The following is a 576,716-nucleotide window of genomic DNA, read 5'->3' as shown; positions in this document are numbered from 1 at the left end:
TGGAGTCTGTAAAACTAAAGGCAAAAGAAACTGTATATAGACACTACTCTAGCTGATAAAGCTGTTTCCCACAAAATTTGATTTAACAATTCTGCTACTGCTATACATGTATACTGAATTTAAACAATTAAATAAAAGGATGGCGGGTGGTGGCACCCTGATTTCTCACTGTTGCAGTGAGAGATTACAGATAAGCAAGGAGAGGTACCTAGAATGATGCACGTGTTAATGGATTAAAGTCGGAGACGGTATAAATTTATGTTTAACTTCATATAGATGTAGATGGTTACATATAGAAATATGTATAAATATGAGTATATACATGGGTTATTATACACATATATATGTCCTTGCACAATTCTCTCTACTTCTGCATATGCTTACAATTTTTCCATAGTATAAAGTTAAAATAAAAGTTTCACCTTACTAAAAATGACTGCACATTTTTAACACAGATGCCATATCTGTGAAATTGGATAAGTTTTGTTTGTTTATTTGTTTAATAAAATCCATTTGTGGAGGTGCTATTGTGGAATATTACACTGATACTCAGCAAATAAAAATATAAGTTTGTAAAACCTTCATGGAAAGCAGTTATGTGTAGATATCTATGTATAATGTATATTTTTATAAATATATATATATGCATATATATATATGCATACACACACAGACTTAGAAAGGTCTCGTGTACTTAAACTTTTAGGTTAAGATGGCAGACTGAGTGCATCTTTATCGTCATTTTATCCCATATCCCACTGAACTGTATAAAAGATACATGGAAAAGAATACATGAAAGAGTGCAACTAGCTGTCTAGAAAGTTTAAAGAACTGGCAGAGAGTATAAAATCAAATTGACAAAGAAACTAGAATTAAGGACATGTAACAAAATAGGAATTGGATTGGAGAAGTATGCTACTCTCTGAGAACCTACTGGAAGACTAATAGAACTCCAAGCTTAGAGTAAGAAAATGCAGTGAGCTAGAATAAATCATGGGGCAATCATCATGATAATTACTTAAAAACTTGGAATATCTAGGCCAGCTTTCTCTACATGTATCTCTCTTCCTCTCTTAATCCTCTTCCCTGGAATATTTGGCCCTAGAATAACGACTCTTTAAAATAAGTAAGATTTTGTGTCATGGGCCAAAGAGAAACATAGAATAAGCCTGCTTTGAACCCATATGACTCATATGGAAGACTTTCACACCCAGGAGAGAAATTCACTGAACACTTCCCACACTATCTTGGCCCCTAAATGAAATTTGCTTCATCTGACAGTTGATGTTGTTCTAAGTCCAACTGCCTGAGTCCCTCCAAAGGCTCTTATGATTCATGAAGAGAAGCTTAGCATTGGTATAACCTACAGAGCACCCTACAATCAGCCCTTCTATTGGGGGGACAGTCTGTTATGGAAAGAGATTCACAGTTGCTAGGCAAACACAAGCAGGCACCCTGAATGATCAACCATGTTCCTTATTACAAACAGAAACAGAAATCACCAGACATTTGAGGCATGTAAAGGTTAGGTCAAAATGAAAAAACAGCAAGCTTACCCCAGAAGAACCCAAGGTAATATAGGAAAAAGAAGATAAGTTTGAGGACACCTTTTTCAATGTAGATTTAAAAGATTGATGAAGATGATAGAAAAGCAACATAGATAATATATCTAGTTGAGTAAGAGGTGTTTCAGAAGTAACAAACATCAAGAGTAGAAAGAAACGTGTAAGAGATTAAATATAAAATGATTTCCCTGAACTGAAATATGGAAGCATCATGTCAAAAGGACCACTAAGTATCAAGCAGGGTAAATGAAAAAAGACACAGGGAGGTGGCCAGCTCCTGCATTCTTTCATCAGGAAAGAACTGACTGTTCATCTGCCTGGAGTGCAGTTAGCTGACAGTCTCCAGATGTTGGAGCCTTTAGGATCTATTTTTTAGCTTTCGAGCGAGCCTTTGCCCTTCCCAAGTAGTCCCCAGCCAATGAATGCACATGGCACAATTCTTTTTTCTTTTTGACCTCACCATGTGGCATGGGAGATCTTAGTTCCCCAACCAGAGATCAAACCTTAGCCCCCTGCAGTAGAAGTTCAGAGTCTTAGCCACTGGACCACCAGGGAAGTCCCTAACAGACACCTTGGTTTCAGAGCCCCTTGCTGGGTTGGCCAAGGCTTGGTTCAGCCTGTCAGAGGACAATCTCACTCCTTTAGTTTCATAAGGATCAGATCCGTATCGTGATCCAAATGTTCTCCCTGACCAATTCTTCTTCCTCCTCATTATATTTTTCCTAAGCATTACACCCTAATAAGTCTCTTATACTCAAAACACTTTCTCAGCTTCTGGGCATATATCTGGAGAAAACTCTAAATCAAAAAGATACATGCACCCCAATGTTCATAGCAGCACTATTTACAGTAGCCAAGACATGGAAGCAACCTAAATGTCCATTGACAGATGAAGGGATAAAGAAGATGTGGTACATATATACAATGGAATACTACTCAGCCATAGAAAAGAATGAAGTAATGCCATTTGCACAAACATGGATGGACCAAGAGGTGATCATAGTAAGTGAAGTAAGTCAGAAAGAGAAAGGCAAATATTTGATATCACTTATATGTAGAATCTAAAATATGACACAAATAAACTTATTTACAAAACAGAAACAGACTCACAAATTCACAGTTACCAAACATGGAAGAGGGGGGATAAATTAGGAGTTTGGGGTTAGCAGATACATACTACTATATATAAAAGAGATAAACAACAAAGTCCTACTTATAGCATAGGGAACTATATTCAATATCTTGTAATAAACTATAATGGAAAAGAATCTGAAAAGAATATATGTGTATATATATATATATATATATATATATATATATATATATATATATATATATATATAAAAACTGAATCACTTTTCTGTATACCAGAAAGTAACAAAACATTGTAAATCAACTATACTTCAATTTAAAAGAAAAATTTTAAACAAAAAACCAAAAATCACTTTCTCAGGTCTGTTTCTCAGAGGACACAACTGAAAAAGCTACACAACTGATCATGAAATTTCTTTATCTTTTTGTTAATTTTATTTTTTTCCCTAAATATAGTAAAGAGTGTTTATTAGAAAACAATAGCAAATATATTGAACAAATAAAAATATCAAAGGCATTTTCTCAAAAATCAAGACTCAGGGGGCTTCCCTGGTGGTGCAGTGGTTGAGAGTCTGCCTGCTGATGCAAGGGACACGGGTTCGTGCCCCGGTCCGGGAAGATCCCACATGCCGCAGAGTGGCTGGGCCCGTGAGCCATGGCCGCTGAGCCTGCGTGTCCGGAGCCTGTGCTCCGCAACGGGAGAGGCCGCAACAGTGAGAGGCCCGCGTACTGCAAAAATAAAAAATCAAGACTCAGAAAGGATGATCATCCTTGCTACTGTTACTTTGTTTTTGCAATAAGAAAAAATTATCAGTGATGTAATAATGTAAACGAAGAGATAAAACTATCATCATTTACATAATATGATCAAAAACTGGGCAAGTAAAAAGACTCACTTAAAAATAGAGACAATAAAATAGTTTAGTGAGGTGTCAATACAAAGTAAATATTAAATAATGAGTAATTTATCTTTTTAAATTTTAATTTTATTTATTTATTTTTTATACAGCAGGTTTTTATTAGCTATCTATTTTATACATATTAGGGTATATATGTCGATCCCAATCTCCCAATTCATCCCACTACCACCAACATCCCCCCACTTTCCCCCCCTTGGTGTCCATACATTTGTTCTCTACATCTGTGTCTCTATTTCCACCTCACAAACTGGTTCATCTGTACCACTTTTCTAGATTCCACATATATGCATTAATATACGATATTTGTTTTTCTCTTTCTGACTTCATTCTGTATGACAGTCTCTAGGTCCATCCACATCTCTATAAATGACCCAATTTTGTTCCTTTTTATGGCTGAGTAATATTCCATTGTATATATGTTCCAAATCTTCTTTATCCATTCGTCTGTTGATGGGCATTTAGGTTGCTTCCATGACCTGGCTCTTGTAAATAGTGCTGCAATGAACATTGGGGTGCGTGTGTCTTTTTGAATTATGGTTTTCTCTGGGTATATGCCCAGTAGTGGGATTGCCGGGTCATATGGTAATTCTATTTTCAGTTTTTTAAGGAACCTCCATACTGTTCTCCATTGTGGCTGTACCAATTTACCTTCCCACCAACAGTGCAAGAGGGTTCCCTTTTCTCCACACACTCTCCAGCATTGGTTGTTTGTAGATTTTCTGATGATGCCCATTCTAACCGGTGTGAGGTGATACCTCACACTGTAGTTTTGATTTGCATTTCTCTAATAATTAGTGATGTTGAGCAGCTTTTCATGTACTTCTTGGCCATCTGTATATCTTCTTTCAAGAGATGTCTATTTAGGTCTTCTGCCCATTTTTTGACTGGGTTGCTTGTTTTCTTAATATTGAGCTGTATGAATTGTTTATATATTTTGGAGATTAATCCTTTGTCCATGGATTCATTTGCAAATATTTGCTCCCATTCTGAGTGTTGTCTTTGCATATAGTTTATAGTTTCCTTTGCTGTCCAAAAGCTTTTAAGTTTCATTAGGTCCCATTTGTTTATTTTTATTTCCATTACTCTAGGAGGTGGGTCAAAAAAGATCTTGCTGTGATTTATGTCAAAGAGTGTTCTTCCTATGTTTTCCTCTAAGTGTTTTATAGTGGTCAGTCTTACATTTAGGTTTTTAATCCATTTTGAGTTCATTTTTGTGTATGGTGTTAGGGAGTGTTCTAATTTCATTCTCTTACATGTAGCTGTCCAGTTTTCCCAGCACCACTTACTGAAGTGACTGTCTTTTCTCCATTGTATGTCCTTGCCTTGTTTGTCATAGATTACTTGACCATAGGTGCATGGCTTTATCTCTGGGCTCTCTATCCTGTTTCATTGATCTATATTTCTGTTTTTATGCCAGAACCATATTGTCTTCATTACTGTAGCTTTGTGGTATAGTGTGAAATCAGGGAGTCTGATTCCTCCAGCTCCGTTTTTTTCCCTCAAGACTGCTTTGGCTATGCGGGGTCGTTTGTGTCTCCATACAAATTTTAAGATATTTTGTTCTAGTTCTGTAAAATATCCCATTGGTAATTTGATAGGGACTGCATTGAATCTGTAGATTGCTTTGGGTAGTATAGTCATTTTCACAATATTGATTATTCTAATCCAAGAACATGGTATATCTCTCCATCTGCTTGTGTCATCCTTGATTTCTTTCACCAGTGTCTTATAGTTTCCTGAGTACAGGTCTTTTACCTCCTTAGGTAGGTTTATTCCTAGGTATTTTATTCTTTTTGTTGCAATGGTGAATGGGATTGTTTCCTTAATTTCTCTTTCTGATCATTCATTGTTAGTGTATAGGAATGCAAGAGATTTCTGTGCATTAATTTTGTACCCTGCAACTTTACCAAATTCATTGATTAGCTCTAGTAGTTTTCTGGTGACATCTTTAGGATTCTCTATGTATAGTATCCTGTCATCTGCAAACAGTGACAGTTTTACTTCTTCTTTTCTGATTTGGATTCCTTTTATTTTTTTTTCTTCTCTGATTGCCGTGGCTAGGACTTCCAAAACTATGTTGAATAATAGTGGTGAGAGTGGACAACCTTGTCTTGTTCCTGATCTTAGTAGAAATGGATTCATTTTTTCACCATTGAGAATAATGTTTGCTGTGGGTTTGTCGTATATGGCCTTTATTATGTTGAGGTAGGTTTCCTCTATGCCCACTTTCTGGAGAGTTTTTGTCATAAATGGGTGTTGAATTTTGTCAAAAGCTTTTTCTGCATCTATTGAGATGATCATATGGTTTTTATTCTTCAATTTGTTAATATGGTACATCACATTGATTGATTTGTGTATATTGAAGAATCCTTGCATCCCTGGGATAAATCCCACTTGATCATGGTGTATGGTTCTTTTAATGTGTTGTTGGATTCTGTTTGCTAGTATTTTGTTGAGGATTTTTGCATCTATATACATCAGCGATATTGGTCTGTAATTTTCTTTTTTGTGTGGTATCTCTGTCCGCTTTTGGTATCAGGGTGATGGTGGCCTCATAGCATGAGTTTGGAAGTGTTCCTTCCTCTGCAGTTTTTTGGAAGAGTTTGAGAAGGATAGGTGTTAGCTCTTCTCCAAATGTTTGATAGAAATCACCTGTGAAGCCATCTGGTCCTGGATTTTTGTTTGTTGGAAGATTTTTAATCACAGTTTCATTACTTGTGATTGGTCTGTTCATGTTTTCTATCTCTTCCTGGTTCTGTCTTGGAAGCTTATACCTTTCTAAGAATCTTTCCATTTCTTCCAGGTTGTCCATTTTATTGGCATAGAGTTACTTGTAGTAGTCTCTTAGGATGCTTTGTATTTCTGTGGTGTGTGTTATAACTTCTCCTTTTTCATTTCTAATTTTATTGATTTGAGTCCCCTCCCTGATTTTCTTGATGAGTCTGGCTAAAGGTTTCTCAATTATGTTTATCTTCACAAAGAACCATCTTTTAGTTTTATTGATCTTTGCTATTGTTTTCTTTGTTTCTATTTCATTTATTTCTGCTCTGATTGTTATGAATTCTTTCCTTCTACTAACTTTGGGTTTTGTTTGTTCTTCTTTCTCTAGTTCCTTTCGGTGTAAGGTTAGGTTGTTTGTTTGAGATTTTTCTTGTTTCTTGAGGTAGGCTTGTATTGCTATAAACTTCTGTCTTAGAACTGCTTTTGCTGCATCCCAGAGGTTTTGGATTGTCGTGTTTTCGTTGTCATTTGTCTCTAGGTATTTTTTGATTTCCTCAGTGATCTCTTGGTTATTTAGTAATGTACTGTTTTTTTGTTTTTTTTTTTTTTTTTTTTGGCGGTACGCGGGCCTCTCACTGCTGCAGCCTCTCCCTTTGCGGAGCACAGGCTCCGGACGCGCAGGCTCAGCGGCCATGGCTCACGGGCCCAGCCGCTCCGCGGCATATGGGACCATCCCAGACCGGGGCACAAACCTGTGTCCCCTGCATCGGCAGGCGGACTCTCAACCACTGCGCCAGCAGGGAAGCCCTAGTAATGTACTGTTTAACCGCCATGTGTTTGTGTTCTTTACATTTTTTTTCCCTGTAATTCATTTCTAATCTCATAGCTCTGTTGTCAGAAAAGATGCTTGGTATGATTTCATTTTTCTTAAAAATATCAAAGCTTGATTTGTAACCCAAGATGTGATCTATCCTGGAGAATGTTTCATGTGCACTTGAGAAGAAAGTGTAATCTGCTGTTTTGGGATGGAATATCCTATAAATATCAATTAAATCTATCTGGTCTATTGTGTCATTTAAAGCCTGTGTTTCCTTATTAATTTTCTGTTTGGATGATCTGTCCATTGGTATAAGTGAAGTGTTAAACTCCCCCACTATTATTGTGTTACTGTCGATTTCCTCTTTTATAGCTGTTAGCAATTGCCTTATGTATTGAGGTGCTCCTATGTTGGGTGCATATATATTTATAATTGTTATAACTTCTTCTTGGATTGATCCCTTGATCATTATGCAGTGTCCTTCCTTATCTCTTGTAACATTCTCTATTTTAAAGTCTATTTTATTCTGATATGAGTATTGCTACTCCAGCTTTCTTCTGATTTCAATTTGCATGGAATATCTTTTTCCATCCCCTCACTTTCAGTCTGTATGTGTCCCTAGGTCTGAAGTGGGTCTCTTGTAGACAGCATATAGATGGGTCTTGTTTTTGTATCCATTCAGCGAGCCTGTGTCTTTTGGTTGGAGCATTTAATCCATTCACATTTGAGGTAATTATCGATATGTATTTTCCTATGACCATTTTCTTAATTGTTTTGGGTTTGTTTTTGTAGGTCCTTTTCTTCTCTTGTGTTTCCCACCTAGAGAAGTTCCTTCAGCATTTGTTGTAGAGCTGGTTTGGTGGTGCTGAATTCTCTTAGCTTTTGCTTGTCTGTAAAGCTTTTGATTTCTCCATCAAATCTGAATGAGATCCTTTCTGGATAGAGTAATCTTAGTTGTAGATTCTTCCCTTTCATCACTTTAAATATATCATGCCACTCCCTTCTGGCTTATAGAGCTGCTGCTGAGAAATCATCTGTTAACCTTATGGGAGTTCCCTTTTATGTTATTTGTCATTTTTCCCTGGTTGCTTTCAATAATTTTTCTTTGTCTTTAATTTTTGTCAATTTATTTACTATGTGTCTCGGTGTGTTTCTCCTTGCGTTTATCCTACCTCGGACTCTCTGCACTTCCTGGACTTGGGTGACTATTTCCTTCCCCATGTTAAGGAAGTTTTCGATTATAAGCTCTTCAAATATTTTCTTGGGTCCTTTCTCTCTCTCTTCTCCTTCTGGGACCCCTATAATGCGAACGTTTGTGCATTTACTGTTGTCCCAGAAGTCTCTTAGGCTGTCTTCATTTCTTTTCATTCTTTTTTCTTTATTCTGTTCCATGGCAGTGAATTCCACCATTCTGTCTTCCAGGTCACTTATCCGTTCTTCTGCCTCAGTTATTCTGCTATTGAGTCCTTCTAGTGTATTTTTCATTTCAGTTATTGCATTGTTCATCTCTGTTTGTTTGTCCTTTAATTTTTCTAGGTGTTTTATCTTTAATTCTTCTAGGTCTTTGTTAAACATTCCTTGCATCTTCTCCATCTTTGCCTCCATTCTTTTTCTGAGGTCCTGGATCATCTTGACTATCATGATTTTGAGTTCTTTTTCTGGAAGCTTGCCTATCTATCTTCACTTCATTTAGTTGTTTTTCTAGGGTTTTATCTTGTTCTTTCATCTGGTACATAGCCCTCTGCCTTTTCATTTTGTCTGTCTTTCTGTGAATGTGGTTTTTGTTCCACAAGCTGCAGGACTGTAGTTCTTCTTGCTTCTGCTGTCTGCCCTGTGGTGGATGAAGCTATCTAAGAGGCTTGTGCAAGCTTCCTGATGTGGGTGACTTGTGGTGGAGAGAGCTGGGTGTTGCTCTGGTGAGGAGAGCTCAGTAAAACTTTAATCCTCTTGTCTACTGATGGGTGGGGCTGGGTTCCCTCCCTGTTGGTCTGAGGCAAACCAGAGCCTACAGGCTCTCTGGTGGGGCTAATGGCCAACTCCAGGAGGGTTCATGCCAAGGAGTACTTCCCAGAACTTCTGCTGCCGGTGTCCTTGTCCCTGTCGTGAGCCACAGTCACCCCCTGCCTCTGCAGGAGACCCTCCAACACTAGCAGGTATGTCCAGTTCAGTCTCACTTCCAGGGTCACCACGCCCTCCCCTGTGTCCTGATGCACACACTACTTTGTGCATTCCCTCAAATGCAAAGTGGAGTGGAGTCTCCACTTCTCGCAGTCCGGTCGTAATCTCGTAATCAAATTCTGCCAGGCTTCAAAGTCTGATTCTCTAGGAATTCATCCTCCTGTTGCCAGACCTCAAGGTTGGGAAGCCTGACATGGGGCTCAGAGCCTTCACTCTAGTGGATAGACCTCTGTGGTATTAGTGTTCTCCAGTTTGTGAGTCACCAACCCAGCGACCATGGGATTTGATTTTATTGTGATTGCACCCCTCCTACCATCTCATTGTGGCTTCTCGCCTGTCCTTGGACATGGGGCATCTTTTCTGGTGAATTCCAGTGTCCTCCTTTCGATGACTGTTCAGCAGTTAGCTGTGATTCTGGTGCTCTTGCAAGAGGGAGTGAGTACATGTCCTTCTACTCTGCCATCTTGATCAATCATGAAATTTTTGATCTTAAATTTTTTTAGTTCCAAAAACATATTAGAAAACAGAAGAATGAGAATCATATTGGCATCAGACTTATCAGCTGCTAGACAGGGTGTTTAAATAATAAAACACTTTCCACAAACATTTAAGGATAACAGATTTTATGGCTATACCATAGCTCTATATTCAAACTATATGATTCAAAGGGGAAAAAGACACACATATATAAAATCAAAAAGCTTGCCTTCCACATACAATTTTTGAAAAAAATTCTTAAAGATTTTTCTCCAGAGAAAATTTTAAATAAATAATAATAGAAGGGTGTTATTATTTAAATCTATTTTGTTTACAAGTAACAGGAATCTATGTGAACTAGCTTAGACAAAAGGGCAAGTTATTATAAGAATGCAAAACTATTTTTCAAAATCTATCTTTGATTGAGTCCCCTAGAAACCAAAGCCTGATGCAAAAGCTTATGTGCTTCTATTTAATTAGAGCATGCAAGCCTGGGAGGATTGAGGGGAAAGGAAGCCATAAGGGAAGGAAAGAGAGCCAAACGAGGGTATGTTACTAAGCTGGTCGTCCCTTGGTGTCTAAAGAGTGATCTGGCAGGAGTATCTATTTTCCAGGAGGCTATGTAGATGACTGAATATCAGAACAGTCTATTCAACAGCTCCTGACTCCATTGGACAATGGTTTGCCCCACAAAGAGGAGACTTCTCTGCACTTCCGGGTGGTACCGTCATAAATGGGCACGACACAGATCCTGAAATTTCCCATGCTGCAGGTCCAAAAGGGAAGCCCCAGGAAGGAGCTAAGAGGAAGAAAGTGAGAGTCAAGCTGTGCAGACATGCAGCAGGCCCTGTCTGGTTGTGCCTAAGTGAAGTTAGAGCTCACCCAGAGCTACTTGCTTATTGGTATAAACAATTGTTCAAAGACTCCAGAGACAGGCGGGGCTGAAAGGATCTGAAGTGCACTTTAGAGGTTGTCTGATACAGAGTCCAGGAGTAGAGATGTAGTTAGACCTCTGCAACAGACTAGAAACAGTGACTGGGACCCAGGAGGAGCATTGCTGCCCCTGTTACCATTTCTCTTTTTCTTCTCTCTGTAGGTCAGCTTTATTCTCTTTGACCACAGATGGACTTTCTCAGAAATGAAGGGCAATTGAAAATACATGAGCGAATAGCCTTAAACAAACCAAAGATGATGAGAAGTATGTTTAAGTCAACTCTCTGAACCTAAGTTTCCAAAAAATCAAACAAGCAAATAAATGACTAAAAGGGACACATCGTATAACTAGGTAGGAAGGCACTTATTATAAAGTATCAATAATTCTAAATTAATGTATAAAATGTATTGCCATCCCAATCTCCATTGTAATGGAATTTGGAGTAGGATCTTAAAATGATTCTGATTTTTAGCTAGAGAAAGAGTTTAACTTTTAAAAATGAAAATCAATGGTAATATGAAGAAATTAGACTTTCCAGCTATTAAAATATATCTAATTATACTTGCTTCATCACAAGAATAAATAGACCATGAGAGATCAATGTACAAAATAATTTATCAAGAATGTCCCTGGTCATTATGCAGACATTAAAATTCAAGTTATTAAGCTGATACTGAATCTGACAATACCTCAGTCTGGGGCTGTCATAGTTTTTTACCTTGTGCTTTTACTAATCTAAGTCTTTGGCATTTAGGAATTTCTCATTCTTCCTTGTAAACACAAGAAAGCATTAAAAATCTTATTTATCTGAATCCATTCTACATGGTGAGAAGTGAATTTATAACCTCTTCACTCAAGAGAGAAGCCAACAGCCAAACTGAGCCTTGAACCTCCTAATTCAACTCTAACTTTCTCAGGGAATGGAGCTTATATCTCAGTTTTGGTCAGAGGTCCACCAGAGGTCCACAGTCAACCGTAGCTTGAGTGACAAAGTCATGTATAAGAATATGGCTGCTCCCACTGTGACCTTGTGGATTGAGCAAGTAAAGAGGAGATATTCCCAGAAAAGCAAGAAGTAGCAGAGAAACTTGTAAAACTTAGAGTTAAGTTGAAATGATTGTCAACAATGTGATTTCACAGTTCAAAGCAATTACTAAGAAAGAATTTCTAAGATAATAGAAGCATAATACTGATCATCAGGAAACAGAAGTGCAGGTGATTGCAATAAGAGATGGTTTATTTGTTTGTAAGGGAAGCTATGTATATTAATTACTTCTTAATAGAAAATTATGAGCTAAATCCCCTGTATTTCATACATACTTTATAGTAAGCAATCATTACATTTGCAATTTTTAAAAAATAATGAGGATAAAAATGTTCATATTCTATGATCCAGTTATTTTACTGGTAGGAATCTATCGTGAGAAATAATTTTGAAATGCAAACAGACATGCACAGGATGTTATTGTTTATAAGCATAAAAATTGAAAATAACTTAAATGTCCAAATTATGGAGAAATTATTTTAAATAACTATTGATATATTCATAGAACATATGCTACTAAATCATTACAATGATGTTCCCAAGGGTTGTTAATAATGAAAAAGGTTTTTAGACTAAGCTAAAAAAAAACTAAACATGAAATTGTATAAACTCAAATAAGTGGAAAGAAAATGAATTTTGTGATGCCAGAAAACACATCAAAATCCTAGTTCGAGAGTCAGGACAACAAATGATGTCAGCAGTTCTTGGGGTTTGGGAGAGTCTTTCTCTAGAGGAAGAAATGAGAGAGAAGTTATCCCTACAAAATGACAGATCCATGTACAAAACAGATAGCCAAAGATATCTTTGGCCTTATGTAGACTTTAAAATTCACATTCCTAAGCCAGTACTGAATCTGAGGTCAACCAACTGGATGCATGAAGATCACACCTACAGGACTAGAGCGCTCATTTTCCTAGTGGCTTGGAATATTGGCAGCTGGTGGCTCTCAGATGAGTGGCTCTCCAAGAGTTGCCATCAGCCAGACAGAGCCACCTGACCCAATGACTGAATAATGGGTCAAATGAAACAACTCTGAAGGGTTTTCTAGTTCCAGAGCTCCCCACAGAATCAGCTGCCTCCCTCTGCCCAAGCCTGCTTTCTTCACTCTCCTCACACGTGATACCAAGAGCACTCCCCAATAAACTTTCCGCATACAAATATTTATCTCCAATGTATGACACTAACACAGAGGAAAGCATATAGGATCCTAATATAGGATAATAGGATCCTGATTACCATGTTCAAGGCCATGGATCCAACCCTTAGACTTCTTGGTTATATGAGCTAATAAATTTCCTCTTTACTTAAGCTCTTTGGTGTGGGGTTCCTGTCACTTTCACCAAAAGAGACTTGACTAATGATAGCACCTTGGATACAAGTCTCAGAAATAATCTAGTGTGATCAGCAGAGGAATGCTTATACATTCATTCAGCAAATATTATGGAGCCTCTGCTCATCTATTTCTTGCCAGGTTCAGTTCTAGGCACTGGGAATACAGAAGTGTGTAATTCAATGTCCCTGTTCTCAGAAGGCTAACATTTAAGTGGGGAGAAGAGAAAATAAGCAAATAAGAAAATAAACATAGTGTAGAACTTTGAGAAAAGGTTACCCATCCACAGTTGGCCCTAAGGGATTAGAGTGCCACAGAGATTGGCTCTATTAAGTTGGCCATTCCCAGGTTCTGTACCTATGCCAAAATGTCTCCCTGGAGAGCTACTGTGGCCTATTGAGAATCATCTACAGGAACTAGTAGGGGCCTTGCAATCAACACGCTACCCTCCAGTGCTCCTCTGACCAAGGCTTAACCAGGCATCTCTGGAGACTGCTACATCAGATCTTGACATTCTGGAAAATCTGTCTCTACGGACTTCACCTCAGTCTGCCTTTCTTAGATCATTCCAAGTGCCTTATGTGAATTATTTCATTTAACACTCAAAACAACCCTGTGAGGTGGGTATGACCATCTTAATTGACATGTAAGAAATCTAAGTCATAGAGAGAATAAGCAATTCCTCCACATTCATACCACCACTGAGTGGTTCTGAGCCCAGTCAGTCTGACTCCAGAGACCTTAGGGCCCCTTTGGAAGCCTGCACAACTTGGCAAATCTTGGCCCAGGGGTCATAACTTTCAGGGTGACTGTCAGAACCGTATCTGGGTCTGTGTTTCTTGGCAAGGTCAAAATCATGAGAAAAGGGATTAACATTTACTGGGCACCTACCTTGTTCCAAATACTTTCCATGTGTAAGGTCATTTAATCTTATAAAACAAACCACCCTGCAAGGTTACCATCAGAGTCCCTATTTTTCTCATGAGGAATTAATGCCAGCACAGGTGAACAATATGTCCACAGCTCTAAATAGTGCTAGAGATGGATTTCAGACCTGGATCTGGCTGACTCCAAAATATACGCTCTTATTATGATTACAATTGCACCATGGTACTTTCCAAGTCGACAGTCATCTGGATCCACTGAAGTTTAGTTGTTTACTTTGACTCAGCTTCCTCTGAATGCAGCTGATGTTACTGAAACATCAGATGTTATTGAAACATCTGAACAGGATTCTTTATCTTGAGAATTGAGAACATACAGAGATTAATTGAGAGGAATCCAGGCTACACAATAGATGTGCCAAGTTTTTAACGTGGACATATATTTGTGTTCTGTTACCAATAAGGAGTAATACACAGGCATGGTTTCCATGTGATCAACACAAACTTTCTCATCGAAGGACTGGTGAGTGTGTCCAGACACAGATGGGTATGAACACAGCCTCAGTCCTAGTCAAGGTCCTCAGCCTTGCCCTCTCCTGTATTCTAGGCTTGACCTGGCCAGATTACTCTGTCTTTGGCAGTAGTCAGGACTTTGTAGGATTTTCCTCAAATATCCTTAGGCCTTTTGCCTTTTCTCAGGTGACCACTGTTACTTCAATGTTTTTATCTTGTACCTCCTATCACCGTGGAATTCATGTCCATTCACAACAATACCAACCCTATCCCTGAGAACCAGACTCTCGGTGAGGTCCCAAAGCTAGGACTCCTGATTTGATCTGTGATTCTTTATCCTTCGCTCTGCCTTCTCAAAAACTGTGATTTCTCTCTGCTCACCAGCCCCCAAAGACAATCTCCCAAGAGGACATGTCTTGGCTGCAAGACCTCAAGATCAGTAACCTCTGTCTGGCCCTCCTCACCCTCTGGTCCACTCGTCCCACCAGCCTCAGTAAGCCTTTGCTCTTTCCCTGGGTGCTGCTACGGCTCACTCGACTTCTCAGCTCCAAAGGCTCCTGTGTCTTCCAGAACCTTGGGTCCCCGCTCACACCTTCCTGGGAAGAGCGACTTCTACCATCCCTGTCATTTTTGGAGGGGAGGATTAAGTTCCTTCGGAATAGATGACTCCTTTCTCTAGAGTTGCTTCCTAGATCTCCTTTGAAAAAATCTCTCTTCTTCCACAGCTTCAGGGCAAGAAACAAAAAGATCTTTACTTAATATGCAGACCTTGCAACTAGCCCTCCAACCACCATCCCTGTGGAGAGCCCTTTTCCATGCTTAAAAAATTCTTTTACTTTTTCATGCTCTACCCCCTTGCATATGGTTATACATTTTTATCACAACATTATAAACTATTTAATGTATCTTTTAATATATTTAACATCATTACAGTGGACTAAAGGAGCTGCTGCTACTTCTTAAGAATTAAGGTTAACTGCCAAATGTAGACTTGAACTTCAGGGCTGATAGTAAACACCATTTTCTTGTTATTTTGCCATGAGATATCTATAAGTGCTCTGATAATAACGTATCAGTATATGCTTATTCTTAATGCTATTTCCTCCAAAAATGAACATTTAAAAAATTTAAACATAATTCCTGTCCATTACAATTTCACAATGTGGTTTGTAATTGTTCTCTGAGAATAAAAGAAATAGCTTCTACTTAATGAGAATTTACTATGTGCCATGTTCTGCACTAAGCATCTCATAGACGTTACCTCATTTAGTCCCTCAACAACACTAAGAGTCTGGTATGATCGTAATGATTCCCAATGAGTTAACTGAAGGTCAGACGAGTTAAATAGCTCTAGCAGAGTCCCAGAACTAGGCCACAGTGGAGCTTGACTACAAAGTCCAAACTTAGCTATCGAGTGGCATTGCCTCCCAAAACCAGGTAAAGATAAAAAACTGTGTTTCATGTGCCTGGATGTGAGAGAGAGACAGAGAGAGAAATAGAGAACCAGGGGGCAGGGGGGTGTGAAGGGAGGTGGTAGGGAGGAATAGAGAAATATGTAGAGGAAGAAGTCCTTCTTCATCTCAGACCCTCCTACCCCATCACATTCCCCTACATAGATCCTCCACTGTGAACAATAATGGGACTACCGCTAAGACTTAGAACATTCCATTTAGTTATCATGATAACAGAAGGGACACCTTCCTTTTTCTGACCACTGGAAGGAACTTGTCTTTTGTTCTCTCATGAAGTAATCTCCTCAAAACTTCCTTTACTCATAACCTGCATTTTCAAATCACAAATGTACTCAGATTCAAATCTACAGGTGGACCTCAGTATATGAAAAGTAAGCATGATTTGCGCAATTTTGTTTGCTGGGACATCACAGACTTAAAAACAGGCTGGCCTTTTTGTTATCTATAGCATATCATTTATGTAGTTTTATCAGGTTACAAGAAAAGTCCTTAAGATACAGTACTAATAATCAGATCTGTCTTGGTTATTTAAATGTGGTCCATGAGAAACAAAAGAGCAAATGAGCCAGATAATCCTTTTCTTTTTTTCAGATAATCCTTTAAATCCAAATCACATGTTCATGGTAAGGTACCCACAAAGTTGAATTCAGTTTTTCCATCTTGCAGCCTACAAAATTACCATTTGCTGTATTGCCACTTTAGAGTGACAAACAGTCAGCCACTTTGCCCAGATTTCATGGTAGAGAGGGTTGTAGTGTTAATAATAGAATCAGTAGTGAGTCATCCTAGTGGCGGCAGCAGCAATAGCAATCTTGATATTGTATTTATTGCATGAAGATGCTATAATTAAGGCTACGAAACCAGAACATGGCACATCTATCTTGTCATCCTGCCATTTATCTGGGAAGAAGCAAATGACTCCTGTTCCATGCCAGAGTAGGTCCAAGAAGCCCTAATTTGTCCTTAGTCCAATGGTAAAATGATGGGGCCTCTTTAACCCCTCTCCCATTTCATGGATCTGGGGCTGGCCCTTGAGAACTGTGTGGGCTCAGTCTGTATGGCCTGATCTTGCCAGAGGTCTTGGGAGCACCTTCCACTGCACGATGACATTCACAAAAATTCCTTTCCAGTGCATAAAAAGACTCTGGAATTTTCGAACATACCCCCCCCCCCACCAAGTTATAGGGCTTAAGGATTTCTAACTGTGCAATAAGATCTCCTAACTTAACATCAGTGAGAGTCATAGTGAACTTCCTAATCTAAGTAAATGCACTCTGTTATAACCCTTGTGATGGATACTGTGGGTTGGGTAACTCAACATGCAACCCATCTCATTCCGGATGGAACGATCAGAAATCTAAGAATGATCTTTCCAAAACTCCCTTGCAGCTGGGGTTCTGGATAGGAGTTGTATTCTGTCAAGTGCATACAATCTTGTGAGAAATAGGAGGCAGAAATGAGGCAGAGGCCATATTCCTGCAATGTTCTGGTCATTTTTTTATGCAGTAACGTTCAAGGGCCTGTTCTCAGCTTCCTAAGTGTCATGAACAGTTGGAGCAGCAAAGATGATGTCTTGATTCCAGTTTCCTGGCCACTGGAACACAGCGGAAAAGCTGTGGTCTTGAATTCATGACTCTAGTGGCAGTCTCAGGAAGAATACCTCCTCCAGGCATCTGATCCATATCATTCTTGGACCCTTAAAGCAACCCAGGCCTTCAATCCTGTACCCACAGATACAACTGTAAAAGCTGTCTGCCCCAGGGAAGGCACACTCCCCAGTGCCCCCCTCAGATGCAGTCAGAGGGCTTAATGGACCAAGAGAGGAAAGCCAGGGACCATGAGGGGTGATGGACGGGGGTGCTCCTCCCAAGGAGAAGATGCAGGGTCTAATCAAGGACCTTAGTTCATCACCCAAGTTTTCACAGCTCCTACCTAGCAAGAAGAATTTATAACTCCCATTGACCAATGACCTCACCATGTGCTTCCTGTCCTCTTTTCCAAATGATATTATTTATTGAAGTTACCTTGTTTCTACTTCTCCATTGTATTTTGAGCATAGGTGGAGGGAAGAACACTTTCTATTTATTTATGGGCCCACAAACCAAATGCTCCATTGCCAGCCCAACTAAAGTACACCGCACATCACCCAGAACTCTTGGACTTGGAGCTGGTTGTAATATCTGGAAGGGAGTTTGAATTGCCTCCTTTAGGGGAGTGAAAGTGTTCAGTGTATTGGAAGAAGAACATGCATATGTGGAAGGCAACAGAGGAGAACCATGGCACAGACCTAATGTCCACCAGATCCATTTTTCCCTTTAATGCTAGAACTCCCAAGTTCTAGGGGCCATATGACTGCCAAGGCATACAATATATCTCTCAGCAGCCCTTACAGTTTGGTGTCCTCATATTACTAAATTCTGGCCAATGGGAACTGGATAAAAGTGATTTATGCCTCTTCAGAGTGGTGTCCCCCAAAAGGAAGGCATGTGTGCTCTCGTGCTCTGTCCCCCTTTCTGCTGTGTGGTAAATGAGGAGCTTTGGGAAGGAGAAGACACTTATTGAGGATGACAGAGCCTCCCACTGACCTTGACCTGATTAATTCTGGACTGTTGTCTTATTCGAGCCACTGTTTTGTTATAAGAGCCCATCTTGTATCCTAATATTTGCAGTTTACTAGACTAATGCAGAAACAAATGCAAAAGTTAATGACTAGTTGAACATGGCAAAATCTAGCCAGACGAGAAATTAGAACCACATATAATAATTACCAGTTGTTGGGACTTCCCTGGTGGTCCAGTGGTTAAGACTCCGCACTTCTACTGCAGGGGGAACGGGTTTGATCCCTGGTCAGGGAACTAAGATCCCACATGCCCTGCAGCATGGCCAAAAAAAAAAAGAATTAGCAGTTGTTACCATTACTCCTGGGGCCTTGCTTTTCTGTGGAATCTGTGGTGATCCCTAAGGCATCTTTTTTGTTTTTTGTTTTTTAACATCTTTATTGGAGTATAATTGCTTTACAATTGTGTGTTAGTTTCTGCTTTATAACAAAGTGAATCAGTTATACATATACATATATCCCCATATCTCCTCCCTCATGCGTCTCCCTCCCACCCTCCCTATCCCACCCCTCTAGGTGGACACAAAGCACCTAGCTGATCTCCCTGTGCTGTGCCGCTGCTTCCCACTAGCTATCTATTTTACATTTGGTAGTGTATATATGTCCATGCCACTCTCTCACTTCGTCCCAGCTTACCCTTCCCCCTCCCTGTGTCCTCACGTCCATTCTCTACATCTGCATCTTTATTCCTGTCCTGCCCCTAGGTTCTTCAGAACCATTTTTTTTTTTTTAGATTCCATATATATATGTTAACATATGGTATTTGTTTTTCTCTTTCTGACTTATTTCACTCTGTATGAAAGACTCTAGGTCCGTCCACCTCACTACAAATAACTCAATTTCATTTCTTTTTATGGCTAATATTCCATTGTATATATGTGCCACATCTTCTTTATCCATTCATCTCTTGATGGACACTTAGGTTGCTTCCATGTCCTGGCTATTGTAAACAGAGCTGCAATGAACATGATTCCTTTTGAATTATGGTTTTCTCAGGGTATATTCCCAGTAGTGGGATTGCTGGGTAGTATGGTAGTTCTATTTCCTAAGGCATCTCCTCCTCTCCCTTTTCAGGTTCTGATGTCCTTGTGACCTCTCCACTGACCCTTTCTCTGAACCCATTAGTATGAAATAAGTAGGGAATAGACGACAACTCACATATATTGAGCACTTTCTCTTTGCTTGACACTATACATGGTGTGAGGTAGACTGTATTATCCTCCGTACTTCTCAGATGAGAAAAGTGCGGTTCAGAGATATTTATTAACTTCTCCTAAAGTCACTTATATTGACTGGTGAGATCTGGCTGAAAATCAGTCCCTCTCACTTTAAAACTTAAAGGTGTACAGTTATACCCAGATCTATTAGTGTAGTTTCAGGTGTCTTTGAGTTGGGCAGGAGAGTGGATTTCCTATTTGTGTTCTCTGTGGAGCCATTGAATGAATCATGGCACAGAAATATCCACACACTTCTGGAAGAACACTGAACTTTCAATTCCTTTGGGGACTTTTAATTAATGGAATAATGATACCATTATAATGCAAGTGACCATGGTGGCTTTCTTTCTTGCATTAATTATTAAACACTCCAGACATTTTCCAATATATCAAGCACTCTCCTTTAGGAGTATTTAGTTCAGTGCTTGTCATGCTGTAGATTTACTGAAAAAAGCATGGCATCCTAATGAAATCAACATAATCATAGCCAACAATTAAACAAAATATAATAAGAGTATACAAAAAAATATCAGAGTGCATTGCAAATAATATAGGTAAGCATTATTTTGTGAAAACATAGATGGATAGATCAATAGATAGTTAAATAGAGTTTCCTAGTATAACAAAACACCACAAACCGGGTGGTGTTGGCACAGCTACGTTCCCTCTAAAGCTTCCAGGGGAGAATTCCTCCTTGCCTCTTCCTAGCTTCTGCTGGTTGCTGGCAATCCTTGGTCTTCCTCGACTTGTAGCTGTATATCTTCCAATCTCTGTCCCCACCTTCACATGGCCTTCTTCCTGTGTATGTGTCTCTGTGTCTCTTCTCTTCCTACAAGGACACCAGTCATATCACATTAAGGGCCCAGCCTAATGCAGTATGACCTCATTTTAACTTATTACATCTGCGACAATCTTATTTCCAAATCAGGTCACATTCTGAAATTCCAGGTGAACATGAATTTAGGGGGACATTATTCAACCCAGTAGGATACATATGTATATATTTGTGTACTAATGTGTATGTGTGTGTGTACTGGCGTCAGTAAAAAATGTATTTCATATGGGTCATGACCACAAATACGAAATTCTCTGATTCTAGTTGAAGGGGGCATAACATTCCCTTGTGAAACCTGGCAAAATGTCACAACACATAGTGAACACACCAGTCCTAGGACGATGCAAAGTAGAGATGAGAACTGGGTTATATGTAGCTCAGAACAAACACTCAACATAACACCCACTCTCACTCTTAAGTTGACAATAAAAATACCATTGTCTGGATCGGCGAGTTGAGCTTATCATAAAATTTGGGAATCAGACAATATTTTAAATTATTTTGATGATGGTTTTTACAGTGTTAGTGAACATCATGAATAGTAATTGTTTTGCTGCCACTCTAGTGATCTGAAGCTGGATTTGAACTAGTAACCTAGAAAGGAGTTTCTTGAGCACACTCATAATACTTCAAGGACTTCAAGGATCACTTAGTTATAGTGAGAAAACAGAAGAGTTCAATTAGATATTATTATGAATCCCACACAATCAAGGGCTAGAAATTCACTGTAAAAAAAGTTTCAAGGATACAAGGATCAACCCACATATTTCTTTTTTAAAATCTATTTCACATCAAAGTATCAAGCTTTCCTAAGCTAAAAACCTCACACTATATTGCTGATAGAGTTAGAATTAATTGGGAAAAAGCTGAAGCAAATATAATAAAGTGGTAATATTTACTTTTGGTAAGTTGAATGTGGACTCTTCTCATAATATTCTTCATGTCTTCTTTTTTTTTCTTCATATCTTCTTGTACATTAAAAACATTCCTTTCTCGACAAAATACCATATGCTAACACTTATATGTGGAGTCTAAAATATGACACAAATGAACTTATCTACAAAACAGAAACAGACACAGACATAGAGAACAGATTTGTGGTTGCCAAGGAGGCGGGGTGGTAGGGATGGATTGGGAGTCCGGGATTAGCAGATGCAAACTATGTACGTAGAATGGATAAACAAGTTCCTACTGTATAGCACAGGGAACTATACTCAATAACCTGTGATAAACCATAATGGAAAAGAATATGAAAAGGAATGTATATACATGTATAACTAAATCACTTTGCTGTACAGCAGAAATTAACACAACATTGTAAATCAACTATACTTCAATAAAATAAATTTTAAAATAAATACCGAAAAACCCACTTCTTTCTCTTTTTAAGAAATCAGTTATGCCAGACAGTGTTATTGTGCTTATTCAGACCTCGAAGACTCGAGAGGTGGCTGCCAGGGTCCATTCTCAGAGCCCCTGACTTCCTTCTGTGGCCACCTGTACAAGCTCTTCCTTACCCATTCTCTTGCTCTTGAACGTAACAGAAATTGACTTCAAATTCACCAGAAGACTTAGACCTCTAGACCTCGTTTAGGTGTGGTGTCCAGGTCTATCCTGGCTTCTCTGCTTTGGCCACTCTTTAGCCCCAGAATTCCTCCCAGGATCAGCTTTCAAGGAGCCCCCAGAGAGCTCATCACAATAATATCTCATCCTAGAAAAACTGTGGCTCTGGAGGAGGGGCGGGGCCCAGAACACAGATGTGTGTTGTGCACGGCCAACCTACACGGGGCCTGGAACCCAGGAGAGTCTGAAGGACCAGCTTTCCATGAATGGCAATAGGATGTATTAGTGATCTTCAAATTACAGTTTGCTCCACAACCTAAAAAGCTTATGTGTTGCATAAAGACTTTGCAAAACTGTGTACCTCTTCACACATTTTAAAACCTGATTTCAGGAGTACTGGTTATCATAAGGTTTAATGGTTGCAAAGAATATCATTTCCAGTGTGCATTAAATATTGATGCATCATTACAACTGTTACCTCAGTCTTTTAAAAGTAGCCAATGGAATCTAAATATCCTAGCGATTTGATACCCACACATGTCTGTTTTTAAAAGAGCTGAACAAGAAATTCCATTTAGCAGTCAGAAATTTTACTTTGTTCCTTGCTAAGTCCATTCAACCTCTTCCACATAAATTTATCCAAATCTAATATCATTCTATGTTCGAGTCTTTTCTAGATCATCATATTACTGCAAGGCAAATGTGTGTATACATTGAAATTTTTTTGCTTTATGAGCCCATAATGCTTTAAATGTTACAATTTTCTATCATTACAATTACTAGTACACAGTTGATCAAAAAAATCAATACGCTGACACTTTAGGTAGATAATTATTAAACCTAAAAGAATTTTTTTGTTGGAAATGCATCTCTTAATGAGATGAATGAGGGTGCAGTTTTAAAGTTAGTTCATATATCCATCCATGAATATTATTATTACTAACATAATAAAGACTTGGCATTGTTTTATTCCTATTTTTGATTTGTATAAGTGTAGGGACTAAGAAATCTTGTTGAGATAAATAAATATACTGGGAATAAAAAATATTTTGCTGAAACATAGTCATTCAATTCTTTGAACTCGTTCTATGTCAAAAGCACCTAGTGATTTGTTATAAAATTCTTTTTCATGTTCTATCAAATGACAACTTGATTAGGTTTGCCTTCAATTTTTGTTAGAAGAAAAGAATTGGAAACCACCTGTCTTGTAACAGAATTTTTATCCAGTTATTAGGTCTTTCACCAGGAAAGCTTTGCCAAGACTTATCAAATGACTATTAATTATACATGCTACTTTTGACTTAGAGGTACTTTGTATCATAAGATATATTCAAAAGGGGTTGATAAAATAAAAATTCTTTAATATGACTTTGCACAGTCATAGTTTTAATAAAATTATTTTTATCTCATCACATGTTTAATTATATTTTTTTGTCAAAACTTTGATGAGCTAAAACAACAGATTTAGGTCACTGAATTTGTGGAAAAGGTTCACCATTTAACTGACTTGGTACAAGCTGTCATATCAGAATTACTCTCTTCAGAATAATTCTGTCTTCAATTTTCAATTCAATCTATTAATATATATTTTAAGAAATATTATGAAAACTATTGAGAAATAAATTATGAAGCACATCTTATAAAACAGATTGCTGAGAGCAGTAAAGTCAAGACTTAAATTATGCAGAGGTAATAGAATTAATTTTTTTCATTTTTAACAATAATCATGAAACAAGAAAATAATGGTATTTCTTATAATAAATCTGCAATTACGTGATGTAATATGAAATTCCAGCTGAATGGAAGCATGTTTTTCCCTTTCAAGGGGTAAGAGGACTTCTGGGAAAGCGGATATCAGAATGAAGAACCTTCATAAACATGGCAGCCAGTTCTCAGGCTGATCAATTTCAAGTAAGAGTATGTATGGGTATTGAGAACTTAGAAGTTGATTCCCTTAAAACCACGTATGCTCGGATGCCCCCTGGCAAGTCTTCTATGCCCAGGAGTACCCAGTTTGAAGACTACTGCTATTAGGAAACAAATAAACAATCTGCTTTGACACCTAAAGGAACCCGACATATAATTAGTAACTATTATTATTATGCTGAGAATGGTCAATTGCCATTTATAGGCTAAGGATTCCCAAAACTATCATCACCTGTGCTTTCTCATGATTTTCAGATGCCAGGTGAGTATCACAACTGATGACTCACAGTCCCTCAAACACAGCACATCCACAACCAAACTCATTGTCTTTCTCCTCTGGCCTGCTACTCATTCTATATTTCCTGCCTCAGAGTATGAAACCAACATCGACCTGATCACCTGTAGAAAATGCTTCTGTTGTTCGCCCAAAATCCATTCTTCACTACCAGAACAACCATTTAGTTCAGAGAGGCAATATACGCAGTTTAAAACCTTTCTTGCAACTAAGGGTGGCTATACAAACTAGGTCTGGCTAATGCATATTATAATGACAGGGATGGGACATCCAGGAAAACTCTTTTAAATGAGGCTGACTCAGCCTTTTCTCCTTGGCCAGTCTTCTTCATCCAGCCTGGACCACAGATGTGGTAGCATATGCTTCTCACAGTAGCAAGATGACAACACAAGGATAAAGGCCCACACTAAACAAAGCTGAGCAGAAAGCTAGGAGGAGCCTGTGATCCTGGCCACATCACAATCTGCAGACCAGCAGTAGACTGCATCGCCAGCTTTCCTAGCCAAGCACACTCCTGACATCTTAACCAACCCAGAAACTTGCATCATTCTCCAAGGTTCCTTTTCTCTCACTCCCCGTGTCCACATGGCGCCCAAGCCCTAATTACTTTATCTCCCTAACATCTCTGTCATTTCCATTTTCTTCATCCCTACAGTGACTGCCTTAGTTTGAGCCCTTGCCTTTTGGTTTGTCCATTTCTCTGGTAGCAATGTTTTCTTATTAGCGTCTCACCTTGCCACTGAAGCCTTAAATGGCCTTTGTTGGCTGTAGAATGAAGCACCAACATCTTCAAACGAAACATTAAGTCCTAGAATATGATCTGACACTTGCCTTGCTAGATTCATTTCTGACCATGCTTCTCCCATCCTGCACTCCAGACAAACTGAGCTACGCTAAGCTGTCTGTTGTTTTTAGACCTTTTCTCTCTCTCATCTTTCCCCTAAAAAAACCTCCATCCCTTATATCATCATAGCAGACATCTACTCTTCTTTTAACACGCAACTTGTATCCCTCTTGAAGGCTTTCCTGATTCCACCCCTCCCTTATTGAAATACATAAAGAAAGAGCATTAGGGGATTCATAAAACTTGATTTAACATTTATTTTATCCTTTTCTGAGAAATGGAAATTTAAAATGCTACAGTCTCTATGAGAATGTAGAAAATGCTTGCATATATATGTATTTTTGTACAAATATAGGTAAAAATCCAATCCTGTTATAGCTGACATAGCTTTAATGAAGTTAATATTTCCACAGAAACTAGTGGTAAAATGGAATGAGCCCAGCCATTTCTGAAAATGCCATGCCTATCAGACTAAGGTCACTATTTTATGTGTTGTCTTAGTATTATTGTTTACTTTGAATAGCCTGGGTGGTTACCTGTCTAACTAATTCATTTTATGTAGAGTCTAATCACGGCTCCATCAATATGTCAGCGTTTAATAAACATTTGGGGGTGCTAACTGAATACTAACAATGTGGATTGTCCATTTAATCACCATAATACAGGCGCCATCGTGCAGCATGTGTTGATTACTCACTCACAGTTGAGAAGAGATAACGGTGCCCAGATTTATTTTGACTATATTAAAATAAACCCTGTGTTTGAAACATCTGGCCAGTCTTTGTTTCCCTGTAATATGCAGCGATTAGTAACTATTTTTAAAGGCCCTTTCTACAATGCTGGAAACCCTGGCATGATATGCGCAGAAAGAAAGAAGATTGGACTTGAGAAACTATTTCCTTAGCTTTGTTGAGCGTTTATTTTTAATGATCATCTAATCTACTTAATTGAAACACACCTGCACAGGGTGACAGGGCACAATGCTCCAGGAATGTGGGGTAAATACATCAAGTAAAGGCCTCTCCCTTTACCCCTCAGTGCACAGTGGGAAACTGAGTCTGGCGAAGTTGCTTCAGAAAGAGCTCTCCCTTCCAGGGTTACACAGAATGTCCCTTTCCGCCCTCTTCCTTCCAGATATGCCACAGCTCAGTGTGTGCCCTGGGCCGCTATTCATTCTCCGCACCAAGCACAGCCCCCTGCTTTGAATCCGGACCAACTGTTTGGAGGGGGAAGTAGAAAGGAATGGCTAGATCAGAAGGACAGGTCAGGAAGGAGTCAAAAGAGAGAAACATCTCTGGCTAAAGCCTCCTTCCCAGTCACCGTTGAGAAGAGAAGTGACTCCCAAAAAGAAGGCCTGGAAAAGGAGGGGAAAATGGTCCTGACTCACCTCTTCCACCCATGGCCATCAGCCTGTGCCCCAGGGCCCCTGTTCTTATTTTATTTTTTTTGGCAGTATGCGGGCCTCTCCCTGTTGTGGCCTCTCCTGTTGCGGAGCACAGGCTCCGGACGTGCAGGCTCAGCGGCCATGGCTCACAGGCCAGCCGCTCCGCTGCATGTGGGATCTTCCCGAACCAGGGGCACAAACCCGTGTCCCCTGCATAAGCAGGCGGACTCTCAACCACTGCGCCACCAGGGAAGCCCAAGGGCCCCTGCTCTTAACTCGGGCCCACAGCCCTGACCACAGCCTTGCTCTACCTAAACAGTGGCAACCCCGTCCCCACCCCGGTCCCAAGCATGAGACCCTCCCCAGCAGATGGAGCCAGGGAGGACCTGCGCTCATGGAGCTGTTGGGGAGAAAACTTGCTGCTAGGATGACAGTGAGGAGAGAGAGAGAGAATGAGAGAAAGAGAGAAAGGAGGGAAGGAGGGAGGACAAAGCAAAGGCGGAGAAGAAAGGCAGAAGGAAGAAATGGAGACAAGAGAGAAAAGCAGGCAGATGGGTAAGGAAGGGAAGAAAGGCTAGAGAACCTCCCCCTCTCAACTCTACCCACCCACCCAGGCCCGCCGCCCCACCACCAGGGTTTAAGGATTTAAGCCTCTTCCTCCAGACGTAGAGAAGCATTTGGGCAGCAGGCGTCCCACGGGACAGGGCTCCTAGTGCTGTGTATCTACTTGGTAGACAGGAGGAGAGAAATAGAGGCCATAAAGCCCAACTGACAGATGCTGGATCTGTGACAGAGCCCCCAGCAAGGGGCCACAGAATGTCTCTAGGACAGAGGTCACAACTCAGATGCCTACAGGGCCGTGCTGGTTTCTTAGCAGTGAAGTCAGCCAGGGAGGACTCTGGTGACTGGTGAGCAGACATCAGGGGCTACTGTTACTTTGTTCCCACCAATGTTTGCTGTGTCATAATCTTGACCTAGTATTATCAGATCTCCTGTTCTGTTTTATTTTTCAAGAGAATCCAGGAATCTGTTTTTTTGAGAAATCTCCTGATTTTTAAATGTCAATAACTACTTCTAATTGTTTTTAAACATATGGATCAAAATGAAATACTTCTGTGGAGTAGACATAATCCCGAGGTCCATTTGTCAGTTACACATTTTTTTCTGTTTGTTGAACTTCTCTGTGGACCTTTCTGGCAGGAGCACCTGATCACTCATCTCTGACACTTTCAGGAGGTCTGAGAAAGGGGACTAGGTGAACTGGAAATTAATTGTGAAGCTAATTACCTAAAGGAATTGTTAAAATTACACAAATGGAGATACTATTTATCTAGGTTTTTCTGGGAGCCAGGGAACATAATAGCCACTATTTATAACATTATTTTGGGGAAAAACATGTTTCAACTTCCAACAACAACAACAAAAAAGCAATAAGCTTTTGGAACTCCACCCCTTCATTGGTTGAAGAATGCCATTATATCCAGTATTTTAGAGAGGGTTTTCTATGATATGATCTGAAAAGATTTTGGAGAATTCCTGAAGACTTAGCTAGCTATCTGATGTTCTTGCTGTGACATAGATATCTAATTTCCTATATAACTAAGATATCTCAGCCAAGATTAGCATCATTGCCTGTGGCCCATGCAACATTAAACAATAAGATCGTATATCACTTGGAATGGATATAAATAGCTACAAGAAGATTAATGTGCTCTGACTAAATACTTAGTCAGAGCCATTTAAGCAGAGTACATAACTGACTCTTAATTTTAAACAGGATTTATAGATGCTGTGATGGTTAATTTTATGTGTCAACTGGCTGGGCTATGGTACACACACACTAGTGTAGATGTTGCTGTGGAGGTAGTTTTTAGACGTGATAAACATTTCTAATCAGTTTCCTTTAAGTAAAGGAGATTACCATCCATGATGTGGGTGGGCCTCGTCCAATCAGTTGAAGGCCTTAAAAGCAAAGACTGATTATCCAGAGAAGGAATTCTGTTTCAAGACTGTAACATAGAAATCCTGCCTGAGTTTCCAGCCTGCTGGCCTGCCCTACAAATTTCAGACTTACCGGTCCCCACAATCACATAAGCCAATTCATTAAAATAAATCTGTATGTGCATGGATATATATCATATTGATTCTGGTTTTCTAGAGCACCCTGACTGATAAGATACCCATCTATGAGTCTGGAAAGTACACTTCTTCCAGTCAGTCCCTCTCACCTGTTCATCAGTTCTACCCTAAAGCTTTTTTTTTTTAGTAAAATGTAAATATGATAAAGTTAATACTTTGTAATGTGGATGCTTTCATGTTGCATCATAAATTCTAATTCTTCCTTTAGCTGCACCTCTTAGTCTATGGGGAAATAAGAGCAAAGGAATGAATATTTACTGAGCAGACACTTTTTATACATCATTCAACAAACTTCTGAAATAGGCATTATTTTTATTATTATCCTCATTTTTACAGAGAAGGAAAGCATCTCTAGAGTACATGTCATTTAGGTAGCCTGATGAATTTTCATAATCTGAGCACACCTGTGTAGCCAGCACCTAGATGAAGAAACAGAACTTGACCAGCACCCCAAAAGCACTCCAAGTATTATGTTGTATATGTATATATAAATGTGTTTGCATGTATATGAATGTATATGTGCGAGGGGGGAGGGGTTGTAACCACTATCCAGATCAAGATATAAAACTTTTCCAGCACCCCAGAAGGCTCCCTTTGAGCCCTCTTCCAATTATTACTTCCTTTCAAAGGTAACCGCTATCCTGACTTCCAACGGCAAAGATACATTTTGCTTATTTTTATACCCTATATAAATGGAATCATACAAGTGTATACTCTTTGGGCTCCAGATTCATTTCCTCAACATCTATCTCTGTAAGATTCATCCACGCCATTAATATAAAGTTACAGTTTATTAATATGAGACTCAGAGATTGTAAACTATCACTTAAATCATATAAATTATTTGGCCAAGAGCACACAGCCATAGAAAGCAGCAGAGCTGGGAGTCCAGCCCAGGAATGTCTCATTCCAAAGCCCACGGCTTTTTTTTTGTTTTATCAATGTTTTCCAAAATAACATATGTGAAATAATTTTAAGTGACACATGGGTAAACAGTAATAATTATGTTATTAATATTTTATTGTATTATTAATATTATTAATATGAATATTTACTGTGCATTTGGAAAAAATAACTAGCTCCTCAAGCCCATAATAGAAGTTCCTTTTTATAAATATAGTTCAAAAGCTAGATAGATGCCTATTCTACGATCCAGTACTTCTATGTATATACCCACCAAAAGGTAAGTACAAGTTTTATTCTTAATAGTCAAAATGTAAACAGCCTAAATTTCTATCAATATTAAAATGGATAAATAAGTTGTGGAATATTCATATAATGGAATGCTACACACTAATAAAAAAAGAACAAGCTACTACTACATGCAATAACATGGATGAATCTCTCAGACGCTGTGATGAGCAAAGATGGCAAACACACAAAAAACACGTGCTAAACACTTCCATGTGTATGAGTTCAAAAATAGGCAAAACTGATCTATGGGGATAGAAGTCAAAACAGTGGTTACCTGAGGGAGCAATATTCACTGGGAAGGGGCAAGAGGGACCCTTCTAGGGTTGGAAAAGTTTTATATCTTAATATGGGTGGTAGTTATCTGTGTGTCTGTGTGTGTGTGTAAAAATTCATGGAGCTATACACACAAGATTTGTGCACTTTATCATTTATTCTAGAAAAAAAGCAATAACATTTACAACATATTAATGTATTTCCATTTTTTAAAAGTAAATCTACTTAGTCAAAATTCCTGAATTAAGAGTAGTTCCAGCATTCCATGGATATTGTAAGAACCAGGAAGGCGGGATTCACTTCATAAAAGATACTTGAGAAATACTGCCCTGCACCACAAGGCCCTCTAGCAACAGCAGTGCCTGGGGAGGGGGAGGGGGAGGGGAGGGGGGAGGGTAGACAGACCCCCCCCCCCGCCCATTTCTCAAAGCATAGTCTGTGGCCAGCAGTATTGGTATCACCTGGGAGCTTATCAGATCTTCAGTCTCTCGTGCCTCACTCCAGACCTACTGAAACGCTGTCTGCATTTTACCAAGGTCTCCAGGTGATTCATATGCCCTGAATGGAACATAGAAGCACTAATAGAGACAATTATTAGACTAACTATTTCACGTGCATTTATTTTATCTTCCTAACTAGATTGTGAACTTCTTGAGGACAGTGTAGAACAGTGGACAGAGAGCTCCGACTTCCAGTTAGGTTACTTCCTGGCTGAGTAAACTTAGGAAGCTACTAGATTCCCTTAGCATCAGAATATAAAGTGAGAATAATAATAATGTTGTTATTAATACCTATTTCATAGGTGTTGTAAAGATTAAACAAAATAATGTGAGGTGCTTAGTACACTGTTAAATACAGAGTAAAACTGTAATAAATGGTAGCTATTCCTATCACCCTCATCATTTCACTTTGGGCTGAGGGCTGAAAGCCATGTAGGGTACACCTGAACATTTATCATTTGATTTGATGGTGAATAAAGAGAAACCCATTCACGGTTCTTTGCCTTTTGGTGTTCTTCAGTTTTTGTCTTATTGTACTTAAAATAAACCCATAATTTAACCCAAAATGGAGAGTCCTCTTGGACTTTGGCAGATCCTAAAAGAGAGAGGAGTAAATTGCTTTGAGGAGTCTTTTTCTATTCTTTCCCTTTCTCGCCCTCTTCTGTCCGCTTCATGAGTCACCGCCTGAAAAGCCACTGACGACACCTGAACCTGTTCAGAGAATCACTGTGGGCCTCAGACCTTCTTCATTCTCAGCCTACTTGTCCCTCCTTTCTCATGTCCCATTTAGATTTGGGTTAAGTTGAGCCTTGAAGACATTCTAACAGAACAGAGAGTAGGCAGGCCTGAAATGTAACTACAGTTGACCCTTGAACAGCAGGGGTTTGAACTGCACAGGTCCACTTACATTGCAGATATTTTTAAGAGAAACACTACAGTATTACACAGTCCACGATGGGTTGAGTTGGCCCATGTGGAAGCTCAGATACAGAGGAACAGTGGATATAGAGGGCGGACATGGATAAATTACATTTGGATTTTCGATTGCATGGAGTGTTGGCACCCCAATCCCCTCATTGTTAAAGGGTCAACAGTAGTTAAGAGGCATCTATGCTTTTGCCTAGTTGAAGATCTAGGATTCTGGACTAGAATCCTGGATTCGAGAACTCCCAGTATCAGCATCTCGCAGTTATAGAGATTGGTACCTTCAACCTAATTGGGTCAACGTGGAGTTTCGCACATACTCAGCTATGGGGACCATGTCTTAGAAATCCGGAGCTACCGAAGTATATGCTTCCTTAGCCTCAGGCTTACCAGCTTCCTGCTTGCTTCTTTTTCCTTCTACTTGACACTGGTCTATCAACATGCTTTGCAATCAATCTTGCTGAATCCTGACACGTAGACTTACAAGTATTTGATAATAAAGTGAGGTTAAGACTTCTGTTACAGAACTAGATTCGTTGGCCTGACATCCAACAAGCCAGATGTTGAGACGCTGAGGTTTGCAACAGAGAAGCAGTTTATTCACAAGGCAGCCAAACAAGGAGACAAGAGAACAAATCTCAGATCCACCTGCCTGAAGGTGAGGGTCTTGGGGTATTTATGGTGAAGAGTCTAATGTGCAGGGGAAGGTGATTAGAGGCTGGAAAAAGGTGAGGTAACCAATGCTCTGTGCAGGGGTATCTGAGTTACATGCTTCATCATGGGATGCATGTTCAGAAAATGGCAGCATTTGCATGATCTGAGGGTGGAGTTTTTGTCCCTTTGATGTCAAAAGGTCATCCATCGGACACTCACACAAGCCCAATTGAATGGTTGATGGCCTCAGCCAGTTTGAACTGGGCAAGATTAGCTCCATGTTTTGTTTTGTTTTTTTTGCGGTACGCGGGACCTCTCACTGCTGTGGCCTCTCCCGTTGCGGAGCACAGGCTCCGGACACGCAGGCTCAGCGGCCATGGCTCACGGGCCCAGCCGCTCCGCGGCATGTGGGATCTTCCCGGACCGGGGAACAAACCCGTGTTCCCTGCATCAGCAGGCGGACTCTCAACCACTGCGCCACCAGGGAAGCCCCCTAGAAGCTCCTCTTTTTTATTCGACCATATACTCTGAACTTTGTCATTCCCTCTCTCTCAACCCAGAGCTTGAGGCCTCTCCAAACCTTCAAACCTTTTGTCATTCGAAAGTAAAGGCTCGCCAAGCCTTTATCCAAATCTACCATTTCCTACTCCTGTTCTTTGATTATCTTTGGAATGTTACAGGCAACAGCAGCCTCATCAGCCAGGCCTGTTTATAGCGGAAGCTTCTATCGGGCACAGGTCTCTGGGAGAACAGCTGCCGTCCTCTCTGCCCCTGCATCACAAGCTCTTGTGTACATAAGGCTCTAGTTCCCAAATAGGCACAAACCTAAGACTGGATTGTTCTGGATTCATCCCCAAACTTTTCAATTTTGGCACAATCTGGTGAAGGCTCATTTCAATTTCTCTAATTATGAAACACAGTCTAAAAATCTGGCAATGAAATGAAGGGTTTGTTATTTCATAAAATACAGGAGCCATGTGTTACCTTTCTGTAAGAAAGTACTCATTTATCATCCAAACACTGTATAATAAAAGCTGCCAGAATACTGACTTATAAAAGCTATAGCACACCGCCAAGTTAAAGAACTGTAACTGCCAGCCCATATTCTTTCTTATTATTTTAAGCTGTAAGTGACCATGATACATGAGCACACTTCTGATGCTCAGAACAGCAACCGAGCTCTTCTGCTAAATTTATTCATCCATCCATCATTCTTTCACTCATTCATTCAACAACTATTTATTAAGCACCTATTATGAGCTAGCAATGCTCTAGTACTAGAGATTCACCAGTGAACAAAAAGACAAAGTCTCTATAGGATGAATGAAGGTATGGTGAGTGAGGAGAGGTGGAGATTTGGCCTTCAAACAAAAATCCACCAAAGAAAAACCATCATTTGTAAATTTGTCTCTGGATTTAGTCCTATGCCTTTCAGTAAGCCTTGTTTCCTCCCCTTGATTTCTGATGCAGTGGAACCTTGACCATGACCACTTCCTGTTTGCCAGAGTCACCCTTGATGCTCAGGTGATTTTCAACACTGCATAAAACAAATGATGATGACAATTACAGCGCTAACAACAAAGTCCCTGCCAAGACAATAATAGCAACAACTAACGTTTAATGAGCAATTACAAATGGTCCCTGACTTATGACGGCTTGATTTTCAATTATTTGACTTTACAATGGCGTGAAAGCGATACACATTCAGTGCAAACCATACTTTGAATTTTGATCTTTCCCAGGCTAGCGGTAAGTGGTATGACCCTGTCTCATGACTCTGGGCATCGGCAGTGAGCTGCAGCTCCCAGCCAGCCACACGATCATGAAGGTTAACAACCGAAACACTTACAACCATCTGTATCCACACAACCGTTCCATTTTTCATTTTCAGTAGTCAATAAGTTACATGAGATATTCAGTACTTTATTACAAAACAGGCTTTGTTTTAGATGATTTTGCCCGACTGTAGGCTAACGTAAATATTCTGAGCGCATAAGCTATGATGTCCAGTCAGTTAGGTGTATTAAATGCATTTTCAACTTAGGATATTTTCAATCTATGATGGGTTTATCAGATGTAACCCTAGAAGTGGAGGAAGATTTGTACTGTATAGTTAGATATTATTATTATTCCTCCCATTTTACAGAGGAGGAGAGACCAAGACTTGAAGGTTATTATGTTTTCCCCCTAGCCCAAGCCAAGGATCTGGTTCTTTGATTTGCTGAAGCCCTCTTGGTTGCAGTGGTAGAGTCCTGAACTCAGGGGTAGATCCCAGCTCCAAAAACACCTCACCATTATCACAGGCTCTAGGTGCTAATACCCTTTGCCTCTCCCTGCAGCCAGTTTGTCAGCAAGCTCCCTCTGCTGATTACAACATCAACACACAGTAAATACTGAGTATATGTATAGACTGTTTACTATTCGAATCAAACAGTGCACTGTACAAAGTTAATTTGGCACTTATTTAATCAGACACATAATTGTTATTGAATTGTACAGCAATTAAAGTTGTTCCAATAAATTTTGTAATCCGTCCCCAAATAATTATCTCATATTTTCTACTCCCATTTTGTAATTTTGCAGGATCTACCATTTCCTGATATGATGTGCTAGTTCTTCTCCCACTTCCTCTTCTTCTATTTCTTCAGAACACACTCACATGAAGTAACATATGATGAGTCTAGACTGTATTCCCCAATGGCCTAAATTCTACATTCCCCAGGGACAAGATCTTTCTGGGCTTCTCCTGGTACACCACACGGACTTTGCTGATCCTCTGTCTGGATGACTTGGAGGCTGAAGGAGTCAAAGAAAGCAAGAATCTGGCAAAGCTTGTTTTGACAGGGCTACAGATGTAGCATAGGCTGGGGAATCAACACAACAGTGACCTCCAACACAGATGATGCAAAGTAGAGCTAAAAATGAACTCTCAATGTCTTACATTTGCGATCTGGGAGTCTTAGAGCAAAATATTAGAGAAGAGTTTGGTAATAAAAGAAAGGGAGAGATTTACCACCTAAACGATGGTGAATCAATCACCTTTTTAATGTTCTTTTACTCCTGAATCTGTTCTTTACTGCAGCAAATACAGTCACAAATTCACAAGGATAAAGAGAATGTGAGAGGAGACAAAACTGATGGGCAGCATCAGTAATCTTCTGGAGTTTGGAAAGCAGATGGAGGAATGATAATAGACTTGAGAAAGGTGCTACCTAAGCATCTACGATAGGGACTGAGCCATCCCCCCCGCACAGGGCCCCAGAGAGGCTCAGAACATGGAACTTCCAGGGGACCCTTAAGGCAGGAATGAGATCCGTGACTGGAATTAGGGGGACTGGCTGACCATCCGTACACTGAGCTGGTAGACTTTCCCCAGGTCCCATCTCCCCTCCCATAAATCCAGACAACTCCCCCTACCCCCCACTACACAGAGACACATGGGAAAATGGAGAGGAAGTAGTTCCACACCAGAGAACCCCAGTTATGGTAGAGAGAAAGGGTGATGGGCAGAGCTGAAAACAGGAGTAAAGTTTGCTGATTAAAGGGTAGGACCTGCCAGTCTCTTCTACTGTGCTTCCAAGTGCCAGCAGCCATGAGATAACACCCAGGCAAAAAATAGCTGAATTCTTCTCAGGAGACTGAATGGTTTCAGAGGGAATTAAGCAACCTACAGTGTTGATGTATGGGATTTTCACAGTGAGAATCTTGCTTTCCATCTGATTACCACACAGCAAATCTCACCAGTACAAGTTGGCAAAATCTACCCCCAATCCAGAGCCTATCAATTTTTCAGTGACTCACTATTAAATGTTAATGGAAAGCCAAAGATATCTAGGTATTTGAGGAAATACTCCAGCAAAAACACACAAAAATAGAGATACAAACAAATTGAAAACAGGACCTCAGTTGAAAGAGACAGTGCAGGGAGTAGAAGAAAACGTCAGTGAAACCATAATTAGTATCCTCAGAGAGATGAGATACGAGATATTGTATCAACAAATGGAAACAGAATGCTACCTTTAATAAAAGTATTGGAAATTAAAATATGAAAATAGAATTTTAACTATTAATTTTAAACAATAAACCAAAGTAAATCCCTTAGAAAAATGAAAAGAGACAAAAGATGGAAGGGAAAACTTTTTAAATTAGAATATCAATTCAGAAGTACTAACATCTAACTAACAAGAGTTCACGGAGGCAGGGGAGACACACACACCCACGCACAAAATGGAAGTAAAGAAATTATCAAAGAAAAAATGCAAGGAAATTTCCCCAAATTAAAGAACATAAGTTTCCAGTTTGAAAGAATCAGTACAATGCCCAAATTAAAAGGTTAAAAAATTATCCATACTAAGGTGCAATATGGCAAAACTTAAAGATCCTAAAAGTTTTCACAATAAAAAAAGTCACATAAAAAAGGTAAGAAATTAGAATCTCATCTGACTTCTTCACAGCAGAACTAGAAGCTAGTTGACAACCTACTGATGCTACTTTTTCTACCTTGGAGCTCCTCTCTTTCTTACTCTCTCAGATACCTCTCTCTCTCTCTCTTTTTCCATCTCTGTCTCCCTCTATCTCTCTCTCTCTCCAAGGAGCCATGTCACCCCAGAAGTTGCTGGAAGCTATTTTTTGACCAGGAAGGAAGTCATACTTAGAATGAAACTGACATCACAGAAGGTGGAGTGGAAAAACAGAAAAAAAGCGGGATCTTGGTGACATCACTGAGTTACTTGATCAAGCTATCCCTGAAGCTCTGCCTCCCTCTCAACATTTCATTACTCTTGACAGGTAGCTGCTCTATGGCCATTTAGACCTAGCCTCGGAAACCACTAGCATCATTTCCACAGCATTCTATTTGCTGAAGCAGTCACAAGCCTGTCTAGATTCCAGGGGAGGAAAAGCAGAACTACCACTGGCTCTAAGAACTGAAGTTAGTGAGTAGTAAACCCTGAGGCTCAAATGCAGCCTTTCCTGCTATAGGACCTGTGCTTAGTGTACCACAAACTCATTCATAACCTGTGGACAGAACACCCCTTAGGAGTTATTTCAAGGAGTCCAGGAAACCATGTGCACCAAGCATTTTCTGTGGATAAATGATGTATCTTATATATGTAAATGACCATATTATCATCTTTAAAGTGTAAGTACTGTTCTTACAAGTAATAAAATGTAAACTTATTTAAAAATCTTTGCTGAAATTGTAGCTTTTTGTATTTTATATCTTTTGTATTATGCATTTTGTATTATGTATTTTCTTAATCATGAATACTAAAAGTACAACTAACCTGTAGAGGAAATATTTTTTATGCTTAAAAGGGGTGGTCATATCTTCCAAATTGAAAGCTACTGCTTTCATATTCTACTATAAATCACAGAGAATCTCCGAGGAAATGGTTAGAATGTAGACACACTGCCTACCTGATCCACAGGCACATCTAAGGCAGCTCAGCTCACAGACCCTATCGCAGCAGCTCCAGGCAATGTGCCTTCCCTGCCTGCATTTGCAGCACAGCTGATTGGACCAGGGGTGGGCAGCTGACCCAGTCAATCCTTAAACTGGCCAATGACCTATGGGGTGGTCTGGCACCATAAGGACAAACTGTGCTACTCTTTTATATTAAGCATTTTCATTTAGACATACAGACATTCAGCATATGAGACAGCCAGCAGCAAGAACGGACACTAGTAGATCAAGGTAAGGAGGAAGCAAACTAACCCTTAAGTAGAAGCTACCGATAGAGAAAAGATAGAGGATGAGGAAGCTAATTGCAAGCAGGAGGAGAATCGAATAGAACGAAGTGGATCCAGGAACACAGCTGAGTGGTGTTGACAGAGAAGCTCTTAGGCAGCCAGGATGGATTCTTTCCCACAGCTGTCCATTAGAATCGGACTGGGAGATGCTACTTCGTGGAAATGCTTGGGGCCCAACCCGGATTTATTCACTCAGAATCTCCGGAATATTTAGATGTTGAAAAAGCTACAAAAGCCATTCTGATGCCCTCTGTTTAGGAGTCCCTCACCCCCCAGGAGCCCTGCTGTGGTGCATTTTCCAGTCTCCTATTTCAGTGCGTTACTTTATCTTCCTAATTGCCCTGTATGCATGCTCACAGTTAAGCCCCGTTACCCAGCGAAGAGCCTCCATTCCCTCCCACCAAAAGTGTCTCACTACAACAGTCACTAAAAGGAGAGCTACAGGGGCAAAAAAATCTAAGAACCCTTTTGTTGAGGCTGCTAGAGATACACAAAAGCTACAAGAGAGAATTTTTCATATAAAATCATCTTCCGTAAAAAATGTGCTTTTTTCTGATTTCTTATCATAAAAGGCTCCTGAGGAGTGAGTTTTCTTTGAAGAGTTATTTATATCTTTTGTTAAGGAAAAGGAAACTCCAAGATTATCCAACGACAAATAAATTAAAGGTCCATGCCTTTCTCTTGACTTTTTCTAGATATACGAGGCTCTAAATTAATGAGGTCAACCCCGCGTGCCACACAGAAAAGCAGACTTGTTCCTTTGCCATCACATGTGTTTGTATTTTGTCTGTCAGTCCATAGGCCTTTTTTTCCCTCATTGTCTGGAACTGTAGGAAGCAACTCAGACACCAGGGAAATCTGGGATGTGAGTGTTCAATTAAGACAAATTCCTCAAATCAACATTTCTGTAACTTATTTTAAAATCGTGCCTCCAGCACACGAAGGAGTGCTTGGATTTTCTATGACGGGAACTTAAGGAAATTTGAGTTTGCACAAGTGGTAACATTAATCAATTTTTCAATTAACAGTCATTCACTCTGAAGACAATAGATTGAAGACAATAGATATAGATTGTTTTGTATAATCTCAGTATACAAAATAGCACTGTTATGGATCTTACAGATTAAAGTTACTTCATAATGAGTGGTACCTATCAAATTATTTCATATAAGTTTTTTTTTTTTACAGTTCTTTGTAATTCACTATTATTAAGACATACACTTAAAATTGTTTCTTCTGTCTTAAGGGTTCAAACTAATGTCCCAATCCTTTCCAGCCTCACTCCCAATACTCCTCTTTCCTTCCTTACCTTAAGTTACCTGCCTTTCTCTACTTTTGTAGGCAGAAACAACTCCACCAGTAAAGTCCTTCGGATCATCCTCCTGCTTTAAGGCAAACTTCACTTCATCCCAGTCTACCCTGTAACAAGTCATCATTTGCACCTGTATCCCTCTATCATTTACCCAAAGCTTCTTCTATATTTAATACATATTGTGCAAATTATTTGCTTCTCTTTGAGAATAATAATAACACCTAATGCATAGCACAGTGACTTGAACAAAGTAGTTACTGTACATTTTTGTTGCAAGAATGAAAAAATGTTTGTTTATAATTTCTAATTCCCATCCACCTATAGCCAATGACACTCATTACTGAGATGATTAACTGGAATGCAGTTTATGGCCAAGAAAAAGCATTTTCACTGTGATTCTGGATCAAAAGAAATCAAATTTATGATTTTGAATTTTAAGACCATGATCCAAATAAGAACTATCCATATATTAAATTGTTACAAAGGAATTGACATCTTGAATCTAAAGGAAAATACATAAAACTATAGTATGGATGTCAGTAGTAGATAGGAATGCTGTTCTATTAATTTTCTCAAAATAACTAAATAACCCCATGGATATATTTTTTCTGGAATATATTTCTCAAATTCTAAGTCATTATGGGTTTGAAACTTTGAAACTTCATTGGATACTCACCAAGAAGATACTTAACAAAGTGACAAACTAAGTAACTATTTCAACTTCTGAAGATTTTTTAAGGACGTCTTTGACTATGACGTCAACCTGCTCTCAAAAAAATGCCATCAGACATGTGAGTTTCCCAGATTGCTTTCCTTTAAAAATTGCTTCAGCAGCTGCATAGCACAGGGAGATCAGCTCGGTGCTTTGTGACCGCCTGGAGGGGTGGGATAGGGAGGGTGGGAGGGAGGGAGACGCAAGAGGGAAGAGATATGGGAACATATGTATATATATAACTGATTCATTTTGTTGTAAAGAAGAAACTAACACACCATTGTAAAGCAATTATAAAAAAAAAAAAAAATTGCTTCAGTTTCTCAGCCCAGCCCTTCACAAAGCCTGTAGATTGTATGTCTTTTGTGTTTTCTAAATGCCTAATAATTAAAATTTCAACTTAAAGATAATAATAGAGGCAGAATTATGATTATCTATACATATCAAAATTGAGATGAAAATCAATCCTGAACCATAATTCTCAGGTCGCTGTCGATATTCCTGACCTTCACCTGAGTTCCAGAACCAAATCCTCGCTTGCTTACTACACATTTGCAGTCCAGATACTCCAAGCTCACCATGTCCAAATGTAACTCTCCCTAAAACCAGCCCTCGCGCTCCACTCAATTTCCCTATCTCTGCTAACACGTTATTCTCTCAGTTACTAAGGCCACACAAGTAGTAGCTTTTGACCATTTCTTCTCATTTATCTTTTGTTTTCTGCCACATATATATTATATGGATTCATCCTCAAAAGATCTCTTGTATCTATATTCAACCTGTGTTGTTCCCATGTACTTAGCATCCTTCCCTTTGGGGAACTATCCCTCTCCTATTTGAGGTGAGGCTGTGAAGCACAGTCTCCTACCCAATCCTCACTCAGAAACAAGCATATGACCCAGGTCATTCAAGATATCTCATCCCTCTGGCAAATGTTATTGATCAGAGGGGTAGATTTATGCTGCAAGTGGAGCCAATCAGAGTTCCTTTCTTTGAATTCATAATTAATATATAATTCTCTCTCTGCTAGAGTTGCTAATCTAGGAGTAGATGAATTTGCAACTACCTGCAGGCATCTATATGCAGGAAACATATTTAGAGTAGAAAGAGAATGAGAATAAACCAAAGAAGTCATCAGAGCCGACATGGAAAGTCAGAGTGTTTAAACAGCAGTGTTTGAGCCCCTGGAGCCAGCCATGCCTGAATTCCATCCCATCCCTGGACTTGCCAGTTAGATGAATCAAATTTCAAAATCCTGACTTGCCCACTTTCTGGCTAGGTAAACTTGGAAAAGCTAACTCTTCTATGTCTCTCTTACCTCATCTATAATACCTTCCTCACAGGGTTATATGAGGATTAGAATAATAAATGCTTGATAAATGTTAGTAATGACCATGAAGTACCAGTGAATTCTGTTGTTCTTTAGTCTAGTTTGAATTGGGGTCCTGTCACGAAAGAAAAGGTACTGGTGACAAAGTTTCAATTTCCTTTAAAATGTGCTTGGACTCCATCCTTCCTCTGCCTTCCCATTATCACCACCCCCATGAGATTCTTGAGCAATGTTTTTGCTGGCTTCTCTGACTACCTCTGCAATCTCCACAGTCCACCCTAGTTACCAGTGGCAGAGCTACCTTCACTAAACATCACTTTCATCATGGAATTTCCCTGCTCCAATTTTTCCCCAGACTCCTCTCCCTGGCTTCCCAGGTCCCACCTTAATTAGCCAGACTGAATCACCTCTCTTCCTAACATTCCAGTCAACCTGACATCCTACCTTTCACAAGATCGTGCCTTGCTAATTCATGTCCCTCTGCCTTACCTTGAGTCATCACTCTCACCCATCCCATCTTTTTCCCTCTGGATATAATCAGCTCCAATCCTGCAAATTCCGCCTCCTCTATACCTCTACCAACCATCATGCCTTTCACTGATCTTATTATCCTCCTTGAGATTCTGTATCATTTTCAGCTCCGTACTACAAGCTGCAACGTGCAATCACGGATAATCCTGTATTATTTCAGGTGGGTCTAACTAATCCAATTAGAAAGTGAAGATTTTAGGTTACATTTTTGGGGGCACGTCCCCTATCCCAGTGGCAAGCACAATATAGGCATCAAAATTAATATTTTTTGTAGGGCCAAATCTTAACACTAACCATCCCTACTTTTTAAATTCTGTAGTTTTAAGAGAATTTTTCTTCAAATTAAGATAACTTTTACTGCAGTTACCTAATCTTGATGCAAAAACTCGATTCTGAGAGATACATAAATCTCAAATGACAAAATAAGGCAATAAGGCAATCTGAAGAGAGTTACATGTATTTATTACATAAACATTACATTCATTGTGGGAGCTGGTCTTCAAGTTTGCTTCTTGATTTCATAGAATGTCAAATATCTGTAGAAATTATCTAAGAATGATTTATGAAACAAACACTCTTGCATCCCCACCAAAAAAAGCCTCATTGCCTACATTTTCCAGCCAGATTCCTGAGAAAAAATAATAGGTTTTATTTATTTTACAGTGTAATACATAAATTTACTTTCAAGATATAAAAAAGGACAGGCTTCTAAAATGAGTCTCCTTTTGTTTATAAAGTTCTATAAAAATACATTAAGTTATGCTAATACGTTTGTCCTTTGATGTAATATTCCAGTTTACCAGAAACAAAAAAACCCACAATAAGCAAAGCTATGCAAGCCACATTAATCTTGCAGCAATATAATGTCCACATCATCATGAACACCTTGCAAAAGTAGCTCTCCTGGGTACGTAATCATCTTCCTTCTTTTTGCAGCTTTGAGAGTTCCTACCAGTGCTTCAAAGAGATTGGCACATTTGTCATCTCGGAAGAGGACCCCAAATTTCACACTTAATTTTCCATCAGCATCTAATTTGAGAAAACACAACGTTAGCCAATACAAAGTCTGTTTCTTGCCACCATGTGTGGCAGATACACATAACCTTTCATAAACATCTAACCGAAGGTTAACCAAGATTACAGTTTAGCAGTCAACAGTCAGAAATTCAGTGTAACCTCTTGCCAGATTCAAAATGTGATAGAATAAAAGCAATGTGTGGTACCTCTCCTAGCTTCAGTGTCATCGGGACAGACAGTGGAAGAGAACTAAGAAACAGTAACAAAAAGTGAACGTGTGGGACTTCCCTGGAGGTCCAGTGGTTAAGATTCTGTGCTTCTACTGCAGGGGACACAGGTTCGATCCTGGTCTCCCCAGCCGGGGAACTAAGATCCAGCATGCCACACGGTGTGGCAAAAAAAAAAAGTGAATGTGTTACAGCACTGCAGTGGACAATTCCTCTCTGTCTAAATTTCGATTTTTTAATTGTTAGTTGTTGAATTGATAAAAATAACAAGAAACCCCAGATCAGGAGCAGTGCTTCTCTAAGTGTGTTCTGAACATGCTCAGAATCCCCAGGGAAGGAGTGGTGACCTTAAAAATGAAGAAATCTTTATTTACCAGAACCCCTAGATTATCTAGTTTGAAGGCCAGTTTTTAGTATAGATGTTAAAAGTTAAGGTAAACACTAAAAAGAAGTGAGCTACCAAGTCATGAAAAACGTGGAGGAACCTTAAATATGTATTACTTAGTGAAAGAAAGCAACCTGAAAAAGCTACATGCTGTATGATTCCAACTATGGGATATTCTGGAAAAGGCAAAACTATGGAAAAAGAGAAAACTAAGTAAAAAGATCAATGGTTTTCAGTGGTTAGGATACGGGAGAGATGAACAGGCAGAGTACAGAGAATTTTTAAAGCAGTGAAGATACTCTATGATACTATAATGATGGAGACACGTCCTTACACATTAGTCAACCCACAGAATGTACAATACCAAGAGTGAAATGTGATGTAAACCATGGACTCTGGGTGATAATGATATGTCAATGTAGAGTCATCAACTGTAACAAAGGTACCCCTCTGGTGGGGGATATTAATAATGGGGGAGACTATGTGCGGGGGTCAGAGGGTATATGGAAAATCTCTATACCTTTCTCTCAATTTTATTGCAAATCTAAAACTGTTCTAAAAAAAAGGTTTTTTTAAATTAAGGTAAACAAAAGGTGGATCTTTGGCTAAAAGTCAATCAACTGAAGTCTCAAAGGGTAATCTAGGACACCTTCCAACTGTTGGCTGTATCCTTTGATCTACCAGGCTGAACCCTTGACCCAGTCCTATCCTACTTCACTGCTCCAAGTTCTTCCCTCCCAAAGCTGCGTCCCCTGTCAAGTAGATGGCCATCACAGTGAGAAGGGTTCTTGAGTTCCTGCACTCCCCTGCTAGAGCTTATAGCCTGCAGCTTAGTAAACTCCTACTGTGGGTGCAGCCCTGTGCTGGGCACTAGAGGCAGAGAGAAGGAAGTATAGAATCACTTTCTAGCTATCAAAGAAATGGCTTCCATTCCCACAAGGAAATAAACATACAGTAAAACAACAGCACAAAGCAGTATGTGATTGGATGTCAAGAACAAGATGACTGGGCTAGAATGGGAAGTGAAGACTTCATGAAGGGCAGTACCTGTTCTGGACTTTAAAGGGAGTATAACACAGAGCTTTTTAAAAAAAAAACTTGACAGTCCTCAGTTGAAATCCTGGCCATCTGCTAGTTGTTTGGCCTTGAGAACTTTTATGTAAGCTCCCTAAGCCTCAGTTTCCTCATCTGTATAATGGGGATCTTAATACCTCCCACACTGTGAGGTTGGGGACACAGTTCTAAAGCACAAAGCACAGTGCCCAGCACATGCTAAGCACTTGATCGATGATCATTATTGGTTCAATTATTTTTTTATGGATATAATACATTTTATTTATCCATTCATCAGTTAACTTTGGTTCAATTACGAATGAGAGAAATGGGGTATGTGCCATTAGGCACAGGTGAAACGATTAAGTGTCTAGGAGAACAGTAATTAGAGTGGCTAATTTACTCACCGCAAGTAAACCATCTAAGAGGAGAAGAAGGAAATAAGTTTGTAAAGGAAAACAGAGAATGCTTGGCCTGGAAAGCAAAGATGCACCTGTTTGATTTCCCTTTTTTTTTTTTTTTTGGCCGCGCCTCGTGGCTTGCGGGATCTTAGTTCTCCGACCAGGGATTGAACCTGCGCCCTCGGCAGGAAAGCTCAGCGTTCTAACCACTGGTCCACAGGGAATTCCTGCACCTGTTTGATTTCTTAACTTCTAGCTGCACAACCCTCTGTTTGCAATGAGAATCTTTCACTGATTACAGGAATCAGTGCAGCTGCTGGTAACCTGGCAGGTCCTTCAAGCAATCTGAGTTGCAGTTAGGAGGGTAAAAATACCCCTCACACAGCAAGAATACGGAAGAGCTGGGATTCATTCCCAGAGTCTGACCGCAGGGCACACACTCCTTTTTTTAAAAATAAATTTATTTATTTATTTATTTTTGGCTGCATTGGGTCTTCGTGGCTGCGTGCAGGCTTTCTCTAGTTGCGGCGAGCGAGGGCTACTCTCTGTTGTGGTGCGCAGGCTTCTCATTGTGGTGGCTTCTCTTGTTGCGGAGCACGGGCTCTAGGCACGTGGGCTCAGTAGTTGTGGCTCGCAGGCTCTAGAGTGCAGGCTCAGTAGTTGTGGCGCACGGGCTTAGTTGCTCCATGACATGTGGGATCTTCCCGCACCAGGGCTTGAACCCATGTCCCCTACATTGGCAGGTGGATTCTTAACCACTGCGCCACCAGGGAAGTCCCCCAGAACACACACTCTTAACCACTTCCCAATACACGTTTCCAGTTTATCTGTCTTTTCGATACCTAAAGAGGCCCACAAGGGCTGAGATGGAATTTTGTTTATTTTCCCATCTCCAGCACTTGAGCACAAAGGTAACACGCAAGAAATATTTGTTAAACAAAGGAGTTTAGAGACGCGCCCAGACCAGCCAGCATGACCGAGCGCCGAGTGCCCTTCTCGCTCCTGCGGGGCCCCAGCTGGGACCCTTTCCGCGATTGGTACCCGGCCCACAGCCGCCTCTTCGACCAGGCCTTCGGGATGCCCCGGCTGCCCGAGGAGTGGTCGCAGTGGCTGAGCCACAGCGGATGGCCGGGCTACGTGCGCCCTCTGTCCGCCGCCGCGATCGAGGGTCCCGCCTACAGCCGCGCGCTCAGCCGGCAGCTCAGCAGCGGCTTCTCGGAGATCCAGCAGACTGCCGACCGCTGGCGCGTGTCCTTGGACGTCAACCACTTCGCCCCCGAGGAGCTGACGGTCAAGACCAAGGACGGCGTGGTGGAGATCACTGGCAAGCACGAAGAGCGACAGGACGAGCACGGCTACATTTCCCGGTGCTTCACTCGAAAATACACGCTGCCCCCCGGTGTGGACCCCACCCAGGTCTCCTCCTCCCTGTCCCCCGAGGGCACGCTCACAGTGGAGGCCCCGTTGCCCAAGCCAGCCACCCAGTCGGCAGAGATCACCATCCCTGTCACCTTCGAGGCGCGTGCCCAGCTTGGGGGCCCAGAAGCTGGGAAGTCTGAACAGCCTGGAAACAAGTAAAGGCCCTAGCCTAGTTGCCCACCCCACAGTAGCCATCACTGACCGTCCCCACCCACCAAACCTCTGAACTCTTTTGATATCTTTACCTTCTGTTTTTCTCAAATAAAGTTTGAAACAACTGCCTGAAAAAAAAAAAAAAAACAAAAAAAAAACAAAGGAGTTTAAATCTCCAAATAATCTTTATCCACTTAATTTTTTTCTACAGAATGAAAAATGAGAGACTTTAAAGAACTTTATTTTAAAAGAAACAGGTAAAACTAAATTCATCAATCTCCAACTTCGGCTAATACATCATATTTAGATTAGTCTAAATATGATTAATCTAAATCATAATTTACTTTAGTCAAAATTATTCCAGATACAACATAAATAACCATAACCTGTCAGTAGATAACATAGCTCCATAGATGCTTTCCAACTTAAAAAGTCATCTATTACCAGGAACAGGTAAGTCAAGGAGGCCTAGTGAAGTTGCAATGTTCAAAATATTTTCATCTTTATAGAAGTTAGGATAATTACTTTGTAGTCATCTAGTTTGTAAAGCTGCTCATTTTGAAGTGCAGGTTCAGTGTGCCTTAGCAAATAATAACACTGTGCTAGGGATATAGAGGTTAGACTTTTAAATGCAATTGAATCTGACCAATAAACACTAAGCTGACATTGAGAAGGATCTAATAAGAAAACCTGACAAATCTCTGGAAATATATCTTTAATATCTTTAACAATCCAAACAATAGTACTACTCCCAAGAGTGACAGAGCTCAGGAGAAACTGAGAATGTAGAAATGAGGAACACAGGTAGGGGCATCACTCTCGAAAATAAGACTCACTGAGGGACTTCCCTGGTGGCGCAGTGGTTAGGAATCCGCCTGCCAATTCAGGGGACATGGGTTCGATCCCTGGTCCAGGAAGATCCCACATGCCATGGAGCAACTAAGCCCATGGGCCACAACTACTGAGCCTGTGCTCTAGAGCCCACAAGCCACAACTACTGAGCCCACGTGCTACAACTACTGAAGCCTGAGCACCTAGAGCGAAGGCAGACTGCCTCTGGAAGCTAGAAAAAAGGCTAGGAAACAGATTCTCTAGAGCTTCCAGAAAGGAATGCACCCTGCCAACGCCTTAATTTTAGCCCAGGTGACCTTTATCAGACCCTGCTGTGGTCTGAATGGCTGTGTTCTTCCAAAATTCATATGTGGAAATCCTAACCCCACAAGGTAATGATATTAGTAGATGGGGCCTTTGGGAGGTGCCAAAGTCATGGGGGGTGTAAGGGTGTAAAGTCATGAGTCATAAGGATTAATGTCTTATAAAAGAGGCTGCAAGATTTCATCAGCCTAAAAAAAAGATGAAACCTTGCCATTTGTGACAACATGGACGCACCTTGAGGGTATTATGCTAAGTGAAATAAGTCAGAGAAAGACAAATGCCATGTGATTTCACTCATATGTGGAATATAAAAAACAAACAAACAAAACCCCCAAATAAATGAACAAACCAAACCAAACAGAAGAGCATGCTGTGTTGTATCACATGAAACTTACACAATCTTATAAACCAATGTTACCACAATGATAGATACATAGATAGATAGATAAAAAGGCTACAAAGAGATCCCTGGTCTCTTTCACCATGAGAAGATACAAGAAGTCTGAGACCTGGAAGAGGACTCCAAGCTGACCATGCTGGCACCCTGATCTCGGACCTCCAGCCTTCAGAACTATGAGCAATTAATTTCTGCTGTTTATAAGCCACCCAGTCCAGGGTATTTTGTTATAGCAGCCCAAACAGACTGAGACAGACTCCCAACCTACCTGACCATTAAGATATTAAATGTGGACAAAACTATAACTCAAAAAGATACATGCACCTCTATGATCATAGCAGCACTATTCACAATAGCCAAGACATGGAAGCAACCAAAATGTCTATCGACAGATGAATGGATAAAGAAGATGTGGAACATATATACAATGGAATACTATTCGGCCATAAAAAAGAATGAGATAACACCATCTGCAGCAACATGGATGGACCTAGAGATTATCATACTGAGTGAAGTAAGTCAGAAAGAGAAAGACAAATACCATATGATAACACTCATATGTAGAAGCTAAAATATGACACAAATGAACTTATTTACAAAACAGAAACTGACTCACAGACATAGAGAACAGACTTGTGGTTGCCAAGTGGGAGGGTATATTGGGGGAGGAATGGATTGGGAGTTTGGGGTTAGATGCAAACTATTGTATATAGAATGGGTAAACAACAAGGTCCTACCGTATAACACAGGGAACTATTTCAATATCCTGTGATAAACCATAATGGAAAAGAATATGAAAAAGAATATATACATATATATATATATATAACTGAATCACTTTGCTGTACAGAAGAAATTAATACAATGTTGTAAATCAACTACACTTCAATAAAACATATTTTTTTAAAAAGATATTAAATGTGTTGCTTCATGCACAAAGTTTGTAGTACTGTTACATCAGCAACAGAAAACTACAGGGGACATTTGATACTAATGGCTTAATGGAATTTTCAAGGTACCTCTTGTTATTTCAAATGATTTGTGATTCATAAGTAGACAGAGCTAGAAGTAAGAAGAATCAAGCTATAATGACAAGCAACTCTTTCAAGGTACTTTTTAAAGTTGTTTTTCACTTATATGATGTAATTTTAAAACTTTGGATTCCATTATCCCAGTTGTTGCTGAATGTATCTACTGCTCTTACAATTTTCGAAATGCTCCCCAAACTCTCGTATGTCTGGTCTGAGATGCACGAAATACTTATAGCTACAAGCATAACAGTTGCTTTCATTACAACTTAGGAAAAGGACACTAATACTACCAATTTTACATGTCACAAATTTCACAATAGCTGCTTATATGCTGCTGGGGGAAAGCTAACTTTAAAAGGAAACTACCTAAAGGATGGCTTCTTTTAGTTATATACACATAAACACCTGATTACACAAAACTCAAAAACTTGGAGAAAATAAAGACAATTTATTAAAATTTCAATCCGAGTCCCTAGTCCTTTGGCAATTTGCAAAATGGTGGCAGGGTAATGCAGAAAAAAATGAATTTTAATAGCGTGCCAAATAAAAATGTGAACACGATTTAATTACAAGATTTCAATGCAGCTAGGTTACGGAAGCACAGCAATTATCTTTCCATTCAAAGGATAATGAAATATCTCAACCATTCTTTGTATAAGAAACACCATACCCCAGTGGCTCTGTGTCTCCAGAAATCACTTCAGGGCTAAGAGCAGTTATCACCTGAGGCTGACAGAAGAGCTGCCATTAACTGTGTCCCGAATCCCTAGGTGATCCCTTCATATGCCTCTAAAAGTTAGTCCTACCTGCTCTAACACAAACTCAGAAGAAATTCTGTATCCATGTTATGATACTTACTTCTTGAACCCAGACGATGAATTTCCTCCACTAAGAGGTTAACTTCGTGATCCACATTCATTGCTGCCTGAAGGAGAAAAAAATAAATGTGTATTACTACAGTTTCTACATTCCATTAAACACACCTTGCAAAATCCAAGGGCCCTTTCTTTTGTTCATGTAGCTTTTGTAACTATTAATTTACTGTGGCCCTCTTCCTAAAAATACTTGCATGATGTACCCGGCCTTAGAGTACCTCCATTTCCCCAATTTTATAACTGCCCCTCTGGGCTGACCCCACACAGTCTACCGGGCAGAATGAAGCCATCCTCCTTGCACCCACTATGAACTCTAAGCCCGTGCTCTGGGCACCAAAAATACAAAGGTGAGTGACACAGGACCTGCCCTCAGGGAACTCACCATCCAGACGCAGAGAGAGGCCTGGAATGAATAGCAATGTGACGAGAAAGCACTCTTTTAGTGGTGGGTCCAAGGCATTAAGGGAACACAAAGGAGGAAGCCACAGAAGTTTTTGTCACTGGGGAGGAGTGGCCAGTAGACAGTTGGGAAAGGATGTTCTAGGCACAGGGAAGAGTATATACAAAAGCACAGAAGCAAAAAAACAAAACCAAACCGCAGCACACTTGGAGCAGGCCCTAAGCTAGAAGCTGGTGGTACCAGGATAAACCAACACAGTCCCTCCCCTCCGGGAGCCTGCAGTCCAGTAAGGAAGGCGGATCCAGGTGGATCCAAGGCAATTTTAATACCATGGGGTCATCGCAGTGATGACCTCTGGCTCCCTTCCCCCAGCAGTGCCCAGTGCAACCTGACTGTAATGGAGAGCCTGTGATGAAAACCATTCATCTTTGGATAAGGAGTTCAGGACTAACAGCGGCTGTGAGAATCCCCTTGGCTCATGAGGTCCTCCACGGGCTGGGCCCACCATTCCACCATTCCAGCCACCTCAAATCTACCCCCTTGAAGCTGCAGCTCCACAGGGCTTCTTTTTATTCCTCAAATACCCCTCACTCTCACACCTCCAGCCTTCACATATCCTGTTTCTTCTGCAACCCGGACTCTGGCTATTCCTCTTTCTTGGGGCTAACTTCCATACGTCCAGTCCCAGCTGAGATATAACTTCCTGCAGGAAGCCCTCCCTGAATCCCTGGGGTAGGAGAGCTCTCCCGCGTGTGTTCCCACAGCATGTGCGCCCTCTTCATTTCACTTGATTGGAATGACACTTCTCAGTTTTTATCACTAGACAGTGAGCTCCTCTATGCGGGGATCTGACTGTCGTGCTCACTGCTGGACCACATCTGGCACCGAGAGCAGGAGTTCAATACATAACTGGTTTGCAGACTGGAAAATGAGCAAAGGCATGAGAAGGGATGGAACCAACCTGTGGGTGTTGTCACCATGGAGCTGCTGATTTATGTGAGGAACAGAGAGGAGCTCTAAGAGGGAGGAAGTGCACTCAGACAGAAAAGGTAAAGGGGCCTGGCAAACACCTACAGAAAGTGGGAGGAGACAAACACAGCAAGAAATAGGAAAGTGCAGGTAGAGCTGGAGGAGAGAAGCCCAACCTTGTTGGATCAAAGAAGTATAGAAGTAAAGGAAGAAGAATGAGTTTCTATAGGAAGGCAGTAATTTACAGTGAAAACAGCAACATGAGGGTTGGAAAGTATGAGCAGCTGGGCAAAAGGAATCAATTCAGTCTGTCTGCAAATCGTAAGTTTTCCAAATCAAATAAAAGAGTGGGATTGTGTGAATGGTTTACGTTGGGGTGATGATTTGGAAGAAACAACTTTATTCAGACAGATTGTAACTACTTCTCGGTAGCTTTGAAAAAACAAGAATGATATCTATGTTTAAATGATATTGATCAAGACCCCAGATTTGCTATCAGCTAATAATAAAAGCACCACTACACTGCTACACTGCTACACTTTTGTGTAAATCTTATAATTTAAGAAGCCTACATTGCAATAAAAGGCAACATCTTAGGTTAATGCATCTACATAAAACCGAATATCAAAAATTATAGTGTCCAAATGTGGGAACTTTGTGTTGGTGAAATTATAACATTATATTCAATTCAAGGTAGTTTAAGAGAGACACTAAAAAGCTAAAACATACCCAGAGGACACAACTGAAAGACATGCCATGAGAATAATGGTAGGAAAAAAACCTGTTAGTGTCAGTGTGGTGGACAGCTGTTATATCTCCCTGCTCAGCACCCATTCCACCTTCTGGCACCAGCAGTCTAATGTTTGTTTGGATACAGCCTTTCCTTCCTTACTCTAAACCCATGTATCTTGGGTAGAGCCTCACCCTGGACTCCAGGAGTGGTTCAAAGTCAGAATAATTGGTTTGGGACATAGGATAGGTGATCCCATCCTGAACAATGGGTTCAGCCCATGAATTTTGCCTGAACTACTAGTAAAAAGACACTTTCCTACTGGGTTTTAAGGTATAAGCTCACAGCCCCTGTATAAATGGCTACAATGTGAAAAGAGCCTGCCAGGAATAAAGCTGACACAAAGAAAACTCCAGCCACATAACAATGACTGAGTCTGTATGTGACCTTGGACTTTCCAGTTACATGAACCAATCTTTCCTGGTTTGGCTTGGGCTGGTTTGCTTAAGTTTCTGTCACTTGCACTCTAAAGAATCTTCACTTTTAAAGTTAACCTAGAGAAGACCTGCTGCTATTTTTTTAAAAATTAAAGCTCCTTTTATGTACTTGTGTGAATAGTCTTATTTCGTGTTGCTCTATTGGGTCGGATGGATAGATGGAACAGAAAGGCAGATTTGAAAGCCATATGAGACAAAATTTCTCTAACAATCAAAACGGTCTAACAGTGAGTAAAGTTTGCAGTAGTAGTATGGATCTGTGAGGGTTGATGAAGAAATCAGCCCACCTTGGACAAAATAGAAAGGGAAATGTCCAAGGGGATTATAGTCCTTTCCAATTCTCAGATGCTTTGATTTCCTCCCACCCTGAATATTTATCTCTTTAACATCTTTTTCCACTCCTTCCACCCCCCACCAGCCACACACTTCAGACCTAATTCTCCTTTAATAATGAGACTCAAAGAGGAAATCCCGCCTTTAAGGAGTGTGAATTCCTGGATCACATTAAGCAGATGTATGTTCATCCAATTTTAAGACAGGAAGACAACCAGAATTTCTTTGTAATTAATTACACCTGAGGCTCCTTATCTGCATTAATTCATGTAAACCTAAGAACCTTACAAAGTAATATTATTTATCCCCATTTTATGGATGATGAAACTGACTCCGAGGAGCTTCCCACAATTAAATGCCATTTCTACTGCATCATTCTGGCTCTTCTCCTTTTTTAAAAATTTTGTTTTATTTATTTTTTTGCTGGTTATTATGCCAACTGCACTAAATATAACAGTGGGTTGTATTTGTGTGAAATATTACATGCTGAGTGCTTACTAAGGCAGGCACTTACAAAGTAAGAAAGGCTCCCTGCACTGACCCTTCCGAGTGGGAACATAACAGGCTTAGAAACTATTGCTAGCATACATAATTTGGCATGGTTTACGTCTTTATTTGATTATTTATCGAGGACAAAGGAGTATAAAATATGCTGTTGCACAATCCTTGGAAGGCCCATGACATTTTATAAGGACAGAAGCCTGGGACTGGTGTTAAGCAGCGAGATCAAGAACAATGAGAAGCCATGGGCAGAGCAAGTCTAAGGGAAAGAAAGAGCCCCTCAGTGGGAGGCTCAGGAGAAGGCGATGGCAGATGCTAGTCGGGCCCTCTAATTGAGACAGAATCCAATTAGGCACTGTGCGTGGGAATCACAAAGAAAGCGGAATGTGGGAGCACTGGGCCATCTGGGCCATATGCTGAAATGCTCCACCATCAATATGCGCTTAAGAATATATTTAAGGACTCTCATAGCTTTTTTCTTTGAGTGGTTGGTTCCTTTTTTGTTTTGTTTTGTTGGTTTGTTTTTTGGTTTTTGGGTTTTTTTTAAGTTTGGAGGCAATACCTAAAAATTTTCTAATGTCAGGGAATAAGCCTACAGGAGTGGGGACATCTTGGAATCAGGAGCCACCTCTCCACCCTGGGGCTGGCCACTGTTTCCCTACCCTCCTTCACAATTCCTGACGAGCAGCTGGTGCGGGTCAAAGAATGACTGGGTTCCTTCCTGCCCCTCGCAGGCGCGCACATACTCCATATTTGGTCATACCTGCACCAAGTTTGGGAGCTGGCCCGGAAGGGGTCCCAAAACCCTGTCCCCAGCGGGCCATCACACGGTCACCACCGGTACCAGTGCAGAGCTGGGGAGCGCGGGGTTCGGCCCCCTGCTCCGGGGCGCACGGCTGGCTCCCGGGCGACCTCCCCAGGAAGAACCGCATTCCGGAAGGCTTTGTCTCCGAGAGTCTCGCGCCAGCGCCGCCTGCCCGCGCTCCCCGGCTGTCGGTGTGCCCCCGGCGCGCCCCGAGAGCGAGCGCCCAAACCGAGAGACGCAAACGGACCCAGCCCGGGGCTCCCCGAGTCGCTGGTGTCCCCTCACTACCACCCACGCCGCACACAGAATCGGGAGCGTACAGATCCGCACCCGCCGCCGGCGCCGCAGAGTCCACTGCCCTGAGGCCACCAGATTCCTCGGGGAAACCTGTTCCCTCACTCCCAGCCTGTCCCCGCTCAGCTCTGCGGAACTGGCTCCCCAAGCGCAAAGAGGACACGTTGCTCCGCGGTAAAAATCTTTAAACGCTGCGGATCTCCCTGCCCTGTCCGCCCCCGGGCGGCAAAACGTCACGTGAGCCGAGGGCGGAAGTCTGCTGCAGAGTTGGGGGGCGCAGGGGCGCGCCCACCCGGTCCCCCGCACCCGCTCAGCCCAAGGCCAGTTATACCCTCCAGGCGTCTTAGCCCCCTCCCGGTCCCGGCTCTCCACCCGCAGCCCACGATGCCCCCGGTTGCTTGGCCTCCACCGGCTACCCCCGTCCATCCTTCATACCTACCTGGCCACATCTTCCCAGGGCAATCACTCACCTCTCCGTCTCCTTTTCTTTTCCGAGAAAACTGGGGCTGCGTCGGTGCGGGCTGGTTATCTTCTTCAACGCACTGGGGAGGAAGAAGCTGAGGAAGGAAGTGACTGAGGCAGAAAAGAGAGGCTGGTGTGCAGGAGGAGGAAGGCTAGCGGGGGGAGGGGGGGAGAGTTTCGGTGCTCAGGAATGCGGCCGCCCACACTCCCAGGGACAAGCCTATGAGGAGGAAACTCAAGAGAGGAGATGCCCGAGACGGGGGCAGACTCCAGACAGGTGGCGGAGCGCTGGAGGCTTCTAGGAAAATGCGCCCAGAGCTTCGATTACCGCCGCCTTTCCCTCACGCCGCTCGGAGCCACGGATCCTCAACCCCAGCATCTGATCCTGGTCGTTGACTTCCTGCCAGGATCTCTCTCCTAACTTAGGAAACAAAGCGTCCCCAGCGTGCTGAATGCTGAGGTCTCCTAGGAGGAACGTAAGCCAGGAGCAGGGGCCTTCAGAAAGCTACAGACGTGACAACAGGATGGTCAGTTTTGCAAAAGAAAATTCATGTTTGAAAACCAATTTGTTCTACTGCGAAGAAACTTTACTTGGACAAAGCTAATTATTGGTCCCGGTCAATATAGATTTCTTCCCCTCTTTATTATTTCCTACACGTAACCGCATAATTCAATCATTTTATTCATGCATCCTTTATTTTAGTAACTTGTTTTAATCAGTGTGTGTTTGTGTATGTGTGTGACATGTTTGCTGTACCTGGTGTCCCTTCAAAAAGGAAACCGAGACCCTGCTGAGAGAACTGACCCAAACTATTCTTAGGACAAAGGTTGCACAGATAACTGCCCCCAAGTTTCTTCCCCCGCCCCGCCCCATCATAGCTGATTGGATTAAGAGTGGTCATGTGACCCAAGAGACACAGTCCATAAACTGGCCATCACCCTAAGAGGTGACCTGGAACAAACAATTCTCACCAAACCGTGAGGATCATTAGATAAGCCAATCGGATTCTCCCTTGGAAATGGAAAGGGGAGAATACAGAGAATGAGCTATCTGACAGGAAGGCTGAAGCTGAGAGGGCTTGAGGCAGAAGTAGAGAAAATGGGCCACCACAAAGCAAACACCGGAGTAAGCAAAAACCAAAGATGAAGTAGAAGGTGGATGGGGGTGGAAGTGGTAGAAGTGCCTCTATGGGAAGCTGAGACCCAGTGGTATATTAAGAACAACAAAGACCTGCTCCTCAGGAAGATATGAGTATCCAGGTCCCTAGGGCTGCACTGGATCCCGCCACTTCCCAAAGAGCGTTCTAGTTACCCTTTCACAATAAACACCTATGACTTTGGGTGTGACTTCGAATGAGTCTCTGTTCCCTACCACCAAAAGATTACTCTTCAACAAAGGTCTGATTGTCAAGGTTTCTCATGTTACATGAAGTTTAAGGTGATCCCACCATCCGTTTGAGGACTAATTTTTTCTCACTAAAAGAAAGCTGAGAGTATTTTATATCTTTCAAAGTCTACATAATGCAAAAATTATAATTCAAGAAACGATCATATTTAGCAATTCTCTAAGCAGGACCTGGCTACTTTGGTTTGTGGCAGTGACCACAATTCTTCATTCGGATAATATCCAGTGAAATGAATAATCAATTTGTAGTTGCGCCACTTCTTTATAACTAGGTAGCGTTTCATAGTACTTTGCCAATGGGGAGAAAACAAAAGAGAGAGAGAGAGAGGGAGAAATCGATTACTTTTAGCAAGTAAAAGTCCCTGTTACTATAAAAATGGATTCACTCTTTTAAAATACTTTGTTTATACATGTTGCACTAAGCATAACATAAACTTCATGTAATCTACAAAGAATTACAATTCAAGAAAGTTGTTTAGAGTAAAAGAAATATCAAATTCTCGCCAAGTAATATTTTTCATACCTAATTCCTACTCTTTCAGTTTCCATGCAGATTTTTGCCATTATCTTTTCTTGTTCTTTTACCAATATTATCATCATGTAGCTAAGCGATGTGGAATTTTAACCTAAAAAACAGAAAATAAAGTTTAACAGTTAAGAAGTACTTATTAACTATCAAGCATGCACTGGCAACAATGTGCCCAAACTGGAGGGTACAAAGTAGCCTAAAGCATGATCTTTGTCAAAAAGAACTTTCAGCGATGTACATATAAAATTTTAATTTGTCAAAAAGAACTTTCAGGGCTTCCCTGGTGGCACAGTCGTTGAGAGTCCGCCTGCCGATGCAGGGGACATGGGTTCGGGCCCCGGTCCAGGAAGATCCCACATGCCGCGGAGCGGCTGGGCCCGTGAGCCATGGCTGCTGAGCCTGTGCGTCTGGAGTCTGTGCTCCGCAACGGGAGAGGCCACAACAGTGAGAGGCCTGAGTACCGCAAAAAAAAAAAAAAAAAAAAGAAGTGAAATTAATTTTAATAATATGGTTTTATATAATGTTTTCTTTAACCCGGTATATCTAAAATACTATCATTACAACTTGTAGTGAATATTTTAAAATTATTAATTAGATATTATAAACTTTGTTTTGGACTAAATCTTCAAAGTTATTGTGTATTTTACTCTTAGAGTGCATGTCAGATGCTCAATAACTTTATATGGTTAATGACTACTGTATTGGCTAGTGTAGTTACAGATAATTCCAGAATAGAGCATGACATATAGGCTAATAAATTCACTTAAGAAATTACATGTTCCTAGAATGAGGAAAATAATAACACTATATTTAAAGGTTCATTTTTAAAAATGTAATTGTCTCTCTTGTAATGAATAGAAAAAAATCTTTGTAAAGGATCTTCAGGACAGCCATTCTATCCTGAGTATATACCAATAGAAAAGGTACCTAGATCCACCAAGAGACATGTACAAAATATTCACTGAGTATTCATGGCAGCACTATTTATAATATTTCTAAACTAGAGCCACCCAGATGCCCAGTAACATTAGAATGGATTAATAAATTGTAGCATATTCAAAAAATGGAAATTACCCACCAAGGAGAATGAACAACCAACAACTACATAGAAGGGTATAGTTGAATCTCACAAATACAGTGTGGAGTGAAATAGCCTATTATTCATTTTACATAAAGGTTTAAAAGCAGGCAAAACTAATCAGTGGTATTAGAAGTTAGGATAGTGGTTATCCTTGTTGGGTGGTGGGGGATAGTAATTGAGATGGGGCATGAGGGGGGCCCTATGGGGTGCTGACTATATGCTTCTTGATCTGTCTACTGGTTACGCACGTGTTTGACTCTTCAACAAGCTGGCCAATTAAGATAAATTTTTTCTTCCTGTGGCTATGTTCTTTTTATTAACATTTTCTTAAAAATAAAGAAGAGAGGATCTTGACCAAACAAGGCTTATTCCAGGAATATAAGGATTATTCAACAATATTAGGAAACTTTATAATTCCCTATGGCCAATAGTCTCTAATTTTTATCTTATTCTTTAAATGAGGTTTATCATTTGGATCTATCATTCTAGTTCAGACTGTCGTCACCTTGTGCTCGTGTTAATGTTGGTTATTATGGTAATAATAATGATTATTGCGTATCTTGGGCACTAATTTTGGATCCAAGTACAGTACTGCTTGAGTGCTTTGGGTGATATAAAGAAGTAAAAGTAAAATCTGTGCCCTTGAGAAATAATGGAAAAAGAATTATATACCATGAGTGAGTGAACTTTATTTGAGGAATGCAAAGTTGGTTCAACAAATGGAAAGTAATCGATGTAATACACTATATTAATAGAATAAAGGGAAAAGTCCATATCATCATCTCAACAGATGCAGAAAAAGCATTTGACAAAATCCAATACCATGTCATGATTAAAGACACTCAACAAACTAGGAATAGAAGGGATTTTCTCCAACCTAACAACAAGCACATACAAAAAACTCATAGCTAACACCACACTCAATGATGAAAGACTGAAAGCATTCCCCCTAAGATCAGGAACAAGACAAGGATGTCTGCTAAGGAATACACAAAAAAAGCTAGCAGAATCAATAACCCAGTTCAGCGAGGTTGCAGTAAATAATATCAGTATACAAAAATCAGTTATATTTCTATTTTTTCTATATACTAGGAATGAACAATCTGAAGTTGAAACTAAGAAAACAATTCTATTTACAACAAGATCAAAAGAATAAAATACTTAGGAATAAGTTTAACTAAAGAGGTGCATACACTTGTACAAAATAGTATTGAAAGAAAAAAAATTTTAAACCCAAATAAATGGAAAGACATCCTACATTCATAGACTGGAAGGCTTAATATTGTGTAGATGGCAATACTCCATCAAATCATCGACAGATTCAATGCAGTACCTATCAAATTTCTAACATCGTTTTTGCAGAAATTGACAAACCGATCCTAAAATTCATATGGAAATGAAAGGGATTCAGAATAGCCAAAATAATCTTGAAAAGGAGAATAAAGTTGGAGTATTCATATTCCCTGATTTCAAAGCTTACTACAAAGCTACAGTAAATGGTGCTAGCATAAGGATAGACATATAGAAAATGGAATAGAATTGACAGTCCAGTAATAAACCCACTCATCTATGGTCAATTGATTTTTGACAAGAGAGCCAAGGCTATTCAATGGGGAGAGGATGGTTTTTTGTCTGTTTGTTTTTTGGCCACGCCGTGCAGCATGTGGGATCTTAGTTCCTTGACCAGGGATAAAACCCATGCTCCCTATAGTGGAACCTTGGAGTCTCAAGCACTGGACCACCAGGGAAGTCCCAAGAATGATATTTTTAACAAATGGTGCTGGGACACTGGTTAACCACAGGAAAATAGCTAACTGGATCCCTATCTCACACCATACACAAAAACTTAAAATGGATCAAAGACCTAAATGTAAGAGCAGAAACTATAAAACTGTTAGAAGAAGACATAAGTGTAAATCTTTATCATCTTGGACTAAGTAACATTTTCTTAGATGTGACACCAAAAGCACAAGCAATCAAAGAAAAAATAAACTGTGTTTCACCAAAATTAAAATGTCAGTGCTTTAAAGGACACCATCCAGAAAGTGAAAAGTAACCCACAGAATGGAAGAAATTTTTTGCAAATCATGTCTGACAAAGATCTCATGTCCAGAAAATGTAAAGAACTCTTACAACTCAACTATGAAAAGACTAATAATCTAATTTAAAACTGGGCAAAGAATTTGAATAGATATTTCTCTAAAGGAGATATACAAATGACCAATAAGCACATGAAAAGATGCTCCACATCATTTGTCACCAGGGAAATGCAAATCAAAAACAGTAAAATACCACTTCACATCCAGTAGGATGGCTATAATTTTAAAAAAAGGAAAATAACAAGTGTTAGTGAGGATGCAGGGAAAACAACCCTCAGACAATGCTGGTGGGAGTGTAAAATGAATGGTGCATCCTTTGCGGAAAACAGTTTAGCAGTTCCTCAAAAAATTAAAAATATATTTTAAATTCCTTGACTCAGCATTCTACTCCTAGTCCTATAGACAGGAGTTGTATGTCCAGAGCAGACAAATCCACAGTAAAAAGCAAATGGATTATTCCTGGCTAGATACTAGGGAGAGGAAGGAAAGAGGGCTAATGAGCATGGCGTTCCTTTTTAGTGATGAAAAATACTCTGGAATTAGATAATGAAGAAGATCACACAATCATGTGAATACACTAAAAACCTCTGAATTGTGCAATTTAAAATGGCAAATTTAATGGTATGTGAATTATATTTCAATTAAAAAAATTTTTGAAAAAGAGACAATGGAAAGACAAGACTAATAAACAATTAATAATTTAAAAACAAACCAGGGAATTCCCTGGCGGTCCAATGGTTAGGACTCCACGCTTCCATTGCAGGGGGTACATGTTCAATCCCTGGTCGGGGAACTAAGATCCTGCAAGCCGCAAGGCACAGCCAAAAAACAAAACAAAAAAGAGAACAAATGAAGATGCTTTGGCTGAAAAAAAACTGTTGCACAAAAGGGTTGATAGACTGCCCTGGAAAGATGCTGCCTTTTCCCATTGCTCATTTATCCATTCATTCATTCATTCAACAAATATTTATTGAAAACCGTTATGGGCTAAGATTTACATGTCTCTTTCTCAACAAGCGGTCAAAGAGAACAAACTTCCCATGTGAAAGAGAACCATTCTTTGTCAACTGAAGGACAGGACTTTTCTAAACTGGTTTATTAGACAGTATATATCACCATTATTTCCAGGACTTACATTAAGATATTTTTCTTATTTTATTTTTTTCTCCCTTCCTCCATATCTTTCTTTCTTTTTTCTCTTCTCTTCTCTAGCATGCAAATTAGAAACAATGGAGTTCAACAAAGCTCAGGTAGTATGTCCATCACTCATCTGAAGTGATTTATTCCCTCTTTCCCTCCTCCGCCCCCCTTTTCCTCCCCTCCCCCACCTTCACTACAGAGTTTCTAGTCTCCACCCCAACATAACTTCGGGTTGCACAAGGCTTTGAGAGTCCAAGGCACAGGCTCCAGCGCCAACCCTTCTTGCTCAGCTCACCACTACCAAATGCATGCAGGCTTTCAGTATGTCAATTCCAGATTCTTGAAAGAGAAAATCCAGTTGGGCCAGTTTGGATCGATTATTATCCCAGAATTCAATCTGCTGTGTCCAATACATAGGATTGCCCTTTCTCTACAAAGGAGGTGTGGGAGATGAATCAGCCCATAATGTCTACCATAGACAATAGTAACTCTATAATACAATAAAAATAAAGCCTTGTACGGTAAGTAACTACTAAACCCCTATAGATAGTTTCATTTTTATTTAAATTAATTGAAATGAAATAGCATTAAAACTTCAGATCCTTAGTCAAGGTAGGCTCAATTCAAATCTCAATTGCTACAAGTGGTTAATGGCTACTGTATTGGACAACACAGAATATTTCTATTTCCTCAGAAAGTTGTTTTGGACAGAGCTGTTAGAGGTGGTTAAAAAAAATCAACAAAATCTGGAAAATTATTAAGAACCTTAATAAGATAACTACTATTTAGTTTTTGCATTTCTTCCCCCACTCCCAACCCACCAACCAAAAAAATTTACAGATCACCTCTGTTGTAGTCCCCCTACTTTTCTGACAAGCAATCTAAATTCTTACCCGAACAAGGGGCTGAATGCTACATGCAAAGAGTAGCCACGCAGGCAGCTGTGATGATCACAGGGGAGACAGGTATCAAAGTGGGCACCAAGAAATACAATTTCTAGTCCAAATATCCAAGCTGTTGTCTGGGGGTGACAGAAGGCCTGGAGTGGAAGGGGTTAATGCCACAGAGCATGACAGTTCGAGTTAATCAGGCTACACATTAGAATCACCTGCTAACCTCTAAGACCCAGTGCCCAGGACCCACCAAAACCAATTAAATCATAATCTCTGGGACATCTGCGTTTTAAGGTCCCAAAGTAATTCTAATGTGCAGTCGAGGTTAAGAACCACCGGTTTGGACAAGCTTTGAAGCCAGCTGCCCGGGAAAGCTTGGGGCAGCACTTGCTCTAAGGAATTCCAAGGGACTTCTGCTGCTTTTCAGCTACGATAGTTCATTGATGTCTTCTTATCCCGCAGCATATAAAGGGTCTGCTCTGGTCTCTGCCCAGGCTCCCTCAGTCATGGTGTCTCTGGTAGGGACACTTTCCCAGGATGAGCAGAGGACAGTCTGATCCCTAGGCAAGGTAGGGACCCAGCAACATTATCAGATTTGAGGAGTGCTTAGGAAAGTCTCTTTTCCCCCAAATAGCTCCTCTACTATCATAACTTATGCCTGAAATTTCAATCCGTATAGATTGCTTTAAAACAGACATTACAAATTCAAATGCTTTTAGAGACAGGCAAATAATAAATGACAGCTGCAGGAATGTTTACCCAATGTTGCTAACTCTTACCATTTTTCAAGAGATGACAGAAATCTGGATTTGTAAAAATATATATACATATATCTCCCATTTTTAAAAAAATGAGGCAATTCATTGAAATGCTTTTAACAGACTGTCCAGGCAAAATGAAACTTGTCTGCAGGATGGAAAAGTCCCTTTCCAAAATGCAAATGTCCCTAGAAGTGGCCAACAGACGATTTCCTCTTTCTCAGGTCTCTGTAGGAGCATTTGTCTCTTTCTACAATCCTGATAAATCCTCTGCTTTATTCACAATTCTTTCCCTCAATTCTGCTGCTTGCTGAGCTTCTGTTTTCTCTTTTTCTTGACACATTTCTTCAAAGAACACTTTAAATTTGCTGCTTCTAGCCCTCACCACCCGCTATGTATTTCACTACTTATAATATGGCTTTTGCCTTCACCTTTTTGCTAAAAGTATTCTCTCTAGTCTAAGGTCACTAATGACTCACGATTGGCAGACACATTTACCTGTCCCCAGCTCTCGTTGCCCTGCAGCTCTCCATAGCACTTGGCATTGTCACCCATCCCCTTAGTCATGATCATTACACAGTAAGGGAGAGTAAGTGGCTCTAGGCTGCTGGAGATCAGAAAGAAGTGGGATCCTCAGAGTGGATCTGAGGGTGCAAACAGGAGGCAGGGGAATGCAGGCAATAGGGTCCACTACAGTTTCCTGGGAGAAAAGTGATATGCTAAGGCTGAGTTCAAAAGAAGCACGTCTAAAGCAGTCCAGAGTTGGAGTTCTGATCTGGAAGTTTCAGGTCCAAGAGAGAAGATATAAGCCTGTATGCCTAGCACAGAAAACACTAAATAACCGTTTACAGAACAGAAGTGGTCTTCACCACATCCCCTCACTATACTCTGGACCCGATGCAGAAACAGAAGCAGATCTTGCCACTGGGTCCAAGACTGGGGATGGAGGGGAGGAATTACAGCCAGGAGCCAGGGCTCAGGCAGAGGAAATCAGGGGTCAGACCCCGCAGCATGCATACCCTAAAGCTCTCAGCAGAATGTTGGTGAATACTGCCACGCTGATGGGCACCCTCTCCTGCGGAGGGGACTCTGGGAGAAGCTGGAGTCAGACAGCCTCAAGTTCTTTTAATCAGCTGTGGGAGAGGAGTGGGACGACACAAAAACACTCGCATGTGTGCACAGAAAGGTTGGGAAGGGACAGAGCAGTTCACCAACGCAGACCCTTTCCTGTATCAAGGATGGATAAAGAGCTACCTCGAGGCTTCTCCCATTGCCATTTCTTCCTTCTCTAAAGTCTCCTGAGACTCTAAACAAAGGAAGAGTTCCCAGCTTGAAACTTGTCACTTTCCCTCTGGTCCATCCTGCCAATTCTTCTCTATACAGAGTTCTCAGATCCCTGAACCCACCCTAGCCTCCCTGGGTCAGAATCTTTAAGGCAGAGAGTTTGTTAGAAATGCAGAATCACAGACTCGCTGAAACAGAGTTGCCATTACATTCAAGTCTGAGATGCCCTGCTCTGGGCTATCCTTCACCTTACTGTCAGGTTAATTTTCTGAGTACAGCTTTAATCATGTCACACCTGTTAAAAAAGAAACAACAGGCCCCAAATGGAGTCACTTGTGCTAAGCCCCACATCAGCAAACCAAGGCTTAATACTTAACTTAATTGCAGTTATAACCTCTCCCAAGAATGTAGTCTTAACTGGTCAGTATAGAATTTTATGGTCAGCTCCAATGAGGTAATCTGCCTCCTTCCATCCCTCATAGGTAAGTTACCTAAGCCTGAAACAATCCACTCTTTTCCCCCTTCTGCCTATAAAAGCCTTCCATTTTGTACAACTCCGTGGAGCTCCTTTCTACTTGCTAGATGGGATGATACCTGATTCATGAATCATTCAATAAATCATTCAGTGAAACCAATTAGATCTTTAAAATTTACTCAGTTGAATTTTGTTATTTTTCACACACCCTTGCTCAAAATCTTCAGGGTTTCCTCATAGTCCATTAAATATATACTTTTTACCATGCCTTTTAAAACCTTCTACAACCCCTACTACCTTTCAGATTCCTGACCCCCCAAAACCATCTGTGAAAACGATGAGTCAGTCAAATTGAACTCCATCCTCTTCCTTCACCTGGTCCAGAGTATGGAGAAGAGGTGGAGATCAGTTTTGTTCTGTAAAAGTTTAGTTAGCACTTTCTGTGTGCTCGGCATACAACCTGTACCTTCTTTCTCCTGGGCCCGAAATCACAAAATCCTCACTTTCTTTTTTTTTTTTTTTAAATTTTATTTTATTTATTTTTTATACAGCAGGTTTTTATTATTTATCTATTTTATACATATTAATGTATATATGTCAATCCCTATCTCCCAATTCATCCCACCACCACCCACCCCCCTGCCACTTTCCCCCCTTAGTGTCCATACTTTTGTTCTCTACATCTGTGTCTCTATTTCTGCCCTGCAAACTGGTTCATCTCTACCAACCAAATCCCCACTTTCTTGCCTTTGCCTTATTTTCCTCTGCCTGATGAGTCCTTCTTTCCCGCCATGTCTTTGCCTACTGAAATCCAAGGCCAAAGCCGAATGCCGGCTCTTTCACCAAGCCCCACGTGTTACCTACAAGGCAGAGGTTACCCAGGCACCCAGTGTGGCTCCAGTCCTGTCTGTGTATGTCCTTAGGAAAGGTATTAACCTCTACAAGTCTAAGTTTTCTAATCTAAAAATTAGTGATCCTAAAACCTACTGGCAGGGTTGTTGTAATGAGTAAATAAAATCGGGTCTCTCTTTTTTTAAAAAATACATTTATTTTATTTATTTATTTTTGGCTGCATTGGGTCTTCATTGCTGAGTGTGAGCTCTCTCTAGTTGCGGCGAGTGGGGGCTACTCTTCCTTGCAGTGCGCGGGCTTCTCATTGGAGTGGCTTCTCTTGTTGTGGAGCACAGCCTCTAGGCATGGGGGCTTCAGTAGTTGTAGCACGTGGACTCAGTAGTTGTGGCTCAAGGGCTCTAGAGCGCAGGCTCAGTAGTTGTAGCGTATGGGCTTAGTTGCTCCGTGGCATGTGGGATCTTCCCGGACTCTGGCTCGAACCCGTGTTCCCTGCATTGGCAGGCAGATTCTTTTTTTTTTTTTTTTGCGGGACGCAGGCCTCTCACTGTTGTGGCCTCTCCCGTTGCGGAGCACAGGCTCTGGACGCGCAGGCTCAGCGGCCATGGCTCACAGGCCCAGCCACTCTGCGGCTTGTGGGATCTTCCCAGACCGGGGCACGAACCCGTGTCCCCTGCATCGGCAGGCGGACTCTCAACCATCTGCGCCACCAGGGAAGCCCGGCAGGCAGATTCTTAACCACTGCGCCACCAGGGAAGCCCCAAATTGGGTGTCTTTTTGAAGCAACCTTCCTCTTTGCAAAAAAACTTGGGAAATGAATTAATATAGCAACGTGCCCAGCCCTGCGTCTTCTCCTTCATTCCATTCCTCTCTGTCCCCAATGTGTCATATGCCTCTCTTGGGAGTCCTCCAGCACTTTGGACATCTTCTAGGACAGTTATATCATGTCACCTTATGAAATGCAAATATCACCATCATCTTTGAAATCTAACAAAATTAATTCAAGTTTCCTACTTTAATCCTCTAGGAAGTCCAATGCTCTTCTATTTTTGCAATTCTCAGGATGTATGTTCTGCTTTCCACTGGTTCTGAGTTCTCTAATCCTAATTACATCACACACTTCGTGAATGTTTAGCCATTCTACCCGAAGCAGACGTGGAAAAGCTTCGTTTCTTTATTCACCCTTCACACTAACTCCTTCCCCACTCCTCCCCAAAACTAACCTTTGGCATTTGTGATGAATGTCAGGCTTAACCAAAGGTTTAAGGGTGAAGGCAAGGTACATTACAGCGAAGCAAGCAGTTTATAATGGAATACGAAAGTCTCGTTTACAGGTTCCCTCACGGCCCTGCCTCTGGAATTGCTCGCTGGCCCCCCTCCCCATAGCTCCAGCCTCCCCATCTGCTGCCGGGGCTGTCCTCACATCTCCCAGCTGCTTCCTAAGGCCCTTCTCCGGCCCCAAAACCTCTAGTTCGCTTCCTATTGTGCAGAGCAGTTTAGCTTTCCGGTCCAAACTCCAAAGTCTCATTAATGTGCTCTGCTGAAAAAAACCCTTCCTCTCTGACCCTTGAACAGCTTGGAAGACCTGGCAGAAGCTTTAGAATTTGCCTTTTTCTTCTTTTTTCTTTTTCTTTTTTTTTCTCTCTCTACCACTTACTAATCCCTATGAGTGAAAGTAAGTCTACAGCCATTTGTTTTCTCAGTGATGTGAGTAACAACAACTCTCTCAGGGAGGCAAAAGTTGCTACGGTATATTGTTCTGAATAATACATTTATGTAAATCTGTATGGAACTTGTGCCATAGTCATTTCCTCTTAGTAGACTCTAAAGCTCTTGAGGGTGGACAGTGTCTTATTCATTTTGTATCCTTTGCAAAGCTTGGCACCGCGCCTGGCAGGGAGTGGGCACTCAACAATTGTTTAGTTGAATGGACTTAAAGGTTGACTTTCTAACCTCTTGACTCCTCTCAGGGCTATTAAAATGAGAGATTAGATGTGTACACCAAATACCTTAGTCGCTGTAGACTGAATATCTTTTTCGCCTTCACCAAAATTTAAACAAGTTTCTAGGGAAGAGGTAATATAAAAAAAAAATTAGTATGTAGTGAATACATATAATTACCAGCATTTATATTCTATTTCCATTGCCTTTTTAATGTGAGATTAATGCACCTCCACCCTCAGTATCAATGCCTCTGGACCATATTCAATTGAAATAAGCCACTAAAACATGCAAAAGTTAATTGAATGCATTTTTAATGGGATAGCATGGCAAGCAATCACGACAATGAAAGTTTCATTGATATCATTTCCAACGTGATGTGACTCTTTAAAATTATTTATTTATTTTTATTGAAGTATAGTTGATTTACAACATTATATTAGTTTCAGGTGTACAACATAGTGATTCAGTATTTTATAGATTACACTCCATTTAAAGTTATTACAAAATGATGGGCTACATTTCCCTGTGCTGCACAGTATATCCTTGTTGCTTATTTATACATATACATTTTATTTTATACATAGTAGTTTGTACCCTTTAATCCCTTACCCCTCTTGCCCCTCCCCCCTTCCCTCGCCCCACTGGTAACCACTAGTTTGTTCTCTATATCCGTCTGTTTCTGGTTTTTTTTGCATATATTAATTTGTTTTATTTTTTAGGTTCCACATACGAGTGATAACGTAGAGTATTTGTCTTTCTCTGTTTGACTTATTTCACTGAGCGTAATACCCTCTAGGTCCATCCGCATTGTTGCAGATGGCAGAATTTCACTCTTTTTTCTCTCTTTTTTTTTGGCTGCGTTGGGTCTTTGTTGCTGTGCACGGGCTTTCTCTAGTTGTGGCGAGCAAGGGCTACTCTTTGTTGTGGTGCGTGGGCTTCTCATTGCAGTGGCTTCTCTTGTTGTGGAGCACAGGCTCTAAGCATGCGGGCTTCAGTAGTTGCGGCACATGGGCCCTAGAGCACGTGGGCTTCAGTAGTTGTGGCACGTGGGCTCAGTAGTTGTGGCACGTGGGCTTAGTTGCTCCACAGCATGTGGGATCCTCCTGGACCAGGGCTCGAACCCGTGTGCCCTGCATTGGCAGATGGATCCTTAACCACTGCACCACCAGGGAGGTCCCTCATTCTTTTTTTTGATTGAGTAATATTCCATTGTATATCTATACTACATCTTCTTTACCCATTCATCTGTTGATGGACACTTAGGTTGCTCCCATATCTTGGCTAACATGATGTGAATTTTAAATATTATTAATTGCATGTAAAATTCTTTATTAAAGCTACCTGTTAACTATCAGTTATCAGTATGTATTCACAGTACATATTTTTAACTCCTCAGAGAAAGAGAGGAGAAACGTAGTTTGATGTTTTGTCAACATAAATTGAAAAGATCTATCTACAAGAGTAAATATTTAAGTCTTTTTGGTAGTTGTTCTATATGTTTAATTAAGGGATAAAAACAACAAAAATTTGCTGGGAAGGCACATATACCACATTTTCTTCTTTCTTGGTCTTAACAGCTGGGGGAATTCCCTGGGGTCCAGTGGTTAGGGCTCTGTGCTTCCATTACAGGGGGCACAGTTTTGATCCCTGGTCAGAGAACTAAGATCCCACAAGCAGTGCAGTGCAGCCAAAAGAAAAACTATTTGGAATGTTCTAAATAAACCATAAGAATTCTTTGATAAATGGAGATTTTTTCTTCTAGAATTAATTCCAATCTTCTCATTGATTTCTTAGGAACTAGAACATGGTTTTTATTGCCACAGATTTCCTTAAAATAGCTAATTAGTTCCATGGGCTTACAAAGTCTGATTGAGTTTGATAGGTTATGTCACTCAAACACTTAGATTTTAATTTAAAAATTCAAAATCCCGATGTGTCTACATGGGTTTCTCGTTTGAATAGTTAGGTGGCTTCAGGGTGCTCCTCCAGCTATGCCACATAGCAGGAAGAATGGCTAATAGTAACCAAGTATGTAGAAGATTGTCTTTGAAACATCAGTATTATTACACAGTTAAGGAGTGCCACTGTATAAAAAGTTAGCTTAGTTATCCACCTAGGGGCATCCACAGTTTACAAATGGATTGCTGTATTTGCAAAATCAGATTGGTTTTCACAAAGCAGCTTTAATAATCACAGAAATAAAGACAAAACAATGGGGATTATCCTAGAGGTTATCTAATTCCTGGCACATTGGTAGGAATTCAAAGCTTATGAGAGAAAAGAAAGATGAGTGGTAATGTTATAGTCATGCAAGACTTTAATACTAATATTTTGTCAGTTCAAACAGTTATTTTTGTCATTGGTAATTATAACCATTAAACAAACATTTATTAAATATTTATTTTTAAATATATATATATATTTAAAAAAAAGTATTTATCTGGTACCGACTATGAATTGATAGGTTGCTCTTTCCCCTAACAGGGTTTTTTGGTCTGATATCTAGAACCATTTCCTCTGTTGGGGAAATACCTACAAGACAATTCTTGAGCTGAGATTGTGTAAGTCCCTTATCAAATGCTCTCTTTCAGTACTTTGCAATGATCTTCAGAAGCTTCTGTTTGTAGCTGTTTTTCTGTCCCCCCATGAGTACAGAGGCTCTTATAGCTTGCTCAATGTAGCTTTTATTTTCAACTATTATTTTCAAACCAATTAAAAGTAGAGAGGCCTTACGTACACATGGGGTAGGCAGCCATCCCCGTGGTGAAATTTGAGATTAGAAAGCATAATGGTCGCCATACTATGTTTCAAAGCACCTACTTGTATTCCACAGGCAAAGCACTAGAATTTGGCCATATTAGGAAGGCCACTTTCTCAACAGCGAGGCATCAGCATTACCTTGTGATAATTCTTGTTTTCAGTTACTGTTAGTCTGCTTTTTAATTATCGTAAGTGTATTATTAAGTATGATTATGATTCATTATAAATGACTTTTAATTAAGTACATCATTGTTAATTTAGTGTGTATCATTATATCTTTGCATCAGTTTTATTTCAGGTTCATAATTTTCTAATAAGCCACTGCCAAACGACATGTACTTCTGAAAACACCCCAAATGTGCTATGTGGTAACATTTAATTCATTATATGCACCCAGTGAATCTACACTATTTAAATAACTTGCATAACACTAAGTTAAGTATAATAATTTACTCTGTTATTTTCTAATTTATATATTATTGTCTTAGGATATATGTTATATGCGTGTTTTTATGCCTCATAAAGTAAGCTAAATGTTTCAAGCTAGATGTTTACTGTAGCTTTTTTATTCTCTCCAATTTTTTATTATCAAACAGTTCTGGGACTTCCCTGATGGTCCAGTGGTATAAAATCCACCTTCTAAGGCAGGGGACGTGGGTTCAGTCCCTGGTTGGGGAACTAAGATCCCACATGCCGTGGGGCAACTAAGCCCCCGTGCCACAACTACTGAGCTCGCGCGCCTGAACAAGAGAGCCCTCATGCCACAAACTACAGAGTCCATGAGCCCTGGAGCCTGAGCACCACAACTGGAGAAGAGAAAACCCACACGCCACAACTAGAGAGAAGCCCACGCGCTGCAACTAAGACCCAACACAGCCAAAAAAGGAAATAAATAATAAAAAAAATTTTTAAATAAAAGTTCTTTTTTCACTGGGAAAAAATTGGTCCAGTGAAGCTGTGCACTCATACAACAGTGGGGAAAACATTAAAGCACAGACTTTGGGGCCCAACATGCCGTGGATGGAATCCCACCACTATCACTTCATGTGTGTGGACTCCATCTCTCTAAGACTTAGATCCTTCATACGTAAAATAGGAATAATAACACTTTCTTTGTAGAATAATTGTAAGGCTTACCTAGCCCAAAGCAATCATTCAATGAATAGCAATTATTATTATTATGTATGTGCAATGAGAGTAAATGATGGAGTTTGTCTTTCCAGGCCTTGGGAGGCAGATGTGGTCAGAGAATTAAAATCCCACGAGCAGCGCAGTGGGATAAAGCCAGGCAGACTCTTCTGGAATTGATGGGCAGGATCTGTGTGTTACAGCTTAGTTTCAAGATAAGAAAGTGGGCACCATGTCCCTTTTGCTGACTTGCATTTTGTAGGGACCCAGGAGGCTGAAAGAAATTGCCGTGATATCCCAGCAGGAACTTCTGATCTTGCACAGATATGGTAACGCAATTTTCTATTTAGCTTTAAACAAGTTAATCTGTAATTTAACCTTGTGTGGGTGATGGAAACCCCCTTCCCGTCGGTTGGATGAGACATTTCAGGATATGCAAAGGGTTCCTTTCAAACCATACCAGGTGCTCAAAGGGACAAGTAAAGGTGTGTCTTATGCCCACAGATCTGAGCTCTCATAGTTACCTGATGCAGCGGCTTACCCAGGGCCTGGTTTTAGAGCAGAATACAAGCTTTTTAGAGCAGAATACAAGTTCTTTCCACCTTTAGAACAGAATTGAAGGTCTTTTTCTGAAATTGCCAGAACGCTACTATGGTTCAGGAAACACATTTGTGTGATACCTCAAAGGAACCTAATAGGAGGACCTTACAGGTAAGCTTAACTGGAAACAGGGCCATGGTAACAGTAACCCGGACTTTGTCCTAAGGCTCAGAAACAGGGTCTGAATCTCTCCCTTCCATTTAGTGAGGGGAGAACATAGCCTGATTAGGGCACTGGTCAAGGGGCAGGAGTTGACCAGGGCTCCATGTAGGGCAGGAGACACAGAGGCTGTAGGAGCAGGAAAATTGAGCTCTCCTTGAAGGAAATTCAAAATCATGCACGATAGCCAAATTCCAAAGAACCAAAAGTATTAGGAGCACCAAATCTGGGGTCTAGTATGAAGGTCGAGTTCAGAAAAAAGGCAGAATATAAGCAAGGTGGAATCGAATGTAGTAGAGGGCTGGATAAAGGGAAAGAAAGAAATGTTTTTTCCTGAATTTTCTTCTAGAATTGACATTGATAGTTTTCACGGAATGGCTTGCCATAAGGACTGAAAAGGAGTCAGTGGCAAATGAGTGTGTGGGTGCTCACAGCTCAGAGATCAGTTATTATCTGAGCCCAGGCTGATTTTTAACTTCTTTGGTTCCACCCTTAACCAAGTATGGGGAACCTCTCCTTTCCCCCCATGCCAACTAAGAGTAGAGCTTTTGCCCTTCTCTCTCAGATGTATGGATATTCCGTGTCTTCACAAGAGCGGAGGGCGGTCTCCTTGGGTAAGCCTGAGTGGGCTCCACTCGCTGGGCAGTACACAGTGCAGACAGAGACAGTTTGCTCCCTGTTCCTAGACGAGGGGCTTTTCCAGTGAAGTCAGGGGTTCTGAGTTTTACGACTATTGGGTCTTCAGACAGCACCCCTCTTGGTAGTCCTTCCAGCTCACCCTGCTTCTCTTGAGCAGTGGCCTAAAGCCTTCTAGACTGCTTCTCCAGGATCAACCCGCAGGCTCCCAAGGGGCCCTCTGTAAGCCCCTTTCGTTGGAAAATCCCTCCTCTCCTACTTCCCTTTTCCCTCAGAAGCGTTATCTCCCTTCATGACGCCTTCTTCTCCTGTGGTGTTTTCACAATAGACCTTGACAAGTTAGAAAGTAATTTGTTAATTAAAAGCTGAAAATTTTGCTCTCCTTGAGAGCAGGGAGAGCTTAACTCCAAATCCTCCCTGGAAGTGGGGTGAAATGTTTGCATTCCATCTTTCCAGTGCAGACAAGCAGGGGAAAACAAAGCATTCATAGAAAACAGCCTGAAATGTCACAAGCTACTGCAAAACATTCACATGAAAGGGGATCAAAGGCCATTAAAGGAGAACCAGACATCCTCAAACTAGGAACAAAGCCAACTTGGGACTCAGAGGTGTTGGGTGAGGGTGGGGAGGTGCATAGATATAATGTACAATACAGGGGACAGAAAAGGAATTGTTAGGTAGTATACACCTGTCTCCTCCACTGGACTATTAAGTCCTCAATGGCAATGATCGTGTTATTCACCTTTCTGTTCTCAGCATCTAGTAGAATTATTAACACTTAGTAGGTGCTCAATAAATATTTGCTTGAAATGAACTAAACTTACCAAACTATTTACATGACAGATATTTGTAGGTATGAGCAAAGCCTCCAGGATGTCTTAAAAGTTCCACACATCTCAAACTACTCAAACCTTTAGAGGGTAGAGATATATTGGAACATTAAATGAATGCATATCAATGAAGGTCCGAGAAAAATGAAGAGAAAGACAAATATAAAGGAAATAGGCAGAAGAGTACCTGGATGTAAAATATAAACTAAGTGGTAGTTCTTCTTCCAAAACTCATCACATCAAATAATTTCTTTAAAATAACTCTAGTTAATCTAATTAGACCAGACTTAGAAACACTGAATATTAGTCTTATTTCGAAATAAACCACCTTTTTCTCAAAATGATGATGGCAACAGGGCAGATATTACAAAACAGAAAATGTCAAGTAAATGCTGGGGTCTGGCAGATTCTCTGTAGAGAATCAGGCATCACTCTCCACTAAGGTTCAGCCTGGTCAACACAAGGATTTGTATTGTGGGAATATTGTTGTTATTTTTTTAATCTATTGCCATTAAGACGCTTAACATTAGTTCTACCCACTTAACAAATTTTCAAGTGTATGATATATTATTGTTATGTGTGCAAACTTTGTTGCAGAGCAGAACACTGGAACTTATTCCTCTTGTGTAACTCTTTCATTTTTGTCTCCTTTTTCTCACTGTCTTTCACTTACCTTTGCCTTCAACATCACCTCTAGTTCCATTCTCCATTTTCCCAGCTCCAAAGACGTAACTGGACATGTCCTTGCTTTAATCTTGTTAACTTTCACGTGTTGTTTTCTATCTATCAAATTACTGATCATCCTCCTGCAGTTCTCTCCTAAAGAGAGCAACAGCAGGTCAACAGCAAAAAATTACATTGAACTTACTTCTCACCACTCCAGGTCTACGTAGGGAAAATTTCCATATATTCTAGGAGTATTCTGTTTCTCCCTCTTAGACCATGTACTACACTGTATTATAATTACTTGTTTACTCATAGTGAATGTCACCCTCACTGACTTCTTACCTCATTAAAGGCAAGGAATGTTTTCTTGAAATCCTCAAACTGAGCACAGTGCCTGAGATATAGTATGTATTTAATAATTGATGAATGAAGGTTGGGGGAGAGAGAGAAGAAGGAAGCAAAGGAAAAAAAGGAAGGAAGGACGAGGAAAACAGTTAATTTGTTAGTTGGAGAATTCTAGTCATAAAAGAGAAGAATATATATTAAATTTGTGGAAACCAATCATTCATATGCACTCTCACAACAAAATCCCTGTAACTACTCCTCAGCCTGGTCACTTGAAATGACCTGGCTGATTAGGGAGCATATCTTGAGTTGGGGGCAATGGGCCAGCTTAGGCAGCTGTTTGTTTTCTTAAAGTTTCCAAATTCTGCAAATACAACCATCAACAACAAACATGAGGCCAAACTTACCAAACAAAAGCAAATTTCATTTTGGTTACCAGGCAATTTCAGGGAAACTTTTGATTCCTCAGCTGAATTTCTCTATTTTTTAAATTTCTTTTTGTACATATAATGATTAGCTTAATGACTGCTTTCTAGTAAATAATCCTTTGAAAAGTATTCTCTTTGAGTGAATAAACTGGTTTATTGAGTTACTTTGGGAAAATAGTCTTCTGTTCTTAAATCAAAATATTGATCCAGGGAACATGAGCATTGTGAATCCTGGGATCACTGAGACTGAATCTCAGTGAGTTTATCGACTTCCTGTGGGATTGACCTTTATGGGTTTCTTTATTATATGCTACAGAAAGTAGCATACAGTTAATTTTATAGTTCTTAGCTCAAATAAACTTATTTTGGTAAAATTAGCTTTGCTACTATCCAAACAGTACATTTTCACAATGACACAAAAAATTTGTAAGACACTATAAATCTCTTTCAAAATAATCCAAGAAAGTAGTTAAACTTATCTTCTGTCTTGAAGCTTAATTGTGTCCTGTCTTTAAAATAGTTACAAAAGGCACATTAAAAAAGATTTATGTAAAAAAAAAAGATTTATGTCAATTTAAAAATCTTAATGCAATGGATACATTTTTGAGGAAAAAAAAAGAGTTATTCAACAAGAAAAAGAAAACCTGAAAAGGCCAATAAGCTAGGCAGAAACTAATAAAGTTGGCAAAGAAACACCACCCAAAAATATCAAGTGGTTTTATAGGTGAATTATTCCCATGGTAAATAGAAAAAAATTATCTAGTAAATTTGGAGACCTAAACATAATCTTGATAGGAAAGTGGCAACAGCACAATGCCAACAACAGAAAGATGTTAGATTGATTGAGTAACAGAGAAATCCAAACTAAAGTAAAGCCCCTGGGAATTCCCTGGCAGTCCAGTGGTTAGGACTCTGGGCTTCCACCACAGGGGGTTCAGGTTCGCTGCCTCGTTGGGGAACTAATATCCCACAAGCCGCAAGGTGCAGCCAAAAAAAAGAAAGATATAAAGTAAAGCCCCTGGTTAGTTGCTTTCATTTTTTGTCATTTATAATATGTATGGTTTAAAAAGGCAAATCATTTTACGTGGCTTATTGATCATAATGAAAAACAGTGGATCCTTCCATCAAAAGGTGGGATATAATTTTCATTTTATTAAATCTGCACTGGCCATCATGACTCACCTATAATCAATAGAATGCATTAAAAAACTGTTGCATAATTTCTGCCTTGATCGCTTGGAATACTTGTTCTTTAAATACTCCCTCCATAAACCCAGCCACTATGCTGTAAGAAGTCCAAGCAGATGGAGATGCCATGAGATGCTCCAGGAGATAGCCCTAAATGAGTTCCCAAATGAGTCAGCATTAATTGCTACCCACATGAGTGAGTCATCTTGGACATCCAGCCCAGTGAAGCCTTCAGATGACCGCACATAGAAGACACCACAAAAGATATCTGCTTAGCTGAGCCCTTCCCACATCCCTGACCCACAAAATCATGTTTTCTGCTGTTTAGTTTAGGGATAACATGTTACACAGCAATAGCTAACCAAATCACCTGCCAATTCTCAATTCTAAGAAGCACCCCTACCCCAAGTTCCTACACGGACCATTGGAACTACTACAGAAGTCACCAAATGCAGAGACTTAATGATTAGAGGTTAAAGGTTACAAGTGATTTCATGATACCAGCCTGATGGCCCAAAAGGCCAGACTAACTCTGAGGATACCTCAACATAGACTAAGTGACCAGGCCACAGCGGCCACTTTGCAGTAGAACCAGAGGACAGCACAAGGACTCCTGCCTGTAGATTTGAGGCCCCTTCTCTCTCACAGTTAAATCGTGTTAAGCTGATCTCCATCTTCTGTCCTCATATTCCCCCATGACATCTGGGAGGAAAACAGAGAAAAGAGGAAGAAATATGAAAGGCTGAGCATTTAAGTGAGCGAGACTGAATTACTCATGATTACATTTTAACAGGAAGATTCTGAGATACGATAACTGACAAAATTAAGTTCAACCCCATGCTGATACTAATGAAGATTATAAGTATTAGAGAAAATTAAAAAGCCACATATAGTGTTTAAAATGTTTGATCCCACTACACATATATAATCATTAAAGAAAAGAAAAAAGATATGTAGATTTTAAGCACTACATGCTTAGTGACTATAACACTTGTTGAATATACCCAAAGCACTAGACACATCAGTTTTTCTTTGTCCAAAGGGTTTACAGTATAGTAACAACTAGGAGGAAATGGATATTATAGCTGGTAATCATATGTTGTAAATAATTATTTATATCTTAATAAAGGTTATCAGCCCTGGCCATTTGAATTATTTGAACAAAGAACAAGAACAAATATAAACAAACAGATTTTTAATGATCATGTTTGTCCCTGATAATAGCTGCCAGTAGTTAAATACCAGTTAGATTACTACCTTTTATATTCATTCTTTCTTGTTCTTATACTGGCCAAATAAAGCATCCCATTTTACAGAAGAGAGATGTTAAACTTGCCTTAGATTACACAGCTAATTAATAGCCAGAATCAGGCCTCAAACCTATTTTACCTCAAACTAAGATTATCTGTTTTCATTACAACTTGATACCTTCCTATTGCTGTAGCCATTAAGACTTATATTCATTTTCACTTTATTCATTTTTAGTTTTTAAGATTGCACAGAGATAACCTCTAAGCATCCTTGGAAAATGAAATATTGACAACAGCAAAGTATGACACAGGATTAAAATGAAAATACTTCACAAAGCACAAAACCTCTAGCTCTTAAGCACCATGAAAGGTTATGGAACCCATAACACTGTAAAATGTTTTCATGGCAGGGCAATGGGAGTTAACAGACACTAATAAAGATTGTAGATGTAGAATTAAAGACAGGTTGCTTTATTTTTGTTAAATTACTGGTTTAAAAAGTTGCAGTTTTGGGCTTCCCTGGTGGAGCAGTTGTTGAGAGTCCGCCTGCCGATTCAGGGGACACGGGTTCGTGTCCCGGTCTGGGAGGATCCCACATGCCGCGGAGCGGCTGGGCCCGTGAGCCATGGCCGCTGAGCCTGCGCGTCCGGAGCCTGTGCTCCGCAACGGGAGAGGCCACAACAGTGAGAGGCCCGCGTACCGCAAAAAAAAAAAAAAGTTGCAGTTTTTGGAGGTGACCCTGCCCAAATGCAAAAGTTTTGCTTTAGAAAACACTACTAATTAAAAAAAAAAAAGAAAGAAAGAAAGAAAAGAAAACACTACTAATGACAAGCAACATGCATTTAGTATTTTTTACAACTACCTCTGCATGCTTCTGTTTTTAAAGAATAGGGAAACCATTTGGACTCTTCTCATTTTAAAAAGTTAAAATATTGAAACCACGCTAAATTGAGAAAATGTTTACAAAGGAAACTTACGGGGAAAACTTCCTTGCATAGAGTAAATAATAAATATTTGTTGGTTTGATTTTTATTTGGAGAAAAGTGCTTTTTCATTTTTGGTTAGTCTTCCCTGAGAACTTTATTTATACAAAGAGTTGATTTATTTTTGCTGTGCCAACAATTTTGTGTGGATTTCTATGCCTTTGCTTCTGATGAACTTCATGCTCATATGAGATCTTACATTTATCTGGCATTTTCTATCTCATTATTAAACCCCAACTGCAACATCTAAAAAAATATTCATTTTATGATTCTCTCCTAGTTAGGTAATGAAAATAGATCCCATTGGTAAGACAGTGTAAGATTGCCTCATGTGGTTTCTGGAGGATACAGTTGTGGTTTTTCAAGTTAACCTGATTATATATCATTTATATTGATGACTCCGAAAGAGGAAAATAAATAAGATTCATATTAAGTTTGAAAAAAAAGGACAACTCTTTTACAAGTACAATCTATAGTTGAGTGAAAAAGACCGGCTACAAAAGATATAACAAAAAAGTAGGCATATAATATCAAATACATGGATGGAATATATATATATGTGTGTACATATATATATAATGCAGGAATAATATATAGTAATATATAATGCATCTATTGATTTTTTAAATTATATGTTTGTAATGTATAATAACATATTATATATAAAATATAATGTGTGTATATATACATATATATACTATATATAAAATACATCCCTTTACTTGATATTGTATGCCTATCTTTTTGTGTGGCTTTTAAATAAATGATGTCAAGAAAAATATTCATCCAAATGTTAATAGAGGTTGCCTATGGATGGCAGAATTCAAGGTAATTTTTTTCTTTGTTCTTTTTTGAGTTATTTTGTTTTTACAGAGAGTGTGTATATTTTTATAAAAATAATAGATTTTTCAAAAATAAAAACCAGGAATTTTGATTACAGGTAAGAAACTATATTCCATTCCAAACTCTACGCCAATCAAACAAGAAGCACACATTGAATATCCCATGTGTCCAACCTATAGATACCGTGTTGTTTTTTGCAACTCCAAGTCTTTCTCCACGAGTTCCACAGCTAATTCAACAGCCACTTCTCTTAGCAATTCACCATCATCACATCTTCCCACAGTACCATTCTTGGTTTCCACAGAAACAAAAACCATCTTTCTGTTTTCTTAATTTGTTTATGTAATGTTTAATCCAATTATAACAATTACAGTATTAAGTGCAACAGGTTGGTAAGCACTCACTAAGTCACTTAATAGGAGCAGAAGTGCGTGAGTGGTTGAGATCGGGTTCCCCAGAAACACACTGAAATGAAGATTTGTATACAGGAAGTTCCTTGATAACTCTTGTCAGGAATAGCACCCGTACGAAGGGAAAAAAAGCCCATAACTGGGCAGAGGGACAACTGCAATGCAGTAACAACAGAGGCCCCCTCCAATCCCTGGAAGAGATCTGGAACTGAGATGGCTTTTCAGAGTTGCTCCTAGACAATTCAAGGACCTTTAGTCTCCTTTATCCACTGGCCAGTCACTGGATGTGGGCTGCGCTTGGGGCAGGGGCGTAACCTGGGTGAGGCAAGTTCCTTCTCCCAAGGACGATTCCTGGCAAGGGATTCCACTGTGGGCCCCTGACAGTTCAACGTTCTCAACAGCTGGAAAAATGGGTGAGGTGGGCAGTGATCTGGGTAGTTCACAGCAACAACATGGTCCACACTCACACCACTCAGATCCACTTGCTTCATATAATATAGTACCTGATATGGGAACCACTCCCCCAGGACTCTGATGGGTCTCATTTCCTGGGAAATTTCACAAAAAGAATGTGAGTGAACTATATCTGCCACAATAGCAGCTCATTTCAAGGCCGCCTCTGACACTTATTGTCCCTTCTCTACTTCAATAGAATGAGAAGCGGAGAAGAGTAATGAGAAGCAGAATGTCTCCTCACCCTCTGCTAACACCTCTGTTGCTCTAGGTGGCTTGCCTTTTGGGGTGACACAGCCCCTCATCCCCGAATGGTCTGAGTGCCTTTGTCACCATGCCCTTCTCAATCTGTGGCAGTTATACTTGTCCATTTACCATCAAAACTAAACAGGGGAGACCAATACACCCAGTGGATCTTCTGGGTGTGAAACATACTCCTTCTTGCCTCAATTGGGTAAAGTAAGTACTATTACCTCCTGATGAGTAGGTTCAATACCCTCCAGTATGTTGATTCTTTTATTCCCTACTGATCTATTGGCACAAGGAGCCCCAAGTGACAGAACATCATTCGTGGCGTAAAGTTTAATGGGACTAATAATAACTAACTAATAATAAGCCTCCTAGAGGAAGCAATCCCGTGTGAGAACCAGGACCTTCAGATGCTCAAAACCTAGGGTTGAAAACCATAATTCAAAAAGACACATGCACCCCGATGTTCATTGCAGCACTATTTACAATAGCCAGGTCATGGAAGCAACCTAAATGCCCATCGACAGACGAATGGATAAAGAAGATGTGGTACATATATACGATGGAATATTACTCAGCCATAAAAAAGGAACAAAACTGGGTCATTTGTAGAGACGTCGATGGACCTAGAGACTGTCATACAGAGTGAAGTAAGTCAGAAAGAGAAAAACAAATATCGTATGTTAACACATATACATGGAACCTAGAAAAATGGTACAGATGAACCGGTTTGCAGGGCAGAAGTAGAGACACAGATGTAGAGAACAGACGTATGGACACCAAGGGGGGAAAGCGGCAGGGGGTGGTGGTGGTGGTGTGATGAATTGGGCAATTGGGATTGACATGTATACACTAATATGTATATAATAGATAACTAATAAGAACCTGCTGTATAAAAAAATAAATAAAATAAAAAAATAAAAACAACCTAGGTTTGAGGGGATGGGAAACTCCCCCAAGTGGGTCACGGAGGGCAAAGATAAATGGGGCCAGTTTTACTTCCATCCCTTGGTTCTCTGTCCCATATTGTCTACCTATTGGAGACAGAGTAACATACAGGATCATTAATTTAGGGTGCTTCTGCATCCTGGAGTATGGGGTCCCATCTTCACAGAATATCATCTCCATGCTGACACATCAGCTGCACCTTCAAAAGGCCATTCTATACTCTCTGAAGTCAGCAGCTTCTGGATGATGCGGAATGTGAGCTTAGTGGGTTATGGTTATGTGTCCACTAATGCACTTCTATTGCTGTAAGGAGGGTCTCTTTGTCTGAAGTCATGTTATGCAGATTACAAGTTGGTGATAAAAACAGTCTTAAACACTTAGACGGCTAAAGCCCTGAGAACAGGAAAGCAAACTTATGCCCAGGATACCTTTGATTCCTATAAAGATAAGTCAACTTGTCACCAAATGCATGACTGGTCTCCTCGAGGGATGATGTTACATCAGGAATTGAACTTGGTGTTGAGCTGACACCAAGGTGAGCTGAGCTGAACTCAAGCGTTGTTGGCAGGTTGGACATTTGGCCTTGGTAAGTGGAAGCTGTGATGTGGGGCTCATATATACTTTCCATTGCTGCCACAATAGCTACTCAGTTCCTGAGCCAATGTGCCAACACTGGGGTGGCTGCTTGCAGAGGCTGCCTGACATCATCTGGCCAGGTTGTTTTGACTACTTATGCCTCCTCCATAGTGGATGCTTTCTGGTGGGTGTGAACACATGATGCAAAGATAGTCACACTCCATGCCCCTTCCCATAGGTTCAACCACATGATTTCCTCCCAGACTTCCTCTTCCTTAATTTTCCAAACTGCCTCCTACCAAGTCCCTGCCCTACCAGCCCAATCATTTGTCACTGTCCGTGGGTTTATTGTGTATTCTTACCTTGGGCCACCTCTCTGACATTAAGTGAATGACCAGGTGCACCAACAGAAACTCTCTCCAATGGATTTCCCCTCACTAACGTCTTTCAGGGCCACCCCTGAGTTGGACTTAAACCAAATTTTAACAATTATGTTCAGCAAAAGTGAATAAAAAGGCAAGCCACAGACTCTAGAAAATACTTGCAAATCATGTATCTGACAAAGAGCTTGCACCAAAAATGTATAAAGGATTTTCAAAACTCAATGATAAAAAAAGCAAATAATCCAATAAAAAATACGAAAAGTTTTGAATAGATATTTTACCAAAGAAGATATTCGAATGGCAAATATGCACATGAAAAGGTGCTCAACATCATCAGTCTCTGGGGGAATGGAAATTCAAATCACAGTGAGATACCACTGCACACCCATTAGAATGGTTTGTGAGGATGTAGAGAAACTAAAATTCTATACATTGGTGGTGGGAATGCAAAATGGTACAGCCATTTTAGAAATCAGTTTGGTAGTGTTTTTTGTTTTGTTGTTTTTTTGTAGTTTCTTTTAAAGTTGAACATTTAGTTACCATATGACCCAACAATCCCTCTCCTAGATATTTACCCAAGGGAAAAAAAATGAAGGCTTAAGTTTGCAGAAAAACTGTACACACATATTTATAGTATCTTTATTAATAGTCACCCAAAATTTAGAAGCAACCCAAATATCCTTCAGCTAGTGAATGGATGAACGAACTATAATCATCCATTTAACAATAAAAAAACCATTTACAACCATTTAACAATAAAAAAATGAACCACTATACAAGGAAGATCATGGAGGAATCTCGAATGCATTACGCTATGTGAAAAAAATTCAGAGTCAAAATGCTGATTATCGTGTAATTCCATTTACATGACATTCTGCAAGAGGCAAAAGTACAGAAACAGAAAATAAATCGGTGGTTGCCAGGGCCTGAGGGTAGAGGGCAGAGTAGTACAAAGGGGAAGCCCAGAGGAATTTTAGGGGAGAGTCACAGAATGTTTCCGCATCATGATTTTGGTGGTGGTTACATGACCGTCATGCATTTGTCAAAACTCACAGAACTGTATACCAGAAACGACGAATTTTACTGCACTTAATTTATTTTAAAAACTTCATTAAAGGTTTCCAGTTTAAAACAGTTGATATTTGCTAGCAGTAACCGACTATTTGATCTTACCTGAAGACCAGTATCTTTAAATTTGTAGCTATATAATATAGTCCAGCTGTTTTAAAATAGCTTTCTCATAATGTCACTTTTTAAAACTGATATATCTAGAAACATATAGGAAAGAAATTAGAATTGGTCTCAAAGGGCCTGTTAAATCATTTTTTCCCCTTTGTACGTGAAAGTATAAATTTAAGTAACGGATATAGAGAAAAATCCCTTTCATTTGTGAAACTGTCAAGCCCTCCAGCACCAAGGCAACCCAATACCTGGCTGGGGGGTGGAGAATGTCCCCCCTTCGTGCAAGACTTTCTGGTTTTTCAAGTGTGTGTATGTTTGGAGGGACTTTAAGCAGATACAGTGCTCCTTATAAGCACTGACGTTCAGGACTCCCCCACCCCCCATAAAAGATTGTATGTCAATTGTATCTCAGTGTTAAAAATGTAAACAAATATACATGTTAATGCCAGGTAGTGAAAAGTGTTATAAAGAAAAATAATTCAGATAAGGGGATAGAGCGTGGTAGTGGGGCTATTTTAGGTCAGGTGTTGAGAGAAGGTCCCTCTCTCGGTACGTGATATGTGTACAGGGACCTGAGGTGTGGGAGAACAAGCCATGCAAAGGTTTGTGGGAAGAGTATTTCAGGTGGCAGGAGCAAAGGCCCTGGGGCAGGAAAGAGCTTCAAGGCCTAGGAAAGGTGGTGGAGAAAAACATGCTGAAGACGATTGTAAGCCAGTGCCTACCTCATGTGCTCCTCCCTTTTACACGTTTGGAAAACAGGCCATCTGTGGGTCTCTGGTAGGTGTCCTGTAGGGACACGTGAGGAACTGCTATGGCAAATTTAAAGTTTTAGAGATAGAGAAACTTGAGATTAACGGCATGTTATATATGTAAGTGTACAAAGTGCTACTATTCAAATACAGCTCCACAAACCCTCTTCCTTTTTAAAAAAAGAAAAGTAATGCAATGCCTATAACTGTGTGCATATTAATATCCCATTGAAGCCTGGAGTAAAATGAATAAATATTGACATTAAACAGCATACATAAAGACTATAAATAGTCTCATGTGAGTTGAGTTGAGATTTTGCCTCCAAATGAAACAGGGCAGGTTTTGCTGACAAAGTGTTACAAAGAACCCTTTGGATTTTCAGTGCTCTTTGAATTTTGGAATTCCAGATGCAAGATTTCGAACCTATAATATTACTTTCCTTTTATGGGTCATTTGTAAGATCAGCACTCTGGGGAGTAACCTGTAGCAGACAAAATAAAAACCAAAACTGAAAAATCTGTCTAATTCTGCCCTAGCTGTTTTGGAAATATTTCCTATTTGCTAAGGATAAACTGTTGTTAAGATATTCTATTTGAGATATCTTGAGAATCACTTCTCAGATAGGTGCAGAATAGTGCAACCTCATGATTTTCATAAAGGAGGAAATTGGGGGTCCCAGGAGTGAGCCCCTGTGGTCTGTCCACAGCCTAAACACCTTTATAGAGCTGATGCTATATATTTATAGCACTAAGTTCCTATTGATCAGAACCACCTTGTACAAAGAGAAAAACTTTGCCAGCTTTTCCCCCTATTCAACAACTTTGTTTCTCAGGTAAACACGGCTTGGAGCAAGAGTGGAAGTTAGGTCTCAGTGGTTGGTGTCTGATGAGAGTTCTCAGATGGGTTGGATGTTCATAGCCCTTCAGAGCACAAAGAAATATTGAATTAATCTTCAGTAACATCTGACCTCAAAACGGTACGACGGATACAGTAATAACCTGAACAATGTTCCCCTTTCACGCAATGTTTATTAACCGTTTAGTGCCAGAAGCTTTGAAACAATCCAAACTACAGCCGGTTTCTAAGTTCTCCAGGTCTGAATGGGCGGCGTGCTGTTCCCCCCTGGTCTCCGCTCCCGGGGGTCCCAGCTCTTCCCGCAGGGCGCCAAGGGCGGCTCGGCCCTCCGCCGCGGGACCCAGGCCACCAGGGGGCGCTGCAGCCCCCTCTCCAGGGAGCGGCCGAGCCAGCCCGGTGGGTGTTTCTCTCTCCCTCTCGCGCTCTCTCCTCCTGGCCTCACATCCGGGTCTGGAGCGCGGCAGCCGCTGTCAGTGTTGGTGCGGTCGCGTCGGGGGCCGGGCCGGGGCGCAGTAAATGGCGGCGGAGGGAGGCGGAGCGGCGGCCGCGCTCAGCCCAGAGCCCCCGAAACTTTAGGAGCCCCACAACTTTTCCGGGAAGTGCTGCCTCTCCGGGGGCGTGGACGGAAGGGGCAGGCGAGGCGGGAAGTCTGGGGGGAAGCGGCGGGGAGCCGGGGAGACTCGAACCCGCGGCGGGGGTGGTGGCGGAGTCCGCCCGGGCCTCGCGCCGCCGCGGCCCCCGCCTCCTTCCCCGCGCCCTCCCCGCGGCCGCCGAGGCGGAGCCTCTTAGGCGGCGGCGCGCCGAGCCCAGCCGGGCCCCCTCCCCGCGACCTCCGGGCCCTGTGGCTCGGACGCCCCCGGCGCGCGCGCGAGGCCGGGGCTCCCCGCCGCTTCGGGGGGCAAGGAGGAGGCGGCCGGGCGGCGCGCAGTCCCCGCCGTCCCGGCGTCGCGGGGCCGGGCCCCGGGTGTTGCATGCGGGGCGGGGTGGCTGTGAGCGGAGGCGAAGATGGAAGGTTTAACGCTGAGCGATGCGGAGCAGAAATACTACTCGGATCTCTTCTCCTACTGCGACAGCGAGAGCACCAAGAAGGTGGCGGCCCACGGGCGGGTGCTGGAGCTGTTCCGGGCCGCACAGCTGCCCAACGACGTGGTCCACCAGGTAACGCCGCCGCCGTCCCCGTCCGCCGCGTCCGGGGGGTCGGCCGGCCGCCGAGGTGTCGCTTCCCGGCGGCTCGGGCCTCCAGCCGCCAGCCTCCTCGAGGTGGGAGTGGGCGCCGTTTCCAGAAGGGCCGGCTGTGGGCAGGTTTCCCCGGGTTTCTCCGCTGCGGACCGGAGCCGCAGGTGCCCGGAAGGCCCGGACTCGCGAGGGGAAGGGGGTCGCTCTTCGAGGACAAAAGTCATTCAAAGATACGATGGGGGTGGGGTTGGGGGGGGGGTCTGTGTATTACCTCTGGAGAGCGTAAGTCCTGTATCTCTCGGCTGCCCCTCAGAATCTGTGTTTTTCAACACTGGAAGAGCAACTTCAGATGAAAGATCTTGGATTGTTAACCATGTCTTTGAATCCTAGATCCTGGTACCTACTTTTATATATTTTAAGGAAGCTCAATTCTTAGGGAGATTAAAAAATTAGAACTTTTAGCTAGTAGTTTGCAAGTAGCTATGAAAAGAACTTTATAGGATGCGTGGCTGATGTAAACTGGGTAGTTTTTCGATTGGCATTCGATAGCACTTGATGGAATTTGTGGATTGGGTTGGGAGGTAAGTATTGAGCAACTGGAAGTCAAAGGTGCATATTTGCCTCAATCTGTAGCCCTAGAGGAGCAAGCAGAGTAAGTTTTAAGCTTTCTTCATCACGTCTGCTTTTAAAATAGAAGGCTTCCTGGAAGTTCTCTCTAACGTATGTGGTGAGCATTGATGTTACTCTGTGTTTAATGATGCAAAGCTGCTAGTGAGAGTCTGTCTAAACAACATATCAGAAACAGGTTTTAAGCTTCATCTTTATGGTGATCCAAGCCAGTTATCCAGATCTCCAGAACTTAGAGCCACGTGCATAGGTATGATGTAGTGCACTGCGGAGAGCCCTGAATGAGGACTTTTCACACCTGGGTCCTTGACCGCACTCTGTTAACCCCCAGTGTGGCTTTGGGCCAAGCGCTCTCAACTCTTCAAGCGTAAGTGTGCTTCTAACAAAAATTCTGGGAAATATAAAAATGTCCCCAAGGCCTCTGTTTTAGAAGTTACCTGTGCACTAGCTATGACTAAATTGAATGAGTTCTGTCTTTTCGCATAATCTTGTTTGTTTTACGTTGCTTTTTAAAAATTTTGGGAGGAAAAGTTCGGTGTCTTACATACCAACAGCTAGGAGTCTCATATTCATTCTGCTGAAAACAAAGTAAGTATTTTACGCTCTGCTGGCCACATACAGTCTCTTTATGTATATTCTTTGTTTTCATTCTTACAGCCCTTTAAAAATGTAAAAATCATTCTTAGCTCAAGGGCATACAAAACGGGGTCCGCGGCTGTGAGGGTACTCTACGCTCCCCAAATGGCTTTGGAGTTACACTTATAGGAGTAGGTCTGGTCAGAACATGCTCAGTAATGATTTTGCTCTTTTTGTAGAAATACTTTCAAGTCATTAAAAAACTAAAGGGGAAAACTCCCGTGTTCTATTCGGCTTATTATGTCTGGGGTGGGGGGAGCTGAAATAAACTGACTTTCATATTTTTAAGAGTGCATGTTGTTAAAAAAAAAGAGTGCATGAAGACTTTAAGACTTTATGTTATTCAGGATGCAAATTAGCATTAATTAACCTTTGCTTAAAATATGTTTAATCCAATCCAAGTTATTTTCATGTTGTGCTCAATTTTATTAACACTCAAAAATAAATTTCTGTTGCCTTTTTGTATAAAGAGAGAACTTAAATAGCGTAAATAGTCAGGATTCAGTTACACGTTGGAAACTGGGAACTCCCTGAAGCAGAAGCAGAATTCTTATAGCTTTCTGGGTATTTTGCAGGCAGTTAACTTAAAAATTGGCCTAACACATAAAATGTGGAACAAAAGAGGAATATGGACAATTCCCTTATGGAAGTTCAGCATTGTCTGAAAACACAGCCCTCCCTTGCTTCTTAAGCGGGAAACATTTGGGGCAACTCACGTGTAATGTTTAGTTTTTACTTAGCACTGGGCAAGGCATTGCAGGGCATCAAAACAGGAGTAAGAAGTTCGCAAGGACCTTGTAAACTACAGGAATACACATGTGTAACATAAAGCAATGTGAATGCCCTAAGAGAGGATAAAGGAAGGTATGACCAGGAAAGGCCTCTTGACTTAATTCAGGTGGACCTTATATTAGTGTGGAGGGATGAAGAGGACTTCCAGGCAGAGAAAAAACACGACCAAAGGTGGAAGGTGTGGGAAGGAGCCTTTGCAAGGACTAGCAGATAGACAGGTTTTGCTGAAGCTAGAGTATGTTTTGGCGATACTGGAACATAGAGTCAGAAAGAGACCACGGTAGGAAAGATTCTAAAGAACAGGCAGATTTCATATTTCAGTAGGCAATGGAGACTCAATGATAGTTTTCTTTGTTTGTTTTGTTTTTGTTTTCTTTTTTTTGCGGTACGCGGGCCTCTCACTGTTGTGGCCTCTCCCGTTGCGGAGCACAGGCTCCGAACGCACAGGCTCAGCGGCCATGGCTCACGGGCCCAGCCTCTCCGCGCCATGTGGGATCTTCCCGGACCGGGGCACGAACCCGTGAACCCGTGTCCCCTGCATCGGCAGGCGAACTTCCAACCACTGCACCACCAGGGAAGCCCCAATGATAGTTTTTGACTTTGAGTGAAGGAGAGAGTAGAGGGTGGGGAAGGAGGCTCGAGCAGTGATCCGGAATGGATGCTAGGTACTGGGCACCCAAACCAGGGTGACAGCAGTAGAACAGAAAGGAGGGGCTGGATGAACAGGTCTGTGTTATTGAAGGGCTGCTGGGTAGCCGCAATGTGAGGTGCTTTGTGGGATAATGTTTCATTGAGACCAGATTATCAAGGCTGGGTGGAGAGCTTTGAACTAATTGTGAAGGTGGCAGGGAGTTGTAGATTTAAGAGAACTGACTCGTAAAAGCAGTGCTTTAGGAGGCATTTAGAAGATCAGAGCATCTGGAAGTAGAGGAAAGAAACTGGAGACAAATTTGGGGACTGATTGTCTCGCACATACTGGGCTATGGGACTCAAATATGGGAGTGGGGGACACTGCGGGGAGCGTGATTCTGCCCCCCAGGAGGCATTTGGAGACAGTTTTGCTTGTTGTAACTCAGGGAGAGGAAGCAGTTCTGGCCTCTAGTAGGTAGAGGCAGGAGCGCTGCTAAAACAGCCTGCAATGCACAGAACAGCCCCTACAGCAGACAATCACCTGCCCCAAAACGTCAGCAGTGCCAAGATTCAGAAAACCTAATGTGGACTCTGGTGGTGACAGTGGGACAGAAAATGAGGCTGAAGATAAAGTAGAGATTATGAAGGTAGCCCTGATGGGCTTGGGTTGTCTGGTGATATTTTGATGAGAGACGAGTAGGGCAAGTGTTACTCTCTGTTGGACACCACTCACAATTAGAAAAGGGGCAGGAAGAGGGCCTGATTTTAAAAAGTTGATAATGAGTTTGATTTCAGGCATTTTGAGACGGCAGTGCAAATCTCCAGGGGACAGTTGGAAATGTGTGATTTGTCCACCCTGAGTGCCGGTTATTACAGTGAAATTCACATGTTTGGGGTCTCTCCTCTTTATCACCTGAGTATCTTGGAGGTAGAGGCCAGACAGCTTCTCACAGGGTAGGCATGCATTTACACATCAGGGCTTTGACTGATGTGGTAGTTTTCAGCATTTGTTAATAAAAGTCATGAGAAGGCTGAGTCATCTGGGGGAGTGAGTATAGAGGACAAAGAACAGAGGGCTCAGAACTGAAGGAGGAAGGAGCTGGCGTTTATTGAGTGCCTGTTATGTTCTTTTACTGGGCAGATCATTTTCATGCAGGAACTCACTTGATCTTGTAAGAACCCTGAGAAGTGAGGAGTATTCTTGTTTATTAACTAGGAACTTGATAGGCAGAGAAGTTAAATAACTGGTTAGTTGTATACACTGATGTTATAAAAATTGATGACTAATAAGAACCTACTGTATAAAAAAGTAAATAAAACAAAATTCAAAACAAAACAAACAAAAATGACTAGTTAGTGAATAGAGTACTTCTCCTTTACCATTATTTCTTGCCACCTCTCAGCTCTTTCCTGCTTTTCACTGTTCATGTGATTGGTTTGCCCATAGTTCTTATGAAGAGTAGAGACTTAAAATTATTTGATTTTGAGTTATATGTGGATTTCCTCCTTTGCAAAATAAATAATTTTATGTATGATGATGTCTGAAAACACAGCCACTTAAGAGAAATAGGAAGATTCTTGTAGTTGGTATCCTGAGTTTTACATTGCTACAACTGTCAAACATCTTGAGAAACGTTCAGTACACTTGTTTTGGAATACCAGAGTAAAACCTGTTCTGAGTTTAAGAGTTTGTTTTGGGGAGACAGTGTGTTAATAGCTAAAGCGAGTGAGCTAAAGCTTTATAGAATTATGCTCCACACCAGAGAGGAACAGGACGAGGGGGAGAAAAATCTGCTTCATAGGATTTAATCATGAGGAATTTTGCTGTCTGCTGAGCGAGAAGATATTCAGTGGCTTAAAAATAATCTTCTTCAGAATTATTTTGTTTTTGAAACATTAGGGAAGGTATGCTATTTACTACACTAATCAGGATGCTTTTCTAGCTTTTACTTAAAATTTCGTCTTTGGGAAAAGCTTTAAAACTTCATACAGACTTTGAATGAATAATAGCTTGATAAAAGGTTCTAGTACTAACTGTTCTTTTATTGAAGATTATAAGCAATGTATCCTATAAATGAGGCTGAGAAAATCTTTCAGTTCATTTGTGTTGAGCAATATCTTGGTAGAATATTTGAATAACACGTTAGTTTAATGGAGGAAAAGTGATGACAATGAAACAAACCATTTTGTCTCTCTTGAAATTTGTTCAATTATGTGATCTACTCATTAGAGATAGGATTAAAATAGAGAAGCAGAGCCTCATTTATGCATTGAAAGTTACAAACTTAATACTTAATGAAATAAATGTCAGGTTTGTTGTTCTGGAGTAGTGATTTTGTCTGTTTGTAATCACTAAAAAAATTATAACAAACTATAAAAATAATCTTACCTTGAACAGACACTTTACACAGTTGAAAAACATACTGTTTGTGAAAGAAGTCATACTTCATGGCTCTCTGTAGTGTCATATTTACTTAAAGTTTTTTTCTTTCCTATATCATAATGTACTTTTAGTCTTCTCTTTTTTAGCCAGTAGGCCAGAGTTAGAGTCTTAGTATCTTGAGAATTCGAGCTAGGCATTTTGACAGAGCTCTAAAAGAGTGTGAGAAGTTGATGTAAGGAGAACTAAACATGGAAGGCAAGTTCCAGCCCTGACCTTGAACAAGTCACTTTAATGCCTGGATTTTAGTTCTCACCATGGAAATGATTGAATTGGGGTTTTCAAAGGAGAGGTTACAGTGTAGGGATGGACACTCTGTCCAGCCACATCCTCAAGAAAGTAGCCACACAGACTTGAAATTAGTTGATACGCTATTTTGAAACTGGAATTGATTTCTTTTACACACTTTGGGAGATTTGAAGAGGAGACTCTTGCCTAGAATGCTGAAGTGAGTATATATATAAGAGGGAACTGATGAAAGTGTTTTAATGTCCATGGTACTTAGTTCTTCACAGTGTCTGGCCGGTGGAAATTTGAAATGGGTAAGACTTGGCATTTCTGATGTTTTCCCTGATACATGTTTCATTTTCTGTAGCCTTTCCTGTGATAGCTGCATCTTGATTTGTCATTTCCCTCTGCCTCTATGTAAGGAATTTATGGTTGATGGGTTGCATATATAGGCATGACATAAAAATCAGGTTGTAATAATTTTGCTTCAGAAATCTTTTCTTTAAGTTCATACCATATACCAAATTTTATTGCAGTTTGATAAATTATAGGACTTAAAAGTCTTAAAACCACATCTCTTCATTTCGTTTTAAGAGTTGACTCTATATGGAATTTAAGCCTCTTTTGTTAAATGATGAAGACCGAATTTATTAGACTGTATTTCCATCTAACCTCTTTTTTGGTTGTGGATTCCTTTGAGATTCCTGTTGCACACCTAAGTGTCCATCGACAGATGAATGGATAAAGAAGATGTGGCACATATATACAATGGAATATTACTCAGCCATAAAAAGAAACGAAATTGAGTTATTTGTAGTGAGGCGGGTGGACCTAGAGTCTGTCATACAGAGTGAAGTAAGTCAGAAAGAGAAAAACAAATAACATATGCTAACACATATATATGGAATCTAAAAAAAAAAAAAGGTTATGAAGAACCTAGGGGCAGGACAGGAATAAAGATGCAGACATAGAGAATGGACCTGAGGACACAGGGAGGGGGAAGGGTAAGCTGGGACGAAGTGAAAGAGTGGCATGGACATATATACACTACCAAACGTAAAATAGATAGCTAGTGGGAAGCAGCCGCATAGCACAGGGAGATCAGCTCGGTGTTTTGTGTCCACCTAGAGGGGTGGGATAGGGAGGATGGGAGGGAGACACAAGAGGGAGGAGATATGGGGATATATATATATATATGTATAGCTGATTCACTTTGTTATACAGCAGCAACTAACCACTGCAAAGCAATTATGCTCCAATAAAGATGTTAAAAAAAAGAGAGAGAGATTCCTGTTGCACATGCTGGACATCTGCTTAGAAAACATAGTTACGCAAAAATTTGCATATAATTTGAGATAGCCAGCCTTCCCCCAACCTAGTCAAGCTCATCCCATGGACCTCTACATTAAGACAGTTTTAAGGAAGAGCAGACAGACCTGGGAAAGCTGAACGTAGGTCTTAAGTCAGTTTTGTATATTTTCAGGAAATATTTCTTCATGGCTACTATTTATACTCAAGGGTGTGTATGCAGTGGTGAAAACTCAGAAATCTTCCCTGCCTTCATGGATTATAACTTGTGGTAATGTTAAAAAGGAAAAGAACTGTATTAATGGGGAATCATGGGAGGCTATGTGGACCTACTTAGGTATAAGGGAAGGCCTCTCTGAGGAGACGGGGACGTGGTAAGGGAGTGAGAATGAGATGTTTCACATAGAAGGAATGAGCACTCAAAGGGCCTGAAGAGCATGTGAAGAACTCTGTGTGTTTGAGGAGATGAAAAGCTGGAGCATTATGGGCAAGAGGGGAGAATGGCAGGGGCCACATGCTGCAGGGCCTTGTACACAGGGATAAAGAGTTTGGATTATAAAAGACTGAAAGTTTATATTCAGGGGAGTGGCAGCATCCAAAGTATATTTATCAAAGGTTACCGTGCTGTGTAGAGAAGAGAACATTGGGGCAAGCAGAAACAGGTTGGCCACTGGATATGCAGTAGTTCAGGTAGGAGACCATGATGGCTTATGTTAGTGATGCGGTAGGTGGAGAGGAGTGGACATATTTGAGATATTTGTAGGTAGAAATAGGAGGATGTGATAATGGATTGGATATAGAATATAACCGGGGGAAACATTCAGGGATGTTGCCGGAAGTCACCATTATTGGATGCCTGGAAGACGAATGGGTTTTTCAGGGTTTTTTGTTTTATTTGGGTGGAAGGTAATGGTGAATTTGGGAGTTTTCTTTTATCAATCGTAAGTTCTCAGAAGCCTGTGAGATCGTTAAGAAGGCCTCTATCAGAGAGGATCATCAAATCTTGAGGAACTCAGAGATATTTGGCTTGGAGATGTCAGTTTGAAGCTTACCAGTGTGTTAGTGATATTCAAAGCCATGCAAATAGGTGAAATCACTGAAGAAGAGACTATAGAGAGGAGAGAAGGATTGGTTAGAAATAGAAACCTGAGGAACACTGCACATTTCTAAGTTGGGTAAACTGGAAGCCCTCTAGGAAGGAAGCTAAGAAGGACAGCTCGAGTGGTTGTAGGGAAATTGGGAATATATATTGGATCATGTCATGGATACCAAGTAATGCAAGTATTTCAAGAAAGGGATACTTAACTATTGAGTTTGGCTGAGAGGTTGAGAAGATATGGGCACAAATATGGCTGTTGGATTTGGCAACCTAAAGGTCATCAGTGACCATAATGAGCCAGTGTCATAGACTGGTAGAGGTGGAAGCCAGATTTGAGTGACTTGAGGGATACACAGTGGCCCAGGAACTAGAAATTGGGTTTAAAGAAGTTAAAGGAAACAGACATGGGGCCAAAGCGGAAGTATGAGGATGTGAAGGAAGTCTTTGATTTTTTGAGTATATAAGAAATATTGCAGCATGGTTTTAGTTGTTAGGATTAATACGGGAAGGAAGGAAGATGAGGAGAGAAGTCCTTGAGAAAGCAAGAATGGTCTAGGATCCTGATGGCACAGGACAGCAGTTCTTTGATAGGAAACAGATAACTTCCACAATTTCAAAAGGAGGAGAGAAAGGGAAAAAATAATCTAGTCACAGTAACATCAAAAAGAATAAAATACTTAGGAATAAACTTAACAAAAAAAGAGCACCAAGATGTTTATATTACAAAACATTACTGAGAGAAAAATTAAGTACGTTTTTTTTTTTTTTTTTTTTTTTTGGCTGCACCGTGCAGCCTGTGGTATCCTAGTTCCCCGACCAGGGATTGAACTCAGACCCTCGGCGGTGAGAGCGTGGAGTCCCAACCACTGGACCACCAGGGAATTCCCCTAAGTAAAGATTTTTTTTTTTAAATAAATGGAGAGATAGTCTGTATTCATAGATTGGAAGATAGAATGTTAAGATGGCAGTTCCCCAAATTGATCTATAGATTCAGTAAAATACCTGTCAAAATTCCAGTAGACTCTTGTAGAAATTGTGAAGCTGATCCTAAAATTTGTAAGGAAATGCAGAGGATCTAGAATAGCCAAAGCATTTTTGAAAACAAAATAGGAGAGTTACCCTGTCTAATTTTAAAACTTATCTACAGTGATCAAGACAGTGTGATTGGCATAAGGATAAGCATTATAGGTCAGTGGAGCAGAATTGAAAGTCCAGAAATTAACCCTTATATTTATGATCACTTGGTTTTTGAAAAAGTGCCAGAAGAGTTCAATGGGGAAGGGATAGTCTTTTCAACAAATGGTGCTGGAACAATTGGATGTTTGTATGTTTTAAAAAATGGATTTAGATATACTGTTTTATATACTTCACACCGTACATGAAATTATCTCAAAATAAATCATAGACTTTGTCAATTTGTAATTGGAAAACCTAAAGCTATAAAAATTCTAAATATTACATAGGAGAAAATCTTTGTGACCCTGTGTTAGGCAGAGTTCTTAGATATGGCACCAAATGCATGGATCATTAAAGAAAAAACTGATAAATTGGACTTCTTTAATGAAGTTTTAGAACTTGTTACACTTCAGAAGATACTTAAGAAAATAAAAAGACAAGCCACAGACTCTCAGAAAATATTTGAATATTACAAACTTGGTAAAGGTCTTTAATCTAGAATATATAAAGAAATCTTACAACTCAGTTATGCAGGAAAAAACCCAATTAAAAAATGGGCAAAAGACTTTAGTAGGTATTTCACCAAAGAAGATATTATAAAGGGCCAATAAGCATATGAAATGATGTTCAACATCATTAGTCATTAAGGAAATGCAAGTTAAATCGCAATGATATATTGTAACACACCCACTTAAACAGCTATAATTTAAAACTGACATTACCTATTACTGGTATTGTGGAGAAACTGGAATCCTATACACTGCTCTTGGAAAGGTAAATGGTACAGCCATTTTGGAAAAGTTTGGCTTTTTCTTAAAAAGTTAAACATATGCTTACCATACAAACCAGCAGTTCCGCGCTTAGGAGTCTATCCAACAGAAATGAAGATGTGTGCACACAAAGAATTGTAAATGTCCATTTTAGCAGTATTATTCACAATAGTCAAAAATTGGAAAGCAATCCAAGTGTCCCTCAAATGGTGATAAACAAAATATGGTATATCCATACAATGGAATACTGTTCTATAATAAGGAGGAACAAATTACTGGTAAATGCTACAACAAAGATGAATATCAAAAACCTGATAAGTGACAGAAGCCAAACAGAAAAGAGTACGTATTGTGTGGTTGCATTTATATGAAATGTCTAGAAAAGGCAAATCTATACAGAAAACAGAACAGTGGATACCTGAGGCCAGGGCAGGAGTGGAAACACTCTGGAGGAAAATTTTGGGGGTGATGTGATGGAAAAGTTCCAAGATTGGATTGTAGTGATGATGCACAACTCTATAAATTTTCTTAAAGCTCAATGAATTGTACACTTACGGTTGAATTTTGTGATGTATAAATTATACCTCAAAGCTGTAAATTAAAACTTTAATAATTTGGAGAGTGAGGGGAATGCATGAAATAGTCATCTTGGAGAATGCGCAGGTGAGTGTGGTAGAGAATAAAGGACTCTGTGCTGTCTATATAATTTTAATTACAAAACCTCAGTGTAACTTAATGTAATCTGGCATTTGGTTACGCATTTGTGTTTTGAATATCATATGAAAGGTGATATATCGATAGATATTATGTATGGAAGAGATTGCCATATGAAGATTCATTACAACTGGGTATAAATAAGTACATTAATTAATAGATTAAGAAGGGGTTGAAAAAATTGTGATATGGAATAATGGAAATATATATATTTTTTTGAAGATTTAATATTTTTATTTATTTTGGCTGCGTTGGGTCTTTGTTGCTGTGTGTGGGCTCTCTCTAGTTGCGGCGAGCGGGGGCTACTCTTCGTTGCGGTGCGCGGGCTTCTCCTCGCAGTGGCTTCTCTTGTTGCGGAGCACGGGCTCTAGGCGCGTGGGTTTCAGTAGTTGTGGCGCACGGGCTCTAGAGCACAGGCTCAGTAGTTGTGGCTCATGGGCTTAGTTGCTCCACGGCATGGGGGATCTAAGCAAACCTGGGATTGAACCCATGTCCCCTGCACTGGCAGGCGATTCTTATCTACTGCGCCACCAGAGAAGTCCCTATATTAATGTGCTCCTTTGGATAAAAAATAGCTGCTAAGAGTGCTGATCTAAGAGTGATTATTGCTTCTTGTCTGTGGATTATATAAAACGTTGTATGTGGAAATAGGAATATCTGTGTCCTTACGAAAAGAAATTATTGTCTAGAAACTATTCAAGAGTATTTTTGATTTTTCTTGTCTCATTTGTGACTAGAAGGATCAGAGGTTTGACTGCTTAAACTACAGTGTTTATTGGTATTGTATGTTATTAATAGTTGATTTAGAAGAATTCATATTTTTTCTAAAGCACTTAATTATATTTCATAGAAAAGTATTTACTTACAACACCCTTGTAATTTTCTGCGTCAGCAAGTATTGAGTATGGTCAAAATTGCACAGACTTAGGAATGTGACAGTTCTAGATTTGAATCTCCACCTCAGTGCTTATTAACTTTCTTGCTCTGAGCGAGTAACTTAATTAACCCCCTTTGAAGACTCCCATTTCTTCATCTGTAGGCTGAGGATGATACCAAATCCAAAAGTTTCGTAATACCACAGTGAAGTAACATGTAAACCTAGTGTAGTGCCTGGCTCTTAGAGGGTGATCAGAGAAGCTTCGTTCACTCGAGCTCTGCTCTATTAAGGAAAATTCATAATTTGTAGGATCTTGGCTTTAATGGTAGTAAAAATCTCCCCATTGTTCTTCAAACCTAGCTTTATACGTTTTGTTGTTTTTGTTGCATTGAACTTACTACACTGCCCTCAATCCTTTGATCCTATCAATAATGCTTTGTGTTTCTCCCTTTCATGGTGTAATTAGAGGATTTTTACTCCTGAAGTGAAGTTTACCACCAAAATACTAAAATAAAGGATAATTCTGAGGTTTTGAGCCTACTTGGCTTGCAGAATGATGATAACCATTAATGGAAATAAAGAAGTGAGGAGGGGGGGCCTAGTTTAGTTGAAGGCAATGTGCTGAATTTGGATGTGCTGAGTGAGCACATCCATGTCATGTTCAGTCCATCTGGGCAGCAAGGTTTAGTGGGCATTTGAAAGCTTGAGAGCAGCAGCTGGGTGGCTTTAGAAGCTTGTGCAGACTTGGTGGTGGTTCCTGAATGAGGCTATTCAATAGAAATGAGGGATGCAAACTTAACTTAGTGTATTTGAAATGTCCTTTCAGAGTAGATGGTAAATTGCACTTTTGTGTAGAGATTTAGGTATTCTCACTTACGACTTAAGAAATTTTCTGAAACTCTCTTGAGACTGTTAGGAAGGCAGGGTGGATGAGGAAGTGTAACGTCTCTTTACCTGAACTTAGTCCAGCCTCCAGAGAATTGAACCATGGTTGTTAAACCCAAAAGGCATTTGCACATTTAAAGTAAGAGGTCTTAGCTGTTTGCAAGCAACCTCCAAGGCAAAGAAATTGCATTTAGCTGAGGAATGTGCCTCAGAGCTAGAACAGACTAGCCTACGCTTTCCCATCAGCATCTCGTTGCAGCTTTGTGCTTCTCATTTAACGCAAGATCTCTTTTAATCTTTATAATATAAGTCTGACAGATATTGTTATCCCCATTTAATTAATAAGAAATTGAATGCTCTCATGATCCTCAACAATTAGATGTGTGGAAAAATTCCTTGAGGGTGAGTTATCCTGGAGCATTGCTGTACCATTTCTTCAGGGATGGTTCTGTTGAATTCTGCTTTCCATATATTCAGAGTACTTTCTTCTATTTAATATCTTACAATTACATCATTAATTCAACAAATATTATTAAACATCTATTATGCATCAGGGTATGCACCAGCGGCATGGAGTATGCAGAGGTGAATGGAAGAGACATGGTTCCTGCTCTTCTGGAAAACTTAAATCTTTCTCCTAAGCTCCAAGAACCTAGCAGGGGGTCATTGTTCCTATCTGGTCACAACTATATCTCTGGCACATTGTTGGTAGTTAACATTTGTTGAGTGTTGAATGAGTGATCATGGATTTATCCTTTTTTTCCCCCCAAATATGTTTGCTTGTCACTAGCTTGAATATATATTGCACCCAATTCAAATAATAATAGTAATAATAAATGCCAGTGTACTGCCTACTGTATGTCAGGTACTGTTTGCACCCCTTTACAAATATTAATTTGTGAAGTGGGTACAGTTTACTATCCCTGCTTTTAAAATGAAGATAAAGAAAGGACAAGTAGCTTAATACAAGGTCACACAGCTCGAAAATGGTAGAGCTTAGATTTAAGTAGTCCTTTTCTTAACCACTTTGCTCTACTTCCTAAATATTATATGATTAAATACTTATTATCCCACTTCCATGCTCATATCTTTACCATCTACTATATCTCTCAATATTTTAAATTCCCCAATTTCTTCTTTAGAGTTACTTGACATTTACAGATCACGCTGAGGTCCCCACACCAGCTTGTGTAGTCCCTGTACTGCTGTGAGTCTTGTTAGGTTCTAAGAGTTATTATAACAAGTCCGGTTTATCCATGTCTTTCAGCAGCGTGTCTTGCGATAGTTTTGCAAATAAAACTTAAAAATAGGTCCTTCTGCTACATTTACTTAGATGCCATTGTTTATTTTCGGTAGTTTGCTGAGTAAATTAATAATTTTATTGAAATAAAGGGATAAAATTTTAAACTGTTTTTATATAGAATACAAATAACACTCTACAACACAAATAACATTCTAAAAGATGGCTAAACAGAATACTTTCATCCGCCAAGGCCGACTTAGTCAATGTCTCCTCTAGGAAATCTAGATAACATTAATTTGTTTGACTTTATGAGGACCTGCTTCTCCAGAGGACTGAAACTTAGGAGAGGGTCCTTGGTAACCTGGTTTTGCTCTCCTTAGCATAGGAGTGGCAGTTTACGCCATTGGTATAAATAAGATCAGCCAGGATGAACTTGTGGAGTTAAAGGAAGGAGAGAGCAAAAGGAAGCCTGAGGTAGTAGCTGCCTGAGGCATTGGAGGGAAAGCAGAGAAACAAAGAAAGGAAGGAGAGTTATGGAAAGAGTCATCTGTCACATGCTACCAAACTCAATATTGGGTTTCATGGAGGCATGAGTGGAAGTCGGATTGCTTCCTGACAAGTTGGTACATTACTCTTTCAAAAATGTGTTCTAATTTAGACTTTGAACTAATTCATACTTGGTTTTTCTTTTACATTCTCTACACTGTTACTGAGGTTTTATTTATTCAGTATTTTTCCTTAGGATCCAGAGCATATCCTTCTCTTGATGAGTTCTCTATATTGAGATATTTGAGATATTTGCAAACTAACTCATTTTTTATAGTCCTTTAGTTTCCTTCAAAAATTTTATCCCAGATGTGATTAAAAAAATCTGAATCATCAAGGAAAATCTTGATGTTCATAAAAGACAATGTTGTACTGTTTTCATGGAATTAGAAAGAAAACGGAAAACCCCAAATGAAGTTTCTGGCCAAACCGATGGTTTGACATCCTGCTTCTTTGAACTTTCCCCTAATCCTCTCTACCAGATAACCCCCTTTCTGTAATCTTCCCATACTGTTGTATATGTTTGCACTTGTATATACAACTTGTACTTCTAGCTTCCTGTTCGTGTGTGTATGTTATCCTTGATAGGTGACAGGCAATTTGAAGGCAAGCGTTAGCTTATTCTTGTTTTCCTCAGATCACTCTGCTTGTGCTAGGCACCCAGATCTTATTGGACTGGTTAATTGGTGCTGCAGGGCTTCACTCTTCATCAGTACCTTGATGGGTCCTAGCCTAACCTCTTCATTTTGTCATACCACTTAAAAAATTCCAAACGACAGGGAATGAGCCTTTTTGAACAATATGGAGCCTCTGAGACCTGATTATATAGATCTTCCAGTTAGACTGTGAATAAGCCAGTTAATATTAATACTTTTGAAGTTGTTCAGGTGGCTTTAGTCAGATATGGTGAGCATGCATATTAATAACTGTTCTTTAAGCCATTGTACCTCAAGGATGTTTTTAATTTTTTATTTTTAAAGATACCATAGTTTAGTAATAAACTCACATGAGATTCTCTGCCTTTCAGAAGTATAATTTCTAATTCTTGAACATGACAACTAGCAAATAGTGGTAGATAAGTAATCTAAATAAGGAAACAGGTCAGTAGTTTCTCATTTAATTTAGTTGACTCTTTTGGAGGAAAGCATAGCATTCTCGTAAAATGCTTGGCAGTAGGGAGAGCATATCAAATCTGAGTAGTCATGCTTACCCAGCCTTAAAAGTTATCTACCAACTCACTCCCACTTCTCACAATCTTGTTTCTGATTATTCTTCTAATGTGGACTTTGTGTTCTAGCAGATCTGTTTTCTGTTTCTCACAGTTACTTGTTAGGTTTTTTTTCCTCATCATGTTAACTTTCTTCATCTGCGGTACCCTCCCCCGGCTTCCGTGCTTCCATCCTCCCCCTTTTATTAAAAACGTGCCTTAGTTTTTATATGTTTGGAAATGTCATTTGAACAACCTTACCTTCTCTCTGACTCTCATTTGCCTCCTGCCTATCCTTCTGTATGTGTTTTGCACTGTTACTGCTTTTTGTTCGTTTATGTCATTGCTTGACTGCTTTTCCAGGATATTTACATCCCAACAATATTATAAGTAAATATTATAAGTAAACTGTAAATAACATTCAGGTTTCTTTTCTTTCATGACCTCATGATTATCTAGAGCAGCAAAAGCACATAGTAGATGTTTATAAAACAGAGCTAACTATTTAGGGAAGCCAGTTGCTTAGCTCTGCTATTGCTGTGCATATATGGATGTGATTGGGGTGACGAATTAAGGCACTTCTGGGGTCCTCACCCAGGAAAGTAAAAAGTACGGGTGGTGAAGCTTGCAGCCTTGGATGTTCCACTGCTAGTGCTATGGGTACTCTCTCCCCACCCCAGTCAGTATTCTGGGCATGAGAAGAGAAGGAGGCAGCAAGAACAGGAACAAATAGCACAGAATTCTCGGAGTTTTGACTTTGCAGCTTTGCTGACCAACATTGCCAGTTCCCTCTCCCTCCCTTTCAGAATGCTTTTTTCCCTATTCTTTTTTTTTTTAATAGCAGAATGTAAGAAGTTTAAAAGAAACAAAATAGGAATTTATTGGCAACTAAAATAAATCATGGTGGAATCTTGGCACTGTTGCTTATATTTTCTTTATAAAATATAATAAAGCACAGCTTCTGTCCAGTTCCAGTGTACCTGGCTGAAAGGAGAAGACCACAAATCCATTTAGAGGGAGGGTGCTGGGTACACTCACATGACAGCGATTGCACATTCCCTAGCACAGGCCATTGAGATTTGTGCCGTGTCACAGTTACAGATTATACTACTTGTCACGGTCAATGTAAATCTCACAGGAATAGTAGAAACTACTGATGTTAACCTTTGAAATCTAAGAACCTACTGTATTCTGTGCCTGCCTTCAGGAAGCTGAGGATTTAATAACCAGAGGAAAGGAATTTATAGTTAGGTTTTCTATTACTACCCACAATTTAAAACTCGTAGAGATAGAAATCTTTTACTTCCCTAATCACATTTCTGTAGATTACCCCTAAGACTTGTTTCTGGAGTGAATCCAAACTTGTGTTTCTCACACCTAACAAAGGGAAAAAACAGAATTGTCAAAATTACTAATTGTATTGTATAATGGTTATTTTCTAATAGTGTTCCTTTTTGCTTCCTGTGTTATTTATTTGACTGTACACCCATCTATCTGCCTTTCTATTTTTCTTTTACTGCCAAGTAACAAATGGCCCAGATTTCTTCTCTACTGTCTGTACTAGTAGCCTAACTTTTTTCTGTTCCTCCTACCCTACCCCTTAAAAAAAAAAAAAAAAAAAGAAAAAAAAAGATATTCTTAAGGTTCACCTTTATCCTAGCCACCAAGTCCCGTAATATTTTCTTAGGTTTCATTCTGTTTTATCATCTCCCTTGTAATTGATACTGAATTAATTCTTGGTGGATATTATCTCTTCTTTTTGTTCTCTGTGATGCTAAATTATTATGTTATTTTATATCTTTAAGCATCCTATCTTCCTACTGTGTCTTTCTCTTGTGTAGAGTCAGCTTTGACCCCTTTTCTTAACATTCAGCCTACAAAGTCCTTGAGATTTTCTTTCTCTGAAAAATCTCAATCATCCTTTTCTGTCCTTTGCATTAATTATTTTCTGAGCTCTGACTATGTTATTGCTACACTACTGCAGTAGCCTCCTAAGTCTTAACTAGGTTTTCTGTAATTGCTAAAGAACAAAAAAGCGAATTTCTGAAAACTTATATGATACTCTTCAGAAGTGCTCAGTAAAGATTAGTCTGGCATTTAGAACCCGCTCCATCTAGTTTGGTCCAGTTTACTACCTAACCACACTACAATTCCTACTTTGACCTGTTGGCACCCCCCCAGTTTGAATGCCCATCTTGACTTACCCAAAAACCTGTCCATTCTTTAACATCCAGGTTAGGCTTTTTTTTTTTTTTCCCTAACAAATATTTCCAACCCATAGTAACTTCTCTCTAATTCTTACAGATACAAGTATTAATTACATAGCACCTGCTATGGGTCAGGCATTGAACTATTTGGCATATGTTTAATTTTAAACTTAGAGAATATATATTATTTCCGTTTTATAACTGAGAAACCTGGGGCTCCAGAGGCTACATGCTTGACATAAGCTGGAATTCAGATCCAGCTCCATCAGATGGCAAAACTTGTGTTCAAAACACCAGCCATTTCAGTGTATAAGATTACAGCCTTACATAATAGCTTATCTTTGTCATTTGTATGTTATGTTTTCAGCTAGGTTAGAAGTTTCTTAAGAATAGGGGATGTGTGTTAAAACTTTACATGCCTCCTAGGGCCTACTGTGTACTTTGAACATTGTGCGTACTTAAGAGGGGAGCATTTTGCTGAGGCTGAGGCATTTCTGTGGCTACTAATTATAACAGTGTGCCTACGTTTCTTGTTAGAGCATTCTCTAAAATGTTACGAGTGCAAGAAAGACTGCAGGCATAGCTGCATACTGAATTAAAGGGAGGCAGTAGAGCAGCCTTATGATTTGTTTCCCAAAGTGTGGGCTATGTACCCAACAAATGCGAAAGCACATAGTGAGCTATTCCTTTTGAATTGTTTTTCAAATCTGATTAAGGAGGAAGTTTCGGTTTGTTACTTGTAAGTTTTTAACACCTTTCTAACACAGGTAACTCTCTTAATAAAGAACAGGTTTTTTTGCAGACAGTGGTATTTTGGCTGAAATTAAATGACAGTTTTGTTTTCATTGAACGTATTACTGTTTTTGTTATTTTCTATTTATCTCAGGTGATACTTAATTTCCATTTATATAGTGATACATTTTCCTTCTAAAATAAATTTATTAAGTTTTTAAAGTGTCTTGATTTAAAGAAGAAATATTAAGAACATAATAGCACAAGTGGCCTGTAGACATGGCAGAGCTTGTGATGGTGGTATGCAAGAATCTGAAGTTTGGGAAACGCATAATGGAAAAAGCCAGGCTTTGGAGTTTCTCAGAGTTGGGTTCATATCTTGGCCCTGCTGATTTCTAGTCTGTGACCTTGGACAAGGACTTTCTCTTCGCCTCACTGTTTTGATTTATAAAATGAATGTAACAATGCTTACTTCTTAAATTGTTTGAGGATTGTCTTAAATAAGTACTGGTATACCACTCAATAAATAGTAGCTTTTTCATCATCAATTTTGATAATTTGTTGTTTATTTCCTCATTTGGTCAACTAAAAATCTTTAATAGAATTTTAAAGATGCAGTTGAATTCTTAGTATTTTTGACCCTCAAGCAAGTATTTCACTGCCCTGGGCCTTAGTTTCTCTGGGCATTAGTTTTTTCATCTGCATATTGAGAATAACTTAGCACCTGTATAGGATTGTTTTGGGGACTAAATGAATTTGTAAGATAAGTAGAATACTACGGTGCCTGATATTTGGAGTAGTGCTATATAGCTATTAGTTATTACTATTATTATTTCCTTAGAAAGAATGTAGCTTTTTGGAAGATCCTGAGGCTATTTTTCCTTTGTTCTTACCATCCTGAGTTGGGGATGGAAGGTGTTTTGTGATATTTGATATGTTCATTAAGATTTACTGAGTGTAAAGCATCTTGGTACTAGCATCATTGTAAACCAGCAAGGGAGAATAAGGAGGTCTTCAGCAAAACTACTCTGAGCCACCACCCAATTATTACAGCGTGCAGTTAAAGAAACTGAAAGGAAGACAGATAAGCCCCAAAGGACTGAGGGGGTCTGATGTTGAATCATCATGAACTTCTGTATGTTATAGCATTTTCTAATTGAGTAAAATGCCATGGAACATTTGATATTGATATGTATACTTTATCAGCATTTTTTAAAGGCAGTACCATGGGTTCATATTAGTTGAATGGTTATATTTAGTACTACTTTTGTTCTTCAATTTTTATCTATTTTCTAAGATACACCTGGTTTCAGGACAAGTAGTGTTTGTTTTTTACTCTGTGCATTATGTTCCTAAATGTCGGTTATAAAACAAATGTGGTAAGCCAAGTCATTTTCCTATTTTTCTTGAGTAACAACACTGGTTCTCTTCCTATAAAAGGGAAAATTGACCTTAAGGCATAATAAAAAACTAGAGTCCAGAAAGTTTTTTGTTATCAAATATTTTATACAAAAATATGATAAAACACTCATTTACAAAGCAAAAGTACCGATGCTTGAATTTCACACCAGATATCTTTCCTTTGGAGGCAGATTTACAGGACAAAGTTTAGCAAGTGACTTAATTATTCCTACTTAAATCCCCAACACAGTGAAATTAATTCCTTATATTTTTTGCTCATCATAACAATTCATATTTAAATATGTATTTAAATATGTATCATTTTTAAAAGGGAGCACGTAACTAATAATCTTGTCTGGTACTTTGGCAGAAATAGATTTTTGAAAATCAGACGTTTTCAGAGGATAGTTTGTATTGTGGTTACAGACTTGATATAAAATTTTCATTCAGAGAAATAATATTTTCACTAGAAGGGATCTTAGAGGTAGAATCTAACATTTGCCTTTTATTTACGAGGAAACAAAACATATTATGTAACTTACCTATATTCACATAGCAAACAGTTATCAAAACTTGATTCTGTGACCTAGTCGTCAAAACTAACAACTCTTGTTTTATGATGTAACATAGTAGAACTCTGGTATAGCACAGCTTATTATATGAATTTACCACTGGGAAAATACAATTGCTATGAAATAATGTAGTGGTTAAGTGCATGGGTTTCAATCCAAGTTCTGTTGTTTGCTGTGTGTCCTTGAGCAAGCTCACCAGCATATCAGTTTTCTGTTTTGAAAGAAGTACCTACCTCATAAGGTTGTTAGGATGATTGTGTTAGTTAATATGTTACTGAGCTTGGAACAGTGCTTGACACATTGTATGTACACCATCAGTGTTAACTACCATCATAATCATTATTGTCATCCTCACCCTTTAATAACCTTCAATAGCCCATAGCACGGGTTAGAACACTATCCTAAGAGTGGGATAAATGGGTTTCTCTTTATCACAAGTAATAGAGGGACTTCCCTGGTGCCACAGTGGTTAAGAATCAGCCTGCCAGTGCAGGGGACACGGTTTCAAGACCTGGTCTGGGAAGATCCCACATGCCGCGGAGCAACTAAGCCCGTGTGCCACAACTACTGAGCTGGCGCTCTAGAGCCTGCGAGCCACAACTACTGAGCTGGCGTGCCACAATTACTGGAGCCCGTGCTCTGCAACAAGAGAAGCCACTGCAATGAGGAGCCTGCGCACTGCAACGAAGAGTAGCACCCCTCCCCCCCAGCTCGTTGCAACTAGAGAAAGCCCACGCGCAGCAACAAAGACCCAACGCAGCCAAATATAAATAAATAAATTTGTAAACAAACAAAACAAGTAATAGATATTTCCCAGGCCTGTGTTTTACTGACAACTTGCCAGTGATAGAGAAAAATGTACAAGAAATTACATCACAACTGCTTAACCCTGTTCACTCTAACTCTACTCACTGAGTGCAGACACTTTAGAGCTCCACTCTATTCTGTGTACTTAGGGAAAGTCATGGGCTTCCAGTCCTCCCAGTAAAGGAGCTGTAGTGGTAATATAGTGCAGTAGAGAAGAACATGCCCTGGAATCCTCCGCTTCCCCATTTCCTTGAACCATGGTGGGTTACTTTACCTCTATCCTTTAGTTCTCTTATCTGTAAAATAGCAGTAAAAGTCTCTGTCTTTCAGGGATGAAAGTTTCTGTTATGAAGACTAAATGAGCTAATTTATAAGGTGCTTAGAATGATGCCCAGCCCATGTTTAAATGTTTAACTTTTATTATTATTTTTAAAATTTTGGTAAACTAGAGTTGCTGTAGCTCTAGAATAGTCAGTTAAGTCTCCATGTAAGAAAACAGAGGGGCTTGATTACTAGTACTGGTTTCTGAAAAATGTTACTCTTTAATTAAGATTAATATTCAATATGACATATTGTAAGGGAACATGTTTTAAGTGTTGGCTTTTCCTGTAACCTTCTGCCTTCTGTTGGTTAAATGGAATCATTTATCTTTAAAGGTGTTTTGGAAAGGCAAGTTATAAGTCTGTCTTTGCTTGAAACAATCCTGGCTTATGCCTCTTGTCCAGGCATACTTATAAATAGTACTCCCTTTCACTCTTGCAAATGTCTCAGGTTGGATGTAAATTTTGTGGTCACCCTAAGTATAGTTTATTGGCCAGATTGATTTTACTAGATTATCTCCATGTCTCAATAATATTTTCTAAAGGCAAACACTACTACTTTAAGCCTAAGTTTTAGATGGTTTGTGGGATTTTTCAAATCACTTTTGTATTTTTATTGTTTTTATCCTTTCTTACCTTTAATCTATATTTCAGTTTTAAGTTTTTTTGGTTAAGTAGGTAATACAAAAAATTATTTTAATTGGACGTGGGGACTTGAACTACCAGTAAACTTTATAGGCAGTCATATAATTTTTCATATTAGAATCTTTACATTTGAGGCTGTCAGAAATGTTTTATTTCTTTAGACAACTAATGACTGTGATACTGATTATAAGCAATAAAATATTTATTGGTCTGTATGTACTACTCTTACCATAGTTGACTGTCAAAAGGAGTTTATATTGCCCAAAGCGAGTAAAATTATAGCATTAGGAATCAGATATATTGCTAAGAGGAATCTTTTTAATTACCTATACCATTCAGAAGTTCAAGTCAAGAACTTCATAAAATTTTAAAATCTACATCTGTCCTCTTTTTTTTAACCTCTGTCCTCTTTTATAGTAATTAACTCAATATTCTTTTTTTAAATTTTTAAATAAATTAAAAAAATTTTATTTATTTACTTTTATTTTTGGCTGCCTTGGGTCTTTGTTGCTGCACGCAGGCTTTTCTCTAGTTGCGGCGAGTGGGGGCTACTCTTCGTTGTGGTTCGCGGGCTTCTCATTGGGTGGCTTCTCGTTGCAGAGCACGGGCTCTAGGTGCATGAGCTTCAGTAGTTGTGGCACTCGGGCTCAGTAATTGTGGCGTGCAGGCTCAGTAGTTGTGACGTATGGGCTTAGTTGCTCCGCGGCATGTGGGATCTTCCCTGACCAGGGCTCGAACCCGTGTCCCCTGCATTGGCAGGCGGATTCTTAACCACTGCACCACCAGGGAAGTCCCTCAGTACATTCTTTATGGTTCCTTGTTTTAGCGGGCAGAATGAAATCTGCCTTCCAGTATTAAGCTTCTAAGTCCTGTAGCAGTTATCTGTATTGTTATAGTATGTTCTTTGATGAATTCCTGTGATAATATTAGTAAGGGAAAAAGAACTTGTATAATATATTTGAACTTTTTTCTGCTGAAAAGTTATAGGAGACATTTGTAGTTTTTCTTTACACTGAAAAATATACCTTTTGCAAATACTTGTAGTGTAGAAAGGGGATTATTACTTATTTAGTACTTATCTGATATTTCAGTCCCTGATATATAGTAAGGGCGCAAGAAAATTCTGATATTGCTATTTAGCTACAGTATTTGACAAATTTTATACGTATCTTATTTTTGAGGTGGTCTGCAGAATGATGTGTGCCATTTGTCAGCAATGTATAGATGGTTTTCTTTGTTCTTTCTGAGGACATACTGTTGAGGAAAGACTTGGAGAACTCATCCTTAACTGAGATAGGAAAGTGGTTGAAATGTAACATGGAAGTTATGCATGAGGGTATGAGTGAAAGGAAGAAAAGAATCAAGAGAATACCTGTTTATTTACCTAAGTGTTAGGATAAAATCATAGCAGGAGAAAGCAAAGAAGCCATGTGGTTTTGAACTGTAGGCTTGTAATCAGAAATCATTTGAGGGCTTCCCTGGTGGCGCAGTGGTTGAGAGTCCGCCTGCCGATGCAGGGGACATGGGTTCGTGCCCCGGTCCGGGAAGATCCCACATGCCGCGGAGACGCTGGGCCCGTGAGCCATGGCCGCTGAGCCTGCGCGTCCGGAGCCTGTGCTCCGCAATGGGAGAGGCCACAACAGTGAGAGGCCCGCGTACCGCAAAAAAAAAAAAAAAAAAAATGAGTTGCGTTGTATAAGCAAAGCAAAAAGCATTAAAGGTTTTGGATAAGAAAGTAATATAGTAAAAGTGAGATTAGATATTTGCCCCAGTGCAACTAAGTATCTCAAAGGGGTTGGTAAGATTGCATTTCACTTCAGACCTGAGTTTAGTAGGAAATTGGCTGTGGAGTTGGTCACAGAGTGATAGCTAGAGTCGTTTAGGAATGCAAACATGCTTCATGAATCCAGTAATGGATGAGTTGCCCACTTTGTTGGAGTATGCTAAGCATTTAAATTAAATTGTTTTCGTAACAGAGGAAAATACTAGAGATTAATATGTCCACATAGCTTGTAAACAGGTGAAACATGCTTTGTGTTGACAGCAGTATTTGAAAGGGAATTAAGTCATGTTGGAATGATTGGGCTTTGATGTATGCCCTTATCTTCTTTGCCACTGACTTTTTTTTTCTTGACCTTTTCTACTTGCCACAGTGTACTGCAGCAAAGATGCATGGATGGATCATGTGTAATCCAAACTACATTGGACAACGCAAACTATGTTTATTATTAGAAAATGTTTCATTTTTAAAGGAATGGTAAAAATGATCTTTCCTAGTAAGAAAGATTTAATTCAAATGAAGACTAACAGAATGAATTCGGTAAATCAGGAGGATGTGGGCACCATGGGAGAGCAATTCTCTTCAGCACTAAGTGGCAAAATACAGTGCCAGATCTTTCGGGGGGTTCCAGTATGACTAAGTCATGGTCTCTGCCCACAAGGAGTTTAATGGAGGGAGGAGGTGTCAGGAGTGTGCAGTGTGGTTAACCTAATTACACAGGTAACTCAAGTAACTCAAATGGTAGAAGCTGGAGTACTAGTACAAAGAAAGAAAAAGTCATCTGCATATGGATAGCAGATGTTACAGGAAGGCGGAGCCTGTTATGATGGTTTGTGAAGAAAGGGTATAATTTTAATAGGCAGACATAGGTTACAGAGTGATCTGGTGAGAGAGAAAAGCAAAAATATGGAGATAGGTGAGCCCAGTCTCTAGATTGACCGAAGTAAGACTAGAAAAGCAGTTTGGGACAATTTTACAGTCTTGAGTGCTAGACTTATAAGTTTGTTCTTTAAATATAATATACATTATTCAGAGCTATACTTTAGGTTTGTTAATCTGGTAGTCTGTATAGGAGTAGAAGGAGACTGCAGCAAAGTTGATTCAAAAATATTTCATTCATTCATGTATCCAACCAACAAATGTATATAGGTACTGTAAATCAGGAGTTGTTCTAAGTGGTGGGAATATAAGAGATCTTCTCTGTTCCTTGGAAGCTCATTCTTTTGGGAGATGTTGACAATAAATAACAGTAGGGTACTCAGAGGAAGGATTGCACTTTGAGCTGAGGTCTGAATGACCGAGGAAGTAGCCAAGCAAAGATCTGAGGGGCAAACTGCGGATACGGCAAGTGCAAAGTCCTTGAAGTGGGAGCAGTCTTGACTTATTGAAGGAAAGGAGGAAGCGGTGTTTTAGAGTTCTTGTATTAGTTATACTGTGGGTGTGTATAAGGACTGGACCTGACACTCCAGGGAAGGATGAAATAATGCATTTTCTTTTAATTAATTTCCCTTGGTTATTCTTCAGTTGTCTCAGTACTTTGAGTCACTTGCTAGATAACAAGATCTTATATAAAGCCATTGTATAATGATTCATTAATGACCTGAATTAATGACCTGAGAATAATTTGGGGGGGCTTCCAGAGTCTCAGCTGAAACACTCTAGGACCATTATATAAGTAGGATAGGTTAATATATAATAATACCTGTATATATGGTTATCTTTCATGAAACTTGGTCTCACTTTTTTCTACCCTGCTTGCTAGAGGACCTGAAGGAACATTATTGTAGTTTTTGCCATTTATTTTATGCCATTTTTCTAGTAACTATAGAATACTCTCTGAGACAGAATATGTAGATATGTGATCTAGGTGTTTTAGTTGATCTGCATATTTAAAAAAATTATCTGAATCCACATTAGCATTTAAAAATGAGAACAATATCATAGAATATTCCAGATTTCCAGCTTTACAAAAATCTGAAGATGGCATCATTTGACAGATGTTCTTCTATAGCAGCAGTTAGCTAGAGCTGAATAGCAGCTGCTCTTGTCACACCTGCTCACCTTACCTCACTACATCCCCCATCTGGCCAGTTTCACTGATTTATGGTATACTTGCTTGCGCCTGTAGACATTGTGTTTTCAGTGGCTGCTCTCGAGCAGGGAGTATGTAGCATTGACATCAAAGCAAGAGGTCCTTCTATCACTACCATATAGAGAGTGTGCTCTATAATAGCATTTCTCAGAGTTTGATCTGCAGAGCCCTGGTCTGATATTTTCATAATAATACTAATATGTTATTCCTCTCTGCTCCCCCGCTTTTTTTTTTTTAATCCTGTGTTGACCTTTGCATTGGTAATGCAAAAGAAGTGGTGGGTAAAACTGACTCCTTAGCACAAATCAATGCAGTGTCACCAAACTGTAATAGTATTGTATTCTTTACTGCCATACAAGAAAGAAACCAATTTCGCTGAAGAATGTTCTATGTAGGGAAAAAAACCCTGATTTTATTAAATCTTCACCCTTGGGCATATATTTTTTTCGTATTTTGTGTGATGGGAAGTATGCATAAAGCACATTTGCTGCATACTGAAGAATGATGGTTGTCTTGAGGAAAAGTACTTATTTTATTGTTTGAGTTGTGAGCTGTACTGACTTTTTTTTTTATGGAGCACCATTTTTCTTGAAGGAACAGCTTACTTGGGTATTGGGCAAAGATTTTCTTGAAAATGAAGCAAGTATGACTGTCACTTAAGGGAAAACAACTAATGCTATTTGTTACTAATGATATAAAATTTGAGCTTTCTGGCAAAAATCAGGATTTTGGAAAACTTAGCTGCAACCATGTGTTTGACTGCTTCCCAGTATTTAATGACTTTTCTGATGAGACCAGTGGTGATATTAACAAATGTAATTTTAAAAAATATTTTGTAAATAAAATGTGTCAACATTTGGAAGATCTGCATGACTATGAACCAGTAGTTTACATATGACCAAAGCAGGTTGCAGTGCACCAGATACACCAATGGATTTTTAATGTAAGAGTATGCAAAAGAGTTTATTAATATGGCTTTGGATTCTATATTGCAGCTAACCTTTAAGCAACTAGCACTTGTAGAGTTTTGGTATGGTATCAAAAAATGATAACAGATTTATCTGAAAAGGCTATTTAAATTGCCCTCTGTTGGGACTTCCCTGGTGGCACAGTGGTTGAGAGTCTGCCTGCCGATGCAGGGGACACAGGTTCGTACCCCAGTCCGGGAGGATCCCACATGCCGCGGAGTGGCTAGGCCCGTGAGCCATGGCTACTGAACCTGCGTGTCCAGAGCCTGTGCTCCACTCCACAACGGGAGAGGCCACAACAGTGAGAGGCCCGTGTACCGCAAAAAAAAAAAAAAAAAAAAAATCCACCTGCCAACGCAGGGGACACGGGTTCAGTCCCTGGTCCAGGAAGATTCCACATGCCGTGGAGCAACTAAGGCTGTGTGCCACAACTACTGCCTGAGCACCTAGAGCCCATGCTCCACAACGAGAAGCCACCGCCACAAGAAGCCTGCACAGCGCAACGAAGAGTAACCTGTTGCCACAACTAGAGAAAGCCTGCACATGGCAACGAAGACCCAAGGCAGCCAAAAATAAATAAATAAATAAATAAAAATAAAAAAAACTGTCCTTTGTCTTCCAACACATACCTGTGTGAAGTGAGTGTCTTTAAACAAAGCAACATATTGCAGTGAATCAAATACAGAAGCAGATATTAATCTTCTCATAAGCTGGACATTAAGGAAATTTGTATATATATAAAACAATGTACTCTCAATTTTTTATTTTGGAAAAAAGTTATTTTCGTAAAATTTTATGTTACGTGTGATAGGATTATTCTTGTGTTTAAATGAATTCATAGGTGCATTTTTTTTAATATCCCAATTTAAATTCTAATATGGTAAATATCAATAAATACAAGCCACAAAAACAAACGCTTTGAGGGAGTCCTCTTTAATTTTTTTAAGCATGTATAAGGAGGGATCCTGATACCAAAAAGTTTGAATATCACTACTCTGGGCTCTTAAACAGCATTGATTCCCAAAGTGTGTTATACAGAGCATCTGATCTATGGATCACTAGTTCTAAAGCATTTTAATAGATACTAAACCAAATAGAGGTTTGTTTCTAGGCTGTAGGATTTTTTAGTGCCTCTTATGAACTAAAAATGCATTGTAAAGTCGCCAAGGGGGCTATAATATATGTTTATTCAACTACAGAGCATTTAACTTGACTGGTGTTCTTTGGAATACATTTTGGAACTACTGCCCCATAAACATGCCATGTTGAGAGTTCTGTTTAGCTATGCCTTGGAGGCACCTGGGAAGAGAGGCCTCGGACTCAGACTAATCTGGCTTTGAACCCTGACTGCCACCTACTAACCTCAGTTTCCTTTCCTATGAACTCAGTTTCCTTTCCTATGATAATGGTAGCCAACATTAGAGGAGTGTTCTGAGCGTTAAGTGGGACAAGAAGTAAACAGTCTTCCTAATAATAGGTATTCAGTGTAATTGTTCCCTGTTTTCCTCTAATTTCTCTAGTAAACCTGAGTCTCCATTACAAGTTATTCCCATGTCGGTAAAGCTGATGAGTCACAGAGAGGTGTGGGGACAAGTCTAACAAGTTAATGAAACAATAAAAGTTAGACTGACTTGGGAGCCAGCGTTGTGCATGTAGGTAGACCAAACTGCCTGGGCTTTTAAGCCAGCAAAAACAGTCAGCTTGTCCATTGACCCAGTCCAACTTAAATTAAAGAATGTTTATAAAAATGAAAGCAATGGAGTCACCTTCTCAATTTTAACTTGATAGTGACTATAAAGGGAGGATCTTACTTTCTATTATATTTTATTAAACATTCATAAAATTTCATTTTGGAGAGAATTTTGACAGTATTCTCAGTGATGATGTATTGATTCTTAGTATTATGTATAGTTTCAATATATTCCTCATTCCACTTTTTTGCATTTTTCTACTTTATAATTCAGCTCGTAGATTCAAGCTGAAATTCTCAAATAACTTCCATATACCTTTCTTGTTGTTAGAATTCCCTGTACCTCATGTTCTGAGCATAGGATTAAAGAACCTTCCTAGTGCATTTAAACTACTCTTTCATTGTCACTTTGTACTAGGCACTCAACTTTTAGGACTTACTGAGGGTACTTGCTCTGAGGCAGCTGACATTATTCTAGGAAGAGGACAGTGGACAGCCTGTCTTGGTAGAAGATTAAAAGCATGACTTTGAATTATAGCTCTGCCCTTTTTTGAGCCCTCTGGCCTTAATTACTTGGCCAGTCTGATTCTCTTTCTTCTCCTGTAAAATGATAAAAATAGCAATTCTACTCCATTATTTTTAGGATTAGATGGGAACACCTTGAGTATTTAGCACTGTGCTTAGCATTGTGTGCACTCAGTAAATGTTAGCCCTTTCCCCAACATGTCCATATTTTGTGTATCAGAAGTAAAAAATGATGCTTGTGTACATTTTGCTCATTGGAGAGCTCTTCGAGTTATTATTAAAGAACTATTTATTCTTGTTTTCTACAGTATTAAAAGGTTGATTCCTTTTCTAAGCCATGGCGTACAAGGTATAAAGGCAATGACTAGAAAGACTGCTGATAGAGCAAAAATGCTACCTTGGCAAAAAGGAAAAAGTCACAAATCATTAAGAACAGAACAAAACAAAAACTCTTAATAGTGTTATTCCATTAGGTGAAAAAAAAAAAAAACCACTTTTTCTTAAGCACCCCGAATACATAAGTTATCTTCCAGCAGTTGTATAATTTTATGCTTTACATTTAGATCTGTGATCCATTTTGAGTTAATTTTTGTAAAGGGACTAGGTGTACTTTTTTGGGCATTCATTCTGCTTTGTGTTCTCTTAGCTTACTGGATCAGTGGTTCAGTTTCTGGCATTAATTTGGGGGAAACTTTTAGTTATTATTGTTTCAAGTAAATCTTCTGTTCTTTTTATTCTCCTTCTTGTCTTCTTATTACATGTATGTCATACCTTTTGTAGTTGTCCCACAGTTTTCAAATATTCTGTTCTGTTTTTTCCTCTTTTAGTTTTAGAGGTCTTACTGAGATCCTCAAGCTCGAAGATTATTTCCTCAGCCATGTCCAGTCTACTAAGCCCATCAAAGGCATTCTTTGTTTTATAGTGTTTTAGATATCTAGCTTTTTTGGGGAGGAGGGGGGGTTTCTTAGGATTTCCATTTCTTTGCTTATATTGCCTATTCTGTTCTTGTATGGTGTCTACTTTATCCATTAGAGCCCTTCACATATTAATCATAGTTCTAAATTCCTGGCCTGATAATTCCAACATCACTGCCCCTTAGTGGCAGAACAGCAACTTCCTCCTGTGCTGATTATTCATAGCAAAAATGACTGTATTTTTTCCTTGTGCAAGTAAACAAATGGTTATTGTTATTGTGATATGTTGCTGAACCAGTGACAGTTGCTTTTTTGCAATTCTAGTAAATACTTCTGATTTAGTACCACAGCGTCTCAGGTACCTTAATCTTCCTTTGAGTGTTTTGGGAAAAAGAAAATAGACAAAATATGTTCCCTTTGTACAAGAAGTTGAATTTTTTGAGACGCTGAGACAAGGATACTTAGTGCTTGTTTTAAGATTACTTTATGATGTCTGTATAGTAGATGTTACTCCAGCTTTGGGAATTATAATTTAATCTTGTAATTCAAAATTCTCTTTTCTAGTCTGAAACTTGCAGTAGCCAGTCGAGAAATACTTGTTGAGTGACTAGAATGATCTTTGAAAGCCTTCATGCTTTAAAAAAAAAAAAAAAAAGCAAACAAACAAAAATTGTTGTTTTAAAGAAAAGTAGTATAACCACATTAAATATAATCTGGAAAATAAGAGGGAAAAAAAACCATACTGTTAATCTCACCTAACAAATTTGTTGGTAGAATTTTTATATATCTGTTTGTTTTAAAAGTTCTGTTTATGTAGTTAAAATTTTGCCTCCTGCCTTTTCCCACTTAGTATGTCATTTTATGACTTACTTTAAATGGCTGCTTAATAATCTGTTAGTTGCAGAAACTTTTGGCCCTATTGTATGCACAGTGTTTATGAAGAAGAGTAGATGGTACATTTGTTTCTAAAAGATAAAATGTAGTTACTTATCACATGAATTTTAATACGTAGGAGAGTGATAACCCTCTTATTGTAAGGTCAGTGCCTTTTTATTTTCAAACATTTAAACCTGAAACTTGAGGAAGTTGGTTGTCAGTTGAGAGTAATATACCATATGTCAGCTATGTATTTTGGAGAAGTGATAAACAGAAGTTAGATAGCTGCTTATGTGGAGAATTATTGTCATAATTCTTAATGTTAACATTGTGTTCTTTTATAGATTATGGAGCTTTGTGGTGCAACTAGACTTGGTTATTTTGGAAGAAGTCAGTTCTATATTGCTTTGAAACTTGTAGCTGTTGCCCAGTCTGGCTTCCCTTTAAGAGTGGAAAGTATAAATACAGGTAAATACGGAATATATTAGTAACTGAAATGAAAATGAACTTCTAATCACAAATGAAGTAAAGTCAGAACTGTTGAGTCTTTCTGATGTTTCAGTGGTATTTGTGACGTTGAGTTAGTGTCATGTCTTTTACTACCATGCTCTTTTCATTTGTTAATATTAGAAAAATATGTCTGTCTTAACTCTGTTATGGCATATATGTACTTCATACATATTTGATGGTAATATAAAAACTGTTAAAATGGTGATTTTTAAAAATTAATTTACTAAAAATTGCTTAGAATTTAGATGAATAATTTTATCAAGGTAAATGATGAATTATAGCGCCCATCTTCATATATGCTTTCCTTATATTCTTTTCTACTAACTAAGTATAAAACAACATTATACTTTGTGTTTTCCTGTTTAGAAAAGCCATGAAAGCTCCATTTGAAATTAGAAAGTATTAGTTAACCAAAATTTTGATTGAAAGACACAGTATTAAAAATATTGGCAGACTAAAACCCAAATACAAGCATCTAACCACCTTACAAATGTCACCTAGGATAATTTGTTTTTCTGTTATTTGGAGGCTCATTGATGCCAAAGTAGGTGGAAATTCTATAAAGGTAGGCACTTAAATGCAGAGTTCTTTGGTTTTCATAGGAAAGGCAGGCAAGAGAAAACTTGAGGTTTTCTCTGATGTTAGAATTTTTATAACATAGTTTTCAGTACCAGCTCAGTTTATTAGTCATCCAGAGGTTTTCATTGTGGAGCTCTGGTTTGCCACATATCATTGTTCTGGAGTTGAGAGTTTACATTCTTTCCAGGTAATTTTGAATTCCTTTATATAAATGCTGAATAAACAATGTTTTCCCTTCTTAATGTGGAGATTCTAAAGAGAAATTCTGGTAATCATGGTGGAGGGAAGTACACTTTCCTCTAAAAATGGTTTTGGTGCTGTATTGTTCTAGTCTAAAAGTGTGCAGAGAAATTCTCAGTCTTTTATCCTCTTTTCTACTTAAAATTGAATGTAGAATATTTGCCTGTAGGAGTGTCATAAGCTAGACTGAAGTGGGTGGGTATAACTGACACCTTGTTCTGTGTCCTTGGTAGGTGAACAGTAAGTTGTTTTCAGGAATTTCTGCAATGAAAATGTCTAGATTAATCTAGTCTCAAACTTAGTGACATATTCTTATTTCGCTTAGAGCTCTAACATTTTCCTTTAGGGAACCAGTGTGAGTAGAAACAGCCTAGGCTTCGGGGTCCGATTCACCTGGGTGGAAATCCTAACTGTCAATAACCTTGGTATCTTGGAGTCTCAGTTTCTTTCTCTGTAAAATGGGGTTGATAATGGTTATGAGACGAGATAGATATAAAGTACAAGCATAGGGCCAGACATGCAATGAACATTTAATACAGCTTAACTCCTTAAGGACAGTTTGGTGTTACTTCTTTCTAGGTTAGAGTTTCCCTAAACAATCTAAGAGAGATGATCTGAATTTTGTAGAGGTAAACATTTTGTGCCTGTTGTTTCTGTATCAGTTTTTGCAAAAATTCTTTCTAATGTCAAATTCATCTCTTATTTTAGTTTTTCGTGTGTATACCTTTTTTTATTTTGAAGTAATACTTATTTTTGTGGTTAACAGTAAAAGACCTTCCTCTGCCAAGATTTGTTGCTTCAAAGAATGAACAGGAATCTCGTCATGCAGCCTCATATTCTTCAGATTCTGAAAATCAAGGGTCTTATTCTGGTGTAATTCCCCCACCACCGGGCAGGGGGCAAGTGAAAAAGGGATCCACAAGCCATGATACTGGCCAGCCTCGTACATCTGCAGATCAGCAGGTAAGCACGTGCATGTAAATGCTATCAGTTGATGTCCTGTGCTAATGCTTACACTGAAACATTTATTGAGTGCCTTGGTAATGAAAATGTTACCTTAAAATTTAAATTTTAAAGTAATGATGTTCTTTCTAGGAACCTGTATCCCCAGTAGTTTCGCCACAGCAGTCTCCACCAACTTCTCCACACACATGGAGGAAGCACAGCCGCCATCCCAGTGGAGGAAACAGTGAGAGGCCTCTTGCAGGACCTGGGCCATTTTGGTCTCCCTTTGGTGAAGCACAATCAGGTATTTAGAAATTTTTTTAAAGTAACATTTATTAAGGGTTGTAAATTGAAGAAAACTTGATAATGTTCCTTTAAGAGTTGCCTCCAAGTCAATTTTTAATTATATGTTAAGTGCCTTAAAAAGCAAAAGCCAGCTGTGAAAGTTTCTAAGTAGATATATCACTTTGAAGAGTGGTAATTGCATTTATTTATATCTATGATGCTTAGACAAAAGTTTACTGGGATCAGATTCTCTGAAGGGTAAAATGAATAAATAAATATTCCTAGGGATATATTCCTAAGTATAGATTATATTAGTGAAGGGAAGTACACTTTGTTGTAAAAATGATTCTGCTGCTATATTGCTTATTACAGCAATAAATTGGTTATACCAAATGAGGTATAATTTTAAATTGACAGAAAAGATTCCATTTTGGAAATTGTTAACATTTCTTCAAAGTTAGCATTTAAAAGAAAACTTTTATGTGTGTGTGGTGATTTGTTATCATTAAAAACCTTGTAACTTTATTTTTTTCCTCCAAAAATGAGTCAGCATGTTTACCCATTCTGCTTTTAGGTTCTTCTGCTGGTGATGCAGTATGGTCAGGGCATTCTCCACCTCCACCTCAAGAAAATTGGGTCAGTTTTGCAGATACTCCACCAACCAGTACTCTTTCAACCATGCATCCTGCTTCTGTCCAGGTGTGACATTTTATTGGTATTGCATTTTTATTTGCTTCATTCAGAGTATTGCTGCAGTCATTGTTTTCATATTTTGCTGTTGCAAATTTTATAAATGCAAGTTCACTCTTTTACAAAAAAACCAGAACTCTGTGCGTTTTCTTCAAGTCTGTTTTCATTGGAATGTTTCACTGAAAGTTTTGGCTGATTTTCTTGCTAATTCCATAGTGAAGCTTTGAAAGGTTTCTGCATCTAGGAATATATTTGCTTGGCTTTCTTAGCACATTTCACATAACTTTCTGTTGCTTACATATTGCTGTCGTTCTACACATTTATATAATCATTGTGCACAAACGTTTAATAACCTATATAACAAATATGTGGTTTGCTGATGAGTTTGTGAAGACTTCTTATTTTTTAAACATCCACAAAAAGTTTTACTTTCAAAGATAAGTAACCTAGCGATCTTGGTCCATGTAATCATATAGATAGATGCTGTACTGAGGAAAAAATGTTTCATTACAGGACCAGACAACAGTACGAACTGTAGCATCAGCTACAACTGCCAATGAAATTCGTAGGCAATCCAGTAGTTATGACGATCCCTGGAAAATAACAGATGAACAAAGACAGTATTATGTAAATCAATTTAAAACCATTCAGCCTGATCTAAACGGATTTATTCCAGGTGAGTTGTTAAAAACAGAAGTTCTTCTAGATGGGATAGGACAATCTCAATTTCATAATCTCAAAAACATGGTTTTATTGGTCAGAGATTATAAAGGATAAATTAATTCTCAAATTGCCTAAAAACTTTATAATCGCTGGAAACCAAAAACATGGCATGTACACATGTTACGGTTACCTTTTTCTCAGTGACAAAAGTCTTAAGACTCTTACCTCACATTTTATTCTTGGAGCTGTAAGTTCAGAATAACATTAAACAACACTGTTTTAATATTTCAGGATCTGCAGCTAAAGAGTTTTTTACAAAATCAAAACTTCCTATTCTTGAACTTTCTCATATTTGGTAAGTGTGGTATATCATTAGTTGGGTAATGTGGGTTGTTTCAGAGGAGTTTATAGCAGGTAGATTTTTGAACTTTAAAAAATAAACTATTAGAGTAACCTTTTCAAGAGTATTCTCAAAGTACTCAGTATTGCCTTATAATAGCCAGCTTCTCTCTCACTCTTTAGAAAAGAAATAAGTGATAACACTGTAGTAGTTCTTTAAAATGGGTTATAAAATTCTTTAAGCTGTATCACCTGTTTCTTGTTGAAAGCATAATGTGTGGAATAAAAGCTAGTTTGCTCATACATGGTTATGTTTATCACATTTGTTTTTTAACAGGTTTAGTAAGTCCTATACCAAGGCGTGATCTTAAGGACATGCTTAGCTGCCATTTAAATATAGACTGAGACTCAGGATAGCTGCTGTGTAGTTGAAATTAGCCATTAAAACACAAATTACAATCACAAATTATTTTTTAAAAACAATTATTGGATAAACAAATGTTATTTCTACTGTATATCAGTGTATTTCTTTACATTCTAAATTATTTTGTTATTAAGGTTTTTAGAAGCATAGGATGCTATGGTAGGAAGTAGGTAGATAATGCCTAAAACCGAAAAATCAAGAACTAGCAATATATGCATGCTATTTATGTAGTTTAAGGTAATGAATGAAAAATGGTTGCATCTGCAACCAGAAAATCGACATCAGGGTGGGGCTGCTCTTTCTTTGTATCAAGCCTTGTAATTCTGTTGGATGCCTTAAAGTGCATACATGTAGAAATTTGATAACAGTAAAAACAGTTTTTAAAAATTTCAGTGACTTACTAACTAAGCTTAGCTTTAACTAAATCCTGTTACTAAAAATGCATATGGGGTAAACGTCATTTTTTGGTGACTTTATTTGTTGGGACTGTTTCTTCAGCATTTTATTATGAGAATTTAAGACATACAGAAAAGTTTAAAGAATTGTTCCTTGAACACCCATATGCCCGCTACCTACAGTTAACAGTTTGCTATATTTGTTTTATTACATATCTTTCCATCTATGGAATTTTAAAAATTATAGATTGCAATTTTCTGGGAAAGGATTTCTCTCCTTTTTGAGACCTAAAGGGAGTCAAAGCAGAATATGATTATATTAATAAGAAGTTTTTCTTCTAGGGAACTCTCAGACTTTGATAAAGATGGAGCCTTGACACTGGATGAGTTTTGTGCTGCTTTTCATCTGGTAGTTGCTAGGAAGAATGGCTACGACTTACCGGAAAAACTCCCTGAAAGCTTAATGCCCAAACTGATTGATTTGGAAGATTCAGCAGGTAAGACCAGGAGCTGAAGAGACCTGACTGCATGCCTTAATAAACATAACACTTGATTCTTAAAGCAAAATAAAGATAGACGTTAAAACTTAGTTTAAGAGCATAAACATTTCATCAGAAGCACGTAGATTTGCCATCAGAATAGGATGTACAGGCTGAACCTGGATTAATGGCTTGGCTTATTTAGTAAACTTTAAATAAAGAGATAAAGAATACATGCCACTATTTCACCTTACACTAGTGACTTGCAGAGATCTGAAGAGCATTTCATAGTATCTTGTTACTTTGCTGCCTTTAATTGCATTATAAATTGTCTGAAGTGGGTAAAGTAGCCTGTCTTCATTATCAACATTTTTCCATTTAATGCATCTTAACTTGTTGAAGGGAATGCCTGGTTTATCCTTAGACCTCTACAGTCGCAAGCATTTTCCTTTAAAAAGCCCACTTCTTTTCTTCAGACTCTAAAGAAATCTGGGAAATTTGTATTTGATTGTAGATAGTGCTTTTTTTAAAATGTTTACAAGAATGCTTTTATAAGTGCTCATACTTACTGATAGCTTTCTTTAAAAGGAAATAAGACTACAAGGGGTAAAAAATGAGTACTTTTTCCTTACATTCTGAATGAATAAGAGGAAATTAATGCTAAATTATTAATGTACCTAATTAAAACTAAATTATTGTTTACAATTTTTCTATCTAAATTCTCTTGTATTTTATGTTGGAAGGAATTTTATGCTTTTAAAAAGAGAAGATAGAACGAAATTTGGCTCTTAAAAGGGCAACGTCTGTTTAACTCAGAAACGCAAGTCATCTGACTTCACTGTCTAAATTTTACGGAAAGAACCATATACATGTCATTACTGTCAGGAAGAGAACAGTCTCCTTGGAGTTAAGAATCTGAGTGTGCTTCTAGTTTTGCTACTTACTCTGTGACCTTCCTTGGGCAAGTTCTAACCATTTACTCTTATTTTTTCCTTCTGTTTCTCCACCTGAAATGCGGATTTGATGCCGTTCATATTTTAAGACCTGAATTGTATCCTGACCTTTTATCAACCAATAGGTTGATTAAATAATTTACTGTTGATTTCAGTTTTTTAGAAACATTATCCTGTGAGAATCCTAGGATTTGCCTAATCATTTCAGGTAGTTATTTGGCGTCGGTTACCCTCTAACTTGAGCTGAAAGCGAAGCGTTTTTGTCAGATAATTTTGCTTCAGAGTTCTTTGGTTTACCTAATTAGGAAATAAACAAAAATCACTTCTTTATTTAGCTTTTTGCTAGTAGCCAAAAGGGAAGCAATTTTGATAGCTGCAGACTTGCTGCATCATTGATTTATAAATTGGGCTCGTATGTAGAGTTTTTTTATGACTTTAATTTTTTAAAACCCGATAGCATACTAATACAAGAAATAAGTCAAGCTTATTCTGTTGTATGTCATTTTCTAGAGGTTTGTCTGATCTTGTTATCTATTGGATTCAGATAGGTGAATCTGACTTTTGCATGTAGTCAGTAGAGTCTTTGTTTTCTTTCTTTAATTTAAATAAAGTGTGATTCTTTGTCATGTTGATCTACTGACGGAATTTTAAGGCTGATGATGCAAGTTCTTTCCTGGGCATTTGTCTTTTTACACCTGTTAGATTTGTTTAGCAAAGAGACACTCTGGTTTTTTGCCTGCATGTCTCTATACACTATTCCTTTAACTATAATTTTAAAGGTGTCAAAGACTCAGTTTTTTCCAATTCTAACATAATATTATATGGTTTCCAGTCAAATTTATTGTGAACATTTTGACCACACAATATTAGATTAAAATCTGCTTTGCCTACTCATAAATGATGAATTTGGAGTTCTATTTTGAGGTGGGAAGAACCATTTAATCTTCTTTCTCCTACCTATCATAAGCCTGAGATTCATGACACAAAGTCCTTTGAATATAGAAATTGTCATGTGACACTGTGATTCAATCAGTATCCTTAAAAACCATTTTTAAATAGCTGTGTTTTTAGATGTTCCCAGTTAAAGGAGGCACACCCAAACACTTTCTTTTGGCTGACCTGAGAACTTACCATAAATATTCCTTCTGTGGAGACTTTGTGTCTTACAGGCAAAGGTGGTTTCTGTCTTCTCTGATCTTGCACAGCATATCCTATGTGCTGTTCATTATGGCACACATTATGCTGAATCCTGTTCTTTTTTTCCACTTTCTACCACTACACTCTGAGCGCCTTAAAAAAATAGGAGATGTATCGTATTCATTGTAGTATCCTCAGGACCTAGCACTTGCAGGCATGGACTAAGTAGCTTAGTAAATAATTATTGAGTAAATTACGCTAAATATGTGCCATTTTTAAAGTAGGGTTTTTTCCTTAACATTTCTGTCTTTGGAAAAACAGTCATTTGTTTTAACTTTATGATGTTGGGACATATTAAAATATTAGCTCCACAAGTATTCTATATTTACAATTTAAGTAACTCTCACAGAAAAATAGATGATGAATAATGATGACTTGAGTTACAGTTGCTTGAAGTAACAAGCTAAGCTTTCTGTAGGCATGCAAACATAGGTGGGATATATATGTATTTTTTCCAAAGTCATTTGATTAGATTTATAGGATTAAATATACCAGATAGAACAACCAAGGACCAGAGGTAGAAGTACTTGTGTAGACCTGAATTAAAATATTTAACATTGAACATCACTGAATTTGACAGCTGGAGTAAATAACTTTCATTGTCTTATAAAAGAAAACATACAAGAATTCATCTGTGGAAGCTTTCTGAAGCTGAATTCAAGAAAGAATGGTAATCTTCTAGGAATAGCTATCTTCTTTTTTTCTAAATTTTTAAAATTTTTATTGGAGTATAGTTGACTTACAATGTTGTGTTAGTTTCAGGTGTACAGCAAAGTGAATCAGTTATATATAGACATATATCCACTCTTTTTTTAGATTCTTTTTCCATATAGGTCATTACAGAGTATTGAGTGGAGTTCCCTGTGCTATTCAGTAGGCACTTATTGGTTATCTATTTTATACATAGTAGTGTGTATATGTCAATCCCAATCTCCCAATTTATCCCTCCCCCCCTTAGGAATGGTTATCTTCTATTAAAAAAAAAAAAGATTAAGGTGACCTGCTAGCCTACCACAATTGTATCTTAAAGAAAAAAAAAAACACGTTGAGTTATTATACATTTTAAACTCAATCTCCACCTCTTAAACTCAATTTCCAAAGAATCATCTTTGTAGCACAGTTTCAATTTTACATATATTTTTTTGCGATTATTTGGTCAGTCTCTCTTAAACTAGATTAGAGGTTCCTGGGCAGATAGTAACCAGATTGGTCTTGTTCATCATGTTTAAGCACCTAGCAGGGTGCAAACTGAGTACACATAAGTAGGCGTTCGCATTTTTGAAATGACTAAGTTGGCTGAACCACTTGTTTAAAACTGTTTCCTGTCTTCACACCACACTGCTCACATGAGCACCTCAGTAGTATCTGCTTGAGATGCTCAGAGAGGTAAAGGAATTTGTTCACTATTCTGTGTCCTCCTCCATAATCGTTGCTTTGTACAGTAAACTTGAGCATGTGTTTCATTGTTGTTGATACGGTGCATAGATAGCATAGGTCCCCAAGCTCCTAGTGGTACTTTTAACATGAATATTTTTAAAATCCAGACTTTTTATTTATGAGTCGTTTACCAAAAATACATACTTGAGACTAGCTTGATGTGCGTTAATCAATGTTAATAGTTTCTCTTGTGTTCACACAGAAAATTTTAACATATAAAAGCCTGTAGAAGTAACACATGCAGCTATCTGTTTTTACACAAGTGCATTCACACTGTACATCCTTGATTTTTTTCTAATAATGTTGTACATCTCTGCACTTTGTTACATATAGAGCTGTCACATTCTTTATCATAATTTGTGAATGTTCCTTAATTCAACCAGTTTCTTATTGATGGAATTTTCGAGTAGTTTCCTGGCTTTACTTTTAAATTGGTGTTGCAAAAAAAAAAGGTACATATATTTTTGTTTTGTACAGAGAACCTCGAATCTTTGTTTTGGAAAATTTACTCTCCAAGTGCCTTTAGTTGCAGAGGAAAATGAAAATAGGCACTAATATTCATCATTAACTTTACACCTAAGGAATTAATTCTCAAGCCCCCCATCCCATATATGTATACATTCTTAACACTCATGTCATTTCTTTTCAGATAGTGGGGTATTTATTGGAGGTGATGAATCAGTACAATTGTAAATATTGGCAAAGGTGCACCATTTAGTGAAAGTGGACAAAATAACTAAACTCCTCAAATTCCTGGCAAAAACAAATTCCTGACAAACAAGACTAGCTAATACTTGAAGGAGAAAACCTCTGCAAGAATGACACAATAGGGGCTTTAAAAGATTATGGTTTAAATATCAGTGGATTCAGTAAGAGTCCTTGGGTATGTTTAATGATACCGTTAATTATTTTTTGCAGAAATGAGCTTTTTTCTTTATGATTGTGTTGTGAAAGTCAAAATGAAGTGAAGGATGTCTGTCTTGCTCTGTTAGGACGAGAACTCCATGGAAATAAATGGGAGCCTTGTCTTCTTGCTCAATACTGTATCTTTGTTTACTATATTTACTTATAGGCCCTCAGTAAATGTTCACTGACTGAATTCATGCTTTTATTAATTTTGCCACCAAATTTCGCCCAAAATCTTTAACATCTTTTATGGTTTGTTCTTTATACTCATTTTCTGTGTAAGTCTTGAAGAAAACGCCCCAGTTTAGTTGTTTTTTCTCTTTATGAAATTTTAGTCCTTATTTTAAGTGGATTAACTTTAAATGGGCTTTTTCCATTTGTAGCTATACTTAGATAATGGAAACCTCCTGTATATCTGTGGGTAATATTCTTTGAAGTATAATAGCTGAGCCAAATGGTATTTGCTATAAAATGTTGATCAGTACTGCAAAAAAAGAAAAAAGGGCAACAGATGCAATTTAATTAGTATTTGGGGTAAGTGTTTTATTGTTTTCAAACCTTGTTAGACATGTTTTTACATTCATTTTTTAAAAATCTTTGGCTTTAATTCAAAACTAATAGACTTCTACATAGTCCTTAAAATCTGCTTACTGAGTAAGTTTCCATTTTGTGGAATATTGGGGAGAAGTGGAATTAATTTTGGAAATAGAACTTAGTTTTTCGATCCATGTAATATCATTCAAGGCAAACAAAGCATATCTTAAATTAAGTTTTTAATTTCTTTCTGCATATGCATTGCTTATCCCTGTCTTTTAAGCGTGAATGAAAAAGGTGCTGTTTATAGGGGGTTTTTTTAAACTTAAAATTTATCCACACCTGTTTTTTTTTAATTTTAAATGTTTTTTTCTTGTACAAATAATATTCACATCTCAAATAAATAAAAGATATAGTTACTTTTTGCTTAGATGAAGTTGATAAATGAAATTAAAACCTTGAACCTACATGATTGAAGAATTCTTCCTAGGTTTGTTTTGCTACTTGAAAAGAAAATAAGTTTTAAACCATAAGACTTCAGGGAGTATATATATTTCTATTAGATTGATAATAGCTGGCAGTCATTTTGAAGCAGTTTTTTCAGTGTATTGAGTATAATACTAGGAAAATGAGAGAAATTTGGGGTGGGTAGATTATAAACCTAGAATGAAACTGAAACAGGTTCTTTCTCTTTAAGAAAGAGGTTGTTCAGCAGGTACACTGAACTGAACTGAATCTAGGAACCTTTTAGGGTCTGTGGAGCCTAGAAGGATGAAAACTACTGACAGTGTTTTTATTTTCTAGTGCGATCCTGAAAATAAGGTTTGCACTTTTCGTATTATCATTACTAACTTTTTTTTTTTTTTTTTTGCGGTATGCGGGCCTCTCACTGTTGTGGCTTCTCCCGTTGCGGAGCACAGGCTCCGGACGCACAGGCTCAGCGGCCATGGCTCACGGGACCAGCCGCTCGGCGGCATGTGGGATCTTCCCAGACCGGGGCACGAACCCACGTCCCCTGCATTGGCAGGCGGACTCTCAACCACTGCGCCACCAGGGAAGCCCTATCATTACTAACTTTTAAATGTAGATTGACAGTACATCAGTATGATCACCCTGGGTTGTGCCTTCCAGGCACATTTCTATACATGCAAATACTTTTTGCATAAAAGCCCTTTTGGGGTTGATTTTAACAAATAATTTAGGCTCATGCTCTTCTTTTTCAGCCCTGATGCTCTGATGATGTCAGGGGCAGAGCAGAACCCTCAGGAGGGAGGCAGGGTTGACACAGTGTTCCAGCAGGAGGCTAGGTTGGAACACTGCATCAGGTAAGAGTAAAATTACACCCCTGCCTCCATAAGGATACAGTCTTAAAGACTAACTTTTGTGGGCAGCTATGAAACTCTTTGTTGGAGTATTTATAAGGAGCCAAGTTGAAGGAAGTGTAGTTTATTTACAAACCTAATGCCTCTTCCCAGGCTCATGACTGTTAGTTTCTAGAACATAGGTAATTTGCTCCTTTTCTACTGCCATTTGTTGTACTATATATGAAGTTAGGAAAGAAGCAATGTGTAATTTTGCTAATTTATTCCAGAGATAATTTTTGAATTTTCTATGACAGTGATTTTTTTTCAAACTTTCTCATCTTAGGGACCCCTTTACATTCTTAAATATTTTTGTGGACCCCCAAAAAGGCTTTCTTTTTGTAGATTACATCTGTCAATAGTAACCCTATTAGAAATTAAAACTGAAACATTTTTTTAAAATACTTACTGCTTTATTTTAAAATAACAAGAGTATACCCCTTATATATTAGCATAGGTATTTTTAGGAAAATAACCATATTCTCCAAAATAAAAAAATTGTGAAAAAGGTGGCATTGTTTTACACTTATGCTAATCTCTTTCATATTTGGTTTAATAGAAGACAGCTTAGAATCTCAACTAGCTGCATTCTGCATTCAATCTGATGAGTGTGTTACTTTGTTTGAGGTATATCAGGTGTTGGCACACCAAGCCCTGAGGCCAGATCCAGTCTGCTGACTGTTTTTGTATAACCTGCAAGCAAAGAGTGGTTTTTGTTTTCAAAAAAGAATAATATTTATTACACATGAGAATATATGAAATTTGAATTTCAGCATCCATAAATAAAAATTTATTGGAACACGGCCAAGCCCATTCCTTTGTGAATTACCTATAGCTGCTTTTGACAGCAGCACAGTTGAGTGGTTGCAGCAGAGACCTTACAGCCTGCAAAGCCTAAAATATTTACTGGCTAGCCCTTTGCAGAAAAAGGATGCCAATCCTTAGTACATGAAGAAAATTTGGCCTCACGTAGTAAAAGGGAGGACTATTTTCAGATAATTTTGGATATTCTTTGCTATTGCACCAAAACTCAACAAATGGTAATTTCTTAAAGGTTAATTGCAGTGTAAAAGCTGAAACCATATTAATGAATTGTTTGTACTGTTACATAGATCTGTCTTGAACTTTGAATGAATCTTTTACCCATGCACGGCTTTGTAACATAATGCGCTGATTATTTGTAAAATATCGGTTCATTGAGTTGTACAGCTCTTTCAAACGTTGGGACATTTTATTATAAAATATCAAAAAGTGTGTTTGTTAATATCACAACCTATCTTATCAAGGAAGTACTGGGAAGCTCTTGAGCTTATAGACATGGATATACATTTTCCAAAATTCTAATCTTCACTTAAAAGCTCAAACTTTGTCATTAGTAACAAATACTGAAAATTGTTATTTTCCTTGAAGGGACAGGGTCACTTAATCCATTTTCAAGAAAATCCCTGCCTAATAGCCATGTCTGAATAATTACAGTTTATCACCTGTTCTTTCAAGAATAATAGTGGCCTGTTCAGCTGACATCTGAATCACACTGAGACAACCGTTGCACTTTAATATGGAGAAGTGCTTCATATTTGTTTCCCATTTTGCCACAGAATATTTTAAAAATGTGTTTCCAGGGGTGAGATTTAATAAAATTAATAATTTTTACTGCTTAATTGTGAACATCCTTCAGTGAAATTGTAATGCATATTTATTGATTTATTTATTTTTACATATTTTAACTGGAATGCATGGTGGTAAAGAATACAATGACTGCTATATTGTAGCAGTAATCACTATATATTTAGGTGCCACTGCCTTGATTCTTGCTAATAAGCTAGCAGTTTTACCCACCATTGCTTTTGCACCGTCAGTGCATATGCCAACACAGAGAAAAAGCATTATTACTATTACAAAATAATTTTGATGTTTTAGACCCCCCTAGCAGTGTCATGGGGACTCCCAGGAGTCCACGGTTCACAGTTTAAGAACTGGTACTGTAGGAAAATAACTGTATCGGAATGACTATGAAGTATAATTATTTGGGTGAATAACACTTAAGTTCTTAGTTAGCCTCAAGGGGCTGGACCCACTGCAGCTTGGTACTAGTGAATCAAAGAGGTACCCAGAATCCATCCCAAACCTGAACTTCCCTGCAGTGGGGATGGTGTACATTCTGGCCCTAAATTTGTCAGTAGAAGACTAACAGGAGAACAGAGGTCCAGGCAAGTCAAATCAGGGCCCCAGTTTGCCTTAAGGTGACATTTGAAACTTAAATAATAATACAGTATGACTTTTAAATAGGTTCTTTCAAAAATTAATCATCCTATAGTTAATACTATTTTTATTCTATTTTTCCTTTCCTTAATATCTGCTTTGGGAGATCTTTTAAAGACGCTTCTTCATTCACCATCCTTCTGACAGAGTTTCACTTCCGGTAAACTATCAAATCTATAGCTATTATCCTTCTTTCTTTAATTCCCTTTCCTTTTGTTTTGTTTTAATTTAATAAATTTATTTTATATTTATTTTTGGCTGCGTTGGGTCTTCGTTGTTGCACACAGACTTTTCTCTAGTTGTGGCGAGCAGGGGTTACTCTTTGTTGCGGTGCACGGGCTTCTCATTGCGGTGGCTTCTCTTGTTGCGGAGCACAGGCTCTAGGCGCGCGGGCTTCAGTAGTTGTGGCACGTGGGCTCAGTAGTTGTGGCTCGCGGGCTCTAGAGCGCAGGCTCAGTAGTTGTGGCGCACGGGCTTAGCTGCTCTGCAGCATGTGGGATCTTCCCAGACCAGGGCTCGAACCCATGTCTCCTGATCTCTGCCCAGTGACATATGTGATCTCCCTGCATCCCTCGTCCATCCTCTCCCACATTTGCCAAAGTAGGCTGTCGTACTGCTCTGATGTAGAGCTCACTAGAAGCATCTTGCTGGTGAGGTCCAGCTCCAGTTTGCCGTCGAGCGCCTTGCCGTCCTTGCTACAGTCCAAGTTGAAGCTGCTGTGGGGCCGGGCAGCAATCACCCCCGGAGAGCTGGGCTCGGGGGCGAACATAGAGGCCGAGACCGGCGAGTTCATCCGGGAGCGACTCTGCTCCGCCACCATCTTTAATAACTTAGGCTAATTCATCTCCCTGTGTTACCATAGGAAAAAAAGTACATGATTTTTGTTCACACTGAAAACCACAAGCTATTTCCATGAGGAATTTGCTGCTACTATTTATTATAAATAATTTTTTCATTAGTTTTTCTCTAAGAGCATTGTGTTAAGAGGTCTTCATAGAACATTATATAAAGCGTTTCTGCCTCTTATTTGTTCTATATCACTTTGGCACTTTTACTGAGAAAGAGATAGAATTAAGAAAGAAATAGCAAGAATGCTTGATCTTAGAAAACAAAAATTTATCAAAATATGATGCTGGACTACAAATTAGAACTTGCAGTGTGATATGACTATAAAGAAATAATGTCAGGGTGAGTAAAAGGGAGGTATTTTGAGATAGTCATGTAACAGAATAGGTGAAGAAAAATTTTGAGACTTCTTCAGCGTATCAATAGTTAATTTTGGTTCTAGAAAAATAATGGTAATGGAGAATGAATTTAAATGAAGAACACACAAAAGTAACTCATTCAATAAATATTTGAGTGCCTAATATGTGGTAGGTCCTGTGTTAGGCACTAAAATGTGAAGGATTTACTTATGAATAGATTGGAAGGTTAAAACCTATACATTGCTAAGTTGTTATATGGCTGTCTATATAGGAATCTGAAGTATAGTACTAACATTTAATGGCAAATGTCTTTCTTTCTGATGGAGAAACTCAGGTGCTATTTATTTTATTCAACTTGCCCATGGTCAAACAATGAGATAGTGACAGATATTAGAGTCATATTTTTGATACAGGTTCTAAACAGATTAGGTACTCCCCATTAATTTGGCAATCAATGTGATTTTCAGACTGGGATTATATTCAAAGCCATGTAAAATTTGGGAAGATTGGAATGAGAATTTAGTTACCATTAAATTCCTTCTGTTTTTAAATTACAATTTGAGAGCTTGGAGAAGCCTTAACTAATTAAAAGTAGAACATGATGTCACATAATACTTTAAAAACCACTTTGAAATCCTGTCGTGGATTTGTAGCTCTCTCAGTTAAGTCTGTAAATGCTAGTGAGCCTAACGATAAAAGTTTGTTTCGTGTGGGCTCATTGACTTTGCTTTTTGCTCATGCCTGGGCTCTTTCTCTCCTTTTGCTGTCTGCCTTGAAAATATATGCTGCTTCTTGGTAACAAGGAAGACTTGTAGAGAAAATTCGAGAGAATTAGTGTAAATCAGCAGTTCCCAAAGTATATGCCAAGGGAATATTGAGGGATTTTTATCTGATAAAAAAAGGTTTATATTTGGGAAAAACTGATTTAGACATGACAAGTCTTTGATATACAAATGTGCGTGGGGACACTCCAACAGGGAATTTTAGTATTCCCAGATTTATTTGAATAGAAAACCTAATTTTTAAAAATATCTTACTGATTGATATTCCATGGAATACACTTTGGGAACTGGTACAAATCCATCCCTACTAGATTCAAAGTATGTGCCCTATTGCATTGCTATGTACAACACTCTTTTTCTACTTATTTCTAACTAGATTTTATTTTCATGGAAAACTCTGGTTTCAGGTAGACAGTAAGTTGCAGGAATAAGTATTGCCTGATTGTCTGATTGTTAAGATGTTTGTTTTGGGAACATGAGAAAAGGAAATTTAGATTATAAATTACTACTTGTGAAAACCTTCTGTTAGGTTTTTATGAGTAAATATTCCTAAACTAAAATATATTGTTTATAGAGAATTTCTCTTTTTTAAATTGCAGACGTTGGGGATCAGCCAGGTGAGGTAGGTTATTCAGGCTCTCCTGCAGAAGCACCTCCAAGCAAGTCTCCATCTATGCCGTCACTAAACCAGACTTGGCCTGAGCTGAATCAGAGCAGTGAGGTTAGCAAAGCTTCCCTTTTCTCTCACTAACATTCACTTTTTTAAGGTAAGAAGTTCCGAGCAGGGTAATTTCAGCATATAGCTCTTTCAGCATGCATGCATAGTTGAGGGACCATATCAAATGTGACTGTGATAGATATTTGTAATTATATGACTCTGAGGTTTTCAAAGTACTTTTTCATATGTATATACTATCATTTAGTTTCCACCATTCATTCCTACTAAATCTCTGTGGGTTAGATGGGGCAGATGCATGAACTTAACAGTCGAAAGGGTAAATGTCTTGGACAAGATATCTTACAGCCAGTAAGCGACAAGGGCTGAGGTTTGAACACAGGTCCTTTGGACGTTCAGTCAGCTAGCATACCTGCTGTGTCACACTGCCTTCTCATTCCTGTAAGCAAGGCCTGGGATAATAGATTTGGAATCTTGGCTTTGGAAGTGATATGAGAAGCCACTAAACCAGCTTTCCACATGAAAGAAGTATTTTCTACATTCCAGGCTATTCATAGTAATTTATTTTATTTAATACAAAATGGAATGATTTAACCCTATTAAATGCAGTGGTTAAAGACCATGTTATATAAGACCAAGCCCAGCGTGGAAAACAGAATTTGAGAACCACCCCCCATTACTTTGGAACTCCATTATACAAAACAATAGAAGTAGGGCCACTATGATTAGAATAAGGGAAGAGGACCTGAGGCCCTGCCTCCACAAAGCACCCTCTGAGGCCCCTCTGTTAAATCTTCATGCTCTGTAGAACTTCAATTGAAAACCACTGCTCAGCCTGTTAGAGCACTTTTCTTTGTGAACAAGTTATATTTTTTTTCCTTACAGTCTTTTGTATCACTTTTAGATAGTGCTTGAAGCTTCTGTGCTTTCTGTGTCTTTTAAAGCCAGAAAAATACTGGGTTTAAGAGACACTAGTTAATTTTGGACAACTGAAAAACAAGAGAAGTAACTGGCAGGTTTAAAGTACTTTGCTGCTGCTTTATGACAGATACCTGCTTCTGAGACATTATAATATACATCCGTCATGCTGTCAGATATAAAACCATTTATATAAGTGTTTTTCTGGAGGGAAGATTTAAGCCTTGAAAGAATTTGCTAGTAGAGAGGCTTTATGGAGAATAGGCTCAGTGTTCTTGAAACCACTGTTTTTTGCTGCCTTTATTCATTTCTGTCATTTTTTTAAAAAAGCAGTATCAGATTAAAAGATTATTTTTACTGATATCTGTTCATAAATAAAAGCAACTCTTTCTAAAGCATGTCAGTTCAAAAGCCCATCTTCATTCCAAGTAAAAATCACATGTGATCATTAAAGACTAGCAATGGAAATCCCTTTCAAATCTGATTTAAGCAGTTGCATTTTCCCTTCTTAAATCTTCTTACCAAGTTTCATTTTGTGGTGTTTGCTAATAAGGACATGAATGTCATAATTGGTTTTTTGCACTATGTGTGGAAAATCAAAATGTTACTAAAACTAACATTGATTTTTGACACATTTGAATAATATTTATTTTTTTTAATTTACTTAGGATATGGAAATTATATTTTAATTTTCTACCTCAAAGCACTAATATTCTTTCAACAAATATTTATTCAGCATTTGCAAATATGGATGAGGCACTGTAGGGGATAACACTAATAATCTGTAACACATATTGAGCACTTTTGATGTAACCGTTCTGTTCAAAAAGCTCTTTACATATATTAACTCTTTACATCCTTATAACAATCCTGTGACATAGGCATTATTAATCTCACGTTACAGATGGTACAACTGGAACACAGAGAGGTTAGATAACTTGCCTGAGTGTGTGCAGCGTAACTAGGATTCCAGTCGTCTGGTTCCAGAGCCTGTGCTCTTAACCATTATACTAAAGTTACAAAGATAAGAGTGTTTCTCTGCTCTCCAGCTAGCTTACATACAGTCTTGTAAAATCAAGTAAAATCTCATGCCACCAAATAGGTAGACAGATGTCTTCTTTTTGGAAAAAATATTCTGCATCTAAACTTTTCTCCATAGTTAGATAATCAGAATTTTAAAAATTCCTTCTGTACCTATGCAACAATAATTATTGAAGAAACTAATTACATTAACAAATATTGGTAAGTCACTTCCCTGAAGTGATGTCCCTTGATAAAAGTGAATCACTGTGGATTTTCTTTATTCAGGAAACACGCTGAATGCATCTCTTATTTCTTAGTATATCTTAATTTTATGATTTCAAAACTAATCTTTAGGGAAAGCTGTTGAATGATTGCATTAGCCATTTCTGTAGATAATTTTTATAAATGTGTTCATTTGCTAACATTTAGTTTCTACATGTCTTCTCAAATTGAATATTACTATTTTAAATAGTAAGTCGAACTTTGAAGCATAAAAATGTATACTTTTCTATACTGAATTATAAAAAGAGGATTTTGGTTAATGGAGTAGGTGTGTCTGTGTGTAAACATTCATGTGTATATATTGTATATGTGCAGATGTTTTTCCTTCAGCGTATAACTGGTAATTCTTAAGAATCAAATTTTAATGATAATTTTAATATGATTTTGATATAAAATCCTATACTGTTTATTACTAAGATCTTCAAATGGAATTTACTAAAATTAATAATCACTTATCACTCCACCTAATTTGAGGTATGATATTTGTGTACCTCTTTTAGAAGAGTAGTATTTCATATCAAAATACATCTTCTATATATAACACATACTCAGTTGCTTGATTTGCTCTCATTGTGGCCGCATTCTGATTTTTCTAGCATGGGGTTGGAGGTGGGTGCCTGATTGGCAGTTTTGTCTTGTGGTCTGGCATGGCCCTGTTCATAATGCTGATTACAGGGGTTGACTTGCTACAGATTGACATAAGCTCAAACTTACATTAATTCCAGAATTCTTTGCATTTTATCTCAATTATATTTTATTAAATATCTATACATATGTACAGAATATGTGCACATACATAATAGAATCATCTTTCAGGGGTCGCACTGGCAAGTCGCACTGACTTGCTTTGTTTTGACCAAAACTTTGGTACTCAGAATTCATTAGTACCACCAAATCAGTGCATTAACATTTGGATTTTAAAAGAAGGATTTGAAGTTATTCTTTCTCTAGTCAAGACAAACCCCTTTATATTTTTCTTTTGTCACCATTTATACCACTTAGACTCTGTTCCTTTATTGTGTTTTGAGTTGAATTCTGTAAGGCTTTGAATCTCTCCCATGGAGATTGCAATAAATTGTTACTGTACATTTGATCGTGAAGCTGCTCACTTTACATTACAAGATGACCCAGCATAGATAATGTAGAATGTTTATGGAAAAACAGAGCTTATGGAATTTTGTCAGGCCTACGAAACACAACTTGCAGTGCAACCTCTGAATTACTTTGCTAAATCTTCTCCGGTGATCTTTTACTCCATCTTTCTCATCATGCTGACTTGTCTCTCCTCTGTCTGTTCAGCAGTGGGAGACATTTAGTGAACGCTCTTCAAGCTCACAAACTCTGACCCAATTTGATTCTAACATTGCACCAGCTGATCCTGTAAGTCAATCACTTAGCTTGCTTGTTTGAAATTAATTTTATTAACCCAAATTTTCATTCATTATGGTTTTTAGCTGATATGCATGATTCAGTGGAGTGCTTAGAGGGAAATGGTGGCAGGCTTTTCAATTTTGTGTGTTTAATGGTGGAAAGAACTTTTTTTTTTTTACCATTCTTTGTATTTTCTAGTTATTTTAATGAGAGAAATCTATGTTTTTAAAATCTGATACATGTGTCTAAAGGAGCATTTTGTGACAGTTGATTTAGTTGACCTTGTTTTCATTTGCTAATTGAGTGTATGTTTTATTAAACATATACTGCTTATTGCAGTGTAATGACAGTAAATACTATTTTATTTGTATGCTTACACATCATGTAACATGTGCTATGTATGTAAACATGCAGTGTCATCTTTTATTTTAACAGTCCAGATGGTACAGCTTTGACTTAATTAGTATGTTGAGTCCTGTTACAAGAGAATCAAGTTCAGCAAAACAATAGCGCTGTTGGTCAAAGATTCCCATTGTGCAGAGGAGGCTCTGTCTTGTCTTCCTGTGGTTCACTGTGTTGCTTTGAAAATGCTACAAAGTTCACATCCTGATTTAAACAATAAATTCTGTCCCATAGATTGAACTTAATATATGCCCCACCCGTCCCTCAAGTTATTTGAAAACTTCTATACTGTAGCTATTACAGTCTTCTCACTGTTCACTCCTGCCTTTTCTTTTATTTTTCATTTTTTCCTATAAAGAGAAGGACATGCTAATAAGTACCTTTCAAAAAGAAAAGAGGAAGTAAGTAGGAAGGGAAGAAGAGTGTAAAGGTAGGATTTTTAAAAATGAGTTCAGTGAAAAGAATTGGAGAAAGTGACACAAGGCATTCTTTCTAGATGTTTCTGACCAAAGATAGCCAGCATTTATTAATTAAATGTTAAAATAGTCTTGTTATTTAATATGGATTTGGGAGAAGTGGCATTTAAAGATAATAATACATCTTCAACATTTTAAATTAATGGCTCTTTGGTGTGTTTTATAATTTTAAAGAATTTATATCTGTTTGAAATACAGAGAATGCTGTTATATTGAATTCAGACATAATGTATGGAAGTGTTTTAAGTGTCTATTTTATAATCTATTCATTATTCAGGGGCCAATTAATATGTAGATTATCTGAGCCTTTGGCCTTCTCTTTCCTTACTACTTTGAGGACATTAATCTTTGCTTTTAGTCTCTGAAAAATAGGAGAGAAATAAAAAGGCAGCACTTAACAATTTTTACTGCTTATTAGCAGCAGTAATTAAAGTTTCTTGGGAAGTGACACGTGCTATAAGCTGAAAGAAAGTTTTACTTTAGCTCTGAGTTTCATTTCTCCATATTATTCTTATCTCCTACTTACAGTCAAGTTAATTTTATTTAAAGTACTTAATAAAAGTATTTTACAGGGAAGGATGTAGCAGTAGAGACTCTTTTATTCTCTAACCCTTAAGAGATATTCAGAGTAATAATTCATTGTATTATGATCTTTGTCAGGCCAGAAAAGAACATTAAATATAAAAATCTAGAACTCGGAGGCAAACTAAATTGAGTCATGACTGGCAGGAAATGCAGGGAAATAGTTGACTTAATAACAGTGATATTCTTGTAACTTTTTGGAAATAATATCCAAATTTGTGAATTCCAGCTCTAGTGTTTAAATGATATGGCATAATACTTTCTTTTGCTATTTCTAGTATGGCAGGAGGCTCTAGGAAAGAAAGTTTTAAATGGTTAATTGACATTTTAAACTTGAGTTTAGGCCTCTAAATTTGATAAAGTTGGCAGTCTTAAATATTTATAATCTGGTACCTAGAAACATCTTTTTTCTTTTACGCTGGCAAACTATAATCTCACTGTAAACTTTCAATTAGTACAATGCCCTGCTTTCAGTGAGGGTCTGAGTTTCTTAACCTTCATTTAATTCTTACCTGACATATTACCAGTCTACAGAACACAGCCTGTGGCCACATTCCCAAATGATCCTTTGCAAGGTTTATATAAATAAGGATTATAAGTAAGTAAATAAGGTCCATTCAGATTAGAAGATACTCACATAGGAGAAAAAGAACACTACAGTTCTGATATGAATTTAACATACCTTACAGTGTCAGAAACACTTAATGGAATAATTTTTAAAAGCCAAATTTTGATAAGTAGATATTGCTCAATAAAGTTTGTCTGTGAAGGACTCCAAACTGCTCTGTAGCACTTAGAGACAGCCATCACCCAGGGCAGTGACCTCACATGCAAACTGAGATGGTTAATTATTAGGCTCCCAGAATTGTTATGAAACTGAGTTTCTGATATCTCATTTCCAGCAACCTGATTACTTTTGTTGAACTGCTTATTCTGGTAGAATGTGTTTCCACCAGGAAATTCTAGACTGACGAGAAGTGCAGTGCACTGGTCTCTGCCATGACTTATCTCTGATCTTGAGTGCTGTAGAATGTTTGACTCACTCAGGGTATGACAAGGGAGTTCATTTGATCACTGATTATGCCCAGCCAACTCAGTTGGTTTGGTGGAGCCCCCTTCCAGGTGCCTGTGTTATTCTCTAGGAATATCAAGATGTCAAAAAACAAGTCCAGTCTTAAGTAGACCACAGCTTAATCATTATAAACTGATGGTAATATGCTGACTTTGATAATTATCATATGTAGCCGTGAACAAAACTGTGGGCAGAGAACTGTGGGCTAACTCAACCCAGTGTGTTTGGGCAAGTTTTCACAAAAGAGGGTATGTTTGTATGATGAGTTTTGACTGAAACCGTGAATTGGCAGAAGTGGACAAGGACATTGCAAGCAGAAGGTCACGAGCAGCAGCAATTCAGTGCAGTGAGAGTGTAGGGTAGACACGTATGGGGGAGTGATGGGGAGCTGAAGAGTGTGGCTGAAACCTGACTGGGAAGATCTTTGTTTCCTAGACCAAGGATCTGAACTTAACTGGGAGCTAACAAGAAGTACCATGATAAGATGGGGGCGCCAAAGAGGTAGCTGGGGAAGATCGTTCAGGCAACAATGTGAAGGACTGCTGGGATCAAGAGAGAGTGAACAAACACATGAAAGAATACTCAACATCATTAATCATTAGAGAAATGCAAATCAAAACTACAATGAGATATCATCTCACACCAGTCAGAATGGCCATCATCAAAAAATCTAGAAACAATAAATGCTGGAGAGGATGTGGAGAAAAGGGAACACTCTTGCACTGCCAATGGGAATGTGAATTGGTACAGCCACTATGGAGAACAGTATGGAGGTTCCTTAAAAAACTACAAATAGAGCTACCATACGACCTAGCAATCCCACTACTGGGCATATACCCTGAGAAAACCATAATTCAAAAAGAGTCATGTACCAAAATGTTCACTGCAGCTCTATTTACAATAGCCCGGAGATGGAAACAACCTAAGTGTCCATCATCGGATGAATGGATAAGGAAGATGTGGCACATATATACAATGGAATATTACTCAGCCATAAAAAGAAATGAAATTGAGCTATTTGTAATGAGGTGGATAGACCTAGAGTCTGTTATACAGAGTGAAGTAAGTCAGAAAGAGAAAGACACATACCGTATGCTAACACATATATATGGAATTTAAGGGGAAAAAATGTCATGAAGAACCTAGGGGTAAGACAGGAATAAAAACACAGACCTACTAGAGAATGGACTTGAGGACACGGGGAGGGGGAAGGGTAAGCTGGGACGAAGTGAGAGAGTGGCATGGACATATACACACTACCAAACGTAAAATAGATAGCTAGTGGGAAGCAGCCGCATAGCACAGGGAGATCAGCTCAGTGCTTTGTGACCACCTAGAGGGGTGGGATAGGGAGTGTGGGAGGGAGGGAGACGCAAGAGGGAGGAGATCTGGGGATATGTGTATATGTATAGCTGGTTCACTTTGTTATAAAGGAGAAACTAACACACCATTGTAAAGCAATTATACTCCAATAAAGATGTAAAAAAAAAAAAAGAGAGTGAGATGATGAGCACCTGAACTAAGTGACACAGGAATAGCAAGTAGACAGGACTGGTTTCAGACAGACAGGATAGTAAGATTTAAGCCAAGTAGAAAATGTAGATATTTGAGCACAATAGAATATTCAATAAAGTACGAAGATGTATAAAATCAAGTACCTAAATATATAATACAAATGTGCCATGAGTGTTTAGGAATGGGTTTCCTAAAGGTTTTGGGTGATTTGAATAGTTAGAAGAAAGTGAGCAGAGCTTGTGAGTCAGTCTCTTTACTTTTTTCTCTGTTTTTAAATATGGGGATGCTAATTTGGAGCAGAGAAAGTGTTACTTTGGCATCTTGTGCTCAGGACCCAGAGACTTACAGGCATTTATGGTTCTTCATCTGGGTGTTGAAATGCTTAAAGTCAAAGCTTGCTCTTCTGCTGCACGTCACAGTCACAGACCGAGCTTCTGATCACTAGTCTGAGGTTGGGCCTGGTCATCTGTGTTAAAGCTCTTCCAGGAATTGCCTTGTCCTACTAGTAGCAGGATCCACTGGATTAAAGCTGTTGCAGGCTCATAGCAACAATTAGTTATATGACTGAAGTATGCAATAGGAAATTGATTTGCTGGTACAGAAACTTATGCAAATTATTTAGAGAATGAATAGAACATTCATGATTTTCTTTTTGGGGGGTCATTATTGTGACTTCCCTTTATTGTACTGGAAATATATGAAAAGGCTACTTAATATATCTGTTACAAATTTTATAAATATGACTCTATGTACATATACACAGAATATATATTAGATCAATATTATGAGTTAAAGCATGTAATAAGTTTTCCTTGCTTGTTTTTTCTTAGTGTGCTTTGGGTTTGGAATAAGCATGAATCTATCATGCTTTCTCCTTTAATCTTGCCTTAGAATGTTAAAATCTGATTCTCAGCAGTTATTTCTGCTATTAAAATTGTAAGTTAAGAAAATAGTAGTTATTCTTAAAGCCATGTTTTTCATAACCATAAACATAACAAACAACATCTTGAGTGTTTTGTTAATAATTTAGAATGTTAGAATGTTAAATGTTAGAATGTTAAAATCTGATTAGAATGTTAAAATCTGATTCTCAGCAGTTATTTCTGCTATTAAAATTGTAAGTTAAGAAAATAGTAGTTATTCTTAAAGCCATGTTTTTCATAACCATAAACATAACAAACAACATCTTGAGTGTATTGTTAATAATTTCCTGAGTATGACTCATTCTTATGTGAGAAATCTAAACTTTTATCCATCTATTATGTTTTATAACTGTAACTTTAGAGTTGTAGGGGAAGTGTTAGTTCAGGTTTATTAAATAGTACATAACCCTGTCCAGAATCTCACTGGCGTAGGGACAGGAAATTACTGTAAATGGATTTATCTGTATAATTGCAGTAAAGAATTCATTTGTTATAAATGGGTTGAATTTAGAGATTATGCGAATAAGCCAAGGCGACCTGTCAGACAGGAGATGGTATGCTAGAACTTGCAGAGGTGTGGTGTTAATACTGTCACCAAAACAGCGTCCAGCTTAAATTGAAAGGTCATTATCCTTCACATTAAATGATAAATTTAAACTCATTACTAGTTATTTGAAATTTAAGGATCTCAAGTTCAGTCTTTAGCAGCAGCACATACAAAATATGAGCTGACTCCTAGTAGAAGGGGCTGAACTCCTGTAGGCATGTTTTTTAGCTGGTCTGTTGCTGTTAAGCCAAATGCTTGATCCCGTTCTAGTTCCTCCCCTGCGCGTCTCAGCTCCCAGGGCCATGCCTCCCTGGCTACCCAGATGCACCTTTCTCTCTTCCTTCCCTTTTGGAGAGGCTGCCATACATTGCCTTATACTCTTTTCAGAAGTTTATTCTGTCAGTTCCTTTACTCCTCTAACTAGACTTGCCGCTCATGCCTTATGTTGAGAATTATCAGATGTAATATAGTCATGAAAAAGTTTAAGGAAAGTATTAATGTTACAGTAGGAGTGTTACTTATCATAACTCTTAAAAAAATGGGTTCCTTTTGTGGAAGTTTTATGCATGAATTTTAAACAGTTCTGTAGAACTAATCTATAGAATATATGTATCATGCCTACTGTTACAATATGACAGGCATCTCATTAACTTTGTTTTATATATGAAAAAGAAAAGTGTCAAATTTTTTGAGCAGTTTAGTGAAAATGAATTCAATCTTTTACTTAGTCTTTGGGTTCTCATAAAATAGTTCCTTTTAACCTCAAAGGTTCAGATTTGTATAACTTCATCAGATCATTTCACACTTTGCCTTTGAATATTGTCTTGAATTGTATTTTTATAAGATCAGTTTTCTTCTCAAATCTTTAATCACTCAAAGTTAAAATGTACTTTTTATAAAACAAATCAGAATATTAGGTGTATACAGAAAACTTGATTTTTTTAAAATATAATTCTGGAACTTTTATTTAAAAAATTAATTTTCATGCTTGCCTTAGTGTGAATGAGGAACCCTGTCCACCGGTTTTTGAAGTGTTTTTAATTTTGGTTATTTCAGGGTACCTGCTTGGCATTTTTAATACAAATTCTGTATTTCCTCCCATTTGTCTGTAGGATACTGCTATTGTTCATCCAGTTCCCATCCGTATGACTCCAAGCAAAATCCACATGCAGGAAATGGAACTTAAAAGGACTGGCAGTGGTAAGGAAGCTGTTGCTGGGTTGTGTCTTAGTTTAGGAGGTTATATTTTAGATTAGCATCAAACCAAAATACACAGGTAATCATTCTGAGTTCAGGTTTCTTTTGTTAATTGCTTATTTTTTTAACATAGTACTTTTTCTGCAATTATATTTGTACTGTGTGTGTGTGCTTGTATATTTTTTAAAATTTATATTACAGTTTTAAAAGCAAATTACTGAATTTAATTTATAAAGTTTTTAAATAAGGACGTTTGGAAAACGTGACTTTTCTGATACCCTGTGGGTTTTTATGATCATTCTTGTGAATTTACATTTAAAGTATGTTCAAATTTTAACCGAAGAGGTATATGTTAAAGTGAATCTTGACTTTGAAATAGTATATTTTGCTTTAACTCTTGAAGTTTCTCCTCATTTTAGATTAAATGTTTTAGTTAGGGTCTCTCACAGATAGATTTGTTTTCTATGTAAGTCAACAACATAAATTACTTATTTTACAGTCATTTGTGTGGTGTTTTATTTAACTAATTGCCCTACAGGGATAAAATTAACAAAGTATGAACATGCAGATTGACTTTTTCATTATAAAGTATCTTCTGTTGTGGCAGAAAACAAAATTGTGTATAAACAGGTTTATGTTTGTCCTATTAAATATTATTTTGTCTTACATTTCATGGATTTACTTGCTACTTCTTTGGAGTATTGAAACAAAGTCTTGTACTCTGAGGTTTATGAATTTATTAATTCAGATACCTATATCTTGTATTTTTACCTATTAATTCTCTCCTAGATCATACTAATCCCACTAGCCCATTACTTGTGAAAACATCTGACCTTTCAGAAGAAAATAAGATAAATTCATCAGTGAAATTTGCTTCTGGAAATACTGTAGGTAAGTGAAAGATAGAATTACATCTTCCATTTGAGGTTTATTAAGTCTGGACTTAGAGTCTGAATAATTCAAATATATAACCATTTAATATTATCTTCACTGGATAATGCAGGAGAATAGTCAGTCCTTTTAAACACCCTACCCTCTGTATGAATAAATGGTTGCCCATTGCCACTAAACCTTCTTCAAGGCAGGCCTCCTGTTTGCCATCCCTCTCAACTAGCCAGATTTTGTACATTGGCTCTTTCCCACTAGCTCCTTTCTTTCTGTCTCACAAGAAATTGTGCATATATTCATTCATTCAGCCAATGTTAATGGAATACTATGTGCCAGGCTCTGTTCTAGACACTGGGGATTCAGCAGTAAACAAAACGAAACAAAAAAATCTTTGCCCTTTTGGAGTTTACATTCTGTAGGGAAGGTAACAGAAAAAAAGGACTCATATCTTAGGAGATAATTAACACCCTGGATAAAAATTAAGTTGTGAAAGGGGAGAGGTAGTGACATTTTAAATAAGGTGATCAAAGAAGGCCTTACAAAAGATGACATTTGAGTTAAAACTTGAAGGAGACGAGGAATTGGGCTCTGTGACTATCTGAAGGAAGGATGTTTAAGGCACAAGGAACAGCCAATATGAAGCCCTGGTTTAGGGAAGATGCCTTATTTACTGGGAACAGCAAGCAAACGCCCGAAATAGAACTAGTTAGTAAATTTGGCAGGTAGAGGTAGCAAGTGGGAGAATAGTAACTGGGGAGCAGTGTAAGACTGACTTGTACTGAGTAAGATGAAAAGCCATTTAGAAGGGTTTTGAATGGAGAAGTGACATAATCTGACCTTCCTTTTTTAGCAGGATTATTCTGGCTGCTGTATTGGGAATAGGCCAGAAGAAGGCAAGAGTTCAAACAGGGAAAGACCATTTTAGGAAACAGTTATAACAATACAGGCAAGAGAAGATGATGGCTTGGCCTAGGGTGGTAGCAGTAGAAGTGCTGAGAAGTGGTCAAATTCTGGTTAGATTTTGGTAGGAAAAGACCACAGGATTTGCTTGAATGTCAAGGGGTGGGGGTGGGCGGTCATGGGTGGTTCAAGGGATCTTAGCAACTGGGAATTGACAGAGTCTGTGGTAGGAGAAGGTTTGTGTGGGGGGTGGGGGAGTCGGAGTTCAGGTTTGGACATGATAAGTTTGAGATGCCTATTAGAACATCCAAATGGAAATTCGTTAATTTTAGCATCCTTCTTGTACCAATTAAGTAAACTTCTCAGTGATTTGACAAGAAAAAGGAAAGGGATACATTTTGAAATGAAACTAAACCAAATAACCAGTCCCTTCAATGTATCACTCTTGAAAGGTATGAGTAGTATTTCTTCAAATTATCCCTAGAGTTTCTATTTTAAAACTTCTTTACTGCTTCACAACTCTTAGTCTCTTCTGGGATTCTCTTCTCCTTCATAAGACTTTGAGGAAATTGAAAATGATATGACCTCAGGTGAAAAATTGGTACCCTCTGGTTAATTTCATAAATTTTATTATTGTCTAAGCACATTTTATTCCCTTGTCAAATTTTTAAAAATTTTACATTAACAGTTTTTAAGTTAGCTTTTTTACTTAAGATATTTCTAATTTATTCTTTAAAAATGAATTTTTCATTACAAAAACTATTCACACTTGTAGAAATGTAATAAATAAAAATATGAAAATTACTTGTAATCTCACTATTCTACGAGTGACCGTGATTAGCATTCCTTGTCAACCTTAATCCTCATTCTGGGCATGTTATATTCTTATGTGAAATGAAACTGTAATACATGTACTGTTTCCTGTCCTCCTTCCATGTAACTTATTTTGAATATTTCTCTATTATTAAATAATAACTTTTTTAGATTGTAACTTGTTCACTGTGCATAGTATTGTGTTGTGTAAATAGTCCATGATTTATTTGATTTATATCTAATTTTTTACAGTTAGTAATACTATGATGAAATGTTAACGTGTTAGCCAATCTTTGAATATCTCTGACTTGAAACAATAATTCAGTTATATAAATGATTATTATTAAATAGCATATATCCCATTTATCAGCAGATGGTTACAGTAGTTCAGACTCTTTTACTTCGGATCCAGAACAGATTGGGAACAATGTAACTCGTCAAAGGTTAGTGTTTCTGTCAATAAAAAGCATAATTAAAATATCTTGTTAACGTTTTAATATTTAAAACCAAGTATAAGTTATTTTTCTCTATTCTTCAGTTCTGCACTTCTCTAAAGGCTGTTAGGTTACCTACTGATTTATGTAAAAGGGAAATGATTTTGATTCTTTCCAACTTTAATAGGAAAACAAAAGGAACCGTTATGTCTTCATGGTATTCTGTGGAAGGTTTAAAATGAGCTGATAATTTCTTGGCAGTAGTGGTTGAATACAGTCCTTTTTGTAGCTCATCACTGAGAGTCTATTTAAGTAAGAAATGTGCAGATTTCCTTTCATAGCCTTATGGGCAAGTACCAAAAGAATTCAGTGTTTTAAAATGTCATCTGGAAGCACAGCCCAGTGTTGGACTACCTACCCACCCTGAAGATCTGCATTATACATAACGTCTCAGGCACAAACAAAAAAAGGTGTGGGGTAGGGTGAGGGAAGCAAGGGCTCTGTCTACAAGGGCTTCACCGTCCACTCAGAACTGTGCACAGGACAGAAGCATCTTTCTCCCCCGCTTTTCACGCATTGTAAGAGCCTTTTGCCACACTCCCGGAGGATATATGGAGAGAGTGGTAATACAGAATCTCTGAAGAGCTCACACAGTCAAAAGGCTGCCTTTTCATATATCTTAGAGTTCTCAGCCAGTTTGGATTTTAGTCTACTTTTTATTCCTATTAGTGAGGATCAGATTGCTAAAGTCCATGAGACTCTTTTCTGAATACATAGACGACTTTGGTGGCCAGTAAGTGAATCTCGAGAGAGGGTTGAGCATGAGGATAAATAATCACGTCTAAAATGAGAGGGCCTGTGGTAACACAGAACGGGCATCTCACACAGTGGAGCTACATTCTACCTCAGCTTACCAAACTTGAAATAAGTTGAAAGCTAACCGTATCTGAAAGTAGAGTTTCTCTTTTTTGAAAATAGCTTTTCAGACTAATATTATCTTTAAATGAATGGAAAAACATTACACTAGGTTAGAAGTCTACCTTGAATTCATGTTAATAGCTAACTTTCTTTTTAAATTTTTTGAAATTTTGTTGAATGTATAATTATACTTTATAAAGAAGATTCTTTGCTATATTAAATAACTACTTGTGAGTGCGCATCATAAACAGCACTGTTTGTTTGTTGTAATACTCGTCTGTCCTCTGGAGAAAATGTCTCACCAGTAAGATCCTTTGCTGCTTAGCTGAGTTTGAATGCTTAAGAAGAAAAAAGAAAAGCTCCAATGTCAGTAGCATGACCAATTGTAACGGGGCGAATTTTGCAGGTCTCATTCAGGAATGTCGCCTGATAACACTGCACCACCACCTCCCCCTCCAAGGCCTCAGCCCTCTCATTCTAGATCGTCGTCTTTAGATATGAATCGGACCTTTTCAGTCACCACAGGTAGGGGTTAGAGAACCATAATATATATTAAATACATTAAATATATTAAGCTAAAGATACACAATATTTTCTCTTATTTTTTGATACTTATATAAAGAAAAACTTTGAATTGAAAAAGTATCAAATGAGAGGGAATTTTTTTTTCTTAATGACTACCTAAATTGAGTTCAAATGATAACGATGGGAACCTGAGAGATGCCACAAGAGATTTTAAAAGAATGATGTGGAGATATCAAGGAGGTAAAGCTAATAGGTCTTAAATTACATGACAAAAGAGAAAGAAGAGTCATAACTTACTCAAAGGTTTCAGTTTTTATATGACCGGTCGTGTTGTTGTCACGCTGGTGGAAATAGAAAAGTTAGGACGGAGGGTGATGATGTTCTGTTTTTGATATTATGCGTTTGGAATGATGAGAAAAAAGAGAAATAATCAACAGGCCAATTGGACTTGTGGATTAGGGAAGAGTGATGTATTATTTGAGAATCATTTACGTAGAATTAATAGACTGAAGTGTTAAATGAGAGAAAATTTGGAAGTCTTCATATTTGATAGCTAAAGAGCAATCAGAAATATGGGAAGAAAACCAAGAATGTATAGTGTTATGGAAACAGGGAGGAGCAAGACAAGAGTGCCTCATGCAGCAGAGCAAGAGAGATGAGGTCTGAGAAGAGGCCATGAGGCCTGACCACATCTAGACAGCTTTACAAGTTATATGTGGCTTCCAGTACCATATGTTGGTATTGGAAATCTTTTATCATTTGATCGCATTCATTCAGCCTGTCTGTTCTATTAGCAAAGTAATTATATATTTACAAAAAGAAGACTTGTGTGTTCATACAGGACAGCAACAGGCTGGAGTTGTTGCCCAACCTCCTGCAGTGCCTCCAAGACCACAGCCCTCACAGGTAATTCTCCTAGGTATTCACTACTAAGCATCAGTTATTATAGTCCCCTTAGTCAACTTGTCTGTTAGGTCTTTGATTCTATTCTAGAATTATTCTGAAGATCAGGAATTACATAATTGTCATTCTTAATGTGCATTTATTAATAATTCAGGGAAGGGGACTTCCCTGGTGACGCAGTGGTTAAGAATCCACCTGCCAATGCAGGGGACACAGGTTCAAGCCCCGGTCCAGGAAGATCCCACATGCCGCGGAGCAACTAAGCCCGTGCGCCACAACTACTGAAGCCCGTGCGCCTAGAGCCTGTGCTCCACAACACGAGAAGCCACCGCAATGAGGAGCCCGCGCACCACAATGAAGAGTAGCCCCTGCTCACTGCAACTAGAGAAAGCCCGAGCGTAGCAACAAAGACACAACGCAGCCAAAAATAAATAAATACATTTATTAAAAAAATAGTAATAATTCAGGGAAGCTAGGTCTTATTTTAGAAGATAAGGATTCCAATAATGATTTATTTTTTGAAAGAAGCTCAGAAGTGAACCAAATGATAATGTCTTGACAAAGGAGGGTTTGGAGGAAAGAGCAATGGACTGGGAGATATGAGGTGTCCATGTTATGTCCTGGATCTAACAGTGACTCAGAGTAACCTCCCTGCATCTCCCTGGATTTGTTACTGTGTCAGTGAAGGAAGTGTTAGATGACTTCTGCAACCCCCCTGCCAGGTCGAAGTTGTTTGCATCTGCATAAAACTGTTATGTTCCAAGATAGATTCTGGAATATAGCTTAGTTTCATGTGACTGACTGGCTACCTTTTACATGAATGAGTTCGGTTGATTTTTCTGAGTTAGATTCTTATAATGAAGTTGCTTATTTGCAGTAAAAAATATGGTTTCCTAATCATCAAATACACTGAAATTTGAATATTCCAGTATTTATTTTATCTAAAGTGCCAACAAAAATGCTTTTACTGTGTTAAGCTGTGAAACCCAGTGAGTTGGTCTCTTCACTCAAGAACCAGTCTAGTGCAAAAGACAGAACTGTAAACAACAATTATAATAAAAGTGCTGCAGTAGACATATTTATAAAATACTTTGGCACAGCTTTTCTAGCTGGTAAAGTCAGGAATCACATTGAAAAGGTCTAAGTAAAATGAAGTAAGTTAGACTTAAGCAGAGACTTGAAAGATAAAATGGTATTTCTTGGGGAGAGGGCATTACAACCAGAAGGAATGGCATAGAGAGGTGTAAGGTAAGCCTGGCATATTCTTCAAGGAAAAACCATTGAGTTCAGTACAACTAGAGTCATGGGAAAGGAAATTAAAGAGGTGGGAAAGGGGCAGAGCATCTCCTATATCATACTAAGAAGGTGGAATTTTTCTTATAGGATGTAGAGAATTTTTAAAGGGACTTTTTAAAGAGACTTCAGATTTATTCCTGTAGCATCCTGTACTTACTTCCCTTGTCATAAAACTCCTCACACGGTATTTTAAACCCTTGTTTATTTATCTCTTGTCCTGCACTAGGCTTTATTATGGGATGGGCCTTACTTGTTTATTCACTATTATATCTATCCATAGTGCTTGGCCAAAAGTAGATACTCAATAAATTTATTTTTCGATTGAAGACTTTAGAAGATTTGATCTGGCAAAGGAGTGGAGGACAAATTGAAGAAACGTGCACTGGAGTGTCAGAGAGTAGCTAGAGCACGGGTTTTCACACTTTAAAAATAACAATCTTTGGGCTTCCCTGGTGGTGCAGTGGTTGAGAGTCCTCCTGCCGATGCAGGGGAAGCGGGTTCGTGCCCCGGTCTGGGAAGATCCCACATGCCGTGGAGCGGCTGGGCCCGTGAGCCATGGCCGCTGAGCCTGCACGTCCGGAGCCTGTGCTCCGCAACGGGAGAGGCCACAAAAGTGAGAGGCCCGGGTACCGCAAAAAAAAAAAAATTTTTTTAGAAACAAATGAAACATTTAAAAAAAATAGCTATTTTAAAGAATGAACAATTATGCAGTAGCCCAATTAAGAAAAAAATAGATGCATGGGGAGAATCAGAGATTAGGGCCAGAACTTCCCCTCTCCTGTGATGCCCTTTCTTTGCAATAAGAATTTTGTAGAAGTATCTTTTTTATTGGAGGTTTGTCATCTTAATTTTTTTAGTGTCTTAGCATTTCACTTAAGGTTTTTTAGAGCTAAATGTTACTGTACCTCACCTCCCTGAATTTTCAGCTAGTAAAAAGAGCATCCTTATAAATAAATTTTCAGAGAAAAAGAAGGCTACTCTCTGACACTGATAACACCAATAAAATGTCTGTTCCTCTATATCCTAAACCCTCATATAGGCTGCTGGTCCCGTCGTGCATCGCCCGGTGGATGCCGATGGCCTAATAACTCACACTAGTACCTCACCTCAGCAGATACCAGAACAACCAAATTTTGCAGATTTCAGCCAATTTGAAGTATTTGCTGCATCAAATGTAAATGAAGAACAAGATGATGAAACCGAGAAACATCCAGAGGTCTTGCCGGTCAGTTTTCAAGGGCTTATCTAATTTTCTGCTGGGAATCTTCTCATATCATGCTCAGAGGAACCCCTAAAAGAGCAAATAATAGAAGGGACATCAGCGAGTAAAATATCTGCTGCTGCTTCTTTTAGAGGATTTATATTCCCTAGGTCAGTGCTTCTCAATTTCTTATTGGCCTCAGATACCTGCTGGTTGCATAAAATGCTTAATAAGAATCAAAATCTGGGTGAGGGGTAGCTGTCACATGAAAAAACACAAACACAACCATCTGGTCTTGGCTAAAACACTGTTCTGGGAGTTGTACCTTAATGCTAAACATCTCGTGTGATTTGGTGAACATTTCTGTATAATAAGAGGCTATGGTTACCATAGCTACACTCAGTTTGTATGAGACTAAGTCACTTTATGGGGGGTTGCATCTTACTGCTAAGCATTTGATTGTGTGATTTGGTGGAGATTGTATGAGAGGAAGTCACATTAGTTAGACTTAACAGACTACAGGATGTCGAAATTTAATCTTTGCAGACAGTGTTCTGGGAGACTCTTTCGTTCTAGCAGCAAGAACTTCTCTAGGGATCCCTGTCTTCACTAAGTGTAAATGTGGAGTTGGAGGGAACAGGGGAATTCTGAAGTCCATTCTGATTGTTTCAGTTTATACTGATCTTCTGTTAACACATCCAAAAATCTGATTGTTTGACTGGCGTAATTTAGACAAAGTGTTCTTATAGGTCTGATCCATGGAAAGTTTTCTACTAGCCACTTCTTCAATCCTGCAACTTTCTGCCTGGCCTGGGGCTACTAGGGAAATGGGCTGCACCTCCAGGAAGGCAGGGTGGGCCTAAGGGGAGTGCAGGTGTGTACAGGGTACTGGTACTGACTCGCCTGGAATGGACGCTTCCCCTCCCCCAACCAAAGAACTTCCCAGACAGTGCTGCACCCTCAGCTGCCCCCCACCCCCTCAGAGATTTATTACCTCCCCTCTCTGCCCTTTAGTAGTAGAGAATGATCATTTTATAAGGTATTCTCAAATTCCCCCTCATCTTCATCTCACGTTTCTTATTGTTAGAATGAATATTTTATAAACATTTAACTCTCTGATTTGTTACATGTATATTTATTCATATATGTATATTACTTATATATAATTTGTGATAATAATATATTCATCTCTAGGTTGAAAAAGCTTCTGATCCTGCAAGTTCTCTTCGAGTTGCCAAAACAGATAGTAAAATTGAAGAAAAGACAGCTGCTAGCGCTCCCGCCAATGTGGTATACAGAAGTCTTTTTAAATATTGATCATTTTTTGCATATGAAAAGTTATATGAGATAATTTGAAAATCTTAGAAATAAAGTTCGAGATGATCTAACTCATTCCATTGCCTTTAACTGTAATATGCCTAGTCCATCTCAGAACACAGTCCACCTAGAGATAGAGATGATAGCCTATCATTTGTATTAATGCATGCCACAGGTTCTCAAATCTTATGTGGTTATTACAGTCTTTCAAACATATAAAGTAGAACTTCCTTATTTGTCATATTCAGTTTCTCTTATTGCAGTTATGAGTATAATAGGGAAAAATTATCAACCCTTTAAGGTTAATGTTATACTCTGTGCTGTTTTTATTTAACTGTCTTAGGAATGATTTTTTTTCCCAAAAATTTATTATGAAAAGTTTTAAACATACAGAAAGGTTGAAAGAATTTTACATTGTACATTAGTAAACCCACACCTTGATTATACCATTAGTATTTACTATACTTTTTCTTTCAGTTTTATTGAGATGTAATTGACACACAACACTGTATAAGTTTAAGGAGTACAGCATAAAGATGTGACTTACTTACGTCATGAAATGACTGTCACAATATGTTTAGTGAATGTTCTTCATTTCATATAAATACAAAATTAAAGAAATAGAAAATATATGTTTTTCCTTGTGTTAATATACTTGCTTTATATCTCCATCCTTCTCTCTAACTATATCAATCCTTCTTATCTGTTGCTTGCATTTCAAAGTAAATTACAGATATCAGGACACTTCCCCTTGAGAAAAAAATTTTGGTAACTTTTTTTTGTCATCATTAAGACATTCCCAGTAGTCATGAAAACAGTGAGTGTTTCTGAAAGTGCTTAAATTCTACTTTCTGGACACTTTAATTTTTACTACATTTAGTAGTTCTGTGGTTTTCTTAATAGTGAATTTTATTTTTGTCAGTTAATGGCAATAAATTAAAAATAGCACTTAACCAAAGAGATGGCATTTGACTCTTGTTTTTATTTATTAACAGGTCAAATCAGGTTATGGTAAATATCAGAATACCATATTTGATTCTGCTGAGGACACATTCACAGTTACCAATAAAATGTCCACTCATTTTCAAAAATTATAATTATTGTGCATCTTAGTGATGGATTTTTAGCGAATTGCCTAGTTTTCCACTTCTTTATAAATTGTTTTATTCATTAAGATAATATATCTTAGGATTTTTGAGTAGGAAAGCCTATGGAGATAATGGATGCATATTTCTGGAGACTCACTTTTATAGTTATTGAACAGGTATATATCGAGTGTATCATATTTATGTTAAAACTGAATATGATAGCTTTGAGTCACAGAATTCGGGCCTCAAGGAGCTTATTATGTCACCCTATAAAAAAATTTGTCTAGTAAGTACATTTACAATTGTAGTGTCACTAGGAACGTTCTTTCCCATTGCAATTTAAGTCAGTTGTTGCCACAAATATATAAATTGTTTCAAAGTAGGACAGGTGACTCTTAATTTTTGGAGAATGAATGGCTTAACAAAACCATATGATGTTGGCAAAGTGCTAACTAACCGTGAATGTCTTCAAGAAATTATGAATGGAATTCATAATTATCATTATGATGATATAAGCATAATCATTATGAATGGAATTCTTGTCTCCTAGAGCAAAGGCACAACACCTCTTGCTCCACCACCTAAACCTGTTCGAAGGAGATTAAAATCAGAAGATGAATTAAGGCCAGAAGTTGATGAACATACACAAAAGACAGGTGTCCTAGCTGCTGTTCTTGCATCACAACCTTCTATTCCTAGGTAATCAAAGCCATTCCTAAACACATGTAACTACTAGAAACAAAAAGCACAGCAATTAAAAATATCAAACTGAAAGGAATTATGGTCAGACTAGTCCTGTAGGTGAGCATAGGCTTTCACTGCTCCTCTTTGAGAGTTTTCTCATTTTTGAGCGGGTAGAATATTCTTCCCACTTTTTTCCCTTCTATTATTAAGTTCAATTCCAATTCCACTTTTACACTCTATTGCAAATCCTGGAGCAGACTTTAAAAATTATAGTGCACAGGGACTTCTGTGCTGGCGCAGTGGTTAAGAATGCGCCTGCCAACGCGGGGGACACGAGTTCAATCCCTGGTCTGGGAAGATCCCACATGCCGCGGAGCAACTAACCCCGTGCGCCACAACTACTGAGCCTTTGCTCTAGAGCCCGCGAGCCACAACTACTGAAGCCTGCATACGTAGAGCCCGTGGTCCGCAGTAGGGGAAGCCACTGCACTGAGAAGCCCATGCACCACAACGAAGTGTAGCCCCCGCTCACTGCAAGCAGAGAAAGCCCAGGCACAGCAACAAAGACCCAACACAGCCAAAAATAAAATATAATAAAAAATTTTTTTTAAAATCTTAACCTTTAAAAAAAATTACAGTGCACAGTAACACTGATGTTTTAACTATGGTAGTTCTAGACCAGGAATTGGCAGACAAGGGCTCATGGGCCAAAGTCAGCCCATGGCCTGTTTTTGTAAGGCCCGTGAGCTAAGAATGGGCTTTTACATTTTTGTAAAAAAGAGGAGAAAAAGAAAAGATACAAAAAAAAGAAGAACATTCAGCACAAATGGTATGGCCTGCAAAGCTTAAAATACTTAACTGTCTGACCATTTACAGAAAAAGTTTGCTGATGCTTGCTCTAGACTGACTTAAACTCAGGTGATTGTACAGAATAATCATTAAAACAACAACTACAATAATTAAGTCTCTGAAGCTTAGATACTTTTGGTGGAGCATTAAAACTGAGCAAGTGAGGTTGAGCTATGCTAACAAGGCAAAGATGCTTCCTCTGTGTTCTGGGTTTAGAGATCAGGGAAGAATGGAGAGAATTTAAAGATAAAAAATGAAGGTAATTTTTTTTATCTTCTCAGGTCTGTTGGAAAAGATAAGAAAGCTATTCAGGCGTCAATTAGACGCAATAAGGAAACCAACACAGTTTTGGCCAGATTGAATAGTGAATTGCAGCAACAATTAAAGGTAATGTAGTTTCTGAATCTTTATTTGGGAAGTTCCATGGACTCAGAGCCTCTTAGTGTTGAACTGGAACTTGGAGGAGATCCAGCAATTCTTACGCTAGTATGAAACTTTACACGTAGCAAGAGAAGTGTAGATCTGAAGTGTTTTATATGCCTTTGAGTCCTTTAATAGTAAAAAGAATTTCCTGTACTCAATTCTGGTATGATTGCCTTATCCTACATGTACATAAGGCATCATATTCCTAAAATGTTTAACTTTCATAATGAGACCCAAGAGCAGAAATGTTGTGACCTCGGATACCTCCACTATCACATGTGTGACTCTCTACACACTAATTCTAAAATGATTTGAGTATTGTTAATTTACCCTTTTATCAAAGACAACTCAGATTCTATTAAAATGACTTAAACAGATCTAAAGATGAGGGATGGGGGCAATTTAGATCATCTCTAAAGTAGAAAAGACAAGCCTTAAATAGAAATGGTGCTTAGTGCCAGTGTGTACTCCTGTCATCTGTACTTGAGAGGAATGAGTTTGTTTTTCTTACTTACTACTAACCATGATTTCTTTGAATCCCTACAAAAAAAGCTAACAGCCAGAATCATTTATGACTCATCAACATTATTAAGCATTCATGCCTTATAAACCAGTGGTTCTCAAACCTTAATGTATATACGCTTAATTAGGGGTCATGTTAAAATGAAAATTTTGATTTATATCAGGTATGGAGTGGGACCTGAGAATTCTACGATTTCTAATAAGCTTCCAGGTGATGAAGATGCTGCTGGACTGTTGGCTCCACTTTGAGTAGCAAGGTTGTAAACCACAAAGATGAGGAAAGAGTCCATTGAAATGTAAAATGAATACAGAGTTATTGAGTCCCATAACATTCTTTTCATATTCCTTATCTAGCCTTTATCACATTGTCCATATCTATGGCACATTTGTCTCTCTGTCCTAGTAAAACTGAACTTGTTGAGGGTAAACCATAATCATTTCTGTTTAGGGTGACCATATAATGTTCAAACCAAGGTACATTTTTTTTTTTTTTTTCTGGCTGCGTCGGTCTTAGTTGCAGCACACGGAATCTTTTGTAGCAGCGTGCGGGTACTTCGCTTTTTTGTGGTGCACAGACTTCTCTAGTTGTAGCGTGTGAGCTCCAGAACACATGGGCTCTGTAGTTGTGGCACGTGGGCTCTCTAGTTGCGGCACACGGGCTTAATTGCCCCGCAGCATGTGGGATCTTAGTTTCCCAACCAGGGATCGAACCGGTGTCCCCTGCACTGCAAGACGGAGTCTTAACCACTGGACCACCAGGGAAGTCCCCAAACCAAGGTACTTTCGAGAGAAAAGAGAGAGATGTGTTAATAGGCCAGGACATCAGAGATAAACTGAGACTGTCCTAGATAGATTTGTAACTATCTTGTCTCTGTCCCCAAAACCTCGCACATGTTAGGCATTTGATAAATGTATGTTAAAGGAATAATATTCTTGTATAACTCTCTGATCAAAGAAGATATTCATAGCTGTTCTATGATTATGAATTTGGTCCATTGTAAAGGAAGAATGTAAAACTCATGACAAGCTTGCTAATACCATACCTCGAAGATGAAAGTTTTATTAATGCATGTTTTTCTGAAGAACTAAGGAAAATCATAGCAACATGTATATAGGAGCTATTTTAAAAATCACTTTTCTCATTATCTCTGAGGACAGAAAATAGGAAGTATGGTACCAAATAGAAAGAGGTCATCCTGGTTAAAACACTATACTATTAGTATGATAGAGAAAAAGGAAAAAGGAAAATGGATGAATTAGAAGTTGTGGGCTATCTGAAAAGTCTGCTCAAAATCAACAGTAATTAGAAATTCTGATTACAAAATACATTTATTCATTGTGAAACTGAAACTCAAAAGGTGGTTCAGGAGTTGTTATGACCAGATGTAATCACCAGGGGAAAGAATCTGTGTTAACTGATTCATCTACGGTTAACTACAGGGGGTAGGGGTTATGCAAAATTCATGCATCAGTAACTATCATTTGCAAATACTGGCTTTTCTGATAATGAAACAAAAAACATTTTATTACCCTGACTTAAGAAATGAAGATTTAATTAAGATCACATTTTAACATTACATACATATAAAGAAACTACATTTCTAAAGTAAAGTATCCTTTTAAAATATGACGTTGTCCTTCCTCTTCTTAACAAATTTAAATTGTTTTACTGAATGCAGAGCTGTTGTTAGATGTGCCTTCATTTTTATACATGTTGAAACGTAACTTGGCTTTGCATCTTTTTCAGGATGTTCTTGAGGAGAGAATTTCCCTGGAAGTTCAACTGGAACAGCTTCGACCATTCTCTCACCTATAAGCCAATTGCCGTTAACTGTGAACATACCCATTTTTAAGCGGTTTTGGGTTCAAAGCCAATTTGGAGACCCAAACGTTCAGCTCACTGCTTAATTCAACATTAAATTTTATGATTCTGTTTCGCCCTATGTGTTCACCACTGTATTTAAGTACCTTTTATTTTTTAATTGCAACAATAAAAGGGTCAGGATGACTTCGTGGAGGGTATGTTGTGTTTGTTGGCACAGCCCACCCTTGTTGCTCTGTAGCGTTAGGAGTACATCCATAACATTGGTCCATTATACTTATGTGGCCAGAACCGCTCACTGCTTGGATTTACAGAACGGGCTTCTCATTTACACCTCGAGCACAGACTCAGAAATATTTACAAAAGGAGACAAAATTAAATAAACTGTCAGTTTGTCTTTAGGTTTAGTACTTAACGTAAAGAATCCAAAAATCTTTAAAATGCATTTCCTATTTAATTTTTGATTTGAAAGAACTATATGGTATAAGGCATTCGTTAACCATAAGCTCTGCCATAATTAACAGTCTTCAAGAGTCACATGGTACTTTCAGACTTTTCCACATCAACTTGGGGGGCAGATTTTGTTTTCCTTATGAAAATTTGATCAGTTTCACCTGTGACCTAAACTTGCTTGTGTGTGAGATTTTAATTCCACAGCAGTCATGTAAACTTACAAATTAACTGTGAAGACAGGCCTTTTTAAATTGTCCCCTAGAAGCAAAGGGAAAGTGTTGACACCACAAACAACGTAAGTACTGTCCACTTGCAAACATCACCACTTTTTGCATGATTTATGTACTTAACTCTCAATTAGAAGCTTATGCTCATCAGCCTCTACAAGTTTTTTCAAGTAAAATGTTTTAAAATTTCTGAGGACCTTAATTATTCACAGAATAAATGGAAATTCCTTAAGATTTCTGGTTTATCTTGAGCTACCTTGTTACTCATTCTTTTGCCATAGAGAGAGGTTTTTCCTGTTAACAAAGGGTTTCTGAAGTTTGTCCTATTCAGGATAATGTAGCGTCTCAGGATTTGTTTTGTATTAGATGATATTTTCATTTTGATCACATTTGTAAGTTTGCATTTATTGCTGACTAACAGCAGATATTCCTTTAACGTTTTCTTCTGTGTGTGGCATCGTAGATGTTAAGCTGCATGGATATATCATAAAAGAATCAAAAGTGTGATTTTTACACTAATAAAAACAGTATTTTAACTTTTGTACATTTTTTAACAAGAATTTAAATTTTTAAGAATTAAAAATTCTGTATTTTGTTGAAAGAAGAAAATGTTTAAAATAGCCTAGTTCACAATCCTAGACTGTACTAGTAAATTTCATTTCCTTAAAGGAGAATTTGAAGCAAAAAGGAGACTGACAACCAAAAGCTTCCTATATTAATACAACTTTATCTACCATTATTAAGTAAAAATATTTTTACTACTGCATATATCAGCTAAAGTTTCAAAGTGGCTAACAGGTTATAGCTTCAGTTTATTAAATAATTAAATGAAGGCTTTAAACGCCCAGAAAACTACTCAATACCTATTTTTATTTTTCTCTGTTTTAAAATAGTTGTCTTAATTTCTTCATTTTTTTACTCAGCAAAATTCCATTACAGGCAAGTTTTGTTTTTTAAAAGGTACCTCCCCACACCCCCTGCCAAACAGCCTTCTAATTTAACAGTGTAACAAATTTTTTAATCTTTTTATTTGGAAGGTCTAAGAATTTAATTTTGCAACAAAAGACCACTTAAAAGTTACAGAAAAATTTTTAGTACTGTATAGTGGTATATTTTTAATGCTCTCTGGAGGAGTACATTCATATTAAGGATATATTTGACAAGTTTTTAAATAAAGTACCAGTTATATTTCTTTTTTTTTTTTTTTTTTTCCGGTATGCGGGCCTCTCACTGCTGTGGCCTCTCCCGCTGCGGAGCACAGGCTCCGGACGCGCTGGCTCAGCGGCCATGGCTCATGGGGCCAGCTGCTCCGCGGCATGTGGGATCTTCCCGGACTGGGGCACAAACCCGTGTCCCCTGCATCAGCAGGCGGACACTCAACCACTGTGCCACCAGGGAAGCCCCCAGTTATATTTCTTATACATATTTTTTAAATCCATAACTATTTCATGAAAATGTTAAAGATAATTGGTAAATCACCAACAGATAAAGACATTTCTCTGATCATTTAAGAAACACTTTTCATTATGACTTTATTTTTCATTAGATCAGAAAACAAAACTTTAAATACCCAATATCCTTATTCAGTCTTAGGTTCTGTCAGTCAGATTACTCTAAATAATACTGTTCATGAAAAATAACTACCAAAAGAAGTGGTTCAAAATATCGTACTCAAATTTTTCGTACTGTGCATTTCACATAATTGAGCATAGATGATGAAGTTTAAAAGTTAGGAAGAGCTTTATGGGTCATCCTAGTTCATCCTCCCATCATCCATGACAAATAATCATTCTGCTCCTTACTGGATCTTCTGGAACAGAAAATAACATGCTGTCTGTCTTTGCCAGGGCAGGTTGGAACTCCCAGTGTTTTAAGTCCAGTCTCACTTTTCCATACTACTTTCGATGGCATTTTGGAGTACTGACAACCACAGGAATTTATCATCCTCAACTTCTGTAGCACAAATCCATTCATGTTTTGGACCTTGAAGAATAAATGCATTCTTGATATCTATAAAAACAAAACATTTGAGGTACACTAATTAGTCTTTGCAGGTAAAAATCAAAAGGAGAAAATGTTTTAAAATTCAAGTCATCTTGAAGAATTTTTTGAAAATTAAAAAGAGATTCAAACAAATACAAATCCAGTTTAGAAAATAACTTCCTAAATTACTGAATTATTCAAATATAGTCTAAAATAGTCTTGTCTTTATCATTGTTTAATTATAATTAGCAATTATTTTTAAAGACTAAGTGATAGACGATGCAATGTTCTTTAATTCCAGAAGGTACTGGGACCAGTAAAGGTCTTTACTAAGAGTTAACTGTAGATAAGAAATGCTGAGAGCTAGACCTAGGCTGCCTTGGTATGAGGCCAGGACAGAATTAAGCCAGTGACTTAGCTGAATGCCCACTTTTAGCTAACATTATGATGTTCTGACATACAGCATAACTGATTAAGAGGAGGTGAAAGGAGACGTGTCATACATGTTATGGGTAACTAACCCTTCTTAGCTGAGTTTGTCTTCTAGGTGAAATGTTTATTCCCACATTTAATGTTCATTTTTTCTCATCCTCAGATTTTAAATGGAGCTGAAGCTAATGGGAAGCAGACCTTTTTAGATAAATTCCTTCTCTAAGATCTTGGTTCTGGCTTTAACCTTAAGTTCTACCTTCACATGCAGTGAAGAATATTGGAATGAGAGGTGTTACATTCAGATTGCCTGGCCTAACAGAAATATAGGAAAGAGATACGGATCCTTTTAAGATTGGGAAGTAGAATGTAAGATAAAAACTAAAAATAGGTACAGTAGGTTTAAGTAGGATTTCTTTTTGTAACAAATGATATTTCTGTTGAGATTATTATGAATGAAATGTTTGTTATTAAATACCCTTTACAAATCGATCCTTTATAGAAGAACTCTTAAATACGATCTTACGGAGGAAGAGGTACAGTCAGATCTGCAAAAATCACTTAGTCCTAGTAGAATGGAAAAATAATAGATAAAAACCTAAAATTGTAACATCCTCAAGCAAAATAGAGTAATGGTTAAGGACTCCAGCTCTCCTGTCAGACTACTTCAAAGAATCCTTCACAATGATGTAGGGTTGTGTTTCCCTTTGTGATTTTTTTTTTTTTTTAAGATGTTGGGGGTAGGAGTTTTATTAATTTATTTATTTTTGCTGTGTTGGGTCTTTGTTTCTGTGCGAGGGCTTTCTCTAGTTGTGGCAAGCGGGGACCACTCTTCATCACGGTGCGCAGGCCTGTCACTCTCGCGGCCTCTCTTGTTGCGGAGCGTGGGCTCCAGACACGCAGGCTCAGTAGTTGTGGCTCACGGGCCTAGTTGCTCCACGGCATGTGGGATCTTCCCGGACCGGGGCTCGAACCCGTGTCCCCTGCATCGGCAGGCAGATTCTCAACCACTGCGCCACCAGGGAAGCCCCCTTTGTGATTTTTGAAAGCTGTTTTCTTAATGTCTAGGGTGTGTGTCTGACAATGCCAGCATTCCTTTCTTTTGCTATTTTAGAGATAGATGAAAGTTTACATTAATGAGACCCTAGAAGTATTTGGGAAATTATTTGCAAGCTGTCAAATTCTAGTTCTTGTCCTGCTTCTCTATTTTAATAGTTAATATGTTTTATATAATGTAGCTTTCTAAAGGTATTTAACTCTTGGGAGGAAAAGAGTACATACATTTGGAATCTGGAATATCTTCTATGAGTAGTCTGTGAAGGGCCACTGATGCAATGAACTGGTAGGTTGATTTTGAAGTCCTTTCAAACGGAGTATGAGACGTGCCCCCACTAGAAACAAGCAGTGCATCGTTGAAGAGGAAAAGACTGAGATCACAGGTATGTTCATAGAGCCTGGGTTTAAAAAGAGAAGGAGCAGTTTTAGAAGTTTTACGTACGTGTTTTGTTACACGGTTCACCATCTTTACGCTCATAAGCTGATAGTCAAGGTTCTTCCCTACCTCAGACCTTTTGAATGGCTTATTGAAGTTCTCTGTATATTTTCCTCCTGGTGTGAATAGTCCCTCTGTCTCTCAGACCAGTCATGTGGGTGGGCCTCAAGGTTCCTGGTGAAATGGTTTGAGCTTATCCATTGGACAAGTATCCAATCAATGCAGGAAAAATGAACACTGCACTTTCCCAACTTGATGACATGAATCAGGTTAAAGCTCTGTTTTTAAACTTTTGTCAGAAGGTTGGTATTTCGTGTTGATGTATTTAGGCAATCTGGGGAAAATGCATTTTCATTTGGTTTGGTTTCATCTTTAAGGGTAACACGTTGGGTTAGAAAAAAGCACAAGAATCAGTAAGGTGCAAGGTGTCTTAAGTAGGAAGCAGGGGAAAGAAAAGCATTCACTAAGTAGGAAATAGGGATTTTTCTAATTTTGATTGGAGGAAAATTGCTAAGTATGAAAAGCTGGAATTAAGTAGCTCTTCATTTCCACAGGGGTTGCTACCATGGTCAACGGTAGGCATGTTTATCAGCAGGCAAAATATTGTGTCCCTAACCTCCATCTAGTATCTTCTGTTGGTGGACCCAGGTCACAGTGTTTAGTAGGTTTCACTGTACTCTAGTATGGGTTATCTCATGTCAGTACTCAATGGAGCATCAAGTGATGTGCTAGGGAGGAGCTTCAGGGAGCCCCACCGAGCCCCCCCCATCTCCACCCCCACCAGGAATGGCCAAGTACAGCAAGCTCATTATTTTGATGGAGGATGACTGAAAAAGAATATGTTTTGCTGAGAAGCATCAAGCAACCCACAGGAAGTTACTGTGAGGAAGTGAGTCAATTTACTGGCTTTTTCAGAGGAATTCTCTTATTTTTTATCTTCATCGTCTTTGTTTAATTTTTAAGTTGTTGATTTAGATCCACATAAAGTTTTACAGCAATGCTAAAGTAACATCAGAATATACTATCAGCTTTTTTCGTGCACTGTTCTTTTGTTTCACTTTTTCTTTTTGCTTGGCTCACTCCTCCCTCCACTCAGGTCACCCTAGTGCACATCTTTCCACTTTTCTTTAACCTGCCCAGGTAGTCACTCACAGATGTACCTGTATATGCATCTACTTACAGGTAGGGTGCCATTGTTTCAAGTATTATTCGAGAATTTTTTCTTGATTTTCTCGTCAATGGAAACCACTTCAAGTTCTTTTTAGTGACTAAGTGATACTTAATAGTGTGGATGAACCATGATTTATCCGACTCTTCCCCGTTTGATGGGCATTTGCTTTGTTGACAAGCTCAGGTCTCTTTCTTCCCTCCTTCCCTCCCTCTCTCTCTTCCTCCTTTCATTTGTTCTTTCTTAATTGCCACTGTGATCAATGTTGGGATAAATCGATTTCCTTACATATAAACAAATTCCTTACATGTGCTGTTATTTCTATCAGGATTCCCAAGGGTAGGATTGACTGGCCAAATGGCATATATATTTTTATCAAAGACTTCCAGATGGTTCTCAATAAAAGCTGCTATAATTCACATTTAGAATCCACTTTATATTATAATGGCTCTGACATATATAGTACAAACTTTAATGTGCATCTGAATTACCCAGAGATTTTATTAAGATGCAAATTCTGATTTGGTAGAGCTAGACTAGCCTGAGATTCTGCATTTCTAACAGCTCCTGGGTGATGCTGATATGCCGACCACACTTTGACTAGTGAGGCACTTAAGTTGTTTATTTATTACAGTCATGTGTGTGACATAGGCAGAGGACTAGATCGGGAGTTAAACATTTTTAAGGAGTGCTATACTTCAGGTTCAGCTCTTTGGAGCGTGTTAGGAAATGCAGGTCACATTAGGTGTGTGGATAGATAGAAGTGCAGTGGTCATCCAACCACTGGAGCTAACTTCCTTTTTCAAACATTTCCTTCCCACCTCTGTGATTATTTAGGCTGGAAGGAGTGGGATGCTTCATATTTACTCATAGTTTATAAGAAATAATGTTCTAGATCAATTTGATAGGTTATTCTGAGAATAATGGAGCACATAGAGCTAGGGATGAGGGAGAGGGGAAGCAAGAAAGATGGGGTGCGTTTAAATCGGTGTGTGGTGGGCTGTATATGGTGAATGGCCACTTTAAATAGGCAGAAGAACTTCACCCATATCCTTGACCCTTTTTTGGCAATATTTTTACTACTGATAAGAATCATCATATCATTTTAGAAAAATGTTCAAAGCTATAATAAAACTTTGCCATTCTATCTGAATGACCAGGGAATGTGCCTACAGGAGTGTTTTGAAGAAGTAGCTTTGAAAGGGGTGTTTGCTTGGTAAACAGATGTTTGGTTTTTTCCTTTGGAAGGGACAGCATTGAAAGTAGAGGTAAATGAAGGAGAATTCTAGTTTTGTGACCCACTTGGACTGAGTGCGTGGATGGCCCAGAGGAGGGAAGGAGCAGGCACATTAACTTGAGCTTGGAGTTGAGGCCACTTGTAATCTGAGGACATGAGAAGAGAAAGATAAACGCACAAAGAGGTTTTTATTATTTTAATCTGATTAGGAAAGTGCTATTTAAATTATATATAAATGAATTTTACCTACAATAAAGCTTTCTGAAAGCCATTTACACACCCCCCCCCCCAAGATCTCCAGTAATTTTCATCCAAAGACAAAAAACAACAGAATCTTTTTTAAAAAACTTAGTTCTTCTGCACATGTAAAAACAAGTGATTTTGCCCTTCGTACCGACATAATGGAGCAACTGAAATGGGAGCTCTGGATCCTACTAGGGTTTCATAAAGCTGCTTCTGCTCACATTCAAAAGAACCAACTCCAGGGTTAGAGTTCTTTCCTTGAACTTGGATAGGATTTCTTTGCTAATTCACAAATAGGCTCAGTGACTCAGCCAACCATAGTTTAAATTCTTAACACCATTCGAGAAGTGTTTTGTTGTTTAATTGCTACATTAGCCAGACCAAGAGACAAAGTACCCAACTTCCATAAATACATAAAACTTTGAAAGTAATTTTCAGAGCACAACCTTTCGCATGAACAGACAACAGTAGGTCATTGGTTCTGTGAGCTGACCTGAGCCAAAACTCTGAACGGTGGATCATTGTGGCTTTTTGGGTTGCCAGGATAAAAATCAATTCGGAGCCAGAGTCCAGCATCCCTGAGAAGTCTGGGTATTTCTCTCTCCCCAGTGCCTAGCTGCCCTGGAAAACGACTGTAGGTCCCTCTGGGTAAGCCAAAAGGAATGTTAACAGTGTGCATGCTCGGTAGTGTGGTAGTGTTTTTCCTCAAGAGGACTCGGGGGTCTGAGAAGTGGATGGCTCTGTTTGGTGGTTTAAAGCCGTGCCTGTATTCACCAGTCTTAGAGGGCTCCACTTTTGCATCTTTGGCGACACCCCCATTAGAAGGAGAACAAAAATAAACAAAAATGCTAAAAATCAGCAAGCTTAAAGTCACATAGATGAAAATTGGTGTTTCTGAAAAAAACAATAATATAAAAATTCCAAGGTACATAATGTATTATAAAAGCTTAACAAACCCAGAACTCTGAGGGCTGTATCCGGAGAGGGAAAAATGCCTCCAGATTCCCTAACTCTAAAATGACTGCGACTTTGTCTCTACCCCAGAGCAAATTTTTTCATTTATAGTACAAATATTTACTTGTTCTTTCTGTGTCACTGCTCTTGTTTATTAGTAATTTGTTTAGTACTTTTTGCTATGTTGGTGAGTTTATTATGAGGAAGTCTCAGTTCATCTTTCCACCTGCTGGTCTAATCAGTGGATAGAACACTGAGACCTGGTTTTGAATTCTAAACAAGCACTTGTTAGTAATGTGACCTCAGACAAGTTACTCAAGTCCAGATTCCCCACGCATAACATGGTTCCATTCCTACCTTCCTCACCAAATGATTGTAAAGAGTATATCAAATGAGAGAAGTTACAATACGTGGTAAACTATAAAGCTTTAGACTCATGTGAGTTGGCACCGTGTGCAAAATATAAGCAGACTTTCCCCTAGTAGAAATCCCTGATAGAAATCGTGGGAATGTCATTTCTTGGGTTTCATATGACTTCCTAAAATGACAGAAAACAAGGTTTCAGCCTAAATGTTCTGTGATAACTTTTGGAATATGAACCTTTTTTGCATTTACTTAACTTAAATATTAATGTAAAATTACATTTGTATTTACTGCTTGGCAAATCACTGAGATAGTGCCTACTTAAACATAAATGTACCTTGTAATTAGAGTGTAAAATAATGTAGTATTCCCCTGTTTTCCTGAAACTCTCAAATGTACTGTTGTCCAAACACTAAAGCAGAAGTCTAAATTCTAATATTTGAGACTTCTGGTTGGATGTGTAAAGAGCTTGGAAGTCATCACTTCCATCGCACGACAAAAAGGAAGCTGAAAACTCAGAATCAACAATTCTTCCTAGATCCATCGAAGAAGTGAGGTTATAAAGTAGATTACCACCCCAAAGCTGAAGAGATGAGCTGATACGTAGAATCACAGCTTACTGAAAGCAGAAACTGCTGTTGGAGCCAGCATCAGGTAAGAATATTAAAGCGTAGTTGACTAATTGCTAGAGCCTGAGTGTGAACTAGTTCAAGAGATTACGAATTCCTGGAGGCCTAGCACTGGCCCACACCACACCTCCGCACCCTTGCATGAGTTTAAAACTTGCAGGAGTTTTACCTCCAGGAGCCTCACCAGATTCTCACTGTGACACTCAGAAAAATACCCTCATTCTTCCCATGGGGAGGGAGAAAGTAACTATTTGAAACATGCCCAGAGTCCTATTCTATTCTCTTAACAAAGGCCTGCCTTCAAGGGAAACAGTTCTACCAGAATCTAACCAAGATGAGGAAAGGGAAATACCCAACCCCACAGCTACCTCTAACCTTCCTGTTTCGTCTTAGAGGTGACTAACAATAATAATAATAATAATAATAAAAGTAAAAAGCTGATAGACACTTGTAAAGATCATAGCCCAGGGGTGCAGTCTCACTGAAAACCTGAGACCTAATGATAGGACATACAACTCTTCCCTTCCCCTCACATCTTCCTACCACATCAACAGGACTCCTTATAATAACAAGGTATTATAGCTGAAAAGGACTGCAAGGTTCAAGTCCTATTTAAGGAATATCTAGGAAAACCCAAAGACAACAGGGGAGACAAAAATGAAAATTTCAGCCTCTGACACCACAGCTACAACAAATGGTAAATACAGGCTAACATTTAGCCAGGTAAATGTAAAACCTCATACTAAAGACCTATTGGCCTCATTTCCTTTTATCCAATACATGATGTCTAGCTTTCAACAAAAAAATTATAAGGCATGCTAAGAGGCAGGAAAACACAGTCTGATAAGACATGGCAAGCATCAGAACCAGACTCGGATATGGTAGAAATGTTGTTAGAATTATCAGACCAGGGAGTTTAAAATAACTAAGATAAGCTAAGTTAAGAACTCTACTGGAAAAAGTGGACAACATGTTAGTACAGATGGGTAATATAAACAGAGAGATGGAAATTCCAAGAAATAATTAAAAAGAAATTCTAGAAATCAAAAACACCATAATAGAAATGAATAATGCCTTTGCTGGGCTCATCAGCAGACTGGACATAGCCAAGGAGAGAATCAGTGAGCCTGAACTACATCAACAGAAAGAAAAGAGAAGAGTAAAAAAGAAGGGAACAATATCCAAAAGATGTGGGACAATTACAATGGGTGTATAAATGTCTAATGGAAATATCAGATGGAGAAGAAGAAGGATGAAACAGAAGAAATAGTTGAAGTAATAATGGCTGAGAATTATCCAAAATTATTGACAAGCACTAAACCATAGGCCCAGGAAGCTTAGAGAATACCAAGAAGGATAAATCCCCCCAAATCTATATGTATCACATACAAATTTGAGAAAATCAAAGAGAAAGATAAAATCTTGAAAGTATCCAGAGACAACAATGAAAAACAAAACAAAATGAAACATCTTTCTTATAGAGGAACAAAGGTAACGATTACACTGGATGTCTCTTTGGAAACCATGCAAGCAAGAAGAGGGGGGAGTGAAGTAAGTATTGAAAGAAAAAACCCCACCAAACTAGAATTCTGTAGCCAGAAAAAGTATCCTTCAAAAGTGAAGGAGAGGGGACTTCCCTGGTGGTGCTAATGGTTAAGAATCCGCCTGCCAATGCCGGAGACATGGGTTCGAGCCCTGGTTCAGGAAGATGCCACATGCTGCAGAGCAACTAAGCCTGTGTGCCACAACTACTGAGCCTGCACTCTAGAGCCCGTGAGCCACAGCTACTGAGCCCACGAACCGCAACTACTGAAGCCCATGTGCCTAGAGCCCGTGCTCCACAACAAGAAAAGCCACCGCAGTGAGAAACCTGTGCACTGCAACAAAGAGTAGCCTCCACTCACCGCAACTAGAGAGAGCCTGCACCCAGCAGCGAAGACCCAACGCAGCCAAAAATTAATTTTTTTTAAAAAAGTGAAGGAGGGGCTTCCCTGGTGGCGCAGTGGTTGGGAGTCCGCCTGCCGATGCAGGGGACACAGGTTCGTGCCCCGGTCCAGGAAGATCCCACGTGCCGTGGAGCAGCTGGGCCTGTGAGCCATGGCCGCTGAGCCTGTGGGTCCAGAGCCTGTGCTCTGCAACGGGAGAGGCCACGGCAGTGGGAGGCCTGCGTACCGCAAAAACAACAACAGCAACAAAAAAAAAAAAGTGAAGGAGAGGGACTTCCTCCTGGCGGTCCAGTGGTTAAGACTTCACCTTCCAATGCAGGGGGTGCAGGTTTGATCCCTGGTTGGGGAGCTAAGATCCCACATGCCTCACAGCAAAAACAAAAGAACAAAAAAAACATAAAACATAAGCAATATTGTAACAAATTCAATAAAGACTTTAAAAATGGTCCACATTAAAAAAAAATCTAAAAGAAGTGAAGGAGAAATAAAGACATTCTCAGACAAACATTGAGGGAATTCATTGCCAACAGATCTACCTACCTAGCAAGAAATGTTAAAAGAAGTTATTCAGAGAAAAGGTAAGTTATATAAGTCAGAAACTTGGACTTACATAAAGGAAGAGTGTTTGAAAATGAATATATGAAAGTAAAATAAATTCTAATAATAAAAACTGGAATAATCCCTAGCATGTCTCCTACTACACCAGTGCGTTTAGAATTGCTGGCTTGACAGCTAGTTTCCTTCTACCACTGTAGCTCATTTCTATTGCTACTGACCAAAAACAACAAAACAAAACAAAAACACCATGACAATGAGAAAAGTGATACGACTATGTGATTTGATTTTCATTTAATATCCACTCCAGGTGGGGATCGAGGTGAAGGGACTGGAAGGGACTGGTTTCTTCCAACCTCCCCCATCCCCCGCCACTGCCACCACCCTGCCCTGGGCCTTTGGGAAACATTCACTGAAATATTCATTGAAATAACAGGCAAACCAATTTTCATTTCTTTTATTGCAGTTAATTCCTCTCCATTTGGTTGCTCTTTGTTGAGTTATCATCTTTGCCATTACTACTGAAAACATAGATTGGCAAACAATTTTCTAAAGCAGGAATTGAAAACCTATGGCCTCACCCCTTGTCTTCTGTAAATAAAGTTTTATTGGAACACAGCTACACTCATTCACTTAGGTATTGTATTGTTTTTGAAGATTGTATTATTCATTATGTATTGTATTTATGTAGCTGCTTTTGTGCTATAACAGCAAAGTTAGGTAGTTGCCACAGAGATCATTCAGCAAGAAAGACCTAGAATACTTACCATCTGCCCCTCTACAGAAAAAGGTTGCCCATCCTTCTTCTAAAGGAGGAAAGGGAATGCTAGCACCCTCTCGTCACAATAGCTCTTATACTGTGAGCACTGTACAAACTAGATATGTGAGACCTCAATACCATGGTGGTCTTAGGGTGAGACCTTCTGAATACTGACCTCAGTAACTAACTGCGGACAATCAACTGGTCTTCTCTTTCTCAGAGTTGAGCAGATCATCCATGTGGTACCCCGCAACACCTGGCTCTCCTCTCAGTAGGAAAGTGACCAAACTTCAGAACTCCTCTTTCAGTGGAGTTAGTGGTCCCGGCAATGACAGTTCAGTTTCTCCCATTCTACCCAGTAGCTGCCTGGTATGCGAGTAAGGTGATAAAACACCTTACATCATCTCAGAGAGGGGTGTGTGTGTAACTTTTTAGTTCAACACAAAGATTTATCGTAAATTTACAATATGACAGACATTGTACTGGATTCTGGGTACAAGATAAATATGATACAGTCACAGCCATAGGATAGTTAAATATTTACCTTAAAGAGAAACTTAGTTCCTCATCACAGCAGTGAAGTTGGGCTACATCTTGGACCCTAATCAGATATCTGTTTACTTCTGATAGAGTCTATGAAATAAAAAACAAAATTAGAAATATATAAATTTTTAGAAAATAATTTCCACTACTGAAGAACCATTTTATATCCCAGAAGATGTAAGTGTTGAGTAGAACTCAGTTCAATTATGAAAAAGCATTGTTTGTCAAACAGTGAAAACTGTATTTTTAAACTATTGAAAACATTGTTTTATTATAAATGCCTTCCTAGCATCAAAAATAAGGTGGGGGTGGGGTGAGTCAGAAGGGATCTATGGAGAAAAGGAGGTGAATGAAATGTTACAAATTAAGAAGTCAGGCCCTTTTACTGATCTAGCCATGGAGATGATCACTTGATGTGTATAGTGATCCAAAGGTAAAGTTCTGTGGGCTCTGTGAGTTCCAAGATTTTGGATTTTCTGTAATCCAACCAACTCCACCTCTTTCCCTATCAAAATGTGCAGATCTAAATTAGGCCCAAACAACTCCACCTTGCTCCCCAGTTTGAGCAAATAACAATAACACTTCCAGTCAACTGATATTTTAATTCAATATAATTCATATATTGAACTCCTAGTATATGCTGAACACTAGAAGACACGAAAATCATAGTTCATACCTGATGGAGCTCCCAATCTTGTGAATAAAGGACTGAAGGAAAACGTGGCAGAGACCTTCAGGGTGCTGCAGAATACCTAGGAAGGGGCAGCTCACACTGGAGACGTTGTGGGATACTTCACAAGGCAGACGAAGATTGAAATAGATCTTAAAAGGCTGAATAGGAGTTTATCCAGTGGAGTAGAAAAAGAAGGCAATTTCTGAGAAGGAAGAGCATGGGCAAAGCACAAATGTGTGAAGAGAGGCTCACGTTATTAGAGAACCGTGAGTAGATTTATGTGGTTTGTCATAAGGTGCTAGGCGAGGCAGTGAGAAGGAGGGTAGAATGGGACCAGATGATATTCCGTAGGTAACAGATAGCCAGCAGAGGACTTCTAGGATTCCCGCTGATGTCCTCAGTGGGCAGAATCCTGCACCAGATACTATGTGCAGGGAGATATAAAACAGTAAAGACACGGCCCCATTCCTCAAAGGGGGTCATGATCACAGTAGTCCCAAGAAAGGTGCTAAGACTGCAGAGAAGTTATGGGATGGGGTCAAGACCACATGTGCCTCTTCTCATCTAGCATCCTTGCCAATAACAGGGATGTGGAATATGAGAGCTTGGCAGCCCCTGGCACACAGCAGGCACTCAATGGATGTTAGCTGAATCAAAATCTGTATGTCTCCTTTTTGCCAGTGACTTGAGGTTATAATTCATGAGCCTGAGACGGAGCAAGTGCATCAGAATACATACCAGGCACCCACAGATGATTCTCTCTATGTTTGACAGCTGATCTTTCATATTGATGTTCTGCTTCATCCAGAAAACAAAGTGATTTTAGGGAAACTGAAATTGTGATGTTTTTATACATAAAAAGTAGATTAAAATATTTTATGGCACTTGATAAGGGCACGGTATTTTCATAAACTATTATGAGAATCTCCATTTCCTGTACCCAATATGTTTTAAAACAATGAGGCTAGCGACAACACTGTATTCAAAAATTTCTTCTGGGCATGATGAGCTGTCATTTACATTAAGCCCAGACTCCCATGCACTGTGCACGTCACAGTGATGTTTTCAGAATGATAGCACCGTACTCCAAGACGCTGAATTCCTGCAGAATATAGTTGTGATTGCTCTACTTACTTAGGCAGGAAAGTTAATTAATACATGAAAAAGTACTTTCAGAAACAAGGGGTTTTACTCTTTTTCTTTCCTTTTAGTTATCTAGAAAAATCACCCAAATACTCCATTTTTTAAACTTTTATATTAATAAAGATTTTATTGTACTTCTACAGGTATCTGAAAACATTGTCTCATGTGATTTGGTTTAGAATAGGTGCCCTCCGTGCTCAAAATCACTGAATACAATGATTTCACATTAAAAGGATGAAAGACTTTGAAGTAAAGAATACCCCAGGAGGATAAGGTATTTCAGGATCTTTGAGTTAAGAGTACACAAAAGCACTGTAACATTTTTAAAGGACACAGGCTCTTAGCAGCAGCCAACCTGATCTATGTAACCTTTGTATTTCTTGATTACTTCAATTGCAGTGGTCGAGTCCCGTGGTCAACATGTTCTGCAGAAGTGTGAAGCCTCAGAGCGTAGAGAAGAGAATATATTCTTCAGACCTTCGGGATGGGTGCAAAAGCAGCTCTGGAAGGCTGTATGAGGCACAGACAAGGGAGCCCTGGTCTCTTTCTGACGGCCAGAGAACGCCCATACTTGGGGTGCCCCGGCTGTGCTCTCCCTCAGAGCTTACCTCAGCATCTTTGTAACAATGGTCTTATCATGCCTCTTCAGGAAAGCTCGGAGTGCTGGTATCATTTCTCTGCACTAAAGGTGAGCATTATATTGTCAAATCTCTATAAGACAGTTTGGAAGCATTCAGTTCCACCAGGCGAGCACCATCTGTGAAGCGCTCAAAAGCAAAAAGGCAGCATCTACATCTAATCACAGTGTTATTAACACTATAGGTGCTTACTGATATCCCAAGTATAGTGTTTTAATTGTACCATAAACCTAACCCTATTCATTGAACTTCATAAGTATAGAAAACTGAAAATGGGCTTTGTGTGCAGGTAGGCCTGGATTAGAATTAGAATTCTAATTTAATTCTATCTAATTCTATGTGACTTTGTCAAGTTACTTAACTTCTCTGAGCCTCAGTTTTCTCATGGATATCATATCTAACCTTGCAGTGAGTGGGGAGGGGGCAAATCCTATCCGTAAAGTGCCTGTCACACAATAAAGGTTATTTCCTAATAGTAAGAGACTATTAATGGGTTCACCTGTAATACTGCTGTTAAGCATGTTTTCCACAGCAACATTAAAAAGGTGCTCCACTATACTTAATATCTGTTTTAAAATGTATTATTCATCACCATTACAGCCCCCAGGAAGTTACCTCATTTTTCTCAGATGGAAGTGATGCTAATTTCTAGAAGTCAAATAGTCACTGATTTCAGAAATGTTAAGAGCTAACGTTTATTGCATGCTTACTTATATTCACCCCCATGCTAGTGAAATAGATACATTATTATCCATAACTATAAAAATGTTGGCACAAATTTGCCTGTAATAATATATGATGCTTTGTTCCAATTCTTGTCCTAAATGTCAGTTCTATGAAATTGCTTTATTCATGCAACTTTCACATAATCGAGTTGTCCTGCAGTGTTTAAACTCCCCAGGTGGGGCAGGAAGAGGACAGCAAAGGGCAATGTCTGAGGTCAGGAATCGTCCAGAGACTTCCCAGCCCCGGGCTTTCCCTTCAGGGCCTCAGTGCAGACAGGTGGACATGGCCACAGTGGACGTGGGGACGGTGGCAGAGTGCACCACCACGTCACAGGTTGCCTCTCCTGCTACCCTTTTGATGTAAACTGAGGAGGGAAGAGAGGTATCCTACTGCCATCAGAGGAGATCCCAACAAGAGCAGCAAGGGGCATAGACGGGAGCTGCATATTTCCGCTCAGACGGTGTACGGCAGGAGTCACAACAGGGACAACTGTTTATAATGCACTCGCTCGGGAATGTACGACAAAGGAACTCCTCATTTCATCGTGAGATTTCACACATTGAGTGTTTTTATTCCAATGTGTGGATTATGAATTCCTTTTCTCCATGAGAGAGCTGGACTCGCCCAGGACGCCCAGGCCTGTAGTGGCAGCATGGAATCAGGGTTAACAGTCTTGCTTCTGCCTCATTGTGAAGCATGTTCCTGTAACCGAGCCCCAGGGTAACTGGGACAGGTGGGAGTCTGGCTTTTTGCATGAGGATAAGTTCAGTCCCACAACCGGTTCCAGGGCGCTGCTGGATCAAGCACTGTGCCAGCCCGTAGCGACACAAAATTAGGTAAGTCAGGGTCCCTGTCCTCAAGGAGCTCACAGTAAACCAGAGAAGATCTGGAAGCCAAGAGTAGAGAAGAAGTCTTTCCTGGTAATTGTAGTCCTTCGGGTTACACATGAAACTTCCTCTCAAGCTCAGAAGGGCTAATAAGTGCCTGGATGGTCACTCAATCTTTTACCTTCTCCATAGTTTTCAGAATAACAGGGTAATTGTGGAAGAAATTGGTGTATATGTTCAATTGGCTTCCAAACTTTATGAATATTTCTCCCACGCAGTGAGCTGGGCCCCATTCCTGTAGTCTGTCTCTCAAGTCATCTAGAAACCACCTGCAATATGAGGAAAGCGTGGCCATGAAATATCGGCTAGTGACAACCTATAAACTTAAGAAATAAATTCGTGGTCAGTCGTTTAGGGCAGGGCTTTTGTCAGATCCTTTTGTCTTGACACTGAGCGGTTCAGATTTGACAGGAAAGGAGGAGATGGGAAGTGAGGACGCAGGTTGAGTCAGATGGTCATCCACCGAAGACCTTCCACCAGTTTCCACCGAAACTCAGGCTCTCCTTTCTGTGTTTAGGGAAAAGTACCTGTGAACCCGCCACTCCTGGGTAATTAGGTTGCCTGGTGGTCCGTATTTTCTATATATCAAAGTCCTGTTTTATTTTGTAATGCAGAGGGAGAAGCCATACACTGGTGTAAAGAAATCCCACATCCTGATATTAACTGTGCTATGTTTATGTATGGAGAAATTAATTTTCCTTACTGGGACTAGGTAATTCCTTTCCTTATATTTGTACTTTTGAAAAGTTGTAAAATTAGTATCTTTACAATAGAAAACAATTACAGTATTCAATTTTTAAAAATCTAATGGCCTTGTAATATTTGAGGCTAGAACGATTAAAACTCCTAGAACACAATTTCCTCTTTCCCCTCCAGCCCTAAGTCTGCCCCACACTGCCCCAAATAAAATATGGTAATACTAACGTGTAATGCCATGTGATCTTCACCTGAAACATCAACCATAATTTCATGAACTAAAATTAAAATGTAAAAGTAATTTAAGAGAAAAATCAGAAAACTCATTCTGTTTGAAATACTATAAGCACTGTTCTTGGTTAAGTTTTATCTTTCAAACACATGGTCTGTATATAATGCCTATTTAGACATATCTAATGAGTTAAAAAATACATCTATATCCCTCTTGGCAGTTGGCTTACAGCCCACATTATATTTTATGTGTATTTACATATTTTTAAAATACTGGCGTTATCTAATATTTATCATCATTTTGACTTAAGGTTTCAGTTGTCAAAACTTCTGTCGTTGTCTTAAAACCATTGTCAGGTATTATTACCAATAGTCGGATGAGATTCTATCATAATGACTGCACTATGTAAATGCCCTCCTCCTTGGTGGTTCCTGGGGTTGGGTTTGGGGATGAGTGAGCGCGGGGCCGGCGAGGTCCACGGCGGCACCATCCACTGTAGGTGGACTGGCCCTGGGTGTTGTGTGACTGGGAAAGAGCCTTGGGGCTGAGCTCCGCGCTGCAGGATTCAAGATTCTCTCTTTGCCTGTTGTCTAACCTTAGGGAAATCCTTTAAGTTTTCTGACTTTACTTCTTCCTCTACAAAATGTGGGTTCTAACACCTGACTTACAGGATTCTGTGGTTGAAACGTGATAATAAATGTGGATGTGTGTTGCAGAAATGCTAGACGGCACGCATGCACTGTGTGTTACTGTCGCACAGGACCAAGCCTCTGCCTGTCTGCACCTGCTTCACCCACTACTACCCTTTCTAAACGGAAAGACAGAGCCCTAAAAGTTATATTGATTATACTCAGCGTTTGAAGTCAGACCATAGCTGATGGGTCGGTTAAACCCTGTGAACCTTCACGTCCACGTACCACTTCTTTAAATGCCGTCCTAGTGTCCTATCAGAAAAACAAGGAGTAGCACAGAGATGGCTCTTGCTGCCGAGATGTTACACGTCCATCCTCTTGCCTCAACTTCTTTTTAGACCAGGATTTATTCAAAAGAAAAATCTACTGGCTGGATTTCCCCCAGTTATATTTGAAGGGTTCTTTTCCCCTAAGAGAAACTTTCAAGAAAAAAGGAAAAACAAACCAGAATAAAGGTTGAAGCTTTTTTTTTTTTTTTGGTCAGGAGCAAAACAAATAGAAAATTCTTATTATGTGATAATTGGCTTACCAACTCAAACAGCAACTCAAAATTTGGACCGTTTTTGCTGAGACTTGATTTTGTGTCCCGAGGATTATCTTCTATAACATTTCTTTCCTGAGGATTAAATGCAGACTTGGTTATTTGGGGCGGGCCCTGGGATGTCTAACTGCCCAGTCAGCGCCAAGCCCCCTGAGGGTTCAGAAGCTCTGCCCTTCAGCCATAACCATAGTGGCCCTGAGACACAATGAATTAAGCACTCGACAAATTTGATGCCTCTCTTAAATTAAATGTTACGTTAAAAAAAATAATAACCTTTTGCTTCCTAGGAACTGCACGATCCTTGAGAAACTAAATTCAGTGCAGCTCCCATTCCCCTGGAGTCAGGAGAGGGATTCTGCTCTTCAGCTGCTCCTCCCAGGTGCCTGGGACCAGGCCTCTGCCTCAGCGCTGCTCTGTCACCAGGCAGCAGAGTGCAAACAAGTTATCTTGCTTTTAAGCGCCAGAAGCAAAAGCTCACAGTACTTTGTAAAATTCACCCCTTTGTTCACCTCCTGAAAAAGCGTCAGAAGTAATTCACATGCCATTTCTAGATCTGTTTCCACATTAAATATGGCTTATTCTTTCTTTACTTTGCCTTGTTAATTGTTCTTGTGGCTTCCATATAATTTAGCACGTTAAAAAAAAAAGCCCCCCCCTTCAGCCTGCAGCATCCCAGGGTCCACCCCAGCAACGGAACAATGGTCCCATGTTTGTGCTGAGATGTATGATAATTAGTGGCCACTACTGCTGCCCTTCCTAGTCAAAGATAAACCTATCTATAGCAACCCATTGATATGTAGGAGGGAGACTGAAAAAAAACACCAATTCACAAGCAAGACTCCCTTTGCCTTACTCTACTCAGGCAAAAACAAGTTTTTATTCTGTACCTGCAGCCATCCCTTATGGCTGCCTGAAGCCTTTGTATGAGAGGTCCTGGAACTGCACGCAGCCAGCCAGCGCCTGAGCCTGAGCGCTTCACAGCTGCCCCACAGAGCCTTTCTGCCATGTCCTTTGTCTTCCCTGTTCGGGGCTGACCCATAGCGGCCTGGCACGTATTTATACTTAAATCTACTTTGAATTTTGACACAATAATTTCTATGCATAGAACACTCTCTTCTTTCAAAATAAATTATAGTGCTGATAATTTATATGGAGAAATGATAACTTCAACCAGTCAGGGTGACAGCCGTAGTTGTGTAGGTATACGTGGTTGCAGGCGTAAAAGGAAAATGAAACTCAACCTGCCTGGCCGAGGTTAAGAGAGCCCAAGCGGTACCGATCGGATTGTGGATCCCACAGACGAGGGAGGCCCCCTTACCTGGGATATCATCTTTTTGTACAGGCCCCCATGAGTGCTCAGACATTAAACTTAAGGAGTGGACGCCTAGACCCCTCTGGCTCTCCTAGAACCTGCTTGCTCATACTGGGGCTTTGTTTCATCTCTGGCTCAGCAACAGCTTTTTAAATTTTTTGTTTATTTACTTTTTGGCCATGCTGAGTGTCTTGCAGGATCTTAGCTCCCTGACCAGGGATCGAACCTGGGCCTCCTGCAGTGGCAGTGCAGAGTCCTAACCACTGGACCGCCAGGGAATTTCCAGCAACAGCTATTTTTTAAAGGTAAAATTTTCTCTGTGGCTAGGAAATCAATTTGATGCAGTAATTGTGTTTGAACCTAAAAACAGTGAGTTCTCCCATTTTATATTATCCGTCTAATTATTAGGATTTTTAGAGTCTATTTTTTGGATAAGATACCATCCCCTCTTCGTTTTTAGGGATGAATTGGGATGAAGTAACAGGGGCAGCAAACTTTGCACATTTTTAAGAAAACAATTATTCGGAGTTGCTGGGCCTTTGCCTTGGCTCTGTCCATGACCCGTAAGGGAGACCTTGGATCACACGTTAGGAATTTTCCTCTAGGATCTTACTTATTGCTAACATCCTAGTTATTGCTGGCGCTTCTCCCAGAAAACACTTGGCTGCCTGAATTAGGGACCAGAAATAGTTGTGAAAATGACAGGTACAACTATGTCATATGTCATTGTCAAGAACAACTATGATTCTGGCTGTGACTCATCACTGTGGTTGTATAGTATCAGTGTAAACACTATAGACGTATCAAGGCCAGGAGTTAACTACTCACTGGGCAGCAAGATGATAGATAGATAGATAGATAGATAGATAGATAGATAGATAGATAGATTGAGTGAGCTATATATGTATCTGTCTATATGTATATAGGGGTGTGTGTGTGTGTGTGTGTGTATTTGGTCCTGGATTTGGCAGACAAGCCCTCTTTTACACAAGCCCCTGTGGAAGGGTCTTTAAAACAATTATCTCAGAAGAAGGCATTACTTTCCACTCCTATGGCTGAGAGTTTGTGTGCTCTTCTGGACGAGTATCTACACCTTTAAAAATAAACCCCGAGGTGTGGAGATACTCAGCTTCTCTATTTTATCTGAATTCAGCACCTACGTTTAAGCTGTGGTTTTCCTTCCTAGGGTCCCCAAATTTGTTTCATGGGCATCACGCACAAGCTCTCAAGTGTATAACAGAGAACCAAATAAGGATCTAACACCTATTTTTTCTGATTTGATTTTGAAAAAGGAAGATATCAAAGACATTCCTAGGCACTAAGGTGTTTCACATTTCTGTAGTTTTATTACAGGCAGACGATGTAACAAGAGCAGGCCTGACTTCCAGCATGGAGGCAACTTTAAGCCCAAACTTTCTGCATCATTTTATTAAAGTGATTAGATGATTAGGTTGAAAAGACTTAATTCGGTGTGGATTTTATTTGGCAGTGGAAAGAATGAAAGTATCTTTGAGAGGAAATGTTCTAGGTGACCATTCTTTTAGGGGCCAGAGATTCCAGAAATTGTTCTCAACAATAGTAAGGTCTTTCAGATGTAAAATGAACACTTCACAAGAAGAGGCACTTACAGTTTTGTTCCTTTTGCTTTCTTCAAGCTATCCTGCTCCAAAGAAGGGCATTTCTGGGGCCTGTATGTCCATGGTTGAGGGTGACAGCTTCATTCTTAAGAATAAAGGTTGATGGAAGAACTTCAGTAAGGTTTCCAGGGGGTCAGGAATGACCCAGATGTTGTAAGGACTTTGGAATAATTTGGAACCTGTGTGATGTGGTTACATGTCGATTATTCCCTTTAGTGAACCAAGGGGAAATTAGTGGTACTGGAGCCCTGGGTGCTATATTTCAAAGGTTTTCACAGGCTGAAGGAGGGATGGAGAATACATCCACCTTTTTGGGAGAATAATCCTCAGAAATCTCAAAGAGATAGTGGCCACCATAACAAGGCAGAAGGACTCTGAGAAGCAGAAAGAGCATCTCGATTAAATGCCGCCCCTTGTGCCCCACTCCCTCCCGTGCATTCTGCTAACAGGCATTGATCATGCTGCGCCATCTGTGTATGTGTCAGTCTTATCCACCTCAACGGCAGGGGCTGTGTGTTATTTTATGTCTATCCCCAGGGCTAGCACAGTGCCTAGCACGTGATTGCTTCCTATAAGTATTTAGGGAACCGAACTGAGAAGCTGGGGACTTGACCTCTGCCTGAGAAGTGGTTTGTGATGGTTAATTTTATATGCCAACTTGACCAGCCCACAGAGTGCCCAAATGTTGGCCAAACATTATCCTGGGTATGTCTGCTAGGAGGTTTTTGGATGAGTTAACACTGAAATCAGGAGACTGACTAAAGCAGATTGTCCTCTCTAACGTGGATGGGCCTCATCCAATCAGTTGAAGGCCTGAGTGGAACAAAAAGGCTGATGCTCTTGCAAGTAAGAGAAAATTCCTCCTACCTGAAAGCCTTCAGACTGGGACACTGGCTTTTCCCTGCCTTTGTATTTTAACTGAAACATCAGCTCTTCCTGGGTCTCTAGCCTGCCCTGCCTTTGAACTGGAACTACTCCGTTAGCTCTCCTAGTCTCCAGCTCACTGACTCACGCTGCAGATCTTAGAACTTGGCAGCCTTCATAACTGCATGAGCCAATTCCTTACAACAAATCTCTTTCTCTATATATACACTCACATCCTATTGGTTCTGCTTCTCTGGAGAACCCTGATGAATACATGGTCCGTGAGCGTTTCCTGAAGAGAGAGATTTAGGGGTGGGGCATCAGGGAAGCAGGGCTCGGACCTCTGAAGGGTTTAGATGTCCCTGCGAATGTGTTTATTAAGACTCCTCTCGGGGAGGATGCTTGTGGTTGGGAAGAATAAGCCACTTCAGGGGGAGGAGGGGCCGCTAAGGTGCACAGTCTGCTAATGACGGAGGGCGGGGGCTGAATAACTGCAGGCCTTCCGTTCTGCTGAGCAAGTCTGGTGGAGGGGACGCTGCCTCCAGCCGTCCACCCTGTTTGCCCCTCCCTGCACTGTGCTGTCCTCTAAAGCCAGGTGGACAAAAACTTCCAGAACATCAGGTTAATGGGGCAACAAACGATTTGCCTGCTGGGGGAACCCACAAGTCTATTCCTCCTAACACTGTCCATGGTGACTTTGTGTTGGGGGTGGCATCCAAGCCTTCAGTCATCACAGATAGGTGCTTTTTCAATGGGCATGAAATGACATTTTCATAGAAATCAGCTCTCTGAATGACGATGCAATTTTCAGTGTTTCCTGAATCCAGATTATTTCACTTAACCAAGAATGTACGGATTCTGAATATAGTACTGGCAAAATTATTTTTTCTTGACTAAAGAACTAGCTTCAAACCCACTTTTTTACTTTTATGAATTTGAATCTCAACTTAAATTTAAAAAAAGAAGAACCATTTTTAGTTTCACCAAAAAAGTGTCCTGGGCCACAGATGAAAAAAAATTCTTTAGGTTATGTTGGGCAGAATGCGAGTATCCAGTTCTTCCCCCGAAAGCCAACTAGTTTTACTCCTGTCAGTGTGATGCCACGTATGCTTGTAAGTGGCTTAGATGTTCCTCACATTATGAAATTACAAAGCATACTATTTTAATAATAATCCATGAAAAGGAAGTTCTTAGGAGAAATGACCAGGTGAAAGCTTTCCAGGTAGAATTATCATTTTTGTTTATGAATTTCTTAAGCACATGTGTCTAACTGTACAGTGAAGCAATGGCATAAACATGCAGCAGCAACTTTACCTTCATGAGTAAATTGCACGTTGCCTTTGGGTCACATTTTGTCAGAATAAAATTTCCTTCAAAGTCTGCTCTTTCTACTACATTTCTTCAGCAGAAAATATGACAAAAATTCCAGAGGGTTGTCCTGAAAAATCCACCCCCCCCCGCAAGAAAATTTCTATTTCAAATACAGGTCAACAGAAGTGCAGCAGAAAACACATTTTTTAAGTAGAGTTTTCATCTCTCTACCTAATTAATTTGCAAGTCCAGAAAACAAAGTAACTGTTATTCAATTAAAGTCAGTAAATGGAGCTTTCCAGTTAATTTCTCAGCTTATGGTCACAGTTCAGTTAGGATGCCAAGATCTTGTGGGAGGGTCTCAAGATCTTCAGAACCAAAGTGGCCCACACTTTTTAGCCAGATGAGGAAAGGGGACAGGACAACTCTTGTGTCTTCACAGGAAAAAGAAGGTCTGGGGGAGAGGCTCCAGCAGCAGAATTCCCGGGGAAAACACCCCGTGAGACTCCCAAATTTGGTTGCCTCTCTGACTGTAGGTTTGAGCACCACCAAAGTTATATCATACAAGGTTATTTTAAAATAATTTGACGGTAATAAGTACCATGAACCTACACCAAACATGTTGACTAATTCGTTGGTGTTTGGGGACGGTGCGGAGAATTTCAGGGCCTCAGGATCATCCCTGTAAACGTCTCTGATCATATTATCAGCAAAGTTTTCCAGGGCCTTTACCACTGAGCTGCCTGAGGATTGGCTAGTGCGGTGGGGAGCTGAGTCTTCAGGGAAGAAATTCATGGCTAACGGCAGCTCCCCAGGTTTCTCACTGGACAGCGTACCCAGGAGATGTCTGGTGCTTGCCCAGGAAGCCAAGTTGAAACCACGAGATAAGGAGACAGTGTCCAAAGACGTTGTTAAAGCACCCACAAAGTGGAATTACTACAGTGAGAGGGAAGGATTTGAGAATTTTTCCTTGGAAAACTAGAGACCTTACACAGCATCAGGTATGTTAATATTGTCCCTACTCCTGTCCTATTCTCAACTGCCTCTGAACTGAGGATTGCATACAACTGTCCCTCCGTATCCACAGAGATTGGCTCCAGGATCCCGGCTGGTGCCAAAATTCTCGGGCATTCAAGTCTCTTATGTAAAATGGTGTACTACTTGCATGTAACCTAGGACATCCTCCCATATACTTTAAATCATCTATTACTTAATACCTCGTACAATGTTAATAGTTGTCAGTGCACAGCCCAATTCAAGTTTTGCTTTTTGGAACTTTCTGGAATTTTTTTCCCCTGTATTTTCCACATGTGGTTAGTTGTCCTAGGATGCAGGACCCATAGGTGCAGAATCCACGGATACGTATGGCTGACTGTATTTTATTTTCCTATAACCTTGCCATGGTCTTGGGGCAGAGTGTGTTCTGTACACTGCCCCTACTCACTGTGTCCTGGTATGTGGACTGACCTTTGTAGAAAAGCGTTCAAGATTTGTTTCTGATGAAAATGCTTCTTCAGGCTTTCCCCCATGCCTCTGCCCAACTAAATTACTGATTTGCTTATTTCTGTTCTTGTGTTCTCGTTCCTCTCTTATCTAGCCTTCCTTGCCCTTCATCTTTTTATATCTGATTTCACACTTTCTTAGGTTTTCTGCCATAATTGTTTTAACTGTTGAATAATGTTTATGTGAAATATAAGCCACTAAACGTGTTTTTTAAAGCCACTTCTGACTGAAATTAATCACAAGACAGAAAACAGTGCGTCATGTGATCAACTTTAACTTATCGAGATTTTTCCTATATGTCTATTTTATGCAGCTAATACATCTTGGGTTCAGAATCTCTCAGTGGCTTTTTTCCATAAATTGATGCACTTTCTCTGAGGAATTGCATCCCAGAGGGATAAACTGGTAAAAAACAGTAAATGCAAACTCAAAATTTATTTAACGTTGGGGTTTTTGTACTTTGTTTTATTCAAAGGAACACTTACAGAATTTTCTTTTGAAATTTCAATCAATCCCTCTGCCAGAGCTTGTATAATTTCTCGGTTATTCAGAATGTTAGCCATACTCATGGTGTCAGATACAAATTGCCCTGAAAATATAAGGTGATAGGCCTGTAATTAAAATATGTAAGAGATATGATCAAGAAGAAAACTCAGTCCTCACAGTTGCTTGTTAGTGGATAAAAACGCAGACTAAGAATAAAAATTCTACTATGCGGGCTTCCCTGGTGGCGCAGTGGTTGGGAGTCCGCCTGCTGATGCAGGGGACACGGGTTCGTGCCCCGGTCCGGGAAGATCCCCCATGCCGCGGAGCAGCTAGGCCTGTGAGCCATGGCTGCTGAGCCTGCATGTCTGGAGCCTGTGCTCCACAACGGGAGAGGCCACAACAGTGAGAGGCCCGCGTACCGCAAAAAAAAAAAAAAATTCTACTATGCCATGTTAGCTACCATGATAAAGTAGAAAATGAGCAAAAGCATCTAGATGTGTAGCGTATAGAACGTACCCACCCTGACAAAGCTGGTATTGAATGAAATCTGTAAATTGGACAAGGAAAGAACATGTGAAAAAAAACCTTATAAAGTTTAGATTCTCAATTCCACCAAAAACGCTTCCATAGTCTGCATTAACTTTGTGCTCAAATCCGTAAATATTTTAAGTCCATAGGGAATAACATACAAACATACATACATAGACATCTTCTACATTTTAAAAATATTTTGAAAAACTTGCATTTATTTGAAAAACAACCTTTTTCCATTTGACTTTTCATTGCTTATGACCTACATGACATACTTCTATCATTCCTCTTGCCACTTTTCTTTCTAGTCCTTAATATCTGTGAAAGAACCAGGAAAAATAATTTCTCCTTGTTTATAGTCTCATAACTTTTAAAATACTGGTTGAACATCCACTAAATGTGGTAGAGTTAAAACCAAGAAGACAGGGCTTCCCTGGTGGCGCAGTGGTTGAGAGTCCGCCTGCCGACACAGGGGACACAGGTTCGTGCCCCGGTCTGGGAAGATCCCACATGCCGCGGAGCGGCTGGGCCCATGAACCATGGCCGCTGAGCCTGCGCGTCCGGAGCCTGTGCTCCGCAACGGGAGAGGCCACAACAGTGAGAGGCCCACGTACTGCAAAAAAACAAAACAAAACAAAACAACAACAAAAAAAGCCTAGAAAACCAAGAAGACAAATCCCTGCTTTGGAGACCTTTGTGTAAAGAGATGTAGGCATATGTTGACATAAAATATCCCCATGCATATTTGTGTGTTACAGCTCTTGTGTAGACAGTAATTATGTTAACAGATGTCAAATAAGGAGCAGGACAGGGGAAGGGAAGAAGCAAGGCATATGACTTGATTGGTACAGTGCTTCAGTGACATGTGAAGAGTTAGGGAAAAATGAGTAGGCAGTTAAAGACACAGGAGAAACCTATTTAAATACGTGGGCTTTGTTTGTTTGTTTGTTTTAAAATACTTCATTTTAAAGAACTGACTGGTTTAGATGAAGATCTAAAGTTGAAACAGGAAGTGGTTTCCAAAAGACTTTCTTGTGATAATTGGATCATGAGTATGACGTGTAAATGAGAAAACACATTCAGTGATGTCCGATAGGCTTGTCCATGGAGCCCATCACCAAATTAAATATTTTAGATAGAAAATAAATAGAACTTAATTATAGAACAATTTAAGTCATGGGTGCTGTGGTCTAAGAGATGCTTAATTGGGATGTTGGCAATTAACTTTTAGAGCAAATTGTAGAGGGAAATGGACCGAACTCTCTGGCTTAGCAAACAGTGAATTTTGCCTAGGTAAACAATTGACTGACACAGAATTAATAAGATGGTAAAATTTGAACCCAGGAACTAGCTTCAGCATTTTGAAGATGAATATATTTTTTCTTAGTGGATATTCATGATATTTTGAAAGGAGATATGAAAAACAAAGGGAATAAAGTTTACCAAAGATGCTTAAGAGTCAACTTTTACTTGTGCATTCCTACACTTGTATTCACTCTGGATGTGTAACAGGCTTCAAAATTAAGCTGCAACAGAAGTAGCAAGAGTTCTTACCTGTCATCCTGCCACTTACGTTCTTCTGCAACTCCTTGAAGAGAGGACTTAGCTGTTGCCTTACTGATTTCAAGGTGTCTTCCAGGAAGTCGGTGAGGCTGGACCATGTCTGCAGCTTTGATTTGCTGAAGTAGGTGGAAGGGGGCGCCTTTTCCCACTGCCGTCCCAGCCAGTCACTAAGAACTGACATTATTTTCTCCTTTTAGCATCGCAGACTTAAGCTCAGATGAAAGAATTCTTCCTGTTTACAGTATGAAAAAAAACTTAATTGCATTTATATCAGGCTTATTATCCTTTCTCATTAGAAGACTAAGATAAACACCCATAGTCTGCTTTCAAAGGTAAAATTAGAAACGCAAAAAGGATGCAATGAATAATTTCAAATGCCTATCTACTCTTTGATGGATAAGGCTGACATGTTATACTGTATTTGAAATCAAAAATTAAATAGCTGCTGGATTTTTGCATCAGAAAGCAGAATAGACATCCAAGTAAGGATATACAATTGTATGTTTACATCCTAAAAATAAAAATACAGAAAAACCCCCCTCTGCCTGGTTTCTCCATCGTGTCATCCAAAGTCATCCCCATTGTAGCCAAGCCTGTATCTTGTTTACATCATGTCAAGCTACTCTTTCTCTACAAATATCTCTACAAGACTGTACTGGGGGCTTAAGAAAGTTCCTGTCCTTGAAAATCAGTGACTGAATGATACAGGACCAAGTGAAATTTGATTTTCTGTCCTAAATGGACAGTTTGATTCTTCTCCCCACATTTTTTGCTGATAAACGTGAAAGTATTTGTAACATGTTCTTCTAGAAGGAGAAGAAGAAGAGTGGGAAAAGGAGGAAAAGGAGACAGAGGAGGAAAAAAAGAAGAAAACCTGTTTTATAAACAGCAGTGTCTGCACCCCGCTGTCTCCGCAAGGCTGATTCCTCCCTGCTCGGGGCCAAGTATGCTCTCATTGGATGATGGTGCTATATAAACTAAAATTAACAAACACTTCTGCTACAAAACTATATTAGGTCAATGTGCTTTTTGTTGTATCTATATGGAAACTTTCCCCTTACAAGCCTCCCAATCATGCCAGCTTTCCTCAGTCTTGAAAGGCCCTTAGCGTTCAGGATTAGAGAAGCAATGCTTTATATAGTTTTACATCACTCTGAGTCCTCTTTGATAGAAGGTGAGGGATTTTTGAAGGGGTAAATGATTAACATTATTATAGCAAAGCAATTTGGCTCTCTCTGTTCGTCAGCCTATGTTACATTTTGATCCAACAGTTGCAGCTTTAGTATCTAAGTGAAATTTTGCTCTCAGGTGTATTTTACCTTTGTTCTTCCTCTCGGATAATGAAACTTGAGCTGGCCCCTTCACCATCTCTTTATAGCTGCAATTCATTTTTCCAAATGAAAGCACATTGATAATGTTTTACTAAGAAAAATTGTTCTCTGTATTTATTATTTCTCTAAATCAGCTACTATACATCTTTGTTTAGCTGTTAAAGCTGGTGTTCTCAATGGAGTTTTTGCAAGTGATGGTTTGAAGCAAATATTTGCAGTAATAATCCCCTTCTGAGCAATAATAATCCCCTTCTGAGTGATGAGAAATGACCTAGTTTGGGAAGTGACAGCATTCCTTCAGAGAGGAATGAACCGTCGCCAGAACCAGGATTATGAGCTGTGCTTTGTCCTTGGTGATCCTGGAGTTGGTGGCTGTCATTGGGCACGGTGGTCAGTGCCCATATTCCCTTACTGTGTTGGTACGAGACGGTGGCAATCCCAGTGGGAGGCGGTCAATAACGTGCCAGTCAGTTGAGATAGCTGAGAAAGAACTTCTGTTCCTGCCTCTGCACAGCCAAAAATACTTTCATGAGTTTGCTCACAGGTTTTGCCATGAACAGTTAAATATTACTTAGAAGCACTAATGAGCTGGCCAAGAAAGGCCACCTGTAGGTCTTGTCTTCAATTCAAATCCCTCATGGAAGAGTCCATCAGCACTTTGCAGTTCACCCCTAAGTGCTGAAGTCCAGACACTTCATTCAGGAGGACTGACAACAGGTTGGAGAAAGAGGCGAGAAGTTTGACCTGGTGCTAATTTTCAAATTTGGAATTCTCAGGCCAAAGACAGAGAAAAGTCTACATATATTTTCTAAAATAGTCTGATTCAAAGAAGTCTCATTATAAGGGGATAGATTTAAAACTGTTAAACACATAATGGAATACAATGGTCAAATTTTAGCATTAATTTTACCCCTTCTTTGGAGACACAGCATATAGATCGAACCACTTCAAATAAAACTATAGGGTAATATATTTGAATTCTTTGTGGTCTAGGAGTAAATAATTACTCCAACTTGTTTCAGTTGCTTGCAACGAGATGGTAGTGGCTCAAAGGTCGGGGTGTCTCTCACTTATTGGTGTCTAATGTTTTCACTGACAAATAGATCAGTGAAGTTAAAGAGCATTCATAAATGTACCTACACATATGTAGTCAATTGATTTCAACAAAGATGCAAATGAAATCCGCTGGGAAAAGGATGGTCTTTACAAGGAATGGTGCTGAAATAATTTGATAGATGGCCACATGTGTTTTAAAAAAAAAACTTCAATCCATACCTTGTGTTCTATTTAGAAAAAGCATAAATCAAATGGATCACAAACCCAAATTTCAAACTTAAGACTATAAACAATTTAGGAGAAAACACAGAAGTGACCTTGGTTAGGTAGAGTTTTTAGATATGACATCAAAAGCATGATTTATAAAACTTAAAGACTGATAAATTTGACTTTATCAAAATTAAGAATTTCTTGTCTTCAAAAGAAACTGTTCAGAGAAGGAAAAGATAAGCCATAGACTGGGAGAAAATATTTGCAAACAACTTTTCCAGAATATACAAGGATCTCTCAGTAAAAAACAAAAAAACCTAATTTTTAAAATGAGCAAAAGGTTTGAACAGACACTTCACCAAGGAAGACAAATGGCAAATAAGCACATGGAAAGATGCTCAGCGTCATTAGTCATTAGAGAAAATGCAAATTAAAACTACAGTGAGATACCACGACACACCCATTTGAATGGCTCAGATTAAGAAGACTGACCCTACCAAGTGCTGGGCAGCTGGAGTGGAAATATAAAATGACACAACCACTTTGGAAAACAGTTTAGCTTTTCTTTTTTTTTTTCCTAAAGTTAAACATACACCTATCATATGACCCATTCATTCCACTCCTAGGTATTTTCCCAAGAGAAATGAAAGCGTATGTTCACAGCAGCTTTACTTGTAAAAGCCCCAAACTGGAAAGAACTCAAATATCTATCAACAGGTGAATGGAACAAGTTGTGGTATATCAATACAATATAATCATTCCCAGCAGTAAAAAGGAATGAACAATTGATAACAGCATGAAGTGGATGAATCTAAAATAATTATTTGGTGTGAAGGAAGCCTGACAAAAATGCATGCATACTGTATGATTCCATTTATGGAAAATTCTATAAAGTGCAAACTAATATATTGTGCAATCAGTGGTTACCTCAGGTTGGAGTGGAGAAGCAGAGTGAGAAATTGCAAAGTGGCAGGAGGAAACTTTGGGGGACGATGAATGTGTTCATTATCTTGATTGGTTTATGGTTTCACATAGTGTGTAGACAGACATATGTCAAAATTTACCAAATTAGGGACTTCCCTGGTGGCACAGTGGTTAAGAATCCTCCTGCCAATGCAGGGGGACACAGGTTCGATCCCTGGGCCGGGAAGATCCCACATGCTGAGGAGCCACTAAGCCCATGTGCCACAACTACTGAGCCTGTGCTCTAGAGCCCACGAGCCACAACTACTAAAGCAAGCGTGCCTAGAGCCCATGCTCCGCAACAAGAGAAGCCCGCGCACCGCAACGGAGAATAGCCCCTGCTTACCGCAACTGGAGAAAGCCCGAGTGCAGCAACGAAGACCCAACACAGCCAAAAATAAATAAATAAATAAATAAATAAAAATTTAAAAATCACTTAAAAAATTTATCAAATTACACACTTGAAATACTGTATATCAATTGTACCTCAATAAAGCTGTTTAAACAATTTAAGTAACACCGAGAAAGATGAGTTTTAGGTGTCTGGCTTACGCAGTAACTGGTGAATGATGATATCTTAAGTGAGGAATCCTGGGGGAGGGGGAGGTTTGTGCTGGGAGGCAATCAAGAGTCTGCTGTAGGCGTGTGAACTCTGAGATGCCCATTAGCCATGCATACTAAACACCCACATGAAGATGTCGAGTAAAGGCTAGATATGCGTGCAGCTGAGAGATTTTAGAGCTGGAGACATAAGTTTGGGAGTCTTCAGCATCCAGGTTGAATGTAGAGTCATAGGAATAAATGAGGCTCCCTAGGGGAAGAGTGTAGTCATGGAAAGGATGCGAGCCCGAGATCAAGTCCGGGACACATTTAAGGGTCTTGAGGAGGAGAAGCGGGAGCCAGCAAAGGAGTCTGAGAGCAAAGAGACCCCAGAGGTAGGAGGCAAACAAGGAGAGGGTAGTATTGGGGAAAGCACGGGAAGAAGAAGAGTTACCAGAAGTCTTCATCCTCCTCAAATGCCGCTGAGAGGTCAAGGCCCGGTAAGGATGGAGAAGGGACCGTCGGATTTGGGCACATGAGAGTCACTTATAGTTTTCCCAAAGTGATTTCAGCAGAAGGAGACCACTTGGACGAGCTTGAGGGGTGAGTGAGAGGTGAGGACGGTGGAGGCAGTCAGCTAGACCAGCGGTTCTCCAAGGGTGGCCCCCGGGTTAAGCAGCATTCGCATCACCTGGGACCGTGTTAGAAATGCAAATTCTCAGTCCCTGTGCCAGACCTACTGAATCCGAAATTCTAGGCTGGGACCCAGCAACGCGGATTGTAACAAGCCCTCTGTGAGTCAAATACACGTGAAAATTTTGAGAACCACTGGTATAGTCCACTCAAAAATTGGTGAGACAAAGTTTACTGTCTCTCTTTGTGGTGGGGGGGAGCGAGAGGGGAGGAGCTACTACAGGTGTTCTTGATTTGATAGGAATAATCCAATAAAGAAAGAGGACTCAGGCTGTGGGAGAGGATTTGAGCATAGGAGTGACGTCTTGGGAAGGTGAAAGGCGATGTGTTTACAGAGTCCAAGCGGAGTAGTTGATGTTTGATTCGAGCAGGGGTGCTTCTTCCATCGTAACAGAAGGGAAGACAGAATGAAGGTAAGAGGTGGGATAGGTGGTGGATTTTGTGGTGGGCGGTAAATTAAGGAGTTTCCTTAGGGAAGTAAAAGGTGAAATCAAGTGAGAGAATTATTGAAAGATTGACTAAAGGAGAGAAGGGGGCTTCCCTGGTGGCGCAGTGGTTGAGAGTCTGCCTGCCGATGCAGGGGACATGGGTTCGTGCCCCGGTCCGGGAAGATCCCACATGCCGCGGAGCAGCTGGGCCCGTGAGCCATAGCCGCTGAGCCTGTGCGTCCGGAGCCTGCGCTCTGCAACGGGAGAGGCCACAACAGTGAGAGGCCCGTGTACCGGGGAAAAAAAAAAAAAAAAAAAAAAAAGGAGAGAAGGGACATCATAGTCATTTTAAGAGTGGGGAAACGAATTTACCAAGGAAATGTGATAGGATTGCTTATCAGAGCTGCAATCCCATTTGATATTTATGCCATTAAAGTTAGAGCAGTAAGAACAGTTGTGTTACTCTTTCCAACAGTCTTCAGCTGCTTTAGTACAGGCAGGCATAGATTATGCAGATGGTCGTGTTTTAACCAGCATTGGGGCTTAGCCAAATGAGCTGGGATTTGGCCAGGAGAAAAAGAAACAAAGAAGTTCAGATTCTTTGCAAGAGAGTAATGATAATGACGAACCATTAAATCCAAGTTTAATGAGGAAGGAACCAAGGTCGAAGCCATGGTGATAGAGAGTGAAAAAGTGGGAGTGTGTGCATTGGAGGTCCTCAGATGAAGAACTGATAGAGTGGGAATACTTGAGTATATGATTTGGAAGTTGTATTCGGAGAGACAAATGCTTGAGATCAAGGTGATACAGCTACCGGGGAGGACAAGCTCAGGAGTGATGCCTGAGGTGGTGGGAAAGAGATTTGTGACTGAGAAGCCTGGGCCTTTTGACTGAACCAGGGGCTTGATGGTTCACCCAGGTGGAAATTATATTTGACACGAAGTTCAGCGATGATTTTGGAGCCCAGAATGGCGGTGGGAAATCCATTGTTTGAAGACCATTAAGTTTCACTTGAGACCATTTTTGTGTCACCAAATCTATTATTCTTTTCCCTTTTCACCCTCATTCTCTCGGCCTTTGAATACTTTACTTTCCCTCATCCTTTCTTTTTTTCCAAAACAAATTTTAGAAAATTTGTTTTGCTCTCATTTTAAAAGTAACACTAGTTCACTACAGAAAATAGAGGCAAATAAAAGAGATAAAAAGGAAAAAAAAAAGAAAGGAAAACTCACTCATCCAACTATTGTTAGCATGTTGGTATACATCCTTCCAAACCCCTTTTATACACACACACCACCACCACCCTCCCCGACACATACACGGGATTTAAGCATTGGGATCACACCTTCCATATTCTTTGTAACTTACTCTTTTCAAACTGATTTTAAAAATAGGAAATTTGAAAAACACATCCAGAAATAGATGGTGTTAAGAGTTTGCTATATTTCCTCCTAGAGTTTTCTATGCCTATTTTCTACATAGTTGAGATTATATAATTGTAGTAACTAAAAAAAAAAAAAAAATTTTTTTTTTTACAATAATTTATACTTTGTTTTCTTTTAAACGCCTTTCTATCCTTTTGCTTTTTCCTTTGCCTCGTGGAATCCTGCCAGGGTCATGCTTTGTATGTACTGAATAGTTCAGTGAAATCTGAGGATTAAGAACTTTAAAACTCACAGTTCCCTAAGGAATGGGTAGTAAGAAACAGTTTGAGAAACTTTAATTTCACACTCCCTCTCCTCTGCTTGATTAAAAAAACAACAAAAACAGACAAACAAAAAAACATAGCCCATGAGTCCATGAATACAGAGCTTTTATGTAACAGATATCTGTTAAATATGGCTGATATTAGACAGGTAGGCACTTAAGATTATCAGCTACCACACATCTCTACAAGGCACTCCACCGTTTTTAATACTCAGAAGAAACAGAAATACATTTCCTGGCTGGCTCTTGCCACTAGTGACTTTATTTCTTTAGGGACAGTTACTCTGACCACTAACCCTGATGCCCTTTCCCCCTAAATACCTGAGTATGTGAAGTATAAAGAGAAAAAAAATAAAAAATAAATGTGACTGAATCATTTGAACTGACGGCATTTTATAAATCCACAAAATACCATCACGAGGTAGGTATGACCACTACCTCTCAAAACTGACCTGATGCTCCGAGTCGTACAAAGAGGTCCACGTGGCCCCCTTCTTCTCCAGGGGCCACATAGCTTCCTAATTTCTCCCAGAAGTCTCTCACTTCAGGCCTCAGTAAATTTTTAATACCAATTTTATAGCCTGAGGGGGGAAAGATCAAAATGTCATATCTGCTCTAACACTGTTCACCACCATCTAGAAAATGAAACCAGAACTGTAGGAACGAAAGCCCATTACTTTAGAACACTTATTAATAAATTAAAAACAGTGAATATGTAATCTGTGATTTTTAAAGACTATTGTTTTTCTTCAAAAGCTATAGGAGGAAGATTTCCCCTTCATTTGTTCCTTTTTAAATTATTTTGTTTCTTTTCTAAGAGGGGAAATTTAAGGGCATTTGTACCTCTACCACTCAGAGAGAAATACTAACAAATTATTTTCCTCTAGCTTTTTTCCTTGTACACACCCATGCACAGAGACATATATACTGCTTTTAAAAATAATAAAATCGAGATCATACAATTTTGTAATGGACTTCTTAAAAAGATTTTGGGGGCTTCCCTGGTGGCGCAGTGGTTGAGAGTCCGCCTGCCGATGCAGGGGACATGGGTTCGTGCCCCAGTCCGGGAAGATCCCACATGCCGCGGAGCGGCTGGGACCGTGAGCCATGTCCGCTGAGCCTGTGCGTCCGGAGCCTGTGCTCCGCAATGGGAGAGGCCACAACAGTGAGAGGCCCGCGTACCACAAAAAAAAAAAAAAGAAAAGATTTTGTTTTCCTCTTAATTATGAATTTTCAAATGATCAATGTTGATAAATATTTCCCATTTAAATAAATATTAAAACCACTGTTCTTTTAATTCAACAACCAAATAAACCTTTCATTGTGATATAGTTAATTCATTAGCAGCAGACAGGTTGGAAAGTCATTGAAGGCATTGATTTTTCCCAAAACTTCATGCCACTTTCTGGAGGTCACGGTTCAACTGAATAGAGAACCGCCACATGGTTACATTCTGGTTTTTACCTAAACCTCCATTACATTCATAGTCAAATAAGTAATTATGGCATAGTCTTATGTAAAGAAGACAAATAGGAGAATGGACTCATTTGATTCCAGTTTATTCACCCTAACTCTGTCACCAGTTATCCTCTGTGCCCAGCATTATGCATTTTTAAACATTAGAGAAACTATCTATGGCCCACATGGAGATCAAAGCTCTGATCTTGCTTTCACGTGGATCCATTAAGCTAGCTAGTTGTAAATGATCCAAGTCAATTCCTAGATGCCCAAAAAGAAAAGCGATTTCATACCTTGACAGCAACCATTTGGTTACAAACAAGAAATTTTTGCAAAAATTTTCTAGGTAAGCCATTGAATGTAGTCTACTAATGCCATCCCTTACATATGTGCTTATGTGTGTATTAATGCATGTATATATACACATATACACATATACATACATATATAAATACATGCTTCCTATGTCTTCTTTGTGCTTCCTTTTTCTTATATTGAAATTTAAAATATATAACTTCATTATAGAAAGCATATTTTCATCTAATGGCACCCTCGTTAAATAGATCACAAAGTAGGATTTCTGACATTTTTCTTTTGAGAGATGGTAGTTACATGATATTATTAAGTTCCTTGGTCATTCCAAAGAAAATTTAAAATAATTTGTGTCACTTTGCTCTTTTACGGATTAAGTGCAACGAATTCGATTCAGTAAAAATGTATTGGACACCTACTAAATGCAAGGCAGTTTGGGTCTTTAATACTTTTTAAAAAATAATTTTGATTTATGGTTATTTTTATTGCTTCTGATTTTAAAAACTGTTTGGGTCTGTACATTTCCACCTAGATCAGACTGCTTTTCTTTTAGAAGATGAATCACTTTCGTACACATGGTGACCAAAAGATTGCCATACGTCCTCTAGGGGAGATGAAAAAAGACCCAATTCAAAAAAGGACCAGCCTCCTAACACACTCTGTACCTCATATGCAGGAATCCGAGATGATATTAATATGAAGTGTGGCTGGAGAGCATGTGAAGAGCTGCTGTCATTTTTATAAACTCCATGCCAATTTTTCTTTGATAATAAAGGGTAGGAATGGCATCCAAAAACATTGCTTCTGTAGGGAAAAAGGGAGAATAAGTGAAGTTTTGATTTTCTCTTAATTTGACTTTGACAAGTGAGCACCAGTATGTCCTGTGGACATCAGCTGTCCTGTACAAGGCAAGCAGCCTGAGTACCTCAGTCTCTCCCTGCGGTTTTCAGGGACAGCGGCAAATGGGGCTCCTGGGCGAGTGGGTCCAAAGCTGCCCTCTGGGCCTCTCCTCCTGCATTTGTGGGATGCCAGAAAGGGCTCTTGGAACTTACTTTTGTGGGGCACTTAAAACCAACGTAGTGACATACTTAAGGGCTCAAAATGACATTTGTAGAAGGAGCAGTCAAAAGATTTTATTTATTTATTTATTTGCAGTACGCGGGCCTCTCACTGCCGTGGCCTCTCCCGCTGCGCAGTACAGGCTCTGGACACGCAGGCTCAGCGGCCATGGCTCACGGGCCCAGCCGCTCCGCGGCATGTGGGATCTTCCCAGGCCGGGGCACGAACCCGCGTCCCCTGCATCGGCAGGCGGACTCTCAACCACTGCGCCACCAGGGAAGCCCCAAGAGATTTTAAATTTCCTTAATCACCTGGGCCTCATGATTTTCTGAGTAGTGTCCATTCTCTCCACAGTCACCCCTCCCCCATCACCATTCAGATAGGCTTACTCCTTACAAAAAAATTTCTGGAAAAATGTTACTTTTGCTCAATAACTTTATACAGAAAATACGGTACGTCCACAATATAGCCTCTTTGCGGGGTTAAGAATATTTAAAACGTAAATTTTGAATGTTATGTATCTCCCTCTTCAAGAAGCACGTTTAAGACCACTGTTCTTGAAGATTAAGGAACTATTTCTATTGCTATTTCATAGGATAAGAGCCATATAATTACACAAGATCCCTGCATGTTAGCTGAATTATTCTAGAATGAATTCTTGGTGTCAGGATGGTCCTCCACCTTCAGTAGATGGAGGTTTGCTTACCGCTTGGGCAAAGCTTCTAAAGATGCAAAAACAAGCTGTTTCTCCAAAGTGTCCTGTAATCCCACTCGATCCCTCACAGTTTGGGAGAGACGTGGTTGGCATTTGGATTCGAACAATCTAGAGCAGCATGTTCCATTCACCCAAGGGGGTCGAACTTTGAACAAATTCTCTGAAAAACAAACAGCAGCAGGCTCGGCTGTTTACTTCATGCTTCTCCCAGCCAAGTCTACACAGTTAATGGCATAAAAATAGAGCTGTTCCAAGGCAGTATTCCAGATGGCAGTAATTAGAGCCACTTTTTACACACTCTTTGGTTTTCTTATCCTCTCGGCTCTGTGGCTGCAAGTTACCAGTCACTTCAGGTCAAGAAACAAGCTCAGAGAATAAGCAACTCTTTTCTTGTAGAAACCAGTTCATCAGTTTGTAGGCTTTACCTCATTTTTGGCCTTCTTGGCTTCAAGTAATTTCCCATTTGTTACAATCTCGCAGAGGGTGAGTAAGTGAAAACAAAGATGGGAGAACTCTAATCAGGTTTGCTCATTACCTTTACACACCGTGTAAATCAGAAGGCTTAGCTCAGAGTGTCTCATCCTTACTCCCTTTCCACTTAAAAAAAAAAAAGTCGTTATTCCTGCTTCTGTTTCCATTTTCATTTTTCCTCCTTTTTCACCGATCCTAATTCTTCCGAATTGTCCTGATCCTATTTATTTGCTTTTGCCTGTATTCGTACTTCTCTCTCCTTATTTTTGGTCTCACAGAGGCACTGACATTTGACCTTACATATTTTATCAGAAATCTTTTTGTTTTTCTTAATTAATAGTGAAGAAAAAAAGAGTTTGTCCTGAGATACTTTAGAGAATGCCACTTACAGGCTGTTTCAGAAAGACCTTGCTATCTTCTGTGGGAATTTGTATGTTAATCCATTGGTTTCTACAATACTTGGTTAAGATATAAAGTTGTAAAATGCCACTCACTCTTACGTAGTGCAATTTTCTCCCAAATTATTTTCCTTAGGCACTTTTCTCTTTGCCTCTCCTGTAGTTGCTCATCTTCTGTTTTGGGTTCATTCAGGGTCCCATAAAGAGCTGCGGCTTCCCTAGGGGTTAGTCAATCTAGGTTGGACACACAGCAATGTAATGGTGCTTCCAAGCACCATACTCATTATCTGTTGGTGTATAGGGCAGAAACCATCCAAACTTCATGCATTTGGACATCCATAAGCAATCCTTCAGAAAAAGAAATGAGAAACATAAGTTACGAGGACCATTTCCCAGTAATAATCTTTTCCAGTACACAGATCATTTTTTCTTATTACATTGAGATTTCTAGTGCAGTTGACTTGCCATCTAAAGTTGACTCTGAGAAATAAGAAGCGTACACCTTACTACACAGGAAAAATATTCTTTGATGAACATGTTTATTATATATGAATGTATGTATTAGTCATCTTTGTACACTTATTCAATGCTCTCATAGCATTTGGTTACTTTAACCCCAGATTTTGAGAATTCTGCTTCTAGCAATTGTACAGTAGTTTGTCACAGACCAACCCTCCCACTGGGACCCATATGATATTGCCAATAGGCAACCAGTTTTGAGATACGAAAACTGCAAATTTCATGTAGTTTCATCTAATCAAATATCTAGACAAAATACTATAAAACAATGACTTGAGCTACCAATTCAATAAGGACTTGTGCAACCAAGACCTCAGAGAGGAGGGAAACCCAGAGAGGTAATATCCTGATTTGGCCTCACTTTTCACTTCAAGGCACTTGACAGTTCCAAACTCAGCCTTAAAACTAAGGCTGAGAAGCAGAGAAGGAAGTTAAGACTGAAAGACTTAGAAGCTGTTAAGAATTTTAGGCATTTTCGCAGGGAAGAGAGGAAACAAATTTAAATTCAGGGCCCACTAAGGGAAATAGCCCTGGTAATGACACTAGGCTTTTAGCTGAATCCTTTTCAGTAAGGATGACAAGGAATTAGACTGAAACTAGCTTTGAAATATTCTCTGATTGAATTTAAGTGAGCGATTCCTAGCCTAACCAAATGCCAGAAGCAAAAGCAAGATCTCTCTGGAGAAAGATAATATCATCCGGCGAATCAAATTATTGCATCGATTTTTTATATTCAATATTTGGTACTCAACCAAAACTATCAGGCACACAAAAAGACAAGAATTGTTTGTTTCTTCTTTTGTTTTTTAATAAATAGAGACCCTCAGAAGATCCAAAAGTTGTAATTATCAGACATGAACTTTAAAAAAGCCCTGTAATTACTATGCCTAAGAAATTAAATTGCTGGGTGGAAAATTTTGGCAAAGTAAGCAAATTGACACTCTAGAACTAAAAAATATAATAGCAAATTTAGAACTCAATGGACCAGTTTAAGAGCGAATTAGAATCCAGCTAAAGAGATAATTAGGAAACTGAAAGCTAGCCCAGAAGAAAAATCCAGACTGAAACACTGAAGGCCAAAATGATGGAAAAGGCACATTAGAGAATATGAAACTTACGGGACATGGTGAATCAATTAAATGTATTGAAACCCAGGGCTTCCCTGGTGGCGCAGTGGTTGAGAGTCCGCCTGCCGATGCAGGGGACATGGGTTCGTGCCCCGGTCCGGGAAGATCCCACATGCCACGGAGCGGCTGGGCCCGTGAGCCATGGCCACTGAGCCTGCGCATCTGGAGCCTGTGCTCCGCAACGGGAGAGGCCACAACAGTGAGAGGCCCGCGTACCGCAAAAAAAACAAAAAACAAAAACAAATGTATTGAAACCCAGGAGAAAAAGAGAGAAAGTGGAGCAAAAGCAATATATGAAGAGATAGCATCTGAGAACTTTGCAAAACTGATAAAAGACATTAAAACCCCCAATTAAAAAATCAATGCAAAATACAAAACAGGATAAATACACACACACACACACACACACACACACACACACACACACACACACACACACACACACCCCTCCAGGTACATTGTAACAAAACTGCAGAAAACAAAAGACAGAGAAAAAGATCTTAAAAGCAGCTAGAGAAAACAGAAATATTACCTTTAAAGGACCAAAAATAAAACCCCCTACTTCTCCAAAAAAATTATGAAAGCCAGAGAACAATGGAACATTTTCAAAGTTCTATAAAAAATGAACTGCCAACCTAGCGTTCAAATTCCCAGTGGAAATATCCTTCAAATTTGAAGGTGAAATAAAGACATTTTCAGACAAAAACTAAGAGACTCTGTCAGCAGCAACCTGCACTAAAAGAAATATTAAAGAGAATTCAGAAGAAAATTGATCCCAAAAGGAAAATCAGAGATGCAGGAAGGTATAAAGAACAACAGAAAAAGTGGTTACTTCCATGGTGGTGCAGTGCTTAAGAATCTGCCTGCCGATGCAGGGAACACGGGTTTGATCCTTGGTCTGGGAAGATCCCACATGCCACGGAGCACCTAAACCCATGCACCACAACTACTGAGCCTGTACTCTAGAGCCTGCGAGCCACAACTGAGCCCGCACGCCACAACTGCTGAAGCCCATGTGCCTGGAGCCTGTGTTCCATAACAAGAGAAGCCACCGCAATGAGAAGCCTGTGCACCACAACAAAGAGTAGCCCCTGCTCGCTGCAACTAGAGAGAAAGCCCACGTGCAGCAATGAAGACCCAATGCAGCCAAAAAATAAATAAGTAAATAAATAATAAAATTACTTTAAAAAAAATAAAGTATATTTTCTGACCACAATGCAACTTTGAAAAAAAAATTTTTTTGAAGTGGTTACTCATAAATAAATATTAACTATATAAAACAATAGTAGTAAAGCCTTGTGAGGTTAATATATATATTTTTTAATGTGTGTGTATATTATATACGTATGTATGAGTAAAACTAAATTATTTGAAAACAAAAGCGTACAAACCGAGCAGGGAAGCAGACGGAGTTTAAGAGTTCTGTGCTCCTTGCATTACCTCAGAGGTGGCAAAATAACCCTGGATAAGTGGTGTAATCTCTATGGTAGCCATAAGAGAACTGCTAAAGAATTTACAATTAATCTAAAGAATATTTAAGCTAATCCTAAAAGAGACAAGGAGAAAAACAAAATATAAAATAATAAATAAAAATAGTAAAATGTTGGACTTAAGCCCAAATATATCAGTAGTTACATAAATGCGAACAGACTAAATTACCCCAGCTAAAAGTCAAAGATTGTCACCTGTTAAAAGAAAACCACCACCACCATATTCTGTTTACAAGACATGTTCCTTAAATATAAGGACACAGAAAGGTTGAAAGTAAAAAGAGAGGAAGCAATATACCATGGGAACACTAAGCTTGGATTCATAAATGCTCTAAATCCAGGGCTCACAGTTGCCTTTTGCATGTGGCCCCTCCATGGAGAGCCAGGTATTCTCCAAGATGAGAATTTCAACATAAGCCCATTCTGGAAAGTTTGTATAAGTTAAAGGAGTAAATTATTGACTTGTATTTAAAGTATGTCTACCTTTACATTTCATTAAGTCTTTTAAAAGAAAGAGAGGAGACAAACGGGCCAAATGCAGAGATAATGGCAGAGGATGTAGATCTAGATTTATATTCTTCAACAGAGGTTAGCCAAAGAGGAGCAGTTAAAGTTGTGGTTGTATAGCAATTTTTGAGGTGGGTTATCACGAATAAAACAATCTCATGTAAAAACCAAAGTTTAAGTAATTTTTCACAAAAAAATGGACTTCTTAACCAAGATAATTAGTTTCTAAATAACTAAATTGAGTAAAGATTATTAAAATTACATGAATTATTAGAAGAGTGTATATCCCCCTGACTTATAAAATAAATTACTGTATTTAATTCATCCCCATTTTTTTCTCTTAAGGGTAAGTTAATTATGGTTCAGATATGCTCAGTTATTATCTTCAGGAAAGGGAGCTACCCCAATCACCTCATTACAGATGACAGCTGCATTTGGGCCCTATTACTAGGAAATGACAAGTGGTAAAGCTGTTCAGTTAAAAATTTCCAGGGCCAGCTGACTTGTGCCAGCTGCACACAAATCTTTTGGAAAGGAGAAGATACATAGAGAAATGAAGCGTGGTAGAGAAATCCACTTTGGCCACTTGCATCCTTTCTGAAAACCAGTCTTGGACAACCCTAAAAAGAAAAATGCAGAAATTTAGTTCAGATCACTAATATCTAAAATTGATTAAAATCCAGTATAAATATTGGTCACTGTTCTTTCTCTAGTGTTCTACCTATTAAAAAATTAAGTCCTAAATAACATAAGGCTAGATTTTTAAGTATCCACTTTCAATGATCCATTCTAAAGAGCAAGATGCATTACAAAACTATCTAAAATCCACAGGGGAAAAAAGTCGGAAATAAACATAGTTGTATGATATAAATCTGGATTTTTTCCTTTTTCTTTACCCAAATTCAATAAATCAGCAAGTCCTGTCGGCTCTATAGATATATATCCCCCAAATATGTCCCCCATCCCAGCCACTTCTCTCCACCTCCCAGCCTTCACTCTAGTCAGGGCACCTCCACCTCTCTCCTGGGCGGTTGCATCTACCTCCTGATTGCCTCCCTGCTTCCACTCCAGTCTTCCTAGAGCCCATTCTCCACACAGCAGCCCAAGTGGTTTATAAAAATGTAAATTAGATAATGTCACTCATGCAAGTAAAACCCTACAGTGACTTCCCAATGCAATTAGAATAAAAACCTATGGCTCCATCACACTTAGTAGTGAAATAGTAAATGCCTTCCTCGTAACAAAGCAAGGTTGACTACACTCTCTACTTTAACATGGAATAGAGGTTCTAGCCAGTTCAATAAGGAAAGAAAAAAATAATGAAAGGTATACGTATTGGAAAGGGAGCAGTAAACTGTCTCAATTCATGTACCATGTATGTGGAATCTATAAAACAACTATTTAAATTGTTGAACTTATTAATAAAACATTGTTGCTAATTTTCTTTATTTTTCAAATGTTTATAGAATCTATAGCAACATCCCCTTTTTCATTCCTGATATTACTAATTCACATTTTCTCTCTTTTATCCTTGGTTACTCTTCCTAGGAGTTCATTGATTTTACTACTACTTGTAACAAACCAGCTTTTGTTTTCATAGATTTTCTCTATTGTTTGTTCATTTTCTATTTTATTGATTTCCACTCTTATTTTCATTTCTCTCTTTCTATGTACTTGGGTGTAATTTGCTATATTTTTCCCCTAGTTTTTTTTTTTTTAATTTAATTATTTTTGACTGTGTTGGGTCTTTGTTACTGCACACAGGCTTTCTCTAGTTGCGGTGAGCATGGGCTACTCTTCGTTGTGGTGTGCGGGCTTGTGGTGGCTTCTTTTGTTGCGGAGCACAGGCCCTAGAGCACGCGGGCTTCAGTAGTTGCAGTGTGTGGGCTCAGTAGTTGCAGTGCACAGGCTTAGTTGCTCCTTCCCAGACCAGGGATCGAACCCGTGTCCCCTGCATGGGCAAGAGGATTCTTAACCACTGTGCCACAAGGGAAGTTCCTCCCCTAGTTTCTTTTTTTTTTTTTTTTTTTTGGCGGTACGTGGGCCTCTCACTGTTGTGGCCTCTCCCGTTTCGGAGCACAGGCTCCGGACGCGCAGGCTCAGCGGCCATGGCTCACGGGTCCAGCCGCTCCGCAGCATGTGGGATCTTCCCGGACCGGGGCACGAACCCGCGTCCCCTGCATTGGCAGGCGGCCTCTCAACCACTACGCCACCAGGGAAGCCCCTCCCCTAGTTTCTTAAGGGGGAAGTTGAGATCATTAATTTTAAAAGCTTTTTCTCATTAACATAAACATTTACATTATATTGTTTTCCCTCTAAGCTGTGCTGCAGACCACATGCTTAGCCATGTTGTATATTCATTGTCATTCAACTTGAAATATTTTCTAATTTCCCTTGTGATTTCTTCTTTGACCATAGGTTATTTATAAGTGCTGTTAGTTTCTAAATGTTTGGGGATTTTCTAGATGTTTTATTTTTATTAATCCCAAAATGTATTGCATTGTTGTTAAAGAATATACTTAATAAGATTTCAACCATTTTGAAATGTATTGAGTCTTAATTTGTGGACCAGGAAATGAGGTATAAAGGTATAAATGTTACTTTGCTCATAAAAAGAACATATATTTGGAAATTGTTGTGTCTAGTTTCTATAAATGTTAGTTCAAGGTGGATAAGAAGATTGCTCAGTTCTTCTATATTCATACTGATTTTTTTCTTTAGCTCTATTCCATCAGTTTTTGTTTCATGTAATGTGAAACTCTGTTATTTGGTACATAAACATTTATAATTGTTATGACTTCTTGATGAATTGTTACTTTTCTTATTATAAAATGTCCATCTCTACCTATCTCTCTGGTAACACTCCTTGTCTTGAAGTCCATTTTGTCTGATATTAATATTGCCATCCTACTTTTATATGCTTACTATTTGCATGGTGTATCTTTTCCTATCCTTATACTTTACCAATCAGTGCCTTTATATTTAAAGTGTATCCCTCGGGGCTTCTCTGGTGGCACAGTGGTTGAGAGTCTGCCTGCTGATGCAGAGGACGCTGGTCCGTGCCCCGGTCCGGGAAGATCCCACATGCCGCGGAGCGGCTGGGCCCGTGAGCCATGGCCGCTGAGCCTGCGCGTCCGGAGCCTGTGCTCCGCAACGGGAGAGGCCACACAGTGAGAGGCCCGCGTACCGCAAAAAAATAAATTAATTAAAAAAATAAAGTATATCCCTCATAGTCAATATACAATGAAATTTTTTTTAGCTCATTTGACGACCATTGCCTTTATTTGAGGGTTTAGTCTGCTTGTATTTAATATAATTATTGTTATAGTTGAACCCAGGTCTCAATTTTGTTATTTGTTGTTTGGTTGTCCCATCTGTCTTATGAGCCTTTATTCCTCCTCTCCTGCCTTGGTTTGAGTTAATACATATTTTTGTATTTCATTTTAATTCCTTTATTAGCTTTTTAGGATATCTTTGCATTAGTTTTATAAGTTGTTGCTAGGAAGTATAATATGCATCTTTAATTTTTTGTAGTCTACTTAGAGGTAATATTCATATAAAATTAAAGACCAGTGCAACAATATAATTCTCACCATCGTTTGTGCTTTTGTTATCTCTACTGCATCTACTTATGTTATAAACCCCACAATACATTGCTTTTGCTTCAAATAGTCATATGTCTCTAAAATAACTTCAAAATTTTATATCTTCTCACTCATTTATCATTTCCTGTTCTCTTCATTCCTGTTTATAAATCCATGTTTCCATCTGGTATCAATTTCCTTAGCCTGAAGGGCTTCCTTTAGCATTTCTTTACTGCAGGTCTTCTGACAACAAATCTTGTTAGTTTCCTTTTATTTGAAAATGTCTTTATCTCACATTAATATTTGTAATACTATTATGACCCCATTAATTAATTCAAATAATTATCATCCTGTAGCCAATCTGGTTTCTGCTACATCCTATTTTTCTTCTTCCTCCCTCATGCCGCTATTATTTTAAAGCAAATCCAAGACATCATATAATTTCTTTTTTTTTAATTATAATTTTAAAAAATTTATTTATTTACTTTTGGCTGCGTTGGGTCTTCGTTGCTGCACGCGGGCTTTCTCTAGTTGCGGCGAGCGGGGGCTACTCTTCATTGTGGTGTGTGGGCCTCTCATTGCCGTGGCTTCCCTTGTTGCGGAGCATGGGCTGTAGGTGAGAGGGCTTCAGTAGTTGTGGCGTGTGGGCTTAGTCGCTCCGCGGCATGTGGGATCTTCCTAGACCAGGGATGGAACTTATGTCCCCTGCACTGGCAGGTGGATTCTTAACCACTGCGCCACCAGGGAAGTCCCAAGACATCATATAATTTCATCCATAAATATTTCAGTGTGTATCGATAAATAATATGTTGTTTTTTGGTTTTGGGGGTTTTATTTGGCCGCACCTCGCAGCTTATGGGATCTTAGTTCCCCGACCAGGGATAACCCAGGTCCTTGGCAGTTAGAGCATGTAGCCCTAACCACTGCACCACCAGGGAATTCCCTATCACTAAATAATAATAATAATAAATTTTTAAACATATACTGCATATAATACTATCATCATACCTTAACATTCAACAATTTCTTAATGTGACATTCATAAAGAAAACTTTTTAAATATGACATCCATCAAGAAAGACTTGTAAGTGAGGATCCAGAAGAAGTAAACTTCTTACAAGCATGCCACCTAAGCACAGACAGATCTTGAATGAATACAAAATCCAAGCCCCTACTCAAGTGGCCATCTTGGAAGCTATATAGATCTTAGGCCAAAGAAACATTTCATGGCCCATGAAGGATGTACTGCTGGCTCTGCAGCTAACAACTACACACAAAAAAGGACACTGAATACCTGATTGTCCTCTGTATATAATTAGCAATAAACATCTGCTACAGCCCCAAGCCACCAGATAGCAATCCAGGTATGAGTAAATCTAGCTCTTCCCTGAAACTCCTGATTTCCTCCAAACTCAGCAGAATTACAGATATTTGTGGCCAATCTCACAGCTGATTGGAAACTTTGGTATAAGAACCTACCAGAACTCATTTACCTAAGGCCACTGGGAGTACAAGACTTCTTCTCACTACTAAGTGGCTACTGCTACCCAATTACTGGGTCCTAATGGACTCAGATTAACTCACTGAAAGAAAAGTTGTAACTCTGAACAGACTTCGTCCTGCAGCGGATCTTCTCTGACCTGAATTCCCATAGAGTGGATCAAGCCTCAGAAAGTTTCAATGTGAAATGAAAATGACACCTCCAATTAGGTACAAACAAGACCTTAGTTACCCCCACCAACACATTGTTGAATATCCATTAGACCCAGAGACAGTCTTGACCATGAATTAACAAACTTTTGGCTTAACTGGAGCCTCACTTACAAGTCTTGGGAAAGGAAATGTTCTACCTTGCTACACAACACCAATTCATACATGTAGAAGGAATTAAGAAATGAGAAAATCACCACTTGGTAGCTATCACAGTAATAAGTGCTTCAGGTAAGAATCATCAATGTATGCTAAAACTAGTAAGTAAAAGTCTGACGAGGAAAAAAATACTTGCATAGATTCAAATACTTTTTAATTAAGTTAAAAGTAATCACTCAAATACTTTTTAGTTACTTATTAATTAATAAATACTAAATACTTAATAATTAATCATCTTAGCCGATGGTAAAGTTAAGATTATAAACAGTAGGCCAAATTGACATGCTATTCCCCCAATATGATCCACTGAGAAGAGCATAGCATTAAGTCTGTGTTATTCCTGCCAAGAACGTATGACCTCAATGTCGTCTTGAGGAAATATCAGCCAACCACAAACCGAAGGTCATTAAACAAAGTAGCAGATCTATGCTCTTCAAAAGTGTCAAGTAAGAAGATGAGGAAAAACTGAGCAATTGCTCCACATCGAAGGTGGATGTAGAGACATGAAAACTAAATACAACAGATGACCTTAGATTGGATTTTGGACTGAGAAGGAAAGGACGATTATAAAGGACACTGTTGGAACAATCAGGAATATTGAATGGAGTCTGTGCACTGGACAGTAGTGCTGAACCAATGCTGATTTCCCAACATTGCAGGATGCACTGTGAGTTTTCAGCAGAGCGTGTTTTTTAGGAATCATACTGAAATGCTTAGGGTTAGTGGGGCATTATGTTTACAACTCACTCTCAAATATTTGAAATAATAGGGTAAAAATGGTAAAACGTTAACAATCAAGGAATCCAGATGAAAAGTTTAGAGGAATTGTTTACACTATTTTTGTAAGTTAAACATTATTGTAAAAAGTGGGGTTTTTTGTTGTTTTCTTGTTTGTTTTTAAGAAGCAGCTACCTGCTTCAGTTCCAAGGTTTAATGATTGCCTGTTATTTTTGTGTGTTTCTACTCCCCTGACTTTAAGTCACTGCTTTTTCTTGGTCCTTGTCCATGCAGCTTTGTCATAACTGGAGACAAAACAGAGTGGCTTAAAATGAACCTGTTGTCAGGGCAGTCTGGAGGGAGGGTGGGAGTCAGGGTGCAAGCAGGAGGAAAAAGAACAGCGTTGTGTGTGTGCTGGCAGCACAGGGTACTCACAGGCAGAGGTGTCCCTTAGGGGTCTTCTCAGTATGGATAGACATTAACGTTCAAACTGAATGAGACTTGTGACCACACCAAGGACAGTTAATCCCAGTGGATTCGTGACCTTAACTCCTGCTTCATAGTCATTCCACTGGCCCTTGAGAGACAACTTGCTCTCATTTGGAACTCTAAGACAGATCAATAAAATAAAATGCAAAACAGAAACGTTTTCAGCCTCCTTTTCAGAGACGGGTCTCAGTATCTTCAGAGTCTTTGTGCCCATCCTCACAGCATTTACTGTTCCGTTCCAGCCAAGCAAAAGAGAATTGAGCCTGAATTGCTTTTTAAAGTAAATCTTAATCATACATATTTTATATTTGTTCCTAGTCTGTGCTGCTGCAAGGACACATTCGAGTATAATGAATTTTAAGCAAGAAGGAAAGAAAATGCTTCAGTCACATTAAAAAAAAAAAAATCAGTACATGAGGAGCAGAGAACTAGGGTGGTTTGCGGTAATGACATTGTGGCTCATTGCATTTTAGTTAACGTCGCAAAGTAAGAAATCCGTGAAGAGAAATACCAGCATGTGAGGAGACAATGAAGAAAATGTGCTTCGCTCGTTTGTTGTGACAAAGATAGCTTCATTGGAATAATTCATGATAGTGCCTCGCAGCGCCACGCACAATGTGTGCTTTGCAAAACTAATAAGCTTAGCGATATGGGACTTGAATCTAATTCTCTGCTCTGAAGTTTGTGATAAGAAATAGAAGGACGCTGCCCGAATTGTGATGAAATGGCTGAGGAGCAGATGGGGGAGGTGACCTGGAGAGGGCCGAGTGCCTTTGGCAGAGGTCCCTGCACTCTAGTGGCCCAGGCGGCACCTCCTCGTCTTGTCTGGTGGCTTGACACACGCTCCATGGCGTGGTAAGGGTCTGTGTTGGGTGGATTTCCACATGGAGGCCAGTGTCACACAGTATAACGACCAGGTCTGGGGTGGACAGAAAATGCAGAACCGTGCGCTGAGCTCTCCAGTGAGTGAGAGCAAAGCTGGTGTGGGTACAGCAATAAGGAGGGTGACTGAAGGGTTTTTTATTTTAAGCTTTAAAAATAATTTGTATATTCTGATTTGTAAATAGTTAAATGGGTACATAAAAGCATAAAAAGTTAGGTTATACTTAGTTGGTACAATTATGGGTGATTGGTAGTTTCCTCTTTTTGCTTATTTAAACTTTCCAGTGTGTCTCCAAAGGCCTGATTTTACCACTGAATGGTAAAAAATGTCTTGTCTATTTCCTACACATCCTTCAGAATCCAGCCTAAATGTCAAGTCCTCAGGGAAGGCTTCCCTGAGCCCCTGGACTAGGTGAGGTCCCAGTTACTTTTCCTTTGTCACTTAGCATCACCGTAGCTATTTCTTTGATATCTATTGGGTTGGCCATGCCTGCCCTTGGGTGGTGGAAAATAAAGGATAATGCGTGCACATGGATGTGACATCACTACATGAGTGCAGGATGACTTCCCTTGTGTGATTCTTATTATTATATGGCTTGTGGCCAATGAAGCAGTAGGGTCCTGAGGAAGGAGTAAGAGACTTTCTCTGGAACCAGCATGGCAGATCCAAGTCACGTGGCTGGTAAAAAGCGATTTTTGCAACAATGTAGGTAACACTATAAGGCGATGTTAGTGGGTTGTTTTGGGGTGGTATTTCTGGGGTACTGCCAGAATCCTTTCACCTTCCCAACAGGCTGACCGTTCCTGCTCCCCAAACACTTCCCCGTGGGACGCTACTCTAGCCCACTGAGCCCTGCCTACTTCACGCCGTCTCATATTCTTTGCCAAAACCTGTATCCTTTACACTTGATGTGCACTGAAGTGTAACCTAAGCACTATTTTTGTGTTTCCTTCCTTGCTGACCCTCAAATTTAGTCCTTTTTTGGACTCATTCACCATTTAAAGTCTTTCTCTTCCACTGGACTGGAAGCCCCATAAACAAAAGGTATGGCAGCCGTCTTGTTTGCTGCTCTGTCCCCAGCATCTGGTATGGTGCTTGTAACTTAGCAGGGGGTAAATAGATATGTGTACATTAGAATAAAGAATGTAAAAAAAAAGTTGAAAAACAGGAAGAGAAAATCACTGCTTGTATTAATTTCCTGTTCATTATAACAAATTACCACCAACTTAGTGGCTTAAAACAGTACAAATGTATTCTCTCAGAGTTTTGGAGATCACAAGTCTGAAATCAGTTTCACGGGGCTACAGTCAGGGTGTTGGCAGGGCTGGTTTTTTCCTGCAAGCTCTAAGGGGAGAACTTGTTTTCTTGTCTCGTTCAGGGCCTAGTAGCTGTCTCTATTCCTCAGCTCAGGTCCCCTTTATCTTCAAAACCAGAAGCATAGGATCTTCAAGTCTCTCCATCTCTCCCATCATCACATCATTTTCTCTTCCGACTCTGATGTCTCTTGCGTCCCTTATAAGGACCATTGTGACTATGTTGAGCTCCAGTGATGCAGGATAATCTCCCCAACACAAATTCTTAATCACATCTGCAAAGTCCCTTTGCTGTACAAGATAACACTCATAGGTTCCAGGGATTAGGGCCTGGACATCTTTGGAGACAATTATCCAGTCTACCACAGTGCTCTAACTTCTGAGACATGCAAAACACCCCCACTTATTTCCAGCGGTGCTACGTTGTACCGTCAGATATCCAGTGAGGTGCATGAACATCCCTCTTGTTCCATTTTAGGCCAAGTTTTAGTCTACTAAAATATGAACTTCAGAGGGTAGGGGTCTCTTACACTCTGTTTCGTGTGGAATCCCACTCACCCAGAACTATGCTTGCTATACAGCAGACCCTCGGTAAATATTTGTTGAATGCTGCATGCATAGACTTCAGCTTTTGTCATCCATCATTTACTTCCTCTTCTTTAGATAAAATAACCTCAGTTCCTATTTGGTGGTCCATGTGCTTCTACAGGAGCTGACTTCATTCCTACTCCAAAAAGCACATGGTCAAAGCTAATGAAATTCATGTGGGTCAATCCCGTGGCCACAGCCACTGGCAGGAGGGGGCATGGACCCAAACTGGTCCAGAGGGAAACCAAACAGAATTCTTTTCTTCTGGACACAAATGAGGAAGCATAATAATGACGCCATGACTGCTGAAGGCAGAGCAGAGGGCCAGAAAGAAACAAGTCGTTTCATTGCTGAATCTCTGGATCTAGCTTCAGCTACAGCCAAACCTACCTATGGGTTTTCCAATTACATGAGAGTCAAATATTTCTTTTATTATTTGTGTCAAGTTTAAGGTTACTTATAATGAAACATTCTAAAACCACTAAGAAGTATTGCAAGTGAAACATGAAGAATCTACAGAAACAGAACAAATAATTTTGTTTTGCTAATAGAGAATAGGAGGGATGGGACACTCATACCATCTGTGTTCCAGCCTCCAAGAAGGAGTAGGTGAAAAGGTGGAAGAAGCCTTGGGGCCTTTAGGTCACCCAGGCCTTGTGTCTTACCCTTGGCTGGATACCAAATCACCATGGGAACTTAGTAAAAACAGCTTCCTCAGCCCCATCCCAGGTGTTTTGAGCCAAAATGTCTATGGGTGAGGCTCATAGTTCATGTTTTTAACAAACTCCAAGTGACTCTAACGGGTTCACCCTCCTCAACATTGGTGAACTTGACGGCCCACTGGTAGAAGAGGCAGCCTAGCAGATGCTGATGCCAAAGTACAAAGTGTTGAATACATGTATGGTGTCCTTAGGAGAATGTATAATCCTATTTGAAGCCCTGAATTAATTAAATACTTAGACTCGGCATGAGGGTCTGATGCGCTCTCTCCTATGTGTAAAGGACATCAGTTTGACTGCTAAATGCTTTTTGTTTTTCCAAACCTGGCTGGTTCTCTGCTAGATTCTGGAGAGTTGGTATAACAAGAGAAGTGACAACTAGATACATGGACTATTATGGACCATTTTTAAACCTATTTATCTTCCTTTCACTTTCCTTAAATAAGGGAAATCAGGATAGCTCCAGGGTTAGTGAATTCAAGAACTCAGTGTCACTAATGGCCAAGGATTTTCTATATTTTCACTTTGCCTGCTCAGTAATTTGCTTTGGTCCCTCCAACTTGTTCCCTGAGGTGGTTCCCAAATGACTGACTGTTGTGAGCAGAGATCTGCACACAACAGAGATCACAGGCTATAGGGCAGAAGAGGGCATGTCCTTCCCTCTAGTTCCTTTTTAGGTCCCTTTGAGAGTGAAGAAAACTCTCCCAGAAACTCTAGCAGCCACTCTCTTGTGTTTCCTTGGGCCGAATTAATATCTACATGCCCTTTCTAAACCAGACGCATAAAAGAGGATGGAATGACCATGATTCTGTCCAACCCTGACTCACTCTTTGGGGGTCAGTGTGACCCACCACCCCTGAAGCACATGATACCTGAGGGAAAAAAAGGGTTTTGTCAGGAAGATGGAGAGGAATTGGGGAATGGCATGGGTGTGTGGGTGTGTGATGGACAGTGTCTAGCCCACTAAACAGGAATTGGTGCAAGAAGAGGAAGGATCTCTAGCCACCCAAGCTTCTTTCTGATCTACCCAACCCTTAAAGACGCCTGCCCTTTCCCTTCCCTTCAGAGCACTTACTTATCTCAGTCCTTGCTTCCTTACACTTGAGATACTACATGGGGATATTTCATAAATGGATAAAAGTAGTTTTAATATCTGGTAGTACAACTCTTACTAATTTTTTTCTTTATATTTAAATTTTTCGTAGCTGTTGTAGTCCATTTTCTTTTCCAGATTAGCTTTAGAATCCGTTTCTCAAAGTCCATAAGAAAATGCCATTTTGGGATTTGTACCAAGATTGAATTGAATTGAAAGATTAATGTGGAGAGAATTGGCATCTTGAAACTTAGCATATCTATCTATTTACCCAGGTTTTTTTTTTCTGCTACCCTTTAATACAAATTTCTAATTTCCTTCATAAGGGTCTTGCACTTATCTTTTTAGTTTTATGCAACACACATAAGGAAGCAGAGCTGAGAGAAGGAAGAGAGTGAGTGAGCCCTGGTAACATTGAGTCTAAGGATCTAGCGCAGCCTAAAGTAGACAAATCTTAAGTCAATAAATTCCCTTTTCTTCTTAGGCTGGTTTGAATTCCATTTCTGTTATTTGCACTTGAAAGCATTCTGACCATGACATCAAAAGAATACATAGAGAGGGTAGGACAAAAGATGACAGGCAGTCACCGGGCACTTACTCTGTATGTAATTAGAGCATCCTCCTTCTGCTTCTAAGACTTGCTAGCCGTTTAGGTCTCACAGGGAGCTACGTCTACTCTCATTCTGCCTCAACCCTCCTGAAAATTTCCTAAAGAGATTTAAAAAGACAGAATGGAGACAAATGGTCTCTTAAAACCTTGTCTCCATTTTCCAGTGAACTATCTGTGGATTTGACCCTTCGCAGAGGGTAAAGGATACTTGGTAGATCTGGAAGCTAACATCATGTCCTTTATGAATGGCTGGTAGTGTCATCAGGGCTGCTACACTTGGGAAGTTGTGCAATGAACAAGTTTAGGAGGTGCCGTTCACACAGGTGATAGAGTGAAATAGCGTCGCCTGGAGGTGTGCGATATGGCAGCCTTGGGTACTATTACTATGCATAATTCCTTTTGGAATTGCTTTATAGAGGTCTTGAATTAATTAAATAATGAAAAGTCTTCAATGAAGCAAAGTATTAGTAATATCCTGTATTCTAAAACTTGTAATATCTTGAAAAAAATCCTTCCTCTGAGAGAACTACCAAAGGAAAGCTTTGTTCTGAGTACCTTTTTATCATCATCGTCATTAGGAGTGGTTTACACATCTTCATTCATTCAAACAAGCATTTATTGAGTGGCTACTATGAACCTCGTATTGTTTTAAGTGCTAGGGACAGAAAGAGTTACCAGAAAAAGTCCCTGCCCTCATGGAGCTACCTTCTTGTGGAATAGGCAGATGGTAAATGAACAAGCAAGTACTATGGTGTATAACATAATGGCAAGTGGAGCTACCATACTGTAAAGAGAAGTGAAACATTACAGAGGGAGAGTAGCAACACTTATAAAACCGGAAGTGAGGACTTCAAGTGCAGGGGCTTTGCCTAATGTAAGCTGGTGACCGTCCTACCACCCACTCTCCCTCTGTCCCCACCTCCACCCAGTAAAACAGCTTCGGGGTTTGGCTTCTCCTTTCAAACTCCAGGATTTCCTTTCTTAGCTTCATCCACCCCTAAAAGCCACCCAACAGCAAATGCTAATATTATATGTGGTTGCCCACGACCATCTGATCTATGTGAAAGGACAGAAATATGTCCAGAATATGGGGCTGAGGGGAGGGAAGAGTCAGGATGACCCACGTTTCCAGACCTGTCTTGGATATTTAGAAAACAGTGGGTCTCTGAATACTCCCCTCTCCCCTCCACCACCTCCACACAGAAATGTCCTTCTTTCACATGGACGTCAGTAACTCAGCGTGATGTAGCTGTTCTATATTTAAGGTTAATCTAGAAGTGTGTTGTCTCTGAAAAATTTATGTACCAGATTTCCTCAGAAATTACAATCGAGATAAACATCCTCAACTGAGCCCTCTCAGGGGCTGCAGGGAAGACGGGGTGGGTGTACTGCGGCGAGAGTGCGGGACGGCGGTGTTCCCTCTTAACTATACATGGGTTGGTATGTTTTTTGGTACATTTTTCTGCCCTCCAACCCCCCTTCCAGGTGACTCTGATGGAGACAAGCAACAAGAGCTAATCCTTGTTCGGTGGTGATCTCCCTCTCCCTACATACACACACACACACACACACACACACACACACACACACACACACACACACACACACACACACACACACACACTCTCCATCCGTGTCTTAGGACTGCAGTTACATGAATCATGAATGTTGCTCCACCCACCAGGAAAAGCTACAAGTTTGAACAGCTCCAGCCCCATAATGAAAGGCCTTTGTAGGAGGCATTACCTCTTGCTGAACAGAAGCAGTTTGAAACCGGTCCCACCAGTGTGACTAGGAGACTGATTCAATCTTCTCATAGGTTTCTTCAAGTGTGGCAGACACAAACAGCCCAGTTTCCTTTAAGGAGTCACAGGAAAGGTCAGCCTACTCAAGTGGCAGGGGGACAACACCACTGGAAACCGTCAGACGTGTGGACAGATAAGCATAATGTACAGGGAAAATGCCACGATAGAGGTTTGTAAAAACGATGGGGGTGAAGGATGAGCAGGAAAGGCTTCCCAGTGGAGGTGACATTTAAGTTGAAGTGAGAGGGAGAACTTGCCAGAGGGAAGGTTTAAGAAGATGAACCTTTGAAAAATGTCTTAAATATTATAAAACTCCATTTAAGAAAATTTCCAAAGTCTTAACAATATGGAATATTTATTAGCATAGAAAAGAAAAATCTTAGATATTTGAATATATCTCATAGAGATTAAGAAGAAACTTTTAATGAAAACTGTGACAACATATTTCTGACTGGTGCTTCAATATCCTGTTTAAGCTTTATAACTGCCTGAATTAAAACAAAGTTATTCAGAAATTATAAAACAAAGCATCTAAAACAATGGCTTCTCTGTCTGAAAAGCAAGGTATTGCACAAATATAGCTGAGCTTACATGCAAAGATTTCAGGCATTCGAATAATGCTAAATTCTTTCTTTTATTCACAAGCTTATTCATAGTTATGGGGGAACAGGGACTAGAGGAGTAAATATAATTCAGAAAAAACACTTAATAATTAAAAGTTGATGGCAGTGCTACCATTTGATCCAGCAATTCCATTTCTAGTTATATACCTAAAAGAAGTAAAGCATCCATATAGAAAGACTTATACACAGTTGTTCATAGCAGCATTACTTACAGTAGCCAAAATGTGGAAATGACCCAGATGTCCATCAACTGATGAGTGGATAGATAAAATGTGGCCTATCCACACTGTGGAATATTATTTGGCAATAAAAAGGAAAGTCTTGATATATGCTATAAAACAGGTGAACTAAAGGCCACATATTGTATGATTCCATTTATATGAAAAGTCTGGAATAGGCAAATTTATAGAGAAATAAAATAGATTAGTGGTTGTGCAGGGCTGGAATTGAGGGGGGATTGGAATGGGGAGTGATTGCTAATAGATAGGGGGTTTCTTTTGTGGGTGATGAAAATGTTCTAAACTTAAATTGTGTTGGTGGTTGCACAACTCTGTGAATGTACTAAAACCAGGGGTCCCCAACCCCTGGGTCATCAACCGGTACCAGTCCACGGCCTGTTAGGAAGCAGGCCGCACAGCAGGAGGTGAGCGGAGGGCAAGTGAGCGAAGCTTCATCTGCCGCTCCCCATTGCTCCCCATTGCTCACATTACTGCCTGAAACACCACCACCCCAACCCTGGAAAAACTGTCTTCCACGAAACCGGTCCCTGGTGCCAAAAAGCTTGGGGACCCCTGCTAAAACCATTGAACTGTGTCCTTTAAATGCATGAATTTTATGTATGTGAATTACATCTCAATAAAGATACTTTAAAATTTTATTGCATTAACTTCATGGGACTATGAAATACATATAACTCTGCAGAAACACAGCTGCTGTCAAACAAAGCAGCGTAATTTCACTTAACAGGTTAGTTCCATATCCTTCTCCCACAGAAAGAAGAATTCAGGTGCCAGACAGTGAATGAAGTTTCCAGTGAAAAAATGTCAGGCCTACTGTTGATGAGCCTCAAAATATACCACAAGATCACTAATGACCTCCAGTGGTTACAACTAAAATTGCTCGGTTTGTGATACATGAGACTAGAACAGGATGGCCCACAAAGCAATTATGGATAAAGGGTTTGGTCTCTTATTTTCTTATCTTGAAAGCTGCAAAATTGAAGTCAAAGGAAGTCTACCCAATGACTACCATAAAAATCTCCCTTCCTCCTGATTTTTTTTTTTTTAATATACGTTTATTTATTTTTGGCTGCGTTGGGTCTTTGTTGCTGTGCGCGGGCTTTTTTCTCTAGTTGCGGTGAGCAAGGGCTACTCTTCAATGCGGTGCGCGGGTTTCTCATTGCGGTGGCTTCTCTTGTTGCAGAGCACAGGCTCTAGGCACGCGGGCTTCAGTAGTTGTGGCACGTGGGCTCAGTAGCTGTGGCTTGCGGGCTGTAGAGTGCAGGCTCGGTAGTTGTGGCGCACGGGCTTAGTTGCTCTGCGGCATGTGGAATCTTCCCGGACCAGGGCTCAAACCCGTGTCCCCTGCATTGGCAGCCAGATTCTTAACCACTGCTCCACCAGGGAAGTCCCCTCCTGATTTTTAAGCATTGACTGAAGAGCCTCTTTGTCTGTGGCCTGTCTTTGCAGCCTCTTTTGACATGCCTGGAAGATGGCTGTCTCCCTCCAGTGACTTGGTGACTCCATCAGGGATAATCCACTAGGAGCCCCACGGATGCAGAGAAAGCGGACGATGGAGAAGGTGCGTTCGTAGGTAGGAGAGATGAAATGACTGTGTGAAAGTGTAAGAAAGACTGAGAGAAGCAGGTATTGTAAACTAAAATTACCCAATTTGGTCTTGCACAACTCTTGACACTTTTTGGTGAATATCTAAGAAGTTTGAGGGTTAGCCTGTCCCCCAAGCCCCACCACCAGGTTGTAGTGAAAGCAGCCCCAAAGGATGCCCTACCTGGAGTTTCACTGAACAAACTTTAGTAAATAAGCCCAAACCACTTCATACAGCCTCCTCTGTAGGCCTGACAAAATCCCAGCTCTCTGCCCTTTGGGTGAAAGATTCATTCAACTGAGAAAGAACAATGTTCCATGAACAGGATTCTATTACTATCCTTTTTGTTGGCCTCAGGCTACCAGAAAACCCCCAGTCAGACACGGCCATGTTTTGGAGATGAAACCATCCTTAATAAGCACCAACTGGCCTGGCTGGATTCTTCAGACAGGTCCAGGCCTGCCGGAGGGCTCTCTGGAATATTTTGGTCAGTCCACATATCTGAATACCTTTAATTTCACCAAAGACAGGCCATTTCTAGCATTCAACCAGCATGTTAACAAGACACTAGTTGCTCTGATAATAACTAATATCTAATATTTGCTATGCTAATTAGCAAAGTGTCTGGTAATAACTAAAACACTGTGACCTTTCCAATACAGTGCTAGCTAATCACCCCTAGAGTACTAACTCTTGATCAGAACACTAGCTGCCCCTGGGTGTAATTTCAACTAACACTTTCACATGTCACACCAGCCATGCTGGAGTATTTTGAAATAAATTACAGAGATAATAGGATGCAAGGGAAAGAATAAGAAGAACCAGGACTTAACGGCAATCAGTGACCACTGCCATATGAGTCTTGCCCATATTCCTAAATGCTGCTGCCACTGTCATTTCTCAGATATTTTTTGGATCCATTCATTCATGTAACAAATATTTCGGAGTACCTACTTCAAATATCTTATCTGTCTGAGAGTTCCAAGGAGAATTTAATATACTAAGAGAATGTTAAAAATTCATTGGCTGGGGCTTCCCTGGTGGCTCAGTGGTTGAGAGTCCGCCTGCCGATGCAGGGGACACGGGTTCGTGCCCCGGGCCGGGAAGATCCCACATGCCGCGGAGTGGCTGGGCCTGTGAGCCATGGCCGCTGAGCCTGTGCGTCCGGAGCCTGTGCGTCTGGAGCCTGTGCTCTGCAATGGTAGGGGCCGCAACGGTGAGAGGCCCTCGTACCACACACACACAAAAAAAATCAGTTGCTTTTTTTCTGTAGAAAAAAAGAAACTCTTAAAAGTTATGTGAACATTTTATGATATTTTATTTTCTTTAAGATAATTACATCATTAGGCTACATTTACCTTAATTGTAATTTAGTGCATCATAAAAAAATCGTGAATAAGAATTCTTGATGTTGCTTGTTAGTCCAGAGGTCAAATCAATGACTTATAAGAGCAACTCTTTCCTGAAAGAGCGATAAGGGAGAGAAAATGACATTTTCCTTTACAGTTCAATATGTTCTTAGTTGCTAAGCAATCCATAGGCAACCTAACAACCTCACAGCTAATATTTGCATTGCACGTTACAGTTCACAAAGCACTTTCACATATGTAGTAAGGGTCTCTCCCTTCAGCTTAAACTCCTTTTATCTGGGGATGCAGGCAAGCCCAGGCTTGTTGGGTGGGCTGGTGGGAAAGGCTGGCAGGGATGTAATTGCAGAGGGGCTCAAGGAGGGCCCAAAGAGATACTGGATCCTCACTATTGTTTCCACCTAAGCTAATGTGGTCCGGGAAACAGATCCCAAACATTTCATCTTGAAAACACATACTGGCTACTTGCTTAATTGTGAAAACAGGGCCATGTGAAGTAGGTGTGATTTTACTAACCCACAGTCCTACCTCTTCATAGCACCCACCAAAAGGAAAGTTAGTAAATTTTGCTGAAGAGCCATTGTTAGGAGTGTCTCCATGAAAGACATACACCAGGACCAGCGTCCCCCCAAACCAGGACTTCAGTCCAGCTTGGCTCAGAGGACATATATAAACCCACTGTCTTTATTACTAGTCAGGCTTTGGTCCCAGCCCATCTGGTCTCCTTCCCTTGTGAATGCGCCTGGACCACGCAGGAGCTCTGAGGACCCAGGCAGCCCCCTTTTCCAAGAAGGTCTGGCAGAGCTGCCTGGGCCATTCCAGTGACTACTTCCTGCGTTATCTTTCAAAGGAGGGGCATCCCCTGGCCCCAGGGAACCATGCAGTTGGCACAAGAGGGAAGAGAGAATGAAAGAAACACATATCAACACTCTCCACACCAAAATACCACCAAAGCACCTTCTCTTGTCTCCTCCCCCTTACAGCAACCAGGGTGTGTCCTGGAGGTTTCTGTTTCATCTCTGGAGGTGCTGACAGGGCAAAAGTGGGAGCAGCTCTTGCACCTCCCATAAGATTGGAGTCGTGGACTGGGGTGAGGAGAGACTGTCTTTGGGGTAGGTTTATTTTTGTTTAAAGTGACTCAAAAACTAAGTTCTTTACAAGTATTTATTTTATTTTAAATATGGCAACATGAGACCCAATATATCACAGTAAAATTCACCTTAGAAAGCTTGTCTTATTCTAGAGTATGTGACTCACCTGTCAATTTAATGACTTGTTGCTAAAAGGTGTCCAGGCACTGAATCTTGTGTGGAAGCTCTCCATTTCCAAGCTTTCCCTGGGAGAATTCCCAGCTGACATCTCAGCAAATTATTTTCATCCACACCTAGAACATCCAGTATATTAATGTTGTCCATATAGGAATAATAGAATTACAGCAATTCATTTACATATATTTGTTTATATAGATACAATTAGAGCAATTCATATATATATATCCATACAAATATACACAGAGAGTTCATGAACTCTAAATCATTGCGATTATTCTCTCCTCAACTACCTGGACCCAAATGTGAATCCAAACCAGAGCTGTTTTTTACTTTGCTGGCAAAATGACTCAGAAATTGGAATGATTCTTTATCAGCCATAAATACTGAATTTTTCTTTCTCTGGAAAGCAAGAATCTGAAGGGCTCAAAGAGGGTGCCCCCACTCCCACCCCAGTGCCTAGCTTTTGAGGACATAAGTCAAAAAGGATATAGAAGAAAAAGTTAGGCTAATATATTAATGATTTATTGCTGCGTAGCAAATTACCCTAAAACTTAACAGCTCAAAACAACAAACTCTTCTTATTATCTCAAGTTCCTGAGGGTCAGGAATCCAGGCACAATCTAGTAGGGTACAGTATTGTTAGTCTACTAGGGCTGCCATTACAAAACACCACAGACTGGGCGGCCTGAACAACAGAAATTTGTTTTCTCACAGTTCTGGAGGCCGAAAGTCCAAGATCAGCATTGTTGTTTCTGGTGAGGCCTCGCTTCCTATCGTGCAGGCAGCAGTCTTCCTGCTGTGTTCTCACAAGGCCTTCATTCTGAGCACACACGGGGTGGGGTGCAGGAGGCACTCTGGTATCTCTTCTTCTTCTTCTTATAAGGATACCAGTCCTATTGGATTAAGGCCCCCAACCCTATAACCTCATTTAACTTTTATTACTTCTTCATAGGCTCCACCTCCAAATGTAGTCACATCGGGGGTGGGGGCTTCAACATATGGATCTAGGGGTGGGGGGACACAATTCAGTACATACCAGGTACCTCTCCTTCAAAATCTCCCATAGGCTGCAATCATTGTGTTGGCCAGGACTCCAGCCCCATCTGAAGGATCTGAAGCTCATTCATGTGGCTGTGACCAGGATTCAGTTGTTCGTGGACTGTTGGGTGGAGGAATCCTTTGCTTTCCTTGCCAGATGGGCTTCTCCATAGGGCAGTTCACATGGCAGCTGGCTTCCATCAGAGGAAGCAAATGAAAAAGCAAGAGAGGGCACACAAGAGGGAAGCCACAGTCTCTTTGTAACCTAACCTCAGAATTGGTATCCCATCACTTTTGCTCTGTTCTATTAGGTAAAAGCGAGTCACTACGTCTGGCCCATACTCCAGGGGAGAGGATTACACAAGAGCACAGATAGTAATACAATCTACCACAGTTCACCCTTTGGATCAGTTCCCTTCCTTTCCCACATGCAGAACACGCTCATCCACGCCTTAAAGCAGACAACCCCAAAGTTCGATCTCATCAGTATTTTGAGCTTAGATCCCAGGAGATAGAAATGATTCATAACAGCCTCTACAGACCCAGATATACCTACTCTTGATCTCGAGAACTCTGAACTAAAAAGAGAAGCTATCTGGTACCAGCTCCTACACACAATATATATAATGGTAGAACAGGAAAAGGATAACTACAATAAATATTCCCATTTGTAAAGGAGAAGAACGATATATAAAAGAGTTAATCCGTAGCAGTTCTGAGATCCTGCTGTAGAAGGCTGGAACCCAGTTATCATTTTTAGTCTCAAACAATCACATTCTCTTTTATACCGTGTAGGTAACGCCTTTGACAAAATGGCTTTCTCAATATCTATCTCAAGTTATTTGATTCCAGGCAGTGCTATGTGCCACAATTGTTTAGAGACTTGTCTCTCTCTCTCTCTCTCAATTTAATTGCAAGTAGTTTGAGCCTATCAGACTTTCCTTAGGAAGAGCCAAACCCTAAGTCTCCCCTCTTTGAGATATTTTCCCAGCGTGAAAGTATTTGCTGGGTACCACCTTATTCCATTCAGAGATCCTAACAATGGTGTGACAACCATACTCTTCCTGACTTGGTCTTTGCCGCTAGGCAGAGTTTTAAGCAGACTTTTTTGCTCAAAGGACTTCTCTGTTGCTTCTTAACTAGTTGAACATGTGAATCAGTTGCACCTTCCAAGCTTGCAAAACCCTGAGTTTTTTGGTTGTCTCTGATTTCCTTTTCATTCCTGCTTGCAAACCAGCCAAATATTTTCTGAGCTCCTTTAATTCTTGTAGTACCTTGGCAAATGCAGCCAGTAGAAATGAACACATTCTAATAACAGTCATTTTCTACCTCTTTGTATAAAGTACAAGCTCATTAGGTATGTAATATGCCTTTTAAGCTATTCTAGACTATACTTTTATACATTTTTTTGGTAACATGGATTGCTGACTGTCCAAGTCTCCAATAACAATTTCATGCTGCCAGACTGGATGTTAATGTCACATAATTTGGAATGTATTGATGTTGGTATGGCAGCACCTTACTCCTGGAACCAATATTTGTATCTACCAAACATTTAAGGAAGAAATAACAAACTTATTCCAGAGAATAGAAAAAGTGGTAATTATTTCCAGGTCCTTCTATGAAGTCAGCATAACCTTAACACCAAAACCCAACAAGAACCTTATAAGAGAGGAATATTATAGGTTTATTACCATAAACATAGGTCCAAAAATCCTAGTCAAAATATTAGAACACCAAACCCAGCAATGTATTAAAAATGTTAATATATCACCAGCAAGTTGGAATGTAAATTTGATTTGATATTACAAAATCAATGCACTTCTCATCATTAATAAAACAAAGGAGAAAATCATGAAAATCTCAGTAGATACAAAAAGTGCATTTGATAAGATTCAACTCCCATTCATAACAAAAAAAATCTTACCAACCTAGAACTAGAAGAAACTTCCTAATCCAAATTAGGACATATTATAAGAAACTAGCAAACATTAAACTTAATAGTAAAATGTTGAAACTTTCCTTATAATTGCCACTACTATCTTTATTCAATATTGTTCTGGAATTCTGTCCAATGTAATAAAGCAAGAAAATTAAATTATAATCATTGAAAAGGAAAAAACTGTCATTATTTATTAGTGGCATAATTATATGTAGAAAATACTGAAGAATTTACAGGTAAATTGTCAGATTTAACGCAGGTTTAGGAAGGTTGCTATACACAAGGTCAACATAAAAAAATCTGTATTTCTGTATACTAAAAACAAATTTTTATTAAAAAACAGTATGTCATTTATAATAACTTTTAAAAGTCCAATTTAAATCAGAGGTACAAATGTTCCACATAGAATACTAAAAATTTTATCAAGAGAAATTTTTAAAGATCTAAGTAACAGTAATGTCTATATAGATGTTTAGTTGTACCAAATTAATCTATTAATCAAAACCCAGCAGTGGGGTGGGGTGTTTGTGTGCACGTGTGTGTGTGTGTGTGTGTGTGTGTGTGTTTGACAAACTAATTATGAAATGTGTATGAAAATGCAAAGGGTCAAGAACAGCAAAGACAACTTTAAAAAGAATAAAGTAATAAGACTTACTCTACATGGTATCAGGACTTATTTACTATAAAGTTAGTGTAAATAGACCATGAGATATTGGCATAAGAATAGACAAATAAACCAGTTGAGTCCAGAAACAGACTCGCAAATATATCTCACTAGATTTATGACACTAGTGGCACTGCAGAATAGTAGGAACGGAAGATTCTAGTCAGCAACACATGGAGTAGAACCACTGCATTCCGTTGGGCCCAGCTGATCCTCAGAATCATAACAGTAAAAGATTGTTTTAAGCCACTAGAGTTTGGAGCATTTTGTCATTCAGCAATAAAAACTGATAGAAAAAATTCATACCTGGAAGTAGAGTATTGCCATAACATAACTTAAAGCATATGGCAATGATGTCGAAAAAGAGCAGCAAGTGGAAATTGGAAGGGTGGTGAGGAGACTGTCAGTGGAGCCTAGAAGAACAGTGAAGTTGCTAAGAAAGGCTAGAAAAAGGATCACCTGTGTTATGTAGCAGTGGAATGTTTAGTAACACTGTTGCCTGCATTAATGTGGACAATAGGAAATCTACCAAGGAATGTGCAGACCTGGCTAAAGAGATTCCAAGCAGGATATAGAAAGTTCTGACTGGCTTCTTAGCTGAATATGATACAATAAGAGAGACATGAACTGACCTGAAAATCTAGTTTTTTAGCAGAATCTAACAGAAATAAAGAACATCTAGTACAGTATCTCCAGCCAGCAAAGAGTCTCAAAGTAATAAATGGCTTCATTTCAAAGACCTCCTTGATAAGGTCTTTGAAAGGTTTAAGGTGGTGTGTCTCATAGACCCTCTCATTTAGAAAATAAAAGAGTTCCTAAGAGTCTTAGAGACTTTGTCCCACAGCACCCTGATTCATATCCCAAGGCAGCCAGGGGCCTATCTCAAAGGGATTTGTGGATGCAGCCTTTGTTGAAGAGAATGGATTATAATAAGATACACAGAAAACCCACAAAATTGTCAAGAAGATTGTTCTGGTGAAAGCATGACCAGCTTGAAATAAAAGGGACTGAGAAGGCCTGAAATAGTCTCTGAGCCTCCAACTTTCTACAGGTAAGAAGCAGGCTGAGAAAGCTTTGCAACTGCAACCACAGATAATTTCTTATTGAGAAAGATGGGTGACGCAGAGGACAGAGCGAAGAGTCAGTAGTGCAGAGCCAAGAGAAGCTGAGATCAATGGATCAGGAGATTACTCCCAGGGAGTAGACCTGGACCATAATCAAGGAATCATCAGGACAACTGGTCTGGCTGAATTTCAGAATTGCTATGGACCAGAAACTGCCATGTGACTTGTTTCCCGCCTTTGTGAATAGGAAGGACTGCTGTGGTTACCCTTTTTGTGTTTCACTAGTGTAATCTAGGTGTCTGGGAGACAGCTAAATTCACACGTCTCCAGTTCAAGAGCAGCGACAGACAAGGAGCCTCACTTGCAATTGGGCCTGATGCAGATCACGAGAGACTGGACTTCTAGACTGATACCACAATTGGATGAGACCTTGGGTGTCTTGGGATGGGGTAAATGCATTCTGCTTGTGAAAGGCATGTGAATTGTTGTGACCAGAGGAAGCAACGTGGTATACTGTCTGTACATATGGCCAGGAATGATTGCTCCCATCCAGTTCTCCCATCAAGAAGTGGAGTCTTATTGCCCTTCCTCCCCACAAATCTGCACTAGCACTGCCTTGTTATAACCAATAGGACGTTATGGAAGTGATGATATATGACTTCTGGTCCTGGGCTTTGAGACTTGCAGTTTCTCTTCCTGCACTCTTGAGATCTAGCTGCCGGGTAAATAAGCTCGGGCTAGATTACTGAATGAGGTGAGACCACATGGAAAGACAGAGGTTGAACCAGCCCCCAACTATTTCAGCCACCCCAGTCAGAGCACCAGATGTGTGAATGAAGCCATCTCGGGTATTCCAGTTCCAGCTGAGCTCTCAGGTAAATGCAACCAAACGAATGACCCCAGCCTACAACAGCAAGTGGAACTGCCCGGACGAATTGTGAACCCACAGAATTGTGACAAACAATGATTCCTGTTTCAGCTTTGGGGATGGTCTGTTATCCAGCACAGACTGACAAAGTTGTGTGTTGGTGAGCATCCAGAACTCATATATAGCTGGTCAAAGTGTAGATTAGTATAAGTGCTTGAAAAACGGGCATTATTTCCTAAAGTTGAACATATGCATACACTTGACCCAACAGAAAAACATGCACGTGTGGACCAAATATATCCACAAGAATGTTCATAGCTGCTTTGGATAGCTCCAAACTGGATACAACCCAAGCATCCATCAACGGTTGAATAGATAAATATATTGTCATATATTCATGCAGTAGAATGCTACAGCTCAATGAGCAGGCTGCTGCTACACACAACAGTATGCATGAATCACACACCTAAGACATTAAACAAGGGAAGTGGAAACAAAGTAAAACATTTTGCATGGTTTTTTTTTTTTTTTTTCCTTTTTTGCGGAAAGCGGGCCTCTCACTGTTGTGGCCTCTCCTGTTGTGAAGCACAGGCTCCGGACGCGCAGACTCAGCGGCCATGGCTCACGGGCCCAGCCGCTCCACGGCATGTGGGATCTTCCCGGCGGCATGTGGGATCTTCGCGGACCGGGGCACGAACCCATGTCCCCTGCATCGGCAGGCCGACTCTCAACCACTGCACCACCAGGGAAGCCCCTTGCATGGTTTTATTTATACAAAGTTCTACGCCCTAGTGGTTGAAGTCAGGATAGTGGTTACCTTTGGGGAGGAAAGAGAAGGTAATGACTAGAAGGGATATGAGAGGGGATTCTGGGGTGCTGGTATTGACCTAGGGGTGGGAGCCTGGGTGAGTTCACTTTGTAATTCAACGAGTATTACACTTATAACATGCATATTTTTCTATATCTTCTATTTTGATTAAGAAGTTTTTAAACAACATCAAATACTACTAAGTACCTAGAAAAAGTAAAAGTACAACTTTATAAGGATAGAAAACTTTACTGAAAAACAATTTTTAGAGACCTAAATCAATGGAGAGAAATGTTTAGAGGTATGTATTAGAGATTCAGAAAAATGAAGAGACTAATTCTCTCAAATTGATCTACAGATTCAATGCAATCCCAAAAAAATCCCAAAGTGATATTGTATGTGTGTAACTTGAAAAGCTGATTCTAAAATATTTATGGAAATTTACAAGGCTAAAGTAGTCCAGACAGTCTGGAAGAGCAAGAGAGGGAGATGTGTTTCTAGATATCAAGACTTATTATAGGAGAGGAGGGATAAATTGGGAGTTTGGGATTAACATATACACATTAACTGAATCACTTTGCAATACACCTGAAACTAACACAGCTTTGTAGATCAACTGTACTTCAATAAAAACAAACAAAAAAACAAGGATATATTGTATAGCACAGGGAATTACAGCCATCCTTGTAATAAATTTTAATGGAGTATAATCTGTAAAACTATTGAATCACTATGCTATATACATGAAACTAATATAATATTGTAAATCAACTATACTTTAATAAACAATTAATGTAGAAAAACTTATTATAAAGCTGCACTAATAAGATGACATGGTATTAGCATGGGGACAAATAACTAATCAGGGGAGCAGAAGAGAAGGGTCCAAAATAGAGAGACTCATGTATACATGGGCACTTCTTAGATTTCAAATCAAAGAGGAAGAGAGAGAATTTTCCATTTATAGAAAACAGAGTATCTATTTAAAAAAGAGAAAAGCAAGTGGACCACTTTCTCACACTGTACCACACGTACATCAATGTCTGGAGGCTTTTTACATATAAATTCAATTACACGTGGCTTGTGAGTGCCCAGAAGACAAAATTAAGAACAATGGATGAGGTCAGAGAGATGGATTTTGGCTCAGTCTAAGTGGGAAAACAATCACTTCAGCAGCATTAGCTGTCTTGGGAGGTTATGTCCATTACAGAAGATGTTAAAACACAATTGGATGACTGCTTCCACTGAAATTCTAGCTGAGATTCAAGCATCAGAAATGTCTAAGTTTCTAAGCAACCCTCTGTTGCTATAAATACCAAGAAGAGAGGGAACAATGTGAATTTCTTCAGCCTGGAGTAGCTGAAGAAATTTTATTGGCAAGTCAGAAGAATCTGAGAATAAGCCAAACGCTGGTGGTGCCTCTTCGCTTATTACACTTCAATGAGACAGAAGCACATTTTAAAAATGAATATCTCGGAAAGTCACGTACCATATTAGGAACAGTTTTAGAAATATTAAAGAAGGGCAGCATGACATGGTGAGCACCAAATTTGAATTCCTGCTCTGATCCCCCTAAATTGAAGCCTTAGGAACTTCACTGGTGGTCCAGTGGTTAAGACTCCATGCTTCCACTGCAGGGGGCATGGGTTGGATCCCTGGTCTGGGAACTAAGATCCCACATGCTGCACGGCCAAAAACAAACAAACAAAAAACCTCAACCTCCCCACCCCAAAATTAAAGCCTTACAAGTAATTTCATCTCTGAGCCTCAGTCTCCTCACGTGCGAAGCAAGGCAGTGATGTGTCCTGGCAAACTACAGTACAATAATGTTCAGATAAAAACCTCATGGCAATGTGGAAAATTAAATACCTCCCTCTGAATCAACATTAAATCAAAACAAATCCTTAGTTTCATAAGATGCCCAGCTGTTGTTATGTGAAATCTCTCCAAGAGCCAACATAAGGGATTTTTATTTAGCAACTTCTCAAAATTGGTATTATCCTCTGTGGTAAGGTATTACTGAGTTACAAAATGAGCAGAACATTACAGAAAGAATAGTTGCTATCTCTGCTGGTGGGCTTCAATATGTGAGTACAGTACATCATATACAGATATAAACATAGACACATACAAATTCCCACAGGATTACATTCATTCTCTTAAATGAATATGTTACTTTATTGACTAGTTATTTGATCCAGGGAGAGACGGCATGCTGGCAATCACTACTTCTTTAAATGGAATGATTTCTTTTCATAGTCCAGCATTTAAAATCTCCCCAGGGACTTCCTTGGTGGCACAGTGGTTAAGAATCCGCCTGCCAATGCAGGGGACATGGGTTCGATCCCTGGTCCAGGAAGATCCCACGTGCCGAGGAGCAGCTAAGCCCGTGCGCCACAACTACTGAGCCTGCACTCTAGAGCCTGCCAGGCATAACTACTGAAGCCCGTGCACCTAGAGCCCGTGCTCCGCAACAAGAGAAGCCACCACAATGAGAAGCCCGTGCACCACAACGAAAAGTAGCCTCCACTCACCACAACTAGAGAAAGCCCACACGCAGCAACGAAGACCTAACGCAGCCAAAAATTTTAAAAATAAAAATAAAATAATTAAAAAAAATTCTTTCAGCCTCTAAAAAATAAAACAAAAAACTCTCCAAATAGTAGCTCCGTAAGCTATTAATAGGTATTTCCCAGAAAAGCAGCATCTGTGGTTAAATATGCCTGGAAATGATTGATTGAACAAAATTAAAACTTTTTTTGTAGGATGTTTTGCAAATTTAGTATATTGATGTTCAGTCAATCTCCAAGAGAAGGAGGTAATATGTAGCATATCTCTTGTTCATTGTTAAAGGAGCCTATCATGAAGTGTATTAGTTGTCTAGTGTGGGTATCATGGTGGGTATCTAGTGCTGTGTAACAAACAGTCCCAAAACGTAGTTGCTTTAAAAAAGCATTTATTCTCTCACAGTCAGGGGTCAAGCATGGCTTAACTAGGTCCTCTGGTTCAGGGTCTCTCACAACCCAAGTGTCAGCTGGGGCTTTTGTCATCCCAAAGCTGAACTGGGGAAGGATCCACTTCCAAGCTCGGGTAGAGGGTTGTCACACGATTCAGTTCCTCACAGACTGAGGAGAAAGGGCCTCAGTTCCTTGCAGGCTGGAGGCTCCCCTCCCAGGTGGGCTTTTCCACAGCTTAGCTCACAAAACGGCAGCTGGCTTCCACTCAGGTAAGCAAGCGAGAGGGCAAGAGAGGGCAGGCAAGATGGAAGCTAGAGTCTGTAACAAAATCTCAGAAGTGATATACCATTGCTTTTTGATTCGTCAGAGCAGGGGTCAGCAAACACGGCCAGCAGGCCATATTTGGCCCAATGCCCATTTTTGTAAATAGTTTTATTGAAAGACAGCTAATCATATTTATTTACATATTGCCTGCGGTTGCTTTTCAGTACAACAGCAGAATTGAGTAATTGGGAAAGAAACCACATGGCTCACAGAGCAAAAAATATTTCCTACCTGGCCCTTTACAGAAAAAGTTTGGCAAACCCTGCATTAGAAACAAGTCTAGCCTCCACTTGAGGGGAGGAGATTCAAAAGGCCATGAATACCAGGAAGCTGGGGTCGTTGGGAGTCATTTTAGAAGCTGCCTACCTTGTAGTGCCTGCCAACAGGTAGGGACTTGGCAAGTAGTTGCTGAGTGAATAAATGAATAATTGTTCACATCCACCAATTTTCTAAATTCAAGGGCTGAAAGAAAAGTTACTAGCCAAGAAAAAGCCAAATTCCTTCACCGATTATTAGGATTTGACAACTGCATCACAACTGTAACAACTTATCAACTTGTGTGATCTTCTTATTAGTAATTTCCATCATTATGTCAAGTGAGTTAGATGGCAAAATAAGCTTAGGATTGAATTCATATGTAGATCGGACAGATTATTCCTTCACAACATCAGCAAATTGGAAGAAAGCGTACGTATTTGAGATGAGAATTCACTCTGGGGGCAAGAATATTTATTGTGAATTATGTTTACAATCGGACAGCTACAGTATCTTCTAATACCAAGAGAGACTCAAAACCTAAATGTACAAAATCAAATTCTCATCCATTGTTTTCATCTCTTCTCCATGTGCTTTCTCCAAAAGCCAAAATACTGTACCACAAAGTTCTTCCTTGATCATTTAGGATCTCTCTTGTTCTAGTACAAAGTAGCGAGTCATTCTTGGAAGAGGAAATGCCCCGCTGCTGCTGCTTTGCTTACAGCCTAGTTTTCCACTGAATTGAAACTCCAGTGTGGGTGACACAAACTGGAGAACTATTTCTTACCTCACTCTGTAAAACAAGGGCTCTAAATATTTCTAAAGTTTGGTGCAAAAAGGGAATAAAATAGGAGACCCCAATCTGTGGTTTTTCTCATGTTACTGGATCCAACAAACATATTAAGTAACTAAATCAAAGTGGGGAGGGGGACATGGAATAAAGGCTATGTTTAACATCCTACATTTTTTTGAGTAGCTACTCTGACTGGCACAGTGCTAGTAAGTCTCTTTCCCATACACGAGCTCATTTATTTCTCACATTCATCCTGGGAGTTTGATTACAGATGAAAAGAACAGGGTAAAGAAAATATTCCAAGGTCACACAGGTAGTAACTGGTATCAAGTTTAAAGGTTATACTGGATTTTTCCTAACATGTGAGTGTAACTTGAATTGGATGTATGACTGGTATGGGTTAATTTGGAAATATACTTTCTATCCCATGACTTATTATTCTTTATAACTGACATATCAACGAGAAACTCAGCAATCCACACTTGCACCTCCATGCTTAGGGAGAAGAAGGCGGGTGGGGGGTGGCGGGTGGTACCTGTTGTGTGACAACCAAAGCCAGGTTAAGGGGTGAGAGGGCTGGACAGCTGCCAGTCCATACAGAGAGCTAATCATCACTGGGATAAATCAAAACCCTGTTGTCATTAACTGTGTTTCCACAGGTGATTGGTTACACAGCTGGAGAAATGTAAATTACTCGGGTCCTACTCCACTGTGCAAGACACTGACTTGGAGTGGAAACTGGAAACAAAACATTGTTCCCTGGCACAGAGGTACCTACATTTGAGTACTTTGGCAATTCACATTGCAAGTCGTACAATGATTCATTTATTTTCTAAAAGTTAATCCTTTAAATATGCCTCCTCAGAGTTTGTGTGGTTCTAAAGATTGCAGAAAAGAACTGGTATACAGGAAAAGTGAGTGTGATTTGTGAAAAAATAGAAATGAAAGATAATTCCAGTTAAGTAAAATGTCCTATATTCGGGGCATGTAAAAACATGCCATTTTGAACATAAACTGGTATATAATTTTTATTAAATGCACAAATAAATAATGAAAGTAATAGCATGTTTTGAGGCACAGGAGGAGTTTTGTGGCCAAAACTGGACATAATCAAATGCTGGATTTGCTCACAGATATAGAAGTTTAAAGCTATAACATAAAAATTATAACAAGAAGTGACTGTACTATTTAAATTCATTCAAGAAGAATAATCAATTATTGTTGTTCTAAAACTTCCAAGTTCCAACCCCTACTTTCTTTCACGTAAATAATGGTTTTTAGAGCACAATTTTTGAGGTTCCTATGATGCACAAATGTCAAGACGGGCCTGAAAACAATTACACAGGTTGTGCTGCACTTGAATGCGTGTGTTGTTAGGATATTCTGTTCTGATACATGGCGAGGCTGATTAATAAGCAGAGCATGGGTCCTTTTAAAAAGATAAAATATAAGTATCACGATTTTAACTAAGGTTTGATCTTATTGATCTATATATGACTATAACCCTATTCATCAAATCTTAGCATATTAACTATTCAGAGCTATAGTTCTAACCACTTACTGTATTCGCAGTAGATTCTTTGTATTTCTCTTTCACTACCTGCCCCCCCGATCCCTCTCACTCCCCCCCGCCTCGTGACCCCACTTTTCGATCCGGAGGAAGAGGGTGAGAACTGCCCGAAGGAGGGAGGGAGTCGCTGTGAGCCAGCTCAGAATCCTATGAAGATCAGTGTTTTCCAAACTTCTCAGTAACTCAGTGACTTCATCCCTATCTCAAATGCGTGCTCTGCAGGAGATAAGAGTTTACTGGCCACAGCCCAATTCAAACCTGACCCTAGGCAGGGACAGTGGTGTTTCTCCCAAACGCCACTTCAGTGCTGTGGTTCTCCAAGGTCACCGAGGGGGAGCCCAGCGAGGGCGCTGCTTTGGGTCTTCCCGAGGCTGCACCGGGAACTAAACCGCCCGGGAGCTGGGCCCCCATGGCCCCAAGAAAAAGCTGTGCAGCCCGGAAGGCAAGCGCTTTACCTCCGGGAGGTGGCGGAGAGTCGCGGCTCCGAGCGTCTGCCTCCTCTTTGGACCGCATGGAGCTGCAAGAGCAGGACCCCGGACGCAGCCTGAGGGGGAGGGGCGGGGCCGGCAGCCTGCCGTCTCCATAGAGACCGACCACATGGCCCCGCCCTCCCCCCCCCCCCCCAGCTCCCGGCACCAGCACCCACACAGGGTTCCAGAGCGGCTGGAGGGACCACGTGACCGACGCCGCCTTCCCAGCTGGAAGGCCCAGAGGCCGGGCGGACCAAGCCCCGAGCGCCAGTGCCTGCTGGCCAACGCCCCCTCCTTAAGGGCTGCACTGGATTCCGGCCCGGCCCGGGCGGCGTTCCCGTTTCTTTGTCACCCTTCAGGGAGTCTGCGGTGGGATCCCGGACCTCACTGTAGTTCCAGAAGCCCCTGAAGACACGGAGCAGTGGGGCCAGACCCCGACAGGAGACTTGGATACAGAAACCAACGTTTGCTTTCTCTCAAAGAAAGCCAGCAATTTTAAGGCTGTGTGATGGAAAAGGTGGGGTTTCTTATCTTCAGCAAATCCTCATAAAATTTTAATACTTATTGCCAATTTTCACATTATACAGGAGGTACCAAAGCCAAAGCAACATCCTTCTTAATTAATTTCTAATGGTTCTGGTCAAAATGCCTTTAAGTATTTATTGTGAAGCCTGGAAGTTTTTTTCATTTATATGTAGATGAATAGTTACCACCAAGGAAAGATGTTCACAACATGAAAAGCAGGTTAGAAAACCATATGAATATTACTACCTAATTTTTGTAAATAAACGTTTGTCTAAGAAGTCTGGAAGTATGTAAACAAATGTTAAATGGTTTGCTCCCGTAGTACTTTAAAAAAATCAATTAAAAAAATTCTACAATAAATATGCAACATCTATATAAATAATAAATTTTATTCTGATCCAGGCACCTCATTTTTTTCCCCTGTTGCCTTTAACATGTTTTAGTTGTGTGAAAGGATACAAATTAGATAAACTAAAAATTTGTTACCTGGGACCCACATGGGGTTCACGGACACAAAGGACAAATGAACCAGCTGAATAAACAAGGTCAGTCTGCTGCTCTGTCACTAAGCCACAGGAAACAGCTTTTGCTTTACTCTATGTCAGGACCCATCCAAGAAAAACACGTCAATTGGCAAAGTTTCCTTTTGCTCTGTCAGACCCTAGAATGCTTTTTCCCTTGGAATCCCTATTTGCTCAATCCAACAAAGCAGTTTTGAAGGTTACATTTAATGTTCTGGTGATTTTCTCAGTTTTAAAAGGGGTATTAAAAGGACTGATTAGATAAACTGATCAAAACTCTTGGAACGCAGAATGCCAAAAATTACTGAAATTGAGACTTTTAAACAATATTGTTCAATGGGTCCCCACCCTCCCCATCTCCCATTAGGTGCTTGTTTCTGTGGCCTGGAAACAAGGAGGAAGAAGCATGGACCTATTCTACAAGGTGAAGGCAAGTGAGCTATAAATGAATAAACAGTATGTGGTATATCCATACAATGGAATGGGATTTGGCCAGGAAAAGAAGTATTGATAACATGCTACGACATGGATGAAACTTGAAACCTTGAAAACATTATACTAAGTAAAAGAAGCCAGTTACAAAAGCCATGTATTGTATGATTCCATTGATAGAAAATGTTCAGAATTGGCAAATCCGTAGAAACAGAAAATAGATTACTGTTGTCAAGGGCTGAGGGCTTCGGGAGCTAGGGAGTGACTGCTAATGAGTTTCTTTCTGAGGTGATGAAAATGTCCTAGAATTAAATTATGATGAGGGATGCACAACTCTGTGAATCTATAAACTGCTGAATTATATACTTTAGAAAAGGTAAATTCTATGGCATATGAATTATTTCAATAAAGCTATTTAAAAACTAATGTTAATGTTCAGCTGTTTGCTGAACATTACTGGTGTCAGCTATTGTGCTAAGTATCTTATATGTACTTTTTTACTTCTTCATAACAACCACTACAAGCTGGTCATTAACCTCATTTTCTAGATTAAAAATTAAAATTAAAATAGCAACTGAGTAAACACACATGAACCCAAAGCTAATGGGCAGAATGCGCATTCAAATCAAGGTCTAAGCAAGGTCAAAGACCATATGCTCTTTTCATTATGCCAATATTTAAATGTGCATAAGTTGCAAGATTTGCAAGAAAGCTACAGAACCTCAATTTTTTAAATACAGTTTACCTTTGAGGACTGAGCCCTTGTATTCCCAGATTGAAGACTGCAGGTTTCTCCAAAACAGAGAGAGAGACTAATTTAAAACAATCACTTTATTAAAAATAGCAAATTTCACAAATACTCATTTAACATTTTGTTGTCACTGGCCACTGGAAAACACACCGGGCGTGTGTACTGATTATCTAACGTAAACTGAAGCTGGGCTCCCACAAAAAGCCTGGGCATCATCAACTTATGATCAACGGTGGAATAAGTTTGGTGAGCTCAGGAAGGATAAATTGTTCGGCCCCATCAACAACATTTAGCACAGTGCATTTCAAGTATAACCCGTAAGGCAACAATATAAAGCATAGCAGCAAAAGCTCTGTATGACATTTCCTGTTATGCCTTCCACAAGGCCGGGGCCTCCAGTTATGGTGAATTATGGCAAGTCGAGTTCACTGAAAGCAGCATGTGAAAGCAGTCGCCGCACTTGCACTTTAATTAATTCCTTATTGTGGAAGATGATTCTGCTACTGGATTCAGCTAGAAGAGTAAAGAATGCTGCTTTTCTTCAAACCACGAGAAAGCGACTGCGTTTCATTTTAGCCGGCAGAAGTATTTGGAACATCTTGTGCATCTGCCAAATGGAGTTTCTGTCTGGATTCATCAGTTAAGAAGATTCTCATTCTCTAATGAGTACTTCTTTTAAGTTTCTGGAAATTACATTCAAGAGCTAAGAGACAGAGGTAATGAAAAAAGAAGTATGTTTAAAGGGAAAGTGCCTATGCTGCTATTGAGAAACTTGGATGTGGTAAGACAATCTTTAAATGGAGTAAAGTAATTTTACTATGTCTAGAATTTGAAGATTTAAAAACAAATCACTGATTCAAGACTATGTTCCAGGACTTCCCTGGTGGCGCCGTGATTAAGAGTCCACCTGCCAATGCAGGGAACACAGGTTCAATCTCTGGCCCGGGAAGATCTCACATGCCATGGAGCAACTGAGCCTGCTCTCTAGAGCCCGTGAGCCACAACTACTGAGGCCCACATGCCTAGAGCCTGTATTCCACAACTACTGAGCCCACGCGCTGCAACTACTGAAGCCCGCACGCCTGGAGCCTGTGCTCCGCAACGAGAAGCTACCATAATGAAAAGGCCATGCACCACAACGAAGAGTAGCCCCTACTCGCTGCAACTAGAGAAAGCCCACGCGCAGCAACGAAGACCCAACGCAGCCAAAAAAAGAAAAAATAAAAATAAAAAATAGGGCTTAAAAAAAAGAAAAAAGACTATGTTCCAGGTTCTAATAGAGCACAGAATTATTTTAATGCAGCAAGAATCATTTTCATGGTAAGAAGCTGATTAGAGGCAAATATGAAAACTTACTGGATTAACGAAATTCACTTGAAAAGACAACACCACTTCATTTCCTTGGGAAAATAATTTCTTTGTGAAAGTCCAAGAGAATGAAATAAAATCGTCATAGCTCTAAAACCTTTCCTATAATCCTCTGAATTATTCTTCAAGAAAACTGGAAATAGAATAAAATTCCTGCATAGTTTATTCCATTCCCTTCTCATCACTGCCTTTCATTTTCCTCTTTCATATATATGATCCACTTGCCACCTGTTTTTCAAGAGTCAATTCAAGACTCAACAATGATCTGGATATACTGAGGACAACTAAATGCTAGGAATACGTGTACAGCAGACGTTTGCAAAAATGTACAGACATGAACTGTGCCGTCAGAGACATATCTTGTTCAATTGGAAGGTTGAGATTTAACACATATCAACAGATAATGAAACAACACAGAATGCTAGTTTGGGGTACAAACAAAATGCTTTATGGAAGTGGTCAGCTTGAGTGTTATTTGATAAGGAGAAGGGGGAGGCCAGAGCAAATCTAGGTAGAAAGTACAACCTGAACTAAGGCATTAAGGTGAGCATGAACTTGGGCATCCAGAGAGCCAACTTGGTGGGAATGAAAAATAATGAAAACTATAACAGGATGAATATGCTGTGATCAAATTACTGAGAACCTTTTAAAAATCTGACATAGTAAAAACTTCGTAAGAAACAAGAATGGCAAGATGAAAGTGATGTTTTAGGAAGAATAACTCAGTGGCGATGTCTAAAGTCTACAGCAGTACTGTCCAATAGAAATATAATGTAAGCCACAGACATAGTTTTAAAAATATTTTACTTATACTCATAATCATGAAATTATCATTTCAACATGTAATCATAAAAATATTGAGATAGTTTACATCTTTTCATTCTAAATCTTTGAAATCAGGTGTGCACGTTATACTTAAAGCACATGTCAATCCATGTTGCCGACACTTCGTGTGCTCAGTAGTTACTTGGCTAGTGGCTGCCATATTGGACAGTGCAGCTCTAGGGTTTCTAGAGAACAGAAATTTGCAAGATTGTGGAATCAGGTGATGAGGGCAGAGAATGAAGGAAGAATACAAAACAGAACTGATAACACCTGACAACTAACTGTAATTAAGAGACAGCAAATAATTTCCTGTCCCTGTCCAGGCTAAAGGCAGATAGTGCCAGGACTGATTAGCAATGTCTGCTATAGTCACAGAAGGGATTTTTAAACAATCTTGAAGATTAAAATAATAGGGGCACTTGAGAAAACCATAATTCAAAAAGAGACATGTACCACAATGTTCACTGCAGCACTATTTACAATAGTCAGGACATGGAAGCAACCTAAGTGTCCATCAACAGATGAGTGGATAAAGAAGATGTGGCACATATATACAATGGAATATTACTCAGCCATAAAAAGAAACGAAATTGAGTTATTTGAGGTGAGGTGGATGGACCTAGAGTCTGTCAATACAGAGTGAAGTAAGTCAGAAAGAGAAAAACAAATACCGTATGCTAACACACATATATGGAGTCTAAAAAAAAAAAAGGTTCTGATGAGCCTAGGGGCAGGAGAGGAATAAAGACGCAGACATAGAGAATGGACTTGAGGACACAGGGATGGGGAAGGGTAAGCTGGGACGAAGTGAGAGAGTGGCATGGACATATATACACTACCAAATGTAAAATAGCTAGCTAGTGGGAAGCAGCTGCATCGCACAGGGAGATCATCTCAGTGCTTTGTGTCTACCTAGAGGGGTGGGATAGGGAGGGTGGGAGGGAGGCGCAAGAGGGAGGAGATATGGGGATGTATGTGTATGTATAACTGATTCACTTTGTTATAAAGCAGAAACTAACACAACATTGTAAAGCAATTACACTCCAATAAAGATGTTTAAAAAATAAAAATTATAGGGGCACTGATGACAGAGAGGAAAATTAGGAGGGGAAAGTATGAATACGGAAAGAACATTTATTACAGATGAGGAAACTAGGGTTGCTAGGCTTTGCTCAAGGTTACACAGCTGCTTACCAAGACCTGAGACCAAGCGATTCAAAGGCCATGCGCTTGCAGTCTACCACCACGGCCTGCTGAACCGTTGGGGCTGAAGTGAGGAAAGCGGGAGACAAATGAGTCTAAATGTTCAACAGAAACTCAGATAAGAGGAGAGGAGTTATGTCATAAGCAGAGAGAGAATATAAAGCATAGAATATAATGTAAAACAAATACAAAGAAAAAAAAGAACCGGGAACTACTCCTAAGAAAAGCCTCCTAATTAACTCCTATCTTACCCCCATATTACACTCTTTCTTGGCAGTGGTATCTTACATTAATATCTCCTACAGTTTATGTGGCTTCTCAAAACTGTATTTTCTTCATCTGTAAAATGGGGAGTATAACACCACCTACTTCCAAGAGTAGGACCAAATGAGATAATGCGTGTAAAACACTTCATATAATGCTTGGCAAATAGTAGGTATTCAATAAAGGTGAGATATTAATTACTATTACTGGATTTGTATATATCTTCCTATTTCTTCATTGTTTTTACTGCACAATTCAGCAGTTAGTATCAGTATATGTTATTGCAATAAGAGTGATTTTTTAAAATATCTTTTCTATATAGTTTGGAAATTTTTATATACACATGATTACATGTAGCAGTTACCCCGTATTAAAGACGATACTCAGAAATGTTAAACAATCTACCCAAATTTACATTAGCAAAACATGGAACCAAATTTCGAAAATCAAATCTCTTAACTCTACAACCAGTATCCTTTCCAGTATCTCACTATTTGGTTCAAAGAGATGTCTTACCACTAAAATTATTTTACAGGCAGGATCATTGTTTTGTTGTTCTTATATATCTCACATTGTGCCTATCAGTATGTTCAAAAATACATTTTAAAAATTTCTTGAAATAATTGCTCTAAATTGAAATGTCAAAACATGAATATTTTACATGTGCCTTTGTGATTTCCTTTAAGTTAATCCTATAATACACTTTAATGCATCTAAAATATTCTAGTTCTAATAGTAAATTTAAAGTACTGTGTTATGTCTGCTATCCCACTTCCATTTAGCTTAAGAATCTAAGATTCAAAATAATGTATACGGCAACTAGCCTAATTCTTAATTCTCTTGATTAAAACATTTTAAAAATTTGTCTTAAAAACCCAGAAACCATACAGAGCAAAGCACAAACCATAGAAAAACAAAATTTCAGCATACAAAACAACTGGGAAATTCCATTTAGAAACTAAAGGGAAAGATGGCCCCAGTAAATAGCAGTAGGTTTCTTCACTTGATTGGGACTATTCACCAAAAATTATAATCTGTGAACTTTTCACTGTTGATGTTAAGCAAAGGATACATGGAAGAATTCAATTCTTCTAGCTGTAACACAAAGTAACAAATTTAATTTTTATAAGATAACTATCATAGATAATTGTTAACCATACATTATTAAAGACATTATTTCGCATTTAAGCTTTCTTTAAACAAAAAAGTATTAAAGAAAAAACTTTCTAAAAATTTCCAGACTGGGAAATTCACTTATGCAAAATAATAATAAAGTAGCTTTAGTATTTATGAAATAAGAATATAAGAGAATTAAAACCATATGATAAAAACTGAAGTTTTATAAGGATTCTTAAAACCATGCTTAATTATAATCATCTCTAATAATAGATTTTTTTTTAAAAAGCTGCCATTTTAATGATCAAAATCTTTAAAAACTTTATGAATTACAAAAACGATTTTATGTGATATTCAGTTTTTAGTATGACGTAGAATTAACCACCCCTATTTTACAGAGAGAAAAATCTGAGTTACAAAAACATTAAATTGCCCAAAGTTATACAGCTCTATGTAGACCCTGGACTAAACAAAGGCTCTCTGGTTTCAAATTCAGTTTTCAGCATACCACAATCACAATTAAAAGTATAGGTTTGAGGGCTTCCCTGGTGGCGCAGTGGTTGAGAGTCTGCCTGCCGATGCAGGGGACACGGGTTCATGCCCCGGGCCGGGAGGATCCCACATGATGCGGAGCGGCTGGGCCCATGAGCCATGGCTGCTGAGCCTACGCATCCGGAGCCTGTGCTCCGCAACTGGAGAGGCCACGACAGTGACAGGCCCGCATACCGCAAAAAAAAAAAAAAAAAAAGAATCCTATATGGTGTTACTGGTTGAATTGTATCCTCCCAAAATTCATGTTTTAGTCCTAACCCTTAATACTTCATAACATGACTATATTTGGAGACAGGTTCTTAAAAGAGGGAATTAAGTTAAAATGAGGTCATTAAGATGGGCCCTAATCCAGTATGACTAGTGTCCTTACAAAAAGAGGAAATTTGGACATAGGGACCCACACAGAAAGGAAGAATGCCATGTGAACATGAAGATAGTTTTCAACAAGCCAAGGAGAGAGACCTCAGAAGAAACCAACTCTGCTGACACCTTGGTCTCCAGCTCTCAGCCTCCAGAACTGTGAGAAAATTAATTTCTGTTGCTTAAGCCACCCAGTCTGTGGTACTTTGTTACAGCAACCTTTGCAAGCAAAAACACATGGCAACCTGCTAAATTACCATAAACACCAAACACACTATAAGTAACTACCACCTGAGTAAATAAGGCAAAATGCATTAATCATGCCAGGATCTTTTGACCTACTATCTTCTATATCTTAAGATCTTTTATATGTACAGAAGCAAATATTTTCCTTTTAGATTTGCCAATATCCCAGAAAATGTGCTTAGATGTAAATATAAGGATATATTGGATCCCAATATATCCTTGGATATATTGCTTTCAAAAAAGAGTATGAAGTCCAACATGGATAAAACTTGAAAACATTACACTAAGTGAAAGAATCCAGACATAAAAAGCCACGTATTTTATGCTTTTCATTTATATGAAATGTCCAGAATAGGCAGATCTATAGAGACTGAAAATAGATTGGCAGTTGCTGGGGGATGGGGGAGGAGAGCACTGAGAGGTACAGGATTTCTTTTTGGAGTGATGAAAATGTTCTGATATTAGATGTGGTGATGTCTGCACAACATTGTGAATATACTAAAAATCACTGAATTTATACTTTAAAATGGTTAAAATGGTGAATTTTATCTCAATAAAAATTTTGATTAAGAAAAGAGTAAAGAAAGAGGACTGTACTCACATCAGACAGAAGCCTATCCAGATTGGAGTCACTGGCTGCTTTTCTCTTATCCTCAGGAAGTTCCTCTAGCTCCCCATAGAGCTCCAAATTCAAGCGAGCTAATTTCTCCTGCATTCCCCGAACATGTTCCATCTGTTCAATGGAACATTCATTTCCTGGGGGAACATTCCAGAACATTAATAAAGATTAGGATAGGTCAAACTAACTGTCTTGAGGAGAAACTTCTAAAGTCAAGGTGCTTAAAAGAAATTGGTTTTCCTTCTTTTGTAAATTACATTAATGACTGCATATTTTCTGTGTAAAATTATAAATCAAATCTCCAACCAGGAACACAACAATCTAAAAAATAATCATGGGCATTAAAAAATGATATAGAAAAAAAATTTAAGAATGAAAGAACCCTTTAGGTAAAAAAAATTTTTTCAATAGTAATATATAGAGGGGTGTTAACACCATCTATTCACGTCCTAGTTGACAACTGCCATTAAAACTGAGTAACCCAGGGGCTTCCCTGGTGGCACAGTGGTTGGGAGTCTGCCTGCCGATTCAGGGGACGCGGGTTCGTGCCCCGGTCCGGGAGGATCCCACATGCTGCGGAGTGGCTGGGCCTGTGGGCCCGTGGGCCCGTGGGCCCGTAGGCCGTGGCCGCTGGGCCTGCGCATCTGGAGCCTGTGCTCCGTTATGGGATAGGCCACAGCAGTGAGAGGCCTGCATACTGCAAAATAAACAACAACTTAGTAACCCAACATTTTATAATGATCTGAGTGAAACTAAGAGTCCTATAAGGACTTCAACCATGAATCATTCTGCCAACCAACCGTGTACTCCTCCTTTAAGAAATATAAGTGAAAATATTAATAAAGTGTGAAGAATGTAATGAAGCATGAGAACCACAATGTATACACAGTAGAGAAAGACAACTTATTGCTAAAGGATAGGTCTTGCGTTGTTTATTGACTAGACTCCTCTGAGGTAGCATTATCTGCCCAGATCAACTGATGTATATACGTGAAATATTACATATTTTCATTCCGTTTCAGTACAGCCTCTCCAAATTCTTGATACTATCATTTTCCCCTCCCCAAACCTTTGATTTTTCTCAAAGGCATAATATAGCTCAGCTAAAGTTGAAGTATGTATCTTGAATAAATATGAATTAATGTAAATTATACTATCTTTTCCTCTAGCCAGCTTTATAACATCTTCATAAATTGACTATATTACATTATGTTAAGGACTACTAATAATTTTAAAGCTAGTTACAGCTCTTTCAAAATCATCCTTTCTTCATAGTAAAATATCTCATATTTCCTCTATTTTAATGATGTTTTTCAACAGTTAGCAACCTGGAAGGTCAAGTGGAAGAACTACCTCAAGAGATATATATGTGTGTGTGTGTGTGTGTGTGTGTGTGTGTGTGTGTGTGTGTGTGTGTGTGTGTGTATACATATAAAGATGTACATATATTATATAGACAGAGGAAAACAATATAGAGTAAAAATATAAAGAGGTAGAAATCACAAGGAACAAGAGAAGAGAGTCAGGGGATGGACCCAGGTGACCTAACATGAGAACAACAGAATCTCCAAAAGGATAAAAAGGAACAGATGGAGGAGAAATAAATGACCAATAGAAAAAAATGTTCCTTGAGATGAAAGATGAGTTGGCAGATATGAAGGGCTCACTGATTTCCAGGCAGGGATGATACGGTCCTAAGCATATTCTGGTAAAGGCTTAAACTTTAAAGATAAAGAAGAATATCTTTCAAGCATTGAGATTGAAAAAAGTTACTTGGTAAGAAAGAATCCAGGGACTTCCCTGGTGGTCCAGTGGTAAAGAATCCGCCTTACAATGCAGGGGATGCGGGTTCAATCCCTGGTCAGGGAACTAAGATTCCACATGTCGTGGGGCTGCTAAGCCCACACGCCACAGCTACCGAGCTTGCATGCCTCAATTAGAGAGCCTGCGTGTTGCAAAACTACAGAGCCCATGCCCTCGGGAACCCGCACGCCACAACTACAGAGCCCACGTGCCCTGGAGCCTGCACACCACAACTAGAGAGAGAAAACCCGCATGCCAGAACTAGAGAGAAGCCCGTGCACCACAACGAAGAGCCCCTGTGCCGCAATAGAAGATGCCGCATGCTGCAACTAAGACCTGACTCAGCCAAAAATAAAATAAAATAAATAATAAATAAATCTTTTTAAAAAAAAAGAAAGAAAGAATCCAACTGGCAATCAACTTCTCATCTGCAATGCTTATATATAGCAAACCATCGAATAACAGAGACTTCAATCCAAGAATACAAAGTCACTTAAAAGTTAGGGCAGGAAGGGTGTTGGGGAGAAAAGTGAAGAAGTAAAATTGATCCAGAGATTATATCTCAAGGGTGGGAGAGAAGAGAGGGGAGAGGGAAGTGAAAGTATTCTAAAGATGCCACCTTACCGGGATGGAGTAAAGCAAGGAGGAAGGGATGTCATAAAACATCTTTGTGAAATAAATAACGTGTTTTAATGTCTTCTTTTCAAATAATAGTATAACCATGACTGGAAACCCAGAGACTATAAGAAAAAATAGACATATTTGAGTATACAAAAATTTAAAACTTTTATAAGGTGATGTATACCATAAAATCCACACTAATGTTGCTTAAAATATAGAGACACACTAATGTTGCTTAAAAAAATAAAAACAAAAGAGGTCAGAGGGTTAGTACCTAAAATATGCAAAGGGCTCTTAGTAAATAAAAACAAAAGGATAAATAACCAAATAAAAAACTGGGTAAAGGTCCTAAAAAAGAGCAATCCAACCGCTTAACAAACATTCATGGCTATTCAAACTCAACAGTAATAAAAAAAACTCTTTACACCAACAGGCTGGCAAAAATGAAAAAGCTGGTCATACCTATTAGCTGGTGGGAATTCAGGGAAAAGAGTTGTTTCATAAATTGCTAATGAAAACTAAAAGTGCAGTAGCTTTTCTGAAAAGCAATCTGGATACTTTTATTAATATTAAAATTACCTCTATGCTTTGACCCAGTAATCCCACTCATGGGAATCCATCCCAAAGAAATCAAAACAGCCACATAAGGATATATGTAAAATGATGTTCACTACACCACTGAGTTTAGCGGCTCCAAACTGGAGACGAAGTAAATGCCCTTCAACAGAGAAATGGCTGAATAAACCAGGGTATATTCACAACTTGAAAATTATGTAGCCATTTAAAAAAAGAATGAATTAGAGCTATACCAGGTGACTCAGAGAGATTGTCATCAGGTATTGTTATTTTATTTATTTATTTATTTTTTGCGGTACGCGGGCCTCTCACTGTTGTGGCCTCTCCCGCTGCGGAGCACGGGCTCTGGACGTGCAGGCTCAGCAGCCATGGCTCACGGGCCCAGTCGCTCCACGGCATGTGGGATCTTCCTGGACCGGGGCACGAACCCATGTCCCCTGCATCGGCAGGCAGACTCTCAACCACTGCGCCACCAGGGAAGCCCCATCAGGTATTGTTTAGTGAGCAAAGCAAGACACCGAAAAGTGTATATAAGATACTATTTGTAGAAAACAATGAAAAGAAAAATCTGTGTGTGTGTGTCTGTGTGTGTGTGTGTGTGTGTGTGTGTGTGTCACACAGTTAACTGGTTGGGGCTGGGGGGAGGCGGAGGCAGTAGAGGGCGTAAGGGAAGGGGTAGGGAAGCCAAGTAAAAGAGCTGGGGAGGGAAAGACAAGCACTTAAAAACACAATATTTATGTTGATGACATTTATGCTTTTGTGTGAGATTCCATATGTGTGCATTCAATAAGTTTTAGATTGCTTTTTAAAAATGCAGGGAAATAATTTTTATCATCAGAAAAAGCTTATAAAGTGAGCTGGAAGCTGAACATGAAATATCTGACCATACACTTTGTGAACTCATATACAAAAATACCTATTCAGAGTTTTATTGGGACGATCAGTTAACTGTTCTTACATCTTCATCAAGCCAGATTCTTTAATATTCGAAAGTCAGGCATTGTGAGCAAGAAACAAGTTTAGGCTTGAAAGGGTAAAGAAAAATGATCTTGAGTCTTTCTAAAACTGAAACACTAAATCTAAAATATTTCAGTTGACAGAGAATGTCCCTTTTGTTTGTCACACTTTCAAGATACTTAGTCCCTCAACAGCAATCCTACTTTAACAGTTCAACTAACTCTCTCTTTTTAAAAAACTTTTTCCCTGAAATCTTACAAGACAAATTATATCCCATGACAAATGAAATCTAGGTTGATTGCGTTTTATGCCTCTGGACTGTTGTTGTTTTTTTTTAAATAAAAGAAAATGACACTTCAAAAAGGAATTGCAAAATACATGCAGAAAATATGATGCAAACATCTTGAGAAGAAAAAGAGTAGAGAGAAACAGCTATGGATTACCGAATGCTTGGAGTTTTCCAGAGTGGAAGTCATTCAAAAGGCTGAGGAGCCCCCTCTCCATCTCCTGGACATCGGAGACGTCGGTGAGGAAGGAGTGCTGGATCGGGGTTGACTGAGCGCCTTTGCCTTCTCCACCCTGAGGTTTGGTCTTTTCTTTCATCACTCTGTAAAAAGGGTGCAATAAAAAATTAATTGCCTATAATTACCTTTAAAGAGAGATATTTTTTCAGGCTGTTCTAGATTAAGGAAAAAACAAGACATCTGAATAAAATCAATACTAAATAAAAACAGCCATTTCAAGGAACAGGCTATGAAAATCTCAAACAAATGTATAAAATACAACTACTAAGGTATATAAAGAGTTTGAGTAATGTACTTTTACTCTATGGTAATTCCTTGGACTGCAAAAAAAACTGAAGAGAGAATTAGTAAGTCTTTTTACTAGCCTGTGTTTCATATTTCACTTCTCCGTAAACATATTCTGCCTTCCCATCTAACTTTATCCTAGCTGTTCCCTCAACTATGGGCTGTCCAACAAGTGGTTCTGGGGCCCCTACTCTGTAGCTGACATGGTGCCAGACACTGAGTATATGAATGCGTGCAGGCCATCAGTGACTGCACTGAACCACGCCCAGTCTAAGGAGAAAGACAGACAGAAATTCACAATCAACATGTGATGGAGCGCTAGAACCTGTTGGTCACACCCATAGAGCTGTCTCTAATCTCTCCTCCTCCACTGCCACTGTCCTATACCTGACCCAACTACTCCAGCAGCTTCCCAGCTGGTCTCCCGGCCTCTACGTCTCTGAGCCCACAGAGCAGTCAAGTCAATTTTTAAAAAGTAAAGTCAGATCACATAATTTACTTAATGCAAAGCTTTCAGTAGTCAGATAACCTGAAGAAATTCTATCCTCTCTTGAATGTCAATGCTCTACACATTCTGAATCTCTTTTGCTTCCTAGAAATCCCTTCTCTCGTCTCCTTGCAGCTAATCCTCTGCCCACGTTAGCATCCTTGCCAGGCTACCTCCCACACATGCTTCAAGTCTCAGTTTAAATGTGATCTGCTCAGGAAGGCCCTTTCCGAACCCCTAGACTAGGCTAGTTCTCATTACACACGTCTAGCATATGCCAGGCTCTCAAACTCTGGAGTGATGGTGCTATACATACTGTGATATGGGAGCAGAGAGAAAGAACAGTCTACTCAACCTAAGGGTAGCAGAGAAAACTTCCTAAAGGTGATATGTGAGTGAAGGCTTAAAGACTAGGAGTGAACCAGGCAAAAATGGGAGAGGGGGTTGTGTGTTACTTTTATAACCCCGACACGTGCTATAGATCCTGACGTAACACATATATTCAGGACTCAGTTAATTTCTACATAACATAGCATGAAGACCTCTTCCCCACAAGTGCACTCGCCACAATGTGGGTAAGACGAATAGGGTGTACGGGGGGCTGTGAGTGTGTGGGCAAAGGTGGCAAGACTAATTAATTCCCGTGAAAAGAAATCAACTTAGAACACATAGGCCGTTGACACTAGGTCACTAACAGTTCTTCACAAAACGGGATTTGTAATTTTACATACATGGTATTAGACTTACCATCACTATCTAGTATCTTGCTACTCAAAGTGCTGTCCAAGACCTGTACCATCAGTATTACCTGTGAGCTTATCAGAAATGCTTAGCTGAAGCCCCATCCCGAACTAACTGATTCAGAATCTACATTTTAAAAACATTCCCAGGAGATCCATATTCACATTAAAATCTGAGATAAACTACTATGGACTATAAGGTTTCAGTATAGCAAATTTTTTTTTTCCAAATTGGAAGCTTTATCCAAGTAAGTGTTTTGCATCAGTTCATCACTTAACAACCTTCTCAGAAAAGAAAATAAAAATCTGTTTCTTCTTACTTCGGTGTTTTTGATCATGTCACGCTGTCTCACTTTATGTTAAAATAATTCAATTAAAAAGCACTCACTGAAATTATACTATGTGCAAAGCCCCACTCTGAATACTGTCTGGCACACAAGACCCAGCCCTCAGGAAGCCCACATTCTAGAAGAGGGTAGAGAAATAAAGGTGCAATGTACAAAAGACAATGAGATACAAATAAACTGATGCAAAAATTTGGAAAAAGGAATGATTTCCTTTCAAATCTCTTGGCTTTCTTTCCTCATCAACCATAACCATATTCAAAATCTGATTCTAAATTAAACTCCTCCAGGAGGAAAACCCCTTTCCAATCTGATAATATATTAAAAAGAAGCCCTTATAACTTTTGTTTTTCATTTAGTCCTTATTGGAATGTTCTTTTCCAAGGGTCTCTGGCTATGTCCCTTTCGTTTCCTCAAAGACAGTGTGAGATCATCACCAGCAATCTTGTCTTTTGTGTTAATCCAGTGGCTACAAAGTGCTACAAGCATTACTTCCTTAACTAACTCTCATGATGAGCTTGCAGTTAGAAGCTTATTTAATCATAATTATCTAGAGGATTGAGATTATGAAATGCTTTTTCTCTTAAGATATTATCCTGCTTTCCAAATATCTAACCCTACAAAATACTCATATATGCAGCAATAATAGGTAACATTTAAACTTGCCCCTTTTCCTTTAAAGCCTTAAGACAAATATTAATATGTTCACTAAATATTAATACTGATACTTCTAGGTGGTAGGATTTTAGTATTCTTCTGTTTCTTCTTTGAATTTTTCCTGTGTTTAAATATTTACAATAAATATAAATCACTTCTATTAAAACAGTGAACTCATTCTTTAAAAAAAAAATAAAACTACCAAAGCACAAACATTCAGCTTAAAAAAAAAACAACCACCAGATATGTCTTTTCCATTTCTGGGTAACTCATCAACTTTGTCTGCAAGTTTTCTTGCTCTGTATTTTTTTTTAAATATTTATTTATTTGGTTGCATTGGGTCTTGGTTGCGGCTCGAGGGCTCCTTACTTGCGGCATGCAGATTCCTTAGTTACGGCAGGCAGGCTCCTTAGTTGCAGCACGCGTGTGGGATACAGTTCCCGGACTAGGGATCGAACCCGGGCCCCCTGCATTGCGAGCACAGAGTCTTAACCACTGTGCCACCTGGGAAGTCCCTGCTTTGTATATTTTAATACGAGACAGAGTAAGAGCCTTAAAGCCAATCATTCATTCTGCATTTTCTAATCTCTATACACTGTAACCTTCAAAAATTTTTTTTCTAAATCACATGTAATATGTGCCTCAAAAGTCAAACCAAGAGGAAAAACATGTTGTAAGGATTAGTGGATTTAGTATTTACTTTATAGCATTTTGCTGTGATAATGTGAAAGAAGAGAATTCACCTTTTTAACTTTGGTCGCTGTGAAGTTGACTGTGATGCAGGATTTGAAAACCCCGTGCTTTTACTAACTGGAATGGCATTTTTTTTGGCATTAACACCCTGAGTAGAGTGGGCACTAAAAGACTTAGGACTCCTCCTCTTCACTTTGCGCTCCTCCATTGTTTTAAGTTCCTTACTGCACCAAGGCCAGCTTCTTATAACCTAAGGAAATACAGCAAAATTATACATATATGCTATAATACGCCAAAATGAAAGGGCTTCAAAGACCCACTTCACGGGCTGTAAGAGGATCAAGAATTTCAGAGGTCATTAAAGAAAGTTAGAACAAGGATTCTTAAGCTTAGTTTACTGTATTATGTACACAGAATCCCTAACCAAAACTGCCTGTTAGACAAAAAATTTTTTCACTGTTTATTAATTCATCCCACAAAAATTTACTCTCTTCTACATGTCAGGCACTATTTGGGGCATTGGGGAGACAGTACTGAACAAGACAAAGTCCCTGCCCTCAATGTTCCCTACATTCTTATGGAAGGGGAACAACATATAAACACTAAACACATCATCCAGCCTGACTCAAGCTTTATGTGCCCCTTAGGTCTCCCTTCTAAAATGTATTATTTGAAAAACCACCTAGATACAAACAGATATATAATTGACATGGGTACCTGTATTTTAATTAGCAACTAGAAACCTTATTTCAACTACCAAGTAGAAATTCAGTTGCTGCCTAGAGTTAATACTGATTCTAGTTCCTTGATCAAATGAAGTTCTGTAAAATTAAACTTGTTCCCTCACAATTTTAAATTTACTTTCTCTACCTAGTTCCAATGAAACATGAAACTTTATTATATATGTTTAGTTTTGTCAATGTCAAAAAAGTTACACTATGAAGTTACAGTTGGTCCTTCCATAGAGAATATGTGTAAAACCTTCTATTTATTCAGTACTTTCCCTTTATGTATTAACCAGCTTTATTTCTCTAACAGCCACCCATCTAAAAATATCCTTCCACATTTCCTTTTTATTTATGCATAATATTAAATTCTTCCTAAATATATTGTTTCATGCATCATAAGATGAGAAATTTATATGGCTATTCTTCTCATCAGATTGTAAAGTGCACTAGGACTGTTAGGTCTTTTATTGTATGTTGTGTTGAATTTAATCATTCTATGACCATTCAAAAAGTCTCAAATCCACTGATGTCACTCCTCAAGTAATTATTTGAGAATTTTAATGAAAATAGATTTTTTTGGGCTACTGTCTGGACTCCGAGCTACTAGCACTGTTATTTAAACCATTGAGCTCAGTTGGCTCAGGCTGACTCCAGACAATCATAACTGGAGCTAAACCTCCAAAGGACCAAAGGCTGTAAAGGAGAGGCTCTATTGCCCAGTCTCTAATCCCAGATAACGAACGTAAATCCGCTTAAATCTTGGCTAACAATTTTTCCTTTAAGAAGCATTTTAAGTAACAGAACAGACATTTTGGGGTTGTTTCAGCATGCAACACAAATTAAATGTTTAAAAAATAACTGAATAGAGAAGATGGGATATCAGTTCTCGAAAGAGGCAAGGGTCCGTATAAATTTATGATACACATAAACACACTGGTTTTCGAATTTAATTATGCTTATACACAGTTGGTGACACAAGAATAATAATAATAAAAAAACCAGGAAACAATGCAAATAAACCAACAGTGGTCTAAACTATTGATAAGATGTTCTGAGGGGCCAGGGCTCGACAATTATGGTTTTTTGGTTAGATAACATCACTACTACAAGAGCACCGAAACCCTTCTTTTATACCAAGCAGCAAGGAACCATTCGGAGAAGACCTTCATAGACTACAGCTCGTAGTCTAACTCACACATTAGTTTGAGAGCCAGGAACCCACAGCCTCCAAGCCGGACCACTAGAAATTCCTCTTGACTTCACCTCATTGCCCTTCCCTCATCAGCCTTCACGGAGAACCTTCACTGCCCAAAATCCGGTAGCGACCAGAACCGGTGGTGGGAGGGGCCTACAGGGGGACATTGCGGGGGTGCCTTTGCTTCCACTTCATACCTGGGGAAGAAGGGGATCGGGGTCCTCTTCTTCAACCTGCAAGGACCCCGGGGCCTCTGAAGCCACCGCCGCAGCTGCAGCCGCCGATGCTACAGCTGCAGCTTGAGCCGGGGTCACATCCTGGAGCTCTCGCCTTCACAATGCCCTTTGTTTACGGAAGTGACGTAAGGAGGCGGAACCTCCGCTTACTAGCCGGGAGCCTCGCCTCTTCCTGTTCCACATGTGCGGCTCCCGTCTCCGGCTCTGGCATCGTATTGCTTCCCCTGTCCTGCATTCAACTGTAAGTTCGACGGGCATGGAAAGGAGGATACAGAACTGGCCTTTCATTTTGGGCTCAGTGGCCCAGAAACTGGGAGGGTCAGGAGGGGAGGTGGAGGCAAGAACCGGAAATGTAGTACCTTTTCCGGAAGCTGTCCCGCCCCCTCCGTGTCAGCTCCCACGCACTACAATTCCCAGCACGCTGTTCGAGCAAGCGTGGAGGCGGAACCAGATTGTCGCCATAGCAACTGTTCCGGATTGTTTCTGACGCCTCGCCTGGACTTTGCAAGGTAAAACGTTGGCTTGTAAGGCCGCGTAAAAAAAAGTGATTCTGTTTAGCAACCCCGAGGCTGAGCCCCTGAATGAAATGCTATAACTGCTGCTATAAGTAGCTACTGTTCAGGCACTTGACAGACGTCATCTCTAAGCCTCACTGTAATCTATGAATTAGGTGTTAGAATCCCCCTTTTAGAAATGAGGAAGTTGACACTCAGGCTGCGTCTCTCTGTCGCCAAGACAGTTCCTCCCTACCTTTACTCCCTCTGGAGAAGGAGTTGAGGATTGAGAGAGCTCGAACTCTCCTAAATGAGGGGAGAATCCATGTTTTATTCCCTCATCTGGGGAGCCTTCCCCGTTGGGGGTGGGAGATATTAGGTTCATAGACCTTTAGATTGAAGAGACTAGAAAGCACCATGTACTTCTCCCTCGTTTGCTAATAAGGAAACCGTATCTAGAGGTCGTATCAATGCCCGAGAGGCAGAGCACAGACGAATATAATTATCCTGGTTTCTAATATGGGATGTTCTACCGCCACCCCCTCCACTTTTTAAAATTCTGAAATGTTTTAAAAAGAAAAACAGAGTAAACTTTCGTGCACCCACTATCTAGAATTAACGGATGTTACGTTTTAGCATTTTATATTTTTAAATGAAGAAATATACCATTACAGATAAAGCGGGTGCTACCTATTCTCAGTGCCACTCTACTTCCCTTCTGAGGGGTAACTACGGTTTTAAATTTGATACGCATCTTGCTAATCTAGGTTCGTATACTTTCACTGTTACTATGTATTTGTAAACAATATATAGAATGACTTTGGGCTTTTGAAGTTTTACATGAATGCTTTATATTTTGTGTATTGATCTACAAGTTGACTTCTCACCCAAGTCTGTTTTTGAGATCTATCCACATTGATACAGATGGCTAGACTTCATGTGTCTTAATTATATAGTATTCTATCAAATAGGCTTGCCACAAACTGAGAATTCCCATAGTGATGGACGTTTAGGTTGTTTCCCATTTTTCACCGTTACAAACAATGCTGTAGGGGGCAATCTTCTCAATATCTTTTCTCAATGTCTCTTAACTCATCCCTGAATTGTCTTATCTGAATAAGCAGAACTCGCAAACTGGTGATTCACAGACTATTTTTATTTTTTTTTCAAGTTGGTTACTAACAGTTAAAAGCGAAGGAATTAAAAATGATGTCAGGGCTTCCCTGGTGGCACAGTGGATGAGAGTTCGCCTGCCAAAGGAGGGGACGCGGGTTCGTGCCCCGGTCCGGGAGGATCCCACATGCCGCGGGGCAGCTGGGCCCGCGAGCCATGGCCGCTGAGCCTGCGCGTTCGGAGCCCGTGCTCCGCAACGGGAGAGAGGCCACTACAGCTAGAGGCCCGCGTACCGCAAAAAAAAAAAAATGATGTCAGCTCATCCATTTGGCATCCCAGTAATAAATGGGAAGATCTGACCACACTAGGTCTGCACAACAGACTGGCAACAGTAGTTCAAGACCAAGAGCAGCTGCCCCCTTTAGATCAGTTCAGGTGGTCTCTATTTTTCTCTAAGACACAATGTGTTTAGTATCCCTCTGAGCCCTGTGGTATTTGCATTTGCAACATAATACAGTAATGAGATAGAGTCGTAGAGGTACTTTTATTTGAAATCTAGAGTTCTTGAAAGAAATCTTGTTCTTTGAGACGTACTAGATTTTCGTTTATACTGCAAAGATCCTTGCTTTGGATTGTTAAATGCACACCTTGTGTAAATTAATCAGATACTTTCTTCCTAAAGACAGTATGTATTTCCAGGATAGGAGCTGTGATCAACAAGACCACTCTCCTCACCCCCCACTAATGTACTCTATATAGCATATTTTCAAGACTTCCCTGGCAGTCCAGTGGTTAAGAATCTGCGCTTCCACTGCAGGGGGCACGGGTTGGATCCCTGGTCGGGGAAGATACCACATACTATGCAGTATGGCCAAAAAAAAAAAGACTAGCATATTTTCAAAAATATTATTTCTTATGGAAAATTTCAAACATATACCGAAGAAGACAGAATGGTATAATGAACCCCTAAGTATCCATCATCTAGCTGTTGACTCATGGCCAATCTTGTTTCACTTATGCCCCTCCCCTGACATTTTCTCCTGTTCAGTAATATTTACATTGAAGCAAATCCCAGATATCACTGAATCTGTAATATTTCAGTATGGATCTCTAAAAGACTTTTAAAAACTTTACCATAATATCACTATTATTCCTAACACAACACTAATTGCTTAATATTTTCAAATATGCAGTGTTCAAATTTCCAATAGCATCATAAGTGTCATAATTTTTTTTTTACATTTTATTAAATCAGGAATATTTTTCTGTGATGTCCTTAGGTGATGAATGGGTTTGGAAACCACTGTTGTACATCTTCATTTGTTGAGCTGCAAACTGGCAATGTCTTTCCCCTGGAGGTTACACTCTAAAGGAGATGAAAGGTATCTCAACCCAAAGCAAATGGCTATTCTACCTCAGTGCCTGGAAAAGAGTCACGCTTTATTGTCCCTTGTGGTTCTTTTAGGGAAGAGATTTTTAGGTTTTGATTTTTTAACTTGGAAGCCTATCTATCATTTCCAAGGGTTCCTACATCTCCTTTTCCTCCTATACCAGAATGCCTAGGCCAAGATAGATCAGAATCAGTGCTTCTTTGCATGCCTGACTCAGGAAACAGCTAGTAAACAAGCCTTAAAGCAGAAATGAGCTTGCCATATTCATGGAACTGAAAGAATGCCAGTCAGTGTGGTGGTGTGGATTCTGGTCTACTCTAAGATGTACATCTTAAGCATTAGTGAAGGGTCCCAAAATAAACACAGGGACCCTTAAAATTGTAAGTATTTTACTGCTGACGGCTTTGGAAATGCAAACAAGGGGGTAAACAACTGATCTGAAAAGTTACAGACTTAGACATTTACAGAATTCTCACATATATGGTCTTTGATTAATCTGTCTCCCTCAATAGGCTTTAAGTTCCTTGAGGGCAGATATTATTTTTTATTTGATTTTTGTATCTTAAGCACATTGCATTGTGCATTACATAGAACATGACATAAGGTAGGTGCTCAATAAATGTATGCGTTATGAATGAATGAAGTTCTCTGATTTTATTTCTGAAAGTAAAGTGTTTCACATAATTCTTCTTTAAACCCCAAAGTCCATAGATGTAGGCCCAGTCATAATGCCAATCAGATGATGTCACTAATCCCCAGGCAAGGGCTCTTTTTTTAGCTGGGCAGTTTGTGTTTTGTTTCCCAAGCCTTCATACCAAGGGATCTAATGAAGGAACTAATCCTGAAGCTTAGGGAAATTGTTGCCCGGGTGATTATTTTAAAAACTTAATATTTGGTATAGTTTCGGTTGTGATTCTACAAAATTAATGTTTTAATATAATTTCGTATTCACACTTCCTTTTTAAGGGCAGAAGTAGTTAACAGGATTAGGGGATGGCTGTCAGCAAGATACGAGGACAATTCATCCTTTCTCTAAGTTCTTGTCAGAGGGACACTGACAAGAACTTAGAGAAAGCTTACTGTAGGCTTAACCAAAGAAGAAGAAGGCTTACTGTAGGCTTAACCAAAAAACAAAGTACACCGGGACCAGCAAATTAGCTACACTGCATTACAACCCTTCCATCAGTTTTATTTCTTTCTGTTGAGCTTTAATTAAGTAGCAGTATTATCATGAAGCATCACAAGATTGCTAAGAAATACCTGTTGGGATAGCTTACAGAATAGCAGTACGAGATGCAGGGGAGGAAGGAGGGAGGAAGGAGGGAGGAGCGAGAGAAGAGGGAGGGCAGGCGGGAGGGAGTAAAGAGTAGGAATGGCTCCCATAACACTATTTATATCTCTATTTAACCAAGAAATTTTGAAACGTTACCTAAATCCTAAGCTGCTACCACTCTGTCTTTTGAGTTGCCATAATTCCTATCAATGGGGAAATAAATGTTTACATTGGGGCAAGAAAAGGGATGAGACTCTAGGTAGATGGCCCATGTGTGTCGTAATACAGTAATGAGAATTGGATACGTACAGGTGAACGGGAGGCTGAGTTTGGGGATATGAGGTTGACAAAGGCGAATTGTTCTGTATGATAAAGTGGGGGAAATTGTTCTCGGTGGAAGAGGGTGTGGGTTGAGAAATGTTGCTCATAGTTAGCAAAAAAGTGGGGAGCAGAGCGGGAACAGAGGGACAAAATGGTGGGAAGAAGAAGAGCAACGAGGGCTGTTATCCAACTGTAACTGTTAGTGTGGCTATAATTACACACACACACACACACACACACACACACACGTTCTCGATGCTTCCAAACATCCAAATAAATCCGCTGCAAGCTCAAGGCTTTGTGTAAATTAGTCATTATGGAAATCAAAGGAAAAGCTTTGTATTCTACATCTTTAGGAGATTTGGAGAACAAGGGCAGTATGTATGGAATAGTAAAGTAATCCATAAACTAAACTATGTCAGATGAAGCAGGAGCTAAGAGTCCAAGGTGAACGAGAAAATTACAAGCCAGTTTCCCCTACAATCTTAGAAAGAGGGAGAGACATGAATTTTCCATCATCTGAAGATTGTAGGTTTATATTAATTTCATTTTAACCTTAAAGGGCAAGAGTACCTGGGATGACACCTGGTAATCTGCTGGTCTCTCCCACTAGTCTGTTACCTACCTGAAGGAAGGAACTATATCTTACACAACTTTATATTCCCAAGGTCTAGCATAGTGTCTGTCATACAGTGAAAACCTAGAAAATGTTCATAAAATGAGTGAATAAATCAGGAGAAAACTAGACTTATATGATGGCGAGTAGCAGAATGGCATTATTACTTTAATCAAGTGTCACCATAACTCAGATGACTAATTCATAGAAATTACAAGGATTCTTAGTCATACCTACCTCTGGCCTCCAGGTGGCAGTATTATCTCATATTAAATTGTTTGAGACCAGATTGCATTTAACATTTGAGGGGGGAAAAAAAATAACCGTAAATGAATTAAACAATTCTGTAGCTTACTTCTGTAATTGTACTGAGCAAAAATAAGAAATAAAATGTACTTACATGAGATTATAGATTTCTTCTCCAATTTCAACACAAATGAGAATTACCGGTCATTCTCTAATTCAAGCAGTTTCCAAAACTTTGAAGGTAAATACGAATTGGTGTACTTTGCTTACAAAACACATGTATTTCTTTAAAGTTTGGAAATGTGTGTGTGTGTGGGGCAGTAATATGTCTAGAAATAATTCATCTACCAACAAACAAGTTGACCAGATTGAATACAGGATGGTCAGTTAAACTTGAATTCTAGATAAAGAATAATTTATTCATATAAGTATATCCCATGCAATACTGGGGACTAAAAAAGTACTGATTTATCTGAAAATCAAATCTAACTAGTCATCCTATATTTTGCTTTGCTAAATCTTGCCATCTTACCAACAACATTTTGTTGTCGTCGTTAATTACAAAATAAGCAGAACTCTCCCAGGTCTGCAGGGCCCAGTGCTGTTTCCTTATTTGGAGAGATGAAAGGGAAGTAGCTTGGTAGGGTCGGCTTCCTCGCTGTAAGTCTAACTTTACCGTTCTTTGTACTCTACCCATGCAGATCAGAGTTCCCCAGCTGAGTAACTTATCTTCAGGAAACTGACCTCTCAAGCAAGTGCAGATGGTATAGCCTAAAGCGGTGATTTTATACAAACACAGTGTTTTATAGCACTTGTGAGTCTGGTTGCAAAAGCCGAACCATGAATGAGATTCTAGACTCCGTCACCTCTGATTTATACTTTTCAGAGGTACCTGATCCATAACAGCTATGACAACAGCAATAGGCGAATTGCTTATGAAATAAATCCTATTTCAAGAAAGTAAAGAATTTTCTGGTAAATTCAATCATACGTTATAGTTCTATGTACATTTGCATTTTTAATATAAGCATTCCCTATCTTCTAGATAAAATGTGCTTCATAATGTCATTTATAAACATTTCTGAATTTAAAATAAGCTTTCCAGGGACTTCCCTGGTGGTCCAGTGATTAAGAATCCACCTTCCAATGCAAGGATGGGTTCAATCGGTCGGGGAACTAAGATCCCACATGCCTCGGGGCAACTAAGCCTCCGCGCGCCTGCAACTATAGAACCCACGTGCTCTGGAGCCTGCGCCGCACAACTAGAGAGAAGCCCGCACGCCGCCGTAACAAAGAGCCTACGTGCTGCAACTAAGACCCTTGCAGCCAAAAATAAATAAATAAATATTTTAAAGAAAAGCTTTCCATAGAAACAATATTATGAATGGTAGCTCTTCAGGTTACCTAGTAAAAGTGTATTTAATTATGTGACTGAACCACTGTATTTTAAATTAAAAACAGGTTTTTAAAAGGTAGTTATAATAATAGTATTTTAAAGAGTAAGAAAGAAAAAAGGTTCTAATTTTTTTTTTTTTTTGCGGTACGCGGGCCTCTCACTGTTGTGGCCTCTCCCGTTGCGGAGCACAGGCCCCGGACGCGCAGGCTCAGCGGCCATGGCTCATGGACCCAGCCACTCCGTGGCATGTGGGATCTTCCCGGACCGGGGCACGAACCCGCGTCCCCTGCATCTGCAGGCGGACCCTCAACCACTGCGCCACCAGGGAAGCCCAGAAAAAAGGTTTTAAAACATTGAATATTCGTGTTTGAGGAAATCTCAGTAACTCTTTGGCTCTTGCTCTGTCCCAGAAGTCATTCTAAGTGATTTAAATGAATTAACCCGTTTAATCCTCATAGTTACCCTAGGCGGTAGATTTTGTTATGATCCCACAAAAGTGGGGCAAGGGTTAAATAGCTGCCCAAAGTCACACAGCTACCGAGTAGTTGAACTGGGACTTGGGCCCGCCCACAGCTGCATTAAGCCCTGTACATCACAGCTGCGTTGGTGTAAATACAGAGATCAGTGAATTGTGGGAGAAGATTCTGAAGGGGACATCTGATCACTGTCTAGGGTAGTACACCGTATTGTTCACTGAGCCTACAACAGTTCAAAGTGAAGGGCTGGTCTTTTCCTTAATTTAGGTGTATTTTGAGTGCTCCTTTTGTGCTTACCAACCAGAATGGAGCTGTTTTGGAGTTTATAGATGCAAAAAAAGAATGTCAGAAAGAGGAAGAAAGATTTACCTGAGGTAACTGGATAAGAGTTAATAAAAGGTGGAAGAAGATTAAGGGGCACATGTGTGTAGGTATGAGAAAGAAATTTCTGGGGTGGAATAACTGAGTTGAGACCTGAAAAGAAAAATAAAAAGGAGAAGAATTTGACTTTGTTAATTAACTACAGGAAAAGGAAATGGAAGTGGAAGAGATATTGCCCCAAACTGTTGCTAGTTCTATCTAACTCGCTCAGATTTGTGATACCTGAGGTGGGTCATGCGTGACCCAGTTGTGGCAATGGTGCACTTCCTGAAGGCCGTTGCTCAAGGCACAGTCCCTCATGTGCTGAAGGAAGAGTCAGACTCCAAACCCCACTTAGTCGTCTTTAGACACTCTGTCCACCCTTTACCCTCTCCCAAAGAGATAAGAGGTAGGAGGCAGGAGGGGAAAGAATCCTGGACTTACTCTTTGGGGAACAGCCTTCTGACCTTGCTACTTGGCTAGTTGGATAACCTTTGGCCTCTGTTTCCTAAGCTGGGAAAACAGGCATGATATTACCCACCTTGTGATATAAGCACCCAACAAATATTAGCTCTCACCCCATTTAATCTTCATAACTCTATGAGGAAGGTATCATTCCCATTTTACAGATATGGAAAAGGAGGCTCAGAGGGGTTAAGGTCCTTGTTCAAAAGCACGTGAGTGAGGGCTTCCCTGGTGGTGCAGTGGTTGAGAGTCCGCCTGCCGATGCAGGGGACACGGGTTCATGCCCCGGTCCGGGAAGATCCCACATGCTGCGGAGCAGCTGGGCCCGTGAGCCTGTGCGTCCGGAGCCTGTGCTCCGCAACGGGAGAGGCCACAACAGTGAGAGGTTCGCATACCACAAAAAAAAAAAAAAAAAAAAAAGCTCATGAGTGTGAGTACAGAGGTGGAGATAGGATTAAACCCTGTCGTTTAATCCTAATGACTGTTGCTCTTTCCTTTGCAGTATTGCCTTCAGTAGAAAATGCAACCACTAAAATAAAATGGATTACTTTTTTTCCCCTATAGTGAAAATAAAATAAAGCCTTTTTCTACTTCAGTCCTGATAAATAGGAAAAAAATAAATAAAACCCAGAAATATTTTTTTTCCTAAGATAGCAAAAATGGAAAGGTTTTCTAGAGCAAAATACACTGTTTATAAACATTCCAAAAAGCTTTCAAATTATGAATAAGTAGACACTTGTAGACTTCATTCGTTATAGTAACTTTTATTTTTAAACTATTCTTTATTACACAAGTAATACAAGCCTATGCATTCAACATGTGTTTACTGAGCATCTACTAGGTGTCAGATATTTTTCTAGGCTCAGAGAACAGTACAGACAAAAATCCCCGTTCTCATGGAGCTGGTATTCAAATGTAAGCATGGCAGATTGTACGAATAACCATAATAACGAAATCACTTCTATAGAATAGAAAGGATAAGTATTATGGGGAAAATAGACTTGGGAAAGGGGAATAGGGTTGTGGGTGGCCGTTGCAGTTTTAGATAGGGAGCTGTGTACGGGAAGGCTGAATTGAGCAGGTGAGTTGTGAGCAAAGACTTGAAGAAAGGGAGGGGGTGAGTCATGAGAACATCTGGGGTAAGAGCAGAGCAAGGACCAGTGCAGTGGCAGAAGGTGGGGGCATGCTTGGTGTGTAAAGACCAGTAAGGGGGGCAAGCTGGCTTGAGAAGGCTGAGCACGGGGAAGGGCAAGAAGGGGGGAGGTGGGAGAGCTAAGGCTGCGTGGGTGGGAGGGTGGGAAGAAGTGGCAGATTATGTGGGGCCTGGTGGGCCATGTTTAGGATTTAGGGTTTTTTCCCTTTGAGAAATGGAAGCATCTGGAGAGTTTTGAGCAGAGCAGTAACATGATCAAGCCTCCGTTTTGATAGATCACTACCTCAGGCTGCTGTTGGGAATAGACTGTGGGAGTAGAGGGGAGGAGCAGGGAGACCAATTTGGAGACCATTGAGGTGATCCACGTGAGAGATGATGGTGTCTGGACCAGGGTGGCAGCTGGGAAGGAAGTTAGAAGGGGTCAAAACCTAGATCCATTTTGAAGGTGAAAGTAACAAGGTTTGCTGAGAGATTGGATACGGGGTGTGGGAAGATGTCAAGAATCACTCCCAAGTTTTTGGCCTGAGCAACTGCAAGGAAGGATTTGCCATAGACTAAGATGGCAAGACTTGTGTGTTGGAAGCCAGGGAGGGCAGGAAGTTCATTTTGAGATATGTTGTGTTCAAGGTGATGTTTTAGGCATTCAGGTGGAGATGCTGAGTAAACGATTGTATGCTTAAGTCTGGAGCTCTGATCCAGCCCGGATGTATAAATTTGTTCAGCACATAGCTAGCATCTACAGCCGTGAGACCTGATGAGATCACCAAGCAAACGCAGAGAGAGAAAACTCCTAAGGACTGAGCCTTGGGAAAACAGGAACTGGCAAAATTAGGAAATCAAGACAGAAAAGACTAAAGAAGGAGAAAATTAGAAATAGCAGACAGTGGCTACGCCGTTCACATTTTCATGTATATCATTCCAGACCTTTTTTCCTTGCTTGCATATGGCTTCCTTTTTTAAAAGTTCACTTAGAAATATAATCTAAAATTTTACTTTATAGATCCCTTTAAAAATAAATTTTGAGGCTTCCCTGGTGGCGCAGTGGTTGAGAGTCCGCCTGCGGATGCAGGGGACACTGGTTCGTGCCCCGGTCCTGGAAGATCCCACATGCCGCGGAGCGGCTGGGCCCGTGAGCCATGGCCACTGGGCCTGCGTGTCCGGAGCCTGTGCTCCACAGCGGGAGAGGCCACAACAGTGAGAGGCCCACATACCGCAAAAATAAATAAATAAAAATAAAAATAAAATAAATTTTGAGTGTATCCATACATGTATGTGATATTCTAGTAAAAGGTAATAAAAGTTTTATGATGAAAAGGAACTCTCTCTTCCAGACAGCCTGGTTAGTGGTCTCATCTCACATGTGGACAATATATGAATGTATGTGTATATATGCACACATGTATTCACACATGCTTAGGATATGCACATTATTCTGCCACTTTCTCTTTTCACTTAACAATGTATCTTAGATTTTGTTCCATATTGACATATGCAGAGCTTGCACTTTCTAGATATACTAGTATATTAAGATTGATTAATATGATAGCTACCCAGGTTATTCTAGTCAAAACTGTCAGGTGACCTTGGCTGGAGAGACCCCCACCACTGCATCTGCCAGAGCTTTAGGTCTGTCTTTCTTTTCATCCCCTTTCTCCTTCTAATCATTCAGTTCTTGGTTTCTTCGTTTTCTCCTTATAGAAACATATCTGCCACGGATTGCTTCCTCTCGGGGTTTCTTTCTGCTTTGTCATGTGAAAGTGTAGCTATTCATTCACTAAATATTTATTAAGGATTTTCTACCTCTTTGGAACATAGTGTGAGTCAGGAGACAGAGTCTGCAGGAGCTCCTGTCTAACTGGAGGTGCAGGATTGTAAACAAGTGATTACAGTGCCACTTTATATATAGTGCAGTAACAGAGAGAGAGCAATGGAATGCTTTGGGAGCATGGGGAGGGAGGGGGGAAAGGAGCGACTAACCTGGCATAAAAGGTGAAGCTACTATAAAAAAGACTATTTAAAAAATATATATAATACATGTAAGATATATGATAACATATATATGCTCATACACACACACACACATATATACATGGCTAAACAAGACAGCTTCTGTCCACAGACCTAAGGATGAGGAACAGACTCCCCGGCCTGGGCGAGCAGGGCCTTCTTGCCCTGGCTCTAGGATATCCACACCCCTTTCCTCTGTCCCTGCCTGCCATTCTCTGTCCTTGGAGGCACTTCCATAACTCTGTTCTCACACATTCTGTTCCCTTGGCCTGGAACGCCTTTCCGTATCTGAATACCTCTCAAGAGCACAACAGTGATAGTGATAATATCATTGTGAGAATGACAGTAGTCAAACAATACAAATAACTTTAGAATGTATTATGCACAAATTTACATGCAGTCTCATCTAATCCTTTTAACAACCTTATGAGACAGATACTGTTTTTTTTTTTTATTTTATTTTTTTATTTTTTTGACAGATACTGTTTTAACCCTATTTTTAAAATAAGGATGTTGAGGATAAAAGATATTAAACAGCCTACCCAAAGTCACACGACTAGTCAGTAGCACAGCGGGGATTTTTACCTAGCTCTAGCTAATTCTAGAGCCCACCTCTCAATTTGTTGCTACTCAAAATTAACTCTTTAGGGGCTTCCCTGGTGGCGCAGTGGTTGAGAGTCCGCCTGCCAATGCAGGGGACGCGGGTTCGTGTCCCGGTCCGGGAAGATCCCACATGCCGCGGAGCGGCTGGGACTGTGAGTCATGGCCGCTGAGCCTGCGCGTCCGGAGCCTGTGCTCCGAAACGGGAGAGGCCACAGCAGTGAGAGGCCCGCGTACTGCAAAAAAAAAACAAAAAATTAACTCTTTAGTAAAATAATCCTGCAACGTAAATATCTTAAGCAAAAATTTCCTCATATGTACTCCAATTATTTTATCGCCTCACTTATTAGTGTAATATCCATTACGATTACTTTTTACTTTTATTTTTCTTAATTGCAAAAGTAATGTTTATTATAGAAAAGTCAAAGCTATAGATAAGCAAGATAACAAGAATAAGGTAATTATTATCCATAGTCCCACATTCTGGGGAAAAAGGACAATTTTAATCAAAAGACTACATACTGTATGATTCCATTTATTTGGCATTCTGGAAAAGGCAAAAACTGTAGGGAAAGAAAACAGTGGTTGCCAGGGGCTGAGCTACAAAGGGCATTAGGGCTGATGGAAATGTTCTATACCTTGATTGTGGTGATAGTTACACGACTGTATATATTTATCGAAACTAATAAAACTGCACACTGAAAAAGCACATATAAACTATACCTCAGTAAACCTGACTGGAAAATAATTAACATTTTCCTGTATATCCTTCCACACTTTTCCCTATGCATATATATTGTAAATATATATACTTTTAAAATAGTTTATATATGACTTTTATTAATATATTTGTTAGAATATTTCAAGATTTACAGAAAATTGCAACATTAGTATAGAGTTCTCATATCCACCTCCTACATAGTACACAACTTGTATTAGTGTGATACATTTATTACAGTTAATAAGCCAGTGTTGATACATTATTATTAACTAAAGTCGAGAGATTATTCAGATTTCTTTAGTTTTAACCTAGTGTCCTTCCTTTCCTGTTGTAGAATCCCATCCAGGACCCCACATTACTCTTATTTCTCGTTTCTCTTTAGGCTCCTCTTGGTTGTGAGTTTCTCAGACTTTTCTTGTTTTGATGACCTTGACAGTTTTGAAGTACTGGTCAGTGATATTGTAGGATGCCTCACTATTGGAATTTGTCTAGTGTTTTTCTCTTGATTAGACTGGGGTTATAGGTTTGGGGAAGAAGGCCACAGAGGATATATGCCATTTTCATCATATCTACATTAGGCTTTATAACCTACTTTTCACTCAAAAAATGTATCAAATGCATATTTGCTACTCACTACATATAAATCTATAGCCTTCTTAATGGTGATAATAATATTCTGTTGTATGGGTGTAGCAAAAGTCGCTTACCCAGCCACCACCTCTTCTGGACACTGTAGTGTTTTCACTGTTGCAACAAATGCTACTCTATATATTTGTTCAAACATCTTTGCAAACTTGTCTGAGGATTTCCTTAGGTTAAGTCCTGAGCTGTGGAGCTGCCGAGGTAAATTGTATTCACTTTTTGTTGGTTGTTTAAAATGCTTTTGATACATAATACTGAAGTGCCCTCCAGAAAACTTATTATTAATTTGAGCTTCTAGCAGTCATGTTTCAGTGCTCTGTTTCCTCACGTTCTAGCTAATGCTGATTATTATTCTTTTCAACCTTTATTATTTATTATATTAGAATATGTATTTCTTATTATTTTTTTCAACCTCTGTCAATTGTAGTAGAAAATGTATCATGTTGCATTATATTTGTGTATTATCTTCTGTCAGACAATGAGCTCCTAAAGGAAAAAGACTATATCTTATTCATTTTCCAATATCCAGAGTCTAAGTTACTGCCTGAAAGAAATAGGGGATATGATCTGACAAGAGAATCCGTGCTAAGGAGAGAAAGGGTTTTCACCATCCCTGGGTGCAGTTGCATCCTCTGAGCCAATGACCTGTGTGCATTATGTAATTGAAAGGTGTGGCTCTAATAGTGTGAGCTTCAGACCAGGAAGGAGAGAAATCTACACTAGACCAAAAGAGGGTAAACAGGATCTTGCCGTTTTCCTCAAATAACAGGCATGATGGCTGGGGATTTATTTTACCAACTCTGAAAAGGAGTATCACCTGATAGTTCCTTTAAGCTGTAATGCTATTAAAGCATTACATATCACAGCCTTTTAAAACAATTAGATATACTTGTGATTTCGAGATCAAAAAGAAGAATGTTCAGTCAATACCATCTTATATTTGTGGCCTTACTTAACAGTAAGGGCTGCCAAAAATTTTCTTCTTCTTTTTTTTCTGCACACTTCTCCAATATTTTATTTATACCTTTTCTTATAAAACCTTGACTTTCTCCCCTTCCCCATACTAGTTCTTCTTAAATCTTGATGTCACTTATAAATGTATTATGTAACCATAATGATAAATGTCATTGTTTCAATTTGTTACTGGAAGGGAACGCTATACAAAAAGAAAAGGAATCTATATTTTCATAGTAAATATCAATATTTTTAGTTTTGTTTTCTAGTTTTGCAAGATTGACTCAATAGGGTCTGAAAAAAGGAAAAAATGTTTTTGAGGTCTAATGTAATTCATCACCCTTCTAAGATTATTAAATTTTCAGTGGGAGATTTCCTCAAGGTGCTGCTAGATAGAGTATCCCTCACATCTAAGAATTTCCATATGTTCCTTACAGGGCCTTCGCCATCCCTCCTAGTTAGCACTTAACCCCTTTTGAGTTATGGGAGTTCCCTTACTATATAATCTAGGCTAACAAAGAGGGGGCCCCAAGTTGTAAGATAGGATAAAAAAGAGAGCCATCATCATTAGGGCATGATAAGAGAAATTATCCAGTAAGTAAGAAATTATCTTACTCCAGACAAGTTCCTGGGGTAAGAAGTACTGTAGTATTACGTAATTTTTTTTTTTTTAAATTTTTGGTTGCATTGGGTCTTCATTGCTGCGCATGGGCTTTTCTCTAGCTGCAGCAAGCGGGGGCTACTCTTCCTTGCAGTGCGCGGGCTTCTCACTGTGGTGGCTTCTCTTGTGGAGCACAGGCTCTAGGTGCGTGGGCTTCAGTAGTTGTGGCTCGCAGGCTCAGTAGTTGTGGTGCATGGGCTTAGTTGCTCCGTGGCATGTGGGATAAATGCTTTAAAATTATGTCTTTAGTTTTTTCTCTCATGTCCTTAGTAATTTCTCATACTAATTGTCTTGGTTTGATTACTTAAAAATTATTCGGTGATTTTTTTCATTGAAGCATTATTAATAATTATGGTATTTGAAAAAGTAATAGTCTCTATTCGAGTTAGATTAGTTTATGTTTTAATGGCATAGTTTTTGTTGCTACAAGTTATATTTATTATTCACCTAACAGTGCCTAGACAACCTTACTATTAACTCCTAATCTAAAATTTAGTAATGCGTTAAGATGAATAGAAGTCAAAAGAGTAGGAGATAGGAAACAATGAAGACTTTAAACATCATTTAAATTATCAACGTTGTCTACCTGAGACTGTAATTGAGAAAGAGGGGGATCAGAATTGAGTTACAAGAAGTAGCCTCTTACTGTTTCTATCTTTAAAGAATCAAACCTGATAAGGACTCTAGAATGTTTCCTTGACAATCTGAGGAAAGGAACGTGGGGCTCAAAGTCTCCTCAGTCACGCTGGAGTTTAGGCATTTAATGATCAAATGATAATCAGGCATTTAGGTAAGCTAAAATGAATACATCTGACTGCATCCCATCACTTCAATTCCAGAAGGTTAAATCTTTTAGAATAACCTGAATATTACAGCTACATTAAACCTTTCAAATATGAAGTTAGGTATATAGAATTCCCAATATAGTATTTCAGAAAAGAAGTTCCACAAGGCCTGTGAATCTCCTTGACAGAGTAACGTGCAGAATGATGTCAGCCTAGTCAAATGTTTTGATAAAACAAGACTTTCAGATGGAATGATAAATTTAGCCATTGTATAAGTCAGTCAAGATTTTCTGAAAAACTCTGTGACCTTAAGATGGCACAGGCAAACTTTCCCACGTGAAACAATGAGAGAACAATAAGTAGTAGCCTCTCTTCCTAAACTATGTTCCCATCATGTCTCTATCTTGCTTAGAAGCCTCCTGTCCTTCCCTCTTTCTTAGAGAAGCATCTCGCCAAATCTGTGCCATGGAACACTGGTATTCTAAAAGATAGTAATAGATTTTGCTGAAAAATAGATGCCTGTGGGAAAAAAGAATTCAAAAATGTGTTTTTAATTCTATGTATGTAAGAAAAACTCTAGGGACTTCCCTGGTGGTCCAGTGGTAAAGAATCTGTCTTGCAATGCAGGGGATGCGGGTTCAATCCCTGGTCAGGGAACTAAGATCCCACATGCCGGGGGGCAACTAAGCCTGCATGCCACAACTACTCAGCTCGCGCACCTCAACTAGAGCCCGCGTGCTGCAAACTACAGAGCCCATGAGCTCTGGAGCCTGTGTGCCCTGGAGCCTGCACGCCACAACTAGAGAGAGAAAACCTGCATGCCACAACTACAGATAAGCCCTTGCACAACGACAAAAGATCCCCGCGTGCCTCAACAAAGATCCCGCGTGCTGCAGCTAAGACCCGACGCAGCCAAAAATAAATAAATAAATAACAAATAAATAAATCTTAAAAAAAACTCTAAACACCTTTAAGAGATTATTAACATGGAATAATTTGCCTTTAAGAAATGGAATGCCAACTTCTGTACATCAAAAATCACTTTTAAAAAGTTAAAAGACAATAGAGACTGGAGAAGTTACACACTGTACATTTAAGTGACAAAAGATTGGTATCAAGAATATATTAAAGGACTTACCTGGTGGCATAGTGGTTAAGAATCTGCCTGCCAATGCAGGGGACACAGGTTTGAGCCCTATTCCAGGAAGATCCCGCATGCCGCGAAGCAACTAAGCCCGTGCGCCACAACTACTGAGCCTGCACTCTAGAGCCCGCGAGCCACAGCTACTGAAAGCCACGCACCTAGAGCTCGTGCTCCGCAACAAGAGAAGCCACCACAATGAGAAGCCCACGCACCGCAACAAAGAGTAGCCCCCTCTCGCCACAACTAGAGAAAGCCTGCGCTCAGCAACGAAGACCCAACGCAGCCAAAATTAAATAAATAAATAAAATGAAAAGAATATATAAAAAAATGAGCAAAAGGTATGAACAGTAATTCACAGAGGAGAAAATCAAAATGATCAGTAAACACATGAAAAGATGCTCAAATTCACTAGTGATGGAGTGAATGCAAATTAAAACTAAAAATACCATTTCATACTCAGATTGGCAGAAAACCGAAGAGTCTGATAATGTCAAGCGTTGTGAAGAATGTGAAACAGAATTCTCATACACTGCAGGTGGGAATATGAGTAAGTACCACCCTGGAGAGTTGATTGGCAATATCCAGTAAAGATGTGCTTAACTCATGATCCAGTAGTTCTAAGTAGAAGCACATGTGCACAAGGAAATAGACAAGAAAATGTTCATGGCAACATTGTAAGAGCAAGAATTATAATATTCATGTCTCAGTGTGCCTAAATGGAATGGATATGTTGGGAAATAGTCGTTCATTGATTCAGTAAATATTTATTGAGCTCCTGCAGTATGCCAGTGCTGTTCAGGGTGCTGGGTACACATCAGTGAACAAAACAAAAAATATCTGCTCTCACAGAGCTCACATTTTATTGCGGGGGTGGGAGGTGGGGGCGGGGAACGGTGAGATGTGTTGTGGAGAAAAACAAAGCAGAGGACAAGGAGGGACCAGGGGGAGGTCTTGTGTGCTCAGGAAGCTAAGACCCTGCAGAGTGAGGGAGTGAGCTGCAAAGACATCGGGGGAGAGCGTGGGAGGCACAGGAGGCTGCAAGTGAACTTGAGGCAGGAGGATTCCTGGCGATTCTGAGAAGTGGCATTGGTGGGGTGGAGGGTTGGCAGGTGCCTGGAACCAGGTAAGCCTGAGCCCACTTTGAAGACCGCTGCTCTAACCCATGGGGCACTCAGTTACTGAGCGCTCACGACAACGCTCGGCACCATTCCCAGCTTTTTACATGTATCTTGTCATTTCATGTTCACAGTCTTCTTACGTCTTCTGAAGGTATTTAGCCTCATTTCATAGATGAGGCGTGTCGTTTAGCATATGCTAATGTATTCCAGTGAGTGTAAGATGCTCCAGGTCCCCTGGAAGTCGAATCTTCCACCATCTGGGGCCTAATCAGTTCTAAGGAGTTTGTGTTGTATCCTCAAAGGCAATGTCATTCTTTTAAGGTTGTGCCCTGCCCCCTTCCCTCCTGTCTCACTACCATTTGGGTGTAAAGATACTCTGTACAAGGACATGAGTCACTGCAAGCAGTGGTGGTCTCTGGGGAGGTGAACTAGAGTAACATGGCTCAAGGGTAGGAGGTAGGGAAATGGGCTTTCACTCTTGACCTTTTGTGCAGTTACAATTTTTTTTTATCAGTATACATAATACATTTTGCAAAAAAGTAAAAACTGAAATTAACAATCTGGAGGTGAACTATTGAAAATGTACAGTGATTTTTGGAAGAGCCTATTTCATATATTATCGCATATGCAGTGCTTGCTTTGCTATGATGCACCTTGTGAAATGTCATTTTGTTTTGTGAAAACAAAATGAAGGAGCAGACTTGATGCAGCACCTGATACGAGAACCTGACCTGAAACATTACCTTTAGCATCAAGCAGCCACATTATGGGGAAAAAAAGAGCCCCTTTCACATTTAAAAAGATTTTTGCATGTTATTTTGTATAGTAAAAATATAACATGAGAGATATTTAACATTAGGTATCATTTGTTTTTAATAAAATGTTTTGATTCTATAAGTAGATCTGTTAAAAATGGAAAAAAAAACCCATTTTGATAATTTCTTATCATTCGAGGGGACATTTTTGGCCACCTATTTTAATTTGGGCAGAAACTGTAACTACTGATTTTCTGATGGTATTACACGAGGATGTTATTACATCAAAAAGCATTTAACTCCTGGTGGTCAATGTGAAGACATTGTAACGTTAAAAAGCACTCTGGGGTCAGTTTGCTTTGACAAAGAATAAAGATGAAACTCCTCAGGCCTTCTCATGGTGGTTCCCAGCCACTGTGCTTTCGCCTTTTGTGAACCTTCCTTTACCCAAAGTATTCTATCCTTTGTACCCTCGTTCCATTTCATTTCTTACATTTTCCAGACTTTGTTCTTATTCCTTCTTTCATATTTGGACCCCTCCCACTCCACTTTTAAAACTGTGCTTTAAGGGCCAGAATAGATCTGCCTTTTTCTTTAAGCTTTCACTGACTGTCCTCAACTGCAGTGACTTTAACCCCCTGCTAAAATCTTATCATGTACCATTTCTTTACCTCACTTGGTCATTATCATTTACTGGGTGCAGAACGCAGAATAATGGCCTCCCAGCGATGTCCACATCCTAATCCCCAGAACCTACGAGTATGTTAGGTTACATGGTAAAGAAGAATTAAGATTGCAGGTGGAACTAAAGTTGTAAATTAGGAGATCTTAAAGTAGGCAGATTATCCTGGATTAGCCAGATGGACCCGCTGTAATCATGAGTCCTTTAAAAGTGGAAGAGGCAGAAGAGGGAATGAGAAAGAAGCAGTGTGAGGACTCAGCCTGACATTGCTGGCTTTGAAGGGTGCCATGAGCCAAGGAATGTGGGTAGCTTCTAGAAGGTGGAAAAGGCAAGGACACAGATATTCCAACAAGAGTGTCTAGGAAGATTGCAGCCCTGCTGGCACCTTTATTTTAGTCCAGTAAGATCTGTTGCAGACTTCTGACCTCCCAGACTATAAGATAATAAATCTGTATTGTTTAAACGACTAAGTTTGTGGTAATATGTTACAGCAACAATAGAAAACTAATATACTAGGATTACTTAGTTACCTTTTTAGGTATTTTGACATCATCCTCTTAAGTGATTTTAAGTCCTGAGAAGATTGGGTACCAAGCTTCAAATATCTTTATAGGCCAACATTATAACAGGGTCTTGAGCCCAGTGTCATAATCCGATACTAAGAATTCAGGAAAGAGGGGAGAGTTAACCCACTAAGAAACCCTGTACTGATTTTTAGATGTCGTATCTACACACACAGCCTTTATGCACAGGGCAATCATTCTTGGCTTTACTAGTTCTGATAGGGGCCATAAGTCTTTATGCTGGTATTAAACAGCTCTCCTGAACAAACTTAAAGGGGAGGATATAATTTGTGCAGCTTCCTAGTGAGTCATTTATTCAATGCACATGATGTGAAGGGCTTCAGATTGCTGTTTAAAAAATGTACTTCCATAGCTTCACTGATGCTTGCGAAGCCAGTAGTTAATATTTACAGTGTGCTTATTAAGAGCCAGGTACAGTTCTAAGTGCTTTACATATATTGTATTATCTCATTTCACCTTACAACCCCATAAGTGGGGCCAGTTATCACCCTATTCTGAGGAAACTGAGGGACAGAGACCTTAAGTTGCCCAATTACACAGAGTTTGTAAGTAGTGGAGCAGTGATTCATCCCTAGGCAGCCAGTCTCCAGAACCCAAGCTTTGAATTTTAACTTGTGCAAAACCAGCAGTTTATCATAAAATCCTTCATACCTCAGGCCTGTGGTGTTTAGGTAAAAGTTCAAAAAAAATGTTAGTTATAGGGGCCTCCCTGGTGGCGCAGTGGTTGGGGGTCCTACTGCCGATGCAGGGGACGCGGGTTCGTGCCCCGGTCCGGGAGGATCCCACATGCCGCGGAGCGGCTGGGCCCATGAGCCGTGGCCGCTGAGCCTGCGCCGCAACAATGAGAGGCCCGCGTACCGCAAAAAAAAATGTTAGTTAGAGGTGGCCTCCTTATTCATTTTTCCCACCTCTTTCCAATCAGATTTGTTTCCCGATCAGAATTTGGAAAATATACCCAGTTGGCATCTCTAACTTTTCTGAGTTATTAGCTCTTTTCAAAGTTCAGGTAGGAATAGCATAATTCACCCTATTTACATACAGGATTTACTCGTCAACGTTTGGATTTGAAATTGAATTTGACATTTGGGTTCCCAAAGAATATATTTTTATTCCATTTCTTTACACTGTATTCTTATCCATAACATAACATACATCAAAGTATAAACAGTGAATATATCTGGTTGGTGAAATTTTGGGTGATTGTTATGTTCTTTGACCTTTGTTTTCCAAATTATTTTCATGAATGTGAAACTTTTATGATGAAAAATGCTATATAAATATTAAATCACAAAATGGTTCATACTACATAGATTTTATGTGTTTTTCTTCTATGCTGTTTTTAAAATGTATTCCCATCTTACTGATGCTACTTCAGTGACATCATCCTATTCTATAATATGAAGATATAATTTACTTTGCCGATATCTAATCACCTTTTTTTCACATTTCAATTGTGAGAAACAATGCCACAGTAAACATCTTTGCAACTAAATATCCATGCACTTTCATTATCTCCTTACGATACATTTCTAACTGTGAAGATGCTATGCCGAGGATTTGCAGGTTTTGTACAGCGAATTTTCGTGGAATTTTAAACATATGCCAAATTTCCCTTCAGAAAACTTGTACCGCCTTTCTCTTCCCCACTAGCAGTGTTTGAAAGGTTAGGTTTCCCCCTCCCTTGACAATACAGGATATTTTACCCTGCATTGTTTGTGAGTTTAAATATTTCCTTTTTGTATATTTGTGAGTTTTTTTTTTTGATTGCCTAATTTGATTTTTTTTGGTCCATTTAAAAAATCTGTCTATTTTCCTTATTGATTGATAAAAACTTCTTAAAGACATTAGCTCTTTGCCTTATTTTTTTAATGATTATTTTCCCTAGCTTTTCTTTGCATTTTGTTCATGGTGGGGTTTTTCTGCTTGTTTGTTTGACCTTGAATCAGGGGGAAGAAACTGTACAGACTCCTTGGTTCATGACACACTTTTATCACTCTTTCATTTAAGGCTCTTCTCATGTGTTATCTATTATTTATTTTTTTCTGTTTTCCATTAGCCTTTGTCTCCAGTCTTATGGTTCTACCTACCCCTGGCCCTGGACTCCTGCTCCAAAGTGTGATGTCATTAATATATGTCCTTGAATATGTATACATTGTTTAATTATATAGATAGAGAAATATATTATAGTGTTATTTTATGTGCAACTGTTTTAAATTTTCCTAAATTATACTCTGCTATAGATCTTGCTGTGTCCCTTTTCATTTTCACTCAAGCTGTGATTTTAAGATGAATTCCTGTTTTAGTGTATGTATCTTTAGTAGTCCATCGAATAAAACTACAGCATTTAACTTATCCCTTCTGATGATGAAGACATAGCTTGCCACCAGCTCCCATCTGTGCTAATAGCGTTGGCTTGACTATCCCTGTGTATGCCCATAGACACCGCTGAGTGCGTGTCTTTAGGACAGAGTTCTCAACCATTTTTGTGCTGTGACCTCTGTAGCAGGCTGGTGAAGCCAGTAGACTCATCTCAAAATATGTTTTTAAATGCGTAAGACAAAGTACATGGGACTGCAAAAGGTATGCTTCTTTGTTAATGAATTAAATATATGATAACTAATAACTAGCCATAAATAAAAATGAAAACATGATTTCTGTTCATCCCAATGTCACAGACACTACCAACGTTAGTGCGGTTAGTTGTTTACATACCTAATCAAAGAAAACGCTAGATTTCTATATTTAGCATATATTAGCTCTTCGTTTGGGAGGATTTCCCTTTACCTGCATCTTTTTGGGCCATTCCTGTGTGGAGTTGTGTGTGTCCGCATTCTGTTTTTGGCTCACACCAACATACCTGTCTGACAACCAAGCCTGTATTTTATCTTCCTCCATCATTTGGTCATAGGTGCAAAGTGAGGCATTGGTACAATAAAAGTAGGAGATGTGGGAGCTTGGACTACCTGTTTATGTAATTTACTTGAGCCCTGGGGACATGTGGGACCTTATCCTGTATGTACCACTTACGTTTTATGGTGGGTTACCGCTACACCCATCTGAATTTATGGTTTAGTGGATCTTCTAATCTCTAATTCATGATGGGTAGGTAGCTCTGGTCACACAGTCACTTGATGTCTCATGACAGGAAATCAGTCTCTACTGGGGCCTAACTGTACACCAGGAGCTGCTTTTCTTTTCTTTTTTTTTTTTTTTTTTACGGTACGCGGGCCTCTCACTATTGCGGCCTCTCCCGTTGCGGAGCACAGGCTCCAGACGCGCAGGCTCAGCGGCCATAGCTCACGGGCCCAGCTGGTCTGTGGCATGTGGGATCCTCCCGGACCGGGGCATGAACCTGTGTCCCCTGCATCGGCAGGCGGACTCCCAACCACTGTGCCACCAGGGAAGCCCAGGAGCTGCTTTTCAAATGACAAGTAGTTCTCTGCCGCCAAAAACATCACTTTCCACCAGAATCCTAGGGTCTGAGTTGCAACTCTCCTATCGAGGTTCTCCAGTGATCCTTAACATCCTTAAATCCTTAAATATCAAGTATACTTCTAACATCATTGGTTCTCGGTTAGCATATGACTTGAGTGGCTTAAAATTGCAGATGCATGTTCTCTTTCTCCAGGCCCCACTCGCTGGCAGCCCTCTGAACTGCTTGATAAGTGGGTTGGGGCAGTATTCCCAAGTTTAGTATATACTGCCTCCAAAATCTAAAGAGGCCCCCAATCCCTGTGCCCCTTGGTGGTGGTACAAGGACAATGACTTGTCCTGTTCCTTAGGTGGTCTGTCCTGTTCCTTAGGTGGTCTGTCTGTGACTGGCCTTCTGAAAGTTTCACTGAAGTAGCAGACCTGTGAATCTTGGTAGTGTTTATCTCTCACCCTCTGGCATCCAGAGTACTTGTTACTTTCTATTCACCAAGTCTACTTAGCATGATGTCATAGTGGACCAGCTTGATTTTCCGGAGAATATCAAGATGATCAAGAACTCTGAGGACAATATTATGAAGAAAGCAGAAGAGTTTAAAAGCCCTGAGTCAGGACAGTAAAATATACTGCTGTCCTTGTCATGTAAAGGTAAATTTTTTGGATCCTCTTTATTGTGGGGCAAGAACTATGTACTTTATGCCAGAGCTTGTGTTGATCATTTCTATTAAACATACTACATCCAGCTTATCAGTTTCAGTTGGAGCTAGCAAGTGGTTAAGTTTAAAATATCACCATTAAGCAACATGATCTATCTGGTTTTTGCGGCAGTCATACAGGTGAATTAAACAGGGAAACCAACACAGTGCATCCTTTAAATATTTCAGAGCTGTGTGAATTCTTGAAATTCCTCTTGGGATGTGTTTGGTTTACTATCTTGGCACTTAGGCTGACTCTAGTGGGGGGACATTTTCAAGGATTTCTTTGTAGCCCTTCTTACCATGATAATTTTTACATAGTAGGTCACAGAATGTGAAAGTTCTGCCAAATGATAAGTATGTCCATTCGAATTTCACACCTGGGAACTAGGGAAATAACCACAGAATAGATTATTTCCTATCTTTAGGATTCTGTTCTATTCTGCAGTTTTGGGGATCACAGTAACCATGGACTAGTGCCAGGCATCAAAGATATCACCTGGCATCCATGAGTCCTTACTCTACCCAGAGGTCTATGATGGCATCTTGGGTTTGATTGTTTCAGTGTCAGTTCAGGCCCTATTATGTAACAGTCCTCAAAAAAGTCTAGGAAGAGGGACTTCCCTGACCATCCAGTGGTTGAGACTTCGCCTTCCAATGCAGGGGTTATGGATTCGATCCCTGGTCGGGGAGCTAAGATCCCACATGCCTCACGGCCAAAAAACCAAAACATAAAACAGAAGCAATATTGTAACAAATTCAGTAAAGACTTAAAAAAAAATGGTCCACATCAAAAAAAATCTATTAAAAAAAAAAGTCTAGTAAGATTCTTTTCTCCAGTGTAAAGTTTCTGTTTTAAATGGCTGCAAGAGGTTTTAAAGAAAGATTGGAAGAATTTTTTTTGTGCAGACTTGAGGAGGTATTATAAAGTCCTTCCTCAAGGAGACCCATACCCGCCTTTAATCATGGGATCTGGTCTACGAACTGGCTTAAAACTCAATGGGAGACCACAATATTTTTCTATTTTGCAGCTGATGTCAGTCTTCTCAGCAGTTATTTTGTTATTTTGTTTTTCATTTTCCAAGGTAAATAAGTAACGCCTTGATTGGGTATCTATCCCTCTGTCTTGCTCCTAGCAAGGTCATAATCTGTAACCATTACCACAGCTTTCTGTAAAGACACTGTTTGCCATTCCAGCCTTGCTGTCAATTACGGTAGTTATATCCATATTGACTCTGTCAGGTGCCATTCCCAGGCCTCTGCCGTTCTAGAATCTTATCACCTCTATTGAATGCTGGTTGCAAGGCATTAGAGGAAATGTGTCATGAGTTTCTCAAAGATCCCAATTCAAACTGCTTGATGCATTTCTCATTCCCTTAGTGAAGCCAATGTCCTCTAGGGCTTCCCGGGGTATATGGTCAGACAGTGCATTCTCAGATCACGTGTAAGAAGTGTGATAAATCTATCTTAACATTTTCACCTCCCTGACCTTTATGACCCCTTCCTTAATATTCTGCCAAAGTAGTTCTGGCATCTCAACCTTGCTTACAGTAAGACATCTAGATGGCCACACTTCAAGAGCCCATCTCAGCAGCATGTTAGAATAACTCCAGATTTCCTTCCCAGGAAGCGTAACCCCAGGTCACAGGAGAGTGCTTCCGTGTCAGCAAGTTCTCCACTGTGCAGATTTATATTCTTTGCCCCTTACCACTACCCCGATCGATTGAGCACTCTCGAGATACACTCCCACACGTGCTCTTGCACTTCTTGCCAGCCTTTATTATTCTGGTCCTGTGATTGTTTTGATTGTATAAGCTATTTCCTCCCAGAGTGGGAAATGTTTTTTCCCAGTAAACACTTGTTATTCCTGAGGCGGTGAAGGTTGTAGTGGCATATCTTAAACAGAAAAAGCATTGTCTTACAAAGCAACTGACTCAGGTGAGGTTTTTGTAAAGCTTCCAGCCATTGTGAATTTTTCTCTCTAGCAAGGGGGAAAGGATTGGTGCTTCTGGCAGAAGTTTCATGGACATTTGGGGATTCAAGATATTCTGATGTATCCACCCAAATGTCACTATCCCGGATGTCAGGATACAGCTTTCCCTAGCAGGGCCCTGACTTTGGCACAGAAGACTTTTTGAGGTTGTGTCTTCACTCTCCTTTGCAGTTTTGCCACTCTTACAGTTAAGTCTGAGGCCTAATTTTTTGAGCATATATCGCCCTACAGCTATAGGAAATGAGGGTCATTTTATTTATTTTTCCCCTTTCTCTTTTTATTTCCTTTTTTTAAATAAAGGTAAAATTTACATATAGCAAAGTAAATACATATTAAATGTAGAGCTTAGTATATGTTTACATTTGTGTATATGCTTATAACTGCTACCCAATCAACATACAAACCATTTCCGACACTCCAGAAGGCTTCTTCATATCCCCACCCAATCAACATTTTCCCCAGAAAGGCATCAGTATTTGATTTCTTTCATCATAAATGCATTTTTCCTGGGAATTCCCTGGTGGTCCAGTGGTTGGGACTCTGTGCTTCCACTGCCATGGGCCCGGGTTCGATCCCTGGTTGGGGAACTAAGATCCCGCAAGCTATGCAGCATGGCCCAGAAACAAAAGCACTTTTCCTATTCTTTTTAGAATAATTTTTTAAAAATAAATTTATGTATTTATTTTTGGCTGTGTTGGGTCTTCGTTGCTGCGCACAGGCTTTCTGTAATTGCGGTGAGCAGGGGCTGCTCTTTGTTGTGGTGCGCAGGCTTCTCATTGTGGTGGCTTCTCTTGTTGTGGAGCACGGGCTCTAGGCGCGCGGGCTTCGGTAGTTGTGGCTCTCAGGCTCAGTATTTGTGGCTCGCGGGCTCTAGAGCACAGGCTCAGTAGTTGTGGCACACGGGCTTAGTTGCTCCGCGGCATGTGGGATCTTCCCAGACCAGGACTTGAAACCATGTCCGCTGCATTGGCAGGCGGACTGTAAACCACTGCGCCACCAGGGAAGCCCTTTCCTATTCTTTAACTTTGTAAAAATGGGTTCGTGTTTTGTACTCTTGCTCATCATTATGTCTGTGAACATATTATGTTGTTGTGTGAAGCAGTAGCTCTTGTTCATTGCTGTTTGGCATTCCATCGTTACCATAGTTCATTCATCTGTTCCCCTATTAATGGACATTTGGGTTATTTCCAGTTTGTGCTATTATGATAAAACTGCTATGCACGTTACTTCATGTGACTCATGGTGAACATAAACACTTATTTCTTTGGGAAGTAGAATTTTCCCAGAGTAGAATTGCTCAGTTATTGACCATATGTACATATACCTTTAGTTAAATACTGCCAAGCAGTTTCCCAAAGTTGTTGCACTGACTTAAACTCCCCTTCCAGCAACAAATTCCACTTGCTCCACATCCTCACCAGGTATTTACATCATCCTGACAGTTCTTTTCATTTAAGTCATTCTTGTGGGAGTGTAGTAGTATCAAATTATAGGTTTAATGTGCATTTCCTTGATGAATAGTGAAATTAAATCATCTTTTCATATGCATTTTGCCATTGTTTATCCTCCTTGTGAAAAGGGTTTTGGAGGCAGTTTTTTTTTTTTTTTTTTTAATTTAAGTATAGTTGATTTACAATGTTGTGTTAGTTTCTGTAGTTTCTGGTATATAGCAGAGTGATTCGGTTATACATACATATACATATTCTTTTTCATACTCTTTTCCATTATGGTTTATTATAGGATATTGAATCTAATTCCCTGTACTATACAGCAGGACCTTGTTGTTTATCTATTTTATATATAGTAGTTTGTGTCTGTTAATCCCAAACTCCTAATTTATGCCTTCCCCCCACCCGCCTTCCCCTGTGGTAACCATAAGTTTATTTTCTATGTCTGTGAGTCTGTTTCTGTTTTGTACATAAGTTAATTTGTGTCATATTTCAGATTCCACATATAAATGATATCATGTGGTGTTTGTCTTTCTCACTTTTTAAATTTAGCATGATAATCTCTAGGTCCATCCATGTTGCTGCAAATGGCATTATTTCATTCTTTTTTATGGCTGAGTGGTATTCCACTGTGTATATACCACATGGAGGCAGTTTTCAAAAATCCAGCTATATGAGTTTCTTTTATTCTTATTGATTTGTAAGAATTCTTTATGTGTTCTGAATCTAAGTACTTCATTGAATACATGCTCCAAGTCCTTGGCTTGCCTTTTAACTCTCTTAATGGTGTCTTTTGATGAACAGAAGTTCTTAATTTTAATGAAGTCCAATTTATCTATCTTTTCTTTTTTTAAAATAAATTTATTTATCTATTTATTTTTGGCTGTGTTGGGTCTTCGTTGCTCTGCGCGGGCTTTCTCTAGTTGCGGTGAGCGGGGGCTACTCTTCAGTGCGATGCACAGGCTTCTCATTGCGGTGGCTTCTCTTGTTGCGGAGCGCAGGCTCTAGTCACGTGGGCTTCAGTAGTTGTGGCACACGGTTCAGTAGCTGTGGCTCGTGGGCTCTAGAGCGAAGGCTCTGTAGTTGTGGTGCACAGGCTTAGTTGCTCCGTGGCATGTGGGATCTTCGCAGACAAGGAATCAAACCCGTGTCCCCTACATTGGCAGGCGGATTCTTAACCACTGCACCACCAGGGAAGTCCTATCTATCTTTTCTTATAGTTAGTGCTGTGTATGTTCTGTTTAACCTCAAGGTCATGAATATGTTCTCTATTTTCTTCTAAAAGCTTTATTATTTTTTTTTAATTTTTAAAATTTTTATTGGAGTATAGTGTTTTACAATGTTGTTATTAGTTTCAAGTGTACAGCAAAGTGAATCAGTTATATATATACATATATCCACTCTTTTTTTTTGATTCATTTCCCGTATAGGTCATTAAAGAGTATTGGGTAGAGTTCCCTGCACTTAAAAGCTTTATTGTTTGTTTGTTTGTTTTTCGGTACGCGGACCTCTCACTGTTGTGGCCTCTCCCCTTGTGGAGCGCAGGCTCAGCGGCCATGGCTCACGGTCCCAGCTGCTCCGCGGCATGTGGGATCCTCCTGGACCGGGGAACGAACCTGTGTCCCCTGCATCGGCAGGCAGACTCCCAACCACTGCGCCACGAGGGAAGCCCAGCTTTATTGTTTTAATATTTACATTTAGGTCCATGATCTACCTAGAATTACTTTGGGGATATGGTGTGAAGTAGAGGTCAAAGTTCACTTTTTCCATATGGATATCCAGTGGATCCAGAACCAATTATGGAAAAGACACTGACATGGAAGACTTTTTATTTTTATAGTGGGCTTTGCGTTATAGTTGAATGACATGAATATGTTTTCTTTTATCAAGACTTCTAAAGCAGTTAACAGAAGCCAAACCATTCTATAATTCTTGTAATTACTATTGCCATCTATTCCAGTCCCAAATTACCACATAACCGCGCTATGCCTTCTACTGCCACCACATTACAGTCCAACATGGGCGATTGCAATTTGCGAAGCCATTGTTACCAGAGATTATAACCATCTCACATACTACCAACAATGGGGTTCTTTTTGCTGCATGACCAGTGGGTGATCCAGGTTTAGAATCCTGTCTTTTTTAAAAAATAAATTTATTTTTAAATTTATTTTTGGCTGCATTGGGTCTTCATTGCTGTGCGCGGGCTTTCTCTAGTTGTGGCGAGCGGGGGCTACTCTTTGTTGTGGTGCATGGGCTTCTCATTGCGGTGGCTTCTCTTGTTGTGGAGCACGGGCTTTAGGCACGCAGGCTTCAGTAGTTGTGGCTTGTGGGCTCTAGAGTGCAGGCTCAGTAGTTGTGGCGCATCGGCTTAGTTGCTCTGCGGCATGTGGGATCTTCCCAGACTAGGGCTCGAACCTGTGTCCCTTGCACTGGCAGGAAGATTCTCAACCACTGTGCCGCCAGGGAAGCCCTAGAATTTTGTCTTGAGGGTTTTCTTTCTGTGGCTACTTCTGGTATCAACTTGTTTATTCTGGGTTTCTCCCAAAGCAGAACCTGGGTCTAGGGTTACATGCAAATAGTTTATTTGGGCTGTGATTCAAGGAAGCAGAAAGGAGGGACCAAGGAAATTGAACTAGGGAAGGAGAGGAAGGCAACACTGGGCTGCATTATTAGGAGACTTGTTGGTGCTTGTTCCTGCTGAGAACTTCTGCAGACCTCTGTCAAAGGGAGAAGATGAGAAGCATTTCCCCCAACAGCTGGTTTGTGCTTCTGGGTGTGTTGTGTCAGTACCAATGAGCTACCACATTGTCCTATACCACTGGCCCAGAGAAACCATGCACAGGAAACAGGAGTGTGTGGTCCACTCTCGAGGAGAGATGCTGTAAAAGAAAGGGTGGAAGCCTGTGTGAAATCAGTTGTATCACAATCAGATGTGAGAAAAGGAGATGTACACAAAAGGTTTCCAGTTCATGGGACCCAAGAGTAACAATGCAGCTGGTATCAAATGTATATGAAATCAAGTACTCGAAATCTCATTAGGTACTCTCTCCATATCTGCTTTTCTCTGTACCTCTCATTCATTTCCAGCTTCCGGCAGTATAGCTTTGTTTGATTCACAAATGCTGGGTGAGTGGGAAATGACCATCCATGTCTTTTGTGTTTATGTGTTCCCTATTCAATATGGCAACCAGACAGAACCGCAAGTTCTTTATTACAAGTTCAAATTCCCTGAAATTCAATGTGAGCAGATATGACTTACATTATGTCTAAATAGAAGTGTTGATTATTGTTTTGTTTTTTGCCAACTCTCTGTATTCCCTCTACTAGGAGAATGTTAAAGAAGAAACATATGGCAGAAGAATTGCCATCAACCCATGGCTGATAAGCAATGTGAATGAGATATAATCTTTTATTGTCCAAGCCACTGTGATTTGGGGGTTGTTACTGCAGCTTACCTAGTAAAAGCTGACCAATCCACATGCCATGGTGACTGCTGACAATCGTGTTTTGACTGCAGTTATCAGCTGGGTATATCTGACTCAGGTATCTTTTATAATTACCTGAAGTTCTCTAACTCAGGAATTTTTATAAATAAAGCAAAAAGATTAATTAGAGTTGCTGGGACCTCACTGTGAACATGTACCACATAAATTTTACTCAGCAGTTATCTTAAATATACTCAAGATATTAAGCTCTTTAGGTTATAAGTAAAAGGGACATCTTTCGGCAGAGTTTAGTAATGGTGATTATTATAAAAATATAATTGGCAAAAAGAGAGAGAGAATCTCAAAGGAACTTAAGACCACTAGATATCTTCAGAATCTGGAACATGTCCAAGACAGCACAGGGATAGTTATGTATGGTCACACAGGGTTATGAGTGCCCTGGTATTAATATGACTCTAATAATCTTGATCTCTGCTTCTCTTGCTGTCTTTTTGCGTCTCTTTCTGCTACCACCTGGCTTCCTCGCAGTCTATTTTATGCACCTTCTCTTCCTCATAGCTTTTTCTATATCCATAGTTTCTGGATTTTAGTGCCTTCAGCTTGCTTATAAGTTTGGTTTGCCCTTGGTTCCTTCTAGGACATCACTGAAACTTCAACTACCAATATTAGTTGCCTCGTCTATATTCTCCCATCTATATTCAAATTCCTGATTTTATTTGACCCAGCTGTAGTGGGCTGAATAGCATCCTCCCAAATTCATGTCCACTCAGAACCTCAGAATGTGACCTTATTTGGAATAAGGGGTTTTGCAGATGTAATTAAGGCATGGATATCAAGATGAGATCATCCTAGAATAAGGTGAACCCTAAATCCAATCATGATGTCCTTATGAGAGACAAAGAAGGATAAGAAATAGAGTCACAGAGAGGGTAAAGGCCATGTGAAGACGGAGGCAGAGATTAGAGGGTAGCCCAAAGCTGAAAGAATGCCAAGAATTGTCAGCCACATGAAGCCAGGAGAGAGGCATGGAATGGATTCTCCCTTGGAGCCTCCAGAAGGAACCAACCCTGCCAACACCTTGGTTTCAGACTTCTGGCCTCTAGAATTGTGAGAGAATACATTTCTGTTTTAAGTCATCCAGTTGGCAGTAATTTGTTATGGCAATTACAGGAGACTAATACCCCAGCTCATCTCTGAGGGCTTTTGATAGCCCTAGGCCATTGGCTGCGCTATGGATTGGCCACCCCGGGTGAAGTGCTGAGAGCAGGGTCATCAGTAGGGCTGTGAAAAGGGTGACTTCCTTTGAAATGACACTGGACATAGGAGACATGTAACTGGCATGTCTAAAACAATTTAATGCTTGGCTGCCAAGCATCTGTACTCTTCTTCCCTGATGGACAAAATGTCTCAGTTGATGTGATTCAGCTCCCCCACTCAGCACTGCCTATGTCCAATCAGACAAGTCTGGAGGTGATGTCACAGGAGCATTTCAGAATTTACTTGTCATTATCAGAATCCTCATTTTCTGGGCAATGTCCATTTCAATGTCCTCTATTCAACTGAAATCCCGATTGGTATTACGCTGTTGCTATTCAGAATCCTATAAATGAAACTAAAGTTCTCAAATTTGAGCCTGATCTACTTTAAAAGGGCATATACAGCTGAAAACCCTCAGTCTTGACTTCAGTCATTTAAACAATAATGCCAACTTACAATGTATTAAAATAAAGCTATGGGTTTAAACCTGTAGAGCAAGAGTTGGCAAAATTTTTCTTAAAGACTAAGATAGTAAATATTTTAGGGTTTGTGGGCCATATCATTTCTATCCTGACTATTGTAGGATGAAGATAGCTGTAGACAGTACCTAAAATGAATGAGTGTGGTGTCTTCCAATATTTGGGGACAACGAAATTTGAACCTCATATAATTTTCACGTCATGAAATATTCTTCTTTTGATTTTTTTCCTCCAACTATTTAAAAATGTAGAAGCCATTCTTTGCCAGTGGCCGTATAAAAGCAGGCAATGGGACATACTTGGCACATGGGCCATACATAGTTTGCCAACTCCTGCTATAGAACTTTGGGCTCTTTGTCTACCCAAAGTCACCCCTTATTTTGCTAATGGGATCCTAATTTCATTTGGGGAACCTATTTCGCACCTCCACTTCTCATTGAAAACTATCTGTCTGCTTCACGTTGTGCTACAGGAGCTATGGCCTTGGGTATAGTGACTGGTTCGACCAGAGTGCATACTGCAGTTGTATGGGGTCTACTTTCTCTTTCCACAGAAACTTGTAGCAATAAGGACATGATTGTAAGCCTGGAGATGCCAGAGGCTACCACATGAATCTTAAGAATGAAGCTGACACAGCAGAAGGCTGAGCCAAGAAACTTAAGAGAAACTGAATTTTGATTACATTTTTGGAGCCCCTGGATCAAGCTACTCATGACACTAAACAACCCCAAGGCTACATGAATAAATAAATTTTTCTTTCCTATTTAAGTGAGTTTGAGTTTGGGTTCTCTGTCACAACAACAGGATACTAACCGAGGCAAAATCTTCCACCTTGACATTTATTAGAACTACAAAACAAAAACAAAATTTCAAACTAGATGCCAACTTAATTACCAAACCAGAAAATTTCACATCAACAATGCTATAGACGTTGTTTTACTGAAACTAAATTTCTCTTCCCAATGTGAATATGGCCTCGGCTAATATGTTGTGGGTTGTTTGGAGTTTTGCGTGCCTTTGTGTCCTACACAGAAGGTGTGTGCTCTGCAATGAATCATTTCTTCACTGCTTTTCTCTGTTTGAACTATTGCAAAACTTTCATTCACAGAGCCTGCTGTGACAGCATTCAGTCTCGTCTTGGTACAGATGTACAATTTACACAATAAGTCAGCCTCTTTACTTTCCTCTTTTGCTAAGACAAAGAAGAACATCATTGTGCTTGCCTTGCAAATTATATTGATATCAAATTAAACTTTCATTTTATTAAATTACTTAAGCCAAAATCTTTGATCTGTGAAAATATTTTTCAACCATGAATGGAAAATAAAGCTTTGTGTTTTTAACAAGAAACAAATTCAGCTGTGGTGATTGTGTCAGCCACTGGGACATGCCAGCTGTTGGTAATTAAGCAAGCCTGTGATGTCTAGACCTGCTTCATTTGTTTGTGGCCCTTTTTCTGTACCTTCCATTGATTCCCACTTGTGTCCCATGATTCCCTTCATTGGTATGGTCTATTACTTCTGTTAGGGGTTTTAAACTAATTGCACAGTTTGTTAGAGTCTCTTTGTCTACAATTGCATGAAGTCCTTGTATTACTTTTCAGTTGGAATACTATAATCTGTACTTGTGCTACTTGTTTAACCAGGAATGGTGTATTATTGCTCCAAAAATCCTGCAAAGATCTCAAAAACACTGTGGCTTATAACAGGAAGCATTTCTATTTTTGCTCACAGACCTGCAGGTTAGCAGGGGTAGCTCTGCTTTAGGCTGCAGGTTGGCTTGTCTTGGCTCTTGGCTTTAGGTCAAGTGTAGGACTGCCTGCGTATCTTACTATGGGGCCCATACTGATGGGCAGCAGCTAGCTGGTGCATGCCTCTTCATGGCAATCACGGAGTGCTAAAGACTGAGTCAAAGAAGGCAAGGACATGTAGGTCCTTTGTGCACGTCATGTTCACTGACATCCCATTGACCAGAGCAAGTTACATGGTGCGACATCAGTGAAGTAAGGAAATACACGCATCCACTCTAGTGTGCTGTAGGTTTACATGGCTGAAGGATGGAGGGAAGAATTGTGAACAGTAATCCAGTCTAGTACATATGGCTTCACTTTGTATGAACTCTGTCTCTGCTCCTCCAACCCTCTGATCTCAATTTCTATTGCTAATATGCCCTGTGGGAGTGAGAGGGCTTTCTATAGCTATTTTGGATTTTAAAGGAAGAGAATAGTTTCCAGATAGCTTAATGGCTATAAATCCAGTAGCTGTTACAGCTGAGTTTCCATTTTGGCTCAACCTTCTGGCTTCTTTGTTGATTTATTTTTATGATAAAATTAATATTTTAAAATATATTAAGATTTAATTTTGTGTTTTAATGCAGTAAAAAAATGTATATGATTCTATTTTTTTGATGTATCCTTAAATATACAATGTAACTAGTAAGACAATAAGGGGTCTTATTCACAGCCAGGTTTGTAGGACCTAGCATAGTGCTGGGCATATAAAGTATGCTTGATAAATATTTGTTACTTGAAGTACATTGCTTTCTTACTTACTAATTGTTACTGATCACTAGGTAGTAACTTGTACATGAATAGACATTTTCTTCTTTAATGGGTATATAATTAATACCCTCCAACTTCATCCATCTGTTAACTGTACCAAAAAGGTGTTTATGGGCTTCCCTGGTGGCGTAGTGGTTGAGAGTCCGCCTGCCGATGCAGGGGACACAGGTTTGTGCCCCGGTCCGGGAAGATCCCACATGCCGCGGAGCGGCTGGGCCTGTGAGCCATGGCCGCTGAGCCTGCGCGTCCGGAGCCTGTGCTCCGCAACGGGAGAGGCCACAACAGTGAGAGGCCCGCGTACCGCAAAAAAAAAAAAAAAAAAAAGGTGTTTATAATGTTCTATGTAGAAAGGTGATAAGTTTGTGTTTGCTCTTTTCAGGACTAGTACAAATTGTTGGTTGTGGTTTTTCTCAGGTTTGTTTTTAAAATTATTTACATACCCCTTTGATGTGCTAAGAGTCCTTAGAAGAATATCTAAATGGATATTTAGAAATATGTACCAATACAGGGCAAAATCTACTAATTTTTAAGTGTATAAATATCAGCCAGTGAAAATACCATTTTAAATTGCTTTCAAAAAGCATTTAAAATTAAAACTGAGTATGATATAAAAGGATCCTAATGCATGAGAAAGGTAGTAAAAAGAATAAGTGCTCCTTGAAAGACTATTTCCTCTTAGAAGGAAGTAAATTAATTCCTGGAGTTGATTTTATGAAAACTGAACACATCGTAAAACAAAATGAACTTTATTGAAAGACAGTTTGCTTTTTATAATAGGTCATCCACTTAAGAGAAGAGCAAGACCAAAGTAACTAAATGCCTTCTTGGGTTTTTTTTCCCAATGATTCTGAGAGTTCAGGCTATTTCCTTTGCTTTTTTACAGGAAACATTTATTATAGCTTAAACATGCACTAATGTCTCTAGTTATAATCATCTTGCCAGATATACTTAAGGCATAAAGAAAGGAAGGAAACTAATATTCATGAAGTGTCTACTATATGTCTGGTAAGGTGCTAGAAGCAAAGACTTGTTGAGATGAGAAATATTCTTGTTTCAGAAAAGAGGAAACTAGGTTCAGAAGTTTAAATGTCAGGGTTTTTTGACTCCAAAGTCATGTTCTTTGGCACGAGCTAAAACCGGAGAAAACTGTCCATTTGATAGTGTAGTAAACTGGCATGAACTCCACTTGCAAGTTCAGTAATTGCAGTTTAGTAAAACCAAGTTTTATTTAGAGATAAACAAACAAGTTTGTACATATGTTTTGCAATAGACAAATCACAGTGGTTCAAAGTCTTACAGTGGGTATTCCCCAGAGCCACATAAGAGGCCCCAAGGAATGGTTCAAATGTGAATCTACCCACTGGACGCTCCCCAGTCTTGGGCTTGAGTTGACACGTTGATTCCTCCTGGCTGCAATTTCTGCTTGAGGTTGTCCCTGCTGTGTCTGCAGTGCTGACCTTACCTCTCAGCTCCAAATCCACTTCTTCTGGTGGTGCCTTGTTTTCCTCGTGCTTCTAGACTCACTTTCCTACTCTGGTGAAGCCTCCAGACACTCTATTTTGACATTTCCTGATGTAGAAGAAGCCTTCCAAATTCCTTCTAATTCCGGCAGGAGATATCTCTTTCATCAAATACTTTTCCCAAATTAAAGGATTCTTTCCTTGATTATCAATTATCAACATTTATCTAGTGTTTGTGGTCTTTATAATCTGCTACTAATCTTTCCATCCTGTCCTCAAAGAATTTGTAATCTACTGAAGGAGAAAAACTGTTTACATAAAAATAAAAGCTGCCAAGTGAGAGCTATGGGTAAGAATAGTAAGCATTTCAAGACTTCCTAGGAGGGAAGGATGAACCTGGACTGTGGTTCTTAGGGAGCTGAGACTAGAGCTGGCCTTAAAGGGGCTGGTTGACCAGAGGTCCTTCACCCCCCAGTCTAATATTAGGCTCTGGCTGGCATTAAAGGTCACATCAAAGACGGGAGGAACACAATGGGGCTGCCATTCTGGAGGAACAAAGGCATCCACATACTCTTTCTCCTGTACTGAGTCAACTTCCCTCTCCCCCTGCAGAACTTTAAGGGGGTTTGCTTTCTTCCCGGTCCGTGACTTCACTCAAAGAGCTCCGTGCTTATGAGAAAAGCTGGTCTGGTTCTGCTCTGGGCCTAAGGGGAAGACATATTTGTGGTTTCTATCTTGTCTGGCCCAACTCACAGAGTACGAGATAAATCTCAGGCAGAAACTCTAGTCAGAGGAGTAGCTAGTATGCATTTGCCTCGAAAGAGCTGTGTCCTATTTCTCTGGAGTCCTATGCAATGATGAGACAGGATAGCAATAAAAACTGGCTAAGGGCTTAGATTTGGGAATAAAAAAATATTTTCCTTAAAATAACTGTTCTAAATATAGCAGTAAGAGTTGGGAGAGGTCTAGAAGACTTCAACAGAGCTAAAGATAGAATTTGGGAAAATATCTGATTATTATTCCACTTCTCCAGAAGTTGACAGGACTAGGTGCTCAGGATACCTGAGATCAGAGGTTTTCTGTGCTTCTAGGTTCTTCACACATGTTCATAATACCTGGTTGAGGTGGTAGCTCCATTATAAAAGACTAGAGAAGTTAACTTGCCCACGTTTGTGAAACTATTAAGTGACTGATGAAGCACTTGATGGGATGTGAATATAGGTTCATGGATTGAACTCGTTTTTAATTAATGTAATTGAAGAATTAGCAACCTGAGAATCAAATGAATAGTTCCAGACTGCTCCACTGCTCTAATTCACTAGCTCAGCTAAATTTTAATGTGTATGAGGATGCTGATGAATTAATGTTACCTCTCCCAAGTAATATATTTGCATTTGTAACTGGCATTAGGATATATCTTAACCCAATTATTGTTTTTTTTTAAAGCAATATAAACTTGCTGCGAATGAAAACTTACTCCAAATCCCCTTAAATAGAAGTGCGTAAAGCACGGCAGTTCTGGCTCAAATGTGAGATGGTGTAGGGAGTGGGTGGAGGACTTGCAAAATCTTTTTTTCCTCCATTTATTTTTTTCCCTCCAGGTTGCCCCTGACTGACTCCAATGGAACTCTCTGCTCTAAATTATACATATGATGACCAATCCCAAACTTAATCCCAGGGGAATGAGAACTCTAATCTGGTAGGTCTCCAGAGGTCTTCGAGTGTTCACCCTACAGGTGGACACTGAGACTTTCATGGCAGCTATACCTTGCCTATAGCTCCTAAGTCTCTTTCCTTTTGAGGAGATTGACCTAATCTAGATAGCAGAAATTTTCTCCAGTTTAATTATGTCATTTTGATTACAAAAATTAGACAAATAACCAAGAGCTCTCTCCAAAATTCACATCATCTCATGGGTAGAGGCTTGGGGAAGGGAGTGGTCAAGCTCTGTTTTGTAACTCTATCTGGTTCTGAGAGTTGCCCCAATTTACTTACTTCACCTACCCCACTGCAACCCCAGAATGAAAAACGTAATGTAATTATGTTGTGATATTTCAACTTAATAGTGAAGAATATTTTTAATTTCTTTAGGAGACTATAGCTGCAAAGACTGATTGTATTGTATATTCACAGGCCATAATTTCACTGATATTCTCTTTATATATTAATTCTCCATGAAAATGAAAATCTTTTAAATGTTAACTTTTTTTTTTCACTAAGTTGATTCTGCTAATAAGCTCAGGAATGCAAAATTCACATTGCACATCATGTAAATCAAGTTTTTTAGGCATTCCTAGTGCAGTTTGATAAAACACCTTTCTTAGGTTCTTTATAGTCTCAGGAAAAATAAGTTATAATGTCAGAGGGTAATCTGTTTTCCTTGGTGTATTACTTTTATCAGGTGTAAATGTGTTTGCCTGCAAGCAACTGAAAATGCAGGAAAGAGAGGCTTAAACATATAAGAGATGTACTTGCCTCAAGCAACGAGATATCTGGGGGCAAGCTTCCAGAGTGGGGGTGATGCCTTAGCAATGCCTTCATGTGGCTCTCATTTTCATGGTTGAAAGATAGCTTCACTTCAGGCATCATGTTAGTTACAAGTGGGAAGAAGGAGGAAGAAGGAAGGGCAAAGTGTAAAGGAAGTTGCCAGTCCAGTCTTTAAAAAAACTTTTTTGTAAACCTCAGGCAGAGACTTTTGTTTACACTGCATTGACCAGAACTGGATCACAGGGCCACCCAACTTCTATCGGCCGGGTATAGGAAAGCAAGTATCTCTCTTTACAACCTGCATCCTAGTAGAGAAGGCTGGATGGAAAGCCGGTGAAATGGGTGGTCAGGGAGCCAGCTTACAATATCTGTCACCACTGACTGGGATTTTTCTCTCACTGATTCCTTGTCAAGTGGAATTATTTTAAGTAAACAAAAAGTTTTCAGTTCAGAAGTTCTAGTTGAAGAATGCAAAGTCCTCACCACTTATTTCCTCTTTTAAATGATAGATTTGGGCTGTCTTGTCTCTAAATAGCTACTTATTGTAGCTTGTGTTTTGAGAGCAGCATATCTAAGATCAAATGACAAAATGAAGGGAAACATCTTGTGACCTTTTGGTTTTAGTCATTTGGGATGTATTTCTTGCCAGGAGAGACAGTTCAGTATTTTTAAATATTCTGATGTTTATTTGTTCAAGACCAAGACAGAACCATCACGAATAATGAAGATACGAAAAAAGAGCCAAACAATGACATATACAAATGAACAAGAAATTCATTTGGGTCTGTTGAACTAAGACAGTTCCAGTTAAAGAACTGTATTATCTTTTTCTTTGGAGGCAAAAAAAATTGTTAATTTCCATGGGTAAAATTTCACACTGTAGTTCTTAAACTCTGCTAAAGACATCTAAACATTGTTTATTGATCATAAAAATATCTAATTTGAATAGCCGATCTTATTGTAATTCTAATCATTAGATTATTGCAACTCAGACTAAAAAATGTTTCTTTTTACAATTAGAATAAAACACTCATTAGAGGGCTTCCCTGGTGGCACAGTGGTTTAAAGTCTGCCTGCCAATGCAGGGAACACGGGTTCGAGCCCTGGTCCGGGAAGATCCCACATGCCGCAGAGCAACTAAGCCCGTGCACCACAACTGTTGAGCCTGTGCTTTAGAGCCCGAGAGCCACAAATACTGAGCCCACGCGCCGAAACTACTGAAGCTTGAGTGCCTAGAGCCCGTGCTCTGCAACAAGAGAAGCCACCGCAATGAGAAGCCCGTGCACCACAATGAAGAGTAGCCCCCGCTCGCCGCAACTAGAGAAAGCCCACGCGCAACAACGAAGACCCAACGCAGCCAAAAATAAAAATAAAAATAAAAACAAACAAAAAAAAACCCACTCATTAGAGAAACTTTGTAAAAGGAGAGAATACTTCATACATCCACTATTGTAAACACTTAACATTTTGATAATATTTCTGTTTATAAATAGGAAATAATAATAGCCAATGTTAATTTAATATATACTCTAGGTTAATAATTTTAGATGCATTATATAACTTAATCCTCTCAAAAACTCTAGGAGCTAGATACAGTTTTATCCCTGTGTTTACAGATGAAGATAGTGGTGGTTAAATAACTTGTTCAAAGTCATATGGTTGGTAAGTAACACAGCTGGAATGTCAGTTCAGAAAATCTTTGGAACCTCAAAATTCTCAAGACCTGAATGGGCCTTGTTGGGTATCTAGGAGGCTGGAACAGACAGACTTGAGGACTTGCCATTGCTTTTGTGTCTTTGTAACATGTGATTCAAGATTCTGATTTCCAGGGAAGATGGCTGAGCTGTCCATCAGTAGCCTAGATCTGAGAGCCGCCTTGGTTCTTGTTCTTCGTGAGGACTGAAGTTTCATGGATCCTTAGATTCTGTGAGCCTCTCCCTGGTGTTCAATAAATTTTCCCCTTCATTTCCAGAGTATTTCTGATGCTTCCTATCAAAGAACACTGATACAATAGGTTTTGTGACTTAAGTAGAAAATCTAAACGTTTTCCCATGGGAAAATGCAGTTTCCAACAAGAAACCCGTAGGTGAACGTCTTAAAAACAATCCATTAGAAACTTGGATATTCTATTCATAAATATGAAACATATTATGTTCCTTATATCCTATCCTAATTGACCTTTTAAAAAAATTATCTTTCGCAGTACTATTTGTTCATTTTATTGTTGGAAGTTATGTACATAGGGGCCTCATATATTGACCCTAAAATTGTGTAGCTTTAGACATTTCCATTTGGTAGGGACCTTACCTGTTTTACATAATAGCTAATATACTATTTATGCTTAGTAAAAATTATTCATACTCTCTTATTTGTTTTAGTTAAACAAGTTATAGTGAACTTACTCATTTGTAAAACTTCAAACAAAACAGGCAAACTGGTAAATACTTTTAAACAAAACTGGAATTATTAAATAAACCTAAACTAAAAGGCTCCTTTTAATTCCTCCCAATCTCCATCCCTTCGCTAGAGGTGAGTTCAGTTATCAGTTGGCAGTGAAACCTCCCAGTTCTCTTCTATACATTTACCTACATGCATGTCCACATATAGAAATGTAGAGGCTTGCTCTGTACATTTTATGTTTTAAAACTGCAACGTGCTAAAGAATGCCAGTGGCTCGTGTCACACAACAGCTTGTCTCTGAGCTCTTTTCCGTGTCAGTACATTATGGATCCATCTTATTCTTCTAAGCTGCTACCAGGTATTCCATGATGTGGATCTACAATGGATTGTTTAATATTCTTCTGATGGACAATTTAGTTGTTTGTAATTGTTGATTATTACAGTGAAGTTGTGGTGAATATCCTTATACATTTCTCCTTGTGCATATGTGCCCATATTTCTCTAGGATAGATATCTAGCAGTCGATTTCTTGAGTTGAAATATGTGCACTTTAAAATTTTTTTAATTAATTAATTAATTTATTTATTTTTGGCTGTATTGGGTCTTCATTGCTGTGCGCGGGCTTTCTCTAATTGCGGTGAATGCGGGCTCCTCGTTGCAGTGCTCGGGCTTCTCATTGCGGTGGCTTCTCTTGTTGCGGAGCACAGGCTCTAGGAGCGCGGGCTTCAGTAGTTGTGGCACACGGGCTCAGTAGTTGTGGCGCACGGGCTTAGCTGCTCCGCAGCATGCGGGATCTTCCCGGACCAGGGCTTGAACCCATGTCCCCTGCATTGGCAGGTGGATTCTTAACCACTGCGCCACCAGGGAAGTCCCTAAAATTTTTGATAGGTAGTAAAATATGAACTCATAGCCAAGTACGTGGCTGTATACCATCAGTTCCTTGTGATCACACTGAATCTTTTGTTTATTGACAGTTATTCTTACAGAACATCATTCTTACGTTCCTTTTTCCGATTCCTCTCTCTCATACTTCCATTCCTCTAAATGACTCATATTAAAGATGCATTTTTGGTTGCAAGGAATAAGAAACTTACTCAAACCCGCTTAGACAGAAAGGGTAACTTATTGACTCATGTAACCAAACTGTGGGGAAGGCCCCAGTCTCACTGTATCTCAGGGCAATGGGCATTTGAGGCCAGAACACTGCCAGGATGCATTTTGCTTCTCAGTTTGTTTTTTTTTAATTAATTAATTAATTTTTGGCTGCGTTGGGTCTTCGTTGCTGTGCGTGGGCTTTCTCTAGTTGCGGCAAGTGGGGGCTACTCTTCGTTGTGGTGTGCGGCTTCTCATTGTGGTGGCTTCTCTTGTTGCAGAGCATGGCCTCTAGGCGCGTGGGCTTCGGTAGTTGTGACATGTGGGCTCAGTAGTTGTGGCACACGGGCTTCGTTGCTCCGTGGCATGTGGGATCCTCCCGGACCAGGGCTTGAACCCCGTGTCCCCTGCATTGGCAGGCAGATTCTTAACCACTGCGCCACCAGGGAAGTCCCTTTGCTTCTCAGTTTCACTCCTCTTCTACAGGGCAACTTCTTTCTTTGAAAGTTCTTTATATTCAGATAAAGTCCTTTATTAGATATGTGCTTTGCAAATATTTTCTCCCATCCATGGCTTGTCTTTTAATTCTCTTAATGGTATCCTTCAAAGAGCAGAAGTTTAAATTTTAAGTCCAATTTATTAATATTTTTCTTCTATGAGTTGTGATTTTAGTGTTATATAACACTAAAGAAATCTTTGCCTCACCCAAGGTCAGAAAGATTTTGTCCCGTTATCTTCTGAAAGCTTTGTAGTTTTAGGTTTTACATTTAGGCCAATGATCAATTTAGAGTTAATTTTTGTATACGGTGCAAGGTATGGATGGAAGTTTATTATTATTATTATTATTATTGTATGTGGATATCTGATTATTCCAGGTGGTTATTCCAACCATTTGTTGAAGACAATCCTTTCTTCACTAAATTGCCTTTGCATCTTTGTTGAAAAGCAGTTGTCCATTTATGTGTGGGTCTATTTCTGTACTCTCTATTATGTTCTATTGCTTTATTTGTCTATACTTCAGTACTACACTGTCTTGAATATTGTACCTTTATAGTAAGTATTGAAATCAGGTAGAGTTAGCCCTCTAACTTTGTTCTATTTTTTTTAAATTGTTTTGGCTATGTCAAGTCGTTTGCATTTCCATATGAATTTTAGAATCAATTTGTCAATTACTGTAAAAATGCCTGCTGGGATTTTATTATAAGTAGATTTTTAAAAATTGAGATAAAATTCATATCACATAAAATGAACGATTTTAGCCATTCTAAAGTGTATAAGTTGTGCAACCATCACCACTATTTAATTCCAGAACATTTCTATCACCTCCAAAAGAAAGCTTGTATCCATTAGCAGTCACTCCCGGTTACTCTCCCACCAGCGCCTAGTAACCACTAATCTATTTTCTGTTTCTGTGGATTTGCCTCTTAGGGACATTTCATGTAAATGAAATCATACAATATTTTGCCTTTTTGTGTCTATCTTCTTTCATTTAGTATAATGTGCACAAGAGTCATTCATGTCGTAGCGTGTATCACTTGCTGGAATTTTGATTGGGACTGCATTGAATTCATAACTCAATTTTTGGAGAATTGGCATCTTAACAATGTAAAGTGTTCTGACCCATGATGAGATATCTCTCCATTTATTTAGGTCTCCTTTAACTTCTCTCAGCAGTGTTTTGTAGGGTTTTTGTTTGTTTGTTTGTTTTTTAACAGATTGGTTTTAAGCAAATCTTTTTACTGTCCTGATACTTTTGGTTCTATTTTTACAGAGACCTACTTAACTAGATTATTATTTTTTTGTCTAGTGCTTTTTTAATAATATGTACTTATTGGTGTATCTTTTTAAAAGTTGAAGTATAGCTGCCGTACAATATTATATAAATTACAGATGTACAATATAGTGATTTTAGTATAGAAGTCTTGCACATATTTTGTCAGATATATCCCAAAGTATTTTATACGTTTTTGGCACTGTTGTAAATTTTTTTTTTAATTTCAGTATGCAATTGATCATTGCCAATATACAGAAATACAATTGACTTATGTATATGAATTTCATTGATATTCTCTGTTGTTTTCATGTTTTCTGTTTCTTTCTTTCCTCTGTGACCTTAATTATTTCCTTTCTTCTGCTTACTCTGGTTTTCATTTGTTTTCCTTTTTCTAATTCCTTAAGGTGGAAGCTGGATCAGTGATTTGGTACCTTTTCTTTTTTCTAATGTAAGCGTTTAGTGCTATAAGTTTCCCACGAAATTGTGTTTTAATTTTCATTCAATTTCAAATACTTTCAAGTTTCCCTTTTGATTTCTTCTTTGACTTATGGATTATTTAAAAGTATGTTATTTTTATTCCAAATATTTGAGGATTTTCCAGAAATCTTTCTGTTATTTATTTCTAATTTAATTCTGTTGTGGTCAGAGAACACACTTTGTATGACTTGAATCCTTTAAAATTTATTGACACCTTTTTGTGGCCACAGATATGATTTGTTTAAGTAAATGCTCTATGTGCAACTGAAAAAAATTATGTTTTCTGCTGCTGTTGAAGAATTCTATAAATGTCAGTTAAATCAAATTGATAGTGCTGTCCCATTCTATATCTTCCTTAATTTTCTGTCTACTTGTATTATTAATTATTGAGAGAGGAAGTAGAAATCTCTGACTAAAACTGTAGATTTATCTATTTCTCCACATAGTTCTATCAGTTTTTGTTTCATGTACTTTGAAACTCTGTTATTAAGAGCATAATCATTTATGATGGCATCATTTTATGATGAAAAAATGACCTTCTTTCCCCTACCAATGTTTAAATGCTATTTGTGTCATACCTTTTAATTATGCATGTTATTAAGTCTATAATACACTGTTATGTTTGTTTAAACATTCAATTAGCATTTAAAAATATTTAAATGAGAGAAAAAATCATATAATTTACCCACATAGCTACTATTTCCAGTGCTCTTTATTCCTTTTTTAGATCCATATTTCCATCTGGTATCTATTTTCTTTTGCCTGAATATTTTCTTTTGCTTTTAATATTTCTTAAAGCATGGGTCTGCTGGTGATGAATTCTTTCAGCATTTGTATGTCTCAATAAAATAGGAACTTTGTGGTTAAAATGATTTAGTCTTTGTTCTCAGGATTAGTTAATAATTTATTACAGGCTTGAATGTGGAATATCTGTTTATTCATGTTGACATTTATATCTTTCAGCATAATAATGTCTTATTTTTAAATTGGAATTTTGTTTGTTTGTTTGTTTTACTGCCTACAATGGGGCAGGCTCTGTTGCTGGGTGAAAGGGCTGTCCCAGAGATAACACCAGCTTTGGGGCCTCATGGAGTCTCTCATCCAGCCATGGGATCTCACATTCAGTACATCCAGTTCCCAATCACCATTTTATTATAATTGTGCCTATATTGTCCCAAGATAAATTTTCCTTTTAAATCCTAGGAAAGCTTTATGAAATTATTTTCAGCTTTTCTCCATTCCCTTCTTGAAATTTGGAATTATTCAATTGCTATTTCAGTATGCATTTAAACTTCTTTGGAATCTTCAAGGTTAAAAGTTCTTGTACAAAGAACATCAGAAAAAGAGTAACAATGTCTAGTTTTCACAATTTTCTGGTGTGTTATAGTGACTGTGTAACACATTTGTTCTTATCTGAGTCATCAGTGGACAGCTTCCAGGTCTCTATGGAACTTTGTTTAGCAGATGGTTTGTTAATCTGACTATGTCAGAAATTCAGTCTAAAGGGTTGATATAGCTCACTTAGTGACAATGATTAGTTTGCCAATTGCATTACTCAGTACTAGTCTAATAAGTGAATGTAATTTGAAAATGTATACTGAGCAACATTTTTATCCAGTTTTCCCATGGTACCTATCAGAAGTAAATACATAGCTTTGTTTTACATTTGCTCAGCCAGTAAATATAATTGTTTGACATTTTACAGAAATATAAAAAGCATCAAAACTAAGCATGTTATAAACTTTTTAAAGGGATGTTCCATTAAAACTGGAAATTTTATTTTAAGAGTTCATGTTGTTGCTGGATCATTGGTGCCTATAGGTTAGCACGCAGGATGAGTCTTGACCTCAGATATAGAGGCCAGAGGGGAAATGCAAGATGGGGTAGAATGAGGCCTGGGTAAGAGCAACATATGGGGTTAAAGATGCAGAACAGTTCCAAATGGAAAAACGGAATGGGCTCTTCCGTGAAGCAGTGTGTTTCACTAGGTGTGTTCAGTGGAAGCTGGGCTATATGGACTGTCATAGGATATACGTGTATTAAGGAAATGTGACTTCTAAGACCCCCCTCTTCATTTTAAGCTTCTTTTATTTTAGTAGTGCTATATATTATAGAAAAAGTTTATAAGTATCACAAATGCTCAACATCAGGGGACAGATTACACAAACTATGACTTATATGCATTTTAGAACATTTAGAACATGCATTTTAGAACATAAAGTTACAAGTGTACAGGCTGAGTCATTAATGACAAGCTCTACATAAATCATTTTTTAAAAAACAATCAAGACTGCAAGTTTATATTGATTATAGGCGTGTAAAATATGTTTATTACATATTATTTTAAAAGAATATGAAATAATAAAAATTAATGATGGAGTGTGTTGATTTTAAGTAACATCCTTTAGAGTCTTAGAAATTTTGTTATTAAAGAGAGTATGTATTTTGTTTAACAAAGTTTTATTTAGTGCCCAGGGATGAACTAAGGATTAACTGATTAATCCTTACAGCAACCCTAAGAATTATTATTATTATTATTACTATATGCTTTTAAGTTTAAAAAAAAAGCAAGGTGGAGAACAGAGAACAGTGTACAGAATGCTACTGCTCTTAAAGAGTACAGATAGAGATATGGCCTTGCATATGCATCAAACTTCTCTGGAAGAATAATTCTGTCTCTCTCTCTTTCACTTTCTCTCTCTCTCTCTCATACACACACACACACACACACACACACACACACACACACACACACACACACACCAGCCTCTGGAGAAGTGAACTGGGGTTCAAGATGGGTTCAATACGTTTTTGTACTATGAAATTAAAAAAAAACATTTGCATCTATTATTTTAAAATACTATTGAAATAATTTGAGTCTATACTATATAAAAACAAAAAATAAAATATCTTTAGTTCTGAAGTTGAAGCCCAGGAAAAAGATGTAGCAAAACCAGAAGTCAGTGCTTGAGATGGGTTAAACTTCATACGTGAGTAATGCCATAAGGTTCAAATAATGATTGAAGGTCCACAAGAAGGAAACCGGCAGCTAGATAATGAAACAGAGATTAGGATAAAATGAGAAGTTTAGGTTAAATGAGAAGTCCTAAATCAGGAAGGAGAGCAATTTCTAGGCAAATGCTATATCAGAGGGTTATAGCCACTGGGTGATCAGACCTAAAGATGGTTAAGAAATTCACAACACAAAAAGAGCATCGTGTCAAAAGTCCTGGAAGTTGATATCTGTGGAGCAGTTGATTTACAAGCAGCAAACCTTTAGTCCTAAGACTGCTTCCTAATGGTGACCCAGGCACCTTTTTACTTTTCTTGTTGAGGCAAATGGCCAACCTCACTTGGCAGACACAGCTCTTACAGATGAGAGCAAGTCCCACAGCATGTTCACAGGGAAATATTTCTCTCCTTCTCACTCACCTTTCATCATCTGTCCACTCCCTGGATGTCCACTGAGCACCTACTATGCACCAATAACCTTTAATAGGCATAGACTACATTTCAAAATTTAGGGAAAAGAGCGCTGTTCTCTCTAAACTGTTTAATAAGCAGTCTGACTCTTGGTTTCTAGATAGGTATTGTAACTTAGTACCATCTGGCTTACTGTGTCATTTGTGGCCTAGCAAACGTCATAGGCTAATGTGTTAGTTTCCTGTTGCCACTGTAACAAAGTACCACTAACTTAGTGGCTTAAAACAACACAAATTTACTCTTCTTGCAGTTCTGGAGGTCATAAGTCCACAATCAGTTTCACTGTGCTAAGATCAGGGTGTACACAGGGCTACATTTTAAGGAAGCTCTAGGGGGGAATCCATTCCCTTGCCTTTTTCTTCTTCTACCAGCTGCCCACATTCCTTGGCTTGCGGCTGCATCACTCTGACCTCTGCTTCTATCCTCACATCTTCTCTGACTCTCTTGCCTCCTTCTTTCCCTTTCAGGACCCTTGTGATTACATTGAGCCCACTCAGATACTCCAGGATAATCTCCCTCACCTAAAATCAAGTGATTATGGACTTCAGTCAAATCTACAAAATACCTTCACAGCACTACCTATTGTGTTTGATGGGATACCTAGGGAGATAGACTGGCCATAAGCTGATCACCACATTTACTTAATATTTTCTTTAAATATGCTCACTATTTAAATAAATTTACTGAAAGGAAAAGTTTGTTTTACTACATGATGAAAAACCCATATCACATTCCATAAATAGAAAATATATGAAAACAAATACTATGAAAATACTTGTTAACTTCCAGCTAGATACCACTGCCTGCCGAAGGCTGAGCCTGTGGCTTGGTCTCATTGTTTACAAAAGGACACCAGCAAGCGTTAGAGAGGTGTTGACAATTCAGCACCAAACTGAGCCTTTCTCCTTGATAGGAAAAGAAGGATTGAAAGACCTTCAAAAGAACATGACTTTCTCAATATTTAATGAAGCATCCGTGCACCAAGTAAAATCCTATCACAGATTGCCAGAGATTGTGTTTCAGACTCTGGGAAACATTGACATAAAGTTTTCAAATCCAAGCTCTTGAATCAGGCTGAATATAAATCCAGAGTCTCTCCTTCATGCATTAGCTATGCACCAAATCTATTTCCTTACCTGTAAAATGGCAGTACTACTAAAACCTGTTTGTAGTCCTGTTTGTAGTTATTTAAATGAGATAATGCCTGTACAGTCCTTGGCATAATGCCCAGTACATGGTAGGTGGGTGCCTTGAAAATATCAGTAACTTTTTAAAAATAAATTTATTTATTTTTGGCTGCGTTGGATCTTCGTTGCTGCGTGTGGTCTTTCTCTAGTTGCAGAGAGAGAGGGCTACTCTTCGCTGCGGTGGGCTCGAACCTGTGTCTCCTGCATTGGCAGGCGGATTCTTAACCACTGCGCCACCAGGGAAACCCAGAAAAGATCAGTAACTTTTAAAGGAGAAGTCACTGTTGTAACTCCAGCATCAGGACACTTTCCAATATTGTCAGCTTTCTCCTTTGCCCCCGCCTACCCTCAAGTTGAGATACTTGGCCTTGACCTAATCTCTTCACTCTCAAGGTACAGAAACACATGACTGAATCTTTTATTTTGGCTGTGGAATCAGAACCACAATTCAGGTCTAAGTACCCTCTAAGGAAGCGGCGTGGAAGTTGATCCAGGTGTGGATCGTGGGCAAGGTCACCTGAGCAATTGATGGTCAGCAGTGGCTTGCCATCATCTTCATGGCACATTACCAACAGATATTTAGCGTGAGCACCTACTATGGGTAAAACTTATGAGAGCTTCGGGGCACTATGCTGGGTGGCCTTTGTGAGCTTGAGGCTGGATGTCTGCAACACACTTTGAGGAGCCATTTGGAAGCTACAGATCATGTGCAGTTGGGCCACTTGATGGTTGAGAAGCACAAGCGCTAAGGAATAAAATTATAAATTGCTCAGAATTGTATTCTACATTTCCCTTTGGCTACCTGTTTGTTTCTCAGTATAATTTGAGGTGTTGACTATGGCCCACAATAATCTAGGTGGTTTGGGGTACTGAGCTGTCTTATGAATTACCTTTCTCTCTAACTTCCTTGTGGTTAAGATTGGCAAGCATAGTTTAGGATTATAATTGCTGAATTTCAATGACAGAAAGAGTACTCTGTAATGAAAGATACTTATATGTCATAAACATCCTGATTTGATAAGACATTAGTTTTCCTTGTGAAAAGGTTATAATGGACATGCAATTTTTTATGTTCAGTTTTTTTTTTTCTTAAATGTAGTTTTTTCCAGAAGGGGAAATGTGGGGGGGGGGACATATTATTTCAACTCTTTATGGGCATACATTTTAAAAAATCTGGGCATGTCTGTGAAATCTTAATTGTATACTGAATTATTGCCAAATTCTAGTTTATTAGGAAGTGTGAGTTACGGCTAAATTATTAATAGAAGTTAAAAGCTAATTATTTAAACTACAGTTGGACTTAGTTGAATATTAAAAAGGGCATTTCTTCAAATTGTATTTCCATATTACTTTAAAAACAGCCTAATATAAATGACCCAAATAGGCACACATTTTTTTCTGTCTTATGCAATTAAAATAGTATTTTATAGAAGAGAGCTGGTTTGCTGTAGTTACAGTCTTACTTTGAGAAAAATAGACTGCTAGGTCGTTTTCCATTGAGATGAGGCATAGATCCAGGCTTTACGCAGCCCAAAGCTTATGCAATTTTGGAGTCCCTCTTTGAGAAAAAAGAATACCAAATAATTGATTTTTGCAAACTTCACAAAAATATGTGGCCCTGTGAACACATTGGTAAGGTCTTCTCACAGGGCCAAGGAAAAATCAAGTGAGGAGCCCTGAGGCATTAGCCTTGTTACCTTCACAGTAAGTTCACCTCTGACTAAATATACATTATTGTGAAAATTTCTGAGAATGCTCCAGTTTCCCACATTCATGAAAAAGCTCTTTGGGTTTGATCCTTAGGGATGCATAATATTACAAATAATCTATTACCTACGTAAAATGGTGAATTATTCTGTTATTGACAGTGTTCCCTTATCATATCTGTTTATTGAAGCATAATACAATAATTTAAAATTTTACCATTTTGTATTTTTCAAAAGAAATAGGCAATAGCCCTTTCACAGAATGTGAGAAAAATGGAAACAAAGGAATATATATATATATATATGAAAGCATTTTTTTTTTCTCTTGGTGTAGATTTTTTTCTGGAGACTTAATAAGTAAGAAAATTATACCTTGCTTGTATTTACATAATAACTTTCTCATAGAATGTTACATTAATATATTAGGCTTAAGTAGTGGTTGAAAGTGGGGGGAAAAAAAGAGTAAAACAAGGAGCCTAAACTTAAAATAACTTCACAATGGAGAAAGAACAATTTTCCTGACCATGTTTCTTAGATCTCCATGATCAAAAAGAAGTGGACAATTTACATATTTACTGCATGTAGGAAATAAAGCAATTTCTATAAATAATTCTAGAAAGAACTTTTTTTCAGAGCTTCTTGAAATAAGAATATTCTTAATTTTCCATTTTGACTATAGAAAATTGGTCTCTCAATTTTTTCTTGTCTCAGGTACATAGTTTTAATAGCCTAATATTTGGTCATGTTTTTCCCATTTCTGTTTTAAAATTTATTTTACTGAAGTATAGTTGATTTACAATGTTGTGTTAATTTCTACTCTGCAGCAAAGTGATTCAGTTATACATGTATACATTCTTTTTCATATTCTTTTCCATTATGGTTTATCACAGGTTATTGAGTATAGTTCCCTGTGCTATATAGTAGGACCTTGTTGTTTATCCATTCTGTATATAATAGTTGCATCTACTAACCCCAGACTCCCAATCCATCCCTCCTCCACCTCCCCTCCCCCTTGGCAGCCACAAGTCTCTTCTCTACGTCTATGAGTCTGTTTCGTAAATAAGTTCATTTGTGTCACATTTTAGATTCCATATATAAGTGATATCATAGGGTATTTGTCCTTCTCTTTCTGACTGACTTCACTTAGTATGATAATCTCTAGGTCCACCCATGTTGCTGCAAATGGCATTATTTTGTTCTTTTCTTATGGCTCAGTAGTATCCCATTGTATATATCTTCTTTATCCATTCATCTGCTGATGGACATTTAGGTTGTTTTGATCCCGTTTCTTCTTTTTGAAGATGAAGAATGAAATAAATGACCAGATGAGGGAGGAAGGAGAGGAAAGAGGCATAAAATTAGGATCCTCGACTGGAAATTGGAGAAGGGGAATAATATGAATTTACTGAAAAATATATTCATCTGACCCACTTCATCATCTTATGACACCACATTTGGAGCACGGACACTGGAAAAGAGAGAGGCCTACTCTGCGGATAAGACGATTTGTCACCTCCAGTGGAGCAGGACTTGCTCGGTCTGTCCAGTCTGGGCAGCAGGGTGGTCTCTGCAATTGCCAGGTGGGCTCACTTGGTTTAGGTACCTCCCCTTATGATAATGCATAAACTATTTTTGCAACCTTAGAACATTAAAAGTAATAAGAGGGAAGGTACAAACTTTCACATAAGCACTAGGGATGCGATGTACAACATGATAAATATAAATTAACTTTGCTGTACATTCTATATGAAAGTTGTTAAGAGAGTAAATCCTAAGAGTTTGCATCACAAGGCAAAAAATTTTTTTCTGTTTCTTTAAGTTGTATCTATATGACATGATGGATGTTTACTAAACTTATTGTGATAATCATTTCATGAGGTATGTAAGTCCAATCATTATGCTGTACACCTTAAACTTTAACGTGCTGTATGTCAATTATGTCTCAATAAAACTGGAAGAACACCTGGCAGTCCAGTGGTTAGGACTCTGTGCTTCCATTGCAGGGGGCCCAGGTTCGATCTCTGGCCAGGGAACTAAGATTCCCATGAGCTTCATGGTGTGCCACCCTCCCCTCCCCCCAAAAAAACTGGAAGAACAAAAATTTTTTTTAAATAGAAAAATAAAAATAGTAACAGGGGTTAATTGGGAATGATGGCACCCATATTAAATAACTAATACATAGTTAATTTAAATTTAATGCACACCTCACCTTTATCAACCAAGGATTTGAGGCAGCTCACCAGGTACACACGTAAAAAAGTAAATATTCAATAAATAGAATTTTGTTTAAAGTATGGTCATGGAAAATAGAGTGGAAAGTTAATAAGTGTGGTGGTGGGATTGGGTGAAAATAGAACACATATATCCTGGCCCGGAGGGCACAGGTACTATAATAGGACAATAAATTTGTACTATAATAGGACTATAAATTTGTCATGAAGCTATGGGTTAAAATTTTTTTAATTAACCGCGGAGAAAAAACATACTCATTTCTTCTAGGAAGCAGTGCTTTTCCTAATATAGGTTTTAAAAGGAATTTCTCAAGTGAAGCTGTAGTAAACAATATTCATAGCAAACAAAAAATAATAGGTTTATAAGCTGTTTCTTGTATTGTCAGTTGATGAAGACCAGCTGAGTTATTTAAAAGCTGCTGGGTAAAAACAGCTCTGCAGGGAGTAATCCATACTATGGAAGGAACCTGATACTCTTTACTAAACAGTTCACCAAAGTATAAATATGAAAGCAGAAAGCTAAAAAAATACATAGTGTAGTACTGGTACTTCCAGTCTCTTCTCAGTAAGATGTTGAAATTGGCTAAGAGAAATGTTTCTGCCTTGATTCTGATTCAGGTTTTCTTTTACCTTGTTTTTTGTAGAATTCATACATTATAGTCGAATAACTGTAAAGAGTTATTTCTAACTGCTCTGGTTGAGATTTTAAAGGCTATTTATTTGCTGCATTTCATCTTCTATAGCTGTTTTCTCTCTTTGAGTCACAGTTCCTTCATTCCTTCTTGAGGTGGTTACTTGTAGAAGAATGGCAACGTGATTTCAGTAAGGTCTTTGATAGTCTCCCGTGATCTCCTTATAGACAAGACGGTGGAATATAATTTGGGTAGCAGATCTGTAGCCAGTTGGACATCTCTGTCACTCAAATGTTTACCAACAGACGGCTGTCGTTCTGGAGGGAGGGCTCTGTGGCGTGTTATAAGGAGTAGTCCAGGTATAAGAAACGCTAAGGGGGGAGCAGGTTGGTGTGGTGGAGTAGATGAGCTCAGTTTTGGATATTTCTGTGAGACTTTCAGGTTGAAATGTCCTTAGCAGTTGAGCAAATGGATTTGGAGGAGGGAAGGAGGAGGAGAAGAAAAGGAAGGAAAGGAAAGAAAGAAGGAAGAAAGAAAAATTGAGATCTAGTTAAATAACACACGTTTATTAAGTACCAACAAGCTATATACCAGGCAGTGGCTAAGCACTTTACAGGTTGTAACTCATGTGGGTATCACAGCAGCCATGTAAGGATTATCTTGCTATGATCTCTGCTTTACAGATGAGGAATGGAGATATGAGTGGTGAACTGCCTTTCCCAGAGCCACACAGCTGGGAAGTGGAAAGAGCTGAGCTGTGAGCTCTGGTGAAAAATGAAGAGCTGGGCATTTAAGCAATGAAGTCATAGGTGTAGCTCTGAGAGCCTCTATGAGCTGAGGTACAGTAGCTCCTCCAAGGTCAGTGTGTTGGCCTATAGAGGCTCAGAAAAATAAAAGCCATATTTCCTGCAAATGTGCATTTTTCACAGTGTGTTCATAGCTTTTAGCCCCTCAAATTAGGAAAATATAGAGTGAGTGAAAAAGGAGCATGGCAGAAACCTGGGAACAGCTTCAAGAAAGTGGAAATGGTCAAAAAATGGGAGATGCAGCATAGAGTCAAGGGCCAAAGCAAGCACGAGGTTGTGGGTGACATCAGCAGAGCCATTTCACAGGAGGGATGGGTGGGAGAGAAGATTGCAGTGACTTGGTTTGTGGACCTGGAGACCTCAGATGCAGACTAGTCTAGAAGCTTGACTAGGAAGGGAAAGAGAAAGAAGGTGGGGCAGCTAATTATATAGAAAATCAGGATGAAGGGAAGGGTTTTTAATCTTTTAATGAGAGGCGTGAGTGTGTCTTAAATGCTCAAGTGGCAAGTGGGGATAGAGAGAGAGCAAAGATTCCAAAGAAGAGTGATTGTAGGAGCACGGTGTTGGAGATGCAGGAGCAGATGAATCCTTCCTAATAAGCACAGGCAGGTAGAATGTCCACCTGGAGATGGAGGAAATGATGTGTAAGTATACAGGTAAGTCTGGAGGTAGAGGAGAAGCCTCTGTACTGTTTCATCATGAGGAAATAGTGGCCCAGATAAGCTAAGAGATTGCTATCTGGTCTCACAGCCAGCTTGTAGCGTTTTTGGAGCTAGTAGAATCCACTGTGTTTCCATGATATTATTCCTCTCCCAGTGAAAAAGTCTCCCCTTGACTTCCAAGATACTAGGCTATTTTTGGATCTTCTCAGGCTTATTTGAGGAACTCTTTTCTGGTTTTCTGGATCTTGTTTCTTTTCTTACCAGTTAAATGTGTTCTGGGTCCCCTTGTAGTGTGACATAGTTGAATAGTTAGGGATCCTGGGGCCTGACCTGGGTTCAGACTCCGACTCTATTGCTTCCTAGCTTTGAGCTCTTGGACAAGGTACTTAAATTTACTGAGCCTTTCAGCTACCTCATCTATAAAGTGGGTACAATAAAACTTACCTTCAGATTACATGAGGATTAAGTGAGATAATATACACACAATGCCTGGCACAATCCCTGGTACGTAAGAGGTGCTCAGAAATACAATGCCCTGTCTCTTCTCTCTCCCTTGGTGAGATCCCTAGAGACCCAGGCTCCTTGCTTCTGTGCAATTTTGAGAAAGTCACTGAATCTTTCTGAATCTATTTGTTCATGTCAAAAAATGGAGACAATCTTACTACACACCACTGTTGTGAGAATGAAGATGGCTCTATGGAAGTCTCCGGGAGACTGCTCCATCAGTCTGTGTTGACTCTAAATCTTACCTACTTCCTGAGCTTCACTTCTCACCCATTATGAACATCTCCCCACAAGCGTATTTTCCAGCCTCTTCTCACTTGAGCATTAGGTTCTAACTACTTGTTGGATGTTGCCTGGATCATCTGCTAATGGGTCTGATTATTTTTATTTTTAACTTGTTATACTCACACTCGTCTGTGATCTCTTTTGTATCTTACATAGTTGGCAAACTCTTCCTCCTGACCTTTACTTTCCCTGGTGGCAGCCACTTCTTCTTCTATTTCTTCTCATTGTACTGGTTATTTTCTATTTGCTATCTCTCCCCTCCTCCATCCTTCATGCCTGAGCATCTCTTAGTCTCCCTAGCCAGCTGGCTTCTCATGAGAAGTCCTCGTCCACAAGGGGGGAAAATTGTCTATGCTCTGCTAGAGAACATAACCATGGTTCTATTAAATTGGAAGCTAAGATGACCCTCTTGGTTATTTGGGGCTCCTCTTGCCACTGGAGGTATTGGCTGCTTACTAAAGAGATATCTGGTTGTTGCTACACAAAACAGTCAATGGAAAGCTATTGTCCAGGACTCAGATCCTGCAGGAATGAAGGTTTGGTTTACCCTAATGGGTGCTGACCAAGAGTAAAGAGAATACGGAGTGGGTGGCAGAAGAAGGGTGCTGTGGTCACCAGCTTAGACCCCCCCAAGACTAGTTATAGAGGTGCGTGCGTAACTTATGCTAATTGATTTTTTTCTTTATCCTCCCCTCCTTTCCTGCTACCCCATATGAGGTTCTGAATGTAGTTAACATTGCAATTTAGGTCCTGCTCAGAACATAACTGAATTGATATCCTGTGGCTGACAGTAGCTAGGGGTGTTTCCCACATGTTGGGGGTCAGAGTTTCTTCCTTGAGGGAGGAGCAGAAATGGATGCTGAGGGGAAAAGGTGGGCTGTTCTGATTAACCTCCATTTGTGTCTGCTCCCCTCTGCCCACCACAACAATTACCTGATCTGTTCTAGCCCAGGATGTTGGGCCAGCTTCCCACCAGTGCGAAGTACCAGCAAGAGATTGAAAGTGAGGAGAGGAGAGGTTGGGATATTCCTTCCCCGCCCCCATTCTCTTCCTGCTCAAGGGCTACATTTTTGGCAGTGAATGCACTTCTTCAGTTTACAAGTGACCTCCTTCTCATGGCACCAGCCTGTATGGTGCTTTGAGAACACTTCCTTCCCCTGGGCTTTTTTTCCAGGTCAGGTAGGTTCTTTGGGAAACAGACTCTGATACTCTGTCTGTAGAAGGTTTGCTGAGGAGTGAGTGCTTGGGGTTGCTACTTGGGGTGGGGAAGTGAGGGAAGCAGGACTGGGCAGAATATGTTGGGATGGCCCTGCAGTTAGTTGTCACAACTGGGCAAGTGGGCGGGACCTTTACACCTCCACGTAGACCAGTCATTGTGTGTGGTTGCCTCTAGGGAAGGGCATGTCTTCAGTAAGGAAGTTCCTTTTAGTGAAGGACAAGTCCCAAAGAGGGATTTGGCTAATGCCTGTTGGCCACCAGTACTCCCAGCTGCTGGTGGATGAGGTCAGTCCTGGAGGGGAATCAGGGAGGTGCTCCTCTTACACCCTTCAAACCCAGGGGCCCCAAAGGCTTCCCACTACTGCTAGTCCAGGGGGTCTGAGCATCCACTGATGCCTCTCTTAACCCGCTCACACCTCTGGAACATCTTATCTTTGTTCAGTTCTTTTAACTGAACCATCTGAGTTGATTTGTTTCCTTTCAGAGCCCTGACTAATATAGATATTAATTTACAAATGACATAAATACAAACTCTCACATGTTCGAGAAGGAGAAGTTCAGTACCTGATGATAGGGAGACCTGACCTGGCTGGGGAGGTAAGGGCAGGTTTAGTCAAGGGAGTGACGTGAGTGAACATCTGAAAGGGGAGTCAAGGTAACTATAAAGAAGAGAATAAGGCGGGGGGAGGGGAGGAGGAAGGAGAGACTTTTTTTTTGGCCATGCCACGCAGCATGCATGATCCTCACTGACCAGGGATCGAACCCGTGCCCCCTGCAGTGGAAGCTCGGAGTCTTAACCACTGGACTGCCAGGGAAGTCCCGGGAGAGAATCTTTTAACTGAAGAAAATATTGAGTCTGTACGGCCCACCCCATTCTCAGGTGAGGGTGAGAGTAGAGGCTGGAGAGGAAGGCAGGACCACACCTTCAGGCTTTAAGCCCCCCATTAAGGATAATTCCAAGGGTATTGGAAATGCTTTGCAGGTTCTGGAGCTGAGGGCCATAATCAGATTTGCATTTGAGGAAGATCTCTCTGGCTAATCAAAGACCAGTGTCATTTTTAATTTGGGGAAAATTACCACTTGCCTGCCAGTGTCTGTTAAAAGCAGAAGACTCTTTGATTTATAGAAGTCTCCAGACTGACTAGACAGAAATTTCTATCACTTGGCAAATCCCACATATAAACTACAGTATATTTCATGGACGGAATGTTGCATGTTACACCCCACTGTGCCTATTGTGTCTTTTTCACATTATGATAATTTGTTGCATTTTTTCCTACTGGGTAAGTGATACTAATAGTGTATCAACCATGAGACTTTTCATACAATAACAATTTGTACTATATATCAAAAAGTTGGAAAATACTGTATACTCTATCAGGACTTCTGATTTTGCTTTCCACTAGTTTTTGGAGTCTTTACAAAGTATATAAACTTCTACCACTTTGGTTCTGGAGTTGATTTAATAGGATTTCTCTTTATTCTCTCTTCAAATATGTTAATGGAAAAGTGTGAATACAGAGCGCTAGTCGTGGTTTCATGTACAGATGTAGTCTCGGACCTCAGGGCCCCTTTCTGCTTTCTCAGTTCTTGTTGACTGTTGAGCAGAGATCAACAGAGTCAAGGGCAGAGCCCGATCCCTTGCAGAATTTATGAATGGAGGAAGAGGGGTGACAGCCGCACAGAACAACTGACAGGAGGGCTGTGACCAGAGCCCAGAACACCAGCCTCACCCAGTATTTCTATCCTGTCGCCCTTCCCTGCACACCCTGCCTCACCCAGAAAGGTCCCAAACTGGGACCTGGGAGTTTAATATGCTATTGCTTTGTGTCTCTAGTAATTTAGGCATGAAGATTCTCTTTATCTAAATAATTAACCAGAAACAGTTGATTCTGTCATCTCATTGGGTTAGTGTTACTGGTTTAATTGTGTCCCTTAAAAAGGTATGTTGAAGTCCTAGCCCCCAGCACCTCACACTGTGACCTTCCTTGGCAGTAGGATCTTGGCAGACGTAATAAGTTAAGATGAAGTCTTACTGGAGTAGGGTGGGCCCTTAATCCAGTATGACTGGTGTCCTTATAGGAAGGGTAGAGACACAGAGACAGAGACTTGTGGGGAGAATGTGGCCATGGGACAGCAGAGGCAGGGATTGGACTGATGCATCCACCTGTAAGCCAAGAAACACCAAAGATTGTTGGCAAATAAATACCAGGAACAAGGAAGGATTCTCCTCGACAGGTTTCAGAGGGAGCAGGGCCCTGCCGACACCTTGATTTCGCATTTCTAGCTTCCAGAATAGTGAGACAATACAGTTCTGATGTTTTAAGCCATCCAGTTTGTAATTTGTTATGGCAGCCTGAGGAAATGGATATAGTTGGTGTCCATTTTTATCATAAACCCTGAGGTGAAACCCATATCTATTATCATGTAACGTTTGAGTCCTTTTTGATAAGATTTACTGACTACTAGAGGGACAAAAAAGATTTATTGAGCATGTAGAAAATATTTTGTTTCAAATGGGATAAATATTTTATTTCCATTAAAGGCAGATTTTAATTTTTTCCTTTTGGATAATTACCAAGAAGAAGACATCAACTGTACATCCCCTAGTTGGTTGATGCAGTTTGCTCTCCTTTGTCATTAAGAACATTTCTTTTTTCCATTCACATAACCATAAGTCGTTGTTCTATCTCTGAGATTTCATATCTGGTGCCCCCTTCTCTAATCACCACGTTCTTGCCTATTTTTTCTGATATTCCCCTGCAGCCACTTCAGGCCCATTCCGTGAAGTTCTGGGCCTTCCCAGGACTGCATGCTGGAAACTCTTCCCTTGAACTCAGGTCATTTACTTATGTTTGTCCGCCACGTTCTCCAATCCACCTCATACTCCACAGACAGCCTTTTAATGATGATCTTCATTGTGACCTTGATCCCCCTGAAGTTCCCACTGTGTTAATTTGCAACCGTCTGCTCTCTCTGTTCTGCGGCTTCTAGAGTGCAGAAAAGTTAGATCCACGTACCTCTTACTCAAGCCATCCAACTCACCTGAGCTGTCATTCAGTAATTCTTGTATTCTTCACTTGTTGAGTTGCTAAGAAACTCCCTACATTTCCTTTCTTTTTTTTTTTATAAAGTATTTTTATTTATTTATTTATTTATTTATTTATTTATTTATTTATTTATTTTGCGGTACGCGGGCCTCTCACTGTTGTGACCTCTCCCGTTGCGGAGCACAGGCTCCGGACGCGCAGGCTCAGTGGCCATGGCTCACGGGCCCAGCTGCTCCGCGGCATGTAGGGTCCTCCCAGACCGGGACACGAACCCGTGTCCCCTGCATAGGCAGGCGGACTCTCAACCACTGCGCCACCAGGGAAGCCCCCCACATTTCCTTTCTCATATCCCCTCCAAATGGATGGTTTTTGCTCCCGTCTTACTGAGATCTAGGCCATCTGGCAACTTCATTTGTATTCTTGGTCTCATCCTTCCATGTTCACTTAATTCTCTCCAGAATCTTCAATCCCTTGATCACCCACCACTTCTTCCCCTCACAAATTCCTATGTATTCAACTGAAGTAACAGAAAAATCCAACCAACAGTTTAGTGCTTCTCAAACTAAAATATTACAATACATCTGATTCACCTGGGGAGCTTGTTGAATTATTCTCAGCCAGTCTGGGGCCTGTGATTCTGTAGTTCTAATGAGATTCCAGGTGATGCTAATGTTCCCGGTCCCCAGACCATGAGGATTTACCCCTTAAGTGCACATGGGGTCATCCTTATGGGGCAAGTGCAGTATTTGCATGATGGCTTTCATTCTTCTGGGTTGCGTCTCATGGTCTCAAAATCCTGCCGCAGTTCCAGATATCCCATCATGATCAGAGTGCATCCAAAGGCAGGAGGCAGCGGTCTGACCAGAGAGACGACAATGAGAGAGCCTTCTCTTTTCTTTCTCCTCTCATCAAGGAGGTGAATATTTCTTGAAGGCTCCCACTTCCCCTTAAAATTTATTGGCTTAGAGTTGGGTCACACCTGACCACTCACTGTCAAACCAGGATGGGACAGAAGGATTATGACATCTCAAGAGGCTGGACATACCGGTACACAAGGTGAGTTCTGTCAGCAGAAAAGGGGGAGGACGGCCCACTAGGATGGGCAGTGTCCTGGTTTTCATAGCGCCATCTTGAGCCAGACCTGGTTTTCAAGCACTACTTTGAGGGGAAAAATGTTTTGATAATAATGCCTTATTGAATCCATTTTTGAGCTTCTTTTCATGGCAGTTTTCTCTATGAATGTTCCACACACACACACACACACACACACACACACACACACACACACACACACACACACACACACCTCTCTCTATATCCTCTCTATTCATATCACTGATATCTGGCTTCTGCCCCCACTGTCATAATGGAATTGTTCTTTTGAAGGTTGCCAATAACCCCTTCCCCACTTACCTCTACCTGCCTCGTTTTGGCCACTTTTTCAGTCTTAAGCTCCGCTACCCTAGGGATTGGTGAAAGCCACCACTCAGATTTCCTCCTTTGTTTTCTTTCAATCTCCTTTCTTCTCCTCTTGCCCCCTGGCTGGGGCCTTTCCCTGACTTGGACCTTAGCTCTCTGCTCATCCATCCTTACAGTTAGTCATCTATTAGCTCTTAGGACATCTGTTCTCATGTATTTAAGTATTACCTTTAAGTAGTACCTCTATGGCTCCCAAACCTTATCTGAATTCCACCCTCAGATCTTTACCTACCCATGACATCCTTCTAACTGCATGTCACACCAAACCACTTCTCTCCCAAATGAGATTCTTTTCCTACTTTCCTTAACTTAGTAGGTGGCATTAAATTCTTCTTGGAATAAATTAGCATAGTTTTTTCTGTTATATATATTATTTTACAGGATGTTAACGGGGAAGTTATGACTGATGCACCAGGAGATGACAGCTATCAGATACCAAAATGAGTTAGGATGGAGACTACAAGGTGGAAATCTCAAAGTACTAAGTGGTTGAGGACTGATGAGATACCTATTCAGGCAGAGACTACAAAAGAGGTTACTGTTGGGAGGGCTTTGGGAGGAGCATTTGTTTGGATGGAGCTGCCTGGGGAGTTTTGGCCTCATTCCGCAAGGGTAGGGGCACTGGCATCTAACACCAAGCCAGGTGAGGACTTTCTCAGAACCTCTGAGAGCGTGGTGTAGGCTCCAAGCTGACAGTGGATGGTGCCAGATTCCCACCTGAGAAAGGTACTGCATCCTATGGGGCAGAGTAGAGGGCCACGTCTGGGAGGAAGTTGTTCTACCTTTCAACCATAAGCTTTCTAGAAATGTGTGAATCTCAGAGACCATATGGGAGTCCACAGTAGGAAGGTCAGCTTGGGGTCATTTTGAAAGGGATTCTGCCTAAAAGGTCTTGCTGGAGAGTTGAGAGGACCCAACAGCGAGAGTCTGTGCGGAGTGGACTCAAGGAAAACCAAGACTGAGGTAGAATAAGCAGTTAGAGAGACTTCCTTGCCAGCCTTGCCAGCCTCTCGGGAAGTATGTTCCAGCATTCCCAGTAGGGGCCACAAAAGTGTTCATGAAAGATTTGGCTTCAAACGTCCATCAGGCCCAGAGGGTGTGATGCCCTTTCTGTCAGAGTACCAGCCCAAGATAAACTTTCCTGCTGCCCCACGCCTCCCTCCCCTCATGATTGTTAGCAAGCTGGCCGGGGAGGGTGAGATGGAGGACAAAGCCCTTTGCCTGACTTCTGCCCACAGATAGCCCTGATGGGGAAGGAGCAAGATTTTAATTACTGAAATAAGAGCATGTCTTATCTCTAAGTAATAGCAGGACTTTCAATTACCTGAGAGAAAACAAAATAGTTATGGGACTGCTTGAGTTGTCATTAAGTGGAAGGGGAAGAACTGATTTTTAATGGGGCGGTAGGCAACAAAAATTGAGTTGCTTTTATGGGTACACTCCACAAATCCTGTTTATTCAATGTTCTGGTTACGTAGAGAGCTTAAATTCAGCTTCTGGAGTACTGAAATCATTTTATTAAAAAATTCTATTCAGGGCTTCCCTGGTGGCGCAGTGGTTGAGAGTCCGCCTGCTGATGCAGGGGACACGGGTTCGTGCCCCGGTCCGGGAAGATCCCACATGCCGCGGAGCGGCTGGGCCCGTAGGCCACTGAGCCTGCGCGTCCGGAGCCTGTGCTCCGCAACGGGAGAGGCCACGACAGTGACAGGCCCGTGTACCGCAGGAAAAAAAAAATCTATTCATATTGCCCCAGGATTACAAATTAACAAAAATGTCCTTGCTCCCCTTATATTAGTTTATGTGATTAAACCATATTTCTTTGCAGACCAAGATGACAGTCTCAAGGGATGAGAAGGATGAATGCACAAATTAATGAATGCTGAACGACAACAGTCTGCTGAAGCAGTTAGTGTTATTCATGATAAAGGACATGTATCTAGACTATGTAAAGACCTATTCCTTCTTAATAACAAAAAGACAATAATCCAGTCTTTGAAAAATGGACAAAATTTCTGAACAGACATTTCTCCACAAATGTATGCTATCTTATTACAAAGAAGAGAAACAAATGGCAAAAAAGCACATGAAAAGATGCTCCAAATCATTAGCTTTCAGGGAAATGTAAATCAAACCCACAATGAGATACCACTTCACAACCATTAGGATGGCTGGAATTAAAAAGATAATATCAAGTATTGGTGAAGATGTGGAAAAACTGGAACCCTTGTACGCTGCTGGTGGGAATGTGAAATGGTGCAGCTGCTTTGGAAAATGGTCTGGCAGTTCCTCAAAAAGTTAAACATAATTAGCATGTGACACATCAGTTCTACTCCTGGGTGTATGTATACTCAACAGAAATGAAAACCTATATCCACACAAAATCTTGTATATGAATGTGCATAGCAGCAGTACTTATAATAGCCCAAAAGTGGAAACTCAGCTGTCAATCAACGGATGAATGAACGAATGTGGTATATCCATGCAATGTAATATTATTCAGCCATAAAAGGAACTGAAGCACTTATATAGGGTGTAACATGGATGAACTGGGAGAACAGGATGCTAAGCAAAAGAAGATAGACACAAAGGGGCACATATTGTGTAATTTCCTTTATATGAAATGTCCAGAAGAGGCAGATACATAGAAACAAAAAGACGAGTGAGTATTGAAGAGAACTGTGTTTTTGGTGGAGGGGGGGATAGAGGAGGAGGTGATTAAAATGTTCTAAAATTGTGATGTTTGCATAACACTGAATATACTAAAATCCACTGAATTGTATAAATAGGTGAATTATTTGTGAATTCAAAATGTTAATTCTGGTTCCCTAAACCGGGAGCCCCCTGATGGCTGGGATGGAGCCAGCTTTGCTGACTGTATCTTAATTTTCTAGCCAGGCTTCACACACAGGCGCTCAACAAATACTTCTTGAGAGAATCATACACTTTTATACTGTACCTGATGTTTATACGGTGCTTCATAAATTTCAAAGCATTTTTTTCAGGGACAGCAGCAGTTCCTTTGTGCCTCATAATAACCCGCAGGTTGTCAGAGTGCGTGATCTATGAGACTGTTATTTGCCCGTATTGTGAAAAATGATCAGCTGTACAAGGGAAAGACCAGAACCCATTTCTATTAACTTTCATCTGAAGGTGCTCCCTTAGGCCTGTTTGTCTTGCACTTCTGTCTCCCAGAGAAAGGGAATCCACTTTGTAGCACAATCAGCACAGCTCTGGGAGACTGATTCCCAAACTGCAACCCAACAGCACAGCAATTCGGGTCACTTGGGGGGCAGAAACCGAAGAACCGAGATTCCTTTGCTGAGCAAACATAGCGAGGAGGCCAGTGAGATTTTAGCTTCGGGGTATTGGACTCAGTCTCCTCAAATACTTCTAACCAGAAGGTTTGAGTTAGTGGGGTGTCCCATGACCGTGATCTCAATAGCATTTAGCTTAAACGTCTTCCAGGCACCGAATTCAGGGTTCTAGGTTCTGGTCTGCCCTCTCCCCCGTCCCCCCACCCACCCACCCCCGCTCCCCACTTTCCCAACACACACACTCACCCTCTCTCTCTCTCTCATATGCTTGGGGCAAGAAACCCAGGTTCAGCACATTTCTCCAGGACCCTTCCAGATGGAGGGAGGGAGCCACAGGAGGAGCCATTTTGCTAAGAAAAACTCACTTGAAGCACCTCCAAAAAGAAGTCCTTAGAGTCCTCCCCGCCCCCCAGTTGGGACGCGCGCACTCCTAGTCGGCTACAGAACCCCTGGCCACTGGGCGATTTAACGAGGTCCTCTTTTAGATCCACCGAAGCGGCCCGGAAGTCGTGGCCGCCTTCCAGAGGGGGACTGGGAGAGCCTAGGGAGACCCACAGAGGCCCCGGAGGGGCGCCGGCGGGCGGGGCGCGCTGACCCGGGCCCCGCGGGCAGAAGCGCAGGTGAGCAGCCGGAGCTGGGCTCGCCGCCGCCGCCCTCGTGCCTCCGCCCCGCGGCGCCCCACCCCTCCCCGGGCGGGGGCCGGGGGTCGGGCGAGGGCTCTGCCCAACCGCCGGGGGGGCTTTGACGGGAAGTGAGGCGGCGACGTGGGAACCCCCAGACCGGGCGGCCGTGCCCGGCCCGCCAGGGTACGTCCAGGCGCGGGGCCACCACCTCCCCGCGAGCGCTGGGAGCGGCGGCCGCGGGAGCCGCAGGTGGTTCCCCGGGCCGGCCCTTTTCTCCTCCCCCTTTCCTTTCTTTCGCCTCCCCTCCCTCTCGCCCGGTGTCGGCGGCACTTCCCCCGCTTCCTCCTCCCTCTCCAATCGGGAGGGAGGGAAGGAGCCGCCGGCTCTTTCCTGCCTCCCTGCAAACTTCAGCGGGACTCGCGTCTCCACTCGCTGCCTCGCCCGCCGCGCCCCCAGCCCGGGAGCTGCTCCTCGAACTTCCTTTGGCCGCGCGGCCCGGGAACCCTGGCGGCTGGAAGGGCGCCAGGCGGCCGCCGCTGGGACCCTCCGGAGTCCTTCCCCGCGGCTCCCCGGGCGGCCGCCGCTCCTCCTCGTCGCCGCCCGCCCGCCCGTCGGTCCGTCCCGCCCGCCCGCCTCGCCGCTCCCCGGCGGGTAGGAGCCTCCCGGCTGCCCCCTCGGCGCCCCGCCGCGCCCGGACTTTTCTTTGTGTTGGATGCGGACTGGCGCCCCGCGCCGACGGGGGCCGGACTGAGTGCCGCGCTCGCCTGCGCCGCCCGGCCCGGCCATGCCCTTCCACCAGAGGACCGTGGAGCCCACGCGGCTGCGCCAGCCGGAGGCTGCCGGGGCGGCGGGCGCGCCGCTCTTCCGCTCGCTGGAGCAGGTCAGCTCGCACGCCCTGGTCTGCCTGCTGGAGCAACTCGCTGACCTGTCGCGCTGCGCCGGGGACATCTTCGGCGAGCTCGAGGGACAGGCGGCCGCCCTGGGCCGCCGTACCGCAGCGCTGTACCGCCGCCTCGACGCCCTGCACGCCGCCACCGCGCGCCTCGACCACCGCCGAGTGAAAATCCGTGAGTGGCAAGCGGCTCGGGGGAGGGGAACGAGGCGGGGAGGCGCCCAGCCTGCTGCTCCCTCCCGCCCTCTGGCGGCCCCGAGCCGGCTCTCGGGCATCCGCGCGGAGCCCCGGAGCCCCGGCCCAGCGCGAGGGTTGGGCTCTCGAGTGGGGACGGCGGGACCCGAGACCCGGCGGCCGTGCAGGTGGCGGGCGCGTGTGGCATTCTCGGGTTCCGAAGGTTCCTGGCCGCCTCGAAGGAGTGGGCGCCCTGATGGAGTGTGAGAATTGGGCTGGCCCCGTCCCACTGTCCGCTCCTTCCCTCTTGTTTGTGTGGGAGGCTGAGAGGAGCCCCGGGGGCGCTGTAGGCAGAGGAGGAGCCGAGGTCGTGGGAAAAGGGTCCGGGAAAGGTAGTCTGTTGCGGAAGCAGGGTACCACATAGGTATGGACTTAACGATGTTTCTAGTCCTTGAGACTTCAGGAGGATCCGTTTGTGAAAATCTGAGGATCTCAGCGAGCGTTGGGGCTGCATTCACCTCTCTGACCGGTGCTCTTACCTAAGTACAAACAAAAGTCCGCTTTTAGTTCAGGGTTTTCTTTTTTGGTGCTAATTTTTGCCTCTTCCCGACCCCCGGCCCCTTCACTGACCCACCAGCTCTTTATAATTCAGGGAGCCTTGACCTTGTAGTGAAACTCAGCATCCCATTCGTGTTTGTCTAACCTCCTGCAACTCTGAAAATCAAGTCTCTGTCCTGAGGTAGTGATCTCTCCAAGCATCTATTTCATTTCAGCAGCTTAACCAGCTCCAGTGAATGAAGTAACTGGAATTTCCTGTTGGCCCAAAGTAGAGAAACTTTCAGTGTGATGTTTATGTGGTTTCTCCCCTTTTGGTACATGGACTTGGTCATATTCCTCAGTGTAAAGAGTAAAGTGGAGATGGTTGATGAATTGCAGGGTGGGAGGGGAGGTGTTGGTGTAAAACACGCCTAGATTTCAGCAGCTCTGGATGAAATACTGTCTCTTAGAATCACTTCATATGCAATCTTGAATAGCTGGTTTACATTTTTTTTTCATCCTTGCTAGAAAAGCTTAGCTCTATTTTACCACTTTACAACTGGAACAGTTCAAGTTTTCAGTACTTTAATACTGGTGAGATTGTTTGCTGTAATACATCTTTCTCCAAGTTGTGAAGTTATGTGACGGTTTTACAGTTCATCTCTCTGATATTGCTGTCAACACATCCTTATAAGTTGTGGGCTGTTCTCAACCAGGGAGAGTTCCCCCCATTCCTCCTCCACCAAAAAAGAAAGTTAGAAAGGGGGGGGGAGTCAAAGTGGTCTCATAAAGTTGTTGGACATAACAAGAATATATCTACTTAATGTGAATACTGACCTCATGCATCAGGGTATACTGTCTTAGTGGAATGTCATTGTCATCTCAGTAATCACTAGATGCTTCTATGCCTTTCCCGTGTAGAGTGTCTGTGTGTAGGTGAAGGAGAATTTCACCCTTGAAGAATGCTGTGATGAGGCAGATCTGACTGCTAGGTGAACTGATCTATTGTGGGAACTGAAAGACAAGAGAAAACTCCCTTGGAGGTCAAGAACTCCTTCTTTTGCCAGTTTTGTTTTACATTTGAACGTATCACTTTTCTCTTCATACATATGCACCAATAGCTAAGGTTCATAGTCAAAATCCCTCAAATTCCCTGAATTAACTAAGGTTGTCCCGATTAGTGACTGAAGTAACTCACTTCAAAACTTTTCACAAGTTTCTTTGAATCTTTGGCTTTGATTTCATACTGCAAAACCTGGCTCATCCTTTTTTTTAATGATGGAGAAGGAAGGCTTTTATTGAATATAATTATGTCTGAGAGTAGAAGTACACATATAGAGAAGAAAGCTGAACTATAAAGACATGGTGTTTTTGTGGGTTTTCACCTTCACTCACTTAACTTTTTTATATGCTAAGACGCATTGAAACACCATGCATTCATCTTATTTAGACTCTGTTAGGATTCTTTTTATTTTAATGTCTTGTTCCTGTGTAAAAGCTACATTTTGAAGTCATTTTGGTCCCCTTTTAGGCAGGTCTAGAGAATAACATGCTACATTACAATGGACGCATAGACTTTTAGACTTGAAACTGCCTGTAAAGGACATCTCTTTCATTAACTCTTAACAAGGGAGGAAACCGAGTCCAAGAGAGTTGAAGTGATTAGCCCCAGGTTAGGTGGTGGGCTAATGGCACAGCTGGGCCTGGAGCCCAGACCTGATTGACTCGCCTCCTGTCCCACTGCATATATCCTGCCCCTTTTAGGGTTACGTGGGAATGGGGAACAATTTAGATACATTCCATAAACAGTCCCAAGGATGACAATGACCATTTAATTTCATCCCTCTTGTCAGATAAACCTTGTAATGAGTCTCCCAAGGAGCAAGTAACAGAACTGAACAGTTTATCAGAAGCCAGAGTGCAGCAGCAGTGTACATTTCACTGCCTGATGGGTCTCTACTATAATCACGGGTGTGAGTGGAGCTGTTTAAAAAACGTATACACTTTTATCTTTCCAGTACAGAAACAGCATTTTAGTCCTGTGGGCCAGCCCTGCCTCAATAATTCTGAGAAGTATTTAGTCAAGTTTGCCATTCCTCAAAATCTCATAGGTAATCATCCAAAGTAATTTTTTTGTTATAATTGGGGATAGCATACAGCATTTTTTCCCTCCTGCTTATCCTTAAAGACTCCCCTAATGCTTCCCCCAACACCACCAGGTTGGAGGGAGGGTTCCCATGGCATCCAGTATAGGCATCTGTTCGGTCCCTCCATCCCCACATTTACCAGTGTGGGCTGAAATCCTCCATTCATTTCTGCTCCCCTCTGCTAGACAGCAAGCTCCTGAGGTCAAGGATGGCTGCATCTTTGTTTTTCCAAAGTTTAAAACAGTGCCTGGAATGCGACAGCTCAATCGATATTTGAACTGAACTAATATTTAGTTTCTTAGTGCTCAGTGTCAGGAAGAATAACTACAAAAACATTTGGGAGGGGGCTTCCCTGGTGGCGCAGTGGTTGAGAGTCCGCCTGCCGATGTAGGGGACACGGAGGATCCCACATGCCGTGGAGCGGCTGGGCCCGTGAGCCATGGCCGCTGAGCCTGCGCGTCCGGAGCCTGTGCTCCGCAACGGGAGACGCCACAGCAGTGGGAGGCCCGCGTACCGCAAAAAAAAAAAAAAAAAAAAAAAAGCTTTGGGAGGGACTGTTATACTGACTGCTGCAAGTCTGCATGAACAAGACAATTGCTTTATTTTATTTAATTAATTTATTTTTTTTAAAGGGAACATTTTGTTTACTTATTTTTGGCTGCGTTGGGTCTTTGTTACTGCGCATGGGCTTTCGCTAGTTGTGGTGAGTGGGGGCTACTCTTTGTTGCAGTGTGCGGGCTTCTCATTGCGGTGGCTTCTCTAGGTGTGCAGGCTTCAGTAGTTGTGGCCCGCGGGCTCAGTAGTTGTGACACACGGGCTAAGTTGCTCCGCGGAATGTGGGATCTTCCCGGACCAGGGATCGAACCCATGTCCCCTGCATTGGCAGGCAGATTCTTAACCACTGTGCTACCAGGGAAGTCTCGAGAATTACTTTAAAAACAGATGAAAAAGTAAACTTTCTGCCTCTTTAAGGTTATGAGTATACTTCCATAAAAGTCAAATGTCGTTAATTCTGCTGACAAAATAAGTTCCCATTAAGAATAGTGACAGTGGCCAGAAATCTGGGTAGTTACATCTTGGCTCTGTAAATATTCGAAACAGACTTTTCTATACAGAAATCAGTAGACACTCAATCTAACAGCCCTGTATTATTTTTAAACCCTGAGTGATTTGTTTCTTTTTATAATTAATAATAACATCATACTATGTAGCACTTTTATAACTGAAAGAATGTTTTTCAATTCTTGCGAGGTAGGAAGGCCAGGTTGTAGTATATCCGTTTTATGGACAAAGAAATGGAAGTTCTGGAATTAGTAAGAGGTATACATATATAGATATTGAGTCTTCTGATTTCTAGTCCCAAACTTCACCTTAACAGTGCTTCCTGGGTGAATACGAAATGTAATTGTCGAAACAGATTTGGAGAAAAGATGATTTGCTGGCTTTTTTCCCTTATAGCTCCAGAAAAGCAGGTTTTTCACCCCCTTAGATTCTACGAGTGTTCTAAGTTCAGAGAGGTTTGTTGTGTTGCACGACTGTAGGGGCACCATTCACACCTTAGTGTATGTTAACTGTGCTTCCGTGGGGTTGGTGTGGTTCTCAGCATGTGCGCCCATACGTGATGGCCTTGGTAGAATGTATACAATTTTTATAGGTGAGATAAATGGCACTCAAGATAGCTTGCTGGCAGAAAGATCGTATGGGCACTGTTTTTGCATAAACAAGGGATGGGTTTGTATTGTCTGTATTAGGCAGACACTATAGCCTAATACTTTCCGGGTGGTGCTTTAAGTGTCAAACTGCATTGTCCTACCTCACAATGAATGTTCTTCTGACCCAGCCAGAGGGTTGGCTGGTCCTGATGTCAGAGTATCTTTGCTTTTTTCTCAGAATGAATCTTTCATGCAAGGTGCTTGTCAGAGTTGGGAAGACAGTACAGACTTCACTGCACTCTTAAGAACAGGTTGTGTGATTGTTTTTGTGCCTGCCTGCCTGCTGATGAATGTTTGTTATTTCTGGTGACATTGGCATAAGACTTGCTTTCATTGAAACATACCACATGCTGGGGAGGATGTTGGTGTGGAAATGAGGCCTCCACCAACCTCTAATCCCTGGATGGTCCCTAAATGTATTACTAGAAACTGACAGCTGAGCGGCCAGACTGCACCTCAGGTTTAGGAGGCCGCAGGAGATGAAGCAGTGTTTCCCATACTTGCCTGACCTTAAGAACTGCCTGGAACTCTCGTTTAAGTTATGGATTCCCAGATCCTTCCAAAGCTTTGTTGAGTCGGAGTCTCCAGTAGGCTTAACAAGTGCCCTTGTGTTCTTAGAGGACTTGGAGGAGTGCTGAAATAGACAGGAAAGCTCATTGGGTTGAGAATTGGGAGACTTGAGTCTGGCTTCACCTCTGCCATTTTCTAATGCAGATCTGGAGTAACTTATGCAAGACCTCCTTTCCTTATCTGTAAAATAGAGACTTTGTCTAAAATAACCTCTATGGGCCTTTCCAGTTTTGGCATTTTGGGTGCTAATGAGGGGTTACTATTTGGTAATAGTAGTATCTCAGATGACCTTGTAAATACAACTCTGATCAGTAATCTCTCTCCGATTCTTATCGTTAGGCATCTAAAAAAGTGTTTGTGTCTAAAGTCAATTCTTTATGACCATACGGACTCCTTTAACTCATATTTTACCCACGTGGAGTGCATGGAGCTTCACATCTTGAGGGGTTAGTCATTTTCCAAACACATCAGGTAGGTACTTGTTTCAAATTTGGCGTATATCCTGCCCACAGGCCATTCATAGCTTCCTCTTCATCTTTGAAAAGTGATAACATCATTTTGGAAAGAGAACTGTTTAAATGCATTTGCCATATGTTAGATTTCTTAAAAAGAGTTATTTTTGAAAAAAATTATGAGCATATATTGTTTAAGCCGAAACATCAATCTACTTTTCGACTCCTGGGTACTGAAACTATAATTACTTGGTTTAAAAAGCTACCTAGGGTTTCCCTGGTGGCGCAGTGGTTGAGAGTCCGCCTGCCGATGCAGAGGACACGGGTTTGTGCCCCGGTCTGGGAGGATCCCACGTGCCGCAGAGCGGCTGGGCCCGTGAGCCATGGCCGCTGAGCCTGCGCGTCCGGAGTCTGTGCTCCGCAACAGGAGAGGCCACACAGTGAGAGGCCCACATACCGCAAAAAAAAAAAAAAAGCTATCTATATTTAGGTTGAAATGATTTATTTAGCAACTACCCAGTTTTCCGCTATATGAGAGAAAGAGCCAGTATTAAAATTTCATCTGTATGTATTGTGTTAGGATTGGGACTAGCAAATGAAAAAACTTACATAATAGGAGAGAGATCTTTGAGAGTCTTAATATTTTGGAAGAAAATTTAGAAACAGAGAAGAATAACGCAGTGTTTTCCTCTGGCTATCATTTTAATATGTTTTAAAAAATCACATTTTAAGTATAAAATAAAATGGTTTGCACCTAACTAAGCACCTAGTAACTTATTTATTTCACTCTGTTTCTCCTCAAATTGGTTTATATCCTGGAATGAATTAATTTTGCAAGATTTGAAGTTCAAACTCAGCAGGATGGTGCTGGATGATGTTACGGTTGTGGTAGAGGATGTTACCTTTGTGCTGCACGCCTTAGCAGCACTTTAGACAAATGTAACAAAAGAGATGGAGCATCTGCTTTTGAATGAGGGCTCTCCTGAGCAAAGGCCCTGGAGGTCCCAGCCTCAGTCCCTTTCCTTGTGAATTAAATGACATGTCTGTGAGAGCATTTAGCATCACTCCAACAAAAAAATGACATTAGTGGTATCAGTATCTAGGCAGCAGCACAATTCCAGTTTCTGGTATTGGGCTGTCTTTTCGGCAACTTTGTACTGTCTGATAGTGAGGACAGCTAATGTCAGAGCACTTGCTATAAGCCAGACACCTTACTATGTACACCAGCTCCAGGAAATGGATACCATTATTATTTCTGTTTGACAGATGATGCAGCTAAGCCACAAATAATTTGTTTGTCCACATTCACAGCTTAGTAAGCAACAGAGCTGGGATTTGAACCCAGGCAGACCTGTGTCCAGAGCCTGTCCTAACCATTCTGTGGTACTGTCTCTTCTCAAGTCATGGTATTTTGTACTCAGATGAGGAAAGCTGATGCTAAGAGGACATGGCAGAAACCTGGCAAGTGTCTAGTGGGGTCAGGCCGGGGGAAACTCTAAGTCTTTTGATCTTCTCCCTTTTCCTTCTTTTTTGGTTTTGAAACCTCTCAAACTATTAGCATATAGCCAAGAAATGTGAGACATGCCTCTGAAGTACTTAGCACAGTGCTTGGCACACAGCTAATGTGTATTTAGCCTTTGCTGTTGTTTTGATGACAGTGAAGGCTGAGTTAGCATATGAGGGTACATGGATGTTCATATACTACTGCAGGTGGCCCAGTCCGTCTGAGGCCACTCACTGAAGCCTAGAAGATGAAGCTTTGGTCAGAGATAAACATACAGATACTTCTCATTTGAAAACCAGAGAGTTCTGCCCAGGATCTTAAAGTACATGTGGTTCCTGACAGGAAGCTGGGAAGGGTGGTGGTTTCTTTCTGCCTCCCAGGGGTCTGGCCCGTGGAGCTGGGGTTGGAGGAGCGAGCCTTTCTCCCGGGGCCTCTATGAGGATGTCTGAGAGCCCTCTTCACCTCCATTTCCTCCTTTCTCCTTGTGGCAACTGCAGACCCAGCTCAGCTCCCACTGGGTGCTTAGCTCTAAGAGCGTCCCCTTTACCCCAGATGCCCAGGGAGCTGTCAGCACCTAAACCCTGCTCCTACCTGATTTCACATCCCCACTCAGAACTTGAGGGGAGCTGCTCAGACCTCAGCTTTCCCTGGGTATCTTGGACACAGAGCAGTTGTTAGCACTATTTCATTCACCTCGTGTTTCCCACACTTTCTGAGTTATCAGAAATGCACCTGGGCCCTGTTTAAAAACAAATTCCCAGGGATTCTGGAGACTCTGAGTCAGCAAGTCTGGGGTGAGGCCAGGAACATGCCTGGCTGACAAGTACCCCCAGGTGATTCTGATTAACCGAGTTTTGGAAGCACCAGTCTGTGTTATGTGTTAGGAATCTGGTCCATTGAAGATGGCGGGCTAGTCCTCCATTCATGAAGTGTATTTGGGGTTATTCTGCTAGTGCTGAGTTGTACAAGAGGAACAGGGTCCTTCTTCAGGTACTTTACCGTATGGTGTCAATGATTCAATATGTAAGTAAATATTAAGGAATTAAGCATTATTGACAACATTATTTCTTCCCTTCTGGAATAAGATTTTTTTTTCCCCCTGTGGGATGGTGGGAATTTTCTTCCATTAATATTCTTTTATTTTCACTTATTCTTCTGATTTGTTTCACAAGAAATTACCCACCCACACCCCCAGAGGAAAGCAGTGTCTTGCTTGGGGAGAACAAACAACTGTTTCTGATTATTCTGCAGGGAAATCCTCTCTTGTTCTTTTCCTCTACTTTTTACCCCTTCAGATTAAAAGCTGGTAAAGTACTGTGTGGAGAATTGTGCAGTAACTGGCTGATTAAAACGGCAGAAACACATGGTAGAATGAAATGGGGGCTTGCTACGTGGCTATATTAGACATCCGATGAAATGTTCCGCGGACTCAGAGAGCACCATGTATAGCAAAGGAAATCGAGTTCAGTGGAGGCTATGCTGTGCACAGCCAACTCATGCCTGACTTACGTTGGCATCTGAGAACGACCGTTGAGGCGCTCTGCCATTTCCCTGCGATGGTCTGGCTGCTGTGACCACCATCTAGGCAAGGGAGCCGCCTTTCCCTCTCTCAGGATGTTCCAGCTGTACTTAGCTAGCTGGTGGCATGTCAGGGAGCTCCAGGTAGCCTGACTCTACAGCTGGGATTCTTTACTTCTGCATTATATGAGAGGGCTAAGGTTGGTGGAAAATCATGATGCATTCCAAATAATCTTAGCATAACTTTTCATTTCATTTATTGAATAAGCAGTACAGTTACATTGTTGAAAAAAATATATACAAAGTTATGCATTGAAAAGTCTCACTCCTGCTTCTGTCCCCTTTCTGCCATGTCCTCCCCCACTGCACTAGAATAAGCACTTTATTAACTTCTCTGTATTCTTTCAGAATTTCTTCATGCAAACATAAAAATGTTAATTTATGTTATTTTCCTTTCGTTTGCTATCTATCGATATATAATTTCTGGATCGTCCTATTGCCTTTCTTTATTTGTATATGTGATCCAAAGTGATTATTTTCATTATTTTTGTGTATGTCTTTTAAGCCAGTTTCTTTTTTATTTGTAAAATCGAAGTTAACTCTTTTTTTTTTGTCAGAGAATGCAGTTGCTTTGGGAAAAACAAGATTAATTAACCTTGAAATGGATTGTTAATCTAAGCAGCTTCTTAAATGTTTTTTATTGCCAGTGCTTTGATTTAGATACATTTAAAATATGAGCTTCCCAAGAGATGATTAATCTTTTCCTGTATTAACAAAGGAAAAGGGAAGAGGGGCTTCTGTTAAATGTTTGTAAGAACACAGTGTAAATTGAGTTTATTTAAAAGTGGGCATTTTCTGCCTTTTATCTGGATATCCAGCATGCTGCATGTGAATTACTTCCTGACGTGGGAGGGGGCTATTACTGATATAGGGCTGCATTTGAATTTTAGTGTGGAATGTTTTACTCTGAGATAGTGACTTCATTAGCTAAATAAATGCATATGTTGCGGAGGTCTGCTTGGTATTTTTAACTTCACTGTCTTGGTTATATCTACCTTGAGTGCAGAGTACAGTGCAGAGTGACACTCATAGACATTTGAATGAAACAACTATAGACATTTGAGGTTTTTTTTCCTGGTTGTCAGCCTGCTTTAGACCAAAGGTTGGTACTGAATTAGTACAGAAATGACTAACTTAAACATTATTCATGAGTGTAGACTCAGAAACTTAATCATTGAATTACACAGCCTACCGTGTAGTTTTGTGTAAATAAAAGTACATTAAAGAGCTTTCAGCCTTGCAAAGTATGTCATCAAATAGTTCTGATTTAAAATTATAATGTATATTCATCAAATATTTCAAACCTGTAAAGTACAGAGAATATAAAGAAGAAAAAGTATTACAACCTAGGGAGTGTCCATTTCCTCTTCTTTTTCTGGTTAATAAATATGTATGGATCTATCTATAAGTATAGCAATAGATAGCATTTTTAACAGAACGGGGAACATCACTGTCGCTATATAATTTTTTGTCCTGATCTTTTAAAACCTAGCTTATATTGTGAGAATTTCCCCCAGGTCATTGACATCCAGAGGCTGTTTTAAATGGGAGAAGAATTGGGGTGCATCTCTCTGACAATCTCTTACTTTGCTTTGGCTCCCAAGTGAAGTCCTTATGATGTTCCCAGGGGTCTGTGTGTTCACACAAGAGTTATCAAGCAGACAGAATTTTTTTTTGTTCTCCTGGTGCTTCCTAGGGTTTGTTCTGTGTTTAGTTATTTGAGAACTTGTCAATTGCACTCATGAGTAGTGTCTAGGAGAGGATGTGTTGGAGTTTTATCTGTTAGTCCAGTGGATTGCTAAGTCTTTGTCATTATCCCCATCTGCTTGAAAAATTCATATTTTATGTCTAAGATTGTTTGCCCAATACGACAGTTCTCTGTATCCTTGCAGCAAAGAGATCGTTGAGTCAAAAGATAGTTGTCAAAAACAAACAACAACAAAAAAAAGATAGTTGTCTCCTTCCTTCTTTTTTGGTTCTTTAGTTGAGCTGCCTTCCTGTTGTACTAATAAATACTATGTTGCTGTTTTTCCTCTGAAGTTACATTTCTTTTTCCCTTGAAACACAAGTAACATTTCCCTTTTCCCTTCACCAAAATGGCAATTAGAAATCTGTCTCAAGGTTTCTCACCTTGACAGGCACCTTGTCTTGGCAACATATGGGGTCTGTTTAGATTAAGCTCAACAAGATTTAAAAACAAAGGTCTGTCAACTATCTCTTGCTGCAACTTTGGTTCTTGTTTTGTGGAAAGATGAGGATTAACCTTGTTCCTTTTATTGTAAATGCTGGATGGTTTAGTTGAAAAATGAATAGTCTGTGGAAAAATAGGGGGATGGGGCAAATTCACTTATGATAAGGGTGGCAGGGGATGAAGGTGTGTAATGGGTGGGAGAAATGTCTTTGAGTGCCATTACTACATTTCACATAATCTAAATATATTGCTTGTAAATTGCCCAGTCCACTTAATAATAAGTATTTAGGTTAACATTGATGGGATGACATTTGTAGCTAACATTTGTAGGCTACTTACTGTGGGCCAGTTTAATTAATCCTCATAAAAACTGTGTAAGAGAGACATTACCACCCCCACTTTACTGAGGGGCACAGAGAGGTAAGGTAATTTGCCCAAGGTCACAGAACTGGTAAGTGGTAGAGACAAAATATGGTATAGGTGAGTTCTGTGTTTAAACATTTTTTTAATTTTAGTTAATTTTTGTGAACTTTTAAGTTTATTTTAATGTTGAAAAATTTCTGAATATGCCTAGGGGTTGATAGGTATTTTCTATTTTATTCTGGTTATTTTTAATCATTTTGCCACTAGCCCAGTGACCCATGGAGGTGAATTAGCAGCCCATGTGACAGTGCTCTTGTGAATCTGTAGAGAATTAATAAAGTTTGGCTGGTGGTTTGAGCTGCGCTGATGAAAGGTGCTCTCGTCTCTAAATACAAAGTCTTTTTGTTAATGCGTCCCATCTTCTGGTCTCTTTTCCTTTGCCAGATATTCATGATCAGTGTCAGAAGAGAGGTGATATAGGAACAAATTCAATTTCAGGCTTTTTTTTTTTTTTTTTTTTTTTTTTTGGAACGCGGGCCTCTCACTGTTGTGGCCTCTCCCGTTGCGGAGCACAGGCTCCGGACGCGCAGGCTCAGCTGCCATGGCTCACGGGCCCAGCCGCTCCACGGCATGTGGGATCTTCCCGGACCGGGGCACGAACTCGCGTCCCCTGCATCGGCAGGTGGACTCTCAACTGTTGCGCCACCAGGGAAGCCCCAGGTTTATTTTTATTTAGTGCTATGTTAAGGGGGCAAATTCTCTTCTTGCCTTTCCCTTCTCTCCCCAAGCCTGCTGTATTTAAATACTGTGACACTGTAACATGCTCTCTCAAGCCTATACCTCAAGGAAGTGGCTTAGTTTACTTGTTAGTGATGGAGGAGGAGACTAGTTGGTTGATACTCCACTCTCTAGCACATTTACCTGTGTTAATGGAAAATACCTTTAACTGCATCGTGCTTGCTGGTGGCGGCGGCCATGGAAATTGAGATCCATAACCATTAACTTAAATCAGCAGTTCTCAGAGTGATTCCTGGGCCAGGAGCATCGGCATATCCTGTGAATTTGCTCGAAATGCAAAATCTTGGCCTCCACCCCAGGCCTACTAAGTCAGTCCATGTGGGTGGGCTCAGCAATGTGCTGCCAACGGCCCTCCAGGTGATTCTGTTGCTGGAGTTTGAGAACCACTGTCTGCAGTATCAGCTGGCCGGGGGCCAGAGGAGTGAATCTTAGAGACCTGCGCTGTTTGGGGCAGTGACTGGGGCTGCAAAAGCTGCCCCAGAGGGCCCTTTACCAAGCTTGCGCCTCCGCAGGGGCAGTTCGGGTTTATGAACGCGCACTTCATTAACATACAATGGGAGTCTTGCCTTAAGAGTCTCGGAACCCTGCCAGTCTGTGCCTCAGAGGCACACGGGCTAGCTGGCCTTGCTCTTTGGAGATTAATAACTTGCCTCCTGGGCTTGCTCATCGTCCTCAGGGCTAAGGGCAGCCTCTCTGATTTCCCTTTTCCCAGGAACTTTAAACAGCATCTAGAGAGCAGGGAGGTGACTCACCACAATCGTAGGGTAGGGACACAGTTTCTAAACAAAATCTGAAGGGAGAGGATTATTCTTTCTAAATACTGATTACATAAAACCCCCATTTCGATATTTTAGTGAGTGCCTCCTAACGAAAAAACGTAACTAGGAAAACTTGAGGCAGACATGGGAAATTTTACTTGTGCATGGGACTTACATGTTTGAATAAATGTGAGAAAAATATACAAGCATAAACGTATTGAGTACTTGGTGTTCTGTTGCTGGTGGTGGAATCCTATTTTGCTTTACCCAATATAATTCAGCTTTTCCATTGATTATTTTCTTATTTACATAAGCTGTCCATAAATTAGCTGTTAGTACAGTGTAATCCACTGTAATTTGGAGAGGTCAAAGATAACTGAAGCAGTTTGATAATGGCTGCAGAGCCTAGTAAAGAGACAGGCTGTGTGACCTTGAATAAATTATTTAACCTCTCTGTGCTGTGTTTTCTCCTTGGTAAAATGGGTATTGTGTTAATGGTAGTTGTGTGGATAAAATGAGATATATAGAACAGTGCCTGGACCATACAAACAAGAAATATTAGCTGATAGGTACTTTGGATTGGCCCTTACTATTTTTTTTTTTTTTTTTTTTTGGCGTATGCGGGCCTCTCACTGTTGTGGCCTCTTCTGTTGTGGAGCACAGGCTCCGGACGCGCAGGCTCAGAGGCCATGGCTCATAGGCCTAGCCGCTCCGCGGCATGTGGGATCTTCCCAGACCAGGGCATGAACCCGTGTCCCCTGCCTCGGCAGGCAGACTCTCAACCACTGCGCCACCAGGGAAGCCCCGCCCTTACTATTTTTTAAAAACTTTTAACTTCTTTTTTCTGAGTGTATTTCAAAATTGAAGTGTAAATAAAGTTAAGACTTTGGACTTAATTATTTGTTTGGACCCTAATAGTGTAAAGTTTCCTGATGAGTGTTCTGGTTAATTGTGTTCTGGTTGATTTAGTTTTCTAGATAGCTGATAATTAGGTTTGATAATTGGGTTGATTGTGGGACTTTAAGATCATTGTTTTGGATATCATGATAATTCAGTTCTGAAGGTCTAGAGTATTGGATTAAATTTATTCAGGATGTTCTCTAAAAATAGTGTTTTGGTTACATTTTGATATGAGTTTTGATGTCATTTTCCTCTTTTCAAACTGGGATCGGATAAAATGAAGTTAGTTAGGGGTTTTGGTTTGTTGAGTTCCAATGAGTTGTTTTTATTACACACATAATCTCTAATTTAGAAACCTATCAAGTTACAAAAGTTAATTTGTAAGTTGTTTTGAACTTGTAATACATTTCCTCTTACAAACCATGTTTCCAAAGCATGACCAGGCTCAGGACACAGGGCAATCCCCGAAAGCCTGTTCAACCTGAAATATAGATACCCAGACCTACAGTGCCCCAGGGTCTAATCATCACATGAGAATTTGCTGTGGGAAAATGGATTATAAATGGCAACCAGGATACAAGATCACATTCTTCTGTCCTCCGAACCCTTTCCCTAAGCTGTGTGACACTGGCTTCATCTATAGCATGAATGGTTTGAAACAGGCCTCCAAATTGCGTTTTGGAGGGGAGGGAAGGTAGACTTTATGGTTTTGTGATAGCAGGCTGTGTGAGTTATAAGGCTTTGGAAGCAGAGGGTAGGGTGGCTTCCAGGGTGCATAGGTGTATGCGACTGAGCACGTTTTAGGTCTTGTGCTTATGTAGCAGGATCTTGGCTGTGGGCACTCATTACAGTCGAGAGGTTCAGGCCGGGTCTGGGAAGGCGAAGCCACCAGCAGCCTTGCAGGTTCATGTGGGGCAATTGGCAACTATATGCAGAGCATTTCAAGCTGAGTGTTTGTAATAGGCAGCTGCTTATAGTGCCTCTTTTTCTAGGAGAGTTTAAATGGATGAGGGTCAGCAGTTTTATCAGTTTTAAAAACCCACTTATTATAATCCTTATTTTTTTGCTTTTACTTACCAGTTTTATATGAGCATGCATTTACATTTGATTTCTGTTCGAAGATTGTGTGTGTGTGTTTTTTAAATAAACAATATGTAAAGCATTAAAGATCCTTTCCACTTCCACTCAGCATTCTCTGGAAAAGGATCTGAATTGTTTATAGAATCCAGCAAGCTTTTGGTAAAGTACATGTTTTTAAATCATCTTGAACATGTAAAGAAAAGACAGACTAGAGCTTGTTAAAAAAAACTACTCCTGTCAACTCCCATGTAGCTTTGCCTGTCAAACAAGACTTGAAAATGTTTTCCCCAAGTGGCCATGTCTTAACAATTTATGTCCTTGAGGGAGTTCCTTGGAAGGAACTAAATTCTGGGAGGTCACATTTTTCTTTCAAGTTTGATTTCCAAAGTGAAAATGAACTTCTGTTTTTTAACTTGAACTTTGAAAAAAACTCGACGAAGAGCTTTTAGAACTGTGCAACGATTGTGTTATACGGAACTGGGCTTCCCCATCTCTGTAGCCAGAAATGAATCTTGACAGTTTCCTTTGTAGCTATAAAAATGAAGGGAGAAAGAGAAGAGGTAAAAAGTGCTGAGTCTTAGAAATTGTTTTAGCCACTTAAATCTTAGCTACATAAATGTCTGTTTATATTGATGGGACAAGACCAAATAATAATAATTTTTTTTTTCTAGTGAAATGTTTTCTCCCTTGGGAAACCACTTTGCTTATTTCTCAGGCTTTCTCATTGAAAATGTATGAATAGCCAAAATCTAGTATTTAGCATAATTAGGAAATGTACAGTTTTGACAGTCTTTGAAAAGGAATATATTTCATGTTTTGAGAGTCATATGTAGTACTTTAAGTTGAGCCATGGTGAGTATCTGCTTCAGGAAGAGTTGGAAAGGATTCTGAATTACCTGTAATGTCCCTTTGGTTCAGATGTTTTTGCTGTAACCATTTTATATTAGAAATAAACCATCATCTTTCAGATGGCATTGCAGATCTAGACAAAGCTGAAGTATCCTGTTAGTATACTGTGGGTTTTAATTTTCCTGGGTCACAGATAATAATTAAATGCTTTACTTTTTAAATCTTATTGTTGAGTGGTGGGTGGTCAGAGGAATAACTAGGAAGGGGAAAGAAAATCGTAAGGTGGAGGCAGTGATAAAATTCTTCATTGGCTGATACATAGTTTTTGCAACACCTTTAAGGGTAATGTATTGTCCTTAGCATTCAAGGATGTCACTGCTAAGGGTTTGTTAAGCTGCTCGCTTTGACTTTTCCCTGTGGCTGTAGAGGATTTATGGTGATTCATTTCATGCTTCCTTTGATGAGAGCTGGCTTCATGGCCGTGGAAATGAGCAGCGGGGATTGGCTCGTGTGAAAAAACCTATGGACGTGGGTCATATTCTATCCTAGAACCATTTCCTCTCTATGTATCTAAAATGGTACCTGTATTTCTGGGCTGAGTTAAAAATCCCTTTCTTTCCAAATGTCTCTCTTTTCTCCTTAATAATAAAAATTAGAAAATGGCTTGCCTTTCATGTTATCTATCTCTAAAGTCCAACAAAAATACTAATTCCTCAAGAATGGGAGCTGCCTTATGCTGCTTAAGATTCTCTTACGTGAACTCATGGATGTGCAGACAGAGATCCAGAAACAGTATCTGTGGGTGACATTGGAAGAGTGTTGGAATTTTGAGGATTTTACCTTCTAATGCTTGACACTATGACACGTAGGCAAGTTATATCACCTCTCTAGGCTACAGTTTTATCATTTGAAATGTAGGTGAATGAGATTACATGATCTCTAGAATCCAAAGTAAAGAAAGAGGATTTTTTGTTTGTTTTTCTTAAAATTCCTAAGGAACTTCTCACATTGGGATGCTATGAACTGACATCAGGTAGAATGGACAAATAGGGTAAGAATTTCTGGTGATTTCAGAAATTATATAGTAGGACTTTGGTCACTGAATGCAGCTGGCATTTCTCTGCTTTGGGTTTTAAAGAGGAGTTATATTTTCCTTGGAGTCTTGTTTAAAGTTGAAACTGTCGATGCTGGTTAACACTTGGCATATGTGTCCATCGTAAGAGTTCTTTCCCAGTGATTCTAAGGTTTTCACACAGTGTGTAACATGTATTAGAATGTCTTCCTGACTTCATAGGAAGAGTGAAATATTAGCTGTTACAATTATAGAATTCCATAAGTGATGAACTTTTTTCGTAGTCCTGTACCCTAAGATGCAACTACTATTGGCAGGTAGTGTATAACAGAAGGATTTGAACATTACGGATATTTTCTGGTTGTTCACTTGATATTCGCCTTTCTAAATTCATGTTCATGAGAGTATGGAAAGGATATGAAAGTAGAGAAGATAATGAACAAAATAAAGATATATTCCTTTGCACAGGCAATTAAAGGGTCTGAAATTCTTTCTGTTAGATGCTTTGCGTTTTGACTTACTTGGGATTTGGTGAGAGAATGAAATTCTAGAAGAGAATTGAAAACATTGTGGTTGACCAAACATTGACATTTTATCCTCCTTTTCTTTCCCTGTTCTTTAGAATAGTGTCTCAAGTATATGCGTTTCCATTTGGTTCTTTCCAAGAGAAATTATGTTGTGTTGAGTGATGGTCATGCTATCCTGCTTAATTTTTTATTTACAGCAGAACCCAGGCTTCACTTAGATGACTTTTGCATTATCTCACATGATGACAAAACATGAAAATCCAAATTTTGATGTAGACTAGAAAGCAATTCTTAGTGTTGAAGTTTTCCAGTATTTCAGTCTTTTTTTTTTTAACAATGCCAGAAGTTGCTTCATTGTTTTCCTTTTACCTCCTATTGACCAGTTGTAGACAGAAATATTCTTTAATTTCAGTAAGAAGGACATTGTTATATGGTAGAACATACCTTTTACTGTCCTACAAAAAGCTTTCAATTAAAGAGTTGCTGTTGTAAACTGTTATTGGACTTTGAAGTCTGAAACAGCCCAGGAATAGGCATTTTAAAATTCCTCTTTGGTTTTTCTTGTTATGCTTGTGCTATTAATTAAGTTCAGAAATGGGACTCCGCTTGCCTGTTCCTGCATTTAGCGTTCTGTCTGGAGTCGCAGTTCTAGTTCTTTGCCTTGGCTAAGGAATTGCCATCTTTAAAGGGATGTTGACACCAGTTTTCCCATGGAACACGGCTCTGGAACGCTAATGGCTGCAAATAGATGCAATTTGATGTCTAAAAAAAACCTGATAAAAATATTATTCTATACATTTCAGTGAAAGTATTCTTTCCATAGTAGTCACTTTGAGAGAGTTATGTGTTTCATCCAGTGTTGTTGCTGTTGCTAAAAACGTCGAATTTTTTAAAAATTGAATCTGGAATCTGTTAGCACATTTATATTTTTGGTTTGTGCTTGTGTATTAGTTGTATGATTAAATTCTCATTGAAAAGGTGCCAGTGCTACAGGATTTTGTTCCCCACACTCACTGGTGCCACTCCCCTCTGCAGAGTTAATCACAGTCAGCATCTTGGTGTCTGTCCTCATAGCTCCCATCACATTGTTTTGTCATCCTCCTGTGGATAGACTTTTGGGTTCTTTTTCAATTTTTATCATTTCAAGCCACGATGCAGTGAAAATCCTTGTACCCATCTCATTGTGTAGCAGTATTGATACTATCTGGTGTTACTGCATGGATTTCGTTTTTGGCAAATTTATGGCAAGAAATCTGGTGATAAGGTGTGTGTTCAAGCTCTTCAGGTGTTGAACATTTTGACATAGAGTGAGAGTTTCCAGAGTTATTCCTGGAATAAATGTCTCAAGATCATTGATTCAAAAGATGATATTTATCTGGATATAGCAGTTCCTAGGGGTATGTGTGTGTTTAATTCATCTCCTTACTTTATAATCAGACATGATACTTGATGTGCCATTTGCATTGTGTTTAGTTATAATAGATGATTTTCCTGAATCTTTAGTTAAATAAACGTACTCTGATTCCTTGTTGACTTTCACCCCCCAAGTGATAACTGCTGCTGTTTTTGACTGCATGGCCTTTCCTACAGTTTGTCAATCTGACTAAATCTACTGACTCTTGCAAGGAGGTAGCATCTGAGCTATGTTGTGTACTGCCTCTGTTCCTGTCCACTCTCCTGCGTTCTCACGGCACCCTGTACCTACCCATCTTAGAGCAGCTGCACCTGATGTCGTGTTCCTTCTTTACTGTGTGTGTCCTTGCAGATAAAGTGCATTCATTGAGAGCTGGCACTGTTTTACAGATCGATTCATCCCCCAGCTAGACACCGTGTATTTATTAAATTCATGACTGAATACAGTAGTGGAATAACTGCAGGGAGAATCTGGAGCTCACATTGGGAGGGACTTGGTCACTAGGTAGAAAAACAAGATGTGGATTTCAATGGGCAATAGGGAAATTAATGGTATTTGAATAGAGGGGTGATAGGATTATACCTTTAATTAAGGAGATTTAAGTGTTGTAATGTACGAGATGAAATAGAAACCTGAGACAGGAGTTTAAAAACAAGTGAGGATGAGGATAAAGTGGTCTGGCTTGTATTTGTGTAATGATAATAGAAAAAGAAAGGAGACAATATTTTAGAATAGAATTTACAAGAATGACAACTGACTGGGTGCAACACTCGTGTATTCATTCAACTACACGTGTGGTATGATGCACTGGGCACTGTGTTAGGCATCGGTGGGAAGGGGCAAAGGACAAGCCTGCCGAACAGGTGTGGAGAGCAGGTGACCTGTAGTGTAGCATGTTGATGCAGCTACAGTCGAGGTAAAGTCAGGAAGGAGGAACTGGTTTTGTTGGGTAGTCTTGTTAGCTTTTTTTTTTTTTTTTTTTTTTGCAGTACGCGGGCCTCTCACTGTTGTGGCCTCTCCCGTTGCGGACGCGCAGGCTCAGCGGCCATGGCTCACGGGCCCAGCCGCTTCGCGGCATGTGGGATCTTCCCGGACCAGGGCACAAACCCGTGTCCCCTGCGTCGGCAGGCGGACTCTCAACCACTGTGCCACCAGGGAAGCCCTTGTTAGCTTTTTGACTTGTAGGGTTTAAGCTGCAGAGGGATGATGAGCAGAATAATAGTTGGCACCGTGAGTTCTTTTGAAATGGATTTTGGGTTTAATCTGTGTGGAGGTGATAGTTGAAGCCACAGAAGTAAAGCAGTGCAAGAATTCGATTCTGCATTTTTAGAAAGCTAAGTCGCTGTCTGTTGTGGCGTGGTGCAGAAGGCAAGGGTTTCTGAAAGCCCTCCTCCCTCACATCCAGGGCAGCAGACACAAGGACTGAGAAACGAACACTGAATTTAGGGGAGAGAAAAGGGAAGGTGGAAAGTCGACAACATGAAGATGAAGGGCCAAAGAACTGCTTATTTCGTTGTATCTGTTTCTTATTCCACTCTTCTGACTTGGCGTTCATGATGGTTAATTTTCTGTGTCGACTTGGCTAGGCTGTGGTGCCCAGATGTTTGGTCAAACACCAGTCGAGGTGCCACTGTGGAGGTATTTTTCAAGTATGATGAACACGGAAATCAGTAGACTTTGAGTATAGCTGGTTTCCCTCCATAATGTGTCTGGAGGATCTCATCCTATCAGTTGAAGGTCTTAAGATACAAAGACTGAGGTCCTCCGGGGAAGAGGCAATTCCACATCCAGACTGTAATGTCGGGTCTTCCCCGGCTCTCCGGCCGCCCTGCAGATTTCAGACTTGCCTGCCCTCACAGCCGCATGAACCAATTCCTTAAAATAAATGTCTCTCTCTAGATAGATGGGTGGACACACACACACACACACACATGCACACACACAAGCACACACACACAACATACATACCTACACATACACACATACACTCTAACATGGCTAGAGGCAAGTTGTAAACATTTTCTATTTATTGAGCTTATTCTTTAGCATTTAGTGTCATCCCCGGTTTTGGAGTCTTTTGACAGACAATTTAAATTCTCCACTTCTCAGGCAGTTTCCGATTCTGCTCTTGCTTAGTTAGTACCTTGTGTGCGCCCCTCTTGGGCGTTATGTTATTGTAATTGTTCGCCTGTGTGCCTGTTTCCCCAAATGAATCTGCAAGCTTCTTGAAACTTACGACTTGCTCCTACTAGCTTGTGTAGCTTGGGTAGCCAGCCTAGTGGGCACATAAGAATTTGTCACTATGTGTCTACTGAGTGAAAGAGTTTATCACTGACTGATACTAGAAGGAGCTTGAAAGAAGACATACTAAAATGGAAAATAAGTGTGACCAGACAGAACCAGAGAGGCTGGCAGGCACATCGGCAGCGCCTTCCGGATCATAGTCTTCTATTGGATGGCAGGTGTGAAATGTATTATGGTCATTTGGATACCACAGCGAACCATTATGTAATCAGTATTTGGTTTTCAATTTGTCAAATATTTACTCAGATATGACTTCACCAGTCATGGCCAGATAAAGCTAGACTTTAAAATATTTCTTAGAGACATTTTCAAGGAAACATAGAAGCATTGGGAAAGAAAAAGAAATGCTTGTAATCTCATCACCCATAAAAGAAATGAACTTTTTTGGTATAGATCGACCTGGAATTTTTAATATACTCAGACATATGCAATGATAGCATATTGTATATGCTGTTTTGTTAATTGCTTTTTCTCAAGTAAACATGTCATGACACCTTTAGCTGTTATTAACTGTACATAATTTTTAATACCTGTGTAGTATTCCATTACAGGGAAATATATATTACTTAATCCCCTTATTATTGGACATCTACTCTCTCTCCTCCTCCTCTTCCCCCCTCCCCTTCCCCTCCCGTCCCCCTCCCCCTCCCCTCCCCTCCCCTCCCCTCCCCTCCCCTCCCCCTCCCCCACCCCTCCCCTCCCCCTCCCCTTCCCCTTCCCTTCCCCTTCTTCTTCTTCTTGTCTTCTTCCTTTCTATTTTAAACAGGGGCTCAGTGCATATATTTGCACATATATCTTTCTACAATTAACTATTATTTCCTAAGAATGAATTTTTAGAAGTAAAATCTCTGGGTCACTGGTAGCCAGCTTTATTTTTAACGGAGGTTTTTGCTACATGTTACCTAAGTGCCCTCCAGAAATGTTTTACCAATATATATTAATTCCAGTGGTGTAGGAGAGGACCATGAAAGGTGTTCTTGCAACATGTACAGGTATGTGACTGACCGATTGCGGTTTTCTTTTTTACCCTTTCTAGGACGGGTTCCTTTTTCTTGAGTTTTGAATATTCTGCATAAGGTCTTGTTCAACTTGTTAAGCCTATTAGTAATTCTACCAGGATAAATTAATAGTCATCATATATCCAGGCTTGTTTGAACAAAATGCTCAAGCATCCAGAATATGAGTAGCCAGTCCTGCAGCATTCGTGAGTGACTCACTTGTTTGTTTGAAATGCAAAATGATGGGAGGAGGCAAGTCAAATGACTATGAATCTTCTTTAAAGGAACCATAGTACAATATGTAAGACCAAAGGACTATCCCCAACCCCAATCCTGGGAGGATGGAGTATAGCACATCCAATCATGTTATATTGTCATGAAAGTCCAAACAATTACCAGTGATACAACTATCAGTTAAAAATAATGGTTCCCCAAGGACCAGGATCACAACATCTCCGTTAGTATCTTAATGCGTCTCTGGTAAGAAATGTTAAAAGACTAACTATTGTAGCCTCAAATTGAATTTTTCTCATGGATTACAATTAAACTACACTTGTAATGTTACTTCATGATAATCCAGAAAGCTTTTAGAATGGAAAAACATCTATGAAATCTATGGTAGTTATTTCTGTTTTTGTTGTTGTTCATAAAGCTACATTCATTTAACATAAAGGACTATCGTTTATTCTAAGATCAACTTTTTGAAAAACAGTTTTATTCTAGGAATAAATGTGTTTCCTCATTGAAATTATTCAAGACTCTTTTTCCTACTTAGATTTAGTTCTTTCTCCATGAAGCCCAGGACATTCTAGAAACTTAACTGAGACATGGTTTCATAAGATCAGTCCTGGTATTTCTTGTCTCTGTTTACTGCAGTTAACAAATGTAATAAAAGGTAAATCTGAAATATGAGAAGTGAAATTTAAATTTTCTCCTGTTTAACCATTTTTATTTTTTGATTAAAGATCGTTAAACAGTTGTTGGAAATTTGAAAATATATGGATAAATTTAAAGTAGTTCCCATGGTATTTATAAATTAAGGGGGTATGTGGAACTGAATGAATCTGCCTTTCTGTGTGTGTGGTCAGAGTCCTATATTTTTCTTTCCCAGAGTTCAAGGAAGGAGTTCTTTTATAAAAAACATTTCTGTGTAATCAGGTTTGTGCATTCGATTCGTTCAGTATTCAAATGGACGTACTAAGACACACATCAGTGAAATCTTCTGTGCTCAGACTCAAGTTATAGCTAATTGAAGTCTTAGAGGTTCCAGCACAGCCTAATTAAGAGGTAGAGGAAATGGAAAAATAGACAAATGACATAAAAACATAGTGCTGCTCCTGAGTGTGCTGCCGCAGAAGGGGAATTACGGAGGTGTGGTTACCCCTGCTAGTTGGAGTTAAATCTGCCAGGTGAAAACCCCTGGACTCCAGGGTCTTCAGTCATGGGGATGTTTAACAAAAGATACAGTATTTTGCATCAGGAAAGGAATAAGAAAAATGTGAGGTATTATGTGAAAGAAGGATATCACACAATTTATGTATTTCATAAATTTATTTATATTTATTTTTGGCTGCGTTGGGTCTTCATTGCTGCGCGCGGGCTTTCTCTAGTTGCGGTGAGCGGGGGATACTCTTCGTTACGGTGCGCGGGCTTCTCATTGCGGTGGCTTCTCTTGTTTCGGAGCACGGGCTCTAGGGCTTCAGGAGTTGTGGCTGGAGGGCTTGGTTGCCCCGCGGCACGTGGGATCTTCCCGGACCAGGGTTCGAACCCGTGTCCCCTGCATTGGCAGGCGGATTCTTAACCACTGCGCCACTAGGGAAGCCCCAAGTTATGTATTTTAGAAAGGGTGTGACAGGGAAAAGTAACTCTCCCTCTCTTAATTAACTCGCTATGTACTTGCCTGACTCAAGGTTATATTCAGTTAACATAATTAGTAAAAATGTCACGAAGGATTTTTAATACTGTGTATTTTTGTAATTCTCAGGCTCTTAAATCCTCAATGGGTCAATCGTTAGATGTTAGAGCATCATTCTCTTAACTCCAGATCCATAATTTGGTAGGAGATGCCCAGGATTATCTTGGCTTTTCTTCGGTTGTAGAGAAATACTCTCCTTCCCAGCTGCCATTCAGAAGTGTCTTAAATTTATTTACACTTTCACTAGTAGTCAGGAGAAGTATGAGAGTGATTTTGTAAGATAAAAGTTAAGAATTAGTGCAGGTGTCTCAAGCTACTTCCCTATGCTCTTGCCCTTTGTCAGTATGTGTAATTGTTGACTTCCTGCTCCAGCCCTGTCTTGCTTCGAGTACAGCTGTAGACTCAGTATGTGTGGGAGAACAAGGGTACACCTGTAAATATAAAAGAAAGGAAACATTTTCAAAGTTCTGTTCCTTCCTGCTAGCCCCATGAAATCCTCTTGTCATTAGAGTAAATTTTGTCAAATTAACTTGAAATTCTTTTAATGACAATTTAAAGTTTAAAAGACTTGTACAGACCACAGCTGAACTCAGTGATAGCTAGAGGCTTCTGTTTTAGGAGATAACTGTAGATAGCCAAAGATTGTTGCCAAGGTAGTCTTATACTTTATCAGATACTCTTTCTTAAATGATATGTTCAGAACTTTTTTTTTTAACATTTCTGTATATATCTTAAAATTCCTTTTTTGCAATTGTTTTCTCATTGGAATTATTTATGGACTTTTTCATTACCTAGATTTAGTTCATTTTCCAGATGGTTCAGGGACATTTTAGAAACTTCCAACTTCTACGCAGAAATGAAAGACATTCGTTCTAGAGACAGCGTAGATCAGCCTTGGTGTTTCTCTACTGCTGTTACCAAATGTAATAAAAGATAAATCTTTTTACAATACGAATATGAGGAATGAAATCTAAATTTTCTCATACTTGATAATTTATATTACTTTAAAAAATTAGATGTTGGTGTTAGTCCTGACATTATGCCAGGACCTAAGATGCATGTGTATTGGCCCTCATTGGGTGGAATGATTTTTTTTTAACCTCTTTATGAGGAAGAGTCTTTGGCTCTGTTTCTAATGTCATTGAAGGCCTCTGATAATTGGCTTATAAAACCTTTCTGAAAATGTATATGAATTTCTTTTAAAAATTACAGAATAGATAATTAAAATGTAAGTAAAAAAACCCAGTAACCTCAATTCTATGAACACTGGTCTTCTGACAGAACAAAACCTGTGTTGATTTTTTTCAGGCACCTTGATACATGCAGCCTTCTCAGAGTGACTCTTTAGTGAGAGTGATTGCCCAGTTATGCATGAGTACCGTCAGCAAGGAATCCAGTTCAAATAGTAGAATAGCATCTGTGAGTAAGAGAGAGAGAGAGAGAGTGTGTGTGTGTGTGTGTTTACGGGATGGAGGACAATGCATACAGATTGAGGCAACAGTAGGTCAGGCTGAAATCCTCTATAAATGAGAATTGATTATTGCAGCTGATAAATGTGGAAATGGGTAATTAAAACATGGTATGTAAGGACACAAAGTTTTCCTCAGTGTTGTCTTCGTTTTTTTTTTTTTTAATTTATTTTATTTTATTTATTTTTGGCTGCGTTGGGTCTTCGCTGCTGCACGCAGGCTTTCTCTAGTTGTGGCGAGCGGGGGCTACTCTTCATTGCGGTGTGCAGGCTTCTCATTGCGGTAGTTTCTCTTGTTGCAGAGCACGAGTTCTAGGCACGCAGGCTTCAGTAGTTGTGGCCTGCGGGCTCAGTAGTTGTGGCCTGTGGGCTCAGTAGTTGTGGCCCGCGGGCTCTAGAGCGCAGGCTCAGTAGTTGTGGCGCACGGGCTTAGTTGGGATTTGGGATCTTCGCGGACCAGGGCTCGAACCCATGTACCCTGCATTGGCAGGTGGATTCTTAACCACTGCGCCACCAGGGAAGCCCAGGGTTGTCTTCTTAAGACAATTAGTGGTGTTGAGAACCTCTGTCAGGCTTCTCAATAATGTTTTCTTAGCTGGGTAATTAGGATGTGCTACTGATGTGATCCAAAAAGTTTTCAGCTCTGAAAGAAGTTGCCAAAAGAGGGGAAGCCTCAGTGTGTACCAGTCTGGAAACAGAATGTCGATTCTCCTTAGGGGTGAGTGGTAAAGGCAGGTCACCAGTGTGCCTGTGTGTATCATCACAACGGGCATCAGCAGCTTTGCTCTCTCCTCGTTTTTATATGGTTTTATCCCCTAGATCAGGGCTTCCATTCCCCCACGTTATCCTAGCTCCTCTTACTGTCTCAGCAACAGGATTCAGCCCTGAGTGTGTTGCTAATTTCCACCCCCATAGATAATATATCACTAGGAATGTTTCTGGCTGCAACGGAAAACCCCTGCACTGGGGTAAACAGACATTTATTTTTCTCAGGTAACAGAAGGTTGGGCAGGTAGGCAGTCCAGGGTCACACAGCTGCTCACCAGCGTTGTTAAGGACCAGGCTTTTCCTATTTTGGGGGACCCATCTTGGTCATGGGGGCTCCTCCTTAGAATTTTTGGGGGAGGTAATCTCTGGTGACTTCCACCTACATCACATGGGCAAGAACCGTGTATGTCCACCACCAGCTGCAAGGGGTCCTGTGTTTTCATCTGGGCACATGGCTGCCCTGGAAAGTAGTTGGTGTTGGATTAGTAAGAAAGAGGGGAGAACGGGTCCTGGATTGGCACTGCAGTGTGTGCCACAGAGTGCTATTATTATTCCACTGAGTTTATTTGGATGTAATCCTTTTGATAATCGCTCACATAAGATGATAGTACATCATGTGGCTTTGCTTAATTCTTTTAGTTTCAAAGTTACTAAATTGCAAAAAAGTTAGTATTCTTTATAGGAGGAAGGAAAGACGGATTGTAATTTTGTGTTCAGCTGTTGCTGTTGAATATGATCTGTTTTCCTCTGACTTATCTCGAAACTATAACCTGCGTAAAACTCACGCCAAGTTAGGTATTTGTTTCACAGATTAAAAAAAAAAAATCATCATTCAACTGCCTCTTACTGAGCAGCAGCTTTTCAAGGGAGAGTGGAGAGTGACCAATGGATGGGACGTGGCCTCTGGCCTCACAGAGCTTCCGGTCTGGTGGGGCAGCCAGGGGACCAGCTGCTGACCACAGTGAAAGGGAACATGAAATACAAGCTGGATGTGGAGGTTAGAGTCATATTTTAACACGTATTGTGGGAAGAGAGCAACAAGGTGGACTTAAAAGTCAAGTAATGTTGTTGTTCAGTTTCCACGTTTTAATTGTCTTTTTATGTATGTTTAATTAACATAGTAAAGAAGGATCTTGTCACTTTAATAGGAAAGGAAGAGGACTTTTATGACTCAAGCATGTCATTAGAAGCATGTTCATTCCTCTTATTCTCTTTCCTTCCCGGTTTTATGGATCTTTCCCAGGCTCTACTCAGTCCTAGTTCTGAAAGGAGCCACTGAAGGTGTCTAAATATATAATGAAGTTTAGTTTCCCCAAATAAAATATTGTTAACCTAATGAAACTAAACCACAAATACAGAAGGAAATTCCTTTTCTTTTAAAAATCAGACAATATCGGGGCTCATAGGGCAGGATCTGTAAATCCCTTCACAGGTACTCAAACTGACTGCATTCACATGCACACACACCAGTGTGGCTGATTCATTTTCACATAGTTACGGTCGTACTCTATGTGTGGTTCTGCAACTTGCTTTGTTTTTCTTTCTTGTAGCATCGTTTTTTGATTCTTTTCCCCACAGTACACATGGAATAGTGGTTTTCTCAATCAAATATGGTGCTACCCTCCCCTAGGGAGTATTTTTAAATATGTGGGGCCTTTTTATGACAAAGTATCCTGGCCAGACTGTCAGTAGCATCCCATGGAGAAACAGTGTCATGGAAATACCTTGTCTTTTTCACATTTCTTTATGTAATTAAAAAATGTGATTATGCCATAAATATTCCCTCCCCGATGGTCAGTGTCTTTAAACACACACACACACACACACACACACACACGTGTCTGTGCATCTGTAAGAGCCTAGCACAAATTACTAGAAGAATTGCTGGGTCAAGAGGGTATGCATGTTTAAAGTTTACTTATATGCTCCCAATCGCTCTCCCAAACCGCTGTACAAAATTACAGTCCTAATAACAGCACGCACATTCTCCCACATCCTTTTCAACATGAGATATCATCAGTTAAAACGTTTTGCCTACATAATGAGAAAAAATAAAGTCGTGTTTAAGTTTCCATTTTCCTGTCCAAACTCCTGTTACAGAGTCCTTTCAATATGGTGATAAGCAACTGACTTGCTTTTAGAGAAGTGCAGTCAGTGCTCATCTGCTCTGAATATCCCGTTGCCTGTTTCATTCATGTTTCAGAAACAGCCCTGTTCACCAATCAGTCACCTCTTTGGAGTGTCTTTTTCGTCTCATCTGCTGGGAGTGTCATACCAATACTGACTGGAGTGATTTTTGTGAAGAGCTATGAATTGGTATTTGTATAGAGGGAGCTGTGTTTTCCAAAATCTGGTTGCTACCCAGTTAGTGGGTTGGTAAAACCAAATTAGGGCTCATAAGCAGTATAAAAACAGAAATAGAATGGAAAATGGTGGAGGGTCTCATATACAGTAAGGGTAAGGCATGTTTCATGAAACTTATTGAATGAGTATTTTAGAATGTGTTTTGAATATGTCTTTGCCTAAATACATGTATATATGCCTCTTTAATATGTCTGAGTGCTATACTGTGATGTAAAATATCGCTGGGTTGAGGATTTCTGGTAAGGAGAATCTTAGCTTTAAAAATTTATTCAGGACACAATTTATTTCTGTCCTAACCGAGGAAGAAGTTTTCATACTTGTTTGTGGCATTAAAAAATAAATTTCCAATAGTATCAATACTTATAAAAGGTTAAAGACTAAGGCTTTCAGAGGGGCTTAAATGCTTAAAGATAGGCGTGTCACCTAATTGGACTTGGAGATATAATGGGTGTGGAAAGCCAAACTGGCTTGGGTGCAGGAAGAAGAAATGATGAGTTCCACCATGCTAAACTTAATTTCACTGAGCAATGTAATTTATCTGCGCTCCAGTGCTGTCCCTGCCCTTTGCTCTGCAGTAGCTGCGCTGCTACGCAGGCAGGAATATGCAGGGGAAATCTTGACACTCAACAGTTTTGCCCTGTGAGCAGCACATGTGCAACTGATCATCCAAGAGTGGTGGCTTGAACTAATTTTGACTGTTTTGCTTCCCTCAATTCCAGTGCTGATCTTAAATGCGTCGCTTAGAAAATTACGTGTTGGTGATTATAATAAAAGGGGGTAATTAAAATTAAAAAAAAAAAAGCAATGGGACACTGCATGTGGGTGTATTTAATTACCCGGCAGCTGTTCCTATTTCTAAAGTGTGAGACATATGGGTAAATGATAGCCTTTCTGTTAGAAATTCTACCCACACTTTTGTGTTTCTTCCCTTTTATAGTTGGGTGTTTTCCATCATTTGCAGAGCAATAATGATGATGACTATTTTGTGCTGTACTGTATGTTTCCCAAGTGCTTATATCTTTCATTAACTTGGCCTCTACCAGTTTTAATGTTCTTACTTGAATTCTTCTTATTCAATAATTGCGTCTTCATAAAAAATGATATGAGTGGAAACTTCTAATCTTATTTTCTGGATTTGTAAATAGTGATGTTAGAAAACTGGTGTGTTTAAAGTTCTGTGGTACAGTCATAAATTAATTTCTTTCAAATTTTATGAGGTATTGCTGATACATTTTTGGCAAATATAAACACTAGATAAGAAATCTTATTTCACAAACCAAAGAAGATGGAAGTGAAAGTTCTGTAAGGACTGTCAACCACCACATGATATTATTGGGTGCTAATGTTCTCTCTTGTTCATATGAAGCGTGGAGAGGCAGTGTTGACATTGAGTCTACTTAATTGTGTTACTTTAAATTTAGGTAAAATCTTTTAACCCCTCAAAAGGTTTCAAATTATTTTATTTTATTTTATTTATTTATTGGTAAGCACGCTTCTTTTTTGAAGTATAGTTGATTTACAATGTTACTTTCAGAAAATAATTTTATACATATTCTTATTCAATCTAATCCTGTCTATGTGATGGCATCCCAGGAGCAGAGCATGCATTTCTCTGTCCATCTCAGTTTTGCTCAGTGGTACCAAGGCATCTGATACCTAGTGTGATTTTGGATCAGCATCTCCTACTGACTTAACAGAAGGTTGGCTTGAGTAAGTACTTTGTCAGTGGTGATTATAATGACTGAGATTCCTGTTAAGCGTCTTATGGGACTTTGTTAGTTAGAAGATTCTTGAGATGAATTTATAGTTATCTTACAGAACCATGTTATTGTTCTTCCTCCTCCTTGAAAATCACTCCTTTCCATTTACCTTTCATCTAAAGAAGCTGCAGCATCAAGAAAGAGAAGACAAGGTTTAGGTGATGTGAGTGAGTGTTAGTGTTTCATTGTTTCTACTTTAGCCCTTCTGTTTCGTAACCTGTGTCATAATTTAAAATGATGTAAATGATAATCTGACCAGTTGGCTTGATGAAAGAATCTTGTATATTGCAGAAATAGTGTCATTTTAGTAGATGTTTAGAAAGAAAAACGAAAGCTAATGTCATAACACATTATGCTCTGTATGTTCAATTTAGGAAAACATATTTTGTGCATTTCTTCGAATAGTATTATTTGTGCTACTCAACAATTTTTTACTTTTTCTCTTCTTTTTCTAAGATGCCCTCCCCAGATTTAAATAGTAAAAGGACTAGTGAGCATTTAGAAAAAAACTAAAGAAATGCCAATAAAAGTCAGTTGTAATTTATACAATTTTTTTCTTTGAAAATATCAAGTATTACATTAAGTTCCTTGCACGTGTAGGCTTAACAGACAAGTTTTGTTGCGTGTGCTCAAACTGTGAGGCAATTTAAAACAATCGTGTTACAAACAGATCTAACTTGCTCTAATTAAACAAGACCCCCACAAAACCTTTCAGAAATAGAATTCCATGTTTTTTCTCAGTGGCCTTATAGAAGGAAATAAAGATCTATATCATATTTAGGTTTAATTATTGGAAGATCCATAGAGTTTCAAGTTTCAGAATGGCTTCTTTGACTTGAGGAAGTAAAGCTATTGCATAGAAATGGTCTACTGAATGAGGCTATCTCTAGTGCCTTCCCAGTGAGGGGCCAGAAGAAGCTTACAGAACCCACATCCCCTGCAGGCTGTCGTGGTCTGTGAGGAGCTCTGGATATAAAGGTTGAGCCACTTCTTGCTGTTGCCTCCCCACTCACTCTGCTTGGTAGCCTGACTGTCATCCTAATTGCCGATGAGGGTGTAGTGAATACACTTTGCTGTAATAACCCGGTGTGTCATTCTCTTTGTTCAGCTCCTTGAGGATTATGTGATACGTAATAAATAATGGCTAAACCAGCTTCTATATGCAACTCCTTCTTGATTTACCAGTAAACCAGTTTAATGATTTCAAAAAACCCAGACTATATCAAGGTACAGTTTTTACACCAAATTTGTTCACTTTTGCTATTTTGTGGTTGATTTTATTCACCTTACCTTCCACCCCCTCTACCACTCTCGTCTAGTGCCTCTCTTTCAATTATTTTGCCTGAAAGCTTTTTTTAAAAAAATTCTTTCCTCTTGCATGGCACTAACCCAAAGAAATACTGTGTAAGTTTGGAAGGTGGACTGTAAGTTGCCCTGATGGTCTGTTACATTGGGGAGTGCAATGAACGACTCCTACCAGTATTTACACCATGGTGTGGCCCTTCCCTCTGAATGTGGTTTTGGTCTGAGAGTTAGCTGACAGAATCAGCGGAAGTCACACTGTAAATTCCAGACCTAAACTTTAAGAAGTCCCGCTACTTACATCTAAGAAGTCCAGTGACCCTAAGGAAGAGGGCATATGGATGGAGAGAGGCCCTCTGACTACTGGAAAGAGAGGGGCCTGGCCCTTCCAGTTTCTTAGCTGGTCCCTGCTGGCTCAATGCAGCCTCCTGTGATGACTGGCAAAATGAGCTGAAGAGAAGACTTGCCCAGCTGAGCCCAGCCTGGATTGCAGCATCGCCAGCAAATAAAACAATTGTTTCTTTAAGCCGCTAGGTTTTAGGGTGGTTTGCTGTGCAGCAGTAGGTAAATGAAAACACCTTGAGATTTGAAAAATGCATTTTAATAGCTACTTAGCAATAATTTGTATTTACATGCTAGAAAAGTAAAATATAAGTTATTGCTTATCAGCTATTAAAATAGATTCATCAATGTACTATGTGCTGTTTACTAATACAGTTACATCAAGAGGGAAAGAACAAAATAGCCATTGGAGAGATTCGACTGTCACTCAGTGGCGTTATTAAATACAAGCTCTATAAAGTATTGATGACTTTGAAAATTTTGGCAGCAACTTAGACCGCAAAGTTGGAAGAGAAATGTAAGTAAGAACATTAAAAATAATAATATTATTATTATTATTATTTTGCGGTACGCGGGCCTCTCACTGTTGTGGCCTCTCCTGTTACGGAGCACAGGCTCTGGACGCGCAGGCTCAGCGGCCATGGCTCACGGGCCCAGCTGCTCTGTGGCATGTGGGATCTTCCCGGACCGGGGCACAAACCCGTGTCCCCTGCATTGGCAGGCGAACTCTCAACCACTGCACCACCAGGGAAGCCATAAAAATATTATTTTTTTGATGGGATGCATTAAGTTCCTTTTCTTCTCAGAATCCTTCTCTTTTCAATTGATGTTTCAAACTAAATACCTCTGTAGGTTGACTGATTACAAATGTTTTCACTCAAGCCACACTAGCTTCTAAATCTGTCTGTAAGCTGCTTTCTTAAAAAAGTGAATAAGCTTAGGAAATAATTATTCCACAGAGTACACAAAACTCCCGAGCAAGCTTTTGTTCCGTGGACAGATTTGATTCATCAAGAAACATCAAGATAATTGTCACGATTTAAATTTTTAAAAGAAACCAAGAAGCCTTTGGCTCAAGTATAAAACTTTCTGTTGTTTTCTTGGCATGACGCCTTGAATTGAATATTTTGTGCTGTACGTTGCTCCATTTTGTTTTGTTTTGTTTTGTTTCATATTTTTGCCCCTGGGACAGGAAACTACAGAACAAAATATATTCACTTTGGTAACCAGTGCTGGTCCTTTGGTGACTCATTCTTCTTGAGTGATTAGTACAAAAAAGAGAGGCTGACACTTAAATGCTGCTCCCTAGTGGATACAGACGACGAGCCAAGGTCTTATTGTTTCATCACAGATATTTTCTAAAGCCGGGAATCAGTATTTTGACAAAAGAAGGACAACATTCACATCCAAGCCCTCTCCTGTTTCATAATTTTTTTCTTCCCGATGTAGTATGTTCCATTTTAATTAAAATTCTTAATGGGCTCCAGCAGTGTACATTTGAATACACCAGTGTTCCCTCCCTCTTGGCATTAATCTGTGTGATGGTGTAAAAGTAATTTTATAGAGAAACATTTTCTCTCAAAATTGTAAGGTTCACAAAGGTGGCATCATGTCTTATTTGCTCAAGACTAAAATCCAGAACCTAGGACAGATCTTAGCATTTCTAACTCTACACTCAAATTATGTTTTGAATTAATGAATTTAGCTTTCTAGTCAGCTTTTTTTCCCCCCAGGAGTTGCTGGTCTAGGCAGTAGGCTAACAGTCCCAGACTGGCAGCTTATGGTGAGGGATTATGTCACAGTTTCCTACTTCTTCCTCAGTGGATAGCCACTGATTTTTTCTACCCCAATTCTGTTAAAGCATTGATAATTATTTTTAATTCAAGTATCTGTAATACGCTGAGTCTTTTCAATATACAGTTTCTAATGCTTACAAAATATCATTTGGAGTTAGGGGTTAAAAATAGTGGCGTGGTTGATTTTCTTATAATTCCCTGCTGAAACCCTGTGTAACAAGGGATTTATGTGGAATGTTAGGAATGTTTCGATGTTTCTGGAATTACTGAGTTGGAAGGTGCTTGAGGAAGAAAGATGCATTGGAAAGGCTTTTGTATCCCTATAATTACATGACAAGAGGGAAACTTTAGGTTCTTGGGAACTTTACTAGGATTTTCTGTTAACTGCTTGTATTTAACATTTCCCCCTACCTGAAAGAATATAAAGACGTTTTGGTTTTAGGTTTACCTTTTTGCTCAGAATATATCATACTTCGTTTTTTTTAAAAATTAAGTTATATATATATCGAGCACTTATTTATCATATCATATATATCATACTTCATTTTTTAAAAAATTAAGTTATATATATATATCGAGCACTTATTTTATGCCAGATACCTCTTAAATTCTTGAGGTGTCATGGTGAACAAAAAGACCACGATCCCTGCTCTGGGGAAGTCTGCCGCGTAGTACGGGAGCAGACAAACAATGAAAATAACGGCAAAAAGGAGATACTATAGTAGGTTGTAAGGTGATGAGTGCTATGGAAACAGTGAAGCAGGGTAATGGAAATCAAGGAGAGAGAATGGGTTATAATTTTAAATAAGCCGAGCAAGCCTCTTTAAGGTGACTTTTAAGCAAAGCTGGAGGAGGTGAGGGAGTGAGTCTGGAAGATGCGGGGCAGGAGAGGCTTCCTGGCAGAAGGAAGGGTAGGGGAGGAAGGAGAGGGGTGGGAAAGGGCCTGAGCGGGGTACAGGCTGCCTGCTGCTTCTGAGGAATGCTTTGATGGTTAAACTTGGTCCAGATTGCTGCTAGATCATGCTAGCATTTGTGAACCTTATTGGAAATGAGCATTATATTATCCTACCATCAAATAAAATAAGACTAAAAAGAGAAATTACTAGAATAGAACCACATTATAAGATACGATCTTCAAACATTTCTCCTTTATGGTTTTGAGACCCTATGTAAATCATACAGTACCTTAGTGACAGGTAACTGTTGTTCTAGAATTCCTGATCAGGCCCCAGAGGCCTTTTAGATGTTTAGGGTCATTGACCTTGTATCCAAGGTTAGAGACCATATAAATCAGATAATTAGAATGAAAGGAGTTGAAGTATGTAAAATTCCTTAAATCTGTGTCTATACATAGTAAGTACTCTGCAGATATTAATTGAATCTAGAAGCAGAATTTTAACTGGAAGATGAACTTTAATATTTATATACTTATATAGAAAACACATCAGTTTTTTAGTTTTTTATTTAAAAAGTAATAATTTATCTTTTGTCTCATCTTCGTTTTCTCTGCCATCTTACTTCCTTATCTCAGTCTCTATTCCTCAAAATCAAAATCAGATTTTGAATTAATAACAGTAATAATAACACAGCAATGCCTGTGTCTCCCTTTTAAAAACATTGTTTTGTGTGTCACGCATTTTCAGCTTTTCAGTCCAGATGGATTTTTAAACTGATTACCTGACACTTTGGAAGACATTGCTTCTTATTGCACATTACAATATGAAAATAGGTTTTCGAGAAATTTTTTGCTGCCTTCTTGTTCCGCTCTCCTTTTTTAAACGACGAATACATATAAACTTGAAAAATAAGTTCTACCTCTTACTAAAAGTATAAGCGATTCTGTTAAAGCGGTACCTAATTATACCATAATTTTGATTTTATCTTTTTTAATTTTGGTATTGTTTAGGGCCTGCTTTGTGCCAGGGGCTGACGAGGTGCTAATACAGGCTCATCTCCATCTTACATACATGTGTTTTTAAACATATGTAAATGAGTATGGGTTTGACTATTGGCCCGACCACTTTTAGAGATGTGCCCTCATTCAGGTGAACTGATTCTGTGAGACTCAGTTTTCCCATTTATAAAATATAGAACTGATGCTACCTTCAGAATTGAGAAGAACGAAGATGATGTCTGCAGAACACCTAGTTTAGTGCTTGACGTACAGTAGACTCAGTAAATGGTAGCTGCTGTTAATTTTAAAAAACCCAGCATCTCACTCAGTAGCTATTTCGGCTTGATTCGCTTTCATCTCTGACTCGTCTTCTACCTAATGTGTTAAGCTTACCTGTCCTTACCCTGCTCGGCAGCCTTTTGAAAATAACCACTTAAGTGTTTGATGAGTACGTTTATGAAGCAGATCCAGTATTTAAAAGAATCTTAGAGTAAAATACTTGAGAATGATGACCCTTTAATTATAGTGTCTTTCTTTGAACCCTTGAGTTTCCTCTTCATTATTTTTCCCTTGCAGGCCCACAGCCTTTATCTCCTTGTGCTCGGCCCCCTTTTGGATCTCCCCACTAATTACTCCCTCTTCTCCGCTCCCCCCACTTCTCTTTTACAGTCTACACTGCTGCTAGAATAAATTTCCTAAAGCATCGCCATACCCCTTCTTTCATTTTCTGAAAACATTTACATTGGCTCTTTGTTACCACGTCCGAAGTCCTTTGCCTAAACTTCATGGTTCGCTGTAATCTGGAGCCCTCTTACTTCCTTATTCAGTTTAACTTTCCATGATTCCTAAACCAGACAGTGGAGACTACGCACAACCTTATCTGTTTCGTCTGCGTTCCTCACTTGCGGCTTTTCGTGTGTCCCAGTCTTTCTGCTCACGCCGTTCTTCCTCATCTTCTCTATCTCAGGTCAAGCCCATATTGTAAGGGTGTATTCAAGTTCTACACTCCTTTAAACTGTCTCTTTCTGACTCTGATTTCAGTGATTTTTTTAGAAAAATATTTCATGCATATACTAGTAAAACGTTAGAGAATGTACTTTGTAAAGCACTAACTGCTCATTTTAGTCTTATATCCTGAGGAGAAATATACGTTCTTTGTAGAATTGGCCTCTTTCACTAAATGTAACACCTTTGAGATTCACCCATGCTGTTGCACACGCCAATGCTCATTCCTTTTTATTGCTGAGTAGTATCCCAGTGTTTGAGCATACCTAAGGTTACTTATCCAGTCTCCTGTTGATGGACATTTGGATTATTTCCAGTTCTGGACTATTATGAATAAAGTTGCTGTGAATATTTGTATATAAGTCTTTCGGTGAACACAGTTTCGTTTCTCTTGAGTAAATACCTATGAGTGGGATTCGTTGGTCAAAGGATTGGTAAATGCTAAACTTTATAAGAAACTACCACAAATTTTTCCGAAGTGGTTGGAATGTATGAGAATTCTAGCTGCTGCCATCCCTGCTGTTGTCATTCTTTTTAATTTAACCTTTTTATTATGTATGAAGATATATCTCACTGTAGTTTGAATGTTCACTTCCTTGGGATTGACTACCTTTTCATCTACTAATCGGCCATTTGTCTTTTAGAGGAGAGCCTGTCCAAGCCTTCTGCCTATTTTTGTTGCGTTGTTTGTCTTTTGATTATTGAGTGGTAGAAGTTCTTTATATATTCTCGTTATAAGTCCTTTTTCAGCTCTGTGATTAGGGATATTATATTGCCTTTTTCTTAGCAATTCAGAGGCAATAATTCTAGAAAACTGCTGCTTTAGACATTCTGTCTTCACAGAACTGTGTAAAGGCAGGATACTCTGGGGAGCGCTAGAGGCCAGGCAGCTAGAGAGAACATCTATCTTATGTTTTCTTCCTTCTTCTAAGAAGTGTTTTTTTCTTTCCTAGAAAAGCCTTGCCCATGGCCCCTCAGAAGACTTCTCTGTATGTCTTGTTGACAAGAACTGGGTTACTTGGCTAGCCCTAGATAGCTTGCAAGAGAGGCTAGAAAAGTGTCTCTTTTTAAAGAAAAATAAAGTGTCTATGGTGGTAGGTGGATGAATGAGAAGGGGGTTAAGAATGTAGTCTACCCATAGCTAGTCAAGGGCAGGGTGTCTCAGGGGAAGAAACATACCAAGCTCTCAGAGATGAGAGCACATAGCCTGTTCAGGGAACGGGTGCTGTTTTGAGAGAAAAATGAATAAATGTATTGCTTGAAGAGCCTTTGCAGGGTATCTGTTTGAATGTGTTGGTAGCCAATAAGCCAGAACATTTGAGCTGGGAATTTGGTTTGGAAGCACTCAGAGAGTAGGTGGTACTTGAAGCTATGTGGTAGGGAGATCGCTCAGTGAGAGTTTATACAATATGAGAAAAAGGCAGACTGCAGGCCCTAGGGAAAACTTGATTTCAGGGATAGCCAGTGGAAATTGGGATCCCAAAGTAGACGGAGACCAACTAACAGAAAAGTAGACGGTGATAATACAGCCATGGGAGGAGTTTCAGGAAGGAGAGAAGAGTGGTCCGTGGAGTAGGAAGTCCCAGAGAAATCACTGCTGAGGTGTCAGGGAGATCTATTTGGATTTGGCAGTTAGGAAGATATAGATCTTCTCAAAAGCAGTTATTTGGAGCGGAGGGAGTAGAGGTCAAATTGTAGTCAGCTGAGGGAAAATGGGAGGTAAGATGGTGGTGGCATTGAGTTAGACTACTTAGTCAAGAAGCTTAGCTGTAATTCCATTAAAAAAAACCTTTTCGGGGCTTCCCTGGTGGCGCAGTGGTTGAGAGTCCGCCTGCCAATGCAGGGGACACGGGTTCGTGTCCCAGTTTGGGAAGATCCCACATGCGGCGGAGCGGCTGGGCCCGTGAGCCATGGCCGCTGAGCCTGCGCATCCGGAGCCTGTGCTCCGCAGCAGGAGAGGCCACAACAGTGAGAGGCCTGCGTACCGCAAAAAAAAAAAAAAAAAAACCTTTTCATATGGAAGAAGCATTTAAATATTAATAGATGTTAACGATATAGTAAAGAGTGAGGCAGTGATGGCCCACCTTCCCTGAGGAGGTGGGAGCAGAGAGTGAGGGGTTATCTTTCTGGGTAGGAGTAGGAAGGGGCTCCATATCTTCATAGGCTAGAGGCACGTGGCCACGAATAAGGGACACTTAATTTTTAAATTAAATTTAATTTTTTATCAAAGTATAGTTGATGTACAATGTTGTGTTAATTTCTGCTGTACAGCAAAGTGTTTCAGTTCTACATATATATACATTCTTTTTTATATTCTTTTCCAATATGGTTTATTTTATTTATTAAATTTTTTGGGGGGTGGGGAGTGGTCACGCTGCACGGCTTGTGGGATCTTAGTTCCCGACCAGGGATTGAACCTGGGCCCACAGGAGTGAAAGTGCCGAGTCGTAACCACTGGACCGCCAGGGAATTCCCTCCATCATGGTTATCACAAGATATTGAATGTAGTTCCGTGGGCTATACGGTGGGACTTTGTTGTTTATCCATTCTATATATAGTAGTTGGCATCTGCTAACCCCAAACTCCCACTCCATCCCTCTGCCACCTCTCCTCCCCCTTGGCAGCCACAAGTCTGTTATCTATGTCTGTGAGCCTGTTTCTGTTTCATAGATAAGTTCATTTGTGTCATTTTTTTTAGTGTATTTATTTATTATTATTATTAGTCATCCATTATATACACATCAGTGTATACACGTCAATCCCAATCTCCCAAATCATCACACCACCACCCACACCCCCCGCCACTTTCCCCCCTTGGTGTCCATACATTTGTTCTCTACATCTGTGTCTCAATTTCTGCCCTGCAAACCGGTTCATCTGTACCATTTTTCTAGGTTCCACATATATGCGTTAATATACGATATTTCACTCTGTATGACAGTCTCTAGATCCATCCACGTCTCAACAAATGACCCAATTTCGTTCCTTTTTATGGCTGAGTAATATTCCCTTGTATATATGTACCACATCTTCCTTATCCATTCGTCTGTCGATGGGCATTTAGGTTGCTTCCATGATGTGGCTATTGTAAATAGTGCTGCAATGAACATTGAGGTGTGTGTGCCTTTTTGAATTAAGGTTTTCTCTGGGTATATGCCCAGTAGTCAGATTGCTGGGTCATATGGTAATTTTATTTTTATTTATTTATTTATTTTTTACATCTTTATTGGAGTATAATTCCTTTACAATGGTGTGTTAGTTTCTGCTTTATAACAAAGTGAATCAGTTATACATATACATATGTTCCCATATCTCTTCCCTCTTGCGTCTCCCTCCCTCCCACCCTCCCTATCCCACCCCTCTAGGTGGTCACAAAGCACCGAGCTGATATCCCTGTGCTATGCGGCTGCTTCCCACTAGCTATCTATTTTACGTTTGGTAGTGTATATATGTCCATGCCACTCTCTCGCTTTGTCACAGCTTACCCTTCCCCCTCTGCATATCCTCAAGTCCATTCTCTAGCAGGTTTGTGTCTTTCTTCCTGTCTTACCCCTAGGTTCTTCATGACTTTTTTTCCCTTAAATTCCATATATATGTGTTAGCATACGGTATTTGTCTTTCTCTTTCTGACTTACTTCACTCTGTATGACAGACTCTAGGTCCATCCACCTTATTACAAATAGCTCAATTTTGTTTCTTTTTATGGCTGAGTAATATTCCAGTGTATATATGTGCCACATCTTCTTTATCCATTCATCTGATGATGGACACTTAGGTTGTTTCCATCTCCAGGCTATTGCAAATAGAGCTGCAATGAACATTTTGGTACATGACTCTTTTTGAATTATGGTTTTCTCAGGGTATATGTCCAGTAGTGGGATTACTGGGTGATACGGTAGTTCTATTTTTAGTTCTTTAAGTAACCTCCATACTGTTCTCCATAGTGGCTGTATCAGTTTACATTCCCACCAACAGTGCAACAGGGTTCCCTTTTCTCCACACCCTCTCCAGCATTTGTCGCTTGTAGATTTTCTGATGATGCCCATTCTACCTGGTGTGAGATGATACCTCATTGTAGTTTTGATTTGCATTTCTCTAATAATTAGTGATGTTGAGCAGCTTTTCATGTGCTTCTTGGCCATCTGTATGTCTTCTTTGGAGAAATGTCTGTTTAGATCTTCTGCCCATTTTTTGATTGGGTTGTTTGTTTTCTTAATATTGAGCTGCTTGAGCTGTTTATATATTTTGGAGATTAATCCTTTGTCCGTTGATTCGTTTGCAAATACTTTCTCGCATTCTGAGGGATGTCTGTTCGTCTTGTGTATAGTTTCCTTTGCTGTGCAAAAGCTTTTGCGTTTCATTAGGTCCCATTTGTTTATTTTTGTTTTTATTTCTATTATGCTAGGAGGTGGATCAAAAAAGATCTCGCTGTGATTTATGTCAAAGAGTGTTCTTCCCATGTTTTCCTCTAAGAGTTTTATAGTGTCCGGTCTTCCATTTAGGTCGCTAATCCATTTTGAGTTTATTTTTGTGTATGGTGTTAGGGAGTGTTCTAATTTCATTCTTTTCCGTGTAGCTGTCCAGTTTTCCCAGCACCACTTATTGAAGAGACTGTCTTTCCTCCATTTTATATCCTTGCCTCCTTTGTCATAGATTAGTTGACCATAGGTGTGTGGGTTTATCTCTGGGCTTTCTATTCTGTTCCATTGATCTATATTTCTGTTTCTGTGCCAGTACCATATTGTCTTGATTACTGTAGCTTTGTAGTATAGTCTGAATCCAGGGAGTCTGATTCCTCCAGCTCCGCTTTTTTCCCTCAAGGCTGCTTTGGCTATTCAGGATCTTTTGTGTCTCCATACAGATTTTAAGATTTTTTTGTTCTAGTTACGTAAAACATGCCATTGGTAATTTGATAGGGATTGCATTGAATCTGTTGATTGCTTTGGGTAGTATAGTCATTTTCACAATATTGATTCTTCCAATCCAAGAACATGGTATATCTCTCCATCTGTTGGTATCATCTTTAATTTCTTTCATCAGTGTCTTATAGTTTTCTGCATACAGGTTTTTTGTCTCCCTAGGTAGGTTTATTCCTAGGTATTTTATTCTTTTTGTTGCAGTGGTAAACGGGAGTGTTTCCTTAATTTCTCTTTCTGATTCTTCATTGTTGGTGTATAGGAATGCAAGAGATTTCTGTGCATTAATTTTGTATCCTGCAACTTTACCAAATTCATTGATTAGCTCTAGTAGTTTTCTGGTGGCATCTTTAGGATTCTCTATGTATAGTATCATGTCATCTGCAAACAGTGACAGTTTTTCTTCTTCTTTTCCAATTTGTATTCCTTTTATTTCTTTTTCTTCTCTGATTGCCATGGCTAGGACTTCCAAAACTATGTTGAATAATAGTGGTGAGAGTGGACATCCTTGTCTTGTTCCTGATCTTAGAGGAAATGCTTTCAGTTTTTCACCATTGAGAATGATGTTTGCTGTGGGTTTGTAGTATATGGACTTTATTATGTTGAGGTAGGTTCCCCCACTATGCCCACTTTCTGGGGAGTTTTCATCATAAATGAGTGTTGAATTTTGTCAAAAGGTTTTTCTGTATCTATTGAGATGATTATATGGTTTTTCTTCTTCAACTTGTTAATATGGTGTATCACATTGATTGATTTGCGTATATTGAAGAATCCTTGCATCCCTGGGATAAGTCCCACTTGTTTATGGTGTATGATCCTTTTAATGTGTTGTTGGATTCTGTTTGCTAGTATTTTGTTGAGGATTCTTGCATCTATATTCATCAGTGATATTGGTCTGTAATTTTCTTTTTTTGTAGTATCTTTGTCTGGTTTTGGTATCAGGGTGATGGTGGCCTCATGGAATGAGTTTGGGAGTGTTCCTTCCTCTGCAATTTTTTGGAAGAGTTTGAGAAGGATGGGTGTTAGCTCTTCTCTAAATGTTTGATAGAATTCACCTGTGAAGCCATCTGGACCTGGACTTTTGTTTGGTGGAAGATTTTTAATCACAGTTTCAATTTCATTACTTGTGATTGGTCTGTTCATACTTCCTGTTTCTTCCTGGTTCAGTCTTGGAAGGTTATACCTTTCTAAGAATCTGTCCATTTCTTCCAGGTTGTCCATTTTATTGGCATAGAGTTGCTTGTAGTAGTCTCTTAGGATGCTTTGTATTTCTGCGGTGTCTGTTGTAACTTCTCCTTTTTCGTTTCTCCTTTTATTGATTTGAGTCCTCTCTCTCCTTTTCTTGATGAGTCTGGCTAATGGTTTATCAATTTTGTTTATCTTCTCAAAGAACCATCTTTTAGTTTTATTGATCTTTGCTATTGTTTTCTTTGTTTCTATTTAATTTATTTCTTCTCTGATCTTTATCATTTCTTTCCTTCTGCTAACTTTGGTTTTTGATTGTCCTTTCTCTAGTTCCTTTAGGTGTAAGGTTAGATTGTTTACTTGAGATTTTTCTTGTTTCTTGATTTAGGCTTGTACTGGTATAAACTTCCCTTTTAGAACTGCATTTGCTGCATCCCATAGGTTTGGGATCGTCGTGTTTTCATTGTCATTTGTCTCTAGGTAGTTTTTGAGTTCCTCTTTGATTTCTTCAGTGATCTCTTGGTTATTTAGTAACGTGTTGTCTAGCCTCCATGTGTTTGTTTTTTTTACATTTTTTTCTCTGTAATTAATTTCTAATCTCATAGTGTTGTGGTCAGAAGAGATGCTTGATATGATTTCAGTTTTCTTAAATTTACTGAGGCTTGATTTGTGACCCAAGATCTGATCTATCCTGGAGAATGTTCCGTGCGCACTTGAGAAGAAAGTGTAATCTGCTGTTTTTGAATGGAATGCCCCATAAATATCAATTAAATCTATCTGGTCTATTGTGCCGTTTAAAGCTTGTGTTTCCTTATTAATTTTCTGTTTGGATGATCTGTTCATTGGTGTGAGTAAGGTGTTATAGTCCCCCACTATTATTGTGTTACTGTCGATTTCCTCTTTTAGAGCTGTTAGCAGTTGCCTTATGTATTGATGTGCTCCTATGTTGGATGCGTATATATTTATAATTGTTATATCTTCTTCTTGGATTGATCCCTTGATCATTATGTAGTGTCCTTCCTTGTCTCTTGTAACATTATTTTAAAGTCTGTTTTATCTGATATGAGTATTGCTACTCCAGCTTTCTTTTGATTTCCATTTGCATGGAATTTCTTCTTCCTTCCCTTCACTTTCAGTCTGTATGTGTCCCTAGGTCTGAAGTGGGTCTCTTGCAGACAGCATACATACCGGTCTTGTTTTTGTATCCATTCAGCAAGCCTGTGTCTTTTGGGTGAAGCATTTAATCCATTCACATTTGAGGTAATTATCAATATGTATTTTCCTATGACCATTTTCTTAATTGTTTTGGGTTTGTTTTTGTAGGTCCTTTTCTTCTCTTGTGTTTCCCACTTGGAGAAGTTCCTTTAGCGTTTGTTGCTGGGCTGGTTTGGTGGGGCTGAATTCTCTTAACTTTTGCTTGTCTGTAAAGCTTTGGATTTCCCCATCGAATCTGAATGAGATCCTTGCTGGGTAGAGTAATCTTGGTTGTAGGTTCTTCCCTTTCATCACTTTAAGTATATCATGCCACTCCCTCCTGGCTTGTAGAGTTTCTGCTGAGAAATCAGCTGTTAACCTTATGGGAATTCCCTTGTATGTTTTTTGTTGTTTTTCCCTTGCTGCTTTCAATAATTTTTCTTTGTCTTTAATTTTTGCCAGTTTAATTACTATGTGTCTTGGCGTGTTTCTCCTTGGGTTTATCCTGTATGGGACTTTCTGCACTTCCTGGACTTGGGTGGCTATTTCCTTTCCCATGTTAGGGAATTTTTCGACTATAATCTCTTCAAATATTTTCTCGGGTCCTTTCTCTGTCTTTTCTCCTTCTGGGACCCTTATACTGCGAATGTTGTTGTGTTTAATGTAGTCCTAGAGGTCTCTTAGGCTATCTTCATTTCTTTTCATTCTTTTTTCTTTATTCTGTTCTGCAGCAGTGAATTCCACCAGTGTGTCTTCCAGGTCATTTATCCGTTCTTCTGCCTCAGTTTTTCTGGTATTGATTCCTTCTAGTGTATTTTTCATTTCAGTTACTGTATTGTTCATCTCTCTTTGTTCTTTCATTCTTCTAGGTCTTTGTTAAACATTTCTTGTGTCTTCTCGATCTTTGCCTCCATTCTTTTTCCAAGGTCCTGGATCATTTTCACTATCATTATTCTGCATTCTTTTTCTGGAAGGTTGCCTATCTCCATTTCATTCAGTTGTTTTTCTGGGGTTTTATCTTGTTCCTTCATCTGGTACATAGCCCTCTGCCTTTTCATCTTGTCTGTCTTTCTGTGAATGTGGTTTTCATTCCACAGCCTGTAGGACTGTAGTTCTTCTTGCTTCTGCTGTCTGCCCTCTGGTGGATGAGGCTATCTAAGAGGCTTGTGCAAGTTTCCTGATGGGAGGGACTGGTGGTGGGTAGAGCTGACTGTTCCTCTGGTGGGCAGAGCTCAGTAAAACCTTAATCCGCTTGTCTGCTGATGGTTGGGGCTGGGTTCCCTCCCTGTTGGCTGTTTGGCCTGAGGTGACCCAACACTGGAGCCTACCTGGGCTCTTTGGTGACTCTGGAAGGGCTCTCGCCAAGGAGTACTTCTCAGAACTTCTGCTGCCAGTGTCCTTTTCCTCACGGTGAGACACAGCCACCCCCCACCTCTGCAGGAGACCCTCCAACACTAGCACGTAGGTCTGGTTCAGTCTCCCCTGGGGTCACTGCTCCTTCCTCTGGGTCCCAATGCACACACTACTTTGTGTTTGCCCTCCAGGAGTGGAGTCTCTGTTTCCCCCAGTCCTGTTGAAGTCCTGCAATCATATCCCCCTAGCCTTCAAAGTCTGATTCTCTGGGAATTCCTCCTCCCATTGCTGGAACCTCAGGTTTGGAAGCCTTACGTGGGGCTCAGAACCTTCACTCCAGTGGGTGGGCTTCTGTGGTATAAGTGTTCTCCAGTCTGTGAGTCACCCACCAGCAAGTTATGGGATTTGATTTTATTGTGATTGCGCCCCTCCTACCGTCTCATTGTGGCTTCTCCTGTGCCTTTGGATGTGTGGTATCTTTTTTGGTGGGTTCCAGTGTCTTCCTGTCGATGACTGTTCAGCAGTTATTTGTGATTCTGGTGTTTTCGCAAGAGGGAGTCTAGTGTAGTTATCCATTTGTGTCATTCTGTAGATTACACATTTCTCTTTCTGACTTACTTCACTTAGTATGATAATCTCTAGTTCCATCCATGTTACTGCAAATGGCCTTATTTCATTCTTTTTTATGGCTGAGTAGTAGTCCACTGTATATATATACCACATCTTCTTTATCTGTTCATCTTTCGATGGACATTTAGGTTGTTTCCATGTCTTGGCTATTGTGAATGGTGCTGCTGTGTACATAGGGGTGCATGTATCTTTTTGAATTATAGTTTTGAAGGCCACTTAATTCTTTATGGGTGGAGGGAAGGATGGGGTACAAGTATTTGGGGGCAGGTGGTGATGGGTGGTCTGGGTAATGCCATTGGAAGCAGACAGTGTTCTCCTGACTGCCTCTATTTTCTTTGAAATTAGAGGGGCAGGAATGGTCATCAGCTGAGATTGGTTTTGGGATAGATGGGGAACTGTTTTAATTTTCTTTTATTTTTCAATTCTACTTTAGAACAGGTCTACAATATTTTGGAAACATTGCTTACCAGTTATAAACATTGTTGTTGTCAGCAAAGTTGATGGTTTGTATATGTTTGGAGAGCTCAGTCTGATAATGTATCAGCCCATGAGCTTGAATGGGCCCAGGATTGAGGGTGACTTGGTTTTATTAACCAGTAAATATTTTTAACATACCTATTACATCCAAGGCATTTTGATAGGTGCTATTAAAATACAAAGAATTACTAGGAAATGATAGAATAAGTTCGGTTGCTCTAGCCTAATAGTCAGAGTACTAGGTTCCTTTCACTTATCAGCTATGCCACTTTGTATTGTAAAGGAACTTTTGGGCCTGAGAATTTCCTTTTCTGTATAACAGAGGGTGTGGACCAGATGAGCACTAAGATGGTACAAGATAGTAAAACACACACTTACACACCCACAACTTAAAGATACTTGATATAGATACTTGATATAGACAATAAAACCTTGATATAGACATTAACACCTGTGGACGATAAGAAGGGGAAAATTTGCCTTGTGACACAAAATGTTCAAGGATAGGGCTGTTGGCGGATCTCCGTGAGAATATAGTCTGTAATACAGTGTCTTACTGATGGCAGCTTTGAAGCGTTGCTAGTGCTCCCTCAGGGATACGTGATGAAGTATATAGCGTTCTGGAAGAAAAGCTAAGTTTCTTCAAAAAAAGGTAGCTAAAATGAAAAAACATTAGTTTGTATATAAAGATAAGAAGGTTGTAAACATTGATGTTTTAAGCAGTTAATGAGTAAATTTACTATGTGGCAATTACTTATTTTGTGGTGAATAAAATATGTTTGTCCCCAATTCTCAAGTTTTTAGATAATGCTTTTTATCCTGAAGATAGTTTCAAGGAATATCCTTAATTGCTCCCAGGAGTAGATGGAGAGAAGGAGTAATTTGACAGAGTTTCCAGATGGCCATTAAAAAATACTAAATTTCCTTTCAGTTCCTAATGACACACTGTGCATTTTGCTGTATTTCCTCTCCAGACAAATCAAGTAATCCTGACGTGAGCACGAATCTGCTGTAACCCAGATTTAACTTTATTAAAACAGACGGTACAAAAGGAGAAGAAAAGTCTTTTACCATCCCCTATGGGCAAAGCTCGGACTTATTTATCCTCCTCCAAAGGCAGTTTCTCTCTGTTTTGGCCTGACTTCTGGGAGCCCAGAACTCTTAAAAGATGTTTTCTTGAACATGGTGAGCTCTTTTCTTGTCTGTCCTAGTGTTCTTGGCTGAGCTCCCCGTATTCTAGCTGCTTTTACTCATTAATATTCAGCTTGATCCATAGTGACCGAGAAGGCAGCAAAGGGCTGGAAATTAGTGCAATGAAAGGGCCTATCAGGGCTTTCTGAGGAAAGATGCAAATGTATCCAGGAATAGTGTAACCAAGTTTCATTTTCTCAAGTTAGTTGAATGCTTAAGGCTTTCAATCCATTTAAATAGGAAGTGGTTTTTTTTTTGTTGTTTTTTTTTTTTGATGTGGATTCAATTAGGACTTAACTTTTTTTGCCTCCTTTACAGTAAATATACTTTTCTCGTTGAGAATAAAATAATGAATCAGGTTAAGATAAGCATAACACATTTCTTAGCTCAAGCATATTTACCCAGATTGACAAATATTAAATCATTTACAAATTGCTGTCAGCCACATGGTAGAGATGAAATTGATTGTAAAAGTGGAAACTGTATAACTTCAGAATTAGTTGTTTCCTTTTCAGCATACTGAAAAAACACATTTAGCTATTCATCCAAGGATATAATTATTTCTTTCAAAGATGGCTTTGAAACAAATAATCAACATATATAGTTTATAAGGTTTTACAGTATAGAATCTTTTTTTTTTTAATTTATTTATTTTTGGCTGCTTTGGGTCTTCCTTGCTGTGCACAGGCTTTCTCTAGTGTGGCGAGCGGGGTCTACACTTCGTTGCAGTGCGCCGGCTTCTCATGGCGGTGGCTTCTCTTGTTGCGGAACACGGGCTCTAGGCACACGGGCTTCAGTAGTTGGGGCATGTGGGCTCAGTAGTTGTGGCTCGCAGGCTCTAGAGCGCAGGCTTAGTAGTTGTGGCGCACGGGCTTAGTTGCTCCACGACATGTGGGATCTTCCCGGACCAGGGCTGGAACCCGTGTCCCCTGCATTAGCAGGCGGATTCTTAACTACTGAGCCACCAGGGAAGTCCCTACAGTGTAGAATCTTTTAGTAGAAGTTTTGGTTTTTTTTCTTCAGGAGAAATTGATTGTGTTCTGTTAAAGGAAATCTGAAAAATACATAATTGAAGAGTGTGGTCGTTATTTCTCCAGACTGCAGCACTTTTTTATGAAGCCTGTTTTCATAGAAATCAATTTGTAAATCCTATCTGTTTGCTTATTAAGGTTTGAGGCTTCCTAGAAGGCTAGAAGGAAATCCTATTACCACAGATGCTTCCACAACTAAATCTGTGCATTAAAAAAAAAAAAAAATCTGTCAATTGCTTTTTTAAAATTCAGTGTAATATTGATATAAAAATTATCGTGCCACAAACATATCTGATGCTTTTAAGTCATAATGGGATTTGGCCTTCATTGAAATGATTAGGGTGAAGATTCCTTGCTATCCCATCAGTTGTCCCACACTGTAGTAGCGTCTGGGCAGGGCTGATGGGAGGGAGGTAGAAACCATTACCCTTGGACGCTAACTTTATTCAGTCACATTATGAACAGAATATTCTTATGTGTACAGGCAGTGGAGCTTCTTCAGATGACTTCAGTATTGAACACTGTTTTTTTTGAAGTTGCAGCCTTGAGAGACAACTGTGTTTTATCATTAGAATTCTGATAGTGCCTCTCTGAGGCTGATGTGGGATGACTGGAAGTGGTTGAGCTCTGTAATGACATGTCTGATGTTTTCTTCTCAAAACTGTGCTGGATAAAAATGTTGTGTTTTTTCAGCATCCATTTATCCCATAAATATTTACTAAGCACCCAATTATATGGACTAATTCAGTTTTTGCAGTAACAGTTTCTGCTAATCAGCGAGGCTTCAAATGCCTTCTAGTCTTGGCCAGTGGCTACTGTGGAAAAAGAGTGGAGGAACGTGCTTTAATTACACAGAAATAAGTAATTTAAATGTAAGTGGTTCAAAATAATATTTCAAAATATTTCAGAATAATCCAAAATCAGTATTTTGAGTTATATAGTGAATGGTTCTTCTTGGGCTACTCAGGGTAAATTAAAATATTGAAATGGGGAGTTAACCTAACTGGTGTAGGGTGTAGTGTTCCAAAGTGTGACGGTAAAGCTGTAAGTCATCAACTCCATAGAGCAACTCAAATTGGCCTTGCTGTTTGTGATGCCAGACATTAGAATCCTCTCCTAGATATGCATATCGATATGCATATGATATACAATAATGTTTTGTTTAGTCTTGATTATTAAATGAGATAGTCATCTATAAAAATGTTTATTTGATTATATAAGCAATATTTGCTAATGCTGAGAATTTGGAAAGTACAGCAACCTGCCATATGGAATTGGTGTATTCTGTTATGTTTTGCCTTTTTTCTAATATTAATTTAGATCCTGAAGGGTAGTTGAGATTTATATGTGCATATGCATTTATGTATAGACTGTTATAGTTTGATATTCTGTTTTTTTAATCTACTTTCTTTTTTTTCTTTTTTTTTTTTTTTTGCGGTACGTGGGCCTCTCACTGTTGTGGCCTCTCCCGTTGAGGAGCACAGGCTCCGGACGTGCAGGCTCAGCGGCCATGGCTCACGGGCCCAGCCGCTCCACGGCACGTGGGATCCTCCCGGACCGGGGCACGAACCCGTGTCCCCTGCATCGGCAGGCGGACTCTCAACCACTGCACCGCCAGGGAAGCCCCCTAATCTACTTAAAAAAAAAATTTTTTTTTGTATTAGCACAATGACTTATTTATTTTTATTTTTTAACATCTTTATTGGAGTATAGTTGCTTTACAGTGGTGTGTTAGTTTCTGCTTCTTAACAAAGTGAATCAGCTGTACATATACATATATCCCCATATCTCCTCCCTCTTGCATCTCCCTCCCACCCTCCCTATCCCACCCCTCTAGGTGGTCACAATAATCTACTATTATCATGAACATTTCCTCATGTTTTTTAAATTGTAATTGTTAGTGAAAACATAATATTCCATCCCATGTATGTACCATAATTCAACCATTTCCCTATTTTTGAACATTTAGGTTTTCTAATTTAAGTTTTTACTATTAACTTACTATAGTTTGTCATAATCTTTAATGAGCATAGTTGCTTGATTCTTTGATATGTGTATTTTTGTTACATCTAATATGATGAAATTTATACATGGAATATGCATATGACTTATTTAAGTGAAATTTTAATATGGATATATACACACACAAACACAATTACTATACTTTAAATTTTTTTCAAAATTGTGACATTAATCAGAAAAAATGCTACTTTGAGTAGAGTGAAGACTGACTAGGAAATATTTTACACTGTTACATTTAATTATTTTACTTTTTTGTGTAGCCTTAGATGTGATCATTGTTATCTTTTTCATAAAATAAAAGAAAGCTATAGAAATGTCTAATTAAATAAGTTGCTGAAAGTAGAAGTGTTTAAGGAGAGTATTGAGATGCAAGTTTCATAGTAGGAATACAGGAATAGGAAATAATGTCTGATTAACCTGGGAAATGGGAGAGTGGGTCCTTTTTATTTTCATTCCCCTGTTTGGAAATTTTGTAACTTGACAGAGGCATAAATTTGATTTTAATATCAAAACCCCATGTGCCAGTTGATGAATCGATAACACAAAGTCTTTAATGCAACATTCAATTCCTACATTGAAGACTTAGTGCTGTTTTAAATTTTCTGGCAGGAGCAAGCTGTTTCTTTATCCTTGTCTTTATTTCCCCATTAAAGTCATCCCTTAGGACGGCTGTGGGGGGATTGGTTCCAGGACCCTCAAGGATGCCAAAACCCGTGGATGCTCAAGTCCCCTATATACAGTGCTGTAGTATTTGCATATAGCCTATGAATATCCACACTTCAGATCACCTCTGGACTACTTAAAATACCTAATACAGTGTAAATGCTATGTAAATAGTTGCCAGCATGGCAAAGTCAAGGTTTGCTTTCTGGGACTTCCTGGAATTTTTTTCCTCTGAATATTGCTGATCTGTGGTTGGTTGAATCCACACATATGGAACCTCAGGATACAGAGGGTCAACTGTATATCCTGTATTATGTTTTTTAAACCTCTTGCATTTCAAATTATATGTTTATTAAGAAAATTTTTGAACATGATTACTGTGTGGTAAGTTTTAAAGTCACTCCTGCCCCGCCCCAGGCTGTATCATGAGTGTATAAGAATTCAGTTGATCTTTGTGGATTTTTTTCTTTCTCAGGTAACATTGCTGCTTGTTTATCGTCCTAGGGGCCAGCAAAGTACAAATCTAGAGAGGAAAATTGAGGTAATGGGCTAATAAGAAGGGCCAGGAAAAACCCAAATAGCTCCACAGGGGCAGAGAGGGAATGTTTATGACCTAGACTCCGATTGCCAGGACTGGAGAGTAGGAGACAGAGCCAGGAGCTTCTGTCTCACACACACACACACACACACACACACACACAGAGGAGACAGAGCCAGGAGCTTCTGTCACACACACACACGCACACACACACACACACACACACACACAGGAGATAGAGCCAGGAGCTTCTGTCACACACACACACACACACCTCAGTACCTGGCTGCTCCTCTTACCCCCAGGGCTGTCAAATGCAGTAAGGGAAAGAGGAGTATTCTCCTTAAGAGGTTCCTCCCCTGCCAGGATCACAGAGAAGAGAAGCTGATGCTGAAACCCCAGTGAACAGCTTATTGCAAAAAAGGACCCAGTTGAGCCGTTTAATGTGCCCTCAATCCCAAGCGCACTTCACAGGTATGTCTGGTATGTCTGGTGATTTAGCAGAATTTATAGACTATGGAATCAGCCCATCTACGGACATCAACTGTGAGAAAATGACAGTAGCTGTTTTGCGGTTTTGCCTTAAGAGGAGAGATTCTTGCGTTAACATCCCACCTAAAAGAGTTAGTTCTAAAAATTGAATAACAGTCTTTAGATTGAATTAAATTAAGTGGACCGGTCAGGCAGGGCTGGATGCTTGTTTCCAGATGTTTCTTTCCCAGATCAACATTAATTTGTTGGCGAAGAAGGCACATGGAATGATTTGGACACCTCAGAGCCAGGGATCATTTGATCAGTTAAAACCAGACTGTCTGGAGACAGCCTTCTGCCTGTTCTTGATTCTAACAATGGATTCTTGTAGCCACTAATGCCTCCCTGCAGGGTCAGGAAGCTGACCGATGCTGAAGGCCGGAGAGAAACACCCCTCAACAGTAATTTTCCACAGAGAGGAGCTAGGCTAAGGAAACAACGTTCATTCAACAGATACTTTTGAGCTTACACTGCGTTCATGGCACTGTCTTGTCCTCCAGAAGTCTAGAGGGAGAAAGAAAAGAACTCCTTCAGGGATACAGAGCAGTTATGTAGTGAGGGGTAAGTGAGGGGTGATAGTCTAGACTTGAAGTGTGAAACAGACATGAACTCTGAAAAGCAATGTCTGGACAATAATCAGGACACATGGTGACCTGAAATTTTATTTAGAGAGTTCACAATTCGTTTTTCTGGTTATTTGTTTCACGCTTCTTTGACAGAACTTGAGGGAAACCTGTAATGCAAAGTAGTAGAGACAGGTACAGATATTTAAGAAATTTGGTTCTCATGAGGGATCTTCCCAAGGATCTGTCGAAGTTTTTGCAGACGCCCCTTCTGCTGCCATTTAGGATCTTTGGAAATATCAAAGTTCGTTTGTTTGGGGAAGAAATGTTAGGCGGTGTTCGATCGTATTTAATCCAGGTGGGAGAAATGTGAGAAGGTGCAGAGGCAAGCCTGACTGATCTGAGTGTCAGTCAGCACGGGGTTTCTGAGCGATATTAATTGCCCACTCAAGCTAAACAGGGCATCCGTTCTTCTGCCTTGACATTACATAATTTCCCCAGGTAATCTCATTCCATCTGTTCTACTTTTTGTACTTGTGGGAATTAACTCCAGACTCACGACACCAGACTCATGCACCCAACTTCAGCAACCCGAGTCACCTTGTGTCATACAGTGAACTCTTAGAGCTGCCCCTCCTTCTCTTCTGTCTACTCCCTTGTCTCCTGGAGCAAGGGTCTGAAGATCCTTGCTCCTCTAAGTGCGGTCCATGACCCGCAGCATCAGTGTCACCCGGCTTGTTAGAAATGCAGGGGCTCCAGCCCAGTCCGGACGTACTGACTTTGAATCTGCATTTTAACAAGCTCTCTAGGTAATTCTATGCACATTAAAGTTTGAGACATGCCGTCTTAGACTTTGCTGTCTCTCACCATCTCACATCCAGGCAATCAATTAGTAATGTCAAAAGGTTGTCTCTCCTCAGTAATCTCAATAATCAGGATAGTGGGTTGGGATTGTATCTGTTGAAAAGCACACCGTGGAGGACTAAAGCTCTCCAGTGCACTGCAGCCTCCAGCACTCCCTGCTGCCTCCTAGCCTCTTTCAATCATTTAGCTGCCTGCCCCTGAAGACGTCTGTTCCCAAGCATCCTGCCCTGGCCACCCTCACTTCACTGCACCAGTCCCGAGCTTCATTTTCTTTGGACTAAGTGACTGCAAGGGCCTCTGATCTGGCCTCCAGCGTCGTTCTGACCTGCTCACCCTCAGATCCACCTGCCTGTAAATCCAGATTCCACACCTGCTGAAATGCCTTGGTGGCTTCTCATCACTCACTGCTCTTTTCTAGAAGTTACTCCCTGAGTACACCTGGCTGATTCTGTCCTCTGTTTTGTACCTCCCCCCCGCCCCCCGCCCCCATTTCCCTGAACTCTCCCTTCCTGCTCAGCCCTTGGACATCACTGTAGTGTTACCTACCCTGTCTGCTCTTGACCCCCTCCCAGTCCTGTCCTCTACTACCAAAGGAGCACCACCCAGAGGAAAGCTGTGTGGCTGTGCTCTCCCACAGGGGAATGTGATGCCCTTGGGAGCAGGGGCTGTATTTTTATTTGTACCTGATATCCTGAGTGCAAGGTCTGATAATTATAGAGAGTGATCAATAGATGTTTCTTAACTTGAATTTGTTACACTGACTGGGAAATTGGGTTTGTTTTCCTGGAGTTATTCATATAGCTAAGTCTTTCCCCCACCCCTTTGTGGAACTCGGGTACGCATAATTAGATCAATCATAGTTCTTGGTTTATGGCAGATTATCGTGGGTCCATGCTCGCCTCCCTTTATTTATTTAATAGTAAATTAATATGCACTCCCAACACCTCTTCCTCCCCAACATGAGAACCAATACCTTATTGTTCATCTTTATTTGGTTTTGTATCTCTCCTTTGTGTCATCCGCCGCTTCCCTGCCACCTCCCCTGCCCACCCCATCCTTGACAACTTATTCTTGAATTCCCTTGACCATTTATTCTGAGCCAGGCATGCTGATGAGCAAGTCCCTGATTCACTCACGGAATCCTCCAAACAACTCCGTGAAGTGAGCAATACAATACAATTCTCTCTTTTTTCTGTTTTATACTGTTTGAGAGCAGTGGTTACTATCATCTTGATTAGGAATGGTAGCACATGGTATCCTCACCTTGTTGCTGTTTTTTTACTTTTTTAAATCGAAATTGGCTCACAGTATCTCTCCAGTAGGCATGGGGTTGAGTTTTGGTTTTAAGTGTATGTTCATTAGTACCCTTAGATACTTGCTTCACTGCATCACTGTTTTCCTTTAATAAGGTTTATATTTGGAAAGGCTGATGTTTATGGCCTTCTTGCCATCTACTAAGCTAAATCTGTTATGATATGGACTCTCCCCTGTTAATATGAGAAATCACGATGTTTTTCCTTCTGTAAAAATCCTACTGAGTTTCTAGTTCTTTGTTTAAATTGAATATGGCTCATTCTTCTCTCTTTCAATCTTTGGGATCAAAATAATATTTTCTCTTAAGATAAATTAAACATTTCAGTTTTATCTATATTTTATAACTTGTTATAAGTAGAGTGATTATATGAATATATTTATGAATTAAATGTAGAACAGGTTCTGCTGAAGTGTACTAGTGTAATACTAGGACTGACAGTTTGAAATTTGAACTTTAAAGATCATACTGTAGAGTCACTTTAATTATAAGAATGATTTTTTGAAAGATTGTCAGATTTTTCCAGTTCCTTCACTTGAATCTTTCTTGGGAAATGGAATTTTGTTACGTTTGGAAATTTCCTCTTTTTTAATATAGATTTTTCTTTCCATTTATTGAATTTATTGATGTATTTCCTACTCACATACTTTATAGTTTTGTCCACTCTTCTTAGCTTAAAATCTATTAACTTTAGGTGTCAATCATTCATTTTCAAAAGAATCATCCACTGTTTTTGGTTGTCAATTTCATTGCATTTTCCTTCTCTATATTGTTTGTTTCTTTATCGAGTTTGCCTTTTCTAATTTTATTTTGGCTTGTTAATTTGTTCCCTAAGTTCTTCATCAAGAGGCTTGGTTTATTATGCTTTTCTTTTTTCTTTTCATTTTGTCACCAATATAATCACAGTCATAGAGCAACGAATTCTCTTTCCTTCTGCTTCGCAGCTTTCCAGCATTTTGTTATCTTATTTACCAAAAATATTTGATTGTGTTCTGAATTCCTTCCCAGGTTCAGCCTTTGAGATACTTTGGTTTTCAGTTTGCATATACTGGAACATTATTCAGATTGATTTTTTATTTGTTTGTTTGTTTTTGCGGTACGGCGGGCCTCTCACTGTTGTGGCCTCTCCCGTTGCGGAGCGCAGGCTCTGGACGCGCAGGCCCAGCGGCCATGGCTCACGGGCCCAGCCACTCCGCGGCATGTGGGATCTTCCCGGACCGGGGCATGAACCCGTTTTGTCATAATGTAGGCCAAATTTTTGACTTACTGCATGATCCATTTTTGTAAGTCATTTGGTTAGAATTGGAAATCTAGTGTGTTTCTCTCTCTTTTTTTTTTTTTTCCATTTACTCCTATATGGCAGTTAGGTTATTCCAGGCGAATTTCATTGTCTGCTTAAGCTGTCCTGTTCTGGCAGGGGCCTTTCAAGTCTTACTCTTGTAGTTCTCTGTGGCCACGTCATCCCAGCTTTCCCTCTTTTGTTTACATTGCTGCTAGCTTTTCATTTATATTTACCTATTTGCTGGCTAGACTAGAACAAACAGATTTGCTTTAATGTACCTTGAGTCTCTTTGTCTAATTCCCTAATAGCTAGCGTGTTTGGAGCGCCCACTACCTACTATGGTAGTTGCTTTTACATACTTTCTCTCGTTTACTCTTCACAGGATCCCTGCAAGTTAGGTGGCATTATTCTCATTTGACAGAGGAAGAAGCTGAAGCATTCAGATGCTGGACACAGTTCCCCAAGTCACATGACTCGTAGGAGAATGACCTAGCAGACAGGGCTGTCTCCTTGCTGGAGCTGGCTCTGAAGCATGGCCTTTCTGTGACAGTGACAGTGACAGTGGGTTCTGTACACACTGGGTACACCTGGGAATGTCCCCTGATTTTTAGTCTGTGTGCATTTTTTGGATAGGTAATCAGTTACACTAAAAAAAAAAATAATTCAATGGAACTTTAAAAAAATAGGAAGTTTGTTCTATTAATGTTTTCTTTTACATTTGAGATATTTCACAAGATAAGCTACCAGATGTAATGGGGATGTAATTTGTGCTATTCTCCACTATCCTGATTGTTTTTGCATTTTCTTGCTTTCACGTTTCTGGGATGAACTTAAACTCTGATTTTCTATGGAACTAAATGGGAAGATAATGATACGTGCTTATTCTGCATAGGCAGCTCTGAACTTCGCTATGTGTGATTTGTGTTCCATGGGTAGTGTAATTAACCCTTCTCAACAATCTCTTTATTCAGGATTCAGTGTTCTTCAGATTTCTTAACTCTGATGTTAATAGATCAGCAGTGACTCTAGGAAAAAGCTGCTCACGTTGGTGCTACTATGGCCTCATCTGTTCGACACTTCGCTCCTCACTGTTCTGTCTCCCCCAGACTAGCTTCTTGGGGAGTTAGTAAGGGCTGCTCTGACAGTGGTGTCCCCTCACTCACCCCATCTTTCCTTCCCACATGTGTGGCTCAGGTATGAAGCCAGGAGGAATTGTCCTTAGGTCTCCTGTCTCTGATCCCCTACTTCTGCTCTAAATACCCAGCACATCGGATATTTGAAAAATAGAGACTGGCTCACAAAATCATAAGCAGGGGGCACTTGGGAGATCGACCAACTTGTCTCAGGCCTCTGTAGCTGTTTCCCACCTTAAACACTAGTCAGCATTGCCACACACTACTGAGCTTGAGGGAGGCTGTACTTGATGGAGCAATAATCTGGAATATTACTACATGGTTTTTTTTGGATTCTAGAATCCTTTCCCCTCACAGTTCAAAAGCGTATCTGTTCTAGTGTCAGAGGTTTGTGTTTCAGCATGCTTTTTGAATAGCATTATAAGCAATAAGGAAATGCTTTTATTTCCATTTTTTCATTAGCATTTGTAGTAAAATTGTTTAATTCTTGTTATTTTATATTAGCGACTTCCATCTTGGCCTCTTTTCTAGAACTGATGTGGCGTTTAGCATTTTCAGTAAGTCATATTCCATCATTATAGTAACAGACTCCCTTGATCTTCTGAAAACAATCGACTAATGTTATAAACAATTATAACATTTTGCTAACATTAAATTATTAGGGGGAGGGTCATGAGTCTCCTGCATAAGCTCTTCCTACCCTATTGCTTTTGTTGTGACCTGCTCAGGTGTTGGTCTTATTGACAAATTGTTTCAGATCATTTAGGTCATGAAATACTTTCTTCTGTCTTGAAACAAACTGAGGGTTTTGCCTCAGTTCTGGGCCTGGGTGATAATTTCCTTTGTGCATATTTTCTTTCAGGCTCTTCTTTCTCTTTCCCTAAATCTGAAGGATTCTTTTCTTTGCATCTTAAATGTTATCTCATCTTCTTTCTTGGCAGGTACTACAGAGTATCCTGTTTTTTGTTTTTTTAATTCAGTTTAAAAACTTGACCATTGGGTTATGGTTTTGTTGTTTTTGTTTACTTGGGTGGCTTTAACTTGAAGATTGCTTCTTAATAATTTATGTCAATAGTCTCCTTCAATTCTTAGAAATTAAAAAAATTACTTCTGTGATTTTGGTTCATATTGTTCAGTTTCTCAAACCTTTCTGCTCTCCATGGTTTTCTTGGCCCATGAATTTATCTTGCATTGTTACATCCATTTGTGCACATTGTACTGGTATATTTTCAAATCAGTTAATTCTCTGGAATGGGATATGGTTTTGATTTTTGTCAGCTCGTTTATACCTTTAGTTTCCTTCTGAAGAAATAGTTCATAAACTTTTTGGAATAATGGACTCTTTTCTGGGCTTGAACACAACTACTGATGGGTGGTCCTACAGAAAAACTGTGGACCCCTTCCCTTGCCCAGAAAAAGGGGGATACATAATTTCAGAGCTTCGCGGATCCCAAGTTTCTATATGATTCTCCCCTCCTTTTTAAAAACTCCATGGAGAACATGCTGTATATGGACTGCTTGACCTTGCTTTTTCACTTAAACCATATTGGCAGGTCCTTTAATTAGGTGGGAATGGTGACTATGAAAAGCAGCAGCCAGTCAGCCCCTCCCATAACTGCTGGAGTTAGTGAATTTTGTTCTACTTCTAATTAAACTAGTTTTTTTCTTTTTGCGGTACGCGGGGCTCTCACTGTTGTGGCCTCTCCCGTTGCGGAGCATAGGCTCCGGACGCGCAGGCTCAGCGGCCATGGCTCACGGGCCCAGCCGCTCCACGGCACGTGGGATCTTCCCGGACCGGGGCACGAATCCATGTCCCCTGCATCGGCAGGCAGACTCTCAACCACTGCGCCACCAGGGAAGCCCTAAACTAGTTTTTAATAATGACATTAAGTATTATGTTCTTCCTCTATAAATAGACACTTACCTTGGGGAAATTATCAGTGGCTCATTTGGTATTTACACGTTTTTCATTTTATTATTTTAAGTAGCCTGTATCCTCCTCCTTCTCACCCTCATAGAAGTGGACATTGCGGAGGAAGAGGCAGGAGCCTCTGACACTCAGGCCCAGGGGATGAGGCCAGTGACCCAGGAGACAAGAGGGTCATGACATGTGAACATTCTTAGGTGATGATTTGTATGGTTTTTAATAATTTATTTAAAAAAAGTCCCCTCAGCTTTATTGAGATATAATTGACATATGACATTATGCACATGTATTTTAAATACCAAGCATCACAAATTCGCTTTAGCAAACATGTAATGCTCAAGTCTCTGCCCGGTGTCAGACAGGCCTCCTGTTTCATCTACATGTGGCTGGAGTGGGACCTCTTACTGTCAGATCTCTCTGCATTTCTTTCATACAAAAGTGTTTTAGGGCTTCCCTGGTGGTGCAGTGGTTGAGAGTCCGCCTGCTGATGCGGGGGACCCGGGTTCGTGCCCCGGTCCGGGAAGATCCCACATGCCGCGGAGCGGCTGGGCCCGTGAGCCATGGCCGCTGGGCCTGCGCGTCCGGAGCCTGTGCTCCGCAACGGGAGAGGCCACAACAGTGAGAGGCCTGCGTACCGCAAAAAAAAAAAAAAGTGTTTTAGAAGAGCGTAAAATTCTGTAGAGGCAGAAAAAAGAAGGAAAAGTATTCTTCCCTACCCTAGTGGTGTCTCTGCAGTTCCCTTTATACCTTCCTCTTTTGAGTGTTATAGGTAAATTTGTTTTAAACTTTATTGAAGTACATTTTACATATCACCCATTTCCAGTGTACAATTCAATAATTTTAAGTAACTTTACTGAGGGGTGAAACTATCATCATCTGTTTTAGATCATTTTCACCACCCCTCGCCCAGTAAGATCCCTCATGCCCATTTACAGTTGATTCTTATCCCATTTCAAGACTGCATGACAACCACTAATCTGCCTTTTGTCTCCATATGTTTGCTTTTTCTGGGTGTCTCATCTAAGCACAGTATGTGGTCTCTTATGTCTTCCTTCCTTCCTTCCCTCCCTCACCCCTCCCCCTTCCTTCCTTCCTTCTCTCCCTCCCCCCTCCCCCCTCCCCTTCCTTCCTTCCTCCCTCCCTTCTTTCCTTCCTTTCTTCCTTCCTTCTTTCCTTCCTTCCCTCCCTTCCTCATTTATTTATTCACTTATTATTGAGGTATAGTTGATTTGCAATATTATATTAGTTTCAACTGTACAATAGTTAAAAATTTTAAAAATTGATTTCATAACTGGTTGTTGAGATAGCCTATACCTCTCTGGCCATATTAGTTAGTTGAGTGGTTTATCTGCAGTGATCTAAACAACTAGTCAGAAAATGTTTTCCATCAGTGTTTTGCTTTCAGCTTCACATAGTTGTTATTCGAAAAGTGCTTCCTCTTATGAATAGGACGGGACTTGAAGACAGCTACTAATGCAGTCCTACAGAGTGTCCAGAATGTTCTGAGTCATTTAAGACTGTGGGGTACGCCAGGTTTTAACTGTGTGTCAGAACCAGTTGGAGGAGCTTTTTCAAAGTAGGCGTGTCTGAGCATCACTCTGGCCCCAGTGAATCAGGAGCAGGGTTTGGGGCCCGGGCATGCAGCTCTCAGCAAAATCTCCTTGGGTGGCTGGTGCACGGCCTTGATTGGGAAGTCCTGATCTAACAGGTGTTCCTTCTCTAGCATTCCCGGGAATGCTTGCATGGCTTTGCCCTTCATTCTCTATAAGTTTCTATAAATTAATGCATATTAAATAGTGGCATACGAAATCATATCCATATGAAGGTATTCATATACCCCTAAGTACTGAATTTGCTAATGGATGTTTTCTATTTTTGAAACTTCTCATGGGCTCTGCTTCTGTGTATCTACAGAGTTTTAGTCAAAACCCGAGAGTGGGCACAAACAAAGCTTCATTAGAAATGTTTGGTGGTCAGGGTGAAAACTGCATCAGTGACAGCCTCAGATGTGAGCATGAAGCTGTCGTCACCTTGCGGGTCACTGTGTGTGCCCTACTCGGCTCACGGCAGTTTGAACGGCATGGGACTGTGTTGGGATCAGACAGGGAGGGGGTGTATACCCTTCCGTATTACGCAAGCCCGTCTTTCAGTAGTGATGTGGACGTGGTACCTGCCATTCTGTAGCGTTCCTGATACACTCAGAAGCGCTGTCAAGCCTAGCTAATTGCTGTCTGGTATCTTAGTTTTTTTGTTCTGTTTTTCATTCTCTATTTGTTTTGCAAGCATGACTTTCTCTTCTTAACTGTTCTCAATACAGCAGACTCATGTCCTAAAGAACGGTGCTTCCTCTATGAACAAATAGTGGAGCGAGGGAGGGAGGAATAGACTAATAGATGGAGGAGCGCATGAAGGGTGAACTTGATGTCTTTGAATGGAGAGGGTGGCTCGTGGATGGGAGGGGGTGGGAGAAAGAGAGAAAAAAAAGGGGAGGCAATTGACTGATTAACCTTTCCAGTGAGTCTGGGAGGTAAATGGATTTCATTGCGGGGGGGTGGGGTGGGGGGGTGAGGGGGTTTGCAGTTTATCTGTTTCCTGTGAAATTCTTCTTGCAACAAGCCAGGACACCGACCTGACTTCGTATACATGTTACATCTGCCTCTTCCCACAGCCAGAAAAGATCTCCTTTCCTGCTCTGATTAGCCAGCATTTTCCATTATGTTTAAGACTCACCGTGGCCCTGTGGTCACTCCTTCCTTCCTCTGCAGCCTCTAGTTTTCCTCCTCTCCCCTGAGTTACTATAGTATTTGAGTTGCCCTTCCCACTTTTGCACTTAATTACAGTCTCTTTTGATTTGCTTCTTGCTTTATGTGAGGGAGGTAATTTGTCTTCCCAAACAGACGGTAACCTTACCAAGAACAGCACTGCATCTAGGTCACTTCTGCATCCCTGTTGCCCCTATGAGAGCAGTGCTAATGCTTCCTGGTCTGGCTCTGACCCTCCCAGAGAGCTCAAAGGGCTACTTCCTTTTGGCTTCTGGCTTGATGAGTGACGGAGAGATACACCTCTCCTCCCCAGACTGGATCAACCCTAGGAATGGCAACTTCTGTGGCTGGAGTTCACTGTTTCTTTGACCTGGTTCTAGCTGACAAGGCAGTTTTCCTGGAGAGCTTCCTCCCATTGCTATAGTCTTGGTAGAAGGAGAGGGGAATGTAAACTGGTTTCACAAATTCCAGAGATCTAGCAAGACCTGTTCTGTGCCGCTCCCTTCAGTTTCAGGTTGTTGAGTGAGCCCTCTGTGGTCTGGTTTATCCTGACTTGCAGGGAGCCCCTGCCCTTGCTAAACATTGACTCAAATACTCGGAGTGGCAAGGAGCACTGAAGGAACTTTCTCCTCTCTTCTGCCTTCTCTCTCCCTCTCTCTGTCTCTCCCTCCCTTTCTTTCTCCCTCTATCCCTCCCTCCCACCCGCAGGCTCTCTCACTAGAGGAGTTGTAAATAGCAAGAATTGGCCTGTCCTGCTCCTGCTGTAAGTTTTGCTACTCAGCGGAGTGAACATTCTCCTTGAATTCACTGTTATTCATTGACTAGTATCTTGGTGTTCAAGAAGTGCAATGTTGGAGCTAAGTATCTGATGTTTATGAGGTCAGACTTGCAGTTTTTTGACCTTAGGTAGCAATTGTCCCATTGTAACATAGCTGTGCTGCAATGCAGAGTCCGCTTGTGGTCCCTTCAGCATGTATTTCAGAAACAACATCAACAAGAAATAAAACTTGTGTATGAATTTATTTGCTTTGCCTCAAAAAATAGCAAATCAGACTTTATTATTTCTGGGGCTTTGGTAAATTTGATTAGAGCAGATATTTTGAAATAGAGTACTAACTCTGCTTTCATGTCAGTAGAGCCATAACCAGGAGTCATAGGTTTTGGCATAAACCTGGGCGTCACTCTTCTTTTTTTTTTTTTCGGTACGTGGCCCTCTCACTGTTGTGGCCTCTCCCGTTGCGGAGCACAGACTCCGGACGCGCAGGCTCAGCGGCCATGGCTCACGGGCCCAGCCGCTCCGCGGCATGTGGGATCCTCCAGGACCGGGGCACGAACCCGCATCCCCTGCATCAGCAGGCGGACTCTCAACCACTGCGCCACCAGGGAAGCCCTGGGCATCACTCTTTAAGTCATTGGGCATTGGTTTGAATTTGCATGTTCTTCCTCCTTCCTCCTATTATTCTTAAGTATTTATTTCTTCATTTACTTACTTACCTGGCTTGCTTGCTTGGGTTATTTCCATTTCAAAGCGTGGTTTCTTAAACTAGGCACCTCTATTCATATAAAACGTGAATGTCTTTTTGTAGCTAAAGGAGATTGGGAATATGTCTATGAATAGAATCATCATTTTCACCAACAAGATAGCTGTATTGACAAGGAGGGACTAAAAGGCGTCATTTTAAACATTACAGTAAGAGGACTGTGAACCACACAACAACACAGTTGTTGTCCGGTTGCTGCCTGGAGGGCAGCTTGGGCTGGAAGGCTCTCCTGTGTGGAGAAGGCGTGGAAGGATGGCACTGACCCGGCCGACACCTGCAGCAGCCCGTGAGCCCGAGGTTTCCGTAACACTGGAGGCTGAGACCTGGGGAGGGGTGGGCTTTCTTGCTCTTTCCCAGACCCCTGGAGCTGTTCTGTCTGAACTCAGATCCCTGCTATGTTATTTCCTAGCTTTGTGATCCTACGGTATGTTATTTAAATTTGCTGCGTCTCAGTTTCCTCAGCTGAACATGGTGCTGTGGATAGTAGCTACTTTGTAGGGTTCTTGAGAGGATTCAGTGAGTGGCTTACTTCAGAACAAGTCCTGCTCTATAGCAAGCACCTGCTTCATTTGTCGTCATTCATACGTCATCGTACATCCCAAACAGTGGTGGTTAATCCATGTGGATGTTTGCTTTCCTCTGTAATGGGAAGTTCAGAAGCAGGTATCCCAGGGATGGTAGGGTGGTGTCACGAGGCTATCATCATACTCCATTGTTTCTGCTCTGCTATCCTTATTGGGTCTGTCACCTCGTAGTCATAACATGGCTGCCTCATCTCCAGCATCTGTCTTAGGTTCCAAGCAGGAAGAAGAGGAAGGGCGAAGGGTGAGCACCAGCTGAATTGCCTCATCTTATAACGAGATTTCCCAGAAGCCCCATCCTTCAGTTTCCACTTGTATCCTGTTGGCCAAAATGGTAGCACGTAGCCTTATCTATGAGGGAAGAAAGAAAGTGTAGCTGTTTAATTAGTCGCATTATCATCCTCAACAGTATCAAGGTTGTTACTGGTAGGAAGGAAGAAGTAGGAAATGGATATTGGGTAGGCAAACCAGCAGTGTCTGGCACTACACTCAATATTACTGTAGAAAGGGTCCTTGAATGTGGATGTCCCTGGAGATGGAGAACCTTGGGGGAAAGAGGTTTCACGATGCTGATTAGAAATTATGGAAATATGCAGACCTTCTGGAGAATGATTTCTAGAGTGAAACATCCATTTCCCGGCCATCCCAGAGTAGCTGTGAGCCTAGCACCGACCCATTCCCATCTTTCTCCTGCTTTCTCAGCCTTGCCCACCTCCCCTCCCCTGTCACTTTCCAGGGACTCCAATGCCCTTTTTAGACATTTTCCCTCTATTCTGTTGCCCACAAACTCCAGGGTGCTTTGGGGAGCACCCATGGAGGCAGTGGCCTCCTGGTGGCCTCACCAGCCCTGAGGACAGGATGCAGGGCAGCCCGGTCATCCCCAAGGGGTGGGAAGCATGCATGTTAGCATGCCTTGGGGGAATTTCCCAGTGTCCAGCTCCCTGCTTGCTGTATTTTTTCCTCCCCTAATCGAATCCTTTGGCCTACATACTTCCTCGGTTTTATTGACATTCCATTCCCATGGTGAGTGTTGATGAAATGGAAAAAGAGCCTCTGCCTGGATGGGTCAGCAGGGGAAATCTTGGCACAGGCTCCTGGACCCCCGTCATGGCGTTTCCCCTCTGCGGTGGCCATCACCGAAGTGACTTGCACACAGCACACATCCATTAGTGCTTCTGAATTTGGGGAAGGACAAGAGGCCAGATGTCATCGTCTAAAACTCCACCTCAATCAGAAATAATGAAAGACTTGTCAGCATGGGAACAACTACTTAAAACTCAGGCTCGGGCTTCGTTATAGGCTGTTTTATTAATAGCCAATATTTAGGCCTGCATTTGGTTAAAAGCACAATACCAGCCAATATTTAAGCAGCTTTCCATACCTGTTTGCAGCAGTCTCATTTTCCCTCCAGAATCGGTAAACTTTCCATTAGGAAAAAAAAAGGGGCCTGGTGTGGTGTTTCTCAGGATTTGCTTTAAATCTACTTCTAATTCCATTAGCTCTCTTTAGAGAGCCAATGCAAACACAATTACGGACAGCTCCTTATGAAGGCATAAACGCTCCTTAGTCTGGCTGAAACTCAAGGTGGTATCTCCAGTGCCCTCTCCTTTAAAAATGAGGGTTTTTTCCCTTCTGTCAAGTGGTTTATAAATGCAGTGGCTCAGCAAGGGAAGTTAATTTTTTTTTTTTTTTTTTTTTTTTTGCGGTACGTGGGCCTCTCACTGTTGCAGCCTCTCCCGTTGCGGAGCACAGGCTCCGGACGCGCAGGCTCAGCGGCCATGGCTCACGGGCCCAGCTGCTCCACGGCATGTGGGATCCTCCCAGACCGGGGCACGAGCCCGTGTCCCCTGCATCGGCAGGTGGACTCTCAACCACTGCGCCACCAGGGAAGCCCGGGAAGTTAATTTTTTTTAAGTGTATATTTAATTTGTTTAATGCTATGTGAATTCCACAAACCAGCTCATTTAGTACAGGGAAGATATTTTAAAGTCCACAAGTAAAGGTGGATGCTATTGTGTCAGACTAGTTAAAAAGGAATATGGTTGAAAGACTAGTGTTTCAATTCAATTATAAATATGTTTTTTGTGTATGGAAATGTTTTCATAGTAAAACATTCAAACATTACAGTTCTCCTTGACCACTTTTCCTAGTCCCCTCCTCAGAGGTAACCAGCGTTTTCACTCTGTCATATATCTTTCCAGACTTTTTTGCTATGCGTTTATATTTACTTACAGAAGTTATCCTTAAAATTGCACATAGTTATTATAATTTGCATTATACAGCTTTCTGCTGTTAACAGAATATACCCTTTTTTAATTGAAATATATTTGACATATAACATCGTGTAAATTTAAGGTGTACATGTTAATTTGATATATTTATATATATTGTAATATCATTGCCACTTTAATGATAATTAGCACCTGTAGTGCATGACATAATTATCATTTCTTTTATAGTGGTTGGAATAATGAAGTTCTGGTCTCCTAGTAAATTTGATGATCAGAACAACACATCCTGAAGATCATTACACACAGGCACATTTTTACTTGTCTCATTCTGTTCATTGCTGCATAGTATTCTGTATTACAGTTACACCATAGGGTTAGTCATTCCCCTGTGGTTGGTCATGTAGGTTGTTGCCAATGTTTTGGTTTATGGCTTTGTTTTTTGGGTATCACAGACTATGGTGCAGTTCTTGTATTTGTCTTCCTGTGCACAGGTGTGAGTGTTTCTCCAGGATAGAATACTGAGAAGTAAGATATTTGAGGCATAGAGTATGTGGCATTGAAAATTTTAATAGATGCTTCCAGATTGCCTTCTAAGAGGGCTGTACTAACGCGCCCTCCCAGCAGCAGTACACGAGAGTTTCAACATACTTTTTATATGGCATTTCTTTTCTGTGTTTTTAAACAGCCTTTAATGGTTAGCTTTTGTATACATTTTTATATGTGTTCTGGGGTTACACTTAGTACTCATATGTATTTAATAAGCTTTTAATTTGAAGTGATGGTAAATATTAAAGCACTTTTATCCCACTGAAGCAGCAAAAGTACACTGAGAAATTGTCCCCCTAACTCTTTTAGTGAGGTATGTATGTATGAAAAGCATGATTAAGGTGCTGTCTGTTGATGGCTATGTTTTTTTAAAAATTATTATTTATTTATTTATTTATTAAAAAAATTTTTGGCTGTGTCGGGTCTTAGTTGTGGCGCACAGGCTTCTCTCTAGTTTTGGCATGTGGGTTTCTCTCTAGTTGTGCCGTGTGGGTTTTCTCTAACTGTGGCACGCGGGCTCCAGAGCGCGTGGGCTCTGTAGTTTGCGGCACATGGGCTCTCTAGTTGAGGCGTGTGAGCTCAGTAGTTGTGGCATGTGGGCTTAGTTGCCCCAGGGCATGTGGGGTCTTAGTTCCCTGACCAGGGATCGAACCTGCATCCCCTGCATTGTAAGGCAGATTCTTTACCACTGGACCACCAGGGAAGTCCCTATTGACTGCTGTGTTTAATTGGCATTGTGAGTTGCCTACCAAGCATCCATCCACGCTATAGTTTTATTAGCAGAACCTCTTATTTTTTTTTCTTCAGAAAGTGACCCCATTTCAGGAGTAAATCATTGAAATACCATTTTCCTTGCCGCTTGAGTTGAGGTATAAACATATGTTGTAGTTCTGGCCCACGAGATATGGCAAGACACCTGCTGAAGGAATTCTGGGAAGAATTTCCTCTTATTCGGTGTGTATTATTTCTCACTGTGACACCTACAGCAGTTGTCTCCATCTTTTGATAAGAACAACATGTTAAGGGAAGGTGGAAAGAAATTGGGTCCTTGGTCTGCCAGGTCAGCTAGGATTGCTCTCAGCTGCAAGTAACAGAAATTTAAATGAAGTGGCTTAAATAGGAATTTACATTTCTCATTTTTCTTGGCTCACCTTCCCAGTGATGTTATCCCCGCTCGGGTTTATCTACTTTCCATATGCTGACTTTTCCCCTTTATGCTTGTTACTTCCTGGCTTCTCAACTGTAGGGGGAAGGAACTCCCATTTAGCAGAGAGCAGACGCCTCTCAGCAGACTGGCTCTTTCACCTCATGCCCAACACGGGGGCACACGGCTGTCTTTACCCCCAAAGCTAACCGGAGTCGGATATTAGGCATGGGGGAAACAATTTTCATGATTTATCTCCTAATGCAATCTTTGCAGCCGTATAACAGATCTTTTTCTTGAGACATTTTGGTTTTTTGTTGTTTTTTTTTTTTTGCCACTTTTAGCCAAAACAGTTCTAACACATTCAAATAAACAGATGAGAATATCATGCCAAGAATCATTGTGCTTCCTTAAAGGCATGAATCTAGTCATGTGTTCCTTTGACAGATATGTGTTATTTGTGCCTTTCTAGCATACATTCCCTACGTTTTCTGTAAATAACATCTTTATTTTCTTTTGGGAGACCTCCTACCCCATTCTTGGTTTTTGTGACTTTGGGGGCAGCTGAGTTAAGTGTGGGCACTCGCCCCCAGCTTGGAAAGAGTTATTATCTTGGGTTTCCTGAGCCAGTGATGATCAGCCATGGGTCTTAGGCTGGGGCCGTCAAGAGACAGGATGGAACGAACGCAGAAGGAAGTTGAGCTGAGAGGAGAGTTTTGCGATCACGTCTTTTGAACTATCTGTCCCTGGACGTGTCACTTTTTGTTTATGTCTTTTAAGTTGTGTTTCTAGTATTTGCTACTGAATGTCTAGCCAACGTAGCCTCCGGACCTAACTTGTCTTTCTTCTCAAGTCTTAGTTGGCTCAAAAATTTGTTTGGGGCACTTTGGGAGGAGATGTTGGTAGAGGCCTGTCGGGGCAAACAGCCAGCCCCTGTCTTGTTGAAGTAGGTGGGGGTGATAAGGGGAAGAAAGCTGAGAGTGTCCTGCTGAATCCTCAGGTCAGGTACAAGGGAGAAGTGTGACATGACGCCAGGAACCTACGATGCACCCTGCACCTGAGCGCCTCTCTCCCTTCAGTGGACGTTCCTGGGGGGCGTTGCAGTGGTGGGACAGCAGTAATGGTCGTCATCATTCCAGCGATAGCTGTTGAGCGTTGCTGGGTGCCAGAGGCTGTGCTCAGCACTTTGCATTCATTATCTCATTTAATCCTCATAACTACATCTGAGATAGATGATGTCGATATCACCATTTTATAGAGGAAAATGAAGTTAAAAAACTTGGTCGAGGTCACGCTCAGCAGCAGTAGTGGGACTTGAGCTCAGGCAGTCTGATTCTTGGGTTGCGTGTCCCCCGCAGTGATGTGTTTCCAGCTTGCTTGAGCAGCCTCTCCTGTGTCCTGCCTTTTTCCTGGCCGATGCTCTGCTACAGTTTTGGTCCCCCGCTCCTTCTCCCTTCATTCAGTACACCATTTCTATTAGCTTTGGCCTGTGAAACTCTGCCCCCTTTGAGGCCTCTGGAAAATCCACTGTTCTTGGTCACTTTATTTGAAAGTAACATTTCCTGGGAACTCTCCAGCGTGTATTGTCTGTATCAACAATTCTCCGTCTTTTAGGGACAGTGCAGTCTTTGGATAAGCTTTATTCTCCCTAGAGAAAATTGCATATATGCATGTCAGTTTGCATACGGTTTCATGGGCTCGTGAGTGTCCTGAAAACTACTGTGTCTCTTTACATGCCCAGCATCTTCCCGTCTCTAAGGAGTAGATGCGTAATACAGTGCGTAATACAGGATATGAGCGAAATGTTCCTATCATGTAAATATCTTGCCTGCTTTTAAGGTTTTTTCCTAATCCCCCAGAAGGAAGGGATAGTCTCAATCTTATACTGAATTTATTTGTATATTATGATGTAACTAGCACAGTTATTTGTCTAATAAATTGTAGAGTTTTGTTCATAGCGACAGTTGAAGGAGACCCCTCTGCCTTATTTTTTTGCCAAATCATCCCTGTTCCAAGTAGTTGCTTCAGTTTCTCGTCCTTAGTAATGGATCAGGAATTTTCTTTATGGAACGTTAACTGAAATAATATGGAAAGTTAGTAGATACAAAAGTTCTAGTGCAGGAAGCAAGTCTTATCAAACCTAATAGGCTCAAGAAATGAGTTTGGGCTACAGACCTATCACGTTGTAACACGCCTGTTTTTTTTGTTTGTTTGTTTGTTTTTAACACGCCTGTTTTATAGAGAAAGTGGGAATTCTTGGATACATACTGCGTTGAAACGTGTATAAAATTTTCAGCTCTCTTCTTAACAGTTTAGTTGACTCGTGCATGTGGAGCCTGAAAATGAGCTAATTTTTTTTTTTTTAAAGACCAACTGTTAAAATTCTGTTGCATGTGTGCATTATAGTTTTTGTGTTTGGATTATTGGTGCTCAGATTGAAAAATCTTGAGACCCTTTTGTTGTTGAAAACTGACCTCCTTTATTTCAGAAATTACTCGGCATGAAAAACATGTCATTCAGAGTAGCTTTCATGATTTTCTGACAGACAGACGTGTTAGCGCCTTTCAAACAAACTAAAGCCTTCCTCTAATACGATTTCTGCTCCTGTGAACTAAAATATGTGCTCGGACAAAGCAGTGTCTTGGTCTAGAATTCTTTTGTTGGGGCTCACTCTTGTAGAACAGATTTCCCTGCTTCGCCCTGTGGCTGGACAGTGAGTGAGGCTGGCAGGGTCGAAGGTTAGCATGGGGGTGGGGAACTGGGGAGGCAGCAGCTCCTCTCTTAGGATGCTCGGGGAACACCACCGCATCTCCCGAGAGGACCTCAAAGGGAGTTGTGCCACTGAGGCCCCAGAGAGGCATACGGCCTCCTCTCACAGTCACTGACCATTGGAGCCTAGATCGTGGGACTTTTTAATTTGATTTCCTAGTAGATATGAGTTTAAAGTCATTACAGAGCATCGATTTGGTCTCCTGACTGTGTTCCCTTTGAGTAGTTGTCCTTCTGAAACAGACCTCAGCATTTGACTTGAAAGCCTGAGAGGATGGAGGGAGGCAGACGAGGAACTCCACTCTGTGGTTACTGTTATGACCACTGACGGTCCTCACATGTATGAGGCATTCGTCAGCGCTTTTATTCTATGCAAAGCAACTTGCTTTTCTTGAGTTCCCCAAGCTTTTGTACACTGAAGCAAGAATCAGAGCATCAAAACTGTAAACCTGATTACATTCCACCTCACTTCCAACTCAAAGAAATTTGCACCATTTTAAGGTGTCCTGTGTAAATTGAAACTCGTATTGCTACAAGAGCTTTTTTGCTTATGGGCCAGATGAAGTGTTTTTGTCTTCTCATCTGTTTCAGGGCTCATCTATGTGAACACGTTCTTTTTCTTTTGGTTGGTTTATCAGATGACAGTATATTTAGAAGTGATGTGCACTGCAATGATACCAGAAATTTGTAAGAGGGAGACCACAGCTGACTCATCTCTCTGTTTACAGTGTTAGCACTGTGACTTGCATTCAGTGAGTGGATGAATTTATTGCTTGAATACTGACTGAGAGGCATGGTGCTAGTTTGTGGAGATACAAAGTTTAATAAGGTACTGTTCTTCTTAATGAGATGGAAGAGAGAGATAAAGAAAAGGAAATAATTACTAAACAGGGTGGAGCATTCAGGCTGGTGCACAGGGAGTATGGTAGCACTGGAGAGATTTTTATCCAACTCTGGGGCGTCTCCTCTTTGAGAAGGTCCCATCTTAGTTGATAGGTAAGCAGGGGCATTGTGAGTCACAACACAGCATGGTGTGTGCTAGGGAATAGAGGCACTGGGGACACGATGCTAGGCGGCTGGTGGCAAGAGGCCTATGATGGGTGGGGGTCCTTTTATCGTGGAGGACCTTGTGGCTGGCATACAAAGGGGCTTTGGTCCTAGCCTAGAGAAGTGACCTGGAGTGATACGGGCAATATGCCGAATAAGTAGATGACTCTGTAGGCTTGTTAAACAAATGGACATCTAAAACATCCATCATGAGGGACACTGTGGGACTCTGTATCATTTTGTTGTTTTGAAATTTTGTGATGATGATTGATAATTAATTACAGTCTGTAGTAGATGGGAATGAGACAGTGGTAATAGTTCCTTCTTTGTGGAGAATGAAGTATTTTGGTTGCAAGAGGGGAAGGGGGGAAGGGAAGGAACAGGAGGAAGAGGAAGGAGGTGCAGGCGGTGTACTCTCCAGGCTGGATGGAGGGAGTGGAGCCGCCTGTGTAGGCTGTGATTCGTGGGAAGGGGGCTGGCACATCAGAGGGCTTTGAGAACGCAATGAAGACTTGCATTCATAAAGCTCTTTCCTGCTTGTGAAGTCCCTTCACCTGTATTATTAATTTTGAGCTCACAAAATCCTTATTTAAGAAGCCGAAAAATAGCAAGAAAAAAGAAGCAGAACAGTAATTGCTGTTGACTTACAACTGAAGTTCAGAGATTGCGATGTTCAAGAATATGCAATTAGGAATTGAAAGATGTGGTAAAACCTCTCAAATTTCTAACTCCAGAACTCATGTCCATTCCGTATTACTGCACTTCTGCCCTGCTTCCTGGCAGTTCAAGGGTCCTGGACCTTTTCCTCCCAGCTTTGCAAGCAGCTTCCTTCAGCAGAGAGGCCGCTGTGTGGACAGACCCTTAACAGTATAGAAACTTACCTTATTCAGATGAAGATGGTGATGGGCCTACTCTCTGGAAGCAAAATCGTTTTGGTTGTATGATGCCTCACTTTGAGGACAATTTTGCTTTTATGGTTGTGCCTAACGTGTTACAATGCCCTTCAAATTAATAAAGTCATGGTGGGGAGACAGGGTGGGCGGACCTGGCACAGCACTGAGAGAATTAACACCTTTGTCTTCTTTTCTGCTCAGTAGTTCCTTATCACATACTTATAGCTGAAAGAAATCTGTTCTATTTTTGACTGCTGCAGTATTTTAATTCTGGCAAACTCCTTTGAGGAGAGAATGTGAGCATTTATATTTTTATTTGTTTACATAAAAAGGTAAAAGTGGTGAAATCCAAGTTAGGCCTGCTGTCTGTTTAACAGTGCTGTGCCAAGCAGTTTCTGCTTCTGATAATGGAGGGTTTTTTTTTTAATGCCTTTGTGCCAGGCGTTATCCTAGGTGTAGAATAACGGAGATATGCCCTTCTGCAAGGGGTTAGCCGGAAAGGTCTCACCTTCTGTGTTTCTGTGCCGTACAGCTGGGATTCTTAACTCGAGGTCCATGGATTTCAGGGGTAACATTTGTGTGTCTATGTGCTTTCTGCAGAAAATATCCTTAGTGTTCATCAGATTTTCAAAGGTTAAGGACCGCTGTTTAGGATGATCATTTCTCTTGCATGGATTTCAAAAAGAGATTTCATTATATAGGAAAATCCTGAATGCAGTTAACTCCTGCTCAGTCATCTTTGGAAAACTTCTGCCCCTCATTCCAAGTGGCCAACTTGCCCACACATCTCTGCTATTCAGAATCTCTGTGGTCTTCTAAATTAATTCCAGGTAAGCTTAAAATTCACAGTGTATTTTACCCAGTTCTCTCATCTATATGTGGTTGCTACAGGTGTGTGATTTTTCTCTCAAAAGAAAAATTAAAATCGATTTGGAATTTGTATTGAACCACATTGCCCTGCAACTATAGCTATGCCTCTTGGTAGCATTTAGTGTGTATGACGTGTTTACGTTTGAAAGGGGTGAGATGTTCTTAGAATGAGAGATTGAAAATGAGAGAAGGGAATTTGGAACTAAAATAGGTCTTGTTATACCTGTAAGAATTTATAATGGTAACTTTTAAGTCAGCCTCCTGTCTTTAGATTGTGGGCTGCTTCAGGGCAAGGGCTGAGGCCATTCTCATTTGTTCCTTAGCACCTAGTGTGGGGTCTGCACACAGTAGGTATCCAGTAATCTTTTAGTGAAAGATCTTCTCACATGAGCACTAGTTCTACTGTGCAGGTCCCACCAAACTTCATAGTGCCTATCCAGGAACGCATGGGAAATCTTTACACTGATCTCAGAATCCTGAGGGCTAGAGCAGTGGTCCCCAACCTTTTTGGCACCAGGGATCGGTTTCGTGGAAGACAGTTTTTCCACGGTTGGGGTGGTGGTGGGGGCGATGGCTCAGGTGGTAATGCGAGCGATGGGGAGCAACAGATGAAGCGTCACTCGCTCGCCGCTCACCTCCTGCTGTGTGGCCCGCTTCCTAACAGGCCGGGGACCTGTAGTGGTCCACGGCCTGGGGTTGGGGACCCCTGGGCTAGAGCACTGAGTGGTGTTTTGTTTTTAAAATGCTCAAAATCCTCAAAGGGGTTTCTCCTAGAAGTGGATAAAATGTTATTCTTCTCTCAGCAAACTATTTCATTTTAAAACCTTAAAACAAATAGTTACATTTTGGCCAGTTGTTTAAGTAGCTAATTTGGGGAGTGGAAGGCCTCTTTCTTCTTCCCATAAAAGGAAACTGAGGCCAGCAAATACCATTGTGAGCTGAATTACTTTTTGTTCATGTCGGCAATTTCTCTGTTTGTTTGGAGAGCTTTCTCTGTGGGTTCCTCACATGCTTAACCATGATGGTGTCCATTGTCAATTTATGAACTGCCTAGGAAGGAATTCTGCTTTAGTTTGTAACAGCACAACAGCATCTTGAATACATGGATTCTTAATGATGAGGATATAATTCTATTATGCATACTGATGATGAAAAGAACAAAAAGCATGCCTTATTCAGTTCCAGGGGGATTCTCTTTGCTGCATTACCCATGGAAAATGATAAATGCCTCCACTTGTTGGACACGATCCAAAATTAGATCAAATAGAGATTTAAAAATAATTCTGTTAACATGCAAAAATCATTTGCATTTCTATGGAACTGGAAATTTAAAATGTAATATCCTTATTTGCTCTGAAGAAAATGAAATAATAAACATGTACAGGATCTGTATGCTGAAAATTATAAAATGCTATTGAAAGAAATCAAAGAAAACCTAAATACTTAGAGAGACATACCATGTTCATGGATTGGAGGATTCACCATATTAAAGATGGCAGTTCTCCTCCAAATTCATCTTAGATTTAATGTAATTCTTACTAAAGTCTCAGTAATTTTTTTTTTTTTGGTAGAAATAGACTTATTCTAAAATTCATATGGGGGCTTACCTAGTGGTGCAGTGGTTAAGAATCCACCTGCCACTGCAGGGGACATGGGTTCGAGTCCTGGTCTGGGAAGATCCCCCACGCTGTGGAACAACTGAGGCCATGCACCACAACTACTGAGCCTGTGCTCTAGAGCCCGCGAGCCACAACTACTGAGCCCGTGTGCTACAACTACTGAAGCCCCTGTGCCTAGAGCCCGTGCTCCGCAACAAGAGAAGCCCCCCCTTGCCGCCACTAGAGAAAGCCTGTGCACAGCAACGAAGACCCAACACAGCCAAAAATAAATAAATAAAATAAATAAATTAAAAAAAAAATAAAATTCACATGGAAAGGGAAAGGCCATAGAATAGCCAAAACAACTTTGGAAAAGAAAAAATAAAATGGGACCAATCACTCTTCCTAATGTTAAGGCCTACTGTATAGCTATAATAATCAGGACATTGTGGTACTGGGGTTGGGTCGACAATAGATCAGTAGAACAGAATAGGGAATTCAGAAATAGGTCCACACAAACATGCTTAATAAATGATGCTGGAGCAACTGAACATCTATAGGCAAAAAATGAACCTTGACCTAAGCTTACACCTCATACAAAAATTAACTCAAAATGGATCATGGATTTAACTGTAAAATATAAAACTACAGAACATCTAGGGAAAAAACATAGGAGAAACTCTTCAGGACTAGGACTAGGCAAATAAACACACAGACATTTCACTGAGAAAGGAGATACAGATGGCAAATAGGCATATGAAAAGATATCCAAAGTCATTAGTCATTAGAGAAATGCAAGCTAAAACCATAATGAGATGTCACTACATACCATTCAGAATGGCTAAAATGAAAAAATAACGCTGAGTGCTAGTGAGGATACGTAGAAACTGGATCATTCCTACATTGCTGGTACAGAAACTCTGGAAAATAATTTGGCACTTCTGTTGAAAATTAAAAATGGACTTGCCATATGATCTAACAGTTGGACTCTTAGGCATATATCCCAGAAAGATGAAAATGTATACTGTTAATAAAGCTGTTAATAGCAGCTTTATTTGTAATAGCCCCAAACTAGAAAATACTCAAATGTCCTTCAGTGGATGAACAAACTGTGATACATCTATACCATGGAGTAATACTCAGTAATAAAAAGGAATGAACCTCAAGGAAATTATGCTGAGTGAGGAAAAAAAAAAAAAAGGCAATCTCAAAAGGAAATACGCTGCATGATTCCATTTGTATAGCATTCATGAAATAGCATAATTATAGAGATAGATAACAGATTAGTGGTTGTCAGGGGTTAGGGATGGGGTGGGTGTGGCTATAAAGGTGTAGTCACTGTGGTGATGTAATATTGACTGAGGTGATGGTTCTTCAAAGTAACATGTGGGACCCATATATATGCTGTCGACAAGAGACCCACTTCAGACCTAGGGAAACATTCAGCCTGAAAGTGATGGGATGGAAAAACATATTTCATGCAAATGGAAATTAAAAGAAAGCTGGAGTAGCAATACTCATATCAGATAAAATAGACTTTAAAATAAAGAATGTTACAAGTGACAAGGAAGGGCACTACATAATGATCAAGGGATCAATCCAAGAAGAAGATATAACAATTATAAATATATATGCACCCAACATAGGAGCACCTCAATACATAAGGCAACTGCTAACAGCTCTAAAAGAGGAAATCGACAGTAACAAAATAATAGTGGGGGACTTTAACACCTGACTTACACCAATGGACAGATCATCCAAACAGAAAATTAATAAGGAAACACAAGCTTTAAATGACACAATAGACCAGATAGATTTAACTGATATTTATAGGACATTCCATCCAAAAACAGCAGATTACACTTTCTTCTCAAGTGCACGGAACATTCTCCAGGATAGATCACATCTTGGGTCACAAATGAAGCCTCAGTAAATTTAAGAATGTTGAAATCATATCAAGCATCTCTTCTGACCACAACGCTATGAGATTAGAAATGAATTACAGGGAAAAGAAATGTAAAAAACACAAACACATGGAGACTAAACGATACATTACTAAATAACCAAGAGATCACTGAAGAAACCAAGGAGGAACTCAGAAACTACATAAAGACAAATGATAAATGAAAACACGACGATCCAAAACCTATGGGATGCAGCAAAAGCAGTTCTAAGAGGGAAGTTTATAGCTACACAAGCCTACCTCAAGAAACAAGAAAAATCTCAAGTAAACAATCTAACCTTACACCTAAAGGAACTAGAGAAAGAAGAACAAACAAAACCCAAAGTTAGGAGAAGGAAAGAAATCATAAAGATCAGAGCAGAAATAAATGAAATAGAAACAAAGAAAACAATAGCAAAGATCAATAAAACTAAAAGATGGTTCTTTGAGAAGATAAACAAAATTGATAAACCATTAGCCAGACTCATCAAGAAAAAGAGAGAGAGGACTCAAATCAATAAAAGGAGAAACGAAAAAGGAGAAGTTACAACAGACACCACAGAAATACAAAGCATCCTAAGAGACTACTACAAGCAACTCTATGCTAATAAAATGGACAACCTGGAAGAAATGGACAGATTCTTAGAAAGGTATAACCTTCCAAGACTGAGCCAGGAAGAAATAGGAAGTATGAACAGACCAATCACAAGTAATGAAATTGAAACTGTGATTAAAAATCTTCCAACAAACAGAAGTCCAGGTCCAGATGGCTTCACAGGTGAATTCTATCAAACATTTAGAGAAGAGCTAACACCCATCCTTCTCAAACTCTTCCAAAAAAATTGTGGAGGAAGGAACACTCCCAAACTCATTCCATGAGGCCACCATCACCCTGATACCAAAACCAGACAAAGACACTACAAAAAAAGAAAATTACAGACCAATATCACTGACGAATGTAGATGCAAAAATCCTCAACAAAATACTAGCAAACAGAATCCAACAACACATTAAAAGGATCATAGACCATGATCAAGTGGGATTTATCCCAGGGATGCAAGGATTCTTCAATATATGCAAATCAATCAATGTGATACACCATATTAACAAATTGAAGAAGAAAAACCATATGATCATCTCAATAGATGCAGAAAAAGCTTTTGACAAAATTCAACACCTATTTATATAAAATCTCTCCAGAAAGGGCGCATAGAGGGAACCTACCTCAACATAATAAAGTCCATGTACTACAAACCCACAGCAAACATCATTCTCAATGGTGAAAAACTGAAAGCATTTCCTCTAAGATCAGGAACAAGACAAGGATGTCCACTCTCACCACTATTGTTCAACATAGTTTTGGAAGTCCTAAGCCATGGCAATCAGAGAAGAAAAAGAAATAAAAGGAATACAAATTGGAAAAGAAGAAGAAAAACTGTCACTGTTTGCAGATGACATGATACTATACATAGAGGATCCTAAAGATGCCACCAGGAAACTACTAGAGCTAATCAATGAATTTGGTAAAGTTGCAGGATACAAAATTAATGCACAGAAATCTCTTGCATTCCTATACACCAACAACGAAGAATCAGAAAGAGAAATTAAGAAAACACTCCCATTTACCATTGCAACAAAAAGAATAAAATACCTAGGAATAAACCTGCCTAGGGAGACAAAAGACCTGTATTCAGAAAACTATAAGACACTGATGAAAGAAATTAAAGATGATACTAACAGATGGAGAGATATACCATGTTCTTGGATTGGAAGAATCAATATTGTGAAAATGACTCTACTACACAAAGCAATCTACAGATTCAGTGCAATCCCTATCGAATTACCAATGGCATTTTTTATGGAACTAGAACAAAAAATCTTAAAATTTGTATGGAGACACAAAAGACCCCGAATAGCCAAAGCAGTCTTGAGGGAAAAAAACGGAGCTGGAGGAATCAGACTCCCTGACTTCAGACTATACTATAAAGCTCTAGTAATCAAGACAATATGGTACTGGCACAAAAACAGAAACATAGATCAATGGAGCAAGATTGAAAGCCCAGAGATAAACCCACGCACCTATGGTCAACTAATCTATGACAAAGGAGGCAAGGATATACAATGGAGAAAAGACAGTCTCTTCAATTAGTGGTGCTGGGAAAACTGGACAGCTACTTGGAAAAGAATGAAATTAGAACACTCCCTAACACCAAACACAAAAAATAAACTCCAAATGGATTAGAGACCTAGATGGAAGATCGGACACTATAAAACTCTTAGAGGAAAACATAGGAAGAACACTCTTTGACATAAATCACAGCGAGATCTTTTTTGATCCACCTCCTCGAGTAATAGAAATAAAAACAAAAAATAAACAAATGGGACCTAAGGAAACTTAAAACCTTTTCCACAGCAAAGGGAACTGTAATCAAGATGAAAAGACAACCCTCAGAATGGGAGAAAATATTTACAAACGAGTCAACGGACAAAGGATTCATCTCCAAAATATATAAACAGCTCATGCAGCTCAATATTAAAAAAACAAACAACCCAATCCAAAAATGGGCAGAAGACCTAAATAGACATTTCTTCAAAGAAGACATACAGATGGCCAAGAAGCACATGAAAAGCTGCCCTACATCACTAATTATTAGAGAAGCGCAAATCAAAACTACAATGAGGTATCACCTCACACCAGTTAGAATGGGCATCATCAGAAAATCACAAACGACAAATGCTGGAGAGGGTGTGGAGAAAAGGGAACCCTGTTGCACTGTTGGTAGGAATGTAAATTGATACAGCCACTATGGAGAACAGTATGGAGGTTCCTTAAAAAACTAAAAATAGAATTACCATATGATCCAGCAATCATACACCCAGAGAAATCCATAATTCAAAAAGACACACGCACCCCAATGTTCATTGCAGCACTATTTACAATAGCCAGGTCATGGAAGCAACCTAAATGCCCATTGACAGATGAATGGATAAGGAAGATGTGGTACACATATGCAAGGGAATATTACTCAGCCATAAAAAGGAACGAAATTGGGTCATTTGTTGAGATGTGGATGGATCTAGAGACTGTCATACAGAGTGAAGTAAGTCAGAAGGAGAAAAACAAGTATCGTATATTAATGCATATATGTGGAACCTAGAAAAATGGTACAGATGAACCGGTTTGCAGGGCAGAAATTGAGACACAGATGTAGAGAACAAACGTATGGACACCAAGGGGGGAAAGCAGCGGGGGGGGGTGGGTGGGAATGTTGGTGTGATGAATTGGGCAATTGGGATTGATGTGTATACACTGATGTGTATAAAATTGATTACTAATAAGAACCTGCTGTATAAAAAAAAATAAAATTCAAAAATTGAAAAAAAACCAAAGTAACATGTGGTATAATTGCATAGAACTACACACATACAAACAATGAGTCCATATATAACAGGTGAAATATAAATAAGATGTATGGATTGTACCATTGTCAATTTCCTGGTTTTGATATTGTACTGTAGTTATGTAAGATACTAATTTTGGGAGAGGGGTGCATGGGACTTCCCTGTACATTTCTTTGTACCTTCTTGTAAATTGGAAATGATTTCAAAATCACAAGTTTTAAAAAATAAACCTGTTTCAACTTTGCATCTTAAAAACAGTTCCAACTTAATCCTGTCATTTTTCAGTATAGGCATGGTGCTGTCTCATTGTAGTCTTAAGGAGTAATGATACACTTATTGTGCTGTAGGGGTTTTTAATCTGATAGGTCACCTTAGGAGGAAGTTAAAGCATATACATTTCCTTCCTCTTTAATCTTAGCTTTGGCTTTTGTCATTAAAATAAATGAATCCCTGAGTTTTTGTAGTGCTATTGCCTGATTTAAGAAAAACTCCTATGGTCAGTATTAGTCATTATTTTAGCTTTACCAAAGAGGACTTTAAAAAAAAAAAAAAACAGTATTCCTCTGACACGCATTTTCTGCGTGACAGGTGCACTTAGGCAATAGCAACACGTGTCCAAGGATGAAACTGAATGCATAACAGAAGGTTAAAGGTTTTCCAATAGATTACGGAGAATGTTTGACATTTCCTTAATGACGTAGGTGTTGGTTTAGCTTGAGGCTGGGTATACAGAAAACTGGAAAGTATAACTTAGGAGAATTTTAAGGTAACAGTGGCTATAGTTGCTGTGTTGGAATGAAAGAGTTAAAATCAGGCCAAGAAGTGTAACCAAAAGATATCCAACAACCCTGGTGAGGTTTACTTTAGATCAAAGTTCCAGGATAAACGATTTAGATTTATAGTGCAACCAGATTTTATAGTCATTCCTTTCCAGTTAATCCAAATTCTACCCTGTACATTTAATCTCTCAGAAGGTAAATGAAGGCACATAATATTGGATTAGGATCCTTTGTCTTCTGTTGAATTCAGTGCCTTCATAATCATCATGAAAAAATGCTCTCAGATGGGTAACAAATGATTTCGAAGTGGAGGCAGCTCTTTCCAAGTAGACAGTATATTCTGACGCATGATGATACATGGAGACGTATCATGTTACAGAATGAAGTGGCCATTTTTGTGGGATGAATTTTCTAAAGAACATTTTGAAATATTGGAGGTTTGGATTATTGTAAAACAAATTTTCCCCCTCACAAATTAAAGCCTTTGATCCCTCTAATTGCCAAACATATAAATTCTAATGAGGATATTAAGATCTAAGTGTCTGAATTTTCTGTTTACTGAAAAAAACTTGAAGAAAATCTCAAGTAAAATTCTGGATTGTTAAAAAGTGCCAAAATTATTTTTACATTTAAACTTACTGTAATATGATGAGACAAATGGTCTGAACCCAAGGAAGCATGGATTGCACTTGATTTTGCTTAGCAATGTTCTCTTTTGATTAAAAAATGAAAGTTAAAGTTTAAAAACATTTGGAAAGAAAGTTCTTAGGTTTTTGTCACTCAGCAACCTAGAGTTTAATGACCATTTATACTGCTAATAAACACTTAATTTTTACAGTAGGCAATGTTAAATCAAGTCGAAAGAAGGCAGTGAGAGAACGTCAGAATACCTCTGTATTGCTTCATTTTAAATTTGCTACATTCTTCATCTGGGTATCCAGAGCATTATATTCTGAATTCTTTCAGCACCAATCAACAGGAAAGACATGTAGGTGACATTGGAAAGTTACTTTCTAGCCCTTCTGTAGGTACTAACCTAAGCCAACCTGAGACCTTGCCTTGAGATCAGATTGGACCAAACTGCACATCTGTCATTTGATAAGCTCAGGGTATCTCGAGCACTCAAGGAGAAACTGGAGGTTTCGAGGGTATCTGGGTTACACACTTGGTTAGATAAGCCAATTCTAATTTCATTAGCACCATTATTTCTGTGTATATTTACAAGGGGGGAAAGAAAAAGACTTCTAAGGAGTTCCAAATCTCTCTCACATAGTACAGGTTACCATAAAACTATTCATGTTGTATAGAATTTGTTTTGAAAAGATATATACCCGAATTCAAAACAATTAGGTGGCTCAGAATGTTTTCTGTGCTGGGAGGTAACAAACAAAGCTGCTCCTAATTTTACAGCTGGATAAACTTGAACACATAGAGAGTAGGTGATTTGCTGATGATCAAACAAGGGGATCTGACGGAAAGCATGGCTCTGAGCTCTGAACTTTGACTCCTGTACTTTTGTTAATCTAATGATTGAAAACACGAGAGTGACCTGAACTAAAAAGAAATGTGCAGAAGGTCATTTGCTGGAATCTCATCTTCATTATAGAGCTTAAGGTGTGAGGAGACTGCCATCCTAGAAGGAACAGAGGCAGGATTCAGCACTGGGTAGAATCATCGTTTCTACCACCCCACTGCAAGGATTTGTCCAAAGAGACTCATTTTAGTCTCTTTGGACAAATCTGAATCTGTGAGTACTGTGGAGAAAGGGTCATGCTCAGGTATTGTTTAAATGATCTCACTAATCTAACAAATACTTTGTGGTATCCTTTCCTATATTAAAATAGGAACTTCTTAGGCAGTGTAATCCATTTATACACTTTTTTTTTTTCTTGGTGTTGCTCTGCACAGCACGCAGGATCTTAGTTCCCTGACCAGGGATTGAACCTGCGCCCCCTGCAGTGGAAGCACAGAGTCTTAACCACTGGAATGCCAGGGAAGTCCCTATACACACCATTTTAAAAAGTCAATATAACACCCTAACTGTAATGTAAGGAGAAATAGAAGGAAAGTCATTTGTAGCTTTTCATAGTCATTGCTCAGGCACAACTATACTAGAAGATGTAATGACACAATTAGATGCTTCCATGTATGTGGAATGACCATGATGAGAAGGCTGGTGTTTCAAACACTGCGAGCGGGGGTGTTGTCAGTGATGCAATTTTCAGAAATGATGAATAATTCTCGATAAAATTCCAAAGTAAGCAAACTGAAATGATCTTTCAATTTTAACAATATCTGTATTTCTGGAAGATTTGGCATACAGTAAAGTCAAGCACAAATATTGCATTTTTATGTAAAATAGAATTGAGTTTCTAAGCTCAGATGATATGAAAAAGACTTTTTTACTAACATAAGTCTGTAACTTCTGAAATCTGTGAAGGAGGTAGGACCATATACTGTCCCACACATTGTAAGATGTCCAGTATTCCCTGCTGCCTGCCCACAAAATGCCAGTGATGTGACCCAGTCAATGTGGCAACCCGAAATGTCCCACACGGTTCAAGATGCCTGCTAGGGGGAGGTACTACTACCATTGAGAACTTCCAGGGTTCATTTCCTGCTTCTTTTGATGATTTGCCTGCTTTTCAGAAGGCGGCACTCTGTCACACCATCTCCTAACTTCTCTTCATTGGGTACAGTCGTGGGCGGGAGGTGGGAAAAGATTGTAGTTTGTAGTAGTGGAGAGTAGTGTGATTTTAATTCCTGAGGGATGATGGGTCTCTACCCTTAATAGTGCTGTTTACCCCAGAAAAAATCATTTCCCTGACCTCATCTTCTCCACAGTTATGCTGGAGAGTATGTTAAAAAACTATTGTGAAAAAGGATTGTTAATTAGAATTTTTCTTTGGAAGACTGAACTATTCAATATTATTAACGGTAAAATTTCAAAGCCTCAGACCACCTAGTTTTGGTCATCATAGCAGAACCAGTCACTGACAGCTGAGTGTGACTCTGTAACCTATCGCGTGTTGCCGTATTTGACTAGTGTGTACCAGCAGTCACCTGATAGAGTAGACACAGTATGTGCTGTAACATAATAACAGTGATTTGTTATAATACTGTCCCCAAATAATGTTAATTGTGTTGCGTTTCAGATGCTACACCTCATGAAGATGCGCTTCTCTGATGCCCCATCCCCACCCCTCATCCTCAGAGCCATGTTTGTTCAGGGAGCCTGACCCAGTGCACTGGACTAGGTTGACCACTAATCCAAAGCTGGTCAGTCAGGGTGTCCTCTTGGGTATTGTGACAGGGAGAATGAAAGACGAGGGCAGAGAGAAAGAGAGAGAGAGAGAATTACTCTGTGTAGTAATTTTGGATTTGGGTGCTAGAGCTGAAAGCAAGGTGTTGGCAGGTTTGGTGCTTTCTGAGGGCTGAGGAAGGATTGGTACAAGGCCTCTCTCCCTGGCTTGTAGTTGGCCATCTTCTCCCTGTGTCTCTTCACATTGTCTCCCTTCTATTTGTATCTGTCTCTGTGTCCAAATTTCCCCTTTTTATAAGGGCACCAATCATATCGCATTAGGGCCTGCCCTAATGATCTCATTTTAATTTGATTACCTGTTTAAAGACCATATCCTCAAATAAGGTCACGTTCTGAGATACTGGGGGTTAGTATACTAACATATCTTTTTTGGGGGGGTGACCCAATTCAACCCATAAGAGGTCCTCTAAGCCATTGTCTTACTGTGTGGACTGGGGAGCACAGGAAGTTGATTTGCACAGATAAAGAAGAAGGCACAAACAAGACATGGAGAGAAATAACTTCATGGATTCCTGACATGTCATTTCCAGTTTTCCCTGGAGACCAGTTGTATTCTTAATGTTGGTTTCTATGAGTTACCATTTTGGCCTTCTAATACATTCCCCTTGCTTAAGTTTGTTTAAGCTGGTTGCTGTTAGTTTTAGCCAAGGGATGCTAACTAATAAAGAACCAAATTGAGACAGGCATGCCACCCTAAGGAACTGGTTATGACTTTCTGGGTTTTGTGAAGCTGTTGCTGGTTAGATGAACTAGAAAAAGGAAGCGGGAAGAACCATTTGAAGCCCATTGTCATAGAATCATGAGGTAATGGAGGGAAAAGTAGAAAGGAGCAAATAGATATTGATCCTTTTCAGAGTATCTGTTATTACATGTTATGGATTGAATGTGCACCCCCCTGCCCAATTTATATGTTGAAAGCCTAACCCCCAGTGTGATGGTTTTAGGAGGTGAGGCCTTTGGGGGTGGTTAGGTCATGAGGGTGGAGCCCTCATGAAGGGAATTAGTGCCCTTTTAAGAAGAGACATGAGAGCTTGCTTACTCTGAGTTCTCTGCCATGTGAGGATTCAACAAGAAGACCACCATCTGCAAACCAGGAAGCAGGTTCTCAATAGACACCAGGTCTGCCTGTTTCAGCCACCCAATCTATGATATTTTTGTTATAGCAGCCTAAACTGACTAAGACACTGTGTAAACCCTTTCATTTAATTAGGGTCTGAATTAAGGACATGAATTAAAGAGATTCAAAGAAAGATGGAAAGTGAGAAATCCACGTTGACTTTGAATTTTCTGTTTTAGGCAGTGGGGCTAATGGGTTTGGTATTAACCAGTTAGATGGTACTAACTTTTCGTTTGAGGAAGGACCTTAAGTTCTGATTTGGAAGTACTGAGGTTGAGGGACTTTAGGTTAGTTAGATGAGGATTGCCAGGAAAACAGTTGACCATGGTAACAGGAGTGCAAGTGCTGGAAACGTGGTTGTAGAGTTCTTGTAATATGTTATGTTGTTTGAAGGCATGTTGACTGGAAGATATCACCAAGAGAGAATCCCAGAAAGGGCCATGAATGAACATCACCATTTGAGGGGCAGAGGAGGAGGAGGGTCAGCAAAGAAGACTACAGCAGAGAAGTGGCCATCTGATATAGCAATTGGCTTTAAACAGACTCAATATACATTTATCAGACATTTATCAGCATAGCAGGTACAAAAGTTGTGAAGTTGTATTGCTGTGCACTGAGGCAAGAACCGTGCATTGAAAAAACTGAGGCGACAACATAGATTGTTCCTTCAAGACTGCAAGAAGGGAAGAAGATGGCTGCTCAAGAGGAAGGTAGGCTAGAAGGAATATTCCCCACACGAAGAGGGGAATCCATATTCCTCCAAAGATGTGCTACTTAAAATACCCATTGTTCACTGAGGCGTGCAGAGTGTCTGGCTGAATGCTCGGTATACATTAACTAATTTACCCCCCTTCTACAAACCTGTTTGACTTTAGAGAGAGAAGTTGGGCTAAATCTTTCTGTGTACCTCAAATTCATACAACGTATGTGGTGTTGAGCCAGTAAAGGAGCCCAGGTCTGTCTGAATCCACAGCCATGCCATCCCGCACGTCTACCCTCCTAAAAAATGAATTCAAAGTGTCAGTTAAATACAAGAAAATACAGAAAAGCAATTCAGGCCATCTCCTGGAGTGTTTGAGGTGGGATTTGGCAGGCATACTACATTACTGAATTAAATGAACAATAATAGGTTAAAAAAATAAAATTGTAAATGGAAATAAGAGGCATAGAGGTCCTGTTTGGCTTGGAAAGAAATTGGTCCAGGGTTAATTGTGTAAGTGAAATAATAGGAGTAGAAATTACAGACTCATTTGAGTGGCAGTTAGGAAAAAAAAAATCAGTTAATAGAAAACTAGACGAGTACTTTCAATAAAGATCAGTAATATAATAAAGGTCACTTCTAAGAAAGCAGTTAACCAACCTAGATATGAGTGTCAGAAAGCCAGAAAGGCATGAGTTTGAAACTAGACTAGTAGATGAGAAAGTCAAAGATTAATGCAGAAAAATTAAACAGAAAGGTAGAGTGAAAGAAACCCCCACTGAAAAAAAAAAAAGAATATCAAGAGATGAAAGAGAAGAAATTAATAAACTAAAGTTGTTCTCCACTGGATAAGTAAAAATTTAACTTTAACATTATTACATGACATATCTTTTCTTCCATATATAAAAGGGTATGTGTAAAATAGAACCATGCAGTTCACAAATTGAAAAGTAATGTATCGCTTATTGTAGTAATGTCTACTAACTCACATTCCCCTACCTTTCTTACCATGCACCCACTGGAGCACCCAACCACATCTTACTCATCCTGTGTCCTTAGTAGTTCCCAACCTACCTGGTACACAGTGGTCCTAATAAATACCTGTTAATTCTATGTGTTCTTTCATTTCCATTTGATGCAGGAAACTTAAGAGGTGAGGGTCAAGGGTTTTAGGTACTCAAGTAACAATTCACTAGCTCAAAAAAATAAACACTATTTTGTTTCTATATCTGGAGTTGGAAAACTAAGAAATAGGGACTCTTAAGATGATGTAATTAAGTTACATTAGATTTTTCACATTATTAGAAATGATGTCTGTTATCACTTGGTTTCTGATTACAAATCTGTATTTCTCTTCATTATCCGATTTTTAACCCAAGATGACCTGTTGGAAAACCTAATAGGTACCTTCCTATTTAAGTGTTTTGTCAAACTGATGCAAGGCTCTATGTTACACAAGAGAACAGTGTTATATTTTGTTGATTTTTTGAACTTTTAATTGAAAATAACATTCATACAAGGAATTGTATGTGCTTAACTGCTTTTTTTTCCCAGAGACACCAATTGTACTTGAACATTTGTTACATTTTTAAAATTATTTATTTATTTATTTTTGGCTGTGTTGGGTCTCCGTTTCTGTGCGAGGGCTTTCTCTAGTTGCGGCGAGCGGGGGCCACTCTTCATCGCGGTGCGCGGGCCTCTCACTATCGTGGCCTCTCTTGTTGCGGAGCACAGGTTCCAGACGTGCAGGCTCAGTCGTTGTGGCTCACGGGCCTAGTTGCTCCGCGGCATGTGGGATCCTCCCAGACCAGGACTCGAACCCGTGTCCCCTGCATTAGCAGGCAGATTCTCAACCACTGCGCCACCAGGGAAGCCTGCTTAACTGCTCTTTAACTTGCACATGTCTTCTGCTTATTGAGCAGTTTCATGGAGAGTTGGTTGGTCCTTCTTCTTGTACTTTAATAGATCATAATATTCATTTCTGGGTCCTCCCAATGTGCAGCTGCTAAAGGAAGCAAGAAGGGCAATGCTAATATTAAAATATCATGAAAAAAGAATGTCCATTTACATAGGACCTGCTGGGAGTACGGCGTATTAGGTTTTTGTGTTCTACTCAGTGTTTGGAGGTCTTAACTTTTTGATTGCAAGGTAGGACTCCTATGGGCTTAAAAGCTTCCTTGAGAGATTTTTTTTGGTTGAGCTTAACTCTTGCAAGGTAGGAATAATTTGCTGCTGCAGCTGCCTCTAGAAACTATTTTAAAGGGTTATATCAGTGAAGCTTTGAGAGTCTGTCCGTAGATGCCCATCTCCCCACCGCCACCTCCGTTGAATCTAGGTGAGAAATGGATGTGAACTTAATAATGTACACAACCTCATCAACCCTTTGGAGATGCTCTGCTAAATTAATTGCGGCAGACTCCTCAGGGTGTCCTTTTGTGGTACTGCTGATTCTTTTAAGAACCTTGGCTGTTTTGCCAAAGGTATCACATCTTTATAATCTTAAACATATTAATGAATGAAACACTGTTCTGTTTCTTCACTTGCTTTGAGGTATGTCATTGATAGTTTAGAGATCCACTTAGCCATCAAAATCCTATATTGACTTGTCCACATAATCCTTTTAGCCTATTTTTAGATTTATTAAGTGCTTTAGTTGATGAAAAAGCTTTCATTTAAGAAATTGTTTCCACATGACCCTGGGGGCCTCCCATTGTAGCTTAACAGTAGTTGAGATGTTGCATTGTTTGTTGGAAACTGCGAAGTAGAGTCAGTCCTGGCATATGGGCACCTTAGAGCTGGGAGGGCCTCGGGGTGGTAATTTAATCTCTTCATTTTACAGTCACGATGTCCAGAGAATTTCAGCAACTTATCCAGGCTGACTCCACTGGTCAGACAATGTAGATTCTGACTCCTAGGCCCTGTTCCTTTGCCTACGTCAGACTGACACTTGAATACCTGAAGACGTTGAGATCTTTGCCAAAGAAATGCCTTTCAAGTTGCTTTGTGTGAGAGATGCAAAGGAAGAGGTACTTTTGTCCTGAATGTGTTTGGTTTAAGTTTTCAAACAGTAGTTTATGGCCTTTTTTTTCTCCTTGGGGTTGGGAAAGAAGGCAGTGTTAAAGGAGAGAGAGACCCAGAAATGCCACCATGCTATCATAAATGAGGAGAAAGGTGGGCCATATTGGAGCTACCATTGTCAATTATACAAATCCTGCAGCAGGTGCATATACAATAGATGGTGTGGCAGCAGGAGCCTTGGCAGCCTCTAGACCCCTCACTTTCTCTTATCCATCATCTGCATCAGGACTCATGGCTTTGCTTCCTAACCATTTCTCAACTCTGTCTTTATGCTGGACTATTTTTACCCATTCACTGTCCGTAGATATCTTTTCTGCTGATTAAAGAAATTCAGAAAGGAAAGAAGGAGAGATTCTTTTTATATTCTATTCCAGGGTCCCCTATTACATATATTAAAGTTGGTTCTTTTATATATATATATATATATGTATATATATATATATAAATTTTAACTCACTCCCATTTTGTCATGTTTGTTCCCTTTTCTGACACTCTGCTTAGAGACGATACGTATAAGAAAGGCTAAGTAAATATAACGTAGGAAGAAAGCTGGTTTTCGTACGTCACTTTCTATCTCACGTAGGTGACTGAGCTCCTTACGAAGGTCCCCCTGGAGGCCCGTACCCCATGCTGCGTAGCATACAGTAGTCTTGGCTTTAGTATAGTGAGCACTTCTGGTTTTCATTTTCTCAGGTGACCTCCAAAGGTTCAAGACATGTAATGAAATGAGTCCCAAATTAGGGTCATGTGCAGGGTGGGCTGGGCGGGGGGTGGACTTAGCTCACGGGAACCAGCAGATCCCCAGGCGCGGCCCTCTGCGCCTGAACGGGCTTTGGGGAGCGTGCTTTGTTCCGAGTACCTACTCCTCTCAGAGGAATATATTTGTGTTTCTTTGTGCAAATGGCCCAGAAATGAAAAAAAGCCACCTGTGATTTGTCAGTAAATTTGGGGATTTATTAAAATCTTGCTATGCAGCCCTTCCTCATTAATGTCAATGGGCTCAATTCATGGCCCACGCATGGTTAATGATTTGTCGATTGACTTTGTCTTCCTGGGAAGCAGAACAGTGGTTTTCAGCTCTGGCTGCTGCTTCTTGGGAATCAAGTTGGATTCTGTAGATTTGGCATTGTGCCCACACATCTGTAGAGTTGAAAGCTCCCTTGGTGATTCTGATGTACAGCTATGGTTAAAACCCATTGAACTAGACTAGAGCACGAACTTCAAAGAGTTCAGGGGAAGTACACAACTACTCCAAGTCGTTCCACAGGAACAGGTAAGGAGGCCGTTTTTGCTGAGAGCCAGGGAGTGATTTCGGAAGCCCAGAGGAACTGGCAATCCTGGTGGCCGTGAGAAATTAAGCTCTTAGGGATTTAGCTCTGTTTAGGCGCCTCCTTCCAATCCCCATTTGATTTAATAAAGACTCTCACCTTATCCTGAAATAGTTGTGAATGGGAATGTAACTATTCTCTGCTGCTAAAGCACAAGTATATATTCTCCAATAAAGATGTTAAAAACAAACAAAAATAAAATACCCTAAAAAAAGTCCTTTCTCCGCTCTCTGTTGCCTGGAAGCGAGGAACCGGGGTAGTTGTGTTTCTCATATTGTATTCCCAACACCCCTGCCTCCCTCCAGATAATAGATGTGATCAAATAAACTGAAATCCCCTCTCACCCCATCCTTGGAAATTTTCAGCATTCATTAGCATATCAAAGGCTGGGAAAAGTCCTGTGGTTAACACGATAACAAAAAATCTCTCTAAAACTTTGTGTGAGTTAAACAAACTTATTTGCATAGGAAGAGACTTTTTGCTTCTATTATACCTACAACTAAGTATTTTTTCCGTAACACCAGTTTGGGAAAGACTGGCCAAGTCACTTTCTGATTCAGTGATTTTCTGAGGGTTGATTTCTGACAGCTGAAGCTCTTTTTAAAATCCCCTTTGAAGTTGGACTGAATTAACAAATGGAAGGCTTGGCAAAGCAGTTTACTAATTCATAACTATATCCCTCTGCTTTCTTTGTGTTGCTAAGTACTATAATCTTTGACCTGAAAGGAAGAATACTGCTAACAAGTAAATATTTAAAAGGCCCATGAAGTATAATGTGTATAATGTGCGAGTTTGTGCCTGGGGAGGCGCAAAATTGCTGGCTGAAAGCAATGACTCACTTTTTCATCTCCTAAATAGGCTGTTGTTTTACAGTAGGTTGAAAGGAAGTATTTTAAGTGCTACGAGTTAGATTTTTTTAATTTTAAGTTTTAGATTTAGTTAGCCATTGGCTTCACCGATTTGAAGGTGACGTGTAATTCACAACTCTTGAGTGTGCTGGTACTCTGTACAAGCAAGTTAGCGTTATTGTGAATGAATGAACTCTGTGCTACCAAAGACGACTTGGAACAGAGCGAGGAAATGGAAACATGACTCATTGATGGACTTGAAGAGTATCAAGGGGGACTCACTAACTTCAGAGCCAGAGCGGAGGCGTGGTAAAGCAGGGAGAACCTGGATGGGGCAAGGAAACCAGGGTTCCAGTCCCAGCAGTGCCCCTGACTGCCTCGGTGACAATGGCTGATTCACTAAACCTCTCGGCCTTCTTTCTGCCCATAAGGGGAAGCGTGAATTATTTGTTGCTAGGATAACATTCAAGACTTGATGAGCCTCTGAATTCTACGGATTTTCTGGTTTGTGTGGAAGTGGGTGTGTATGTCTTAATGGCCTTCAGATGGGATTCATCAAAGCTCCATGAAACAAACCTTTATTTTTAAATTTTGAAGTGAATTGCTATGACAGAGTATGGCTAGGAGAGCCCATGACAGACAATGAGGAAGCAAGTAAACTTTGGTTTGTAAGGCTGTGGGCAACCGATTTCCTGTGGCTGTGGCATTTGGTATAGAATGATGCGTATGGGACACTGTCAGAGAAAGGTTCATTATTGTCTACAGGCAAAAGTTTTGCTCTATCAGGGTTTCTTTTCAGAAGCTGTAAATTAGCTCCTAGCTGCCCTGTTCAATATACCTCACTGTGTTTTAAAAAACTATTGAGATCACCCTACTGAAATATATCCACAGACATTTTTCGTTAAGAACAGCAATCTGCATACCTGACACCTGATTTTTAGCTCTTGCAACGTAGTTTTTGCACAGTCACTATTGTATAAAAATAATCTTGTGTTCTACTATGTTCATGTAATGATTTTCTTTCACGCAGGCTAGATTGACAGGTACATTGAAATATCAGTGCTATGCCTGTTGGAAACTAACCTATGTATTCTCTAAAAGTGATAATCGAATGTTTTGGGGAAGGGGGATAGCACAGTATTCTGAGGGTCATGATTAATTCTCTTTAATTATGGCTATGAGAATACATCAATTGTCAGGGAATAACTGTACCAAAAAAAAAAACCAAATATTTTTAAAGGGTAACTTTCGAAGTTAAATCATATGTGAAAGTTTCTGTAACTTTATCCCTTTTTCTTCCTGCAGCTCAAACCACGGTATAATATTTTACTACCAGTGGTTTTTGTTTTTATTTTTTGATAAACTGGTGCCAGTAGTCCCTTACCTGTTTTTTTTCTGACTGTATTTTGCAAATTATCCAGTTCAAAAAGATACACCTGACAATAATGATTTCCCTATATGCGTTGAGGGCGTCCTACAGTGCTATGTGCTTGACTGACTCATAACCCCACTAGGTGGCAGTATTATTATTCTTGTTTGTATGTTTTCAGTGGGTGGCTAGGTTCAGAGAGGCTTGTGGCAGATCAAATTGTCAATAAGTATGTGTTGAAATCAAGATTGGAATCCAGCTGTGCCTAATTTATATATTTGTGCTGTCCCTCTCTCTCTGCTGTAGGAGCATGTCTTGGGGGGGGTAGGGGAGGAAAGTGGAAAAGCCTTGCTTCCTGCATGATCTACTCAGTAAATTTCTACTGAACACCAACAGAATTAACATTTTTCTTCTCAAGGAGTTGCCCATCACTGGTGGACAGGAGAAGGGGTAGTATGGGTGGTTAGACATCAGTTACCTCTGGCAAACTAAGGAATCCCATATGCCCAACTTCGTGGCGCCTTGCAAGTTCTTGGGGCGAGGGTGTGCGTAAATAAACAGCCACTTCGGAGGGTCAGAAATAATGCAACCAAGGAAGGGGTACTGAGATGAATCTAGAAGGGGGCGGGTTGGCCTCTGCTGCCGGGGCCTAAATCAAAGACCGAGAAGCCTGGGTTAGATTAGTAGCGGCGGCTCCTGAGCAGCATTTGACAAGATCAGGGCTGCGGTTCAAGGCTGACGTGGCAGAACGTGGAGGCCCAGATGGATCAAACTAAGCTGGAAGCTGCGGGGATTTCCCTTAGGGCAGACGGGAGAATGGTAGAGGGACGTCTCGACTGTCGCTTTATTTAAAGGGAGGTTATCTTTGAGTCTGCGTATGAAGGTGGGAGTGAGGCTGAAAGGAAAACCTAATGGTTTGGAACAACCTGGGCGACGTGCAAAGGAAGCGTAGAAGTACTGTAGGAAGACGAGGGCCCAGTGGAGGTGGGCGATCCAACTTGTGGTCAGGCTGTTTTCCCCATTTACAGGGTGTTAGGGACTCACAGGATGAGAGTGAGCAACAGGTGGGGGGCTGTACTGTCCCCGCTGCAGATGGAACTTGTGTTGAGGAGGCCGCAGCTGCAGGGAGGCGTTTTGTTGTTTGCAGTGGAGGGAATCAGAGGGAGAGGGAGGCAGCCTCTAGAAACAGAGGCTGAAAGTGCCAAGGAGCAAATTCATTCATGCTGTCGATGGTGAGCCGCAGGCAGGAGTGAACCAGGAGAGGGGAGATGGGATAAGTGAGGTTTTGGAGTGAAAAGGAGGGACAGAGAGATGCGGGGTCAGGGGTGGGGAGCCTGGCGGGTCCCCCAGCTGACGGGGAGGCTTGCTGGGCAGCCGGAGGGCCCTACCCCGTGCTGAGCAGTGAGGTTAGTCAGCCTCGCCCAGCCAGTCGATGCCTGCCCTGACCTGTACCTCCCCTCCAGGTAGTTAGTACACAGCCAGAGACCCCTAAACTTGTCTGATCAGCCCCCCAGGTGCTTCCCTGGCCCTTTCCCCAGAGGTTGTGTGTGTCTGGGAGGGGGCCCCAGAGTTTGTGTTTTAATAAGCACCCCCCAGGTCATGCCGATGAGCAGGCAAGTTTAGGAAACACTGACGAGGACGCCCGAATGTCCTAAAGGCTGGACAGCGTCCTCTGTGATATTTCTTCTTTAGCTCCTCAGCCATCTGGCCTGTGTAAGTATGAAAGACACTTCTGAATTTTAACCCGTAGGTTATTGAAGTGCATGGATACCCGACTGTTTCTATTTTATGAGATACCATCAGGTTTTGAGTTTTACGTAGGATTCTTTGCTGGGTCCTAACCCAGGCTTGGCCAGTGTTTGAATACTACAAATACTCTCCCTGAATTTACCCAAGCCTCTACTGCTTGGGGCTTTCCAGAAGACGGATTGTTCTGTTCTGCCACCTGCTGGTCAACCACAGGCAAACCATGTCAGGTTTTGAGCATGATTTTCAATGGATCCTAGATGAGGCAAAAAGTCTTATCTCTAATAAGGCCATCTGCTCTTAATTAAACCTTGTATACTTAATGTTGCAAATCTGACAAAGTTAATTTTCTCTTCTCTCTGGAACCTTTTTTCCAGCCCAGGTGTTAAAATACTAATAACAACGACACATTCTGAGAGATCAGTTACCTGTGTTAATCTCAGAAAGAATGGTTTTTTTATGCCTCATGTCTGTTCTATGGACAAATGATTCTGGCAATTCAAAACCACGGTGAAGACAGATGGGATTCAGGCTCCGGAGTATTGGAGGAGTGTAATCTTGGAAAATTGCTTTACCTCTCTTAAGATCAGTTTATTTTCAGTGTAGTTGCATCATCTTCATCACCACCATCATCATCATCATTATTTTAAACTGTGCCTGACTCTGGGTCCCAACTTTGCTGATGACCTGACAATTAATTTCTAAAACTGTTCTGGGGTATCTGTTAAAGGCTGGGCCACACAGTGGTAAACTACTTAGATGGAATTCCTGCAGCCATGAAGCTAGTGTCACAGTGTCACACAAAACCCCTCAGATTCTTTGTTTCCTCATCTGTAAGATGAAAGTGTATGACAGAATAAGATCTCCTTTGGTCCCAAGCTCCTGTAATTCAAACAGTCAGCGTGAGTGTAAGACTTAGTTTTCCTAGTGACTGTGGAAGGCAGTGTCTGTTCTCGGCCCTTCAGATAGGTACCCCTCTTCCCCCCCACCCCCAGCCCCCAGTGACACCGATGCTGTCTAGGAAGCTTCTGAGGAGACTAATTTATGCTTGGCATCTGATGCTCTTTTAAACATTTTAAAAAGTTAGAATTGGAAAAATGGCAGGCTTCTTCATTTTATTGTTCCTTTAAATATTGTTAGTTGAAACACAGAACCAGCATTAACTTAGCTTTATCTGTAAACAAAGTGTAAACTTTCTCAAAGATTGGTGTTTCTTAATTGGGGGTAGGGGCATACCTTACACAAAGTGTTTGATGGCCAGAGAGACACAGGATGGGTCAGGCCCAGCTGGAATTGTATTAGTGCCTTGATTCTCAACCGTGGGTGAATATTAGAATCACCTTTTGTAAAAGATTCTTGTTCAGTAGGTTATGCATAGATTGGGTTTGGGGTGTTTTGTTTGGCCACTTACGTTTTTAAAAAACTAATGCAGTTTCACTTTGGGGCTGACCCATCCCGTGTTTCTTTGAGCAGTGCTAGGCCATCAGACATTGGGAACTTACAGGGTTCCAGACACTGTGCTCAGCTCTGGACACTGGACACCCACAAATGCTTACTGGTCATCACCTCTGTCCTCATCTTTCTCTCCTACCTTTACTAGGCTGGTGACAAAACATTTTATTAGGCTGTTGATTCCTTAATTATTCTTTAGTATGAGGCTGTCCCTTAGATAGGTAAGTTCGATTTTGAACTTTCCTCAGGCTTCATTGTAATCTCATTTTGTAAAGGTGTCTCTTCTGGAAGTGGCTGAGCATATGCTTACATATTAATTCTTGCTTGGCTTAGGTAATTCTTAAATAACGTCACTTCCTTAAGTGACACCCTTGGACCTAATCTCAGATACAGGCTACAACCTACTATAATTCCCTATGGCCTGAACAAGCAATATTGCACTATGTAATAAATTAAAGGTTATGTGACACCATTCACTTTTTTTCTTATTTTGAATAGTAATTTACCTTTAGCCAAGCATTTTCTTATCAACTATAACCAATAATGTATATTTTATGGAACTGTACAGTAACTGGTACTTTTCTTCTGTATCCATTCCTCCTCTACCAAATATTGTCAGCAAACTAAACTTTAGAAGATGCTGGAGCACATCTTGAGTATGCGTGTGCATGCATGCGTGTATTTGGTGATGAAATTTGGAAGTTTCTTTACTTTTTAGCTATTTTACACAACTGTCATTACTTATGAGGTAAGCTACACCTGTGCTATTTTTGTAGTAATTCCTTTTAACCTGTCAGGATTTCACACTTTTCTTCAAACCCTTCATGGCCTCACCTCATTTGGGAAGAGAAATGGGCCTAGCAGTTCCTTGAGAAAATGACACAGGTGCAGTTCCTTGAGAATTTTGTCTGTGTAGGTGAGGCCTGCATGCTTGGTTCTTTTCCTCACAATGCTGGCGTTGAGTGAACTGTTTTCCTGCTGGGAGTCTGACCCCCCTTTGCAGCTCACCATCCCCTTCCTATATATGCGGCCACAATTTTAATCTCCTGCTTCTGGCCTTACCAGACGTCTCCACTTGTGTACTAGCCACCTCTACTTCAAGTCCTGTAAGATCAATGGTTACCTCTTTACTGCTGCTGCAGATGAAAATAACCTATCAATTATCAAGTGCTAGTGATGTCCGCATCTCCCCAGTTAGTTTTCAGGGTCCCTGGTGTCTTTGTCTTGCAGCGGGTTGAGCCCAAGAATGAGAACAGAGGGTGCCGCTCACTTGGGGCCTTTTGAGGGAACACTGTCGTAATTGTCCCTGCATTTCAGGGAGACAGCAGAGTGGCTGGGCTGAGAGAAGGGAGATTAGAAGGGGGAGTCTCTATAACTAATGCCTTCGTCTGTGCTAGCCAGTCTCTATCCACCCACTCCAGCCTGCCATCAGTGGCAAGGGTCTAGTGTTTATTTTGTAGAAATACTTCACCCTTCTTTGAAGTTCTTTTCGACGGCGTTATCTTAAAGAAGCATATTATAGAAACAAAAATTCCCTTGATTTAACACATTCATTTTGACCCTGGAGAGCAAGTGTTTCAACCAAAAATTTCTGAACGTCTTAAGTGTCTTTTAGGCCATTCGTTTTCTGAATTTCTCCTTATCAAAGTGAGTTTATTACTTAAGACTGTGACAAATGTGATTGTACAGGGACAGCCAAAGTCGTCATCATCAGATTGAATTGCTCTTCTCTAAGCAGCCTTTTTACTTGGAGATTTTGATGACTGTAAAAATTGTTGAGCTGAATGAAGAGAAAAACATATAAAGCCATCATTATATGCTTTGTTATATTTTCATGTGTTCTAGAAAGCTTAAATTTGTTAAGCTTTTAAAGAAAACACTCTTATGCAACGAGTGAAATTTTAATAGACACAGTATGTGGGAGAAACACAAAAGTCCATTCCCTTAAGCAGATTTGCACATCGAGTGTAGAAGCTTAGGTATCGATTTTTCTCAGACATACCCTGCTGTGAAATGTTCCTTTAATTACCTAAACAAGGTTGTAGGAAAAGGATCAGGTGAATTGATTCATGAGAGGTACCAGGTCCTTGGCACCTTTACCCATCATGCCGCTGGTTGTAGAGTGAGTGGAAATTTTTTAATATTAACTATTTTATAAAAATAAGTTTAAGAATGATTTGCAGGGCTTCCCGGGTGGCGCAGTGGTTAAGAATCCGCCTGCCAATGCAGGGGACACGGGTTCAAGCCCTGGTCCAGGAAGTTCCCACGTGCCACAGAGCAACGAAGAGCATGTGCCACAACTACTGAGCCTGTGCTCTAGAGCCCGTGAGCCACAACTACTGAGCCTGCGTGCCACAACTACTGAGCCCGTGTTCCACAACTACTGAAGCCTGCTCTCTAGAGCCCGCGAGCCACAACTGCTGAAGCCCGCCTGCCTAGAGCCCGTGCTCTGCAAAAAGAGAAGCCACCACAATGAGAAGCCCGCGCACCGCAACGAAGAGTAGTCCCCGCTTGCCGCAACTAGAGAAAGCCCGCGCGCAGCAACGAAGACCCAACGCAGCCAAAAATAAATAAATAAAATAATAAATAAATTTAAAAAAAGAATGATTTGCAGTATAATATAATTTATAAAACTTTGACACACAAAACAATACTATGTCTTGATGACCTCACTGGTATGTAGAAAAAGTGTGGAAAATATGTTTGGGAATGATACACACTAAATTTAGAATGATGTTACCACTGTGAGACTGGGGACAAGAGGGAAATTTATCTGTACTACTTTTAAAAAATAAAACTGAAACAAATATAGCCATACGTTAACTATTAAATCTGTGATGATCTCTCTCCTTTTCTCTATGTCTAAAATAATTCTGCATGAAAATTAAACATTACTTGACTAAAACATTTATAGCCTGTGTTTAGCATACAAATTATGGAAAAACAAATGCCAAAGTAAAAAATTTTTAAATTTGTTATACTATATCTTGCTTGTAATATCCTACGATATATCATCCTAGTCTATTTTGTATTCATTTGGTATTATATCTATACTTTGATATAACGTTTGTGCTTTTTTTTTTTTTTTTTTCGGTACGCGGGCCTCTCACTGTTGTGGCCTCTCCCATTGCGGAGCACAGGCTCCGGACGGGCAGGCTCAGCGGCCATGACTCACGGGCCCAGCCGCTCCGTGGCATGTGGGATCTTCCCGGACCGGGGCACGAACCCGTGTCCCCTGCATCGGCAGGCGGACTCTCAATCACCGCGCCACCAGGGAAGCCCGTTTGTGCATTTTTAGTGAAATTATGAGTAAAGATTTGAATCCTGCGTATCTGTTTGAATCGTAGTGTAATGATGAAACTAGTGATTTTCAAATTGTAACATGCATGAGACTCATTTAAATGTGGACTCCCAGGTTCCTCTCCAGAGGTGTGAACTAAATAGGATCCAGGAATGTGCATTTTTAACAAGCCCTCCTGGCCTCCTAACTCCCCTACCCCAATCCAAGTTGATTCTGATACCGGTATCCTAAGGAGCACATTTTGGGAAACACTGGTTTGAACTATCTGTGCTTGTGCAGTCTGCTCAACTCCGAGTGCCATTCCTACTTCTTCTAACCCAGGGTCAATAGGCTATGGTCTAGGGACCAAATCCAGCCCACCACCTGTTTTAGTAAGTAAAGTTTTATTGAAACCCAGCCACCCTGATTGGTTTACATATGGTCTGGTGCTTTTTTTTGCCACAATGGCAGATAGAGTCGTTGGAACAGAGACCGGAGAGCTGACGAAGCCTAAAATACTTTCTCTCTGGCTCTTTACAAAAAACTTTGCTGACCCCTGCATGTAATCCATCATTTTGTGTGGGAGCATGTCAAAGGTAGTCCAGTAAAGAAACTGGAGTATATATAATAAGTTGACTATGATGATGAAGGGCGTATAATTGACCCGTTTAGTTTAACAGGCATTGATTCAGTCCTTACTGTGTGCTAGGTACTGTACATGCCTCGGTTTTCCCACTTGGGCAGCTTAGAGTCTTCCGTGGCAAATGCATGATTTCAGATGTGTTAGGGGAAGGGCAGCATTTCTTTTCATGGTGTGCCATGGGAGCGTGGCATCTAACGCAGTCTAATCCCTGAGGTCGGGAATGATGTCCTAGGAGTCTCTCACCCTCAGTAACTAGCCCAGCAGCTGCCTGTGGTAGATGAGATTCAGAAATAGGCACTCCCTTCCCCTTGCTTGCTCAGGTGAGTGGAGTGTGTTGCTCCGCCCCAATCAAGTTGGCTTGGCCACGTGACTTGCTTTGGCCAATGAATGTTAGCAGCCCTGATGCGGAAGAAGCTGGTGCAGTTGAGCTTTGCTCTTTGGTGCCATTTCCATGAAAAAGGTAAGCCTGGACTGGCCTTCTGGTTCTAGGAGGGAGGAGAAGGTTATCCCTAGGGTGACCAACCATCCCAGTGTGCCTGGGACTGCCCCCATTTTAAAATAATTTCCATGTCCTAGGAAATTTCTCAGTCTCGGGCATACGGGAGCAGAGCCACCCCAAGCCGGGTCTAGCCTAGATTAGCTGGCCTCCAGATTACCCACAGAATCGTGGGAAATCCTAAATGACTGTTGCTTTAGGCCACTGAGTTTTGGGGTGACTTGTTATGCAGCAGGAGTTAAGCAGCATAGCGCCTAATAAACGTTTGCTTATTTCAGCTGAGATAGCTCCTGGCAGAAATTTTGAAGGTTGAGTAAAAGTCAAGCAGGTGAAAAAGATGAGAGGTGTTTTGGCAGATGGAGGCACAGAAGGGTCAAGGGCCCAGGGGCCTAGAATATAGTGTGAGCTGGCCCGCGGAGGACAGCTCTGAGGGGAGCGCAGCTGAAAGCAGGGGTCCCCTTTCCCAGGGTATCGTCATAGCCCAGGGGAGAGGCCCGAGGCTGAGGCCGTCTGCATGGTCGAAGGAAGGGCAGCGTATGGGAGGAAAGACCTTGGCTCAGATCTCAACTCTGCTACCTAATAACTTGGTGGGGGGTTGTTAGGCAAGTTACTTTATCACCTTTATCCTTGGCATCTGCATCTGCAAAGTATGTATGATGATACATATTTCACAGGGTTTATGTTAGAGGGAAGAAACCAACAGGAAAGTTTGTGATTTCTTCATTCTGACTCTCCACTTACCTATCAAGCTGGCAGCAAATGATCCAGTTAGAACAGTGTGGCCAAAAGCAGGATGGGCATTGCCACTGTTCTCACTGGTTTCAGAACTTTTCAAGTTTTCTTTCTCCCACCTTTTTTTTTTAATGTTTGAATTTCTCATTTATTTCTCACACATTTGTCTGGTTCAATGGAATCATTCCTGGTATCAGCAATATTTAACCACATGTTTAGCAGGGAATGGTAGTATCATAAAGGGAATAGCTGAAATGATAAAATGTCTGTTAAAAAAAACCCAGATATATTCAATGTGCTCTGTAGAGCCATAGTGAATATAGTTTTAAAGATAGAGCCAAATAGAATAAACGTTTTGGAAGGTCACTTAAAGTTGACTGAAAAAATTCTTTGTCTTAATCATGTACCAGGAAAAACTTAACAAAAAAATTTTTCCCACTGCCACAGAGCAACTAAGTTTACATGGTGGAACCCAGGAGGTCCCAGCCTGTCTGCATGGATTACCAGGTAGGATGTGGGCTGCTTTTCTGATTTTGGCTCTTTGTTGATTGTCCCAGGTTCTGAGTGGGATCATTGAATTCCAGAGTTTTGGTGGATGGAAGCAATGTAGATGTCTTTACAAATTAAGAAAAGCATGCCACCTAGCAGTTAATGACCATCTTTCTTCTCAAAGCAATGCAGTATAACTCTATGGATGATGGAAATTTATTATTAACCCTTTAATTCAGATTATATATTTTTAACAGTTTACAAATTTTACTTCTGCTTTTTGTAACTTAGTGATAAAGGAATGGAATTTAGTTATAAAGGTCAAATTATCTCTTTGACCTGGAACATGCTAAGATCAAAAGAAAGAGGGAACACGGGAATGAGTAGACGATTCTGTTGTTCACTCTTGTGACCAGCATTGGTTAGTGCTGGCTGTGTGTTAGGTACCGTAGGGAACATGGAGGGAAAAGGATGAGATCCCTGCTTTTGGGGACCGTTATTGGCTAGTACTGTGCTAAGTCGAAGATGGTCCAGGGCCCTACCTGGGTGCTTTGGGAATTCGGAATTTCAGACCCTATTCCAGACTTGAATCCGACTCTGTGTTTTAATAAGATTTCCTGTGATTTATGTGCAAGACAAGTTGGTGAAGAACTGGTTGAGTAAGTAGAAAAAATAATAATTACAAGGATCGGGAGAGGGATGAAGTACAAAGGAGATTATGATTAAAATTTTTTTTATTTGGAGTTTTATTTCAGTTTCAGAGTAGGTTCATCCTTGAACTTCAAAGTGAATGCTCAGTTTTAGGGGAGCTTCTCGTATGAACTTCTCGGATGGGGACATTTTCTTGGTCATGGTTGGGGCAAAGTTTGCCTTCTTGGCAAGCCCCTAGCAGTGCACAGTACACAGCAGTGACAGTATCCATCAGTGACAGCTTCTGACCAGGCACAGGCCTTACCCCCTTGCAGCAGACCACATCCCAGGGGGTTGAGAGCAGTAATGTGCTGCCACATTGCTCCTGTATCAGTGATCCTGGGGGAACAGTGTCACTAAGGCTTCGTGTCAGAGCTGTTCAGGAGTCCTTTGCAGACATGAAGACACTGAAACGTGGGATTTAGGCTTGTGGTGATACATAAATACGAGTGTTTGCATTTAATCTTTCCAGTTGAGGGAAGCATTATTAATTCCATTGAAAGGGACCTATTCTGACTTTCAAAGCTAGAGCTCAACGTAAAGGCAGTGCTTTTTTTTCTTTTCCGTATTGAGGTAGTGGTAGGTGAGGAGAACCCTAAAAACAGACCTCTCTCTGAACAGTTAATTGGCGACGTTTCATCTTCTCTGACTTCCTTCTTGAGTAAATCAGGTGCTTAATTCGGTAGTGGGTGGGAGGTGGGTGAGGAAGGAGGATTTCGTGTACTGTAGGAGTTGGCTTGCTGTGGCCCTGGGGGCAATATGGGTTTTTTGTTGTTAGTTATAAATGTCTGGCTCGAACTGTTTACTTCTAGATGTTGAGATAAGCTTTCATTATTCGTGTGTACAAATTACCTCATAGAAAGTTTGCATTTGAATCTACTCTTCAATTATTTACAAGAGATGACAGTTGGAAAAACGACTGCACCCTGTCCTAGAAGCTGACGGCCTCTGTGACTCATGGGGTAATCTGATAGGGTACACACTTCACTGCTTCTACCCAGTCAGGGCTGCTTTAGAACAAGACACAGTTCGGAGTGACTCTCCTTGCTGCGGTATATGTTTTTTTCACCCTGTCTCTGTTCATTAAGCCTTCTGTTTGTGCGCCCCATTCCAGCCAAGCCAGCAACCCTACCAACTCTGACCATACAGCACTGTTCTCCATTGGTTTCTGGCATCAGGGTCCTGCCTCTCCTATTCTTCCTTTCCAGGTTTGAGGGAGAGGTGTAATAAGGAAGAAGAACCTTTTGTATTCTATTACAAGTTAATCACTAAAGGGATGTTACCTATAAGCTTAAATTACACATAATGGCCAACCTCTGGGACCGCTGCTTCCCAGGTAAAGAGCATTAAGCTAAAATACCTTTGTTTAGCTCACAGGAAATATCCTGACCAGGCTCACCTGTGAATGACTGCAGGGAGGATGAAATTAACACAGCCCCTCTGGAGGCTGATGGGAATCAGGAAATGTTTGACTTTACTCCCTCCCCTTTTAGTATAAAAGTATAAAAGGAGCCTGAATTCTCACTCAGGCAAGATGATTCTTTGGGGCCCAAGTCCACCATCTTTTCCGTTTGGTTGCCGGCTTCCCAAAGAAAGTCGCTATCCTTTGCCCCAGCGATTTATCTCTCGATTATTGGCCTGTTGTGTGGCTAGCAGTACGAGCTTAGGCTCTGTAACAGAGGGTCAGGGCAGAAAAGGTACACATGGAAATTAAGAGTTATAATGCTCTTCTGTGGCCTTTGAGGCCAAAAAACTGATGGTACTTGAAATTAGTTCCTACTCTTGGCTGGCATTTTACACAGATGGCAAGGGCGGCAATTACATGCCCGATTGAGTTGAGAGATTTGTCTAATCCTATATCCTGTCATGTTTAACAATTCTTATTAAATCAAAAACTTCCATTTGAGCTTAACTCATCTTTAAGGATGTCGGTATATATCGAAACATGAAATATTGTGTCTTTTGGCAAGGACTTTCCAAATGTATTCAATCTATCCCTTTGACTCTTGGTGGAAATATAAATAAATCTTTCCAGATTAATGGGTATTTGACTCAGGAATTCTCAAAGAAGATGATTCTAGAACTTCCCTTAGTAATATATTCCGGTGCATCCCAGTTTTTTTACTTAACTTTTCTTTAATGTATTACTTAAATCATTCCTGAAATAATACAGAGTAATTTCTTGACTTTTGGTCAGTAATGTTGGGTAAATTCCTCACCACCCTCAAGTGCTAAGAACTTAATATAAAAGAGGCGATAAATCATAAACCTGGTTTCAGCCCACCTGGGGGTCGTTATCTAGAGGCTGCTCCTCCAGCCATTTCAACCCTTGGGCTTCCATCTCGCAAGTGAAAGGACAAGGGTGCTGGCCAGGAGGCAACTGTAACAAAGCCCTTCCTTCCACTAAAGCTATGTATTTCACTCCGTGAGTGCTCATGACTCCCGTGAAGCATATAATTTAAGCAAGATTATTTATCTGATTTCCTGTTGCCTGAAGCTCAGCAGGGGCAAAATGGTAGGAAGGGAGCAGTTATTGGCACGTATGATGACAACAGAAGTTTCACTTTGACAGCCTGACAGTGAGGGGGGAGATGGGAAAGCACTGCACAGTAAGGAGTGTGGACAAAAAAATCTGTTCAGCATGTCTGTTTAAAAGGTCTGGGAAGAGTGTATTCTAGTGCAGATTTTCTTGGGAAAAAATGGTTAAATTATGATGTTTTATTACATCGAAGATTATAGTGGAATCTAATATTTGAAGAAACAGGTTATATTCTGAAAGTAGGGATTTTCCACTGTGGGGTTATCATGAAGATTAGCAGTAGTATATGTGATGTGCGTGGCACAAAGTAGCCATGACCCCGATGCTGCTGGCAGGGGTAGATTTGTATGACCCTAGGGTTGATAGTCCAGATGCTTAAAGTGTGTGGTTCATCATAGTTGTTGCATAGATATAGGCTGAATGAATGTAATAGCTTTTTAAGCAGTTCGCTTATGTTTTTCTAAGCTAATTGGAGTACATATCTAACACAGATAGTTAAAATACCAATATTTCCTACAAAGCGATTTAAGTCATTATATTTTATCTTGGTCATAGGGGAACTCTGGTCCAGTTGTAAAAGTAGTTAAGTTATTTGACCTTCTTTTACATAAGTGAAGATATTAACAATCAAGGCTCAATCTAACAGAAACGGAATAGCTCATAGATAGAGAATTGGTTATATGCAAACATAGCCATCTGTCTTGTGAATGATGGGAAATCCATTAAGTTTCTTTGAAGTCCAGCATTAAGTGTGTATTCACTTTGAGGAGAGTCATGAGTCCAGTGCTTGAATGGACCCGTTTTGCTTCTTGATTGCTTGGCAGTGAATATTCCTCTAGCCCCTGCCATCAGCTCTTTTTCAGATGTGTGTAGGAGGTACCGGAGGAAAACACACCAGTTACTAATAACATCAATTCCTCTATGCTGTTGTACGTGTGTGTGTGCACACTCCAAGGAAGCTGGTCTGGGGACACTGTTCAAAAGCACTTGCTGAATGTAAAGAACAGCATGAGATTTATTTCAGGGCTTAGATATTCCTAACTTAAAACTGTAACTGCAGGATGTAGACGTCAGCAGGGATACCACTGTGTTCCTTGTTTGGGGTCCATGGGTCCTTAAAGAACGCATACTTGGGTGTCAGGGGGTCCCATGAGCATCTGAAACGGTAAAAGCAGCATTTGGGATGTTTTCTATTTTCTGGCACGAGGGTCTTTTTTTTTTTTCTAAGTTTAATTTTATATTTTGAGTTTCTCAAAGTCTTTGACTCAGAAAGACTATTGGATATTTGAACTTTGATGTTAGCCATTGATGCTATATGTAATTTTATCACTTTTGCCCTTATAATAGCGATCAAATCAGGTACATTCTCTGGACCTGAATTTCTCCATCAGTAAATTGAGGGGCTTAAACTACATGATTTCTTGAGGACACTTTGAGCTTTTATCCCGAGTCCCTGTTTTTGCTACCTGGACTGTTCTGCACCTTTGCCCTTTAGTCCTACTACCTGTTCTCTGTCGCGGTTTCCATGGTGATATGAGCTGTCCATCCAAGGAACACTCGGCAGCAGCTCTTTGTTTTTCTTCTATAAACGTCCCAGTCCTGGTAAGCGTGTAGAGCCTTTTTCTTACAATCCCAGTGAATTGCAGTAGATGTATGATGCAAAATCCTGCTTTTATTATTTTTAATCAAAGTTTATTTTCTGTTGTAATTTGTTAGCTTTAATATATTTGCTATTACAGGAGAGTGAGTACAGGAGAGGGAGATGGACCCAGTTCTGTACTTGCCCTTACTCTGAATGACACTTTGGGGAGAGGACACTGACCCAAGTCTCTATGATGAAAAGTTGCAGAAGTTCTTTATGCCCCTAGGACCATGGAATTATGTTGGCCTTGGGTGAAACGATGCACCCAGATGCATTCCAACATGTGGCTGTAGATATTTTGCATGCCCTGATTAAGGGTTTCCAAAGGGCTGCAGCCTACAGCTAAAAGCTACTAGCACAGCTCTCAGATTATGGTTCTCTGTGATAGGATGATCATTCAAAGCCAGAGAGGAATGACCCCCAGGGGCTGCCGGTGGGGAGGCAGAAGTGGCTCATCAGCCCCCGACTCCTGCTGCTGGTGGAAGACAGGAGAGGCAGTGACAGGTGCAAGAACGGCTGCGTTTCACCTTCGCTGAAAGCTGGGAGTGACATAATAGCTGGGTCAGTTTTATTCCCTTTGGAAGTACATTTCCTTAGATGATGACATTCCTAAATCCACTTAGGAATGCTGGATGTGTATATAACTACATAATCTCTGAAAGCTCCTTCTCAAAATCCCACTTCCAGAAATGTGGTCTGACGATAATTAATTAAGTTTTGGCTTTAAAAAAAAAAAAGTGTCCAGAAGTGTGTACGCGTTTCTGTAGCTTTGCCGGAGTTCAGAAGTTTGAGCTGCCTCTGAAGTATTGACTGCAGCAGGGAGGCGGGGTTTTTTGTCTCCAATGAGGTGGCTCCAGTGTTGGGAAAGCCTATCGCCTTTCATAGGAGCGCTTACTCTGTAATCCAAGCAGTAGCCACACAGCCCGTTTTATTGTTTGTGGAGTCCTGTGGCTCCTGAGTGCTTCACAGACAGGAAAGAGGGCAAATGAGCTGAACTCTTTGATTTCTCCCAAGTCACCTGTGTGGCTGAACTTTAAACTAGGCGCCTGGGTTGGCGCTGAATCTTTCTCTCCAGCCTGAGGAGTTTCTTCTGTCTGCAGCAGACGGCTGGCTTTCTGCCCTTGTGGGGAAAGATGCCTGGGAGAGGAGTAGGATTACAGTATGGGATGCTAGGTACACACCAGAGAGTCGGAGTGCCTTGGTCTTGTTCTTTACCAAGTCCTGACAAGCGTCCCTGAAATGAACACCCTGCTTCATTTTTTAAATTATACTTTTAGTTATTTTTATTTTCATATTTTCTGGGGGTGAGGTAGGGACTGTGAATAGTCCTGATCTAGAGACCAGGTACCACAATGTGGCTAGGGTAAAAAAAAAAAAATTTTTTTTTTTCCCCTAATCTCTCATTTTTCTTTTCTTTATAACTGGGTGGCACAGAAGCAATCTTTCTGCAGAGTGCCCTGCCTGACTCTCAGGATTGTCTGAACAAGTAGGAAGGAGCAGTTTCATTGAAAGGACCTGGAACGATTTTTAAAAACAAGCTTTTTGTTGGCTGGACTGTCCTTTGTCTATAGTTGATTTTGATGTGAAAGAAGATGAAAAAGGAAGGCTCTTCAGGTCCCTTCAGACTCAAGTCAAACCCAGGTTCCCTCTCACGTGCTGTGAGTTGGATAAATTTCTCCTCCTTGCCCAGGCAGACAAAGAGGCTGTTTCGCAGTGATGGAGAGCTCTCAGTTTGTGGGCAGCAGGTGGAAGCGGATGATGAAAACTGGACCTACAGAATCCAGCCCAGAAAAGGTGACTTGACTTTTTTCTATTTAAACATTTTTAGGAGTTTGCTATCTAGAATTCTTGGTTTCTATCACTGATTTCTGTTCACGATTCTTGGCCACGTTAGGAGTTTTTGTGTGTTTTTGTATTGGAATTCAGTGTCAGTCATTTGTTTGCATGTCTTTCAATTAGATTCAACCTGAGATTGTGTCCTTCTAAGAAGGATAAAATAGCTGTTATGTGTCCTCAGCACTGCCCCCCACCCCCAAATCATATCCGCACGCTCATGTGACTTGTGCAAAGTTCAGTGGTAAACTACATCCTGGGAGGAATCTTCTGCTCTTTACAACAATTGAAAGTTAGGACATGGAGCTCTTTTCTGAAACAGTGCACTGAGAAAACTTTGGGAATCGTGGATAAACTTTTTGCATATTTCTTTAAGAAGACTGATGAATTACACAAACGCTTGAATTAAACAGGTGTTGGGGTGACATCGAGGAAATGAACACACGAAGTGTGATATCCTGGCCAGAAGGAGTTTTTGGATTTCTTTCAAGTTCCTTTTCAGACCATTGCTGGTCTCTGTTCTCAGGTTTAGCATGTTTTGTCTTCTTCAAGGTGAAGAAATATAGCAGTCCTGGCGGAAAAGAGGGAAATATTTCAATATTTCTTAAACACACCCCTGTTTTATATTTAGAATTTCTGAGGTCTTCCTTTTAGTATGTTTACTGGAGAGACTGAATTGTTAGGCTCGAAAATGGTTTCTCCATTCAGAGCCGTGTCACAGCCCAGTGGGGGAGCACTATTTAAGGTTTACAAAGGAACCTCGTCCAGACATTCCGCATGCTTGTATTTTCCCTATTTATCACATTCTTCCCGTGCCAAGAGAAGCCTCACTAAAACCTTTCAGGGACCTGTCCTCCCCCTTCTTTGGGGAAATAAAACTGCTGAAACGTGAGAGAGCTAAGTTAAATCTGTGCTTATGGGGACAGTAATTATATTCCATGGACTGAGAATTAAACGCACCCTTCTTCATGGATAATGTGGGTTAAGCCATTTGCTCTTGTCTGTTAAACTGTGGCACAAGAGGGACTAGTTAATGCTCTTTGAAGATGTCAGTTGTTTATTATGTCAAGAAGGGGGTCCACAGTGGTCTGCTGATACTGAGCCGAAATACACAGGTTTTTAGTTCAGATGCTGTATAATTGCGAGGCGTAGAAAAGCCATTTGTGCTTTCTGGCTGGAGTTGTGTAGTTTAGTAAGTCCACGAACTTTACTTTTCTAAATCAGGAATAAGCTGTGGTTTTGGTAAATGGGTGGGTTGTAATGTTCAAAGGGTGGATACAGTAGTACTGTGGTCGCGAGAGGGTGTAGTTTTAATGCCTTTGGCCTTTGCCAGGGGTTGCTTTTTTATGGCTTGTTTTGTTTTAAATCAACTGCTGTCAAGTTTCTGTTAAAGATTGTGTACATGTGAGCACGCGGCTTTAGGGTTTCCATCATAGATGCGCCATCTAAATTAACGCTAAAGGGAAAGAGACTGTGAATTTGCATGGATTAGTTTTAGTTGGGAAATGAAGCAAATACTGTACACTTGACTTGTGAAAAATAAAGAAGTCATTGTAAAGACCAGGGGCGATTTGTAGAGGGAGGACTTGTTTATGTAACAATACAAAAGATTGTGCCCTTTATCCCTTACAGTAATAGGGGATACAGTAGCCTCATGAAGATAAATGGTGGCATAATACAGTGTGTAAATTTGTATGGTTCTTAGAAATAGTTGGACATGGATGATATTATCACTTTTGACATGTGCGGTTAGGGGAAAGTCCTTAAAAAGCTGCCTATAGATCAGAATTCGTGGGCTTAGATTCTTTTTTCATATTTGACTTGCAAAAGAAAATTGGCTCCCAACTTTGACATGTTGCCTCAGGGGCATTGTAACAGTTGATCTTTAGTCCACATAATTCTTTCCTTTGGAGAAATACAGAGTGACATTTGTTTACGCTTACAGATCAAAAGAGGGAAAATCTTTCAGAGAAATTATACAGGATTGGAGTTTTGTTTCATTTTTTTTTTTTTGAGCATCAAATAAATTTGCTAAAAGTCTAACAAGGATTATCAGTCAGTGCTAAGAATGCCCAATGGCCATATTAGGATTTGTTTGCAAATAAATACGCATCGAAGACGTATTGGTCTATGGGGATTGTGTAGTATCTTTCTCAGGCATCCAAATCCACTTTCCTTTCAGCCTGCTCCCTAAACCCCTGACTTTATATTCACATTTTTTGATATACACAGGTTTCTAAAAGCCTGCTCGCCCTTCTTCTCCCATGCATACATATACTGCCATCAAGCAGTGACAGCCAGGAGTAGGGCAGTGTAGTTTAACAAGTCAGCCTTGTGTCAGTGGTCCTGTCTGTGTTCTTCCCTCTACCCGCCGCACCCCACCCCACCCCACCCCACCCCACCCCCAAGGGATCTCTGTCTGATGAGGTGTCCGGTTCTACAGGCTTTCTCCCTCCCATCCAGCAGCTGCTGCAAGGCCGGAGTGCTTGCCCTGCTCCCTGCCTACATCTCCAGGTCGCATTGCTTTGCACAGTTAGCCCCCAGAATCCCTACTATCAGTGTAGGTAGTATGTTGAATAAGATGCATGTTCATTCTATAAAACAGTTCTTTCAAGTTTTGTTTTAGAAGTTCTTTTTATAGTGAATCTCCATGCTAGGTTGCTTATCAGTAACATCAGATTGAAGTGTTTGAGTGGTTACCTTTATGGATATCTATCATTACACAGACCCATAGCTTTACAATCCAGTGTTACCGCTTATACTCGAGAAGCTAAGGGTAAAATTCCTGAGCCTAAAAAGTAACTAGAAGATACGTATTTATGTGTCCAAAGCAATCACAAGTAAGGACCTGTGTGCTTTCTCTTGTTCTAGCACATGGCAAGTTTCAAAACTCTCTTGCGTTGACATTTGTACTCTGGAAGGTAAAAATGAATTGAGTAACAGCAGTGACCCGTCCTTACGTTCTTCGTGTGATGTGACCCACTCTCACAGCAGATGATGTTTCGACTTAATTAGCCATAAAAATCAAGGGTGTGAATCACTGTCCTTTTGAATGTTACCTTTAGTGAATCATGAGCTGTTTTGCTAGATGCCTGTGTAGTCAAAAAGTAGAAGTCAGTTGGAGATGAGACCGTATGTTGCTTTTCACGTGGAGTTGTGAGAGCATTTAGAAGGAATTCTCATTGAGTACCACGTGTGGGATACAGAGAAATGTAGCACACAGGCCCTGAAGTCATGGAGTTCATACTTCAGTGGAGAAGCAGATAAGGCATTTAAGGGAGAATTAAAGAGAAAATGCAGGATAATTGTGAAAAAGTGTAAAGTGAGTGGCTTAGATGAGAAGGTACTTTATATGGAGCATTTCCATGTTTTGCATGGTCTTCTGGCTGTGCATTGATTTCAACAATATTTAATGAGCTCCTGCTTTGTTTCCAGCACTGGGGAAGGTTCTCAAGGGAAACTAATGACCAGTAGTAGTTATTCTGTGCTTCCCCTGTCTTGCTTACTTACTCTTCTCTTGTCAATTAAAACCAAAAGAGGAGGAATAATAATGGCGTATCCTCTCATTGAGCAGAGCGTGTTTTGTTGGAGCCCCAGTTCCGTGTTCAGCTGGGCAGAGGCATGATTGATGATCCTGGTATTGGCAGGTCAAGAGACTGGGTAATTGACATGCCAGGCTGCAATTTAGAAAATGCTTTCATTCTGTTCTTCTGGACATTGCCGTGTGTATTAACAACATTACAAAATTTGAATCATTTGGATTTCTGTTCCCTCCCTTTCCAGGAGCGACAAAAATGACCAGAGAATGACCTTACTAGATATCAAGGGTAATGAATAATCCATACACTAGATAATCAGTTGTGTGGAGTTGGCTGTATTTGAAATAATTTCATCCCAGTGTCCTCCCTAATAAAATAGTTGCAGAAAACAGAATCCTTGTGCATAATTAGATTAGCAGTGACTTCAGATACTACAGTGGAGGAAGATGGCATGGCAGACCAAAAGCAAGGTCAAGATCCTGTTTCTATGTAAATACCTGTAATTTATTTTTGATCATAAAATCCTTAACAGTATAAGATCTAAGAACATTTCCTTCGTGGCATTAAAATAACCTGAAAAATATTAGCAGATATTGTCAAAGCAGAACCCCAAATTTGATAGTAAAATTAAACAAGTAATATTTATCCTGAGGGTCACTATGTATGTTGGAAAAATAGCTCAATGGAGTTTATCTTGGTGTCTTAATAAAAAGAGATAAGAATAATATTCTCAGTGCAGTGAATGTAATGTTTTCTTTCTTTCTTTCTACTGAAGTTGAGATTCTGTGAGAGAGACAGTGAGTGCCACTTAATATTTTAATCTGGTTCATCGAGACTGCCCTTTATTAACCTTTGATGGTTTTTTCTTTTGAAGTTGGGAATCTGTTGTCTCGCTGCCTTGCTTTATGGCAAAAATGATCCTGTTTGTTATTAAGTTGATGAAGTTCTGTTGAAATGATATTTTAACTAATACCCTTCTTTTATTTACTTGTTTTTAAAAGTTTGTGGGTTTGTTTTGAGACTTAGATACTTATTTAGATTACTGGAAGTATCGTAGAGTAATGAAGGAAGTTACTTATTGTCAGAGCTTGGGTTTGGAAGTGAGTAACCTGTGTTCTTTTTCTTTCTTTTTAAAAATTCAATTAATTAATTTACAAATTAGCGTATAGTTAATATAACCTGTGTTCTTTTCCATGGAAATGTCTTTACTGGGTTTTGAAAACTTTTTTGAAATTGTTCTTTTCAAACAGTTATTTTAAAAATAATTTAAAAAGACACTGCACATTAATTAGGGTTAATTTTTATGTCTCTTACAATTCATATTATATTTATATAATTATGTATCAATATTATAGTCATAGAAAGTGTTATATTTTCATGTAATTTCAGGGGTTTGGGGTTTATCATTTTCTATCAAATTGAATGATGTGTGTGTGTGTGTGTGTGTGTGTGTTTTGTTTTTACCACAGTATTTCCTATCAAATACTTCAGGTAGCTCCAATCTTATGAGTTTTACCTCAAGACCTATTGTGTCTGCAGCCATCTGTCCATCCTTACTGTGGTCCAGGCCCTCATCAGCTCTTACCTGGCCTTCTGAATGGTCTTCTACTCTTGTTATCTTCACTCTTGCCACCTTTGGGCTATTCTTGAGTCTACACTGTAAACAGAGTGATCTTCCTAAAATAAAATACCATAGTCCCCCCTTATCCACGGTTCCACTTTCTACGGTTTCAGTTACCCGTGGTCAACTGTAATCCGAAAATATTAAAGGAAAATTCCAGTTTTAAAAATTCATAAGTTTTAAATTGCATGTCATTCTGAATAGCATGATGAAGTCTACCAACATCCTACCTGTCCTGCCAGAGACGTGAATCATCCTTTCGCTCAGGGTATCCCGCCTGTTAGTCACTTAATAGCTGTCTCATCTCGGTTATCAGATCGACTGGTGTGGTATCGTGGTATCGCAGTGCTTGTGTTCTAGTCACCCTCATTATACTTAATAACAGCCCCAAAGTGCAAGAATGATGTTGATAATTCAGATAAGCCAAAGAGAAGCCATAAAGTGCTTCCTTTAAGTGAAAAGGTGAACTTCTCAACGTAAGGATAGGAAAAACAAATCATATGCTGAGGTTGCTAAGATCTGCGGTGAGAAGGAATCTTCTGTCTGTGAAATTATGAGGAAGGAAAAAGAAATTCGTGCGAGTTTTGCTGTTACACCTCAAACTGCAAAAGTTACAGCCACAGTGTGTGATAAGTGCTTACTTAAGATGGAAAAGACATTAAATTTGTACAATAAGATATTCTGAAGGTAAGACAGAGACCATATCCACATAACTTTTATTACAGTATATTGTTATAACTGTTCTATTTTATTATTGGTTATTGCTGCTAATCTCTTATTGTGCCTAATTTATAAATTAAACTTTATCATAGGTATGTATAGGAAAAAACAGCGTACGTAGGATTCGGTACTATCCTCGGTTTCAGACACGCACTGGGGGTCTTGGAACGTATCCCCCGTGGATAAAGGGGGACTACTGTCTAATGGGGTCATTCTTCTGTGGCTCCCAGTGTGCATGGAATGAAGTCCTTATCATTTAACATAGCAGGAGATCCTCCTCCATCGGACGCCTCCCTGTCCCCTCTCCCTTTTAACTCCAGAAATAGCAAACAGACCCCCGGCTCTTTCACAGCTCCAGAACTTTCATCTCCCATTCCATGAGTCAGGATGCTCCAGTCTCCTCCTCTGCCTGTTACTTCCTGCTTTAAAACTGTGAAGTCCTCCCTGATTCCCAGAGGGTAGAGCTGATTTCTCCCTTCTCTGTGTTACTCCTGACCCCCTGCATACCTTTGTAATTGCGTCTATCACACACCGGGTTGTACTTATTTGTTTACTCGTCTGTGACCTGAGCTAGACTGTGAGTTCTTTTAGGACAGAGACCAAGTCTTCCTTACCTTTTTTATCCCCAAGGCTAAGTACCCAATAAAGGGTTGCTGACTCGGTGAACGTAACCCACCTGGGACACTATTAATAGTGCTGTTTGCCCAGGCCCACGTGCCAAACAGTACTCTGAATTTGCTTACAGCATGGTGGGTTATAGGTAGCACTGCATGCTTACTTTGTCGATTATACTGATGAATATAATCTTACAAGTGCTCCTGACTCTGGACTCTTCTGAGTGTAACAAAAGAGAGGGTGCAGTTTGTGGGAACATAAGTTTGGTGGCAGTCTGCTGTTTCCTGTTGCTCCACGCAAACTGTGTACGTATGAGACACTTTGTACAAGCGTTTGATCCCGGCTGTTTTGACCATGAGTAAAGTTGACTTAGTGAAGAGGGATGAGGTGTGGGTTGGACGATGCCATGCCTGATAAGGAGAGGCAGCTCGGCGCTATCGCAATCTTTTCTTAACCGGTTTTCCTGCTTTCACTCTTGTTCTCCCTCACCCCAAGCCAGGCAGTCTTAACACAGCAGCCTCAGCAACCCTGCAAGACATCAAACATAGGTCGAGCCGTGTAACTTCAGTGCTTAAAACCCTTCTCAGACAGTTTAATAACGTCTTTACAATGTTCTGTGAGGCCCTATGGGATCGGCCTCCCTCACCCCATTGCTTCCCCAACCTCATCACCTGTGCTTTCCCTTCACTCTCCACTAAGTCAGACCAGGCTCCTTGCTGCTGTGAGAACACGAGGTGCAGCTTGACCTTGCCCTCCACTTAGAATCCCAGCTGTGCACACAATTCTCTCTCTCCCTCTCTCACTTTTGCCAGGTTTTCGCTCAAAAATCATCAGGGACCTTATTTAAAATTGCCACATCTTCAGAGAGTTGGCACATGTATGGTCTCCTCATTTCCCATGCCATTCTGTGGAACAGTGATTGGCTCAGTAGCACTGGTCCCACCATGAGACTAGACTCCGAGGGAAGCATCTTGCCCGCTGCAGCTGTATTCCTTTCCTTTGGTGCTCTGCCTTGTGGATGATGGGGATATAGTCTAAGCGGGGACACCAGAGTCTGAACTTGGATGCCCCTGCTCTGGGATTGCTTAATGCCAGCAGCCCTGCCCCGAGCTGCCTATAGGAAGTTGATCTTTTCATGAAGCCAAGCTTTAAGTATTTACCGATGTGAATAATTTTCCTATTCCGAGGTCATGTTTGTCACTACTTATCAGCAAATAGAAAGGCGTGCGTGATCTAAGCAGTCTTCGCTGCCGTCACTTGATGATAGACTTAGCACTTATGTTTTCAAATAAACATATATGTTCTCCCAGACCTACAGTAGTGTAAGCCATGACTCCATCTGGCACAACTTCTGCTGACATCTCTTATCACATGGGCATATCAATGTTAGTGTCCCCCATTGAACTCTGAAACCCTAAGGGAAGATAATTTGCCTTTTTTGCCTTTGTGCTACCTGGACATTTTACAGTGCTTAGAACAGAATATATTAGATGGTCAATAAATATTTATCAGACTAAGAAAACACAAAATGTTTCCTTACAAAACAGATATCTAAGAGAAAGAAATGAAGGGAAGCGAAGATTTAAAAAGCATATACACAAGTAGCTTGAGACCTTAATAAAGTTCCAAGTGGATTTCCACCTGCAAAAAAACCAACAATAATAATAATAAAACTGCCACATCTTCATCCTGACCCTTCTGTCCATATCTCTGTTTTACTCTGAAATGCTCTCCACCATCTAATATACTATATACTTTTCGTACTTATTTTCAGTACTGCCTGTCTCCTCAAACTAGAATTTAACCTCTAAGACAGGAGTGATTTTTTGGGTTTGTTTTGACAACCAGTGTTTCCCCAGGCCTGGCCCATAGTAAGTGTTGAGTAAATTTTCATTGGAAGGGAATGAAGGATGCAAAGACCGCCAGGTCAGGAAATCTGGATGTTTTGCTTCTGTCACTCGCTAATTGTGTGACCTGAAACAAATCACATGATCTGTTTAAGCTCTAGTTTTCCTTTCTGTAAAATAGGATAATACCTATTCATCATACATATGGGTAGCGGGTACAGCTTGTTTACTGAATAATAAACATGAGTGTGTGTTCTATAGATACTGTATCAGCCTACAGATTGAATCTGGTTGTATTTAATGGTACTGCCCCTGGGTTGGCAATCCCTTCACTATCAATAGTGGAGTCAAAAGATGTCTTTATCCTGGTATGGAATATATATATACTGATCTCAGAATTTTCAGTATAGAAGTAATTGCTTTTAAACTACTTGTGTAACCTAGGCAACCCAAATGGAAGCTATCACTTCCTTTACATAATTTTCAAGTAATTTATACCTCAGTTTTTATGTCAAATCCTGAAATGATTAAAATACTAAATTGAAAGTTGTGTCTAAATCAGTCAAGCCCCCGCCCCCCTTAAGTATTAACAACAGCTGACATTTAATGAGTGCTTGCCATGGCTCGACACTCTTAATGACACAGTACCTGAATGAACTCATTTAATAAGTACTGTCTGGATACCATAAGTAGTCAATAAAAATAATAGTTGGTTTGATAAGGAAGGATTAGATCATTAGGGAGAACTGAAAGCTGGGCAGAGAGACTTATATGTGGTGAGACAGGGAACCAAGCATAATTCTTCAGAAAGAGAAATGCCATTGAAAGCACTTCGGGCATTTTGGGGTCTTTGACTCGTTAGCTTCTGTTTTCAGGGCAAATGCTCTGCTTTGAGACTATTTGGGTATGTGCTTATTTGAAGCCCTTTTAAGTCTAGCCTGTGTCTTATCCAGTGTCTTGTACTTTACAGATAGTGAGTAAATACTAGTTGTGTGAACACATGATAAGCAGTGCTGGAGGAAATTGCTCTGATTTGGGCGTGCAGAATGGATCGGAGCGTTTGGAACTAGAATCCTGCCATATAGGGGCTGTAGAGGTTGAAAAGAGGCAAAAGTGCTGGTCGGGGCTTCCCTGGTGGCGCAGTGGTTGAGAATCTGCCTGCTAATGCAGGGGACACGGGTTCGAGCCCCGGTCTGGGAAGATCCCATATGCCGCGGAGCAGCTAGACCCGTGAGCCACAACTACTGAGCCTGCGCGTCTGGAGCCTGTGCTCCGCCAACAAGAGAGGCCGCGATAGTGAGAGGCCTGCGCGCCGCGATGAAGAGTGGCTCTCGCTTGCCGCAACTAGAGAAAGCCCTCGCACAGAAACGAAGACCCAACACAGGCATAAATAAATAATAATAAATTTAAAAAATTTTTAAAAAGAGTGCTGGTCGAAGCGATTATGTAGGCACATGAGGAAAGCAGTTACAGAACCACAGATTTCCATGTTAGGCCCTCTTTGTTAAGGTAAGTCATAGGTTTTTTTTTTTTTTTTTTTTTGGTACGCAGGCCTCTCACTGTTGTGGCCTCTCCCGCTGCGGAGCACAGGCTCTGGACACGCAGGCTCAGCGGCGTTGGCTCACGAGCCCAGCCGCTCTGTGGCATGTGGGGTCTTCCTGGACTGGGGCACGAACCCGTGTCCCCTGCATCGGTAGGCGGACTCTCAACCACTGCACCACCAGGGAAGCCCAGTCATAGGTTTTAATAATTACTTGTTAGTGTAGCAACAGTATCTGTGATTTTCAAAGGTATAGTTACACTTTTCTAGCTTTATGAAATGTGGGTAGTTACACCTTGTATTTCTAATCTTCCTAATTAAAGGTGATATTTATGGTGATCACTGTGATGATAAACGCCATTGGAAAACTTACATGTAATCAACGTACACATTGTTCCTAGACACAGATGTGTGTGGTGTGAGGCTGGGGGAGCCAGAAGCTGTTTGCAGTGGTGTCTCTGCGGTCTGCCACGCTTCAGCCTGTACTGAACTTCTCTGTACCATCAAATGCAGCATTGCAAGGTGTTCTCTGTCATGTATAGCTGCCATTTGATGACCGACTAGTCAGCAGAGACATTAGATCAACAGCTATTTATTTAGTTCTCGCTAGAACCCATCACTATGCTGGGTGCATCACATTTTGGCCATTTATACGTGTACAGCACATGGTGAGCGCTTGCCCAGGAAGCAGGTGTCTGAGACCATCTCCCTGGGGGCATTTGTTAGCCGGAGTTCTCAGTTAGTTCCCTCCCTCAATACCACCCTTTACTTAGACTTATTCCCAGGATCTGGGTGTGGGTTGTGGATTCTTGGGTTTTGAGAGCTACTGTTGCCTTGTAGACTTGATGTAAAGCAACACCTTGAGAAAGCCACTTGGAAGAGTGAGCCTCTCCTAGATTCAGCGTGAAGATGGCTTTGCTTGTGAGTGACCTTGAGTGACCTGACACACAGCCTTCCCTAGAGCAGGCACTCATTAAGGCTGGTGGAATGAAGAGTGACTCTATCCTGCCATTTTCATGCCCTCCTATTTTCAGAAAAGGCTGTGTTGGGGACAGTAATGAATGGAAGATAACGGAAGAAGGTGGCAATAGATAGGAGTGAAGAAGGGAGGATAAAGATATAAGGAGAGAAGAGATAATGAGTCTCCATACATCTCTATTCTGCCTTCTTTTTGCGAACACTTTTCTGATCCCATCTTCTAAATCAATAAAATAATAGTCGTCTACTGGGACTCTGACACGTTTCTGCATATGCCCCTTGCAGGACTAATTGTGCGCTTGTAATAGTTAAGCGTTGCTTGCTTTTAAGGCATAGCTTAATAAAGTTTCTGTACATGGTTGAAAGAAGTGTGGAGTAAGGATAAAGGCTAATCTGTTCACTGGTTAATATAATTTCAGTGGTGCAAGTGAATTGTCAGATTAGAGTTTAATGTATATTTATCTTTCTCTAAGGGAAGCCCAGTTATAAATAAGTAAAAGCCACAAGCAGTTGAGATTTCAGTAAACTGTATCACTTGGTTTTTGGGGTTTTTTTAGTAAACTTTAAAAAGAGAAAGAATAAGTATATTTTATTGTTACAATTCCTTTGCCTCTATTCCTGAAGGTTCTCTTTCACTTTGTAACTAGAAGCGCCTCAGCTAAAGTAGAAGCTGGGTATCTGGTGTTTCCGGATTACATTTTGAGATACGCCGGAATTCCTACCTGGACACAGGTGTGTATTGCTTCATTCTTGAGTGGCTGGGGATTCTTTTGCAAAGAATACGGAAGTCAGTTTGAGTTTACCCTGGTGGGCAGTTGTTGGATTGTTTGCTCTGGTCATCTTGACTGGTGGTTATTTATTTACATACTTTTTTTCACGCATGGAAAGTACCTGAAGTGCTTTGACTTCCTGGAAAAAGAACTTTGATTTTCACCCTAAAGTAATTTTATTGCAGAGTTAATCAACACACTGTATTCCAACTATGAAAAGATCATTTAAGTCCTTTCTTTCTTTGCTAGCTTTCCACGTCCAATTCTTTGTCCTTAAGTATGAATGTCTGAATGTTGTTTTATTCTAAGGACCCCGGTTCTGTTTGATTTGTAAGCAGTTTTTGAGACAGCTTGTTGCATTGGGGATGTTCTTGTGTGCTTTAGGAAGCTGGAGAGTTCGGGATCACTCTCCTTCAGTGTCCCTTTGGACCATCAGACCTTGGTTACTTCCCACACACTGGGGTGCGCGTTAGTTTGTCCCGTGGATCTGTGTGCTCCTGTCATTGTAACTAGGGGAGAGTTGTGTAACTGAGTTTAGAAATCCAAAAGGTTATGTTTCAATTCCAACTAATAAAGGTCTGAACAAAAACACAATTGCTAAAGTTTCCTCCAGTTTCTGAGAAAGTTAAGCCAAGTTTCTCTCCAATAAATGTTTGTTTGGAATGGGAGAAAGAACCTTCTGTAGTAGATCTATGATGTGGATGTTGAGTTTTTCAGTGCCCAAGGAGTTTAATTATAGTTGTTTAAGTCAATGACTTTCAGAAGTTTTGCCTGTGTCCAGAGTAACAAGTACACGTTACTTTTGTTCCTAGTCTATACAACACATATAAACACACACATATATACACACACATACATTCATATACATACGTACGCACATTTGCATCTATATACAATGAAACAAAAGCTTTGTGAAACTACTTACCTTTATTGCATGGCTACATGTGATACCCTCTCTTTTCTCTTCTGTTTTATTCTGTTATATTTTATTAGACAGACGACGTCAGTCCCGACCTACTAAATTGATTTTTATCACTACCTATTAGGTCACAGCCTTTGACTGGCCAAATAATGCTTTCAGAAGACTTCATTTCTGGTGGTAGGGTTTTATTATGCTGTATTCCAGATAGCTCCCTCACAAACCGTGATGGAGTTTCTGCAGCTAGTCCATCTTCATATTACTGTTGTAGGAAGTCCTCGAACACCGGAAGTATCTTGAGATGGAATGCAGATTACTGGTGCATCTCAGAAAAGCCACCTGGTCTGAGAACTGAGCAACGCTGTTGGGCATTCACTCACCGTAGTAAGTCCTCTTCTAGGTTTCCCTCTGTGCCCCCCAGCCCAGGGCCATGCTGGTGGATAAGGGGAGATGCTTGAAAACTCGCAGGCAGGACTGAGCGATTTCCAGCATGGACCTTGCTCCCTGCTGGAGCACAGCTGTGCAGAGCCTGCTAATGCGCTCCGTGCGTTCCTTGCACCTGCTCCCCGGCCCAAGGGAAAGCTCATGAATGGCAATGTCTGACGAATATCGGCCCTAGTCTGGAGATTTCTCTGTCATTATGCTTACTGGCCTGTTGTCCATCCCCCATAGAGGAAAATTAGTTGAGAAGTTCAGTCCATTTAACTTTACTTTCAAATTGTTGGACTCTAGCCTGTATGTATCAGAGATCCTATGTCTGAACTGGAAGAAAAGCTGCATTTTCTTTGAAACACAGTTATTGTAAAAAACTGACGACTGATAAGAGACGCTTTTCTAAATTGTGTTCATAGGGACTACACGTTAGCTTATATAAAACCTTAGAGGAAGGGCTTCCCTGGTGGCGCAGTGGTTGACAGTCCGCCTGCCAATGCAGGGGACGCGCGTTCATGCCCCGGTCTGGGAGGATCCCACATGCCGCGGAGCGGCTGGGCCCGTGAGCCGTGGCCTCTGGGCCTGTGCGTCTGGAGCCTGTGCTCCGCAGCGGAAGAGGCCACAGCAGTGAGAGGCCTGCGTACCGCAAAACAAAACAAAACAAACAAAAAACAAAAACAAAAAACCTTAGAGGAAGATGTCTTTTATTATTTGTATTTCCGTATAACAGAAGCTTGCTTCATTCATAGTTCAGAATTCTAAAACAATTTAAAAAATGTTAATGAACATCATTCTAAAATTTGCTCTGCAGATAGAGTCTGTTTGCAGGTCATAGTTTACCCAGTACTCACTCTGTATGGTCTCATTTCATTGCTCTGACAGTCCTGTGAGATGGGCAGGACGGTGGCGTTTACCAAACCCTTTTGTGCTGAGAAAGCTGTCCCTGAGAGATGAAGTGTCTTGCCTGAAGCCTTCGAGATGATAATGGAATAGTTGGATTTGAATTCACTTCTTATGACCTAGTCCCTCCCTCTCTGCATGACACTGTGTAGTATCTCTGCTCAATCCTCAGGACAATGGAAGCTTGTCTGGATGCCGTGGTGTCACTGTGAATAGTCACCGAACCTTGTAAGCACCTGGTGACACCCTGGTGGTTATTGAGGTTTGTAAGGTTCTTTGCTTTGGCACGAGGTGGGTCTCCACTGCCTGCTTCTTAGTCCACTTTTGCTGTGAGGCTGTGAGCTTTCACTTTTCACCCACATAGTCGTGCCTGCCTCTTGTCCCCACCACTCTCTGCTCTGGGGTTTCTAATATGTTACCTTGTGTGGAGGGTCTGGACAATCCAGTTTATTACAACAGTAATGACTGGAGGATCATAATAAGATCCGAACCCAGAGTCCTGTGAGTATTGCTATCTGGTAGCACAAGTGTGGCTATCTTGTGTCTTGGCCATATTTTGAGTGGTTGAGTGGTTGAGTTTTTCAGAAAAGTGATCTCTTAATAAGTGGGATGTTCTGTAATATGTAAATATGTTTTTTCCATGTTTATCTTCTTCTGTTGGATTTTTTTTTTTTTACTACAGTTAAATAAAGCACATGTTTGCATTAATGTTACAGAGTTGTGTCTATATTTGGGCATCCCCGTTCTTTTTGTAAATGTTAAATTTTAAACACATCTATAAAATCACTCTGAGTTTCCAAGTAGGATCACTGCGTTGTTTCACTTAAGCAAGCATTGCTTTTCAGCTTTGGTCTCATCATTAACCACTTTCTCTAGTAATGTGTTGAGTTCTCACTCGCCTCTCTTCTCTCCATCTGATAGCTGGACACCAAATATATATTTTTGCTTTTCATGTGGTTGAAATGGCCTCTCCATATCTTCACTTTCATATCTGCTTCTAAAAAAGTCAAAAGATGGTGACAATAAGACATGTTTCTGTTATCTGAAATCAGTTCTACTCCACTAAACTTTTTTGGCCAAACACTTACGTGACGTTTGATCCTCCTGAACACAAATGGGAATTATATAAAATGTGACTGAAAAAGCTGCTTTGTCTCTGCTTTTTCTGTGAATTTCTTAATAAACCACTAATACACCAATACTTGGAACTAGTATGACCTTTTAATAGTCTCTGTTGAAATAGTCCTCATTTTGGCTTTGATTTATACATAGGAGAGCTGCAAAAATGCTCGGGTGCAATTTGAATACATTGAAAATAGAGATGTAGAAAATACTTTTTTTCTATGACTCAAGAAATGAGGCTCAAAGAAAAGTAACCATTTCCAAAAGTATTGGTGTCTTTTCTCTCATTCTCCAAACATAAGAGAATTGATAGAAGAAGCTCACTCCTGATATGAAAAGCTTTTGATATCCAAAATAGTTATTTTGTGTTGTGTTTGTAAAATCTCAGAGATGATGACAATTGTAAAGATGTCTTTCCTTTTGAATGAAGTGAAATTTACAAGAATTCTGACTGTTCTGGGTATACCTAGAGAAACCAACTTTAGCAACTCTTCGAGAGAGAGCTTATTGAAGCGATGATCACATATTTTCTTCTCTCGGTGCCATTTGAGAGCATTTTAGTAAATATCTGTATATACTTCCTAAATCGGAGTTATAAAGGTATCTAAGTAGAGTTATCTTAAAAAACAAAGCTAATTTGTCAGGACTCGAGGAACTTCCGAGATAGCCTTGTGTGACAGATGAGAAGTCGGGGTCCAGGGAGGTGAGTTCACTTGCTTTAAGACCTCACAACATGGGACTTCCGTGGTGGTGCAGTGGTTAAGAATCCGCCTGCCAATGCACGCGACACGGGTTTGAACCCTGGTCCGGGAAGATCCCACATGACGTGGAGCAACTAAGCCTATGCACCACACCTACTGAGCCTGTGCTCTAGAGCCCGCAAGCCACAACTACTGAGCCCGCGTGCCACAAATAATGAAGCCCACGCGCCTAGAGCCCGTGCTCCGCAACAAGAGAAGCCACTGCGATGAGAAGCCTGCGCACCGCAACAAACAGTAGCCCCCGCTCACCGCAACTAGAGAAAGCCCGTGAGCAGCAACGAAGACCCAATGCAGCCAAAAATAAATAAATTAAAAAAAAAAAAAAGTCCTAACAACCAGGAGCAGCCCAGTTAGGCTGTGCCCTTGTGTCCTTTTCTACTTTTTTTTTTTTTTTTTTTTGGCGGTACGCGGGCCTCTCACTGTTGTGGCCTCTCCCGTTGCGGAGCACAGGCTCCGGACGCGCAGGCTCAGCGGCCATGGCTCACGGGCCCAGCCGCTCCGCGGCATGTGGGATCTTCCCGGACCGGGGCACGAACCCGTGTCCCCTGCATCGGCAGGCGGACTCTCAACCACTGCACCACAGGGAAGCCCCTTTTCTTCTTTTTTAAATGGTGTTGAGACTGTGTTCCTTTCTATCAGTTTCTTTAATTTTGACACTCCTGACTGCCCTATGAAGGTCAAGTGACAGATTTCTCTGTTGACCTTCCAGAGCAAGTTTTGGAAGTTTTTCATCCACTCTGTATCACACAGAAAGTTTTCTAAATAGATGTGCCGAAAACAAGCAACTTACTGGTGATGGCAAAGGCAAAAGAGGGACAGCATCGACGCTGGAAACAGGCTCTCCTGCGTCACTTTTACTCTGCTTACAAAAGCAAAATTCATTCAGGTTTGAAAGAATTGAAGGAAAAAAAAACAACCAAAACAAACAGAAAACCCCAAGGGTCTCAGCCTGCAGCCTTTCCTTTGTATGAGCTGAAGTCCTTAGAGACAGTTGAATAACTTTAATAGAGTCCTCAGAAGCATACCTGCCTTGAGAGAAATAAGGGCATTTTAAAACTGTGAACTTAGTATTCTGTTTTTGACAGAGAAACTTTTTCCTCTTGAGGAACTGTAGATTTTTATTATCCTTAATAGTTGAATTTGCAGAGATGTGTTAAATAAAAATAGAACACGAAGTAAATGCCAGCTATTTCCATCAACAGAATTGTAGGTGACTTTTATTAGAACTTTACTGATGTTAAGTGAGGAAAGAGGGAAAGAGAAAAGGAGAGGAAGAGAGAGAGAAGGGGGGCAGGAAGGGAGAGAGGAAGAGGTAAAACAAAAATGAAAATGGAAAAAGCGCAGATCTGTTCGTCTTGATCCAAGAGGAGGCTCAGAAAAGAGCTGTTTCTGTGGGATACTCTGTCCTCTGTGGATCTTGTAACTCTGTGATTATCTTGCCCTGTGGCAAGACGCCACCCTGAAATTGGTCTGCCAATCTGAAGAATCATTTTCTTGCTTATTTTTAAACTCCTAAGGACAGGGGAAAAGACTGAAGGAGCCTAAATGCTGTGGTTTCCTCAAACCATTATTGTTGTAAATCCTATGGGTCCTGAAATAACTCGCTATTCCTGAAGTTTCAAACTGCCCCCTTGCTCAGAAGACTTGGCAGTTGAAAGGGAAATGATTAGCTCTTTCCTTTAAGCGCTGTCCCCAAGGTTTAAGTGGGTCAAAATTGAAGAATGTGGTGATTGCAGAAGTAAACTACCTTTTTTAAATGGAAATTCTCTAGTTCTTTATACAGAGCTTTGAGTTTTTCAAATATTTTCTAAATCAAACATAAAATATTTTAAATTTATAAATCTTAAGTAACTTAAACATTAGATTATTTGATTTTCTATGCAGAAATCATCAGGAGCCTGGGCATTTTAACTTGGTGTCTTCCTTTGAATGTTTATGTTTTTGCTTGGTGATTAAAAGTAATTATAGTCCAGTAACTCTCTCTGGTTATGGGCTTATGTTTTACTAACAAGTAACTTGCGGCAGAACTTGTGTTCCTTCTGGTTGGCTGGTACATGATCTTGAATACTGTTGATTTGTAGTCTGACTTCTCTTTAGAATGATTTAGGACGGTGGTTTTTGTGGACAGAAGAGTTGCACCTGTTTCTAGAGTTGAAGGTTGGCTATTGTTTTAACTTCCTCGCATTACTCAGATGCTTAGGAAACAGTGATGCAAATGACCTCTTTATTTTTGTTTGGTTGGGTTTTTGTGGGGACGCTTGCCATTGATTTGTATATTTTGGGAGTCAGTCCCTCCACAGGCACATTGATGAAATATACAGCATGAAAGGTTATGAGTTTATTTTGATGGGTTTTAACCTAGATTCTCCGAAATATAATATGCACGTATTTGGCACACTGACAATGGCAAGGCTTTAAGAGGATGAAATTTACGCTCTAGTGGTTTTCTTTTTTTCCTATAATACATTCCATTATAAATTCAGTAAGAAAGGGGATCTGGGGTCATTATTATGACATCTTTTGGTGTCCTCCCTCCAGCTGGACACACTGACCTCAACATTCTTGTATGGATACTTCCAGAAAAATTCTTTTTTTTTTTTCCTTTTCTACTTCCATCATCCTTCAAACATTTAATTTAGGCTGAGTGAGAGAAGGAAAAACTGCCTTCTGAGTTTGCTCTGACGAACTTGCCTTGAGAGAGAATGGTACCTGTGTTTGTGGGTTTGAAAATGAGGCCCCCTTTGGACTATTAGTTTAAAGAAATGATGATTTATAAAAATTCCACCGTAAGTTCAGCTATTCAGTAACTATTATTTAATGTTGAGTTTTAGTACAGTTGTATGTGGGGAAATAATATCTATTTAATTTTTAAGGAGTATGTTAAATATTTTTATGACTTTTCATAGGAATCATTATGCACTTGGATAGATATCTTATGCAGGTTTTATACACGCTCCACTATTTACTTTTGGGTGAAACAGTAGAGTAATAATTCTGGTTTATGCTATAAGCATTGATCATCTATTGTGTTTCAGGCACCTCACAGGGCATTGGAGGTTAGGTGTGAATGAGCAAGTCCTTATTTTGAGGAACTCTCATTTTAGGTGGGCAGACAGAATTGTGACACTATCATAGCTACATAAATAAAGCTGGGGATTCTGCTGGGGGAGAGGAGCGAGGTCAAGGATGGCTTCAGAGAAGTAAAAAAACAGGCTGTGGGGATGGGGGCTGTACTCCAGACAAAGACAGTAATAGTCTGATCCAGGATAGTGCAGGTATGAGACCATATGGAATATGAAACAAAGCTACAGATGGGGCCGCTGAAAGAAATATGGCCGGAAACTTTGGGGAAAAGAATTGAGTTCAAGTCCAAATTTATTGATAGATGAGGAGTTCGGGATTTATTCTTGTGTTTTTTACATAAGTGGAAACATGATTTCTTTTTTTTTTTTTCCTCCCGTATGGGGGAGAATGGAGCACTAAGTGCTGTTTTGGAAAGATGTAGTAGGTCCAACGGTGGATTAAGAGGTCAGACTTAAAAAGAAAAAAATAAACTATTATAAAGTTATAAAGGAATATTGTCACTTGAGGAAACATCTTAGCCATCAGCACTAAGTTTTGAAGCTCCATCAGGCTGGATGAATGGAGCAAGATTTCACAATAAAGGCTCCTTTCTGCTGCCATTGCCTAGGAGGCATACTGTGCTCCTACATGCGCTAGACTGGAGCCCCATGGACAGCAGTGGAGTCAAGGCAACTGTACATATCTAAGGGAGATCAGGAGAGGCTGTAAGATGATCTAAGCTAAGAGCTCAGGTCAACTTGGACATTCATTCTTACATTCCCTAGGGAAATAGAACCAGAGGGGCCCAAGGGTTCTTGAAAAAAGAAAAAAGTCCAATCATTTGGGTGTTAGAAGAGCTAGGGGTCCGTGAATGAGATTAGAGACAAATTGCATGATAAGGAACCAAATGAGGGCTTCCTTCTTGGTTGTGATGTCAAGAAGTCTAGACATAGACTTGGCTCTGAAGGAAAAAAAAAAAAAAGGAAATAACTAAGAACTGGCTCAGGAGAGTATATTTTAAAATGGCCAATCAAAGCAGAACTTCCATGATTCTAGGAGGAGATACAGTGATGCGAATGAGGCTACCTAAGACCAGGAGCCGTTGAAGAGCCCCCAGTGCAGTATTTACAGGGTGCCTTGGAGCTTCATGGTTGGTTTGCGTTCAGCACAAAGTAACCTGTCTCCTTAATGAGCCAGGACTGAAACGTCTCCTGAGAGAAGAGTGACTGCAGAGAGGATGAAGGTTGCCTTTGGGATCAAGTAGGTCAGCCCTGGCTGCAGAGTGCAGAAAAATCAAAAAGGGTTCAGGGTCAGGTGATATTAGGAGGAGAAAGAACAAAGTCCTGTGTGCCGGATTTTCCAATGATGAGCCAAAACTGCCTACGGAGGTGGCCAGGCTGGAGTACTGCAACCAGTAGTAGCTTTAAACTAGCCAGTTTAAAGTTATAAGGCTGTCATTTTTTTCCTTCTGTCTCTTGGTTCTGGGGTAGTAATAAATATACAGAAAAACTCAGACTGAGTCTCTCTCTTTTCTGAGAAATTCAGAATATTGGTAAGAACTGAAGTCTCCTAGCACAGTGGATAAGATGGGAAAGACTAACACTTTGGTAAGATGTCCAGAGAGTGCCATTCAGCCTTGGCCACCAGCATGGCTTCTTCTGTGGTCATTCTCATGTAAGCAGCACCAGAGGGTTTCAGCATCTTCAGTTTCTGGCAGTATAGGGGGAAATGGGAGCACTGGTGTTTGGGAATATGTCTTCAGTCTCCTCTGACTTTTAAAGCACTGAGGTATGCCCCAAGATATAGGTATGAAAACAGGCCTTGCCTGATTTCATACCTTTCTATAGTTGATGCGAAACAAACCCTCAAATGGGTACGGAAAGGGTTTTTCCATCTTTGTCTGACTTTTTTGGGTAAGAGTCAAAATCAGGATGCATAAAGAAAAATATGGTTTGCCTGTTTTTCTTGTAATTTTGTTTTTTGTTTTGCCAGGAACAAAGAATTTTGAGCCCATCTAAGACTCATTCATTATATGCATTATGCAAATTAATTCCTAATTTACCCGCATCCCCATTATTTTATTGAAACCAAACAAACTTTTTTAGCAGGCAAATGAAATAGCACTGCAGCGGTTTGGAAGACCTGAGCATCTAAACATTTTTGGCTGTACGTGTGGCTGCCACTCCCTCTGACCGAGACAATAATATTAAACTTTAACATGATGCAGGATGTTGTAATCCTACAAGAGAGAGAAGTGGTTGGGCTCTAAGGTCATGGTTGGCAAAGGCAAGACCTTTGTTCTGTCCAGAGGGCTGTAAAATCTGTGAGCGAGCGTCATGCTTGGCCCGCTCCCTTCACGCAGGCTTCCTAGGGATTTAGTTTTGTCTTTTTTAATAAAAAAAACTATGTTAGTTTTATGTTTTTTTCTTTGTTATTTATTTTCTTTATTTTTTTTGGCTGCGTCGGGTCTTAGTTGCAGCACGCAGGATCTTAGTTGCGGTACGCGGGCTTCTCTCTAGTTGTGGCGTGCAGATTTTCTCTCTCTAGTCGTGGCTCGCGGGTTCCAGAGCACGTGGGCTCTCTCGTTGAGGCACGTGAGCTCAGTAGTTGTGGCGTGCAGGCTTAGTTGCCCCTTGGCATGTGAGATCTTAGTTTTCTGACCAGGGAGCGAATCTGAATCCCCTGCACTGGGAGGTGGACTCTTTACCACTGGACCACCAGGGGAAGTCCCCTTAGGGATTTAGTTCTGAATTTCACTAGCAGTGATCAGTGGTGGTAGAGAATAATAATTTTTTTCTTCTAGTTTTATTGAGATATAACTGACATACAGCACTGGTGTACAGCATAATGGTTTGCCTTACATACATCATGAAATGATTAGCACAATAAGCTCAGTGAACAGCCATCATCTCATGTAGATAGAACATTAAGGAAATAGAAGAAAGATGTTTTTTCCTTGTGATGAGAACTCTTGGGATTTACTCTGGACAACATTCATATTCACATACAGCAATGTTAATTATGTCTCTCCTGTTGCACATTCCATCCCTAGTGCTTATTTATCTTATAGCTGGAAGTTTGTACCTTCTGACCACTGTCATCCAGCTCTGCCTCCGCCCCACCCCCCTGCAACCTTCTGGTAACCAGAAATCTGATCTCTTCTTCTATGAGTTTGTTTGTTTTTGGAGTATAATTGACCTACAGAACTATGTTAGTTCCCGGTACACAACATAGTGATTTGATATTTCTATGCATTTCAAAATGATCACTGTGGTAAGTCTAGTTATCATCTGTCACCATACAAAGATATTATATAATTTTTGACTATATTCCCCACACTGTACATGTCATACCTGTGACATTATTTTGTAACTGAAAATTTGTACCCCTTAATCTCCCTCACCTATTTCTCTCCTCCCTCCACCCCCAGATAATAATTTTAATGAATAGTTCTTATTCTTTTTTCCTAGTTTAAACAGTGTGCCTTTTCAGGTTTTATTTCTCAAACCTATTCACAGTTGTTTGATGGTGAAACAAGGGATTTGTTTTTTAAAATGATTTTTGATATTAATAAAAGCCTATTCCATTTCCACTGCTTGTGTTTAATGCTGTGACTTTTCAGATGGTGATACCTATCATTTCGCTAATCAAACAGAAGATGGTATTTGTATTGTTTAGCAGTGTTATATCATGGAAAGATTTTTTTTTCCAGTAAAAATTTAGCCATAGTAAGTACAGTGATATGGGGAAAATAGGCTTTAAGCCCTTGTGATCATAAATTGAAGTCCGTTTAAAAAGAAAAAAAAAAAAAATCATACCCCTTCTCCAGCAGTTGTTACCTTGCTAAATGGATTCGTTTCCTTGAGCTGTTGTACCGGAGTACCACAAATGGGGTTGCTTAACACAACAGGAATTTCTTCTGTTCTGGTTCAGGAGGCCAGAGTCTGAAATCAAGGTGCCTGCAGGGCCTTGCTCCCTCCCAAGGCTCAGGGAGAAAATCCTTCCTTGCCTCTTCCAGCTTCTGATGACTCTAGGCATTCCTTGCCTTGTGGCCACATAACTCTCATCCTTGCCTCTTCACATGGCCTTCTCTGTGTGTCCTTTTCTATCTCTTATAAAGACACTGTTACTGTCCTTAATACCACCCTAATCCAAGATGTCATCTCATCTTGATCCTTATCTCAAGCATGCCTACAGAGACTGTATTTCCAAATAAGGTCACATCCTGAGGTTCTGGGTAGACAGGAATTGTGGGGGGTGGGGGGGGCGGGGAGGAAGAGAGACAGTATTCAACACATTACATTAAATTATAGATGTTTTAACCTGTAGCTTGGTTAGATGGTAATAGGCAAGAAGCTGTCATTGATCATTATTAATTTTGCATATTCTTCTATTATATAATTATTATATAACTTATCACATTGTATTACAATTATTTATTTACCTACTTGCCTCTTGCATTAAATCATAAGAAGGCAAAGACTGTCTTTTTTCCTGATATAATGCACCTAACAAAATGGTTATTTATGTTATATTAATATACATATCTACATATATCACAGCAAAAAATGAATGGAGTAGGTTAGAAGGATAGAATCTTAGAGTAATTTAGTCCCTACCTTCAGTCCACACCTTTACAGGTCATGAATTGCTCTAGAGACCAGCTAGATAAGCCTACAGATGTGGCTACAGTCATGTTCTCTTTACTTTCCAATTCAGTGTGCTTTCTAGCACATCAAATCATCTCTATATTAAAAGGTTTAACTGTGAGTATTCATAGAGTGCTGTTAAAAGCACGCAACCACCCCAAACCCTGGGTACTAACCTACGTTCAGAAGCCTTACCTCTCCAGGGTGTAGAATTTCTCTCACTGTGTGCAATTTTAAAAGTTGAATCTAACCCACAAGAATACTTTCAGGAATATCTTTGCAATTCATACATTGCAGAGAAGACCACTTGAGATAGGAAAGGATGAAGAATGACTGCGACCATCTGTGGGGAGGGTCACGTGTTGAGATGGGAAAGGCTGAATCAGGTGGTTTGACTTTGATCTTGAGGCAGCTGCTAATTAGTTGAGCAAATCACTTCATCTCTGAACCGGTTTCTCCAATGAGATGAGCTGGTTCCTTCCAGTTCTGTTCTAAGAGTTAATATCACTGTTTGTCATTCCACATGCAGGTTTCTTTTCATCCCAACTAGCTTCTGGCTAAGAACCTCTTCCATTTCTCTGTGGTCATAGCAACTAGTACAGTGACTTCCTCATGGTAGGGAACTTATTATTTTTTTTATTTTTATTTTTCTTGCGGTACGCGGGCCTCTCACCGTTGTGGCCTCTCCCATTGCGGAGCACAGGCTCCGGACGCACAGGCTCAGCGGCCATGGCTCACGGGCCCAGCCGCTCCGCGGCATGTGGGATCTTCCCGGACCGGGGCACGAACCCGCGTCCCCTGCATCTGAAGGCAGACTCTCAACCACTGTGCCACCAGGGAAGCCCTGGTAGGGAACTTATTAACCAGGCCCTGCTAGTGATACTGGAAGGTGAGGAGCAGAAACCCAGCCAGGCTATGCTGAACCTCATGTCTAAAGCCAAAAGGCTCAGAGCATCCATCGTATGTAGCCAGGGCTGCAGCAAGCACCCCAGGACACAGACAGACAGATAGATTGGTTCTGAGTCAGTTTCCTGTATCCTGTGGAGTCAAAAGGAAGACCTGCACACAGCAACGGGCCTTGTGAACAATGGTCACTTCCTGTGACCAGGAGAGTCTGAGGGCCGGGGGTGGCCACTCACGGTTCAGACAGCACTTTCAGGCAGGGTGCTCCCGAGGCCACATCTGTAGACTGTTTCTCTTCAGATCTGCAATAAAACTCCTTCTCTCCCTTTTTAACCTGTGTTAAAGAGTTTACAGTAAAGTAAACCTTGAACTTGCAAGAGTGAATTTAGCTTTCCCGTGGAGGGGGAGATAACTAATACTCTGCTTATGGGTACAATAGCGTTGGATATTCATATACTCCGATGCCAGCTTAACTATATTCATCTTTGTTTCCTCGTGTGAAAAATGGCAGTGCCACAGAAGTTTTAAAAAACCCTCCACACGCAAGAGGGAGGGGATGTGGGGATATATGTCTATGTATAGATGATCCACTCTGTTGTAAAGCAGAAACTAACACAGCATTGTAAAGCAATTATACTCCAATAAAGATGTTTAAAAAAATTTTTTAATTAAAAAATAAATTAAAAACCCTCCCCGTTTTTTATCCTAACACACAAGTATATTAATAGTAGTAGTAATAGTGGTAGTCGACACTTTTGTAGTGCTTTTACCATTTGTCTGGCACTGTTTCGAGCACTTCACACATATCCACCTACTCAGCTGTGTGCACAATGTCATATCATCATGTTCAGGGCTAATTCTGTACCAGTATATGAGTTGTTCCCCATCAGGAAAAAAAGAGTGACTAGCAAAAGAATAATGATGTCAGAGAATAGTTGTGAGAATTAACAGCAAACAGGGAAACCGAATCGAGTGATTTCTTTTTTGTGTTGTGGATCACGTGAGGTGCTCCATCTGCTGCAATGGAAAATGCTGAGAGATAAGAGAAACAAACGGGCTGGCTCTCGTGCTGCCCCGCACTGGACCACACGAACATCGACTGCTCGCCCCCGGCTCCCCTCACTTTCCAAGATGATCCTGGCTGATTCCAGGGTGTGAAACTCCGTATGAAAGATAGGGAGGTGTCAGCAGCTCAGCCCAGAAAGCTGGGGATTGGGCAGTGGCTTCCTGTAATCCCAGGCGCTGGCTGACTGCCCCGCTCCTGGCAGTGCGGGCTGGGAGGTGGGCTGGGAGACAGCTGTGTTAGCACTGCAGCCCGCAGCGGCCCGTGGAACACTGGCCCCTCATGGAACTGCCTCGCTATGTTCTGCCTGAAAGGTGAGGGGGCTTCGGGCCCGCTGGGGTGGTGAAGTTACAGTTAGAAAAAGGTTCGTTAGGCATCAGAGTCTAAATCCAAGAGCTAGTTCTCTTAAAACCAAAGTTTGAGGGAGTTTTGTTAAGCATGAAAGTGAAAAAGTCATTGTTCTTTTTTGGTTGCAAACAGGAAGAAAGACCTCCTGCTGGGGAGATGGAATTTTTCTTTTAGACAGAGAGGATATTTCTCTGTTTGGATGCGTTTGGGATGTGTTTTGTCATAGACAAGAGTAATTAAAAGTTTAGAATGAAAGGAAACTTAATAGTCTAAGTGGGAATGGTTTACAGCTGTAGTATGAGTCCTGTTAAGAGAAGTTTTCATGTGATGATTTGCTTCTGTAAAGGGTTAGAGTGAGTAGAAAGGGGGAAGCGATTCTATTGCTTTCAGCTTTAATGTGTGACTCCAGGAATTAAACTAATTTTTACCGTAGAACAGACTTCTCATTCTAGCTATGTGTGTGTGGATTATAGTACTTTGGGAAGTACTGGAAGATGGGGAATATATGTAGTGATTCCCCCATTAGTTGGAGAGTATTTTCTCAGGCAGTTATTTTTTCTTCAACACTATTTTTCTTCCAACTCCTGTCATAATGTAATTAAGCATTTAAGAATGTGGTTTTTGATGAGGTTGTTGGAATGGGGGAGTTAAAATGAATTTCCTTGGAACCAGAGTAGACTATTTTGTTCATATCTTTTGGTGTATATCATTGTGTTGATGCGAAATTCTTCATGGCTTTTTAATTTTTGGAAATAAAGTGGTCCTGGCTTGCTTTGCTGATTTGCCCCTTTGTCCTGAGTCTATTACTGAGGTGTTGACCAGGGTTCTCCAGTCTCACCCTTTATAGATTTAACCCTGACACCTTAAAAACGACCAAAGTCTTTAATATTAAACTTTGAGTTTGGGTTGTTTGTTTATATGGTTGGTATAAGTTTGATCAAATCGACGGGGTAAAAGCAGAAAAGAACATCACATCTTTCTCTCCCTAAGAATTCAACTAGGGGGCTTCCCTGGTGGCACAGTGGTTAAGAATCCACCTGCCAGTGCAGGGGACACGGGTTCAAGCCCTGGTCTGGGAGGATGCCACATGCCGTGGAGCAACTAAGCCCGTGCACCACAACTACTGAGCCTGTGCTCTAAAGCCCACGAGCCACAACTACTGAGCCAGCGTGCCACAACTACTGAAGGCCGCACGCCTAGAGCCCGCCACAGCTAGAGAAAGCTGCACACGGCAACGAAGACCCAATGCAGCCCAAAATAAATAATTAATAAATAAATTTATTAAAAAAAAGAATTCAACTAATTCTTACTCTAAAGTGTATCTAGTTGCAATGGATTTCTAAGGAGCCCCATCAGCAGAAATGAATTTGAATATTTCTGAAAAATAATTTTAGGTGAAATGAGTTATGGGCTTTCCTGATGCTTTCTCAAAAAATTGTTTGCACAAATAAAAAGTGTAACTATGAAGAGCCAAAATTCAGTATCATTGGATGAGTGTGCCTCCTAACCGAGTGTCATTTCCCCAGCTGAAATCATTATGATCTAATGACAGCTTCCGGTTTAGGATTTTTAATTGAATTCAGGTGTGGAGTTGTTGCAGGGCATGACTTCCGCTGCTTCAGCGTGTTTGCCTCCACCCATTCCCATCACAGCAATTTCATTTTATTAAAGAATATATCAATTTCATGGACTCTTAGTTTCCGAGGTAACTTGGGAGATTTTAGAAAGTCAAGTGAATGGCATGTGATGACAACTGAATGCTTTCATGCTGAAGTGTGTGTTCTAATCAGGACTCCACGATCCCTTTAAAAAAAAAAACAACCCACTTTCCCATCTCCCAGCAGCCAGGACAGCATTTGACATTTTGCTCTCTTCCTGTGATTTATAGCCTCTTGATTTACAATAATGATTTTTAGGTTGCCCTCTGTCCTACACGTGAGGCCAACCCAAGATAAAGTCATGGTGAGTGAGATTAAACACAGGAATATCAAGGGCTGCTTGTGTTGCTTTGTATTCCTACTGCATTTGTGTTTCCCTCTGATGGAGGCTTTTTCAGAGGACTTCATTAATTGGCCTGTTTCTGTGGCTCCCTGAGGTCCTAGGAGCTATTGGTTATGATTAGTGTGGACATTAAAGGAAGCATGATTGCCCGTCTTTTGGGTTCAATTGTGTCTTTGTGTATTTCTTTTAATTGTTGAAGAAGACACATCAGACAGCCTCCCACATGGATTCAGGGTTTCCTTTTCTCCGTTTATACTTCTTTTTTTCGGAAGTCATGTCTACTCAGCTTTTGGTCAATTTGGTGCTAGAAAAAGTGTCTTCTTGGAAGAGAGATGTCATCTTTGTCACTGTTGTTGGCTATAATAGCTCGTATAGTTACAATCACCCTCTACTGTTGCCATTGAAATAGCTCAGATACATTCACTCCACCCACGTTTGCTTCCTATGGGCAACATCTGAGCTCCCAGTCTCTGGGAAGATGTTCTCTCAAGTTCTGCCAAGGTCCTTGTCGTTAACAAAGCCGAGGTATGTTGTTCCTTCACTGTGTAATCAGCAGTCTGGGAAGTGAGTTTCCAGCCAGTCAAATAATATGATTCACAGGAAACTACCATGCATATATTATATACCATTCATGGATGACTTTATTCAAAAAATCAGAATAAAATATTTTTACTTCCAAAACTGCATGGAACATAATTAAGTTTCTCCGAGACGATTCAGAAATGCAGATTTCTTAATTACAGTGCACCAGCTTCATCTTTATAAATATTAATTATCTTTTCAGTACATCTCTTAACTCTGAAGACTATCTTTTTCTTTTAATTTCCAGTCTATCACAGATAAGTATTTTGTAAAACATAAAATCACATGCTGTGGGCTGTCACCACAATGTCAAACAGGTGTAATAAAGTTCTTAAACATTTTATTTCATTTTCTGTAGTAATCTTACTGTAGACTGGTAACAAAGCATTGGCACTTGTAAGTAGACAAATCTGTATAGTTAGTAGACACTTCTGTATTAGTTTCCTAGAGCTGCTATAACAAATTACCACCAAGTGAGTGGCTTAAAACAGGAATTTCTTCTTTCAGTTCTAGAGGCTAGAGTGTGACCTCAGGTGCTGACAGGGTCTTGTTCCCTGTGAAGTCTCTAGGGCAGAATCTTTCCTTGCCTCTTCCAGTTTCTGGTGGCCTCAGGTATTTCATGGCTTGTGGCAGCACCTATGACTCTGTCTTCACATGGCCTTTCTACCTGTGGGTCTCTCTGTGACTCTCTGTCACTTGATTTTCTTATTAGGACACCTGTCATTGGATTTGGGTTCTGCCCTAATCCAGTATATGAGCTCATCTTAACTGACTACATCTGCAGACTCTACTTCCAAATAAGGTCACATTCTGAGGTTCCCAGTGGACATGGATTCTGGGGGGGACATTAGTCACTCTATGAGAATGGACCATGCATAGCCACATGGATTGAGGGTAGCATTATAGGAGGTGTATTTAATGGAGAGCTGTAAGAATGGCTGTCCAGTGTAGCTGCTGTGATAATGTATTTGAAATGTGTAGCATTGCCAGTTTGACAAGTTTGTATGTGTAGGTAGAAGGGTTGAATGTACCCACTACGATCAGTCAAGCAAAAGAAAATGTTGCCTTTTTATTTCCTATAAGGGATCCAGTTTCCTTCATGTACTCTGATCCTGCTGAGATGGGGAAAAACAAAAAACAAAATTGAACTTCAGTTCACTGCAGTCAACTCAGTGTGAGCCAAAAATTTAAACAGTTGCATTAGCTCCGCTCAGGCTGTTGGATGAACCGGTCTCTCAGAATTCTCCTATTATCTCCTTCTCTCCAAAGTGGATTCTGTTAAGTTCCTCCCTTATTAATATAACAGAAGTGATGCATGCTAAGTTATGTACTTTTGAATCATTGACTTTCTCATTACCTAATTTTTGAAATGTTAAAGTAGGGTACTTCCGTGTAGTTGCATTTAAAACATAAGGTATTTTTAAAAGTGTCCTCACTCTTAATATGGAAAGGATTAGTACATACATCCTTTTGTACTCTAAGAATAATTTCAGTGCGTTTCGTGAGAATCGTGAATCTTAAGTTTCTGAATTTAATATTGATTTTACCTGGCCGGCATTCTCTCCAGGGATTTAAACCTGGCTTTGGGGTTGGACTAGATTCTTTCCCTTCCTCTCCTCTTACTGTCATCCAAGATCCAGAAATTGAGTTTCATGGTTTGGAAAAGTGGTGCATTCTGTACAGTGGGTGTATCCCAGCTGCCTACATACTCAGCATGGTAGGGTCCTGTCTGCATCCTTTTCTGCTTCACAAGTTACAGATTTAGGAAAGCCTTTAGGTTGTCCAATAATAGCAGAGTTATGTTGGAGATTACAGCTATGAACTATGTCAGGCATGTATTTCTGCTCCCGAGAGGGCAGTTCATCGTAGAAATTCAGCTCTGTCCTTCCTCCTCGTGCACCCTGGAACAGATCACAGGCCTCTTTCCAGTTGTCTCGTGTATGTTGTACATGTAAAAGAATTCCTTAGATTCTTTTCTTGGCAACATTTGGAAAATAATGTCTGGAATCAGAAGCAGATTTGTTATTTCTGTGCTGAAACAAGTGCATTTTTCAAGTTAGCAAGCAACCATTTGCTCTGGAAGGTTCCCCGCCCCTTCTTAAATCCAGTAATAACCTGTCAAGTAAGTGTTGAGCAAGGTTCATGCTATTTTACTATTTGATTCTGAGCATCATTTTAAAAGGCTTGAACAATCAAAATGCAAAGTGACCCTGGGAATATTGCATCTGTGTGAATCTGGACATTTCATTATCATACATTCAGATTTTGAGTTTTACTTAAATTAGGAGCAGCCTTTAGGACCACAGTCCTGCAAGCCTTTCCTCCTTTCATTTAAAAATGGCATATAATTGCTAGCCCATAACCTATAGCTACCAAGAGGAATTCGCATTTGCTAAATCTGCAATTTAAAGTAGCACTTTTAATAAACACACTGATGATATCATGCATTTTTCAAACTGGCGGGCAAAGCCCTTGAAATTTAATAAACCAAACAAAGCTAGCCCTTTATTTCCTTTGTCTTTCCCTTGAAAACTTTATCACGCTTTCCAGTTCTCTTTCTTCCTTCCACTACTAATCAAAATCTTGCTTTTAAATACATTGCAGTAGAAGCCAGATCACTGTGCTGAAGAGGTGATATAATAAAAACTAGGAGATGCCATCCTTAAGGAATGAAAGAGCAGTTAACAGAGCTTTGCTGCCTGAAGCACGCAGGGCTGGGGGTCTGCTTGTCTGTGGAGCATGCTCTGTGCAAGGATAGTGCCCTGGGTGATTTGGTGGAACTGAATTAAATGACTCGAATTACCAAAAGCTTTGGCAGAGGTTTCCGTTAGATTCTCCATTTGAATATCTCCTGTCCCATTTTTACCTATTTTTGGTTTCTTTCTTTGCTGATTTCCGTGTCTCTTTTTTTCTAGTTTTTCCCTTTCCTCCTCTCCTCGTCCTCTGATTGCTCATTGAGGGGGCTGCATCATACCTAAGCTGGCTTGAACTCCCTCTGGTTACGAAGGTGCAGATCAGTAATCTGCACACGCGTTAGTAAAGGTGATAGTTAATAGACGAAGGCAGATGGACCAGTGTGATAAAGGCAATTTACCACTCAGGACATCATGTCACCACCATCAGCCAGGCACAAAGGTATGCAGGGGTACGTATTTTTCTATTTTAAACATCAGAAGAAAATACTGCCGAACAACCTAAGGGCCTTTAAGCAATTAATAGCTTTTGCATGATTGAACGTATTGGGGACGCAGGGTAGGAAGATGGATATTCCTAGATTTGAAAAATGTCCATTGTTTTTTAAAATCATACATAGCAGTTGGATTTGAAATTAAGAGGTCTTCATTTGACAGGCAGTAGTATAATGACCAACTATTGGGTATCATATATGAGCAGTGTCCGTGCTCCATCTGCTGATTATGTCATGTTCATCGGGTTTTGTTAACTTAAATTGGGTTTAGAATTTGTATTGTTGTTACTGTCAAAATGTGGCTAATACTGAGAGCCATTGAGACAAAGGCCATGCTGGCTTGAATGAGGACTTAATTTGGGGGGGTGGGCTTGCACGATAAGAGCAGTGTGAGTGCTTGTCGCCATTTCTTCGTTGGAATGTCTTCTTATAACAAAAAGATATAAATAGCATAAATTGAGCTTTAGAAACTGGGAGTTGAAATATAGTTTAAGTGAATTTATATTTAAGTGGAGTATGGTTCTCAAAGGTCAGATTATATATTACATGTTTGTTCTTGAGAGATTTGGCAAGAGGCAAGACAGCATTTGGAAACAAAAGAGAAAAATTCCCTCCTCTGATGACCATAAGAGGACATCTATTCTCCTTGTGGTTTTATTTCACTGAGTGAAACTGTGCAAGCTTTGGAAACTTTTAGAATGAAAGTTGGGACACCTGCCTCTGCTCTCTGATATGTGGAGGGGGAGGGGCGGAGGGGTGCCCTGCGACTTGCCCGGGGTGTTCTTAAGACAGGGAAGAGAGAGGGCGTCCAGAATGGTTAAGGTGGCTTCAGGAAAGGCAGGAGTCCAGGAGATTCCAGAGTTGGTAGAAGGTTGGCTGGGGAAACTGAGAAGCTGAGAGTAGTGCCTTTTCTGGTTTCAAACAGAAAAGGTTCCTCAGCAAATGAAGAGGGAGCCTCAGAAGATGCCTGTGAGGTGGCATGGTGAGGGAGAACAAGGCATGTGGGAGCACCTAGCCCCAGATGGTACTCCGTCTCTCCTTCCTTGGCCATCTCTTACAAATTTGGAGTTTTTCTTTAACCCTTTCCTCATTTTTAAGAGGACAAAGGAGGCTGTAGTTCCTTCTTTTCCTGCAAAAATGTTGCTATAACAGAATACCTAGTTGTATGCAAAAAAAGGCCAATATTATCCCAAGGTGGCTACTTTATATATCTAGATTCATACAAAACTTGTTGATATTCTGAAATACCTCTGAGGTTCATCACATCTGACCGAACTGTTTTGACAGAGTTTAGGGTGTAAGTGTTAATTCATCAGATGTTAATGGGTGCTTACCATGTGCCTGGCTCCCCCCGCCCCAGGAAAGCCTTCCATCTCCCACGGTCCTGGACTTCTTCCAGGCCCAGGACTCCTCGGCGCCCAAGACCTTTCCAGCTGCTTTCCTTTCCTCTCAAAAGGCACTACAGCTTGCGCCTGATTTGGGGGTTCCTTTTTCCCCCAAGATTGACTTTGAGAACAAAGCAAAGCCAGAGACTTTTTAAAGGGTTTCCCCGCTAATGATGACCCAGATAACAAAACAGTAACAGATTAATCTATGAAGAAGATTCAAGAAATCCCAGCTCTGTCCGTTAATAACATAAGCTTGAGTAAAGATCTCCTTAGCTATGAGAGTAGCAGCTGCCTGACAAAAGATCAAGGATTAAATAATAACTTACATAAAATGCTGGACCTTTTCTCACGAGTATGTAGTAGTGTTAGTTAGATGTGACCTCTCTAAGTGCTTCATAAAGTTACTGATTAGACTTACCTTGGGCTTGTGAAAGTAAAGACCCACTTCTACCACAATTTGCGAATACAATGTAACGATCATATATAGTGAAAAAAGGCAGATGTACTTCTGGTTTTTCATTGCAACATATTTACACCAACTTTGGTAAAGTTTTCTGGAATCACCTTTGTATGAATACACCCAGATGAATACAAAGAATCATAAGTCACATATACTGGCAAATGAGCACTGTAGCAACACAAATATTTTGAAAGCGGGGGAGGCCAAGGAGAGTATCCTGACGTGGTTCTAACTGCTCCAGCGGAAGTGTTTGCTCCCACAGCAGTTGAGACGAAAACCATTCCTTTTTGGAAATGGAAATGTTCCTGGCAGAACAAATACTTGATAACAGTTTAAAACAAGATTTGGGCTGCTTGTATGGTGCCTTTTATAAAACTGCTTTGTATTCAGAAAAATCTCTGCATATCTATAGACGAGAGGAACGGATGGGTGGGAAGTTTTATCCTTCATAGGTAGACATGTCCTTATTTCAGGTTGACTGTTGAGGAATCGGTAACTGGCTCTCCTTAATCGCTGGAGTATTTCTCCTTTCACTCAATTCCTTCTTCCATTGTTAATTGGCCCATTTTCCACCTCAGAGAGAACAGGTTCGTGAGTGTAGGAGTTGTCCAGCTGAACTGTCAGTAAACTACAAAGGAAGTTAAAAAAAGCAGACTCGAAAGATGACATTGTGTGTCCATTCCTCCAAAAAAGCAGGGTCCATAAACGCCGGAAGGACTGAATGCAGATGAGTAAATTTTTGATGGCTTTAAGCATGATTTAAAGCATTGGTTAACACGAGATAAAACATTAGTTTGATATTTGCGATCACTTTTAGGTTTGGGATTATATGATTACAACAGAGACAGCTTCTTTTCAGTCACCTGTTGCGAACATCTAAAGCTTAAAGGTCCAGTGTCTTTTCTGCTTCCCACAGAAAGTTAATGTTGGCATGGCAGACATTATAAATCTTTATTTATATGCTATTTTGGCTTATAGTAACACATTTGGCTAGAAGTGAGTTTGTCTTAGTTGCTCCCCGCCTCTCACTCACCTTCATGAAATGGTTGAATAGATCCATTGTTGGGAGTGTTATCTGCAAAAGATAAAGTGTCTGTGAACTGAGGGGAAAACAGGAGCCCCTAAAATAGATGAGATTCCTTTGGCACATGACATACCAAAGGGTTCTCCCCGACTGCTACTTTGGACAGTGTTTGACTAGGTTTTCTTTAATTTTCCCTTTCCCTCATTTCAACACTGGAAAGTGACCTTCCTGCTCTGTGTATGAAGACCAGCTACCTTTCTCTGTCTCCCACTTGATATTGGCCCCATAGCAACCCTGTGACGTCTGCAATTAGGTCAGGCTGTAGGGATGCCCGATAGAGAAGCGAGAGAACAGGCAGGCTTCTCTCTGCCAGAGTCGTGCTTCCTCGCTGCACAGCGAGAATTCTCATGTCAATTCTAAGATAATCCTCTAATCAATGTCAAGAGCCCTTTGCTGCTTTTCAGTAAGGGAATCTAGTATTTGTGATGTACTGATAATTCCCACCTTTCTATCTCCAACTGGGACCTCTCCCCTAAATTTCAAATGTGAATATCCAACTGCCTCCTCCACGTTTCCAATTGGATGTCTGAAGGACCTCATGAACTCTCCTGGTCCCCTTCCCGCTTTGTCCCCACATCTCTCCCACCGCAATCTTCCTCATTTCCATAGGTGGCAAATCCACTTTTGCAGTTGAGCAGGCTATAAACCTTGAAGTCATATATGATTCCTGTTTCCCTGCTAACCTCCCCCGTTTAATGTCAGAAAATCCTATTGACTCAATTAAAAAAAATCTTTTCTGGGATCTGACTACCTCTGGCCACCTCTAGTGCCAGCTCGTTGCTGGGTCTCACCTGGACGACTATCACAGCTTCCCTTGACAGCCTGTTTTCAACCCGGTTGCCAGAGTGAACCTTTGAAAACCTAAGTGAGCTCACGCCACTCCTTTGCTCAAGACACCTTGCACTCAGAGTAAAAGCTCAGGCCTTGGCAATTTCCCGTTGTTTTGGGAACATCAATCACAGGCCAAAACTAAACCATAGAGGAGAAGAGTGGTTTTCTGAGAACCACAGAACTTGTAGCTGCGTCAGATCCTTCATTCTGGCAGAAAATGAAAAGGTTTCCTTGCTGAAACCACAGCCCCAGGTGAGTAGTGTTCTTGTCCGGTGCCCGTGGAAGGTGTGGTCTTTCATGAGACGCCTTCATCTTTTCTGTAGTGGGAATGAAGATCATTCCAGTCTGTCTCATTTTATCATCAAATGTAGCCATTTGTGTATTTAATGCAGCTACCAAGGTGTACCTTTAGTTTTTAAGAAATAAATTTGATAAGAGAGTTTCTGTTGGAATTTTGGAAAATTGATTCCCATGGCTTTTTTTTTTTTTTGATAGGGATTAAGTTAGAACTAAACAGTAGGGAGCCTATCCATATTAGGAAGCTAACAGAAGTATTTAATAAGCAGCTCACAGTTTTTATTCTTATGCATATACTTGGTTTTTGTTTTTTGGGTTTTTTTTTTTTTGCGGTACGCGGGCCTCTGACTGCTGTGGCCTCTCCTGTTGAGGAGCACAGGCTCCGGACGCTCAGGCTCAGCGGCCATGGCTCACGGGCCCAGCCGCTCCGCGGCATGTGGGATCCTCCAGGACCGGGGCACGAACCCGTGTCCCCTGCATCGGCAGGCGGACTCTCAACCACTGCGCCACTAGGGAAGCCCGCATATACTTGCTTTGCTGAGCCTTGGTTTGTTATAAGGAATATCAAAAAGTCCTCTCGTGATAAGTGCTTGATATTTTACTCTTTCATAGAACCCCGGCTTTTTTTCCCCTTTCATAGCATTATTAAAATGGAGGGCAGGCTCTGACCCACTCGTTGAGTGAGATTTGCGGGTTCTTTGTGACATACCATGTCATGTGTTTGGTAGTGAAAGGTGCTGTGGCTTCCCCACTAGATTCTAAGCTCCCTGAGGGCTTATCCCGTTATCTTGACCAAGAAAGAATTCCAATTGGTATCTGTGATTAAAGGAATGAAATGTAATAGTTAACCTAGTTTAGGTGGAAAGGACTTCATCCATCACTCTCCATGAAAATAAATGGACTCTTCTGAGGATAACTTAAAATAGAAAAGTGGATTTCTCTACTTTCAATGGGATGGAAAATATGCAGGCAATAAGCAGAGCAAGAAAGATTTTTAACTTTCAAAGTTTTATTTTCTATACAACCTTATAGAATAACCTAGTGCAACGATTTCAGTCATTAATGGCTTGTTAAGAGGGGGAAGCTGATCAGAGAGGAGGAGCAAGGTTAATGTGTTTCTAGAAATTCAAACATTCAGAACAAATGGGTCTAGACTTTGTGGTGACAGGGAGGAAGATGTGCTTCCCAGGTACCTTGGTCTTTGAAGTGACAGGTCACCACCAGGGAAATGGCCAGCCCCCTGCTGGCTCCTCTCAAGCACCGCCCTGAAGTGGTTACACTTCTCCTAAAGGACCGGGGATTTACTCACCAAGGAGAAGCGCAGCCTTTAAGCACTTTCTTCCCTCTTGAGTTTTCAATTGGAAAAAAACAAAAACAAAACAAAACAAAACTCTGCTCCAATGCATAGTCCCATGAATGGGCAGTTGACTGTAGATAAAAGGAAAGTGGTAAAATTATCTTTAGAAATATGAGATTATTTTCTTTTAGCAAGTCATCATTTAAATATGGGACTTTTTCCTTTTTATATCTATTTAAATATTTCTATTGAAACTTTATCTCATTTGGCCTTCCTATCCCTGATTCTAAATTTTCAGATCCACTGGATTATTTTCCAGGGTTCCCCTGTATGCATTTCACTCTATTTCCATTACAACACTTGTTCCCCATTTTCTCCGTCAATATGCTTACAATTTGGTCCCTGTGTTTTTCTGTCCATGTTAGGTACTATGAGAACAAGCTGGTTATTATTCAGGACGTTATATCAGAGTGTACCTAGAGGTGCTTTATTAATATGTTAGTGAATGAGTGCTTAGCTGCATTAAGGACTTTATTTCTTCCCCTTTATCTCTGTGAACTATTATGGTTATTAAAAATTACAGGAACTTTAACCTGTAGGTTGTGTTTTCAGCTCAAATAAAATGAAAACGGTGGGGCTTCCCTGGTGGTGCAGTGGTTGAGAGTCTGCCTGCCGATGCAGGGGACACGGGTTCGTGCCCTGGTCTGGGAAGATCCCACATGCTGCGGAGCGGCTGGGCCCGTGAGCCATGGCCGCTGAGCCTGTGCGTCCGGAGCCTGTGCTCTGCAACGGGAGAGGCCACAACAGTTGAGAGGCCCGCGTACCGCAAAAAAAAAAGAAAAAAAGAAAACGGTGGACCCATCCATCATTTTAATGACCAGTTGAGATCTTACTAAAATGCACATTCAGGATGGTGAGCCTGAAATCTGCATGATGTGATTAACCACCAGTAAAATTTTTGCATGTGAAGCAGAAAGACTCTTTAACCTAGGAGTCAGAGAGAGTTTCTCATCCTGAGTCTATCATTTACTGACTCTGAGGAAGTCACTTAACCACTGAGCCGTTTTCCCCATCTAATAAATAGAAGTGGCTGCCCTGCCTACCTGAAGGGGTGATTCTGTGGGAATCAAATGAGATAAAGTACCTGGAATGTTATTGAGGAAACTGGCAATTCTCTTGCTTCCTCCTCTTTCATTTTCCTACACTTCCTGTCAATTCCACCTTTTTAATATGTTCTGGAACCTGCCTCTCCTCTTCATCCCCTGGGCTAGCACTGCCTTAGTGTGATGACTTAGCATTTCATGCTTTTATTGGTCTATCGGGAGTCTAACTTTCTGATTCTAGGCTAATTGCTCTCTGATCCCCTACTTCAGACCCTATCCAGAATGTAACAGACCTCATCGTGTTTCTTCTCTTACTGTAACGCTTCAGTTTCCGCACCCCCCCACCCATAACATTGCCTTCAGGATAAAGTTTAACTTCTTTAATATGATGCAGGGGAGCCCTTTATAAAAGAACATCTCTCTGTTTTCCTCTTCAGCCTCAACACTCACTTGCCTCTTCCCCCCATCCACATTCACCACTTTTGCTCATCTTTCTTTGCACGTGTCAGGACCCTCAGCTTAGGAGGACTATCTGCTTCTCCCGTCACATCTACCTAACATTTAGATTGGACCGACAGGACTTAGTTCATACATTACCTCGTCTTGGAAGCTCTCCATCACTAACATTCCAAAGCCGGTTTTTAAGCCCTCCTCCGTGCTGCCTGTCACATTGTCATGCAGCTGTGTGTCTTCTTGTGCTAGGCAATGGGAACCTAGAAGGCAGGGCATTTGTATCAGTCATTGTCCTTGATGCCAAGAATCACAGAAGACTTGGTTGAGTTAATTCATTCATATTTGAAAATCTTTTAAAAATATGAGGGAAGATTCTGGTGTATCATCTGGCTTAGTATTAGAAGCGAAATAGAAAACATTATCCTGCCCGTGTATAAAGTTATAAACTTTTCACACCTGGGATACTGAGGCTCATTTCCAACTGTTCTCTTTAAGTAGGTTCCAGGGAGTTGAAATGCATTAAGAATTGCACAAGTAAGATTTTTTTTTTGTCTGGGAAGAAGTAACTATGCCCAAAAAAAAAAGTCCTAAAGTAATTTGGGCTTTACCTGGGAAAACCATGTTTGGGATGCAGGACCACATTATTCTGTAGGCATAAATGACATGGATATTGTCAACCAAAGGCAGGTGTTCGGGTCTAGGGATTTATGACGTGGATGGTGGTGCATACCAAAAATATTAACCCATTCAGGACAAGTACAGATAAACGATTTAATGATGGAGCCGTAATTGATTATCAAGCTAAGATAGTACGTTTGAGTCTTCTGGAATGAGGAATCCAAGTCATGGAATACCGCTTCTCTGCTCCACCAAGCGTGATATGCAGACTTTGGCCCCGTGATGTCCATCGGCTGGCGCCATGCCTGTCGTCGTATTACACTACATGGCAAAAAGGGCCTTCGCAGATGTAATTAAGGTTACTACTCAGTGACCTTAAGAAGGGGAGATTAGCCGGGATTATCTAGGGTGGGCCTCATGTAATCACATGAGCCTTAAAGACCAGAGCCGCTGGCGAAGGGGGAGTGGGAGAGGCTCCAAGTGTGGGAAGGATTCAGTGTGCTCTTGCCAGCTTTGAAGATGGGGGAAGCCACCGGGAAACCTTGAGAAGGAACTGAATTCAGCCAACACCTGAATGAGCTTGGAAGCCGCTCTTCCTCTACAGCCTCCAAGTAAGAGCCCACAGCAGCTGACACCTTGATGTAGGCCTTGTGAGACCCTAAGCAGAGAACCCAGCCAAGCCTGCTGGACTTCACAGAGCTGTACAGCCCCGAGATAAATGAGTGGGTATTTTTCTAAGGTGCTGAATTCATGGTATTTTGTTCAAACAAAAATGGGGCTGACATATGGGAGCTTCTTAGTTTGGGAACCTTTCTGTTAGGACACTTGATTTCCGGTGGCCCTTCCTATTGAATGGGCTATGTTTGACAGACACTAAAATAATGCTCTTTCTGATAACTGTGAGGGGTCTTTCCTTCCGGCTGATCTGAGATCTTTCCCTGACCTCCGGAACATCAGAGTTGACCCGAAGCATGCCCGTGAGTGTGTCTTAGACTTCTAAAGGCTCCAGTGGAAAAATCAACCAAGGGAATCTTATGTTATTATATACTGACTTTGTTCAGGAAAGGTTAACAATAAATCTGAGGGATGAAGATTGTGTTTGGTAGTACAGTATCAAAGGCTCATTCTCAGTTTTTCCAAGTGTTGTATAAAAGTAGGACATTTAAGATGTTTATTTCCTTTTAGCATAGTTTCTCTAATATTGCCTTTATGAGAGCTATTCTCTGTCAAAGGCCCCGTCAAGCCCCAAATGCTCGAAATATATATAATCTTTTGTTAAGGAAAAGAGAGAGGATTTGATTGTGACTTCATTTAAGAAATACTGTACTCTCATGTTGCAATTCTAAAAGCCATTCATTTTATTTGTGATGTACAGGACAGGCAAAGACTTAAGTCTGGGCCGTGCTTTGTCAATGTGGTAAAGTTGTCCATATTAAATATTAAAACAGTTGACTGGGTATCAAAATAGGAAACAGTTGTGTCTACATAGGATGATGACAGCAGAGTCAGAAATTAACAGAGTTGATAACCCTGCTCACTGACTCGCCTTTGTAGAAATTGACAACCGTCTGAGAGGACAAATGTATCCATCCCTCTCAGAGCTGGTATATTGGGAAATAACAACCTTATAGATAATTCTTTGAATGACTAGTTGAAGAATGAAAATTAAAAAGAATGGGCTACTGGCCGGATGGGGCAGCACCGCCAACAAAATTTTTTTTGCTTGCTTTGCTTATTTTATATGTGTAATGAATTTGAGATATAATTTTGACTTTAGAAATAAGAGTTTCATTTGACCTTCTGCACATTCATTTCATCCCTCAGATATTGTCTACATTTTCTTGTTTTTCTAAGTCAGTCTCTTGTCTTTGTCTCTGCATATTTATCTTTTCAAAAGAAACATTTACTTAGTATGAGAGCAGAGCTCCTGCCCAGTGGTGTTTGAAGACCAAGCTGGCTACTAAATTTCTCTCTCCATTTCCTTTCTTCTTTGGTCCTCACACTTCCTTGGGCACACTTATTAACCTAGATCTACTTATTTATTGTTTTTCTTGTGAATATGTTTCATCCCTTCCTTCTGAATGGAAACCTTTGGGTTTTTTTCTCTCCTTTCTACCACTCTTTATAATTCTTCATTACTCCAGTTTCTCTCTGAGTATTAGGAATATATTTTAAAAAGAAATATCAGAAACAAAATCTGGATATTTTAGGCTTATCGTATAATCATCTGACATTATATTTACTTGTAAAGCCTTATAATTATGTCAAATAACTTGCTTTCTCTCCCTGATCCTCTCACCTGAGTCTTATGTGTACCATTTACTAGTGCCCAGTAAATGACAAAATATGAACTGGAAAATGGCCCATGAACCTCAGAGGAGGAATAAATTAGGAGACAGGTCTGGCATCCAGTTCACAGGCTCTTGTGTGGAGCTGTCTGATCACTGGTGACTTCAGCTCTGCAGGTGACTGTATGGCAGGGGGCAGGAGTCACCTACCTTCCCTGCGTCTCAGCTCTTTCACCTCTAATATACAGATGCTAATTCCCTAACTCATGAGATTTTCATGAAGTTCCAATGGTATAATGCATGTAAAGCTTGCCTGGAACCTGTCTACACCCAATAACTGTTAACTGCCATTTTTCTTTCTGTCCTATATGTGTGTTAAATGCCACACAGCCTCTGTTAATCTAACTGCTGTTTGTGACACTGCAGCGTCAAAGAGGATCCTTTCACTCAGCGTTTTCTGTTTCCTAAGTGGATTGGTAGGGATCTACCCGCTTGTTTTTACTCTTCATATGCAGATGCTCTGAGCAAGTGCCCGAACACTGGTAATCCTGCTGCACTCTGACTTGCCGGTGACGGGAGCTATAAATTCAGCTGCTCTGCACGCATGAAAATGAGGGGATTTGTTTTCATAGTGCGATAAGCCTTAGAAGCCTTATTACTCTTTTGTCACTTCATATTTTAAAAAGAACAGAAACTTTTGCGGTTGTTGCACTTTTGCCTTTCCTGATTCACTGTCCCAGGCTGCTGGTTGTGAGCCACATTGGAACGTTCATCTAAATGTCTGTATGGGTTTTGGTGTTTCACTGTTTTGTTTTGTTTTTCTTTTTCCTCTGCACATAACTTTAGTTTCTAAAATATATAACTACGAAAGAAAGCCTTATCCGTACAAAATCCAGTGCAGCCTCACAGCGCTGTTCTTGACCTCGTATGTCAATAGGATAAAAAGGAGGAGCCCAAAGAGAGACAGCATTGATTTGTGCGCTGCTTATACAGCTGGCTTAATTTGCCTTCTTGTTTAAACACTGCAAAGTAAAGACAAAGAAGCTAATGTTACACACGTTACGGGGTGTATTACCTTTTTTTAAGGCATATCTGTAAGTGTAAAGAAGCAGGATAGATGCTGGGGGCATTTTTAAAAAAAGGACCAAGATTGACAAACTTTTTATGGATATTATCAAGATGGATTTTATTCAACTTAAGACCCTGTGTCAGGTTACTTTAAAATTCATTAGTATTGCAGGTAAAAAATAGAAGGAAATGAGGATATTTAAATACAAAAGTAGACTCTTGAAAGTAGTGATACAGAGAAAGTTAAACTTCAAAACTGATGAAATGTAGCCAAAACTGCATGCAGAGGAAAATTAGTAAACTTACATGTTTGTATTTTTAAGCAAAAAAGAATAAAAATCAAGCTCTTGACTCCAGGAAAAGTATGAAGGTTCATAGTTATTGAAATGGCTTATAGTAAAAATTGGAGAAAAATGGCAAACCCACTGGAAGTTGTTCATATATTACTGGTGTTCTGGGTAAAAGAAGAGAGGGCAGGGAAGGGGCATATATAAGAAGGAAGAGAAGTGGGGACTGTGTATGACAAAATATGGGGTTTTAACATTGTGACCCGAGATAAAATTTTAAATTTTATCTTTAATCTTGTGATCATTTTGGCCAGATATTTTCAAATCATTTTTTTCCCTAATAGACTTCCTTATCGGACCCCCAAATATTTCCCCAACACTTAAGTTGTCCTTAGAACTCTGCTGCATTCCCTCTTGTATCAGCCTAGCGAACCTCCAATTTTATGTTGTCTTTTATTTTGCAGCAAAATAAAATGATTTTATATCTTCTTGCTCGGGGTGCATATAGTGATTGTACAGGACTGAATCCTTGCTGTTTCTGACAGGCTAGAAGCATCTCTTTTATCTATCTATAGCACATAAGTTTGTGCCCCAAATAGAACTTTGAGCTCAACTAGTGTGATTCTGTCGTTACAGATGTGAAAAAACCAAGCCCCAGACACAGTAAGGTTCCAGGTCTCACCTATCAAGGTGTGAGGACTAGAAATGGCAGTCCTTGGCCAAAGGCTACTCTGTCTCTACCAGTTTGTAGCCAGCCCAGTTATTATATGTGCCAACCCTTTCAACACCCTTTCAACCAATTTTCTCTTCGGCTTTTATTACATGAAAATTTGGCAAGAAGGGCTTCCATCATTCAGATGATTTTCAAAGACAAAGACTCTCCTTTTAATTTATTTTTGATATTTAAGAATGGTCCTGTGATAATCACAGGAACATCCCTTCAATATTTTTAAATTCTGTTTTTACTTGAGTACTCACTTGATGTGGAAGAATACCTTTAAATCACTCTACTGGTCTTTCCTCTGTGGAAAGCTTTTTGGCATTATCTGCGTAGAAGCTGGATATATGCACACTATGAACCAGCAAATTCCCCTTTTAGTGATGTACCCAACATAAAGATATAAATATGTTCACCAAATGACACGCATGAGAATGTTCACAGCTATACTTTTCATAGTAGCCCCAAATGAGGAAAAAAACAAATGTCCGTTAATAATAAAATGGATGAGTAAGTCTGTTACCATACAGCAATAAGAATAAACAAACTACTGCTACATGCAACCACCTAGATGGATATCACAAACATAGTGTTGAGTGAGATATGCCAGACACAGAAGAGTATGATTCCCATCATATAAAATTCAAAACCAGGCAGAAGTAATCTTTGGTGATGATGTCAGGGTAGTGGTTACCTTTGGGACATGAACAGGGAGTTCTGGAAGCTGGTAACCATCTATGTCTTGATCTGGGTGCTGGTTACATGGACATCCACTTTGCGGCAATTCAGTAAGCTGCTCACTTAACCATTTGTGCACTTTTCTGTACCTGATAAAAAGTGCACTTAAAATCTATGCTTACATTTAGCTTTCGGTTCTCGGGCTTTGTGTGCATCTGTGTGGGGCTTGGCTTGCTGTGTCTTCTTTGTTAAGTGATTATTCCTTCCACAGGCTTCCCCAGAGGGCCTATGGAGTGGCGAGTAATTAGGAGTGGGCTTCCAGCATCCCATACCTGGTTTTAATTCTTGCCCCACCACTGGACAAGCTTACGGCCTTTGAAAATTACTTAGCTCCTTACTGCGTCTCTGTGTCCACAAGGACAACTCAGGGCTGTGATCAGCACATCAGTGAGTTAAATGAGATAATGCATGGAAATGGTCAGCTCAGAGTAAGCACTGTTAACTTCTAGCTATTGTTTTTATTTTGTCTCCCTAAAGACTGTTCTGTCCTTTAAAAATACAGAGCAATCTTGCTCTTTGGCACCAGGCCAGACCTACAACATAGACATGGGTTTGGGCTTCCCATTCTTATGTCCTTAGACTTCATACTCTCCATTACTCTTCTGTTCCAGTATTCATGATTCCATGTCAAGAATTCCCAATCAAGGGAGTCAAGAATTCCCCTGTCTCAGTGCACTGTCTTCTATTCCTGGAGATATGGAGCTATTTTGCTGCAGCTTTTTTACCTTAAAATGTTCTCATTAATCCATTGCCTTCCCCACCCCCTCCACCTCCCAATGACAATTTTTTCTTCCTAAATACAAAAAAATGCTGGGTGAGCTGCAAGACATAGGGAGCAGACTTCCCGTAATTGCCTTGCTGGGTACCTTTTGCCCAAATGAGTGATTCTTCTCAGGAATGTTTAGAACCTGTATCCAGCCATTGTTTGGTGGGAAGATGGAGATCGCAAATGCTATACAAAGAGATCAGGAAAGGGTGAAATGGGGGGGCGGTGGAGACCCTTTCTTTTTTCCATTAATGAAACTCATTGATTCAGAAAATAATCCCCTCCCTTTATGCCTAAAGATTATTGTCATTCATTAACCCAGATTGTTGAATCTTGTTTTGTAATAATGTGAATCTAAAAAGGGCTTTTCAGTGACCCATGGACAGAGAAACAAACCAGAGAGCTTGAAGAGAAACAGACCAAAAACTTTCTGAAAAGGGATGTTATAATGACGTATTTCAGAGTTTGAAACTACTTTCTTGACCTCACATATCCTTTACGTGCCCACCCATTTTTCTCTTTGTCTTCAGAGCAAAACATGTTAATAAAACAGGTCTACATCCAACCTCCTCACTTTCCCGCCGCCTCTTCTCTTTTTCGTGGATGTGGATCTGGATTACCGGTCATCCACTGCAGGCCGTGCATCCCCTCAGGGTACTCGCAGCTTCCCTGCAGCCGGATGCAGCGCTTACATTTTTGTCTTTGCCTCACTTCAGTAGCACATTCTGTGCACGTCACTATTTCCCCCCTTTGATACAGTTTCCTCCCTTAGAGTTTAAGAACCTACTTCACTGGCCACTTCTTGACTCTTTCTTCCTCTTTCTAACCAAGAGCCTTAGGATTCAACCCTCCGTTCTCTTCTCTACCTGCCTTCTTTCCCCAGGTGTTCTCATTCAGTGCTTTTTTTACATCTTTATTGGAGTATAATTGCTTTACAATGGTGTGTTAGTTTCTGCTTTATAACAAAGTGAATCAGTTATACATATACATATGTTCCCATATCTCTTCCCTCTTGCGTCTCCCTCCCTCCCACCCTCCCTATCCCACCCCTCCAAGCTCATTCAGTGCTTTTAAGTACCTTTTGTATGCTCATTTCCAAGACATTTTTTTAAATTTATTTTATTCAAGTATAGTAATTTACAGTGTTGTGTTAATTTCTGCTGTACAGCAAAGCGTTCTTTTCCGTTATGGTTTATCACAGGATATTGAATATAGTTCCCTGTGCTATACAGTAGGACCTTGTTGTTTTCCAAGTTGTTTTTAATCTCTGACCCTGACCTCTCCTCTGAGCTTCAGACTTAACGCGCAATTGGCCATGTGAGATTTTCACTTGCGGGTCCCATGGACGGCTCCCTTGGAGCATGTTTTGATTCCCTTCCCCTTCAACTGTTCCCCCTCCAGGGTTCCCTTTTTCAATAAACAGCATCACTAGCCTCCCCCAAGGTAAATTCTGCAGAAAACAACAACTGGAGTTAACTGATCCCTCCCTTTCTTTATGTCCTACATCTCACCTTTTTTTTTGGGGGGGGGGGTACTCGGGCCTCTCACTGTTGTGGCCTCTCCCGTTGCGGAGCACAGGCTCCGGAAGCGCAGGCTCAGCGGCCATGGCCCACGGACGCAGCCGCTCCGCGGCACGTGGGATCCTCCCGCACCAGGGCACGAACCCGTGTCCCCTGCATCGGCAGGCAGACTCTCAACCACTGCGCCACCAGGGAAGCCCCTACATCTAACCTTTCTATTCTACCTCCTAAATATATTTTGAATCCACCCATTTCTTTTTTCAGCACCAGTTCAAGCCCCCATTATTTCTTGCCTAGTTCACCACAGTAGCTTCCTACTTCCTGTTACTTGTATACAATCTGTTCTCCACACAGTGGAAAATTGGATAGTGGTCAGAGAGATCTGGTTGAAGCTCATGTGTTTGTTCCAAAAATTAGAACTCAAGGTGGAATTGACCAGCTTCTCATTCAGGCTCTGTTGTCACTGTTCTTTTTTAGAGATAGAACATTTCAGTAATATAAATGGGAAGCAAAGAGTTACTAATCAACCCTCTCTGAATCCTGAAATGGAGGGAATAAGAAATACGATATGGCCAATGTAAGTGTTCTGGATCCTTCTCCAGACATCTTGTTAGAAACCCTTAGTTGTGTGTGGAGGAGCGTCATTTCTGAAGTGTGACAAAGAACTAGCACCAGACAACAGCCTGCAGACAGCTGTGCTTGTTTTCAAAGATTGTTTACAAAAGTTGCCCTGCTCCCTGTTGCTCTTCTGACGTGGACTATGTATCATGACGATTAAAAAAACATCTTGTACACATGTCACACTCGCCTTGCAAAATTAAATTATTCATATATCGAGACGGCAGTAAATTACTTTCTTCATCCAAGATGCCATTTCTCTGGTTTTTAAAAAACTGGGTAAGAACGTTAGTATTTAATGCTTTTATTTTATAATATCAGGGTGTTTATGAAGAAATAAATATTTTTGAGTAATGAGATACATAGAAATTCCATTTGATTGTCATTTGTTTCTTGATAAGACTTTCTTCAGGTCATTTTATCAAAAGAAAAAATTGGAGAGCAAAATAGAATTTTTTAAGGAGATTCACTAAATTACCACTAAATTATGCCTTGAAAAAATACTGCTGAAGATATTACTATCTACATGGTGTTTTTTTCCTGCCTCATTCCAGAGATGGCTTATTTGTGCAGTGTGCTCAGAAAAATTGTGTTCTCTCAATAGAGGCTCACCTATGGAGTGTTTAATTCTTCAGTGGCATTTTGGAATGTGTAAGTATCAGAGTTTCTATATCACTGCTTAGATTATTCAGTCTTCTTCCTGAGAACACATGATATAGTAGAGAATTAAGGCCAAACATAAAACTTTTCTAGCATTGTTTCTGTTCATTTTTTTTTCCAATTTTAATTACATAAGATAGTTGGAAAAGTGAGTTTATCGAACTTGCTCTTTTAATTTGTGAAGTCAGATTGCAACAATCTATGGAATAATTCCAGTTTCTTGAAAATCATTCCTTTGAACCTTCCACTCTCACCTCTGTTGCCATTATTTTTCTTATATAATGTGAATTTGAGCATGTCTTTTTAAAAATCTGCTGTAATTTTTTTTTTTAAGTTCTCCAAAAATGAAGTCTATGGAAAGAAACCAATCCTGGGCTGTGTTGAGTTGATGTACTTAGTAGGTGTACTTAGTTGATGTACTTAGTAGGTGACGGTGTTGGATACTACTTGTGGGCCACTGATGCAATTTGAGTAAAAGTATTCTCCAACTTTCTCAGCTGCTGATTTAGGAACATCAGATGTAAATGACTATATTTCTGGATCTGAATCAAAAACAGATATAAAAGGCAATGAATCCCAATTGATTTTGGAGCCTCTTGTAATTATTCTTTCTCAAGAACTTGGCCAGAAATCCTGCAGCAGTTTCTGTCACTGGCTCATTCAGCTCCATCTCACTCCCTGTCTGGCCTGACTTCTCCTATCATGTTAGCTAAGCTGACACCTTCATTTCCCAGACTCCCTTGCAGCTAGAGTTGCAGGTACATGACTTAGGCTCTGTCACCCAGACCCACTGATTGAATTTGGATGCCAAACTTAGGAATCATAGGCAGTAGCTGTGTAGGCTGTTTGGATCTCCTGGCAAGCCCAGCAGCACTGGTCTCTTGCTCTTCCAACATTTGCTTCTGTGGACACTTGACATCCAGACTTGTACGTGATCAGTGATAGCCGGTGATGACCAGCAGGTGGCGACAGCAGCAACGTTTCTTTGTAACAGTCCTGACTATGTGGTGTGTAAACTTATCCTCTGGCCACCTGGAGATTCTGAAAGCTCCTTAAGGTCCCTCAGTAATTCCTCTTACCTTAATATAATGAGTGGATTCTGTTTGCATCTAAGTGTTCTGGCCTTGCCATCATAGCTGCTTTAATAAGGTGCTGGCTGTCCTGTTTCAATTATCTGATGTTCTTTCCCTAAATGCTGATAGTGGCTAGATTTTCTTGTGTATTCTTCATCAGAATTGATGCCGTATTTCAGAGTTGTATGTAACTAGCATTGAGGAAAAGACAGTGTTTTAAAAATAAAGAGAAACTATGTTATTTTTCATTTATGGTCTTTTTTATAAGATACATTTCTTTATTTTTTTCTTTTCCATTATAGGTTATTATGAGATATTGAGTTTACTTCCCTGTGCTATACAATAGGTCCTTGTGGTTCACCTATTTTATATATAGTAGTGTGTATATGTTAATCCCCAAATCCTAACTTATCTCCCCCCTGACCCCCGCTGTCCCCCCGCTATCCCCTTCAGTTACCATAAGTTTGTTTTCTATGTCTGTGAGTCTGTTTCTGTTTTGCAGATATGTTCATTTGTATCATTTTTTTAGATTCTATATGTAAGTAATGTATGATATTTGTTTTTCTCTGACTTCACTTAGTATGATAATCTCTAGGTCCATCCATGTTGCTGCAAATGGCATTATTTCATTATTTTTTATGGCTGAGTAATATTCCATTGTGTGTATATACCACATCTTCTTTATCCATTCATCTGTCGATGGACATTTAGATTGCTTCCATGTCTTGGATATTGTAAATAGTGCTGCTATGAACATTGCCTGTATCTTTTCTAATCAGAGTTTTCTCTGGATGTATGCCCAGGAGTGGGATTGTGGGATCATATGGTAACTCTCTTTTTAGTTCTTTATGGAACCTCCATACTGTTCTCCATAGTGGCTGTACCAACTTACATTCCCACCAACAGTGCAGGAGGGTTCCTTTTTCTCCACGCCCTCTCCAGCATTTATTATTTGTAGACTTTTAATGATGGCCATTCTGACTGGTGTGAGGTGATACCTCATTGTAGTTTTGATTTGCGTTTCTCTAATAATTAGTGATGTTGAACATCTTTTCATGTGTCTATTGGCCATCATTTATGGGCTTTGTTCATGACCATACAGTTTATACAAACCCCACTCTTAGGGAAAAGAAATCAGTTTGTCAAGGTAAGAAGTAATCAGGAACTAAAATGTTCATTCAAAATTGTCCAGCAATGTGAAATTGAAAGAGAGACTGGTGAGACTAGAGGCTAACGTGAATCAGTAGGTGACTGTATCCCATCCCCCCAGATTGTTGGTGTCCTACCTGGAATAGATTAGCATTGAAGAGAGGGAGGCAGTGTTAGGATACAGCCAAAGGTGAGGCATGGGGGAAGTCATTAACATAAGGGGCACAGACTACTTACCTCCATTCCTTCTTTCATCAACATCAGTTTATCTTGGTTTTATGGAATTTGCCTACTATCTCAGTTCATTTTTCTATGTCTTTCAAATTTTTCTAAAACACAGGATCACTGCCTTATATGAAAACTTTTGGTGTCCAATCATCACTGACTGAATGAAGTCTAACACCTTTATTTAATAGGCAAGATTCCTCCCAACCAGTCCTGACTTACTTTTCCAGCCATATTCCCACTGCCAGCCCTAGGAACCCCATTTTTTCATCTGAAGGGCCAGCAGATTTTCTCAGGCAGGTTCAGGTGCAGACAGCAATGTACGCAGAAGGGGATTCAACACAGGGTGTAAGGATCGTTGGAAAAGTTTGGGGAACAGGTCCAAGCTGAACTCCCAGGAATGATTTCCAAGAAACCAAGGGAGCCGTTATCTCTGCTGCAAGCAGAAAGCTTGCACTCAGGTTTGGACTCCAAGATCACGTTGCCACAGCTGTGTACCTTACCTGCGAAATGAGTGCCACTGGTCTTGCCTACCATCTCCACGTAAGGAGGGACTGGACACTGAGGCTGCAGTTACCACTCCTACTGAGGTGTCTCAACAGTCAGACTAACCACCAGAGCTAGCTGAGTGCAGACTCAAGTTCTCAGCCAAGTTCAGGTGCAGCGACTTTTCAAACCAGGAGGCTAAGGTATACTGGGGTCTGGGAAATGTGGTTTCCAGCTCCCTGTGACTGCAAGGCGGTTTGACTGAGGCCATCAGAGGCAACGTGCACCATTTGTCGTACACATGCCTCAGTATTCTCAGCACACAGACGCCTCGCTCTCTTCTTTCGGCCTTTGCTCTTGCACTTTTGTCTAGTTGGAATGTGTTTCATATCCTCTCTATGTAGCAAAGCCTTCAAGGTCTAGCTCGCATGTCATCCTGCTATGTCATGTTTTCCCTGATATCATTTCCTTTTGGCCCCCATTAGAGTTTACCCTCTGTTTTAAAATGCCTTATTACCATTTGCTTGTATCTGTCTTCTTCTATTCAATAGAATTCCTTACAGACAAGGAATAGATTCATTTTTGTCATTTAGTCAAACTTACTGGCATCTCCAAAGCCAATAAAGGCCTGGTCCCGGTCCTCAAGGAGGGAAGGTCCTAGTATGGGAGACAGATAAGGCCAGTTATGGAATGGATAAACCACAAAGGAGTGGACAACCCACTCTTGCTGGGAGAGGCCATGGGAGATGAAAGGATCAAGGAAGGCTTTGTAAAAGAATTGTCTCCATCTTGGGGTCTCCAGTGCCTAGAGTAGTTAGTGCTTGGTGTATAGCATCTTTAATAAAGAAGACCAGGCTGGAAAGGAGTGATGTGATATTTTTGAATGAACTTTTGTCTCTTCTTAAAAGCTCTCTATTAATACTGATATTTTAACATTAGTTTTTTTTGTTGTTTTTTTGTGTTTTTTTTTTTTTTTTTGCGGTACGTGGGCCTCTCACTGTTGTGGCCTCTCCCGTTGTGGAGCACAGGCTCTGGACCCGCGGGCCCAGCGGCCATGGCTCACGGGCCCAGCTGCTCCACGGTATGTGGGATCCTCCCGGACCGGGGCACGAACCCGCGTCCCCTGCATCAGCAGGCGGACTCTCAACCACTGCGCCACCAGGAAAGCCCTCTAGTTATTTTTTAATGCCATAGAGTAAAGCTAAATCCTCTAGAGCTCATTGTGTTTAAACTGTTTCTTTTCTTCCTGTAACTCATTCCTTTAATAAAATAATATTAATTGCATGCCTACTGTGTATCAGATCTGGTGCTCGGCACCTGGACCCTGCAGACCCGCTGAGCTGTAGCCTCTGTTCTACAGTCTAGATCCTGTGTCTAGTGGGACATACAGTTACTAAACAAATAACTACACATACACAAGTACTAGTGCTATGAAAGAAAAGTGAAGGTCTCCATGAGAGTGAGTAATAGAAGGTATAAACAGAATCTGGGTCAGGAAAGGTTTGCTTTCCTGAAGAAATGGCAATTAATCCGAGCCCCAACGTATGATGGGAAAAGAGTAAGAAAAAAGTAATCCACTATTCTTCTGTCTCTCATTTTTCATAGCAACCAAAAAGGAGTTTTTCCCTTTAACTCTTCCCCCTTTGTCCATCAGCCCCAGCAATCATCTGGTTGCCAATATACTTGGTATTAAAGTAAATAAATTCCAATTTCAACACACAAGGAGACATTTCAAAAAATGACTTGTACAATGTATAATGAGGTGAAAATAACCATTATCTGCGTGGAAATTTTTGTTTACTATTTGCAAGCTACTTCTTAAGGGAAATTTCCATAGAGGTTAAACAACTATGGCCCTATAGACAAATGCTTTTAAAATTTCCAGGCTCTTTCCCTCCCTCACCTGTTTCATAAAGATGGGTGATTACCCCCTTTTTTTGAATGTGCCCATGAATGTTATGTGTTGCCACATTGTATCAAGCTCCCAAGCATCTGGCTTTTCCTGGCACCAGGATTGGCCCTGTGCAAAGAGATCTGTATGGATTCGGCCCTGGCCCGCCAGGAGCTTACAAAAATGGCAGAGGGGTTTTTGCCATGTGTAGAATACACAAAGCATTAAGGCAGACAACTTAAAAACCATTTGACTCAACGCGAGAATGGATAATTGATGCTAGAGCATAAATAGACCAAGGACCTTCTATTAGGAAAGCAAGAAGAAAGACATTCATCGTGGGGAATGGAGGCAACCTTAGAGAAAGCCCATGTGGAGAGGGCAGGCTGAGGGGAATTAGCTCCTCCTTTGATCACTGTGGGAATCTTCCGAAGCCGTCTGCATAGAACAGAGGAGAGTTTGCAGGCTACTGCTGAAAGCAGTCCTCTGCCCCAGGACTACCAAACTATCCCCTTTTCCACTGCGATGTCTTTAGGACATTCTACACATTTCAGTGCTCTCTGAATGAAGCATTCACGTTGCCATTCAACATGTTTAGTTTGGGGTGCATTCTAAGTCAAATTATACAAGAAGCTATTTGTGGCACGCAGCAGCTGCAGAAAGAAGAGGCCGTGGTTTTTTGCGGGGGGGGGGGAGGGGAGTGGTGATGTTAAACAATATGAGTGAAGCTAGAAAGTTCAGAATATAGAGTTATCGTGTTGATGAGTGGTTGTGATTGTATCGACAAGAGGGAGAGGAAGGCTACTACTGAGCGAAGAAGTGAATTTTATCCTATTTCAACATGGGGTGTCCTGCTGGAAGTAGCTCTCCAGGGCTGCACCGGGGATTATTTTGATAATGAACGTAATACATTGTCTGGAGTCTGTGACTGATTCCTCTATCCAGTGGGGTGCAGTTGGTGAGTATTTCTCTTCAGAAAGCAGTTAAAATAATTAAATTCCATTCAAGTGAAGCTGATTGTACGTGAACATCAAGGCACGTATTGAAAAGTGCAGTTATTTTAGGACCGCCCTCGATAGTCTGAATGTATACTTAAATACAGTTTGCCAATGAGAATTGATTGTGGCAGCTTCATTTGAACTTGTTTCTATCATGTAATGATGTGTGTGGATTGCTACGCACAAAGAGATAGGTGTTTCGGATGAGGTGATAAAAATGGATGAAGCTGAGTCTTCTGAGAGCTGCCATACAACTTGAGAGAGGTTTGGGAAAACTATTTGGCATTGTAAGAACTTAATCTGTTTTATTTTCTCCCCAGACTTCTTTTCTTTTTATTCTGGTTGAGGAAGACATTGATTGCCCATGTCTTCGTTACCAAATTCCTGTAGTGGTTTCTACTCCCTTGACCTTTTTTCTTTAGTGAAAAAAGCACACACACACAAAATAATCAGTGGACCAAATTATGAAATATTCACACCTGTCTTTATATTTCCAAGCTTCATAGTTTTGGCTGCATATTAAAAATAATGTTAGGCACATGAAGAAGACTGTTGATCTTAATCCTGCCTGATATGATTGTATTTGCAAGATGTGAAGAATTTCTTTTTTTTTTTTTTTCTGCTTTCTGTTTCAAACTGCCATGACGCCGATGCGGAGGACCTAAGCATATCATTTTTTACAAAGCCAGTGGCCAGCTGTTACCTAGCATTAGCATTATTGTTTTGATTACCATTGATTTTTCTCAGATTCTATGTGAGCCTAATTATGTGGGCTCTGCAATCACCATGCTTCCCTTCCCTTCCAGTTGTGTCCAGTTGTATTGTCCTCTAGCACCAGAGAATGCCCACAAGTGTGAAGACACTTCTGCAGCATCAGTTCAGAAATACACGTCGTGAAATCCTTGCTTTAGAAAGATTAGGTTACGAGAATTAGGTTACTGAACATAAGTCTCTATATGCTAACCAATGTTTTTATTCTTGTCTCTTGCTGTAATTTGTTGTTTACTTATTTAAACTTTACCTCTCTGGATTGAAAAGAAAAATCCATTAAAGTATATGGAAACTTGAGTTTATAGGCAGGTTTTATTTGTTTCAAAAGTCGGTGACTGCCTAACTTAAGTAAAAGTTCTGTACTCTCTAGATTGTCTGAATATCATTTTATGCCAGGCTGACCTTCCCTTGGTCCTGCTGTGACATCTCCAGCATAATTACAAAACCTTCCTAGCACTCATGCTTTATAAGGAGCTATGGTTTCTCTGAAGAATTCTGCTGCTGTTTATTCAGTGGCTTAGGACAATGTAAATTTTTTTTTATAAAACCTAACACGAATCAGATAAATGTTATCCTTACCTAGATCAACTTTTACCATTACTAGAAAACGAAATACAGTTGGAGATATTTAACTATAAGTATTGCTGTCAGTTCATCAGCAAACCAAAGCAGTCTGTCTTCATTTGTCTAATTATCATTTTGCATGTGAACCAGCTGGCCTCTTAACAAAAGCAGTTGATCACATCAGCTTATTAATTGTAGCCTTCATCTTAACCATATGTGAAACAATATAAGAAATCACAGGAAATAAAAAAAAAACTGAACAGTTCATGGAATTCTTCCCATTGCTTGTAAAATAAAAAGCTCAAGCGATTCTTTTCTCTAAATCTTCATATTTATTGATCATTAGTTGGGAAGAACTTAGGCAACGATAAATCTGATTTCCCCTTGTTCGTTTAAAATTATTTTTTGTATTTGTAGACAATATGGTTTCAGAATCATCTTCTCTCCAAATGGAAACACACTCCTTTGGATTCCTTTGTTATAAAATTTTACCTTTTGGTTGTAAATTGATACGGACCTCTATTTTCTTGGTCCTAATTATTCACTCGTAGCTGCCCCCTTATTGAATCAGAAATGCTTTCTGTAATTCAGGGGTGTTTCCTTAATCTGAGCTTGGTTGTAGATCCTAGGGAGCTTATGAATATTCACAAATCTTCCTGGAGGTATGAGATCAACTTTGTCTAAATGGAGGCTCTAAAGGGGCACAGAGTATGGTCTTTCTTTGGTGGAAGAAGATGAGGACATTCTTTTGAGACATGACCATGAATGTGGGTGTGTTAAACCAGAGCCCTTTTTTCCAAGCTTTTCTGTCAAGAGACAGCAGGAGGAATCCTTTTCCTGTACCAGTGTCTCATTGAGCAGACAGCGTCCCCCTGTAGGTGGCAACCTTCGACTTTATTTTGTCAGTTTTCCCCTGGTAGTCATGATTAGGAAGTATCCTTTGCTCTCAGTTTTTTTCTAGGTAGAAAATTCTTCTCAAGTGTAGATTCTTTACAGGTTTTGTAACACCATCAATCAAGCAGGTTCTTAATATTGTCCAATTTAAAAAGTAAAAGAGAGCCCAGAATATAAAGCACCTCAGCTAATCACATGACTCTCTTAAATTAGATTTCCAAGATCATCACATTATACTTTGGCTTTTCATTCCATGATGAGATTTTTTTTCTTCCCTGAAGATTTAGAAGAAAGGTTACATTCATTTTTTTCTTTTCAAATTTAAAATTTTATTTCCCTTTAAATTATTTTTATTATAAAAGGATATAACTATGTTAAATTTAAATAGCCCAGAAAAAATATTTTTATTTCCAAGTGATTGAAAATTATTCTCTTCTCTAAGATGTGCTAGGCCTTTAATATGTATTCAGAAAATATGTTTTGAATGACAGCATTGGGGAAGGTAAAATGAGTTAACTTCATTGAACTAGTTGATATGTTGCTCTACTCGTATACATTATTTCTCTCCTGAAATGACCGATTATATACCTCATATAGGCTGAATAAAATGAATTAGATGAATCAGTGCACTCGGGTGGATGGATTAGGGCTATGCAACATGTGAAGAATAATTAGTCCAAGTATAAGAGGCTTACATTTAGTGATATTATTTGTTCTCTTTCTGCAAGACAGACATAGTTCACTTTGGAGGAAATTATCCTTGAAGTAAAATGACATATATTTTTGAAATAGAGACTTATGAAAGCTCTGTCAAGGAATGCTTCTTAAGGAAGGTTAATGCTTGAATTATAACTTAAAAAATGAATAGGGCATGCCAAGTGGATAAGTCAGGGATCCAGCATTCCCGGGGAAGAATAACAGGGTCACAGAGGGAGAAATGAGTGTGGATGGTTGGAGCCCTGCCCCATCAGCCCTCTGCAGTGAAGGCAGGGTAGCGTGGTGTATTGAAAACAGGAGCACAAGATGCAGCATGAGCTCAGCTACTGGGGAGCTCTGTGATCTACTGCAGGTCACTTATTTTGTAAAATAAAAGGAGTGGATTGGATGCTCTTTAGGGCTCTTTTCAGCTCTACCTTTCTAGGAGCCTGTGACATTTCCCCTTTCCAGTTTGCCCTTGCTGTATCCCTACCCACCAGTATTTCCAATCTCAGGGCCCATTCCCTTCACAAAGCTCTCCCCTGTCTGCCCCACCTTCCGTCCATCACGTCAGGACAGCCTCTGGATTGTCACATTCCCTACATTAGAGAGACAGTGCGTCCTTCCATCCCCGCAGGCATGGCTGAACTTTGAATGCTCAGTCAGCAGGGCTCCCTTTGTGTTTTAGACTTTTGTTGGGGGTTTCTTTTTTCCAAAGCATACTTTCCGTCTGCTTCGCCTTTCATTTGTTCAACATTTGTCACATGAATATTGTGACTTGACTAAACTAGTCACAGTGATAGCAGACGTTTTGAAATTGACCAAGCAGATGGTAGCAATGGTTTTAGATTAAATTATTAACTAGGATCCACAGCAGAAGCCTTTAGCTTTAACACATGCAGAGTGAAGGGTATTTCCTAGCGTCAGGATTAACTGGCAAAGTGGATGCCGGATCAAGTTCCATCTAAAGAATTGATACATTATCATCTCTTAAGGTTTCCCTTTCTACCCCCAGCCACTCCCCCGACCAGATATTGATGAGAAGAGAGATTTCCATTTGTCTTGTGTTCAACATGCCATATGATTCATCATTAAAGATTAACTCAGAAGCAGAAGAAAGAAAAGACTATTGTACCAATGAAGTTCTAGAATACTAGTGACTTTTAATACACTTTTGTGAAATAACATGATTCATGGGACGGTTAAGATAATTCTTCATGGGCGTCTGCCATCAGACACATATTTGCATTCCAGGCCAGCATCTCTACAACCATGCGTGCATGCGTGTGTGTGTATGTTTACCATTATTATTTAACTGTAAAATGTGTAAGATTACACCCAGTGTATATTCAAATTTCCCCATTTGTCTAAAAGGCCTTTCTTTATAGCTGGTTTATCCAAAACTTGCATCCTATCCAGAATCACACATCTGGTTGTGATGTTCCTTAAATCTCTCTTAATCGGGCACATTCCCTTTATTGTTGTTATTATTTAATTGATTTATTGGAGAGGCCGGACCAGCAAAATGTTCCACTTTTCAGTTTGAGTGATTGTTTTTGTTTTTTCCTCTAGCTCTAAGTCTTGTATTTCCTGTAAAATGGAAAAATTGAACTTGTCAAAAATGTTTAACTCGAATTTACCAAGGGTGATGTTTATATTACTTGGTATTTCATCACGTCGGGGCCCACATACTATCGGTTGTCCCAGCAGCGTCTGCTGGATTAAGGAGATGGCAGGCTGATCCCTCCTTTGTGCTATTGCCCTAATAGTCCTCTTAGATGGCAGCTTTTCAGTAACGGCATTTAAAACTGACAAGTAAATCAAAGAAAAAGTTTTACATGTTTAAGATCTTAGACTAAAGAGATGAAGAGTAGTAATTTGTAAGAAAAATGCCTGATGTGAAAAATAAGAGATTGATTCTTTTTTTTTAATTCATTTAATTTTTGGCTCGTTGGGTCTTCATTGCTGCACGCAGGTATTCTGGCTTTCTCTAGTTGTGGCGAGCAGGGGCTACTCTTCCGGGGGTTCCCCTTTGTTGTGGTGCGCAGGCTTCTCATTGCAGTGGCTAAGAGATCGATCCTTTAGCCAACAACTGGCGAACTCATCTTTCAGCTTTTAATCAATTAAGTGCCAAACAGCAAGAACCTATGGTGAATTCAATTTGTCTTGAATAATATGAAGTATATTTTTCCATCTGCTGTATCAAATACTTAAGGCTATTTTTTAATATCATAAATTACAATTGTATTAACAAATGAACTTGTAGATTTTTAAAAAATCCCTTAATTGTGAAATTTTGTCTATCTGAAATTCAACTCTATCTGGGCATGCTGTATTTTATTTGGCAGTCCTGTTTTTAAAATTTACTCCCTTATTTGTACATTTATTGATTGTATTAATTCATCTGCCTGTTATTAATTTGCTTTGCAGCTTCAATAATGATTGCCGTTTTCGTAGACTGTATATAATTTTATAGACTGTATATAATTTCTCTCAATATGCAAGTATTTATAAAAACATGAAACATAATTCTTCCAAAAGTTAAAGTTATGGGAAGACTTTGTTCCTCAATAAACCGAAGCTAGGCCTAAGCTTTCTGTAAGTCTATTATTAAAGCATTGTTATGAACGTTTATTAAGGAGATTATGTTGCTAGTTAATTTTTATAAATTTCTAAAATCTCTTACTACTAAGTGTGTACATTTTATTTTATAGACCTGTGGCCTTGCATAGGATACTTTCTGCTATAATTTCCAATCCAACAGAGTCTGAAAAGCACAAGAATGAATGGGTGTGTCTATGGATTTAAACGTTGTATTTCAAGTATTTTAACTATGCATAAAGATAATCAGTACACCTAAATTAACTTAGTCATGTACAGTCTTCTATTTCAGATGTTAAGCTTGATTTTTAAAAATAGCATAAAACACATCAGTAGTCAGTAAAAGCACCATTTATAGATAAGGTTAGGCTGAGAAATTTTCTATTTTCAAGAGCTAAATTCCTTTGAGACATGCTTAAATTGTCATTTAGAATCTGGAGCTCTGACCAGAACTCCATTACATCTGACTTTTCTTTCCCTTCCCTCCCCTTCCCCACTTAGATGACCACGGTGATCTTTGTTGATTATACAGTCCATTTTCAATTGATCTAGGACTCAAATTTTATGTAATTCAAAATGTGTATATATATTATATGGCATAATCATGCCTTGTTTCTACTTGTAACTCCTGTTTAGTATTTGAAAATGTTTCTTTTTACAAAATACCTTTAAACAAAGTTTGTGAAAGTTTTCGATTCAAAATAAAGACTTTTAATGCCCTAACTGTATTTAATGCCTGAAGCTTTGTGTAAATGGGGAGGGGGAAGGGAAGAATTCAAGGGGGGGTGGAGGCCTATCTATGAGTCCTTAGACAGCTCTGCACGTAGCTTATAGGTTTACACCTGTAATCTTTTGTCCTTAATAAAAAGAATAAGGGTATATTTTAAGGTTTACTGCAAATGAAAGCATGAGTGGTAACAGGGTCATTTATTAATAGCTAAGGTCTAATTTTTGAAATTTTACATGTTAAGTATATAATGGTTCCTGAAACATAATACACACTGTTAAAGGCAGGCTGCTAAGACCAAGGGTGTTGTGGAAAAACAACCCTGCGTGAGAATTGGTTCTGACCTCCTCCCCACTGGCGTGATTTGCTGCCACTGGGTCTCCACCTTCTCTCCGTCCCTGCAAGTCAAACCCACTTAAGCCCCTCAAACACACTCTTCACCTACACTAGTGATGTCTTACAGTGTCACGCTGGCCATACAACTTCCTCTCTTAAACTCCTTCCGTGACTCCCTAGCCCACCAACTGAATTCCACCCCTTATGACAAGCAAGGCCCTTCAGGGTCAGGCCCCTGCCTCTCTCTCCACCTTTCTCCGTGTCACTCTCCCATAAGCTTACACCGAAGCATTTGCAGATCTCCGTGTGTCCCAGGACTGGGCTTTACCTAGAAGTTCCCTCTTCACCTCTGTTCCCTAACAGCTGTTTGTCTGTTTTCTACTGCAAGTTTTATGGTTTCTTACATTCAAGTCGTTTATCCATTTTGAGTTGGTTTTTGTGTGTGATGTGACATAGTGCTCTAGTTTCATTGTTTCGCATGTGGCTCTCTAGTTTTCCCAACACCATTAAGGGCCCATCAACAGATGAATGGATAAAGTAGATGTGGTGTGTGTGTATACACATACACACACACACACACACACACACACACACACACACACACAATGGAATACTACTAGTAAGTCATTCAAAAAGATGAAATCTTGCCATTGGCCACAACACGGATGGACCTTGAAGGTATCATGCTATGTGAAATAAGTCAGATGGAGAAAGACAAATACCATATGATTTCATTCATATGTGGAATCTAAATAAATAAAATAAACCAAACAAAAACAAACACGGATAAAGAGACCAGAGTAGTGGTTACCAGAAGGGATGGGGGTGGGAAGAGGGAAAAATGGATAAAGGGGGTCAACTGTATGGTGACGGAGGGAAACTGAACTCTTGGTGGTGAGCAGGCTGAAGTTCGGACAGAAGTTTAAAAATAATGTTGTACACATAAAACCTATGTAATGCTAGAAAGCAATTTTTTTAAGAAGCTTACGTGGCTGCCAGTAACTAAAATATGTTTGGGTTTGCTTGAATTCTTCTGTAGGGTGCAATACTGTGGCAGTGTTTTCTGACCTAATACCTCAAAGTATGACACAGGATCTAAAGCTAAATATATTAACTTTCAAACACAAATAAAAAACTAATTTATAAAAAATAAATTTAAAATAAGTGAGCTACATACCCTTTATCATCTTTCCAGTAAACATCATGGTCTTATCTCTCTCGCTGTACTTATTCATTGTTTTATTATTTTTATCTGTTTGGGTGCGGTCACTGACTTTCGTAGGAAGTTCCTCCCCGCTGGACTGTGAACTTCCTAAGAAAGTCAGTGGCCATGTTGGATTTACTTTCAACCTGGATGCCTAACACAAGGCAGCTAATAAGCGCTCGATGTAAAATTGCTGACTGGTGGAACATAAATGCATATTCACAGTTAAAATTTTTAGAATATGTGTTACTTTGCAAAATATTCCTCTGACTCTTTGCTGGTATGTTATATACCCGCTCCTGGGAAGTAATCAGGTAACTGTAGAAATAATCGGATGATTCCTAGAAGAAAAAATTTAAATGTTGGTTAAAAATAAGATTTCATTTCAGAGAAAGATTAAGCAGAAATGTTGGACTTTTATGAATAAGGATGCCAGTATTTATACAATAGTAGTGGTAATGGAATTCCAAAATTCTGGACTAGGATAAGCCGGCAGGATTATTCAAGTGATATTAGAGCATATTTTCCTTTGTAATATTTGACGGTATTTTTAGAGAATAATGATTTACTCTTAAATATTTTAATTTATAGGTTCTAATAAGGACTTCTGTGTAAGACACATTAACTTGAATGTACTAACTGAAGACTTCTACTCTTAAATATTTTTATTAGTTATGGGCTCTAATAAAGACTTTGGTGTAAGATATATTAACTTGAATGTAATTAAAGATATCTTTGCAAAACTTAATTGCGCTAATGAAAGAGGGCTCAGGACACCCAGGTTCTCATCTTAGCTCTGACATGCATCAGCGTCTAGATCTCAGTTTTCTCATTTTTAACTGGAGTTTAAATGTACCTGTCTGGTTCACTGAAAAATTGACTGTCAGCCCTAATAGAAATGAGAAAGTTCTTGATAAGTCGCTAATTTGAGTAAACTGGCTTAAATTAGACGTTCAGCTTGAGATAATGTGAGATTCGAGTAGAGGTTAGTAAGATGGAACTGGAGGACAGACCAATGAAAGACAGCAGATGGAGGTGAAGACTGAGCGGGGTGTTTAAAGGCAGAAGCTTCATCCAGAGGTCAGCATATCTTTCTCTAAAGGTCCAGAGAGTAAATACGTTCAGCTTTGCAGGGCATATAGCCTTTGACGCAACTACTCAGCTCTGCAGTTGTGTGCAGCGTGAGAGCAGCGTAGACAGTAGATGAATGCATGGGCGTAGTGGTGTTCCATCACAACTTTATTATTGGACACTGAAATTTGAGTCTCTCATAATTTCACATGTCATGAAGTATTATTCTTTTAGTTTTTTTCAACCATTTATAAAGGGACCAGCTGGATTTGGCCCAAGGGCCATAATTTGTTGACTCCTGCCTCACACCACTAAAATCATTAAGGTTTCAAGGGGGAATAAGTGAATAGCATAGGACGGAAGTATAACGACTGGCTCGTGGAAGCTTGTTAAGAGTTTGTCAGAATCCAGAGAAGGGGCAATCAAAGGTAGGAAACGAGCTAGTGGTTTGCAGTGTTGCTGAAGAATAGTGCCAGAACTGGGTCATTAGCCGTAAATGATTAAAAAGATGACTAGAAAGATGCGGAGAGAGCAAAAGACCCTTGGTACTGGTTAGAAGTTCATGGTGACCACTGAGAACTTTTTAAAATGGTGAGTGGTAGAATTTTAGGCAGGGGGAAAGATAATTTGTGCATCAAAACTGGAAGTGATAGGTTTAGAGCAATCATTCATGCAGCTGGCTGTTTAACTCTGCAGCACGTAGAAAGACAACCATGAGGTTGTGAAGTTGATTTCCATTCACAGTAAAGGGCATTACTGTCCCTTTATTAAGCTTAAGGCTGCTTAGCTGTCTCTTCAGATATTATTCATGTCTCTAACAAATACTTATATATGCTAACCACATACCAGGGACTGTTCCAAGGACCTTGTCAATAATAACTCTTGAAATTCTCATAATAGCCTTGTAATGTAGTGTTATTACCTCCGTGTTACAGATGAGAAAACCAAGGTATGGAGAGGTCACTTCTCTAGTAAGTGGCCAGTATCCTGGGTGACATGGCTCCAGAGCTGAGCTCTTCACTCCTTTGCTATGCCGTCAAGTCTTCCACGTCCGGGATATTAGAACTTTTTAAAAAAATTGTTGCTACTGGTATAGAGCTAAAGTTAGAATAAGAAGTACCATGGATTTATGTATTTTCTGTTGAATGTGTAAATGGAACCATTGAAAAATACTAGACACTTTCGTAAAACCATGGCTCTTCAATAAACTGTGACATCCAGGCAAATGCAAATTATAAGATGAAAACACTTCCTGGGCTTCCCTGGTGGTGCAGTGGTTGCGAGTCCGCCTGCCGATGCAGGGTACACGGGTTCATGCCCCGGTCCGGGAAGATCCCACATGCCGCAGAGCGGCTGGGCCCATGAGCCATGGCCGCTGAGCCTGCGCGTCCGGAGCCTGTGCTCTGCAACAGGAGAGGCCCCAGCAGTGAGAGGCCCGCGTACAGTAAGGAAAAAAAAAAAAAAAAAAAAACCACTTCCTCATTCTCATGCTTCTATGCAGGATGTAAAGTAAGAGATGAGAAAATCATTGGGGAAATCTTTATAATTAAAAAGCTCTTTCCAAACACGACTTATTATGTAACACAATAAATACCATAATTTACGTGGTTCTTTCCTGAAGCTCTGGACTTAGGAGGTTAAGAGGCAGTGCGGAATAATGCATAGAGGACAGTGTGCCCCCTGTGCGCCCTGGGAAGTGGAGTGGAAGCCTGCTTTCTACCCCTAGACTCACCACTGACTGCTGTGTAACCACATAATGGCATTATCTTTACACAACTCAGGCCACTTAATATCAGGTTTAATTGAATGAGAAAGGAAATTACTCCATGCGTGACTCTTGCCAGAGTTCATAGAGCACTTCTCTGACTAGTCCTAATGTCTCACTACCAATAAACATATCTCCCTCTTTAAAATGAGAGCCGGTGGCATTCACTGGATAGATTCTTATTTTATTGCCATTGCCTCCTTCAAGGTTTTACTCAGATCTCACTTTTTCAAGCTCTACCCTGACTCCTGTTTAATACTACAACTTGGCCACCTCCCCTCCTCCCAAGCCCCTTTTATCCTATTCACCTTTTTCCTTTGTCCATTCCACTTACCATATAATTGTGGTTTACTGTCAAGTAATGTAAGCTCCAAGGGGGATCTCAAATGAGTGGCCCTTAGTATGTGCTCAATATTTATCTTTTAATGAATGAATCCATGTTCCAGTGCCATTGTTGTATACATGAAAGGCCATATGCTGTTTCCAGTTGGAAGTTTGCATGGGGACATTCTACCTCGGAAACTTGTTGGTTGTGAACTGAATAGGAGTGCTTCCTGCCAGAAACCTCTACTACCTGTCTGAGTGCAATGAGCTGAGAGGCAGCTCTTGAAGCCGGGCCAGGTTGTCATTCTTGCTTATAAGTGTGTTTTCCTGAGGGAGACTTTGCACACTCGTTTCAGGCAGCTTACACTCACAGTAGTTTGTCATTTGCCATCTGGCCATGTGGTTACTTTTAAATAAAGCTATGTATGGGATGAAATAACACAAATTGGAAATCTTTGATAATATGTATGGTGATAGGATAATATGTGTGTTTTGGTTTTTTTTTGTTTGCTTTGCTTTTGTTGTTGTTTAAAAAATAAGATTGGGGGGGAAATGATTTGAGGAGGAATCATTCCAAAGTTTTCCCTAGAGGGAGCCCCTTATATAAATTTTATTCTTTGACTAAGAGCTTTTGTTATAAACTAAATGTTTTGAATTAGTGGGTTATTACATTTTTCCATTCAGTTGTAAGCCTGGCCCAAAGCTATGAAATAAGAGGTTGTCTAACGTGCCTCAAAAACTGTTTTGCCATGAAGTGGAATTGGGGAGAGATGTGAGGAACATTCTTTTCCTTTGTCCCTTTTCATAATATTTTATTTGTGTTCTTTTCCTTTTTGTTCCTGTCCCTTTACCCCAGAGTGTATTTTTTACAGTGTCTGCTTGTACCACGTTTCGGATTCTTCTCTGTTTGTGTTTCCCCAGTTCTCTGTGGCTAATTGAAAATGGGCGAAAGAACCAGAACTCAGTACAGTACATTCAAGTTAAAGAGAAACTCAAATAATGATTGTTAGAAATTATTCCTCTTCTCTCCCATGGGTGTGGAATTTTTAAAACCTGGCTTAGATGATAATTAAATTTAAAATACAGATTTAAATGATTAGGGTACTATATCATCTAATTTCTCCTTTGGAGTGGGAGAAGTTGAAGGGTTTTTTTGTGGGGTGAGGTGGGAGAGTTGCGGCAGCTAGATGCAAACAAGATCACCCTTTGGAACAATGACAACGCTATGCTCACACTGGCAAGAAAAAAAAAAGAAACTGGGTGAGAAGACAGGGCGTACTAAATTGCAGGAAAATGCAACCAAGTCCTCATTTACAGCTCCATGGAGATTCTATTGTAAAGTTTTACTGCTTCTTTGCAAACATTCCTTCGGTGTGGGAGGCTGAGCCTGGGGGCATGGTTGGGGAAACAATAGTCTGGCTCTTCCCCCCCCCCCCCCCCAAATCAGTTCAAATGCCTGACTTAACTAGGGAGTCAAAGAATCAACAGACTGGCTCTAAGACTTGGCGGCTCCAGTGAAAAGATCTGGATGTTCACAGTGGCCCAGTGAAAATGGGGAACACATTTACTTCACCTCAACTTCCTTAAGGAAAATCTGCACTGTTTTTTTGGAATCCAGAGAGGAGAAACTTCTGATCTACTGGAGAGAAAACTGAATAATTGAGCACCAAGACAGAAAGACCGATGTGACTATCATGCAAATAAGAACTGTGATTGGCTTTCTCTTTCTGTACACGTTGTCACTGGCCGCTCTCAGCCTTAAAGATTAGGTTTCATTGGGAGCGTTTCAGGTTCAAGGACTGTTAATGGTTTGTAACTGCCTGACAATAAGCTCAACCTCAAAGTTACATCACCCCGGGCAGATGTCTAAGGATTCAAGGCCAGAGGAAGAAAGTTCGAATCTGGAGCAGAAGGATGCCGCTTGCCACCTGCTTGCTGCGCTGAGCTTTTAACGTGATTCAAATTTCTAAGCCCTATGTAGACATCCTGGAAATGGTGGTCTTTATTAATACAAAGATCAAGTCTTTAATTAAACTTTTTAGGAAGAAAAGTAAGTAGTTTCTTTTCTCCCCCACTACATGCGAGTGTGTGTGCGTGTGTGTGTTTTATGTACTACTTCATCCTTTCGAGTGACGGAATTAAGAGTGTGAAACAGCATAATTGGCCTGAGTTAAACTCCATTCTATACCAAGTTGTTCAAACACCTCAGACTTTTGTAACTCTAGGGCAGCATTCTGTGATTTTTTTTTTAGCATGTCTTATTTATTTATAGTTGGGATTTTAGGTGAATTCATTTCTGCTGCTCAAAAGAAGTCCTTTGAAGAAGGGGAGGGAAAAAAACCCTTGTATTTACTTTATGTCTGCCTTGATGTACAGTGTATGGTTTTTTGATTCTTTGGCTAAATATATGAGGAGCCTCTGTGTAATGTATCACATATTTTTGGTGGGGATGATCCTCTAAAACTCCCTGGCACTCTGTTAGGTATTTAAGAGCTCAAGGACAGGCTCTGTCTAGACTGATCAGTCATTGTAAAGTACACAGCTTTTGTGATGTGGCTTCATTGTATTCTTACCACTGGTTTAAATTTCTTTAATCCAGGCGCTTCTTCATTCTTTGGAAAGTATACTTTTTATAAATACATGGTTCTGTTTTTTACATAGTTGTTGGCTTATTTTATTTTACTTTAGTTTTTGGACCAGTGGATTTAAGCTGGATATATGTGCCATGGGCAGGAGCCACTGGTAAGAGGAACTTTGGAGAAAGCAAAAGAACAGCCCTTGGGGCTCATTTCTACAGCTTCCCTGGTTGAAGGCTGTCTTTGGATGGGCTGATTAAAGTCTGCCCTGGCAAGAGTGAGATACACCAGGGGAGAGACAACTGTTCTTTCTTAGGAGCCAGTTTGGTAGCTGTGTGGTGGGGCTGATGGTGTGATTACACAGACACTATTACTTGGATTTGATTTGTAATTGGCGAATAGGAAGAGTTTCAATTTTCAGTATTTTCCAACTATGAAGTATGGTAATTCAGTCTTTCAAATAAATAGACATTAGCGCAAAACATTGTAATTAACTGTGGCTACTCTTTGGGGGACATATGGTGAGTCCCACCCTGTGCAAGATTCTCAGATACATAACTAAGAGCTAAATCGGGTCTCTGTGGATTTCATAGATTAAGTTTGATAGTTCTATGCACCATGCAAAACATTTGTTCCACGGAGGTTATGTGAAATGCCAGGTGCCTAGTTTACATGCTGCTTTTAGCAAACATTAAAAGCAGAAAGCACACAGGACATTTCTGTTTTTATTTAACTTGATGTCTAGTTCTCAATGTTTATTTTCCCATTTTGCAATTTATGGAGAAAGTGGGATGGTTTTAAAAAATTTTGTCCAGTTTTATTGAGATATAATTGACTTATAGCACTGTGTACGTTTAAGGTGTATAGCATGATTTGACTTGCATACATCATGAAATGATTTTCACAATATGTTTAGTGAACATTCATCACCTCATATAGATACAAAAGAAAAAGAAAAAAATTTTTTCTTTGTGATGAGAATTCTGAGGATATACTCTCTTAACAACTTTTATATAGAACACAGCAGTGTTACTTGTGTTCATCATGTTGCATATCACGTCCCTAGTACTAATTTATCTTACAACTGGAGAAGGTGGGATGATTTAGGAAATGAATTATTTAAAGCCCGCCTTGTAGAATTCAGTAGCTGTAGAGAAGATGGTATATGGGGTGAGCGCTGACCATCGTATATGTGGTGGCTTGTGTTCCCAGGGGCACTGAGAAAGGCCAAGTTCCTCTTCAGCGATGGTTGAAAAGTCAGGAGCTACCTTCAAGTAATTGCACTGCTCTCGCCACAACCGTTCTTTACATGAGTTATTTCATAAACTAAGACTTTACATATATTAGTTCATTTGATCTGTTTAATGGCTGTAATAGCTGTACTGTAAGGTACGTTGGGTTAACTTTAAACATGTTCAAATAGAAAGGTTCAATAGTTCATGCACACCTGTTGATTTTATTTTACGAGTCTACTTTATGGTCTCATTTCCAGGGACATGTTACGTTGTAGAAACAAGTATGCCCAGAGTGCCCTGTGTGGCATAGGTCAGAGGTAGGGGAAGACTCGCCCCTGACTCACAATTGTCGTATCTGCTGGTTTTACAGGAGTTAGAGTAGTCACCCTCAGTAACTGCCTCAGCACAGGGTCCTTCTCAAACTTCTTTAGTCTCTACTATACCTGGCTTATGGCAGCAGTTATATAGAGAGTATTTAAAAAATTGTTGTTGAATATTTATGGTGCTGTCAGTTTCGTATTGGTACCCCACTTAGATTGTGTTGTCAGGATAAAATGAAATGCGTAGACAAAGCGATCCCAGTCCCTAGAAGGATAAAGGAAAATTGTCATAGAGATTTAGCCTACCTATCATTTCCCCCTCTGGTGTCCTCAATCTCTTTTGTGTTGGAAAAATTCAATTGAATTGGATTATATTGGGAAAAGTCAATTGCATTGGAATTTCTAAAAACATTGGAATATAAAAGTATTCCATGAAAGCGAGAAATACAGAGAAAATTTTGTAGCACAAATGGATTTCTAATTAGATATGCTATTTAAATGTATTACCTTGAATGTTTATGATTAGTTTTGTAAAAATTCAATTGAGTTTATAACAGTGATGTTTTAAAAATAATGCCTTAGAAGGGAAAGAATTGGTCCCAACTTCTTAGTAGAAAATTTGTTTTCTGTCTTGACAATCTAACATTTACTAAAGCAATGACATAGTACAATTGACTATTATTTGTCATGGCGGAGTTCAGCAGGAGTTGGAGGTCTTCATTGACTTTGTTAATCGCTTTCTAACATTGGAGTAGAGGGAGGGCCTAAAAAGCTGGGAAGCAATTAACTGAACAAACACGAAACACAGTGGGAAGGACCCCTGGGATCTGAGATTGAGTCTTTTTTTTTTTGCGGTACGGGGGCCTCTCACTGTTGTGGCCTCTCCCGTTGCAGAGCACAGGCTCCGGACGCACAGGCTCAGCGGCCATGGCTCACGGGCCCAGCCGCTCCGCGGCATGTGGGATCCTCCCGGACCGGAACACGAACCCGTGTCCCCTGCATCGGCAGGCGGACTTTCAACCACTGCGCCACCAGGGAAGCCCCCTGAGATTGAATCCTATTCAAAATTTGTTCCATTTCTCCCTTGCTGGCCCTTACCTATGGATGTGTTAGGTACCAAGAACTCACCTTGATGTAACACATTTAATTTGACCTCTGAATGTGTTCTTTCTTTCTACAGCTGTTTCCAACCTAGATGAGGAGAGTCGATGGACAGTCCACTACACTGCTCCATGGCACCAGCAGGAGAATGTGTTCCTTCCCACCACAAGACCCCCCTGCGTAGAGGACCTGCACCGCCAAGCCAAGCTCAACCTCAAATCAGTATTGAGGGGTAAGATGGTGCCCTGCAAGCGTGTTGTTCTTGGATTATTGACTGTTAGAATTGAAAGCATAGATTTAGTTGCTATTTATAATGAACGGATAGTATGCTGTGTCTTTATAAAATATCATAAATACTCACAACCTAATACATGCCTAATATGTTCTGGGCTCTGAAAGCTGCCGGTTTACAGATATGCAAAACTGTCCTTAAAGAGCCTGCTCCATGTTAGAACCCTCGAGCATGTTTAAACCACTAGTACCAATTTAATCCAAATAAACACCTGCTGATGTGGGGAATTTTGCCACTGCCTTTTTAAGACTATTGTAAGTATTCAAAGCAAATTGTTAAAGCTAGTACTTTGTAATGGTTTGTTCAGTTAGTTCAAGTTGAGTGGAAAGGGGACCTAAATATAGACTGTGAAGGAGTGCAGAGTGGTTTGATTTATCAGAACTTGGGCAGCACCCAACGGGGCTCCTTTAAGCCCAGGTGGGCAGAGTGCACTGTGGCCAGTAGGAAATCCAGGAAGAGTGTACACCTGTATCTAGTTTAAAATTCTCATTTTTACCTCAGCTTGTTGCTGATGTTAAGAAGAGTTTACGCATGGTACAAAGAAGGCATCCTAAAAGTGATAAAGGAGGGAGGACGTTCTTTAAAAGAGGAAGAAGTGACTTTTAAGATTCAGAGACTTGCTCTTAAAGCAACAAACCAACATTCTTATCCTACCAGACTCTGCTTCTACCAGTTTTCTCCTCTGTGCTGTTTGGGATCTAACTATACTAAAAAAGTACTTGTTGCTTATCTGAAATTTAATTTAATCAGGCATCCTATATTTTAATTAATTGTTTAAGACTTACATCTAAGAAATACTGTTATTGATTCAAGAAAAACCCAGCATGAGGACCCCTCTAATTTTTATGATATTTTTTACTTGTGTATCAGTCATTTATTAAGTAATTCATATATTAATGTACTGTTACTATAACTGCTGTGGTTACTAGCTAACATTTATTAAACACTCAACTCTATACCAAGTATTGCTCTAAACCATTGCACATATTATCTCTTAATCCTCACAGTAATCTACAAACCATTACTGTGCCAGTTTTACAGATGACAACATAGAGACACAAAGATTAGAAACTTGCCTAAGATCTCAAAGTTAGTGGCAAAACCAAGATTTAACCTTGGACAGTCTCAGGCTATAGAGCCCATATTCTTAACTGCTGCCTTTAACAACCTTTTGTTTGAAACCTATTATTCTGGCAGAAATGCAGAATACACAGACAGGGTCTCAGCTCTCGTGGAATTTATACTTATACCTAGAGTGCAAATCACAGTGTGAAAAATACCCGAGAGGTGCCAAAAATTGCTGTATTGTAATTAAAGAAAGCAGATAATCTCTGCTTAGAGAAGGAATAGCTGTCAGTAGACTCACAATAGATTTGGTATTCCGAGCAGAACTGTACAAACATTTTCGGTCATGGCCCTGTTTTTTCTTCCTTTAAGCTTTTATAATGCTTCAGTTATCTCATATGTATCTTGCAGTCTTATGTATCTTGTATCTTACAGTCTTGGCATTGGACTCTCCAGCAATGAGGACATTATTGAGCTCCCTTTTTCATTTAGACTGAATACCCTGTATATTTAGTGACTAAACGCTTAAATGAGAAGAATCACGTTAGTTGGGCTCCTCCGTATGGCCTTGGAGTTGTACTTTGACCTTTGTTGACTTCATGAGGTGCCTAAATCCAGCCACAATTTCTTCTAGATCCCTTCAGTTCCTAGTGATTTGTCTTTAGTAAATTTTGACAAAGAGCTTCTCTACGTAGAGCTCACCTTCCTCCACCAAAGAATTACTAAGAAGATTAAATGGCAAGGTTCCCAGGACAAACCCCTGAGGGAGTGCCATTGTTAACATTTCTCTTGTTGCTCTGAAGACAGAACACTGCATGGTCTGGCTTGTAGAGAATGCTTTCTCAAAGGTATATGTGAGTTTGAATATTCAGGCCCAGTGGTTTTTTGATAGCTCTCCAGGAAATTGTGCTTCACTACCTCTTTCATGTATTTTTCAAGTACCAGATCAGAGCTTCTCTTTTCTGCCCTTAGAACACTGAGCATCTGTATATAGATTTTTCTGATTTTATTTTCTTTTGGACTGTTCAACAGATACCTATGAAATATCATCACCACTGGTTTTGCCTACACTTAGATTTTATTTTGAAAAGGTAAATGCTTCAGTGATTGCTTAAATGCCCTAAAATCGTTCATCGAAGGGATTTACTATTAATAAAATTAATAAGTTTGGGAAATTCTTACAGCTCAACTTCTAAATCTGGATTTAAATGCACCTTAAGAGATTTCAGATAACTGATAACTTGAAGAATAGTGGTTGAGAAAGATGAAACAAGAAAGAACATCCGAGTTCTTTTGTTCTTCATTTATTTACTTTTAGTCACATGCACAGAACTTCACATACCACTTCCCCTACATCATGTTAGCAACTCGAAATAAACACATGAGTGCAGAGTATTTATTGCCTCATTATCAGTGAAGATTAAAAAGAAAAAATCCAGTCCCTTACTATATGGCAGCTGTTAAAGTATGATGTTATATAAGATTATCAGTCTAAGTTAATATGACCTCAACAGCCTTTGCTTAAAAATACAGAAAGGTAGGTCACTATTCACAACGAGCATTCTAATATTTTGTTCCTCCTTTTAGTCTTACTATGACTTTGTCCATTGTTTTAAGGAAGAAATACTATCGTTTAATGTTAAACAGGTTGGTGCTTTTTCTTAATCATTAAATGCTCATTGTCGGAGCTGTTCTGTCAGTTTTTGTGGGGCGCTCAGCTCCCCTCTTGAGGACCATAAAATACAGAGGGAAATGATACAGTGAATACTAACAAATGAATAACTAAGTGTTGTAAACATTTGCTTATGTTAAAGTAATGCACAGATGCTTACTGGTCAGTAGAGTGGTTGAGGAAGGCACTTTTTTTACGAAAAAGCTAAGCTTGAGTTAGTACATAAAGGTAGATAATAGACACTACTTAATACGTCTTTAAGAATCAGTTCTTTGCTATGCCAGGAGTTTTTAAATGAAGAGACAAAAGGTCGTGGGTCCCCAGCTTTGAAGAGCTGAGCTTGCTGGCTGGTGTCAAGACTGAAGTAAACAGACAGTAGTGTAATGGAGACGGGCGTGAGGTACGCTGGGCATATAGGGGAGAGCTCGGTCAGCCAGAACAGCACTGGGAGACCACCACTCTCCCATTCCCCCGCTGCGGAGGAGATGGGCTTTCCTGGTGCGTCACACAGCATGTGGAGTGCCTGCAGCAGGTGGTTTCCATTCCCGCCCAAATAAAGCAGAGATCTTTTATATTTGTTGTTGGGGGCTAGTCTCTGGAGAACTTGATAGAATTTAGTGACCATGCTCTTGGATCAAATGATTTGGTTTTGTTGATTTATTTAGTTACTAGAGATTTAGGTAATGACTTATTGCTAACAACAGTACAAACGTGTACCCATTTGTTTTTGTTTTTTTATTTTTGGCTGTGTTGGGTCTTCACTGCTGCGCACGGGCTTTCTCTAGTTGTGGCGAGCGGGGGCTACTCTTCGTTGCAGTGCGCCGGCTTCTCATTGCAGTGGCTTCTCTTGTTGCAGAGCATGGGCTCTAGGTGCATGGGCTTCAGTAGTTGTGGCACACGGGCTCAGTAGTTGTGGCGCGCAGGTTCAGTAGTTGTGGCGCACAGGCTTAATTGCTCTGCGGCATGTGGGATCTTCCTGGACCAGGGATTGAACCCGTGTCCCCTGTAATGGCAGGCAGATTCCCACTACTGCACCACCAGGGAAGTCCATACCCATATTTTAAGAGTATTTTGATATTTGGGGAAAAAGGACATCTGGCTAGTAATGAATAGTGAATTTTACTGAATTTCCAGAATTCTTCCCTTTTAATTTCCATAGTTATTTGAACCCTTCATGAGCTTCATCAGAGTTAGTTGTGATGATCAGTAACCTTTATCTATCTAAATTTTTATCTAGGTAGTTTTTATATATATCGAAGGGGCCACAATTCAGTGGGAAAAGGGGAATTGAGGGATGAGGTGGGCTCGCCCAGACTCAATGAAAGTTTCAGATTTTATTTCTTCACAACCTGTAGGCCTCATTTGACAGTTTTAAGATTATTAAAGGCTGAAACAAACATGTTATTTTTCAGCCTTCATTCCCCCAAAAGGCCAACTTGGGAGAGAGAGATAAACGTACTTTCTCATAGTATGTTTAACAGGCAGTTTGGTTACTGCATCTGTGTTAACTCCTGCCTGAATTAGTTCACAGAGCATCTGTTGTTGGTATCAGAAACCGTCTAGTCACAGCTCTCATTCCTGAAGAAATATATTTTAGCAGGTCAGCCTACTCTGTGGCTCTAGAATTAGGAGTGCAAGCACAGGGTGGAATGTTGGATCTGGCCTGTGTTAATTCAGAGTCAGAAGGTTATGTTTATTGTACCTGGAGAGATAAGAATTGGGGATTTACACTTTGAAGAAATGACTATTTGTACCAAGTGATTTAAAACAATTGTGTGTGTGTGTGTGTGTGTGTGTGTGTGTGTGTACAGACCAACCTGTTTAACATTAAAGAGTGGTATACCTTTCTTAAAATTATGGACAAGGTTTCCAAGTAGTCCCAGCCAGGTTTCTCTGACAGTTCGTGACACACAGACTTTATCTAAGGGTCACTGCATCTACCTTTCATTGTCAAGAAACCACCTACTAGTTGCATTTTGACTTGGACAAGTAAGTCTGTTCTGGGAAGGGCTGTGGGGATCTCTGGATTTGATGAGGGGGCTTGGTGGTCTCATCTGTCTGCATTGGGCTGATGGGCCCCTGGGATATCCCAGGTGCCCTGTGGTTTTGGTTATAGAGTCTCCTCTTGGGGGTCCTGTGGCATTTTTTACAGAGCTTTCTGGAAGACACCTTTCTAGGCATGACCTGGGGGATGTTGGCTGAGAGCTCTCTCTCTTGCAATGATACATCTGCTCACCACCCAGACAGGCTCAGGACGAACATCTGCTTTGCCCACCTTGTGCTAATGACAATGAATTTTTCATCTTTTTCTTTTCTGTCACTTTTTAAAAATTATGACATAGAACACAGACAAATACATAAGACTTGCACAGTTTAACAAATAATTATAAAGCAAACATCTATGTAACTATTATTACTCTGGTCAAAAAATAGAATATGACCTGAACTCCAGAAACCTCCTGTTGTTCTTGCTTTCTAGTAGGAAAAGCCCAGGTTTCATGAAAAGTGCATGGGTCACATCTAGGTTCACATCCTGCCTCTTTTAGGTACTAGGAATATATTATTTGAGTTTAATTTTGAGTGCATCTCTTTAACATTTTGAGCTTTTTTTTTTTCATCTATAAAATAAGATCATAATATCTGTTTTCGTGGGAATAAAACCAACTTATTTATATAAAGTGTCTCAAAGTACCTGCGCCTCAATGTGGAAGCAGTGTTTGTAGAAAGAAGGGTGCCTTTTAAGTGCAGTGGAATACAGATAGAACTTTCAGCCCTCTTTCCCAAAAGGCTGTCATGATTTAGCTGACACTTCCTCTCCCAGCCATTATGCTCCTGGGATATACAGTGGGGAGGAGGAAGAGAGGAAGAGAGCAAGGAGCTTCGTCAGATGACAGTGACAGCCGTCGACACTTGTTCATTTCATCCACATGAGCAAGATTCCTTTTCCCCGACTCCCCATCAACCTCTGAAAGACGCCCAGGATGCTAGAGCTAGAAGGGCCCTCCCCGGTCCTCTGGTTAATAAATCCCCTTTCCATTTTGTAGATCAGGACCTATCAGAGTTAAGGGATTGATTGACAGCTGCTTTGCCGTTTATAAATGGCTCTGCCCAGAACTCCAAATCAGGTTTCTCAGCCCATGCTGGCCTGTTCTGATCTCAGATCCCAAGGGCCTATCTCTGACGCCTCTTCAGCTGCCCTCAACTTCCAGAAAGGTCACTGGGACAGGGCTTACACGGGGAATCCAAAGGCTCACGGCAGATTGGGTTTCTTCAGCCAGTTAATTTAGGAAATGCAAAATAGCCTAAGGTGGTGGCTTCCCTGTTGCTCATGAAAACTTCTCTTCACTCATTCCTGATTTCATTAAAAGTCAAATATGTTTAAGAGAAATAAAGAAAGGAGGCTTCATCGTGAGACATCACGTGTGACAAACATCTGTAACCATTGTTTCATCCTAATAGCATTTGGTGCGTATTTTTAGGGCAACGGTAGGTCATTAGTAACTCGATGGACTTAAAAAAAAAGAGTAATAAATAGGTTATAAAAGCGACAAAGGAAAGAAAGAGAAGGGAAGAGAAACATTAAGTATACCAACGATTTAGCACTTGTAGCCAGTTTACTCTTTGCCTACTCCTGTACTTACATTCTTCCTGAAGAATCCTTTGGTAAAATTGATGTGCAAAAGGAGATGGTTAAATGTCACTGGTTAAAGAAGGATTGTCTTTCATTTTTTTTTTTATAAGAAAGAAACATTACATTACACTCATTCATGGAGAATTTTAACTTATTTACTAGTTTAAACAAAAATAGGCATAGAATTGAGGGCAGGGCAGGGAGTGGTTTGTTATTCTGGAAAAGCCGCTGAACAGAAGTAGGATGTGTAATTGTCTCATCTTTCCTGAACCACAGAGGCATTGACATCTTGTTCTGTTGTCAGTAACTGTTCTGAAAAATGAGTTAGGAGACCAGAATTGTGATTCCAGTGCTGCCAGTAGCCCATGAGGCGTTGGAAAATCATATACCTTTTTTTACAAAGTAAATTTATTTTATTTATTATTTATTTTTGACTGTGTTTGGTCTTCGTTGCTGCGCGCGGGGTTTCTCTAGTTGCGGCAAGCAGGGCTACTCTTCTCTAGTTGCGGTGCGCGGGCTTTTTATTGTGGTGGCTTCTCTTGTTGTGGAGCACGGGCTCTAGGCATGCAGGCTTCAGTAGTTGTGGCACGTGGGCTCACTAGTTGTGGCTCGTGGGCTCTAGAGCGCAGACTCAGTAGCTGTGGCGCACAGGCTTAGTTGCTCTGCGGCATGTGGGATCTTCCCGGACCAGGGCTCAAACCCGTGTTCCCTGCATTGGCAGGCGGACTCTTAACCACTGTGTCACCAGGGAAGCCCCATATCCCATTTTTGTACTTGGCCTCCTCCTCTGGAAAACAATTTTCAATCTCCAAGTTCCCTTCTAAGCTCCAAAATTCTGATTGGCCTCTTTTAACTGTTTAAGAGTGATATGCAAAGTTTATAACACAAAGATACAATTTACGGCTGAACACAAATACTGACAAATTGAATTGTCCACAAATCTAAGTTTGTGGTGACATAAAAGTTTCTAAGTGCACCCAGCAAGTGAGGCACTGGTCTGGATGTTGCAGCAGAGTCAGAGATAAATCGACATGGCTGCTTTCCTAGTTTACACCTCGTCAGAGAGAGAAGTGTGTGAATAACTCACAAGCTTGATAATGGTGGTATCACTGAGCCACACCCTTGTCCATGGGTGTTGTCTTTAAAACAGAAATCTAATCATGCCTCTCATTAATCATTTTTTACCAGCTTTCCACCATTGGCAGGATAAAACCGAACTCCCTTAGCATCTGAGAACCTTCATTACCCCTGTTTGTCCAGCCTCACCTGACAAATCACCCTTTCTCCCCATGCTTCTCTCCTCCTACACCCAAGATCTTTACCTTGTGCCCTTACACGTAAGGATAAAGTCCTTCTGTGGGAACCCTGGCTTGTCTTGCCCTCCCTTTCTCTCCACCCAACGTCTCAGTCCACTTCCTCTCTCTTCTAAACCACAACCTCTCACACCTGACCAACTCCTGTTCCCCTTGTAAGGGTCATCTGGTTGATGCTCGGGTTCCCCCAAAGCTTTCCTGGACTCCTCCGGGTAGACCTGGGCATCCCTTACCCACTTTTCTACACATGCCCACAGAACCTTACACCCCTCCATTAAACAAGTAATTGTGTTCACGTGTTTATCCCCCCACCTGACAGCAAGACCTTTGGCAGCAGGACCTTTTCTTGTCATTTGTGTGACCCCAGTGCGTGGTACTGTAAATACTCTTGTATTTGTGGAGGTCCTGGAAAGGTCATCTCGAGCTCACGAGGAAGATCAGTCACAGAACAAGTGGTGAGAACACGAGAGTGAGGAGATTGGAGATGGAGAGAGTGCAGGGAGAGGAGTTGTGAAGGTTGAGCCTGGAAGGCTTTGATCTAGAGGGCTGGAAGAAGTCAGCAAAAGAATAACTGGGGAAGAAGAGAGGAAATCAGGATGGGGCAGTGACCATGGTGCTCAGGGATGGGCAGAGTCGGAAGAGAGGCTACTGAATTGGTCAGTAGGCAGTCATTGGTGACCGTCAAAAGAGTGGTTTCAAGGGGGTCTGTGGATTTAAGAAGCCAGGTTTCACGAGATAATTATTTTAACAAGCAGAAAAATAATACAAGTAATATTTTTTAAGAAATAAATGATGTCAACAAGGCAAAGAGAAAAAGGACAGTATTTTGAGGTGGTGGCAGGCTAGAAGTAGTAGTATTATTTGTTTTAAAAACTAGAGCCAATTAAAACATGGTTGTAGACAAAAGAGCCCACAGGAGGAGAAAAGGTTGCAAATATAAAGAGAGAATGGGAGCATTCCCTGAGGAGACAGCAGGCAGTGAACGGGCGCAGGCAGAGGTCAGGTTTCGACTTCTAGTTCCCAGACAGGACTGGGGAAAGGGCATTTTGAGATGGAGCAAAAAAAAACTGAATATGTTTATTAAGGGGTGTTGGAGTCTTGATAGAAAAATGGCCCCCACTATGTGGCTAGTTCCTTGGTGAGAAGGGTGACTTCATTTGGAGCTCTCTCGTTCAGTGCTTGTGAATTTAATTAGGTTGACTTTTCAAAGACAAATGGTAATGTTATTAAAGACTTTTTTTAATGTTTACTATTTCATTAGACTTCCTTTGGAATTTTTATCCTTAGGGAAAGTTGCCCAACCTGATGAAACAATGGATTGAATTCTCTATTGAGAAAAGAGAAGTGCAAAGACAAAAATAAAAAATTAACGGAATGGGATGATATACAAAGGTGGCGGTTTAACTTCTGTTGTTTGATTTGATGCCACACAAAATTTTTTATAATACTAACTCTCTGGGTATGATAACCCTGAAAGGGTAGTTAACCTGTGAGAGGGAAGTCAGATGCAAGAGCAAAGAAAAAGGAACAATCATTGCTTTTTCAGTGGGTAAAGAGACCTGTTGCCTTTTTTTAAAGGTAAGCAACACACAAAAGATAGAATAGCAAAGACAGTCATTTAAATGATCCAGGTCTCAACAAAGCACTATGGATTGTTTAAACAAAAGGCTTTTTGTTTTGTTTTTGTGTCCATGGTCAGTCTGCTGTTTCAGCAATTCCATTTTAATTCCTGATAAAGTGAGTAACTTGAGTGGCTGCTATATTTCGCCCAGCGCAGCATAAAAATGCTACATTGAAGGTACTGTGGATAAGGTTGTTATCATTCCCTGAACAACTGAAGTCCCTGGTGTTCGTTTAGAATCTTTGAGGCTATTTGATATTGAGTAACCTTGGTGATGCTCCACGGCTGCCGGTGATAGGGCTTTTTCATTCTAAAGTGAAATGAGATCACCTCCAGTTTGGCTGTGCTCTGGTGGTGCTCAACTAGGGCTTGCAAACTCGCAGCACCTTCCCATTTATCATGGGCACCAGAAAGCTTTCACCTTCATTTAAATCTGATTTAGTTCTTCAAGTCTTAAATGACTATGGGTGTGTGAAGAGAAGAAATGTTAAAAACCAGTTTTCTGCCATGGCAAATAACATTTGAGGAATAATTCCTTCCATGGTTTGCAATGAAAAATAAAGCTAACAGTTTTATCCAATGGTATAAGTTTTAATATTTAATTCCTGCGTTTTGGGAGGTTTTTATTCCACCCTAATAGAAATTAACCATAGAGGGAGAATATCGGTCAAAATGACCTTTTTTTGCCCTTCTGCATAAGTGAGATTGCCTGTGGTGTTTCATGTCAGTGAAGGAGATACTGGTCCCAGGGTATGGAGCGAAAAGACTCTTTTCAATGCCGTTTCAGTATATTAGCAGATTCATTTCCTGTGTGACTGTTGAGCTGATGACACCACATTTTCCCATCCTGACCCCTTTATCTCCCCAAACTCACTAAGGAGATTGAAATGAGAAGTCATTTGGAATAGTGCCAAAATAAGTGTTAGGTGTATGAATTCAGCAATCTGCTTGTCATTCCCCCCCTCCTTTGGCAAAACCCATCCATTTCAAAGGTGGCTTTTCTGACCATCTGTCTTCTACCTTACTCCTTCCCAAAACTTTTCTGGGAGCTTTCCTGTGACATCTGTTCTGTCTGACCAGAAATCTTTGGGGGAGTTGCACGTGATGGAATTAATGTTTTCATGCTGGATTTGGTCAGTGTCCCTGAAGTTGTACCAAGACCAAATTTTCTTGTATAGATAACCCAAATAGAGCACTGAGTATCATCTTCCCTACCTGCTCTTCCCTCATCCTCTTATTTCCTGAACATATATGTGATTGGGACCCCTTCCCCCTTAAATTCTGTGTTGCTGCTGGCCCCAACCCATACCTGCCAGTTGTGCTTAATAAACACTGATGACATACATGGGTGGTGTACCAGATAGATAGGCAGGTCCCATGCCTTGGGTAAATTAAGATGGAAGGTATGGCCAAAGATAAAATACACCTGGGTGAGGGATGGGGCCGGCCCTTCTGTCACGTAATCACAGTACCCTTTCAAGTACTGATGGTTCATTCAGTTAATGAACTCCCTGGCCAGCCACACTGAGTAAATCATGTCTGGCTTAGACACCTTTAGGAGGACATTGGCTTTTACTTTCAGGGCCTGGGAAGCCATTGGAGAGGTTTGAGCTCAGGAGTGACATAACCTGACTCATCATTTTTAAATGGTTAAATCTGGTTCTGTGTTAAAAGTTTGCAGTAAAGGGATCGGGGTGATGCAGGACACTGGTCGGAGATACCACTGTAATCAAGGGAGAGGCGGAAGCAGCCTGAATCAGGGAGCTTTGTTTAAAGCCGAGCTGATGCGGTACGTTAAAATAACAAGACCTCTTCAAGCGGTTTAAGGGAATCTTGACCTGTAAAGTACTTCTACAGGAGCAAAACTAAAGCTTTTTCTGAAAACAACAGTATTCCTTAGGAACCGAAAGTAAATACCAGATATAGCATTCCTCCTCCTCCTGCAGTGATCTGTTAAATTCTTTTGTCCTTTGTTTGCTGTTTTCCTCTCAAGTTATTCTGTTGGTGAGTGTGGATCATCTGTGACATAATAAAAGCAACAGATGAACTCTCTTTTCCCCTCGGGCCTTTTATCATTTCTCACCTGGAATATGTAGGAAATCTTAAACTATGGAAATTCCTTCTTCGGGAGCCTCTCCTCTAAGTGGAAGACTTTCCCTTTTATGTCACACCTACCCCAAATGGCTGAATGGATTTCACATCAAGCACCTTTAATATTGTTTCTCCTTCTCCGTGGCTACTTTACCCTCCTCTGAAACAGTTTTCTCCTCCTGTGGCTCCCAGACCAGCAGTAGGAACATCACCTGGGAACTTATTAGAAATGCACATTCTCGGGCCCCACTCCAGACCCACTGAATCAGACACTCTGGGACCCACTGGTCAGCCAAGTGGTTAACAAGCCCCCAGGGGATCCTGATGCACCTTAACTGGGAGAACCAGTGCTCCATAAATTGTCATGTGAACTTGTTTAATCAGTCAGCTAAATCGTAAACACCTTGAAAGTTGTACCCCTTCAGTTTCACTAGCTCATCGCAAGCTAGGGTTCGAACACACAGCTGTTGACTGTCGGAGTTTGAGCCCTTGACTGTCGCCATTCATCTCCCTGGCTGTTAGCAGAAGGTTACTTGAGCAAACTGATTCATCTCCTTCCAGGACGCTTCCTTCTCCTTGACACGTGGGTGGTGGTTGGCATATTTTCTGATTGGCCGTCTCTTTCTTACCTGCAGTTAAACAGAGTATACTCTAACACCTGGAACATTTTGTCTCAGATGCACCATTAAGAGAGGAGGTATTTCAGAACTTCTAGGGAGACTTGGGCTCCATCGTTAAAGCCATATATTTTCTCCTTTTCTTTTTTATTTTATCGTACTTTGGATGCAAAGTATCTTTGACGTGACGATTGATAAAGAAGTTGTCTTATGGACTCAGATATGCAGTTTTTGGAAGATAAATTTGGATATAATACTTCATATATAATAATATGCTTTTATATCATTGTAAGTATTGCTGTATAACTTCATATCAATTCAAACTCTTACTCTTAAGTGGAGAGGGCAGAAAAGGATGAATCATTAGTGTAATAGTAAACCAAAAAGGCATATTTATTTGGAATCTGTTATTTTAAATTGCTGTCAAATTATCTAGGACAATATCCATTGAAAATATCTATATTAAGTCCATGGTGTCTTTAGATTTAACATAGCTTTTCAACTCACTTGATATGCTGCAATTAACTGAATAACTTAAAAACATTTGACCGTTTATAGTCTCTTAATTATGTTCTAATTTGTTGATTCTTAAAGACGATTTAAATAAATTGAAGTACAGCTGTTCTGAAGAAAAGAGTTTATGGAAAGTCCAAATGTAATTTTGGAAAATCCAATATACATGACTGGCAAGGCAGAATCTGAACTACAGTATCAGTATGATTTCTTTCTCTTGCTCAGGATTGCCAAACCCAATAAATTAAGGTACTAGAAGGCTGATCCCTTCTATTTTAAAATACATTTTGGGTTGATTTTCATTAAGAAAATAAGTTCCCTAATGTTTACAGAGCATAATATTTGAGTGCAGTAAATTTTTCCTACATGCTTATTACTTGAAAGCTCGAACTAGAGTCTTTAGCTATATAAGATCTGATACAGCTGTTGGACTGGGATTGATTATTGATTTTCTTCTAAATATATGTTTGTAGTCTTCTGTGTTCTCAGTTCTCTGGTACCGGACAAAGATATGTAATAGAACTGGCGTTTGACCCTGTCATTGATAATCTGATGGATAAATAACTGGGATAGAAGTTTGGAAACCTGGATCTACCAGAAACTTAAAACACTTGTGTTTTATAATCCATAAGACAGGTATAATATCTGCTTTCCTTCAATTCCCACAGAAATATTTTACACACAAATCAAAATGATGGCCAAGGGCTTTCGGTTTAGAAAATAACGCATTTATTAAGTGTCATCAGGAGTAATGGCTTTAAAAATCAGTGATCTGGAAAAAAAGAGTGTTTTAGACTGTGGTTCATCACAGAACATTCTCACTGAAGCAGTACATCATGACCACTATTTATAATTACCTTTGGAACTGGAGTCCTCCCAATTGTTAATGACCTTGAATTATAGGAGGAGGATTATGAAAGATTAAATCTGTTAAAAAGAAACCACATTTAGATTTTAAAGTATGGTACATCTAAATGCTGTTCTGTTGTAAAATACCAACATTGTGCTTTTGACCTGAATGTTTCAGCACTTTCCTAGCAGTTCATGCTCGTATACACCACCACTATACATATAACCTGAAAAATGACAAAATAATCTTTCTTAACTAGTCCTTTTGGCTTTTAATGCAGCAGTGCTTGTTTTCTTTTTTTTTAAGTATAATTAATTTACAATATTGTGTTAGTTTCAAGTGTACAGCAAAGTGATTCAGTTGTACGTGTGTGTGTGTGTGTGTGTGTGTGTGTGTGTGTGTGTGTATGCTTTTTCAGATTCTTTTCCATTATAGGTTATTACAAGATAGTGAATATAGTTCCCTGTGCTATACAGTCGGTCCTTGTGGTTCACCTATTTTATATTTAGTGGTGTGTATATGTTAATCCCAAATTCCTAATTTATCTCTCTCCCCTACCCCTGCTATCTCCCCTGCTATCCCCTTTGGTAACAATAAGTTTGTTTCTATGTCTGTGAGTCTATTTCTGTTTTGTAAGTACATTCATTTTTATCATTGTTTTTATATTCCATATGTAAGTGATATCATATGATATTTGTCTTTCTCTGACTGACTTACTTCACTTAGTATGATAATCTCTAGGTCCATCCATGTTGCTGCAAATGGTATTATTTCATCCTTTTTTATGGCTAAGTAATAGTCCATTATGTATATATACCACATCTTCTTTATCCATTCATCTGTCGATGGACATTTAGGTTGCTTCCATGTCTTGGCTATTGTAAATAGTGCTGCTATGAACACTGCGTCTATCTTTTCGAATTGGAGTTTTCTCCAGTTATATGCCCAGGGGTGGGATTGCTGGATCATATGGTAACTCTATTTTTAGTTTTTTAAGGACAGCAGTGCTGCTCATTTTAAATACTTCCTTTATCATTGCTTTCTCTTCTTACTCAGACAAGCTAACGTTCAGCAAACCTCACTTGTTTCCCTTTTAGCGTCCACTCATCGTACCACAACATTTCCTTAGGGAATAAACGACGAATCCCTTTTTCTTCCCACCTTGCATTCAATTTCTCTTTCTCCATCTCCTCCTTTTCCTTCTATCTTTCATTTAAGTAAGTCAGAATTTAGTAACCATTTAAGTTAAAAACTTTGTTCTCTCAGAGTATACTTCAAAGTCTTTATAATAAATTCATGAAATTTTTCACTTATAATTGTCTCTTATGGAATTATAAATACGAAAACATTAATTATGACAAATTATACAAATCAATGGTAAAAATGCCAGTGTGCTTTTACTAGCATCACTAGGTGATTTACTTTTCCTCATACAGGTAACGTTCAGGCTCTTATTATGGTTTAGTTAGAATTTATGTATTTGAGTACTGTTAGCTGAGTCATAGCATCTGGAGGAAGGTGGTAAATACAGGTGAGATCATGTCACTTCTCTGTTGGTAGTCTCCAGAGGCTACCCTCCGGCCTCGTGGTGACAGCCAGAGTCCTTACAGGAACCTCCAAGGCCCTATGTAACCTGCTCCCCCTTTACCTGTCTAACCATCTCCTATTGTCCTTCCTCTTCACCCAGCCCAGATCACTCTTCCCTCCAGCTCTTTCTTAGGGGGTTGGAACCCACTTTCTTCACTCAGATGTCACCACTGAGGTAGCCCTGCTTCAATACCACTCCCTGTGCCCTTCCCTGCTTTATTTTTCTCTTAGCACTTAGGACCTTCTTACGTATTATGTAGTTGATTCTTTTTACTGTTTGTTGTCTGTGACCTCTTAGAGCATAAGCTCTATGAAGACAGGGATTTCTGTTTGTTCTGTTCACTGTGGAATCTCCTGTGCCTGTAACAGCACTTGGCAGGTAGTAGATGATTCATAAACATTTATGACTTAACAGATAAATGTGGCATGGGGGTGCTTTCCTCTGGACTGTACCTGAGGAACCGAGAAAAGAGAATTGTCTTAGGGGTTGATGACTTCTTCTAACTTCGATCCTGCCTTTTTGGCAGTAATTGCTCCTCTACCTCCTGACTCCTTTTCTTTGCTATTCTTTCATTAAAAACACCAATTGAACCTGGCACAGCAGAGGATCTAAGGAAGTATGTGATATGGTTTATAATATTGAAGAGTTCAGGCTAGCATGGAACGTTGTAGTAACTAGGGAAAGCTTTGTGGAGAAGGGGATTTGAAGTAAACCTCAAAGGATTTTGATTGAGCTATCTTGAAGTAGCACAGTGACTTGGGTTCCCTGTAAGCGTGGCGGTTGCCACTGCCGGCCAGTAGACCCTGGATGCCATCGTCTGTAAGAGGGTTTGGGAACTGATGATGGTAATATACATTATATATTAATATGTATAATTAATATAAATTGAAGAATTTATAAAATAACTTCCAGAAGGGATCAAAAGATTTTCTTTTTCTTCTTAAAATTCTGAGTCTGCTAATCTTTTCATTACCCATTTGAGATATGCAGTGTTTTCACCTTACAGACCTGCTTTCCCTTTGAGGAGAAGTTAAGAGTCCATCTCTAATCTTAATTTTAGTAGACCTTAAATACCAACATCCTTTTAGATGAACATTTACTTATTTCATTTTGTACTCATGTTTTAGTTCTTGTTGTTATGGAAATGTAAGTATAGGGGAAAAACTATAATAAAACTAGTTTAACATCTTTTCTTTCTTGGAAAGAGTTTAAGGAAACTAAAACCCAAAAGTGAATGTACCGATTTGCTAGATAAAGGCTAATGTTATTTTATACATAATTAAGGGTGGTACAGAGAGATATGAAGGAGGGTAGTTTCTCGTCATAAGCAAGTTGATACTCTCAGGAAAGAGCACCAGCTTTGGGGCCAGAATACCTGGATTCTAATGTTGGCTCCACCAATTGGAGCAGGTTTCTTTTTGGGTCTCAAGGTTTTCGTATGTAAAATGTGGATAATTATTATCCCCATCTCTTGGGCTCATTGTGCAGAGTAAATGATTTACTGTATGTGAAGTGCTTAGAGCAATGGCTTGTTCATAGGCAGCCCTCAATCAAAGTCAGTATTATTAATACGCAGCAGTTAGTACGTCTGCTGAGAGTTGTTTTTACATCTCGCCTTTTCCTACTACAAAGGGTAACTTTTCTTGGGACCTTAGAGATTGGGCCTGAAGCTAACAGATGTTTCTTACCCAGAGTTGCACAGCTCTTCAGTAGCCAAACGGGCATCTCCAGATGCCCAATTCCTGTCACGGTTTCTTTTCCATGATGCTCTAAGATTTCTGCCAAAGGCACCCCTGTGCCATTTCTTTGAAGATCCTTATGAATGTCTTTCACACCTTAGCATCTCCTGGTTCCACACTGGGTTAATTTCCTAGGGCTGTGATGACAAAGTACCACAAACTGGGTGGCTTATTAACACAGTAGAACTAAAAACAAAAACAGTAGAACTTTATTGTCTTACAGTTCTGGAGCCTATAAGTCCGAAATCAAGGTGTTGGCAGGGCCATGCTCCCTTCAACCTCTAGTGGAGAATCCCTCCTTGCCCTCTTCCAGTTTCTGGTGATCCCACATGCTCTTTGACTTACGGCAGCATAACTCCAGTCTCTGCCTCTGTCTTCACAAGGCTGTCTTCCCTCTGTGTCAGTGTGTCTCCGAATGGTCCTGGTGTCTCTTTTTCCTCTTCTCATAAACATCAGTCATATTGGATTAGGACCCACTCTAGTGATCTCATTTTAACATGCTTACATCTGGAAAGACTATTTCCAAGTGAAGTCACATTCATAGGTACCAGGGGTTAGAACTTCAGCATATCTCTTCTAGGGACACAGTTCAACCCAGCACACATACTTTCAGATCAGAGAACCTTGATCCTTTTCTGTCCTTGCTTTGGTAGTTACAATAGATCAAATACATTTACCAAGCACCTGGCTGATACTCTTTCAGTGTAAAAATGCCCCTAAGTATAAGGCTTTGTCTTACATGAAACTGATTAGGTTTGTAAATTTTGTAGTTAGATTAATTCAAATATTTGTGCTCTTTTTTTGGATTGAGAGGAGTTAGAAATAAATGTTCAGGCCATTGACATTAAGAGAATCCCCGTATAAGTGTCATACCGACTTGGGAAAAGCAATACAACCTCCTGATGTTTTGGTAAAGACGTAGCCAACAGCTTGGTCAAAGTGTAGAATCTTAAAGAACTGTGTAGGGCTTCCCTGGTGGCACAGTGGTTAAGAATCTGCCTGCCAATGCAGGGGACACGGGTTCGAACCCTGGTTGGGGAAGATCCCACATGCCGCGGAGCAACTAAGCCTGTGCACCACAACTACTGAGCCTGTGCTCTGGAGCCCGCGAGCCACAACTACTGAGCCCACGTGCCACAACCACTGAAGCCCGCGTGCCTAGAGCCCGTGCTCCGCAACAAGAGAAGCCACTGCAATGAGAAGCCCGCGCACCGCAACGAAGAGTAGCCCCCACTCACCACAACTAGAGAAAGCCCGCATGCAGCAACGAAGACCCAACGCAGCCAAAAATAAAGAAAATAAATAAATTTATTAAAAAAGAAAAAAACAACTGTGTAGCCAAGCAGGTCTTGTTATGGAATTGCTTACTGGCTTTTAGAAGTGGGAGAGTTTGGGGCTTCCCTGGTGGCGCAGTGGTTGAGAGTCCGCCTGCCGATGCATGGGACACGGGTTCATGTCCCGGTCCAGGAGGATCCCACATGCCGCGGAGCGGCTAGGCCCGTGAGCCATGGCCGCTGAGCCTGCGCGTCCGGAGCCTGTGCTCCACAATGGGAGAGGCCACAACAGTGAGAGACCCGTGTACCACAAAATAGATAAATAAATAAATAAATAAATAAAAGTGAGAGAGTTTGAGGTAGTTATGGTTTATGTGGTAAATGCTGACAGCAGTGACTGTTTTTTGAGCACCCTCCAGGTGGAGTGTTCTGTGCAAAGTCCTGACACACCCTGACCTAGTCTCTCACCTTAAAGAGCAAAGTACTTGGAAATGTTTGTTGACTGATTCTCATGATAGCTTCCCAGAAGTACTGTGCCAGCGCTAGAGGTGGGATCTGAGTTTCCAGAAGGTGAAAATGCTGTCCCCCAGGTCTCACAGGTGGTGAGCGGTGCCTGGTTTGTCCTGGATTCCAGACACTCGGTGGCTTCCCCATAGAGTCCCTCCCAAAGGTCAACGCCCTGTTACTGAAACACAGCAGGGTAGCTTTTCATCGCAGATTCCACATCGGAAGCCTCTCAGTCTCATTCAGGAAGGATTGGAAATAAACACTTAGTAAGTGTTGGGAGAATGGGTGACAAGAATCTGGAAAATCATAGATTCAGTGTTGTCCCTCTTTTTGGAGGAGTCATTAGAGCTGGTGTGGGATAGTCTCATTCTCCCCCTTGCTTATGAGGTAGGGTGGCCCCTCCTTGTCCCCTCTGAAGTTAGGTATGGCTGTGTATGTGGCTTGTTGTGTCCAAAGAAATAGGAGCGGAAGTAAACTCTGGTTATTGCTGGCAGAAGTTCCCAGAGCCAGTGTGAAACGCACATTCTCCCAGCACTGCTGCCTGATGGTCCAAGCACAAGCTGAGAAGGACCTTCCCTCGGCCTGGTCCCTGCGTGACTGTGGTGAGCAGAGCCCCCAGTAGCTCTGCCTAGACCAGGAGAACATGCAGGAAAGAATCTTCTTGTTGTATTAAGCCACTGGGATTTTGGAACTGTCTGTGACTGCTGTATATTCCAGCTCATTGTCACTAATTCAATACATTTAGGAGCAAAACAAAGAGAGTGGAAATTCATCAAGGATTTCCAGTAGAGAGAGTGATTTTGAAGATAACTCTAAATCTTCTTGCAGCAGACTCTCTCAGCATATATACAATATTAAAACAGAAAGTCTAAAGAATCGTTTAATATGTGAAGGTTTGGAGGACAGAACAGTATTAAATTCACAAGATGTTCAGGTAACCATCTCATCCTATGACAGTATTTTTTGCTTCTATATTAAAAACTTTGGTCTACCAAGGTGTTCGTCCATTGTTCTTGCACTAAAGAAAATAGTTTGACATGAAAGGAAGGAGGAAGAAATTTGTGGCTGGGAAACCAGAGGACACAATAAACAGTGACACCTTTATCCAAGTAGTACTGTGAGAACAATAGCATGGTTTTACTCTTAATTTCTGTTGCAAGAGACGTATGTGTTAAAGACAGAGCTTCTGTTACATTTAGTATCGTGTTTCCCTCCTGTGGTTACTGGCATAACCTGGCTTTAAATTATGCTTTGCCTTGCTCTTACCGTCAGTTCAGTGTTTGAAAAGTCTTTGTTTATTCATGATGGCTCGTACTCACTTACATCTCACTCCACAGACAATAAACTCAGTTTTTAATGAACAAAGCCATGGTTTAGAAACTGAGAGCCATTGCAACTTGACAGGAGGAAATTTTCCTAGATTTCCCGTAGAGTTGGAATAAGATAAATGGCAATGGAATTTGATGAGTTTACTAGATTGCAGAAATCTGATAAGGGTATAAAAAATTGGTCATCTACCATAAATTTATATGGACTTTTTTTTTTTTTTGGCTGTGTTGGGTCTTCGCCGTTGCGCGCGGGCTTTCTCTAGTTGCGGCGAGTGGGGGCTGCTCTTCATTTCAGTGCGCAGGCTTCTCATTGCGGTGGCTTCTCTTGTTGCGGAGCACGGGCTGTAGGCGTGCGGGCTCAGTAGTTGTGACTCACGGGCTCTAGAGCACAGGCTCAGTAGTTGTGGCGCACGGATTTAGTTGCTCCACGGCATGTGGGATCTTCCTGGACCAGGGATCGAACCTGTGTCCCCTGCATTGGCAGGTGGATTCTTAACCACTGCACCACCAGAGAAGTCCCTATATGGCCTAATTTAATCTTAGACCAGCATCGTGTTCATTTGATATGCTACTGTTTGTTATACTACTATTTAAATATTTTTGTGACATAAACTTAATCTTGGGGGAAAAAAAGGCATTATCTTTTGAACTAGGCTTAAAAGGTGACACACATTGGAAATACTAATAATTGTGAGCCTTTCATGCTTTTAACTTATGGATAATAATTTTACGATATTTTGGTCTTTTAAGATTCAACAGGTATCGAGTTATTAGGCTACTTTAAATTTCTTTTTAATTAAAAAATTGTAATTGGAGTGTAACTGTTGTACAATATAGTTTCAGGTGTACAACATACCGATTTGATATTTAAATACGTTACTAAACAATCCTAATAAGTCACCATACAAAATTATTACAGTATTGTTGACTGTATTCCTTATACTGTATATTATATCCCTGTGACTTATTTATTTTATAACTGGAAGGTTTTTTTTTTTTGTGGTATGTGGGCCTCTCACTGTTGTGGCCTCTCCCATTGCGGAGCACAGGCTCCGGACGCGCAGGCTCAGCAGCCATGGCTCACGGACCTAGCCGCTCCACGGCACGTGGGATCTTCCCGGACCGGGGCACGAACCTGTGTCCCCTGCATTGGCAGGCGGACTCTCAACCACTGCGCCACCAGGGAAGCCCTATAACTGGAATTTTGTACATCTTAATCCCCTTCACCTATTTTGCCCAACCCCACCTCCCTCCCCTCTGGCAGCCATCTACTTGCTCCCTGTATCTATAAGTCTGTTTCTGGTTTGCTTTGTTTTTTAGATTCCACATATAAGTGAAATCATACAGTATTTGTCTTTCTCTGTCTGACTTATTTCACTTAGCATAATACCCTCAAGGTCCGTCCATGCTGTTGCAAATGGCAAGATTTCGTTCTTTTTTATGGCTGAGTAATAGTCCTCTGTATGTTTGTGTGAATACTGGAGTACATATGTCTTCTTGAATTAGTGTTTTTGTTTTCTTCAGGTAAATACCTAGAAGTGGAATTGCTGGATCGTATGATAGTTCTATTTTCAATTTTCTGAGGAACCTCCATACTGTTTTCCATAGTGGCTGCACCAGTTTACATTCCCACCAACAGTGCACAGGGGTTCCTTTTTCTCTACATCCTTGCCAACACTTGTTATTTCTTGTCTTTTTGATGATAACGCTTTGCTTATTTTTAATATTATTGCCAAGAATATCAGAACTAATATCACATTTAGAGATGATCTAGCCTAGCAGTCCCTTGCAGAGGAATCTTTTTCAAATACATTCTTACATGGTACCTGATACGTGAAACAGATTTTTTAATATTATAAACTTCTCTAATTTGAGACTTGTACTTTTCATAAGGTCAGTGGATGAGGGGAGAAAGGATTATTCTGAACAGGGAAAGGACTTAGTTGAAGAGGCCCTTGGTCTTCACTTTGTATTTTGTTTTGTTTGGCAACTGTTTGAAAGCACTGAACTACGTGATAAGTAGCTGCCAGTGGTAATAGGTTTTATTGGTTTGTTTTACGAGGTTCACCCTGAATCCTTAGGTGACTTCAGTTTTATAGGACTACAGAAAAGTTAATTTAGCAATACAAGTTAATGACATGTAGAACTATGGAGCTGTTATTTTTTATCTTAGCTTTAAGATAAAAAAATAAAATCAAATATTTACAGAATCCCAGAACTCTGCACAGAACACCGTTTGAAAACTAGCTGTCATGCTCCTGGTAACATCGCTCTAGAACGAGAGCATAGAGTCTGGTTGTACTATCTACTTTTGCAGAGAGATTGTCAAATATTGGAGAAAATGTGGAAGTATTTCTCACTGAAAAGGGTTAGGGTTAGTAAATCCTCATTTTTAAAAGTGTGTTCTGGAAGTTTCCAAAATTTTTTTTTTTAATTTTCTCTTTTACTCAGTATTAACAGTGGTTGCCAGCCCACACATTGTTCAACCCGTAAGTAACTGAAGTAGTGGGGTTTAGCTCTCTTATGATTATTATATCATTAAATTATTAATTTTTAAGTTAGTTTGGCATTCTAAAAGAGCCTTGTGACTATTTCCATGGGACTTTTAAAAAATCTGATTTATAGTTTTGGTTTGGTTCTCCACTCCCACTGTGAGGTAGATAGCACAGGAGAGTAAGGATTTTTTTATTCTCCAGTTGCAGAATTTTTATCCCTCCACTAAAGCAACTATTAATCTCCTCTTTGAAGAAGAAGCTTAGCTCCTAGTGTTAGAAGGGAACTCTGAAGATGCCCTACTTTAGTTCTGTGCCATTAGGCGCATGGTTTTGTAAAGCTGTGCAAAGAAGAAACTTGTCCAAAACCAAACACATGTCACCTTCCTTTACCAAGCTGGATATTTAAAGGAACCCTGTGGGGAATCCTTTTGCAAGGCAAATGCTCCTCTGAGGTATCTGGGTAATAGGAGAGCTCCTGGGGCTTTGAAAAGCCATTAGAACTCTTCTTTCTGTGCTCACCCCCACCAATGGGAGTTATCAGTGCAATGGTTTGTTGCTCCTTGAAGAGAATCTCTAATCTCTGAGCAGCCAGTGGTCCTAGTCCCCCTGTGATCCAGGGCTGCTACTTACCTTCCACTCAGTGGTGCCAGGCATTCCTCCGTGGACTGGAAGACATCTCAGACTGCCAGCCAGCTTGTACTAACTAAATTCTGCACAGTGATTATAGGCTGTTTAGCATCAAAGTTAAATTGAGAAGTAAAAACAAAATGAGAGCATTATAATCCATGATTTCTCTTGTCACTTCCAGCTAATCAGTCTAGAAAACAAGACTAGCATGAGAATTGCTTGTGTTTTTTGATGTGGAATTACTTAATCAATTGTTTCATGTCAAAAATTATAGTAAGTATGGAAACCAGTATGGAGGTTCCTCAAAGAACTAAAAATAGGGTTGCCATATGATCCAGCAATCCCACTCCTGGGCATATCCCCAGAGAAAACCCTAATTCAAAGGGATACATGCACCCCTATATTCATAGCAGCATAATTTATAATAACCAAGACATGAAAGCAACCTAAATGTCCATCGACAGCTGAATGGTTAAAGAAGAGGTGGTATGTATATACAACAGAATGTTACTCAGCCATAAAAAAGAATGAAATAATGCCATTTGCAGCAACATGGATGGACCTAGAGATTATCATAGTAAGTGAAGTAAGTCAGTCAGAGAAAGACAAACATCACATATCACTTATATGTGGAATCTAAAACACCACACAAATGAGCATATCTACGAAACAGAAACAGACTCACAGACATAGAGAACGGACTTGTGGTTGCCAAGGGGGAGGGGAATGGGGGAGGGAAGGATTGGAATTTGAGATTAGTAGATGCAAACTATCATATATAGGATGGATAAACAACCAGGTCCCACTGTATAGCACAGGGAACTATAGTCAGTACCTGGTGATAAACCGTAATGGAGAAGAATAAGAAAAAGAATATGTATATGTATAACTGAGTCACTTTGCTGTAGAGCAGAAATTAACACAACATTGTAAATCAACTATACTTCCATAAAACTGGAAAAAAATTATGGTAAGTAAGACCTTGGGTTCAAATTCTGAGTCCACTGCTTACTTGTGTAACATTACACAACAAGTGATTTAATTACCCTAAAGCTGACTCAGAGGGCTGTTGTGAGGTGTAAAGGTAATCCCTTTGAAGTGTATTAACGTGGCATGTAGAGTGTGGCCGCTGCTTTACTAATTCGTAGTTCTTTTTACCATAATTTTTATTATTAATATTGTCATTATTTTGAAATCGTGTTATGCGTAGAGAAATATTACTAGGAAAGGTAAGTAAGGAGGATTAAACTAATCCTGGTTCTTAAAGCCCTTTCTCCCCTCCCTGGCCTGTACCCCTGCAGAATGTGATAAGCTGCGGCAGGATGGCTACCGGAGTTCTCAGTACTACTCCCAGGGACCCACCTTTGCAGCCAACTCCAGTCCATTCTGCGATGATTATCAAGACGAGGATGAAGAACCAGATCCAAAGGTAAGGCTTCTAAATGCAACAGAGGATCCTGGACTGGATCCCAGAAGAGAAAAAGGACATAAGTTGGAAAAACTGGTGAAATCAGAATAAGTCTGTTTTTTAGTTAATAGTATTATCCCACGTTAATTTCTTAGTTTTGGCAAATGTACCATGATTATGTAATATGTCAATATTAGGGAAAACTGGGTGAAGGGTACACAAGGAATTCTCCATACTATCTTTACAACTTTTCTGTAAGTCTAAAATTAGTCCAAAAAAGGTAAGTTCGGGACCCAAGGAATTCATTAAAGGGACATAATCAGTGTATTGATTTCCGTACAATATTCAATAAATTACATGAGATATTAAACACTTTATTATACAATAGGCTTTGCATTAGATGATTTGCCCTAACTGTAGGCTAATGTTAAGTGTTCTGGGCGTGTTTAAGGTAGGCTGGGCTAAGCTGCAATGTTCGGTAGGTTAGTGAATTGTATACATTTTGACGTTTGTTTTCAACTTACGGTGGGCTTATCTGACAAAACCCCATCATAAGTTGAGGAAGATCTATACAAAGAAGGTCTTTTATTATAATAGGAAAAGCAGCTATTTCAAAATTGATCTAGCCTATAATTTTAAAAACTCACTTTTCTCTTGTTGGTGTGAGTAAGGAAAATTAAAATCAGAAGATGAATTACATGGTGAGGATTTTGTTTTGTTTAGATTAAGTTTTTTCAGCTTTATTGAAATAGAACTGACAAATACATTTTTATATATGTAAAGTGTGATGATTTGACATACGTGTGCTTTGTGAGACGACCATCACAATTGGGTTGATTAACACATCCATCACCTTCACTACTTTAAACACAGAATTATAATTCATTTTTTAAAAAGTAGTTATTAAGCGTCTTCTGTGTGCCAGCGACTCTTCTAGGTGCTGGTGATGTAACAATGAAGCAAACAAAGGAAATACTCGTCCTTGATGGTGCTTTGATTTGATGGTGAGACACCGAGAATAAATAAGCAATGATGCTGTACTAAGTGACGTGTGCTGTAGAGTAAAATAAAACAGAACAAGAGGTTGCAATTTTAAATTAAAGGGATAGGCCTTCCTGAGCAAAGAGGTGATTGGGATTAAAAGAGTGAGCCATGCAGAAATCTTGGAGAAGGACATTCCAGGAAGAAGCAGCAGCCAGTGAATAAATGTTTCTTAATGTATATAGCATTTACCTGCTACTACAAAATGTGAAGATTAATAAGATATCTGTACTTGCCTCAAGAAACTTAGAGCTCTCAGGTAGGGAGAACTCACCAGAATGAAAACTTTTACATATATTAACATGATGCAATAAATGTTTGTCATATAGTGACATTTGAAAGAGAAATTCTTCTGACTTGGGCAGTCACGAAATGGGGAAGGGGTTGGGAGAGGGTGAGGTGTGTAAGAAGAACATTTATAGACTACTGCAACAGGCAAGAAGTCCTGCGGACCTCGAGATCCAAAGAGTGGCTGTGAATGGTGAGGAAGGGGGAAGTTAAAAGCTAAAGTTAAGAGATGGTGTTATTCTAGGAGTTAAGGAGACAAATTTCAAGCGTTAGCTCTGCCTCTTGCTGCATTTCTTTGGATGTATCACTTGGGCCTTCAAGGCATTAATTTCTTCATATAGAAAGTGGTGAGTGGAAAATTGTTCTCTAAGATCGGAGCTGTACTTCTGCCCAAGTTAATTTTAAAAATTAACACAATAACAATACAGTAAGTGCCCTACATATTAACGAGTTCTGTTCCGAGAGCATGTTCGTAAGTCCAGTGTGTTCGTAAGTCCAGCAAAGTTAGCCTAGGTACCCAGCTAACACAATCGGCTATATAGTACTGTACTGTAATAGGTTTACAATACTTTTCACACAATACGTATAAAAAAAACACAAAAAATAAAGAAAACATATTTAATATTACAGTATAGTACCTTGAAAAGTACAGTATGGTACCGGCTACATCACCGCTGCTTTTACGCTTGCTTCCGGACAACCTGGGCTTGAAATAAAGATACTGTACTACCCTACTCTATACAGTACTGTACAGTAAAGTACACAAAAGCATAAGCACTTGTGGAGGATGCACGCATGTGACAGTGTACGCCAGATATGTGACTTAAGTGATTGGACATGTGAACACGGTTCGCATCTTTGAAAGTTCGCAACTTGAAGATTCATATGTAGGGGACTTACTGTAAAAAGTTGAGTAGTTTTGTTCTGTTTTCATTTGGAGTTATTTTAGGGGCTGGGAGGAGGAGGGCGAGGACTGGAGAAACTGAGTCCAAGTTTCCTACCTGGGAAAGCTGTAAAACAGAAGAGCAGTGGTGGGGGAAGGAGAACCGGCCTGACCAGGTATTAAGACATAAAGAGTCAAGAATCACTCCAGTGTGGCACCTGGATATACAGACCAATAGGACAGAATATTAAAAACAGACTGTAAAGTCCAGGAGTAGACCTAAATCTTTAGGGATTTAGTATATGATGAAGTTGGCATTTGAGATCAGGTGGGAATCCATTAACTGTTACGAGGGGCTCCAAGCTAACATCTTATGTTCTCCACGTTAAGACCAAGACCCCTAACTACAGTCATGTCCTTAAATGTCATTCTAACAGTTGGGATCATTTTAAACATGATCCCAACTGTTTCGAGGGAAAATTCTACTGGGGAAACCCTTCACTTTGTATTTCCAGGTGGGCAGTGGAGGTGGGGCTGTGGTGAGGAGAGCAGTGAACTATAGAGAAGAAGGGACAGGTAAGTTAACAAATGCTTAAGGGACAAAAAATGGTCTGAAAGCAAAATTAGGATGAAAAGCACGTAACTTGCATTCAAGAAATAATTAAGCATCTATTATGTGCTTAGGATAGAAGCACTCTCCTAAAATGAGAGTTGCTAATAGGGCAAATTTAAGGACATAAATTAGAACAGAAAACTTAGGGGACATCTGTTTTGGTTATTTTTTCTGGCTAATTGTTCCAGAATAATTATCCTAATGCAAAACATTTCCCAAGTAGGACTTGTGTTTATGGTGTGGTGAAAGGTATTTTGCTAATGATATCCACATACATCTTTCAAAGTAGTGGTGTAGTGTAGCAAGAAAAGAAATTGCTTGAAATATTTCCAACTATATATGTTATGTATATCATTAAATAGTAAACATGCTGCATGAAAAATGCTGTCTGCAAAGAGATTCAGAAATCTCACAAAATACCTTTTTATTCAACTGTAAAATCAAAGAGTGAGGCATTGCTTTAGTATTGTCCTAGCCTTGACATTTTTTTGTTCTTTCAGTTTTCCGTGTGTACCAGGTACTACCAAAGAGGTTATTCAGGTATTTGAAGAAAATTCAGTTATAGATGACAGAACACTTCCTTGAGAAGGCATTTCTCCAACTGCCATTGCTGGAGGTTATGTTTGATGAATATCTTCACTGAATCAAGGAAACATTCATAGAGGCCCCATTGTCTCAGCAGAAAGAATGTCAGTCATTACTCAATCTCTTGCATAAAATTCCCCCCCAAACAGATAAATTAGACTGGGATTGTGGCAATAAATCGTTGGCTCTAATGGTATTGAGAGAAACAGAAACTTTCTTTTCTAGTTTCTGTTTTTCTTTGAACTGGCATCTCAGGTTCTGTTTTAGTCTTCACTGATAAGAGATATTTAGACTGGAGGAGGACTTAGAAGACGACAGAAGGACAGTAGCCTTACTCTGTGACTGCACATGGAGGAGGCTTGTATAAAGTGATGCTTCAGAGCACCGGTCCGGGGCAGCTTTTCCACCTGTTGAAGCTGGTGGCCTTGGCAAATTGCTTCCCTCTGTGAGCTTCAGTTTCCTCAACTGTGAAGAGTCATAAACGACATGTTCTGGTTTTGCTCAGGACAGTCTGGTTTACAGCTGCTGTTCTGTGTGATGATTCAAAGCACCCCTTTCACTCTCAGAGGTGTTCTGGTTTTGATAATAAATTGCATGATTACCTCACCCACCTTGAGGATGATTGTGAGGTTGAAGTGAATTAAGGTTTGTAAGATCCGTAAGCATGGTGCCTGGTGCATAGTATATGCTCAAATGATGATGACTAGTGTCTTATAAACTGTCTGGTTTTATGAAAATTGGCCACTCTTTCAGTCACTCTGAGTCTTTTATTCCACCCACATAGAATTTCCTACCTAAGGCAATGAATTTGAGAGGTTTCAGCAATTACTAAAAAATATCTAATTGTGTCTTCACAGGTTATCTACGTGTAGAACTACCAGTGGTTATACTGGTACTAACTTTATAATGATAGTAAAATGCTTTAGAACTTTTTCAAAATTATATCTCATTTTCACAAGAACTCCCATGAAATAGGTACTTTAATAATTATTACTATCATTGTAACCATCTGGAAACTGAGACTCAGATATATGAAATTACTTTCCCAAGAAGATCACATAGCCAGAATGAGTCAGAGAACATGACCCAGGGCTTCTCACCTTATATTTCATTTCTTTTCATTGAACCATATTGGTGAAATAAAAGGGCAAGATTACTAAATTACCCAGTGCCTTCACATTATGCCTGCCGTTGTCATTTTTCCTTCTATTTTTGACTTGTCTGATGTTCATTCATTCATGCTGTTGTTTTCAAAGACCACTTAAGTCCTGCTTGGTCTCAGTATACAGACAGGGCCCCTAGCCTAGGGTAACTTACCATCTAGAAAACCTTTACGACGATCCTAGATACAGTCACTTCTCACTGGGTCTCTCTGGGTGAGCAGTTTCAGGAGGACACAGTGGAAGCACAGGGGAGTCTTTGCTGGCTCCTTGTGTTCACTGCTGTGCAGTCTGTGGCCCTTGTTACTCTGCACCTTTGCAGGCAGGGTGGGAAGATTGGGGTCTGTCGTTTCCAGGCCTTTATGCATTCAAACAGTGAGGCTGTCTCCCATAACTTGTTCCGGTTTCTCTTGCTACACACATCCCATTAAATTGGAATGGGCTGTATTCATATCTGCCCTCCATTCTAGACTGGGGCAGGACGGGGGGACAGACACACAGCATTCTCATTGTGTTGATCTCTTATTCCCAGTATGGAGCCAAGCACCTGGCACAAAGAAAAGCTCAGAGGCTGGGCTCGGTGCTGTGTGTGAGTCTACTTAATACTTACTGCAGCCATGCAAGGTAGCCTGCATTGTGCGCATGTCACAGATGCATCTTGGAGGGATTACTCCACTTGCTTAAGATCACGTAGCTTTTAAACCCTGAAACAGAGTTCTCTCTCTCTTTTTAAAAAGAGCATTATGTGGTATAATTTACATAAAGTAAAGTACACGTCTTTAAAGTATACAATTTAATAAGTTTTGACATATTGATACATACAGGAGACCATCACCACAATCAAGATAGTGAACACACCCTTCACCCCCAAAAGTGAACTAGGATTAAAACCCAAATCTGTGACTCCACAGCCCCTGTTTTCCCTCAAACAATGAGTGTATGCGGAATTGAGGCTTAGCTGCCGCTCTTTCCTGCTAACTACTCTTTTAGGGGAGTTTTGAATTGTTGAGATAATAGGAAGAACATCTTTTTCAACCCATCATCCATCAGTAAAAGAGTGGATAAATAAATGTATTAGAATGGAATGTAGGCTTCAGTGAAATGGATTAACTATAGCTCACACAACAACATGGATATGTCTTCGAAACAACAGTAAGTAAATAACGCTACAAAGAGAATGGTACCATTTTTATAAAGTCAAGCAAGTCTAAATATGTAATTTAGACATATTTATGCACACACATAACAACAATTTAGGGAATGATAAATAACATAGAATTCAGGAGAGTGATTACCTTGGGGGAAGCAGGGAAAAGTTTGGGGTGGATGCAATTTTTGGGTACTATTTTAAGTCATGAGTTGGGTAGTAGGGTCTTAAAAATTCATGTTATTTTGTATATATGATTTATTATAATAAAAGGTCGTTAAAAGTAGGAAATTACATTATCACTTTGAACATTTAGGTTCACTTAATATGTGATCGTTTAAATCCAAAATATTTTAATTCAGTACAGGGTAAGAAAGTTTAGAGCCCATGATAAAGAGGCTAGGTTTGTGGTAATATACTGAGTAGGAGAGAAGGAACAATTGAAATTATTTAATAATGTGAATGTGGAAACCACCTCCTGGCCATCGTGGAGCTGCTTGATGGGCCATGAACTGTGCTTCTGTGTGGATCCCCCCAAACCACTACCCTTGGTTTTTGTTGTTGGGTCCAGGGCCCAGGGGGCCCGGGGGAGGAATAAGGAGAGAAGAGAATGAAGTCAGGATGTCTTGTGTCTCAGTGTATTGACGGTGGAAGAAGCATATAGCCAAAAAAGACTCCAGACATTTTGGCACCTTATAAAACTATCTAGAATCTTTAAAAAGAAAGAGTTGACCCAAGAAAGATTTAATTCTGGAGAGAAAAACACCATCGACTTAGTAAGTGTCCTGTAAAAAGGACCGGAATGTATGTGGTTTTCCTCTTAAATGGTGCTCTATATAGTTTCATCTGTTCTGTATCTATTTTTATGTAATAATCGCTAAATGAATGCTAACTTTAACTCTGGCTATAATTAGGTTTTCTAATTTTTTTTAATTTATTTATTTTTGCTGTGTTCGGTCTTCGTTTCTGTGCAAGGGCTTTCTCTAGTTGTGGCAAGCGGGGGCCACTCTTCATCGCGGTGCGCGGGCCTCTCACTATCGCGGCCTCTCTCGTTGCGGAGCGCAGGCTCAGTAGTTGTGGCTCACGGGCCTAGTCGCTCCGCGGCATGTGGGATCCTCCCAGACCAGGGCTTGAACTGGTGTCCCCTGCATTAGCAGGCAGACTCCCAACCACTGTGCCACCAGGGAAGCCCAGGTTTTCTAATTTTTAAAAGCATAGCAGATTTAAAAAAAAAAAAAAAAAAAAAGCCTGGGTGGGCACATGTGTTTCATAGTTAAGCCCACTTTTTGTTAACTTGGCCGTCTGCCAAAGAGACCATGTTTCAGGCCCCACCATCCATCTGGTGGGAGCTTGTCTGATGTCCAGACAGGACCTAGTAGTCTCTGAAATGCAGGACTTAACAGCATCCAAAATTCACAAAACAACTGCTGGTATGGCAGGTGATCTCCCTTTGTGAATTAAGCAATTTGACACAAGAAATCAAGGTTTCTTATGTTTCATTCGTGACTGTCCATTCCTTCCAGGATAAGGATATAAGGTGTTAATGAACATTACTGATCAATTTACAGTTTTTAAAACTGCATTTAAGTTCTGAAAGCAAGACCACTTTAAACTCAATATTTAAAAAAATAATTTACCCTGTACCGAGGGATCCCTTAACATGAAGCATGGTGACGCTATTTAAGTTATTCTGTTCTCAACACAGGGAGCTTGAGTTGCTCAAAACATACAGCTGGTAAATGACAGAGCCAGCATGATGATACTTACTGTTTTTTACTCCAGAGTGTAGTGTTCCACCTGCTACACCACACTGTTGACTTTACTCTAGCTTTTTTAAAGGTTTTGTTCTTATTCAGAGATATACATGGAGATTTTATTTTTATTTTATTTATTTTTGGCTGTGTTGGGTCTTCATTGCTGCGCACGGGCTTTCTCTAGTTGCAGCGACTGGGGGCTACTCTTCATTGTGGTGCGCGGGCTTCTCGTTGCGGTGGCTCCTCTTGTTGTGGAGCATGGGCTGTAGACACGCCGGCTTCAATAGTTGCAGCACGCGGGCTCAGTAGTTGTGGCTTGTGGGCCCTAGAGCGCACAGGCTTCAGTAGTTGTGGTGCACAGGCTTAGTTGCTCCCCGTCATGTGGAATCTTCCCAGACCAGGGATTGAACCCATGGCTCCTGCATTGGCAGGCAGATTCTTAACCACTGTGCCACCGGGGAAGTCCGGAGATTTTAATTTTAGATAGAAAACCTAGTAATTTATTGCCAAGTTGTTATTTTACACTGTTTGACAGCAGAAGCTTAGAGGGCACACGTGGGTTCTAGTCCCAGTTGCCCACTTGTGAAGTTCCCAAAAGTGAAGTTGCTTTACTCCATTTCCTTATTTACAAAACAAGGCTAATGCTGTGAAGATTAAATGAGGTACCAATTCCTATAAAGCCTGTAGCCCAGGGCAAGGCATTGAACAATCAGTTACTAAATGGTGACCCCCTTTTTTAGCTAAATTGTGAAATAGCTCTCTATGGAATTCTGATTTAAAGCCTTCTGAAACTTACATTCTCATGGGAGAGACAAACAAGGTGAATAACTAAAATATATGCACACTGGTGATATGTACTGAAGAGAAAAAAGAAAGCTGAGAAGGGGGATATAAAATATTGGGGAGGAGTTGAAATTTTAGGCAAGTGGACAGGTAAGACCTCAACAAGAAGGGGACTCTTGACTAAGCACCTGAAGAATAAGAAGGTGCTATCTGTGAGGATGTCTAAGGGAAGAGCAAGTGCGAAGGCCCTGAGGCAAGAGAGTGCTTGGTTTGTACAAGGAACTGGATGGAGGATGGTGAGGCTGGAGTAGAATAAATAAGGGATAGAATAGTAGAAGATGAGGTCAGAGGTAGCAGTGGGCCAGTTCGTAAGTCATGTTGGGTCTTGTAGGTTATAGTAAGGATACACAGGAGCAGCCATGATCTGACATATTTTATTTATTTATTTATTTTAAACATCTTTTTTGGAGTATAATTGCTTTACATTGTTGTGTTAGTTGCTGCTGTATAACACAGTGAATCAGCTATGTGTATACATATATCCCCATATCCCCTCCCTCTTGCGTCTCCCTCCCTCCCACCCTCCCTATCCCACCCCTCTAGGTGGTCACACAGCACCGAGCTGATCTCCCTGTGCTATGCGGCTGCTTCCCACTAGCTGTCTGCCTTACGTTTGGTAGTGTATATGTGGATCTGACATATTTTAAAAGGATCCCTCTGGCTTCTGTGTTGAGCAGTAGACTATTAAAGGGGCGGTGGGGAGAAGGGGAGGGTGGCCAACAAGGTCAGAGCATGGAGACCAGTTAAGAGGCTAAGGTAATAATCCAGAGCATTACAGTATCCATCTTAACGGAGTAATTGTGATGTGTTCGGCCATTGAGATGATTGAGGTTTCTCCTGTTCCCCTGCTGCATTTATAAATGCTGAGAAGGATGGGAGTCAGATCATTCTGGAAGTTGTACCATCCTGGTTTTTTATTTCTCTTTAGTAGATTGTGGCACTGTATAACAGTCCCATTTGCATATAACTTTATCTGTGACCTGCATGTGTCGGAAGTTTTCTTGCAAAGGAAGGGATCACTTTATAAAATAGATGATCTTAGGGCTTCCCTGGTGGCGCATTGGTTGACAGTCCGCCTGCCGATGCAGGGGACATGGGCTCGTGCCCCGGTCCGGGAGGATCCCACGTGCCACGGAGTGGCTGGGCCCATGAGCCATGGCCGCTGAGCCTGCGCGTCCGGAGCCTGTGCTCCGCAACCGGAGAGGCCACAGCAGTGAGAGGCCCGCGTACCGCAAAAAAAAAAAGATGATCTTCGTCACTTGTCATACTGGAGCGGTCCCTGGTCATCATCCCATGGCAACGAGGCTGAACTGAAGTACTATTGCACTGTGACAGTTTTCAATTCTGACACTCTCAGTCAACTGAAAGGAAGGTAGGTTACTAAGGCTGATGAGCCCCATTGAGCCAAATACAGACCACAGAACAGTGCTTCTCCCCCTCCCTCGGCAGACGTGACACGGAAAAGGGAGCCCTCTCTGTAGGGTGTCACCATGCTATTTATTCTCCATCAAGCTGAAGCTTTACTTTTCTTTCTTTCAGACCTTTTTGATTAGGATTTGCTTCTTATGGCCTTTAAAATTTGTGCTATATTTCAAAGTTGCCTGAAAAATTATTTCTGTGTATAGATATCAGAAAATCAGAGTAACCTAATTTACTAAACTGAGATTCAACTTCAGACATGTGACCTTTACACAAACTGCATGAAATTCTCAAATAAAATTAATTTTAATTTGTGTATCTGCAACATAGGGTAGATCATGAGTATTATAAATCAAACCCAACGCGAGTGTCACAACTGCAAAAAGGATAGAAATAATTGATTTACATCGGCATGGCTTAGCTGCTGCTGATTCAAAAATCCCTTTGATTGCCTCTCAAGGATCTGTAGGAGTTGTGATCATTTTGACCAGTGTTGGATCAAATATGAATAGATACGGTGCAATTTAGTATCATCATAGGATGTCAGTAACATATGCTTATTATAAATTGAGTATATTGTCAGTTTAATTACACACATTTCACGTTTTCCTTAGGTGGCAAAGAAACTAGGTTATCATTTTATACACTAATAATATAAAGTCTCAAATATCGAGATGTCTGTTCCTATGATTTATATTTTTATTTCCACGATGCCTTTCCCACAGCTCTCATGTCACTAGGTTCACGAATACCTCTAGTGGCGTGTGGAAGGGAGGGAGGATAGTCCTTTTTTACAGCCAAGTAAACTTCAGTGTTTAGGAACAGCTTCAAGATCAATTAACTGTAAAGTGAGTGACCTGAGTCTTTGGATTCTTAGCCTAGAGCCCTAACCCCGCACCATCCCATTTTCATTAGCCCTTGTGTAGTCTTTTTCAGATTTGTGGAGTGCTAGTAGTTGTAGGATAAATACAGATATTTTGCAGGAGGGTTAATTCAATAGCAGTAAACAGAGATGGCAGTGTTCTTTTGTTTGAGATATCTAACTAGTGCATTTCTGTAGATGTCTTACTGATGTCCTCTTGGAAACTTGCGGTAAATCCAGAAATGCATCAACACATGCTTTTTTTTTTTGTGGTACGCGGGCCTCTCACTGTTGTGGCCTCTCCCGTTGCGGAGCACAGGCTCCGGACGCGCAGGCTCAGCGGCCATGGCTCACGGGCCCAGCCGCTCCGCAGCATGTGGGATCCTCCTGGACTGGGGCACGAACCCGTGTCCGCTGCATCGGCAGGCGGACTCTCAACCACTGCGCCACCAGGGAAGCCCAACACGTGCTTTTTAAAGATAGAAAAATCTTCACAAACATAACGTTAAATGAAAGAAATAAGTCACGAAACAGAAAATACAGTATAATTTCCCTTAGAGAAAATTCAATTACAGGCAAATGAAGCTGGGGTGTTAGGAGTCAGGATAGCAGTTACCCTTTTGGGGGGCTGTGTGGTTGAGGGGTGCTGAATCGACCTGGGTGCTAGTATTCTAGGAATTCCCTTGGGAAGGTTTATTGACTTTTCATTTTTAAGGAAAACCTGTCTTAACTGCCTTAGGTGGTAGTTAGTTTAAATGCTTTTGACTTGAAGAGCAGTCCTTAAGCGTTTATTATGATTATAACCTGCCATTTCCCAACAAAAGTCAATTACCCTTTTTTGTTGTTATTGTTGCTGCTGTTCCTGAGACCGTCACATTTCTTTTCAGTTCTTGGTGTTTTCTTGTCATAGAACCAGCTGCTGGAGCCATGGTGAAGTTCATCATAAAATGCTTGCCAAAACAACTTTCTTGCTTACACTTTTTAAGATGTTACAGGAAGAAGGGTATTGACGAGGGCTCCCCAGTTAGCATGTTAATCTGTATAAAAACAGACACTGCTAGAAATGTTTTCACAGGACTTTGATAAGCTCCAAGCAGAGCTTCAGTCAGCTTCTTATAATTTAACAATTTCACACTGATTTTTTTTCCCCCATATAAATGGTTTCCGAAGAGCACAGATAGTTGAGCAACAAAAGCTCTATCATTTTCAAACTGTTCTTTGAGGTCAGAGCCTAAAGGAAATGAGATTGAGGCTTAAAAAATTTTGTGGGTCAGCAAAACCTTTTGCAGTCCTCATGGCTTAGAGACTAAGGCCTCTGCAAATCATATATATTATGGGTCATACTCAAGGTGATGAACACGTCTCTTGCAAACCGTTGCTTCTGTCCCTAAATGTGACCAATTTTTTTTTTTATGGCTTCAAATCAGTTAAAAAAATTTTTTTAAAGAAATGTATTTTTAAATGTTTCTGCCAGCATTTACACGTACTATGGCTTCCTCTCACTTTTTTCCCCTGCAGTGTTCTATCTCTTCGTCGGAAGAGGAAAGACTTTCTACCAGGAGACCTAAAACGCCAACCTCAAGTGACTTCTCTGACTTTAATACTCAAACCAACTGGACCAAATCACTTCCCTTGCCAACACCGGAAGAGAAGATGCGACAGCAGGCCCAAACAGTCCAGGCTGATGTAGTTCCTATTAACATAACTGGTATGCTTTGCTCTGCAGACAGGTTCCAAATGTTCTGGGAGAATGACTATGGCTCTTTGTTTGTTAAATGCTCTTAGCATGTCATTTACACATCACAGGTAAATAGCTGTGGTCTGACTTCCTGCTCTTTGTTTAATGAAGGGAATACTAAAACATATATATGTGTGTGCATGTCAAATATATATTGCTTTTAGATTAGAAGACTCTATGTCATCAAAGGTTGATGTCAAAGAACTCAGTGGTCCAGCCATTCAGCTGAAGTGTTTCTTTTAATTGATTGGCCTTCTAAAAATATTTTGGCCATATGGGAATATCTTCCAAATGTGATCTTGGGTAAGAAAAAATTAGGTTTACCTTCTGAAGGGCTATTTTAACTGATTTTTAGAAGTGAAGATATAACACTTTAGTGATATTTCTGAATGATTTGCTTACCTTCTTGTTTTCTCAAGTAGAAAAAGAGAAAAATTACTTGAAATAAAAATATCAAATGAATTAATAATAACTATAAATATATTTTTTTAAACTTAATAGGGTGGTAAAATTATATCTTGAGCTCCATAATTTGAATTCTATAACCGTCAAATAAAAATCCATTCCTTCTGAATTTAAAAATATCATCTATGATAATTAAAGTGACAACAAGGTACATAAAGTTCAAAGACAGTATTTCACAAATGTAGAAGAACTGTTAAAAGATATCAAAACTTTTGTACTTTATCACTTCCATAGCCTGCAGAGAAGCTAGGTCAGTGGTTTGGGGAGTGTACAAAATGCAAAATAGACACGTTAAGAGGTAGTAGCTTCAGCCATTAGACTATGTGTTCAAGAGAAATAGTTTACTGATAGTTATATTGATAATCAGTCCATACAAAGCCTGGTTTATAGGGCCAGAACCTAAAAAAAATCAGGTGACCAATAAGGATAAGCTTTCATAAAAAATTAGGATGAAAACCCATAGCACCCTTGCTGTGTTTCTGAGGCAACTGCTCTTGACTACTTAGAAAGCTTTTTGCCATGGCATTGGTGGGACTAAAAACATTCTGTAAGGAACTGAAAACATTTTGATAGTTACTGATGAACTTTTTAAAACCTTACAGGATGTTTAAAAATTACATTTAAAACTCGATTTTGAATTGCAGAGAAATTTAATAAATAAGTACCTGAATTATTTTAAATTCCATGTGCATTTTTCCATATTTGCTATACTTAAGCCTTAAAGGAATAGCATGGCATTTCATTCCATTTTCTATAAAAATAACATTGATTTTTCTGAGCGTGATTCTCATTTACCTAGATCATATTTTATTTTTATTTTTTTATTTTTTTTTTTGCGGTACGCGGGCCTCTCACTGCTGTGGCCCCTCCCATTGCGGAGCACAAGCTCCGGACGCACAGGCCCAGCGGCCATGGCTCACGGGCCCAGCCACTCCGCGGCACGCGGGATCCCCCCGGACCGGGGCATGAACCCGCGTCCCCTGCATCGGCAGGCTGACTCTCAACCACCGCGCCACCAGGGAAGCCCTAGATCATATATTTTAAAGATATTTTTAATACGTAGTTACGTTTCAGAACGAAGTACAATGTTTATTGCTCAATGAAATACATGGTGCATATTTTCTACAAGATAATGCATTACATTATTTGATTGATTAAATGCAGCAGAAATGTAATTACATTATATATGATTAAATGCCTCAGAAATAATATTATAAGATAAGATTGTGCTATGAAATGTGACAGTCCTTAATGGAATTAGGGTAAAATGCATTATCGTGAAATTAGGAAATTTAAAACAGAGTAACTAGAGTTTCAGGAATAAAGAATAATTTGCAGTGAAATACATTGTCACAACAGCAGACACTGTCAGTCTCTTTGAACTTAATTCTCTCCTGTGTGACGACTAAGTGGATGTGAATTACATAGAGTTTAAAAGGAGGGCTTGAAAATGCCACACAGGAAAGGTGAATGACAGTAAACAAATGAGCAGTATGAGTTAGGAAAAAATGCAGTTTAATTCTGAGTGGTTAACGTTTTTGGAAATGTAGAAAGCAAATACCTAATTATGTATTTATTGATCCATTTTCTAGATCCGTGTGTTCACATATACACACATATTTCATAAAGAAGTAATTTTTCTAATATTCCGGTATAAATAAGCATTAAATTTAAAATGTTTACTTTTAGTGGTTGAATTGACATAGGTTATACAACTTCCTGCTCTTTAAACGATATATTTCTAAAGCCCTAGAAGACTTTTGAAATAAAAATGTAGCTTCCTGTAGGGCATTGTCATGTGTTCATTTTTTTGGATGAACATTGACCTTCTATTTGGTTTGCAGTACAGTTCAGCAGAGGGAAGAATGCCAATAAATATATTATTTCAAATCCAGAGAGATGCTCGCCAGGCATAGAGGTAGAACATTAGCACAGTGATCTGCTGGCTTGAAAATCAATTTAATCCCTTTAGTCATAGTCCTGTGGGACTCGTCATGTTCTAAGAGTTGAGAAAAAAATGTTTCAAATAAAATGTACATATGAGTATGTCCCATAGTCGGCCATGTGGGATAACAACTCTTCCACCTGGAAGATAAATAGAGTGGGTAAACATACTTAAGCACTTCTTACAAACTGCCTTTGTACTGATGTTCGAGCTAGCTAAATTGATTTCTAAGTAGTAACCATGACCAACTAATGCCATTTTTCAATGAAAGGGAATAATTAAATTCCTCTCAATTCAGTAGATATTTACTGAATAACTGCTTTGTATCAGGCATTGAGCTGAATGCCACAGGCGATGCTACAGTACATGATTACGGACCCTACCCTCCAGAAATGTATAATCCAGTGGGGGAGACCGTCCTTTTAGGTCACGATTCAAGATGGAGTGTCGGCGCCAGTAATGGTGTATGTCTTAGATGTTCATCTTCATGATTTGTTTCTTAATTTCTTTGGAGCTTGGGTGGTTTATCTTTGTTTTGGTTTAGGAAGCAAAACTGGAGACTAAATGCAGCTATCTGTTAATGTTCTGTCCATTCTTAATGGCTTGATCCAAGAAAATATTTTTCCTCTGCTTCAGGGAACTAGTGGACCAGTGAACTCCTGACTTGTCCCTTACAAGCGCCATGTATGCTATTGTACATAGTGACCCATTTATCACAGTGATGGTACCTTCCAGCGTTTCAGGGTCTTCTCTAAGTCATTTCTGTTTTTCTCCATTAGGAACAGAAGTGTGAGCATTTTCAAGTTTGCAAGCGCTTATCTAAGTTTGTTGCTTTGTAGGTGAAATGTGTTTTGATCATTCAGATCTTTTATCCTCTGTTTTGACTAGAACCTTATTGGTTCTATTCACAATTTATTCCCATTAAAATAGAAGATACATTGTTTACAACATACCCACTTTGAATGTGCGTCAATATTGCTAAAAAGAGTGAATAATTTTTATACTTTTCTTAGAACATAAAAGTATGTATTTTGTGTATGTATTTTTTTTAAATCTCTTTGAGAAGAACCATTTAACAAGGTCAATACTATAAAACTTTCTTTAATTAAACTGATAAATTTAAAGCAGACCAATCAATAACTGATACGTTACTATTTTATGGTTTCCCATGATGTGTTAATCACACAGCTTACACGCTAGAAAGAAAAAGAGTCCTGTGGATGTGGCATTCTGGGTTTGGTTTCAACATAACTGAAATGAGTTTAGATCAGCTTTAAAAAGTGATTCAGAAACGGCAAGAAGCAGTTCAGCTTTAACAACATCAGTGCTTCTGGGTCTCATTGTGATAAAAGTACTTTATCATTATAAGGCTTTTTCTTTTCCATTATCATTGTATCTCACACCATAGCAATTACCACAGTCTATCCAAATTATCAGCCTCCTTGATGGAAGAAAAAGCTCCTCATCCAAAATTCTTGATTTGTTTCATCACATAGGACAAGACATTACATTGGTCTCTGGAGAGGACCAGATGAGTCAAAGGTATTCATCGCTGGCACTGCATACACACTGACGTTAAGCGTGATTTCAGTGACCAGAAGACCTTTGTAAAGTACTTCCAAAATGATACGTTTTTTAAAGAACACAAAATCACTTTTCCAGTGTGTTATTCACCAGTTTGTATTTGCCACTCCAGCTCATTTGCAAATGAGCTCAAGGTGCTTCCTTCGGAAGGACACACACATGGAAGTTGGAAAATAGCCTTATGGTGCTAATGTGCTTGCCTTCCTTTTTTGCCCTTCAGCATTCATTCATCATCGTATGACTGGCTAACATCATTATTAATACCTTCTTATCATTTTACAACAAGCTTCTGGAAGAAAGTGCATGGTGTCGCCTTGCTTGAAAATAACCTTGCTTTGCTTGTTCTACTGCTCTACATTAGGGGAGAATTTCGATCGCCAGGCCAGCCTTCGGCGGTCTCTAATTTACACAGACACTCTGGTAAGACGACCGAAGAAAGTCAAAAGGAGAAAGACTATTACAGGAGTCCCTGACAGCATACAGAAGGAGCTAGGTATGGCTCATCAGAACTGTATTCTGTTGCCCCTCATTGCTACTCACCATTACTACGCTAACATCATCGGTGGTGCTTATGAAATTGATACATTCTGATAGCCTTTTGGTACCCCAAAGGGCCAGCTTCTTTCCTGAACGACGCACTGGGTACAAATCTTAACATCCCATGCAGATGATGTATTCAGTTTTGTTGAGAAGGTAAGAGAAGACTATTAATTGGGATGATAGAAATTTAAGTTATGTCATCATCTCTGTGTACCTTGAACAGTGGGCATTCCCACAATAAAATTGACTTTCAATTTAGAGCTTAAGTCTTCATGAAACCAAAAACTTATTCTAGGACTTCAAATTATGAATAGAGACTTCATTAGCTGTACCGACAATATCGGTGGCATTTTGTCATCAGAGACAGCAGTATAGCATAATTAGTAAATACCAGTACAGTAGAAAATAGTCACTTATGTGGGCTGGTGCTTTATTGGTACTTCGGTGAAACAATTTCATAGCTTTTTGATTCAGTATTTTTCAACCTTTGATTAAAAAAAAGAAAATGAAAAATACTTTCGGCTGGTGGAGAGGGTGATTTACTTCGTTATTCACTCATACATTTTGTTTCTGCTTCTCTTTATATATGCTTTGGATAATCCTTTCCTTCTTTTCTTTCTATATTCACTTCCTCTCCCTGTTTTTTCATGGCCCATCAGGAATGTCTGCCGAGATAGCAGGGCTAAGAGCAGGGGCTCTGGTGCCAGGCTGCTTGGATTTAAATCCTATCTCTGCCGGTTACTTGCTGGGTGGCCTCAAGCTGGTTACTTCACCTCTCTGAGTCTACTTTTTCATTCAAAAAATGTGGCTGGTGATGTTACTAGAACCTACCTCATAGGGTTGTTTGAGGATTTAATGAATTTATACAGATGAAGCACTTGGTGCCTGGTACTACTATAAACATAATAGCTACAATTACAGTTATTGTATTCAACTAAATGCTACCTATCTCGAAACTTGCCTTTTTCTTTTTGGCCAACCTGTGGACTTCTTTCCTTGTAATTACTTCACCTGGTCTTTTTACTTTTATTTGCTATTGAGGGCTATACTCTAGAAACTCCTAATCATTATTTCTGAACTTGCCTATTAGTCTTTTAATCAAAATGAGTTTATCCTAGCAATATTGGTATATGTTATAGCAGTTTGAGGTAGCATTTCAACATCCAGGTGCCACAGACATACTCTTGTGTGTTTTTTTCCTAACACCCTTGCCTAAATGCTTTGTATTAGGGAAGGAAGTCTCACTCTTCTGCACCCCGCGTCTTCTCTCTTACTGCCATCCAATTCTACAGCATGTGGTCTCTGCCTTCCAGACTGTAACAGCAATGGGACAAGAGTAGCGATGCTTCTCCTCTGCTCTAGGTAGCTCCAGTAACCCCGATGACATATGGGTGCTCATCTTATCCCATAACACAGGAGTTTAATCACAAACAGAGGCAAGATTGCATCCACAGGATTTATGAAAGTTGCTTCTGGTTCATGCCCTCACATCTGCCTCCTTTAGTGGGCCAGGGCTCCTGTATCCCATTCTTTCAGGCTCTATTTTTCTCTCTCCTTTAGATAACAGCTAACTAACTTGAGAAAAAATAATATGTACTAGTATGTTCAGCAGATATTAATGGGCTAAGTTTTTACAGAACTCAGGTAATATTTATATTTTAACTGATCTTCTAGGAGATGAGCCTTAACCTAAAAAAGTGACTTTAAAGACAGCTCTTTGCAAGATAACAAGGTTGATGTTTCCAGGTAGGCTACATTTTGAGTGGCTTTCCAACCAATATGGGTAGGTTTTGGATGGCTTTGTGCAGAGTATAAGAATAGTTTGGCCTGAATAAAGATAGACATACACATAAGTATTCAATATGAATTATCTTTCTATCTATCTGTCCATCCATCTATCTATCTATCTATATTTCCAGAGCCTCAGAGTTAAGAACTTTTATCACTTTTATTACTGAACCAACCAGTATGGAGCCAGTAACTCAGTTGCCTCTTTGACCTTACTGGAAGGATCTGATCAGCTAGGTAAATCATATCTTCTGTAATTTTAATATTTTTAAAATCAATGATAGAGTCTCTAGGGTCTGCATTCATTTCTCTTTTGCCCGTAACATAGGAACACCACTAATCCTAAGGGAAAGACAATAGCTTTCCCTACACCATCTGTGTTGTGAGTGTTACCAGATGTGAGACAGTTGATGTCATTGCACAGTTGATGACATGTCTTGGATCACCGCTGGAGGTCAACTGAGACAGCTGTATCTAAGTTAGAGCTAGTTTTTTTAAAATAAGACAATTAGACAACCACTCCAGTTTTTTTTTTTTTTTTTTTTTTTCGGTACGCGGGCCTCTCACTGTTGTGGCCTCTCCCATTGCAGAGCACAAGCTCCAGACGTGCAGGCTCAGCGGCCATGGCCCACGGGCCCAGCCACTCCCGGACCGGGGCATGAACCTGCATCCCCTGCATCGGCAGGTGGACTCTCAACCACTGCGCCACCAGGGAAGCCCCCACTCTAGTTTTATAGATAGGGTAGTTGGAAGGATTCGTGGGTAGAGTAAGGGAAAGTAACATTTGAATACAGTAACATATAGCAAAAAAATTAGATCTTTTCTTTGTTCATTTGGACAAAGGTTGACCTTGCCCTTTCTTCTAATATTTTGTGCTTATAAGGTGTCTGATTGGAAAGCTTTGTGCTACCTAACTAATGATTATCAAAAATAGACACTTCATGTTTTCTTTAAAAATTAGTCTTCCTGGGCTTCCCTGGTGGCGCAGGGGTTGAGAGTCCGCCTGCCGATGCAGGGGACGCGGGTTCGTGCCCCGGTTCAGGAGGATACCACATGCCGCGGAGCGGCTGGGCCCGTGAGCCATGGCCGATGAGCCTGCGCGTCCGGAGCCTGTGCTCCGCAATGGGAGAGGCCACAACAGTGAGAGGCCCGCATACCGCAAAAAAAAAAAAAAAAAAAAAAAAAGTTAAAAAAAAAAATGAGTCTTCCTTAGATATAAAGCATAGGGAAGGATGGCTGAGTCAAACAAGTTAGATTTTCAAAGGATACGATTATCTGAAAGAAAGACATTTAATAGGAAAGATGCAACCTGTCCACTAAACACTGCCCAAGTTGTTGGGACTTTGGATATTTTTTTTTTTTTTTTTTTTTTTGGCGCTACGCGGGCCTTTCACTGTTGTGGCCCCTCCCGCTGCAGAGCACAGGCTCCGGACGCGCAGGCCCAGCAGCCATGGCTCACCGGCCCAGCCGCTCTGGGGCATGTGGCATCTTCCCGGACCGGGGCACGAACCCGTGTCCCCTGCATCGGCAGGCGGACTCTCAACCACTGCGCCACCAGGGAAGCCCGGGACTTTGGATTTTTAAAATCTAACCAGGGATGCTCCCGGAAGTAGAGTCAATTGTGCTTAATTATATGCATCTTTTACTTCAAAATCTTTAGTGGCCTCGCGAGACCAGTCAATATATAAAGCTTTAAAATCAAGGTATGATATTTTCTGTTTAAAGCATATTTATGGTATATAATGTGTTGCCTTCCGTTTAAATAAAAGGCCGAAATTTCTAACTCTTTCTTTACTCTCATCTTAAATGTACATAGAATTATATTTGAATGACCTGTTATGAGGTTTCCTCTTTTAGAAGCAGATAAGATTATTTTGTTGGTATATAATGATTGTTTGGCTGCTGAATCATTTGGGTACTCCTGGAACTTACCCCAATGTGGATTCCCCAAGCAGAAAAGGCCTTGTTTAAAGGAATCCCCTCTGAATAATTTTTGCTGGTTTGTACTAAGAACATTACTTTAGACCTGACAATACATTAAACCTTAAGTAAAACTAACTTGTAGATTTCTATCATTTTTGATTACATGTGTTTTTTAAAAATTGGGCAGTCCTTGTAGTATTATATAGTAAGTAAAAGAAAAAATATGTGTAATTATTTTTAAATCAGGTAAATCCCATCAAGATTTTTAGCAGCACCTGAGCCGACTATATTTGTTTGTAGTCCTATTTTTGTAATTTTTGCTGTTTAATGAAGATAGCATTCATCTGTGTCCTGTAATATTGTCACACTTTTTTTGTACTGTGAAAATTTTGGAGGATCTGTCTTGGGAATAGAATTTTGGTGGTCCCTGTGATAAATAATATCAGAGTTGTTTTATATGTATATTTTAGAGGTCTTTAGAAAAGCATTGGGTTTTTTTTGTTTTGTTTTGTTTTTTTGGCGGTACGCGGGCCTCTCACTATTGTGGCCTCTCCTGTTGCGGAGCACAGGCTCCGGACGCGCAGGCTCAGCAGCCATGGCTCACGGGCCCAGCCGCTCCGCGGCATGTGGGATCTTCCCAGACCGGGGCACGAACCCATGTCCCCTGCATCAGCAGGCGGACTCTCAACCACTGCGCCACCAGGGAAGCCCAAAGCATTGTTATTTTAATTAAAAAATAGTATTGAGCTCTAGGTGGTAAAGAAATGGCTGTAGTCCCATTTTCAGAAGCCTAGAATGGTTTCACCTGCAAAATTGTTACCTGAAAGAATCAAGACTTTGTTTATGGCCCTTAAAGACATTTAAAAATCTACCACTGACCTCATGTAAAAACTACTGCAAATTTGAAAGAAAAAGATATTAACATAATAAGGTATGCTGAATGTTTGGAATTGAACTGGTGCAAACTGATACAGAACTACAAGTCAACCCCCCACCTTCTAAAATACTAAACTGCAAAAACTTGCACCTTTTTTCTTTCCTTAAAGTGGGTTTTTCTTCTGTTCCTGCCCTTTTGCCCACTTCCCCTCTTTCTGAGGCAGAACGTCACATGTGCACGTGAGTGTGTGTGTGCAGTTAAGTATACTTGGCAGAGGGTAGGAGGAGGAAATAGATCTTCTTTGCCAAAGATACAGGTACAAAAGTGATTCTCCATCATCACAGTGAAGGAAAGAGCTTTATGCTGGGAGCCTTCGTTGCAGGGTAACATCTCCTGTGCATTTGATACAAGACCACTGCTGCCATTTTAGCATTATGCTTTGCTCCTTGGATGAGCTGTGCTGTGCAGTCAGGGACATGTGCTATATGATGGTTAATTGAAGTGGGGTAGGAAGGAAGGTCTCAGGAATCCCATCATCACCAGTGTCCCTGTCCAGGTAAACAGGGATGCCAGTTGGTCCTTGTTGGATGATAACAACATAGAAAGAATTATGGTTTTGCTATTATTTTTCAAGATTTAATTTGTCCTAAAGATTACTATGCATGGATTGATTTTTTTTCTATTTATACTTTGAGTAAGTTCTTGGCTTCATGATTTTTTTTTTTTTAAGCTTCTCTTCTTTCCTAGGTAGCTTGAAACCTTTACCTACACTTCAGGATTTTTCTCATCCATTTTCCTCCCTCTCTGTAAACGCTGCCTCGTGCTGCTGCTGCTTCTTTTCTTTTTAAACATACTATTCTTTCTGTTTGGTTGTAAAGCTCCAAGAAATGAATAATCCTAAACTGAGGAAGTGTTCACTGGATCTGTTCCTGCTGCTTTTTCCCCACCAGAACACAACAGATTGCTACTGAATTTTGAATGTCATCAGCAGACAGATGATAATGGCTTAAGATGGATAGAAGAGCGTTGTTATTCATGGATAATGAAATGTTTGAAACACAGATGGGCCTGTATATCATTTTTCTTTTTCTTAGGATTTCCTTCTGACATAAAAAATTAATGTAATTAACAATGTTTTATACCAATATCCCTCATAAATGGTATCTCTGTAGCCCTATTGTTGAACTGCTACATTCATCTGTCTTTGGAAAAGACAGTCACTGCTTGATGGCTGTTCTGTGCAATGACCAGGTGGGTGAAAGGCCACCTTTACAAAAAGGAGGTTATGTGAAAAGTAAACCTTCCAAGAAGCACTCAGCTTTGATCTCAAAGGCAGTACCTGAGAATCCTATATGCAGCACTTAATCTATAGGAGGATTTGAAGTATATATTAAGAGAAGTACCCAAAATTCATAATAAGGATTTTCATTTTAGGGGCTATCAGTAACTGTCAATACTTAAACCTTCTCTTAGGTGTTTACAGGAAAAAAGAAACCAGACCAAATAGAAAAGGTTTTTTTTCTTTTAAGTACAACAGAACAGAGTCAGAAGAGGGTGAGAGATCAAGGTAATGAACTAAGATACTGATTTTTATTTTTAGGTGACAAGCCTCTTTCTGCTTTATCTCCAGCTTTGGGGGGCACTGGCCAAGATGATGTCGGTGGCCACTCAGTGGACACCCCAGACCACTACTCTACGCTTGGAAGGCTCGATGGCTATAGATCTGCTGGGCAGCGCTCAGAAACCAGGGATTCCAGCTGTCAGACTGAGGAAGTGAAAATCGTACCACCTTCGATGAGAAGAATCAGGGCGCAGAAGGGGCAAGGCATTGCTGCCCAGATGAGTCACTTCCCAGGCTCCTCTGGGAACATGTCTGTGCTGAGCGACTCTGTGGGTGTCGTGTTCCCTTCTCGTCTCAACAGTGACACTGGTTTCCACAGTCTCCCCCGGTCTGGAGCGAGGACAAACGTTCAGTCCCTGGAGCCACGGCTGGGTGCCCTGCGCCCTGCAGAAGACGCAGATGAAACTCTCGCCTACCAGAGGGGTCACCTGCAAGTAGACAAAGACTTCGGACATCTAGGAGCTGCCCCAGGGACTGGAACACTTTTGAGGCCCAAATCCCAGGAGCTGGGGTACTTGGAGGGTGAAAACGTAACAAGCCCGGCATGCGTAGTCTCTCCTCACACGACCTACTCCACCAGTATCATCCCAAATGCTGCACTCTCCTCCTCTTCAGAGGTTATTGTGATTCACACTGCTCAGAGCTTAGGGCAGCTGGACAGTAAAATTACCAGTTCGTCTTCATACACAAAGATCAAATCCAGAGACCACTTCCTCTCCAGGCAGAAAGATGGTCATCATTCTCCCCGTGGTAACTGGACTGAGGGGCACCCCACCATTTTTTCACAGGCCTCAGATCCTCATTCGTCCAGTGCAACCACTGTGCTGTCCCTCTGTGATTCTGCGGTCTCTCTAAATACGCCCGCAAATCGGGAGAATGGGTCCCAGGCCATGGCCTATAATTGTAGAAACAACCTGAGCTTCCCGGTCCACCCCCAGGATCTGAACAGCAAGAGTGAGTCCAGTCATTCAGGAGGCAGGGGACACGGCGGCAGCGCGGAGCCCTGGGAATACAGTGCCTCGGGTAGTGGGCGTGCGTCCCCACGGAAGCCACATTTGGCAACTCCTGGTTACTCCACTCCTGTAGGTAACATGAGCAGTGGCAGTTTGGACCAGACGTCCAACAAAGATGATGCCAGGGCCGTGTATCCAGAGGACCACGATGGCTACTACACTTCTCTGCGCACCAACTCTGGACACGGACCTGGGAATGTGTGCAATAGTAGCGATGGCTTTGGGAACCCGAGGCACAGCGTGGTCAATATTTTTGATGGAAGAGCGCGGAAGAACCAAGGGGACCGGTCGAATTGCCAAGACAAAAACCTTTCTCGAAACATCTCTCTGAAGAAAGCGAAGAAGCCTCCCCTGCCACCCTCTCGGACAGACTCTCTGCGCAGGATTCCCAAGAAGAGCGTCCAGTCGAACGGGCAGGTGCTGAACGAGAGCCTGATCGCTTCGCTCCAGCACTCGCTGCAGCTGAAACTCCCGGGCAAGGGCGGCAGCTCGCCCTCCCAGAGCCCGTGCAGTGACTTCGAAGAGCCCTGGCTGCCTCGCTCCCGCAGCCAGAGCACAGTGAGCGCGGGCAGCAGCCTGACCTCCGCCACCACCCCCAACGTCTACGCCCTGGCCGGGGTCACACCGGCACAGAGCGACACGAGCAGCGTCAAGTCCGAGTACACAGACCCGTGGGGTTACTACATTGACTACACGGGCGTGCAGGAGGACCCGGGGAACACGGGCGGGGCGGGTCCAGCTGGCAGCGCAGCATCGCCCGGAAACGGGCCAGGCCGCGATCTCCCGGACGGGTCCAGGGCCGCGGTAGCCCCGGTGCCCGATGGCGCAGTCAAACCAAAGATCACATCGCCGGAGAAGTCACACAGGGTCACTTCTCCATCCAGTGGGTATTCCAGCCAGTCGAACACACCCACGACTCTCACCCCTGTGCCTGTGTTTTTAAAGTCAGTGTCACCAGCCAATGGGAGGGGGAAGCCCAAGCCCAAGGTGCCAGAAAGGAAGTCCTCTCTGGTGTCTTCAGTATCCATCTCCTCCTCGTCTACGTCTCTTTCCTCCAGCACGTCTACGGAAGGAAGCGGAACCATGAAGAGGCTAGATTCGGTGCTGGCCGCTCCCCTTGCTGCGCCTCCTCTGCCCTCTCTCCCATCTCCCTGTCCCAGGGACAAGTCTCCTTTCCTCCCTCCTCCCCCTCCACCGGCAGATTTCCCCGAGGGCTCGCCTCTGCCGGACTCTCCCCTCTTCCCCACTCCACCGCCAGAAGTTCTCACGCCCTTCTGTCCCCCCACCAACGCCTTCTTTCCTCCGACACCTACAGCACTCAGCCCCCGTCTTCTGCACTCATCTGCCTCCCTGCCACCTCCACCACCTGCCTTCCCCGCCTCGGTGCCCCCGCCCGCCCCACCGCTTGACCCCAAATTGATGAAAGATGCCAGGCCTTCTTTCAAAAAAGCTGGCCAGCCAGAGCCCTCCCGGGAGGCCTGCAGGCAGCCTTCCACCAAGGAGGAGGGCGGTAGACCCCCCATGCCCCTGATCACCACGGAGGCGTTGCAGATGGTGCAGTTGCGGCCGGTGAGGAAGAACTCAGGAACCGAGGTAGCACAGTTACGTGAACATGCATCTCAGGAAAAACGAACTCCGGTTGTTCCCCAGTATCATGTAAAGCCATCTGCTCTCCTGAAATCCCGAAATAGCATAAATGAAATGGAGAGTGAAAGCCAGCCTGCCTCCGCGACAAGCTCGCTCCCGACTCCTGCCAAGAGCTCGACTCAGGGTCACCAAGACAGTGTAGCCGAGCGTGGCCTCCCGAGCCGCAGCCCGGGCCGTGCCGGGGAGGCAGAGGCCGGACCCGGGACTGCCCCGCCCCATGAACCCCCCAGCCCGTCGCCTAGCAGGAAGCCCCCCCCTGTTTCCAAGAAGCCCAAACTGTTCCTGGTGGTGCCACCTCCGCAGAGAGATTTCACGGCGGAGCCCGCAGAGAACGTGAGCAAAGCGTCGCCCAGCCCCACGAGAAGAGAGGCACGAGAGAAGTGTGCAGCCGGGGCTGGTTCCGATGAGACCGACTCTGGCAGCTCGGTTCTTGCGGGAGGAGCTTCAAGATCTGAGTCCCCGGGCAGAGTGGAAGCCAATGTCCCCATGGTGCAGCCCGATGCCTCGCCAGCCCCCTCGCGGGAGGAGCCGGGCGCCGAGCGCTGTGCGGACGCCGGGGACAACGTGGAGAGCTGTTTGTCTCTGCAGGACCCAGGGCGTGAGTCTGGTTTTCTCTTGTTCCCCTCTGACCATATGCAGCTGAGACGAACAGGGCTGCTGCACGTTCACGTTCAAGCCAACAGTATGTGGACTCCCTGCGCTGCCTCGTACTTAGGTTACCAACTTGGCATTTCTCTGAAAAAAAAAAATTTTTTTTTAACCTAGATCTAAGGGTAGAGCTTACAGAAGCGCAGAAAATAGAGGGGGTGGAGTGGTCGGCAGCAGGCTGGGTATTAAATAGCAGTGAGTAATTCCCTGGAGAGCTGCAAAGAAATGTTCTAACAAAATTTAAGGGAGATTCAGTCAGTTTATCTAGACTTTAACAGAAAAGCCTGAGCTGTGACTGTCATGCTTGTATCATTTTCCCCATCTTTGTAAAATATCAAACTACAGGCCCTGCTGCCTCTCCCTGTGATTCTCCCGTTGTCAGAATGGTAGGGAAGTATATTTGGGAGCTTGGCTAAGGACTGAAATTCAAGTCATTTGTGCATCTTGTGTCTGCCTGCTTGTTTCTCCACAGCTGGGGTACCGGAGGCTGACACAGCCGGTTCTTCCTCAGAGGCCTGTGACTTCTGTAAGGAAGATGGGAGTGATGAGGTGATGACCCCCAGTAGACCCCGGACCACGGAAGACCTTTTTGCAGCTATTCACAGGTATCCAAAACTCCTTCCTCTTTTTTGCACCTACTTTATGAGTCCCCCTTTCCAAATCGTTTCTCGATGTATTTTTCTTTCTTGAGGTTTCTGCTGTCACCCAGTTAGGCTTCATTAACCTGATTATTGATTTCTTAGTTTGTTTCTATATTTTTATTTGCCTTGACTCCAATTTCTGTTTTACTTAGTTCCACTGATTTTTATGATCATATGGGGGACAGAGGCTCAACGTGATGATGCCATTTGGTTGGCCCTTCTCTTACTAGCAAGAAATGCAGTGTCGCTGTATTTGATTGGAAATTTACAGGAGTTGGGTTAGAGTAGCCAGTGGTCCAGTCCAGGATGAGGGATGCTGTGTTCTAATGGACTTAAGATGCACAGACTAGCCGTACGGGACTTCTTCTTTCCTAACAGTGTTTGGTTTTATTGCTGTTATTATTTTCATTTTACAGAAAAACTACGATTTTATAGTGTAATATCTTTGGCTACTTAAATGTTTCAGTTTTAAGCAGGAGCAAAAGGAATTAAACTTGCTTGTTAACTATATACTGCTAGTGCCATCTACTGGCATAAGAAGTTATTGGGTTTAAAAAAAATGTAGAGTAAAATTTTCAGAATAACTGCCTGAACTGTTGTACTCTTTACATGTGATCACCTTGAAGAGTGAATATGACTTAGCACTAAAGTTTTATTTACTACCTCATTTTTCTGGCCATAAACAGTTGAGTACTCCCACAACGGTTTCATTGTAAAAATGGATATGATTGTGTTCGTGCAAGGACTTTAAACTATATGCTGTATAAACCCTTTACTTCCTTCTAAAATTCTTTACCATAGTATTTTCAGATAACTCTTATGAATGCCCCTGTGCTGCCAAGGTCCCTGAATCAAGGTCCCTTTTTTTCCTCCTGAAACTAAACATCCTGTAAAATCATTTGATTCTCTGTGTAAGTAACCTGTGTCAGCAGTGCTTTCCCAATTCTTGGAATCTAACTGAAAAGACTGTTATTGCATGAGATGGAAAGCAGAGGCTGTGCAGTCCCTACCTGCGATTCCTCGTGCAACATGTAAACATCTAACTTAGGGGGGAAAAAACCAAGCTGATGAATTAAGGTGTTTGTCAAGAATTATGTTCTTTAACTCTTGACTCCACTACTGGTATAATGTCCCAATATACCCTAAAGACTGCCTCTTTAACATTGTCTGACCGCTCTCTGTGCTCTCATTAGAAATAAAAAGGTAACTAGTGATCACATTATTCCTCCAAATAGGGAAATAAAAATTCCACATCCTTTGAAAGCAACTTCAGTGACATGTCTAGAGGTTTACGCTGATGTTTCTAACTCGAGTCATGCTGGACACCTAACGAGCTCTCAATGACTGTGTAACTGTCAGGAAATTCTTCCAAGGCTCAACTTCTCCTGTTCGGTATGGGATGCATTGGGTTGGTAAATATGCAGGCATATATATTTAAAACAGCATCCACAGAGAAGATGTGTTGCCTGGTTGCTCTGTGCACTAAATACTTGGTCTCAGAGAGAACCCCAACTGTTGTGGGGCCACATTACTACACACTTTTCCTAACAAGATACCAAGGATCTCCTCTGTATTTTATTGTGGCAACCTTCTTAAGGCACTAAAAGACTGTGGTTTCTCCTACCAACAAGTTACATCTGCTGCAGATGCAGAAATTGGCCAGTCTGTATTGTTCCGTGTACACGACAGAAGGAAAGACTGAGTAGGGTATGGATTACAGAGTGAGAGTGAGGATGCAGGCTAATTTTTAGTAGATGGATGGATGGATGGATAGATAGGCAGATAGATAGATGCAGGCTAATTTTTAGTAGATGGATGGATGGATAGATAGATAGATGATAGATAGATAGATAGATGCAGGCTAATTTTTAGTAGATGGATGGATGGATAGATAGATAGATGATAGATAGATAGATAGATGCAGGCTAATTTTTAGTAGATGGATGGATGGATGGACAGATAGATGCAGGCTAATTTTTAGTAGATGGATGGATAGATGGATACATAGATAGATAGACGCAGGCTAATTTTTAGTAGATGGAGTTATAGGTATAGATAATATATTAGCAGACATAATAGGAGGCCATCTAAAGTCTGTGATTTTTAGGGCTTTATTTTATATCCTTCAGTACCTAAGCTAATAATCTAAATTAAAGAGTATCTAAAGAAACACAGCTTTCACATTTTATAATGCAAATTAATTCACTTCAGATTTAAAGCCAGATGGAAAATGTAGAACACCAGTTGAGGTGTGAAGTTTTTATCCTCATTGAAGTAATTTAAATTTTTTTTTGAAGTAATTAGTTTTTAAGCCAGTGTTAATTGTTCAAGCGTTTTTTATAGCCATTTTCCTTAGAAATACACACACATATTTATAGTCTGTGTGTATATATATACATACATATATGCAGAGAATTCATATATTTAGTTTTAATTCTCATTTTAGTGGGCAGTTACTCTTGACAAACAGCAATACTTTTATAAATCCCCGTCTCCCGTCTTCATTCTAAATCTACAATTAAAGGTTGTAGCTTTAATCAAGCATAGCTATGGCTCGTTATGTGGATCTCAGCACGCCTTCTCCATGTAAAAGCCAAACAGAAAGCCACATTTAAAAGCCACAAACCAATACCTACAAGAATCAGATGAGCAGAGATGTCTTTGGGAAGCAAACAGTATAAATTGTGAGGTCATGTGCTCTACTGGAAAGGTACTCCATCAGGTCTTACTTCTTGTATTAAGCTGTATGACTTCACTCTCTAGACCTCGATTACCTTCTCTGGTCAGACCAAACCACCTAAATGTTTTCCAGTTCTGAAATTCTGAGGTGTTATTGTTTCTGTGGTTTTCGTCAGTGGGTCAGCAACTTAACTCCAGAGCAACGCTCTTGTTGACAGTGGAATAGAACTGGTGAACCAAAGTATCATAGGCCAGTCTCTGCTGTCCTAAAGGGGCTGGTGCTATGTCAGCCCTGGCCACCCCCTTCAGCCTCTTAATTGGGTTTTTACCACTTCCTGTCTTCCATTTTAGTGGCTTCTTTTTGGCCAGAGCACAGAGAGGACCCTGGGAGCACCAAGCCCAGGGCAGCCGTCACGGGCCCATCCTCCCCTGTGCCTCGATGTGCAGGACAGGTAAAAACAGCGCTGAAGCCTGAACTGAGAGCAGGAAGGAAGAATTATATTTCCCTAAATGACACTGAAAGTCTTGTTAGGCACCTACTCTATGCCTGACACTTTATGGCTATGACTGCATTTATCTTTATTGATAAGCTCTGAACTGTCTACTGTTATTCCTCTTTTCCAGACAGGAACCAGGGTGAGAAAGTTTAACATGCCCCAGTTTACAGAGCAAGGAAGCTTTAGCAGTGGGTGTACCCAGGTCTGTGTGACTCCAGAGGTCCTTTATCCCACTGAATCCTCACAAACCTGTGAGGTTGTTACCATCATCCACATTTTACAAGTCTGGAAAACTTGTAAATAGATGAGTAACTGGTCCAGGGTCACACAGCTAGAAGTTGCTCAGATTCAACTCTTAATCTCTATGTTCGGACAGCATCCTCTCAACCTTTGCCTGTTGCATGTTCTAGAATTTTATAGCAGAAAAAGAGGTATAACCACATCTTTAGTAAATATATCGAGTTTCCTTATAGCCAGTCCACCTGCCCTTAGCTGAGAGATTCCTCCCACACTGAGTTGTTGGTATGAAGAGACCTGCAAGGGGCCACTTGGTACATCTGCTTTATTTTCTCTAATGCATTCTCGGTAGAAGACGCATTGAGCCAGGAGTTTCTTAGAGACTGGTTATAAGAAATTCCCCCAGGACAGTTTTACTTTTCCTGAAGGCCCCTCCTCTTTCACATGCTACCCACATCCCTCACGTTTGCTTGCTCAGCTAGTGGTTCTCTGCAGTCAGGCAACAGGATCTGATGTGGAAGGTTCACTCTTATTTTCCAGAAAATTGGATTTCTAGGAGTTGACGAATGGTCCAGTAAGAGCCAAGGAGAGCTGGTTTTATGCCAAACTCTAGAATGATGGAGAGTGTAAAGTTGCAGAGTTGTTCTAGAACCTGAGGTGGGGGCCTGTCTCAGTATGTGGGACATTCTAGGAGTTGGCCTATCTATTAGGCCAGTGGTCCCCAACCTTTTTGGCACCAGGGACCAGTTTCGTGGAAGACAGTTTTTCCACGGGGTGGGGTGGAGGGGGGAGGATGGCTCAGGTGGTAATGAGAGCAATGGGGAGCAACAGATGAAGCTTCGCTCGCTCGCTCGCCCGCCGCTCACCTCCTGCTGTGCGGCCCGCTTCCTAACAGGCCCCGCTACCCCGCGGCCCGGGGGTGGAGACCCTGTATTAGGCCGTTCGAGTGCCAGCACCATGAAATTCACTCAGCCTCAGTCCCATACAGAAGAGTTAAGTAAGAAATGGCAGTGATTAAAAACGTTGGAAATGGTCCTATCCAAAGTAAGATAATATGATGTTTGAGATTTGTGTCAGAGTAATCCAGTGAGGGTAGAAATGAAAACAGGGTGGCCATAAGTTAATAATTATCACAGCTGGGGCATGGGCACACATAGTAATACAATGAACTATTCTTTGTGCCTGGGTGTTTGGTGCTTTCCATAGTGAAAATAATAGATGGTGACCTTAACGTGCGGTGAGAGAAGCAGGGTGGATGTGGTGGGCATCCAGTGGCCCCCCGGGAATTAACCTTCATCTTAACGTTCTGAAATCTCAGGTCTAAGAGGAAAGTCCTTGGCCGTAAAGATTCCGATGATGATCACTCCCGAAACCATTCTCCCTCCCCGCCAGTGACGCCCACTGGTGCTGCCCCCAGCCTGGCCTCCCAGAAGCAAGTGGGATCGATTCAGAGAAGCATCCGGAAGACCAGCACCAGCAGTGACAACTTCAAAGCTCTGCTGCTGAAAAAAGGGAGTCGGTCGGACACCAGTGCCCGCATGTCCGCAGCCGAGATGCTCAAGAACACAGACCCCAGATTCCAGAGGTCAAAGTCGGAGCCTTCGCCAGACACCCCCGAGAGCCCATCAAGCTGCTCCCCGAGCAAGAACAGAAGGGCCCAGGAGGAGTGGGCCAAGAACGAAGGCTCGATGCCGCGGAGTCTGTCCTTTTCTGGCCCCAGGTACGGCCGCAGCCGAACTCCGCCTTCCGCCGCCAGCAGCCGGTACAGCGTGCGGAACCGGATCCAGAGCAGCCCCATGACCGTCATCTCAGAGGGCGAAGGGGAGGCCACGGAGCCCGTAGACAGCAGGGCTCTCCGGCCCCTGGGCGCTCTGAGGGGACGTTCGCTGGAAGCACTGGTGGGGGACGGAGTGGGTGAGGGCAGCCTGCTCTGTGCAGGGCAGCCCGCTGCCTCGCGGGGGGCGCAGGCTCCTGGCCCCACGGAGGGGCGGCCCAGCGCAGAGGGCACGGATCCATCAGAACAGCGTGGAGGTCCCCAGAGGGAAGAGAGCTAAGGGCAAGAACCTCCCAGGTGACATGGGGAGATGTGCAGCACAGCGCTCTGGGAAGCCTGACAGGTACCCTTCCCTGCCTTGTCCACGGATCCCGCTCAGCATCTGTGCTGTGGGCCCGGCACGGCCGGCCCCGCAGCGGAAAGGGAGGGCTATTTAGGACTCACTTGGCACTTGCCCTGTGGCTTAAAAGCAAGTAGAAGCTTAACTTCTAAAAGTGCTTCCTGGGGAAGATTTTTTTTTTTCCTCTAAATGCTGGGTGTGTGTGCAGGGATGTGGATGTGTGTGCATTTGGAACACTTTTTATGTTAAAAAAAAATACAGCATGTACAGAAATAGGAGAGACAGCGTTAAGCTAGGTAGAGTAATGGATCCTTCTGAGCGAGGTGGTAACTGCTTTAAAAGTGTTACGTTTATGGAAATTAATGAGTTCCAGAAGGGAGAGGACCATTACTTCTGAGAAAGAGGGGGTAGATTTGCTGGTTCTGAGTGCACAGAACGGGTGGGGATGTGCACAGGTGTGCTTTCAAGGGGGGCCATGTAGTGGTTACCCCAAAAGTTGGTAAGGGGCTAAGTGACTCATTGGTTCAGGTACTTTTTTCTGGGGAAAAAAGGCTTTGTTTCTTTTTTGTAAAAATGACGGATACGTGGACATGGCAACGCTGTAACTCGGAGTCTGCTGCTGTGCAGCCACAGACACACAACTTCTAGCCTGGTTTGTAGAAATGTAGGTAATTTTTTAATGACTTTCCTCCTTGAGCAGCAGCTGAGACCTCCTTGGAGAGCTGAAATGACAGTCGCACATACAGAGAGGGTAACAGAGATGAGAAAGGGGAGAGGAGTAAGTGATACACTGCTGGAATTTGTTTCCTGCTTATTAAATGAAATTATTTTTCAGAATTAAATTTTAAAACTTGCACTACAGAACTGTGGGTGGAGCCTTTCCTTTTACAACTTTTTTTTTTTTTTAAACCAGAGTTGAAACTTCCAGTTGGCGATTTCTTATCACTTGAAACGTCAACATCTGCTAACTTTTGGATATCCTTTTGGTTACACCAAAGAAAACGTTAATGCTATTTTTCCTTGAACTGCCTGCCGTATCGTGTCCTCACTTAGAAAGGTTTATCAAAATCTATTCTATATTATCTTACTTTGAAGAAAATGCTGAAGAGCTCTTTTTGGTCAAATAAACTGATAAAAATTGGCAGGCCTTGGCTCTTAATTAGCCCTGGGAAATGAATTTTTAGATTAAAAAGATTTTTTGCATCATTTGGTTTGTGTGTTTTTATATTTTTTACAAATAGTTGAGTTCACTAATTACCTTCTAATCTTCTCTGGTTAGAATTTTAACACTTTTAGACATGGAAGAAAAGTGTGTAAAGTATTTATTTTTATGTGATATTCTTGTGACCACTTCCAACTGCCATGTACATAGACTCCTTTATTTGTTGGTTAAATAAAATCAGTCTTGTCTTCATCAGAAGGACTTAAGATGAGAGGACTGAGATTATTAGCCTAAATACAGTGCAGCTGCCAATTTTCATCTTTTTTGGTATGAAAATATCATCTAAAAGTTGGACTGCACAGGCCCAACCATCACAAGGTTTATACAGTAAAACATTAGGTACCCATTTTAGACACGGCTTTGAGACAAAAACAAACCTAAAGAATTGAGACTCCTTCCATCCTCTGAAGAAAACAAAACACGTCTTTTCACACAACCAGAAATCAAGACCTGACATTTGACCAAGAGCAAAAGGACTTTCTACCACTTGGAGCAAAGCGTCTGCTACATTGGGCGCAAGAATCTTTTCTCCTAAATTTTAGAAAAGTGGCATTGGCTTTGGAATATGAAATCTTTTCATAGCTACCTAAAAAGGATGAGAATGTACGTGGATATCAGAAAACAAATTTAATATATAAATCATTTATGTTGAAGGTAAGATAAGCACCCTCAAAACTAATTATAAAGCTTTTTTTAAAATCCCCATTTTTAAAGGAAAAATATATTAAGTTTTTAAATTTGCTTTGAATAAAACAATTGTAAAGAAACATTTGAACCTTTTTTGTTCTTGCTGTTTGTACGTGCATCTTTGAATGGTGAGCTAGGTCTTCTGGTTACAGAACTGCTGAGTGCTTCACTGGATACGAACAGAACGGCAGTGACGACCAAAAGGTGCCTGTGGGAAGTGGGGACCCAACAGAGAGGAAATAGACCATCACAGACACTGTGGGTGGTGCTGTCCAAAAGGACCTAGGGAAAAGCAACTCTAAGAGGTGTCCTATGGACTTTTGAATAAAATCCCAGTAAGGTATCGACTGAGAGTTCAGGTGATGTGACATGTAGAGAGATGCGAGAACTTCTCACAGCATGGTTGAAATATAGGGAGACAAGGATCTAGACTTACCCCGGCAACGCACGGCACCTTCAGCTTTGCTACTTTGTGAGGCTCGATACTGTTAATGCCCCATATGTACTTAAAAACTCAATGAGGACAGACTTATTGACTCTTCCCTATAGCCCGAGACTTTAAAGCCCCAGGGCTAAGCTATTTCCACCTTGTTTTTCTAAGAGTTGGGAGAGAAACAAATGACTATTTGGTCTGTTGGTTGGAAGCAGCCTCAACTTTCATCTGATTTCTGCCCTCCTATTTCTGAAAAATGTTGATTGAAACCATTGCTTCTCCTGTGGGGATGAGACCGTATTTGGGGAATCACAAGGACAAGGAAAGAAAAGGAGACATTTCTGTTTCTCGATCTTATTTCCCATCCACCAACACCACGCCCAGCTCTGGGGTGGGTGTCCCAGGAGGACAGGGGAAACACAGGATTAGTTTTCTGCATGAATGTGTTTTCAGCACATAAATTGAATTTGAACAATTGTTTATATTGCTGGGGTGCCGTCACGAAATGGGTACAATAGGATGATTTCGCAGACATTAGGATATTGTTGGGCGGGTAGGGGGAAGGAGGGGCTTTCGAATAAAACATGGACCCGATTCTTGAGGTTCTGTAATAAGCTATTCAGTTACTATAACATAGTTTCTTTCAGTGAGCTGCCCTAAACTGCTTTCCACACAGGCCAGCCTTCATTCACAGAACAAGAACTAGAGCAATCTGTAGTCACTTGTTCAGCATTGGAAAAAAAAAAGCCTTTTATTAAATACTTCTCATGTGCTAGGTAAGGAAGAGAGAGTTCTAAGAAAAATGTGGATGAGAGATCATTAAGGTGCTTCCAACCTGGTGAAGAAGACACACAGTGAACTGTCAGAGTAGACGAAAAGGAAGAACCCTGGGCAGACGTTGCTGCGCGCCCTCCCGCACCGTGTGAGTTCCCCTTTACCCACAGAACACCTGATCAGTCAGCCAGTGCAATGGGGAACTCTGGGGAAAAGATCACTTACCTAAGGAGTCCTGTGGTGGACAGAAACAGCTAGGTCCTTTACCACTGTCTCACGTGGTCTTCGGCAAGAGACTAGCCATGCACCAAGTAACATACTAGTACAGCCCACCCCACCAGCTCCCACAATCCAACGGGCCATGTGGCACGGTTTTGGCCAGTGAGACTGGCAACAGTCTAGGAGTTGCCAAGAGAGTTGCTTTCCTTATGTAGGTGCCATCCCCTTCCTCCTTTTATCCCTAGAATGGGTGGGAGGCTGGAGGAGGAACAGTACTCTCGAAACCTTTGAGGCACCAATAAGGACGGAAGAAGCCACATGTTGTGGAAGGCGGAGGAGGAAGGAGCCTGGTCCATTGATGACAGCCAGAGTCACTGCACCAGCCTCGGGCTGTCTACCTCCAGACCCACTGGGTAAGTCATTTGTCACCTGCTTTGCAGTTGAGTGGTACTGTTCTCAGAGGAAGATAAGAGAGGGATTGGCTATGGTGAACCTGAGCTAAGAGTGTACGAATGAGGAGGATTTTGCCGGACAGGGGAAGCTGGCAAACGAAAGACACTCCAAACGGAGGGGATAGCATGAGCAGAGGCGCAGAAGCAAAGTGTTTAGAGGAAACCAAGGAGCTAAAATAGGAAGTCTCTAGAAAAACAAAGTGGGACATGAGACTGGAAAGGTCATCTCAGGCAAGAATGTAGAGGGCCTGGGATGTCATCCCAGGTAATTTGGGTTATGTTTGTAGTACTGGGAAACAATGAAGGTTTTTAAGAAGGGGAATGATGTGACCTGCCTGGGGTCTTAGCCTTTTCTCAAGCTACTCTCTCCCTTGGTAACTGCATCTAATCCCATAGTGTTACATTAATGTAATATATACCCGTCACTCCTGAGTGTCTCCTGTCCTGACTTCATCAGTATATCAGTATATCAGTTGCCTACTCAGAATCTGCATTTAGAGGTGTTTTAAACTTAAATATATCCAAGCCTTTATCAGTGGGCGTTACCACTCACACAGTGGCTCAGGCCCCAAGTCTAGGCTCATCCTTATGGCCTCTCTTTTCACCCCACATCTAAACCAGAAGCAAGTCATGTCAACCATGTTGCCAAAATATATCACAAATCCAATCACTTCTCACCAGTTCCACTGCCACCTCTCAGGTCTAAACTATTATCTCAGACTACTGCAGAAGCCTCCCAACTGGTTTTCTTCCCTTTATCATGCATCTTCAACCACCCTCAATTCACCCTACAAAATTGCTTTTAAAAACAATTCAAGCACTCCCCTGCTTGAAACGTTCCAAAGACTAGATGTTACAATTGGAATAGGCTTCTAACTTCTAGCTGTGGCCTGCAAGGCCTTTAAGATCTGCCACTATTCCCCTCACTCAAAAGGTTCGCCTCATTCTTCTTTCTGTGCCCTGATAGATGCTACTTCTGGACTTAGAGACTTTATTCTAACTATTGAAAAGAAAGGCGCCTGTATTTCTATGCTGGTTTAGGTTCCTTAGGAAGTAGACACTGTAACACATTTGAAAGGAAAAGGGAGGAAAGAGAATGGGGTGGGCAGAGCTAACACCCTGCAGTACTACTCAGTCAGCTAGGTCCTTTATCAGTGTCCTGCTTGGTCTTTTGCAAGAGGCCACCCTGAGAAGAGTGTGCCCTCAATTTCCACAGCTTAGTGAAATCACTGACCACTTATCCTGCCTGCCTTGAGAAATAGCATGGCCTCAGCTTGAAAGCTAAGGTGGACCTTTTGAAGCCAAGAGTTGGAGGCTGTCAACCGTGCACACTTCTTGCAGCTGGATGGCAAGTCTTTTCTTGAGGGGGGATATAATAGCACATCTCCATGCCTGCCACACTCCACCACTTGCACTGTTTGGATCCAGTTCCGCAGAAGCGTGTGGAGAGCAGCTCCTCCAGGGCTCTGGTGGACCTCTCTTCCTGAGGAGAGATTTTAAAAGAATTTGATAGGACCAACTATAGAACCTTCCAGCAAATAGTCTCCAGGATACAAGTGGCACTTATCATCCCCCACCTCCACTCTAAATTCCTTTCACCCTCAACTATCACCTCTGTGGGGCTTGGGGCTTTTCCGATGGTGTGAACCAAGCCCTCATTCCAGAGTGTTCTGAAATCCTGGGAGCCAGGGTGGCTGTACTTGCCTGTGGATAGACAATTGGGGAAGGAGTACAAAGGGTGCCCCAAGTGGGCCCTCTAGTTCCCCACCTCATGCAACTGTAGGCTTGCCTACAGTTCAGGGTCAGTTGCCCCTGGCAAGATGGTGACTCTTCTTGCCTGCCGGTCCCTGGATACAAAAAGACCAGAGAGCCCAGCTGGCAGCAGTAGGTTGAAGTTCAATGGAACCCTTGCTGTGTTGCCAATGGGGAGTGTACACCTCTGAGAACAAGGACCTCTGGCTCTGCAGAGTTGTGGGGTGGAAAGTCCTACATCCCTAGTGGTTCATTGGGAGTGACTGATGATAAGTGAGGTCACTCCTCCTTCTACCCCTTGGTTCCCAGATGCACGTGTCCTTCCTATTATAGACACAGCAGCATACAGGTTCTCTGATCTAGTAAGTGTACTGTGTTTGGGAGATGGCGCCCCATCTTGGCAGGGTATTGCCTCCAGCCAGGCACTAAAGCAAGTCATTCCAATATGCTATCAGGCCAGCAGCTTCTAGGTGGTGCAGTGTGTCAGAGAACCAGTGGATCCTGCGGCCATGAGCTAACTCTCCCTGATTGGATGTTATGATGTGTAGATCACCCGTTCTGTAAATCCACGCCAGCGGATCAGAGACTTTGTAAGTTTCTAGACTGTGGTGCTGGGCAAGGCCCTGTGAGCAGGAAAGAAAGCTGCATACCCAGAATAGGTGTTAACCCTGGTGCCAATGAATTGCTGGCCTGCCAGGAACGAATGAGTCTAATATACTCAACTTGGTATCAAATGACAAGTCAGGCTTCCGACAGCCTTACCAGGGTCTCAGCATTGGTACGTATTGCTGGCAGGTTAGACATTCAGATTCAGCAGTATCTAGGTTGGCCTTGGTAAGTGGGAGTCTGTATTTTTGGGGGGTCCAGGCATAGCCTCCATCTTTGCCACCACGGCCACTATATTTGTGTGCCCATTGTACCAGCCCTGGGGTGGGCACCAACAAGAGCTAATACCAACGGGCAAAGTCATTTCATCTACCTGGTTGTTTAGTGCCTCTTCCAGTGGGTACTTTCTAGCGGGCCTTAACATATGATACGGTTTTTCAGGCTCTGTGCCTGTTCCCAGATGTCTAACCATATGCCTCTACCCGCAGACCTTGTCTCAATTCCATTCTTTTTCTTTTCAAACTCCTGACCAGTTGGACAAGCCATTGGCCACTGCCAAGATTCCATATCTATTTTAACTTTTCTCTCTCACGAAGTGAGTGACCAGGTCCATCACCAAAAATTCTGCCTTTTGTTTTGTAGAAGATTTTTTTTCTCGAAGCTTTCTTTCGACGTCACCCCTGAATGGGGGTGTAATGCAACTGCTGTCCATCTCCAGCTCGGGCCACAGTAAGCCAACCCACTGACCACCAAAAAGCAGGCTCAAGTCCCTGCCCACCCCCCTCCAGCCTATCTTACAGGTCCCAACAGCCATAGGGAGGGAGCAACGTGGGGGCAACCGTAATGACATGGGGATCTGGGCCACCTGCTCATGTCACTTGCTCACGTGCTCCACTCTTGCACATGACTGCTCCTCGAGGTATCGTTTCCATCTCATGATGGAACCGCCTAAGGTCCCACAGACCTTAGGACGCGGTGCTTCTGACAGGGCCCAGCTAAGATGGGAAGCTCTGGATGTATCTGATACATCCAGAGCTAGAAGTCAGAAGGCCACAGCTAGAAGTCAGAAGCCAGAGCTTCTCATGGGTCCATCTCTACCAGGACCCAACAGCACTCCAGAAGCTGCTTTTCAGAAAGCATGCGGTTCTCTCCTGCACTTAGCACAGCCCTGCTTCAGGACCCCAGGGACCTGCGTTGCGTGGTCCCACTGGGTCTTATAAATTCCACACTGCAATTTTTTTCACCACTGACACCTCCAGTACCCTAGGGTCTGCCAGGGTCTGCCAGATCACATGGTCCAAGTGGCTGATTCCTTCATATCTACCCCTTCTGGACGTGTTTTTAGTGATTGATTCCCCCTAATTATGGGTCATATTTTTCTGTTTCTTTGCATATTTTTCCAGTAATTTTTTTATTGGATGGTGGGAACTGTGAATGGTAGGTTGCTCGTCGACAGATTTTACTGTATTCCTTTAAATAGTATTAGGCTTTATTCTGGTGCACAGCCAAGTCTTTTGGAATCCATTTGATCCTTTCAAGGCTTTTAAGCTTTGTTAGGGGAGCTCCAGAGAAGCCTTTGGTTTAGAGACAATTTACCCTCACTACGAACACCATACCCTTTTGAAAACTCTACCTGATGCCCCGTGCGCTATGAGTTATGTCCACTCTTGCTAGTGGGAACAAAAGCTATTCCCAGCCCCACATGTGATCTGTGACTCATTTGTTCTGCTGCTTCCGGTTGTTCGTTTCTTGGCAGGGATAGTTTCTTCTTACACCTTCACAGATTAGTGCTCCACCAAGAGTCAGAGGGACTCGCTGTGGATCTGCAGAGCGCTCTGTGTGTGTTCCTCCTGTCCTTTGTTCGGCCCAACAAGTCCTAGCCACCTTGGCGTCCCATCCCACTTGTCCCGGTCTCCTCAACTCAGTGAGACCACTGGCCTCTGTTTGGCTTCCTCCCCACTTCCTGCTTTGCTGCCCGGAAACCATACCTCCAGGCCATAAGCTCGAACACTCACTGGACTTCCCTTTCTTCCCCTTCTCTCAGAGATCACAGTGGTGTGCTGTGGACTTTCCACGTCCGGCTCCTGTTTCACCATCGTGGCCAGAAACGCATGTTCATCTGGGGAGCTTTAAAGAGCATTGCTCAAGGGAGTACCGCTTTCCTTACCACCCTGGCTGAGGGAAAGGGGGTTTAGAGACTTACACTCTTACTTCACAGGTCAAGGAATCAGTGTGGGTTTATCCTCCCTGCCAAGTACGTCAATCTTAATTATATATCCAGGGATTGGAGAAATAACAATGAGGGTTTGCAGACCCAGTGGACCCACTAGAAGCCAAACTTTGACTAGTACTCCATTTCTTTTCCGACGTCCACATGCTCCCACTTGAAATGGGAAGGGGAGCTAGGATGACACTGAGCTTCTGGGTATCAAATGTCAGTTTGAATCCCGGCGCATCTGGATATTTTTCTTTCTCCGATGTGTAGCCACCTGAGTAAGTGGCCATAGCCTTTTGGAAAAACACTAGGGGAATCATTACTGTACACACTGAACTATTGCAGTGACCATTCCCCTAAGGGCCCAGTCAATGGGTTTTGAGTCTGGAAACTGGGCAAGGGATCACAGTTCTGTGGGGTTTTCTTGGAGGTTTTTTTGGGGGGAGGGGGGGAGGTGATCTCAGCCCCCTGCTTATCCATCCTTGATCTCTTTTGATGATAAAGAATTACCCTTATTGGTCACCCTCTCTGTTTTGCCCCTAGGAATGCCATGTTCTATTAACTACCTCCGTAAGACTTCACAGGTCAGGCCCCCTTGGCTGCCATTTCGACTTTGGTGTTTAATATAATTTACGCACCCTTACTTTTGTGGTTAGCACTGCCACCTGGGCTCTGCAAGGTCTCGTCATCACGCACATTGCTCTCAGCAAGCCACGTTCCACCCCAGCCTCTCCAGCCAGCCCAGCCTGCAGAGGAGATCCTCCACAGAGTCCTTGGTGATGCTCACACCTCTCTTACCAGTGCATTCCTACTGGCCTTGGTAAATGATGGCTCCTCTGGGCCTTCTCGTGGAACACAATGTCTATGGACTGAATTGTGCCCACCCCAAATCTATATGTTGAAGCCCTAGCACCCAAGGTGATGGTATTTGGAGATGGGCCTTTGGGAGATAATTAGGTTTAGGTGAGGTCACGAGAGTGGAGTCCCCAAGGTAGGATTAGTGTCCTTACGAGAAGAGAAAGAGACCAGAGCTTCCCTTCCCTCTCCATCACGTGACGATACAGGAAGAAGATGGCTATTACAAGCCAGGAAGTGGGCCTTCACCAGGCACTGATTTGACCAGCACCTTGATCTTGGAATTCCCAGCCTTCCAAACTGTGAGAAATACATTTCTCTTGTTTAAGCCACTCAGTCTATGGTATTCTGTTATAGCAGCCCAAACAGACTACGACAAAAATCCGATGGGCCTTGTTGCCGCCTATGATATACCCATTCCAGCATGCCCCTTCCGTGAGCCTTTTCAGTCCTTCCTTTTTTTACCTCTTCCATCAGTTCAGGCATTTCAACATTTCTATCACTTTTTCAGGCTACTAGGTGCCTCCCTAAAGCAGTGAGTTTGCTGTACCCCCTGGAGTTCTACTCATGGTGTTAACTCCTGTATCCAGAGCAACATCCCCACGTCAATAAGCTTCCTTTATCCAGTCTTGTGTCCTGGCACCTTTGACTGAGCACCTTCAGAGCCTAGTCCCCAGGGTACTCTCCTGACCCCTGCCAGTACCCGTTGGCTAGGCTATGCAGCAACCTTTGCACGTCGTCCATCTCTTCCTTCATCAGGCCCAGCCTGGCCTCTGCCAGGTTATGCTGTGACTTAACCTTGGGTAAATGCCTGATAGTCGGGAGATGGGGTGGGGACAGCTCCCAGAGGCACCTGTTGCCTTGTGGGGGAAAGACCTCTATATTGTCTTTCCTCACATTAGGGCAGGAGGAGGGAGAGAGGGTAGTTCTAGCTCTTAATGGGGGGAAGGATGGGCCTCTTCCACAGGCCCAGAATGTTCAGAAACTTTTAGGGAGTCAACACTGTTGGGGGCATCCACCGGATGTCCCCATTTCACGTTCCAGGTTTGGTCCTGACCTTGACACGGCAGATGGGGCTTGGCCGAACATCCGTTGGTGGTTATTCCTTTTACCATCCAGTCCTCATGCTGGCCTTCTGCGTGAGGTGAGGACTTCTTAGCAAGCTATGAAAGAGGCTCTGGCCCTCACATGTAGTTTTACATTCTTCGTTAACTGACTTAGCCACCTGCAGGACAACAGTCCAACTTAGTAACAACCATTCAAGTCTATTGTCCTTGTACTCATTATCTACCCCAGTCCTAATTTTTGAAGCTCCTGAATCATTCACCAGTCACTGCATTCCTTTTCACCAGTAAGCTATTCCATTTAAGGGATTAATAACTAGACAGCCTCGTGCCGTGAGCTGTGTATGTACGGCCTGTCCACAGGGATGGGGAACTCGTAACCAGCCAGGCAGTGCATGACCCAGTCCCCCAAACGCTGTCTTACTGCCCACAGTCTTGGGGCCACACTGATACCAGCTGTGCCAGTTCGATGCTGAGACAGAGTTGGGAGTACGAAAGGTGTATGGTAATGTCATACCAGTGAAAGGAAAAAGGAAAAACAAGATGGGGCAGGGGAGCCGTCAGACTGCAACACAGATCCGACACTTTCTACGAGCCCGCCAGGGAGCTCTGGAGCAAAGACTGCTTATAGGAAGGGTCCCGAGTCGGACAGAAGTGGCTTGGCCTTTGTACCACCAGCTTGCTCAGTCTTTGGCTGAAAGATGCCAGTAAAAAAGCACGCCATCAGCTCCTCCTGCCTCGCTCCGTTGTAGGCTAGGTACCCCCTGAAAACAGTGTGTCCTTATCTTGAAATCGGCAATGGATCCTGAAGAAAGTCACAGCTGGAGACATCGGCTAACCACACCCCTCACAGCTGGGCAGCGGTCCTTTCATGAAGGTGGATCTGAGTGGCATGCCCCCACCCCGTGCTTGCCGGCCATGACTCCAAATCCCAGAAGAGAGATGCCCATTCTTTGGCCACAATCAGAAATAAGTACCAGAAGTGATTGATGAGAGCTTCGCTTCAGTAACCTCGCCTCTGAACCAGGCTCCTAAATCACGCTCAGCAGCAGCGACCCTGCTCTGGTAACCGCACCTCCACAACTAAAGCTCAATCAGTTGCTAAGTGATTCCGAAAGTCCGCTAATCCTTGAACTCTGCACTTCCAGAAGCTCCGTACAAGTCAGCGTTTTCTGTGTCCAGAGAGACCGTGTCCTGCAAGCACAGCGCTCCCTGCTCAGCAAGCAGTATGTGCAGCTTTGTTCTGGATACTGAAGGGGGCTTCTCCCTTTGACACGTCACCTCTGCTCAAAAGGCTTCCCCCGCCCCCAGGCTGTCATCTGAGTGGCTCCTTCTCATCATTCAGATCTCCTGTGTCTTCCTCCGGAGGCCTGGCCTGCCCGCCCACGTGACAGCCACTGCACTCCGCCCAGCCACACCCTAGCTCACTGCCCCATTGGTATTTGCACTCCCTCGCTCTCCAGAACACTTCACAAGGACAGGGGCCCTGCGTGTCCTGTTCACTGTTGTATTCTCAGCTGGAAGGTGGACTGAGTAGGAGAGTGGAAGACGTGGTTGGATTTGACGGGTACAGCCACTGTTGGGGGCATTTCTGCCTGTCACCATAGCCCAGCCCCTGGAATAGTGTGCAGAGCCTGCGACCCAGGAGGGACTCCATAAGGCTTCTTGAAGAACGAATGAAAGTAAATGGCATTCCAGTGAAATATTTAGGAGGAAAAGCAAGATTTTTAGAGGGTTAAGTGATGACTAGAAAGGAATGAATGAATGCACTCAGTTTAAAGGATTGTTTTCAGGCTTTTAAAAGCATGAAAAATTGACATACACGTAGACTAACGTGGATGGGTCTGTGGGAAGCACAGTGGTGGTGGTGGAGGGGTGTTGCCCACCTTAAATCCCTGTCATGGTCCCTGCGATACCTCCTCACAGCCTAGAGCTGCAAGGAAGCCTCTGGACAACTCTTTCCAGAGAAACTGGATAATCAAGGTAAGGGAGAAATGGGAATTATTGTCCTATGTAAGGGTCTAGGGGGAACTAGGATGTTATTCTGGGGAGCTGGGAGGATCAAGCCAAATCAGAGCCTGTTGGAGCATGTTGGAGGGAGAGCCTGAAGATGGGAGAAGGCCTAATTGATGGAGCATGAATTAGACCAACAGGAAAGGTGGATGGTTTAGCCTCAGAAAGGAATCTAGACATGAATTTCCTATTGATAAGAGAAGGAAAGTCTCAGTAGAAATGTTGAGGGATATTTTGTAGTCAGTGCCAGCCACATAATTAAAATAACTGATTCATTGCTGTGAGAAATACTCTCTGGTCTGGATTAATTGAGGGCTGAAAAATGTTTTATTTATGATTTATGGACCAGGAGGGGAAAATGGGATACCTTGGAATGAATAGTACAAAATCGCGTTTTTATGGAACATGTTTCAGATTACAACTAAATCTTGGCAATCAGACATATGCTCTTCTCATTTAAAATGGAAGTTACTTCATAAGAGATGTCTATTTTTATAGAACTATGGGGTAAATATATAAATATTTACCTCATACCAGTAGAGGCGAGTACTGTGGACTTTCATTAGTAGGAGGGCTAGAAGGTGACCCACAGTTGGTTTTGGTAAATGAGCTAAGAAAGAAATTTAATTTCTTTTTGGCAAACACAAAAATGCAAAGAATAAAAAAATAATCAATGCAAGCAAATACCTTTGGAAAATAATTGCCTAAGACTTAAAAAATTATATCTATATAATAATTTCAAAACCGGAAACCTAGCTTGTTTTGTATCCAAAATTATAATCTAAAAGGTATCTCTGAGGTCATAATCACGTTGATTATGCGTGCATGACACGCAGGAAGGACCCCTCAACACAGTCCTAGCCCACTGATGGCCTGAGAAAGCTGCACTCTAGAACACTGGCTGCCGGTGGGCGCAGTGGTTAGCAGTCTGGACCCAGGAGTCCGACTGCCTGGGATGGAATCGGCCTCTGCCCTTACGGCTCCAGCTGGAGGCAAGTTACCTTACATCTCTGTGCCTCAATGTCCTCATCTGTGAAACGGAGATGACACAAGGTGGCACACAGGGTTGTTCTGAGGGTCGACTGTGGGAATTCAGGTGAAATGCTTAGAAAGCTACACCTAGAAGGCAATCCATGAATGTTAGCTATGGAAACCATTAACTCTAGGTACGTTGGTCTAGTGTACCCAGGTTAGGGAGATTAATTTTAAGAGACACCATATAATGTTGGGGCTGCAGGGACCTTGAGCATCATCCGGCCCCACCCTTTCATCCACTGGAGACCCAAACCTGCCACATAAGTGATCACGTGCCTGCTTGAACACACACAATGATGGAAACGGGAAGTGATGTCATTCGTGGGCAGCTTTACCTATTGGGAAGTCACTGAGCTCCAAGGTGCTTTTCTCCTTCGTGCCTACAACCGTCATCCACTAGGAGCCCACAGTAAAGCTATAACCTTCCCATGACAGGCTTCCAGATATTGACACTCTTCTCCAGGACAAGCGTGTTCCAATACAATTAGGTCCAAATTTCAACCTCTTTGATTTTGCAGCAAACCCCTCTTTGAATACTGAATCATTTTTATATACTGATTCAGTATATAAAAATACTGCATAAAATACTTTAAAAATTCAAGTGAATTTTTTTTAAATTTATTTATTTATTTTTGGCTGCGTTGGGTCTTCGTTGCTGCGCACAGGCTTTCTCTAGTTGCAGAGAGCGCGGGCCACTCTTAGTTGTGGTGCGCGGGCCTCTCAATGTGGTGGCTTCCCTTGTTGTGGAGCACGGGATCTAGGCACAAGGGCTTCAGTAGTTGTGGCTCACGGGCTCAGTTGCTCCGTGGCACGTGGGATCTTCCCAGACCAGGGCCTGAACCCATGTCCCCTGCATTGGCAGGCGGATTCTCAACCACTGCACCGCCAGGGAAGCCCCTCAAGTGAATTGTAAAAGTCTACGTTTGTATACATTTCTTCAGAAAAAACATGCCTCTCTTGAGTATCAAAATAAAATAGGAAGTCCCTAACTTCATACATTTATTTTTTGTCACGGAATATTAGCAACACTTTTGAGTATTGTGAGAGCTTTTCTCGTGTGTGGGGAGCAGCGGGCAGATAGGAAAGAGGGCTCAACGGAAAAAGTAACAGCGGCATCTGCAAAAGACACTTTGATTTTTGTTTCCAACTGAACTTGAGTTCTCTAGGCTTGACGGCCTTGTAGTTCCACACAGGATAAACTTTAACATTTTTATTGATAATATCTGGAGGAGGTAACATCCAACTGACACAAATCCAAGTAGAAATAAGGCAACATGATTGTGATACAGTGAAGAAGGGGGAAGTAACATGACGTTTCCCTGGAGCCTCATAGAAATAAAGATCGATTTACATGTTTATAGAATACTGTCCCCTGTTACCTGCGTATCTAAAGCTTCAAGCATTAAAAAGGCACAGTGGAAATAAGCTCAATTCATAGTAGTACTCTCAGGTAGAGCTACTAGACACATTTTGCTTATGGGTAATGTTGACGTCTATGTTAAACAGAGGTTTTGCCCCTGGCAATGTACCTTCTCTCATTTGCTCATTCCTTTTCTTCGGAGGGTTCTTTTTTCTGAATCAACCACACCTCATTTTTTCTATCAAGCAATTCGAAAGGACTGTTGTAGGCTGCGGTGTAGTAAACCTTTTCATCGAAAACTTTTCCTTCTTCCCTCAAAATGCTTGCTAATGTCAAGAGTTGTTCTTGATTCCTTTGGGCACTAGAGAATCCATCGAAAGACCTACAAAGGAGAAAGTAAATGACCATAAATGATTTTAATACTGATGTGAAGGTCAGTCTAAGAAGAAAAGTGGGGGCTGATACAAGGAAGCCTGGATGGAGTGCGGTTTCAAAGCCCCTCCCTCTAGGCAGCTGAACTGACTGTCCCCTTCCTCTGGTTCCCAGGCTCAGCGTGACCTCACACGCACTGAGGGGACCCAGGAGGAGGCAATACGTCCCAGCTGTTGGGCAGATTTGGAAGTTATGCCATCTTGTGCTCTAACTCTGTGCTTCTCAAGCTCTAATGTGCGTGCGAGTCACCTGGGAAAATGCAGGTTCAGGACGTCTGGGCTGGGGCCCAAGAGCCTGCATTTCCAACAGTCTCCTGTACTACTGATGCTCCCGGTCAGAGAGCCACAATGAATCCCCCTTAGCAGCCTCCCTTTCAGTCTTTCCATTTTCTTTTCTTTTTTTTTTTTTTTTTTTGGGCTACGCGGGCCTTTCACTGCTGTGGCCTCTCCCGTTGCGGAGCACAGGCTCTGGACGCACAGGCTCAGTGGCCATGGCTCACGGGCCCAGCCGCTCTGCGGCATGTGGGATCTTCCCGGACCGGGGCATGAACCCGTGTCCCCTGCATCGGCAGGCAGACTCTCAACCACTGCGCCACCAGGGAAGCCCCAGTCTTTCCATTTTCTATCAAACATTTCCCGTTTCTTCTTCTCCTTAGAAAAAGGGCAGGCACTGTATTACAGATGAACATAAGTTTTGACCCTATATGGAAGAGATGGGCATTTTGGCAGCTCTATACAGTCTGAGAAAAGCTTTAACAGAGACAGAATCAAAGTGCTTGGGAACGCTGAGGATATGATTACATCGGGGCAAGGTGTGTCTCTGAGTGGGGCCTGGAATGGAGGATAGTTTTGCTGGGCAGAGAAAGGGGAGGGATAAGAAAAGAACAAAAGTCCAGAAATACAAAGCAATTTCATAGTGAGGCATAAAATGAGGTCAGAAAGGTGAGTCAGGACTTCCCTGGTAGCGCAGTGGTTGAGAATCCGCCTGCCAAGGCAGGGGACACGGGTTCGAGCCCTGGTCCGGGAAGATCCCACATGCTGCGGAGTGGCTGGGCCCGTGCGCCACAACTACCGAGCCTGCGTTCTAGAGCCCACATGCCACAACTACTGAGCCCACATGCCACAAATACTGAGCCCACGTGCCTAGAGCACGTGCTCCGCAACAAGAGAAGCCACTGCAATGAGAAGCCCGTGCACCACAACGAAGAGTAGCCCCTGCTCGCCGCAACTAGAGAAAGCCCGCGTGCAGCAACAAAGACCCAACACAGCCAAAAATAAATTAATTAATTAATAAAAGAAAGAAAGAAAGAAAGGTGAGTCAGAGCTGGAAGGAGGAACCTTGTACATCATCCTAAGGCCTTTTGAGATTATTCCAAAGGATGTTGGAAAAGCAGAAAAGTAACTTGATTAGATCTGGGTAAAAATATAGGCAGAGAGATGGAAACTAGATTGGAGAGAAGGAGCCAGTTAGGAGGTTGCTAAGAGGATGGGGATGAAAAGACAGTCAAAAGATTTGCATAAAAAGTAGGAAAATAGAAGTTTAAGTGTAGATTTTAAGGTATATAAACAAAAATACCCTGAGATTAAATCATGACAGCACACCGACCTAGCTGAGTTGCTGAAATGTAAACATGATGAATTTGAAGGCTGAGAATAGGAAAAACAGACACAAAAACATTCCTAATATGCCTTCTTTAGCATAAATAAGGTTTATTATCAATTTGCCAGTGGAAAAGATCATTCCTACCATTCTTCAGATAAGATGTAAGGTCTCGAGGGTATGACAGGCCTGTTCTGTTCCACAATGTCTACCAGGCACCTAGTCATTCCTGGCCTGCAGTACCTTTTAAATTCCAGTTGAGTAAGTAGAGGAATCTGTGTATGCACATGTATATAAAACAAAACGTTGAAGATAAATTGATAAATCTGTTCTATAATTTCCATCATGTTGACTGATGATGATAATTCTGAACCATGTGTTAGGAAACATTTCTGCTCCTAAATTTATTATTTATTTCCTTAAGGAATGTTCTGCCTAAAGGGAATCTGTTTCAGATTCCACTTCTTCCTTGAAATCAAATCTTGAGCCTCTTACTTAGAAATCATCTTTTGTCCTCTGAATACACGTTGTTCTACAATGATCTATCCACGGCTTTATTCAGGACACAGACATATACTGAGCCTCCCCACACGCACCTGCCTCACCAGCAGCCGAAGGATATGGGCAGAGTAACCTGTTGCTGTATTCTTGAGGAAATTACAGTCTATCAGTAGGTCATTAGAATTTAGAATCATAGCACCGAGAGGCTGGCTGACTGGAGAAACTGAGGAAGGCATCACAGACAAGGTACCAATTGATCTAAGTCCTGAAGGATGAAAGTAGGCTCTCTAGGAAGAGAAGAAAGAGGGAGCTGGAGCTGGTAGTAATATCATGCTCATGTTCTAAGTATTTTAGGTAAATTAACTCATCTGATCTTCATGGCAACCCTGTGAGATAGTAGGTAGGTACTGTGATTAGACACATTTTACAGATGAGATTTTTGTCAAGCAAAGTCTCAGTAACTTGCCTAAGGTCAAAGGTACAGACACGTGGAGGAACTCAGCCTACTCAGTGAAGGGCGGGAGGCGGGGGGGGGGGGGGGGGGGGGGGGGGGGAGGAGTTGTCAGGGAGACAGGTTGGGCCGCGTGTTGCAGGTGATGCAGTACGCGGAACGGTCTGAATGTCACGCGGAAGCAAGAGGAAAAGCCAACAGATGTTTAAACACAGTAACAGGTTGGGGTTTTGTTGCTGTCGTTGTGAGAACGATCGGCGTTCCAGAGTGGAGGGCCAGGGAGAGGAGACTGGTGGGCAGAGAGAACAGCTGGGAGGCTCTAGGAGTGGAACCTGAGACTGAAAAACGTCGGAGTATCTGGTGAGTGTCAGGCATGTGCCGAGCACTGGGGTAGCAAAGAGGACTCAGCTGCGGTCCCTGTAAGGTGAGGGCCCGAGCAAGTAACAGTGGGGAGGAAGGGAACGGAATCACACCCCTTTCTAAGGCGAATGGGCCAGATTCAGGGGCTGAGTGTGCTGCCGATGGCTACGACAGTCCTTGCTGGGGAGGCCGGCAGGCTGATTAGTGGCTTTACTGAGACAGGCACTGTAAGGTCAGAGTAAGGAACCAGTAAACCAACCAACAGAGGCAGTCACTGCGGGAAGCAGCTGCCATCCTTTGGGCTGGGGGAACAAAGGGAAGAGTTTGAGGCTATCAGAAGCTGCTAGTTGAGAGGAGGGGTACCATGCACTGTTTTAAGGTATTTTTCTCCAAATTTAACTAGAGGGCAGGTAAGGACAGTCTTTTGCTTTTGTGGGGGAAGGTCCGGTGTATGTTTGTATTGCGTCTTATCTGTGGAAGGTGTGCGTCAGCCTTCTGATAAATAAAATACAAGTTATTTCTTGTAAAGGACCCTTAGTAACGTATAAAACTAAGTCACTAGGAAAACACCACGAAATGCATTAGACCTGTTTTTATGGAAGGGGGAAAAGCATAGGAGCTAAGCTGCACAGGAGCTAAACTATGAGTGCCCGCAAGTAAAACCAACAGTCAGAAAGGCTATAAATTATCTACCACTTACCGTACGAACACCGTCATTTCAGCTCTGTCTTCAATGAAGACATCTGACTCTGAAGGCCTGGGGGGATCAGATTGCTGTTCAGAGGGGATATACAGGGAAATGGTAATGGTAGACTCGCTAAAAGGACCTGAACCGGGCTCCACGTAGCTTGTCACTGGAGCGGTCATCTTTATTTTCATCTCTGTGCCACAAAAAATATATATTTAAATGCAAAGGAGACCGTGAAAGCAGATTTAGTGTATTTATGACTACATTTACAAACTTATTTTTTGACCTGAGTTTCTTGATTTACTTGACATAAATATTTAAACTTTAAGATAATTTTCATCTTAAAAAAAATAATAAGGGCAAAATGACAATTATCCACTGCCCACATTAAACACTTTCTGTATTATTAATATTTTTCGTTAATAAATTCCATAGTTTTAGGGATAGAAGGGGAAATGAGAGATAACATAGTCCAGTTCATTCTTTACTTTTACAATTCAGAAACAGAGGTCCCATTGGCTAAGTGACCTGCTAAAACATAAATAGCATGAGAGCCAAACCAGAAGATATATCTTGACACCCTGGATCTTGTGTTCTTTGACCCTTCCTGCCTCCTAATGTCTCTTACTCTACCAGTCAGTCACCAAATTATCTCAAAGCATTAGCCATGAAAGGGCCTTAATGCTTACTTACACAGAGGCCCAGTTCATCCAGCAGAACCACAAACAAGGAGAACAGAGGCTAAAAAGCACTGCCCAGTACTACACTCCTCTAGACGCCTCGGGTCCTGAGCAGAGTCCTCCTCTTCAAACATTAAGTCTTTGACGATCTGGTTATTTTTCTATTCTAAAAGGTATTTATTTAATCAGCGAAAACTCAATAAGCCAGGGCACTCAACCACAATAGTGTGTATAATTACAAGGTAAAGTGCCTTCACCTTTCTCGTTTTTGCCTTGAATGTAGCCGTTCAGCCTTGTGAAGCCAGTCTGCATGGCCGAATCCCAGTCCATAGACTCAACCGAAGTGCTGACCCACTTCGCAGGTCCGTAGTGTCGGATCTCATAACTTCCAGGCTAAGATGGAACAGGGGGAACTTGGGGAAGCAATTCTAAGAAGGCAGAACGTGAGATGCAACAGTACAGGTACCTTGATCTCGGGTCCACCTGGGACAGCCAGTCCAGGGGCTGCGCTCCCCTGGAGTCCGGCCGGAGGTTCTGGCTTCCCAGCACCGGGCAGGGCTCCTTCCCCGCGGCTCCCATCTTTGGGTTAGGGACGCAGGCGGCCTCTGCCCCACAAGCACGGGTAGGGAGAGTCGGCTCGATTTGGGTTAAAAGCAAGCAACGGTTCCGCCCCCGCCCGGAGGGTCCCATCGCAGGTTTTGGGACGTGGTGGATTTTTTTTTTTTTTTTTAACCACAAAGAAAAGAAATTGAGATGTGGCCAGTGCCTGGGGGTAACTACGGCTTACCGACCGCATCTTCCCGTTTGTGCAGGAATGGAGCTAGGGACTCTGACCATTTTTAAAAATGTGCTTTTAAGTTAAACCTATGGGACCCTCCGGCCGCATTGAAGATCACCTCGAGGACAGCCCCACGCTGCCCACCCCCCCGGCCCTCACTCTTCGCGCCCGCGGGTGGAGCCTACCTGGGAACTCGCGTCCTCCGGGGCTTCCCAGCCCGGCGTCTCTGCGAGAGCCTCCGAGCCCTCGGCTGCCCCGGGATCGGGCTCCAGCACCTCGGCCATGGGCAGCGCCGACACTCCGAGAAAGAGGCCGGTGAGCTGCGCCGGAAGGGGGCCACTCGGGACCGCCCCGCCTGCGTGTCCCCGAGTCCCCGCCCCGTAGACGCCCGGCCCCCTCTACACACTGCCGGAGCCCCGAGTCCGCGGGGCACTGCGGGGCCCAGGCCGGGAGGCGGCGCTGCTACCGCGATCCCAACCCTGGCCGGCCGCTCCCGTGCGGGTCCCCCAGGAGACCCGATGGCAGGGTTTGCTTGGCCAGGCTTTCTTCGGGGGGCGTTCTCCCTTCCCCACCCTTGTTTTCTTTTTCTTTTTCTTTTTTTTAACATCGTTATTGGAGTATAATTGCTTTACAGTGTTGTGTTAGTTTCTAACGTATAACAAAGTGAATCAGCTATATGCATAGGAATATCTCCATATACCCTCCCTCTTCTGTCTCCCTCCCACCCTCCCTATCCCACCTCTCTAGGTGGTCACAAAGCACCCAGCTGTTCTCCCAGTGCCATGCAGCTGCTTCCCACTAGCTAGCTATTTTACATTTGGTAGTGTATATATGTCCATGCTACTCTCTTACTTCGTCCCAGCTTACCCTTCCCCCTGCCTGTGCCCTCAAGTCCATTCTCTACGTCTGTGTCTTTATTCCTGTCCTGCCCCTAGGTTTATAAGAACAATTTTTTTTTTTAAGATTCCATATATATGTGTTAGCATACGGTATTTGTTTTTGTCTTTCTGATTTACTTCACTCTGTATGATAGACTCTAGGTCCATCCACCTCATCACAAATAACTGAATTTCGTTTCTTTTTATGGCTGAGTGATATTCCATTGTATATATGTGCCACATCTTCTTTATCCATTCATCTGTCGATGGACACTTAGGTTGCTTCCGTGTCCTGGCTATTGTAAATAGTGCTGCAAAGAACACTGTGGTACATGTCTCTTTTTGAATCATGGTTTTCTCAGGGTATATGCCCTGTAGTGGAATTGCTGGGCCATATGGTAGTACTATTTTTAGTTTATTAAGGAACCTCCATACTGTTCTCCATAGTGGCTGTACCAATTTACATTCCCACCAATAGTGCAAGAGGGTTCCCTTTTCTCCACACCCTCCCCAGCATTTATTGTTTGTAGATTTTTTGATGATGGGCATTCTGACCAGTGTGAGGTGATACCTCATTGTAGTTGTTTTTTTTTTTTTGCGGTACGCAGACCTCTCACTGTT

General features: G+C 40.5%; 7 protein-coding genes, 3 long non-coding RNA genes and 1 other non-coding gene across 36 annotated transcripts; 6 read left to right on the top strand and 5 right to left on the bottom strand.

The window, feature by feature from the left end:
* Nucleotides 1–42,390: 42,390 nt before the first annotated feature.
* On the bottom strand, nt 42,391–55,371 carry ABRACL (ABRA C-terminal like). Its single transcript, XM_019951904.3, has 3 exons — nt 55,062–55,371; nt 50,046–50,112; nt 42,391–42,978 (listed from the first exon to the last, which is right to left on the bottom strand). Exons 2-3 carry the CDS (start codon nt 50,104–50,106, stop codon nt 42,794–42,796), a joined length of 246 nt encoding a protein of 81 aa, XP_019807463.1. The 5' UTR covers nt 50,107–50,112; nt 55,062–55,371; the 3' UTR covers nt 42,391–42,793.
* LOC109552858 (heat shock protein beta-1) lies at nt 45,969–46,730 on the top strand. Its single transcript, XM_019951903.3, has one exon. The coding sequence runs from the start codon at nt 46,005–46,007 to the stop codon at nt 46,608–46,610; it is 606 nt and encodes a 201-aa protein (XP_019807462.1). The 5' UTR covers nt 45,969–46,004; the 3' UTR covers nt 46,611–46,730.
* A 30,215-nt stretch (nt 55,372–85,586) lies between the features above and the next one.
* Nucleotides 85,587–159,990, top strand: REPS1 (RALBP1 associated Eps domain containing 1). 14 transcript variants are annotated; one of them, XM_019951699.3, is made up of 20 exons: nt 85,588–86,290; nt 117,360–117,483; nt 119,111–119,307; nt 119,440–119,593; nt 120,149–120,210; nt 120,778–120,940; nt 121,219–121,282; nt 122,428–122,582; nt 133,801–133,922; nt 137,400–137,480; nt 144,101–144,188; nt 144,975–145,076; nt 147,157–147,229; nt 148,545–148,663; nt 149,487–149,569; nt 151,902–152,087; nt 153,258–153,353; nt 155,019–155,167; nt 156,283–156,388; nt 158,694–159,990. In XM_019951699.3, the coding sequence occupies exons 1-20, from the start codon at nt 86,138–86,140 to the stop codon at nt 158,760–158,762; spliced, it is 2,346 nt and encodes a 781-aa protein (XP_019807258.1). In that variant the 5' UTR covers nt 85,588–86,137; the 3' UTR covers nt 158,763–159,990. The 14 variants fall into 14 exon arrangements, 12 of the variants coding, with proteins under 12 accessions (XP_019807263.2, XP_019807258.1, XP_073645760.1 ...); XM_073789659.1 differs by lacking the exon at nt 158,694–159,990 and adding an exon at nt 157,111–158,687 and having other exon boundaries at nt 120,149–120,273; XM_019951694.3 differs by having other exon boundaries at nt 85,589–86,290; nt 120,149–120,273; nt 137,403–137,480.
* A 1,052-nt stretch (nt 159,991–161,042) lies between these two features.
* ECT2L (epithelial cell transforming 2 like) lies at nt 161,043–235,873 on the bottom strand. The gene is given in 25 exon segments (XM_073789311.1): nt 161,043–161,458; nt 163,142–163,314; nt 171,752–171,840; nt 173,162–173,254; nt 173,922–173,971; nt 173,974–174,027; nt 174,030–174,076; nt 174,175–174,248; nt 175,939–176,133; nt 177,901–178,053; nt 185,091–185,194; nt 187,177–187,359; nt 188,929–188,962; nt 188,964–189,022; nt 194,566–194,728; nt 196,423–196,687; nt 197,649–197,817; nt 198,623–198,778; nt 198,781–198,876; nt 202,642–202,678; nt 202,680–202,737; nt 202,739–202,789; nt 219,645–219,784; nt 220,911–227,317; nt 233,663–235,873. Coding segments are annotated over 24 exon segments (2,673 nt in total). The 5' UTR covers nt 221,013–227,317; nt 233,663–235,873; the 3' UTR covers nt 161,043–161,330.
* On the bottom strand, nt 179,496–179,568 carry TRNAG-GCC (transfer RNA glycine (anticodon GCC)). Its single transcript has one exon. It is a non-coding gene; the product is annotated as a tRNA-Gly (tRNA).
* A 95-nt stretch (nt 235,874–235,968) lies between the features above and the next one.
* CCDC28A (coiled-coil domain containing 28A) lies at nt 235,969–252,423 on the bottom strand. 5 transcript variants are annotated; one of them, XM_033867780.2, is made up of 6 exons: nt 252,267–252,423; nt 250,197–250,396; nt 246,860–247,023; nt 242,442–242,596; nt 240,639–240,661; nt 235,969–236,533 (listed from the first exon to the last, which is right to left on the bottom strand). In XM_033867780.2, exons 2-6 carry the CDS (start codon nt 250,352–250,354, stop codon nt 236,479–236,481), a joined length of 555 nt encoding a protein of 184 aa, XP_033723671.1. In that variant the 5' UTR covers nt 250,355–250,396; nt 252,267–252,423; the 3' UTR covers nt 235,969–236,478. The 5 variants fall into 5 exon arrangements, with proteins under 5 accessions (XP_033723671.1, XP_033723672.1, XP_033723670.1 ...); XM_033867779.2 differs by lacking the exon at nt 235,969–236,533 and adding an exon at nt 236,896–238,284; XM_033867781.2 differs by lacking the exon at nt 242,442–242,596.
* Nucleotides 252,424–255,339: 2,916 nt separating this feature from the next.
* LOC141276101 (uncharacterized) lies at nt 255,340–258,827 on the top strand. Its single transcript, XR_012325047.1, has 2 exons — nt 255,340–256,171; nt 258,461–258,827. It is a non-coding gene; the product is annotated as an uncharacterized lncRNA (long non-coding RNA).
* A 48,963-nt stretch (nt 258,828–307,790) lies between these two features.
* On the top strand, nt 307,791–317,506 carry LOC117314507 (uncharacterized). Of its 2 annotated transcripts, XR_012324884.1 has the most exons (3): nt 307,791–307,951; nt 313,940–314,082; nt 316,331–317,506. It is a non-coding gene; the product is annotated as an uncharacterized lncRNA (long non-coding RNA). The 2 variants fall into 2 exon arrangements; XR_004529271.2 differs by lacking the exon at nt 307,791–307,951 and having other exon boundaries at nt 308,837–314,082.
* Nucleotides 317,507–318,551: 1,045 nt separating this feature from the next.
* NHSL1 (NHS like 1) lies at nt 318,552–556,249 on the top strand. Of its 6 annotated transcripts, XM_033867778.2 has the most exons (9): nt 318,552–319,509; nt 497,938–498,090; nt 522,383–522,510; nt 534,603–534,792; nt 539,178–539,309; nt 545,575–548,823; nt 549,346–549,478; nt 552,545–552,645; nt 554,246–554,468. In XM_033867778.2, exons 1-9 carry the CDS (start codon nt 319,227–319,229, stop codon nt 554,320–554,322), a joined length of 4,446 nt encoding a protein of 1,481 aa, XP_033723669.1. In that variant the 5' UTR covers nt 318,552–319,226; the 3' UTR covers nt 554,323–554,468. The 6 variants fall into 6 exon arrangements, with proteins under 6 accessions (XP_033723669.1, XP_019807024.2, XP_019807021.2 ...); XM_019951465.3 differs by lacking the exon at nt 552,545–552,645 and having other exon boundaries at nt 318,562–319,509; nt 554,246–556,249; XM_073789658.1 differs by lacking the exons at nt 318,552–319,509; nt 552,545–552,645 and adding an exon at nt 453,337–453,853 and having other exon boundaries at nt 554,246–556,249.
* LOC141276032 (uncharacterized) lies at nt 341,026–432,996 on the top strand. 3 transcript variants are annotated; one of them, XR_012324882.1, is made up of 4 exons: nt 341,026–349,487; nt 350,646–371,550; nt 392,904–393,032; nt 403,949–432,948. It is a non-coding gene; the product is annotated as an uncharacterized lncRNA (long non-coding RNA). The 3 variants fall into 3 exon arrangements; XR_012324883.1 differs by having other exon boundaries at nt 341,026–350,764; nt 351,557–371,550; XR_012324881.1 differs by having other exon boundaries at nt 341,026–371,550; nt 403,949–432,996.
* Nucleotides 556,250–569,563: 13,314 nt separating the features above from the next.
* HEBP2 (heme binding protein 2) lies at nt 569,564–575,561 on the bottom strand. Its single transcript, XM_019951466.3, has 4 exons — nt 575,403–575,561; nt 574,697–574,832; nt 573,772–573,952; nt 569,564–570,110 (listed from the first exon to the last, which is right to left on the bottom strand). The coding sequence occupies exons 1-4, from the start codon at nt 575,499–575,501 to the stop codon at nt 569,912–569,914; spliced, it is 615 nt and encodes a 204-aa protein (XP_019807025.1). The 5' UTR covers nt 575,502–575,561; the 3' UTR covers nt 569,564–569,911.
* Between the last annotated feature and the right edge of the window lie 1,155 nt (nt 575,562–576,716).

Source organism: Tursiops truncatus, chromosome 12 (assembly GCF_011762595.2).
Source record: "Tursiops truncatus isolate mTurTru1 chromosome 12, mTurTru1.mat.Y, whole genome shotgun sequence".
NCBI classification, from domain to species: Eukaryota; Metazoa; Chordata; class Mammalia; order Artiodactyla; family Delphinidae; genus Tursiops; species Tursiops truncatus.
Note: the sequence above shows the minus strand (reverse complement) of the source record. Positions and strands in the feature narration are given on the sequence as shown.

Excerpts from the sequence above, each read along its gene's own strand:
- LOC109552858 (XM_019951903.3), top strand. The coding sequence starts at position 46,005 with ATGACCGAGCGCCGAGTGCCCTTCTCGCTCCTGCGGGGCCCCAGCTGG.
- NHSL1 (XM_019951465.3), top strand. The coding sequence starts at position 319,227 with ATGCCCTTCCACCAGAGGACCGTGGAGCCCACGCGGCTGCGCCAGCCG. Across the intron at positions 522,511-534,602 it reads ATGAAGAACCAGATCCAAAG|TGTTCTATCTCTTCGTCGGA; the intron begins GTAAGGCTTCTA and ends TTTCCCCTGCAG. Across the intron at positions 539,310-545,574 it reads CAGCATACAGAAGGAGCTAG|CTTTGGGGGGCACTGGCCAA; the intron begins GTATGGCTCATC and ends CTTTATCTCCAG.
- CCDC28A (XM_033867779.2), bottom strand. The coding sequence starts at position 250,354 with ATGGAGGAGCGCAAAGTGAAGAGGAGGAGTCCTAAGTCTTTTAGTGCC. Across the intron at positions 247,024-250,196 it reads CAGCGACCAAAGTTAAAAAG|AGTGATGAAAGAAAAGACCA; the intron begins GTGAATTCTCTT and ends CCCTTTTTACAG. Across the intron at positions 242,597-246,859 it reads TGGAAAACTCCAAGCATTCG|GAAATGAATGTTCCATTGAA; the intron begins GTAATCCATAGC and ends ATGTTCCCCCAG.
- HEBP2 (XM_019951466.3), bottom strand. The coding sequence starts at position 575,501 with ATGGCCGAGGTGCTGGAGCCCGATCCCGGGGCAGCCGAGGGCTCGGAG. Across the intron at positions 573,953-574,696 it reads TCAAGGCAAAAACGAGAAAG|AGATGAAAATAAAGATGACC; the intron begins GTGAAGGCACTT and ends TTTGTGGCACAG. Across the intron at positions 570,111-573,771 it reads GAAATGACGGTGTTCGTACG|GTCTTTCGATGGATTCTCTA; the intron begins GTAAGTGGTAGA and ends TCTCCTTTGTAG.
- ABRACL (XM_019951904.3), bottom strand. The coding sequence starts at position 50,106 with ATGAATGTGGATCACGAAGTTAACCTCTTAGTGGAGGAAATTCATCGT. Across the intron at positions 42,979-50,045 it reads TCATCGTCTGGGTTCAAGAA|ATGCTGATGGAAAATTAAGT; the intron begins GTAAGTATCATA and ends TTCTCAAATTAG.
- REPS1 (XM_019951693.3), top strand. The coding sequence starts at position 86,138 with ATGGAAGGTTTAACGCTGAGCGATGCGGAGCAGAAATACTACTCGGAT. Across the intron at positions 86,291-117,359 it reads CCAACGACGTGGTCCACCAG|ATTATGGAGCTTTGTGGTGC; the intron begins GTAACGCCGCCG and ends GTTCTTTTATAG. Across the intron at positions 133,923-137,399 it reads AGCTGAATCAGAGCAGTGAG|CAGTGGGAGACATTTAGTGA; the intron begins GTTAGCAAAGCT and ends CTGTCTGTTCAG.